This window comes from Ochotona curzoniae, unplaced genomic scaffold (assembly GCF_017591425.1).
Source record: "Ochotona curzoniae isolate NIBS_2020 unplaced genomic scaffold, NIBS_Ocur_1.0 patch266, whole genome shotgun sequence".
NCBI classification, from domain to species: domain Eukaryota; kingdom Metazoa; phylum Chordata; class Mammalia; order Lagomorpha; family Ochotonidae; genus Ochotona; species Ochotona curzoniae.
Window position 1 is genome coordinate 931,740 of NW_024466824.1, and position 504,050 is coordinate 1,435,789.

General features: G+C 43.3%; 2 protein-coding genes, 1 long non-coding RNA gene and 1 other non-coding gene across 5 annotated transcripts; 2 read left to right on the plus strand and 2 right to left on the minus strand.

Annotated features, from left to right (window-relative positions):
* Positions 1-15,261: 15,261 nt before the first annotated feature.
* LOC121166958 lies at positions 15,262-19,490 on the minus strand. The gene is made up of 2 exons (XR_005885514.1): positions 19,351-19,490; positions 15,262-15,575 (listed from the first exon to the last, which is right to left on the minus strand). It is a non-coding gene; the product is annotated as an uncharacterized LOC121166958 (long non-coding RNA).
* A 217-nt stretch (positions 19,491-19,707) lies between these two features.
* LOC121166959 (origin recognition complex subunit 5) lies at positions 19,708-58,866 on the plus strand. Its single transcript, XM_040996301.1, has 14 exons — positions 19,708-19,884; positions 22,114-22,206; positions 23,326-23,526; positions 27,334-27,408; positions 29,121-29,232; positions 30,743-30,873; positions 34,284-34,332; positions 34,415-34,505; positions 37,664-37,716; positions 38,877-38,989; positions 40,109-40,156; positions 40,651-40,761; positions 52,993-53,105; positions 58,324-58,866. The coding sequence occupies exons 1-14, from the start codon at positions 19,813-19,815 to the stop codon at positions 58,367-58,369; spliced, it is 1,308 nt and encodes a 435-aa protein (XP_040852235.1). The 5' UTR covers positions 19,708-19,812; the 3' UTR covers positions 58,370-58,866.
* A 15,073-nt stretch (positions 58,867-73,939) lies between these two features.
* LOC121166966 lies at positions 73,940-74,044 on the minus strand. The gene has a single exon (XR_005885516.1). It is a non-coding gene; the product is annotated as a U6 spliceosomal RNA (small nuclear RNA).
* A 50,844-nt stretch (positions 74,045-124,888) lies between these two features.
* LOC121166947 (reelin) lies at positions 124,889-482,222 on the plus strand. Of its 2 annotated transcripts, XM_040996283.1 has the most exons (65): positions 124,889-125,126; positions 171,103-171,213; positions 225,257-225,392; positions 259,777-259,847; positions 278,999-279,031; positions 282,195-282,273; positions 298,467-298,563; positions 302,739-302,790; positions 315,625-315,721; positions 318,137-318,377; positions 336,872-337,017; positions 349,075-349,226; positions 357,198-357,310; positions 358,542-358,750; positions 359,342-359,470; positions 360,378-360,487; positions 362,003-362,069; positions 365,633-365,866; positions 366,539-366,700; positions 372,771-373,007; positions 382,469-382,661; positions 383,252-383,364; positions 389,137-389,274; positions 390,350-390,536; positions 395,109-395,314; positions 396,545-396,716; positions 397,145-397,345; positions 401,177-401,409; positions 406,626-406,783; positions 407,945-408,152; positions 409,188-409,264; positions 412,052-412,210; positions 412,401-412,589; positions 413,134-413,407; positions 416,681-416,821; positions 416,930-417,107; positions 420,603-420,687; positions 421,497-421,679; positions 422,725-422,896; positions 422,999-423,101; positions 425,549-425,778; positions 430,619-430,839; positions 432,678-432,825; positions 435,086-435,344; positions 436,187-436,436; positions 438,979-439,147; positions 447,215-447,355; positions 448,522-448,699; positions 451,042-451,235; positions 452,269-452,525; positions 456,037-456,191; positions 457,169-457,383; positions 459,688-459,865; positions 460,901-461,076; positions 461,250-461,356; positions 462,454-462,696; positions 463,394-463,569; positions 466,591-466,664; positions 467,395-467,556; positions 468,385-468,542; positions 470,165-470,384; positions 471,447-471,644; positions 472,290-472,388; positions 476,492-476,497; positions 481,091-482,222. In XM_040996283.1, exons 1-65 carry the CDS (start codon positions 124,889-124,891, stop codon positions 481,185-481,187), a joined length of 10,395 nt encoding a protein of 3,464 aa, XP_040852217.1. In that variant the 3' UTR covers positions 481,188-482,222. The 2 variants fall into 2 exon arrangements, with proteins under 2 accessions (XP_040852217.1, XP_040852218.1); XM_040996284.1 differs by lacking the exon at positions 476,492-476,497.
* The last annotated feature ends 21,828 nt before the right edge of the window (positions 482,223-504,050 follow it).

The following is a 504,050-nucleotide window of genomic DNA, read 5'->3' on the forward strand; positions in this document are numbered from 1 at the left end:
AACTCATTATAACCTAAAAGACTTGTGAAACAAAGACGTAACTTCAATACAGCTCTAACAAGCTTTAGGGAGTCCTAAAATTGTGAAGGAAGTACCTATTATTTAATTCTGCTTCAGTTATACTAGAGGTTGAATGCAACCACATTTTCATTATCCTGGAGGCCCTTTAGGGTTCCTTTCATTGTATTTCTCTATAACTTCAAACATCAGCAACCCCCTCACCGAAATTAATTACTACACACGGTAAAACTGGAGAAAGAAAGAGAGAGAGAGAGAGAAAGAGAATTTTTATTCATCTTCCTAAACTTTCGCTCTGTGGTTTTCTTGAGCATTGGGCTGATCTTCTACCCACCCTGACCAAGTTCACCTTTATTTCAGACACCGTTAAGTGGCTCTTGGACATTTCCTTCCAGGGCCAACCTCAGGAATAATCTGATTCAGGAGCAAAGAGTAAATAGCCTCCTTCTCCCCCTCTCCCCCGTCCCCATCAAGTAAAGCTTTCCCCTACCTGCTGGCTATAGCCTGAAATTCTTTTCACAGAAATCTAAGTGTCTCATTGCACAGCGAGAAACCAAAGACCAACACTGGAAGGTTTACACTTCAGTGAACGTGGGATTTATCCACTAGCGAACACGGCTTACAGGTGTTGATTATATAGCCTTGGAAAGATGAAAGATGGTCCAGAAATAAGGAGGACAGGCTAGAGACAGAAAAACACATGTTTCAAAGGAAATGCAGCCTGATGAGTTGGTGAGAAGGTGGAAAGAACAGCAAGAGTTGATTTACTTCACAAAAAAGAGCACGAAGCGTCAAGACGAGACAAAACTGTGTATGTGTTCAGCTAAGACGTTTCTGGAAAGATGGGCACATTGAGAAGAAAGAATCTGTGACTGTCCGTTTGAAGCAGTATTGCGGAATGTGGACGAATGTTGAGGCTAAGCATGTACACGCCAATCGTGGTCTTCTGAAAGTTTCTAACGATGTGAGACCAACCTACAACACAGCTCATTAGAATTCCCTGAAATCTGATTACATTCATGTGTCTGGGGTTAGAGGAATGAATGAAAATTGCACCCTGAGCCTCACTGTCCTCCTGGGGCGGGGTTGGGGTGGGAGCCTCTGATATGCAAAGGACAATGAAAGAATAGATTTTCTATTTTGGAGGATTTGGGGGTGACACATGGTAGAGAGGGCAAATTCATGTATTCAGGTTATAGAGCGTCTCTCGTCACCGTAATGAACGACAGTGCCCAACTGTATCGGCAAGATGCTCTAGAACAAAGAGCAATTTCTAACAAAGGAATTCTTGCTCACTAAGGACAAGGCTTAACTCTTCAAGGTAAATAACGCCAGTGAGGAAGGAAAAGGCAGATCATACCTTGAATGAAGTCTAAAACAAAAGATCAAGTGGAAAGATAAAGACACATGATAATGCAGAACGTTTGCTTTGGCTACAAAAAATGGGTAAGAATAATCATATTAAAGTAAGTTTTTCTTTTTTTTTTTAATATTTCGTGGTTTGGAAGAGCATCCTAAAGAGCATAGGAATTTGATCTGTCTTGAGATTAGTAAATATTTGATGAAGATTTCATAACAGTTTCACAGGTAAGTTGTCAAAATGATGACATCACTGGTGAATCACGAAAATTCACAGAAATTCAGCCAGCACTTGGAAATGACCTTGTGTGGGTCAACCCACACCCCAGGAAAATATTAAATAAAACCCACAGACATACAGCTTCATCCATGGGGAGCGCCTTCAATATTGTGTTAGCGGCTCTTCCTCAATGTCATGCTGTTCAGCAATATCAATGACTTGGATAAAGTCCCAGAAAGCAAGATTATTCATGTTTTGGAGGCTAACATGGGGAATCACGATTTATGTAATAGAAAGAAATTACACACGAGTGGGCATTTGGCCTAATGGTTAAGACACCACTTTGAATTGCCTGTAACCTGTGTCAGGAGTTGCCTGAGTTGGAGTTTTGGCTCCGCTTCCAACTCCAGCCTGCTGTTAATGAGGATTCCAGAAGGCAGCAGGTATTGGCTCCAATAGCTGGATCCCCACCACTCATAATTGAGAACTGAACTGAGTTTCCATGTGCTGGCTCTGACCTGGCCGAGCCCTGGCTGCTGTGGACATGTGGACATGTAGAGTCATCTCCATCTCTCACAGAAGCAAAACAACTTTCTAAAAATCTTTAAATAAATTATACAAATACATTACAATTCTAGGTTCATGACTGAGACCAATGGATTAACATTTATAGGGTAACATTAAAGAGATAGTAATATTAGAGATATTTGTCATTAAGGAAATAAGTGTGTGTGTAAAACACAACCTGGAAACTGGTTATCTTTTCATTAAGAAAAAAGGAAAACTGTAATACAAGGCAGGATTAAGCAATGTGAGTATGCCCCAGTCATCTCACAGAAATAGGGTTTTGCTGGTGAGACTCATACTTGTTGGACTTTGCGGCCAAGCACTGCACACCTGCAATGTTGTATTTTATTGCCTTAGCAACACAATTTTATAATTGTTTTTACTTTTTATAATGATTACATGGTTGATCAGGGTGGGAAGGATCGAGGTTTAGGGAAAAGTGGGTGAACTCATTATTTCCAAATCTTATTTCTTCTTGTTGTTTCTGGGGGCAGGGGAGAAGTAAAGCAGGAAGCCACACCTGACCTTCCAAATGTCCCAGGGATGGGAAACCACCACCCAGTACCAACCCAGCTGGCTTAACCAGCTACATCACAATGCCAGCCCAGAAAATAGATACTGATTTAAATAATTTGTCCACTGATACAGTTTTCTCGGCAAGACAAGTGTTTTGCAGTGTGATGTTGTGCTTCTGAGGAAGCGTTACTACAGCTCATGGACAGTCAGACATGGAGATGACCTGGAAAGGGCACAGACACGAAGAAGAGAAGGCCACTAAGGTCTGAGTTGGGCAACAGAACAGGGTCAGAAACGGAGCAGCCAAGACTTGAACTAGCACTCCGAGAGTTGCAGCTGGCGGTTTCAACGTCTGTGCCACAATGCCAACCACCATCCTACGGAAACACTTGGCAGTGGGATCAAGAGCATGATTCATGCCTTTGTATTGGACAGGGAAGCACATATTAGGCTGTGCGTGTGGCAGAGTTCCCAGAGTGAGCACTCTGCAACAGTGGTTGAAATTTTTAACAGTTTGTATGTAGGCTGTGTTGAAGAACAGAGCAGCAGGCTGGAGAAGGACAGGTTCCACCAAGTGCTTTGTAAATGACAAGCTTTGCTGGTTAATACAAACCCACTAGAAGCTGTTTCCTCTGAACCTTCACCCATTTATGGGGATAATAGGGAAAATTTATTTTCACCGCAGCTACATATTGAAAAGACACAGTGACTGAAAACAAAAGCTTAAATAACCACTTCTGGACAGGGCTAGCCAGGGACATTAGGGAGTGCGTGTCTGTAACAGTCGGGGGACAGAAATAACACATTACTGGGGAGGCGCAATTATCGCAGCAGAGTCTCAAGGAGTTCAATGCAAAGCTCACAATTAGAAATATTTTTCAATGAAGAGCAATTTCACCTCTCCCGGGACTCACTAAATAGCCAACATCCATTATAAACCTGCATTCTAGCATTGAATTCCTTTAAAAAAAAATGAATGCTATTTATGCTTCCTTTAGTCTCTGCAAGTGACAATACCACAGTTTAACCCTGACTTTTCCTGCTACTATTGTTATGCCACGAATGTCCCAATCAGTATCCGGCAAGACTCAGGATCACATATAGTTTGTTCATTTAGATTCCATGGCCTTTTGGCATCTTCCCAGGAAGTAATACATAGAAGAATCAAAGCATGACTATTTTGTATAGACTTGTCTATTTATAATGCAAGCCACCTTATTTTAGTATCCAACCATCCTGATTCACCAAATGGACAAAGTTTTAGAACACCACCATCTGCTACAATAACCACAATGTGCACAGACGCTTCATGACCAATGCAAGGAGGCACACGGAGTGTCGTGCCCTGCTCAGTCAACTGCAGAAGATGATTTGAAATAATAATTAATAGAATCGTAATTGTTCTGAAGCCCTGCACCTCAAGGCATGAGGTGGCTGGGTAGGAGGAGGGGGCTTTATAGGGGTTAAGTCAGAAGAATCTGAGAGGGAGAGCAGGATGGCCAGAGGGTGAGAATGGTGAAAAAGAAGACTTAAACATAGGAAATCTCTATTTGCCATTGGATGGATGGACGTTACCCAACATGGAGAATTTGGAGGTCAGATTGGATCACTGTCTAATTTGTGTTGAGTCCAAAGCACGTTACAGAAGGCAGTTGGTGTGCCTGGTTTTGAGGTCTTTAAGAAGGCGGCCGAGTGACGACTCTAAGGGGAGCTTAAATTCTCCACCCTGGCTGGAATGAGCGGAGCCCAAAGTGGTGGGATTCATGTAACCTCAGATTTTCATGGGGGATAAAACGAGTCCAGAAATGGAGAGGAACCTGTGGAGAAGGGGAGAGGGTACACCCAACCCATCACCCACAGCGAGTAGAAGGCTCATGGGGTCAATAATGGCTGAGAGGCCGAGAAGCATTTTTTTCACAAGTAGTCTGAGTTGGGGGGTCGAAGGGGTATTGTGGCAGCTTAGATCCCCAGCGGGGACAGTAAACAGAGACCTTCAGAGGGGATGGAAAAGAGAGGGGGGGAAGGCAAGAGAGCAGACAGGGCCTGCCATGTGGGAGAAAAAGGGCAAGGTGGCAGAGGGGTAGGACGGCATGGTTTGGGAGGTAGAGTGGGTGGGGTAGAGTCCAAGACCACAGGTGGGGGAGAATGAGGAAGGAGTTTATCAGTGGGGTCTAAGTCACAAAAAGAAGCCAGAGACATTGAGGCAGCATGTGGTGCCAGAGCCCTGGAAGCGGACGCTGGAGTTTCCTTTTTAATGGTTAAAAAGATACAGAGAGGAGGGCATACGTCACCAGAGGACACAAGCGGAGAGCAAAGAGGGCTTGAAGATGGGGGACGTCCCCCGCTTTCCCAAATGCATGCAGTAGTCGATTAGATCTCAGAGTAGATCCAGATCCAGATCCAGATCCAGATCCAGATCCAAAGCCATTAAGCGGCCACTTGGGAGAGTTAGCCAAGCAATACTGAGGCCAATCGACATTCCACAGGCATATGAGAATTTTATATTCTATGTAATGATCCAATTGAAGGGTTTTTAAACTGGCTAGGTGACAGTACAAGGGGTCCCGGGGGGGCTGGCGATGAAAATCAGCTCCCATGGTTAACAGACTCAGGTCTGATTGTAACAACACTCGTGAGCTGTCCCGTGTTTTGCGTTGCCTTCTGATACCTTGCTCCTATATATCCTACATCCCAGGAAGTAGCTTACAGGTTAGTCTCTTGTTATGCAGAGCCAGTCCTAAAGGACTGACCACGGCCCTGGTACCCTGTAGCAGCAGCTCGTCTAATGCTCCCAGGTTCTACCAAGTTTCTACAATTTTGATTATATTATGGACTGCATACTTTCGCCTGCACATGTTGGAGCGAAGTCAAAGTGAAATGGAAATGACTAGATTCCAGACTAACTTTTCCGGGTGCAAATCCTCATTTTATTTAGGCCAGCGTGATTACGGTTTTACAACATGATTTCCGACTATAATGATATTACTATGCTAATCTTGAGGAAGTCAATTTGATTTTATATACTAGCTATAACAATCAGTAATATTTTATAGCTATACGATGGTTGTTATGAATATTAATTACCACTATCAACTGTTCCTGATTGCCACCATTTATTCTCTATTCTTTTGGCTTTACAATGAGGCTCGATAGTGAAATGTACTTAGAATTAGATATGCAAAGCAAATTTTTAAAGGCTTTTAAATACTCTTTTTTGGACTGCCTTAATTCTATCTTTCTATTTTTAATGAATGAAACCAGCAGAAGTAGATTATTTTGGAGCTGGAGATCTGATTTTATTCTTTTATTACTTATATAAATTTAGCCAAGTCCTTATCTGCACACATAGACTATATTTCTTTGTAGCAATTCTTAAGGAAGGGAAAAAAATGTAAAAACTTCAGTGAGTAAAAGACTTAACAAAAAGCAGGGAAGTGGAAATGTCTGGCTAAGTAGGTACATTTCAGAATAAAATAATTGTGTTTAATATCAATTGATATGGATGATCTATTTGACTAAGACCTGGTTAATAATATTTGAGGACACCTTACCATTCGGTTAGGAATTCATCAGTTCGAAGAGGGTGACCACCTGCCCAGGTATTCCCATGGCAGCACACTGTTGTTTAGAATTTGGGGTCTTGAAAAAAACTCCTGGATAGGAGAGAAATTCCAAGAAATTGAAGCATTGAGTGGGGACCTGCCCAGCTCTTCTCAGTAAGGACAACCTAGATAGGCCTTGCTTCCTGGGGACAAGGAAATGCAGTCTGTTCTGACGGACACAGGTTATGGGAAATGGGTAGGATTGGTGAGGCTGATGGAGGAAGAAGGAAGAGTAGCAAGTGCTAGAGGCTTGAAGACACCACCACTGGGAGAACTTTCCAGTCATGTCAGATTCTCAGGCAGGACATTTGTTTGAGCTTTGTAGGAGTTAGAATCCTGGAAATCTCATTTTTTAAAGTATGTTTTGCTTTTTATTCTACGCTTTTGACATCTAAGCTCGAAAATTCTTTCCTAATCCAAAATGCTGAAGTATTTTCATCATACAGATCTTTCCTCCATCTCTTCAGTTAGATTTGTTCCTGGGTATTTATTTAGATATTGAATATTTAACTACTTGAATTTTAAAGACAGAAAGTTCTACGAAGAAATGTTAGTTGCAGAGCTCTCAGACACAGGGTTAACCAGGTAGACCAGCAAGGACAATGCAACATGCCTGAGATGATACAGCTTACAGCATCATTAGTCTTAAAAATGACACTATTAGTCTTAAAAGCATTCAAGTTCAAAGTGCTGGACTTCTCACTTTCCTTTCTGTATTAAAAAAATAAAATGGGAAAATTGAACCTCCCAAGCATGGCTGAAACATTTCTGACAAGGTGTAAATAATCAAAGTTTGTAAGAACTCAAACAACTCAGTATAATGTAAAACCACAAATAATCCCATTTAAAAATGGGCAATAATTGACTCAAGTAGACATTTCTCATAGGAAGAAGACACACACACACACACACACACACACGTTCAGCCCCATTAATCATCAGAGAAACTCAATTCAAAACCACACTGAGATATCGTTTCACTATTGTTAGGTCGGCTATGACTATAATTATAGAAGATAAAAAGCCCAGGTGTGGATGTGGAGAAAAGAGAACCCTTACACACCAAGAATGACAATTATCAGTACAGCTATTGTGGAAAATAAATACATCTCCTTTAAAAATCTAAAAACGGAGCAGCTAGGATTATATTCAGTGGTCTTACTAGTAGGAATATATACAAGAGAAATGAGATCACTCTGGCCAAAAAGACATCTGAACCCCCAAGTTTCTTGTCACCTTGGTGGCAATAATCAAGAGATGAAACAGCCCAAGGGTTTATCTACCTACCAACGAGTAAAGAAAACGTGGTATACACACACACACACACACACACACACACACACACACACACACATTTCTCAGGCAGTAAGAGAGATGGAACCTGGTTATTTACGGTAATCTGGACGGAACTGGAGACCGTTATGTTGCGTGAAAGAAATCAAGTATGAACTGATGCGTATCGCATGACCTCACTCACATATGGAATCTATAAAGTTGGGCCTCATAGAACTTACGAGCATCAAGGTGGTGAGTGGAGGCTGACAGGGAGTGGTAAAGACTGAAACAATTTGATTAATGGGTGTTGAGTTAGACAGGAGTAAAATATTCTGTTGTTCTATTGCACAGAGGCCAAGGGAAAAAGGCAATGTGTTACATCTTTTTTTTTTTTTTTTAAGATTTATTTATTTTTATTGGAAGGGAGATTTCCAGAGAGAAGGAGAGACAGAAAGATTTTTCATTTCCAAACAAATGACTACATTAGCCTGAAGCTGAGCCAATCCAAACCAAGGAGCCAGGAGCATCCTCCGGGTCACCCACATGGATGCAGGATCCTAATGCTTTGAATCATCCTCCACTGGTTCCCCAGGCCACATCAGGATGATCTGTCTGGTCTGGGATTGGGGAGGAAAGTTTTTACAGTGCACAAAACTGGCATGATGGCCTCTTACGCACATCCACGTTTTAGATGATCTGCAAATCCACGGGCGCTTTCCAAACAAACATATGCCTGGGTGTTACTGAATTAACCACGAAGCTGCAAACATGGGCAAAAGACGAGCTTACATATGTTTTCAAACAACATAGTTAAAATAAAATTATTTGCCACCAGAAGAGGAAGCTCGTTTATTCACCATTCATTTAACGGAGAGTTGTCAAAAATCTCCATTGTACCAAGCCCTGCTTAGAATGGAGGCTGCCGTAGTGTGAACCAGAGCACCTTGCCTCCAACACACCCTGCGTCCTTCAAACTTGACTGAGGGGCAGACATTTTTATGATAGTGCCCTGGTGCAGTAGAACTTTAATAATAATAACAACAATAAAGCGATCTACTGAGAAGAAAGGACACGGAAATAGCCTCCCTCGTACCCATAAAATATAAATCATGTCTAGATGTTGCTGCTGATCTGGTGCACTTAAAACTTGTGTTTTGAATGAATGCCTGCTGCTCAACAAGAAATCCCTTGTTTTGCAGTCCGGAGGGCCTTTTGAATTGCAGTGGAGGAAATGCGGGCACATTCTCAAGCAGGCTGCAGCCAAGGAAGACCAGGCAGGTTAAAATCAACAAGAAAGTTCTAGGTCAGGCGTGGGGTGACCATTTCTCTTTCAGCAGATCCTGAAGTTTCATCTTAGGCCCTCAGGCCAATGTGGTCTCTATGGCCACTTCTCAGCACTGCCACCGTTGTACTAGGCAGGTCACCACAAATGAGTGGGCATGGCTGGGTTCCAGGAAGGTTTCATTGACAAAAACAGGTGACAGATTGGCTATGGCCAACAGACTATAAAGTTTGTTGACCCTTTGGGGGTAGGGAGCATCTGGCCCACTGGCTATATAAGCCCTAGGAAACAATTTGGTCTGGCCTTGCCAAGGCAACCACAGATGGGATGAGAAATTCAATAAATCTGGAGCAAGCTGTTTCAGTTGGTGGTTTTGTGCAATCTGCAAATGGTGTTCTAAATACCCATACTAAGCTTGTCAGATCAAAGGATCTTAGTGAACTATGGATATGAAGTTGAAGTGCTGAGAGGCATTAGAAGCAGGTAGGGACTGAACAGCCTTCCTGCTCTGTCCATACCAGTGTGGACTGCACTGGTGATGCAATTTCAAGACAAGCATGATGTGCACAGAGCCAAGGTGAACTGAACCCCACAAACTCCAGCCTGCACCCACACGGGAGACTCAGAAGAAGCTCCTGGCTTCACATGGGCTTAGAGCTTGCAGCCATTTGGAGAGCGAAGCAGTTGAGTGGAAGACCCCTCTCTCTGCTTCTCCTTCTTTGCTGAGTAAAATCTGCCTTCCAAACAAATATAAATAAATCTTTTTTTTTTTAAAGTTCAGCTATTTATGGCTGATGAATAAGGTTTTCTTCAACAGTCCATATTTTAGTTTCTAATTTGCACATGGTTCTCACAAGTATAGATTTAAAAATGCAAAGGAAAGGTGAGAGGAGGAAGGGAAGGGGCCCAGGAGGAGGGAGACACCACACCGCCTGGATCTAGAAGATGCTCAAACTTCCTTGGGCTGTTCTCACACCTGAAAAATGTTTTTAAGCATAATAATGACATTTTTAAAAAAATTTCCCTTTCTGCATTTTTATTTATAATATTACTATCTTCTGTTTTTATATTATAGTTGACACTATAGTTTCAGTATTTTTCTTCTTTTCTTTTAGGTGTTCCTGTCTTCAACCTCCTCTGATTGGCACAGTAAGAAGAGAACCATTTCAAAACTTAGGGGCAAAACGAAACAAGGCTGCGATCTGTTATTCTGACCACGTGTGCTTCCATTATGATTCAGGATGTTTACGCGGGTGCCCATCAGCCTGGACCAGATGCCTGAAGACAGCTGCATCCAACTCCTTCTCCTACTTAGGAAATAAATGACAATTATGTCCCTCCAATGAACACCTTCCTTCACACTGATTTGTTTGGTACATGTGTTTGTGAGTGAAGCTTCCCAGTTTTTTCCAAACTGTGGCGTAGTTAAGATGTTTGTTCCAGACTTCTTCACACACTGACTTGCCTGGATGGAAATCATCTCCCCTCAAACCACTCCATGAGATTGTGACCAGACTGCAAATGGATCCCAAATATGTTAGATGTCTAAAAGAAAATCTTCCTCCAAAGGGTTTTTATTCCATTACCTTAACAAAGCAAATCGGGTTTTTAGGAGACCAACATGGTGGCATAACGGACTAGCCCTCCATCTGAAGCAACAATATCCTATGTGGATGCCAGTTTGGTCCTGGCTGCTCCACCTCCGATCCAGCTCTCTCCTAATGGGTAGGAAAGCAGTAGAGGATGGCTCAACTCCTTGGGTTCCTGTCCCTACATAGGAGACCCAAAAGAAACTCCTGGCTCCTGGTTTCAGTTCAGATCAGCTCTGGCCATTGTGGTCATTTAGGGAGTGAACCAGATGAAAGATTTCTCTCTGTCCTTTCTTCTCTCTGTCAATCCGTCTTTCAAATAAAAATAAGTCTTATCATTTAAAAAAAGAAGAAAGCAAATGGAATTTTGAAAATCTTACTAGTAAACGCGTAGGAATTTGGATCGGTTGGCCTGTCTTCTCTCTCATAAATTTTACTGCAGAATTCAAGACCCGATACTTCTTCCAGATTGTTTGAAGGACAGTCTGTGTTTGGGGAAACACGGAGCATTCTTTCCCATCACGGACATTTGCCATCATCTTCAACTTCATCGCCATCCACCTGCTCCGCTTTTGTTAACCTTTTTCTAACTGCTGGCTGCCCCAGCAGCTCTATTTGAGGTGCCGCTAAATGAGACATATTCGATGTGTCTCTAATTACGGAACTGTCTTGACGATGACAGTCACTGCCTATAATTACTCACTCTAGTTTCCTGAGAATCTTAGGGGGAAAAATGTCAAAGCTGACAGTCTACTCTAAAACTTCAAAGATAGTTACATCCTCGGGTGCAACAATGTTTCGGGGGGTGCTTTCACCATTCTGTATCCTTGCCTTCTCCTCCCTTTCCGCAGAGATCATCACCAGCCAGCCAAGGACAGGCTCCTCTCCTTCTCCTCCAGGTGGCGCCCTCTGCCTGGGGATCTTTTGGTCATGGAAAGATGAGCAGGTGCAGCTTCAGGTCACGTGGGTTTGTGCAGCTATCCCCAGACTCACAGCGCCTTCCGCCCAAGAAGAGCAATGAGAAGAAAATCTACTAACATATCATTTTCCTACTCAAAGGATTCCAAGTCTGCTAACCCTGTTATTGTTTCATCAGAAAAAAAAAAAAACCTAGCAAACCAATTAACAAATTATGTTGGCACGTATTAAAGAGGAAAGCAGATGCAAATTTGTAGTGTAATGAAACTTCTCTCTAGTTCTTTTTTATTATTGACAGAAATATGCCCTTTCCATCTAGAATTAAGTTTTGGAGTAAGAGAGGTTACTTTTAACAGATCGCTGAGACAGATCAGCACCTTGGCATACCAGGCTAAGCCTCTGCTTGTGGCACCAGCATCCCACATGGGCACGAGTTCTAGTCCTGGCTCTTCCACTTCTAATTCAATTCCCTGTTAATATGCCTGGGAAAACACAAGAAGATGGCCCAAGAGTTTGGGCCACATGGGAGACTCAGAAGCAGTTTCTGGCTCCTGGCTTTGGTCTGGCCCAGCTCCAGCTGCTGCAGCTGTTTGGGAAGTTACCTAGTAGATGGAAGATTTTCATTCTCTCTCTGATCCAGCTCTGTAATTCTGCCTTTTGAGCAAAAGAATAAATAAGCCTTTAAATAAAGATCACCGAGGCCATTGCATTATCACTTGTCTAACATCTCTAATGTAAGTGTGCGCTGTGACTCACGGAGGAAGTGAAATGTGACACTTTCGGATACCAGAAATATTTTGTAATGACACACAAAAGCAAATTTAATCCTTCAACTTTTTTGCACGTCTTTTAAAATTTTCACACTCTTCCCAGTAGATCCCTCGCTTCTTCTGAAAGAAAAGACAGTTTGTGGTTTTCTCACCGAGCAAATGTCGTTGATGCACTCATGAGTGTTACTGCTCTATAAGACTGATTAGAATAATTATAGCACATCTTACTGGTCACTATTGCCATTTATTTGAGATCATTGGCCTTGGGCCAGCCCATCCAAATAGATCAACACAAAGTTGGCATCTGTCGCTGTGTCAGCTGCCTAAAAGTTAATCTGATGGTGGTCTCTGAGGCCTCACAGAGCACCAAGTTCTAAAAGGAGAGGCACCTTAGAGATAACTTAGTTCAGTACCTATCTCAACTGCATCAGAATCATCTAAGGAAGCTTTGAAAATTACAAATGTGCATGTGGGCCACATACTTGTTAGAGTTTTAATTCAGAGAACCTAGCATCTGAATTTCTTCAAGTTCCATCAAGGGTTCAGGGGAATGGCTGGCTACATTGTATCTAACCAGAAATGGCCAAGCAATTAGACAGATGATAGTCCTCCACCAAGGGAGAAGTTTACAGACCAAGGGTAAACAGGAGGCCATCCCAGGGAGGCAGCCAGGAAAAGAGAGAAAACAGCCAGGAGCTGAGAAGGAAGAAAAGTAGCACCATGTTGCAAGTGATGTCAGGTGAGGACCCAGCTGCTGGAGAAAGTAAGTCAAGGGCCCTTCTACAGCCTGTGCAGGAAACGGGCCACGGACCTCCGAGGTGGTACCCAGAGAGAAGCGGCCTGCCACTCCTCAGCCTGGCTGGGAAATGAAAGCCTTGCCAGCTTACACTCTGACAAGCTGAGTCGACCCTCCTGTAGGAATGATACCTCCTTCTCAGCCTGTCTTCTGAGAACGCACCGAACGGAACCACGACGAATACACACGGCTGACTAAGAGCTTTCCAGCACACCTAGATTGCCAAGCTGCAAATGCGAGAAGATATCGTAAGCCAATCAAGTCCCTCGGTAAGCTCCTGAAACTTCATAGAAATGGCATTGCATGGGAAACGTGCTGAGCTAAATGTGCTTTGCGTGCGTTGTGACCGGTGACCCGAAATTCTATTCGTTTGTTCACTTATTCATCCCCTGGCTTGTTCAGCAAAGCCTCGGGATGCAAGTTGCGGGAATGTTTCCTTATCAAGTCACATCACATCCTCACACTGTAAAAATAAGCCCAGGTGTCTTCGCCCACTGTGACGTAGCCACAAAGTAGAATGCACACGTCGGTGCATTCTCTCTCAATTTTCTTGGCCTCCAGTCTGCACATCTCCCTCTTAGAGTGTTTCTCCTTTGCATATTCTCTCTGCTCTTCTTCAATCAAGAGATGAATCGTTCCTAATGCAAGGGCATTCCTGTTTCATTTTCTTTTATATGCCTTTCTTTTTCTCAGAGACTTTTTTTTCCCCCATACAACAGAGATCTAACAGGCATATGAGCTCTTTTTCCAGTAAAAGCCCTTTTGCTAAGCTACAAGACCTGGGCTTGTCAGCCAGAATGGATTCTGGGGATCCTTTTCTGCTGATGAGCCACAGGCTGGGTCACAGGAGCTGCACACATCCTCCAGGTCACAAAACACAGCCTCACCATCTCCCATTTAGTCCCTCCTCTGCTGTATTTATTTTTTTCCTTGGCCTGCAGACTCCCACACCGCACAGACAGCCAGGGAGCACTAGCCACAGGCTACCTCTGCTTACAATTCATTGCTCCCTGTCTGGCCTCAGGAGAGAGCAGGCATCCGAATTACCAGTCCTGACTCTGTACCTCTGCCCTCATGTTCTAGTTCCCTATGGTAGGAGACAGGTGACTTGAAGCGTCTATCTGGAGCAGTCCTTTGCATGAGCCAGGAAGATCAAAACGTAGTCCCACAATCCTTTCCACCAAAACCTTTATTGTTAAGTATTTCAAAATTTAGAAAATAAAAAAAAAAATATTTTTAAGATGTACTTATTTTATTTGAAAGAGTTATACAGAGAAAGAGAAAGGGGGAGACAGAAACATCTTCTATCCACTGGTTCACCCCTAAAGAGACTGTATTGGCCAAGGCTGGGTACCAGCGGCTTCCTCCAAGTGTCCCACAAGGGCACAGGAGCCCAAGTACCTGAGCCATCTTCTGCTGCTTTCCCAGGCCTTCAATAGGGGGTTGGATTGGAAGTGGGATCGCTGGGATATGAACCGGTGCCCACATAGGATGCCAGCACTGATTAGCAAAAGGATTAGCACGATGTGCCACCATGCTGACCCCAGAAAATTCAAATTTTTGTTCGGAAGATATAGTGTATGCACCATATGATATTTAACAATCTCTGCAAGACTGAAGCGACATCCTACCAACCAAACACTTAATCTCTCACCAACAATAGACGTCTGACAGCAGGCAAATAAACATCAACAACGCGAAGTGACAACTCTCCGAGTGGGAGAGAGTATTTGCAAACCACGTACCTGATAAAGGTCTAATATCCAGATTATACAAGGAGCTCACAAAATCCAACAGCAAAACACACAATCCAGTTATGCAACAGGCAAAGGACCTGAACAGACATCTTTTTAAAAATGTACGAAGAGCCAACAAACAGAAAAAAAAAATTGCTCTGGACTACTAGCCGTCAGAGAAATGAAACAAAAACCATCCGTGAGGTGTCATCTCCTTTCTTAGCTAACTGTGTATACATTCATGGGCCTATGAATGTTAGACGACAGGGTCCGTTCTCCCACGCCCAACTCCGGAAGGGCATGCCCTTGAAACCCCTGCTTCCAGGGACTGGCGTGTCCTCCATCATCTTGGGGGACTTCTTTCTGGGCCAGAGGACAAGCTCCGGCGCCCAAGCCTCGAGCTGTTATTTCATCTCCAAGGCCGACATCTAGAGACCGAAAGGGGAACTGCTGCCAGCATCGGAAACCAGCAGCTTGAGCGGATCTGGCCAGCATTTCTGCTTCCCAGCTCTACAGCTGCCTGCAAATACCCAAGGATTAGGGCCCGGAGCCAGAAACGCATCCCTCTCCACAACAAACACTCATCAATCCCTCCCTCCATGGAGGGATTTTCCTAACTTGGCCAGCTGTCTCCAGATGGTGTGGCCTCAGGCTTAGAGAAGGCTCCGCTGCTCCCACCCATCTCGGGTCAGTCCAGAAATGCGGCTGATGGATTGCCATTCTCAGAGTCCCTAGCTATTATAGATGGTTTTCTGTGAAATAGATGTTCACTTACTTTGGTCCAGAATCCAGTAGCATTACTGGTTTGATTCTAGAAGTCCCGGATTCTGCTAACTGGTACAAACTATTAGAAGTCAGTTTGCTAAGTCTTTCAAGAACTTCCAAATCTGTGTCCATTTTTGCTTCATCGCTCCAAACCCTTTGAACCTAAAGAAACAACAGGACACTGGTCAAGGCTGATATACCAACATCATCATGGAAAATTTTATAAAGCCAAGATGGGGGATAATCTTGGAAGTCCGTTAGTGATTAGTTATATTAATTATAGCACACACACAGTATTGAATTCTATATAGCAGCTACAGTTACACACCTGGCCCTGGGCGTTGTTTCTTCTTGACATTTTATTGCTTTTCACAGCATCTCTTCTCATCTTCCTGTTACCTAGCCGTCCTCTACCTATTACTCTAGTCTTTTGCCTCCTTCTCACGTTGATGTTTTTCAGATGTCCTTTCCTGCTGGGGTCCGTGCAATGGGTGTGGATGAGGCCAAGGTGTGAAGATAACAGCTCCCCTGTTTGGCAGGGCCCAAAGGAGCTTCCAGCTGTTTGGCAGGGCCTGGCAGATGTCTCTCCAACCACCTTGATGCAGTCTCACCCTCTTTGCATGGACACTCAACCACCCCACTAAGAATTCTGTAATCCATGGAGACGATGTTGTTTGCCCTTGTGAGATGTTTTTTGCAACTAATGTGAGCTTGGGACTCAATGTTGCTGATCATGTGTGTTGGTCCTGGAATCCTGGCTGTCTGTCGCTCCATGGCTGTTACTGAAGAATGAACAATGACTTACTTGGAAGAATATGAATACAGTATTTTGTGGGATTATCTTTAGGGACACCTGCTTAGCCATGAAGTACAAACAGAATTACCAAATGTCTGTGCATGCCCCCTTCGCCATGAAGTAAAGTAGGACAATTAATTGGGGCAGTGAGTCAATCAATAGAAAGAAGATCTTTCCCTCTGTTTCTCCTCTTTGTAAATCTGCCCATCCAAGGAAAATAAATAACTCTTTAAAAAAGAAAAGTTAGGCCTGAGTTATTGGAACAATACCACGCCCATTTCCTGAGACAATAAAATTGCAAGAAATAGGAAAGTAAGAATTTAAGGTTGGCTTTAATCAAAATAACAGTCATGATAGCAATTATTGTTTTTGCTGTGTGATATATAGAACATGGATTCATTCAACAAATATTTACTGCACACCTTTTCTATACTAATCGCTATTTTAGGAACCGGGGGCATCTTAGAGAACAGTCACAAAAATCCCTGCCAGCTCTTGAGGTGGGCATATTCCAGGGCAGCACAGTCAGGCCACTGGGCAAGTTCAAAGTGAGTTCAGGTTCAGGTTCAAGTGCAGGCACCTCTTTCTGGAGATATAGGCTTGTCCAGTGGATGAGGACATTACTGGCTACATTCCTGCTTTCGGTTCTACAGGTGGGAAAGCTCCGACTTACAAAACCAGCACGTCTCGGGCATAAGGAACAAGCGTTGCAGCCTAGATTCTAACCAGGTTTTGTGCTTTTATTACATATTTTTTTGAATAAGAACGTATTCATGAATATTTACCAGCATAAGTGAATATAACATTTTTAAAGAAGTGTGAAATTAGCCTGTCTAATAAAACTTTCTTGAGAAATGCAAGATTGGAAGTTTTAAGTAGAGTAATATAAAAATAATTGATCTTGCTGCTGCAGTGGAAGAGTTAACTGAATTGCCTCTTCACCTTAATATTGATTTAATTTCACCGGAATATTGAATTTTCATATATTACACCACATAACTCAGTTTTAAGTATAGTTTTATTACATTTCCTTATTGCTTTCCTTTTCTTTTGCAGTATAACTTTGGAAATTTATATCATTAAAACAGATGAAATAAATTTGACTCAAGGCAAATTTTAAAATATTACTCAAAAAATACTGTATAAGAATTCTAATGCATGTCACTAATTTCCCAGGAATATCAAGCATTAGAAATTGTTCTACTGGGACAAAAAATCATTTACCCAACAAAATTAACACAGGTCAAAAATTTTTTCCTGGAGCTGTGTATAGCAAAGGTTTAAATTAATGCGATTGGACATATAAGAAACATTATATTTCAGGATGATGTAATTTTAAAAAGAAGATGTAGATATGAATATGGAATTAGTCACACATATGTAATTATTTGGCCATTCTATAATTGCACTAATTACTATATATCAAAGCTCGTCATTTGAAGTGCTCAGTCATCTAATTTGGACTTCATTGTCTAGCTTCTCCATTAGATGTTTCATGAGAATAGCTAAGATGACACCACACCTCCTAGAGCCTCAACAGATGCTACGAGAACGAAGGAAGGAATTAATTTTTAAATGGTGTTCATGCCCAGTCAGGTGCCTGTAAACACAGGCATAAATATCACAATGTTAAGATTTAAGTGCTTTTACAGTTGTAAATATTCTAGTTTATAAGACTTCACATAATCTTTGTTGAGAAGGTTGGGAGGGTTTATAGTATTAGGTAGATAATACGTACCACAGAGGATATTAATAATATCCCACACCACAGAGGATATTAATGTGAAATTAATGTGGCTTATTGGGAAAGTGCTTCCAGATGAATGGTTCAAACCCAGCACAGAAGGGTGAATAAAATAAGAAATGAGACAAGAAACATGAGCTTGGATTTTAGAAGAAATAACTAGCTATTTGAGTTACAGAGTGTAAAAATCTGGACTAATGGGTCCGGCATGGTAGCCTAATGGCTAAAGTCCCTGCCTTGCACACACTGGTATCCCATTTGGGCACCAGTTCTAATCCTGGCTACTCCACTTCCCATCCAGCTCCCTACTTGCAGCCTGGGAATACAGTCGAGGATGGCCCAAAGCCTTGGGATCCTCCACCCACATGGGGGACCCAGAAGAGGCTCCTGGCTCCTGGCTTCAGATCAGCTCAGCTCCGCACCAGGTCTTCTGGGGCCTTTTCTAAGAAATCTTTGAATATGTTCTCACCATTTGAACCAACAATTCCAGGTCTTCTCTACCCTGCGCAAGGTGCAGTCATGGCCTTTTCCTTACAAGCTCTTTCCTGGTCTCACAGATTCAAGTCTTTATTCTGCCTCTCCCTTCAACTTCTCTTCCTTGGCTTGGTTTTTGAACCTCTATTCCTTATTCCTAAGCCACAGCCTGGAAGTTCGCTCCTCTGGGGAACTATCCGGATGTGTCTTCCTGTATCAACACTTCTTCAGTAACTGTTTAGTATGTCTATGCTCGGCTTTGCTGTATGGTGGAAATGGGGCTGTGGAAAAGACAGCTTCCTCCCCGCACAGCACCTAGGCAGGGACATTAACATTTTCTTTAAACAATAATTGAGTGATAGTTTTTGCTGAATTCTCCCAAGATGTGCTGTTGGGAGAACGTGCAACCGTTCTCGGGAGTGTGGCAAGGACTAATTTTCCTTAGGACGGACGGGACACCCCTTTGCAACTTTCAGAATTCCCTTAGGGTATTCAGGCAGTTCCTTTTGAATTGTAACTTTAAATATACTGAGCTGAATGTTCAGTAAGTTATAGGAGGCCCCGATTCTCAAAAAAAATCCTTTTAACTATTGCAAATAAGTGTGTGGCCCATAAGCTATAGACAGGTTGACACCCACAATTTAAAGGTACGTGTTTCAGGCAGTAGCACGGCCTCTAAGCCAATACCCAATTGCTTTTATCTCTCTTTGGCAGGCAAGCAAGTTGAAGTTCAAAATGAACGGCCATCACTCTTCCAAGGTCTCACTACTTGGAAACAATTGAGTCGTTTAAACCCTCTAAATCCTAGGGGAGTTAGGGCTCCAGGCCTTCTTTTCATCAAACGTGTGTGGCTCTTGTATCTTTACTTTCAGAAACTTTTAGTATCTGGTTTCAGGTACGTGAAAGCCCGAGGTGTTACTCACTTCTTTGGTCCTGGACGCCACAAATCCACCCCCCATAACCGGCTTCGTTGAGGTTACGGTTCCTGAGCGTCTCGGCGCGGGGAAATGAAGAGAACCCACTTTGTTTCCAGCACTCAAGCGGCTGGTTCACCTTCTTTTCCCTCATAGCTGCGTTTTCCCGCGGAAAACGCGGCGACCGGAAACACCTGTGCCTCTCAGCAAACACCCAGGGACCAACGAGAAGACCTCCGGCGCCCACCCTGGCCGACTAGAGCGGCAGCGACGCTCCGCGCACGCGCACGCGCGCGCGCGCGCGCGCACGTCACGCCGACGCTCGCCTCGCCCCGCCCCACGCCGGGCAAGTCTAGTTTCCGGCGACTGGAAGAGCGGACTTTACCTGAAGGAGGGAGAGGTGGCCTCAGGTGACCGGCGGGGCGGCTGGCCAGTGCTTCACTGTCCTCGCTGCTGCTGCTGCCCGCCAGCATGCCTCCCTTGGAAAGCATGGTGCTTTGTCGCGAGTCCCAGGTGGCCACTCTGCAGTCCCTATTTGGAGAGGTAGGCTGGGCAGTCTTTTTTTTTTCTTCCTAAGAGATGCTGGGGGTTGAGTGTTTCCGTGGCGTTGAGGCCGACTCCATTAAAAAATAATAAGAAGAATTTCGTGGTGGGTGGGGTGGGAGAGGGGTTGAGAAACAGTTGAACCTGTATTTATTTGGTTGAGCGAGGAGATAACGTTATCCACCGTGCGCGGGGCCGCTGGGCCAAGTCCTTGTCCTGCACGCGCCAAGTTTGTTGAGATGCTGCGAGCCCCCAAGTCGCTTGTTGTCGCTGCCCAGCCGCCCAGGATGGTGTGCACCAAGTCTGTTTCGCGCACTTTCGTGGGTTTTTATCTCCCCCAGCAGCTCTTCTGGGCTGGTGAAGACCCAGGGGAGTCCCAGTCCACGTTTCTTCTTTCCCTTGCTGCCCCAGGGGGAGGCCGTCCTGTTGTTCCGGGGGGAACAGTAGAGCAGGCAGGACCTGGGTCTGTCGTCTTGTTAGGATTCATACAGTGCAGGTGCTCCTGGCTGTTGTGTTTTCCAGCCTTGGAGTCAGTGATTACATTTGGATCTTGTAGGAGGCTGGCTACAGGAGGCTCTGCTGCCGTTGGTTCAAATCCCAGCTGCTTCCTGTCCAGCCCCTTGCCGCTGCACCTGGGAAAACAGCAGAGGGCCGGCCGAGGGCTTGGGCTCTGCACCCGCGAGGGAGACCTGGACGAGGCTCCTGGCTCCTGGCTCCGGCTCCGGGCTCCGGGCTTGCCCGCTCCCTTTTTTGCTGCCATCTGGGGCGTGAACTAGCAGATGGAAGATCTCTGCTTCTCTCTCGCTCTGTGACTTTTTAAATACATAAGTCTTAATAAAACAAGCAGTATACACATTCCTTGATCAGCTAGGGGGTTTTTTTTTCCCCCTTAAGATTTATTTATATTTATTTGAAAGACAGAGATACAGAAAGAGACCTTTAATCCCCCCACTCACTCCCTGATGACACCGGGGGTGTCTCCCAGGTGGAGGTATTCCGGCCACCTCCCACTGCTTTCCCATTTGTTGGGAGCTGGGTGCGAAGTGGAGAAGTGTGAACTGCACATCAGATGGGACGGTGGGACCCATCTGCTTTGGTTAGATATTTTCCTCCAGTTAGAAACGAAGGGCCCAGGGCCGTGGTAGTGGCAGCGCATCAGGGCAGTAAGAGGTTGAGTGAGTGAATCGTCAGATTGTAGGGCTTGCAGTTAGTGTTAACTATCGCCACCGTTTTCCTGGTGGACCCTAAGTTCCCTCACTGGAGTTGTTGCAGCCAGCTCCCTTTTACCACAAGTCCCGCTCCTGGGAAGAAACGTTGGCACCCAGGTGTGAAGCAGGGCCGCCTGAGCGGTGGGCTCAGAAAGGGTGTTCTTCCCAGGGCGGCTCAGATGGAGCCGTGTTGACACCACTGGTCTGCAAGATGCTGGGCAGGTGGGAGACAGGAAGAACTGTAGCAGAGGGCTGCGAGGGGCCCTGTGGTGTTTGTACCATGGATGTATTCATTCAACATTTACATAGTTACTGCACGCCCGTTGCCGTTGGTTCTAGATCCTGCTCTGTTGCAGTTTGTGGTAGAGAGGTGAAATAACAGTGCAAGAACTGAACTGATCACCCCAGGTGACCGCTGGAGAGATGTTATAGGGTGGGGCATAATGCTTTAAGACAGACAAGGGTGGCAGCATTCCAGGAAAGGAAGGGTTCGGTGTAAGTTGGCAGTTGCCCCGCGCTCTTCACTTCTATTTCAGGGTGGGATATGTGCAGCGTTTTGGATAACAAAGATGTCGAATATGGTGCATTTAATACTTGGCAAAAAAATTGTTGAGCCAGTTCATTTGTGATTATTAGATGCACAGTTTTTCTTTAAAAAAAGGATTAGGGTAAAAATGGAGTATGGAAAAAAATTATCCTTAGAAAGCTCTTTAAATCTATTATGAAGTTGAAAACACACTTTCCTATAAGACTGAAAATGCAGGAATTTGCGTGCGTAGCCCTATGCGATAACAGTGTAAATACGTGTGTTAGATCTCAGATACGGTTTTTAGAGAAATCTTAATTTCATAACGGGAGGTTATTTGCCAAGCACTGCGTTTAGGTCGGAATGTAGCAGTGAACCCGCCGTGTGCTCCCTGGACACGCTATGTGGCTTGAGCGTTTCGTTTGGCATATGAAGCTTGGTCACAAGTTGGTGAATATTTTATCAATTTCATAACCTTTATCTTTTCTCCCCCAGAGACATCATTTCAGCTTTCCATCCATTTTTATTTATGGGCATACTGCCAGTGGGAAGACCTATGTGACACAAACTTTGTTGAAAACTTTAGAGGTAAGAATGACCCCAAGCTGGATGCTAATTGAGTTTTTCTCCTAGGCCGCTACAAGCGCAGAGTAACTTTTGCTTGAATCCCTTCAGTGACTTTAGATCTTGAAAGGTGTAATTAGAATGTTTGAATCTTGATGCTAGAAATTCATTTTTTAAGCTGGGCCAAATTTCCCTTTTCCTTGTTCAGGTTGCTATGGTGCTTGTGTCTAAATGACGTCGCCACTGACAGAGCTGTCCAGAATTGGTTTTTCGATTCTGTCTTCGTCCCTGTGGATACAGTAAATCAAGCCAGGAAGTGTGTGCTGTTGTTGATTGTACCCTTCAAGGCACTGACTGTGTCCGCTCCTGTTGCAGTTTTATTGCCATTGTTTCTCCCGTGTAGTGGCACACGTGTCCCAATCCTGATCTTGTCTTCACCCCGCAGCCAGCTCCTTGCAGCTCCTCACGTTCTCAGCACAGTGTCCAAGTGATTGGCCCGATACACAAGCCCCTCCGTGAACCACATCCGGGTTCTCTTTCGGCATACGATGGTCAAGAGTTTGGAAGGACAGTGTGGCGGAGCTGTACTGCTCCTTGTCGTTCAGCACCTCGAGCTTCCCCCGTGTGCACCGTAGGGATCGTGGTGACAACATGTAGGGCTGTGCGTAAGGAAGACAGAGTTCAGCCACTGCCGCATCTGAAGCCACAGCTGGGCCGAGTCTCTGCAAAGGGCCCTGTAGTAAATGTTGAGGACATGTGGCTTAGCACTGGCATGTGTAGACAGCAGGGTCCACCTCAGTGGGTGTGTATGCAGAAGTGGGTAGCCAGCACACAGCATTCCCTCTCTTGTGAGTGCCATCTCCAGCCTTCCTGTCATCCTGAGGTGGCATTTAGTGCAGCACCATTGTCCTTCAGCCGCCCGTGGCCGCTTCCCATCGTTTCCCAGACGACAGCCAGAAAACATCAGAGCCCTGGGGACAGCCGTCTGTAGTGGCCCGGCTCCTGGAGAGGACAGGTTGGAGGCCAGTGTATTGGGTGGCGGTGGGTTGTGTATAGAAGTATGCCTGGAGAATGGCCAGCAGGGCCGTGAGTACAGGTGGATGCCGGCGTTGTTGGTCCTGACTTGTCGGCTTTGGTTTTCAGCTCCCGCATGTCTTCGTGAATTGTGTTGAATGCTTCACCCTGAGGCTCCTTCTGGAGCACATCTTAAGCAGGTTGCGTGTCCTCGGCTCTCCAGAGGACGGCTCTTGCGCCGAAGTAACCTGTGACACGTTCAATGACTTCGTTCGCTTGTTTAAACAAATCACCAAAGCAGAAAGCCTCAAGGATCAGACTGTGTACATTGTAAGTAACCTGATGCTGTCACCTTTTCGGAAAACGTTCTTCACTGGGTCAGTGTCTACCATCCTGACCTCCAGGATGTACGCTCCCTGCAAGGTGCTTCTGGGAGTGCAGGGATGTGTGCGATGGATTCCTGATGCAAATGGAGCTTTGTTTAATACGAGATTGTAACACGTGGTCACGTGTGACCTTAGTATGTGATAAGTGATGGCTGAGACACCTGCTGTGCAGGCGCATCTAGTACGGCTTTATGAGGCGACAGCCTTCGAGTCAGACCCAAGCGACTGAGGGCGTTGGGGAAAGAAACTGATCATTATTCCATAGGGAAGAAACTATGTAAGCAAAGCAATGCAGGCAGGATCAGTGGGTTGTGAAACATGGAGGGAGGAAGTTGGGGCCAGATGATGGAGGAACTGGGGAAATACTGCTTTTATTGGATGCATATAGCATCCAAAGTTTGGGAATAAAATATTTGATTTCCAAAATAGTACAAATATGCATCACGAAACTCACTCTGAAATCGTGGTCGTGGGGTAGATTTGAGGGAGGGGAAAGACTGTTTTGCAAAAGCCGAGGGAAATCTGAAAGAAGTCAGTAAGGGGTGGTGACACACCGGGGCCGTGGGGAGGAGTCGTCCCCGCACAGCGAGACTTGTGGCCTTAGACACGCTGCCCAGCTGGAGCTGGAATCGGGCAAAGCAGGATTTTCAGGCTATTTTATCTATTTACACGGGTAAGGAAGTTGACCTTGTCCCAGAGTTCAGCAGCCATGCAGAGAGAAAGCAAATGGGGAAAAAAGCAAATGTCCAACTTGTCAGTTGCGAAGATGAGTTATTTGATTTAGAAGTTTAGTTTTATGGGCGAATTTAAAGATTTAGGTGGGGCTAAGAAAGCACGTTGAAAATGATTAGTACACAGTTTAAAACACCAAGTAGATGTTTGAGCTGGCACAGTAGCCTAGTGTCTAAAGTCCTCACCTTGCATGCGCCAGGATCCCATATGGGCGCTGGTTGATGTCCCGGCAGCCCCGCTTCCCATCCAGCTTCCTGCTTGTGGCCTGGAAAGGCAGTTGAGGATGGCCCAAGGCCTTGGGACCCTGCACCCATGTGGGAGGCCTGGGGGAGGCTCCTGGCTTCGGATTGGCTCAGTTCCGGCCGTTGTGGTCACTTGGGGAGTGAATCAGCTGACAGAAGATCTTCGTCTCTGTTCCTCTCTATATATCTGACTTTCCAATTAAAAAAAAATGAAAATTTTTAAAAAATTAATGCTTTCCTGTGTACATACATACTCTCAATAAAATTTCTGAATTAGGCATAGTAAGAGATTAATAATAATGAAATAGAATAATTATCACAGTATATTATAATGCATATGTATGAGTATGGTCATTCTCTTTTATAGTATGTTACTATAATTTTTTAAAAGATTTATTTATTTTTATTAGGCATATTTATGGAGAGAAGGAGAGACAGAAAGGTCTTCCATCTGATGGTTCGCTCCCCAAATGGCTACAACACTGAGAGCTGCGCATATCCAGAGCTAGGAGCCAGGGGTCCAGGTCTCCCATGCGGCTGTGGGGGGCTCAAGGACTTGGGCCATCCTTCGCTGCTTTCCCAGAGATTAAGCAGGGAGCTAGATCAGAAGTGGAGCAGCCAGGACACGAACTGATGCCCCTATGGGATGCTGGTGCTGGAGGGTGGAGAATTAGCCCGTTGAGCCATGGCACCGGTCCCACTGTATTTTTCATCTTTGTACCCAGCGGAAGTACTTTACGGCTTCTCTGGAGCTTATCACAGATGCCAGCTTTCTCAAGTGAAATTACTAAGGCAGTGTGATCCCTCTGAAGTCGGTCCGATAACCAGGATAGCAGAGTGAGGGATGGGCAGGCAGCTTCCGGCAGCGTGGGTGCCCTGGAAAGGGGCGCTGCCGGGGCGCAGCGGGACAGATCTTGTCACGCTTTTCAGAGCCACGCACAGGTCCAAGCTTGCCTGTTCCTGAAATTCGCCGCTTACTGTTCTCAGACCGTTGTTGGCCGTGTTTAATTGAAACATGGTAATTGAAACTGCAGGTCATGGATGACTGCTGTGACGTATTTTGTGTCAGTGAATCCTTCATAAAGAAATATTATTGAGCACTTTCTGTGTGCCAGAAGCACTGTTCCAGTTTCTGAAGAGAGAATAAGGACACTCTTGGTTCACCTGCAGCTTATAGTGTAATTAAAGCAGGCAGAGCATAAGCAGGGATTGGGTTGGAAAAGTGGCAGTGAAAAAATGGAACCTTCATAGGGCGACAGAATGGTTCCAGAACAAATAGCCGATCCTAGAGTTTCATGAGTGTCTTAAGGAGGAAGGACAGTCAGTATTTCTAGAAGTGGCCATGAGCAGTAAGGAGGGTTCATTTGGTTTTTTGCCCCTGTGGATCAAAATAGGTGTTCAGCACATAGATGCTCGTTGACAAAAACAGTTGAAAATTGTGTAGATTTTCAGTGTAAAACATTTTCTTAGACTAGCTCTGCAGTATATTCATCTGTTCAGTATGAATTGGTAAACCTCAATGCTTAGGAAATAATACAGAGAGGTAGCCAAGAATGTTTTCTAGTCAGTAAATTAGTTTCCAAATTGAGAAGCTATTAGAATGCCCAGCATAGATTATTAAGAAAAATGTTTGGATCTGAATTAGGATTTTGACTTTGAATACTCATTATCTGATAATCGCTTTTGAGGAAGGCACTATCATTAGAATACCGTAAAATCATTAATTATAGTGGGTTGACTTATTAAATCAGAAGAATAAAATGAATTTACTGCTTCATCTTTGAAATGTGCATTGAAATGAGCAAAAAATGGACCAGTTTATTTGAATTAATGGATAAAAATTATTTCAAGCGAGATTGATAGGATATTTTTATAATGGGAGCGCATAGTAGAGAAACTAGATTTTTTCTTAGCAGCAAATAATCTTAGCTCTATTTTGGCTAAATTAGGATTGAAATACTTACTGTATTGTATGTTTTGTGAGTATTCTGTGCCAGGGAGCCCCTCACTCAGTTACAGTAATGTCAGCAATTGGCTAAACTTGTGCCACCTGTTTTTGAACAATAAGGACGTTTTACAAAGCATAATCCTAATAGGGTTATCCTAGCAGTGAACAAAAACTCGAATCTTTCTCTTTTTCAGTATTTATTTGTTTTTCATCGGAAAGTGAGATTTAAAGCGAGAAGGAGACAGATCCTCCATCTGCTGGTTCACCCCCCACGTGGCCGCAACAGCTGGAGCTGAGCCATTCCAAAGCCAGGAGCCTTGAGCCTTGGGCCTCTTCCTGGTATCCCACGTGGCTGCAGGGTCCCAAGGCTTTGAGGCGTCCTTCACTGCCTTCCCCAGGCCACAGACAGGGAGCTGGAAGGAAGTGGAGCAGGCAGAATATGAACCGGTGCCCATATAAGGTCCTGATGCATGCAAGGACAGGACTTTAGTCAGTAGGCTACTGCACCAGGCCCAAATCTAATCTTTCTTACCATTATTAGTTATTTAAGTATTAAGAAGTTGTCATCAGGACACCTTACCCATCGTTTCAGTAGCACTTCAAATGTAGCTAGTTAAGACAGCAGAGTTAAAATGTTCTATATTAGTCTGTTTATTTGACCTATTTGAAAGGTCTTTCTACAAAATGTAAATGACATTTCTAAAAGTTGTGGGTTTTTTTTTTTGTCAGATGAGAAATTCAAGTTTTGAATTTTTCCAGTATATTATGTAAATGTTTTATAAAGGGATCTGTAAATTGACTCTTTTTTTTTTCTCTTCCTTCTTTTAAGGTTCTAGATAAAGCAGAGTATCTAAGAGATATGGAAGCAAATGTTTTGCCTGGGTTTCTCAGGTTGCAAGAACTGGTAAGTAATGTGTTGCGTTGGTTCCCCCCATAAGCTAGGCAAGAGGTTATGTTGTCAAAGTCTTTTTTTTTTTCCATTTTTACTAAGACGTTCACTGGAATAAATGCGGGGACACGCGAGTTTGAATTCTCTGCGAGGATTTTTAAATTTACTGTTGAGTAGCCTCAAAGTGCTTGGTGTGGCTCTTTGGGATTATCTGGAGTTGTTTGTTTGTTTGTTTCCTGAAGGTACTTCAGAACATCAGTGGAAAAAAAGGAAATTAAAAGTATGTTTTGATGCAAAAGTTTTTCAATCCCTGTACAGGTTTTTTTTTTTTTTCGAATTTGCATTTTCCACAAGCTTTTGAAGACCCCTCGTACTTAGCTTTGTATTTCAATTTGCAGTTGGCACCAGATGTTAAGATCAGTGTGAGTGTCGTGACCCAGTGAGGAGGGGAGGGGGCAGGCTCACTGCGCATGTGCGGCCGGGGAAGCCGAATAGTCATATGGACTTTGTAGCAGTTTGAGTAAAGACAGTTGCTAAGAGAATTCACTCTTAAGCAATTCTGATTAGCATAGGGATGCTCAAAGAAGATCCCTGGGTGTTTCCTGTTAGGGACATATTCACATAAGAAGTAGAGATTGAGCTTGCACAAAAAAAGACTGCTTTAAAAAAAAAAGCAAAATGTTTTATACTTAAATTATTTGGTTGGTCGATTCCCATTGTATTTGTAAGGTTTACTTTTTGTTTTCTGATTTTGTGTCCTGAGCATATAAACAGCCTGTGCTTGGCTAGTTCTAACCGTGTATGCATTAAAGTGCTGAGTAACAGTAGAATGCGCGGTCAGTGCTTGCGGAGAAGGGCTTGGGGCGTGCTGCTTTCCCCAGGCGCAGTACGTTACTCACGTTGGAGGAACTGCTTGTCCAGGGGCCGTCCAGGCGCTGTGCAAAATGACTCAGCGACAGTTCTGCCCCTGGAGGGTGCAGGGCACAGTTCAGGGACAGTTAAGTATGGCTATTGGTGGTCTTTGCTGGGAGTTCCTCAAATGATCCTTTTTACTTAATGTTGATGTAAGAAAGACTAATAGCTTTTTTTTTTTTGTATTTTTAATGTTTATTGAGTATGAGTTTTACTTAGTGATTGATAGATGAAGAATGTTAAGGAAAATGTGTTTCTGGCATGTACTGTTAAGGAGAGTATGTAGCATGGAATATCTGTTTTCCTTCAACTAACATTGATTTTTCTCTGGGTTGCTACAGCTTTTTATTCTTATTATTGTTATTGGAAAGTCAGATATACAGAGAGGAAGATCTTCCAGCTGTTGATTCACTCCCCAAGTGGCCGCAACGGCCAGAGCTATGCCAATCCAGAGCCAGGAGCCTCCTCCAGGTCTCCCACGCAGGTGCTGGGGCCCAAGGCGTTGGGTCGTCCTCCACTGCATTCCCAGGCCACAAGCAGGGAGCTGGATGGGAAGCGGGGCTGCTGGGATTAGAACTTAACTTACAAAGTAAGCCCTCTGTGATTGTCTTAGCATCCATGGGTAAGTGAGACGCTGACAAACCCGCAGATTTTATGGAAAGTTTAGGTAACTACCTGTGAGTGTTTGCAAGTGAATGACTAGGTTTTCTAAATTAATGCACCAGCGATGTATGTTAAGATGTTGCTGGAATTTTCGAGAAGAAAAATCCCAGTGGAGTTACGACTCTGTACTGCCATTCCTCTCTGTTTTACAGACCGATAGAAACGTTACTGTCATCCTTCTCAGTGAGATTGTTTGGGAAAAGTTTCGTCCAAACACAGGATGCTTTGAGCCGTTTGTCTTGTACTTTCCAGACTACAGCATAGGTAAATTTTGAAACACTGTGTGGGCAAGTGATATTCCGTAGAATTATCATTGTTTGAGTGATGAAGCTTCTATTAAAATTGGGATGCGCCCTAAACCGGTGGGGTTCACACACAGTCTTGTTGATGTTGAAATCCCATTTTAAAGCTTTGAGAAGTTGTTCAAGTACTGAAGTTTTTTGAATGAGAAACTTTCACATCTTTGTGCTAAGAGCCAGATTTTCATCACCTTTTTTTAGGCACTACTTTATACAGCAGTTGTGACATGCGTACAATTAAATGAAACTGCAGTGACAAAACATGTTAGAGTTCTATTGGGATATTCATTGGTAACATCATTATGTTAAAATGCCGCTTGTATCTATTGATTTTGTGAGTCTCATTTTTCATTTCTGTAACTCATGTAGTACCAGCCGTTAACCCTAATGTGTCCCTTTGACTTGAGGCTGAATTTAAACTTGAATTTCATAGATCCCAATTACCTTTAGATGATCACCTTAGCTCTTTGTGTCGCTCAGTATCTTTGTGAATGACTGCTGGGCTGTCACTATATGAATGTGATCCATCTCCTTGAAAGCCTATGACTGTGAAACTTAAAGTAATTAGCAGGTTATGAAAAAAACAGCATTCTATGACCTTGGCCTCGTTACTGCTATGTCTCTGAATTAATCAGTTATAAATATTCATCATTAAGATCAACACATTTTTGTCTGTTTTCACAAGCACTACAATCAAAAAACACTTCCTGCCATGGCTAATTAACTGACTTATTTTTTTTTTAAGTTACCCAAAATAGGAAAAGGGATACCTTATTTTCAGTAGCTCCTCATCCATTAAAAAAAAAAAAGAAACCACACAATCAAAGGGTTTAATTTTTTGTTTTTAAACTGAAGGTATCAGACCTCTCTCCCACGTTGGGTGTAGGGTCTCAAGGACTTGAGCCATCCTCTGTTGCTCTCCCAGGCCATAAGCAGGGAGCTGGATGCAAAGCAGAGCAGCCAGGACGCGAACCAGTGCCCATGTGGGATGCCAGGGCTTGCAAGGGGAGGATATAGCCATTGACCCATTGTGAGAGGCTTGTCTTAGTAGGCCCGGTGGGTTCAATCATTGGCTATTGGGAATGATTTCAATCTCCAGCCCTTCTTTCTGGTGGGTTTTGGGAGGGTGGCACCTCTGGTCTGAGAACAGTGCCTTCCTGAAGCTCCCGAGAGGCCCAGCTAGAGTCAGCTCATTATATAAACACATTATGCTGCAGAGATACTCCTTAGGAATTACAAAAGATGTTCCTCTCACCCTCTGACACTTGGGAAATTGCACAGACTTTGGAAGCTCTGTCTCAGGACCAGAGCTGAGACCAGATGTCTCTCTACATCACAGAGTAAAACTTGGCTGTGCTACTCTTGGAACGGTTTTATCTGTTTTGGTTAAAAAAAAAATCCTTTTTCTAAAATGCTAGAGAATCAGACAGTGACGCTTTGGGAATCATTCTAAGTCTGTTTTGTCTTGTGAACAGGAAACCTTCAGAAGATTCTGTCTCATGACCATCCCCCCGAGTACTCAGCCGATTTCTATGCCGCCTACATCAACATCCTCCTCGGGGTTTTCTACACTGTTTGTCGAGATCTCAATGAGCTCCGACATCTGGTGAGTGGTTTAAACACGTGCGTGTCTCTTCCTGTCTCCTCCCTCCCCAGGATGGGCACAGGGCCGCTCCGAGAATGGCCATCTCTGTGGCCGTCAGTTTTGACCCAATCTGAAAGACACACCCAATCAGGTGTGTCTTTTCAACTTTCCTTGTAAGTGTGACTTCCTTCTTTTCTCTAACTACAGGAAAAAACTGTGGAATTCCACTGGAACCACTTCCCGTGTTATTTGTTTGTTCATTTATTTATTTACTTTTTTATTAGTGGCAGACTTGTTCCGGGATTTCTAAATGTAATATGTGTAGCCTAGATTTTTTTTTATTTGTTTGAAAGATTTCCAGGGAGAAGGAGAGACAAAAAGGTCTTCCATCCACTGGTTCACTTCCCAGATGGCCACAACAGCTGGCAGAAGCCAAGAGCCAGGAGCTTCCTCTGGGTCTCCCACCTGGGTGCAGGGGCCCAAGGCTTTGGGCTGTCCCCTTTCCCAGGCTACAAGCAGGGAGCTGGATGGGAAGTGGAGCAGCCGGGACACAAACTGGCTTTCATGTGATGCCAGTGCTTAAAGGACTGGGTCCTTGCAGGCAGAGGATTAACCCATGGAACCATCGTGCCAGCCCCTGGGTCATAGAATTTAAATGGATCTGAATGTAGTTAGAAGCTTTGATTGTAGGTTTTTCTTCAGCCACTGACCTTGAGATAATAATGTTTGTATAAAAGATTAAAATTTTTTTAAAATTAGAGTGGATATTCATATTGTACAAACAGTCTGGGAAATGATCCTGTTTAATTTTTCTTTGAGTCCTTCCCTCGGATTGTGAGGATGTTGAGGGAAGGGGGAAAGAATGTGTGGCTTCCTGAAGCCTCGCTGTAATACTTTAGATCTTGTCTCTGCATGACTGAGGGTGGTAACATGGCCAAGTGGCTTTCAGAGTAACAGGTGCCGCATATCTCGGCATGTTATCCTTTGTCCTGAAAGGCATCACATAAACAGATGCTGAGCAGGACCCGGCTGTGGGGGACCACTGGCTGCGCTGCTCCTTGGCGCTTGGCTCCCGTGGGACTCGGACCTACAGTCGGAGTACAGACACAGGAAATGTTAAGGTGCAAGGGGGAAAGTCACGTAAGGAGTATATTTCCAATAAAACACACACACACACACACACAGTGAAGGGAGAAAAGTAATACGAAGGACATTTTTGAAAATGCTTTTGTTTTCACCGGGGCATGCTTCTATGTGGGGATGAGGCTTCGGCTGTTTTTTTTTGGAAGTACAGTATAACTCTTCTCCACTGTAGATAATAGTAGTAAATCTAAAAAAGGATCTCAAGCATTTGAGTTAGAGCAGTGTTCTGATATTTCTCCCTTGGTAAAATACTTTGATTTAAAATTTTATTTGTTTGAAACTTTGTGGGTGGCGCAGTTTTCCAAAGTTTGGGGGATCACCCATCGGGCGTTCTTTTCATTCATCGTGTCTGTATTGCTTTTTCTTTTTTTTCCCCTCATTTACCTAATGTCATGCCTCCGTCCTCCTTCCTACCCTCTCATTGATGTGGCTAGTTGAATAAACACTCGACTTGTAGGCAAAGGACTCATGGGAGTGGGGTGTGAGAAGTGACTGTAAAATTTGACACAATAAACATTAATCTGAAAATCATTTATGTGTGATTTGGGAGTAGTTTTTATGATTTTCTTAGCAGACTTTTATTTTTGGAGGGAGTGAGGAGGACACTTTGCAATACTGATGAGCTTGAATTGAGATTAGGATACAGGTAATGCTACCTCTCAAAAGTGAAAAAATAATTCTGTTGGCCAATTAAAGTAGGAGAAATAGACAAGATATCAGACAGCATACTTGAGTGTTATTTCAATAGGTGTAAAATTCCACTTTTGATTAAGGATTAAGCTCTGTAGGTTGATGTAAATGATTGTGCTTACACAGTCAAATGTTCTGATTGCAGTCACGTCGTTTTTTTTTTTTAAAGATTTATTTTTATTATTTTTTTATTGGAAAGGCAGATATACAGAGAGGAGAGACAGAGAGGAAGATCTTCTGTCCAATGATTCACTCCCCAAGTGAGCGCAACAGCCAATGCTATGCCGATCCGAAGCCAGGAGCCTCTTCCAGGTCTCCCATGCAGGTGCAGGTTCCCAAAGCTTTGGGCTGTCCTCAACTGCTTTCCCGGGCCACAGGCAGGGAGCTGGAAGGGAAGCGGGGCTGCCGGGATAGAACCGGCGCCCATATGGGATCCCGGGCGTGCAAGGCGAGGACCTTAACCACTGTGCCACCACGCCGGGCCCACGTCGTTTTCTTTAATAACTTGTTAGGGAGTTGCATGGAGAACATACTGATTTTCCTCTTACAGTGATTTGTAAAGGTAAAGCAAAATATTCTCTTAAAAATCATCTTAATTTCCTTTTTCACTGCTATTCATAAATAATGAAACATATACTTTTAATGTTTTGACCAAAAAAGAGAACAGTGTATTTCTCTTAAGCCAAGTTATGTCATGTTGGTGTTGTTAAACCACACTTAGATTTGGACAAGCGAAACTAGGCTAAGAAATGTGGGCCGAGTGCCAATTGCTTCTTACTCCGCTGTCTCTCCTCTTCATACTAGCATTATGAAATAGAATAGGGCAAACGGTTGGGAGGACTTGATGGTCCTCAATGATCCTGAGTTTATAATGATAAATTTTATGTGTGTCCATCTTTAAGATCTTATTATTCAATCATTTCAATGTGAAATACTTAATACCGAGTAAGTAATAATACATGGCAGCAGTATTTTTCTTTTTAAGATTTAAGTATTTTTCTTGGAAAGATTTACAGAGGGAAGGAGAGACAGAAAGATCCTGCATCCACTGCCTTTCCATGAAATTTGAGTGTTGACTCATGGAGTACTACTGCATCAAGGTTCAGAATTCACAGGAATTCCAGGGACCCTATCCCGGGAGAGTTTCTTGGGTTTCATCCTCAGAGATTCTGATCGCGTGTTCCTGGGATGGTGCCAGGGACTGGGGTTTGTAACAGCCCCGGGTGATGCTGCAGAACCAGGCTGAGCCGGATGCTGTGGAGTTAGCGAAAGTGTTCAGACCTTGAAAAGGAGAGTTGGTTCTTTGGGTTTCAGGTTTATGCCTGAATGTTTTGTGGTCCCATGTGACATAATTATGAACTCCAAATTGTGCTTTGTTATTTTATATCTAGAGGCTAATATAGGATTTAGCCAAATCAGAAAGGTTTGATATGTTCTTGTACTGTCATGTCCCTTGTGTTATTGTATGAGCCATAATCGCGTCTTACGTGAGCAGTTGGATTTAAATAAAATTGTCTGCATTTTTATAAAAATTTTACTTAGAAAATAAATTCTAATGATTAAAGATCAATGTGGTTTTTTTTCTCTCTCATTTCCAGGCAGTGCTTAATTTTCCCAAGTATTGTGAGCCTGTGGTCAAAGGAGAAGGTAACGGTATAATCTTCCCTATTAGTAATCGTACCGAGAAATGTTTTCATCCGATCCGAGTTTTGTTCTCCTGTTTGTGCAGCAAGCGAGCGCGATACGCGGAAGCTGTGGAGAAACATCGAGCCTCACTTGAAGAAGGCCATGCAGGCCGTGTACCTGAGGGAGGTGTCAAGGTGAGTCACTCATGTGCTGTTCCCACATTGTTTGTTTGGGAGACTTGTTTTACCCAAGTCTGTATTCCTTTACCGCCCTTCCATTGCTGCGGAAAGCTACGGAATTCATTCGTTTTCTTTGGTTAGGGCAAACAATTTTTAACCAACATATATATATTTTTTAATCTGGAAAGTTATAGGAAGACCCATACTAGCTTTGTTTTTCCCTATTTCTGCCTGGTATTTGAATGAGATGCTGCAGAGAAGAACCATCTTAGACCTGCATCTCTCTGTGCGAGTTCCATAGTACTGAAGGCACTTGGTGACAGAGGGTGTTGGTGGAAGAGCTGGGTTTGCATTTTCAGCTCGGCCGTTGGCTGCTCTGTGTGATGTCAGCAAGTCGGCCAGAGCCCGTGGACTGTCGCGGCTTCCTCCACCAGTCCTTAGATTTATACAGTATGTGTGACAATGATCTGTGGCCACTCAATGGCTTTCCAGTCAATTTGTGACTATTTTTCCCTCCTTACTACTCTTGCTTATTTTTTTTCCTTCAATTCAATTAGCTGATTAAACTGCATTTTGGGTAAATATTTCATCGTTTCTGAATTAGCAGAAATATTATCAAGATATTATTGTCTCCCTTCTGTTTTCAACAATAAAAATTCTCTTGATGAGAGCTTTTCTATGTCGCAGAAGGGAAACCTTGCCAAAGACAGGAAAACTTGTAGAATTTTTTAAACGATTCTTCCATAATGTTGAAACCCACAGGATGATTGTGGCCACTTAAATTCAACTTTGCACACAATTCGTAAGAGCGAATTAAGTCACTGGTGACCCCCTCCTTGGCTGCAGCGTAACTAGGAGTCAGAAATTGCTAGAAACTTCAGTTTAGATGTAAACACTTGAGAGTTAAACACCGAAGCTGGAGAGCACTCTGGAGCTCTTGCTGCGGTGACAAGTCAGAGAGGAGAGGACAGCAGGGCAGCCTGAACTGCTAGGCCGCACCCCCGTCCCCACAGGACGATGTGCTTTGTGTGTATACTGGTGAAAAGGGGCGTTTACTTCCCGTATCCCGGGGTCTGGGTTGCCGTCCTTGCTCTGCCCCCCCATCCAGCTCTTTAGCAGTGTGCTTTGAGGGGAGGCAGCAGGCGATGGTGCAAGCACAGAACCACGAGGGACTTCCAGGCTCCTGGCCCCTGCCTGGTCTGGTACGAGCTCTGGTGGGGCCGAGTGGGGAGTAAACCAGCAGCTGGAAACCTCCCTCCTCTCTCCCTCTCTCCCTCTCTCTCTGCCTTCCAAATAATGAAATTAATTAAAAAGTAATGTGCTTGGCCAGACTTCCTATGGCAGTGTTGGGAGAGGAGTGCCTCACGAGAATCTTGCTTTAGAAGTGTGTATTAGGCATTAGATGTCTGGGGGAAAGGACAAAGAAAGGAAGAGGTGGAAGTTAAGGAGTCCTCCGTCTGCTAAAAGAAAACAGAATCAGAAAGTGAGCCAGTGCATCGCCTTCAGGAGGGCAGTTGATGTTAAGAAACGTTGCTCCAGTTTGTTTTGCGGAGTAGAGCACTTTTTTTTTTTTAGATTTATTTTTTTATTATTTTTTTTTATTGGAAAGGCGGATATACAGAGAGGAGAGACAGAGAGGAAGATCTTCCGTCCGATGATTCACTCCCCAAGTGAGCGCAACGGGCCGATGCTATGCCGATCCGAAGCCAGGAGCCTCTTCCGGGTCTCCCACGCGGGTGCAGGGTCCCAAAGCTTTGGGCCATCCTCGACTGCTTTCCCAGGCCACAGGCAGGGAGCTGGAAGGGAAGCGGGGCTGCCGGGATTAGAACTGGCGCCCATATGAGCACTTTAAAATTAAGAAAGCTGCAGTCGCATCCCCGGACATCGCCCCGATCCACGCAAACACCAGAGATAAATTAAATTCCTCTCTTCCCACCCAAAACGAGGAAGATTTTGAAACTTTATCCGGAAGCCCTCTCAGAGAAGAAACTGGTAGTTTAAATTAGAATGTAAGGAGTCCGGAATCACTGGCGGAAGGATGCACAGATGGGAAACAAACTTGATCAATGCACGAATGAAATTCAAATAGAAACAGTCCTGTCACAAGTGAAGTAGTGGGCCTGGCGCAATGGCTCGATGGCTAATCCTCCACCTCCAAGCGCTGGGGTCCCATGTGGGCATTGCTTCGTGCTCTCCCTGCTCCACTTCCCATCCAGCTCTCTGCCTGTGGCCTGGGAAAGCAGCGGAGGACGGCCCAAAGCCAGCCTTGGGACCCTGAGACCATGTGGGGGACCCGGAAGAGGCTCCTAGCTTTGGATCAGCTCAGCTCTGGCCGTTGTGGCCATTTTGGGAGTGAGTCAGTGGATGAGAGATCTTTCTCCCTTTTTCTCCTTCCCTCCGTAAATGCAGTTTGCCTTTCCAATTAAATTAAACATATATATGTATATATATATATATATTTATGTATATATTTAAAAGAAGTTGTATCCAAATAAGGGTAGATTCAACCAAAAGTTACATAGGGAACATTGAGGGAAGGAATGAAAAACAAAAAACCAAAAAAAAAGAAAAAAAAAGCCAGAGAATTTTAACTAAATAAAAAGGTAAATAAAAGGGTAAGCCTGTATCCCACATTCTAGCACCTGGTTCGAGTCCTGGCTCTTCTCTTTTTGACGAGGCGTCCTGCTCACTCACCCTGGAAAGCGACAGGTGATGGCTGAGTTCCTTGGCTCTCTCTTAGCTCATGCTGCTGGCTTCGGCGTGGCCCAGCCCTGACTGCTACACACACCTGAATGATCTCTCTCTCAATCCAAATAAAATGAAAACAGATAAATCACAATTATAAAAAAAAAATAGTGTGTACACAGACAATTGACTGTATCTAAAATACTGAGTTTTGACTATGAGTAAGCAGTAATATTTCTTGGTACCTTTTTGGATGTCTTTATGATCCAACAAATTACTCAGATATTAACATGCATACTGCAAATACATAGATATATATTTTAATGCCCACTAAATGATGTTATACAGATACAGTACGTACATTTTATACAGAGAGAACGTCTTGTCTATAAACAAAAAAAAAACTTTTGATTCTTGTAGGGCTCTGTTTTGAGTACAGCTTAGTGATTCCATGTGTTTTCAGTCCTGTTTGCTTTATTTTTTTTCAGTTCCCAGTGGGAAAAGCTGCAGAATGGTGACACAGATCCGGGACAAGTGAAAGGTACCAGCGTGTGACTGTCACACACTGAGACAGCTGTGAGAGCCGCCCCTGGGGTCCAGAGTGTGTGCCGCGAGGGCGGGAGGGGCATGATGGGGAGTTTGCACCTCAAGCAGCAGTAGTAGTCATCTTTTGATTTTTTGCTCTCGCTGAAGCTTCGTTTTTAATGGAAGGAAAGAGAATCCAAATACGAGTTTTCTGTTTTCTAAATATTGGACTATGGAGATCAAGTAGCTGGTCTGCCTTCCCATGTTTTGTTGACACAGGTCAGTTATAATAGTGCGGTCTCTGTGCCTCATGATGTTTTAAGGAATAAGGTACAAATTTTTTTGTCTCTCAGTTTAGGGGATGCATTTTAGTCATTGTGCTTTAAAAGCTTTCTAGTTTTCATTTTTATCAAGGCAGATATTTGGATTTTCCCGAAATAGAATTGCTCTTGCATGATAGGGATAAAAACGTGAGCTCCGCCTCTTAGTGAGTTCGGTGGCTCGCGATTGGGGGAGGCGGCGTGAAATGGTGACGCCGTGGTTTCGCTTGTCCGTAGGATTCCTCGGTCGTACACACTGAACGCCTCCCGTGTAGAACAGGTGATTTCCAGTCCGTTGCAAGGGAAAAGGAGGGATTCTAGAGTTTAGAAAAGCCGACAGTGGCTGCCCTGCATGCCTTGCTAACCGTGTGAGCCTGAAGCCAGCTCCGTTTCTTCATCTGTAGGAACAGCAAGCACCCGGGGCGAGGCTGAAGGAAAACGCTTAGCAGAATGTCTGAGTTAAACCAGCAGGCAGCAGATTCCGCCTCTCCCCCACAGATCAGTGCTGTGTGACGAACTTGTGTTTTATTCATTCATTACTCCCCGCGCAAGGCATCGTTACGTCTGCCAGAAAATACATGTGAAATGTTTCTCCTCGGTGTCGTATAATAGCTTAGTATAAGATAAAATTTCTGTGTAATTAACTGTTTACGTCACGCACAGTGTTAACTGGTTGTATGTGACATGTGCAGGGTACGGATTCGTAGAGGAAATCACTTGTTTGTGTTTTGGGGTGGATGGGGAGTAACGGGGAAGGTTACTTCGACCAGAACACACTGCTCGGAAATCAACAGGTAAGTGAGAGGCGGCGCTGAGAGCCCGACAGATTCCTTCATACAAGTATTTTGTTGCACAGGTCTCTCAGCGTATAATCACGTGGAACTCCCATATTACTCTAAGTTTATTCTGATCGCCGCATACCTTGCTTCGTACAACCCAGCAAGAACCGACAAGAGGTTCTTCCTTAAGGTAACAGTAGCAGGAATCTTGGCGCGTTGTTTCTGATGATCCCAGGAATATTTTCAAATTTCACCACTTGAAAGTTTGTAAGGACCCCCGCATTAGAATAAGAAATAGCTAGATAGATTTAGTACCCATTCCTTGTCTGCTTGCCATTGACAATCTGAGACGTGGACAAGCATAAGTAGTTCTACAAGAGAGAAAAAATTAAGTATATCTTAAGCAATAATTCTAGATTTCAGAAATTATGTAGCTGAAGGTTGTTTCATTAAACATGTTTGGAGTGCAGAGTTAGGGATAGGAAAGGACAGAGAAGTCTTTATCCACTATGCCACAGTACAGGGCCCATCCTCTCACCCTTGCACTGCAGGAGTGCGGTGGCCCCCGGTCCCAGTCCACACAGGAGCCTCGCCCTGCCGCCTGTGCCCAGCCCCGTCCTCGCTGTGGCCTCTGCTCTCCTCGGCACATTCGGATCTACAGCCTTTAATTGTGTTCCGTCTTTCTGGAGATCTGCTTTCTTACTCCTCACCTTAAGGCCTCGGGGTAGCTGATGTCTTTCCTGCACAGTCCCCCTCGGATAACCCGTCGTAAGTGGGTTATCTTTGTCGTTTCCTAGTTAGCTAGGAAGTCGGCTTTCCTCTCTGGGTTTAATACGATTTATAATACATTTTCCTTTTATTAGTTTTTTTTTTTCTTGTTATCTGTCTGCTTAGAGTTTAGTAGTCGGCTGTGGGGTTATTTGGTCCCCAGTGCCTAGCCAGATGCTCTCAGGGTAATTTATCATTGAAATTGCCAACCTTCTTTAACAGATAGATGTAAAAAACCCTTACTTTTGGAAATTCTGTTTTTACAGCTGTAAGTACACTAAACCAATTTACTTTTTTTGGAAAGTATTATTTTGTCTTAAAACCTTTCTTTATATGTAAAATTAATCATAACATCCAATCTAAATCAAGTAAGTCTAAAGTATGTTGGACTCTAATAATAATATACATATGCATGATGACAAGAACAAAATTTAAAATCCCAAGACACATAAATTAATCTCTTCCAACTATTAAGCAGATTGTATTTCCTGCTGTGTGATACACTGGCTCTCCAGCTTACAATTTTTTTCTTTTCTTGCAGCATCATGGGAAAATCAAGAAAACCAACTTTCTAAAGAAACATGAAAAGGTATTGACATTTTAATATCTTAATGGGAGAAACGTGAATTGCGGGTTCTGTGCAGAATGGGTCGGTGGGTGACTGCGTTACTCACTTGCATTGAAGAACTTCCTTGCGTTGGCGTGTCACCAGTCTGGCGCTCTGACAGCGTCCTGCCGAGTGCAGTGACTGAAGGCACGTTGGTATGAGCCAGTGCTGGAGATGAAAGTGCACTGACAGAGCGTATCAGTGACCCCGCAGATGAGCAGATCACCCTGAGTTATTTAAACACGGTAGATGAAATACAAGCATTTTCCTCTTTCCCCCAAGAAAGGACATTGGACTAGGCAAATGGGTGACTTCCCACTGCCATTGGAACAGTTGGGTGACTGAGCAGATCAAGAAGCTGACATTCTGCTCGTTAGCGTCTTTAGCAGAACGAATCTAACTGTCGTCACTGGGAACCGAAGCTACCGAGAGTGAGTACCCCGATGTTGAGGAAGTTGGTCTTCTTTTCTCTTCAGACGAGCAATCATCTGCTTGGACCAAAGCCCTTCCCGCTGGACAGGTTGCTGGCCATCCTGTATAGCATCGTGGACAGCAGGGTTGCTCCGACAGCGAATATCTTCTCGCAGGTAGGGCATCCTTGTGCAAGTCTTCAGGTGATGTCATCGCTGGTATTCCAGATGCTCGACTTCTAGCAGGTGTATGTTACTCTTGGGATAATGTGTGGGTTTTGTGTTGGTGATTTCATTCAGCTACTGGTCAAAAATACTTTTAGGGAATAAAAAATAGCATTTGTACTAAACACATACGGAATTTTATATCTTGTCATTCCCTAAAGTGTACACAGCTACTTACATAGCATTTACATATGTTAGGCATTCTACAGATAATGTAAGTGGGTAGGAGGTTATCTGTGGCTTATGTGGAAATAGCATTTTATGTAAGGGGCTTGAACGTCTCTGTGTAGGTTTTGATGTTGCTGGGAATCTTTGAATCATTTCCTTGTCCATTGAGGGACATTTGTAACTGAGAATTCCAAATATAGAGTCTTGGGGAGTATACCACTGTATTTGTAAGTATATCCCCATGGCAAAAAACAATTTACTATTTTTAGCTTTTTCCTTTTTTTTTTTTTTTTAAAGATTTGTTTTTGTTGAGTGGCAGATTTTTCAGAGAGAGAAGGAGAGACAGAGAAGGTTTTCTGTCCGCTGGCCTACTCCCCAAATGACCACAATATCCAGAGCTGAGCTGATTCAAAGCCAGGAGATTCTTCCAGGTCTCCCATGTGGGTGCAGGGGCCCTTGAACTTGGACCGTCCTCTGCTGCTTCCCCAGGCTATAAGCAGAGAGCTGGACATGAAGTGGAGCAGCCGGGACATGAACAGACGCCCTTACAGGATGCTGGACCCTCAAGGCGGGAGGGCTCATTAGCTGTGCCTCTGCACCTACCTCTTTAATCAAAGAATTTCTAAGATGAAATTATTGTAGTTATATTAATAAACAGGTTGATTAAATTGATGGATTATAATATGGGGCATGTAATTTAATAAAATAGCATTTTAGAATGTGTTTAGAAGAAAATAATCATAGTGCCTGATATTTGTGCACCTATTTGTCACGTAAGTTCCAGTTTGTTGATACTGGATTGATGCTGAGCTTTTTAAGAAAACATGTATTTTTCGAAGTTCCGGAATGCTCACTAGGTGGCAATAGCAGCATAAATGTGAAGGGAAGGATTTATTTTTTATTTTATTTATTAAGTTTGCATTTTCAGAGAACTTAGTCTAATCACAAGTAGACATCTTCAGTGGTCCAGAAAAAAAATATCTAGTAAGAAGTTGGAAGCAAAAAACAAAATGGTGTGAATTATATTTACTGAAAACAAAGTCCTCTCAGATGTTGTGAAAAAGCATTTTATGAGTGAATTTTTACACCAACACATATGTGAAATAATAGGATTTACATATAAATTGATTCACTGTGAGTAAGTCTGGTCCCAGAATGACCTGGCATCATCACGCTTTGCATTGTGGTGAGGATTTTAAATTCTTTATTTGAAAAAGGCATTTAATGGCAAAATCCTCACCTTGTGTGAGCCGGGGTCCCATATAGACAGGTTTGTGTCCCGGCAGCTCCACTTCCCATCCAGCTCCCTGCTTGTGGCCTGGGAACGCAGTGGAGGACAGCCTTGGGACCCCACACCTGCATGGGAGACCTGGAGGATGCTCCTGGCTCCTGGCTTCAGATTGGCTCAGCTCTGGCTGCCCGTTGCAGCCACTTGGAGAGTGAGCCAGCAGCTGGAAGATCTTTCTCTCTGTCTCTCCTGTCAGTTTCCTCCTCACAGCTCAGGAAGTTCTCGCAGGTCCATCCATGTCACCAGAGAGTTCTGCCCCCAGCCCCGCCCACTTGCCAGTCATTAGGCAGTCACCTGGGACAGTTCAGGCACCAGTCCCCTGGGGCCTGGCCTCAGCCTGTCTAGGCAGACTGGAACGGGATAAATGAGTAGCAAATCTAGTCATAGAAAATGATGGAGCTCGCTCGCTGTTGAGTAACAAATCAAATGTGTTGCTTGTACAAAAACAAAATAATAAGAATGGGTGAATAAGAAGGACAAAGTGATGCCTTTGTGTTGAGAAGTTGGAACTGAGTTTAGTTGTAACAATTCACTTAGCAACTTGGTCGTACTAATGCCACATAAGATATGGAGAGTACGTGGTTATAAGCTGCAACTAGTCCTGTTTGACCTTTGCTCTCTCTTGCATTAGAAAATATCCGAAAAATATACATACTGCCTGCAGAAGCAAAATGTGACAGGAATTGCATCAAAAAGGTGCTTTCTATTTTTATTTCATACTTTTCTTCACATCAAAAATGTTTTGCCCATAAGAATGGCAATTTGTATTCATCCTGTGAATATAAGATTTTATTAGTGTAATAGAGAAATGATAGTGTCTGTTGCAAGTATTTGGTATGAACACTAGGTGGCAGTCTTGTATTTTAACTTTAAACTGGGAAATAGCTTTTCGTTTTAATATTGTGTCACCTGTGAAGTTGTCAATTTGACACATTGATTAATTTTACTAAGAGTAAAATTTGTTGAAGCACCTTAATTATTTACACGCATGCACACTTTCATGCCTGCGTAAAGAAAGTTAGTATGGATATAAATTGCCTTTTGTCGGTTACAGTATATTCCAGTGAGATGAGGGTCTATTATTTTCCCATTTATTTATCTCTGTTGGAGAGAGGGGACAGAGACAGAGCTCTCCTATGTCCTGGTTCACTTTCAGATGTTCACAGCGGCCGGGCAGCACCCGACCAAAGCCGTAAGCCTGCCACGACACGGGCTTCCCACATGAGCCTTGGTGACCCACCCGTGGGCGAGGGGCCCAGGCACCGGGCTTCGGGAGGGACACGAGCCGAGCGCCCCGGAGCCACACTGCCAAACACCTATCTGGATTCCCTTTACTTATTTTATAGAAACGAATTCTTTTTCTAGCTTTATTTGCCACTCACATAATTATGTAGATTTCTTGTCGTATGTAATGGATTGGTCCTGTGTGACCGTACATTCAAAATTCCCTCGCAGCCGAAGTTTATTTCTGCTGCATTTAATTTAAATCTTCTTAGATATGATTTATAATGATTTTTTTTTTAAGCTCAAGGAATCCTTAAAGTTTATTGGAATTCCAGTGGAGAACGATGAACAGCCATAACAGTAGATTAACTCATATTTCCTTATTGAATTTTAAATTCTCATTAACTTATGAGAACGGTAGTTACACATTTCATATTTTAAATTATATCAGTGCTCAGATGTATTGAACTAAAATACAATTAAACTTTTTTTTCTTATAAAGATTTATTTTATTTTGTAAGAACAACTGAAATGGGGACGGGGGACCAGGAGAGAGAGAAAAAGAGAGAGAGAAAAAGAGAGAGAGAGATCAGTCTTCATCTACTGGTTCATTTCCCAAATGGCCAGCATGGTCGGGCTTGGGCCAGACCACGCCTGGGAGTCAGGAGCTCCGCCTGGGTTTCCCACGTGGGTGACAGTGACAGTTTCTTGGGCCATTTTCTGCTGCTTTCTCAGGCACCGGTACCAGGAAGCTGGCTCAGAAGTGAGGCAGCCAGGGCTTGAAACCCATTACTCCTAAGTGGTATTTAGCATGGAAGATGGTGGCTTAACCCACCGCACCGCAACACCAGCCTTTTTCTTAGGGATTTAAGATCATTTCAGCGTTACCCCGTTTATACCTTTAATGTAACTGAGAAGTCATTTAACAGGTTTTCATTCAAATAAAATAAACGCACTCCTGTTATGTACAAGGAAGCATCAAAAAGCTCATGAAAAGCAATTAAAACAAAAGTTTATTTTAATGCAAAATAAATTTGAGATGCATGCATAAAGTTTTTCACGATACTGTGTTTCAAACTCTTTTGCTAGACACTTTTCAATCCAAATAAGTTGATTGATGATGATTTAGGATCGTAAGACCTCTCTACCTTAAAATTAATTTGCCTATGACATAGTATAATGGCTGTTACATTCGTGTTTCTACAGGAAGTGCTAAATGGCAGTTACGCCGTGTCTGCTAAATGGGAGTCGCAGGGCGTTCAGAGTCAGTAGCTAAAATGACTGTCAGATGCGTGGGACTAGATTTAAACTCGGACCTTGTGAGCGTCAGACATAGCATCCTGAAATCTAGCTGAAAGGTGCTCGGGTTGAAATGACTTGAGTTGTCATCTTGATAAACCTCACGTTTGGTGCTAAAAGGAGCAGCTTACCTGGAAAGCGTTGCACCGGCGGGAGCTTAGCACAAGCGCAGAGCCCATCTTGGGCAGTGTCTCTGTCCTTCCGCAGGTTTGTGCCAGCTGTCCAGTGTCTCTCTGCCTCCCCAGCAGAAATTCTTAATACTGTTAAGGTGCATTATGTAGTGGATCACAGGCCATTTCTGGGATGTTCATATTTGCTCATCATCTGATCAGGTTTTTCTTGCTGAGCGTGACTGAGCGTTGCGTGCGTGCCGCTCCAGCCAGCCAGCCAGGGCACCTTACTTCACGCCCGCTTCGCTGGCTAACAGGTCAGCAGGGGTGCAGTTGGCAAGAGGCTGGCTCTTGGCCGAGCAGCTCGGGGTACCGCTGCCCTGACGCGCAGCCTCCACTGGGGCAGTAAATGAGATTCTGAAATCTCTGCTTGCCCGCGGTGTGGATGCGTTACCGTTTGGCCGTGGGACCCACCGTGCGGGAGCTGCATAACCATTTTGCATCTTACAAATAAATAGATCAGCCCAGCACTAGGCATTTCTGCTGAACTCTAGCAACATGGAATCATTGCTGAAGGGTGACATGTAAAATCCTGCCTTGGGGACCAGAAAAACATTGCATGAACTCTGCCCCCTTCTGCCATCCAGGCTCATGCATTGGCACCTTGTCGTTGTAGGCACATTGTAACTACCTTTCTCAAGAGCTAGTATGACTTCCGGTAAATGTACCGAATGTATATCCTTTAATCACATTTTGGGGGAAAATATATTCGGCACCAGTAAATCTTATTTGACTTGGTATGTTTTTTTTTTTTTTTTTTTTTGCTGAAAACACCAGAAAAAAGATTTGCGTTGGTTGTCCTTGGAAATGAATGTTTAAGACTCTGCTGCTTCCGTGGTGGCTGCACAGGGACCGGCCCTCTGTGCTTAATGGCTGTATGAGCAAAGGCAGGCACAACTATACGACTGCAATTTTTTTAGTAAGAAAAATTTTAATAAAATGCATAGTATATGTGGAAAAGCTTCCCTGGTGGAAATGTGTGCTATATCTTAAATCATTTGTCTATAGAGATGAAAAAAAAAAACAAACAAACAAACCTGGTTGCTCAGATGGGTTCCAGGGATAAACTGAACTGGAGCACACGACCTCTCGGAGCGCAGCCCTGCCCGTTCCCAGACACCTGCCACAGGGAAGCCCTGTTCTTTCCTCCAGCTGAGGAGCAAGGATGCTTGACCCCAGCTTCCCTTGGGACTGCACTGTCCCTTCCCTTCAGGTACCCCGAGTGGTAGAAGGAGTTGAATTCGTAGAGTAGGAGGCGTCCGTTGCACAGCTGTTTCTTTCAGAGTGCGAATGGGAACTGGGTTATAACCCAGGGCTGTCACGTGCTAACTCATCTTAGCGCATGTCAGGCGGCATACGCGTGTTGGGGTGTTAAAGAATAGATGACACACAATTTCTCGTTTTTAGTTTAGCCCAGTGGAGAAGTGAGCTCTGAGCTCTTCTCTGCCCGTTTATGTAATCATCAAGGCCCGTGTGTCTGCTTTCCCACCCTTCCTGTCATTGCTTTGGGTCATTACTCCGTAGACACTTGCAGCAAGCTTCCTCTCTGGGCTCGCCTGCATCCTGACAGCTTCCCAGCTCATCTTCCGGACCGTGAACAACACCAATCCTACAGATGTTATTGACCTGGTCTCCAGAACCAAGCCTCTCCCCAGGCTGTAGGTCATAGCGTTTATTGTCGGACGTTCCACAGGCTGGCCCTCGTTTATCACAGGCTGGCCCTCGTTTATCACAGGCTGGCCCTCGTTTCTGCTGCTTTCTACCTTCACGCAGTGTGTCATTGCCCAGTGAGCTATTTCTGCACGCACAGACTGGTTTTTCTTAGGGTTTATGTTGTCCCGCGTCCTGCCCCCCAGCTCCTGAGCTCTCTCGGGCGCTTCCTGGTCCGTTTCTCAGTGGATCTACATGTAAGCTCTGTTAGTTCGGTGCCTTCTTTCAGTAAGGTGGTTCTGTTTGCACATGTAACTAGCGTGGTGCTCCTATCGTGTCATCGCCATGTTCTCTCCCTGCCTCTCGCACAGGGCTGTGGGTGGAGGAGTCGCTCGCCGCTCCTCACTCTGCAGTTTTGCTTTCCAAACAGAGAAGTCCGTAGGATTGAGACGGTGCCCTCAGATCCCGGTGTACCGACCCGCTTGCTGCTTTTGCTTCACCAGAACTCTTTACCCACTTTCCTTTTTTTTTCCCCGGCAAGGGGGAAGATTAAAAATTCATAGTGCTGATTGTAAATTGACCACCTCCTCCACGTCCTAACTTTGTGTGTGTGTGTGTGTGTGAGAGAAAATGTCAGTTGAACCAGCCTGGTAACGTGCCTTGAAGCCATCACACCCTCTGAAATCAGATCCAGTCGTGTGGTACTTACTGGGGTGTGTGGCACGCATGCGTTCCACATCTCCCGTGTCAAGTTCATTGATTTCAATGATTTAACATGTTTCAGGCCGTGAGGCCCCTCTCGGGAGAAGCAGAAGAGGGGACCGCATCAGTCAGTTGACATAGATACCAACCTGTGAAAGTATAAAAATAATGAGCATGTTAAAAATTAATTATAGTTGTAAATTGATTTCTTTTCCTTGGCAGAAGGAACACTTTATTAGCCCAGGAGCAGGTGCCCACTGTTTTTCACATGGAGCGTTTCCAGCTGAAGCTTGTTAGTGACTGCCTCTCAGATTAAGCGGAGGGGGGGAAAAATCCCTCCCCGTGGCACAGGGACACCCATTGTTAAGACACAGATAATCAGCTCGTCCCCCACGTGGGTAAGGACAAAGACGAGAGAGGGCGCAGAGCTGAGATTAGCAAGTGTTGGACAACTCCGTTTAAGATATACATCGAAAAATGTTGGACACATGCGGAAGTTTTCCACCCTGTTTTTGTTTTTTTTGTGAATTCCTCAGTCACAACATGGAGTTAGCCAAAAGGAGGAGAGGCTCTGGGGTTTAAAACCAGATAGTTGATTTTCAAATAAAATACCCGAGAGTCAGACAGCTGCTAATATACGAAACCTAACAATCTTAGTCTTGGATTTGTAGGAGTTTTGCGTGTTTACACTTAAGCCAAGGCTTAAGAAACAGAACTTTTATTTTGAGGAAAAACATCCCTAGAGATTCGCGTAATACAAACTTAGAGGGCTAAGATTATGGATGATTGAGTGCTGTTTGTAAAAAAAAAAGAAAACTTTATTCTGTGTTTTCTAATGTGCAATCGAAGTCCTGATCTTCTCCTTAGCTTGCGTCTTCAGTCATTTGAATTTTGTCATTTGGACTGGGAAGTGTGACAGGATAGCCCCACCCCACCCCGACCCCCCAAAAAAGCAGCCATGGAAAACAGGGTACGCAGTCCTAAAGTTTGAACATTTCTTGGAGCCGGGAGTGGGGTCAGCCTACCTATGTAGCCTTCTGTGGCTGGATCGCAGACCAGCCTTCTCCTGTTGAGCAAGAAGTCCTAAGACTTGTTCTGTGTTCCTCCACCTAGCCCCCTCCCGCTTCCCGCTCAGAGCCTTCCTCTGGCCGCCTTTTATGTCATTTCCAGCGTTTCCAGCTGGACTCGGCAACAAGCAGTAGGATATATGTGACTCGATGCCAGCGTGTCTGGACTAGAAGTTGTCCTCTGTTTCTGTCTCTCTCTGACCTTCCGTCTAGACTCTTCGGTAGTGTTTGTTTCTGAAATATGGCCCAGAATAATCCAAAGCTCCACAGAACGAGAAGCCTTTTGTAAATCAGCACCAAAAAGAATCACAGAATTTCCAAGTATCTTTTACAACTATTACTTAGAGCACATTTTCCCCTAACAGAGATCAGCCCTCCAAAATATCAGCTCACGGACTCATGTGTCCCTCTGTGCTGGAACTCAATCGTGTAAATCACTTCCTGCAGTTGGGAAGTTGGTAACAGGAATGACTCCTGCACCTGTCCTTTCTCCGAGTGACAGATGTGCTGACACTGTGGCCACACCCATCCCTTCTGCACGTGTGCAGACACATATAAAACTTCCCCAGAGGACTGCACTGTCAGGGCCAGCTAGATTGCCTCCTGTGTTTAAGAACTGTACCAGTTGGTATTTTCCGTTTGGTTATACAAGCCATCTGGAATTCATTGTTACGGAATGTGCTGTGTGTGTGTGTATCGGGGTTGTGTGTGTAGTGTGTCTGTAGCGGCTCCAGTGTGCAGGTGCACTCCGTAGGTAGTACGGACGGCGAGTCTGTGGTATGCTATCGTCTTACACGTAGCTAGCCTTCAACACATGAATGTGCGTGCCCCGTCTCAGTGATCCTGGGAGGAAATGTGTAAGGCACAGTTGGGGGGGATGCGTGCTGAGCTATGCAGAACGGCAGAGAGGAGACCTTATGTCTGGCTGGCGTGAACCTGCATGCCTGCCCACAGAGGCAGCTGGGGGGTTGCTTCTGTCCGAGTCACTGATGATTTTTCCATGACTGGACAGGCAGGTGCGGAGGGCCTGACCCTCCTCTGCCCTGGCCCTGGCCTCTCCCCTCAGCCTTTGTTCTCTTGTCACCCCCGAGAATCTGCTTAGCTTCACTGTCCCGCCCACACTGACCATGCCGTGTATTGGTGTGTCCGTGCTCACCTACAGAACTGAGTTCAAATTCCTGTTACCGTGGACTTGTCGAGGTTAGCATGCAAGTATTTGCATCATTTTACTCATGTTTGAGTGGGCAGGACTTAGAGCTAAGTGTCCCATGGGTATGGTATGGGAATAAAAGATAATGGAGAAACGGAGTGTGTTTATGCATGAACAAATAATTTTCCAATTTCCATGTATGCTTGTTCCAGATGTTTTTATTTAGTACAGTTTTTTAATATGTTTGAGATTTAAAATACTAACCCTGAAATTATTCTGTGTCGGGAGCGGGGTACTAAAGCCACTCCTGGGATTGGAAGGGGCCGTTGCAAGATGGCGGCTGGCCCAGGGCCAGGAGGTGGAGCTGGTCTCGCCAGCAGGTAAACAGGAAGTCACAGGGATAGGCTAATGTGCAATTACTGGCCTATCACGTAGCGCCAAGTGGACCCACGGGGAGAAGTGATTGGTGGAGAATGATATAAAAGTAGCCGGTAAAAGCTTGACGAAGGACAGACCACAACGAGGACAGATGAAGACTGGGGGGCGACGAGGAGAAAGACTGGGGAATGAAGCAGAGAGTACGGGAAGAAATGTGGGAGGAAGGGTGGTGGAAAATGGGAGGAAGGGTGGCGGAAGAAGCGGGGAGGAAAGCTAAGACCAATGGGGACAGGAGCAGCGGAGAGAAGGATTTAAACACAGCCACTTTTGGCAGTGAGGGGTCCGTGGTCGGTGTCTCCCAGACCCTCAAGAGTAAGCATTGTCATTTTAGTGTCGCTGCTGGTCAGCGACAATTCTGTATCTTTTTTTTTTTAATTCTATGTAGTAATATTTAAGTAAACTTGGAAATACTTTGAAAGTATGCATACTTCTTCCTTTTAAGATGTATCTGTTTATTTGAAAGTCCAAGAGAGAGAGCACTTCCATGTGCCGGTTCCCTCCCCAAATGACCCCGGTGGCCAGGGCTGGGACAGGCAGGAGGAGCCAGGAGCTGTGTCCAGGTCGTCCACAAGGATGACACGGGCCCAAGGATTTAGGACCTAGGTTCTTGCTTTGCCAGATACATGAGCAGGGAACTGGATCAGAAGTGTCACAGCTGGGACTCAAAGTGGCACCCACGCAGGCTGTGGGCACCAGGCTGTGGGTGTGTTTACACACCGCTGCGTGTGCCGTCCATCCCCCGGACTGTCGGGGAGACTTGTGGTTTAGACTGATTTTCATGTGATGAGATCAAGGAATAAAAGACATCCTTTTAGGTAAAAAGGCAAGTGGGCTTTTTTTTTTTTTAAACCCTGATTTCTTTTGCTTTCTTTAGTTTTAGATTTTTTTTTTTTTTTGTACATTAGCTTTTCCTAAATTAGCTGCTGTACTCCAAAAACTGAGTAGTCAGTCATATTAATATTCTGGAAGTTCTTGTTGGCTGCTGTATCTTTGCTTAACGCCCTATCCTTTACTCAATCTTAGTTGGTTAACTTCTGCATGAATTCCTGGTACAGCTGAAAGGGACTCCAAGGGGCTGGCTGTTCCTACTTTTTTTTTTTTCCCTGTGGCAAAGTAAAACAGCTGTAAGGTATCTGAAAATATTCTTGAACTACTAATTTAAAACTTTCTGTGTTTCACTGAAAAAGAAAATTCTGGAAGAGTAATTTAGCATCCAGTTGAGATTAAAGAAGTTAATGTGTGAGCGTGTTTGAATCAGAAAGTAGAAGAAGAAACCTAACTGACTGCCAGAGGCATAGCAAAGAGTAATTAATGCTTTTTTCCCCCTATATTAGAAGAAAGACTAAGGTGACCTGCTTGTAGTAATAGTGTGTGATCTTCAAATGACTGTTACTAATGCAGGTGATTACAGTTAATATGGTTTGGAACATGGGGCCATGGCTAAATCTTAAGAATTTATTAGAATTCTGGGTCTACTTTCATTTTTGCCTTTCTACTAGTTTCTAAACTGAGAATGACACGGCTCGTGTTACCTATGCAGTCAGCAAAACTTACTCCTCCCCGAAGACCTCATTATCCTGCGGCCGCCCATCGCGTGCTGTGTCTCAGGCCTGCCTGGCCAAATGCCTCGGCAGTTAATCCTGGAAGAGAAGTGAATGCCTCTAGTTTTCTTCAGTTACAAGTGAACCTTTCTTTAAATCTTTTTTTTAAAGTCCTTTGTTCCTCCCTGATGAATGTACCCCCATCATTTCTCTTTTTAGTTAGTTGGGATAGTCATTCTAGCATATTCCAAGATCCACGGATACTTAAGTCTCTCGCATAACAGGCGGTGGGATTTGCATATAATCTGTGCAACAGCCGCCCGTGCACTTGCAAGCATCTCCGGATCACAGCGTCAAATGCTGCGTAAAGAGTTGTAACGTGGCATTATTAGGGCATAGCAACAGGAAAAAAGATCTCTGCGTGGTAATTTTTTCCCCGAGTATTTTCGATTGCTTGGATTTGCAGATTGGAGTCCATGACTGCCTGAGTCCTGGCTTCACGTGTCTCCTGCTGACACCTTGTACGCTGGACTGTCCCAGGTGCTTCTGTACACATCTCTCCCTCTTCCTGTTTTTCTATTTGTTTGATAGACAGAGTTACTGGGGAGAGCAAGGGGGCAGACAGAGAGATCTTCCATCTGCTGGTTCACTCCCCAAGTGGCCTCAATGATAGGAGCTGAGCCAATCTAAAGCCAGGAGCCAGGAGCTCATCCAGGACTCCCCCGTGTGTGCAGGGGCCCAAGCACCTGGGCCGTCCTCTGCTGCTTTCCCAGGCGTGTTAGGCGAATTGGATTGGAAGTAGAGCAGCCAGAATTCAAACCAGCGCCCATGTGACATGCCACCACCCCCATCGGTGGCTGGATGTGCCTCATTGTATTGCTTCCAGACCAGGTGTGGTGGGATTTTGGTTTTCAGTCTTGTTGTCTCAGAGCATTTTGCTTACTTTAATACAGTTACCAGTATCACTTGGCTCATCCTTCCGTTGTTTTTACCATCGAACATACCTGATATTTTCTTTCTGGTGTTTCCTTGATTTCCTGAACAACAAGTTTGAAAGCACAGGACCCAGTCCTCAACTCTCATCCCGCCAGCCAGCCAACTCTGAAAAGGGCTCAGCCTCACATGTGAAGTTTGTGATCGTCTAAGGTGTTTCAGCAGGAGCTCTGAAATGCCTGTGTCTACAAGGAATTTAATGTTTCATGATAAAACCTGCAGCTTCCAAAGGCTTAGCCATCGTTTCTGAGTCTTTGGGGAAACAAAACGGGCTCCACCGGAATCCTTAGAGACTGTCATTTTAAATCAGTTGTCGAGCCAGGACTTGAAATAGAAGTACAAGTTTGTACGTACAGATTTCAGAGAGTTCATGTTGTTCGTAGATGTCTTCATGGAATGAGTTCCTTTCCTGATTCGAAGGCAGTAAAATTGTTTAAGACATCGTGTAGTCTCATTCGCTAAGTTTCTTATAAAAATTCTCTCTGGTTTTTAGATCACTTCGCTAGTTACCCTGCAGCTGTTAAGCCTGGTTGGCCACGACGACCAGCTTGACGGACCCAAATACAAATGCGCCGTGTCTCTCGACTTCATCAGAGCAATTGCAAGGTAATCACCGAATGATTGTTAATGTCTAGTGTCTTGATGTATTTAAATGCTGTACCCAACGTGAAAATGGGTGTTCTTCTTAATCTGGTGTCGTCTTAGTCTTTTAGAGAAGAAAAGATCATTTGAGTACCAGAACTAGTAAGCTTTACGGTGGAAGGCACCCTCCCATCGAATGTTATCAATGACGTAAATTTAAAAGCAATAGCAAATATGTTAGATGGTCAAAAGAAAAAAAAATGTCTAAAAGATTTTAGTAGGCTGGAATAATGGCCCACGGGAACAATGTGAAATTTTGATGGAGAGTTGGCTACAGAAAAGGTCTTTTGTACTGAAACAGGACAGGAGAGCACTTGGCTTGGGTCTTCAGTATTTTCACTGACTTCAGGGTTTGACAAATCCTGACCTAGGTAGCACCGAAGCTAGTGTCTTATTCAAAGGGCGTCATCGTTCTGCCATGCGTTGCCACAGACAAGCGGAGAAAGATCGCGCTGTTGTGATGTGCTTCAAGGTTTAGGAAGGGAACTAGGCCAGAAGGTCTCGAGCACGCCAAGTGAGTAGGTCACGCAGCCAGATCTCTGCTGGAAGGGTGACGTGGGAGAGAAAAGCCGTGGGCAGGACCTGCTCTCCATCTCGGGCCTTTCGGGGCTGACCCGTGAAACGGAGGGAGGTGAAAGGCAGTCACCCTGGGGTGTCATCGTGGCGGGAGGAATGGTGTTTGTCAGCACGGGAGCTGTCCGAAGCTGCAGCGAGGTGTCTCCGAAAGCAGCCTGCTCTCTCGGACGTGCTGCTGTTTGAGAAAGTGTTCAGGCCAGCCGCCTGAGTGATCACAACTGGGTGCCCGTCTGGCAGGATGGCAAGTAGGCAGCACTTTGCCCCCTAGTCGCCTCTGAATCCGAAGTCCCATATACCAAGGTGCCGGTTTGTGCCCTACTGGATGGCATAGGGACTCCAGACACGAAGGAGCCATGGGACGTTTCACTGGCATAAAGAAGGGCCAGGTGTTAACGCAGAGCATGGCGAGCAGGATCGTCTTTGGAATGTATATTCGTTAAGCACTGTTAAACCTTTCTCAACAACGATATGGGGGCCTCTGTACCTAACAGCCTTTATCCAAGACAGGACTTTGACGTGAAGCCGGTGATGCTGGTTCACTCCCCAAATGACCGCAGGAGCTAGAGCTGGCCATTCCAAAGTTGGCAGCACGGCTTCCTCCAGGTCCTCCCCCCTGTCCCCCCGTGGGGTCAGGGACCCGGGCGCTCAGGCCCGCCTCTGCTGCCTTCCCAGGCACAACAGCAGAGAGCTAATCAGAAGAAGTGGGATAGCCAGGACGCAAACCAGTGCCCATATGGAATGTCAGCACCTCCTACCGCCACCTCCCTTGTAGGCAGAGGCTTAACCTACTGTGCCACAGCACCTGTCCCCTGCCTCCCCCGCCCCCCATGAAGCCCATTTTCTTCAGGGGTTCTTGTCACTGCTCTGAATGTCATGTGCTCCAAAGAGATTGGGTACCGGACGTGTATGGGAAAACACATATGGGTCCCTCTCTATGCAGTGGATATCCAGTTGAACCCAACTGAAATTGGTTTTACCCAATCCGTAACATCACAGGGATGTTAAATTGCGCCGCTGACACACACTTGCATGTACCCCCTACCAAGGAAGGAGAAACTGGAGTTTTGGCCAGAGAATTCACAAACTTTGTTGGCTTTCTTTTGTCTTCTTGGCCTCCCCCCTGCTTTCCATGGGCAGCACCCCCTTCCTCCCCCGGCCCCCTCCTCCACTCTTTCAGCCCCACACTGCTTCCTTGCTGCCGACCTGCCTGCCTCCTGTCTCCTCCTGACAGTCATCTGCATTGCCTTCCCTGCAGCCAGATGTGTCCGAGACTGTCGCTTCCCCCGGAACCATGGGGCTCGTTGGCACTCCTGGCCTCTGGCTCTGTTCTCTTTGTGAGAGATTCTGTGCTCAGCCTGCCGGCCCAGCCGTGTCACCTCGTGTCCCGAAGACGAGAGCGTATGATTCCCAGCCCGCCCTCGCTCTTCTACATTCCACAAGTTCACATTCACCTGCTCAGCCTTCACTCGGTCTCCCACAACAAAGCTGAAGCTCTCAGTGAGAAGTCACCTGGATACCTGCCCGGCAGCCGTCCTGTGCCCTTTCCCTGTCTCAGCATCCCGTGTGAATCCAGCCCCTCCCGGCCCCACGCTGTGGATCACCCTCTCTTAAAGCTGAGCCCAAGCTTCCAGCATCTTCTCGCTTTCCTCCTTATTTTGGGGCTGTTTCAACGGAAGCTCATTTACCAGTTTTTCCTTTCCAGCTGACCTTTGCAGTGATGCCTTGAGGCTTGGTCCTCAGCCGTTTCCTCATGCCATACCTTTTCCTGCAGTCAGGTTTAGCCTCGCTCGTGAGTTCCACCAAACCTTCTGTAGATTAATAACTCTCCAATTTGTAAAGGCCAGCCTTTTGAAAACTAATATTCTTGGCCTTTACTGAAAGCTTTCCAGCTGTGTCAATGTGTTTCCAAAACTGCAATTGCAAATTCTAGCACCACCTTGCACAGAGAGGAGAGGAAGGTTCTGTCTGTCCCGTTCTGCACTCTGCCGGTTGCACCAGCCCGAGATGTGACCGTTATCCCTGGATTGGCTCAGTGCTGCCCTCCCAGCATCACTCACTCGTTTCTCCTGAGGGTCTCAGATTCATCCTTTTTTTCTCATTTGTGCTGTTACTGATGGACCAAGCTACCGTCATCTCCTCCTATCTCATCTTAAGCCGTCTTACCTCCACCCCCCTTGATTTTATTATTCACTGTGTACCAGAATGCTCGTAGAGAAAACTTAACATCACCTTTCTGCTCAAAGTCTTCAGTGATTTCCCATAATTCTTGGGATTAAAAACAATCTTGTTGTAAAAAATGTATTTTTATAAAGGTAACATTTTTACGTATTTCGTATCTACAGTCTCAGAATGATTCTCTCCCACGCCCTCCTCTTCCTTCCTTCCTTTTTTTTTTTTTCTAGTTTCTGCAGTGACATACTTTCCATCTTTCCATGTACTTGATAATCACAAGCTTAAACTTTTGCAAAGTAAAGAATTCGATGAAGGAAAATTTGTGCTACTTGGCTTTTGGCAAATGGCTCATTTCACGGAGCAGAGTGCTAGAAGACCAGGGTCTTTAAACGCCGGCAGTGCCCACGTTCTTTGAGCTGTACCTCTGTCCTAGATGGCTCGTGTGCCTCTCCCATCACCATTGGCATTGTCATGACCCCGGCTGTTTTCCTATTTCTAAATACGCCATCCCGCTCCCACTGCTTGCACAGGCAGCCTAGACCAGCCTCCGGTCTTTTCATCTAGCTGTCACGTTACCCTGAGATCCCAGTGCGAGAGCTCAAGTCGGGAGCCCGTGGGACCCGCGAAGACCCCCGTCGCCACCTCTCCCAACGCACGTCATTAGGAAGTTGTCATTTTGTCCTTCATATTCTCATTTTAAAGAAATAGCTGATTGGATCATTAGAGCTCACCTTGCCTTCCAGAGCAGGTGCCCAGGAAGCCCACAGCTTCCTTGTTGACACTGGCCTTGCAGTGGTCCTGCCTGATCATGCCATGTTTTAGAGAGTGTACAGGCGTCATGTTTATATCAGGCGGTGGAAGAGTGACAGCTCACGGCTCTGAAAGGGCTGTTTCACCTGCCGCCCAGACCCAGCTGTGGCAGCTGTTTGAGGAAGATTCATTCTCTCTCTTCTCTCTCTCCCTGGCCCTCCCTCTCCTCCTTTCCCTTTCTCTCCCCTTCTTTCCTTTTGTCTTTCTCCTTCCTTGTCTGTTGTTCTGCTTTTCAAATAAATGAATCTTCCCTTCAAATTCTCTGTGTTCTCGTTCTCGTTGACTGTGTTTCAGGGCCGAGCTGAAGCTGGGAACCAGGGGCTCTGCCTAGGTCTCCGGCTGCACCAGCAGGATCCTAGCTGCCTGAGCCATTGCCTTGTGCTTCCCCAGGGCCACGGTTGCAGGAAGCTGGAGCCCCAGCTAGGAATGGAACACAGACACTCCACATATATACACATATATATGTGACACACACATATATATTCTTTGCTAGAAAGGTCTTGTCGTCAAGAAGTGGGGTTATGGAGGAGGTGAAGATTTGGATGAGACACAAAAATAGAATTATGTTTCAATAACCACACTTTTTTTTGCTTCTGCGCAGAGGGCTTTCTTTCATGTTAAATAACTATTTTAAATTTTGCTGCTAGTGGTAACAAGATTGTATTTTCAGAAGCATATTCTATCGTTCTAGTCCAGATTTTAAAAATATTTGGTATGTCAGTCATTTATTTAAACTTTTTTTAGAAAGTATATTACAAAATGATAGACAAGAACATTAATTGATAATGGCTTTATAAAAAAAGCGTGCAATTAGTGAATCTGTAAAAGGCTGTTCTCACATGGATAATTATTTTTGTAGAATTGAATACTTTGGGCTTTTATTTTATACTTACTGCTAGATCATTATATCTAATTATTTTGACTATTTATTCAAATAATAAACCTCCGAGTCTGAATATATTTATACTGAAGAATGAATTTGGGGGAAAAAAAAGAATATAATTATATGTCTCTCTGTCTTTCTGTATTTTACTCTGCCTGCCATCAGAGTACAAAAATATCCACCCCCATCGTCTGTTTGTTGTGTGGTATTCTTGGACTGAGCAGATTTAGTTGCAATACACACCCAGGCCAGCCAGTGTTGGAAGACTGAAAACACAAGCCACGGATGAGGACAGACAAGCGACGGTCCCTGCAATGCGGAGACAGGTGTTTTGAAAGATAAACAATGAGCAGAAGCAAAGAAGATTTAAATACTTTTTTATCTCTAATTGCTTTGTTCTGATCATCAGACAAAAAAGAAATAGCTTTCAAGTGAAATCTAAGCTTTCTGTATAATAGTTGAAATGCAGAGCATTAAATGGTTCTTTGTGGTTATTTTTTTTTTTTTTCAGAAAAGCAAACTTTATATATGGTAGAAATGAGAAACCAACTTCTTAAGGAAACTGTGTGCTGAGTGACATTTTTACAAAGGGGTATCAGCCCTCTCTTGATGCATTTGATAGCACTGCCGATGGCTTAACTGAGTTGTGAATTATTATTCTGCATGAGCTTTCCAGAATCTTAACAAAGCTGAGCAGTCCAGGGACAAGGATGCTAACCTGTTATCTGTTTTTGTTTATAGGACAGTGAACTTTGACATAATAAAATACTTGTATGATTTCTTGTGAAAACAAGAGCCAAAGCCATATGGACACTGTGACAATGACTAAGCCAAGCCGCGTTCATCCAACTACTTGGCTGGCCGGGGAGAGGAGTTCTTTGGCTCTGTTGGATTTGTCCAAACAGGTGCTGGCCCAGCATGGAAGCTCCTGGAAGTATTCTGATTGGTCTGGCTGGACGGGAACAGGAGACTGTTTACCGGGGACCCTGGAGTATTTGGAAGCAACGTGTTAATTATAAACAGCAGGGTTTGCGCACAATCTGTTCTACTCTTAATGATGTTATCTTAACACTGAAATTGCCTGAAACCCATTTACTTAGGCCTACGTCTTGCTCCGTGAGCCATCCCCCTGCGCTTTGAACATGCCAGCAGCCCTTGTGTGTTCGCCTGGGCTTTTCACTTCCTCCCCACGGGAGCCTGTGCAGGTGCTTGCCAAAGCAGATTTTCCCGAGGCCACCGTTTTAAAACAATCATAGTTGCAAAACATAAATACAAATTCTTATTTAAAAATCCAAGCTTGTGTGTGTGTGTGTGTGTGCGTTTCGCACCCCAGTGTTCTCGAAAGACGAGAGGGTTGGATGAGCTGTGGACCAGCTCTCCATCTCTCTGGCGGTTAACCACCCAGCCTAGCTTTTCATCAGCAAGATGATGTTCCTTCCTTCCAACCGTTGGCCTCTAAGAGTTGGACAATCAAGTCTTTTCTGATTATAGCAGTGTGGACTCGAGTTCTATTTTTCCGTCAGCATTTAAATGTATGAACATTATTGTGAGCGTGAGCAGGTGTAAGGTATTCCGCAGCCTGGTTAAATCTTGGTGGGATTTATCGCTGTGTTCCATTTTTTTTGAAGAAGAAGAAGGAAAATCTCCGGAGAGGCTTCCGGATAGGGATGTGTTTCCTGTGCTACTAGTCCGACGCAGCCTGGTTTGAAGAGAACAAGTTCCTGGCTGATCGCTTTCGTCTGGAGCTGAGGAGTACAGATCGGGCAATGAAATGCCCTCTCGCCTCTCTACCCAAGAGACCAAGGACGGACTGGTGCCTGGCATCGCCAACAAGTTCGCTCTACCTCCTCCTCTGCTCTCACACGCTGTCGGGCCAAGTCAGGGCCAGGAGAGAGCCGCGTTGTACCGCGTCCTTGCGCGTTCCCTCTCCCATTACAGCCCCGGACCTTGCCACCAGCCCCCCGGTGTGGCTCCTTGCACAATGCAACCACATTGCCCTTTGCCCCCTCCCCCCACCCTCGTTCCTACCCCCCCATCCCCCGGAACTTTCCTGTTTTGTAATTTGCTTTCTAATGACTTGTTAAATGACTCACTAGCTAATTTGATTAATTTCTTTAAATGGATACTAACAGAGTTTACCATGGATATTAGCATATTAACAAGGGTCATCTGCAAATGGCATGTTCTAATTGGAAGGTACAAAGCTCCAATTACAGAGGCAATCCAATGATGAGAATTAGGCTGACTGGCAGGCCTGCTGCTTCGTTAAGAGAGAAGCTTCTGTTGGCCCGAGTCTAGAGGAAGAAGCTTTGTGCTAGCTTTTAGATTACTCCTAGGGAGGCAACCTGCCATTTTAGAAATTCAGGAATTCTCTGGTAAAAACTGGTTTCAAATCTGGGCCACTCCCTTCGTGGATGAAGCAGTTCCTTTCCAACGATCCCAGAAAAGATTCTGATTTCCCAAGCCTCACCCCGCTGAACCCCAAAAGCCCACAAAGAGATCAAGGCCTTACTACTGGGGTGAGAGTGAAGACTGCACTACCTTGACCAAATACCATCTGTGTTGCACCTGGCAGTGTGGCCACAGGCCCTCATGTTCTCAGCTGTGTAATGGAGAACAAGATTTACCACATTGAGTTTGCAGAATTAGGTGGATATAGCTAGGCAGTACTGGTTGTCAACTGGAGCTGGTTTTGTCCTCCAGATACCACGTAGTCATTTTTGGAGACATTTTTCATTATCTCACTAAGTCTCAAGATTGCGGAGGGGCCTGGGATGCTGCTAAATATATGAAAATCTCCATCCTATAGCAAACTCCTTTGATCTCAGTGTTAATGAAAGCAGAGGAGGAATGCTTCAAAAGAGAACAGAACGTGGCTTAACCTAGAAGGGAAATCGGCCTGAGCTAGAAAGAGATGTAAAGAATTTTGTTAATGCATCAGGAACAAAGCAGGTTTGGGCACCAGGGTGGCTGAAGTTGTTTGTGGAGCATCTCGGCAGAGTTCAGTGAAGGCAAGGAACTCTCCTCTTGCCGCCTGCAGCCCTGGCCCCCGTAGAGAGCTGTGCTTGTGTAGCCTGCAAGAAAGTCACACCAAAAGGGTGGTAAGAAGGTGGAGTGAGCTCTCCATATCAGGAGCTCTTCTCTTGAAGGACCTTGGACATGGCTTCTAGTGAGCGTGGAACTCACGGATCACTGTGTGTTCCTTCCATCCCCCTGCTGTTTGCAATCAGACCAGCCTAATTGCCTGTTGGGTTTGCTCATCTGCCCGATGCTCCGTCCCTGAGAAGGCAAGTCGCTGTAACACTCAGCGTGCCAAGGAGGAGAGCCCTTGCTCAGGCGAGTTCTTGGCTTATAGGAAGCGTTCGGTGAATGTTAACTGTCGTTAGTCACGAAAGACTTGCTGGTGGCCTTCTAGAAATTGGGGGACGTGACAACAGTCTACCCACCAGTGCTCACTGCCCTGAATACACAGTTGGTGCTCATTCTCCAGCGGTGACACACATCTATGAGACACAGTGTGAAAAGTAGAAATTGAGCAGAGAAAATTATCAGCAATTCATTCACTTAACTGCGTGTTGATGCACAGTAATGATGGGGATTTTAGAAGGCATTCAACTGTTTGAGTAAATAGTGATAGCTTTGCCATCATGGAAAGGCTGGGTGTGTTTGAGGCATGCTTAGATTTTAGCATAAACCAATCTCATTGATCTTTCCACGAACTGAGGGTCTGGTTGAGTGCACTTTTGGTTGTTTTGGTGCAAGGAATTTAGCAGTGGACAATGGAGACAGAAGCCTGACCAGGATATGAGGTGTTACCCCTGGTTGAATCAGTCTCTGAAACAGGCAGCCCCCAGTCATAAGCAGCCCCTCAGTGAGTTGAGGAGCCCTGGAGGGTTGAGAAGAGGGCTTACACGATCCTGCCTACGATTTGGGAAAGGATCGCTGTGGCCTGTGTGGTGGCCAGGCTGCAGTGAGCTGAGCAGATCATCCAGCAGGAGATTTCACCCCTTTGCTTCTCTGCCCTCTCTTGAGCCACGGGATACAGCAGTCTTTCCTATTGACCTTTGACCTGTCCAGCACCTTCCCAGCCATCAGGAGGACACAGAGACAGAGCACCACCCGGGAAGCAGAGTAGCCCTCACCAGACACTAAATCCATAGCAACTTGAACTTGCATTTCCCAGGCTCCAGAACTGTGAGAAAGAATTTTGTTTGTTGGTTCCCCACTCTCAAGGATTTTGCGATAGCGCTGAGCGCCTGCCTGGAAGTGGCAACATCAAGGAGGCAGTTATGTAAGTCTTGAGTTCAAAGTAAAGCCTCCAGCTAGGGATTTAAACTTGGTGGGCAGAGAGTGGAGGGGCTGTCATCAGTATTTTAGTAAAAATCGTAAGGGAGGAAGGTATACAGATGACCAGCAGGAGCACTGAGGAAAGACGCCCTCTAGCGTCACCGGAGACCTGCTCTATAGTAAGGAATTTCCCATCATTCCCTTCTATTGGAAGGTAGGATGCTTATACAGTTAAGGTTTCTTTTTCAATACTAACATTTCAAATACTGAATTATCCCACGTGAGTGCTAACATTTCAGACAGCCAGAGAGGAGAGAGTGGATCGGAGATTTGGATATGCGGTTGGATGCCATCCCTTCCCCAAACAAAATGACTTCAAGATACCTATTCCACAGATTAAATATGATCGTTAAATGCCCAAAGGTTGTGGTTGTAAACAGATTTTATTACCAAACATCTTTCCTTGTGCTTCTGAAATATTAAAAAATTTTTTTTTTAAATGTTGAAATTCTCTGGCTAATATAATGATCTCCTCTAGGCAGATTTAAGTAAGGCATATTTGTTCAACTCTTGGTTGTGTAACTCCTTTTATCCCTGGTCAGATGTTCCCATCTTTAGTTGTTGTTGCATTTTTCTTTCCCTAATCGTGATGAATCTCCCCAGTGAATGGCACACAGTAGAGCAGCACAGGCTTAAAGTTGAGGCTCCAAATACTAAACCGATTGACTTTGACTTTCTGCTTTGTCCCTTACTCGTTGTGACCAGTGGCACTCAGGGAGTAGAACAAAGTGGAAATTGGTGGTTCATTAAGTAAGCTTATACATAATTAAGTAAGAGTTAATATAACACAATACAACAAAGTAATACAATAAAAACCCAGGAGCTAGAAATCTGAGGAACAATAAATGACTTGAGCTGGAAGAAAAGTAGGACCTAAACGCTCGCTTGCCTAGGGCAGATGGTAGTTTAAAAATGGCCAGAACTGAGCTGAAGCCGGGAGTTTCTTCCAGGTCTCCCACATGGATGCAGGGACTCAAGGATATCTTCCACTGCCTTTGCAGGTCATAAACAAGAGAACTGGATTGGAAGTGGGGTAGCCGGAACTGGAACCAATGCCCACGTGGGATACTGAGCATTGCAAGTGGAGGATTAGCCTCCTGTACCACAGCTGGCCAGTTTCTGATTTGCGCCTGGCCTTCTCTTGGAACACCATCTGCGAAGCCCATGTAGGGAGCAGGCAGGCAGCACTGGCAGGTGGACGCCAGGCCCGTGTCTCCTTTCCCATCGGCAGTGGTCTTGGGTCACAGTTCAAGGCTGCAGCTGTAGCCAGTAACTCCACAGCCAGTGGTGCACCCAGTTGGGGTTCAGTTGTCATGGGAATCGGACTGCTCTAAATTCAGACGTGAGTGGAAGAAAAAGCATTGAACATAACATAAGGCTTGGAAAGATCTATGACTTGTGGCACTGAGACAATATAATGGGCTTATTAAGAACACAGTGAGGGCCTGGAAATGAGTTCCTGAATCTCATAGCCTCCCGTCTGCTGATTCAGAAAAGTAATGACCAAAACAAATCATTCGGTTTCTAGATGAAAATAAAATCACCGAAAATACCTCTTCCAAACTAGTTTTCACCGACAAATACACCCAAAGGTGATTAAAACATTAAACTCAGGACAGGGCAACTCAGTAGCAATACACTGAGAAGTGAGGGAGTGCTCTGAGGAGCTGGGCTTGCATGAGGATTCACGGGTTAACTAGGATGGCAGATGCGCTTCGTGGGACCAAGCAGACATTAGGAAACACTAGATAATTATTCTGGCTAAAACTCCGTGCCAGGTGCTAAAGCCAAATTAGAACCTTTTCTAGAAAGACTGTATAGTCGGGTGTAGGTAACATATGACACAACTCCCAAATGTCCAAGTTCAACAATAGGAAGGAACAAACAGCAACAAAAACAATGGCATCCATCCCAGAGTGATCTGACAGAGCCACTTTAGGGATCAGCCACCCATGTTCTTAATAAATGCAAGGATGTTACACCCATTGTCATCATAACCCATCATTCCATGATTTTAAAAGTTGGACCTTTAGGGGTATGCATTTAGCGCACTGGTTAGTCACCTTTTGAGACACCTGCACCCCCTGTGGAGTACTTGAGCCAAGTTTTGGCTGCTCCACTTTGTAGCTAGCTTCAAGGCAGCACGTGGCAGCTCACACAGTAAGATACCTATCACCCGCATGGAGATATGGCTGGACTTCCAGGAGCCTGGGTTCAACTTGACCCAGCCTTGGCTCCTGTGGGCATTTGAGGAGTAAGCTAGTGGGTGGAAAATTTCTGTCTCTCTTTCAAATACAATCGAAAGTAAATTTTGTTTTCTTTAGCCAGACAATAAGTCTTAACCTCAGCATGTGATCTTATTTGTAAGATATGGCCATTGCAGAAATGACTAGCTCTGATGAGAGCATAAGGGTGGGCCCTCACCCTAATACAGCAAGTATCCTAAGATCACATAGTCAAGTATCAGGGTGACCTGGCAAGGGCAGCCATCCTACATTTTCTGGTGTGTCTTAAGAAATAATTTTTTTTTTTTTTCTGGCAAGCCTTCTATTTCTTCTTGTAGTTGGGGCATTATATCCATTTTAAAAATTCTATAACAGATGTTATTATAGGAGGCAAAAGGGTCATTAGAACTAATTTGTTGTATAATGGACACCTGGTTCCACAGGACTGACGGCCCTCCCAGATACCTATAGGAAGGCCCCGTACCTGACTCACCCACTTTCCGTCTAGCCATCTTCTACCTGTTCTATTGGCCTCAACTCACTGATCTCCCACTCTTTCTCCAGCCTAGCGAACAGGCTCCTGCTTCAGCCCTTTACACTTTCCCCTCCCGGGGTGCAATTCTCCTTTCCTGATTGCTCTGTTCCCTCCATTCACTGAGATCTCAGCTTGGCTGTCATCCCCCCTGCAGTGACACTTTCACTGCACCCTTTGTTCCCAGTCCTGACGTTTGTCACCCATGCTGCCCTTCATCTGTACCTTTGGCTCATCGCAGGGCAGCTGGGATTTTCACCTGGTTCACCCAGTTCAGACATGGGAATCAATAAGTTACCTTGCAGGGAGGAAAGAATGCTGAATTCCTCAAATGAAGTTATGCACCCTGTTAAGAACGCCCATGGCAGGGCCAACATGGTGGTGGAGTAGACTAATCTTACGCCAGACACCAGCATCCCATATGGGTACCAGTCCCGATCCAGCTCCCCACGAATGGCAGTGGAAAAGCAGTGGAGGATGGCCCAAAGCCTTGGGCTCTTACACGCATGTGGAAGACCCAGAAGAAGCTTCTGCTTCACAGCTTCAGACTGGTCCAGCTTTGGTCATTGTGACCAGTTGGAGAGTGAACCAGGGGATGGAAGATTCTTTTTGTCTATCTCCCCACCCTGCCCAATCTGATTTTCTATTTAAAAGAAGAAGAATGTCCATGGATTGGTTAGATATTAGAGTTGCTTTTCTCAAGGTATGAGAATTTCTAGAAATTGGAAATGCATCTTTAAAAAAACGATGGCTTCTATGATGATCAGCGTTCTTTTTATTAGATTCAGCAACCCACTCTCTTGAGTTGCCTGTCCTCTTTGGAGTGGGTCTCCGCTCATGCTGCACAGAAAGCTTGGGGTTCTGATATGTCGGATCCCTGGAAGAGTTTGACAGTTTCCTTACTGCTTACAACCTGCGGTTCCCCCCTAGAGGCCTGCTCTCTGCACGATGATCTCTGCCAAGTGGTTGTCACAGCATTAATTAAACTGGAAGAATAAAGGCATTGCATGTCATTTTCTATAGCAAATGCCTTCATGTTATGGACGGATCTCCATGGAGAATCCCATCCAGAAACTGAAAAAAAAAAATGCCTAGGAACATGACAAAAACTCCATCAGCATATTGTTAGGAGGGAAAATTTCTGCGCACTAAAATATGAACTCTCGAATATATCACATTTGTTAAATGTCTAGAGAAATATGAGCTTACTGGGTTTTTATTTTCCAAATTATGATTGCACTTCCTCCCCCAGACATTCAGTAGTCACATCATTTTTTATGAATCCAATCCTAATGATTGCTATATCCAGGCAATAGACTCAACTACTCTGGAATAAGAGAAATATATTTCCCACTACATTCATACATATTGATAAAATTTTAGATTTATTTTTAGATGTTCCCAGGTACCATACAAACGGACTGTGGCAAGTACACATTGCATTTTCAGAAATACGGCTTTTAATAACAGAGGGCATGATAAAGTATAAAATAAGCCCCAAACAGTGGCTTTCTGGTGCCCCCCTGAGAAGAATAAGCATCTTTGCAAAGGTAAGCTCTTGTTCCTGCATCCCACGGGGCAACTCCGAGGCTTTTGTGGAACTAGAATTTGCCAGGTTTTTATAGGAAACCTCTGGAAGCTTTGTCCAGAAACAAACTGTGGACAACAGGCAATTAGCCAAGTGCCTGTGCCAACCTTGTTAAGGTGACAGCACGGTGGGGAGGAATTGGGGAGAGTCTGGTTCGGGCAGAGGCTCACGCTGCTATCCTCCATGCCTCTCCTCCCAGCTGAGCCTCTCCTCCCAACCCGTGGTGTCTGAAGAACAGAAATGGAAAGAAAGCATTGTAAATTTTCGTGGCAGCTGGATAGAGGTTTTCTAATTTTCTTGAGGCTATTGACCATTAGTGTATATTGTTATTAATCATAGTTGCATGCCCATAGCAAATTTGGATTTTGTTCATAATTGTTACTGTAGAAGGGAGGACAAGATGGCTGTATGGAGTGAGGACATGTTAAGACAGGAGAAGCAGACAAGGCACAATCGCGGTGTTAGGCATGGGAGGGCTGACAGCGGAGAAATACCTGGAGACTCGTGGACTCGGGGAAGCAGGGAGGACAGGGGAGTGGTGCTGCAATGAACAAATACCTCAGCAGCAATGAAAGCTCCACCAGTGGACAGGCAGGAATGGGGAGATCACCAAGAATTCAGGTGCATCAGCCCATTGACCTGCTGGTCCCATTGATTTTTTTTTTTTTTGACCCAATCATGAGCCAAGGCAGAGCAGCAGAACCTTTGTGAGACAGGTGTGAGAGTGAGGTGAAGCTCATGGCCCAGGTCGCCCCCGCAAATCAGCGCCACATCGGACATCATTTAGGGGACTGCAGCAAGTACCCTGGAGGGCAGTGGCAGGCTGCCCATGTGCTAAGAGGGGTGAGCCCACTGCCGACTCAGTGCATTTCATTTATCTCACCAGGAAAATAATACCAACTTGACATCCATGGGTTCCAGCCAAAATATGTGCATGCTGCCCCCAGATCTACCTGTCAGCATGTTCATCTCAATAGATTCATGAGCATCTCAATAGATTCAGAGACGGCATTCAATAAAATCCAACACCATTTCATGCTGAAAACTCTAAGCAACATAGTTATAGAAGGAATGTTCCACAACGCAAACAAATCAATCTACAAAAAAACCCAATGACACTGTCATGCTAAACAGAGAAAGACTGGAAAATGTTCCACTAAGATCTAAATTAGAATAAGATCTGGAATAAGGATGTCCACTTCCACACCACTATTCAACAGAGTATTGGAAGTCCTCACTAGAGCCATGTATGAGGCAAGAAAAACAAGTTAAAGGAATTTAACTTGGAAATGCGGAATTAAAGTTATCCCTGTACACAGATGACAAGACTCTGTACATAGGAGAAAGAAAAGATTCAATCAAGAGACTGTTGGAACTCATTAGAAAGCTTGACAGGGTAGCAGGGTGCAATAATCAATGAACATCAATCAATAGCCCCAATATGTTCGAATAACTCCATGGCTGAGAAAGAACTTGGTAAGAGCTGTCTCAATCAAAATGACAGAGACGAGCTGTAAATATGTTGGAATAAACCTAACCAAAGACGTGAAAGTCACGTATGACAAAAATTACAAAACATTAAAAAAAAAAAGGACATTCAAAGTTGGAGAAACTGTGTTCCCGAACCAATCAAATCAACATAATCAAAACAACTTTTTCCCCCCCCAAAATGATCTGTATTCAGTGGGATGCAAAACAAATTCCCAAAAACATTCTTCTCAGAGCAGGAAAAAACATGATTCAAAAATTCATCTGGAAACACAAGAGAACACGAATAGCCAATGCTAACTTGAAAAATAAAAACAAAGTTGGAGGAATCACAATTTTAGACCTCAAGACGTACTGCAGGCCAATGGTAAGCACAATCGTCTGGTACTGGCGGAGAAGTAGAGATCAACTCAACAGAATGGAAAACCCAGAAATGAGTCTACCCATGTGCAGCCAACAAGGGAACTGAATATAACTCAGGGGGAAATTGTCTTTGTGACAAATACTGTTGGGACAACTAGATAACAGCCTGCAGAGGTAAGAAACAAGGCAATGAAAAATGGCCCCAGTACATGGGCCCCTACACTCATGTGAAGGACGCATGTGGATTCCCTGGCTTTGAACTGGAACAAGCACCATCTCAAACTCCAGCATAAGCCACAACCCAGATACAGAAGAATGTGTCTAATGTTTTCCTATGCCAGTTGCCTATCTCACTTGCTATCTATTCAGTAGCCATATCAGTGTGTATCTGATATGGATTCTTATTCAGTGGCTTTGATTTCTGAATGACACCTGGATATTCGAGCTGCTGAGTTCAGATGTTGTTTTTGGCTTCACTGGGATTCCTAGTTTGAAGAAACACTCGGGGATGCTTCCTTAGGAGTACGTGGGTGATGATCTAGCCAATCATTTTTATAATGAACCCTGAGGCCTCTACATGAACTCACAGCATGCCCCTGTATGTGGAGCATGTGCACTTGGTGGCAGACCACTAATGACAGCCTTACACAAGTGTTACCTGGGACCAGTAAGGCCTTTTGATCCATCATTGCCCAGAATCTGTTCATTGGGTATGCTGCACACCAGACAGCTATAATTTTCGTCTCAGCATGCTCCTTCTGAAATGTAACCTCTGAGTTCCTATGATCAAGTGGCGCTGTGGCAACTGCCCCCTGTTTAGTATTTATCCATCAGCTAGAAAGATGCAATTGCTAGGGCAATTGTATGAAGCACCATCCCAGGCTCACGGTCCCAGGCCAGTGCTTTGAGGCCTGCGTTACCATTCCCCTCCCCACCGGTGGACAAACTGGGGACTGGGTTCATGTTGAAACAATTTACTCACAGTCACCCAAATGACTTTTTGTTTGATTGAGTCAGTCTTTAAAGGCAGATTGGGGAATCCAAAGTTCTTGGATTGTCCACCATCCCATCATTCTGCTTCTCGATAGAACTTAACACGTGCCAAGTACTGGTCATATTCTGCTCCCTGAAAAGCTACCATCGCTCTAGTGGAAAATTCCATTAAAGAGGGCAGGCAGGGGAGGAGGGAACCAGAGGTCTATCTTCCCTTTTCTATGATTTACTATCCCTGGGCATTCATCTTGTCTGGATTGAACTTCATCCAGTTCATCTTCAGCCAAGTCTCCAATTTAGGCAGCCAATGGATAAGACACAAAAACCACCCGGTCGGAATCAGATGACAAAGAAATACTGCTGGAGATTTTGGCAAACACTGAGACAGGGGTCCAGGGCCTTTGCTTCTGCTGTGAATGGTCTCCTGCAGACACCGAACAGACAGTGTCCCTCTGGCAGGGGACAAGGCAGCCTCCTCACAGCAGCCGGGCAATCACCACAGACCCCCTTTTGGTCCTTCCCAAGAGAAGCATGGATTTACTGAGGCCAAAAACAAAACAAAACAAAACCACATCCACTCCACCACAACAAGCAACGCTGAATAGTTGTTGGCCGCAGTACAAAGGACACAGTACATCCTCAGACTGCCAAACTCGATGGCATTGACAATGGGCCTCAAAAGTGGGGCACCCAACAGAACTGGCTGAAACAGATTGTGTGTATCCACTCTATATGTCACCCACCCCATGCCACCTTCCCTTTATCTCCTGTTCCCACCCGCTGAGCCCTCAGCTGCCAGGCCTGTGTCACTGGGCACACCAGCGGCAGAGAGATCCAATCAGGAGGCGAATGCGCAGAGGAGGACTGGAGCAATGGAAGCACATGCTTAGAGCTCCTAGGTATTCTTTCCCTGTGAGCAGGGACCAGGCAGGAGAGGAATAGAACAGGTGGCCAGGAGAGCCTACAAGATCCTGATGGGAAGGAGATCAAGAAAGAGAGAAGAGGAAGAAGGAGAGCTGAGAAGAAAGGAAAATCCAGGACAAGAGTAGGTGGGGAAAAAAAAAACTTAAAGTGAAGAAAAAAAAAAAAAGCAAAATGGAACCCTAGGCAAATCTTCCAAAATATTTTGATCCAACCAACCTTTTATCTTATTATACTTTCTCATGTTCTTAGAGAAACTTTTGAAGAAGATTTATTTATTTTTAATTAAAAGGCAGATGAAAGAGAGATCTTCCATTTGTTGGTTCACTTTCCAAATGGTTGCAGTGGCTGTAGCTGAGCTGATCTGAAACCAGAAAGCAGGATCTTCATCTGGATCCCCTACATGAGTGCAGGGTCCCAATGACATGTACCATCTTCTGCTACTTTCCCAGGTCATAAGCAAGGAGCTAGATCAGGAGTGGACCAGCTGGGACACGAATTGGCATCCATATAAGATAGAGACGTTGCAGGCAAAGGATTAACCCTCAAGCCATGGCACCACACCCAATGTTCTTAGAGAATTTTGACATCTATAATATACGTAAAGATAGATTTCACTCCTTAGTGAAATTATTTTGTGTCTTTGTCAGGCAGAGCAATAGAAAGAAAAAAAAAAGAGAGAGAGACAGAGAGAGGTCCCATGTGCTGGGTCACTCCCAGATGGCTGCAGCTGCCAGGGCTGAGCTAAGAGAAGGTCAGCATCCTGGTTCTCCAGCTGGATCTCCCCCGTGGATGACAGGAGGCCAAAAATTGTGGCCAACTTGTGCTGTCTTCTCCGATAGGTTAGCTGGGAACTGCTGCACTGGAAGCAGAGGAGCTGGGGCTCCAATCAGAGCTGTGATGTGGGATGCTGAGACATAAGTGGCAGCTTTCCTGCCCTAAATCCTGCCGCTCAGGAGGAATTTGAGCAAGTCTGTTTAAGTTAGAGCTGAGTCCCCAGAGCATTGAGAAATCACACTGCCTTGCTTCACAAAACCCCCTCAATGTTTGCCTGACCCGAAGTGTATCTTCACATCTCACCGTCTTGACGGAGGGAGATAAGCTGAAACAGCCCTGCATGATTCCTGCCCTTACTACGACTTATGCAATCAGCACTGTTGCATAGTAGGTTAAGCTCTGCCTGTAACTCCAGCATCCCCTAAGGGTGGCCCGTTCGAATCCTGGTTGCTCCACTTGCCATCCAGTTCTCTTCTTATGAACTACTAAGGACATTGGCTCAAGTCAGCCTGCTGCACCCACATGGAGATTCTGAGGACCAAGTCTGAGACTGCAGGTAGGGGATTAGCCTGTTGAGACACTGAACCAATCCTTCCGGGCTATGTTTGAGTACAGTGATAAAGCCAAGATGGTTCAAAGGGGACCTCTAAAGCCAATGATATTTTGCCACCTGATGTGGGTGTACCACTTTATGGATTGTGTGTGTGTGTGTGTGTGTGTGTGTGTGTGTGTGTGAGAGAGAGAGAGAAAATTGCTGAGTTACACATGCATGATCTGTGTTGTGTATTTGCTTCAATAAAAAGTTTGCTAAGAAGAAAAGCCAGGTAACGAGCTCCTTCAGACAGAGGATCGATCAAGAGAAATTGAGGCAGATGAGAGTTGCTGATTATATAAGGAGCTGCATCTCTTCCATCCGTTGCTGAGTATGAATGAAAAGAACTTGCAAATTATCCAAGAAGCCTCCCACGCCATTCCTGCAAGCAATTACTCAGTAGCATATCTCATTTCACCGTTCATCAATCATCGATCCTTAACAGGTAAAGGCATCTGCATGTATGTAGAAATTACAATCTCATTATGGAAGCCGATAGTGCCCTGTCCCGTATTATTGATTCCCAAAAGTGCCAGTGGTGAACAAAAGCACGGCAGATGCCAGAGAACGAGCCGCGCCTCTGATGAACTGACTTTCATACTGATCATGTTATTTATACAGAGCCTACACCGAGGCTTTCAGGGAGCCGTGGAGTAACCCGTCACCCGTGATTTAAGCATCGCAATGTATCTTAAAGCCTTTCTCCCAAAGCAAAACAAAGGGAATAGACGGAGAAGGCTGAGCTAGGAAGGTACAAGAGAGGGAAGAGGTGGAAGACCCAGGGCAGATGTGGTGGCAAATGCTTCGTAAGGGAGTAAGGAGGGAATTTTCTGGGATAGGCAAAGGAGTATGGTTGAACGGAGTTGCCCAGCAGCTGTGGTCGGTGGGGTGGGCAGTTCTCATCCTAGGTGGGCGGGGTGGGGAGACACATAACCCTCCCCCTCCTCACGACAGCTGATGGTCTGATGCCACCACCCAGACCGCAGTGCCAACTTTCCTGTCAGCTCCATCCTAGTTCAGAGTGGAAATTCTTGCAACGACCCAAACAGCAGAAGCCAATGAAATTCTCGTAGGTTATTCCTCATTTCCTGACATTGGCAAAACATCCAGAGACTATTTTTAAAATAGAAAAGACAGATCTTGGTGAAGCTCAGAAGATATAAACGTATTTTTAAAAAGACCATGAAGGTGCCTCCCTCCAGGAAAGTCCGGGGGGAATAACAGTGGCACCAACAAACGTGGTATAATTGTCAGAGCTCCTGTTCTGTGTAGACTCCTTCCCACACTGCACCCAGCAGCCCTGCCAGCCATGACGGCCTTGCTCCTGACCGTGCCTTTTCAGTCTGTTTAGATTAGCTCGCTTTCATTGGGGCTTGCTACCAGTGCATGAATATTATTTAAAAACACGGGAAGTAGAGAGATAAATAGGAAAGCAGAAAAAATGATCACTGTTCTACATCACCCGAAGCCAACTGCTTTTGCAATTTTTTAAAAGATTTCATTCATATGAGTGTGTGCATATGAAACACACACATGCACAGTTATAAGAAAATGTGTCTATGAGCATATAACACAGGGTTGTGGTTATTTCTGCATCATGGAACAATGATTGGCCTTCATCCTTGCAAAATCGAAAGTTATCAATCCAAAAGGTTATTATCCAACAGGTTATTATTTTATTTTCTAACGAGTGCTCACCACACCCCTATTAAATGTTTCTAGCCAATCTTTTTTTCGATCGGAACACGTGGCCTCCCAAAGATGGGAATGGTGGATGTGAATTGATAGGTTTTCCACAGGAAACTGACGATGGATGTCACTCCGCTCTAGAGTATCACTTAAATTCTTACGTAGTTTGGGCGCCTGAGTGAAAAGGAAGACTCATTGTGGGAGACATCAAAGTCATTAACAAAGTTCTCAGTTGATACGCTAGGAGACTGAAAGTGACACGACCAGCCTCTGTGGCAAGCCCAATGCATGTGCGGTTAAAGAGACCATTAAAGGGAATTTCTCTCAGGGGGAGGGAACTCCCTGTTGCTCCATTAATTTCACCAAATCCCTAAGTAAATTAAATAAATCTAACACTGAGTTGCTAGTAGGATCCTATGCTATTTGTAATGAAATAAGTAAGCTTTTTTTGTTTTAAATCCCATCTTGTTTGGGGTTATTTTCGTCAAGACCGGCTGGCTGGATGTGATGACGCGCCTTTGTTTGAGCAAAGCAGAAAGGATGTTCTGGTGGGAGAGAAAGGAGAGCCAGAGTTTCCCGAGACTCTTTGGGCACTGCGTGATTGATGAGTGGGTGAGGAGTCAAGTGAGAGCTAGTGGCCAGGATTGAATGAAAGAGCCTCCTTTCTTCAGAGAATGGAGGGCGACCACATGGAAGGCTGCCATGAGCCCAAGAGAAAAGCAGCTTTCTGGGAAAGAAGCAAGCATTAGGGCAAAGAAGGCAACCGTATTGTACCCACTGAGCAAAATATCTGACATTAGAGGGGACAGAGGGTTTAAAACACACACACACAAGCCTAGAGGAAGGTGACTGAAACACGCGGATGCTTCCGTGTCGTTCTTGCGCAGGGCCCACGCTAATCTTCTCTACCGTTCCAATTTTAGTATATGTGCTGCCGAAGCAAGCACGAAAAATGTGGATGCTATGTGTGTGTTGTGCTTTTGTGGGACAAATTCTCCTTCAATATTTGCCCTTCTCTTGATTGCTGATTATGTAATCATCAATTTTATGGAATTCAATGTTCCAGATTAGAAGCCCTTGACAGATGTTGCAGGCTCGCTGCCTTAAATCTGTGCATGTTTGGCCTCACTTACAGCAGGTGGCATCGGAGACAGTTACAACAGCGAGAGAATGGGCAAGGATACAGGGCTTTGAGGGCCCTGCAAGAGGAGGAGTGGCCGAGTCAATGTGAGGTGACAAGCTGAGAGCCTCTGCTGGGGCTTCCCCCACGTGGTAAGACGCCCTCTGAACACTGTTTGTTCAGCCACAGGTCAGGAGTCTGTTGTGAAACGAGTTGCCGAATGAAAGAGGATGGTGAGTGTCACAGCATGATAGACTAAGGGTTAGATAATGTTTCATGAAGTTTGTTGTTGTAAGCACACCCGGTGTATGACAATAAATCCTGTAAGGTGGAAGTCACTTCTTATATGGGTCTAATTAAGAAAAAAAGAAAGATTCAGAGCTACTATCAAGATTGTATTCTTGAATAATTACCAAATTGCAAACTTAAGAATAGAGAGGCCAAGGCAGGCCTTTGGCCTAGCATGAAAGCACTGACTGAGATGCCCATATCAGAGTACTTGGGTTCAGTCCCCCCACAGTGGTGGCTTCAGTGACTGGGTTCTTGGAACCCACATGCCCAGCCCTGGCTATCGTGGGCATTTGGGCAATGAATCAGCAGATGTAAACACTATCTCTCAAATGAAAAAAAAAAAATTCAAAAAGGTGAGTCGTACAACCTTGTAAGCAGAAACACTCCAAAACACATTTCTTTGAAAACATGATAGCGGAACAATGGCATCGACTAGCTGAAGGCATTGTTCTGGAACTCCCAAACCTGAGTCCATTTGTCCAGTCTGTGACATTGCAATGGAGGAAGAAAGCAGGTGTCAAAAGCACCGAGCTCTGAGGAGTTCAGAGGCTATTGCCAAACTCCCAGGCTCCCTAGGCATGAAGCGTGAAGGTTCTCACGGACCGAAGTTGAGACTGGCACATGTTCAACTTGTGTCCAAGTTACTGATTGGTCAGCGGTACTCATGGCCTTCCTTTGCTTGCTGTCGATACAGGGTTCTTTAGGATCCTAATCATGGGCAGGTATGGTTTTTCTGGTTGGAGGTGTCAGGGATGGGTTACTGCAAGTGGTAATTATCTTTTGCCCCACACTTGGAATTCCCTTCCCTGGACTTGAAATACCTCCGCCTCCCCTGCCCCCAGATCCCCCTGGACAATATCGGCCAACACAGTTTTATCTATTGGAAAAGCAAGTGACTTACTGAGTTGGTGCTTAAAACCCTATTGGGCCAGCTGTGTCACTCCTTTGATTCAGTCATTCCTTTGCATAAAGAACAGCCAAGGACACAATGGGACAAGAGAAACAGAAAGAAGGCTGGGTCCAGCCCTTACAGGGCAGGTCTGTGTCATTCACCGAGATCCTAGGCGCCAGGCTGAACATAAAGAAGGATTTTAAGGGTTTATACCAACATACTAGTATTTCTTTTTTTTTAAAGATTTATTTTTATTATTTTTTATTGGAAAGGCGGATTATAGACAGGAGAGACAGAGAGGAAGATCTTCCGTCCGATGATTCACTCCCCAAGTGAGCGCAACGGCCGATGCTATGCAGGATCCGAAGCCAGGAGCCTCTTCTGGGTCTCCCGCGCGGGTGCAGGTTCCCAAAGCTTTGGGCTGTCCTCGACTGCTTTCCCGGGCCACAGGCAGGGAGCTGGAAGGGAAGCGGGGCTGCCGGGATTAGAACCGGTGCCCATATGGGATCCCGGGCGTGCAAGGCGAGGACCTTAACCACTTGCGCCACCGCGCCGGGCCCCAACATACTAGTATTTCACTGGAAATTCATCTTTCAATCTGTTTCTCACTTTCCTGGCTGTTGGAGTCATGTAGCATGGTTTTTAATAATTAGCAATCAGATTTCTTCAAAAGGAAAAGAAATTCTCTGTGAAATTATCTTGTTTTCTAAGTTGCTGATGAAAGAGCCCTGGTTCTTGGTAAGAGCTGTAGATTACTTGGCAGGATACATGTTTATTCATGAACAGCCTTTGAAATTCAGCGGTGCATGCATTTAATGTAATTTTTATCCAAAATGAATGAAGTTATTCAAAAATGATCATAAACATCTCACATTTAGTCCTTTGGAACAATTTAACTAGTTAAAAGTGATTGTCCTCGATCGCCAGCACCTGAGAGTCATCTTTTGTAAGATAAAAAAAAAAAAATTACTAAGGACAACCCAGGTCAAAACTCTAGCTATTTTGTAGGAATTGACAAGCTAAGCTTTACAAATCTCTGTAGAGGAACCAGCACTGTGTCCCAGCAGGTCAAGCAACCGGGCTGTCATTCCCTCTCAGAGCAGAAGTTTGAATCCTGGGTGCCGTGCTGATCCAGTTTGTTGCGAATACACCTGAGGAGGGTCTAGCACCCATCTGGGAGACACGGATGAACTTCCTGGCTCCTGGCTCCAGCCAGGCGCGGCTCTGGCTGTTGTGAGCACCTGGGAAATGAATTAACAAATGGAAGTTCTCTGTCCATCTCTCTCATTTTTGCTCTCATTCTCTGAGTGTTACTATGCCTTTTGAACAAATAAATGTTAAGATACATAGGGACTGGTGGGATGGCATACAGGATAATCATCCACTTTAAAGCACCAGCATCCTCTAGGGACACCAGTTTGTGTCCTGGCTGCTTCATTTCTGATCCAGCTCCCTGCTGATGGCCTGGGCAATCAGCAAAAAATAGCCCATGTGCTGGATCTCCTGAACCCACATAGGAGACCAGAAGAAGTTCCTGGCTTCTAGCTTTGAAGTAGCTCAGCTCCGGCCATTGTAGGCACTTGGGGAGTAAACAAGCAGATGGAAAAACGTTCCCTCTGCCTCGCCTTCTCTCTGTAAATAAACTTTCCCAATGAAAATAAATAAATCATTTAAAATGTGAAAGAAAATAAATCTACATGAAACACAGACCTAGTATACCCAGAAGACCTAGTCTACCCAAAGTCTTGAAAAAGAAGAGTAAAGTTGGAGAATTCACACTTTCCCATTGCAAAATGTTACTGCAAGGCTAATCAAGACTACCATAAAAATGATCTAAGGATAAACATATAGATTAATGGAATACAATGAGCGTCCAGAAATAAACCCACGCATCTGTGGGTTTGTGATTTTGGCAGGACTATCAAGAAAATTCAATAGGGGGTGGGGGGAAAGAAATCTTTTCAATAAATGGCACTGGGATAACTGAATATTCATGTGCAGCAGAGTGAAGTTGGACCACATACCACATACAAAAATTCACTCAAAATTGATTATGGACTTCAATGTGAGAGCCAAGAACTATAAATTCTTAGAATAAAACATAGAAATAAATCTTTCAGGCTTTGGATCAAGCGATCATTTCTTAAATGGGGTGCTTAAATGGGATGCCAAAAGAATAAGGAACAAAATAAAAAAAAAGTTGAATGTTCTCAAAATAAGAAAAAAAAAAACTTACGTTTCAGATGATAGCATCAAAAAATGAAAATACAACTCAAGGAATGGGAGAAAAATATCTTTGAATCATAGGCTTGTGAGGGATTTGTACCCAGAATGCACAAAACAGTAACTTAGCGACTCGGGAAAGGCTTAAACTGGAATGCCAGAGGTCACCCTGTATGAAGCGTAGGCATTAGGCTAACCTGCCTTCCTCCCTCTCCCAGCCCGCTGTGTAACTGATACCTGATGCCAGCGCACTTCTCTACAGCTGGCACTGGCTCTTGCCTTCTTGGTGACTACTGATTATTTGTGTGAAATGAAGTGATAATTTCATTTCCTGCTCCTTGGGCAAAGATGCCCACCGCACCAACTCCATCTCACAGATTCCCACCAATAATTAGCACTCTGTAGGCGGTCAGACCCCGGGGAACTGAACAGCTCAGAGGAAGACACCTTTGTTTCTCCTCTCGCTTCCTTCTGTCTCTGGCGTTCTCTTTAGTAAAAGTTGACATGTCCTACAGAGGGAAGGGCCAAGAGGAAGGATGGGAAATACAGAACATTACAGCTTTCCAGTTGTACTTTCAACGACCGGGTGTGCATTGGGACTCAGCGGAATTCTAAGTTCTAATCATCTCAAAAAGGAGGCTTAGGCATTTGACGTGAATTTAGAGAACCTCGCAAGCCAAACCAGTCAGCGCAAGTGGTGTCGTCTTGATTTACAGCTGCAATAACAAACCCGACATGCATTTCGGATGATGTGATCATATTCTGTCAAACTCAACGGCCGCAGAGCAAACCCTGACCAGATCATTTACTGACCCTCCCCTCATTCAAACATCGGGATGGGAATATTTCTTCCCTTTCTTCCTGTCATTCTTACTTTCAAGGAAACAAATAAATAGGCAAAACGTACTGGTTTATTTATGAACTAGCAATTCCATTTCATTGAGCTGTATGATGGGAAACAAGTTACAAGATAAGTCTGTGTGAGTGCAAAATGTTTTAAACCCCGTGAACTCTTTTTATCGTCATACATGTTTTCCAAGAACTTTTTGAATGTGCCTCATACGCATGAGTTTAAAAATTTGTTCTGCAAAAACTAAACACAGATACGTTATTGAGAGGCTCGGGGAGAGAGAGAGAGAAAGTGTAACATCCATTCATTCACTCTCCAAATGCCTGCACCGGCCATACTGGTCCTAAGAACTTTATTCAGATCCTCCCAGGTAGATGACAAAAACCAGTTCTTTGAGCCATTGCTTCTCCTGGGGTCTGTGTTCGCAGGACACTGGACTTGGCAGCGGAGACTGCTTTCTACCATGTGAGAGGTGAGCATCCTAGGCAATGTCTCAGTTCCTAGGCCAAATGCCTACTCCTAAGCTTCTCGTCCCATTTTCCACAAACATTTTGAAGTGTCCTTTTGAGTCTATACTTGTGCTAGCAATATACATCTGACAATCACAGTTTTATAATCAAGTTGGAAACGAGAATCGGATATCTTCCAGTTTTGCTCCTCTTTGTAGGAACTATATTGGGAACTGGCTGAGATTTTTTCTAAGAAATGTGCTGAATATGTAAGAATCTCTACCTTACAATATTAATTATTCTTTTCCTGGGTCTGGCAGAATGGCTCAAGGGCTAAATCCTCACCATGCAAGCACCAGGATCCCATATGGGTGCTGGTTTGTGTTCCATCTGCTCCATTTCCCTGCTTGTGGCCTGGAAAAGCAGTGGCGGATGACCCAAAGCCTTGGGACCCTGCACCCGTGTGGGAGACCTGGAGGAAAAACCTGGTCTGTAGTAACAGACCGATGTCCACTCTGTGAGTATTCAGACCATTCTGTGTTGACTCACTTGAACATAACAACACCTCATCCAGAACCTTGCCGGGCTTCAGGACGTAGTTATGGAGTGAATGGATGACTGGACGCAGTGATAAATCACGTCATAGATAAGATTCCCTGAGCTCTGACAAGCTACACTGTGCGGTAGTGACAAGGAGAGATTTTGCCTTTGGGTTTCTAATGCCTACCAAGTTCATTCCAGCTCATATCATTTCACACAGCAACTCCTGCGCAGCCTGCTGAGTTTTGGTTTAATCTCTGTGAGTCAACTCTGGGCTCTGGTGACTGGCGGGATGCGTAGGCACTTAGAATTGAGAAGGGTTAAAGGGTGGGGAATGTGATGTGTCCGTATATAGAATAAAAAGCAGAACCTGGAATGCGTTCTTGAACTTGGCATCGAGGCAATATTGCTGGGGTTCTTCTGTGTCTTTGCGCACGCTGATCTCTCACTGACCCCAGTCCTAGCCAAGCAGTGCAGTCTCCATGTGTGTTGGCTGTCTGAACAGGCTTTTGAGTAAAAAAAAAACAGAAAAACAAGCCTCTCTAACAGACTTCCCCTTGTGATAAAAAAAAAAAAAGGAGAGATTTATTTACTTTTATTTGAAAACCACATTTTACATTGAGAGGACAGAGTGAGGTCTTCCATCCCACTGGTTCACTCCCCAGATGGCCAAGCAGCCGGAGCTAGGCTGACCTAAAACCAAGAGCTGAAGCTTCTGTCCGGGTCTCCCACAAGGATGCAGGGACCTGAGGATTTGGGCCACGCTCTGCTGCCTTCCCAAGCCATAAGCAGGGAGCTGAACAGAAGGGGAGCAGTTGAAACACAAACCGCGCCCATATGGTTGCAGACAGAGGATAAGTCCAATATGCTACAGTGCTGGATCCCTTTCTTTCTGAATTATATATACCGCTTATCTCTTCTCCTGTTCCTAGCATGTAGCCGCCATAATATGCTGCTCACATAACTCTAAGTTGTCTTAATAGTGTAGTCTTCTCAAATCATTGATTTGAGTACACCTCCAGTTCGCAGTTGGACCCTGAACTTACAATACATCCAGTTAACAACGTCTGCCTGGAGGGAGCGACAAACGCACACTGGGCTCTGGCGAGTGCTTCTGTTTCCTATTAACAAGTTAGGAAATGAGGGGTGTGTGCCTAGAGATTGGACATGTGCTATCAAGCCACTCTCTCACCTCCCTCCTTAACTGCCAGAGTTCACTGCCTCTCCCCAAGGGATGCCTTCCATTCAAGGGCATTGCTACTGGTCTTAGCTGTAGGCCAAGTTGAGTGGGAGCAGGATGTTCAAATGTCTGCCAGTCTATCAGTACTGTTTTGCTATCTTTTCTTTACCTCCACAGCCTTTCCAAGGCTTCCACAAGATTGTTGTGCTGGTCCCGTGTGTTGTAAGCAGAGAAGGCAGGAACCTGTCCAGGGGAGAATAAAAGAATGAGAAAATTCCTTGCCAGCCAGAGCCCGAAGAGGAGCTTCAGGGCACACCCATTGTCTACCCGCTTGCCGCACCCTGCCCGTTATCTTCCTCACAACGTTCTCTTAGCTTAATTTGTTTAAGTTGTAGAACCAACCCGGAGCATTCTAGCTTCTTTTGCATCTGGCTTGGAGAGCAGAAGGATTGAGGGCATTTCTTGGACCTGTAATTGTACGTGGTTGCCCAAACAGATGCCTAGCTTTTGTTGGCATAATGTTCTGATTTACTAGGACAACCACTGTTTGCCCAAGGAGGGCTACCCCTCCCCACAACTGCCATAGATTCATGGGTTGATAACACACAGGGTCAACTCTCAGAGGCCGTTCAATCTACCCCCTAGGGAAGTCTGAACTCAACACTATCACAAAAGGGCAGGCAGGAAGCCCCTGGTTCTACCCGCTGTGTTTAATATACAGAGTTCCAACTTGAAGGCTTTAGTGAACGTTGTGACGCGCGGACTCAGAACTCCCTTCAGGAATGAGGGATTTAGCTGTCTAAAGTGCTGCTGGTAGGCAGCGGTCAGCTACCAGCTCCCTAGGGCATCCCCTCAGCTGATGACACAAAGGAGATATTATTATTAGCATAAAGGAATGATCAAAGGGCTATTAACCAAGGTTAATATCCGAACCAGATATTCTGACTCTTACTTTAAATAAGATTGACACGCATGTCAGGGAATTCATCAGTGCAAAACCCTTTAAAAAAAAAAACTGTTAGCCAATTAATAGCTAAAATAGCTAAATTTTATTTTTTTAAAAGGTTTACTCATCTTCCTAACAACCCCATGAGGTAGATGTTATCTTTACTCCCACCTGGCCGATTGGGAAGTGAGGCTCAGGATGGGTGAGCAGCTTGTCCAGGATCACACAGCTGGGAGGTGGTTGTGTTGCACTCTGTAGTCAACAAGTGTGGGCCTGAACGCGTGTTTTCATGTTTCCCAGACAGGCACTGCTCTGCTCTGAGACCCCGAAAGAGAAGGCTTGGAGTCAACATGTGAAAGCTCTTGTGCCTGTGGGACGAGAGCGTGTTCCTCATTTCTCATCTTGCAGCAGCTCGAGTTATATTATAGGTAAACAGGCGTTCCCTAGACCTCCCGGCTGGTCTCATTCTCAGTTTGTCGTTGCGAAGGGCAGTGGAGGAGATGAGCGATCGTCAGTGTCCGCTGTGGAAACTTGGACATCATTTACATTCACACAGAGTTCATTAACCTGAATCTCTTGAATCACATTTTTATGAAACAGCCAAGTGCTTCCGGATATGAAAAAGGAAAGATGAGAAAAAAATAGGATGTTATGTTAAAAATACTCAAAATCAAAGAAGATAATAGGAAAAAATAACTCCTGCTCTTTCCTTGTGTGCAAGAATTTGAGACAGCCGCACTCAACTTGGTTTTGTGTTTTTAGTAAAGCTAATAAAAAGAGAGATGAATTTTGGAGGAGGGACGGGATGTATACTTGATACCTGAGCTGTGCTGAGCTCAGCCTTCGTGACTTTCCCGAGCAGAGAATGCGTGGTGCTGTGAGACACTCAACAGAACCCTGCCAGTTGGCAGGAAGACAAATGAGCTTTGACAGTTACAGAGAGAGTTGTGTATGGATCCCAAGAACCTCTGAAGTCACTGATTCTTTTCCATACCTTTTCTCTGCTGGTGTACCTGTCCCCGCTCACCTGCAGGTTAACCTGAGATCAAAGTTCTGACTCCCCCTGGATTAATCATTTTCTTCTTTATCTGCATCAAAGTTCTTTAATACACAAAACTTCCTTTCTCAGGTGAACTTACTGTATGCTTAGATTTCAATCGATCATAGTCAATATTGACTCGAAAGGTCACCGTTTCCATGGGGGAAAAGAACTCTCAGTGGAAGCGTCTCCCCTGTGGAAAGGTTGGCTCCGCTACATTTTCTAAGTCTTTGTGAAAAGCTGAGAATCAAAGAACCGTGCCTAAATTCCTTCCACTTGCTTTCATCAAGATATTGAAACAAGAGATTAATTCAATATGAATTCTGTGATGCAGTTGATGATAGCATCCAATTTGGACTCAGAAAACTGAGCCGATTTGTGGTTACAACACCTTTTGATTAATTAATATTAAAATGCCAACCTCCAAAAAAGATAGCAATGACCAGTCCTACACGTGGCTTGGTCTTGAGTTTCAAAAGATACAATCAGTAGAAAACATTTAGTTCAGCATCTGGCACAGAGTGCTCAATAGGTGCAATAGGTTGCATGCACTGCTCTACATACGGCAAATAGGCCAAGTGTACTATGAAGTATTCATCGTCTATTGTTCCTAATGTTTACCAGTCAAAATGTCTGTTGCATTTTTTTTCAGTTCTCATTTCTCTGCTGAGGTTCTCTATTTTTCTAATTCCTTAAGCGTACTTAAAAAAAAAAAAAAACCTCAGCGGGCCTGGCGCAGTAGCCTAGTGGTTAAAGTCTTCACCTTGCACACACATAGGGCACAAATCATATGGGCGCCGGTTCTAATCCCAGCAGCTCCACTTCCCATCGATCTCCCTGCTTGTGGCCTGGGAAATCAGCCGAGGACGGCCCAAAGTCTTGGGACTCTGTGCCCACATGGGACACCTGGAAGAAGCTCCTGGCTTCCTATTGGCTCGGCTCCGGCCGTTGCAACCACTTGGGTAGTGAATCATCAGAAGGAAGATCTTCCTCTCTGTCTCTCCTCCTCTATGTATATCTGCCTTTCCAATAAAAATAAATCATGTCTGGTGACTATCGGACAAAACAATAAACATCCATCAGGGATGACATTTGTGGTATAGTGGGAAAAGCCACTGCCTGCAGTGCTGACATCCTGTGTGGTTAGTGGTTCGTGTCCTGGCTCCTTCGGTTCCAATCCAGCCCCCTGATGATGGCCTGGAAAATGCAGTGGAGGGTGGCTCAAGTGCTTGGAACCCTCTGCTTACATGTGAGTCCCAGTTGGAGTTCTTGGCTCCTGGCTTCCATTTCGCTCAGTCTTAGCTTTTGGTGGTCATGTTGGAGGAGTGAACCAGCAGAGGAAAGATCTCTCTGTCTCTCCCTCTCTCTGCGTAATTCTGACTTTCAAACAAATAGGTCTTAAAATATTAGATATTTTATTGTATTGGCTTTCAGTTAAGTGCTGTGTTCTCAAATATCTGAATGGGTATCTGGCATTGTTTGTGAAAAAACGGAGAAGCTCAAGTTGAAGTTCTGGATAATATTATCTTCTGCCCCAGAAACCGTCTTTTAGTATTGTAAGTTGACATGGAGCCAAGGCCTCCAGACTGCCTTGGAGTCAGGAACTAAACCGACTCAAAGTTAGATGGCAATGTCTGCAAGGCTGGATTATTTCCAATTTACCCTGACTTCTGTAGATCTCTTTGGGATCTCAACTCACTTGTAGCCCTACATTTTTTTTTTTTTCCTCTTTGGTAAGTCTTCAGCTTTTATGTTTGCCCCTGACACCATCAGACCTGAACCGTCAGAGATTTTTGCTCAAAAGAATGTCACTTCTTCTTAAAGGGTAGTGATGCCGGGTGCTCATCTTTGGGCTTGCCGAAAACGTTTCAGCACACATCCAACCGCAGTGGGGTGTGGGCGTGCACCTGCGAGTCTTTCAACCGTGTCTAATTCTCCGTGGGAAATTCATTCCAAACAAGTCATTTTCCATGGCTAACAGTAAAGAAAACACACCCAGGAATGTTACGCCAACAGGACACCCCAACCGTAAGCCTGTATTTGTGAACTGAAACATGGACTGTGACTTGACGTGACTACATTTGAGAATAGCTGGCTATGGAACTGGGGAAAACTGGCGTAATTATGTCTGCCTTGGGTACTGCTCCCAATAAGAAAAACCTGAAACCTGGCTTCAGCTTTGAGACCATCTGGAAGGGGCCAGCTGGAGGGAACACAAGGAGAATGCTACTGAAAATCTCGATGGTCTGAAGAAGTGTTAGCGGGGCCTGCACTGTTCCAGGGAAGCTGTCAGGAGAGGCTGAGAACAAATGTTTCTGGAGAAGAAAAGGAGGCCCCTTCTTTCACAGTAGCAAAATGTGGAAAACAGAAGTACAACCAATGATCTGTCCGAAGAAGCTTCCATATGGCAGATTCGTGGTCCTGCTTGGCTTCAGATTTGTAGCTGCCTGCCATAAAATTCAAGAAAAGAGAAGAATCGAACAGAAACTAGTGGTTGGCAGAATTTAAACGTGGGTCCCCCTGGTGTGGCAGTCATGCTAGGGTTGCATGGCGTGGCCATAATCAAGCAACCTTCGGTTAACTGAAAGAAGATGGTTCCGGATGAGCCTGACTCACTGGGGGAGGAGGGTCTGAACGGGCAGAGGATCTGTGGAAGGGAGAGCAGAGCAGGGACCTGAGGGCTGAGAGAAGCAAGAAAGAGAGACCTCAGTTGTACAGCCAAGGACACTAATCCATGCCTTCAGCTGGAGGGCACTTGGAAGCAGACCTTTCTCTAGTTGAGCCCCGCCTGCCCTATCGCTGATGGACAACTCCCTCTCAGCCATGCGGGCTCCATCCTGCTGGGCTCCCAAGGCACAGAGATGGTAAGATCATGGATTGTATCGCTTTACGCTGCTAAGTTTGTGGTCACTTGTTGCCCCTCAAACAACTGTTTCATTTTCAAGCAAGATTTTGAGGAAACATACAGCAGCCAAAGCTTTCTAGATTTAAAAATAAGCATCTCTTTTCTCCATCTCCTTTCTCCATCTCTCAAAACTAACAAAACAATTCTGCATTAAAGAATGGCCTCTGGATGAGGAGTCAATGATGGAAGGCTCTGTAGGATTCTCTGGGAAGACGTCAGAATGATTCCAGAAGGAGTCTTTTTTTTTTTAATGCATTTATTTTAGAGTGCAGTTCCACTGGCTCTGGGTCTCTGCTTCACTCACCTCCTCGAGTCGTCTCCCCCCACTTCTTTTCCCTATAATATTTCAAAAGCCTAGTCCTTCAAACAGTAATACGTCCATCATTCTGCTGTGTAAGCATACATACTATTTCATACAGCATGGGGGCTGTTCATAGATCCTGCCCGTCTTCAGGGTTCTCAGAATTTGAAGCGATTACCATAAAGTATCTACATAAGGACTCCAAGGTAAAACAGCTTAGCCTAAACGGAAGTTGTGGCTGTTTTTCTTGCTTCTTAATATTTTGTTGTTGTTGTTAGAAAGTCAGATACACAGAGAAGAGGCAAGACAGAAAGATCTTCCATCCACAGATTCACTCCCCAAGTGGCCATATGGGCACTGGTTCTAATCCCGGCAGCTCCACTTCCCATCCAGCTCCCTGCTTGTGGCCTGGGAAAGCAGCCGATGATAGTCCAACGCCTTGGGACCCTGCACCCGTGTGGGAGACCCAGAAGAAGTTCCTGGAACCTGGCTTCGGATCAGCGCAGCACCGGCCGTTGCAGACGGTTGGGGAGTGAATCATATGCAACTGTAGTCACACACCTCATTTAACAGAAAAAAAAAAATCAAGAGCTCCTTATGTAGAGAGGGAAGTGCTCGTTCCAGAATTGCATAGGACAGTTTTACTGGTTGCGGCCTCAGCATGCAACCCATTGGCCAGTCTGTAGTTACTAGTCTAGACATGCAACACGTGAGCACTAAACTCCAAGTGTGTCCTCATTAGCATGGACCAAAAACTCTGCACAGATGCATAGAGAAAACAAGAAAAAGAAAAGAAAATGTCAATTGTTCAGGCACATTTCTCTCAAGCATGGTTCATAGGCAAAATTTGTTGGCTCCTACAGGGCCCAAATTCTCCCTCCAACCACCCTCGCCAGAAAGCGCATACTTCTTGTTAAAAAATTGAAGAGTCGAGCAAGAATGTTGTGGAAAATGTACCACATACGTTTTCCCCTTTCCTGCAGGGGAAGGGGCGGCGGGGAACGTGTGACTTTGGGTTTCACCACTCATAAATTATCAAGTTCTTTCTCACCTATGATATAAATATACGTCTGGTTGGTATATGCACCCACACATCAGCTGAGGCTGAGGAGAGCTAAATTTACAAAACAGTAAAATCAACAAGCATGTGTAAATGGGTAAGCAGCATGACATCCCCTCACTTCATCAGGCCACAGCATTGCTGCTAATCATCTGGTTTGCAACTTCCAAAGTTCTTTTTTTTTTCTCCCCCCTTGTAATTTTGCGGGTGTCGCTGGGAGCTGTTCTTCCAAGAGAACAATGTGTCTGAAAATAGAAAATGAGAAATTATCCCAGGAAGATAAAGCCATGATAATATAGCCAAGTGCTGCAAGCATTGTGGCATGCTCTATCAGTAAGGGGGGGGAAAAAAAAACCACAATTACTGCAGCTCATCTTCCTCGTGTTTCCTATTAACGAGGAACCTTGGAATAGACAGGGCTGCCAGCTGCCTGGCATGACAATACCAACCCTCCAGATGGGCTGCGGGGGAATAGGTAAGAACAGAGGAACAGAAATAGCATTTCCTTCCTGTCTTCCTCGTTTCAGGACTCCCCACAAAATGTGTCTCAAAATCTGCAAGGGCCGATGGACAATGTCCTTGCATTGGAAAATATCTCTGGAGTAGAACTTGAGCCTAGTGGCTGAGTCACCAGTGAAGACTCTCTCATCAGATAAGAGAGTGGAGCCCCGGCTCTGGCTGCTGTTCCAGCTTCGTGCCGGTATGGATGCTGGGGGGTCACAGGGATGACTCAGTGATTCAGTTTGCTGTCATCCATGTGGGAAGCCTGGATTGAGTTCCTGACTCCTAGTTTCCCCACTGTCCACCCATGGTCATTACGAGTCTTTGAACAGTGAGCCAGCAGATAACTTTCCATCTCTCTCTCTCTCTGCTTCTCAAACAAATCAATTTTTAAAAACATTTTTTTTCTATATAGAAGTAATTACTTTCACTATGTTACTTCACATTACCAAACAAATATCGAAACAAAATAGTGTATAGTATTTGCATTAGATTACTTATCTCTGTCCAGATCTTTTCTCCCTCCACATTTATTTATTTATCTGAGAGGCAGAATGACAGAGAAGAGAGAGGGCAACACAGAAAGGGAGAGATCTTCCATCTGCTGGCTCACTCCCCAAATGGCCACAGTAGTCAGGACTAGGACTAGCTGAAGCCAGGAGCCTGGAAGTCCCTCCAGATCTCCCGTCTGGGTGACAGGGGCCCATCTCCTTGGGCCATCATCCACTGTCTGCCCAGGGACCATTAGCAGGAAGCTCTATCAGAAGCAGAGTAACCACTGCTTATGAGTGCTGCAGGGAGGGCGCTGTCCTCGGGACTCAGGCACGCAGACCAGCTCCGTAACATTCGCTGTCAAGTCAGCACCTCGCTACTGACCCCTGCCGTCCCTACCGCTGCTACTGCACAACAACACGTGGCTTCCAGCTGTCCCACTCATCGGTGAGAATTAACAAGGCAAGTCCTAATGTATGCAACAGGAGGAAAGCCTTCTCTGTCGCCTAGAAAATTAAATCTAGTCTATTTTCATATGCAAATTGACGGTAGATCACAAGAATGAAACCAAAATCAATCACAACAAGGTAAGTCCAAGCATAAGAAACAGTTTCTGGAACCCAGCAAGCAGGAGATCATTTAGAAGGATGAGACGGATCATCGGAGAAAGAAAAGCAATACGAGAATTATATTTTCAGAAGTTCAAGAATGTGTTTTCAAGTCGCATCTTTTTAAAAGGCATGAAATAGTGTTAGAAGGATATGTAAGAATTCAATAATAGGGTTAGTACTCTAGGGCTCGAATCTCCACAGAGAGAGCGAGAATGAGAATGAGAGAGAGTGAGAGAGCTTCCTTGTCATGACACATTTCTTTATCTGAGACTGGTCACAGGAGTCAGAAATAAGTTACTATTTGCATGAATGAATTAAGAAGAGATGATATATAAACAGGTTAAGAATAGCACATTAAGTACAAGAGATAAAGAAGGAGCCCTTGGGAACTGAAGATATGACGGATAGAATGACAGACATTAGGGGAAACACCCAATGTGTAAGTCATCAACTGGTGTTGAGTTTCACAAGTGGAAAATGGGCAAAAGCAAAGAGATGCTATCTCACAACGGAAGACAGTTTCCCAGAGCCAAAGAGACAGGAACCTTTAAGCTGCAATAACCTTCTTTATAGCTCTTTTTTTCTCTCCTGGTTTAAATAATAAACACAAAAACAATTACACAACATTATATAACAGAAAGATGCTGTTCCATGATATTTAAAAGGACACAAAGAAAGGAAAATATAGCAGGAAAGTGTTTTTTGCTATAAATGGAAATGAAGATAACATAAACTAGATCAGTTCAGAGCAAGTGGAATGAAGGAAGAAATACAAATATACCCGTCACTGTGAAATTTCAAAAATTCCGAGGGCAGAAAAAAAAATTAAATACCTTAGCGGAAGAAAATGATCACCTTATAAAAATACAGAGAAAAATGGAGAGGAAAAAACAAGAAATTTGAAGTCATAAGTGATACAATGAAAAAAAATCATCTTTCATTTCTGGTTGGAAAAAAGGAAAGACCAGGGAAAATGATAAAAAGTTACAATTTATTACTGCTGATATCTGCACGTTCAGCTGTCCATCACACATGCCCCAGAGGATGTCAAACATTCATAGAAAACACATATTATGAAACAACATATCATGGATTTTTTAAAACATGTACTGAAATAAACTTATTCCTTAATTCCAGGGTAGAAAGAATCCAATCAGTGCCGGCCCTTTGTAATATTCATGTGGAATTCAAAGGTGAGTCTATTTTGTGGCAATAATTTTTGAAACACACCCTTTTTTTTTTTCACACATACACACCTTGCAGGAACATCTTGAAGACAACTTGTATCTCACTTTCCTGAAGCTTAAACTTCATGATCTATCTCTTTAATAACTCCCGTTTCTATACCATCAACATCTCCCTCTGATTTACTCACCTGACAACAAAAAGCAGATTAAACTCAGCTCTCCTCCTAAGTGGTGTTCATAACTGGAGAGACCCCGGCAGCCAGGACAATCGATCTCACTCTAGATATAGGACCACAAATCTCACGCATGCCCTAGGCACAGACTATCAACCCGATTATGCTGAGGTTCTAGTCCTTTACTCTCATATAATGATTTTGCTCTATCCTCTTCGTCCCTAAATCTCACGCAGCAATTGCCCATTCCTTACTCTTAGCTGATAGCCTATAACATTGATCTATGGAGAGAGTGGCTGTATTGTTCCATGGGAATCTCTCCCTCATGAACATGACTGATTGAATCAGTGTACACCTCCAGGCTACACACACACACGCACAGAGAGAGAGAGAGAGAGAGAGAGAGAGAGAGAGAACTGCATAAGACTAGAAAAGCAGAGAAAGCTTGTCTATAGGGAGAGAATGAAGGCAGTATGTAGAGATGCCAGGACGAGAGGTAGGGAGAATACAGCCGGCCCCTCATTTTCTGTTTCCAGTTGTCTGTTGAGTCTCAGTGCTCTGACCCCATTTTTTTTTCCCTTTCCATGTGTCAATACAATCCATTAATACAGATAATCTGTATTGGGATTTCCCAACCTATTTATCAGACAAATCGTCATTGATAAGATTGTGGGTTCCTGGTCTAAGTTCCCCTATTCTTATCCTACGCTAAGTTGAGAGGTGAGTGCCAAAGGATCCAGGTGAATGAAACACTGATGTCTGATTTATTGCTGATTAAGGTTGAATGGAACAGCATGACTCAGGTGTGTGATAAGAGAATTTCCTAATACCGAATCCCACTGTTTGATTTCTGCAAACTCACAGGTTACAGCAAGATTGGGATTCCACTGCAGGGGAGGTATAGGCCAACAATATGCTGTCTGCAACGAGGCAAGCCTTAAAGAGAAAAGAAAGGAGGGCTTAGGATAGAGTCACAGACCCTGTCCCCAAAGTTACTCAGATTATTTCCTGGGGACTGAAATAGGGGTGAGGGACCCAGAGGAAGGTTCTGTTAGCGGCTACCCTGCTAGAAGGACCCCAATCTACAGATGGGTTAATAGTCCCAGGTAGTCTCCCAACAGTTTGGCAAAAAATTTTAATTCCCAGTTTGTTGATTTGTCTTCCACGCACACAAAGGCAAACGTCTCCTTTCATCTGCCCTAAAGCAGATGGGGGAAAAAAGACACACAGAGATTCCCTTAAGAGAGGAAAAACATCTTGAGATATCATTTAAAATAGAGACTTCTCTCTTCAGAGTAGGTATCGGAAATTACATATATTCATGATCGAAACTCCTTAGTCACGTCTCACACAAGATGATTTCCTTTGATGGGTTATAGGCAGAATTGGGTATAACCAGAGTCCTTTACAACCCATACAATACTGCAATCAGTTCCGGGTCACCAAATGTAGCTATGGCCAGGGACTCTGCAAACCATGGCTTCATTGTGCTTCAGCTATTGTGGCTAAGATAATGTGACAGGTGCCTCCTGCAATAGCAATTAGATTTCTCATAAAAGTTGTTCCTCGTGGGCAGATCGCTTGTGCTGGAAAGTTGTTAAAAGCTTGAGTTCTTCTGTCCTCTCCTGACTACTCCCCACACACTATAGATGGTCCCAGGCAGCTAGCATGAACGGCCCACATGAAAAATGGATCCAAGTCAGTTCGATCATGTAACAATGGTGTCTCAGCCAAGAATAAACTGAATGTACCATGGTGGTTCCATGAGGTTATAGTCTCATCATGGCATAGTAGCCACTTTAGTTTGTGTGAACACACTATATGATTTTTTTTTTTCACATAGCAACAAGGTCACCTAATGATGCATTTTTCAGATCAGATCTGCCTTGTTAACCAATGACTGTCTGTATCTGACATGGAAGCTCCTGCAAGGGAGGTTGTTACCACATCCTGAAAGTCGTTAAACAGGTTGCCTAGGGTACTCAGATGAGATGTTGCCATCTTCCAGTCTACTAGAAATAACAAACTAGCAATAATTGGGCAGAAATCTTGATTTGCATATCTAGCGACTTAATGTGTGTAGGCTAATCTTTAGAAAAAAAAAAAAAAAACCCACCCAAGGAACCCGTGACTCACATCGTTTTTTAAGGACAACGCCGTAGAGTGAGCTCCAGGATTCTTTTCCCTCTTTCGATGAGAGAAAAACTTCTTTCCTGACATGCCCGATCGGGAAGTGTAAATGAGATTCATCCTCAGTGATGAGAAATCTCACGCCATCTCGGAGATGAGGCTGCTTCCCACAAGAGTCATTAATTGTGACAGACAACTCGGAAGTCTCCAGGGTTTAGCACAAGAGAAGTTTGTTTCGCACTCGCGGCGTCGCGGCTCAGTACCGCCCAGGCAGAGCTCCTTGATATCCGGAACGAATGTTCTCCAAGTTTGACTCCCCTGGGGAGGAGTGATGAAGAAGACACACCTGCTCCTACTTGTTTCAGCCTGGAAGGCAACTCGTTCAGAGATGACAGGTAGAGCTAATCCTAGGGTCCTCGCCCAAGTGACAGGTACAATGCAAGCTGAGTTTCCATTAAACAGCCCACAAGACTGAGAACGAGAGAGCTGGCTGCTCGTTCGCTCCTCGAATGCCCACGCATGAGCCCCAAACCAGGAGTCAGGAACCCCGTGCAGTTCTCCTGCGTGGGTGGCAGGAACTCCAGCCTTGAGCCAACCTTGCAGCCCCCCAGATTAGCATCCTGTTTAATGGTACTACGACAGAGGGGGCATGAGCAATTGATAAACACAGTCTCTGTCACTGTTGCTTAGCAGATTAGCACAGCTCTCACACCACATTTGAAGGCATTTTTTTTTTCATTAACAAGGCAATCCTGTGTTTAGAACCTACACTGTATATATATATATATATATACACTTCAGACTATGGGAAAATCTGGGCCAGCACTGTGATGTGGTAGCCTAAGCCTCTGCCTGCGGTGATAGCAACCTATATAGGCCTGTTCATGTTCAGGCTGCTCCACTTCCATCCTAACTCTATTGTTATAGCCTGGGGGGAAAAAAGCAGAGGATATTTCAACTACGTGGGCCCTTATTACCCACGTGGGAGACCCAGAGGGAGTTCTTGGCTCCCAGTCTTATTTCTGGCTGTTGTGACCATTTCAAGGAGTAAACCAAAGAATGGAAAATCTCTTTCACTCTTTGTAAGTCTTCCTTCCACATAAAAATGGAACATATCTTTTTAAAAGGTATAAGCAAAGCAGCTACTGGAATATCTGCTTTAATCTTCAAATATTGGGGAGTATACTTTTTGCCCTTTGCTAAACCTGTGGACAGTAGCTTATTTTCATGGGCAGCTTACTCATTTGTAACAAGTCCTTTAAATTTCTGAGATTAACTGGCTAGCACAGTCACACCGATTTTGCTTTAGTCACAGGGGCTTGAAAGGCCATTGATAAAAGAAGATCTTGCAGCACTATTTAAGACAACCTTAAAATCCCTGGTTAGAGACAGATGGTGCTGCTCAGCAGTGTGAAATAAGCATTGGGCCCCAGACAGTTGATTGTCGCGCGCGAATCGTAAATCTCCAGACAACACGCGATGGTGCCTATGAACATTTTCCCACACGCTCATCAGATGAGTTCGTTGTGGTGCCAGAGAACCAAGTGAACCTATTATGGTAATTGTGTGTCACCCCAGCCAGGGAAACACAATCTACAGAGTATCATTTGATTTAAAACAAAAGTATCCCAGCTGAGGAGTGACAAGAAGTGACCTGTCAACAGTCAGTTTTGGTCTGAGGTTGGATTCATGAACTTGCCAGTAGTACCTGGTCTGTTTTAAGTGTTCCTTTCCAACATTATTAGCCAGGTATTGCTTCTCCTTTTTTTTTTGTAAAGGACTCTGAGATTGTTAAAAGCAAAGAATGACAATAGGTGAACAACACTTTAAGACCAATCTTAATTGTTTTTAGCATAGTTACCCAATTAAAACTTTGAAGTTTTCTAATATCCTCCAAGGGACCAAAGCTACTAACTGTGAACTTTGTTTAGGTATATAATTTAGGAACACATTAATGAATTTTACTCCATTCTTTGTAGCCAACGAAATAAAAGATTTTGAATATTTTAACACAGAAAAGCAAGTGACTTTATAGTGTGGCGGTCAAAGACGGTTAGGGTGGTGTTATGGTCATACAGATCATAGGCATGCGCAGACACTGCTGATGTCTCTGAGTTTTGCCTGTTACTTTCACAGTCATCTTGGTATAGCGTAAGTTCTACCGTATGTTTTCTGTATAATTCCTTGAAAATGCTGCTATGGTTATATGTGTAAAACAGGCTGTATGAGCATTGGGAATAAGGAGCTTAAGCAAAACAGAGCTAACTTGAATTCTGTTTCCCCTAAAATGACCGGTTACTGGATTTGTAAACATAATCTAATGTCTACCGGTAGATATGAAGAAAAAAAAAAAAGACACGAATTCGTTAACCAGGGGAAGTTAACTGCATGCAAATATATGTCAGACATTAGCTCGGAATCAAGTTTCTTAAGTTCAATTCCATTTCAGATACCTACTAGCTATGTAACTCTGTGTCTGAATTTCACTTTCTTTATGTATAAAGACAGGAAAATATACTTCGGCACACCCCAGCAGGGAGAAAGTGATGGTTAAGCAGGCATTTGGGGAGTGTACTAGCAAACAGAAGATCTCTATGTCTCTATCAGTCTTTCAAATAAATATTTTTAAAAAATTAAATGAAGATAAATAATCTTAATAACAGATCAGTATCATCTACTTTACTTAACATTACTTTTACGTGTGCAAGCATGCAAGTGGGTGCTGTCCGAGGTACTGAGGTGAGCTCTGAATCCTAGATCATACAAAAAGATATAAATAATACAGATGACTTGCCAAGAGCTGTACAGTATATATAGACTTTCAAGTAGATTCTCTTCCATTCAGTCATTCTATCTAAAAGAAAAGGTCTTTATTTTGGCTATATTGATGTGGGGCACTGACAAACTGCTTCACATACTTTTTATAATGGAATTCAGTTCCATCAAAGTAACTAGCCACTTAGGTAGATACCTCCTTAGACCTGACTTGTGGCCTGCCGAACCAATTATATTAATTGGCCAGTTAATACATTTTGGGCATACCTTAGTTCTAAAGATAAAATATGTGACAATTTCTTCATTAATGAATGTGTCTTCTAGTAATACAACTTTATTGAAGGACTAAAAGACTAGCTGGTCTGGTATCTTTCTTTATCACCAGTCTGGTTCTTCCCAAGGTGCTAAGGTTCAAAAGACACGGAAATAGAATACATAAAATACATAAAAACCGTGTCTAGCATTTTTCTTCTGAATTGTAACTTCAGAGTTACAAAGCGGGGGCAGCTGAAAGTTTCCTTGGGTGGCACGGGCAAAAACCCAAAGTTTACCTTTGTGAAATCATTTATAATAGTATCTGCTTTATAATAGTATCTGCTTTACAAGTAAGAGGGATGCAAAGTTGTGGATCGAGCAGACCACACCGAAGTCAGTTAACAGAGAAGGGGATCCACATATGTCCTCAAGACAGGCAGGTAGTGTTTGAGGTTTATGAAGTCAGACTATCAGGTTTCAGAACAAAAATTGGGTGACAGAGCCACCGAGAGGAGAGAGATCGTGCAAACACGAGTCAGTAGGAAACATACGAGAGAGGTAGGCTCGCTCACGGGTGAAAAGCTTCCTTCTATGGAACACACAAATAAGCTGGCTCTGTTTGAAGAGGCAGAGGACACGGATACTGCGTATAGTCCTGCCAATTACTGCATCTCTTGGAAGCCACATTTTTGCACTTGTTTATGGCAATAATGAAGAACTGCTTATGTTTGCATCTGAAGACTACAATAGCATATAAAGCACCTTGTATGCTTGGCATAGTAGCTGCTCGACATTCAACACTGGCCTCACGTTTGAGCCACAGGGGTACTCTTAAATCTTGCCCAGGATCCATCCTGGCATAATTAAATCGGAAACCTCCAGGTGCAGTAAGGCGTCGGCTTTCTTCAGTGCAACTTTCCTTACGACAGCAGGATGAGCCTTACTCAGCAGCCGTGTTTGTGCCTGTCCTCTGTCTTCTGAACGCCCGCCTTCTTCCCAGTCCCTCACCTGTCGTTAATATGAAACTTTTATGACCGCTTTCAGACAATGGGAAGAAACCAAGTCCAGCAAAGACCACATCAGCAATTTCAGTTCAGCCATGGCATCAGCTCGGAGCCCAGAGACTGCTGAAGAGGCTGTCTTCAGGTGTCACGGACACGGGTGAGTCTGAAATACAAGCCTTAGCGTCCCTTGTGGCCCACCGTTAGGGGCCCTAACACTGCTTCAGCCGCTAACAAACAGCAGATTCTCGCATCAATCACTGTATCTCCTTCACTGCTTCCCTCTCCTGCCAAATGAGTCCACTATGTGCATTTTCAGTTATATACCACACGGTCATAACATGGTGCTCATAAAAAAATAATCAGAAAAGAAGATGGTTGGTATACAGTGTGACCTAGGAAGCCTGAAATAAGGATGGCGTACTGCAAATAGAAGAAAAAACTGGTTTTCTTTTTTTCTATTACAGTCATAACCTACATTTATGAAAGGTTACTAGGCACCAGGAATTTTTTTAAAAATGTTTTACTTAACTGTTTATTTCATCATTTTAGAAACCCCAGGAGTGGGCCTGGCGCGATAGCATAGTGGTTAAAGTCCTCGCCTTGCACGCGCCGGGATCCCATATGGGCGCCGGAACAGCTGGAGCTGAGCCGATCCGAAGCCAGGAGCCAAGAGCTCTCCCAGGCGGGTGCAGGGTCCCGAGGCTTTGGGTCGTCCTCGGCTGCTTTCCCAGGCCACAAGCAGGGAGCTGGATGGGAAGCGGAGCAGCTGGGGTTAGAACCAGCACTCATATGGGATCCTAGTGCTTCAAGGCGAGGACTTTAGACCACTATGCTGTTGCACTGGGTCCCCTCAATCTTCTCTTTTCAGTCTTTCCTGTATCTCCTTTACCCTTTAATACCCAGATTGACAAACTGGGGGCTGAAGGATGCCCAGTGGGGGTGCAGCTGCCCACCTCCCTAGGTTAGCTTCAGCTTTATTTTTTCTTTCGATAAAATATCGCATTTTTTAAAATATTCATTGCTTTCTTAACTATTTCCCACACCCAAAACTGTGCTTCAGTTTTTATGAGGGTTCTACATTTTTAAAAAACATACGTGCCACTGTAATGTTTTTGAATATCATACCCCTTCCCGTTTCCCCACGGGAGTCCTGTGTTTTCATCACATGACTTCTCAGGGAGACGTGATTTATCATACGCTAGCAGAACTGAGTGTGATATCAATAAGTGTCTCTCTCATAAAGTGAATGATTAAGTGAGCTCATGCGTACAAAGCACTTATGATAACGCTTGGCTGTAGTAAGTGATCGTTTAGCACATGGCTATTCTTGCTCTAAAATAGAGATGGAACCAGGTAATGGTTTCTAAAGACCTTAACGAGTTTGTGCCTTCTGAAATAAAGTCTCTCCTTGCACACACACAGGATGGGAGGGTGGTGGAGCCTGCTGAGTGTCATATAGCTCATTCGTGAAGGGGTGAGGACACACACACACACACACACACACACACACACACACACCCAAGGTTCTGACCTTGCCTGCCAACCAGAGAGCAGCAGACTTGCAGGCAGTAACTGAAGAAGGGTCGCAAAGTCATGAAGCACCGCTCAGCTTGCACAGGACTCATGGAAGCTTCTCGAGAGAAGACACATCAGGCTCCTACCCCTCGGGGATGTGTAGGAAGCTACAGCCAGGAGACAGGTGTCTGGCCTTTCCCGTTTCGATTCTGAGTTCCAACCAACTAGCCGTTTCTCTTTTCCATCGTGCACCATTTCCCTGGGAAAAGACAACTGATACATCACACACATCTGTAGACCTCTCAAAAAAATGAACCAAGCATCGCTGTCATAAAGGAAAACTCTGTAGACAGCCGTTAGCAATGATAAAATTTAAACTTTCAAGTGAACATTAGAATTTTACAAATCCTGTATTTGTCACTGTGAGCTATAAACCTGACTATGTATCAGTATGCAAAGTTTTTTGATGATGCTAATGAGGATGATTTTTAAAATATTATATAGAGGGCCCGGCGCGGTGGCGCAAGTGGTTAAAGGTCCTCGCCTTGCACGCCCGGGATCCCATATGGTCGCCGGTTCTAATCCCGGCAGCCCCGCTTCCCTTCCAGCTCCCTGCCTGTGGCCTGGGAAAGCAGTTGAGGACGGCCCAAAGCCTTGGGACCCTGCACCCGCGTGGGAGACCCAGAAGAGGCTCCTGGCTTCGGATCGGCATAGCATCAACCATTGCGCTCACTTGGGGAGTGAATCATCGGACGGAAGATCTTCCTTTCTGTCTCTCCTCTCTGTATACCTGCCTTTCCAATGAAAAGATAATAAAAATAAATCTTTATAAAATATTATATAGAAAATATGCAGAGACTTAAGAGCACTTTTTTTCCCCAAATGGCTAGCATGTGATATATAAAACCAGAAATAGATAAAAGATTCTACAAGACAAGGTGACAGCAGTGTTTTATAAAGTGGCTCGTTTTCTTTAGAAAAATTCACTGATATGCCTTCAAATTTCTACAGTGTCACCAACCTTTAAGAAACATTTACTTGTTGAGTTTTGCTGAACTATCCAAGAATACTCACAATTGTATTAAAAGCTTATCAAAATGATCCCTCTTTTGCCAACTAGAATACCTGTGTGAGGCAAAATTTCTCTCCTGAATTTAGCCAAAAGTGCTAGAATACAAAAGATTAACCACAGAAGTATGTTTGAAAACTCAACAGTCTTCTATGAAGCCCAACACCACTGATTATTTTCAAAACATGTATTTGTTTATTTGAAAGAGGTCAGGTCTTCCATGTGGGTGGCAAAGGCCCAAACACAGGCCATCTTGCTTTCCCAGGCCATCAGCATGGAGCTGGATTGGAAGTGGAGCAGTCAGGGCAAAAAACACTGCTAATATGGCATGCTGACAATGGAGACCACAGCTCAAACCATTATGCCCCAAACATTAGCCCCACAAATTTTTTATCTTGGAAAATATAGTTATTTTTCATAATAAAAGTGTTATTTGTATTAACATGCAATGAGTTTATTGTATAAGTTTTTTTTAAAGATTTATTTTTATTATTTTTTCATTGGAAAGGCGGATATACAGAGAGGAGAGACAGAGAGGAAGATCTTCCGTCCGATGATTCACTCCCCAAGTGAGCGCAACGGGCTGATACTATGCCGCTCTGAAGCCAGGAGCCTCTTCCAGGTCTCCCACGCGGGTGCAGGGTCCCAAAGTCTTGGGCCGTCCTCGACTGCTTTCCCGGGCCACAAGCAGGGAGCTGGAAGGGAAGCGGGGCTGCCGGGATAGAACTGGCGCCCATGTGGGATCCCGGGCGTGCAAGGCGAGGACCTTAACCACTTGTGCCACCGCGCTGGGCCCTATTGTATAAGTTTTTAAGACATAGTTTGATGCTCTAGTATAGTATGTATTGAGAGAAATGACCCCCCCCCCACACACACACACAAAAAACCTTTTAGGAATCCTAGGTACTTTTAGACATTAAAACACTTTCTAAATTCAAAATATTTGAGATTCACTGTCTTTACAAGCTGTGAACTGGACTGAAAGATCAGTTTTCAAAGTGTGACCCATGAAACATCCACCTCAGGGTAATTTACAATCACATATGAGAATATTTTCTTTTCTGCTGTTCAGCTTTCTGTGATTTCAGTCATGTGTAGTCAACTGCATTCTGAAAACGCCACATGGAAAATTCCAGAATTGATCCATTTGAAATTGTGCATTTATCTGACTCATGTGACGAAATCTGAAAAAACGCTGCTTCCTCCCACCCAGGGCGTGAATCAGCCCTTTGTCCAGTGTATCCATGCTGTATATGCTGCAGTCCTGCTTGTCACTTAGTGGCCATTTGTGTTGTTTGACTGACCATCATGGGTACCACAACGCTTGTGTGTAGGACCATCCACAGCTTCAGGTATCCGCTGAGCATCTTAGATTGCGTCCCCAGTGGCTAAGCAGGAGCCTACTGTGTGAATACATATGAAAGTGAAGATTCCTGGATCCCACATTTCCTACATGACCCGTAGCACCATGGGAAAGGTGTGTCTGTATAGCTCCCAGACACTGGGATGCACGTGTGAGTGCTGGGGCCCTGCGCTGGCTGAGGGACCTGGATTCCATGTCTGGATTTATGAAAGACCTGGGTGATTCAGTGAGCTCCTGGGAACCTGTTTTCCACATTAATAAATTGGACCCATGGGTCACCACAATAAAAGCTTGTTCAGAGTGCCTCAGATAAAAGCCTTTGAAAATACCAAACATGTTACCATTTCTTAAATCACTCACATGTGTTAAATGACTAAAGTGCACATTGCAAAGCAATGCCCTTAATGTTTAAAAATGGCTTTAAAAGTGGACTTTAGAAGATCTTTAAAGTTGTCTGTAGACCTATGAGCCATTAGTTTCCAAAATTCACAGTGAACATTTGTGTTATTAATGTAAATTAGCTGGGTTCTAAACCAAAATGCATTCTGATTTTCTTTAAGTAAATAATTGTAAAGAGAAACCAAATGGAAAACACAAAACAGATAAATGTGGACTATCAAAATGAACAAATACATAGCAGCTGTAAAACTCAATATCAGCTGAAACTTAGGTGCCAAGGGTCTCTGAGCATGAAAGCTTTTTAAAATGAGAGATGGTCCCCTTGCCTGCGGGCCGTGTAAGGAAAGAGATGTACAATCCCTTTAATGCTCTGTAAGTCCCACAGTGTTCACAAAGCTCCTTTCCCACAAGTCCCTGAAGGCAAGGACTGGCCCAGTCCTCAAGCCTGCAGAGAAGCAGCCCTTCAAAGTGCGTTAAAAGTTAAAAGCAAAGACCTTAAACTTAATCTGTTCTTACACAAACATCCATTCAAGCAAGTGCAGCTGTGGCCAGTGTCCTCCCTGCCCTTATTGGCAAGTGGTGATGCTGTAGTTTTCTGCATTCTCTTCCAAAGACAACAAGCCTAAGCCATCCAGGGACTCCTAACAGAGTCCCACCTGATCGCATTTCCTTCTGCCCCAGATGGTGGGTGTGGCCTTCTCCCTAAACTGGTAACACTTGAGGATAAGTCTAATACTTAGGAGTCTTATGTAGTGCATCGTTACATGTCTAATAACAAGCTCGGTGACACTCCCAGAAATTCGGAACCAACTATTATTACATTGACAAGGAACAGGCACCAGGAGTGATAATGTCTGACATGGCTTGGTTTCATACTCTGTGCACACGTTCAAACCCTTCTGTCCTAAATCAGTGGTATTGAAGAGGATGGAGGCTGATTGAGTTACAGTGATGAGGAGGCGGACCCAGGGGGAGGTCCTCGGCTCGGTGGGAGTATGCCCTCAGAAGGAGGTTCTCCAGGGAGAGTCCAGTTGCTGTTTCACCCTGAGATCATCACCATTGGCAGGCTCCAACCTCACCAGATGCTGGATAAAGGAGGTCAGTGGATCTTAGGACTGTCAACTTCTGAAACCGTGAACCGACATAAGCGTGTGTCCTTCCTAAGGAGCTGCTTCTCAGGTGTGATGGGGACTAACACAGGAAGGTTGAGTGGTTCCCGGAGCAGCACCCAAGCCAGGAAGCGGTTGTACTTAGACTCATTCTCTGGCTGAGCTCTTCCCCATGCCCTGTGCTATTTCCTTCCCTTGTGAACTGGGCTTGGGAGAAGAGAGAGGAAGACCCTTAAAATGCCTTTCAAGCCCATTCTAGTACTTAATACAAGCTCTGGATTTCGTTATGGGTCTCACAGGCAGTGTAAACTTGATTATTTTCATGTGTAATTTGTAGCTGGCTTCATCTGTGAATGGTGGAAATGCAACCCATTTCAGGGTCATGGCTGCACGCTTTGTGTCTATTGGTCAGGATTCAGGTCAAGGTAGAGACAGGACTTTTCTGATACGGCTTAGAGCTCTTTGGAAACAACACTGACCTTTGAGTTCATTTCATATTTATTCTTTGTTTCCCAGTCACAAGGGATATTGTCCAAAAGATATTATCTAAAAAGTCCCTCATTGCATGTGAAAGGAGTAGATTTGAAGAAGCAGTGCTGCCTGCTGGAACCATGTCTATTATTATTATTTTTTATTATTATTCATTGCCAGATCAGTTACCGGATGCTCTGAAATGATCACACTTGTGACTTTTCTATTCTCCTTCTCTCAAACTTGCAAAGACTGAGGCTGTTGCTATCGGCTCCTATCATCAACGCTTTTCGTTCTTATATGTTGATTTGAGAGGCAGAGAAACAGAAAGAGCTCTCATTCCTGCCCCCAGTCCCACCCCACCCGCAAATGGCTACAGCTGGGCTGGGCTAGGCCAAAACAGAAGTCAATACAGGTGTTTCGTGTGAACGTAGGAGCCCAATTCCTTGAGGCATCACTGCTGCCTTCCAGGCTCCGTGTTAGCAAGAAGTTAGAGTCAGGGGCTAGAGCTGGGACTGCATTGCAGCTACTCAGATATGAGATGTGCTTTAACCGCTGGTCTGTATACCTAAGCATCATTCCTTGTGGGATGTGTGTGTGTGTCTGCTGGCTCTTCCCCCAGTGGAATCCTTCACGAAATCCCATGCTCTTTACACCAATGTTCACTTATACTGTGAAACGTCTTTAAGCCACGGAGGAGTTATGAACCCATCAACTTGAGTTATATAGAGTGGATGTGCTGCAAACATCTAATGACTCTCTTTGTTCCAGGAAATAGCAATAGCTGAGAGAAAGGGTAAAAACAAACCCATACTCTAGAAAGTTTCTCAACTTCTTTTTGGGAACGTTTTTCATTGTTATTAAACTTCATTCCAGGGGGAAGGAGGAATCTCTGGAGTATCGTCAGCATGAATTTACAGGACAGTTGGATTAAAGGCGGTGTTAGGATCCTCAGAATGAACAACTGCTGTTTGCCTTACTGACATGGCTGAGGTGCCCAATAGCATTCAAGCTGACACATTTGCACAGCTCTAACTTTATTTAATGCAATAAAAAATATTTATGTATTGCTTTAGCACTCGTTGCTGTGTTTGATTTTTGCAGTTCAGTAGGCATTACCAGGATGTCAGAAGGATTTGCTTCAAGTTGTGCAGCAAAATAGCATAGGCGCCACAAACTCTTTGCTTCCCCCTCAGAATTGATATAAAATACTCAATTTTTATTTAATGAACATGCTGCCATTCAACAGTGTTCACTTTTTGTTTTTAAAGATTCATTTTTTTTTTAAATTTGAAAAGCAGCTTTACACAGAGAAAGAGACTGGGGTGGAGGAGAGTGAGAAAATGAGAGATCTTTCATTCACTGGCTCACTTCCCAAATGGCCGCAAAGCCTGGAACTGAGCTGATCCAAAGCCAGGAGCCAGGAGCCAGGAGCCAGGAGCTTGTTCTGAGCTTGTTCTGAGTCTCCTACATGCAGCCAGAGTCCCAAGGCTTTATGCCAGCCTCCACTACTTTCCCAGTCCATCAGCAGGGAAATGGGGCAGCTAGGACACAATCTGGTTCCCATATGGGATGCTGATGCTGCAGGTGGAAGATGAGCCTGTTGAGCCACTAACCCTTGACCTCTTGAGTGAAATCACTGAATAAATTTCCTTCAGAAATTTTCAGAAACATTTGACTAAGAAGTAGAAGTCGATCCAAATGGAAGCATAGACAGTCAGATCAAAATGGGACTTGACAATGTATGCCCAATATCGAAAGTTGGCCGGAACTTGCCATTTCATGGGGTGCCATGGACTGATGACTTTCCCGGTACGTAGTCATCCTCTGGTTTGTCCGTTGACTTTAAACGATACTGTTTGTTTAGAGTCTAAACTTTAAGGTAAGCTAATTTGTGATTTAAAATACATCCTTTACATCCTTCATGAATAAAAGAACATAGAGCCTTTCATTCATCGCTCTTCCAAATAGAAACAAATTTCAAGTGAGTTGGGTCCTAAACAAAGCTGAAATTCCCAAGAACATCGGAAGCAGGTTTGAAAGCTGCCCTTAGGTGAGTAGAACGTCACCCATAGGGCTACATGTGAAAACATCTTTCAAACGTCCGTTCATCACTCTCCTTGGCAGCAAGGACAGTCGAGTCCTGTTGCTCAGTCCTGTTATGTTCTGGTGAGAAGCACAGGCGTGTCACCAAGTCGCCCAGCATAGAGTTGCTTTAGAATCCTCGGCCTCACTTGTTGAGTTAACTGGAAATGACCCTACCACGTTTCATCCGTGCAGGCATCCTGAGCATCCTCCTCCCGCCTTCCCCCAGGATCCCAGCAAGGTTCCCTGTGTGTCTTCCTACCCTCTCCGCGGTCAACTCCCAGTGTGGAAGAGCTTCTCCTGCTGTTGTTCTGTTGTCCGACAGGAGACATGTCAGGCAGCTGGACGAGTTCAGGAATGGGAGTCAGCAGCCATTTGCAGTAAAGCTATTTTGTCAGTTACTGGCTTGTGATCTTCTGGGGTGTTATCCTCTTTGATTCTCAGTCTCCCCACCTGCAGAAAGAGAATGAGAGTGCTATGACTCTGCAATGCTTTCGTTAGGGCTCAATGACAGAGTGCATCCAACACAGTCTCTAGCATATTCTAGACATCCAACGGACTCATTTCTCGTCGGTTTAGACCCCAGCTTCAGCTATGCATAAACGAGTCCCATGGCTTATTCTGCAATCCTTCCACTCGCCACCATGCTCCCTGAGTGGCCACCCACAGGCTGATTTGGTCTCCAGATCGAAGTCAAACTCATTGTAAAAGTCTTCCTGATGAAATCAGCAACTAGCAAGGTTACTGGCTGATGGTTCTACGATGTTTTGTGTCTTTTCAAGATTTATTTATTGTTATAGGAAAGTCAGATTTACAGAGAGAAGAGACAGAGAGAAAGACCTTGGTCCACTCCCCAAGTGGTTGTAATAGCCAGAGATGAGTTAATCCCACGCTAGGAGTCAAGAGTGTCTTCTGGGTCTCCCACACAGGTTCAGGGTCCCAAAGTCATGGGTCATCCTCAACTGCTTTACCAGGCCACAAAAGGGAGCTGTAAGGGAAGTGAAGCAGCTGGGATATGAACCGGAACCCATATGGGATCCTGGTACATGCAAGGCCAGGACTTTAGCCACTATGCTATCACACCGGGCCTAGAAGCTTCGTGTTAACCATGCCATTTGTATGTAACAAGTTCATAGACTGGAGAATCGATGTACAGGAGGATCTTTTGTCTGTTCATTCATTCCCTCGTATCCAACAAGCAACTGGGCGGAGGGGAAACCATGTATGTGCATCAAATTCATAAAGTGAGATCAAAGGTTAAAGACCAGGGCAAAGACCAGTAGAGGGAACAAGTTATAATATCTATGAACACAGCTCCAAGCTGCTGTAGTTTAAATCAATGAGCATATCTTGAATGACTTGTTGACAGCAAAGGAAGTTTGACCCAAAGTAAATGAACATCACCCCTGGAGACTATGGGGCCAGTACTCCCCCCTGTAGCCCATCTGAGGTATATCAGGCCACACTCCCAGCAGTTAGCCTTCACATTCTTAGGGGAAAAAAACTGATGTCAAAAAATCTGTTGTGTGCACAGGAGCCTAGCAGAACTCGCCCATCAACTGAGTACAGCTTGTATGTCCCTGGGGAAGGTGATCCGGGCCTGTCTGGATCTTGTTTGCTGTCACTTGTTTGCTGCATTGCTAGTGGTTTGCAAAACTATACACTCTTAGACCACATACTTTCCCAAAAATATTTTCTCAGTACATCTGTAAGTAGATATCAATGTGTCTACTCGGGTTCGAGTGTTTGTTGAGATCTTTAGCTTTCTATACAAGCTACCTGATGAGATGTAATTGATTAGGTTGGAAATTTTCTGGCTCTCAGTTTATTGTCACCAACTTCTTTCCCCAAAACTTGGCTCCTCTTGCTTAATACATATGATCAGGGCCAATGCTGTGGCACAATATGTCAAACCACCGCTTATCTAAGCACCAGTTCAAGTCCCAGCTGCTCTCCTTCCAATACAGGTGCCCACTAAAGTGTCTGGGAAAACGGTAGATGATGGCCCAAATATCTGAGCTCCTGCCACCCATGTGGGAGACACAAACATTCCCAGCTTCATTTGGTTCAGCTCTGCGTGTTGTTGCCATTTAAAGGGTGAAAGTTTCAGGACTGTTATCTTTTTAAATAGGACTGCTGTCAAAATCACTATTATTTTAATTCTATGCTATCCTCTATCTATTGCCCTTGTCCCATGAAAAATAACTATCTGCTAGTTCACTATTTGGTGGTTTGTTGGTCTTTTTTTTTAAATGAAGAACATTGCAAGATATTTTTCTCCAGAGTGTTTCCCCAAACAGAGGATTTGAAAGTTAGCACAGTACTTAAATGCTGTGTCTTTATGGAAGTCACACTCTATAAAACAAATTAACACAGGCATACTTAGGATCATGTAATCTTATCATTAAAATTGGTTCACGGCGTTTCTGCCCGAGTTCATGTCTAGGCTTCTAATATAGTTGATGCCAAGCGATACTTGCCAAATTGAAGCCAGATAATGAGAACGCTGATGGACTTGATACATGCACAATGTCTTTTACCAAAAGGAAGGCCAAACACTATTTCAGCAGGCATACGAATGAGGTGTCCCCGTAGTCTAATTAGGGAAAAATAGAATGAGAAATTGAATCATCAGCTTGTGGCATGCCACGTTTAAACCAGCTTTCAGCTTAGGACTCAATTCCATAATATTGTTGCATGCGAGACTCGGTTTTAAATGATCCTTTTTTAAAAAAAAAATCGTAACATAAGCTTAGACATGTTTTTGTAGTTTTGTTTGTATTCAATCCAATTTATTTTATGTAAGTGAATATATTAAAAACTGAAAGAATACTCTTCACATTTTACACATGCCAGCTGTACTCCTAACTAAGTACAGGTTATCTGTTACTCAGTTCTTCAGGTTCCTAATCTATCAAAAGGGAGATGTGTTATCTACTGCATCAATCAGATTTGGTGAGCAAAAACTACTTAAACCTTGTACTGTATTCAGGAAAGCTTCCGCTGTAATAGCAAGCACTCTATGAGTTGGATCGACTCACTGCACTGTGTTTTTACTGCTAGTCAAACAATTTATGCTAATACTGCAGGCTCATCAGGCTGTTTTCCATTGACAGGAATATGTTACAGGTGACGTCTTCATTTTGCCAGGCAATGCTAGAAAACTTAGGAGTACGTCTGTGGCTTCAGTGAGGGTTACAATTAGACGTATTTTTGAAAATTGATCGTTGCCTCCATTTGTGTTCCTATTCATGTTTTCCCTTCTTTATGACTCACTTTTTTTTTTCATATATGAAATTTGTTGCACTTTATCTTGTTAAAACCATCTGGATTCTGTTTTGGAGCAAAAAGTGTGATACACAAAAATCAGTAGACATACATGTCCGCTCTTAGATGGTGTGAAATTTGGGCAGTTAACAGATAATGCTGCTCACTGGGGCGTATTACCACACACAGGAAGGATCTCAGAACTCATTTCCTGGACTGTGAGATATTTTCTCAGGAGTAGGAGTGTAATATCATTGACCACAATTATCATCTGTCCTATGAATGTTCAAGTGTTTATTCTGTTTTTTTTTTTAACCTAATGTAGTGCCTTTTTCTTTAACTCATCTAACAATGAGTTCTTTTTAGGAAGTTCCATGTTTATCTTCTATTTGTATTTCTAAGTTTTTGATGTTTTTTTTTTCATTTCCTTGAGAAGGAAATTATGGTGAGAGTGGGATGATTTAGGGCCAGAACAGAATATTATTTGTGATGACAGTTATATAATTTCCATTTCCTGATCTTTCTGCTCCATTTTCCTGAGCCACATTTCAACCTCAAATGTTTTGTACGGAGACAAATGAATACCCTGTAGGAGATTTTTCGTTGCCTATCAGAATTTGTTAAGTGAGATGAGAAATAGCATGATTCATCAGGCGGTGAAAATTTGCTACTTATAGTCTTTGGGAAAAATACCTATCAGCACATCCAGAATTATTTTGCTTTTAAAGCAATTATCACTCGGTGTTAGGAGTTGATGAGAAAGAGAGAAAGGAAGTGAGAACTTCACTTACAAGCGTCATTCATACCCATTAGGGTGATCCAATTCCAATTAAAGTCCTGCTCCACCTGACATCCCTCCCAATGTATTTATCTGATGTGTCATTTATTGAGAGGATGTATGGAGGAAGATAAGTAATAAATGAGTAGCGTCTCTTTGTCCTTCCCCATATATAAGCAGTGTAGATACGGCAGCGTTGATTGACATAAGTGAATGCTTTCTGCTGATATTCAATGATTTGTCATTTCTGCCCATTGCACTTGCTTATAGATGCGTGAGAGCAAAGCATGGATTCCTGCAACGTTGTGATCTGTTGCCTTAGATGATCAATATCTTCCTTCAGCTGGCATCATCCAGTCGGTGTGCTGCCAAAGACTTAGCATCCGCTTGTGTGAGGTCCTTGAGACGAGGACACGAGAGAGGATGCTGACGCGTAGAAGTGTGTGGTACTTTCTGATTTGTGAATCAAAACGGTATGCATCGGAAAGGAGAAGCCCTCCACAGTTCACAGCTTTTCCCTCTAATGCCAGTGTGCCCCTCCCACTGTCCTGAACGCAGACTATGGCAGTTTAAGTGCAGAAGTTCACCATGTAAGACAAGATTAGTTGAAAAGCATTGACTGTGTGGGGGTGTTTTGATCATCTGCTTCAAATGGATTGATTTCTACCCAGACACCAAGTTGAGAATCACTGGCTAAGTTTTAACAACCCTCAAAGGTGACATTAAACTTCCTTCATTGACGTGAATCTGCTGAAATTTTAAAAATTGATTCATGTTTGTTGCTTTAAAAACAGATTTGAGGAGGATGACTCAGGGGGGTTGAAAGTTTCTTTGCCCTCACCCACGTTCAGTTTCTACTCCATTCCTGTAAACATTTCAGAAATATTTCATACGCACTTATCTACCTTCAAACGGGTTGCATTTCAACTGACACGATCTCCTGCGTCTCTCCGTGTGGAGAAAGAAAAGACTCGTCTCACTTCAGAATATGAATGATGTTAATATAAACGAATCCATAACCTTTCTCAACGCTCTGATGAAAGCAAATAATATCTTTGATTTATTTTACAAGTAGGGATGTGTTACATGTTATTTGGTAGTTATCATTTTGCTAAACAATACATGGACTTCCTAAAAAAAATAATAGGTGAACAGAACAGCATAGGTTTTTTTTTCTTTTTAAAGATCTATAGGATACCCCCTGAACATGGCTATGCAATTACTACTTGTCACAGCAATGCAATGTTTATGATGATGTGAGCACATAGCTCTATGATGTCAGGTTTTGTCCTTTGCAGTTGAGCTGACAGCAGATGGCCCAAGTCCTTGCCCCCCTGCACCCACATGGGAAACCCAGAGTATTACTAGCTCCTGGATTTGGATCAAATCAGATCTGACCATTGCAGCCACTTGGGGAGCAAACCAGCACATGGAAGACCTTCTCTCTATATCTCTTCTCTCCCTCTGTAAAATCTGCCTTTCAAATAAAAAGAAATACTTTGAGAAAGAATTTATTTTCTAATAATGTTAGCTAATGTATTAGTGCTGAAAAGATACTAAATAATAATATTGATGTGTCAATTCTGCCTCGTTCCCGACTTTAATAGAAATGGCTCAAAAGGCGGAGCCAGAGAGGGACATGGAAGGGGAGAGAAAGAAGAGAGAGATTCCATTCACTAGGTCACTCCTCAAAGGAAATGGTTCTTTAATCCATTCAGCCAGTCTACATCTTTCAATCTGAGGATTTAGGTCATTTCCATTCAAGGTTATTTTTGATAAGTAATGACTTGGTATAGCCATTTTCCCAGAAATACTGCTGATGTTTGCTTTGGTTTTCCCTTGTACTTCTACTAGAAGTGATTTTCTGCCTTTACAATTTTGTTTTTCCAGCATGGTGACTGTCATTGTCTGTTTCTCTGTGTAGCCTATCCGTCAGTATTATTTGTGCGGCTGGACAAGGCTAAGGGACATCCGTGAATTCTGCTTGTTTTGGAAAGTCTTGATTTCACTTACAGTTGTAAGTGTGAGTGCCGCTGGGTACAGCATTTCGGATTGGTTATGTTGCTCCATTCTCTCTTGGCTGTTATTCTAATTGGGGGTCCTCTTTCTCTCAAGTACATCTTAGAATGTGTTCAGTGTTCTCCCTTTGAAAGTCTGACCATAACGTGTCATGGTGAAGCTCCCTCTGATCACGTGCATTAGGAGTTCTAGGTGCTTCTTGCACTTGTAAGTGCCTGTATTTCTCCAAGTTAGGGAGGTTTCTGCTCTCATTCCATTGGATCCATTCTCTCTGCAACGTCAGAAAATCCCAAGATATGTATGTCCGGTCAGTTGGTAGTATTTGATACGTCTCAAGCACTATTTTCAGTTTGTCCAATTTTCCCTTTTTAATTTTTTTTTTTTGTCAATAATTTGTCCTCTAGAGCAGAGGATCTTTCTTCTGCCTCATCAAGTCTGTCCTCAAGGCCTTTCACTGTGCTTTCTGCTTGACTTTTATTTTTTCATTTCTAATATTTCATATTAATTATCGCTTGGCAAATTTTTTAAAAATTCATGTCATGTATGGATTTATCTCGTGTAATTGTTTCTCTGTGTTTCTGAATAATTTTGCGATCCTTTTTTGAATTTCTCTTCAAACATTTTATCAGTTTCATCCTCACATTGTAATATTGAAGTGTTGCTGTGTTGTTCCTTGAGGGGAGCCAATTTGCCTTCCATGTTCTCGTTTCTTATATTTCCGCAATTACGTTAAAGAGTTTGTGGAAATACTTACTGGCTTTCTCCTCTGATGGATTTTATCTTTGAACTCTGCCTCTGTGATTTATTGTAGTGTCCGTTCCTTCCGTTGCTATCCAGAGGCATGCTATGGGTGGGACTAGGGAGCTCTGGTCAGTACTTGAGGGTGGGACAGGAGTCCAGGTTGGGCATAGTAAATCTCCTCTATTGTCAGCAGGGGGCAGGGTGCAGTCGCCTCAGCTGGCAACATCACTGCCTTACCTCCTCTCTGCCCAAGTGAGCAATGCCCAGACTCAGCCCGCAGTTGCTACCACCCCCACCTACATAAGCATGCACCGTATAAAGGATCTGTGTGTTCCTCTGTGAGCACAAGACCCTCTGCAATGACCCACACCAGGTTGTCAGGGAATTCTGAGCCTCTGATGCCAGCCACCACACCATCCCTGAGACCCAGCTACACCGCACACGCTATCATGCAGTTACAGAATTCTACACTGACCGTGCACAAAGCCCCCGCAGAGGCTCCATTCTCAGCCCCAGGAGCCTACCCTACCCGAGGAGAAAGCAGAGGCATTCCCAGAGCCGGCTGCCTGCTTGATACTTTGAGCCTGTGATAAAGAGCGGGTGTCTTGGGGCACTTCACAGTCCTAAGTGGCGCTCAGCCCTTTGTCCACCCTCCAGACCAGAATCAAAGTCAGTGAGGAATGGGGATTTACGTCCCCAATCAAATCCCCTTGTCACATGGGCATGAGCCTTTGTTCACTTCAGGATGGCACTTTCTTCTCATGGTTGCCAGGTGCCCTGGAGTGTGCACAGGGAGAAATGAAAGTGCTGTTCCTTCCCAGGTGGATGGGTATCCTGCCCCCTACGCTAATTTCACCCCCAGAGCATGGAGTCTCCTCCAGTCCCCAGCTGTGGGAGTCACACATGTTGTGCTGCTTGTGTGTCCGGTCCATGTAACTCCACAGCACCTCTCTTCATTCTGTAGAATTTCCACTGCAAACTTTTCTCTACTGCGTGCCGGGAAGGCATTTGATCTACTGATTCTGCTGTTACATTTCTGCAAAATCAGCACACATTCTTCCTATTGAGCCGTCTTCCATCTCCTTTTAGAATTTGAAAGATTAGAAAATGATGGTAAATTTAATAGATTCCATTTTATGGTATCTTATTATTATAGTTGTGGCATTTGATGTAATGAATTATCTTAAAAGGTTGTTGAACGTCGAACTACCCCCTGCAAATGTAGGATAACACAAATTTGACACTCTTCTCATTTATTTCTTTATTAGACTGGCAATATTTTATCTAGAACTTTCCATCTACCTTACTAAGTAAAAAGGATTTAAAATTTCCTTGCCTGTATTATCTGTTTTTTTTTAAAATAAAATATTGCTAGTTGCATAAAGTAGAGCTAAATGTATTTTCCGTAGAGTATATTAAGTAAGGTGACTTCTCAGGTTGTGAATTGTGGGTTTTTAATTTTCATTTGAAAGGCAGGCAGATGAGGATGGGGGATAAGAGGGGGAAAATGATAGGGAGAGAGTGAGCTCGTCTCCCATGTGCTGGGTCCCTCCCTGAGTGTGCACAGTAGTTAGGACTGGGACTTGCGAGAGCCAGCAGCTCAATGCACGTCTCCCAGCTGAGCCACAGGAACCCTCTTACATGAGTCCTCATTGCTGCCTCCAAGGGGCTCCATGACCAGGAAACTGGAGGCAGGCTTCCATCAGCATCTTTGCAGCTACACCAAATGCCTGCCCCAGATGATCGAGTTTCTATAAAACTACATGCATCTGTAAGGCTACCTGGCTCTGTAGCTTTTCTGCAAGATGTATACTTCTTTATTTTCTCTGATTATGGCTTTGTTAAGTTTTTTTTTTCTGGCTACTTTTGGTAATCTATATTTTCACTGGAAAATTAGCACTTCATTCTAGCTTATCAACTTTATGTCTAGAGTTACACATATTTTATCAACTCTAACTTCCCCTCTATTGTAACCACATCTCTCTCTCTCTCTTTAAAAATTGGTAATTTTCTTTTTTCTTAATCAGATATGTAATTGTAGATGCATTTGTATTTCCACGAATATATTTTTGTTTTGGGCTGATTGTCAAACAGGAATTCATTGATGTGAGAAAACGGGATATAGGTTGAGCCAATACAGCAATTGACTCCTATTTGGAAGATGGTAGCTGATTCATGGTTCAATATCACAGTCTTGCCTTTAACCAGTATTTCCAGGTCAAAATCATCGCTTTCTAGGTATCACATTGTTGGAGACTGCTCGGGACTGCACAGGGTTACCTAGGAAACTTTATCTGAGGTGACAACCCAAACTGGAAGCTGCCGATTCCTCTTCTCTGTATGGAAAAAGATAATGAAACTATGCTTTTTTGAGAATAGATTTAGGTATTGGGTTTGAGCTCCAAGTGTTGCCTACTGCTTGCTAGTTAGCTTTAGTATAGTTTAGGCACTTGACTGACTGAATGAATTAGTAAGGGCTTTTATTCTCATCTGCGTCTATAAAATGACTTGTACTACGAACCCCATGAGTTCAACGTGAAGGTTAAATACAGCTCGTGTTTCTGCATGTGAATGTCGACTATGTTAGAGAATGTTGTTCCGGTCAAGGGTTATGTCTGAGATTCGACTATTAAGCTCCAACTCATCCACTTACATGCAGACTTCCTACGTGTTCTCTCCCTGATCCTTGCCTAATAGTTTATCATTCGAGAATAAGAGATTTGGAAAAATAAAATTTGACCACAGTAGGCTACTCTTTGGAACTTAGGACAGCACATAGAATCTGTCTGGTGCATGGAGATATGTAAACTCAAGATTGTCTCTGAACTTCAACTTTGTGTATTTTTCTAATTTAGCAATTAAGTCAGAGAATATATCTGACCATCAAACCACATGTTGACCTCATTTAACATATTCTGCTCTATTTTGGGCTCTTAAAATTTCATCTGCTAGGGTAATAAGGAAGCTGATTCTGATGATTGAATCTTTGAAATGTGATTTTCTTCATTCCTAAATTCAGATTTCCTTGTTTGTATCTAATTTGGCCAAGAGGGGAAAAATTCCATCATTTTCAAGCTATCCAAAGAATACTAGCAGTTGGGTGGCAAAAAATGGCTGTAACAAAATAAGTAGTTCCAAGTTAAAGCAAAGCCAAGCAAACAAGCAAAATGTTGCCTTGTTATATCAATAGTAGTTGCTAGGTGATGCAATTACTAAGAGAGGGACTTCAAAGTCTTTGGGGGTGGGGAGTCGTTTTTCTAGAGAGTCTTCGATCAAGACTCACTTTAAACCTCAGTCAACCAGTTGCTTTATTCATAGGTCAGGACAACTGTTGTCCCAGTCAAGAGTAATTATATATATATATATAATTACATATAATATATATATATATATGTACTCACAATGTGGTAGATATAAGGTAGCAGATATGCTGGATGAACAAATCTGGAGGTGGAATGGACAACATGAGCACTACAGCTAAATAATTTGGTAGTATACATAGGATTTATGCCCCATAAGTAGATTTTAGCTCCATTTGCAACAGAAGCAAAGCAAAAAGTAATATGAAGTAGTGACTATATTAATTTGCTTTGCTATAGTCACCTCCTTTTCTAGATGTTTTCTATCACACCGTGCCCTGTACCTGAAGACTGTGCCACAGCAGCAGTGGCTGTGCCCCGTTGGAGATGACGGAACCCAGCCTCAGCTCAGCCTGTCTGAGCAGAAACTCCACCGTACTGAAGGTCACCGTGAGGGCAGCTTTATTTTTCCACTGCGACACTCTTCACGGGCTTGCTGTAAGCTGGCAGTGGTTGTCATCCCCTGTCCCATCCCTCCCTTTTTATTTTCTTTTCCTGTGACCAAGAAATTGCAGGGCAGGCCTCTAGTCCTGAACCTTTAATAGACTGTCCCAGACTTAAGGCCACACTCACTCTCGGATCCAGGAAATTGGAGCTCCACAATGAACAGATCCAGCGAGCAGGGTCCGTGGAGCCCAGTCCCAAGTTCCTGGAAAATCCTGCTTGCAGACAGATACAGTGTAGGGTTTTAGTGGCAGCCAGCCAAGACCTTTACTCTGTGCAGCTCAACACTTTGTAACTCCGGGGATTCCCAGGCCAGACAGCAAGGCTTCCTTAGAGAGAGAGAGAGAGCAAGAGAGAGCGAGCAAGAGAGCTGTTCCCTTCACGGGGGTATGCTGACCTCTGAGCCTTCTGCTCACAAAGTGTTTTGCAGCTGAGGTGCCATCCAACTGCTTTATTCTTGGAAAGTCCTCTTTCAGATGCTTTGCATGGGCTTGGGGAGAACCATGGCTTGGCCACTGAAGATAGAGAATGACGTGGGAGGTGTAGGATGGCTAGATGGTACTCTCACAGAAGATTAGGAAGTTAGCTATTAGATTACTAAAGAAGAGACTTCCGTAAGTTCTTGGAGGAGGCAGTTACACTAGCAGGTGAGATGCCCGTATCCCGCATAAGAGTGCATGAGTTTGCTTTCCAGCATCAGCTCCCAGCTCCAGCTGCCTGGCAATACAGGCATGGGAGGCCAGGATGATGGTTCAGACCACTGTGCTCTCTCTTCTCACTTGGGACACCTTTATTGCATTCCCAGCTCCCAGCTTTGGCCCCAGCTTAACCCCAGCTCAGGAGGGCATTTGAAGAGAGAACCAGTGCCTGGGAGTGCCCTCTTTCTGTTTCTCAAAATAAAATGAAATTTAAATGAAAATATTTCATGGAGGAATGTAGCTAAAGCTAACTTTAGACTCTTCTTTAGTTTTTATCTGAAAGGCAAACAATCAGAGTCACTGGTGACTAGCTGTGTTTGCAAAAGGACTGGGGCTTTGTTAGAGATGCTTGGCTGCCCTTCAAGTACCTGATTTTGCAGTATCAGGTACTAGTATCACTTGGTTATTTGTTCAGCCACCTGAGTTTGTGGAGCACTTTCAGTCATAGGTCCAAATTAATTTCTGTATGTTAATGCTGAAACTAGAGTATGGAGTGTGTTATAAATATTCTCTCTAGTATCTTGGCATAAAACATGGCATTATTTAGCATTGCTTGTGTGAATTATAATTTGGCTAACTTGAGGTTTTTGAAGTTATTATTATTTATTGTATTAAAACCTGTTAGCATTAGCAGTAAACCATGTCTTAATAGTGATACATTTTATTGTGGTTAAAATGTTACGTTTTGACTCTGAGTTTTATCCATGAGCATTCTCTTATTAACATCATTAATATGCAAACAAAAATGTGTTCATTAATCTATTAGAGGAAAAAGATATATTTTACCAGACTGTGTAGTGTAGAGAAGTTTGTGTCTTTAGCAGAATGGTTAGACATGGCCCAGACTTTGAGTAACATCCACGTTGTATACATTAACTGAAAAAGACCAAAAAAAAATATGCCATTGTGTCCACCATGTGAAAAATAAAATCTCGTAATATCATAGGCATGGAAATTGGTCATCATTTCACATTTAGTGCTTTGTTTAAACCTGACCCATGAGCCAGTTGAGATCAAAGTTCACAAAACTGGCAAGGAATTGTTGCATTACTGTGTGTCTCTGACGTGTGAAGGACACAAAAAAGGAATTCATAGAGACAAACTGTTTGGAACGAACAACTCCTCTCTAAGTCTTGAGGACTTTCTCAAATTTAAATGAGGATAATGAATGAGGCGAATCAGCTATTCAAGGTAGCCAGTCGGGTCCCACTCCCATCCCCAGCCTCCACCACCGACAAATGATTCAGGATTCCTCGTTCTTGAGTGTTTTATCTGAGGCAGAAAGAGCTTCTTCTAAAGAGGCCAGGGAAGAAAAAAGGGGGCTACTCAAGGTGGCATACAAAGATGGGAGGTCTGTGGTGAGGGTCAGCCTGCTTGGGAAGGCACAGTGTTTTTGGTTTCATGCACAGTTCTGCTTCATGGTAGACACTTTACAGAAGTCATCAGTTTAATCCTTGTCTGTGAAAGAACTCTTATTTTCTGAGCACGGATGTAGCTGTTGAAGATCAAGATGGATTTTTTTGGGGGTGCCAACAAGGTCATGCGTTAGAAGGTATGGATTATCATTTTTAAAGGCCAGGTATGCCTAGGCACTGATCATGTGACACTAATTTGCTGAAGAATGCTATGTTCCTGAATAATTTTTCCATTCCATCAGGACACTGCATTGAATCCAACGATATTAAACAGATCCTTCTTTATTTAACACTACCGGGAAGCCTTGCATAAGTATCTATTATTCATGCAGGACTTGATCATGGAGGTACAAAGGGGAAACAACACTCATGCTATTATGTTTTATAGACTACGGGAGTCCTGGCTTCTGTTTGACAATGACCCAAACTTTTCTTGATGAATTTGAAATTCACCTTCCCATGAAGGCCACTTCTGAAAGCAATCCCGGGTCAGAACTCATCATTAGTTGAAAGAATGCAAGTGCTTAGACACTTGCCATCCTGCAATTCCCAGGGAACTGCTGCGACAACCCGTGCTCACCCTTGTGCCGATCAAAACAACGAGGACGAGGTTTTGGGGGGAAGGAAGGAGATAAAGACCATAACAGACATCCAACTCTTAAAAAAATGTCACCCTGCTGCAGGAAGGCATTTGGGAGCTTCAAAAGGGCCCAAACGGAAGGGACTTCCTGCATGATGAAATCACCAAAGAGCTGCAGGTGTTTAATGTCAAGTGCCATAGCTGGTCATCAGGCTGATGCTAATGCCTTCCTTCTCTGTTTCATCAGGGTGAAACTTGAAGTGCACAGGTTAAGATGGGTAAGATGGGGCATGATGCGACCCTATTCCCCGCTTCTGGAGAAGAAGTAGGCATGAGGAACAAAGCAATGCATGCCTTAGGGCATGAGCAAGAGAGAAGCTGGTGGCCCAGCCAGCCCTGAACCATCAGCTTCCCAGTTTCATATTTATGTAATAAGAGGAGTTGTCTGCCTATGTAATGTTATGCTCAGCGACAACCGAATGATGACACATTGCGTGCCTGTTTTGCTCAGCATTCACTTGGCCTTCTTTTGTTGCCTTTTCCTGTGGAAATCACCTCTTCTTCCCCCGAGCAGTCTATGTAGTCTTAATGGAGCTGACTTCATACTTCATCAGCCTGGGCTACTGAGGGCATGCCACAGGTTGGCTGACTAGCATCTTCATCCAGATGACTGTGTCAGAGGTTGATTCTCAGTCCAAAGAGAGTCAGTTTTCTCATGCTGTGAATACACCGGCTTGCTAAGGGCCACCACGTTAAGAGGAAATGTTTGAGAGTTGCACCGGTGCAGGAAGGAGCAGAAGCCAGCGTCAAAGAGGGTGTTGACAGCGCTAGTTCAGCTGCACCCGTGCCTAGCACTTCCAATAAAGTCTTACAAAAAGTAATTCCTTCTAGAGTTCCGTCTATTAGTTCACTCTGCAGGTAGCCTCAATGGCCAGGGCTGACCAAGCCAAAATCGGGAAGCAGGGTCTCCTACGTAGATGGTAAAGGCCCAAGTACTTGTTCCATCTTCTGCTACTTCTTCCGGATCATTGTCAGGGAGCTGGGAGTACCTGCACTAAAACCTGCACTGGTTCCCAATGGGATACTGCCAACCCAGGTGGCAGCTCAATCCACCGCACACAACTTATCCCATTGGGTTTATTCGGAGTCTTCAATGGCTATAACCGAGCGTTCCATCAACTTCAATTTACATCTAAAAGAGATCTCCAAAACATTCATGGATAACTTATGGTACAAAAAATGTGCACAAATTTCACAAATTATTGGAGGAGTTTAGAAGGCTCATGGGAAAATGGAATGAAGAGTTATTTGGGTGCAAAAGACAGAAATCCATGCATTATTTCTTCACAATACATACCCTCCTTAAACATTTTGTATATCCTCTTATCCTAAAATTCATGATACTTAAATTGTCAGTGAAATTAAAAAACAACTTGGGAAAGTCCAGAATCTACCAGTTTGTTGAAGACATACCTAATTCCAAGTAAATGTTTAAGATCTCTCATCCCATCCCTAGACAAATGCCTCTGTCCTTCCAAGAATGGTCCTGTTTATCATCCTGTTTATTTCTGTATACTTTACAATATATGTATGAATACCTAGGCGACAAACAGTGTCACCTATCTATGTTTTGGTATCTGATAGGCTAGTTTGTGTTTTCTTCCTCCATTTGCTGAATGAAGCATTCTGCTTCTAGATTCATGTTGTAAGAGTAGTTCTCCATTCATTTCAGTATCGTGTAGATTCCACTGCAAACGCTTAAGGGATTAAAAACCTTGTGGAGAGTGCAACACATAGAAGCTTCGTTCATCTTTAACTGAAAATTTGTATTTCACTCAATTATAAGTTAAGGTCACAGATATATCCCATAGTACATTAAAGTGGCTAAGGACAGCTTAAAACACAAACCAAGCTCACTGTTCACTCCTAACATTGCTACTCTTAATATGTGATGGTTAATAAAGCACATTTTTCATTTTATATATAGATAGATAGATAGATAGATGGTATGTGGGTAGTAGCTATTTCAATAACTTGTTTTCTTTGCAGGTTTCCACATTTTACATAAAAGCACACACAAAAAAAGCTTTGGACATTGTCCTGATAAATGTGTCGTAGGTTCTGCTGCACTCCCAGAGAAGTTCTTTTCATGAACAAGCCAAGGATGTAAATTCTCAGCAATTAGGGCCCGGCACAGTAGCCTAGTGGCTAAAGTTCCCGCCTCAAAAGCGCCGGGATCCCATATGGCTTGTTTTTAAAATTTCTGGTCTTTGAATGATTTCCTTTACTGTCTGTAAGTCGAATAACAGAAGGAAATTGTGCTTTCTATTAGATCAGTTTGTTTTCCTGGAAGAAAATCTCTGAGAACATCTGACATTCCATGCTGTCAGAAGCAGATGCCTCTGCTCTTCGAGGTCTTAATTTTAGTCATCGTGTTTTGTTTCCTTTTCTTTTCTGGTGTAAGATTACCAGCTGATTTTATTTTAAACAGTTTTTATTTTTATCTGAACAGCAGAGTTATAGACGGGGGAAAGAGAGGGAGAGAGAGAGAAGGAGAGATCCTTCGTCTGATGAGTTTCTCTCTAAATGACACAACTGGCCAAGACTGAGCCAGGTCAGAGTCAAGGGTTCCATCCAGGTCTTCCATGTGGGTGACAGGGGCCCACGATCTTGGTCCAGGTTCCATTGCTTTTCCCAGATCCGTTAGTATGAAGTTGAATCAGAAGTGGAGTGGTCAGGATGTGAACTGGCATCCATTGAGGATGCTGGCTTCTTGGAGTTTTTATCCTTAATTCTTCTACAGTGCTTTTCAAAAGGTTTCTTTTTATTTATTTAAAGTCGAGAGAGAGAGAGAGAATCTTCTGCCTTTCCACCCACTGGCTTTCTCCCAAATGGCCAGGAGCATCACCTTACACATGGATGCTATGACCCATACACCTGGTCCTCTTCCACTGCTTTTCCCGATCCATTAGGACAAAAATGGATCCGAACGGGGGCAACTGACACTCAGACTGGTGCCTATGTGGAATGTTGGCATGGCAGGTGGAAGCTTTATCCATTGTGCCATTGCATTGGCCCCTTTTTATGACTTTTGAGATGCTTGGTTTTTAAAATGTAGTATTGTGTAGTTGATGCTTCTGACATCTAAACCCATGCAGGTGTGACTGTGTAGCATGAGACTCTCAAACTATTTCTGTTGACTCATGGGGTCTTGTTTCTCACAGCATTAACGATTTTTTTTTTTATTGTGAACATGGGTACCCTACGTCTTCATCTGTTGTAAGGGTTTTTCTGTTGTTTTGCTTCTTAGAGATGATTTAAATTTGGCTCTTTCAGGTGTGGGGGGACACATTCAAGACCACGTTCAGTGAATTGTTGGCTTAAGGTTGCCTAAATCAAATGAAAGTGTGATTTTGGATCACAAACCCGTGAGGGGGCAGATGGTAGCATTGTGTCTTGGTGAGAGAATTCCGTTGTCTTTCACTATGGGGTAAAGACGGAGGCAAGTGAAAGAAATTTCCCGAATTCAGCTTCCTATCGAGGGTCTAGCTATTTGGAGAAGGTTATAGATTGGTGCTTGTTTTTTGTTCATTTGGTTTTCATTTGTTTCTCATGTTCCCTTTGATTAGACTGCTTTGCAATCCAGTTACTTCTGTAGAGTACCGTACCAACAAAATGAATTAGTAGTTGTTAAAGAAAGCTGCTTGGATGTCACAGTGAAGTTATTGTAAATATTTTTAAACACTTATTCAGAATTTCTGTTCCTCTGTCCTCACAGGCTGGCAATAGATAGCTTGTGGACTAGCCTGCAAACGACACTATGAGAAGCACTGTTCTATCACGCAGCCCACTTGGGGCAGGCCCTGCACTTTATCTCCAGTGGCCATGTCCCACATGGCCATCAGAAGGGAAACTCTAGGGCCACTGAAATGGGCAGATGTCCCCAAGTGCTCGGTGGGTTGCAAACCCAGTGTTTTATCTTTGGATTCCTGCTCTCCGCCACAAGCCAATACTTCCTCCTCTCACTGAAATGCATGGGCAGGTTCACCAAAAGACATGTGTCAGAATATTTTTTTTCAACGGCACTGATCATAGGTGCTCAAAACCAAGAAACGGCCAAAATGCCGTTGTCAGTGGGTGAGTGAACACATAGGCATATGAATGACCAAATGGTGGCTACTTGCTACATGCGACAACATGAACAATTTTCATGTCATGATTTTAAGCTTAAAAAGCATACATAAAACTCCTCTATGTCATTTCATCTATGTAAAGCTGGAAAACAAGCAAAAATAACCAACCTGAAGATATATTTTTGTCCCCACTCGAGGAGAGCTCCATGCCTTGGGGAAAAGCAATCATTCCAAAAGCTCACAAGGACTTGTGGCTAATGTTTTCTGGATGCTCCTGACACGGGCGTTCCTTTTGTAGCACTAACTGCATTGTGCTCTGCTCTTGGGATTTGTTTGTTCCTGTGCGTAAATGTCAATACTCCATTGCGTCTCTCCTCCCAAATGAAAGGGAGAGTCCCGATGAAACTGTGGGATACACCTTGATGATATGATACTAGATGTTCTACCATTGTCATTGCTTACCGTGCCACGATGCACTTAGCAGAATGTGGACTTGCGACTATTGCTGAAGGACTATGCTAACTGTTGTAATTATATGGGGGGAAATGGTGGCTGGGAGGAAGGGGAAGGGTGTGTGTGGGGGGAATCCTTATACCTACAAAACCATATCATGGAAAATAAAAATATTTAAAAATATGGGAAAAGGATGAAATGCAAAAAAAAAAAAAGTTTACTTGGGGTTGGCATTCTGGTGCAGTGGGTTAAACCATGATTTCTTTCCACTGAGGATTATTTTTATAGAAAATGCTTGGCTTAAAATGTTTTTTCTCTTGTATTTTCCCTTTGCTTTTTTCTATACTAATTTTTTTTTTTTGTATACATCTTAGCTTCCTTCCTCACTTAAGCCTTCACTATCTTCCTTTTTAACTTGCCATTCTTTAGTTTCATTTAGGACATACCATTCTTTTTGAAAAAAAAAGTTATTTTGAAATAGAGACAGAGGTCTCCCATTTACTGGCCACCAAGAGCCAGGACCGGACCAAGCTGTAGCCCAAATCCAGAAACCCAAGTTTGGGTCTCCCCTAAGGGTGGCAAAAATTTCAATCCTAGATTGCAAACTCCATGAGGTAGACTTTCATCACTGCTGAGTCCATCGGAACTACCCTTACTGTGTCAAGGGGGTGAGAACTCATTCACCCTTTAAAACATTCTCCAGAGAGGCTGAGTTACGATGAGGGGCCAGGTAAAGACCTGGGGGTGAAGGGTACCAGACAGGTGAGGCGTGAGGGTGGGGAGAGGAGGGCTAAAGGGTGTGCAGTAAGGCTACGGGACCTGAGCAGCCAGACAAGCTCATGCAAACCCCAACTCAAGTCAGTGTTGAAGACTTGAGTTCTGTTTTAGAAATGGTAGTGTAATGACTTTTTATGGACTCACAATTTCTCTCATGTTAACATTGTTTTTTTATTTAAAAAAAGTTCTTTTATTGATTACATTGCATTATGTGACACAGTTTTATAGGCACTGGGATTCTCCCCTCCCCAAACCCGCCCCCTCCTCCACCTTGTTGCATTAGCACAGTTCAAATTGAGTTGATCATGTTAACATTGTAATGTAGGGTGGCATTAGTATGCTCTGGCAGGACGTGTGTCTCATAGCCAGTCCTTAGACATCCCCTCTTTACCAGGTAATTTCATTTACTGAGTGCAGCATCCCAGGGGCTTTGGGCTATCCGCGACTGCTTTACCGTGCCATAAGCAGGGAGCTGGATGGGATGTGCAGCAACCAGGACAAGAACCAGGGCCCAAATGGGACGCCAGCGATCGCAGGGGGGAGGATTAGCCAATTGAGCCCATGGCGCGGGGACCATATTTTGCGTTTCTTTTGTGGCAGGTGAACCCTTGAAGGATTTTCAGGGCTTGCAAAGGCAGGTAGAAGTGGTCACTTTGTACCTATGCAAACTCGGAAGAAAAACGTGTGTGTGTGTGTGTGTGTGTGTGTGTGTTGCAATGAAGCCACTGCAGAGGTCTCCCGGTGGTCCCGTTTTATACTTCTTACTCCAAGACAGCGTCTCTTTTCAATTTTACAATCCACTTCTTGGCGTTTTTCTGGGCCTGGTGACCCGCCACGGGTGGGAGAGCCTGACAGCGCCGCTCCCCGGGGCTCCTCCGGATGCCACGGGGCCCCCACCAGACGGCTTTCCAAACGCGCTTAGAATGACCATCCCGCCTCCCCGCAGGTGCCCTGCGCGAGCGACTCATCACCGCCCGCTTCCATCACCTCCGCCTCCCCTGCGCCCTGGTCGCTCCTCCCCAACCCCGGCCCCATCAGGGCCATGGGTCACCCCTGACATTTAGAGGAAATAAACACTGACTTAAAAAAAAAAAAATCCTGCCTGCGCCCGCTCCCGGCGCAGAGCTCCGCGGGTCGTTTCAGCCTCGGACAAATCACCATTTCCAGGCACCTCGCGAGGCTGCCAACCCCACTTTCCCTTCATCCCATGTTTAAATCCGGCTACTGATGGGGGATCGGGCGCCAGGGGGACCTGGAAGGGAGCGGAGAAGCGCGAGGGGACCCCGGGCGCGCGGTGGCGGGTGGGCGTTGGGGGGCCGCGAGCCCCGAGGGGCCGCGGGGCGCAGACAAAGGAGCCGGCGCCCTCGCGCGCGTCCCCCGTTCCTCCCCTCACGCATCCTATAACGCGGGGGGGGGGATGGCGATGGATGCTGGGAGAAGGCTACCCTGAGGGCCACAGGGGCTTGGCCTGCGCCCGTCCGTCCGTGGGCGCGCTCCGGCCAGCTGGGCGTGGGGTCCTGGGGTGTCTTTTTTTCCCAGTCCCCACCTCCACCCACCCCCTCCGCTTCAAAAATTCGCCCGCTCTCCCCTCGGGGAGCCTCAGCGTCCCTGTCGCCTCACAGCCGGGGCTCGGGTTCCCGGTTCCCTGGCCCTCCGAGGGGCTGCAGGCCGGGTTCCCGTGAGGCGTGCGCCGCCTCAGCCGCCTCAGCCGCCGCCTCACCTCTGCGCTCGGCGAGGCGCTCGCAGCCGGGAGGGCGCGCGCGGGGCCGGGCGTGCGCGCGTGCGTGCGCGCGCGGGAGGGCGGGGGAGCCGCGGGGACACGTGTGGCGGGGCGGAGTGGGGCGGGGTGCGGGGCTTTAAGAAGGTGTGCGTGCAGCGGGGCGGCCGCTTTCCCAGGCCTGGCCGAGGGGGAGAGTCGCGCCGAGGCCTTGGTGGCGGCGGCGGCGGCGGCGGCGGCGGAGGAGGAGGCGACGCACCGAGGCTGCGGAGTTCGCGCTCACGGCGCCCGCAAAAGCCCCGGCGTCCCGCGGCTCCCCAGGCCCTCACAAAGTTACTTTGGGAGCCGCGCGGTCTCCCCGCGGAAGTTGCCGGCCGAGCCCTCCCGGCTCGTCACCGCTCGGCGGCCTCGCCCTCCCTCGGTCCCGGCGTGTCCCGAACTGGATGAGCGAGCGGCGCGCGGGGTGCGCGGCGGCATGGAGCGCGGGCGCTGGGCCCCGCGGACTTTGCCCGTGGTGCTGCTGCTGCTGCTGCTCCTCGGGGCGACGCTGAGGGGTCGCGCGGCCGTGGGCTATTCCCCCCGCTTCTCGCCCTTCTTTTTCCTCTGCACCCACCACGGGGAGCTGGAAGGGGACGGGGAACAGGGCGAGGTGCTCATCTCGCTGCACATCGCGGGCAGCCCCACCTACTACGTGCCAGGACAAGAATACCATGGTAGGTACCTCGATGTCTCCGTGCTCCCACCCACCCACTCACCCACCCTCTTACCCCCCGGAGAGCGTCTTTTTTTTTTTTTAAATCTCTTGCATAGGGGGATCATTTCAAACCCAGAGTGTACCCCAGTCCTCCTTCCGCCGCCGCGCGCCACAGGCTGGGTGGGGTGGGTGGGTGGGGTGGCGAGGGAATAAAGTTAGTGGGGGAAATCGAGTCTCGAGTTGGGATGGAGCCACTCCGGACGGGGTCCCCCCCTCCAGTGGTTGAGCCGGCCGCCGCTGCGCTAAATGCCGGGCAATTCCTGGGAGAGGATAGTAGGGGACTCGGGTTGGTGGGTACCCTGCCACGCTGAGGGAGCGGGGAGCATCTTGCTGGAGTTCGGGGGCTTAGGAGAGGGTGATAGGAGGTGTGTGGGGGTGCAGCTGTCACTTGGGCTTTGCGCACCGAGTGGTGACAAGGGTCGGGGCTGCCCCGCGCCGTCCCGCCACCAAGCTCCCGCAGCTGGTCCAGGCAGGAGCTGGTCCAGGCAGGAGCGCCCTTTCTCCCATCCCTTGGACGTCAGGGAGGCGGCTCGCTGCAGGGAGCGCAGGTGGCCTTGCCAACGTCCGTCACAGAGATGTTTCTAATGGCAGTGGTACTTTTAACCCGCACGGTGTTTGCGGGTAAGCATTTTGTCGGTGATGCTTTCTAATAACTTTTTTTTTTTTTAACTCTTCCTAGCTTGAGTTTCTGGGTGAAGCCTGGAAACCCTCCTCCCCACCCCCCCGTGATTTAAAGGCACATTTTTTTTTTTTAAATCAGGGGACCCTGTTGGAGCCCCTTACAAAAATTAAGTACTCCGGAAGATGTAGGATTTTAGCAAAGAGAAATATCATTTTATTTTGAGCTGTGCATAAAAGTGGAGAAATACAAAAATGTCCGTTTTGGGTGTTTCTGTTGGGATTCTGCAGCTGTAAAGCAGTGACAGCCACTATTTAATTAGAATTTGAACGTACCAAATATTTGTAAGCAGCCAGATACAGTCGACTGTCAGCTTGGGTCTCATCACGGTTTGTTGACACGGCGAGAGAGCCAGCAGAATCCTGGCATTCAGTTAGACAAGCCCTTAAACATTATAAGAATCCCTAAGATTTCCTTTTCTTTCTTGAAAAAAAAAATACCTGTAAAACTGCTTTAAAATATTTGCCCTAGATAAATGCTTCCTCGCTGTGTTAAAGCAGTGTTTCTCGTAACTTTCTCATGCCAGAAAGTTCAACTTACTGGAATTTGCACCTTATTTTTGGAAAATTAATTTTCAGTAACTAGTCTGATCTTTAAAAAAAAAAAATTCTTCGGGCGCTGTCTTTCCAAGAATGGTTGGTGCTTGTTTTCTCAAGTCGTGATGCCCTTGAGGTGGGCAGAAGCCAATGTGGTGACAACGGGGACCTAACCCGAGCAGATTGGCTGTGCTGGGCTCTCAGTGTGATGAGCCTCAGCAAACGTGCCAGCTCTGGGGAGACTGGTGGGTGACCCAGGGGGACTTGTCAGATGGTGATGAAAAAGAGCCTGTGATGCCAGAAAGTCTGTGTTTCTGTCTTCCACGTACCATCCTGTGAGGTGGCAGCATGGGAAAGTTAAAAAAAAAACCCACAAAAACCACTACCGTCACTATTGTCTTTTGCTCGCGTGTAAGTAGCCTCGAGTGTAAGATGACACCAAGAGCAAAGTGCAGTACTTTCTATTGGACATTGGGAGGCAGAAACGCGCAGAAACTTTCAAGTTCTATCTCTTTGCTGCCACTGATGAGGTAGAAAAACCTTCTAAGCTTTGAGATAAGGCCGGCTTTTACATTCCCACTACCTGTCTCACCAGGCATTTCTGTTTGAGCTCCAGCTGTGGCTTTCCCTGCGGGAAATGCTTTCTTTAGGCTTGAAGGTTAATTTTGCAACAAATTGTTTTAGCATCTCTTATGAGTTGAACTGATAGCTCCGAACTTAACGCTATATACTTTTGTGATGGGGTTGTTTTGATATGTGACCAAAATGAAGAACACGTTCACCAAAAAAGTCTGTGCAGGCTTAGGAATCCATAGGGTGTTACCGTGTTCTGGAGCTTTACAATGTAACCAACTGTATCAGGAAAAACCAGTGTTAAGTAGATTTACATGGAACTTGCTCTAGGATGAGTGGTGATGGGCGCTAGGCTGATGTGACATTTCACTTGCGGTAATGCACTAAAGTTGAGGTGGTGTGTATGGTGGCACCTGACGGGGAGACAGGGAGTATGCGACACTCTAAATAAGATGTCTAGAATAAAAGCGGTTCAGAATTATGAGTTTCTGTGTGTGTGATGTTTAGTTAAAGGTTTCTGTCAAAAATCTTTGACCCTCAAAAATGAAAAAAATATATAGACTGCTTGAGGCAGTAACAGAACTGTCACACGTTTCCACCAGACGTTTTCATCATGTGTTTGCTGCATCAAGCACTCTGTAACGTATGGACAGGTCTAATAGACTTCTAGCTCTCAGGCCAGGGGTGTCCTTCACTCTGTTTGTACCTTACATCTTTTTAAGTCCCCTTGTCTGTGACTCCCCAGTGATGGCAGTTTGCCATAGGATGAACTCCTTCCATGAATGTAAAATCCTAGGACTTTATCAAAAAGAGAGGTGTCATCTTGAATGAGAAAGATCTCAGGGTCACAGATGTTTTTTTTTTTTCTAAGTCATTCCCTGCTCCTGAGTGGGACTACCAGGTGCCAAATGTGGGTAATTTTGTTGCTTCGCAGAAAGTTACAAATGACCGGACAATAGGAAGTGGAGAGCTAGATGGGTTAGGTAGCTGTTGGTCCCCAGCCACGCCCAGCAGCTGACTGCCCCAGTTTCTAAGAGGGTGGTTGTGACACTCTTAGGTCAAGGTGGAATCTGCAGCTTCCTCTCCCACAGTGGTCCTTCTTCCCTTTTTGCACCTCCTGGCTATCTGTCGATTTTGTTTCCTAACTCCTCTCATCAATCCATTTACAGTGAATGTGGCTTTCCAGTGTGAAAAATTTCCCCCACTTTTTTTTTCTTCACAACTGTATGTAGAAAGATGGTTTTCGCTGTTGCTTTTGCTTAAATTAGCTTTGGCATCATTAAACAGAAAGAGAATAATGTTACGGGCTAGGAAGACCTTAGAGGCCCTGAAATCCTAGCAGCGAACACTTCTCCACTTGTGAAGTTGCCTGTGGAGTCAACATCAGAGGAAAGATCAGCCTTGAGAGAAGACAAGGTGACTACAAGCCAAGTATGGATAAATGGATCTGTCCCAAACAGTTGAGCTTCAGCGAGACTGTTTAACGGAATTCCTTATTACAGTGTATCAATAAGAAATATGATCTAAATTATCTATCAAGGGGAACAAATCCTGTCTTGATGGAAGTGGTTGAGTGATATGCCCCTGACTCTGTAGACAGAGGATTCTGTTATATTTGCTACATCCAGTAGCGCTGTGGGTGGTTTCTTCCTATTAGCATTTCCATACCCTTTCTTCCAGTCATACTGTGGAGACTGCAGGAAAATCAATTTCCTACTGTTAAAAGCTGAATATTTCCTTAAAAAAAAGTGTAATCAGGATAAAATACTGGGGGCACCTCGTTCTAACAGATGCCGGTTATCTGTTGTCCTGGATACCCTGTGTTCTGAAACCAACTGGTTGCTACTTAAAAATCACCATTCCAAGAAAGCGCAGTGAATGTGGTGACCTGCCAGCTACTGGGGCCATCTCCCTGTCGGGCACAGTGCTAGGATATAGACTGCTGATTTAGTTCTTTAGAAAGATGCGATTTGACTGTTGGAATGAAAGCACTTTACTTTTGCTAAGGTAGCTGTTGTTGACTCTGTGTGTGTGTGTGTGTGTGTGTGTGTGTGTGTGTGTGTGTGTGTATCCTTTGGTCTCAGATTCTTGAATCAGCATATTGAAACTCTTAGGATCATTCATCAAACGCAATTTATAAATGAACTGCAGCTGTGTCCTGCTTAGGTAACACTGAAAATTTGGCATTTTAAACATCTTCCTCTACTTGCCATGTTGTTCTTACTTAATGTGTGTACTTAAAACGTGTTTTACTGATGTAGCTTGGATTGTTTCTTAGCCTGAATAAATCTTGCCTCATGTAATTTGTATTCCTTGTGTGAATTTCAATGTTAGTCTTAGATTAAAGAATTAGAGCATTAGAGTCATAATTCAGAACATCTCAGTTTGGCAGAAAGTCTTACTCCATTCATAGTACTTCATTGCTAGAGCTTATTTAGAATGGTTCTTTCCAATTTATAATATTCTATTTCATTGCACATGTCAAAAATAAAATAGGAAATTTGTGTCATTGTATATAGGGGAGGTTTTTTTTTTTTGCAGAACTGCCTTATTCAAATACGTTTTCATCATTGAAAAGAGGATGCTATTGTAATGAGATTTCAAAGTCAATATTATTGACTTTTCAATTTTTTTTATAAATTAATTTTATTCTAGAGAAAATATCTTGGACTCATCTTTGATTTCTTTGTACCCTTTTGGGAATTGGTCAGCTCTACAGCCTGGTCTGGGAACCTCACATTGTAAATTATTTGGGATAGGTTGTGATAATTGTTTTTAGACATTTATTATGTCTGTGTTCCTCATGAGTAGTTGCTGGTGCAGTAGCACCTTAAGTAATCTTTACAGTTGACAATCATAAATACATAGGTCATTTATTGGAATATTTGCATTTTAAAACAGTTATGCTAATCAATATCAGTCCTTTAAATAAAAATAGAGAAAACCATCAGATGAATCTAAACTCAGTCAAGTAAAAAAAGATAATGGAATGTCTGGGCTGGAATGGGCAGGTTTGCTGTGAACAGAAGTCAGGTAGGGTATTCCTGGGTAATGGCAAAACACACATAAAAAGAAATTCATTTATGTAACTATTCTAGTTTAAAAATCATTGGGGTGAATAAGACACGCTTCCCCTAACTTTAGAGCCGTTCAAAAAAAATTCAAAAGGAGAGTCATTTTTAAAAAAAAAAATCTTCACCACTCAAGAAAAAAAAATGGTGAAGCCCATTTTCAGAAAGTAGGAATGAATTATTCAGCTTAAATCTCATAAGGATCGCTTAAACATGGAGATGATGTGTTTTTTTTTTAATCTGGGCTCCAGGACATTGTACAAGAAATGATATTCCTTAGGTGTCAGTTGCGTGGCTCAGAGAGTAATTTTCACCACAGTCACCTGCCATGCTCATCTCAAAGAAGGCTGAGCTTTTGACAGGTTGAATGCTGTGCCTGTGGGCTGACCAATTATTTTTAAAATGTGCCTTCTTTAAAACTATGCACACTTCACCCCCCTTTTTCACTCTGTCCCCTGTAGGTCCCAACCACAGCCAATGAATTTGAGACTGTGTCTGTGTGTAGGAGATAAGTACAGATGTGCAAATGTTGATCTGCAGCGAAGGTAGCCCTAATCGCCCAAAACACGAAGCTAAGCTGATTAAACTGCTTTAGCACCACAAAGAGATAGTTAGAGGGTCTTTGGGTTTCACATGTCAACTTGAAATATCCTGAAATCCTTTTCTTAGAAAAATAAGTTACTGTTGAAAACAGAGGTCCCTCTAAATGTCTGGGGGGGGTGGGGTTCAAGAGTCTTCCTAACATCACTGCTTGAGCACACCCACGAACGTAGGGCCCTGAGAAGGACCAGTACGCTCTTCACATACCCACCCCGTGGACTGCCTGTCCTGCTCTGGTCCCCCTTCCTTTCTTCTAGGCCTTCTCAGTTGCTCCCCTTGTCTCTCCTCCGTAGGCCCTCTTAGATTCTGCCTTCCTTTTTCATTTCGCTCTTGATGACTCTATTCCTTTTTTCTTATGTCTTCCCTTCAAGCTTCCCTTGTCACCAATTCTACTTCGTTTCCCTCTTCTAATATGTACTATGGGAAGTAGCAGTGTGTACACACACACGCACACACACCTGCCATAGTATTTGTTGGCTGTGTGATCATAGAAGGGGCTCAAAATTGGCTTGTATATTGCCATTATAAAAAATGAGCTTTATCGGCTTATTAAAACATTTCTAGTTCCTCTTTTAAAACACTAAAGATTAGTATTTCCCAAAGAAAAGTAGTCCTACCTGCTCCACTATAAAATGTCTTAGAAGAACTGGCAAGCCAGCAGTTCGTGGGATTCTGAATTAGCTGCTTTCTTTGCTGTCAGTGGTGTGGTCAAACTGTAGAATCTGAAGTTTGTGCACAAAATCTCAGCTATACCAGATAGAAGTGTTGTAGCAATTGGAAGGCTGCACACTGAATTCACCTGAAACCAAAAGGCAACTCAGAGATATCTTGAATGCTTGAGAACTGCAGGATGGTTCTGGTATATTGAAGAAGGCCTAACTTCATCATCATGTCTGTTACCTTAAATTGTTGCCTTACTGGTCAACAGTGACTGGGTCAAGGTGACTGGCATTATTCAGTAGGCAGACCAGAGAGGGACACAGTGGAGGGAAGGGTGAAACCCACTGGATTGGCAGCAAAGAAGGGAGCTGTGGTGATCTGGGTTAAGTTCTACAGTCTTGCTTTCTTTTCATATTTAATGTATTTGTTCAACAGGCAGTGGAAAGAGTGAGGGTAAAGAGAATGAACATGAGAGAGGAAACTCCTGCATGTTAATTTATCCCTCAGTTGTTCTTATGGGCAAGGGCTGGGCAGGGCAGGGCTGGGCTGGGCTGGGCTGGGCTGGGCTGGGGTCAGAGCTGAGGAAAGGAACTCAACCCAGGTCTTGCAGTTAACTCATAGCATCACTGCTATCTCCCGGGTCTGAATTAGCAGGAAGCTGGAATCAAGATTCAGTGCTGGGAATTGAACCTGGGTCCTCCGATAGTGTCTTAAGACAGGTGTTTTAAGCCATGATTTAACTACCAAGTTATTCTTGCCTTTGCAGACCCACATGCTGTGGACTTTCTGGAACAGGAACTACTTCATTTTGCTTTGTGTGAACTCTAGTGACTCTTCCAGCTTCAAAATTTTAAGATTCTGAGGCTCAGAGCTCAGCCTTGCTACGTTGGTTAGAAAAGAAAAAGTCCAGAGAGGTACCATGGTGTACTGGAAAGAGCTGGAAATTTTGCAGCAGGGAAGTTCATGTGCATATCTTGTACCTCTAACTTCAGATTCTTCATTGAGAATATAGAAGTAATAGTTTCCACATGTGGCAACTATGTGTATATCTATATAAATATAGATTTGTGTATATAAAGCAGCTGGCACGCAGCATATGCTTAGTAGATATTACTAGTTATTAGCTATTACGGTCTCCAACTTGAAAACAGACACCCTGTCCAGATGAGAGCTGTTCACCCATGCCTGTTCCTCTAGTGCCTCGCCAACAAAGTGGCACATCTCAAGTGCAATTCCAAGTTGAGTTTGTTGAGGAGGGTCACGAAAATGGAAAATCAACTTATTACCAAATATGTGTAACTAAACACCGCTTCCATTAGAAGTGTGTTTCTTGCCTACAGTTATCGTAAAGTTAATTAGGATGGTTTTAATCAAATAAAACTTTCTTTAACTTACTTCCTCAGTCAAACACTCCTGCCCCTGAGTTGAGTAGTTCTGCTTACTTTGACCACAATAACTATCAAAAACATGTGGGTTTAGGTGGTGGTCTAAGAGACACCTCAAGTGCGTACAGGTAGATGGATTGAATGCTTGTGTGTTTTGTTAAATTCTAAATACGATTCAAGGGTTTTTATCAAAAAAGAGATGGGACATGTATGTCATGAAAAAGCTGTGCGTGGATTGCAAAAAAAATTTCTACATCAAAGTATACTTCTCTGGAATATAATTTTCTCTGGACTTTTTGAAATACCCTTGTATATTTTTGTGCAAGCCTTTGTGAAGTACTTTCAAATGCAAAAGTCTTTCTGCTGAACTGGAACTGAGAGAGAATGATTTTTGATCGAGAGTGCTGGGTCCTTGGAGACTAAGTGGAGAACCTTAAGTTCGGAAGTGGTTAGCTGGTAAACCACTTAAGAGAAAATACACACTTGTCAGTAAAAGGCCTTGGCAGACTAGCGCATGCTGTGTCTGCTCTGTCTGCTACAGGCAAGTTTATGGATTGTCCTTTTTTTTCTTTTTTAAGATTTATCTATTCTTATTACAAAGTCAGATAATCAGAGAAGAGGAGAGACAGAGAGGAATATTTTCCGCCCAATGATTCACTCCCCAAGTGGCCACTACGGCTGGTGCTGTGCCAACCCAAAGCTGGGGGACAGGAACCTCCTCCAGGTGTCCCACGTGGGTGCAGGAACCCAAGGCTTTGGGCCGTGCTCATCTGCTTTCCTAGGCCACAATCAGGGAGCTGGATGGAAAGTGGAGCTGCCAGGATTAGAACCAGCGTCCATATGGGATCCCGGTGCGTTCAAGGTGAGGTTTTAGCCGCTAGGCCACCATGCCAGGCCCAAGTTTGTGGATTGTCAAAGGAGTTAGAGGATCTCAATGGCAGACTCCAGACTTTATGAAGTTGACATTTTCTTTGGACTGTTTTTAAAAGCAGTTGCCCTGTTCCTAGACTCAATAAGTGTCTCATTCTGTGGCACACCTTGTTTTCTACAGTCCTCTCCAAGATGCCTGTCTTACTGATGTTGTGTAGGTGAGATGTATCCAGTTAAAACTACTGCCTGTTACACTTGCAGTTCCATGTAGCTCAGTAGGTGACAGTCTGCTGATGGTTGGTTGTGAAGCCCATGAAAGAGATTTGCAAAAGATTTAACAGGCGTATCTCTTATGTTTTGTCTTCAGTTTTGTTGCTTGCTTGTTTGGTTTGTTGGTTGATGTTTTTTGGTCATACTCAACCTGTGTCTTCTCACCAGGATGTGGTGTAGGCTGCTGTGACCCTGAGGAGTGTGGCCGCATACTCAGGATAGAGAAACAGAATGGTAGAGAGGGCCTGGATCCTTGCAGACAGTACCAGCCCTGGAATAATTTGAGGGTTTCTTGTATCATAAGCAAAATTACTCCTGTTCTGAATGTTGTCCTAATTGAGACATTGTTTCCTGTAAACACAGAAAGGAATCTATTCACAATCTCTGTAGTGTCCGTCACAATGCTTGTAGCAAGTTCTGAAATCCTTTATGCCTCGGGTGCTTTTGGTCACTGTGATGGAGCTAGGATGTTTATTAAGACGCCTTTGACAGTGTATTTCCATGTGTCACTGCAGGTGGTAACAACGGTGCATTTTGTGTTCACTCTTGTAGCTGAGCTCTGGGAAAGTAATCTGTGCATGACCTCCGGTTTCTGGAGTCTCTTATTTACTGACAGTTGATGCCTGTTTTCGTTTCTGTCTCTGAACTTTATTTGCTGACACTCCTGTCTCTCTGGAGTGCAGTGTCACCATGTGCGACTCCTTTGACATTTAGAACCCGTAGGTCCATGCGTGATTGGTCATGAATGTGAGCCGTGCCCTAACCTTCACCTTGTTTGTTATGTCTGGCTCAGCCTCCAGGACCAGATCCAAGCTTGTCATTTCTCTTGTCTGTGACACATCCACAGAGGAAACAGACAGAGTACAGTTGCCTGCAGGAACATGTCATCATTTGTTTCAGGCCACCTTTGCTGTGAACGTTAACCTATCTGTGTTATGATCAAAATCGCAGTTCTTTTCACACTTCCTGTTCTTGCATCGACACTTCCTGCGTGCTCATCCTGCACAAGCTGTTGATGTCCAGCGTTTGTGAAGGAGGGACGTGGGACAGTTAGTTTGTATCTAGCTGTTTGCGTTCACATTCCTGTTTGGAGCACTGCTACTGACTGAAAAATGACAGCTGATGGGCTACCTGGATAAATTAATTGCGACCATAGCAATAAGAGCAAACCCTAAGTCAATACAGCATAGATGCCGGAAACTGACCTAGGTGTTTTACATGTATTAGTCTATGTGATTCTTTTTTTTTTTTTAAAGATTTATTTTTATTATTTTTTTATTGGAAAGGCGGGTATACAGAGAGGAGAGACAGAGAGGAAGATCTTCCGTCCGATGATTCACTCCCCAAGTGAGCGCAATGGCCGATGCTATGCCGACCCGAAGCCAGGAGCCTCTTCCGGGTCTCCCACGCGGGTGCAGGTTCCCAAAGCCTTGGGCCGTCTTCGACTGCTTTCCTGGGTCACAGGCAGGGAGCTGGATGGGAAGCGGGGCTGCTGGGATAGAACCGGCTCCCATATGGGATCCCGGGCGTGCAAGGCGAGGACCTTAACCACTTGGGCCACCACGCTGGGCCCAGTTTATGTGATTCTCAAAAGCTTCCCTGAGGTAGGTGCTGTTGCCCTCCTCCTGTGGATACAGATACTGGGTCACAGACAGATAAGGACTGTGTGTAAGAGCACAAGGCAACTGTTGGAGAATTTGTCTTGCTCCATACCTTGCAAAAATTATTTATTTTTAATTGAAAAGGCAGATTTACAGAGAGAAGTTTCACTCCCCAAATGGCTGCCACAACTGCAGCTGAGCTGATCCAAAGCCAAGAGCCAGGATTTTCTTCTGAATCTCCCAAGTGAGTTCAGGGTCCCGAGGCTTTCAACCATCCTCTGCTGCCTTTCCAGGCCACAAGCAGGGAGCTGGAATGGAAGTGGAACAGCCAGGACACAAAGTGGCATCTGTATGGGATGCCAGCACTCTAAGTTTGAGGATTAGCCAATTGAGCCATCATGCCAGTTTCTTGTCCCACATTTGTAACCTGTGAGCACTTTTTTAAAAAGTGATAATTATTTCAGGAAAGTGAAAAATGGCAAGAAATAATAAAAATCATTTCAAGAAAGTTAAAATCAGAAAAAAAGGTAATTTTGTTATTTAAAATATAGATTGCAAGGCGGATGTGAAGATACCTTCTAAAAGGTCCAAGTCCTACATCTGAGAAGCTAGGTTTGATGGCTGGCTCCTTAAGGCAGGCTTCCTGCTTATGCAGACCCTGCAAGGTTTAAGTCATTGGGTTCTCATTGCCCACGAAGAAGACCTGGGCTGAGTTTCCAGCTCCCAGGCTCAGGGTCACCCAGCCTGGAAAATCATGAGCATGTAGGGAATAAACTATTGGTAGGAGTTGTCTGTATTTTGTTTTCTCTCTCTCAGTGCCTCGCAAATAAATGGATTACAACAAGGAAATAAGAAAAGTAAAGCTTTCAAGAATCAATCCGAAAGGCTGGAGTTTCATAATCTTAATTCTTGGTTGTTTGTACGCAGTGTCTTCCAGATAAAGCTCAAATCGAACATGGTATCTAGTGTGCTAGTTTTGTGAAACAAATGACACGCTTTCCAAGAACAATGACGGGACCACCAGAGGCATTTAAACATCATGTTCAAAAATCGAACAGTTTTATGATTTTTGTTGATTCTGAATCAGAAGTCTTTTTTTTTTCTGTGACTCACCCATAGAACTTAAGTCTTAAATGCCAGAGGAGAATGTAAGGAATTATGTAGCTAGAGACATTTTAAAACATTTCATTGAAGTTCGTCTGTTTGTCGTATGTTCCTTCCTTCAGGAAATGACGTCAAGCATTATCATTCCACGTCTACAGCTTGTGGAACTGAGTGATGTGGCGTACAGTGGAAGTCCTGGGAGATGACCCGCAGCTTGCTGCAGAGTCTGATCCACTCATGGCTTTGTCCATACAATGTCATCAAAACCAGTAGAATAACATTTACTTTGTACTTGACTTTATGGAGTCACTTTTCTCACATGGATCAGATATTTTCTTAAAATATATATATATATTTCTTGAAAAGTAGAAATGAGGAAAGAACTTCCATCTACTGCTTCACTTCCTAAATGCTGTTGTGGTCTTAGGCAGCTAGTTCAGGGTCACAGGCTTGGAAGCCATTTTTTCCCCAACTGCACCGTCCTTTAAGTCAGGTGACATTCAGCCATCATCACCTGGAACCTGAGAGGGGTCAGTATTGCATTGCCGTGCACCCATCCCCCTTGGAAGCCGCCATGAAGCGCCATGATAGGGAGGGACTCACTCTCTTGGTTATGTGCTTCTGTCACTCTTGCACTCTGACTTGGCCTTCCCCAGTACCTGCTTGCTCTCTGGCTCCCTGCAGACGGAGTCTGAGGACAGGGAGCCCCTGAACATGGCTCCTGTAGGTATTCCTCACCCTCTGTTCACTGCTTGGGTGAGTCAGTGAAGATGCGAATGCTAAGATGCTTTGTATTTCTAATTTGTGTACTTTCAAGAATTCCAGGAGAGGTGAGGCCTAGCAGTAATGGAATGTGGACAGAGAAGCCAGGGAAAGGTGAATGTTTGCAGCTTTGTAAGTGTGTCCAGGTTGTTTGCTGCATGTCTCTTAGGATAACTTACATAGCTGGGGAAGCTGGGACATAGGTCTTCAGTTTAACAGACCAGTTTCATGGTAATGACTATTTGTTCCTCTCAGGTTTTGATTCAGACTAGATTGTCACAGTGATTTCATTTGCTGATGTCTGTTAGGCACTGTCATCACCAAGCTTGGTTAATAGACTTCTTAGTACATCCTAGACTTTTCCGGTGTGATCTCTTTTGCATCCTACAAGAATACCTGCAACAGATAGAACTGGATCAGGCTGAAACCAGGAGCCTGGAACTCCATCCAGGTCTCCCACATGGATGGCAGTCACTCAAGTAGCAGGGTCATCATCCACTGCCTTCCCAGGCTCCTGAGCAAGAAGTTGGATCAGAAGTGGAACAGCTGAGAGACTTGGGCCAGCAATCTGATATGGGATGTGTGTGTCTCACATAGTGGGCTTAAGCTGCTGTGCCACAGCGCCTATCTCATGGATTATTGCTTTGAAGTTATTAAAACTCAGTAATTTTATGTTGAGTTTGTTTGAACGAGATTAGATGAACAATCGCCAGACCCTCGGGGGGGGGGCGGTGAAGGGCTCAGCTGCAGACTTCCCACGATGCTAGCTGGACCCAACGTAGGAGTGTGAAGCCTTGATTTTTCCAGTATTAGAATGTCCTCTAAGCCTTCATTTGTGCCTACCTGGGAAAACCAATTCAGCTTGAAAATCTGTGAATTTCATTAGCTGTTGTACAGCTGAATGGTTGAGAATGGCAGATATACTAGGATGCCCTGGTTGCCAGCAGTAGAAACCAACTCTGGCTAACTTGCTCAGATAGAATGTACTAATTGGAGTTTGGTTAGCTCACAGACTGTAAGGATAACCCAGATGTTGAACAGTGGAGAGAGTGTCCCCAGAAGCAGGTGGCCAGCTGCTCAGGGAATCTTGGTGGTCAGAAGTAGAGGTCGGGTTTTTCTGGTCCCTCACTGTTGGGATAAATCCTCTCCACTTCCTTTCCTGTCTCCTGTCATTGAATGCTCGACTCCGATTCCTGGGATCCCAGGTAGAGTGGGGAGGCAGGGGAGTGGCAAAATTGGACCTTCTTTAGTTAGGAGAAAATGCCCAATTTGCAAGTCACCCCTAGTGCTGTACAGACCCCCTTTGTCACTGAACAAAAAGTTTAAGTCCGCTGGGATCTGTCTACCGCTCCTCACTTCAAATTTCCACGAGACTTACACTGAGTACCCTGCCCCACAAACTCGATAGGAAACCGTCCGAAGCCGACCAGGACCATCCCAGCACTTGGTGCAATTGATCACTGGACATAGTTGGGTCAGCTGGCTCGAGATTTCTGCCCACCTTCCTGGCGGTCACTTCTCAGCCTCCATCGCTACTGCTTTCTCTCCTCCCTGCCTCTTGGGAACCCCTCCCCCGCCCCATCCTGCCTGTTTCTTTCGGGTTGTCATCTAGTCTCAGGAATCTCAATCTACCTTGTACCTGCCATATCTCAGCGTCTCCACCTAGATATTTATTGGTGCTTCCTGTCTCTCCTCACCTCCTGTCTGTCCCTGCTGCCTTTCTCCTACTCCCCTAACGCCGACACAGTCCCTACAATTGTTCAGCCACCCCCGGTCTTTTTTCTAATTCTCCACGTTCAGTCTATCCTTGAGTATTGTTGATTGTGAAGCCCACCCAGCATCTGCCATGCTCACCACCACATGCACGCTCCAGCAGCCTCCTAAATGCACTCCCCTGGCTCTCATCTTCATTCTGGCCTTTAAACACAGAGCCTGAAGGTTTGGGTTAAAGCCAATCTTACCATCCCCCTGCTCCAAATCTAAGGCTCCATATACCTCGCTAAATTCTCCTGGGCAAATCCTCGTCATCGTCTGTTTAACCAATGTCCTATCAAGTCTAATGTTTTTTGCCAACAGAAAAGCAAGAATTTGAATAATAGATTGTGCAGTCATTCTATCTGTACCTCTTTTTGCTACCCATCTCTCTTTGTAAACAAAACAACAGTATTGATGAAAGAAACCCCACAAGTCTAGCATGGCCTCTGAGGCCCTGTAACACCTGATTCCTTGGTTCCATTTTGAGCTCGTTTTACTGCTTCTTTCTTAGTCCTCCACTGACATCGTGGAGGTCTTTTTGTTGCTGCCGTTCTTTAGATGTGGAATGGATTCAGTTTCAAAACCCCAGGGCCTTGGCACTGCCTGGCATGTCCTTCCCTGGCTGGACTGTTTGGATTTATGACTTTCAGTCTCCCCAGGACCCATGTCCCATCTGGCTGCCCTATTTTTCTTCCTTGCTATGTACCTTCGTGTCTTTCTGGACTCTCAGTGCAGTCCCTTCAGATCCCACTGTGCTGTTTTGTTTGCTGCTTAATAGCCAGTGTCTAGAAAAGTACCAGGCATACAAGAGACACTTAATGTTTATGTAATGAAGCAATGAGCAAAAAACAACAAACAAACAAACGAACAAACAAACAAAAAAACACCCGGGAACCCTCTCTAATATCAGTTCTACTTAAAGTTGTCTAAAAGCCATCTTTCCAAAATTGTCGAGGGGATCATTTGTAATGATAGATTTGTGAGTAGTTCCTAAATGTTGACATTTTGAGCCCTTGATAACATACGTTTTCTTTCTTTTTCTCAAACTGGAAAACCATGTTTTTACTTTCCCACCCTGTAGACTTAGAAAATTCTCATGACTTCCGTGAGACCATACAACGCTAATTATAGCGCTTTATTGGATAGACTTGATTTTAACAGTAAGATACCATATCCAAAATGTTTTCATAACAAGTAGTGACTGCGCTTATTAATAGAAACTATAATAGAGTTTCTGTTTTTATTCTCAGAAGCTTCTCAATGCTGTACCATAAATAAGTTTGAAGTGATTTTGATGAATGGATAGCTAGTTTGTATTTATTTATTTTTTATCTGATTGGGAATAAAAAATGAGAAGAATGGAGATGAAAATAGCTTGGGATCCATACTTAGCAGACGTGCTGTAACCTTCTGGAAAACACACAAATGTAGACATTAAAAAGATTCCCCAGTTTCATCTCCTAGGACAAATCTGCCTGGGCACTGATCAATATGCAGCGGGAACAGTAACTGAGAATCCCAGCATTGAATTTATGTATTGCCATCCTTTTGGTAAAGGGGATCACAGGTACCTAACTCTACATATCAACACGAATGTCTTCAGGAGTTGTTGGAAAACCATCGCTTAAATCTTAGAGCCAAGACAGAAAACACAGCTCCACTTCAGTCATCGTGTATGTGGGTACTTGGATTTCTGAGTTTTTGAAAACAGATGAGACTTTACTCTTAGCAATTCATGGTTGTGGATAGCAGAGGAAACAGGCTTTGCATTTCCAAGCTAAGTGGCCTTGTGGAAGTGACCTCATTTCTCTGCCCCAATTTCCTCTTGTACCTGCCACCTGAACCCTAACTCTAACACTTTACTAACATTAACCCTAGCCCTAATAACCCCTTAGTGAGATTGCACAGAAAAACCAACACAAATATTTGGCAGAGAAAATAATGCTAAAAATGTTATTGCTGTGGCAAACTTCCTGAGTAAATTGGAACCACAAAACAGAATATTTTTCTCTTACTATTATGTGCTCATGATGCTAGCAGTTCGAAAACATAAGTTTATTGGCTGCATAATATTCTGTTGTATGCACATCACAATTTGTCAGCATTTGGCATTTTGGATGTTTTCTATATTGTAATCATTATGGCGAATATCTTCGAAAAGCTCTCAAACTTTGGAGAAATTCTCTCTACCTGTTGTGGTTTTTAAAACATTTACTTTCACTTATTTGAAGATTTTGTGTGTGTGTGTGTGTGTGTGGAGAAAGAGAGAGAGAGAGAGAGAGAGATTAGAGACTGACTGACTTCCTGTTAGCTCCCTCTCTAGTGTTTGTAACTGCTGGGACTGGGTTGGGGCAAAGCTGGGAGCCAGGAACTCAGTCACTTGAGTGATTAGAACTCAATTCTTTGAACCCTCAGCTGCTGCTTTCCAACATGTACACTAGCAAGGATATATAGTCGGAAGCCAGAGCCAGACATAGAACCAGGTACTCTGATGGAGGATGCAAGCATCTTTACTGACCTTTTAACTGCTGAGCCATCACCACCACTACCACCACCACCACCACCACCATCACCACCATCACCACCATCACCATCATCACCACTACCACCACCACTCTCACCACCATCACCACCATCATTCCCCCACCATCACCACCACCACCACTCTCACCACCATCACCACCATCACCACCATCATCCCCCTACCATCACTACCACCACCACCACCACCAACACCACCATCACCATCATCACCACCACCACCACTCTCATCACCATCACCACCATCACCACCATCATCACCATCACCACCACCACCACCACCACCACCATCACCATCATCACCACCACCACCACCACTCTCACCACCATCACCACCATCACCACCATCATCCCCCTACCATCACCACCACGACTTCCACCACCACCATCACCACCATCATCACCACCACCATCACCACCATCATCCCCCTACCATCACCACCACCACTTCCACCACCACCACCACCATCATTACTACCAACACCCTCACCGTCATCACCACTGTCGCCATCACTACCTCCACCACCACCATCACCCTCAAGGATGTATGTTTTAAAATTCTGTGTCATTGCTTTTATGCTTGGAGAATCTCTTTCTGATAGAAGCTAGGTGCATATACAAACATTTTCCCATCTTATGTTTAAATTGTGGCATGAAACAACTCATGTATGGACTGTTTTTTTTTTTTTCCAAATCTCATGGAGCAAAGCATTTCCCCAGAATCACTCATGCGCTCCCTCTGTGCCAACAGCCTTCTTCCTTTGCCCATTTGTTCTGAGCCACTGCTAAATATGCTCTTGGAAAAAAACATGCCTTGCTTGTGCTGGGCTAGGTTGTTGCTCTTGACTGCTATGGTGGAGGGCAAATGCCAGGTCCCTTGAATGTAATTAGCAGCAAATCTTCATTACAGTTCACTCTCCTGGGCAGAACTCTTGTTGAGATCCTCATATTCCCAATTGGGAAATGCCACTGGATCAGAGTAAATGCTGACACCATGAGTGCACTCTTTTGCTGGTGGTACGTTTTTCCTGGTGCCAGCCAATAAAAGCATTTCTGTTAATCGTGTAGCCCATATATATTATCTTAGGCTCACTTATATTAACAGTGTGTAAAGCATGTCTTTATGAAAGAAAAGGCTAATAAGCCAGAACGGAAATACATATGAAATGCAAGTATAGATTCCCTATTCTTTCCTTTTTTGATGAATGTTAATAATGTTACATGTTTATGGGCTACAGTGTGGTGTGTCGGCACATGTGTCTAGTACACATGGACCAGAAAAGTCAGAACCTGCGTTTCCCGTCCAGTTCCCTATGTCATCAGTGGAGTCTTTGAGCTCCTGTCTTGCAGTTCTTCATAAAGAGTGTAATGTGTCTAACAGCTCTCAGACTATTCTTACTGAACTCAGCTTCCTGGGATTCTTTCTCTAAGTCTCACTCTGACAGTAAGTTGTGTTTCTTTGACACAACTTTTGACAGTAAGTTGTGTCTCTCTGTCCTCAACAGATAATGACTCCTCTGTGCCAAGGAGGAGTCAGGTGACAGTGCCGGCAGGGGTGACATGCCATGGGCCTATGCCTCGCTTGTGTTCTCACTGCTTCTTACTGGGACAGTGCTATAGCTCTTTGCTGTGCAATGAGAAATAAGAAATCTTCTTTGATCTGGTCCTGAGGACTGAACCTGTCAGGTTGCACAGAGGAACAGTTTTCCAGTCGCATCTCTTATAAGCAGTCTGGGTTCATCTCTGAATATGTATATGCAAACACGAATGAGATTAAATTAGATCTACATCAGTCCATCTTTCCCACTCAACTGAATGTCTTCAGTGCTTTCCATGACAAAAAAAAATGCGGAGTTGCTTTATGGTGGTGGATGAATATCAGTGTACCCAACTTTCTTTTTTTTTTTAAAGATTTATTTTTTTAATTATTTTTTTATTGGAAAGGCGGATATACAGAGAGGAGAAACAGAGAGGAAGATCTTCCGTCCGATGATTCACTCCCCAAGTGAGCGCAACGGCCGATGCTGTGCCAATCCGAAGCCAGGAGCCTCTTCCGGGTCTCCCACGCGGGCGCAGGGTCCCAAGGGCTTGGGCCGTCCTCGACTGCCTTACCGGGCCACAGGCAGGGAGCTGGAAGGGAAGCGGGGCTGCCGGGATAGAACCAGCGCCCATATGGGATCCCGGGCGTGCAAGGCGAGGACCTTAACCACTTGCGCCACTGCGCCGGTCCCAAATATATATGTTTTTTAAACTGGAGGGAATCCTTTCCTGCTATCTAGTTTCTAATTGTTCATATATCTGAATGATCTGTTGGACTCTTTGCTTGTTTTTGAATGTTATGGTTCCTCCGTCTCATGTAAATTGGAAGAGCTCTGTTCATATTAGTGACCATTTGTAATATGGCAGTATTTTTTCTTTTACTTGCCCTGTAGTTTTTGAGTTTTGAGTAGTCACATTGTTGTATGTGTGTTTTGGCCTCAAGGTGCCTTATTCAATGTGTATTGATGATTGATTAATGTTTTCTTAATGGCCAATAGCTCTGTATCTCATCCCTGAATGTATTTCTTCCTTAAGAAGACACACTATAGCCTTTTATGCTTAGGAACACTGAACAAATCTACTGCCTGTGAAATAAAATAAGTTAAAAAGCAAAACCAGTAAATCAATATTATCAATCTGAAAGCTTATCTTTTTTGAATGTGAGCATCAGTTTTTTCTTAAAGCGTAATTAATTTGAAAGTCATAGTTAAAAGAGAGAGAGGGACAAAGATTGATCTTCCGTTGTCTTGTTTACTCCCCAGATGGCAGCAACTGGGCCAGACTAAAGCCAGGAGTCAGGAGCCAGGAGGTTCTTCTAGGCCTTCCATGTGGGTGGCAGGGACCCACATACTTGGGGCATCTTTTGCTGCTTTTGCTAGGTCCTTAGCAGAGAGCTGGATTGGAAATGGAACAGCTGGGATGTGAGCCAGTATCTGTATGGGATGCTGGCCCTGCAGGCTGTGAGTCACCTGGTGTGTCACAAACCCCAACCCTTTTCCCTTTTTATTTATTTATTTATTTATTTATTGATATGAGAACAGGGACATGGAGAATCCTCACCACAGGTGTAACACAGCAACAGCAGAATGAATTGAGCTGGACCTTTCTGGACCCTTTGTGGAGTTAGCTCATTATTCTTGGGAGAACTTTATAATACATGTTTCAGCATGAGTCTTATTTAACAGTTGAACTAATGAAGATATAGAGAGGCACTGAAGCCTATAAAATGTCAAGTTTGATAGGTTGTTTCTATTATTTTGAAATTTTGATTGTATTCTTTATGTTCTGGCTTTTATATTTTAATAAAACCATGACAATTCCTATCAAGTTATTTAAGGTGTTATGAGATCTTATCCATAAAGTTTGGTTGCCATTAAGCAGAATATAAAACAAATTGATGCCATCCAAAACTGTAGTGTGATCATGTAAAATGACTTCAGGGTTTCAGTTTCTGCCTTTTGTAACTCGTTTTTAATAGCCTAATACCTCTTATCTCTACTGGCAACTGAATTACAGTAATCACATAGTGAAAAGAATTCCCAGATGGTTGCAATAAATTTAAGCAAGGAAGCAGTAATATCTGTTGCTGTGTTGACTCACTGAGATTTTTAAAATATGCTTATAATTGTTAATAATAAATTTACTTTGAGGATGTTTACATATTTAAGGATGCACGCCCATGTGCATGCATGGGAGAGTTGCAGAATGGGGGAAATGGGTGAGACAACAGTTTCCAATATCCTTTCTTCTTCCTGTATCTGGGGGAAATGGGGAGAGAGGAGTGAGGGCATTCCATCCACTTACCCATCTCCTGAGCCCCATAAAATGGCCAATCCAAAGCCAGGAGCCAGGAATTCCATCTGGCTCTTCCACGTGGTGGCAAGGGCCCAAGCATTTGGGCCATCTTCCACTGCTTTCCCAGACACATTAACAAGGAACTAGCCAGGAAGTGGAGCAGCCAGGACTCCAGCCAAAGTTCATATGGAGTTATAGGTGGCAGCTTAACCCACTGCAACACAATGCTGGCTTTTGTTTCATGGTTTTAATTTCCCTTTTGGAGTTCCTCTACTTGTTACAAGCATACTATTAAAATGATTAGTGTTTCTTCGTGTCCCATCTTAATCAACACACTTGGCATTGATCACAGAAAAATGAAGATACAGCCACAACCTTGATGGTGTTGGGCTCTTGCGCAGGGAAGGGAGTGTGCATGACTCTGCTGAGACATCTGAGTCTGAGGGCAGCCATTCACTGAGCCACAGGACAGGTCCCTGTAATTCTCAGTGACTTCTTGTGAATGGGGCACCAGCAACTGCTCGTGCCCCTGGGCCTGGGTGTCAGACCAGTTTGCAAATGGGCAATTCCAGGCTCTTATTCCAGTTCACTTGTTTCTTAATTCACATTAAGGGGATTTTTAAAAAGATTTATTTTTACCGGAAAGGCAAATTTACAGAGAGAAGGAGAGACAAAAGAGAAAGGTCTTTTATCCACTGGTTCACTTCCCAAATGGTGACAATGGCTGGAGCTGAGACTATTCAAAGCCAGGAGCCAGGAGCTGCTTCCAGGTCTCCCACATGGATGAAGGGTCTCGACGGACTTGGGCCATTCTCTGCTGCTTTCTCAGGGCATAAGCAGGAAGCTGTATGAGAAGTGGAGCAGCTGGAACAGAAACATGTGTTCATACAGAATCCTGATACTTCCAAAAGGAGCATTAGCCAGTTGAGCCATTGTCAGGCCCCCAAGGATAATTTTGAAGACCTTCCTTTTGCCTCAGGATTTACAGGCAGTGTATCAAAAATTAATGTTCACCTTTTCAATTTCTTTTTCTCATTTAAGAGAAGAAGCTTGTATTTTCCTTAAAATGCATAAACCTTTGTTGAAGGCCTGTTTAGTACAGCATTGTATATTTGGTCATTGGAATGTAAATATTTGATTTTTTTTTTCCCGCGGCAAAGGAATTTATGAACTAATTTTGGAAATTAAACCAAATGGCAAGTGCAATAAAGAGAAACTAGGCACAGAGATGGAACGGAAGGCTGTCTCGTCAGTGAGCCCCAGCAGCTGGGTCACTGAAGAAAAGGGTAGAAGCTCTCTCCGATTGGAGGAGGAAGGCTGTGCAGGTTCCTGGCAAAGCTGAAGATTCAGCTACAGGGTAAAGAGATGAGTTGTCTGGGCGACATTGTGCTAACATGGGCAGCCGGTTTGCTTAGATGCTGCCATACGTGTGTTTGGCATGTGAAGGAACATGGGAAGCCTGGCATCTGATACATTCATAGCTTCTGACCCTTCTTTCTCTCCTCTGAACTGTTCAAGCAATCAATTGTGAAACAGAAGCACCATACATATTGTTTCCCAATCATATCATAATCTCATGCTGTGTGCAGAAGATTTATTTTTCTTACCAATTTCTAAAAGAATGATGTTGATGGGTTCAATACACTTAGTAGGGATGACTCAAGTTGTTAGCAGAGGAAAAGAACAAAGATCAGAAGATTGGTTCAGATTAGATGAGTTCTCAGTTTAGTTCATGAAGTAAATAATTATTTAGTCATTCTAATTTTGAGGTTTAAAAATAAAATCCCCAAATATTGCATACTGCCCACAAAAGTCTCTGAATTTCTGGATTTACATGAAACAAAAGGTTTTGGTGTGCTGGCAAAAAGTGGCGGGGGGAAAGCTGGGAATTAGATTGCTCCAACTAGATAATCAGGGCAATGTACAAATGTGTTTTCATTGCCACTAGTGTCAATATTAATTTTCCGCGCTCAGTTGCTTATTCAGAATCAAGTCCTGCGCTACAAGGCATCAGGAAACCAAGAACCACACCGCGTGATGGGGTCCTTGGAGACATATTAAAATGATGCTTTCATTATATTGTTTCCATTCAAAGACAGGATTTTATGAGTATAATCTTATAACGCTCGGTTTTATTTATTCAAATTGTCCTTTGCAAAGGCCACTCCGTAATGCATTTTCCACCAAGAGTGTGGACGACATCGCTCAGGGCAACCGTTTTCTCCTTCTGCGTTGACAGTCCTCAGATTTTCAATCCTGAGTCCTTTTTAGAATTTATTGCGGTATATTAGTAGATCGCATCTATTTGATGTGCTTTGTGTTAGCTAGCCTATGAATAAATTTGCAAGCACCATTTAAAAACGCCTCACATCGTGCTTTAAAAAGAGATGTCATAAGGCAGCAAGTTTGAAAAACCTGGGCCCCATGATCTGTGAAAGAAACGAAGATTCTTTGGCCACAAGCTTGAGAAGCGCAGTGAGTCTATGTGAAGCTGTGTTTCTAAGATCAGTTCTCTTTATAATAATACTTCTTAGTAGTGTTTTCAGTTTTCAATATTGCTTTTATAAATTATTCATTAAAATGATTCATTAAAAAGATGACAGTTGTGGTTAGTATAGGTTTCACCCTGACTGAGCCAGCCATTGGAGGGGATATAATTGCTCAGGTGACGTCATCAAGTCGTCAGGGTGATGCTTTCTTGGAGACCCAATCACGACCCTCTTCCTTATAGTTCTTGTCTATAAGGAAGAGTCTGGTCCTCAAACTGGGTGCAGTGATCTTGTCTAGTCCATTTCAGGCCGATATCTGGGGAATTAACCCTTCATCCATTTTGTATATCTTCGTGTGTGTGTGTGAATGTCGGGGTGCATGGGTTATGTGATATTCCATGAGTAACAAAGCTAACATTCTGGTCTGGACTCTGAAAAATCTTTGTATTTAGGAAAAAGATCTGCTTCCCGAAGGTCAGGAAAGGCAAGGCCAAGTAAGCATAACAGCTTTCATATGCTTTCCTTGCATGTTTGTGTAAGCCAGTGTTGCTCTTCTGAAATCTCGAACAGGATCCAAGGCAAGATATGCAAGATATGTTTCATATAGATTTCATTTGGGTGCATTCAATATATTTTTTTCCTCTTTCTTAGAAGTCATTCTAATCTTGCTTTTGGAACCAGTATCATTTAGAGAAACGTCACTATCTATGCATTGATTTATTCATTTGCTCGTTTAAAAATGCCAGACACTTTCTACCCCTCTGTTATAAACAAGGTGGATGGAGGAGTGCAAAAACAATAGGATGCATACATAAAATATGTAACAAACAGCAAGCAGCTAGAAAAGCAGGAAAGAGGGATAGGATGTGTCAGAAGCCGGGGAGGTGGGGAGACCCCTATGCCTGCCACCAACACCCAAGCTGACCTTCAGGGGAGACTTGAAAGCAAGGGCGAGAGTCCGTTCTGTTTCTACCCAAAGAGCCTCCCAGGCCTGGTGAGGACAGGCCCACAGCGGCACAGGCCCACAGTGGCACAGGCCCACAGCAGCACAGGCCCACAGCAGCACAGGCCCACAGCGGTACAGGCCCACAGCAGCACAGGCCCACAGCGGCACAGGCCCACAGCGGCACAGGCCCACAGCAGCACAGGCCCACAGCAGCACAGGCCCACAGCGGCCTGTAGAGGAGCCTGGAGAAGGGTGACGCCAGTGCAAAGTGAACAGAACCCACGAAGCAGAGTGTTGGCCCTCTGCAGATTTGAGTGATGTGCAGCCTTTTGAAGGGGGTTTAATCACGGGCCAGCATCGCCATTTAATGTCTTCCTTCCCAAAGGAGTGCTGTGGCTGCCGAATGGAGAGCGGGCTACCTGAGAAGGCCCTCGGGGAGCAGGGGGAGTGCAGTCGGCTATTCGAACAGGGCCCTTGGCAGGTGGATGATGAGTTGCTGCAGGCTGGGATCAGATTTTTTTAATTTGCTGAAGATAAGACCTGGCTAAGAGCGAACAGGGAGTCAGGCAGCCTTCAACAGTTCCGGCATGAGCAGCTGGGAGGATGAACTTGGCATTCATGGTGATGCAAACACTGACGTGAGAGGAGGTTTGGGGCAGAGAATCAGCTCAGTTTGGAACTTGTTCACTTGAGGGAACAGTGGGACAGGTATGTGAAGATTTCTAGTGTACAATTTAGATGTGAAAGTCTGTACTTCTGGGGAAAAGCCTGGCCTGGGATATAAATATGGGTGTCACCTGCACTAAATGAGACCAAGCGAAGTGAGTCCATGGGAATTCATTAATTAGTTAGAAATCCATGGGAATTCATTCATTAATACTGAAGGGAAAAGAGTAGGATGTGAAATGGGAAAAAAAAAAATTGAACCGGGTGTTTGGAGGTTTGTGTGACTTTGAACACATCTATTTTTAGACTGAATTTCCTTGTTTAAAACCTGGGTGAGCCTTTCTTGGGCTAGCTGATTTCTAGGGCTTGGTCACTTGTAGAATCATACAGTTGACATTGTTATTATTATAATCTAGTTTTCTCCTTGGTGATGAAGCAGTTCAGGCACTTGAAAATCAGAGTCGTGTGCAAGGCTAATGGCTGATGCTGTTTCTGATCCAAGTTCTGACGCTTTGCTCAAACAAGGTCTGACCCAAAGTGTACCTGCCTTTGTATGCATGCATGCACGCATACTCAAGAGTGTAGGGGACAGAGATGTTCATTGAAACCAGTGTCACGCTGAGATTCTGGCAACAGTGGAGATTCCCCTGTGTGCTTCTTAGGTGAGTGAGGTTTCGGGGCTTGGAAAGCAGTGAGGGGGAGACACCCTCAGACTTGCACAGGAGTTTGAAGATCTCTGTCCAGCGGCTGGCTCTGGATTTGTGACATCACCAGTGCCTTAGCAGCTCCATCAGTTGCCTAGTAGGGGAGGGGACGGTTCATTCAATGCCGAACCCAAGTGGATGTGGGGTGTCTCCTGTGTGTTACCCTGCATTGTTTTGTCCTTGGATGAACCCCATGGGGTGAGTTCTGTTCTGTCTTCCTGGTGGAGGACTGGGGTATACACGGCTTAGGGTCTCTATCCTGGGTCACCAGGAATGATAGAGTTCAGAGTTAGGCATCAGGCAGCGCTCAAGAGACAGAGAGCTCTTGTTGGTCCCAGGGAAGACTCTAAGTAGAAGATGAAGAAAACCAAGGTTTGGAGAGATGGTGGCAGGATCTATAGATCTGGTACAGTTCCCTTCCTGCGCTGTGTTTGAGCGTTGCCAGTGTTCAGGGGGTCACTAGGCAGTATGTTACTTGGTTGTGCGTCTCCAAGTCTTCTGCTCCAGTGTGTATGTTGCCTTTGTGAGAATTTTCTGCAAATATGTTTTCATCTGTCCTGCAAATGTTTGTTATCCAACTGCGTAGGGATGACTGAGATCTGATAATGCCGTTCTGAAAACAGTTAAATGCATGTGAACCTAATACAGAGGGCTCGGGTGGGATAAACAGGCATTATAACAAGGTCTTGCAATTGACTGTGTGTGTGTGTGTGTGTGTGTGTGTGTGTGTGTGTTGTTCAAGGCAAGTAAATGAATTACTTGGGCACAAAAAGGCAATCAAGGCATCTTTGCTTTGTCCAAATTACAAAGTGGCAATGCTGGTTGAATTGAACACATCCATTGTTTTGCAAAGTATCACACATTAAAAAAAAAAAAACCTCATCATATGACTAGTTTAACCCCCTTAGAATTAAGTAACTTTTGAAAAATATTTACTTATTTGAAAAATAAACTGACAGAGAAGGAGGGAAGGAAAAAGGTGGAGGAGGAAGAGATAAGTTTTCTCTGTGGCGGTTCACTCCTTAAATGGCCCAGAATGGCTGAGGATGGGCCAGGATCCAGAAACTCCAGGTCTCCTGAGCACTTGGGCCGTCTTCCACCACCTTCCCAAGCACACGAGCAGTGCGATGGATAAGAAGAAGCAGGACTTGAGAGAGTTCTCTAATATGGGATGCCAGTATTGCCAGGGGCAGCTTAACCCTTTGCACCGCAGAACCAGCTCTAGGTAACTGTTCGTCTCATTAAAAACCAGGAGTCGTCTTGGAGGTGACGCCAGGCATTTTAATTCAGCAAGCTGTGCCTAAAAGAAGTCGTCGTTTCTCCTCCTACAGTTACTCTGTTCTGCGTTGCTGAGACATGGTGAGGTCTCACCCCGGCTCTGTGCTCCAGGGAGCTGAGTCCCAGGGATGGAGGAAGACAGAGCCACTTCCCTCCAGTTTGTTTCTGCAGCTGAAGCCCTCACTGTCTCCCTGCGCCCCGCCCGCTCTCTCCCCTGCTTCCAGGCAGAATTTTTCTGCCTCCTGTTACCTGTACTTGGATTTCCAGCCTTACATACGAAGTTTTAATCTTCTCTTTGGTTTAGGGAATCTCATGACCCTTCCATTCGTTTCTTCTCTGCTTTTTTTTTCTTCTTTTTAATGTTCCTCTTTGTCATTTCTTTTTCTTAAAAGATTTATTTATTTCTGTTGGAAAGGCGGATATACAGAGGAGGAGAGACAGAGAGAAAGATCTTCTGTCTGATGATTCACTCCCCAAGCGGCCGCAACGGCTGGAGCTGAACCAATCCAAAGCCAGGAGCTAGGAGCTTGGGATTAAAACCAGTGCCCATATGGGATTCTGGCACATGCAAGGTGAGGACTTTAGCCACTATGCTATCGCACCAGGCCCCTCTTTGTCATTTCTAAGCACTAGTTGTTGCCAGGATAGTTCTTCTTTTTTTTTTAAACTTTCCTGTGATTGCATTCTTTATCATTATTATTATTTCTCCAGAACAGCAGTGATTTCCTTGTGTGTCTTCATCTCGTCTACCTCTTTTTTCAAGTCCACATTGAAATTTTAGCACCTCTAAGCCCTCTGAAATTCCTGCTAACAACCCCTTTTGGGAAAAGATGTGAACGTGGGTCTTTCAGTCTAACACACTTTCATGTCTTCTCCTTGTTAAGCAAAGATTATATTACATAAATATGATTCCTAATTAAAAAGTTTGAAAATTAGCCTGAAGGAGAGCTCTCATCATAAGATTCTTCTTGTTATATCCAGAAATCATGCTGTAAGTTTCCGTAAGTTTTGTGTCATGCAGATTATAATTTATGTTGATGGGATTATATACCTTAAATTCTGCTTGATTTTTATCCTGGTCTTTTTTTTTTTTTCTTTCCATTACAGCAGTGAAACCTGTTTCCCTTATAGAACACTTTGAAATTGCAAATCAGTTTTACTGGGAGCGGTTGTTCAGTCTGGCAGTTAGGGTCTGGGTGCCATTTGCATCTTCAGCTTCCGATTCCAGGTTCCTGTCAGTGTAGACCCAGGGCACAGTGATGAGCGCTCAAGTACCTGGGTCCTTACTGCTCGTCCAGGAGATCTGAATGGAGGCACGGTTTTAGGGTTAGATCTTTCTGATTCTTCTTCTATCTGTAAATTTGCCTTTCCAATAAAAATAAATAAGGCTTTAAAAAAAAGACAAGTAGAATAAAAGGGAGGTCCATTCACAGCAGATTTCTGTAAAAGGAGATTAACGTGTTGGCCTAGTATGATGGCTTAGTGGCCAAATCCTTACCTTGCATGCACTGGGATCCCATATGGGTGCCCGTTTGTGTCCTGGCTGCTCCACTTCTCTTCCAGCTCCCTGTTTGTGGCCTGGGAAAGCAGTTGAGGATGGCCCAAAGCCTTGGGACTCTGTACCCACAAGAGAGACCCAGAAGAGCTCCTGGCTCCTGCCTTTGAATCAGCTCAGCTCTGGCTGTTGTTGCCACTTGGGAGTGAACCAACAATTGGAGGATCTTTCTCTGTGCCTCTCCTCTCTGTAAATCTGCCTTTCCAATGAAATTATTTTGAAGAAGATTCTATCTCCAAGTCTTGTCATGTTCTGAGGTGTAGTCTATTAGAATTGAAATGTATGAACTTTGGGGAGTCGGGGGAGGCACCTGGGGGACACAGTTCAACCCATAACCGTCATCGTTGCTTTACCTGTGTCCTGCAAGGAACTGAAATGTTCTAGGATAGAGAGGGTTGCAGTCATTTCCCTCAGATTTCTGAATGATGGGCCCTGGAGTCTGTGGGGAGACAGGGCACTGTGGCTGCCATTAAGTTTTAGTTTTAACATGCCCAAGAGTATGTGGAATGGTTGAACTCACTCACAGAGAGATTCTTCACTTTCCACAGCTAAAGTTTAAAAGATTTGCTAGACTGGCTTGCAAACGCTAGCACTTTGTGTTGTTGTTAGCGCCTTTTACATACCACTTACGCCTGCCAGGGGCGAGTTCAGCAAAGCTGGGTTTCTAGTAGCCATGTACAAATAAGTCGCAGATTACAGGTAATCCCCTTGCACAGCTACTTCTTATGGGTAGTTGTGGTGTTTTTGTGTGATTGCTATCTTCACGTCTGGGAGAATCGTGTTGAAAGTTTAACCAAGAGTATGATTGATGGATGGCAGTTGTGTTTTCTGCTAAAGTACTTCCATAGACCACGATGAGTCCCCTACCAGAATTCCAAGATCCCATGGATCAACTTTAATATTATTCACTTGTAAGAGACATAGGCAAGTGTAATAATTTCAAGAGACTGTGGAAGCACTGGCATTAAATATTAAACATTTAAATGAGGAAGTGCTGATTAATTCATAATACTCAGAGCAGCTCATGAATGTTTGATACTCGCATTTTGCCTTGATTGGATATTATTTAACGGAGGCCACGGTCACTGTAGACTACTTAGCTGTGATTTCTTTAAGAACATTTATTTATTTATTTGAAAGGCAGAGAGAGAGAGAGAGAGGGAAAGACAGTGAGCTCCTATCTGCTAGTTGACTCACCAAATGGCCGCAACAACCGGATCTGGGCCAGGCTAAATGCAGAAGCCTGATACTCCATCCAGTTTCCCCATTTTAGTGGCAGGAGCCCAAGTATTTGTGCAGTGTTCTGCTTTTTCCCCAAGTATTAGCAAGTAGCTGGATTGGGAGTGGAGCAGCCCAGCCTTGAACTGTTAACTCACATAGGGGAATGCCAGCATCGTGGCAGTTTAACCTGTTACACCACTTTGCCGGCTCTCTTAGTAACTGTTTTTAATTGCAGGCCCAATTAAAAAAAGTTCCTCATTGGATGTTGGGAAAATCAATGTTATTTTGGAATTCTCATTTTTGTTTCCTTCATAAGCTAGAGCAGAATGAAATTGTGCAGTTTAGAAGACAACCATTGTCGTGAAGAAATCATGCTGGATATATAATTATCACTAGCAAAATCTTCACATTGACTCCAAAACACATGAATGCTTCCGTGAGTTTGGATTCTTGAAACAAAGTTGCCATTCTGTTCATTAAGAGAGTTGTAAATTTCAGCTTTAGCACTTGTTAGAATTGCTGGGCGCTGCCTGTTGCATGGGAAGGCTCTTCAGATCTTTCTGCGCCTCCCTGTGCCGCCTGGAAATCCTACTTTAGTAATGTTGAAACATCATGGTGGCTCTTTTTAGTGCCAGAGAAGTAGACACTTGATGGCTTTTCTAGCGAAGCCACTGTGATGGGCACTTCAGCCACTAGCCATCCTAGGGGCTAAAGGTCGGGTGAAACTGTGGATGGAATGCTTCTTGGTGTGGGATTCCCCTCCGGGTATCGTTACTTCTTTGAAGGTTGTTATTCTGATCAGGAGCAGATGAGGCGAATATTATTCTTCTTGCCATCCTGGAAGTCCTTTTTTCCGTCTAGAATTTAGGATGTGGATGGGCAATATCCTGGCCCTTGGGCTGTATTAAAGACCAGTGAAAGCAAACCAGCTGCAAGATTTGAATTTCACTAAAGCTACAGCAGGCCAGTTTTTTAAGTTGATAATTTGGTGTGGCTTGTGAACGATGTTTTAAATAGCCACATGGCCCTTGGGAGGACAAAGGTTCCCCAGCCGTGCTAGATGAATGGGAATCTTCTGGAAGGTGATATGTCCCTTCTGCTCTTGCCGCCAGGGAGAATAAGGAGTGCTGTCAGTCTGCATGGTTGCTCAGCAACAGGACACACACCTGTCAATGTGTGGGCACCACCTACTGCAGCTCAAGAGGCTCGATGAACGTGGTGATTACATGTGCCCTCTGAGTGCTATGGTTGAGATTCTGGGTAGCTACACTGTTCTTGGAAACAGGATTTGGAAGAGAAAGGTTGGGGAGGGGCTTGGGGAGGTGATCATCTGGCTACATAGATAAGTATTGAAAAGCAGGATTTGGGTTTCTTCCCATGGCGTACACTACAAGAATAATAGGCTTCTGGCAAAGGGTAGCTCTCATGCAGACAAGAAATAATGTGTCTGGCAGATGTGTGATTCCCATTAAATATGGGAAAGAAGGAGACAAATGTCAGAGAATCTGAAAAGCTTTTACAAATAAATTTTATAAGGAACACCAGCGTGAAGGAGCGAAAATCGCAGTAGAAAAGATACAGAGTACGAAATTTTAATGTAAGATTTTGACTTACCTCTTTGCTATCACTGAGATATCAAACTGTCTTACAAGGTGGGTCCCCTGGGGGTCATCAACAGTTCAGAAAAACCTGGGACAAATTTCACAGTGTTAGGTGCGGATGGACAAATAGACAAGATTGGGTACACTTTAAGAACAAAGACCGAGAAGCATGGATTTCTGCTGTTTTTTTTTTTCTTTCTCTGGGAGGGTGAGCAGAAACCCACGTGCTGCCGGACCCTCAATGTACTCTGTGTTTCAGTGCAAGCGACCCTTCCTTCCCTCATAGTTCTCCCATTTATACAGCAAGTGAATGAAAGGTTTCATTATTGAGACAATATGCAAGTTGCTTGGGGCAAGATAGAGACCAGATTTCTGAAAGTCAAACTGTAGAACCCCTGGAGGGCCTGACACAGTAGCCTAGAGGCCAAAGATCTCTGCTTGAACACATCGGGATCCCATATGGGTGCCAGTTCTAATCTCGGCTGCCCTGCTTCCCATCCATCTCCCTGCTTGTGGCCTGGGAAAGCAGTCGAGGACAGCCCAAAGCCTTGGAACCCCGCACCTGCACGGGAGACCCAGAAGAAGTTCCTGGCTCCTAGCTTCAGATCAGCTCAGCTCTAGCCATTGCGCTCACTTGGGGAGTGAATCATTGGACAGAAGATCTTCCTCTCTGTCTCTCCTCCTCTCTGTATATCTGACTTCCCAATAAATTGGGACACAGGGAATATTGTGGTCCTGCTTGGGGCGGAAGTCCTAGATTCTGTAGGAAAGTGAACGTGGTGCCTTTCCTGCCGCAAGGAGGCGGTCTGAGCTTGTGGACAGGTGTGTGTGTTGTGCCACTGATAGGATGGGGTGTGTGGTAGGAACACAGCATAGAAAGGGCGTGTTTTGTTTAACAAGGACAGTCTGACAGATACTCTAAGTGCCTCCCACATTTAGTGGGCTCATGAATGCCATTCATTAAATTTTCAAGAGTTATGCAAGCCAGTTGTTAAGCAGCGATGGTTAGAAATTAAATTACAGATGCACATTTTGTCTAGCGGTTAAGATGCCAGTTAAGGGACTGGCATTATGTTGCAGCAAATTAAGCCACCAGTTACTGCACCGGCATCCTATATGGGAATGTCAAGTTAAGTTCTGATTGTTCCATGTTTCTGCCCCCCTCTCCCCGCCTGAGAAGACAATGGAAGAGAAGTCAGGTATTTGGGCTGCTGTCACCCACATGGGAAATCCAGGCCAAGTTCCTGGCCTCTGGCTTCAGCCAAGTTCCTGCGGGCATTTGGGGAGTGAACACGCAGATGGAAGATCTCATTCTATCATTTTGTCTTTCAAATAAATAAGGAACTAAATCATTTTTTAACGAGATCAGTTAAGGTGTCCTCAGATTCGAGTCCAGCTTCTCGCTGTTGGTCCTGGGTGCTCGGGAGGACCCTGGGAGCCAGCAATGATGGCTCAGTTGGGTCTGTGAAGTCTGTGTGGGAGACTTGAACTGAGCTCCTCGGTTCTGCCCATCCCTAGCCATTTCTGGCACTTCAGAATTGAACTGACGTGAGAGATCTTTGCCTGTCAGTTGGTGTATTTCTGGCTGTGTGGAGAGAGAGAGAGAGAGAGAGAGAGAGAGAGAGAGAGAGAGAGGGAGAGCACACAGATGTGCCTTTAAAAATAATTTTAATGCAGTTACTGTTGGGACTGATGCAATGGCTCAGTGGTTCAGTCCTTACCTTGAAAGTGCTGCTATTGCATGTGGGTGCTGGTTCCTGTCACAGCTACTCCACTTTTCATTCAACTCCCTGTCTGTAGCCTGGGGAAGCAGTCGAGGATGGCCCAGGGCCTTGGGACCCTGCACCTGCATGGGAGACCCAGAAGAGGCTCCTGGTTCCTGGCTTTGGATCAGCTCATCTCTGGCTGTGTGGTCACTTGGGGAGTGAATCATCAGATGGAAAATCTTCCTCTGTCTCTCCTTCTCTCTGTATATCTGACTCCCCCCTCCCCCCCAAAAATTACTGTTAAATACACTGTCTTAAAAACAAAAGCAATCTGTAACGGAAACTCATTCCTTTGAAGGATAGCATCCTGAGTAGGAAGAGAATGACATGGCATTGTGCTGCTCCTCCTGGTCTGGTGTCCAGTGAGGCAGCCGCTGGAAGATGGCAGTAAACCATGGTGGGATTTTGTAATATTCATCAAACAGCCAAACTAGGGGTCCTTTGCCTTCAAAAGGCAGTTGTTGCATACTTCCAGCACATGGCTACACAGACTACTTGAGTCTTGCCCCTTGGAGTTGTACCCCGGCTCGCTTCTAACTTCTGTTGTCTGTATGTTAGTGCCAGCCAGAATTTTCTGGATGGTCACCATGTCCCTGCATGCTGCAAGCACAGTGGCTTCTCCTAGGAGCATCCAAGGATGGGCATAAATATCCCAGCTCCCTTGACCGTCACATGGGATAATTTTGAACCAGTGTTTTACTGCAGTTCCCACAGTTTTCCTATAAGATGAATTTCCAGTTATCCAATATTGCATTTCACATAATAGACTTTCTTTTAACTCTGGGATCCCTTCCCTGCATCAATCCCATTGTTAATGTGCTGCTTTCTCCTCTGTCTTTCTTTAGCGTCTGTTGGGAACTGTGTTAGAGTGAGGGGTGTTAGGAGAACTTTAGGATTAAAGGAAGAGGCAGCCAGGTAACATCCTGTGAGGCGCTATAGTAACCAGCCGGCCAGATGGCACATGTGGGTAATGATTTGCTAACAGCCACCCCCAAATCAGAAGAAAAGCAAGGCGGAGTAGTCATGAGGGACTTGCACTGTATTCGCCTGAGTCTCATTCAGACACCGGTAAAAGCAAACCAGCGCCGCGTAGAAGACACTTGCCAGTAGCTCATTAGGGGCTGTGCTCAGTGGAGTGCAGATGCAGTGTAGAGTAAGATGCTGCCTCTGGCTTGACGGGGGTCACAACCTTTCTGCTCCTATTAAAGTAAACACCAATATTCCAAGGTAGAATGCAGGAAGCTCTTGGGAGGGGGGTTGAGGGCTTGGTTAGAGAGGCCCCTGCCAGGAGGAGGTGACAGCCAGATGGCACCTGGAAGAGCTGGGAGGATGGTGAGAATAAGAGCCTGATGCTGGGAAAACAGCCCCTGTGTTTGTGTTCTTGGCCGCACGAAGGTGTGTAGCACTGTGCAGTTGGAGGAGAACCGGAAAAGGCAGGCTGGAGACGGTTTATGGAGGACTGTGTGGCATTCAGGACAACTCTTGCTAGGCCTAACAGAAACACTTAGAATGCAGAAAAACTAGATAAATCAAAAAGAGCTGATCCCCTGCCTAGAAGCACACAAGGAATTTTTACAATGTCTGAGAGGAACAGAAGTCTGTCAACAGTCAATCCTAACATGTATTGTAATTTCTTGAAATGATGAAAGCAGGGGGAGAGAGAGAGTGCTGATGAGCTGGGATTGCAGAAGGCATTTTTACAGGATAGAATACGTTTTTAAGATTCTCACTGTCTCAACTGCCCCCCGCTGCCACATGTTGGTAAGTGATGGGCATGTTCATTCGTTTGACTCTATAATGTATACATGTGTGAAAACATCAGATTTTATTATAGAAATAGATACAGTTATTTATTTGGCGATTAAAATTTTTTTTTAAAAAAAGAATGGGAAGAGAAATGCACACAGCAGAAAACATAATGAAGAGTGTTCCTAGGAAGGTCAAACCTGTAATGAGTGGAAGTGTGGACGGAACTGACATGTAACATGCATTGCTTGTTGTCAGGGGTAGGTCCTCCTCCACCCTCCCCCACACCCTTTCAAATTCTCATATAGAAGCCATAATCCTAGTATCTTTGAATGTGACTGTATTTTGAGATAAAGTCTTTGGGTGGCCCTAATCTGCTATGACTGATGTCCCTATAAAAAGGAGGAAATCTGGATGCAGACTACATGCACAGAGAGGCGGGCAGGCACAATCGAAATGCAGTGAGAAGGCAGCCAGCTGCATGCCAAGGCGAGTCCTTGGGAGAAATGAAATCCAGACACCTTGATCTTGGATTCCTTAGGCTTCACAGCTCTGAAACGATACAGCCACCCTGAGTGTCCTGCTTTGCTAAGGCCGCCCCAGCAAACTCAGACACTTGGTTTAAGAGGAGCAAAGAGTGTGTGTTGCCTGTGGCTTGGGCCAGACATTGCAGTGAGACCTCGTGTTCCTCAAGTTGTGTTTTCCAGTTCATCTGTTGGCTCGCATTTTCCTGTAACCTCAAACTCAATGCACATTTTAATGCACGAGAGAAAAACTAGAGTTGCCAGAGGTGCTTCTCCTAGCTGAGGCCAAATGCTTTCTTTGCCTTCTTGTTTCCACTGTCTTTAGGCAAACAAGTGTGCCTTTATCAGCAGTAGTGCTACATTTTTGTGGTTTTGCTGGTGATTTTGCTGTTAAAAATGAACTCCCAGTGAAATGCTGAAACACACCAAAGACTGTGAAGCGCTTGGTAGAGATTGGATTTGTTTGGGGTACACTGCTGCTTCGTCTTGTGCCCAATAGTAATAAATCAATAAAGCTCATATACATTAAGCAAGGTGTCTTTAAAAAGCAACACACGTCAAACAAAGTTATGCATTGGTGAGTTGATGAAAAGTAATCAACTGGGAAGAATCAAAGGCTTGTGGGAACCTAACCTTATATATTCTCTAGGAACACTGATTCACTCTTGACTAATTCAGTGTTGATGATGGATTTATAGAATACCACTAGCTACAACTAGTGGAAATCTATATGACATTGGAGGGGTGGGAGACATTTATGGTTTGAAATTCTCTTCCGATTTCCATCAAGGGAATGCCAAGTGAAAAATGCAGAACACAGGGAATCTTAGAGAAGAAGTGAAGCCGAAGTTAGGTAGTGAGATGACCTAAACTGTGGAAGTGAGTTCAGCTATTCAATTATAATATTGAAAATATGCCACATGGTCGCTGGGTGCCATTTCACCCTTTCATGGGGGAGTAGAGGATCTGCATTAAGGTTTCCAGGAACCACAGGCCATTGAACTTGGCATTAGTTCCTTACTAAATTCTAGAAATTCTGGCGACCAGATAGCAATCAGAGAAAAGAATATCCAGCAAGAGACCCCATAACGATGTGTGTTAGCCTTGTTCCCTCAGTTCTAACTAATTTTTAAATATAGAAATTATACTGTATGTAATACTGGCTAAATACAAAACCTGACAAATTCAGGAAATGTCTAACGCGTTTTCTCTACTACAAATTCGCAGTCAGGACACAACTGGCCTTTGGAGCCCCACTTGGACTCACCACAGCATTGACTGTGTATCCTTAGCCTGGGTTTGTTTTAGTCTCAGCGAGTCAGAGATAATTCACTGATGCTCATGAGGTCTTCTGAGAACAGGTACCACTTTACATCCTCATCTTGTTAAACATCGTTAGCACAAGGAAGAAAGGATAGTATGATGAAAGGCAACATGGCTTTTGACTGTGGTAGAATTCTTGATAGGGTCTCAGTTCCGTTCAGTTATAGATTTGAGTCTCATGAATAGCTTGTATTTCGAGTTCCTCGTATCATGTACTTGAGCTGCATGTTGCCAAATAGTCCTGAGTCGGACACCAAGAATCCCCCGGGAGTAGGATTCTGAATTTTATCAAGCTTCATAGGTGATTGGAAATTTTTAGTTGTAAACATAAAATGATATTTGGGAGAATTTAGTTGACCAGTGGTCCCATCAAATCTCTCCCTCTCTCTTTTCACTTTTCTGTTCAAATAAGTAAATAAATCTTTCTCCCAAACTCCATGATTTTAACTAAAAAGTAATGCTTTTAATGATCAGGTTGCTGATTACTCTAGAAAGAGTCCATCTGTCTTGACTAGATATTTCCACTGATATTTTAAATTCTGTTTGGAACTATAGCACAAGCATTTCTATATACAAATACTTGCAAGCAAAACATGAGTTTTTTTTTTTTAAATCAATGAATCAAAAGCACGTGTGTGCTAAGGATGGGTTAGGATTTGCTTAGAAACCTGGTACCAATAAGTAAGGGCTAGCATAGCTGTAAAGCTCACTTGGTTCTTTGCAGAAGCTTTTCATTTATACAATCTTTTGATAACTTTTTTTCTCCCAGGCCTCAAACCATTTCCTGACAATTAGGCACACGTGGAGTGGCTCTTGATACGTCCCGTCGGGCGAGGAGTCAGATAGCTATATCAAAAATACAAATTTATACTTAGATTTTTGTTGCTTTAAAAAGGATTTGGAAACTCGCTGTATTACCGAGTGCCATGTTGTAAAAAAGCAGAAGTACAGCATTTCCCATCTTACTCATAGGAGAAATAGTTTATAGGCAACGTGCCACTGCACAAATTCGGTGTGTCTGTGTCATTTACCAAATGCTGCTATCGGTGTAAATGCCGTTTAAATGACATTCATTTGTAGCAGTTCTTCTAATCTAACATTTTAGCAAAGCATTCAGTTGTGTGTGAGGAGGGCAGGAGGGCTGGCACCTGAGCATTTCTGTCACATCATTCACTTATTGTTTTGTGACTTTCAGAGTTAGCAGTAGCAATTTTGGATTTTAGGTTAGACTCTGAAACATGGAATCACAATTGTAACGAGGGACATAAAAAATTATTCAGTTGTTATTTTCGTAAAAAGACAGATAGTTCATCATTGTATTATTAGAACCAAAAGGGTCATACCTTATAAATATGTATTAAGTGTGTTAAGCTTTACACACATATTAAATGAGAGTTTGTTGTCTTTTGTAAATTAGTCATTATGGAGAGTTTTACAATTTGTTTAATCTTACATAGCCTTATGTGTGATTTACTCAATAGATAGCTAAATGAATTTTGATTTTAGGTTGTTCCTCATAATTAACTTAAATATATCGACATGAACATACAAAAGCATCAGATAGACTGGAAAAGCCACGTTACAACTTGCAATATCACTAAAATGACACTGAATTTAATTATGTCTGTTGAGATTTATAATCATTATTATTGATTTAGTAATTTTACCAATGTGGTGGATAATTGACATGTATGCGAGCTTCAATAATATCATCATTTTTCATGTTACTGAATAGGAAACAGTTTTTGGAAATGTGAAAATATTTCAGAAATTTATAATGGTCTTTTTGGACTAGAATCAAAAACATGAATTTGTATTTTGAACAACTCAGCACTATTAGGAATGTCACGCGGGTTCAAGTTTTCTTTAGTTACCTTCAGTCAAAGACCCTTTTTGGAGTTCTGAAGGAGACATTTCATGTTAGCTAGAAAAAAAAAAATTCAAGAGCGCATAATAGAACAATTACAGGCCATTTTTACTGTGTAAAAGCCTTAAACACCTAATTATATTGAGGGAAAAGTCACAATACATTAATTTGCTAGACATCTGGCACTTTATTGTAGCTTATTTATATGTATTTGCTTATAAGAATCACTAGGCTTATTTTTCTGAACCTGGAAAAGCTTAATTAACACCCACACCTCAGAAAAAAGACGTTCTTGGGAGTCGGATAAAAGGTTGGGGTAAAATGATTTCTCTTAAAGCCATTATTTGCTTAAATTTTATCAAGTTTCAGGAGTCGTTGAAGAGATAGTTCTTCATGTAAAGAACAAAAAGAGACAAACAAGTAGAAATTGCTGAGAACCTGTACACCGCATTCCTGTCCACATGACTTTAATAATTTATGGAGTGCAGGACCAACAATATGAAATTTTCATGTATGCGTATCATCGAGCCTCGCATAAAAGTAAGACATGAAAGACGAGGTCAGGGACGTATGACACATATCTGTCATTCCTGGCGACACTTCTCTAAATAATAACAATTTTAGTCTTAGAAACTAAATTTCATCACTTTTTAGCGATTTTTTAAAACAAAAACTCAGAATTAAGTTGTGAAAGCCAAGTGTGGGCGATGTCAAGATCACCCCTGCTCTCCTTGCCCTTGGGACTAGAGAAGAAAGAACGTTACATAATGATGGGTTCCTTCTTTATTGTCGAGATCACTAGCTAAGAATTTGAATGAACACTAGATTTCAGAAAGATTACTTGAGACCTCATGCCAAGCTCTTTAGGTCCAGCATATAGTTTAAGGATAGAATTTCAGCTGAATAAGATGTGAGATTTTACCCCAAGGTTAGTATTTTCAGAAGAGCTGAGAGTGTGTATGTGTGTGTGTGTGTGTGTGTGTGTGAAGGATAAGTGGGGGACAGGGAGAGAGAACTGAAGGAAAATGAAACAGGAGAAAAAAGAATGTGAAGGAACAGAGAAATAAGAAAATTTATATTCACCAGATGCTGTCATTTAAACTTCCATTGGGCTTAATTTTAAAATAATAAATTCACAAACACATTCGGCTGTCCCCGTTTTATCTCCTAAGCAGAACTTAAAGGAGGGAGGAATCTCAGAGGAGCTCCCTTTATTACTGGTGGTGCCGACAGATAAGACCTAGAGACGACCTGTAGCTCATATAATCTCTAACTCTGCAATAAATATATTGTAATAGGGTCCCACCGCAGCCAACAGAGATAATAGCTCAGACCCAAGGAAGGGTCTCCCTTATCCTTAAATTTCCCCAATGATCAGCTTTCTGCCTCTGCCACACTTCCTAGCTCCTGTGTGTTTTTTCCTTGCTCATTCAGGTGGAGACAGATAGGGTCATGGGCCCCAGCGTGCTGCCCTGCTTTCAGAGTAAGGTGGCCACGGGGTCTTTGGCCTTCTGTCGTGGTCTTGAGGTTCGTTCTCCCTTGTTTGACCTCCGCCCCCTACCCCGCCCACAAGGAGCAGAGCAGATGTCTGTAGCAAGATAAAGCAGAGTACTAACAATTACCATGGCACGTGGCTGTGAGGAGCGGTACAGCCAACTCCAGCCTGCCGCAGGCTGCAGGAGACTTTCCACCACGTGCGGAAGCTCAGCAACTCCACTGCACCACTGCCTTCCGAGGGCCAAGGGACCAAACTCCTGTCACCTCCCACCACCATGCGTCCCGGGAGATGCTCCCATCCAGGTCGGGGAGCTCAACTTCCATTTCCTAAGAGCCCCCTCTTTTACAAGTCAGTGAAGGCACATTCCCTTACCCATCCACTCCCTTTCTCATGCGTGACAGAATATAAGACTAGCACGTATGTCAAAGGAACAGTGAGAAGATGAAGCGTAGATGGCTTGTCAGAGCACTTCGCCCAGAGTGAGCTCTTAGCTTGTTTGGCCGCTTTGATTCTTAGGGAGGCACTAGGAAATCCGAGGATAAGGGGCCCCTGGTTGATCTAGGCCACCAGGCAATGAAGACGGGTAGACGATGGTGCCCAGGCAGCAGGCCTTTTTTCAGAGATGGATGGAAGGGAGGCCCAGCTCCACCAGGTGCCACCCCGTTAGTTGTTGAAACAAACCAGGCAGGCTTGATCTCTCTACGTAACACTGAAGGTGTAATGATTTAATCTCCGTATATTCAGTTCATGTCTCCCCTCCGTATCTGGACCTCTAGTTGTTTCTTTTACATAATAATGGTATAGCTTTTTTTTTTTCTTTTCTGTGGTTGGCTTGAGAATGTCTGTTAAAATGGCTGACAGTTGAGAACTGCACAAAGCCATGTCACAGTGGCAATGAGAAATACTGAGAACTCACGTTATTAGAGATTTTGAATGGGAATCCATAGCGTTTTTTTTTTAATGGCCTCTGTTTAGCACCCAGAGCTAGTAGCACTTTAAAGAAAAATCAGTGGTTGAATATGCGGTGTTGGTACAAATTTGGGACAAAGAATCTAAGTCGAGTTTATTTTCTGAAAAATATTTTCTTCCTCAATCTGTTTAATCTGTATTCCAAAGTCTAATGAGTTTCTGTTCGTAAGGCAAAAATATGGTGACTTTTAAAAATAGGTGACTTTGCCGGTGTTTTTGCATCTTCAAAATATATGAAATTAGGAGCTGAGAACCCAGCCATCAATGCAGCATCAGTAATACTTCAATACAAGCATGCTCTAATGTCTGTGATCTTAAAAAAAAAAAAAAGAAAAAGAACCATCGCTTCCAGTCTTCAGTGATGGCTTCTTTTTGGCACATTGTAAAGGTCTTTTTCATCAAGTAGTAATAGACTACGCTTGAACTGATTACAGTTTAATGGACCATAGAGCAGTTGTAGGCCGGAAGGTTTAGGATGAAATGCAAACAGCATTACATGTCTAAATTTATTTTCTTGTAGACTTTCATCTTGTACTGATTTTCTGCAAGAATGGCATTATAGGGTCTTGTTGGGAACGTTTAATGGAAGCTATGATAGATGATAACTGACTCTGTAATTAGTCATTTCAACACGCAGGCACTCTCTGAGCCACTGATAAGAATTGAATTGTGTCCTACATCATGTTTTCATTCAGCCGCCACAATGCAGAAATCCATATTCATGGTCTCCCGGTGCTAAGCTCATTGCCAATTTCACACAGATGGGAGGAGATAGATACTCCCACCCCAGCCCTTTCATCTCCCCTTGTTTTTTTTTTTTTATTTAAGGGAATGGTAAGGCCTCCTTAGAGTGCAATAACAGTATAAGGTACCTTGGTGACAAAAAAATGGTCCAAAGATTAATTTGGTATGCACAGAAATAGTATGAATATATTCACACACCCACACACTGTGCATACGCATATACACATATATGTATTCCTTTACATATATACTAGACAGTCAACATAATCTGTATATGTAGTGTATATAAAATGTACAGTAGAATGAAACACTGAAATTTTTAAAGATTTATTTTATTGCAAAGTCACACATACATACAGCAAGAGAGACAGGGAGGAAGATCTTCTGTCTGTTGATTCACTGCCCAAGCGGCCACAGTGGCCAGAACTGCTCTACGCAGACTTTTTCTGTTTAAAAAGTACACGAATGCACGTATTTATTAAAGCTATGCCTGGATCTCACCTTTTTTTTGCCCCCAAATAAACTCATCTTTCAACTTCTATTTGAAAACTTTATTTTGAAGTACCAAGCGTCTGTTTACCTGCTACCTAGAGTTAGCAATTGTTGTATTTTATAATAGCCTTCATTAAAAGAGAAAGGGAGTTTATCTCATTGACTAGAGTATTTGGCTGATAATCCTGAAAGAGCTTAAGGAGTTGGCTTGCTCACTGGGCATAGTAACTTCCAGTGAGACACGTGTAGCCAACAGTTGTGTTCGTAAGGGCAGTTCAGATACAACAATCTCATGTAATTCTTTCTTAATGCTCTCAAATTTATATTTTTTAGCTGTAATTCCTACATATGCAAGTATAGTCTATGTATCATTATTTTTTAAAGCTTTTTAAAGATTTATGTATTATTATTGAAAGGGAGATACAGAAAGAAAGAGACAGAGAAAGAAAGATCTTCAGTCTACTGGTTTACTCCCCAAGCAGCCACAATGGCCAGAGCTGAGACAATCCAAAGCCAGTGGCCAGGAGCCAGGAGCTTCTTCCAGGTCTGCCACATGGATGCTTTGGGCCGTCTTCTGCTGCTTTCCCAGGTAACAAACAGGGATCTGGATGGAAAGTGGAGCAACCGGGACATGAACTGGCACCCACATGAGATCCTGCTGCTTGAGGGCAAGGATTTAGCCACTAGGCCATTACACTGGTCCCAGAAGAAAGTATATCTTAAATGGCAGTAGTCTTTGGACATTTTAAACAATGTGGCTTGGAATGATTGTTTTTTTGAATCAGATTTTTTTTTCAGAAGTTACCAGAAGAAAAAAGTAATGGGAATTAAGACTTCGTATTTTTAAGATGGTGATTTAAAGAATTATTAATTACCTGTTTATTTGAAAGGGAGCAGGACTAAGAGTGGCATTGATTTTCTGTAGGCTGGCTGCAATGGAAGGCTCCACAGATGTGTGCAACAGTCAGGGCTGGCCAGCTGAAAGCCTAGAGCTGCACATTAGTCTGAGTCTAACCTGTGGTGGCAGGGACCCAAGGACTTGAGCTATCCCTTGCTGCTTCGTGAGGTGTGACACAGAACAAGAAGTCAGAACTAAGAGCGGAACTGGGACTCTAAGCCAGGCACTCCAGTGTGGAATGTGGGAACCCCATGTGACAACCAACATCTGTATCAAACACCTGCCCCCAGAACTGTGTACTTTACATTATGCAAATGAGTACATCAGTGTCTACACACTGTTTTGATGCATGTCCGGTTTGCTTATTCAAAGAGCAGACTGCAGTGATCTCTGTCTTCAGTGCATCAATCATGGAAGTTTTAAATTTTCTTCTAGTTGATGTATTAAAATAATTTTACGTTCACAAGTGTGGACTTCACTTTCTAAAATCCTAGTCATATTAGCACTGTGTGTATGAAAAACATCTTTCATGTGTCATAAATTACCTTGCAGTTTTAAGATGATTTCAGTTGCTTGGGTGGCAGTGGGTCGCACATTTAAAGAATGAGCTAAGATGGGAAAGGTCAGAGTAGTGTCCCATGGCAACCAGAAGAAAGAGAAGACACAGTTAAGGCAAGGTGGAGAGTCCAAAGTGAAAACTGGAACCTGTGAACTCTGGTAACAGAATTCTGCAGGTCACAGTATGTGAGGTGTGTTGGATGCCTTGGATCTGTGGGGCTTTTTTTTTTTTTACATTTTTGTTTTAAATTGTGACAGGTCCCCAAGAGGTGGTGAACAGAGCACAGAGGGAGTGAGGGGACTGACAACTTTGCAAGGGGAAGTGCCCAGGCAGGGAGTTCTCAATGTGCTGGCTCCTTGCTGTTCTCTGATCAACACATTCTGAAATGCCCTGAGCTGAGCCCTCAGGATCAGGAGAGAACCCAGGCTGTGTGCGGGTGTTTTGTGAAAGACAAACAATTGGGTCCGTTATCTGGTTCAATACAGGGGAGTGTGATGATCTTAGAGCGGCCTGTCTGAATCCCACAAGAGCCTGCGTTACGCTTTACATCTGTTTCCAAGAAGAATACAAGCAATTATCCCACAACAGCGAGACAGTCACATTTTTTTTCTAAAGGCAGTTATCCCTCTTTCTTGTCTAAAAAAATGCTCAACATTACCAAGTCTAGTAAAGAGAGAAATTGGTTATTATTTAGGAAGATTTTTCTTTCGATGATTTCTGCGAACAGCACAGCATGTAACAGCTTCTATACCTGTGTTGCCCTGATGGTCAGTGTGAACCAAACACAGGAAGTGAGTTCTAAGCCCCACTCAATGGGGGACACAGAAGCCACTGAAGCATCTTGTAAATTAAGACAAGGTTAACTCCCTCAGGCCCAACACAGTGGCTGCATAGCTAAAGCCTCACCTTGCAAACACCGGGATCCCATACAAATGCCAGTTTATGTCCCAGCTGCTCCACTTCCCATCCAGCTCCCTGCTTGTGACCTGAGAAAGCAGTAGAGGACAGCCCAAAGCCTTGGGACCCTGCACCTGCATGGGAGATCAGAAGAAGCTCCTGACTTTAGATGGTCTGAGCTCTGGCCACTGCAGCCCCTTGAGGAATAAGCTAGCAAATGGAAAATCTTTTTCTGTGTGTCTCTTCTTCTCTCTGTATTTCTGATCTGCCTTTCCAATAAAAATAAATACATTTTAAAAAGGAAAAAAAAAAAGAGATTGACTCAACGGCTCAAAGAAGAGAAATGCCAGTACACCCGTTGTGGCAATCTGGAGTAAGGGAGAATGTGGTTGGTGTATTTTTCTATGGATGGTGATATTTTGACTTAGGGAAATGAAGTGTTGGGTACAAGAACACCCAGCTGAGAGGAAACAGGTGAGGGTTCAGCACCCGAGTTTCATCCCTTCCCTGCCCTCAGGCTCTGTGCACCATGCCCTGGCACCTCTGACTCTGCTCTCTGATAACAGCAATACCAGTTCCTTCGGTATTCCCTCCCTTTGTCTTGAAACACTGAATGCTTGATCAGTAACCTGAGAGAAGTCATTAAGCAAAGGTTTGACCTTGGTTGTTTTGTCACATGGGCTTTGTGATCAACAGAAAAAAACAGAAACAAAAAAGAGAGCCGTGTGACCAGCCTTATCGTTTTTATGTGGCACCAGATGGTTTTGGGCAAAGCTCCTCATTGCTTTGTGCTGTAAACTCTAGATTTGGAGGTGGGGACGGTAGAAGACCTTCCTTTGTAGATATGCTTTGGCAATGAACTGAAATTGTATCTGGAAACTGCCTAGCCCACTGCTCCGCTGGGACCTTTACATGTAGTTTGAATGCTAGCACTCAATTACCTGTTTGATTATTACTGTTGTTATTATTAAGGATAAGAAGGTGTCCCGTTGGGATAGCAGGATCTCAGGCTGTTCTATGGATATAGGTATTTCGCTGTCTGCTTTATAACATACACGTTTCAGTCTGCTTACCTCCTAGAGCTTCATTGAAACCTTCTTGTCACACCTTGGCTCCATGCGTACCAAAATAATGTTGCTTTGCTTTTTCACAGCTACTTCTTTCAAATGGAGCCTCCCGCCCTTGATTTTATTAAAAATCTGTGCAGGAGAAAATTGGCAGGTAGAAAATTAGAGTCAATCTTTAGGATGATGGGCAAGGTAAAATTTTAAGAAGCCAAACCTGAGTAGCAGCACAGACATTTAATTTGAAACCCCTTCTTCCCAGGAACATCCTGATTTGCTGGTTATGGAATCGTCTGGCATCGGCTAGTAGACTGTGTGCTGAATCTTAGAGCTCGCAGGGGGGTCTCCCTATCTTGGTCACAAGAGGAAAGGTCTGTCTTCGTGCAAGTTAGTCTGTATTTGTTGAAAAACTTCAGGGAACTCATCTAGGAAGCTTAGATTCGCAATAATACAGCGCGTCTCTATGTGTTTCTTTCAGCCGATAGGAGATGGTTTCCCTGAAGTGTTTGATCGCAACGCCCAAACCCCAAGAGGTGCCTTTCAGTGCCTTCAAGGGCGATGGTGGAGGTGGAAAACCATCTCTTCACTGCCATCAGCGTTTCAGATTTTTGCACATAGCTGGGAAACATGTAAATGAGTTGCAGAAAGGTAGGCCTGGTAGCTATATTTAGGATCTGCAATTACAGACTTTGAAGCTCGAAGCTTCATTTTGCTCCTCTGTCATTTCTCACACACACACACACAAAAAAGGCTCACGAGAAACAGTATGAAAATAATTGACGAACAATGAGTACAGATTATTTTGACAACGTGGAACGCTTCAGAAATGTATATCATTATTCCGACTGCACTAATTGAGGCTTCTTCCCCTCCCCTCTGTATTTCAGTGACAATTTCAACAAGTACCTTCTTTGATGGCTTGCTGGTGACAGGCCTCTACACATCCACAAGCGTTCAATCTTCCCAGAGCATCGGGGGTGCCAATGCTTTTGGATTCGGTAAGCTATCTGGGCCAAAGAATCCAGCAGTTGTGCGTGTTTTATGATTATTTTTTAATTGGGGGGGGGGTGTATCTGTTTTAAAAGTATCAGACATAATTTCAGAGAAAACGAAGAGTGTGATTTTTTTTTGGTGCCTGCTGGATGTTGGGCAAATTCAATCACGTAAGTGTGCATCTGACCATGAGCTTGGTGTGTTGGTCCTTCTGACCCTCTCTCCGTATTTTGGGGTTTATATCCGTTTTCATGCTCCGTCACTTAGGTTGTGGGTACCATGCGACTGATCCTTCAGTAACCTGTTTTTATAAACAGTTCCTAAAACATCCCCGAGGTGTCAAATTCAATTTGGCAAATAAGCGGTGTGTAAAGTGGGAGATAGCAGTATCCACAAAAGCAATAGAATTTTGTGTACAATTCCAAAAGAATGCCATTTGGCACCGAAAACACACATGGAATCTTTGTTCTGAAGCCGGGGACTTGGCAGGTTACTCTTACGGACAGCTAGAAGGCCGCGCGAAGGCCACTGATCACGTGGGATTCTCAGTTTAGAAACTGCCAGGTCAACCTACATGTTGTAAAATGTCAAGCTGCAATTTAGAAGGCCCTTCACAGCATCGAAAGATGAAAATTTGGAACAGTTTACAACAGATGCGAGATCATCGATTTCACTGTAAATTTTGAAAACTCTTGTTTTCCCAGACCTCTGCTTGATACGAGAAAGATAAAACCGCGTTATCAAAGGCAGCCATTATGTTCCATGTCTTATTGTTTTCTATGATATTGATGAAATAAATAACTTTACTTACTTTTGATAAGTGAAGGGGCTCCTGTTCTGGACTGAGTCCCAGCGGTAGCCGTGCCTGGTGATAGCATTGATGCTGTGCATTTACTGTGCTTGCCCAAGGTGAAGTCCGCAGATTCTGGCTTCCAAGGAACTTGGAAGCTATTTAATCATCATGGTGAATTATTTGGTATTAAGAATTTTCCCTATTTTGAAAAGATTCCAGATAAGAATTTATAGTCTGCTGTTAACAACTTGTAAGGGTCAAACCTCAGGGGGGAAAAGGCCATCTCGATCTAAAAATAATTTTTTATAGAAGCCCTACCCTTTTGTGCTCTGCAGAGATGAAAGGTCAGTTTGCAGTCTTACAGGGGAGCTTCAAAAATTTCATGTAAAATGAAATTAAAAGGTTAGTTTATGTCAGTGCCGTAAATTCTGAGGTTCATCCATAGTTCTTTCATAATATTTATCGCGCGAGAGCTTTTGCACTGTCTTCATTTATATTACGTGTGTACAAATGTGACGTGTAATACTTGTTTTGTTCTAGTGGGACGCATTACATTGGCTTGCCAGATTTAGCAAACAAAATGCAAGAGCCCTGCTTAGATTGAGTTTTTGGTAAACAAACTCTTTTATATATGAAAATACATAATCTATATTACATATAAGTTATATGTTATAATGTTTTGTGTAAGACCTCCTAGCTGAGTTAATTCCTAACAAGGTGGGGCAAGCCTTGCGCACTGGTCATCTTTAAAGCTTCCCTGGTAATTCCAGTGTTCGCCCCGTGCTGAAAACCACAGTACTGGACTGGTCCCCGGGCTCAGAATCATCAGTGACACCCAGGGAATTATAACTGCAGATCCCCACGATTATTGCAGAAACCTGGGGAGTGGAGGGTAAGAGAGGTCTTTTTTTTCAAAATAAACACTCAAGGTGATTTTGATGCACATTTAAGTATTAGAGCCACTAGTCCAAGAGGGCATATTTATTAATTCAATGGCCATATACATATATAATATCAAACTTGACTGAGAACTCACCAAGAAATATACTGAGTGCTAGGAAGGGGTATGACAAAAACAAAACAAAACAAAAAACAAAAAAACTAGATTATGCTTTGAGATTTGAAAAAATAAGAATTATTGAGCTCAAGTTCTTTAAAAAGTGGGGCACAGAATACTTGAAATAAGCAACAGCAGATGCAAAGGCTGGAGTGTTGGAGAAAAGCTAGTTGTGTTCTTGGAATTGAAAGGAAATCTTAAAGTAGCTGTACCAGGGATCCAACACAGTAGCCTAGTGGCTAAGTCCTCTCTTTCAGTGTGCTAGGATCCCATATGGGCACCAGTTCTAATCCCAGCAGACTCGTTTCCCATGTCGCTTTCTGCTTGTGGCTTGGGAAAGCAGTTGAGAATGGCCCAAAGCCTTTGGATGCTGTACTTGCTTGGGAGACCTGGAAGAGGCTCCTGGCTTCCTGTTGGCTCAGCTCCAGCCGTTGTGGCCACTTGGGGAATGAATCATCGGATGGAAGATCTTCCTCTTTGTCTCTCCTCCTATCTGTATATCTGACTTTGCAATAAAAATAAATAAATCTTTTCAAAAAGTAACTATACCAGGCAGGAATGAAGGAACAAAACGAGAAGGCCAGTTAGGACACCAACACCAGCTCCTTCAGGATTTGGATGTTTTTTAGGTCTTTATCCTCAGTGTGCCTTGAGGGTTTTTGGCTGAACAAGTCACTTGAACATCCTGTTCCTGTTGGAGATCAACCAGGGGTCATCCAGGAGCCAGGATGAGTTTGAAAAGTCTGCTGTGTGATTGACAGGTAGATGAGGTGCCACGGCATGTCAGGGATCCCTGTGCAGGCTGAATGGACAACAAGATAGAGCTTGTGTTTGCAGGGCTTGTGGGCTTCACCCGAGTGGATTCCCTTCTCTGTGGGCTTGTGTAGGAAATGATGATGAAAGTGGGTTGTGTTGCAGGAGGTGCTGGATTCCAGCAGACACTTTATATAAAGCCCCTAGCGCAAGGATTACACTTAGGAACGTTAGCTCTTCCACAGTACGAAGGGCCTTCACAAATATCACGGAAAATGTATATTTTTTTAAAAATCCATACATTTTTGGCACCCAAATAAACTTCTGGCTCGATTGCATTTTCTACCTAACTATCAGTAAATGAAGCAGTTTCTTTAGTCTTAAGACTTGCATCCTCTTCCTGGGGCAGGGGATTAAAAGTGGTTCTGAAGCCTATTAATCGGAAATATGAATGTCAAGATGGTTCGAGGGACTTGGCTAAATTCAGTACATCCCCTGTGTCAGTTTGTGGTGTTTAAATCAGGAAGCTCATTAATGTGCGTTGTAGACATGTTGTTGAAGGAAATGACGAAATAAACATACTGTATTGCTTTAGATTGGAGAAAGTGAGGCAAACAAACAAACAAAAAAACTTAGGAATATTGTTAGAAATTATTTGAGAAATCCAGGCTTCAACACGTTTTCTGCAGTGGCTTCTGAAGTGGCAAATAGATGTTTTTACTTGAAATAGAAAGCATTTTTGTTTCGGCTGCCACCTGTAACACCGGAATCCTCCGTGAGCACTGGTTCGAGACCTGGATGCTCCACTTCCAGGGCAGCTCCCTGTGCCTGGGAAAGCGGTGGGAAGCGGCTGAAGTGTTTGGGCCTTGCCACTTGCGAGAGGCGCAGATGAAGCTCCAGGTCCCTGTCTTCAGCCTGGCCCTTTGATGGCTGTTGTAGAAGTTTGGCTAGTGAACCAGAAGATGGAGAATCTTTGTCTGTTCCTCCTCCTGCCTCTCTAACTCTACCTGTAAGTAAATACGGGCATCTTTAACAAGTATTACGTTGTATGCATAGTTCATATTTTTTAAAAATACAAAACTTTTTGATGATCGTAAATTGTGCCTAGCCCTCCATCATGGTCAATCCCATATCATAGAGCTATTGCAAATAAATATGGTAATGTAATATTTTCGCGACATTTCACAGGGTTCATGAGTGATTGTTTAGCTGTGACAAGTAAGGCAAAATAAAGCAGTTACTTGAGTCTAAATAAGTCTTTCTAGAAGGTTTTTTTCCATCTAAAATTAGTTTTAATTCTGCTAATTACACCAGTTATAGTCACTCTCCCTTGGACATAAAATATGAGCAAGACCAGCCAAAATATGGTCATAATTACTCTTAGAATACTGTTGTAGGAATGTTAATTCCAATAATATAGCTACCGCCTTTTATGCAAAACCCAGAATTCTTCACAATGGCTGCCTCACTGACCAAAAATAGGCAAATGCCTAATAGCCTGAAATACATTAAAACAATAGCTACGTAAAAGATGACAGCATGCCAGCCATGCCTGATTTGAAATACCCAATTTTGCTTGTCAATATAAGAAAATGCAATGCCCCAGGGAAGTGTGATGTTTAATTATGAATGTCTCTTTGTGTTGTCCAGAAAAAAAAAACTTCGCTGTTGTCTTTGGCTTTGAGTTCCAGCTCAGTCATGTAAATCTTCAAGGTTTATTGTGGTCCTCAATGAAGGGCTATTTGAATATTCTTTCATACAAAATTGTTCTTCTTCCAGGGCTAAAATGCTTTTTATGCAATATTTAGAATTCTGGCTCTAAACAATGGAGAGCTTACTCAATTTTTAAAATTTGGGCTCCAAATCAGATTTATAGTTCCAGTGAATAGCAGCAGCCTCACTTTGTTTATTAAACCTCATGATTCAACATTTTTTATTTTTAATTCCTCCATAGTATTATTCAGATAAGGAGACATTTTATCACTTTTTCACTTAAAATTTGTGATTTCCTATGTATATAATTTTTTTTCATCTGTGATAGTTACGCAGCCTAGATTCAGTCATGAGCTTGAAAAATCGCAAGATGTGATTAAATCAAAGGCTGGAAGGAAGACAGTGAGTGGATCTAGAATTTTTAAAATTTTAAATATTTTCACCTTAAAATTCAGTGATTATAAAAATATCATAAATTTGACATTTTCTGCATTATTTCTAAAACATTTTGATTTTTTTTTCTTCAGTGTATTCTAACACTCTTAGCTTTTGGCAAATAAGAGAAAACAAAACAGGTTGTTCTAATGTTTTAAGAAATAATCCAAATTTTAATACATATACATTTTTAAAAGATTTGTTTATTGTTTTATTGGAAAGTCAGATTTACAGAGAGGAGGAGAGACAGAGAAAGATCTGTCTTCTGGTCCACTCCACAAGTGGCTATAGTGGCCAGAGCTGAGCTGATCTGAAGCCAGGAGCCAGGAGCTTGTTCCGAGTCTCCCATGTGGGTGCAGGGTCCCAAGGCTTTGGCCATCCTCGACTGCTTTCCCAGGCCATATGCAGGGAGATGGATGGGAAGTGGAGCAGCCGGGACAGCCCAGACCACCACTCCCGTTCTGTCTCTCCTGCTCACCAGTGGGAGCTACAACCTAGCCAGAGTGTCCCCTTAGCTCCCCAACCAGGTCTGTTCCCAGCTGTAGATGTTGCACATACCAATAATTATTCTGACCCAGCTCTGCACAACGCATCCCCTGTCTTGACCTTTGTCATCGGATGCTGCAGCCTGGCGTGACTCGGCCTGCTCCCGGTGCCAACTCTTGCTGATGAGTGCTACAGCCTGGCCCTGCCCAATCTGCTCCCATCCCTGACTCATGCAAACCAGCAGGTGTGATAGCCTAGCCTGGCATGCCCTGCATTCCAGCCTGGCTCCTGCACTTGCCAGTGAGCTAAGGTTGGCCTGGTCCTGCCCAGTCTACCCTCTTCCAAAATCACCTCACACACATATGGATAGGCGGAGCTACCCTGCTCTGTCTGACCAACTTCTAGGCTGTATCATATGCTCACTGGTGGGAGCAACAGCCTATCAGGGAGTTTCCTTAGTTCTCCCACCAGACCCACTCCCCGACCCAGATCTCTCCCATGCCAATGAGTGCTAGGTCCTTATTGGTCATAGGCTACTACCTCTGACCTGTATATGTATGAGCAGTGGATGTTGTGGCCTGGCCTGCCCCACACTGTATTCTTGGGTGTGTCTGCGGGTGCTGGACCAACCCAGCCTGTACCCAACCCCAATATCCATGAGTTTCGAGGGTTGCATGTTCATGCCTAGCTCGGCCTACCACTCCAGCTTCCAAGTAAACCAGTAGAAATTGCAGATCATAGGGATGGGCCCACACATTCCCCACAAACTCTGCCCCAGACGCAGTTCTGTGCATGCTGGTTAGTGCCAGGGCCAGCCTAACATTACCTATCCCCTGTTTTGACTCTCATTGGTGAGTTCTGTGGTCTAGTTCTACCAGGTAGGCACCCAGCCCTAGCTTTAGTGTGCACCAGTGAGTGATATTCAGCATTGGTCAACACTAACTACCCCAGCTCTGCTATCCCACAAAGGCTGGTGCTTTAGTCTGAACTTTAAAGGTCGTTGCATTCCCCCTTCAAGATCCCACTGCTGGATGGCCAGTGCATCAGTGGTGCAGGGCAAAGCCCTCGGGCCACTTGGCTTAAGCCCTGTCACCTAGGCCCCCACCCTTGGTGCTAGCTGGCCCTCACTGGCTCTGAACAACTAGCAGGCCAATGGACTCAAGCCTTTGAACCGAAGCCCTGCCCCTGGGACAAACTGACCCACTTAGCTCTGAGCACATGGCAGGCTGATGGGCCTGGGCTACCCAACCTGAGCCCTGCCACCTGGGAGCCCACCCCTGGGGATAGCTGGCCCCCTCCAGCACCTAAATGTTAATGCATCTTGTATTGGTTAGTAAAATATATACATATTGGTTATAAGATATATACTTTACTTAGATTAAATGTTAGAGTTTCGTTGCCAGGATTCATGTATTTTTTTTCCAATTAGGTATTTCTTGAAGTAACATTTTTAATCTAACCTATAGTCAAAGGATTAATGCATGAGTAAAAAGTAAAAAGACCATAGCTGGCTATGAAAATAGGCGAGGAATAGAAATAGTAATCAGATTTTACTATTTATATAAATAATAATAGGCAAAGGATAGAAAAAAAGCAAACAAGGAATCTAAATAATAATTAGATTGAAAGATGTACAACATTACTCATGTAAAGTCAGTTTTGAAATAATAACAAAATCATCCAAGATATTCTCTACTTGAGTTAACTCGAGTATCTTTCACTTGAAGACTGTGTAGGTTGGCACAGTGGGTAGAGTGCCGCATGGGAGCTAGCATTCTACATGGAGTTCTGTGTTTCCAGCGGATCCCAGCTCCCTGCTGGTTGGCATCCTGGGAGGAGACAGAGGTGACAGCTGTAGTGTTTGGGTTCCCACCACCTACATGATGCACCTGGATTGAGTTCCCAGGCTTTTGGGCAAGTAAACCAGTACAGGGGTCGTGCTGGCTGTGTCTCTACTGCTCAAATGGATAAAATTAATTGAAGTAGGATTTTTTTAAAAAAATTAGTTTTGTTGCTGATCATTAGGACTGTGAGTTCCCTGAGCATTGGCCACGTTTGAATCTGAAGTATCCTGTGTGTGTGCGACAGGGAGACGTATGTGGTATGAATGTTAGAAGTGCAAACACATGCTTAGGGCTCACTCTGTAAAGAGGGGCCAGCCACTAGCAGTTTCATTCAATAAGATCCTATAGAGAATAGACATTTATTTGCTAGCCTAAATTAAGCCAACACTTTATTCATAATAACCTAGTTAAATTTATTTTGCCTGTGTCTTTCCAAAGAAATGTAATTTAGACATACTTGAGGAATTAAAAGGCATGACCTTTTCTTGGCTATGGTAAATGATCTATAATTAACAGCCAGACTCTGGGTTAATTAAACAAATTACTCTAGTCAGTGGTACAATGAACAGAGCTGATGAGATGAAACTGCCATTAATATTTCCTATTTACAGGGTCTTCATCTACATCTGGTCTTTATTCATCCTGTGTGGGTGTTGCCACATTATGTTCATTAAGAAATAATTTTATCTGGTTTGTATTTGACACATGACAAAAATGCAGGATTATTTTCTAACCCCTTAATAGTTAGGCTGAAAAGAATCCTACTTACTCGAGTAGTAAGCATGAGAGATCTAAAGCGGTAAAATTCATCAGCCACCAAATCGCTAATGCAAATGTTCAGCACATTTGAGCTAATGTGGGTGAATTATCAGAGATGATAGCCCAGGGCACTGGGGCAGCTCGGATGCTGCACCCTGCCCTGCTTCTTGCCAACTTGGGCACATGATGACCTTCTCCAAGCCTCAGTATTTGCGCTTGAAAAGTAGGGATATTAATGGTACCTAGTTTACAAAATTGTTGGGTGGATTAAGTGCCTAGGATGTCATACGCTCAAAGTGGGCATCATGTAAAGACCCAGAAAGAAGCAGAAATTCTTTCTTTGGGAAGAACTGTAGAATGGGATGAAACAAGAAGCCAAAGGTTTTAAAAAAAGAGAGAGGAGTTGAGCCTAACGTGGAGGGAAGGCACCCAGTTCCCTACCTGTGGAGTTTGAAAGTGAGATGGACTCCCTCAGAACCTGGCTCAGCCAGTGCCTGCCTCGGATACTCAGGGAAGTAAGCAGGGCTTGGAAAGAGCGAGTGCGGCTACTGCATGAAAAAGTAAAGGATGAGGAATAAAACTAGGTGTTTTGGCATCATACCCGGTTCTCAGATACTGTAAAAATGCTCCTTACGTATTAAAACATCTACAGTTTTTGAGTACACATTTCAAGGATTTCCACCATACCCAATAGTCATTCTGTTTCCTAACCCAGTCCCTCTCTGCCTGTATTGGACATTTCACATAACTGGGATGATGTGGCATGTGGCCCTTAGTGCCTGGCTTTTATTGAACCTGTTGTTTTGAAGGTTCATCCTGTTGTGGCATGAGTCAGCCCTTCATTTCTTTTTGTAGCTGAAAAATATTCCCTTGTACGGAGGCGTCACTTTTTGCTTAATGGATTTGCATTTAGTGTGTGTCTGTTCTTGTAAACCTCTGAGGACTAAAACTTGTAACCTGTGCTTGAACCTGGAGCTGGACATGATGAAACTTAGAAGTCAGGATCAGTTTCGACTCTCTTTTCCGTTCAAGTCACTCAGCAGGCTAGCTTGCCTAGAGCATGTTCTTACACTAATATCTACCCATAAGATACCCGAGTCCAGCGGAGGCAAATTTACTAGTATGGGATTTAGTTAGAGATGTGTCAGTCCAGTCCTGCTCTTCATGAGCTGGATCCTAGGAACATGTGAACATATGGGAGTTCTGGACAGCCATCCTCCACCGTGGCTTGCTGGAATCTCATGCACAAAGAAGACAAGAAGAGACAGATGCCTATGGGAGATCCCAGAGCCTTCCAGACTCTTCTAGTAGGCTTTCTTGGGATCAGGTTCAGATATTCTTGGGTTCTAAGAAATGATAATAAAAATCAGCTAACAGTACCAACCTTGCAGAGGCATTGCTATTAGCAACATCCTTTGTGGCCCTGTCTTCTTCCCTCCTTGGTTGAACCCTTATAAACCTGTCTTCTACTCCTCTCTGGTCTCCACCTCGCCTGGGTATTCCACTCTTCTCTGCCCTGTAGCAGCCACATCGGTCAACTGAATTGTCTGGTTTAAAATCCGTGTGGCCCCATGACAACAGGGAGGTATGAGTCACCTTCACTTGCGTGACACACAGCAAGTCTAACATTCAATAACATAACTGGTTATTGAGTGGCTAATCCTACAATCTTCTTAGATGCTGTAGGGTATTTTACTACCAGAGTTGCCATGAGTCAGAGCATACATAGGGGCAAGTGTATGGAGGGGGATAATAAAGAGGAGGGAGGAGGTCACTGCCCTGGTGAATTAACAAGAGCATTGCTGTGGACAGAGGAATTAAGCCCTGGTAGGATCCATACCCAGAGACCACAGCAAATGCTTTAAAGCTGCATCAGAGGTTCTGGGTTTGAAACCTGGCTTGGATGCACAGCTTCGCTTCTTGCTAATGCAAACCCTGGGTGGTGGTGGTGATTGGGTTCTGGCTACCCGATTGGGGAAACTTGAATTTAGTCCCTAGCTTCTAGCTTTGGCCCGGTCCAGGTCAGCCCTAGCCACTGTTGGCGTCTAGGGAATTGACCAGTAGATGGCAATTTTCTCTCTCTCTCTCTCATCTCACTCTTTCCCCCCCTTTCTCCCTTTTCTGTCTCTCATCTTTCCGTTTTTTAAAATAGATAAACAGTGTTTTCAAAGTGTGTCCCTAACAAAGGGCAGCTCTTGTAGTTTCTGTGTTTTACTCCCGTTCAAATGAATATCCTCATTACAACATTGTTCATGAATAAAAAGGCCACCAGAAACGACATGTTTTTACGGTACATGCTAATGGGAGCTACCACTATGCTCTGTAATGTACAGATTTTGAGAATATTTTGTTAGGAGCTAGTGTTGCGGCGTAGCGAGGTAGGCCGCTGGTTGACACCAACATCCTATGTTGGAGTGCTGGTTTCAGGCTTGGCTGCTCCACTTCTGATCCAAGTCTCCCACCAATGTGTGGATGATGGTTTAAGTGAATGGACCAGGATGGACCAATAGATTTCCTGTCTCCTATCTTTAACTTTACCCATCCCTGCTGTTGTGACCTTGTAGGAAATGAACAAGCAGATCTCTTTCCCTCTCTCCCTCTCCTCCCATCTGTCACCTCTGCCCCTCTTCCCTTCTCTCTCTCTTCATTCCTTTCTCCCTCTTTCCCTTATACTTAAACAAATCAATCCTTTTAAAGAAAGAAAATATTTGATGAGGATTTGCCCAGTTGGTGTTAATCCACTTGCAAAGAGCTGCTTCTGCCTCGACCAAAGTAACCTTGTTTCTGTAGTGAAGATGTCATTTCCTCTGGGGGATGGAGAGAGAAGCAGCAGGGAGAAGACAGCGCATCAGGCCCTCGTGGAGAGCACTTTCTTATGTGCCAGAGTTTTAAAGAATAATTCTGGAAAGAAAGTCCGTGCGTCTTAATGCAATCTTGTCCTTCACAATATGAAAACGGTAGAAGGGATATTATTTTCTCTTTCTTAAAAAAAAAAAGCAGGGGGTGGGGGTAGCACTAGGGAGCGGGGAGTTTTGGTTGATGAGAGGTGCCGGCCTCTGGGAGGTGGGGGAATGACCCCGTCCACAGTGACAGGAGCCAGGATTGAAGCTGACGCTCTGGGAATAAGCTTTGAGGCCGGGCTCTGACCTAGCAGTCATTTTACTGAACTTGTGGTTTACTTTTGAGGATTTCCAGTTCTTTTCTTGGTTTGTAGATAATGATAAATGTGTTTATGTTTCTTGTACGCAGGAATCAGTTTGTAAATAATCTTGGGGGTAGATTTGGCTTCTTCTTTTCTGGCAGTTGAATCTCGGGAAAAAAAGTGATTTTATGACTTTTAACAAATTTTTAGAACTAATCCTGAGAATTATCTTTGACATTGTTTTTGAAATTTGCAAAAGTGTGTTTGTGGTATCCCCTGGAAAATAGTTCTGGATGCAAAATATATGCTTGGAATGGAGGACTAGAATTAGGGCCCCTCCCCACATAGTCTGTTTCCACCCTGGCCTTTGGTGCTGCAGTTCTTTTTCAGTCCTCTGATGCCGAGTTTCCCATTTAGCCTCACAGACATGTGGGCTGCTCTCTGAGGCAGGCACAACAACTAAATTACTGTTTTCAGGATGCTAAGTATCTGACGACGCGTGAGTGTGGGAGTTGCCATTTTGGAAAACAGAAGAGCAAAAACTTGCTGATATTTTGGTAGAAGTTCAGATGGCACTCCCTTTTCCCATCCCGCTCCTAGTCCTCCTCATTGTCCTGTGTAAGAAAGAACCATGTTGCTGTTATTATCTGCTTAATTATGTTACTTCTGGTTCTCCTTTAGAGAAGTTGCTCTCCACATGAACTCCAATAAGTAATGAACCACAAGTCAAATAGATGTGGCTCTCAGAGGTGTGTTTTGTCTTATCCTTTAATTGCTTTAAAACAATTATTCACACAAGGAGAATCAGCTTTTTCTAAATTTGATTTTTAACCCATGGGATTGGATAGAATTTCTTGGAATGATCGCTTACATGGGGCTAAATCTGTTACCCATAAAAGAGGAACTTAGTTGGGGTTTGGCTTTCGTTCTAGAGACAGACCCGCGGTCAGAGCTAGAATAATGAGGTTGATGGTGTTCATCTGCAGCCTGCTCCCCGTTTCTTCTTTCTCCCCTTCAACCAGGAGCTGCTGTCCGTCACATCCGAGAATGGATTGGAGACTTCTGAGTAAATGGCATGTCTTCTCACCTTGTGCTCTTTGCAAACGTGAATGTCTCATGTTTTATTAATGCGTATAACATGGAAGACTTGGAATTCCTGGTCAAACAGGGCTTCTTAGAATCTCAATATGTTTGTTTCAAAGCATAATTCATCCGGTGAACAATTCCCTGGCTATGCTTATATTCAGTGTTATGCTGAAGGAAGGAATGGACGGAGGGACCGTTCTTCTAATGCTTTCAAAACGCTTGCAAAAGCTGGGCTGGACCCAGCTGAAACCAAGAGCCAGAAACTGAGTTCAGGTCTTCCGTGTAGGTGGCAGGGACTTAACCACCTGAGTCATCACTGTCACCTTCTAGAATGTTCCGTGGAACGAAGCTGGGATTGGAGGTAGAACCTGGACTTGAATTCTGATGCTCTGCTATGAGGTCCAAGCAGCGTCTTGGTTGACAGGCTGCAGGCCTGCTCCTCATGTTGGTTTGGCTTGGCACCTCAATGATGCTGAGCCTTCCTTCCTGTGCCTATTGGCCACTTGGATCAAGTTTCAAATCTTAGGACCATTGTTAAACATTCAGGTCTCTGTTTTAATTGGCTTATTATGGTTGTGCTTCATCCTACATGCCAGTTCTTTCTCAGATATATGGATATAATTTTGTGAAGATAATTTCCCATTCATGGCTTACCTATCTCTTTTTTCAATGACATGAGTAGAGTTTTAGATTTTGACAAATTCAGTTCATCACATTTTTTTAAAAATTTTTTTCAGGTGATAGACCAAGTATCCCTTTCTTAAAGGAGTAATTTTTCAATAATCTCTTTTGGGTAAATGCAAAATAGACACTAAAGTTCCTATGCAAAGCTTCTAAAAGCTATTTTGTTGTTGTTTAAGTATTGCCTGCCTACTTACAAAAATTGGGATACTTTCAACTTTGAAATCCAGAAGTTTCTCATTCCATAAGTACATAGCTCTGATTTTCACGTGCCGCTTTCTGAATGACTGAAATTGCTTCAGATCCCCACCTTACACTGTGAAAAGCAAAGTAGGCTGGGGACACCTTGTTTCACACCACAGCCACTTGCCAGAAACCAAACAGATGGTAAAATAGGCAGGGGTGACCCTCGGCATTCTCATTAGAGCAGTGGGGGAAATCTTCATGGCCCCGGTTTGCCTCCTGCTCTATCTAATACCCTTTGAACTGCCATTTCTTTGCCTGTTCCAAGTCAACAACCGCCATGTATATTTTAATAAGGATTATCAAACACAATTTGCCCAGAAGATGTACAGCCCTCTAATGCCAATTAGCTAAGTTAAAATAATCACTGAGTTCTGGAATAATTGGAAAGAAACACTGTTTTTCTTGCCAGTGCGTAATTACTAATTAACAGGAAGATAAAATATCCATGTAGCGGTTGTATCTAGAAGAATCTGTTAACAGTTAATTAACTGACGAACTGGTGCCAAGTTGATATTGGTCAAGAAAGTGTACTGATGAACTTCTATCACACAAATGCCTAAATATACAGACTATGTAAAAATGGCATTGTTGAAAAAAAAAAAACCAACCAACACAAGTCATGGGACAGGTAATCCTGTGTGGTTTTTGGCTTAACATCCCCGTGCTTAAGGCTGGGGGTCACCACGTTAAAAGTCATTTCTTTGGACTTCCGTCTTCAAAATCCCAACTGCTGATCGCTACTCTGTTGCCCATACCTACAATTTGAGGCTTGGTTAATTTGCTCTTCTCTTGATCTTGGTAATTGCGTGGGCTTTCTCTCAGCCATAAAATTTCCTCATGAAATTGAACCACAAGCCCCTCTGTGTTTTTTCCATTTATTGGGGTTAGCATTCGATTGCATGGCCTAGGGGATTAGAGATTTCAGAAGAGGAAGAAGAAAAATCTGATGGCCTGGTTTTGTTGTTGTTTGTTTTCTTTTGTATTTGTGAAGGCAGGAGTCATCGCATCGTCCAAGGGTTGGAAAACACACAATGTTAAACCATTGAAAGAATGGGACAGTTTCATTTTAAAATAGCTTCCTTTCACATTGGTCGTAAAGATATTTATTTGAAAGACACAGAGATAGCTAAAGTCCACTGATTCCCACTCCCTGTTCCCCCTGCATGCCTCACCCACTCCCTCCCCGCTGCTCCCCCTACCCCAGATGGGATCTCCACAATGGCAGCGGCTAGACCAGACCACCAGGGACTCCATCAAGGTCTCATATGCAGTGCAAGGCATCCAACTAGTTGAGCTTCCAGGGTGTGCTTTAGTGGGAACCTGAAATGAGAAGTAGAGTCAGGACGCCTCCCAAAGCACCTGGATACAGGGTGTAAGTGAACTGAACATCTGTCCATCTCCAACCCGCAACGTGCCCCCCCCCAAAAAAACCCCTGAATTTCTTCTTATTATATATTTTTAAAAATTTAGACGAATGAGAAAATGGATACTATCACACTCCTTGAAGGTTTAAATGTTTAAAGTTGTGGATTTTTTTTTAAGGGAGTATTTTTGTCAACGTTCAAAAATTTAAATGTCAATGATTTCTTTTTGAAGTTACTTTTTTCCAAAAAAATGTTACGGATTTTCAGGACAGGGACAGGTGTGTCATTTGCTGGTTTACTCTCTATATACCAGCAAAAGCTGGGACTCATGCTTTCTGAAGATGAAAGCCGGGGACTCAGGGCAGGCCTCCCGAATGTGTAGGGGGCGTGAACCAACTTAACCTGAGCTGTCATTACTGTCTCCTGGGGTCTGCAGTGGCAGGAAGTTTGGATCAGGAGCAGAGATTAGTAATCAAACGCAAGTACTCTGATGTGTGGTGTGGTTGTCACAACCAATAGCATGTTTCTGGATGTGTACTTTTTTATTCACATTTTTTCTTGCCATAATATATTGAAGATCAAAAAAAAGAAGAAATCTTGTAGAATTTACCAATTTAGATTTAATAAGAGGCTGAATTGTTGGATGGGGAGGTAGTGGAATACTTGCTAGAAGTATGTTTCGTAGATTATGAAGGAAAGTCAGCATACTTTGCTCATTTCTTTTGAGATAAATGACTTAGGCCAAGCTTTATGTCAGGAACATTTTGATCATTGTATATACGTTTACGAACACACAGAGAGTTCTGGAGGACTTGGTGATGTTAAATAATAGGATGTATCCCTTTATTATTTTGAGTTGTGACCGAAGCAGTCCGGTTCTAAAGCATGGGAGTGATTGCTGTGTGGTCGTTGTGTTTCATTGCTTTGCTCAACTTGTGATGGGGAAGCAAACTTACTTGCTGATTCTCTCCTTACACAGTCCTTGGCCTTTGGGAGCTCTGTCCTATTCTGTGGTTAATGATTCAACACGTCACCCAAAAGCAAACACTGCTTTCTGGAACTTCCTGGGGCTCCCACTCTGCCTGCATGGCTTTGGTTTGCAAGGGCTAAGCATTTTGCTGTCACTTGTGGACTGCCGGCATAGACATCTGAAAACCTTTCATCCAGTCTTAGAAGCTCTCCCCATCCTGCTGTGGTGGCTTTAGCAAGCCTGCCTTTCTGTTGAGCTATCTGAATCCCTCAGGGGTTGGTCAGCTGGGAGCTGACACTTGTGACTGGGGAGCCTTCTCACAGAGCAAGCCATCTCCCGACTTGCTGCTTGGCCAGAGTTGCAAACTGGAACGATGCACATTTCAAGAGATCGCGAATGACTTTTCTGAGTGTTTCGATTTCAGTGCAGCTTTGTATTTCTCTGAAATAAGGAACTGACAAGAACTTCCTTCATGAAAATCATCCTACAGAAAAAGGAGGTCAACAGTTAACACTGGAGTTGGGCGTGGAAGGCGCGTTCTTCCCTCCTGTAGTCCTTCTGTCTCCTGAGGGTTGAAGAAAGAGAGCTTGGGGTGTTGGATAGAAAACGTCCCGGGTTCAGGGGATAGGAACTGCATCTTGTAAGTAACAGTCCAAGGCACTTGACCAAAAATATCAGAGGGTCCAATGTGGTCCTAAAGGCAATACAATATTGTTTGAAAAAAAGTAAATAATAAGCAGTGAAGTGAGAGATGACAGGAAGAACTGGAAGACTGGGAGCGTTTTGTCAGAGCTGGGATGTGGGAAGCTAATCCAAGATGGCATATTTCCAGGTAAGGGAAAGGTCCCGGAGGTCCACCGGGTGTCCCTGAAGTAGAGTGGGTTATGTACCTGGATACTAGGAAGAAAAAACTGTGGGAGAATCCCTCCCTGTATTGAACACACTCATGATTATGCCAGTGGTCGTGGCAGTCAGAGGAATACTGAGCCCCATTCAGCATTACTGTGCACCCCGTAATCAGGGGTGCTGCAGCAGTCCTGTGGCATCCACAAGCCCAGAGAGCAGTACAAGGAACATCACCAGCCATCCGGCACATCTGTATGATAACTCTGTAATTTACAAGTCAGCTCCGTGCATCCGATCCCAGCTAAGGCAAGCCAGAAAGTGTCTAAACACAGTGCTGTTTTCCAGATAAAACAGTTTATTTCTTCTAGTTCTGGAGGAATGGCTGAGAAAGACCATTTAGAGACAGAAGAAGGGCGGCCTTGTTAGTTGTCAGTTGTTAATTTCTTCTGCGGCAAGCAAAGATTTTGATGGGATGCCGTTATCAACTGCTACTATCACCTTCTTGATTCAGAGAATGGGACTCCAGGTCCCATGGTGTTCTGTAATGCCGAATCCTCCCATCTGGGAGGCTTGATTGTTGAAATTCCAGAAGGGCCCCATGTTCCCTGTGATTTAGGGTCTCCCAATGTGACAGCCCAGAACCGCCTTCTGCCATTTGATACACATATTATGCTAGAGGTGTGATGAGAGGAGATGACAGTCCTCCTTAACTAGAAAGCAAAATCTTTGACGAAAAACTTATGCGTGCCTAAGCAGATCAAACACTTGGATAGCACTGCAGGACCCATGGGCGAAACACAGGAGAGTAAAACCAGAGACCCGGTGACCAGCAGATTGACTGTGAGTGGAGGTGCCATGGGAAGTGCTGGGTGAAGCCAGGGGCAAAAAAGGAAAAACAAAAGAAAAAGGAAATTGATGCAGTGACTGAAAGGGTACCTAACTCAAAGTTGAATTGGTGGTAACTTTTTGGCCAGTACTCAGAGAAGCTTACACTGAAATAGGTTGCTGAATCAATCTTGGGATAGTCCTGGATTTAGCTGGAATAAATTCTTTGCCGTGCTACCTGCTGGAAGGGCGCTGGGGAGAGTTTCCAGGGTTAGGGTTGAGGTGTGGTGGGAGGTCGGGGACAGACTTTGAAGCAAGATTGGAAGGCCAAGCTGACCACCTTCTGAGGGTGAGATGGCAGCAAAGCAGGAGCATTTTACTCGTGTGGCATGAAGGATGGCTTGTGTTTCATCTTCCCAAACAGTGAGGAATCTTAATGCTTAGAACAGTTTTGAAAAGATGGCATAAACTGCCCCCTCTGCTCCTGACACTATGACTCATGAGAAGTGTAAGTTTGCATAATGAACTGTTTGTGCTTCTGTATTTTCTCTCTTGTCAGAAACAGAACAGGGTGATAAGGGGTCAGAATAAGGATGTGCAGCCCATGCCGCCTCGGCATGCGGAGGTCATGGCTGAGGGGTCGGCATCCAGCGGAGCAGCCAAGGATGTCAAGGCCCTCCCGGTTCTGAGCACCGGAAAGGCGGATGATAAGTGGACATCCGTAGGAATCATGCTGAGATGTGACACAAGTGGCTGGCCGGCAGGTTGTGGGTTGTGCCCCGGAGGTTGTACTTCCATACAAAGCATCCAGCAAGTGGGGCTAAAATCTGGTTGCTGCTGTGTTGGGCCAAGACTTGCACCTTGGTGCTGGGTCAACCTGCCAGGCGAAAACACACAGAAGGTTCCAAGCTCCAAGTGTCATCCATTCCCAGGGGGTATCTTTGCACGTTCTCCAGAGGCCACAAACAGGCCAACAGTGGCTCTGCCCGGAAGTCTGCAACATACTTTGAATCCATCTGTTTAACAGGATGCTAAATAAATGATCAGTGGACAACACACAGAACAAGTAGATGGATTGGGCAATGCTAAATATTGTTCTAAATGCTGCATGTAGCATCAAAGAAGTACAAACCCTGGCACAGTTTTTGCTTCAGCTTTGGGGATTTTCTATGGTTTTCAGTGGCCGAGCTCCGGTTCCTGGTCCATGTGTGGGAAGAAGCAAACAAAATTGTCCGGGCAGGAAGAGTGCAGTGGCCGTGCCTGTGATGTGTTCCTAGCCTGCCTATGCTCTCGCTCTAAAACATCTCATTGACTCCAGGTAGTCGGGTTATAATTTCTCCACAGAGAAGCTGGGAGAGGAGAGAGCAGTTGTATGTGTCATTTTGAGAAAGCCGGAGGTTTTCGTTAGAGGGGAAACATCTGTATGAGATTTTGAGACAGAGCACCATTGCCTTGGAATCCTCATGATGTCTAAAGCTATCTGGAAGCAATAGAGAGCCTTGCAGGGCAGGGTAGGAGGCGAAAGCACTGGTTGCCTGCAGTTGGCTGCTCTTTTCTTACGAACTTCTGGCACGAGAAGAGCACAGTGGAGCCACACCACACAGAGCTTTCTCCAGGACCCCTGAGCCAGCTCGTTCCTCTTTGTTTTGCCATGTGACGTCCACGTGTACATGTGGGGAGCCTGTGCTTCCTAGAGTTCCTCTGAGAATGTCGTCAAAGGCGTTGCCAGTTGCAGCACTGCTGCCTTGAATTAAGCTGCACATCATCCTACCCACCAGTGACTCCCACGTACGCACAAAGCATTGAAACAAGAGCAAGCCCAGATCACCTCGTCTCCCTGGGACCTTCCTTGAGTGTCTTCCTTGTCTAGACCGTGTTGGCCTTCTGTCTGACCAGAGAAACCTCTTACTCATGCCACATCCAACTCCTCCTTCCCCGCCCTTTCTTCCCACCCTCTCCGCCCAAGCCAGAGCAGGCTACGGAGCATCCAGCCACACCCTCCATTCATTTTGCACAGGAGGCCCAGACCCTCATAATGCTTTGACACCACCATGTAATTTCTCGTTAGTTGCCACCACCAGAGTTAGTGTCTGTAATAGTCAGCTTTGCATTCTGACAGTTGAATTCCTCGGATGTTATAAAATGAAGTGGTTTACTTTGCTCGCGGTTTCGAAGGCTTGCGGGCATCATGCCACATCACTTGGGTGAACGCTGTGTTACATCATGGTGAACAGCAATGGCAGGAGAGTGTGTGGGATGAAAAAGTGGTAACGCCTTGACCTTGGGAGGTAGGACAAGACTTAGGCTTTTTGTTTTTAAGATTTATTTATTTTTATTGGAAAGGCAAATTCTTCCATCCACTAATTCATTCCTTACATGGCCACAACAACCTGAGTTGAGCTGATATGAAGCCTGGAGCCTGGAGCTTCTTCTGGGTCTCTCAGGTGGGTTCAGGGTTGCAATGGCTTGGGCCATCCTCTACTGCTTTCCCAGGCCATTGCAAGTAGCTGGATGGGATATGGAGCAATCGGAACATGAACCAGTACCCATATGGGATGCTGGCGCTTGCAGGTGGAGGATTAGCCTGTTGAGTCATTTCTCCAGCCCCGCCCCCCCCCCCCATTCAGGCTTTAATGGCAATCCATTGTGAGAATTCAAGGAGTTACTGATAACCACCAGGAGTTGCTTGCATGAGGCATACCTCATGTGCCTTATAACTTCAGGACCTCCCACCAGCTCTCACCTCCCAATGGTAGTTCCTCCACCATGGAAACCAAGGTGTTAATTAAGTTAATTAAGTTAAGTCTTTGAGTTTCACTCAGATCAATATCTAAATTGTAGGATCTTATGCTTCCATCAGTGTGCAAGTTCGTGCACTCCATCAGGAACACACTCCTCCTTCCACGCCCTTTGAGGTGATCTGTTTGTTTTGTGTTGTTGTAACAGAATACCTAAGACTTATATATAATACATATTATATAAGGTTTATATAGGGATATATATTATATATAAACCTTATACACATAGGATATATATATACATACATAAGGTTTATATAGAATATTTATATATAAAAGTTTATATACTATTTATATATAAGCATATAATATATTATGGGCTTATATAGGATTGTATATATGCCTTATATAAAAGTTTATATATAAATATATGATATAGCTTATGTATGTATAAGGTTTATATATAATATATAATACATAAAGTTTATAAAGGTTTGCTTTATAAATCTCCCAGTTGATTTGGGCAAGCTTTTCTGAAGATTTTTGCAAGTCAAACATAGGCAGCTTACTTCTGTTGAGTGTAGCTCTATCATAATGTATGCACGTAACTGTCGTTTGCTTCCCTAGAAGTATCAATAAGACAACACAAAGATTGGTGTGAATTGTGAATTTTCTAAAAAGATACTTATTTGAAAGATGGAACAATGAGACAATGGAGGCAAAGGGAGGAGAGCGAGAAATGGGGAGTAAGAGCGAGAGAGAGGGAGAGTGGGAGAGGTAAAGGTGATTCGTCTGCTGTTGCACTGCCAAAGTGGTCGCAGCAACCAGGCCTCGGAAAAGCCGAACTCACTAGGCAGTTAAATTCCCAGAATTGTTCCCAGTTCAATGAATAAATGGCCTTTTACAGCGATCTGGATATCTGGCATTTGCATAAAGCAGAACAAGCCACCTTGCACTGATTCTTAAATTGTCCTTTATGTTATTTGGCTTTTAATTGTGTGTTGCTGCATGTATTTTTATTGGTTTTTGCTTTCAATTTCTCCTTTTCAACTAGTTGCATGATACATATATATGTTTATATTATACATACATATATATATACACATATACACACATATATACACATAGGACACACATATATTTACATATATAAAATATGTATAATATGTCCCTATCTATAAGAGATATAGAATATATATGCATGTATTACTAATAGCTAGCACCACATTTGGGGCAGGTGGCCAAGGGTGCACACTCCAAGCACCTAGTGCAAAGGCAGAGACGTTATGTGCATAGACTTATCAATGACTTATTTGCAGTGATTGAAAAATAAGGCATTTCGTTAGAGACTGATTAGGTTTAGGTGATCTTAATCCTTATCACATCGTTAGTTCACAAAGAGCAATCCTTATCTCGTAGCTGTTTCCTCGATACAATTATCACATTATAGAATTTGCCCAATTTGAATTACTTTTTTTCTTTTATGAATGTCAAAATGGCTTTGATGTTCCTATAAAACAAATAATTCACCATAGCTGAAAATCAAGATGTGCGCTAATGTGTACATGAAAGATAATCCCTTGAATGAAAAAGGCTAATTGGGGTTAGCTTCTATTTATGAATAGCTTTGATAGATTTTAGCGTATGAGTAAACACATTCTCCAGACTTTCTATGATGAAGGATATCTTTCAGTTGGGTATGCTTTACAAATTATTGCATAAAGAAAAAAAATCTTATCAGGCATAAATTGTTTTCCAACTTCCTCTGGATGTGGGCAGTAAGTTTCCTCTCCTATTAATGAACAAAAATTGAAAATATGTCTGCTGAACAGATAGGGTTCCAACTTGAGTTTTTTCTGTTTCCTGTTATGTGGTCATTTCATTTTGATCTTAAGAGTAACTTTGTTTTAAGCTACTTTCTCACTGTGGTTATCAACACTGCGTGTGAATGCGGCTCATCACATAATAGACTCTAATATTCAGTCATTTCACAGGATTTAATTCTAAGTTCTATTTATTTCCACTCTTTTAACTAATATAAGTTTGTTTTGGAGGGGAATAGTAGCTATTGTGATAATCATGATTTTTTTTCTTTTAGAGGAAAAGAGAGACCTAAGAACCAGAAACTAAATTTTTAATTGACCAACTAAATTAATTGATAATAGGTGACTTAAAATTAACTGTGAAACGCTCAGTGCAGCATTTTATTTGTAATCCATTTCAATGCCATAAGACATTTACAAAGATATGACGGAATGCGGACACACAGCATTTGAACTTGTGATAAGGAAAGGAAGGTTTTAGAGGAAGGCATGAGGCCAAAAGAAAACAAAAAAGTCACAAAAGTATTAGAAACTAATAGGACCTAGACCCTGCGGGGATGAACCAGCAGATGGGAGATCCTTATCACTCCTTGTCTCTGTACATCTGCATTTCCAATAAAAATGAATAAACCTTTTTTAAAAATTCTATTCTTTGAAAAATTTTTAAAATTCTAAAGAAACCTGACTTGTGGGTTATACCTAAATGCTGCGGCTTTCGCACTGGTCTATATGAGAGGCCACTTCTCCTGCTTGTGATGGTTTGGGTTGGTGTTGCCTGCTTCTTACAACAGCGTTCTGTTTGAAGCCTAGAAGAACAAGCAGGTTCAGCCTTGGCTCATCGGGAAGAGTGATATGTTTATATTTTTCATGTCAGGAAAGAGGTGTATCTTATTAAAATACACGATGGTGTTAAACCCAGCTTGTGGAAAGTGCTTACCAGTGGTTTTGTGGTATTTTGATAAACGTGGCAGTGACGTGTAGGTGAAAAAAAAAATGGCTCAAGGGAAGTGACTGAGAAAGAGCCAGCTGCATGATGATATGTGCAAAAGATGAGATTGTAGAAAATGTTTTATACTTTTCCTACCAGTGTTTTCAGTTGGCAAATATTAGAAATCAGAAATATGTCCAAAAGAAAATTGGCCCATGAGAACAACAGCAGTGAGGGTTATCCAAACATTGGAAAACACTGAGTTGTCTCATCCAGTCCGGCACCTGTGAGGAACTGCAAAATGATGAGGAGGCGTGTGCTGCCAGCAGGGCCATCTGCTGCGGCTACTGCGGGGCCCGGTCAGTGTTTGGAGTGGAGACACGTGGCAGATAAATTCACATATTGGAGGAAGTATACTTGTTGGTATTTGGCAGGCCATTCTCTTCTCTTTGAATCCAAATGAGACAAATGTTTTGGCATGAAGAGGCCTGCATATGGTGCATATCTCTTCAGTAGACTACAAATACGTAGTTTGGTTCTGTTCCTCTGGTGGGCAATTTCCTTACCCTTAATAAAGGGTGTGATCTCCCACACTTAGATTTTCCTTTTTTTTTTAGAAAGAATTTCCAAGGCAAACACCACAGTTATACTGTGCAACAAGTCAAAATCCAAAATCCTAGCCTGAAGATCAGCTGGCAGTGAAGGTTGTTATGAACTGTAGTGCTTGTGCTGGAGAAACATTCAAGAAAGGCCAAGCTTCCTAGACGTAGAGGTGCTTAGATGTAGTATGACTTTAAGAGAGTAGGACACACAGAGATTTTTAGGAAGTGAGAGGCAGGAGAATCACGGAATTTGTTTAAAATTGGATGAAACTTCACATGGTTGGAGAGAGTATGGAAGCTGGGATCCTAAGAAGAAAACTGGAGCCCAACTTTGAAGGTTTTCTTTTAATGATTTATTTATTTATTTGAAAGGCGGAGTTACAGAGAGACAAAGAGAAAGAGACATACGAGACCCACAGAATGGATGAATCTTTCATCTGCTAGTTCACTGAGAGAGGAAGAGAGAGAGGAGAGGAGAGATGAGGAACTTAGTACTTCCTGGACTCCCACGTGGGTGCCAGGACCCAAGTACTCGGGTTGTGCTCCACTGCTTCCCAGGTATATTAACAGGGAGCTGGGTCATAAGTGGAGCAGCCAGGACTCCAACTGGCATCCCCATAGGATGCTGGCATCCCCAGCTGGCAGCACTACCCACCATTCCACAATGCTCTCACCTTCGAAGAACCGTAAGGACCTAACATGTCAGGGAGTTTGGACTTGAGGAGTTGAGGCTATTTGAACAAAGAAGTCATACACCAATGAACACTTTCCAGAAAGCTCATCCTGGGTGGAAGGTGTTGGGAATTGAGCATAGAGCGTAAGGGAGGGAAGAGGGAGACTCAGCAGTAATCATGAGGGAAGGAGTGAGGGCGGAGCCAAGGCAATCATGGGGGAGTGGAGACAAATGCATGCTTTGGAGATGTGTAAATAACAGCTGCAGGTTTGGAAACTGAAGTTGAAGGAGAGTGATGATGAGCCAAAAGGAACACTCAGATCTTGAAACTGAATTTTTGATCTTTATGTTACAGGGAATGCATCAAGGACAATTACCACACTAGATATGGTGAGAAAAATCACATGCAAGTATCCGATAGGCGGCAGTAAGGAACTCAGGGGTGGGAGCAGGGGTTGTGGCGTGCAGTATCTTTGAGACCAAGCTGTTTTCCAGAAATGTTCAATGATGCCATAGCAGTATATAAGATCACCCTGCCAAGGAAAGGGAGATGAGGTGTCCCTTGAAGTCGGCGGGGGGACACCAGTATTTATAGAATGGAGAGAAGAGAAATTTGCAAATAACTCTACAAAAACAAAAGTGAGAGATAAGCAGTGCTGGATGGGTCTCCTAGAGACCAAGGCTTTTGAAGGATCATCTCACTCAGAGGAAGGATCTTAGGAGGTCGAAATTAGGATGAAATCAACAGGCATGAAGCCTGAACACATCTTGTTGGTGGCTTTGTTGGAGATTTTCTTTACGCAGAAAACAATCAGTGAACGTTATTCATTTAAAAAATGTAAATCCTTATGTAGTAGTTTTCTAATTGAGCTTTTAGCTGCAATTTTAGCATGTGAGTTAATATTTCTTCATGTTTTGTCATCCTTTTTTTTTTACACATAGCATTAAGAATTACGATATATTTCTGAAACAAATTATTGCAGCTTTGAGATGGGAATTTGCAGGCTATGTATTCATAGAGTGAAAGTGAAGTCACCCAAGCATTAGGTTCAGCGTAATTACACTGTAAAGTATTGCTAATGTCAACAGAACATACAAGAGCAATGCAGTCTTAATGCTAGTGATAACTTACGCTTAATGATGTTCTGTGCTGTATTCATTTAAGCATGAACAAAAGCTTCTAATCTGATAAATACTTTGAGCGGTAGGACATAACTGTGATTAGGGGAAGTGGTCATTTACATTCTGTGATTCAGAGCTTTCAAAAATAAAGCTGATCCCTAAACTGATGTTCTGTATCTTTTCACGTGTGAGCTTGCCCTCTCATGGCCTGTAGGGACACAGAAAAGGCATGCTCTCATATTTCACCTCGATTGAATCTCTTCGTGAATTGCCTTTGTTTCTGTGTTGATATAAGTTAATCCTAATGAAGTCTCAGTAATGAGCAATTGTTAGAATGAAAGGCAAAAGCTAGAATCAGTGATCCTTGGAAGTGCCTAATCAACAAACAAGTGACTTTCCAACAAACAGGACATCATGGGCACCGTGAGAATTCCTGTTGCTCTGCTGACATTGGAATGCTTGCTCAAGAAGGCTTACTGGAAAGGGCTTTTATGCAGTGTTAGGTTGACTCCTGGGGGTTGTCTCTCAAATGTGCTTGAAATATGAATTATGCCCTGAGCCTCTCGAAACTCTTCAGAACCATCCTACTCCAAAGAAATTTCATTTAGCAGGTCCCAAGATGATTTCCATTCATCAATTATGAAAGAGACTCTGGATTTGGAGTTTTAACTGGTTGTAATCTTTGATATTTTCAGACTATGCCTGGGAAAAAAATTTGAAGTCTCGTGTATATTTTCTTTTGCTGTGGTCACCTTAGCAGAAAATCACGGGTTTATATCCACTTTGTAGATTTAACAAGGCATTTCAGGTTTTTCTTTGTTGCAGTTATTATCTAACATCCCTGTAGAATGATGTCACAAACATATACTTAATGTTTAGACAATCTTTAAAATGTAGTCTGATAAGGGATTTGTAATTTTCTATTAAAATGTGTTTTCTTGGGGAGAATTTAGATAATGTGTGACTTATCAGGATTGTATCTTGTTAGTTTAATTTCCAATAACAGTAAAAATGGGTACAGTATTTCTAATGCACACTCCAGAATTAAGCTGGATTATAATACAGACACTGTCTTCCCTCCCATGTTAGTTGAGGTGTGGTGCTTGCTGAAGCACAACACGGAACTCCCTTCCGTGCTGAAGGCGTAGTTCTGTTTCCATATTCCTTCTGGAATTTTTTTTGAAGGGGAGACCACAAAAGTAGTCATTGCTAAAGCTTTGTTTTGCTCTTCTGTATTCTTCTCAATTCCAAACTCTTCTGCTTTACACCTTATACATAACTTACAAATATGTTTTAAAACAGTTCTCTGTAACTTCTTTGTGAACTTGATGGGGCTCCCTCCATTACGGCTGTCCCTCCACCCACTTCATGCCATAGGTCCTAGTGGCTGCAGCAAAGCAGTTATGCTTACTGGGAAACCATTGGCTGACATATCTAAAACCATTCTATATTAATGTGGTAAATATAGTCTTTTGCAAAGTTGTGGGAATTGGAAGTTGTGTGCTGTGCTTGCTTTCTGTATCACTAAAAATACTTGGCGAGGGAAATAGTAAGATATAATAGTTCATTATTGCATATGCTTATAGCCCCTCACTTGGGAAAGCAATTTGAAACTACTTACACCAAGATTACAAAAAGGAGTTCACCAAGTATAGAATAGGAAGAAGCCACTCAACATAAGAAATGTGGCATTTTGACTGTTGAATTACTTACTTTAGTCATGTACCAAAATTGGTTATGAGGCATTTCTGCTTCATCCATAACGGACCGCTAGCATTTAACTAGCTAACACAGTGCCGTCCGTCTTAAAACTGAACAGAATGTCTGTCGGCATTGCTTTGACTTGTTAGACAACAGTCGTTGTAACAGAAAAGGGAGCGTGATCATTGCCAACGGTCTCCTCACTGCACAGAAAAGAGCTCAAGTCCAAGGTGGCTCGCTCTACTGAGCTGAAGAGGAAGAACTGGCAGGTGTCTGTTGCACAGAGCTCGAGGCAGAGGCAGCTGAGGACAGAGGGTTTTGTTTATACTGCCCATGAGTGCTTGTTTACGGGCTAGGCTGCAGGGATTTGCAATTAGATCACATGATGCTTTCCAGAGAATGGCCTTGACAGGGTTAAAAACAGAATATGTTTTTTATGTTGCTGATGCAATGGCTTAATTGGCTAATTCTCCACCTACAGGCACCAATATCCCATTGGGCACTGGTTCATGTCTTGGCTGCTTCACTTCCCATCCAGCTGTCTGCTTGTGGTCTGGAAAGGGGGCAGAGGATGGCTCAAGTCCTTAAGACCCTCATCCATGTGGGAGACCCAGAGGTGGCTCCTGATTCCTGGCTTTGCATCAGCTCAGCTCAGCTCTTGGGGCCACTTGGGGAGTGAACAGGAGGACAGAAAATCTTTCTGTCTTTCCTTCTCTCTGTAAATATGCCTTTCTCATAAAAATAAATGCATCTTTAAGAAATCGTAGAAGATAGAAATACTAGTAGAGGAGTAAAAGGGCTAGGTGACATTTAAGGTAGAGCTTTGGCCGAGACAAGACAGCATGTTGATACCTTGAGAACACTCTTGGGCATTGAACAAAACCAGTAAAAATGGCATCAATAAAGGCTCTGTTTGAGAAATGAGGACTTGGTGTAGAATGAGACCTCCACTGTAATCACCATTTTTTTTTTTGGCGGGGTGGGGGCGGGGGGGATGCGGATATCCTCAGGGAAAACAGAATTTGTTTGCTGACTTTTGGATGCTAGTTTTTGCTAAATTAAAGGGACTTAGGAAATTCACGGGGAATTGTATAAAATGCTAGCAAAGCTTTCACAAAGGAAAACTTGCACAAATTAAAAAATGATCATCCAGGAATCAAATTCACAACCAGAAAGCAATCAGAATTTTCGGCGGGGTGGAGGGGTTGGGAGCAGTGAATAAGAAGGATCCAAATTCTCTACAGAGTGTAATCCACAATGTGTATGTGGAAATAAACATGGAAATTGGACTCATGCCATGTGGGGGAAAGAAGGGAATAGAAACTGACCTTGAGATGGCCCAGATGTTAGATTTAACTAGATCCTTAAAACAGCCATTATAAATATGTACTGACTAAACGAAACAAGGTCAGAACATTAAATGAAAATGTGGTCCAGTGATCTGACCACATAGAGAATCTTGGAAGAGAAATAGAAATTATTTATGAAAAGATCCCAGTTAAAATTGTAAAACAGAGAAGTACCAGTAACTCAAGTGAGAATTTCACTGGGTGAAGTTGTTAGTATGGTTGTGATGGCAGGGGAAAAAGTCAGTGAACTTGAAAACAAAGCAGTAAGAGTTTTGTTTACCAAATAGAACGGAGTGTAAAGAAAAGCTTCAGAGAGCTACGGGACAGTGTGACGGGGTTTAAAACGTAAGAATCGTAAAGTCGGCAGAAGATGAGAATAAGAGTTGGTTGTAAAAATATTTGGAAAAGTAACAACTCCCACTTCTCCAAATTTAATGAAAAATATTAACTTAGAAATTCAAGAGACTGAGAAAAATGGTTAAGGGAGAACAAACACAAGAAAACTGAAAACCAGGCACACCGTGGTCAGCTAGAAATCAAAGACCTAAGGGAGATTTTTAAAGCATCCATAGAAAGGGGAGTGAGAGAGCTTCCTTCACGACACAAATAATGGAACCCTGTCCAATGAAGTGACAGCATTAACCTGAAAGAAGGAAATAAAAAGTGGCTTAAACCCGGAATTCTGTGTCCAGAATACATACCTTCAAAATAAACTTTTAGAAGACTTATATCTGTTTAAATTTGGAATGCAGAATTAACATAGAGAGAGGGAGATGGGGACGGGGAAGGAGAAGGAGAGAGATCTGCCATCCACTGATTCATTTCCCAAATGACTGTGAACATCTGGGGTGGCGCCAGACTGAGGCCAGGAGCTCGCAGCTTCTTCTGGGTCTGCCACATGGGTGCGGACGGGGCATCTTCGGCTGCTTTCCCTGGCACACTGGCAGGGAACTGGATTGGAAGTGAATCAGCTGAGTTTGGAGCAGCAACTAGCGCCTTAGCCTGTTGTGCTGCATTGCCCACCCCCCACCACCAAAATAAAAGTTAAAAAGACATTTTCAGATAAAAATGAACTAAAACAATTAATTGTTGTCAGGTATTTCTCCGAGAGGGTCTAAGAAGGAACAACAGTGTGTAGAATGCTGCATCTATGTGAAGTAAGGAAGAAACCCAGTGGTACACTTAAAATGGTGTAAAACTGGGTGAATATGTAACATGATTGGGTTTTTCTAATTTTCAAAAATAAGACATGGAGTCAGAAAGGCATATTTCTTGTAGCACTTCTCAGTTGAACTTTATACAGCCTTTTTTCTCACTTCCTACTCTAGACTTCCTATCCTACACTTCAAACAAATGTGGAATTTACTGCTTCACCCAAACATTCAGGTACAGAAGAAGTGAATAGAAAGTGACTGTTTAAATCAATCCGTGTCAATGATCACGTTAAATGTAGGTAGATTCAACACTGCAATTAAATGGCAAAGATTATCAAAATATTATCAAAATCAGGATTTATGTATATCCTGTCACAATTAATTTTTTTCTTTTATTATTTTATTTTTCCTTCTAGTTTAGTTTTAATTTTATGGCAGAGTTCCATAGGCTTTGGGATTTCCCCTAACCCACCCCCATATTTCCTCCCCCCAACTTATTTCCCCCATATTATTACAATAGTATAGTACTTCATAAGCAGTCATAAGTCCATCATTCTGTTATTTAAATGTGTTCTGACATTGCTGGTACAGACAGTGGCAGACAGTCCAGCATCCTATTGTCAAGATATACCCAACAATTTCTCTGGGAATCCATCTTTGATTCAGAAGTAGAGATGCATACTGCATTGTATCTTCACAACTGGATATGATAGTCTCTATTATGCCATTACTATACATTCCCTTAAATAAGAAGCCATGAAACAAAATCAACAACAGGAATAAAGATAAAACAAAAGATTTATAGCACCATGGAGTTAAGTAACATGCTACTGAATAACCAGTGTGTTGATGAAGAAATGAAAAAGAACATGCAAAAACTCCTTCAAGAAAATGATGCTACTGTGTGATCTGTGAGTCAGTGAAGGACTTAATAAAAGAAACTATTTTGAAGAAATGAAAATAAACACAATATCAAAACCCATGGGTTGCAGCAAAAACAGTATGGAAAGGGTTATTGATCTTACAGTTTGCATGAAGGTTGCCTTATATCAGAGAACATACGATATTTGTCCTTTTGGGATTGCCTTATTTCACTGAGCATAATGGTCTCTAGTTGGGACTGTTTGGTTGCAAATTGAATAATTTCATTCTTTTTAATGGCTGAGCAGTATTCCATGGAGTAGATGTACCACAGTTTCTTTAACCACTCCTCTATCTGTGTTGTTTCCATGTCTTTGCCATTGTAGATGGTGCTGCTGTTAATATAGGATTGCAGGCCCTTGTCTCAGAGTTTAAATGAAAAAATACAGTTTGAAAGAAAAAGGATGAAAAACAGACGATGAAAACAGTATGCGTAGTATGAGACAAAGTGCCAAGGAAAAGATTATAACAGAAGAAGATCTAACGGTTACAAAAGGCTCTATTCCTTATGTTACAGAGATGCTAAGTAGCATAGATGTGTGCTGTTTAATGGAGCTCCAGAAAGCAAACTTTGAAACTAAGAGAGAAATCAGACATCCCCAAAATTACAGTTGAATATTTGACGTTCAACTTAGAATTCCAAAGTAGGGAGAGAAGAGAAACATAACTGGTTTTGCTTAGTTCTGTGTGATCAGTGGGCAGGCTTTCTCTAGCATCAAATTCAGGGAAGGATTTAAGGCGCAGATACCTAAAGGACTATTTCATAGCTAAAGATTCTGAAATGATGCAGAAGCCATCTTCAGATGGAGTTTCTTATTTTTTTGTTTGCTATCAGATGACATTTAATAAAACACGGTTGATGAGTGAAGATAGCTTTTGAAAGTATTACCATGCCTTTTAAATTTAGTTGTCTCCGAATAGAGGTTGTGACGCTTAAGACTATTAACATCAGCCTTTGACATTTTCTCTGGGCAGCAGCTGGCTCAGTCAAGCATTTCCCCGTGCTGGGTTGAGTGTAAATTTTCACATTGGTTCCTGATAGCTTGTCCTGTTGATGAAAGAAGGCCATGTGATCGGAATCACACAGATGCAGGTGCAGTCCGTTGTGGGAGTGCAAGTGTTCTCTGTGTCCATGTGGAGCCCCATCCTACTCAGGCAAGGGGGGCGCCGCTGAGATGCCTTTGGGTAGGGCCCAAGCTTTCCTGAAAACAGAGCTTTGAATTTTTTTCAAGCCTTTGGACAGAGGGTGAGGGCGTTTGGCGCCAGGAGGGGGAAAAAAAAAGGCTTTGAAAGGGGAGATGGGGAGCAGCACACACACGGATTTGGCTGACTTCACAGTGTTGCCTGGGGTCTCCTATGGTTTGGAATATGAATTAGGTAGGTTGTGATGGGTACACATTGTGTTATCACAGAAAGAAAAATGGTAGATTCTTTCGCTCCCCTTGCTGTTTTGTGAGATGAAACCCAAAGTATATCCTCTTGTGGAATTACTAAATAATACATCCCCAAGCAGTGAAATAGACATGATATTTTAGGATGGGACAGAGGAAAGCATGTCAAATTAGGATTAGCACCCGGTTTGTAAAAATAGCTTATTCAAAGATGAGAATCCTGAGATTAAAAATTAACTTTGATATTTCAGTTAAAGAGGTATTGATTTTCCTTCTAGGAAATATTTTTGGATATTCCAAGTTAAATTTGTATCTTTTTCTTATTTCCTTAATAATAGCTGCCTAGAAAGCACCAACGAATTGAATCGAACACATTTTATTTATTCTTGTTTCTGTCTTGATGATAGCAGCTATTTATTTTTTTGAGACTCAGAGAAATTTTATTACACCATTTAAGAAGTGTTAACAGATAAAACTGTACATATTTATGGGGTACTCTGTGACAATTCATTATTTGCAGATGCAGTGTAATATCCAATTCATAGAAGCGTATTTATCCTCTTAAGCATTTTACTTTTTCAATTTAATGAAATCCGACACTCTGCTTTATAGGTTGTTTTTTTTTTTTCATAGAAAAATATACTCATTGTCAGTAGTCACCCACCCTGTTGTGCCATAGACTGCATGCTCCTCTCTGGCTATCATCCCATACCCATACTCAGCCTGTTGCAGGCCTTCCTTTGCCGCTGTCCTCCCAGTCTCTGTTAATCGCCATTACGTTTTTAATGTCCAGATCTTTTATATTCCACCTATGAGTGGGACCATGTGATATTCGTCTTTCTACGGGTCAGGCACATGCTCAATGGTTGGTAATACATATTCCAGAACAGAACGTCACGGGATCTTCTCTGACTTCTCATTCTCATGCCCAAAGGATACATAACAAACCTGTGTGTGAATGTGTTTTTCTCAGGAAGGCAATATAATGAACTAATCTTTCTCTTAAGGGTTGACATTTGGGGAGACTATTATCAAACTGGGAGAGGTAAATGCAGTTGAGTTTATGGAGTTTCTCTTTTTAAATGAAGACGCCGTCTTCCAGTTTGAATGTACGTTGTGCGGCAGTGACGGTACGCAAGTAACATCTGCTTCATAACAAGGTGCACACAGAACGATTTGGTTAACATGTGGCACAGTCAGCTAGTGAAGAATTTGGGTAACATCTCTCCCATTAGAGTTGTGAGTTTAAAGGAATGTCGTTTCAGCCTCTCCAGTTCTCATGTTTTTGTTAGTTTCTTAATTTCAAACTGTGCCAGCATTTTTTGGTTTTATTTAGAGATGGGATGTGTTGATTATTAGGACAGTAATTAGGGGGTGGCTGATGAATCATCTAATTAATGAAAACCACACCCGTGTAGTTCTGGGTCTCTAACGTGTGTGAGTGAGGAGGCGTAGCTGTGCAGGCATCCTAGAGGGCAGATTAAATGAGATACACTGGGTGATGTGAAGAAATTGTTGAAACTTCTGCTTATGTGTTGCTCACTTCCTCCTCCTTTTACAACTACATTGGATGTGTATTTCTAATGTGTGTAATATGGTGGTCACATAATGAGTGCATTTTTTATGAACCAAAAAGACACATGTTGGAGTGCGTGTTATAAAAATGTTTTGCTGTTTAGATATGCCTGATTGTAGGTCCCAATTATAACACCTTCCTTTTAGAATTAAACTGTGAAAATAAGAAAAATAAGTACCTGCTCAATTGTTTATTTTAGTTACCTGAATTATTTACTGGGGTTTAAATAATTGCAGGAATATAATTACAAATGCTTAGTGTCCTAAACATAAAATAACTTTTTGAATTACTAAATTGGGCTACCTGAATTTCATCTCCATCCCCCGGGGCAAGCCTAAATGTGCTCTAAAGCAAATTCCCTAAATCCAGTATCTGAGCTTGACTTGGGAGAACTGTTAAGACAAAGTCAGTCTGTCTTACTGTGTTCTTCTCATCTTCAGCTATGCTTTGGTTTAAACTGAGGTACTTTTATCTGTGCTTAAATAGTGCCCATTGCTAGATTCTTGTTATTGCCTGAGGAATTTATCACATCTCTAGGATCAATTGCAAGGCATAAATGAATCCATTCATTTATTTACTGATTTGAGAGGGATGTGGAGGAGGAGAGGGGGTCAAGTAAGTAGGAAAAGGGGAAAAGAGAGATGGGAAGAGAGAGATCAAATCCTGTCTTTTGGCTTACTCCCCAGATGCCCACAATGGCTGGGGCAGGGTAGGCAGAAGCCAGGAGATTGGGATGTGGCCCAGATCTTTCATTGCTGTCAAGCATCAATATTAGCAAGAAGCTGGTGGCAAGGCTGGAGACAGGGATCAGCCCAGACACAGATATGAGATAGATAGATGATAGGTAAATAAACAGAGGCCTAAGTGGAAGAGGCAAGTACAGTAGGTTGACCAATGCCACAATTACAAGTCTATTTCCAGGTACGGCTTCCATTTTTCCATTCAAAGATGATGAACAGGTATCAACGGCAACCACATTCAGACACTCAGATTCTGAGTTCAGAGTTAGGAGGAGATGTGTACAGTCAGCCAGGTGTGTGAGCCTCTCATCTCCCACAGCTGCTGTTTCACGGGGTTCTAGGGAGGCTTCTGGAACAGAGAACTTATATAGTCATCATCTATAGTTGATAGGTCGTTTTTTTCTGTTATTTCTGGTCCAGTGAACTTCACTCACTGGAGATAGTTCTTCAACAAGTTTCTCCTTATTGCACATTTCCCTGCATCTATGCACGAGTGTTCAGTACTGTCAAAGGACCCATAAGGCAGTAGGAACCCGTTGACGGTCTCACTCCATATGATAATTGACTTGCTTCACATTATAATTAAAATAAAAACGTACATGCTTTGATCCCTTAGGGACTGCAGCAAAGAAATGTCAATGTATCTGCTTCACAGAATTCATAACATAATGAATATTAAGGGTTTTGAGAGTTGACTATAAAGTTATTTTTGAGTGTTTTTTCAGTCTTATCATTCATCACCTATTGCTATTGGTAGAAACAGCTGGGGAGTATTAAAAGTTTTCATTTATACTTAAAAGGCAATGAACAGTGTATGTGTAATTCAGTTTGTCATGTCCACATCTACCGTATTTAAAGTCAGTAAAACAAGTAGTTATACCACTGCTCTAGACAATAGAACCTAAAGGTGTACTTACACATATTTGACTTTTTGCTCTCAGAGGATTGGGACATGCTGTTTCCTGGTTCACGTGTAGCATTTTGTATCAGTAGAAAAGTAGAAAAATCTTAAGTCACTGTCACTATCCTTGGGGTTTCATTTGTTGAGGTCTGTTAAATATCTGACTTTTTAAAAAAAAGGCATAGACTCTAGATTTTGTGGGGAAAAAAAGGTGGGGAATGGAATAAGTTTGGACAGCATGTGTCATGATGTTAAAGTTGAATTAGTATTTTGCTTATGTTCTCTTTCATCCAATATTCCTGAAACTAACGCTAAATACAAAAGCTAAATATAAAAGTTAAAGATATCAAATAGATGGATTATTGTCCTCATGAAACCAAAGTGACCATCCTTCAGGTTGTATTAAAGTTAGTCATATGCACACACTTACAAAACATTTTCTCATAGAAGCTAACCAGATAATTTCTTGTACTCTCTGCTTCCTTCTCCCCATTCACTCCATTTGTTTTATCTTAATCCCTCCCATTTTAAAACCAAGAAGAGCAAATATCTACTACATTTTCCAATAATTGTCCTATGGTTATGAGGAGGTCAAGCTCCAGAATTAAGGTCTTTGTACTTTCAATCTCCTGTTTTCCTATCTTCCAGGCAAGACTGAGTTCAGATCTTCATGATGTGTTATAAAATGTGCAGGACTTTCATCCCTATAGGGCGAACATCCATTCCTAAAGCCCATTAGATATAATAAGAATTAATTAGTATTTAAAAATGGCATCATGCTATCAGCATATGTTAGAATGAGAAACAATGGCCGTGGGAGCAACCTTGGTACATGTGGGAATGTCCTTGAGTCTCGTGTATAAATCAAGTTGATGGAATAATGACTCGTGACAGTGCTGGTGCCGATCGAAAGGGAAAGGCTTTGAAACCTAAGCTAAGTAGAGTCCTATCCTTGCACGATTATGTTAAGTGTGATCATGTATTATCAGTGATAATTAGGATTCGTAACTGCTTGATAGCTGCAGAAAAGCAAACCATTCCATTCTAACCCTCACCTCCATTTCAAAGCACCTGAAAAGTTTTATTCCTGAAAAGTTTGTGAAGTCAAACTTACTCAGGACACAGCTATCATGTCAAAGGCGAACGGATATCAAGTTATAATCGCTAATGTTTTCTGAGCACTTACGATGTGTCAGCTACCAGCCAAGAGCTTTGCTTATATGGACTGTTTCACTCCTCCCCACAGTTGTACAAATTATGTCTTATTATAGTCCCATTTTATAGATGACAAAAGAGAGCCCTATGAAATGTAGCTTGGCCGACATCAGATGGCTGTGAAGTTGCAGAGGCTGTCTAGTGTGCATAGTTATTATAACTGTACTGCATTCCATAGACAAAACACAGTGAGTCCTTAGGATGTGTGTCTAATTGTATGTGTGTGTGTTCATAGTCGGTGTCAGAGGCATAGAAGGGGAATTTAAGGATTTCCAAAAGACCACTGCAGAAGGTAGTTGTACAAAACACTATTGTGTTGTAAGTGGCTGAGGAATACATTGAAGGCCAGGCTAGAAGGGGTATATTAAAAATTAACCAAAAGCCTCTGCAATGCCTCAAAGATGTGGCGTGTTCCCACCGCCTGCCCTCTTCTTCCCCAGTGACTTGTTTTCCTGGAGTGGAACAACTGATTAGCATATTTTATTTGTGTTGTTAATGCCAAGCCTGTTTACTAGGACTAGCTGGCCTGATGGGTGGTGTTTAGTGCGGGGTTTAGTGCGAGTCCTCGGAGGAGCTCTTAGACATCAGCTGTAAATCATCTGCTCTGCCCTGCCTCCTGACTGTGAGCTCCATTCCTCCCACCTGGTGCCCTGGGCCCAGGCATCCACGCACACGCCATATGCAGGCAGATTCATGCTCGGGCCTCCGGGGGCCAACCCTGCAAATTAGACGGTAAAGCTGCAGCTCTGTGGGCAGGCCCTTACGTGCGCAAAGCCTGTTCCTTCTAATTGGAATTGTGTTCGCAGCTCACGGTTCGCCCTGGCGGGGCTGTAGCACACCCCTGTATCTGGGAGAGAGAAGAAGATGGTCTGTTTAACAGAGGTCAGTTTATCCTAAGAAGTCGAAAGTATGTGTGGGGTTTTTGCAATTGGTCTTTCAATGGCACTCTATTTCTTAGAAAGGTTTTCTAGCTATCATATCAATGCAAATAAAAACCACAGAATCCACCTAACCCTCGTGAAAATGACCATCATAGAGAAATCAAAAAGCTATGTTGGAAAGGAGGTAGGAATGTAAACTAGTGCAACCGTTAGGAAAGACAATATGGAAATTGCTCTGATGTCTGAAAGTAAGTCTACCATACGACCCAGCCATCCCACTCCTGGAAATACAGCCAAAAGAAATGGAACCTGCATATGCAAGAGTGACTCTAAGCTCATGTTTATAGCAGCACAATGCATAATAGCTAAGCTGTGGAATCAACCCAGATGCCCATTTACTGATGACTGGATGAAGAAAATGTGGTATATATACGCTATGGAATACTACTCAGTCATAAAAAGAATGGAATCTTAATGTTTGCAACAAAATGACCCCAGCTGGAAATCATTGTGCTTCATGAAATAAGCCAGTTCCCCAAAAGACTTGTAATAAATTCTTCCTGATCTGTGACAACCAATACAAAAAGCACAAAAATGAGAATCTCTGTGAGACGAGCTTACTGGGAGTTAACTGCTGTATACAACGAGTATCTATACTCATCAGCAATAAAGAATTTCTATTTTTATTTTAGTTTACTTTTATTATGTGTAATTCGTTTTTTTCTCCTTTTTCTTCTTGCTATGTCATGATACCCTTAATGAAGAGTTACACTTGTTACTACGAAGAGCATCAATATGATATTGTAATAACTTAGGGAAAAAAATAAGCAGGAAGATATGGAGGGTAGAGGGGAGGAGAGGAAGAATGGAGCCCCTATGCTTGTGAAAATTGTAAAATCTAGCCATTTTATATAAATTTAAAATATTATTTTCAAAAAGCGTATTACCATTAAATATGAAAAATTAAAATCTAAAATGAGTAAAATGCACATTCAATGATAACTGAAACGTTAGTCTTCTAAGATTTTTTTTTTTCTGCACCTGGGGCCCTGCCAGCCATGGTGGGGACCAGGATGGAGCTGCTGTCTCTGGGCTGCAGCCTCACCCAGCCCTGGCTACTGCCACCACTCCGAGTGTGAATCAGTGGATAGCAGTTCTCTCACAAGATGCAGGCCTGAAGGTAAGCCAGAAACTGAGAGAGAGAGAGAGACATGCAACAGATTCTGTTCGTAGCCTTAAGAAGGAAACGGCCCTGTTGCAACTTTGACTTTGGATTTCTGTTTTCCAGGAAACTGCAAAATAAGAAATCCCTTTGCTTAGTCATCTCATTTGTGGTATTTTGTTACGGCACAAACGAATGAGTTCGAATTAAAAAACAAACAAAACCAACCTAAAGAAATGCTCCTTTCTGTCTTCCCTTAGCGCTGGAATCCAAGCGTTGCTTTTGTCTCACCTCTGGTTTTGGTCTGCACCCGTTCGTGTTATGTGCTGTGATCACTTTAGTATTCTCTCAGTGTACACAGCGTTCCACTGGCTGTTCCTCCATGTTTCCTGAGCAGTAGAAATTGTTTAGCCATGCCTCCCAGGGCCTCCCAGTCTCACCTCACTTGCATTTCCTGTCTCTTTAGCCCTTCTGTCCCCTGTGTATTTACGTCATTGTATCTAGCCTCATCGTATATGTTGTTGGTTCTCTCAATGTGACCAGCGATTTTTTTTTCTATCAGATGTGCTATGTCCTTTGCAATAAACTCCTCCAGGGACTTGCGCTCCTTTGTGGAGACCCATCTCAGATGCTATTGTAATACTTTATTGATTCTCCTCCTGCTTGGTACAGTTGGTACCTACTTGGTACCTACTTGGTACTCTTTGGGTTGCAAAGTCATTTTCTACTTCTCTTGTGGTACTTAGGAATTTGCTGTGTGTTATCAGTGTCTGTTGCACCAGCCCTTCCTTTTCTGAAGTCCTCGAGGCATCCGAAGTCCTTGTCGGCAGACATGTGGAGTGCTCAGGGTAGATCTTAGTTGCACAGCACAACAACCTGCCATGCCCTGTGCCAGCTTTGGGCTCTGCTCTTCAACTCATGGTGTCCCCTTCAGTGCCTGAAGGGCATAGCACTGGATGCAAATCAAAACCTTGTCTGTTTTTATTCCCATCACTATAATATTTGATATCTCCTTACTGATCATGAGATGATAAGAACCTGACAATAATTTCCTCATATCAGAAAGTCACAGCGGAGATAAAATTTCACACCAAATCTCTTAATCTCTTACTTCATCTGATCTCTCAAAATTACTGAGTATGATTAATGAATTTTGCTTTCAAAGGAAAGAGCAGATTTTGTTTTTGTTTTTTTACTTCTGCTTCTAAAAATTTATTTCATTTATTTTTTAAAATGATGAGTAAGACTATATATTAGTACAGCTTTTAAGCATGAATGTACAATTATTGTTTTGTTTTCATTACCAAATTGTGTGTCCTCCCATACTAATACTAGTATAATGTATATTATAGAACATATTAACTTGATATTGAAAAATAAAAGCTCTGAAATTTTTCCCAACTCTAAATAGAGGTGTGTAAGTGGATTTTTAAAAAATAAATTTGAGTAATGTCTTTTTCTGTCAGGCACTGTAAAATAACTCCAAATACAAAATTTATCTAAAAAAATCCAAGTTATAAATGTTAACAAGAATAAGAATACAAAATACAGAATAAGAATATGAGAAACAATATATGAGTACAAACTCACATTGGGGATTGTACATTACACGTATATTCTAGAAGAAACAGAACTATAGAATGCCATCATTTGGGTAGATGATTGGAATGGCAGAATTTAAATGAAAAAGCAACTTTGAAAGGCTTACATAGCAAGCCGATATTTGTTTCTTACAGGTTTATTTTTATTTGAAAAGCAGAGGTAGAGAAAGAGATACAGAGGAGAGATCTTCCATCCACTGGTTCACTGCCCAAATGGCCACGATGGCTGGGGCTGAGCCAGGCCAAAGCCAGGAGCCAGGAACTTCTTCCAGGACTGCATTTGATTTAAGGAATCAAAACACCTGGGCCTTCCTCCACAGCTTTCCCAGGCACATTAGCAGGGAGCTCAGTTGGAAGTGGAGCAGCCAGGGCTTGAGCCAACGCCCACATGCTGTGCTGGTGTTGCAGATGGAAACTTAAATCACTGTGCCACAGACAGCTGCAGTATAAGTAAATTAAAGCTACCAGGTAGGGGGCGGGAGGGATAAATTTACTCTTAAGAAATAACTTGCCATTTTAAGAATCTTTGTGTGATGTTTTGAGCAAATATATATGTTATTTCTGTATCTTTCTTCTTTTTTTTCTTTGTTTTAGTCCAACAAATATCATCTGCCTGGTTTCAAGATAATGGATTATATTAATTTTTAAGAGAATTGTACTTACGCTAAGTTTTCTCTATTTTAAATGCCAATAGGAAGGTAACTTAAGAATTTCTAATACTTTTTATGATTTGTAATCATTTATACTCGAAGAATATGGAACACTCAGTTTCTGACTAAATATTCCAATTACTGTCTCATGGAGTGAAAATTTTAATAATATGTAGATGGAAGTAGTATACATTATGTGAAAAATAACTTTTCTGATGATTTATATTTTTAAATGTCTTTTGTCTCCACTATTTGGAAACAGAACTGGAATATATTTTGTCATTAGAATTCATTAAGTGTCAGTGCTTTTCCAAACAGTTCCCATGATGTTAGCTGATAAAATACTTGGAACAACTGTAATATAATGCATGTCTTAATTCAGTTTTATTACTCTATGTGACTTAATATCCTTTTATTAACTTTATGTGAAAACAGTGATGAGTTATTAAAGGATGTATTTTTCCAGAAAAAAATGAATAATTGATTTCATCATTAAGGTCTTGGTTGGAAATTTAGTGTTCTTAAAAAAAAAATTCTTAGTGAGGTGGTGCTAGGTACCATTTCTTTAATACTTTCTCCACAGTTGGCATTATGTTGAACAGTTTACATATGTTAACTGTGTCACAGTGAAGTAGGTGCTATTATTTTCTGTATTTCGAATGTTAGGATACCCAGACACTGACAGCTCACATAGAGTTCACAAGAGTTTGCATATAGTTTACCAAAGACATCACGAGTGTGTGGCAGGAGGGGAGTGTGAAACCACACTGGTGAGTTCTAGAAACTTTGCTCCTGACTACAAAGAGGACTTTATTCACTCCAGGTTTTCTCTTCTTTGGGGGCTGGGTGAATAATCTGTGGAGGAGAAAAGATTGGTCTTAGAAGTCCGTTTACTCATGTAGCCAATAACTATTGAATGCTTTATTTGAGATCAATAAGACAAAGATCAGTTTTCTTAAGAAATTTATCATCTGGTAGAGGAAGTAAGTGAGACAGCATTGGATGCATGTTGCATGAAAAGAATGTATTTATCAGGCACACCCAGTTTTGAGAGGCAGTGAATTAACTTTAACCCGCAGCTCTGCTTGCCCATCTTAGCTAAGGTGACAGCTCTTTAGGGTAGCTGTCCTCCATGCAGAGGACCTAGCCATCATGGCTTCTTCCATACTTTAGCCATGCTGTCCAGCAGGTAACCTTCCTTGTCAGCAAGCCAAGGACATAAAGGAGCAGAAAGAGCTCATATCTTCTGCCCTGAGCTTCTGATGACCTCATTTCTGTTCACATCCCACTGAAGAATGGGCCCTTTGAACTGCTGAAAAGGAGTTTGAGCATATTGACGAACATATCTGGTGAGGAGTTAAGTGCCTTGACCAAACGTAGCATGCCAAGTTGGAGGAAAATGAGGGCCTGTCAAGGGTTAGTTAGGGTCCTGTAAGAAGCTGACTGGAGAGCAGCAGAAAACTCATCATAGAGGCTGTTAAAAAAAATAATTGAGAAATGGGAAGCATGATTGTGGGCATCCTGAAAGAAGAGCTATAGAGGAGATTCGTCAGCACCTTGGAGAGCGTCCGTGTTTATTGTTTTAATTGTGGTTTTAACCTGTGATGTCAATGGTAGTAACTTTTCATCGACAGTTCATTCTAGAAACACATGTGTGTCTGTGACATATTTTGTGAACAGAAAAACACTTGTCTCTTTATGTGGTAGACCTCATTCTTTCCTATGCAGCACCCAAGTTGACCCCCCCCAACTCTACAGGTGTTTTATCTCTGTTAATGTTGTCAAGATTGCATTCTGTCGTTTACAACTATAAATATCAGTAGATGTTCTCAGGGCTTCAATGATCGAATGCTGTATTTTACATAAAACTTCATGCACTGAAAATGTTCAGCAAAGGCTAAGACGCCGTGGATTGCATGGGCAACAGGTAAGTATACAGATCTATAGTCACACTAGAGGCTGTGAGGCTAAGAAAGGGAAGGAGGGGAGAGAATATATGGTACTCCAAGGACGTTGAGCATTTTGAGATGAAAAGCCTTGGGTCATTCATTTTTACAATAAGAACAGTCTGACTTGGAGCTGTGTCTGTGTGGCAGAATGCCCAGGTTATTCCAAGGCCGTCTGGCTGGGGTGAAGTGTTTTAGGTTGGCCAGTGTGGAGGAAACCACAGATGATCAGATTCTGTCTCAAATGGAGAGGTTTTCTGGAGTCAGAGGAGGGTTGTACTGCCTGTCATTTGTCACTTGGGCCTGGGCTCCATGTCTAGCAAGCATGACTTGCAGCTTGCTTACTGACTTAAAGGTGAAGTATACGGATATGGTGAAAAAAGAGCAGACCTAACATAGATTATTAACTTTAAAAACAAAGATTTATTGTGGGGGCTGGTGTGGTAGTGTTTTAACAAGCTAATCCTCCACCTGTGGCAGTCATGTCCCAGCTGCATGACTTCTGATCCAGCTCTGTACTTATAACATGGCTTAAGATCTTGGGACCCTGCACTCATGTGGGAGACCTTGAAGAAGCTCCTGGCTCCTGGCTTCAGATCAGCTAAGCCCTAACCATTGCTGCTATTTGGCAAGTACATCAGTGGAAGGAAGATCTCTGCTTATCTCTGTCCCTTCCTCTCTCTGTAAATCTGCCTTTCAGATAAACACACACACACACACACACACACACACACACACACACACACACACACACACAGTTATCTGAAAAGCACCATTACAGAGAGAGAAGGGGAGATGAAGATATTCCATCCACTGATCTAAATGGCTGCAACTGCTGGGGCTAAGCCAATATGATACCAGGAGCCTGAAGCTTCTTCTGAATCTCCCATATGTGTACAGGGGCCTGAGAAATTCAGCCTTGCTCCACTGCGTTTGCAGGCTATAAACAGGGAGCTACAGTGGAAGTGGAGTAGCCTGTTTGGGGTGGTGGCTCCACAGGCTGAGGATTAGTCTCCTTCACACTGTGCTGCCCTCTGACATGGATTCATGCCAGTACTGAGCAAGCATTATCCTAGTCACCTTACATGCATTTCGTCTTCCCAGCATGAATTATTTCACTTAATAATCTCTACAGTTCTATTGAGTAGAGCTTATTTTCATCAGTCTTTTTAATACAAATGATCCTCAGCTTAGAGAACTGGGATTACTTGCTTTGCGTTGCATGACCAAAAGGTAATAGAGCCGGGTCTCAAGTGACCATCATTTGAGTGGCTGATGATTTGGGCAGTTTACTGAATGTTTTTAAACTTCTATAAAAGCTTAGAGTCATGGCAATACCTCTCAGAATTTTAATGACTAGAGGAACAGTGTTTGTAGAACACACAGGACTTTACCTGCTGTGGTAAGAACTCAAACAACAACAACAACAACAAAAGTTAACTCTTCGTGCTTTGTCCAGGACTGTCTCTAAGTGTTGTATAGTGATTTGATAGTGTACTTGACTCCCAGATAAGTTTTGGACTCATTGGCAGTGAGGAAAGAGTAGACACATTTGAGAAAGTTAAGGATGGCTTTAAGGTTTTAAGTTATAATCAGCCTCTATTGATATTTTTTGCTTGGTATTCCTTTAACAAAATCTTGTTTAAAAAATAAATCTTTTTACAATCAGATATCTCTGCAGCTTATTAGGTTTCTGACATGAAAACCTCCTCCTCTCTGAATTCCAGCATATAAGTCCAGTTTCCAAAGTGGAGGTTGGGCTGTGCATCTCACATAGACCGGAGTTGGTCACAGGAGCAGACAGCAGGCAGTGAGGCGGAAAATAGCTGTGGACAGGTACTCGGTGTGGTGCAGTTAGGTTGAAGAGAAGCCAGGAGTAGGCAGTGTGTGGGGATTATCGACACCAAGCAGCTGTGAAGGAGGGCGGGCCAGTCTGCAGTGTTAGAGGCAAGGCAGCCAGGAGGAGCTTCTGACCAGTGGATCGGAGAGCATTCGTTCAAAGACAGTGCGGACTTCACACAGCTCTTTGGAAGGCATTTTGTTCTTTTAAATTCTGTGGCCACAGAGACGTGAGTGCATGGTTTTGCCTCTTAGAAGGACCACTTTGGACGTACGCATGATCTATCAAGAAGACAAATGGCTCCCAAAAACTTAGCAGAAATTATTGTGAGAGTCTTGGGGGCTAAAGTTTTGAGCCCAGAGCTTGTGTCTAGAGCAAGGACTCTTATTTCCCACTGTGCTCTCAGATGGTTTGCAAGACATTATTGCATCTGGACAAGATTCCTATTAGGCTAAGGCAGATCTTTCTCCAAAAACTCGGATATCCTTAAGCCTATAGAGAGAAAAACAGCGGATAGAGTAAAATGGAAGATGAGCCTATGTTGAAATGTCGTTTGCTGACTGTATCCTTGTTGCAGTCCTTTGAATTTGCTAGGCTTTGATTCCTTTCTATGAAAACTGCAACCATTAGCAATAGCCAATAAGAAGTGCCATGAAGATACTTCCAAAAGCTCACTGAAATGGAATTTTAAAATAATTTGGGGACCAGCATTATAATATAGCAGGTCAAGCCCGCTGTGTGTGACACAGCATCTTATATGGGCACCTGTTCACGTCACGCTGCTCTGTTTCTGATCCAGCCCCCTGGTAGTGTCCTGGGAAAAACAGCAGATCGTCCAAGTATTTGTGCCCCTGTCACTCATGTCCAGAGACCAGCCGAAGCTCCTGGTTTTGGCCTCACCCAGCTCCAGGTGTTGTGACGATCTCGAGAGTGAGCCAGCAACTGGAAGACGTCTGTCTCTCCCTTTCTCTCTGTAGCTTTGACTTTTCAAATAAATAATTTTGCAAGAAAGAGACTACTTTTGTTGCCCAAAATTTTGAAATCCATGCATAGTTTTTTTTCACAATAAGCATCTCCCGCCAACCTTCTTAAGGGCACCGTCTGAGTGCCCATCGGCTGATTCAATCTCCACAGCCAAATTAATATTATCATTCACGTTTTCTTGGAAAGGGGACTGAGAAAACCGAGTGGTTGAAATGCTTCCTACATTTCCACAGCTACCTCGTAGTGGATCAAGGATCTGTCGCAGGCAGACTGTTTCCAAGATCTTAAGTTCTCAGCCTTTCCCTTCAACTACACTGGGGGGAAGGTGGTCATGTGTGAAGAACATCTGGCAAAGGGAAGGTGTTGGGTAAACAGTAGCTCTTGTGGAGGAACGGAGGGGCCTGCAGCAAGGACATCTTTGTAACTGGAACCAACAAGGGAAGATCAGGCTGACTTTACGTCAGACCCTGTTGACACAACCAACAAAGACGTTGGAATTGTGTAGATCCTCTCATGTTTCTGCCTTACGCCCATACAATCCCAGAGTGATTTTTTTTCTTAGAAGAGCTCAACATTTTTTGATTCTTAAACTTAAATCTAAAACCCAGTGCCTTCAAATCAATGCTTTAAAATATATACATATATGTGTGAGTTTGCATGCATTATTCATTATTTCATAGCACTACTTGAGAGCTATTCTTTTCAGAACCATTTTCATCAAGTTGGTTCTTCGCAGGAAAACAGCAATCAGGCTATTCTGAGGAAGTTGTGGGATGACTTTTCAGCGTAGAAAAACATGTTTGGCTTTGTTGAAATGGTTAAGGTCATTGACCTAGTAAAGGAAGCAAATAAAAGACAAAAGATTCCAAATAAATAGTAATTCAGATCTGAAGTAGCAGGTTGAAGAATGACAGTTTAAGGAATGAGAAAAAATAGCTTTATAATTCCCTTTCATTAACAATATGCCACTCATTCTCCAAACCAGATTTTCAGAAGTCTTTTAAATGTCTATATTAAATAAAGAGAAAATAATGGGGAAAAAATCATGTTAAATAATTGTGCTGTTCTTATTTTACATATTTAATGGAGACATGATTTAACCAAAATTCTTGACAAAAATATTCTACCTTACCTTCTTAAAATGTCAGTGTTAATATTTCCTGTAAGATTCCATGCTTTTTGTGTGTAACTGTTATAGCTTGCCCGTAACAGAAGGTTGCAGTTCTGATATATTTTCTTCACTGGGCGATAGTCCATTCACAGATGTTTGAATTCTTCAAATGCATGAAAAATAAAACAGGACACGAAGCTCACTTTAATACTTTAATAATAATTCAATTGAATAACCATGACCAATTACAAACCAAATGTAATGAAATAATCCATACCATTTAATCTACAAAATGTAGAATATATCCAACATAAGTGTATGAGTTTCTGATCAGAGTGGTTATTTTTGTTAATGTAAGTCTCAGTGTGTTTTGGAAGTGAATAGCCTGTATTTTGGGGATAATATGCACATTTCATTTTGATGATGAGAGATTGTAGAACTTCCAAGTTACAGTTCTAAAGACCCAAGGTATGCACATTAAAAGCATAGAAAAGTATTCCTGAGGGAAAATTGAGTTCATACAAGGTTTAATCACAAACTTAAAATAACTGAAGACTTGTCAAGGAAAATGACATCCCGGAAGGCACAGAAACGTATGTCACTGTCTTAAAAGGAATCAAGGAGGCAACTTGATAAAATAATTAAAAATTGGGGTGGGGAGCTGTATCGTGGCTCAATTGGCTAATCCTCAACCTGCAAGCGGCAGCATCCCAAATGAGCACCAGCTTCTGCCCTGGCTGCTGCACCTGCCATTCAGCTCCCTGCATGTGGCCTGGAAAGCAGTAGAATTTGACTACAGTGGTGGCTGCAAGAACCCATGTGGGAAACCAGGAGGAGGTCCTCACTCAGGTTCGGAGCGGCTCAGCTCCAGCCATTTCAGCCATTTGGGGAGTAAACCAGCTGAAGGAAGATCTTTTCTCTGTCTATCCTCTTTGTAAATCTACCGTTCAGCTACGAAAGGATGTGTTGTTAAATAATCATCATCATGATAGGTAAAGACATCATGAATCTATGATGAACTCTTAGAGCAAAAGGGTAATATGCGCAAAGGAATCTGCTTCCACAACAGCTTATTAGAATGCAAACATTTAATCATTTGTAAACGAAATTCGTTTTGAGTTTATGATATAAAACATCCATACTTTGCCAAAGGAATCATTTTTTTAAAAATAATTAATTTGACTATTGACAGGGAAATCACTGTTAGTGTGAATAGTCTGTTTATGTGTGAACACACTCTTCAAAAGGAAATGTTTTTAGAAGATTTCTTTAATACCTTGCTTAAATCAAAAGTTACTGATTTTGTAGAACTTCAGAGTTGAAGGATAAACTCTACTTGCTTTGTTCAAAGTTGGAAGAAGTGTCCTTTCTCTCATAACCCAGGAATCATGGTAAGAAAGCTCAGAAGTCCCCAGGGAAAGTATTTATTCCCCCTGGGGAACAAATTCCACAGAAGATTTTGCATATGATGTTTTGCACAGAACCAAATAAATAAAACAAGTCTTTCTTCTAACTATATTACACATACTCATGAAAATAAATACCTTCTCAAAAGCAAGTTAGAATTAATTTCTGATACATCTCTTTCTCCCCTTCCAAATACTATTGAGCGCTCCTTAAGGATGTTGTCCAGCATGCCGCTCGGTTAGCACCCTAAATTTAAATTCACTTTCACATTCACATTTCAGTAATGTCAAGAGTAGGGTTCTTCTAGGAGTCAGTTTGTATCTTCTGTGACACAAAGTCATTACGAAGGTTGCTGTGGCTTCCTTAGATACTACGAGTGGATCCTGACCCTTCCCACTGCCCTCCCTGTTTTCCGTGAATATCCCTGTTCATGTACGTCTGTTGCCCATTCATGGTATCAAAGGGACATTTAAAAGGCCCAGAGAATGTATGTTGGGTGCGTTTTAGAAGTATTGGTTCAGAAGATAGGCTGTTTTGCTTTGTCATTAGTGATCTATTTAATAAGACACTATTGGAAACCTCCAAAATGTATGTTGACATTCTGGTGATCCGCTACTAAACCTCACACATGTTCCCCTAACCTCAAATTCTAACCAGCATTCTGCCAGGGTGCATATGTAATGCAAATTCGTGTTACGCATTAGAATTTCTTGGTCAAGTTTGCCAGGTGTTCAGGTTGTGCTTCAGGTCAGTTAATCCAGAGTCTCTGGATTCCAGGATTGATTTAGTCTCTTCTGGTGCTGCTGAGAAGAAATGTGCTAGATTGCAAAAATGTCTTTCAGGAGCATACTCACCCAGGTTGTGCAAGGTAGCTGCTTTAGATGGCTGTGAAAGTGATATGTGGCCTAGTGCCGACTCACTCTACCAGAGGGGCTTTGAGGAATGGATTTGGCCATGAACCCAAGGCCCTGGCACCTTGTTTTGTTTGGGTCACTTCCCTTCCCACGATATTGTGGCTGGAACTTTCATTTTCCACTTGGCCCGACGGGCTCCTACAGACGTGGCACTTCCCACCCACTCCGGTTTTTGTGTCTGACCAGAAGCAAGCGACAGTCCTGAGTCATGGCTGTGGAGTCTGCTTTGCATTCTGTCATTGCCTAGCAGTCTCTCATCCTGCCTAACCTCGTGATGAATTTTGTCTGTGCAGTATAAAACCAGATTAAAAAAAAAACCCTGAGTGAGAAAAACAGCATCATCCATATGGATTCGTTTTTCTGTTTCTTAGACTAGTTATAACATATGCTGAAGAGTTACCTGTTGTAGAAGATTTTGCATTTTACTAGTTAACGTAACGTGAGATCTGATTCCTCTCATCGTTTATTTTGAAAGTTGTACTTAATTCAGAAAACACTTCTTGGGGCCTGGTGCAGTAGCCTAGCAGCTAAAGTCCTCACCTTACATGCATTGGGATCCCATATGAGTGTCAGTTCGTGTCCCAGCAGCCCTGCTTCCCATCCAGCTCTCTACTTGTGGCCTGGGAAAGCAGTCGAGGATGGCCCAAAGCCTTAGGACCCTGCACCTGCCTGGGAGAGCCAGAAGAGGCTCCTGGCTCCTGACTTGATTGGCTCAGCTTCGGCTGTTGTAACCACTTGGGGAGTGAATCATCGCCCGGATGGAAGATCTTCCTCTCTCTCTCTCTCTCTCCTCTTTTCTGCATACCCGATTTTCCAATTAAAAAAAAAAATTCTTGGATATCTGTATTGTGTCATATCATGGTAGGTAAAGGGATGTAAAGATTAAAGACACAGTCCTTCCTAGACTCCTTAGAGGAAGGATCAAGCAAGAGATAGAACAGCTGTAGTGGCATGTGGAAAGGGCACCAGGAAAACATGGGCAAGGGCAGTGCGTGGGGAGGAGTCTTTGAGGGTTGGCATATGTCTGATGTATCATAGTGGCGAAGAAGGATGGGGAAAAAGAGAACAAACGTTGGTAGGGTGGATGTAAATAAAGTAGGGAATCCACTTAGACATGGGATTGAGTGTGGCTTATGACCAGGACTCGTGGCTGGAACATAGGAGTGGGGAGAGAACAGGGAGAGCAATTAGGGGCCAGATTTTGCTGAATGCTCTAAGTGATGCTTAAAAAAACTTTGTATTTCTCTAGGCTCTGATGAGGAGACATGGAAGGAAATTGAACAGGGGACTGACTAGTTCATTTGCATCCTTCGGAAAAGCCAGTGGTTGAAGCAGGGGTGTAAGATAGGAGATAGAAAAAGCGCTAAGGAGGCATCATAAAATAACATTTCCAGGACAGATTGCCTGGAGCCTGAGATAAACAATAAAGCAAAATGCCGATTTTCTGATGCATTATAAAATGTAGGGGGTGTGAGCAGGTTTTCACACAGTAAACTATAGGCCCCCACATTCGAGTTCCTCGGTTCATGTCCCAGTGATGCTTCTGATCTCAGCTTTCTGCTCATGGGCTCCCCAGAAGGCGGTAGGTGTTGGCTCAAGTCCTTGGGTCTCTGCCACCCATGAAAGGCACCCAGACTGGGGCTTCTAGCTTCTGGCTTCAGCCCGACCAGTTCTGGATGTTGAGGGCATTTGGAGAATTGACCCACCCCTGAACATTACAGTGAATGTTGAGGGCATTTGGAAAGTTGACCTACCCCTGAACAGTACAGTGAATGTTGAGGGTATTTGGAGAATTGACCCACCCCTGAACATTACAGTGAATGTTGAGGGCATTTGGAAAGTTGACCTACCCCTGAACAGTACAGTATTTAGGGGCATGAATCGGTGCATGGAAGACCGAGCTCCTCCCCCACCTGTACCTTTCCAATGACATTTTTAATTTAAAAGTTAACATCATTAACAATGTAAATGTGAAAAATGAAGTAGTAGAAGGAAAAGATAGAATTAAAAAAATCTTTGTGATTGAGAAGCCATCTTCAAGCTTGATGACATCAAGAAGTAAAAGTAGGAAGAAAATAAGAAATATGCTTGGCTATGCATAGTGTGTGAGGTGCCGGAGGAATGTAGGTCAGTATGCCTGATTTGTGCTTTTAAAGAGACAGAGAAAGAAAGAAAGAACACAGGGTCTTGTAAATGCCTTGGGCTAAGTGCAGTGCTGGCATGAAGTAAAAGGTTGAGCAGCCATCCATGGGAGGAGTGGGCTGAGTTTACCTAGAGGTAGGTACAAGATCAGGTAAATCTTGGCATGGGATCTGTCAGGTGGTTGAGAGTTGAGTTTAGAGAGCATTTTAAAATGAGGGCGCAGCTCGTGCACAAGTAGGGAGGGTTTGTGTCGCAGTTTGGGTTCATAAAGAGCAAGGAGATGGATAAAGATGGAGATGAAAAATGCTGCGGATGAATTGGAGAAGACACGAAAGGCACATCCAGCAGGTCTGGACTTTATCCTATGCAGACCATTCCAGTCTAAAGCATTTTCTGTGGTGATGGGAATCTTCCATGTGCAATATGGCGGCCACTGGACCTTATGTGGCTGATGAACGCTTGAAATGAGACTAGGGCAATTGAAGAACAGAATCTTTCATTTGCCTTTAATTTAGTTTAATCAGCAATGTGGTTAGCAACTACCCTTATTGGACAGTGTAGCTATAGACAACGTGGGGGTCATACTGGGGGGGGGTTTATTTCCTAGGGAAATAGCATAGTCAGGACTATATTTTAGAATGATTGAACCGTCAGGCAGAAAAACTAGACACAATGAAAGTCCACTTGTAGATTTTGGACTAGATGTGATTATACCTGGATGTATTGAATGCTTTAATTCTCACAGCTTTAAGATCTAGAGGGCATAACATTTACATTTAGAAGACCATAAAACTGGTTCTCATGAGAGAAAGTCATTTGCCCAAAATCACAAAGCCAGTACAGGAGAGAATTTGAAAATGGAATTTCCTACTTCAGACACTCTTTTTTATTCAATTGTGGGGAAAAAAAATATCTTACTGTTAGAGGAGGTTTGGGTTTATAGTGAGACTGAGTGAAAGTTACAGAATTCCCATCTGTAAAGATCTCTGGCCCCACACAGAACAAACCTGCTATTGACATCCTGCCCCAATGCTGGTGAGTTTATTACTTAGTAAGAACCTACATGGACCCGTCTCTGTCACCCTGAGAATGCTTAAAATTTGTGAAGTGAGAGGTATCGCCCATTGTAGAATTGCAGTAACAGCTTCACTGTCTTGCAGAGTCTCTGTATTTTGGCTGCTCATCCTTTCCCTAGCAAACACTCTTGTTTTTACTACCTCCATTGCTTTTCACTTTCCAGAATGTCGTAGAGTTAAATTGGCTTCTCTCAGTTGGCAAAGTGAATATTTAAGTTCCTTTCACAGCTCACAGCTCATTTCTTTTCACTAATAATTTCATTGTCTAGATGCCCCAGACTTTCACCATTCACCTAATAAAAGACGTGTTGGTTGCTTTCAAATGTTGGTGAGTACCGATAAAGACGTTAAGAAAAGCCATTGGTAGGTTTTTGTGTGGAGACAAGTCTTGAGTTCATTTCGGGGTACTCCCAGGAGTACAGTTGTTCACTTGTGTTATAGGAGTGTTTTATAAGGAACTGCCAAACTGCCTTTTGTAGTGGCCGGCTGGTTTTTCATTCCCAGCAGCAGTGAAGGGGACTCTGGAAGGCGCACAGCTCCTTTGGCCTTTGGTGTCGTCAGTGGCTTAGATTTGGGTCTAAGATTTAGATTTAGATTCTAATAGATACACGGTGATATGTCAATGTTGTTTTTCTTTGCAATCCCGTAGGGACACACCAGTGTACTTCAAACAATTCATGAAAATGTATGTTATGATAAACTGTGTGAATTTCAGAAATGCAGAAAAATAAATTTATCTTTTAGTTCTATCTCTTCTACTCTTTTGAAGTACACTCATTTGACTCTGACCATATCTTTATATTTTTATTTGCTATCTAGCTTCTTTGGTTAGGGGCCTGTAGTGCATGACTGTGGGGGGGGGTTTCTTGTCATTTTAAGTGTGTTGTTAATACTGTTTATTTATATTTTATATCTGAGGTTAACCTAAGGCGATTTCTTTATTTTAAAAAAGTAGGAAGAAAGAAATCCCCTGATGTTTCAGCCGACATGCTCGTTCTTAGGCCATGGTGTTCCGTTTCACAGAACATCTGCACTAGACAAGGCCGCCCTCAGACTACGACGACCTGAAACCAAAACACCACCACTCTGTAATTATGCCTGAGCACGCGCAAAAGCAAGGACATGGTGCAAACCACACACACACACACACACACACACACACACACACACACACACACACAATGACCAACATCCCTTTCTGTGCTAACATGATTACAAGCGCTTTTCCTAAATCAACCACAGATTTAGCCTCACTCCATTCTTTATGCATTGTAGATAAAAATTGGAATACCTCTGTGACAGAATGGTCTCCACTTCATGATAGCCCCAAACCCAGATGCAAAACTATAGTACCCTGAACTCTCTCTCTCTCTCTCTCTCTCTCTCTCTCTCTCTCTCGGGGCTGAGAGTTGTCCTAAAATGCAGGTCTTTCAATATTAAAACTGTGAAATGCCCAGGAAAACCTGGTCACGCGTCTTTAACCCAGTGCATCTCCGTTCCAGGCTCCCTCTCAGGGCCCATGGGTTTTGTCCCTTCTCTTTCAGTGACCCAAACCTCCTTCAGCTGCAGATTGCTTCTGGTTGTCCTTCATGATTGGACAAAAACTAATTAATTGAATCAAAGCAAAGAAATACACACCACAGCATGATTTTTGCGGGTTACTCCTTACCACTAATTTAAAAAATAATTCATTTCACTCTAGCACTAAGAAGTGAAAAACAGCATAACTTATCGGGAAGATAAACCACATAAAGAATTATTAGTTTTTATATTTAAAATTTTTTTTTTTTGCTTTTTAAGTTCAGGGTAGTTTTAAATTTACAAAACAAATCCTCTTCTCAGTCGTACAACGAGTACTGCATGGCTGGGAGCCTCCTCCAGGTCTCCCACGTGGGAGCAGAGTCCCAAGGCTTTGGGCCATCCTCGACTGCTTTCCCAGGTCACAAGCAGGGAGCTGGATGGGAAGCGGGGCCACTAGGACACAAACAAGTTCCCATTCGGGTTCCCAGCACCAGCAAGGTGCGAGGACTTTGGCTGCTAGGCTGCCGCGCCGGGCCCTGCCGTCATAGTTCTTAGTAGTCAACATTGTATGTTCGGAGTGAGATTTTGTTTGTTTTAGGTCCCACATATGAGGGAGAACATGTTTGTGCATGATTGCCATGTTTTCTGTATCCAGTCATCTGACCATGAGCACCTTGGTTGATCCCTGTTCTTGACTACTGTGAAAGTGCTGTGATAAACATGGTGAACGTGTATCTCTGATAGCATGATTTCATGTCTTTGGGATATAAACCCAGCCGCGGGATTGCTGGGTTGTACGACAAGTCAATTTCTACTTATTTTTATATATATTTTTAAAGAAATCTCTCCACTGTTTTCTATAGTAGCGCATCATGAATCATAACATCTAAGGAACATGTCCAGGAGGCGTTGCTGTGTCATGCGCGGGAGGGCTTGGTTTCGTTGTCTTTTACAACGTTTTTTCTTTTCTGTCTCGCAGGGATCATGGCTGACCATCCGTTTGGCAACCAGTTCATGTGCAGTGTGGTGGCTTCTCACGTGAGCCACTTGCCCACAACCAACCTCAGCTTCGTTTGGATTGCCCCACCTGCCGGCACGGGCTGTGTGAATTTCATGTGAGTAGCTAGAGTGGGCATTTGCAAGGCAAACTGTCGCTCGGGGTGACTTCTGCCTAGCTGTCTAGAAGTATTTTCATAAATTTGGCTGGTTTCAGTGTCAAGGAAATCAAAACTTTTGTTTTAAAGATTTGTTTATTTATACTGAAGGAGTTATAAAATTTTATAAAATGTGTGTTTGAGAGGGATGAGAGAAAACGGATAGATCTTCATCTGTTGGTTCACTCCGCGAACAGCCAGCCTGGGCTGAGCCAAGCTGAAGCCAGGAGCTGGGAGCCAGGAGCTTCCCCCTGGTCTCCAACCTGGATGTGAGGACCCAAATATTTGCAACATTCTCTGGTGTTTTTCTGGACCGTTAACAGGGAACTGGGTTGAGAGTGGAGCAGTAGAAGCTGGCGCCCGTAAGAGATCCCAGCATTACAGATTCTGGCTTTACCTGCAACTCCACAATGCAGGCCCCAAATCTGTTTGGGTTTTTTTTTTTGTTGTTGTTGTTATTTTGTTTTAAGTAATACTGGCGGCTTATTTTCGCATCTTCATTTACAAACTTCTGCTGTTCAAATTGGACATCACGTGGCAAAATATGCAACATTAAAATGAATTTGCACAGGGGTGAAGGCATTGGGTAGGACAGCTCCATCCTGTAGCAGCGTGCCTGGGTTCGGTTCCCAGCTGGGGCTCTTGGTTTCAGCTTCCTGCTGATGCAGACCTGGGGAGGCCCGTGGGTCCCTGCCGCCCATGTGTGCGGCCTGGGTATGTACATGCTTGGTCAGCTAATCTTCTCAAGGCACCATCTCAATCACTCAAGATTGCTTCCGGAAGCCAGGCTCTGCATGTGAATTTGAAGGTTTCCTCTGGTACCGCTGACTGTAAGGTTAGGTGTTGCCTTCTGTAGCACGCACTTCGCGAGAGAAAACAGGCAGGACTTCCCACATCGCCCTAAAAGGTCTGTGACGTTCTCCCCTTTCTTCAGACTTCCCACTCGGCTTAGAGCATGTTTTTTGTTTGTTTGTTTTTGTTTTTTTTGTTTATCCTATCCATCTTCAAGACCTGTTTAAAATGCTAGCTCTTTAAAAATTCTCCAAGAAAAAAAACGGCAAAAGTCATGTGTATTGTCACGTTTTGCTTTGTAACACGATGCTAAGTATTAAATAAAAGTAAAAAAAAAACAACATTGCAGATGAAGGCAAATGTGCATTACTATCTCTTCTCTGATGAGCCTCAAGATTTGGAGAAAGCATTTAGTTCAGATGCACCTGGAGCTGCCCATGTCATCCCATAGCTTATACAGCCGAGTGCCTGGGCTCTACTGGGCAATGCTAGATCCATTACCACTGGCTCATCCCAAGCTCCCTTTCAGGTTCCAGCTTCCGGTTAATGCACGCTCAGGAAGAGTCAGTGGTAATGGAGCCTGTGTTGGGTCCCTGTCAGCCGTGTGAGAGATCTGGACTGAACTGCCAGCTCCCTCCAGAAGCCATAGCCTGCTAGTGGATGTCGGGGGTGTTGGAAGAATCAATCCAACGATGGGAGATCTCAGATTCCCTGCCTTCTGGAAAGTGAATAAAAAGTTAGCCTCAACCCAACTTCCTCAAAACTGAAACAGAAAGAACACAGCAATATTCTGTTTACCATCTATCTCATCGTTGACATGGAGTGGAGAAACACAGGCAGGTCCCCATTGGAACATTTCATATGTCAAAGAAGGTATTTCCTGGTGGAATCATGTCTCTTAAAACATGAAACATGAAGAGCAAAAACAAAAATCATTTTAAAAATTGAAGACATTGAGCGCCTGATGGACTTGAGATATTGCAGAGGCAGGGACTTGAAGCGTGGCCTTGAGGGTGTCTCAGAGACCTGCAGTGTTTCATAAGAGCCGTTTCTGTCTGTCTGGAGGTTTCTTCAGGAAGGGTTGCACGGTTGCCCATTCATTTCCACCCATCAGAAGAACGCTTGGTAGGTTCCTTGCACATTTAAAATAAGACCGGGCACTCCCGATGCGTGCATCTTGTGGGAGAGCCCTCCTACCTGAGGATAAAGAAGACCAATTGCTGACCCTGACAAAGGCAGCTTCACCTCCTAGATGATACACCACTTACTGCCGAAAAAGAAATTTCAGTTTGAAATGATGGTTTCCTCACTGCGAGGTAAAACCAGAGAGGCTGTGTGTGCTGAAGGGAGAATTCCGTCTGCCTTTTCCATCACCAAGTCTGTGTGATTTTTATGAGATCCCCGTTTTCTTTTTTTGAAACAGACATTTCCTGGCTCGATGGAGACAATGATCTCACTTCTGCTCAGAGATGTCTTTCTAAATAACAGGATTTGAAAACAATATTTAAGTCCTTAAAGGTAAATGACTGGGAGACTAACTGTTCTCACACATCCCCGCTCCACCACCCTGTCGGCCTGTTTTTCTTCAAAGTTAAATAGCCAATTAGGCAAGGGGGAAAAGAAAAAAAAAAGACAACAGTCTAAGTTTAGGGACTCATGCCTGCTTTGAACTGTCAGCACTTTGACAAATGAGGTCAAGGAGCTTCCTGGTGATTTAATTTTTAAATTGAGTGAACGTGGTTCAGATAAAATATGTCCATTAATCTCCACGAAAAAGTTATCTTTGCTGTATTAATTACACAGAACTGTCCCTGTGACTGTCTCCTCTCTGTGTGGCTCCTCCTTGTTCCAGGAAGACGCAGTGCGACCCACACTGGCTTTCTTAGTGCCATCAACAGAGTCTTCACAAGGATACTGCCCTCTCCTTGAAAATCATAAGACCCTCAGAGAAATAGATATGCTTCTTTTTTTCTTTAGTTCTGGGATTTTTTTTTTTTTTAAGAAAAAAAGAGTTTGAAAAGCAGGGTCATAGGGAATGAAAGACATAAACAGAGAGAAGCCAAGATGTTCCATTCACTGCTTTATTCCCAACGTGCCCTGAGCAGCCTAGGCTGGACCTGAGCAAAGACAAGAGCCAGGAACTCCCTCCTGACCTTGCATGTGGGTGGCTGAGGCCCATGCACCTGGGTCACCTCTTGCTCCCTTCCCCAAGTCCATTGCCAGGGAACTGGATCAGAACCAGAGAAGCCGGGATTCAAGCCCGCCCTTCCGTATGCGATGTTGCTGTCCTAAGCACTAACTTAGCCTGTTGTGCCACAACAGACACTCTGGGAAATTTTGTTCTAGTGGCAAGATAGATTCAACCACGGCTCAAAGGTGAATACTCTTCTAGAAGATTCTGTCTCGTGGTAAATATTTGTTAATGAACTCATTTCTTAAGAAGCAAACTTTTTTTTTTCCTTTTCGCAAAAATACCAGTTTTCCATAATATTAAATCTAAAAGCAATGATGAATAATAACCAGCAGCCTGTGGTAAAGTCAGCTCTTCCTTCTTCTTGCCCTTTTGTGCAGGGCTGTGGGAACTGTCAGAGTTCCCTCCAGTGGGCGTGGGTTTGGAATTCACGAAGCGCGTCTTAGCACAAGTCCTTGTGGTTCCACTGGAATTGCTACTGTGCTTGGCACGCCTTCCTTGAGACCACAGAGAACACTGGGGAAAGCTGAAAGGCCAAGTCAGTAAATCCAAAAACTGCCTGTTACCATCATTGGAAGTTCCCTAGATTTCCTCCTCCATGCTGTAAGGGCAGAAACTTTAGGTTATTTCTGTGGTGAGTGTTGTTAAAGCCAGCTTTAGAAACCCTGGGTGTGAGTTTTGTTTTCTAAACTGCCTACAAAGTCAAACAGCTTCTTACAGCTGAAGATTTTTTTAGGGACGTATAAATATGCCAGTTACTTAGACACATTATAGGTATATTTGAGGGCAAAATGTTGTAAATGTATTTCTGATATTTCAACCTCAAGTGTAATTACAAGATTTCTTTTTTAAAGAAGATTTATTTATTTTGTTGAAAAAACAGATTTTCAGAGAAGGAGAGACAGAAAGATCTTCCATTCACTAATTCACTCTCCAAATGGCCACAATGGTTAGAGCTGAGCCAATGTGAAAACAGGAGGAGCTTCTTCTGGGTCTCCCACATAGGTGCAGGGTGGCAAGGTGTTGGGTCATCTTCCACTGCTTTCCCAGGCCACAAGCAGGGAGCTGGATGGGAAGTGGAGCAGCCGGGACATGAACCGATGCCCATATGGAATGGCATCATTTGCAGATATAGAATTAGCCATTTGAGCTATCATGCTGTCCCTAGCAAGTGGTATTGTAAGATTTCTATTGAAACAGTGCTTTGGAAATGAGTGAAGACTATGGAAGAACAAATGCTAAGTAGATTCCTAGAAAGGGAAGCACATGTGTCATGGGTGAGAATGTGAATTAGTACAGGCCACGGAGAAAATAGCACGGAGGTTTGGAAAAAGGTGAAAAATACAACTACCTAGAGACCCAGTACTGCTGCTGCTGGGGATACATCGAAAGAAAAAGTACCGTGTCAGAGGAGTGTCTGCGTTCCCACGTTTGTTCATGGTGATGGCAGGATAGGGGATCATCGATCTGATGCAACAACGTTTCTCATGAACAGAAGGATCAGGTTTTATGATTTATGATATGCTCAAAAATGATGCATGATATATTTCAAAATAACTAGACAGTGAATTTCGAATCTCTTACTCTACAAAATCATACATAAGCCGGTAGATCAGTGAGATTATTTTAGTCATGTTATATTCTGTATGTACTTAGAACACCACTGCTTGCACCATAAATGTATGTACAATTATGACTTGCCAGTCACAAATGATATTGGTTAAAAATAAATTATTGGTTAAATGGATGAATGAATATGTGCATACATTAATTTAAAAAATGCATGAATGCCTGAATATGCCAAAAGATTATGCTAGAGAATTAGAATTTATATGCTCCTATTTATATTGCCAAGTTACACTGGTAACAGATGGCTTCATATTACAATATTTTAAGTGTTTGAGAAATATCAATTTGGTCAAAGAACAAAATTCCGTCAGTTTAAGATTTTGATTTGTCGTTAGTTTTTCTCTAGTAATTCAAGGGACATTATATAAACTCTAAAGTATTTCTTCTGAAGGCTTAAACTTGCTGGAAAAACTAATATTTCTTTTGTTTATTAATAAAAATGCATTTTTCTATGTTTGCATGCTATTTAGGCCAACATACTGATTTAAGGTCAATATTATTAAGATTTCTAAATTGAAAAGACCCAAGTCCATGGAAACTTTGATAGAAATGTTTTAAAAAGTGATTTGAGGAAATGAAAAATTCACAACATCTGTTTTCTGTAATTTGAATGCAATCCTAAAAATTAAGCTAGAGAAAGATGATTGGTCAAATAGGTAAAATTCCTGCATCCCATATCAGGATGCATGGGTTTGAGTATAAGCTCTGTTTCTAGTTCCAGCTTTCTGCTACTGGGAATGCTGGGAGGTACAAGCAGGGACCCAAATTATTGAGCACCTGTTGCCTGTATGAAAATCCCAGATTGAATTGCCCATTCCTGGCTTGGGTCTAGCCCAACCCAAGCTGTTACAAATGCTTGGGAAGTGAACCAGCAAAGAGAAGAGCTGTGTGTGTGTGCGTGAGTGTGTGTTCCTGTTCTCAAATAAATGCGCAAATCATTTAAAATACAAAAAGCACTTTGAATTCAATTCATGCATTTTGATACGTTGTCTTGTTGAGTGCTGAAAAATAAATATTAAACTGATTTATTCCCATCTCTGATTTAGCATTTTGTAATGTTGAGATCAGATTTCGGTCGCTCACATCGACAAGTCCTAAGCTGGAAGCGCCAGTGTGTCACTCAAATCCTCTCCGTGTGTTTCCTCCGTAGTATTTATAGAAGGGATTATGAAGAACATGAGCATCTGAGTTCTTGGGGCTGACATATATTTCAAAGAACCATGTCCTAAATTTTATAGGCCAGATAAACAGTGAAAAGGCTTCTAATTAAAAATGCACACTGTGATTGCCCAAGAACTAAGATAGTGGGTCCCTCAATCAAACCCTGGTTTTAACTTAAGCAAATATATTGAAAGTATGGCTGTAAAGCTAAGCCCCCGTAAGCCGTTCTTCTAAATCCGCCTGCAGGCATTAATGCCCAGATTTGAGATGGCATCCTTATTTGCTAAGTGCAAAAATGGTTACAAAAGAGCTTTTCTCACTCTGAGGATAAAAGCTAAAGTATTCTCTAATTTTGGTGACTGCCGGGCTCATCTGTGTACCATAATAGTTATTTGGCTAGCCACCAAAAAGTAGCAGTACAGTACTTACACGTCTATGGATCAAAATGAGATGAAAAATTGCTGTTTCTCATCTCCAAAGCTATTTGCTGCACATTTTATAACCCTCAAGATGCCTTTTGTAATATGTGATAACAGAGCCAAGTGCAGCATCTGCCTGGGAAGAGATTACTTTAATTATGGACTCAATGTCCTATTTTTCTGCAAGTGATCCCCAGGGACCGGCTTCCTGTCGAAGGAAAGGTGCAAGGGTGTGCGTTAAAGCCTACACATAGGCCCCGACAGGTGGATGAAGTGACACTGGGACACTCGGCAACTGCCTGCGTCTTCCCATGCTCAGCAGTGATGAGAAAGTCTATGGTGATAGGTTTTTAATTATTCTAGCATCTGTGGTAATGAACTTGTGATGGGAAAACAAGAGGAGCTTATAAAAGAGCAAAGTCTTCAACAAACCTATACCATAAACAGGTTTTATTAAAAACATTAGGTTCAAGCTCTTGATATGATTTTTTTTTTAAACAAGGAACTACACACTTTACTTTGCAATAGAAAGATTAGGTAAAATACACTTTTCTGTAAAGTTTTCCTTCCAAATTGAAAACTGTAATGTTTCATCAGTTGCTTGCCGTAATATTAGAAAGTAAAGCTAAGTGATTTCCTTGTCAGCTCTAGTTCTGGATAACACATCAAGTGCCTTGTTATTAAAGATTCATTTGCCATTCAGTATAATAGTGGTTCTGACAGCTAATTTCATTTAGAATCAATATAGATGTCTTGTGTATTTCCAGGGAAACCCTTTATAAGATAGCATGGATTTCACAGCATGGATTGACACCAAGCAAATGATTGCCTTGTTCATACTGGTTTTAGAATCAGATTTTCCTTTTAAAAAACAACACATACTCACACATTTTGTGATTTCATCTTCTCAACAGTTTTTAAAAAGGTGAAGGATATTAAAGAGTAAACATGAAATTTTGAACTTCAGAAGAATTTAATGGGCTTAGTGTGGAGTGATTTTTGTGGGGGTAGAGAGAAGCAAAATGAAAAACGATCCTACAATCATATTAGAAGAAAACATCAGATCTTTTAAATATCTTGCCAACTGTGGCATTCATTATTTTCTGGTGTTAAGATGAAATGCATTAATATTGTATATTTATAGAAAGATATTTATAAATTTATTACAAAATAAATTTATCATAAGTCCACTTATGCTAATTTATGAATTTATTTATGAATACATTTTTTATGTCTTCAGAAACTTAAAATGGTAATCTCTAATACAGTAAAAAGAAATAGCTGATATTGATCAGGCTGTCTTAATTATAAAATCCTACACTGGGGAAATGCTTCAAAAATACATTCAGCATGCATAATTGAACGGAGGTATTTGTATTGTTTAACTTGTAGATGAACAGTTGAATCTGTATTCTCCTATCACCAGAATTTTATGATCAGAGAAGGGATTTATACTGAATCATCCTGGATATTGAGAGCTAGACAATATGTAGGCATTCAAAGGAGAAAAGAAACTGCTGAAGAACTGAAAGTAACAGCCTTAAGTCATCCCCAAAAGGCAAACTAATTCTCAATTTCTTGATTTCATATTTTTCATTTGAAAACATGGATTTCCTTATTTGCACAATGTATTTCAGATTGGTTGCTCAGTCAGGTCTTCCAGGAAGCAGTCTTGCAACTGGCTTATTCGTAACATGATGAGCTAACCTCTTCAGGGATCAAAGAGAATCAGAGTTCACTCAAGAGTTATTTATTCCATAATTTCAGTTCCATATTGCACTTTGGCAATTTGTGATTGAGCTTTTCTTTTTTTAAAGTAAGTTTTTAATCCAAGGTTATTATCTGGAATGTAGACTTATTTTTCCTACTGTTTGTTTTAGACATTGAGTCTTTCTGAGGTTAGCTTTGTTGCTTTGTAAATATATCAGTGTAAAGATATCAAGATAATTCATCTTTGTCTCTTTGTATTCCACGTTTGGGTCAGAATGTAATATGCCTTCATTTAGATTTAGAATTTAAGAGTAGCACTAAATCAATAGAAGTAGGAACTGCAAGACAGGCATTGTATTTTGCATTCAAACTTGAAGATAAATAGCACTTGTATTTGCATCAATTTTAAAGTGATTTTTTTATTATCAAAGCAATGCTTGCATATTTTAAAGTATAGGTAAGAAATCATCTTTGTATGTACAGGTATACACATTCATACTGACATAAGAACACAACCATACGTTTCTACTATCCTAGAAGTTAGCCCAGTACGTGTATTTCTCTAGACCTGTGTGTTCAATTGCATCTCTTCTTTGAAGATTTATTTATTTGAAAAATAGAGTGACACAGAGACAGAGAGAGAGCGAGAATGAAAGAGAGAGAGCAAGAGAGAGACTGGGAGAGACAGAGTGATAAAGAGATCTTCCATCCACTAGTTCACTCCCCAAATGATTGGAGCGGTCCGAGCTAGTCCCAGTTGAAACCAGGAGCCCAAAACTCCATCCAGCACTCCCATGTCAGCGGACAGCTCCCAGGCGCTTGGACCACCTCCCTCTGCTTTCCTGTGATCGTTAGCTCCGTGGCCAGAGCTGCTGGCACGCAAACTGTTGCTCTGGTGTGGAATGCTGACATCGCAAGCAGAAGCTGAACTTGCTGTACCACAGTATCAGCCCCAGGAAGCAGAATTCTTGGTTTATCTGTGTGCTTTTTCTGAAACAAATCCCATAGATTTATGCTTAGATTTATGATTTAATACACCAAGGGGACTATGGCTTTTAGAAGAACCTTTAAACTAAAGTCTTTTTCACCTTCAACTCTGATCTTGCCCAGTTAAAACTTGAGGCATCTCTCCAAGTACAGAGGACCTGGCCACCTATTCAGGTTGTTGGCCTGTTGTTATGGGTACCCAGGGGTTTACGCAGTCGGTGATTTTTAAAATCACCGAGGGGCGAGGAATATTGGAGAAATATTTAGGTTCATAAGCGATAGTAGACTTTTCCAGAGAGTAAAATGCTAACTGGATAGAAATAAATTGTAGTATTATAAGTGTGAGTGAGAAGACGATTGAGAATGAGTATCCACGTGCACTTGGAGACCCATAGACATGGAGATGCACTTGGAGCTTGATGACAAAACGGTGCTGTCTTCCCTAGGAGAGCCAAGGAGCCCTTTGGGACTGTTCTGAACGTGCCGTTGTAACTCACGTGAGGCTCCAGGTTCTGGAAAGACGCACAAGGGCTCTCAGGAGAAGCGCAGAGAATGTTTCTCTCATGGCAAGTGCTGTTGTGCTGTTAGAAAACACTGCTTTTGGGGAGCGTTTCTATTGAGTTCACCCTGAAGGAAAGCCTTGCAAAGCAGAAAACGACAGCTCCGGATAGCCAACATAAATCACGCTGTGGTCTGTGTGGACGATAACTTCCTGTAGATGGTTTTGTAACTTCCTGCAAACAGAAAATTGATTTACCTTTCCTTAAGTTAAACAAAACTTGTCTTGAAAGCTGTGGTCCCTTTGTGTTAATTCCGCATTGAGAAAATGAAGACAAAACTCTGGTGTTCACAGAAGCGGATTTTTACCCCATGATAGAAGACTTGACATAGAAGCCGAACTTACAGGATATTATTATACAAGATTGAGTTTAAAAAAAATGCAACTTTTTATTTGAGAAATAGAGAGTGAGAAACAGACACGTGTAGAGAGCTCCTGTCCACTGGTCCATCCCCCAGATGCCAATAACAGCCAGAGGTGTGTCAGTCGAAACCGGAAACTTTCTTTTGTAAGATTTATTCATTTATTTTAAAGTCAGAGTTTTCAGAGAGAGAGAGGGAGTGAAGAGGGAAGGAGGAGAGAGAGAGAATAAAAGAGAGAAAAATCTTCCATCCTCTGGTTCACTCCCCAGATGGCTGCAAGCGGCTGGGCCCAGCCAAAGCCAGGAGCCAGGAGCTTCATCCAAGTCTCCCACTTGGGTGGCAGGAGCCCAAACACTTGGGCCGTCATCTTCTGATGATTTCCCAGGCACTTCAGTACCGAAGTGATTGAGAGCGGAGCTGCTAAGGCAGGAATGGGCGCCCCTTTGGGATGCCAGCATTGTAGGTGGCAGCTTAATCTAATGCACCCCTGGAGCCTTCTAATAAGAAATGTTTTGAGAAAACAATACTAGACAAAGAGTATCTATGAGAAATTTTTCTTTCTCATGGAGATTTTCAGCGTCCCATCCTCAGCGTGCAATTTTAAAGTCTCCAGGATAAACGTGGGACATGAGAGAGGATAACCCAACCTGTTATTACAGCGCTTTAGCCCACCTCTGTTGGTTCACAGGAATGACATTCTACCACCCGTAATGCTGATCGACACGTAGTTCTAAGAGCTTTGCAGTTTCTGTAAATAATCTTTTTACTTGATGCATCAGGTCAGATTTATGACTTTAATTCCAAAGAGAATTACATCTAACAAACATCCACCTAGCTGCCTGTCTTGGAAAACCCAGCACATGAATAATGATTCGTTTTGTTTACCTGGAAAGAGTAAAACCTGTATGTGTTGTTATTGGTAAGACTTTACAAGTCAAAAACCAATCGATGTTTGCTCAAACTTGTGATTCTCTCAAATGAATGCTTGAGAATGATACAAACAGACAGATTGAAAAAATACCTGACTCAACATTGACTCAAGAAAATGCTCCAAAATACCTTGTAACTGTATTTACACACTGAAAATACTCATTCATACACTGAATGAATTTGTAAAAGTGCAGACAAATCATTCAACAAAGATTCATACTTACCTATGTCTGTTTTTCCTTAAAGATTGATTTTACTTCTTTATTCGCCTTCTTTGATTCCTCATTGACTTGCAGCTGTTCAGGTATAAATGAACTTGGATAGCACCACCTTCTTAGAAACGTTGCCAAGTCCTCTGTGGACTTGGCGTCATTTCAGGTTTCACTTTCAGCTAGAAAGTCCTCAACACTCCTTTTAGAGATGGAGACCTGAGGTCTGGAGAGGTCGTGGAAGTGGTTGGTAACATCCTGCAGTGGAACGCACAGCTTCTGCTTCCTGGTTTTTCACACCGTGCAGGCTCTTGGCCCCCTTGGTCTCCTGGCTCATCGGAGGGCATTGCAGATGAACCCCACTTGTTCACGCTAACAGTGCAGCAAGGACAGCAAAGCACAACACGTCCATGTGAGGACCCTGATGTTCAGTCCAAGATTAGCATGTTCCATTTGGATTTATTTATCTACAAATAATAACCGTGTAGCCTAGGTTTTCTGGAGCAGATTCAGTTGCAGATAACAGTCTTCTTTGCAACAGTGGTGTTTATTAAATGTGCAGAAAGGAGCGAATCAGAATCAACTTACAAATCAAAACAAATCTCCTCCTGGGCGATGCATGGTTCTTGTGCTTTAAGAGCACAACTGGTTGTCTTCTCTCTGCATGCCAGCTGCCATGCTAGGTGCTTATTTCATTCTCGGTCCTCACAACATCCAAAGAGAGAAGACCGTCCCATTTCACCAATGAGGAATCAGAGGCTCCAAGTGCTTAAATGGCTTTCTCCCTACTGAGCAAATAATGTGCATGGCTGTAGCTCAGGTTTAGTCCAGGTTAGTTCGGTCCCTACTTATATTCTTGCTGTGACCATGCCAAGCCGAATATTACTCCATGGAAAGGTAGAAAAAAAAAAGGCAAGAAAATAAAAGTCTTAACGAAAAATACTACAAATGCTTAATAAACCAAGTTTTCAAAAATTATTCATTTAGTGGTTTATTTTGTTTTAAGAGAGAGAGAGAGAGAAAGAAGATCTCCCATTCGCTGGTTCATTCATTCAATGTTTACAATAGCAAGAGCAGGACCAGGCTGACCCCAGGAACTGGGAATTCAATCTGGGACATAGGTGACAGGGAGTCAAATACTTGAGCCATCACTCCCCTGGAGTCTCTGTTGTCTGGAAAGCAGATTTGACAGTAGAGCTGAAAATCAGCCCAGGCATTCTGATAGCAGATATGGGCGCCCCAAGTGTCATCTTAACCACTACTAAATGCCCTCCCCAGTAAGTATAGTTTTGAGTTTTCAAGCAGATGTATCTAGAGAGACCTCAATTTTTTTATACCCTGGTATTAGAAAAGCTAGTATTACATTGTAATAATGCTTGAAGAAGCATAACTTGACAGCAAATAGAAATTTGATAGAAGCTTGAGATACGAATAAATGTTACCTTTGAATTCACTTTCTGCATAAAGGATCTGAAATGTGCTGATGAGAGTTTATTTGGAGTTCCTTAATTACAGATTAATTCAGGAAAGAAAAGTCTAAGTAAAACAAAGATTAGTCTTTTTATAGATATGCAAATACCCTCTTGCCCAGGAAATCCAGTGCCAAGCTACAGTAAAGGCCCCTTTGTCTTGCCAACATCTGCTTTGTCCATCTGGAGCCCTGCTGGAGGTCTTTATCTCGACATCACACCTTAAGTGATACTGTGTGCTCTTTAATCTATTGAGGAGAAAGCAGGACTCTGAGCTGAATGGCGTGGGCAGGAATGTGCGATTAGGGACTTGCAGGGAGTCAAAAGGGCAAGGCTGGGGCTGGTTGTGTGGTTGGGTCCTGGGCAGTTTTAGGAACCTACTGTCTGAGAGCCTGGGAGGAAGTGTAGGCTAGTGAAGGACTGACTAGGTAACCTGGGGAGCTGGAGACCGGTGAGCCTCATTCAAAAGCAAGTGGTTTCTTTCTTTTCTTCGTCCCTCCCTTCTTCTTCTTTCCTTCCTTCCTGTCAAGGAGCTGTTTGTGTTTTTGAAAGGCACAGTTACAGAGAGAGAAAAAGAAGATAGAGAGTGAAAGAGATCTGTCAGCTAGTTTACTCCCCAGAAAAATAGTTGGGGATGGGCCAGGACAAAGCCAGAAGCCTGGAGTTCCGTCCAGGTCTTCCACATGGATGGCAAAGGCTTAAGTACATTGACCATCTTCTGCTGAAACATAAACATTTTCTGATCCACGTAAAACAAGTGACGGTAGCGAGCTGCTACCGTTCTGCAGATTCTCTACAGATACAATGGACAAGGCAGAATCATTTGGGTATCTCCATTCTCATCAGCTTATTTGCAGAAATATCTTGTCTTATTCAAGGGCTCTGTGGTGGAATCATGAAATTATATGTTAGATGCATGATTTGGGAGTTTAAAAATGTTCCATTATAATGAATATCTGAGAAGAGTTATCTCTTGGATGAAAAAAACTTCTAAGGATTCAACTATTTTAAAAATATTTGCCTATTTGAAATGCAGATTCACAAAGAGAAGGGGAGAGAGACCTTCCAGGCTACTGGGTCACTCCTCATATGATAGCAATGGCCAAAACTGACCGAAATCAAAGCCAAAAGCCAACAGCTTTTTCTAGGGCGAAGGGATCATTTAAAAAAAAAATTGTATTGGTTTCTGACTGCCAAGGGAACTCCACCGTGAATTCATTCTGCTCCGTGAATATCTGCTCTTGCAAAAATTGTTTTAATGCCAAATATAGCCTGTTTCAAATATTGTACCAGAGGCATTTATTTACAATCTGCTACATGTGTAGTTTGAGCTTCTTAGCATAACTGAGAGTGAATTAATGACGTGTTATTTATTGCTGAACCACTCGGCAGAAGTGATTTATAGGGCTGTGCTATGCCCTGGCGGTTCCTCTGCAATCTGGGCACTGGCTGTCTCATCAATATCACCAAATGAATTCGCAGTGACACAGCTCTGCTACTGTAGTTTTTGATATGAGGGATAACCGAACATAAATCAGGACTGATGTTTAATTCATAAGATGTTCCAATCTCTCCTGGAGGCGGGAGCTGGGTGAGGGATGTCACGGATGTGTTTTACAGCACCTCTTGTGATTAAACTCAGGCCCTTCGGAGGGACTTTGTGCAGCAGGTGAAAATAGTGGCTCAGTCTTCACTACATTGTGCCATCTTTCAGATAAATGCAATTTATCTAGGTGTGCTTGGTGCCTATTGTTGTCCTACAAACATGATATATTTTGGAAAGAAGTAGGGAGAGGTATAATGAGAGAGCTGCTACTTGGAGTTGATAATTTTTGTATATTCTTCAGGTAGTAACGTATGGATCGGTAATGGCCATTTATTTTTGAAGATCTCATTGTACCGGATTAAATTTAAAAAATATATAGAATAATTGAACGCCTGAATGAGTGAAGTTTTTATTTGAAATCTTAAAATTTCTTTTCAGCATGACTTTAAAAATACTTCAAGTAGTGATGGCCGTGGGGGGCCTTGTTATCTTTGTTAGTTTAGTGCCATAAAAGGGAAATACTCTCACTTGATATACTGCCAGGCAAGTTAGTTCCTTGCTTGTTTGGAAGCAAACAGACCGCAAAGAAATCAAGATATATGGATGTTTCCTGAGTCGTGGGGAGGAAAAAAAAAAATCAAGCCTGCTAGTTTCAAGGCGGGGGTTTGTGGGCATTGTTATGGTGGCTGCAGTGGCCAGTGTTTCTTCTTTGAAGTAAGCCCTGTGTGAGTGCCCTGGAATCCACTCAGAGGAGTTGAGGCTTGCTCCTGGCGGCAAGGATGATCTGCCTGCAGCAGTACTGCACCTAGGAGCACTGGGATAATAATGAAATGGTCAAGTCGTCATGCCCCGTCCCTGGCCCGCGGCACTGCCCTGTGACTGATGGGGCAGCCAGTTGTCACAAGGAAAGAATGTAACACTTGCCTGCCAAAGGAAATAACTCCAGCCTACATGGGAAACCGACAGGGGTGTCCTCTGCTCCTTTCTCTGGTCCCAGTGGTTGAGACCTCGCTTGAGGTAGTGAGGCTGCCAAGACCCTGTTTCTGGGCCTTGCACTGAGAAGATGGATGGACGAGCTATTGCTTTCAACCACGTGACAAACAGATGAGAGGAAATGACACTCCTTAGGAGCGTAATAAGGATTTGATTTCATAACGCTTGGGGGAAAGGGCAGAGTCAGGGCAAGCAGGAGACCGGAGGATGCCACCTGGGGCGTGTCGGCGGAAGGGACAGAATGAGTGCACAGAGGTTAGGGGATGGGACGCCTCGAGGGAAGGGTGATTGCAGAAGGAGGTGGCAGTGGCAGCTTCATTGCAGTAGTTCCTCTTGCTATGAGTCACCAGGTTCAGTAAAAGGGAATTTACAGAAGGTAGAGAATTTCTGCAAATAGTATTAGCCAGGAAATTGTCTTGCTGGAGCATATGTCATGTAGGAATAGATCCCATCGGACGAAAGACAAAATCTGCCTTGGAGGGACTTAGCAAGTGCGCATGTGTTTCGGTTCACCCAAAAAGTCATTCATTCTGTGTGTCCCATAAGATGTGTTTTTGAAGCTCCTTGTTGCAGAGGGGATCCTGTTGCGGCTATTATAGGGTTTTTTTTTTTTTTTTCCATAGCTCTTACTAGCTTGTTTATGTTGGTAGGTCTTGTTTTTGTTTTGCTTGGGATTCTATTTTTCTTCTACTTTAAGTGTTCTCTGGTGACTTTCCATGGGCAGACTGTGAGGTTGGCAGCGGATGATTTTGTTTGGACCTGGATGAAGAGTCATAGTGTGGATGATATAATACCATTCATCTCCGAGTCACACTCTCGCTGTACTGGAATTTCTTTTTTTTTTTTTTTCTCAGACCAAGTTTTTACTTCCCCTGGAATTACTCATGGCTTTGCTTTCTCTCTCTCTCTCTTTTTTAAAGATTTATTTATTTTTATTTGAAAGGCAAATTTTACAGGAAGATGGATAGATGGAGAAGGCCTTCCACCCACTGGTTCACTCCCTAAAAGGCCACAATGGCCTGAACTGAGGTGGAATGGACCCAGGTGTCAAGAGCTTCTTCTGGGTCTCCCTTTCTGGGTCTGCAGGATCCCAAGGATTTGGGCCATACCCACCATTTTCCCAGGCCACAGACAGGGAGTTGGATGAGAAATGTGTCAGCTGCAACACAAACTGGTGTCCTTATGGGGTGTGGTGCCACAGGGCAGAAGATTGACTTGATGTGCTGCAGCGCTGGGCCCCTGTCTATTACTTAGTCTTCAAAGCACATGACCCTCTAATAATTACATGTGAGTCCTTTCTCAACACACTCAAATTGGGTAGGTTTTCCTTCTATATGAGCTACTTGAAATCTCCTGGCAGTTTCTGGCCTGGCTCCTCCCTGATCCTACTTGTCCTAAGAGATTTCTGCCTCTCTCTTCTGCCTTGGGTTTGGTTTGCTTTGTGTGACGTCTCTCTGTTTCAGAAATTAAATTTTAGAATTGTCATTGGCTTATATAGATGCATCCTGCCCTTGGCAGCCCAGCTCATCAGCTGGTACAAGCCAAGCACAAGCCCTGAGCCAGGGAATTCCATCGAGGTCTTCCTTGTGGGTGATAAGAAGGGCCCAGACGCTTGGGCCATCTTCTGTTGCGTTCCAAGGTTCTCTAACATTGAGCTGGAGCAGAAGTAGAGAAGCCAAAACTGTAACTGGCTCATTGATACGAGATAAGGCAGTTGTAACCAGCAGCTTATCCCAGTCCATAACACCAGGTCAAGTTTTTCTTCTTTTTTTTTTTAAGAAAATAAATGACTATAAGAAGGTGTTCACAGGGAATACCATTACCCTTCAGTACTAAGGTTGTTTTAACACAGCACTGATCAAGGACAATATGGAACTCAGCATCATGGACCAAAGACAATATGACGTTGGACCCCAAGGCTAACATGAGGCTACATACCATAGCTCATGGAAAGTGGAATTAAAACATTTGAGGGGCTGACGTTGCATAGCACATACACAATGCTGTTGTGTAGCATTGTTGCCTGCAGCGATGACATCTCATTAAAGATGAGATGCCAGTTCATGTCCCATCTGTTCCAACACCAATGCAATACTGTTCCCTGCTAATGGCCTGTGGAAGATGAGCTAAGTATTAGGGCTTCTGCCACCTGTGTGCGAGACTCAGATGAAGCTCCTGGCTCCAGCCTTTTGGATTTTAGCTTTGGCATGGCCCAGCTCTGGCCATCATGGAGAGTGAACCAGCAGATGGAAGATCTCTCCCTTTCTTTTCTGTAACTCTTTCAAAGTAAATAAATACAACTGTATTTAAAACAGACCCAAAATCCATGCGTAGTTTTTTCATAGTATTTGTTTCTCATGAGCTTTTCGAATACCCTTCATATGCATGAAGTTGCAACTTTTTTGCACCGAAACAAAGTGACTTTTTCAATTCCATTTCCCATGAACTTTTTGAAGTACTCACGGTTGGAAAACTTTTCAGTTAAAATATGACTAGCTGGGAAGGTGGATGGAAGTATTCAGTTGGATTTGGAAGTAGACCCATTCCTTCCTCAGATACACACTGTATTTACACTTGATCCTAGCCAAAAGGCCAAGAAGTCGTAATATACTATTTTTAAACACCTAGGTCAGTGGGTGAATGCCTTAAAAACAGAAGAGTTCAAAGACTCCTGACGGTTTTATAAATCAGCAAACTGGCAATGCATGTGGTTGTCTTATGTAAGCTTTATGCAAGGGTGTGTGCACAGAGGTGTGTTCCTTTCCCATGCACATTTAACTAGCTAGAGATGACTTCAGAGGCCCCTTCAAAGTTAAGTCTAATTCTCTGCATTGGGGGAATCTCTGACTGTTTATGCATGCCTTGCTTTCTTGGCTGCTGTCACCAGCAAGCAACCTGTGAGAAAAGCAAGCGGCTACTATTCCCATCGTACGGTAACGAGCCTCCTGCCCCGTATTCATTCACTCAACTTTATTGGCAAAATCAAGACTTGATTTTTTTTTTTTTTTGCAAACTGAAATTACGTACATTAGATACTTGATTACAGCTAGGTGTTTATACCTGTTGAATATTAAATTCCTCTCATGAAAGACAAGTTTTTGATAGATGTCCTAGCTAGCAACAATTGTACATCATCCCAGCTGTGTTCATCTGTTCATGCCTTCGTGTGTGAAACATCTTGGCTTCGTGTATTGTTTAGCACAAAAGAATGGAAAAAATAGGCATCACAGATAACCGCCCCGCCTGAATAATACAGGCAAGCTGTTCCCTAACTAATTTTGTTGCTTATATTTTAAGATTTAGGAGTTTAGTTTGTTACGGGAAAATAACCTGTTACATTTTTTCCTGTACTATTTCTTACTGAGAGTCTGCATTAGTTCATTAGATCTGTCTCCAAGATCTTGCTTCTTATTCCTTATAAATAATTTGTGGATACCCAGACACTGCAGAATCAGGTTTGGTGTTGCTACGCATAATTTATGATCATATTTCTTTAAACGTATTCTAACTTGGAAACTGTGTGTAGATGTCTCATTTGCATAGCTAATGTATGCATTGCCGCTGCCACACGGTAAGAAACACTTACCTGACAGGCTGTGACCTGCCTAGTGTAACAGACATTATTTCTAATTTGTCAGACATTCACAGCATAAATGATGGGTTTCTTTTCACACTACTATTTAGTGCTATTTTTTTTTAAAATAGAAAAGATTTTCAGTGATTTCGGATGAAATTTGAGGTTTTTATCGTTCATATTTAAGCTTTGTTATCAATCGATGCAGTCAGAAACAATTTTGAATAATTCTTGTGCACACTTTGAAATAACCTTTCTTCTTAACCCCAATCAACTAAAATTTTTTTTTCAATTAGATAAATACAAATCACAAAGTTAAAGACAGGAACAGTTTTTAGGTTTATTTATTTTTATTTTTAGGAACAGTTTTTTTTTAAATATTCTGGCGATAAAAATGTTTTCCCCCAGTGAGATGAGGAAATGAAAGGACAGGATAAAGACCACGTCTCGCTGAGCCAAGCCACTGTAAAGGTGATGCTAGTTATGTGATGGAGATTTGCTTTCTGATTACACCTCATTTGAACATCTTAAATGGCAGACTCAAAAATCCTCCGTGGCTTTTATAGCCTTGAGATTATTTTTTTTATTATTATTATTTTTGGTGCAATTTTCACTCTTTGTAAAAATTTCCACTTTTAAAAATAGCTAGTGAACCCCAATTTCTGAAGTGTTTCCTGTCACTGCTTCTGTTGCTAGGAGAGCACCGGTAGGAAAATGACAGCTTCCTAAGATCTCCAGCCTTGCTGGTTCCTGTTGTTCTGGAAATGGAGCAGTCAGGGTTGTCATCGAGCCTCCTAATGATCTTCACCCAGTATAATTTACAGGCGGCCTTGGAAAATTCTCTTAAATCTTTGGTTATCTTTGAGCTGTGGAAGCTGAGTAACCAGCTGCCATGTCTACACACTTTGGTCCACAGGACTCAGTTGCCTGTGTGCCAGCTACCACAGCGTAAAGCCTCGTACTTGAGGACGTACGTACCAGGAAGTCTCTCGTGGACTCCACCTTTGGAGCAGTGTGAAAAGCCATGGAGTTGATGTCAGACATTTAAAATACTGTCACTCCAGTCAGACATCTTGTAACGAAGATTAATCGCTCAGTTCTTGACCTCCAAGGCTTTACTATATATGGGAAGAGCACTCAGTGTGTTAAAGAAGCGTGACATGACGGCAATGAATTAAATTAGTAAAAAAGATGTATTTAAAAGCATGAGTGATGTGAAGGTGTTTTAATCATCCTCGTTGTGAGCACCTCCATGTAACAAAAGATCAATGTCTCCACTGACATGGCAGGTGAACAGCAGCCACTGCAAATGCATTCCTCAGGGTTGAGTTTGAGGGGGAATGAAGATGAAAGATTTTAGTGTTGCCATCCTAAGTCTGGGGAGAGGTTGATAGGAAGCTTCCTCTTGGCCTACAAGAGATGTTGAACACTCTGGTTTGTAAGCATCCCATGTACATTTTAACCCAACTCGAAATGCTCCTGCCATCAGGGTCTGGGAACAGCCATACTTCTGGCAATGGAAATAAACAGATTCTCTGTAAAGGTTACCATAAAGTTGATTCAGGACACGATGTGAGTGACCTGGGTCCAGGAGACACAAGCCCGTCAGCTTTTCAGGAGTCTTGGAAAATGCTCCAAAGTGGTCAGACTCCAGGCAGAATTGATGCGTGCTGTGACAACAAATTCTCATTAGTCATTACAAAATGAACACAGCACTAACCTGATCCCATTAGGCAGGGTCTAGGGAGGCAGGGCCGTCTCTCATAGGTTAAAAATCACTTTCCTTAGGGCACGGTTGGTTACAAAAGAATCGTCTGGAAAGAAGCAACTGAAAACAAAGCTACTGGTTGATTTTAAGGAAGATGTTTCTGGAAATAGATAAGGAATAGAAGAAGAATAACAGTAAGAATAGAGAAAAGACTAAGACAAAACAGGTCCCCTAGACGCGTTGCCCACTCAAATGGGCCTGATGGATGAGATTAGTAGCTCAGCCTGGACACTCCTTAACCAGGCCTTGGCAGGTGTTGGTCTTCGACGCTCTGCACATTTTTTAGAGGCTGTTTATTCTCACCGTGTGTTGATTGGGTTCCGGCAAACAGCACCTTGTGCGATATGTTTATTACCATTGATACAGATGTTGTTGATTTGCTGCATGGTGAAAAGGTGGCCACATTCTTAAAATAGCTTGATACTCTGATTATAGTTACCTGAGCCTCTGATTTTGTTTGAATCGATAAAACAAACACTGCATGGATTCCTTTATTCCTTTCATGATATGGTTCCTTAGGCTCAGGGATTTCCCCCCTTATATACTCTCTCTTCCTCCCTGTCTCCCTCGCTCCCTCCCCAACTGTGTTGTCCTATATTCTAATGATCGCACATTCTTTCAGCAGCAGTCACAAATCCATCATTCTGCTATTTAAGTGTATCATGACATTGTAGGTATAGACAGCGGTCGAGCCCAGCATTCTATTATCAAGAATTATTGAAGAGTTTCATTGGGAGCCCATGTTGTATGTACATTTTATATGGAAGGTCCACTTGCTAAATTCCTGCTTGACGACTTTAGCCGTAGTAACATGCCTGTCCCCGAAGCCATCCGGAGCCTTGGATGGAGTCGGTACCCTGATTTCATGAGGAGACTTGCAGTTCTCCTGGTGCTTGGAAGTCTGGTTTATTTTCTCAGGGATTTCATGTACAGTGCTAATATTATCCCTTTGCTACTAAACAAACAGCTTCTCAAAATTTCACCTTTGCATATTTAGAATGTCTGTGACTTCGACAGCACTTTTATGTTTAAATGAACTTAGGGGTAAGTGTTGTGAGGTAGCAGGTTGGGCCACTGCATGGGATTGCAGCAGCCCAGGCCGTAGAATATCCAGCTCAGGTGCTCAGCTTCTGATTCAGCTTCCTGCTGGTGACTCCTGGGGTACACTAGGTCATGACTCCGTGTTTGGATTCTTGCTTTCCATTCAGGAAATGCAAATAGAGTTCCAGGCTCCAGGCTTCAGTCTGGCTCAGTCCTGGCTATTGCACATATTTGGTGAATGAACCAGCAGGTGGACTGTCTCTGTCTCCCCTCTCTCCTTTCTCTTCTTTTTTTTTTATTCTTTCCCTCTCTTGCCTTTCAAGTAGATGAAATTAAGGAGCATTTTAAAAAAATTTTTTTTAATGAATTTAAATCTGTTAAAACTTGGTCCAAGTAAATGCAATACATAAAAAGCCAAGTTTGTAGGTCAGAGTGCCTGCATTTGCCTTGACAGCTGGAATCCTTTCAACGAGCTGTCTCATCTTTTCACATCACAGGAACGTGTGCATTGCATCCTGTGAGATACCAGCTTTCCTTCTGCCTGTTTAGTCATGTCTTCATTGAACTGTGCTGCTGAATGTGATCATTTTTAGAAAATATGCATTTATTTGAAAGGCAGCATTACAGAGAAAGAGAGAGAGAGAGGAAGGGACAGAGAGGTCCCTGGGGCTGGGCCAGACTGAAATCAGAAGCCAGGAGTTTATTCTGGGTCTCCTACGTGGATGCAAGGGTTGAGACCCTTAAGCCATCCTCTGCTGCTTTCCCAGGTGCATTAGCAGGGAGCTGGATCAGAAGTGGAGGACTCGAAGCAGCACCTGTATGGGATGCCGGTAATGCGGGCAGCAGCGTAACACACTGTGCCACTGCGCAGGTCTCTGAACATGATCATTTTTAGTGGTTAGACGTACTGGATGCTTTTCTGCTTTTGAACAGTTTTTTCTTTTTTAAAGAAGTAATATGAAATATGATCAATTTGCTTCCTTTATTTCTTCCTCCTGAATCTGTGGAAGTTACTCATATCTTGTGCTGCTCTTGCCTTTTTCTTTTCCTTTTTCTACTCAATTTCACTTTTCCCCGCCTTTACCCAGAGGAACCCTGATCCGTATGTATTTGACTTCTCATTGAGTCGTTCTGAAGATACTTACCGAGCGTTCCCGTGTGCCTGGGCAATGCTGTGTCCCAGCCATATGCTTCGGTGAACAAATGGAGAGGACCCCTCCTACTTCCTGACAACGTGCCCCATGCCATTGCTTGTATAGATGTCTTTAAATCCCCACCACAGCCTTTTAAAGTAGTGTAAGTTGGTCGTTCATGGGATTACCCAAATGAAGTCAGATTCCAACTGGAACACAAACAGCCCTGGATTTACATTCTTGGCTACTTAAGACAAATAGAATCATCATTATACTTGTGACGAATGACGTGAAGGAGTTACAGTGTAGTTGATGGCTTCTATCCCGTATTGAGTTTAGTCCGGAGACTATGAAAGTCTTGTTAAGAAAGACACTTCAGAGGTGGCTTGAGAGATTACTAGGTAATGACCAGGGGAAGAGGATTTCCACCAAGGTAATGGTACAGCACATGCAGTTGTCCTGAGGACCCGTGCACACAGTCCGATGATGTGATCGGAGGAACTGAAAGCATGCCCTGGGCTGCTGATGTGTCGGATGGTGAGGAATGCTGGTGCATGGAGAAGTGGGGGTCATCGTTGTAGCATAGCAGGGATGCCACTTCATGCAGCCTGTTATCTTTCCAGAGAGCTGATTTGAGTCCTAGCTGCCCCACTTCCAATATAGCTCCCTACTAAGGGACCTGGCAAGGCAGCGGCTGCTACCCACATGAGAAGCCTGGATAGAGTTCCAAGCGTCCAGCTTCCGGCTAGCCCAGCCCCAGCTGCTGCAGCCATCCGTGGAGCGAACCAGTGGATGGGAGATGTCTTTCTCTGTCTCTACCCCTCTCTCTCGAACTCTGCTCTTCAAATGAAGAATCTTTTAAAGAGGAAGGGAAAGACTTTGTGACTTGCTGAAGGACTGTGCTGTTACAATAGGGGAAAGTGCAGGGGCAGGAGGGAACATGGAAAAGGGTAGCAGGGGAAATCTATGAGCCTGTGGAACTACGTCATGAAAAAATAAAAATTAAAACACAACTCAGAGTCACCTGTCCGAAAATGAAAGGATGGAGGGGGAGGGAAAGTGGGCAGCGCAGAAACACTGGTCTGTTCTCAGAGTCATAATCTATTGGATAATATATCATTTGCTATAGTTTTAATTATAGCATCATGCTATGCAGCTAGATCCATTCATACAAAGATACAGACTACTGGCACGTAATAAATGATTTGAAACTAGTTACATAATTCGTGTTAAAATTTAGGGAAAATGGATTTAAAAGATCAATTTATGTTGGTGCAGAAATATTTTTAAATCCATGCTTCAGTTTCTTTTTTCTTTTTAATAAGTATTTTCCCAGGACTGTGCAAAGACTCCCTGTATTATAGCCGTGTCCATGAATTTCTGTGTATTTCCTCCCCCAAAACTGAAAAGACACAGACCTATAAAATGCCTGACTCTCCAAAGCAGTTATTTAATGTAGACAATTCTGGTACCAATTCAGCGTGGAACCGGTGAAGTTGTAACTCCGCGTTCTTGTTGCTGCTCAGCCACTGGTATGGTGCTCACGGCCAAAGGAGGGGATCGGTCTGAGAGTGATGCTAGGGAGAGTGACACTGCAGCGGAGAATGGAGGGGACAGGCCAGGAGGAAGACGGACAGCACTGCCTCCACCTGCTGGGATCAGAGCCTGAGAACCTGGAGGATGACTTGCCCCTGAGACCACGGAGCAAACCTTTTTTTTGTAAAGATTTATTTTTATTATTTTTTTTATTGGAAAGGCAGATATACAGAGAGGAGAGACAGAGAGGAAGATCTTCCGTCCGATGATTCACTCCCCAAGTGAGCGCAACAGGCCGATACTATGCCGATCCGAAGCCAGGAGCCTCTTCCAGAGAGGAAGATCTTCCGTCCGATGATTCACTCCCCAAGTGAGCGCAACAGGCCGATACTATGCCGAAAGCCTCTTCCGGGCGTGCAGGGTCCCAAGACCCCGGGCTGTCCTCGACTGCTTTTTCCCGGGCTACAGGCAGGGAACTGGAAGGGAAGCGGGGCTGCCGGGATAGAACCGGCGCCCATATGGGATCCCGGGCGTGCAAGGTGAGGACCTTTAACCACTTGCGCCACCGCGCCGGGCCCGGAGCAAACCTTTTTGATGGACGAGTTGGGTGCCCAGTCCTGACAGCCTATCATTGCTCCCACTATGTAGATAAGTAAACTGAGGCTTACACACATCATTCCATTTGTTAAAGATCGAAGGGCTGCAGCTGAGATTTTTTTTTTTTTTTTACTTTTTGGAGTTGCTGGGAGATTTTAGTATTCAAAGGAATGAAAAACATCTCCGTCGTGCGTTACGGAAATGTGTGCGTATGAAGAGGCATGGGTTGCATGAGTGCAACTAAGTAACTCACCGCCAATGTCAGGTTCCGCATCGCTACCCTGGCCGCTGCTTCAAACACATCTTCCACTGCATCTTTGCCCTCCAGTGGCTGCCACTGAATGATGGTAGCTGGTAAGGGTTCCTGAAGCAGTCTGCCTAAGATGCTGAGCTGGTCCGTAAAGTATTTCACTAAGGCGGTGAGTGGTGCTGCCTGGGTTGGGCCATCAGAGATGCCTTCACCCGGAACTAACTCCCGTGGTGAACAGCTGGGGTCGGTTCTAAAGAGGCAGCCTGGTGGCTGACCAAGCACGAATCACAGAGGACACGCCGAATCCACACCCGAGGATCCTAATCTGCGACTTATTACGGTAATGAATGATTTGTTGTTTTCTCTCAAATGAAAATGAGTTTGTCAGATGTAGTAATTGAGGAAGCTAATTACACCTCGCTGCACAGGGCCTGCTCCAGGCAAAATTGAATGTCTTTTGGCTTTGATTTGCTACCTCCTTTCTTGGCTGTGTTTCCTCCCCTTCGCAGTTCCCTTGTACACCCCCACGTGTTCAGGACTTTCACACCGCCCTTATCTTGCTCTTCCAGACAAAAATTAATATAATAAATGAGTTCATAATGGGACTTGGTTGGTAATCGAATGCATTATGTGCCCTGGACTTTTTTTTTTTTCTATTTATGAAAAGGAGCTTGTGTGTGGTGTCTTGGATTGGAAATTGAGGGGGGAATAATTCCTTAGAACTGATAGATGGACCTTAAGTTAAGTAAGATGTTCATATTTGGAGAAGTTGAGTGAAAATATATGAGAATATTCTTTTTAAAAAAAGGATTTATTTATTTTCATTTGAAAGGCAGAGAGAGAATGGGAGGGGAGAGAGAGATCTTCCATCCTCTGGTTCACCCTCCAAATGGCCATAAAGGCTAGAGAAGTCAGGAGGCTGGAGCGTCCTCTGAGACTCCATGTGAGACCAGGGGCCCAAGGACTTGGACCATCCTCACTGCTTTCCCAAGCCATGAGCAGGGAGCTGGATTGGAAATAGAGTAGCCAGGACAAAGACTGATGCCCATACGGGATGCCAACGCCGCCGGCGGAAGATGAATGAGCTGTGTTACTGGGCTGACTCTGAGAGTATACTCTTGTACTATCTTCGCATCTTTCTAATGATTGAAAAACAATCCAAAAAATCCCAGAGCCGTCATTGTGGTGCAGCTAGTTAAGTCGTCTGTGACTCCAGCATCCTGTATCCCAGAGCCCGTTGGAGTCCTGATTGTGTTGCTTGCATTTCAGCTCCTTGCTAATAGGTCTGGTAGATAGGAACTTGTGTTCTTATTACCTGTGTGGGAGACCAGAATGGCCTGGTTGCAACCATTTGCTGAGTGCATTCCCTCTCTTCTGCCATTCTACCTTTCAAAAGATGCTTAAAATATTGCTTCCAATATAGCACATTTTAAAGTTTAAAATGGAGCTTTTGAGAGCTCAGTTAATATTCGAAACCATAAAGTTAAGGGATTTCAGGTATACAAATGATACTATGTAACCAGGTATAGCAAGTCCTGTGGCCGTGTGTCCGTTTACTTTCTACAAACCCTTGATTTAGTTACCAGTGAAGGATTTCTCTGTTGTATGATACTGTGAATTGTATCCAGGGTACGAAGTCTTTATCTGTCCTCCCGAAGGCAACAAATGATCTGCCAGTTGGACCCCAAGCTGTGAATTAAAGTTGTAAAGCAGAAAGCACCGCCATTGTTTCCTCTTCAGGGAAGAATGATTGATTCCAGAATTCAAAATTAGGCAAACAGTAATTGATGTGTTGGGAGATGAGTAATTTAGAAGAATCAGGGTTGCTAAATTGCTACTGTTTTGAAATAGCAGAAGAATAACAAACTCATTGGGGGTTTGCAGTCCTCAACCGAAGGCTTGTGTTTAATGGAAGCTTGGAAATCTGTATTCTTGGTGTGACCTGATTTGGAGGGTAAGCGCTGCAGTGCCTATACCGCATTCAGTGTTCCAAAAGAATTTACAGTGTAGAACTCGAGGGATATTAAAATTAGATAAAGAATTTAAAAACACAATTTCCCTCTTGGAAGGTAGACCAACGACTTGGCACTGTGTCAGATAATACAACAGGAACTTGTTCTATTATTTATACACATTGACTGGTTTGGCAGTTGCCACAGCAATGAGCCATAATGAACAACATTAAAAAACCATGAAAGGGACATTTCTTTAGTATGATCCAAGCATACAATATTTACAGGAAGTTGGAGAGTGACGTTATGAGAACCTGTGCTGTGTCAGTCTTCCATGCTGATACTGTGAAGTGTGTGTTTACAAAATCCAAACTGTGCTGATGGCCTCTCATTTCCCTTCTGCTACTCAGGGGGCTGTAATTCATAATTCCAAAAACATTTAAAATATTCTCTTTTTTTTTTCTTGCTATTCAGTCCCCCCCCCCATTTTTGGCAATAAAGCTTTCTTTTGTCTAAGAACAGAATTTACTGAAATTGGATGGTATGGTCCTGTCTTTCTAGTACATAAAAAAAAAAACCCTCATAGAGCATATAATTCAATCCTAAAACACCTAATTTTCTGATCAACAACTCACTTAGGGAATGGCTGGCTGGCTTTGTACTGTACTCTTGACTTTGAGCTTTGCCTTTTATACCTGTGTTTCTAGTCACTTCTATTTACTGCATTGAGTCCTTTCCAGCAACACTGTGTTCAGTTGGTTGCAGGAGAGGTCCTTGAAACAAAAATACTACAGGTTTCAACTTTCCCACCCCAAGGGCTGTGTTGCTCAGACAGTATACACCCTGGAAATGTGAGTCAGACAAGATGACTTTCCTAAAGCTGATGCTTAGCTTGAGTTGGAGAGACGCTGTCGCATATCATCATTTTTGTGGCACTGAATTTTACCTTGTAGGAGAATCACTAAAAAAATTATTCTTTCTTGCCCTTGTTGTGAGTTACACATAATGTGCTTCACATCTACAAAAGAAAGTAATACGGGGACACATGGAGACAGCTCCCTCCTAGGTTGAGCAACATGAATTATAATCCTTAATAAAGGTTCTTTCATTAGGGAAGAAGGAAAAAAACAGCTAACAGATGGGGATCGGTAATACAAGAATGGTAGATGTTACCAAGGGAGAGCAGTATGAAATATTTCTGACTCACAGGGAAAACATATAGCAGTTGATCTGTTCAGAGCCTAGATACTCTACAATTAGCCTTTTAAACGCCCTTAGATTATTTTTTTTCCAAACGCCTACAAAATAAGAGGTTGGTACTTGTGTCTAACAAAATGTTCCTTGTCCTATCTGTGTTGGCTGCCCCAACTCTCACCATCCCTTCCATGTCCTGTGCTCTAAGCCTTTCTGAAAATACACCTGCCTAACCATTGATGACTTTGCATTTCCTCACTGGGGACACCTTATCACTCTGTGAGCAAACAGTCCTTCCCAGGCTTGTTCCTGGAACTTGCAAGTTTTCACAACTGGCCTTCCTAGTGACAGAACTGGTGCTAGCAGGAGTCCCACCTACCCACTCTTGCCTGGCCAGGTGGAATTTGCTTGACACCCTGAGCAAACAGTCCTGTTCTGGTTCTCTGTAGATGCAGACAATGAGGGAGGCCGCATCCTAAACACTCATTTTGGTTAGTTCACTGTGGTCATTTATTTTTTAAAAAATAATAAAAGGACTGCTTTTGGATGTACTTGGAAGCTTTGTAGTTTTGCCCAAGTAGGGCCAAAGGGCTTTGCTATGAATATGCTACATAATTTAAGGGGACTTTCAATTAATCATTACATCAATAATTTAATGTGTTTTCTTTCATCTAAATGTGTCCCGAGGCAGGTAAGGGAAGCACTGCTTATTCATTGCAAAAGAAAAAAATAATTCTCCCCCTGGGTTCTAGAGTTGTGTAGTATGCATAGAAATTAAACTTTGGTTTACTTGAAGTTTGGTTGCAGCTTGAGCCTTTATAGTTTCCTTGTACCATCTGCTATATTCTTTTTAACAAAACAGTGAAGGATGGTGCCATTAAAAATAACCATTTTAGCTCACTTGCTGATGTTTCAGACAATAAACCAATTTCTTTTTTCCAATATAACTCAAGTCCCAAGAAAAGAGAGATGTTCCCCAAATATACCTGACTTTTCTGAGTGCTGATAGTATGTTACTATTATTAGTTTACTATATTCATACAACAGTCTCCTGACTGCAATAGCCAAACCTAAGCCTGGCCAAAATCAGAAGCCAGGAGCCAGAAACTCTGTGGTGCTCCCCCATGTGGATAGTAGGGACTTAAGTAACTTGAAGCATCTTCCTCTGCCTTGACAGGCATATTCACAGGATGTTGTATTGGAAACCATAGCGGAGCAGCTGGAACTCCCATAGAAGATGCCACTGTTCCAAGGATGGCTTGCTCCATTGTACCACACGCTGTTTCCCATAGCACATGCTCTCCGTGAACTGGATTCAGATGTTGACCTTTCTCTTGGTGGAGTCTCTGTGTTTGAGCACCGTGCCATAACACATAGCACAGTGCGCAGTTAACCGCTTAAGTAGTTTGGTCAGAAAGAAATAAGTTTGAGGGTTCTATTAAGATAAGCATTTCATGTGCTCTTCTAAAATAACACATGCCCTGGTCCTAGCAGGAGCCTGTTCATTTGGGAAGAAATATAGAGCTTTTCAAATGAGAGATGGTAACAGCCGCAAATGATCGTAAAACGACTTGTTAAATAAGGACTCCTGTTGGTAGGCTTGCTTGGCACATCCGTGCCTCTCAAGAATAAGAACTTGTTTGGAACTTGCTTAAGAAATCTGGTCTACTCCCCAGAAAAGTGAACAATGAGTTTATTTTCTGAATTCCTCTGAAAAATTACTGCTAATTACGGAAAATTAAGTGCAAACGGTACCATCACAGTAATTAGCGCCACAAATTTAATGGACATCTCCCCAAAAGAGAACTATAAATTGCACAAAACAGCAGTTCTGAAAGTGAATAAGGCTTGTCATCGTATATCATAGCTGTGTATTCTTGTAAGTGAAATATACTGTGAATTTAAAATGAGATGATCTGACCTTTAAGGCTTTGATTCTGACTTGTTATGCATTTAGCACTTTTTAAAAAATATACAGAATGTATATTTACATCATATATGAGAATATGTATATCCATTAAAGATTTAGGATACATGCTGTGATTCTGTAGGTAAACCTTCACACGCTGGTTTTTTTTTTTTTTTTAGCTCTAAGATGTTCAAAATTGGTGTTCCTCATTCACTCCACCCTGGGCAGTAGAGACCACACTTCTCATGGGAGAAGACTCTAGAGTCTGTGTTCCTGGTGGCTGTGTGAGCTTCTGCTGTTTGCTTTCCCCCACAAAAAGATACTAATATGAAAACCTTTAAAATTACGCTAGTTATCTTCTACAGAGTGGGGATGTTTTTGTGTTAAAAGGTTATCTGGGACGTTTAAAAGTTTGTATGGACAGTGGTGCAAGATGAATGTCCGCACACATTCCTGTATTAGATATCTCTACAGAGTTCAGACGGATAGTGGCTGAGAATGGCACCCAGTGCCGTTTGTCTGATAGAGAACAAGAGGAAACTTGGGGTCATGGAGGCCACTGGGAGAAATGGGGCAGAGTTGTGATGGGTCTGCCGTGGACTGGTTAGAACTTGCGAGATCCAATTTACTTTGGAAGAAGATCTTGAAAGAAATCTTTACAGACAAACCCCAAGAGATTGCTGGCCAGGTGGCCCAGTTTTCAATCTAAAATGAAAAAGAAGTTTGCCCCAATCTAGGTAAAATAAATTAAATTCAACTTAACAGTAATCTGAAGTGTTGAGTTACAGAGTATACTCCAGATAACACATGATCTTAAAGTCAGGTTCTGAAAAAAGATTGAAGTCAATAGGGGGGTGGGCATTGGGCCTGCTAGTTAAAACATTGATTGGGACAATCACATCCCACATCCAAGTAGCAGGGTTTGTATTCCAGATCAGCTGCTGATCCCAGCTTTCTGTCTAAGCATACGCTGGGAAGTGTCAGGTAATGACTCCAACAGTTAGTGTCCTGGCAACTCTTGTGCGAATACAGGATGCCTGGAGCTTCTGGCTCCTGGCTTTGGCTTCACACAGCCAGGTTTGGGAAATCAGTCAGCTGATTAGAAGTCTGTGTGTCTTTCAAATAAATAAAATAGGTAAATGGAAGTTGTTTGTTTTTTTGTTTGTTTGTAAAATGTTTCTTTTGTATTTTTGATTCAGGTTAATGAAAATTCAATGTAATACTTAAAAGCAAAAAATTGGTCTGTAAGACTGCTTGAGTGTGAATTCTGGCTTTACCATGAGTTGTGTGGCATTTATAAATCATGCAGTAGCACCATGTGCCAGAACAATTAAGACTAATGTTGCCCATCTCATGGGAGTGTTGTCAGAATTGAATCGATTTATGCAGTTCTAGAATCATGCCTAGCAACAGATAAATATAAATTCAGAATAGGCATTCTAATAAAAATTGTGAATACTTGCTCCATTACGATTTCTACTTCTACTCTGAGCAAGCAAGACCTTAGATGATGGCGCTGACCACAAGGTGTGGATTGCTACCAAAGCCAGTTTTTGATTGCTGAGCCCTTGCTTCAAACTGAATTCAACAATGTATAAAGCCCAGATGATCTGATCAAATGAACTGGTGCCTGGAGTGCTCCCTGCTGCCCAACCCTCTGTTGATTTACAGGAAGATCCCAGGGCAGCACTGCAGAGCACGTTGAAAATGGAGTGATACAATAAGAAGCACTTAGGGTCTCATGGCCAAGACCTGCAATCAGGTCCAATCTGCCATGAATAGGCTGTGTGATGGAGAACAGGTCTGTGTCTTCATCGGACATTGGTTCCTGATCCCTACTGTGGGGATTGAACCAGTTCAGGAGTTTTCAAACTCTGCTCTCTGAAGCCCTCCGGGTTCCAGAGCGGTGTGCCAATAAGACGTGGGGCACAGTAGCAGGGAGCATATTGGATAAAAAACACAACATAAGCTACCACTGAAAAAGCCAAGCCTTTTATGTTTTGCACATTGGAGATAGAATGCATACCACTGCTGTAGAAATTGGAATGGGTGAACTCAAATACTTCTTTGCTTTCTATAAGAAGAAATTATCCTCAAGTTCCTCATCAAATCAATGAAATTTACCCAATCAAATCAAGTAGTAGAAGCAAGAATATAAACATACGAACGAATGCAACAGCACACAACTTGAGACATGGGAAAGAGCGTGGACCAAACCCCTACCTCACTGTGCAGTAATTAAGGAATTTCAACATCTCTCAAACACAGAGAAGGTGGAATCTCAGACGAATAGCATGTCTTGGAAGGCTGAGTCGTCCTGTTGCTGAAGAACATGGAGAACAGAGACAGTTGAGTTTGTGGATCATCAAGAAATACTGTGCTGGAAAACTTACCCCCTTAGAAGCAGAAGATAGCCAAAACAAGCAGTTATTTCGGCATTGTGCACAGTAGCTAATAGCTTCAGGAATTATGCCCTTTTACAAGGCAAATGCCAAACTGAAATTCTACATTGAGGACCATGGTGTTACTATTACAAGTATATGTGAGTTCGACAACCTTTGGCTTGATTGATTTGTAAAATGCGTTTAGGCAAACAAAGTTAGCGTGTTCCCTGGTTGGTGAGGATATAGGCTGCATTTATGGATGAACCAGCCTTAGGCTTTAATTATCTATTTCATTTTTTATATCAAAGGAAAACCCATGAATATATGGAGAAAATGGGAGCATATGTTGGTGAGTTTAATAATAATATGCAACAGCAAGGGATCTCCTTATAGTTTTCATCTATGGTGTGAGCTGAAAGCTGCCTAATAATTTTTCTCTCCAGTGATTTTTCTCTCCCTGTTATAACCTCTTTCACCTTTCAGAACTCCCACCGTTGTGTCAGTGTGTGTGTCAGTGTGTGTGTGTGTGCGTGTGTGCGCGCGCGCTTGCGCTTGCACGCACCTGGGCATGTATTAGCTGTTTTTCACAGTTTCACTGCTGAAATACATTAGCTTGGAGCAACACCATGTATTACCAGTTCATCCTGTATTGCTTTCCAAGAGCTTGATTCTAGGGACTGGCTCTGGGGGCGGACTGGCTCTGGGGACTCTGGGGCGGTGGGAGGGCAGTAGTAATTCTCTGGAGGGTAGAAATTGGACACTTCTGCAGCCTCAAGTGGGAAAGTGCACCCACACAAGGGCCAGGCTGCAAATGGTGGTAGCCAGGAAGTCCTGCTGAGCCCAGCAGAGGACATTGGGCAAAGGGTGAACTCTGCAGAAGCAACACAGAGGGCTGGCTTGCCCTCTTAGGAGTTAGAACACCGCCTTGCCAAAATCCACCTTCACCAAATGACGGCTGACTCAAGTGAATTTTTGCAGTTCTCATGATGTAGGCTGAAGACAAGTCAAAATTTTATGTTAACAACTTTTAGTGACTAAAAAGAGTGAATGAGATCGATGTTTCTTGAAGAGACAGGATTTTCTGCTCCCCATTCTTTTAAATAATGGTTTGCGGCAGAAAAGTTGTTTGCAAGGGAAAACTCTCCATATAGCAAAAATAAATATGTCTTTCTTTAAAAAGGTAGTTCCTACCGCAGTCATTGAGTTTCATACCTGCTGCGGGGACGTTATTTTCTTCAACACCACATGTGCACAGCTGTGATGAGAGAAGGCCAAAGATGCACAGCTCCTTCGAGTGGTAAATTAGATCCAGGAGAAAGGTGTATTGCATTGTGACAGATTCGGTTATTATAAAAGCTCTGAATAGTCCTCATTTTCTGCAATACTTTTTAGGAAAAAAAAAAAGGGGGGGATTCTCAGCCTCCTCAACTCTTGGAGTTGGGCTGTTGATTTCAAGAGAAAACAAACAACAACAACAAAACAACACCTGAAGCGCATCGTCCTCTGCTACTACTTGACATCATTGTTACTTCCCAAAACTTTCTGACAGGGTCTGCCGAGGCAGAAATGTTGATAAACTTCCTTCACTTCCCTTTTCTTCCAGCCATGCTTTGCTCATATCAGCCCACAGACCCTACAGTGTCTTCACAGAATAAGACGAGAAGATAAATATTGACCTGGATTCCTTGTTGAAGTTTTCAATCTATTTTATGTTGGTCATAACTGTACAAAAATGCTCACTAAAAAAAAAAATCCTGATCTATATAAGAATGTGTTGGAAGCAGGCTTTTAGAAGCTTTAAAATGTATGTATTGCATCTTCTGCTTGTGGGTTGGGTACTATCTGCCTGGGAAAAGAATGGAGAATGGCTCCTGGCTCCCAGTTTCCAACCAGCCCTCCTTTGGCTGTTGCATCCATTTGAGGGTGAGCCAATAGAAAGAAAATCTCTCTCTCCCTCTTTCTCTGTAACTAAACAATGAAAAAAATAAATTATGTGTATTATCATCGAACATATTATGAGATTGAATTAACTACTTATATTTATTTCCAGGGCTACAGCCACACACAGGGGCCAGGTGATCTTCAAAGATGCCTTAGCCCAGCAGTTGTGTGAACAAGGAGGTAAGAGTCATTTTTTTAACTTGGTTAAAAATGTTGGTTGTGTCCAAATGCTTCGTGGGAGATACCCTGCTCTGTACATGGAGTAAGCATTTCATTCCTATTATTTGGTTCATTGAAGATTGAATCGTTGCTCCCTCCTATCTCTAGTAATTGTGGAATTAGTAATTGCTGATAGAAACCTGCAGACTTCTAGAAACTGTGTGAACAGCCAAAAGAAAATGTATCGTATTTGAGTTATACTTTTCCCAATGAATTATCTCTAGGTTTCCTGCAAGTACAAATCTCAGAAGCAATTTTAGAATTCTGCTATAATTTGTCTTCACTGATCACTTAATTTCTTGTCAGCATTATTGAACATTTATTATTATGACTTTAAATGCTTAATCATATGATGCATGTTGATGTGTATAATACCTAAGGACCTGCCTCAATTGTGTGCACTCTTCATTTTAGACTTATATATTCGTCTGCACTACTTTCCTAAACATTTTTGAAAACACCTTTGGAAAATGCATATTCTGAAAAACTTGCATACCCTTGTAAAATTCTTTGTGCCAAAGCAATCAGATCTTACAATACCAATTTCTCCTGGGACTTCTTGATAGACTTTGATGTCACGAGGCTTGAGAAACGGTGGCTTCTGCTTTGTGACTACCTCGCACATACCCAGTCTCTCATCTCTACCTCACTTTCACGCGCAGGCACACACAAGCACAGCACAGTGAAAACTTGAAACCAGGATTTCTGCTGCCATGCAACCTTGTTGGTCTGCATTGCAGCACTGACCACTTGCTATTCCTTTAGCACTCTCTATGAAGTGATGGGCACTGCCCAGAGGCAGCTTTTCAAGCACAGGGTCTGTGCCTCGGGGATCTTGGCTAAGGGATCTTTCTCTTAGCTGGTTCTTGCCGAAGAACATCTAGTGGATGTAGGGGTAGGTGTTTGGCCTGGAGACTGAGTCACTTATTGGGACACATCACATCCTGCAAGGCACCTCTTCAAGGAAGCAGGTGACGGCTCAAATAGCTGGGTCCCTATGGCCTGCATGAGAGATTTGTATTGAGTTCTAGGTTCCCAGCTTTGGCCTGGCCCAACCTTACCCAGGGCAGAAATTTGGAGAGATAACCAACAAATGATAATTCTCTCTGTTCTTTCGCTGTTTGCTTCTTAAATAAATAATTGAGTTTTTAAAAATGTACAGTAAAATTAGGAAATATTTTATTGGTTCCTGCAAAGCCTGAGAAAATGCAGTGTAATATTTGTTAGTTTATGTATCTGTATACACACACATACATATATAAAATCATTACTGGCAATATTATAATTGGCTCTGCATAATTCCTGAATATTGATTGGCTTGTATAATTCCAGAACCAAAACACTCTAACATAATTTTTAGAGTTTTAGTTGCACAAATACTATCAGTATTTTTAAGAAAAATCATTTTCGGTCTGTGACTTTTGAAAAAAAAATTTCAGTGTTAATAGAGTCAAGAATTCTGTTACAACCTAAATGATTTTTGAGATTATGTAAATGTTTATATTCTGAAAATACATCTGCCATATAGAATGGGCGTTAATACACACCCCAAAATGCATAGTACTGGATAAAACACATCTAATCGAATTAATATTGCCTAAAAAAATTGCACCATAGCAATTATGTCTTAAACCATGAATGTTTGTTTTTTTTTTACCATAAAAACCAAATCAGACCAGCAAAATCAATTATGAGAATTGAATAATATAGAATAAAAAGTCAGGAAAAATCTGCAGAAAAATTGTCAAACGGTTGGAAAGACATGATTTACATCATGGTAAATTTAGCTATTATTAAAAATGCTGTCAGGACCAAGACCAGAAGGAAAATGCTGATATTTTTAAATAACATCTAATAAGTTGAAATCCTTATCGATCCAGCTAAGATACGGTGAAAAAATACTAAAGAAAATAAAATAATAATGGCTTCATGCTATCAGGAAATAATAAGGAGAATGACGGATGCTCTAAGCCTTACATGTATTTGACCCTATCTGCTTTTGGTTCATACATTAATCATCTCTTCAAATAATACACTCTTTATATATAATGGATTTTATGCATTGCATGAAAAATAACAACTTTTATTTGTGGGGAAAAACAAGCATTCGCTAAATACTGTAGTACTTGCTTTTCGACTGTAACATATTCCATATGTTTGCTAATTTTAATGAAACACAACAGTTCAAACCAAGTAAATGTTGTTTTGTGGGCTTGGAGGAAAGCTATCATTACAAGGCTGTGTTTCTAGCTAAACACCCTTAGAAAAGCAAAAAAACTATGAATCATACAACGGAGCCTTATAGTCTACAAACCTGACTCTCCTTTGAAGACACTGAAAGCATGTCTTCTGTAAGCACAGTACCTGCTCTAGCTCACCATGCTGAATGTGAGCTTAAAAGTGAGAGACCAAAAAAAAAAAAAAAAGTGAGAGACCCAGGCCCGGTGCCATGGCCTAGCAGCTAAAGTCCTTGTCTTGAACATGCCAGGATCCCATATGGGCACCAGTTCTAATCCCAGCAGCTCCACTTCCCATCTAACTTCCTACTTGTGACCTAGAAAAGCAGCTAAGGATGGCCCAAAGCCTTGAGACCCTGTACCCACTTGGGAGACCCAGAAGAGCTCCTGGCTCCTGGCTCGGATTGGCACAGCACTGGCCATTGCGGTCACTTGGGGAGTGAATTATCAAATGGAATATTTTCTCTGTCTCTCCTCCTCTCTCTACATATATCTGACTTTGCAAAAAAAGAAAAAAGTAAAATAAATATATATTTTTTTTAAAAAGTGAAAGATCCAATAGCTGTTCTTTAGGAACTCACAGGTTAGAATGTAAAGTTTGCCTGAGCTGGCTTGCCTGAGAGTCTTAGGAAAAACATTTTGGGAAGCTAGACCTAAAGAAATCTGTTCCAGATTTAAGATAAGCCTGCCCACCACATCCTTTGGGAATTATTTAAAAGCTTCCTGCCTTGTTTGCCTACTCCCACTTTCTTCCTGCTTGCACTAAGCTACTACAGTGCGTTTTCTAAAATGGAAATAGAATCCTGTCATTTTTTCCTGCTTTAAACTATTCAGTAACTCAACTAGAAGTCCTAGTTTATTTTCAGAATAAAGTCCCTACTGCTTATCACACCAGGGAAGTCCTCTGCAATCTACCTGGCCTCCGTTTGACTCTTCCCCCGACCCTTGTCATCCTTTCAGTGTCTCCTTCAACACCCACATGTACCTCCACATCACGTGGATGTTACCGGCTGTGTAACATTGTTACACAGCATTGTTTTCCACCCTTTTGTTCTGGCTAACTAAGGTTTCCAGACATGTATCACTTCTTCTTGGAAAAAAAAAAAGACTAAATAAAACCCTCCAATATCCATTCCACCTTTCCTTACTGGCCTGAGCAGTGGCCATCCACGGTCACCTAATTCTCAAGACATAATCACCATACAAATGGAAACATACCCAACCCTAGCATGTACCAGACACCACTCTGCCGACACACCCGCTCATTCCATCTTTACAGCAACCCTCCGGAAAAGGACGTACTGGGGACTACACTTGAAAAGGAAGGGCTCGATGGCAGAGACTGACTGGCTTGCGTGTTCATGCAGCTGAATAAGCTAGGTGTTGTATAATGGATCCTAACCACTGGACCACCAGGAAATCACAAGGTGTTGTATAATGTACTCAGAACAATGGCGCAGTGACTTGTCTGCCATTAGATACCAGCTCTTTGAACTATGCTTTCTATCACTGAATCTCAAAAGCCTCTAAAGATGCCTTTTGTATAGCACGCACTCAATAAATGTGTATCAAATGAATGAACAGTTAAAGTACAATAGGTTGCTAGAGGTGGGAAAAGGGAAACCACCTCAACAACTGGCTGGTCTAGGCTGGAGGCTCCTGGGAGGGAAGTGGAGCAGTTTGTAGCAGACTGAGCCTTCCACGTGCAGGGCCTTCTATATGTTCTGCGTACAGTGGGACGCTGTAGATGAATGATATGAACACTTGTGCTTTAGCAGGAAGATGGGGATGAAAATGGACTGGACCATAGGGGTGAGGATTTTGGGGGCATAGACACATAATAGTGGGATGAATACTGACAGCATCCTGGTGAAACCCATGGTGGACCTGAAAAAGATGTATGGGGCTCAAAATAAAGGGACATGTGTGTGTTAGAACAACAGTAAACAGGTAGCACAAAATGAGGCCATGGAAGGAGTCCAGGCAATGCTCACTTCTCGCCTGAGTGACTGGGTGGTTGGTGACGCTAGCCAACCAAGAGAAGGCATGGGAGAAACAATAGAGATGTTTGGAAAAGAGAATAATAGATTGGACTTCAAGGCTTTGGCCTTGGGGGAGTTGTATGGTGCTCTGCGGGGATCCCTGGAAGCCTGATGGAAACAAAGAGGCTTATCTCAGGCTGGGAGGACAGGGGTGGAGATTTGAGAGTCAACAGCACGTCACTGAAAAGAGAAGATGTTCATTCTAGGAGTCCTCAGGAGAAGGAAGGGACAGGGTGTGGAAAGCTAGTGGTTGAGCAGGGACAACAGAGGAAGGAGTCTTGGAGAAGAAGCAAGCTTCAGAAGTCAAGGACTTAGGGAAGAAAGTTCAGAGTAAGAGAGGTATTCCCAGGGGCTCAATATGTCAGAGGGAACAGAAGGAAGCAGTACTGAAGGAAGTCCTAGAGTTTTGCAATTAGAAGCTCATTAGCAAATATCAGAACTCATCCAAGGGTTGTTAGATCCCCACCAAGGTTCAGGTTTTATTCCAGAACAGATCTTGGGATATTTGAATGAACAGAGCCAGAAATAGGGGGTAGGTGTTTGCCCTAATGGCTAGGATACCCACATCCCATATAGGAATGCCAGAGTTTTAGTCCCATCTCTGCTCTCAGTCCTAGCTTCCTGCTAACGCACGCCCTGGCAGAGAATGACTCAGTTCTCGCATCCCTGCCATCCGAGTGCAAGACAGTGTGAGACCTGGATTGAGTTTCCAGCTCCTGGCTTTGGCCTGGTTCAGACTTGGTGGTTGTTGGCATCCAGGGATTAAACCAGCAGGGAGGGGCAGTTGGGAAGGAGAAGGCCCCATTTGTCGGTACGCCTTTCCTTCTGTTTCTGTGTTTTCATGCCTCGCGAATAAATAAAAATAATTTGAAACAAAATTAAACTTTTAGAAGCCTCAGAAGATTACATTACTGCAGACATTCCTTAAATACTAAGCATGCATACATGTTCTTTGGAGTCCTTGAACTTGTTCCCTCTCCAGGCAGAAGCAGCCAGTGCTACGCAAATACTGGGCACAGAGCACAGCGGAAACCGGGCCAGGGAGAGGAACAGCAAGTGTGTAGGCCCATTGGCCTCTGAGCCGCTTGGCATACCCTGTCCCAACACTCACGTATCGATTATTTAACAGGGCCAGATGGCAGTCTTAGCAGCCCGACAGCCGCCATGCCCTGTAGTGCCCCCAAAGGATACGTGCCATTTATCAGTCATGTTGGAATTCTCTCTTGGAGGATTGATGGAAGCGGCTATAACCGAAGGCAAATGTTTTATGTCAGGAGGAGAGAGGTCAAGCTTACAGCTGGTGCACAAAGCGTTGGCTACTCTGTGCCAGTGCAGCAGTGTGTCCACAGTTGGTCATCCTCCCCTCAGTGACTGGCAGACGATGGCTGTGTTCTCTAAGGGCCCGTTGGCTCATGTAGATGTCGGAGGGGGTGGAGGAAGGTTACGTTATTTGTATTAAGCATTGGTGAACTTGCACTTCAACTCTAAGATGTAGGTGTGTTTGCATAAGTCAATCCAGGGAGTCAAAGGGGCGTTTCCCTAAGTAGATGATTTTCAACTCTTTCAGAGTGCAAACTGTACATCAGAGCTACCGAAATCTTCCCCTAGCTGTATGTTTGCATTACTTGTAATATAATATTACTTAGAATAGCTTATGTGGCTAGATTTGCCTCCCAGACTTTGAAAGGCAAAAGTCTTTATGAAATCAGTCTTGCTTCCCAGAGTCAGAATTGGATTTTATCAGGTTTACTTAAAGTGTTGAAGGGAAAACATGTAAGTCATTTCATTTGACTCTCTTTCTTCCCAGCATCCATCCCAAACGTGTGATCTTCAGAAACATTTGCTTCCCCTGCGGCTGTTGTTGTAGCTTCAGTTCAGCAGTTGCATCTCCTGTTCAGGACAGGATGCCAGGCATTGTTATTTACCAACAGAAAGAGCTAATAACGTCAGGGGCTCGCTCGGGAAAAGGGGACAGGAACTCTCCTGTTTTAACCGCAGAGTCTCCAAGCTACCCATCAAGGGAAGGAACACCCAACAGAAGCCCTTCCAGGGCTGTGACAGGCAAAAACAAACAGTGAGAAAGTGCCCCTAGGAGATCTTGAGGACAAAAAAAGCTGAAAGGCAATGGCTGGCAACATGGCCATAGTAAAATTCTTTGCTACTGTACCCGTGTGAGTCTGAGTCCTTTTTAATTCTTGGGGAATTGGGTCTCTGACTGGTACTGTTTATGCCAAGGTGATTCAACATAGATTTAAACAGGCTTCTTGTAAGCTCTGAGGGCTGTATAGATCCCCTCCTGACAGCTTTATCTAGTCCACGGTCAAAACACCAGTATTTATGTCTGAGGAGAACTTGACGTTGAGTTCTTATGAATGCCCATGGGAGGACACTTTCTCATGCTGTTGCGCAACCTCCTTTTCGCCCCTTCATGTTTTGAAGCACAGAGTGGAGATGTGGGCCTGTAAGATTACCTTGGGGAGGGGGACCAAGCTGTTGCAACTGCACGTAAATCACTGCTTTATTTTGGCTTTGTGAAATACTACCGCATGTGTCTCAGTTCTAAAGGAACCTCTTACAAAGGTACATTGGTTGATTTCAGCTGTTTCCTATAATAGAGACACAGACTGTTATAGCCAAGCTTTCCAAAATTGGAATTTATGAATAGAAATTAGTGTATACTGTGTTGTGTCCCCAGTGAACATACGTGGAGCTCTGCACTGGAGCCATGGGAGTTGTATGATAATATAAGATAGTTTCACCTCCTCTTGTAAAATAGCTTATAAAATGGATATACTAGCACAACTGGTGAAGAACTAAGATTCATTTGTAGGAAAACTTAAACTGAGTGAAATGGTATTTTTCTTGTCTCCTCCGAAGCCGGGCACCACAAATTTTGCCCTGTCCTTCTTCTAGCTGCAATATCTTTGTCTTAAATGTGTCAAAGCCACCACTAGTTGGAATAAGAATGTGTTCTTTGTACGTGTTCCTCCCTGGCCATGTTTCTCTTCTGTTTCTTAAAACAGCTGCATGTTCCCGGCCATCTCTCACCCCTTCTACCCCTTGCCATGAGCCGTTTGGCCTCTATTGCCAGCATGCTGTGATCACCAGGAATCTGGTAGGATGTCAACCAATGATTCTAGCCATACCCAACCTGCCCTTGCCGCTCTTTCTGTTTCCGTAAAGAGTCCACCTTCCCATGATGTGTTTTCTGGGGTTGGCTGTGGTTTCGTCCCGGGCTTCTGGATATTACAGTCAAGGGGGAAAGGGCACTCTCACTCACACCTGCTTGTTTTATTTTATTTGTTTTCATCTCTTGAGTTCTGCCCATTTGTTGGGTGCTGGTTGAAGGAGAGTAGACTGAAGTGGTTGAGATCGTGGAGCTTGAAGCTCCTGACCCCTGGGTTTGAATTTCTTCCGACCCCTTCTGAGTGTCAAGTCCGTCATCTGTAAGATAGGAAAAGTGGTAGGGTTCCCTTTTCAGGTTCCCCATCCCCCGCGCAAGTATCTGGCACCGGGTTCTGTGCCCAGGAGGAACATGGGAAAGTTGTGAGAAATAATGGCCGTAATGAAGTGTGCAGCCAAGTGATCCTCTGTCAGCATTCATTGTCATCAAACGCTTAGGTCCCTGTGCCTTCTGAGTACCTTGAACCCAGTGTGTTTCATACTGAATTTTATTTTTTGCACACATCTGCATCCTCTCACTGTAGTTTTGCTTTGGAGACTTCAGAATGCTCTTTGGATCCCTCACGTATTGATTAAGGAAATAAATAAACCATGAAAGGAAATGGACCTTTCCAAAATTATCTAGTCATAAGTATTTCTTCAGCTTCCTGCCATTTTGCATCCCCACCCCACTCCTGAGATGTTTTTATAGCTCTACAAAAATATGGTCTTTTGAATTGGTGAGCTTTATGATGAGAAATGCTGAAAAGCTCAGTTAGGTGGGAGTTATTTCAGATAATTTTCACTGCATTGTGCAGTGCCCCCCTCTAGAAGAAAACACAGAATAAACTGTGAGATCTCTATAACTGCTCCTGAGAATTCAGCACTCTTTTAATGTTGTGAACTCTTCAGCTTCTGTAAAGTTGCAGCTTTAGAATCAAGAAGTCCTAGGCCCATGCCCCTCCCAGAATCATCTCAGCACTGCTTAAGTTTTTCTTCCCACCGTCATTTGTCATCATCTCTGATCCCTCTATTTCATTGCCTTATTCAGTCATGTTTTGCTAAATTTCCTTCAGTCTATTTTAAAGTAAGGCAGATTGTACAGTTCACCCTTAGGTATATGAAAGGAAGTAGAAAGGAACGTGAAAGTGGAAGGAAGATGACACACATTTGTAAATGACCAGGATGGGAAGGAACGTGGGAGAACATTCTAATTCTTATCATGTGTATAGCAATAATGCCGTGCTAAGTATATTGCTAACCACTCAGTTAACATTTTTTGAGCTGCTTTGGTTCTGCTAAATAGTATGTGTGGCATTAAGGATGCAGAACTAAACAAAGTAGAAAAAGCGAGAAGATACTATAGAACAACAATATTTTTGCTAATATCAGCTACTTAATGGTGACCCATCCTTTCTTCTCTTTCTTTCCTTCCTCCCTTCACTCCTTCTTTCTCCTTCTCCAATTCTTATGGCCATATATTCCTTCCTACCTCAAAATGCTGTTTAAAAAAAATCATCGTGGGAACTGATTTCAAGTCAGTTTGGAGCTGTATTTTTATCATCTGCCTGAGCAATGAACTTTATCTCTTCAGGCTTCCATAGGTCTAGAATTTTTTAAATGCTCAGTGATTTTCAAAGATTAAAAAATATGCCAAGATTTCTTTCACTCTCTCTCTCTTTTTTGTTTTCTGCTGCATCACTTAAAAATTTACTTATATTCTTGGCATTTTTAAAAAATGAATGGTCATCTTCCCAAAAAAGGTGGGGACATGGACTTGGTTAGGACAACGAGTCAAAACTTTTAGTGCTTCATGTCCCATTCTTGGTAGTTCCTCCCTATAACATTAAATCTTTTCCGAAAGGATTCTCCATCCCCCAGTCATAGGGAATAAAGATAATATATTTTTTGTTCTTATTCCATTCATTTAGAGTAATGAAAGACGAAAAGTTGTTACAAGACATAAATCAACTCAAGATGGGAAATAAGAGAGGCAAGGAAGGGAAAATAATTGCTAATATCGCTAGTTCTGTGTCTAATTTAGCTGTCTTTAGATATTAAGTAATCTTTTATATTGATCATAAGTATATTCCAGAACACAGGGAGAACTATTTTCACTCTAAATTTATAACATTTTTGAAAACTTAATTATCATATTTGAAGGTCAAATGGTGTTTTATTGCAATAAAATACAAAAAAGTAATAAAGAAATTATTCCTGGGGAGATGAAAGTCTGGGTTCGTAGCTCATTAAATACTAACTTCACAGACCATGTCTCATTTGTCATATTTAGTTTTGGAAATCTCGTACATTTGAATTTCAAATTAGGTGAAGAGATACCTGAGGCAAAACTACCTAGGGCCTCGAATTCCAAAACGATTCTGGAGTCCCTGTTAGAGTTCCTGCGACATTCTACCTGTGTCTGTTAGCATCTCTTGTCACTGTGCATATACTGGATATATATATATACAAATACAAATATATATATATGAGAGGAAGAAGCAGGGAGGGGAGGAGGGGAGAGAGCAAGAGCAGCTTCTTCGTTCAAAGGCTCTTTTCTTTTATAATTAATATTATTAGCAAAAATATCTCATAAGCCATACGTCCAACTCACTTTTAAGCATGCTCTCCTTTTTTTTAAGGCCAGCACATTAAAATCTTCATTCTTTGTACTGGATAATTTGTTCAACAAGTTGGCTACGATTTGTTGGCACTACCGTATTTTACAGCCCCGTGATCACCTGAAAATTTTCTTCCAGATTCGGTCAATTCGGAAAAAGGGCAAATTTGCAAGAGAATACCCTCTGGTGGGATTAAATAGGCCTTCTTCTTGCTAATCCTAGGCTACTACTGTGATTTCCTAGTTCTGATGGGCTCAACAGTTGAAAAAGCATCAAAAAAAGACATGCTTTTCTTCGAAATGAAGTATTATTTTGAGCATAGCTACACTATGAAAATACCATTCAGTGACTCATCTTTATATTTACTTTTTAAAGATCCAGAAGTTGGTGCTATTAAAATAGGATTAAGAGGCCAGTGCTATGGCTCAATAGGCTAATCCTTCACCTGGAGGTGCCAACATCCCACATGGACACCAGTTCATGCCCCAGCTTGCTCCATTTCCCTTCCAGCTCCCTGCTTGTGGCTTGGGAAAACAGATGAGAATGGCCCAAGTCCTCATGCCCCTGCACCCACTTGGGAGACCTGAATGAATGAATTTCCTGGCTCCTGGCTTTGGATCAGCTCAGCTGTGGAACTGAGCCAATAGAGGCCATTGTGGCCATTTGAGGAGTGAGCAAACAGATGGAAGATCTCTCCGTGTCTCTCCTTCTCTCTGCAAAGCTACACTTGAATTAAAAATAAAATATTTTAAAAATGGGATTAAGTGAAGTGTTATTGAGAGCATCAAGATTCAAATCTTAGAAAACTAATATGAGATCTTAGAAGCAAATGTGGAATTGCAGGTGTCAATTGCCTCTTTCCTGTACAGGAATATTCTAAGTTCCCATTGCCATCAGCAGAGCTCAACTAAGGTGGTCGTGCTGAATGCCAGGAACAAAGGGAGAAAATTTCTTATTACAGTCTGTGAGATTCTGTAAATGACTGAGGCAGTATGCAAAATATGTGCAGTAATGTAGCTCTCAGAGTCACTATTGAATATTATGCAGTAGATATTAAAAATTAGTTGGGTTTAAAAGTATGGAAAGGAAGTAACAAGCAGTTAGTTGTTTATTTTTTAACACAGGAAACTCCAGTTAATTTACACTGAGTGACCGATTTGAAATATATTCTGCCCCCAAAATGTAAAGATTCAAGGGTATTTCAGAAGCTCATGGAAAAGTAAAATTAAAAGATAAGTTTCTCTGACTGTAAGAGCCTTTTGAAATGCGTGCGTAGTTTTCCGTAAGATGCAGTCTTTGCGAGTTTTTGGAAAACCTTCTGCGTTTCTCCAAAGAGATTCTTGACTCTTGTAATTCTGGCACCAGGGACTACATGCAGATGGGCCAAAAGGTGTTGAGACACACACTTTGTCTACTCTTCCTGAAGCAAACATATAGTCACCTTTTTTTGGAGAGGCCAAGAAACATGTATTTGAAAATCTGTGGACTGAAGGTACTTGACTCGCACATCTGGTGCACTCGGTCAACTGTTTGTTGTAGGACTTGCTTACTTTGACCCGGATTGGAGATTGCCATTGACCTTCACTGTTTCTTTCCTGGTTGTCAAATCTGCCTGAGTTTGGATGCACTCAAGGTGTGTCGTGTCCAGTATCTTCCTTCGCTTGTCCCTGGTGGTTGGTAACGCATTGCCAGAATGGCACACTTGAAGAAAAGGCTCTTCCATAAACTATTTAGGATTTTTTTTTCTTTAATTTTTTGGAATTGGTAGAGTGCCTTTAAAATTTTTTGTTACTATAACGAGAATAATTTTTGTGTTCTATTGGTGCAGTTCCAAGAAGACAGCCAGTTTCCTAACTCCTCTGCTCCTTTCCTTTGCCCCTTCTGCCCCTTCTGCCCCTCCATTAGTTTTTGCAAAGACGTCATTTTAATCCCCTCTGTATTCAGATGCTTCGTTCGCCACCAATCATAATAGTCTCAAGCGAGCAGGAGGAAGACCACCATTTTCAAAATCCTTTCTCATCCTCACTGTTTGGTCTGTGAGATCTTGGTAATCCTCAGGTATTCTAGTACCCAAGCATTTGGTTCCTGAGCCAAAGCTGTGTACTTAACAGAGCAAGTCATCTGAGGGCATCCCAGCTCCCACTGGAGAATGAGGACCAATAAGGTGGCGTGACCACAAATATGCAAAGAGCCTTAGGTGCACATTAATGAGCCATGTGGATATTCATGAGAAAATGTACATATCTTGTAGGAAAAGATTGTATTATGCTCCGTACTGTCTCCTCATTTGCTCTCAGCAGAGATTTCAGTTGTGAAATCAAGTAAATTCTCATTTTGCAACACCTTCCTGTAAAAGAAATCCCTGTCAATCTGTTGATAGTTTTAACATTCGAAAGGTGTCTCTCAACCAAACACAAGTCGGAGTATACCATGCGCTGTTTTTAATCTCTGGCTGGAACTGGGCTGTTGGGAAGCCTGGCTGCGTTAGTGGGAGCCTAACGGGATAACAACATCCTGTGCCCTTGTTCTTACTCCCCATTTTAAGCAAAGTGAAATCTTCAGTTTACCCTGATGCGCAGTATTTCCTAATGTACCTGTGAGGTTGACTAACTTGAGTAATGTTGAAGATATGTGTCCTGTTCTTGGTCAGCATGATATAGCTTAAAGTCAGCTTCGAGTTCACATTGCTGAAGCTGAAACCCGATTAAGTTTTATGTAGAGCACAGTTAATTTTTATATCTCAATGCCATTTTTTTAATAAAAATACAGTGATTTATGCTTTCTCTAAATGAGAGCTAGAGTTCATTGAAATACAAATTGACTCATCTTTTCTGCGTTCTATTAATATAGATAGCAATATTACCGTCTTGCCTAGGGTTATTAACAAATTAAGAGAGCTTCTGAATTAAGAGTTGGGTTTATTTATCCACGCCAGTGTTCGTGGCTCACCTTGGAATGTCCTGTGAAAATCAACTTCATGATCGTTGTAGTTCATTTCTAAAACACTAGTGAAACTTGCTGTCTCCTCAGTGTCCTGTTTATAAGTTCTTCGTGGAGATTTCAAGTTTTCTTTTCTTTTTTTTTTTGTTTAAGATTTATCTATTTTTATTGGAAAGACAGACTTACAGAGAGAAAAAGAAACAGAAAGATCTTCCATCTGCTAATTCATTCCCCAAGTGGCTACAACATCCAGGACTGAGCTTATACAAAACCAGGAGCCAGAAGCCTCCTCCAAGTCTCCCATATGGGTGCAGGGCCCTGAGATTTGGGGACATCCTTTACTGCTTTCCCAGACCACATGCAGGGAGCTGGATGGGAAATGGAGCAACTGGGATACTAACCAGTGCCAAGACTGGATCTTGGCATTGGTAAGGCAACCAATTTAGCAACTGAACAATTGTGCTGGGTCCACAGGCATAACATGCTAAGTCACCCGCAACACTTATGGAAAGACAAATTATTTAATAAGTAATTCATATGTAACTTAAAGTTTTCCACAGCAGTGGATTAATTAATTAATTAATTAATTGATGGCAAGGAATGTGCAATTGTTTTTGTTAATCTGGGGATAGCCAAAGCTGTTAATAGCTCTATGCTAGGGTATACCATCTTTCATAGTATGACATTCTGCTCAGCCCTTGGATATGGTCTTGAGGGTCTCAAAAGTGAAGCTAAGGGTCTGACACGGTAGCCTAGTAGCTCAAGTGTTCATTTTGCATGCGCTGGGATTCCATATGGGCATCAGTTTGTAGCCTGGCTGCTCCACTTCCCCTCCTGCTCACTGCCTATCTCCTGGGAAAGCAGTCAAGGACGGCCAAAGCCTTGGGATGCTGCACACATATAGGAGTCCAAGAAAAAGCTCCCGGCTCCTGACTTTGGATTGGCTCAGCTCAGGTCATTGCAGCCACTTGGCGATTGAACCAGCAGTTGGAAAATCTTTCTCTCCCCTCTCTGTAAATCTGCCTTTCCAATAAAAAAAAAAAAAAAAAGCAATCTTGGGCCTGCGCAATACTGTAGAGGTTAAAGTCCTCACTTTGAATGCTCCAGGATCCCGTAGGGGTGCCGGTTCTAATCCTGGCAGCTCCACTTCCCATCCAGCTCCCTGCTTGTGGCCTGGGAAAGCAATCAACGATGGCCCAAGCCATTGGGATCCTGCACCTGCTTGGGAGATCCGCAAGAGCTCCTGGCTCCTGGCTTCAGATTAGCTCAACTCCAGCCATTGCGCTCACTTGGGGAGTGAATCATCGGATGGAAGATCTTCCTCTCTGTCTCTCCTCCTCTCTATATATCTGCCTGTCCAATAAAAATAAATAAATCTTGAAAATAAAGAAACACACATCAGAGCGATCTAGAAGGACTTCACGATTCTATCCTAAAGTGAGGTCGATGCCAACACAACAGGAGAGGAAAAGCTGGAAATATGCCACTGGGGTAAGACCCGAGCCCTTGGGGCCAGCACATGACATAGCACGTTAATCCTCCACCTGTGGTGCCAGCATTCCATATGAGTGCCAGTTCAAGTCCTGGTTGCTCTTCTTCCCATCCAGCTTCCTGCTTAATGGCCTGGGAAAGCAGCAAAGGGTAGCCCAATGCTGCTTGGCCTGGAAGGATAGCTCAGTCCTGCACCCACATGAGAGATCCCGAAGACGCTCCTGGCTGCCAGCCTGGAACCGATCCAACTCTCTCTCTCTCTCTCTCTCTGTAACTCTGACTTCCAAGTAAAATAAATCTTTTTTTTTCCTAGATATTTGTTTTTGTTTTAATTTGAAGAGAGAAAATATGACATAGAAAAAAATCTTCTGTCCACTGGTTCATTCCTCAAGTGACTGGCAAAGGACAGAGCTGAGCCAAGAGCTTCTTCCAGGTCTCCCACGCAGGTGCAGGGTCCCAAGGCTTTGGTTCATCCTCCACTGCTTTCCCAGGCCACAAGGAGGGAGCCTGATGGGAAGTGGAACAGCAAGGGTACAAACCAGCATGCATAAGGGATCTCAGCCCTTGCAAGGCAAGGGCTTGGTCACTGAGCCATTGCACTGAGCCCAGAAATAAATCGGTGCTTTTTAAATTGAACTCTTAAACCTAGTGTCTTTTTGATGAGCATGCATTTGCTAATAATGCAGGGAAGAGGAGCAGCATTCAAGCCAAGGCCACATCACACAGAAATGCAGTAGGCCATCTGTGCTCACTAATATGAAGTCACGCAGGTACGAACCAAGTGACAGTGGAATAAATGTTCGTGCTTCAGCAGGCTACTCTTCCACGGTGTGCTCACCTCTGTCAGTGCAGACAACACGGTGGACTTCCTGTTTGCTTGAGTATGCTGTCTAAATGACATAAAACTGACCCCGATGGTCACTTAGTGAGGCGGGATCAGAATCGTCTCCCCAAGCCCGTGGATTAAGGGGCCACCTTTACATCAAACAGGTGTGAATAGGAATGCATAAGGAGACTTTTCTTTTTACTAAATTCAGTGTTCTCTAAAATATCTTCACTTTTTGAGGAAATAATTAGTTGTTTTAGGCAGCAGGTACATTTACCTTTTTTACTTAAAATTATTCAGTAAGGACCCAGCACAATAGTCTAGTGACTAAAGTCCAGACCTTGCAGGCTTCAGTCCCCAAGGTCATTAAAAATAAAGTAAGAAACCCAATTGATGTTTCCTTAGATATTTGATTATTCTTATCTGATCACTGGACCTGGTAGTAAGTATCCCTAATTGATAATTGTCATAACTTTTCTTACCTTTAATCTAACTGATTTCTTACCCAAGAGTTTTGCTGGAACTTCCTATTTTAGCTACTGTCCCCCACCCCTCTTTACTTTAATACAAGTGTCCCTCCCACAATTCAGCTGATATTGGACCATTATAACTTCAGAAACAAAGTATCTTTTTTGTGAAGATTTATTTATTTTTATTGCAAAGTAAGATATGCAGAGAGCTGGAGAGATAGAGAGATAGATCTTCCATCCGATGATTCACTCCCCAAGTGAGTGCAACGGCTGGTGCTGTGCCGATCTGGAGCCAGGAGCCAGGAACTTCCTCCAGGTCTCCCACACAGGTACAGGATCCCAAAGCATTGGGCTGTCCTCAACTGCTTTCCCGGGCCACAGGCAGGGAGCTGGATGGGAAGTGGAGCTGCCGGGATTAGAACCTGCGCCCATAAGGGATCCTGGAGCATTCAAGGCGAGGACTTTAGCCGCTAGGCTACTCTCTAGTGTGTTGCTTTTTGGCATCAGACACTCTCAGGAGCAATCCCCATGTCAGATACAGTCTCTCGGGCACCTCCTTGAACCATCTGTAGCTTATATACAACAGGGCATTCTCACTAGATAGCTGCGTAACAGAGTGGATTCAGCTCTCCTTAGCTTGCTTTTCTCTAGACACTGTTATGTCCACAATACCACCCACTGCTTCAGTCTCCTTTGCTGACTTCTTCCACCTGTTCCTTAAAGGTACACTCACCTCCTGATATCACTTCTCTCACCTTGGAAGCACTGGGTGCCCTCCCGCAGCTTCACCACCTGCTGCACGATAGCACTGTCCTAACCAATGCCAAGACACATCACCTTCCGAGGTCTCTGCCAGCACAGTACAATGAAAGATAATGCCAGGTGCAACTCTGAATTTCAGATATTCTGAGCAGCCACGTGTGGAAATCAAAAAGGAATCGGTGAAATGAATGCATATTTAACAGTGTAAAATATTTGTATTTCGATATAATGTCAGCACGAAATTACCAGTGACATAGTGTACATTCTTTATTTTTCATACCAAGTCTCCAAAATAGAATCGCTTGATTTGTATTAATGTTTCAGAATGTTTTCAGTTGGAAGATAAATTTGTATGTGCAATGTTTCATACATTCGTAAAGATCAACCAGTAATTGCATTGGATGTAAAAAAAAAATTTACGTTTTAACATCCATATCCACCTTGACAAAATTTATCCATTTTTTTCCCTAAAAGAGCTGATTTATTTTTGAAGTAAAAGATCAAGTTTGAAACTACATCCCTCTAAGTAAATTGTTTCTTCTCTGTCAACCAAGTGTCAATAACGTGAATTCAGAGAGAATTTGCACAGATTGAAAACACAACTCCAAAATTACTGATGGCAACAAGACGTTCTTCAAATTTTTCTTGTTATTTTTTTTCACATACGTTAGAAAATGCTGGGAATTACAATTAAAATCATCTGGGCATGGGTTCATATGAGGGACATTTGTAAAAGTATTCATGCGTATTTTAGAACTTTTAATTTCAGCATAAATTCTCTTACTTTCAGCTGGTTTTTCAAAATTAGGTTGTTTGCATACAGTGTGATATTGGTGAGAAAGCATACATCATTGTGCAATGTTTTTGTTTGTGATTTTTTGGCTAATTGACATGTAAACCTCTTGGTTTCAAAAAAATCTTGGATTAAAGCTGGCAGCTCAGTGAATGTAACACTTTTCGTGGCTTCTTCAGTAAGTACTCACATAAAACACAAGGTCGTACATTTATGATTCCGTGTCTGTCTTCAGGAGTCCCATAAAATGGCGATGTTTCAGAGCACTTGGAAATGTGTAAGGAAATATTCCACCAGCTGTATCCGTGGCAATTTGCATAGAGTCCACTCCAAAGGCCAAGAGATATATTCCCCATATGTGTGATATTTTGATCAAAATCAGGGAGATCAACATCTTTAAAATGCTAGGAAGTCTGGGTTTTTAATCCAGCGTCGCTGAAGCACTGCCTGATAGAAACTAGACTTTTTATACTTCTATCAATATTTTTTAAAACAAATACGTACATTTAAAAATATCTGTCATGATTTCTGATTTTTACGTGGTCAACTGGCGTTGCTCTGTAGGTTTGGACATTCTTTGAGGAAAAGAATAGAATAATCAAAATGTTGCTGGATAAGTGTGACTTGTCTCTTTGAAAGTTCCCATTCTTTACTTTTATTAATTTGTCTAAACATGATTTATTTATTTGAGAAGCAGAAAAAAGGAGATTCAGCTTCCATTTGCTTGCTTGCTTGCTCCCCCAGTGTATGCAGTCGGCTGAGCCGGGCTGAAGCCAGGAGCCAGGAGCCAGGAGAGGAAGTTAATCCAGATGTTACAGATGAGCGGCAGGGGCCCATCGCTGCTGCTTCCCAGGGTCCACATGAGCAGGAAGTAGGAATCCAGAGCTAGAGAGAAGAGTGAAGACAGGCGTTCCCTGGTGGGTTGTGTCCACCCCACCGGAGGACCACAGTTGCATGTGGACCCACCATTCTCTACACGTGGGTGATAAAGACATCCTCATGGTGCCCAGTGAGAGGGCATTCAGTTCCATGATCCTGAGCTCCCAGTATTTCCAGTGTCACCAACTCTGCTTCTCCCCAGTAGCCATTCTCTGTCCCTTCGCTTTGCCATTGCATTTTTCCCCAGAAAGAAGGCCCTGTGCCTTTCTTTGCCTGCACCTGCTTCCCCCCTACGAGTCTTTGAGAGCCATTGGGAAAATTGTCTCCTCTGGAACCTGGCTTCCCCTCGTCAGCCTGGATTTCCTGCTGTGTTGCACCGCCACCTGAACACGGTTCTGAACACTTGTTAACTGCACTGTAATTGTCCCCGCCAGGTGGTGAGCACTTTAGAAATATGAATGGGGCTTTCTGTTTCCATTTGCTGAATGTTCAGCGCAGTTGCCAGCTGTGCTTAAAAGGGTTTTGGCGCATCCTTTACCTGTCACGTCACCACTCACCTTCTGTGTTTCAAGGGATATGGAGCCAAATGACTATCCTGTGTGTAAGAGGTTTCTGCCCTCCGCCGTGGGAGGAATCCAGTACTTTAAAATTAGAACTGAACAGAGAGTTGGCTATCAGACTTTAGGATGTGGGTCAGTAGTTTTTCTTTCTCTGCAAAAGATACCGCAGTCCCTAAGCCCTGTGATTCGTTTAGTGTGACCTAAATTTTACAACTGCTTTTGTCATCACGTATCACTGGTATTTACTTTTGTTATTTTTTTTAATACAAATATGTATTGCTTTTATGATTAACAGGTCCTCTTTCTTCTTTTTCTCTTTCTCCCTCCAGCTCCCACAGAGGCCCCGACACATGCACATCTAGGTGAGTGTCACAGAGCCTGGCGTCATCATCCATTGTCGCCTTGATCTGGCTTTGCTCTTGACCCTGAATGGATGCGGAAATCCTCTGCCGATGCCAATTTGTTGGTCATTCAATAAGACTAGACTCCTAGAAGGGCTACTAGGTTCTTCCCAGAGCAGGTGAACATGTGGGGCTGACACAGGGACTCTCAGGCCAGCTGGAGCCATCACCCTGGGGATCCCACTGAGGATGAACTTTTGGCCACGCGTTTTCATAAGGCATTTCCACCACCGGTCTTGCCCATCATAAGGATAGAATGTAAAGGCGACGAGTCAGGAGCCCTAAACAAACTGAGGTCCTTTGAGGTGGGAGGTTTATGCTCAACTGAGCAAAATAGAGGGGAATCGTGTGGCCCTCACCCTTGAAGACGCCACTGTAATGTTTTCATCACATCGCCTGCTGTTCCTGAAGCAAGGCTGCCAAGAGGTGAAGGTCACTGATTCGGGAGCCAAAATGGCTGAGTTATTGTCAGCTTTGCAGCTTGTGAGCCATGCCCTTAACCTCCCCTCCCCCGTGCCTCAGTCTCCCTGTGTGCAAGATGGAATTAATAGCAGACTCCAAAGGGATCAACATCATATGTTCTGTCTGATTTAGAGCAACCTTCATGCAAAATGCAAAACAAATACATATTAGGCAAACAAGTAGATATAGATATAGATATAGATTTAGATTTAGATTTAGATTTAGATTTAGATTTAGATGATATAGATATAGATATACTCACAGATGAACTGTAGAATGGAGACTAGCATACTGGGAATGAAGCTACACTGCAGTCTGTGTCTCTACTCCCAAATCAAAGGAGGACTCCCAATGAAGCTGTTAACTGAATCTTGACAATGGGATAGTAGACTGTCCCACATTGCCTATAGCTGCAAGGCAATGATGCACTCAGACAGCAGAATGTTGCATTTGCGACTGTTACTGAAGTACTGTACTATCGTAATAAGGTGGGCGGAAATGATGGGGACGGCAGCATGGGAGGATGGGACAGTATTGTGAAAAATAAAATAAATAAATTAGCAAATAAAATGAATCCAATGTCGCAAAACTCGTCAGGGGTCACAAATAAAAATATAGTATCATGGGGTTTTTGTTTTTGTTTTTGTTTTTTGTCTTTGGTTTGTTTTGGTAGCAGAGCCCTCCCCTTCAGGTTGAGATGATCATCGGATGAGTCTGTTATTTCTAAGATGTCTAGTCAATGATAGAACGAAGTTTAGAGGTAATAAACACAGAAGCAGACACCCAGGAAGAAGCTCCACTTTTATGTAAAGTTACGGCTTGGGGCTGCCTTGCTTGGCAAGCCGGTGTCCCTGCGCTCCTTCTGGCAGCCTAGACGATGAGCTGGTGGTCACAGTGGGTGAGGCAGCTTGGGTATCAGAGAGCTGGACCCTGCCAGGCTTTTCAGACATTGCATCCGCTGGCTCGGAGGAATCATTAAGCCATTGCCCCGTGCAGATGCTGTCACAGCGCGCTTTCCAACGCATCTCCGCATGCTCTCAGCCCCGGCGCCTGCGGCTTTGCGTCTGGCCAGCTATGACTCCCAGGGCCTGCTGATTCACCAGTGACCGTGACTTCATTACCTTGCTTACCTGCGGACAGGGGACGAGCACTGCCACCAGTGGGGGGGCAGTTGACCAAAGAGAATTAAAAAATACCTTCCCCGATATTTCGAAGTGATTTTTATTTCCCACTGAGTTCAGGGAATTATATTTGAGTGAGCTGAAAAAAAAAAAACTTAAAAACAAACAAACAAACAAAATCTTTGAACAAAATAAAAACTTGTGCATATGTTTTTATTAATCAGAGGATAGGATCTTAAAATTTTTTTCCCAAAAGGCACCTGCTGTGTGGTTCAAACGGCAATGGCAAAGACCCAGGGAATTTATATTAGCTAAAACAGACTGGCTAAGAGGGACATGGGAGTCAGAGTGAAGGGGATTTGTCAGTGGCAGGTTAATTTTGACAATTTGTGTGGAAATAATTAGCGTTTCACGCACAAGCTTCAAAGTGAACGCACGTATTAGACCATAAATGGCCTGGGAATCTTTTTTCATTGCCTCACTCCTCATCAGTGGGAGTATGTACTTACTAGTTTCAGAAAAAAAAAATCTTTGTTTTCAGCAGACAGTTATTCTAGAGCCTAAAAATTTACATATTTAATGCAGTCTAAGGGTAGTGATGCTGTTGTAAAACCCTGGATGCAACCGGGAATTTCAATCTTTCTTGTAGGCTATTTCTCCTATACAGTTCTAAGGACAAAATGAAACAAAACAAAAACTCTCTGAAACACCTCGAATTTAGAAAATGAGGGAAGTTTTAGGAACTGAGAGCAGGGAAGCCAGGACAGAAGAAAAGAAAATGGGTCAGCAGTCATCGTCTGGCTGCTAAGCAGCAGCGAGCCTTTGCAAGCCCTCCCACGATTAAGGGAGTTGGGCCCGAGTTAGGCTGAGTTGGGCCCGAGTTAGGCTGCTTTCCCAGGTGCAGCAGATGAGTGGGTCGCCAGAGCCGAGCGACAGGTACAGAACCGCCTCTGTCTGGGTCCCACCCAGTGGCATCTGGGGTTGGCTTTTCTTGGGGTATGCTGATTTCCAGGCTTCCAGATATCTCAGCAAACACAACATTTTTGTTTTGTCCCTCGGTCATGTACAGACAAAGCATACGTCATTGGCTGCTTGTTTAAATTCGGTTTAAGGGAAAATATTGAAATTCCTCATAAATGCAGCACTGTGTAAAACTGTATCTGCTATCATGAAGATGTGGTGCAGTAGGCATCTCTACTCCCGAATAAGAGGACGCCCAGCAAAACACTGAAATATACCTTGACAATAGGATACTAGATTTTCTATCTCAGTCTATATCTACAGTTCCATGATATACTTAAATAGCAGAATATTAAACTGGCAAGTGTTAAAGAAAGGACTATACTACCATAATAATATGGAGGAAAAGGTTGGGAGGAAAAAACAGGGAAGGAAAAAAGTAAGGATGGGGGAGGGGATGGAACCTGTATCTGTAAAGAAATGCATCATGGACAATGATAAAAATAATAATAGTAAAAAACTGTGTTGACTGCAATGGTGTTTGTTTCCTAAATATTTTGGTTTTTTTTTTTTCCTTTCAGCTGAATTACATAGCGACAGCATCATCCTGCGAGATGACTTTGATTCTTACCACCAACTGGAATTGAATCCAAATATATGGTAAGCTGCAGAAATGTGCCTCTCCTGCTTGCCTTCATACAAAAAGCAGCTGTCCCTTAAGGGACAGTTAAAAACGTAGAATTGAAAAGCAAATTCTGGTTTAGTGCTAAGATATCAGGGAAAATTGTTAAATTATGGAACTGGGCTTAAAGCAGACTATATATAATGTGTATTTCTTCGCTTCTTTTTTGTAAGATTTTAAAATTTATTTGTATTGGAAAGTCAGAGAGAAAGATGCGCCATCTGATGATTCAATCCCCAAGCAGCCACAATGGTCAGAGCTGAGCTGATCCAAAGCAGGATCCAGGAGCCTCTTCCAGATCTCCCACACTGATGTAGGGTCCCAAGGCTTTGGGCCGTCCTCGACTGCTTTCCCAGGCCACAAGCAGGGAACTGGATGGGAAACGGGGCTGCCAGGATTAGAACCAGTACCCATATGGGATCCCAGTGCGTGCAAGGCGAGGAATTTTAGTTGCTAGGCTACCGTGCCAGGCCCTCACTTCTTTATAGAACTGAATCTAGGAGTTCCGCAAAGGCATGGATGTGATTAGCTTTTTCAGTTGAATAAGCTCTTTATATAGAAAACATGTGTCTGATAATTATGTTTACATTGGATGAAATAGGCGAAATCGTGTATCAGAAATAACGAATGATTTGACTCATACTGCTGGCTAACTTCCGGGTTAAGGGATCTCTCACTATTTATCCTGCAGTCTTTCCCTTTGAAGACAGTTTCAGTGAAACTCTACAGATTTTGGTGGCAAAAATTGTTGGACAAAAATTCACCCGTTGAAAAACTTATTAAATAACGTCAGTGGACTCGTGGGTTTGTTGGCAGTGTGTTGTTTTTTTTGCTGACTTCAAAAGAATAGGTCTGTTGACTCTGCGAAAAATCTATTTGCATAATCCCAAGGAATGCATGAATTTATACTTTCTGTGATACTAAATGCTTTTGCGTAGACAATAAGTTACTGATAACTTAGAAGTGCTCATATTCAAATTACACCTGAATCCAAGCAAGTTGCATGACTAGAGAACAGGCTGGAACAGTGGCTCAAAGTCTAATCCTCCAGCTTGCAGTGCCGTCATCCCATACGGCATTGATTCTGGTCCCGGCTGCCCCACTTCCGATCCAGCTCCCTGTCGGTGGCCTGGGAAAGTGGTGCAAAACGACTCAAGTCAGTGGGCGCCAGTATGCACATGGAGACCCAGAAGAAACTCCTGGCTCCTGGCTTCAGATCAGCTCAGCTCTGGCCATTGCAGCCATTTGGGGAATAAACCAGTGGATGGAAGATTTTTCTGTCTCTCCTCAAAAAATCAATCTTTAAAATAAAATATCCGCAGGTGAAATGCATTCTTGCTGTGGTTTGTTGTCACTGGCATGGTAATTGTTTTTATTTATGCTGTACAGTACATTTGAGAAGGCTACAGTTTCCTCAGAAAACTAACAATGTAAGGAGGAGATACCAGCAATACACTTTTTAAAAGGCTTTAATCCAGGACAAAAGTCCTTAAATGTGATAGAGGAATATTCAAATAGTATGTTCCAGAAAAGCAAGGAGGACTCCCAGGAGAGTTTCTTTGGGAAAGTAGCCCTTGACCTGATGATCAAGATGACAGAGTTCTATGCCTTCAGTACTTAGCAAAGGAACTTTTATGTCTTTTCTAGAAATGAACTATAGACCTAATAGTATAAATATAGAGAAATGCTGGACTAGACAGAAATACTAAGTCCTATTATTTATGTGCCATTTAAAGGAGTAATTTATCAACAACAGAATTCTGCTTCTCTATCAATATATGTTAAATAAAATTTTCTTAAAATAAATTGAAAATCCTTATTAAGAAAAGGCCAAAATAATAATTTAAAAAAAAAACAGACTCATAGCACACTTTTTACCCAGGAAAAATTCTCCACTTCTAGTGACATTTGGTTTTTTATATTATTTTAATATAGATGTTTTGAAATGATTTGTTTCTTTCAAGGAAAGCTCATTCTGTCAAACTAATTTATTTTCTTGAATGAGTTTTCTTGACAGATACAAAATGTGACTTTTATGCAGTTCAAATTCTGTTGCTTTTTGGATCAATAAAATGTGATTGATTTTGCATCAGCCATTTTCATGACTGATCTGATGTATGCTTTCTCGGTCAAAGTTATAGATTTTATGTCCCTTTTACTTAAGCTATGGTTTTTCCTACTTTTACACAACTTTTTTTTCTTACATTAAAAAAGATACTTCTGTCTCCTTTCATATGTCTTCAGAGTCATGCTATTTTACCCCTTTTTTGCCCACAGTCTCCTTTACTTAGCTTCTTTAAAAAGAAGTGAAAAGGAAAAGCAAAAAAATGAGAAATAAGGAACCTCTCAGTTTCCAGGAGATGACACATTCTGGGTTTGCCATTTTGGGTCAAATTTCCTTGACGAACTCCCCCCAAACTTCACTTCAAATATCAAGTGTCCTCCTTGTCTGAGCATGATTCTCCCAAAGAAGAAAGTGTCCTCGGCATTAATGGACATCTTAGGGACAAACCCAAGGAGAAATCGAGAAGCTTACATTGTATCTGTGCAGTGTTGGAGAGAGAGGTCAGGTTTAAGACTTAAATCTTTCACAAGTTTACATGTTTCTTTACCTAATGAAATGAACTTTTCCTTTGATTTCATGAAAGTATAATATCCCAGTTGTTATGTGTAAATGAGTACATTGAAAAGCGTGGGACATGAGGTTATAGGATGGCAGAGGGTGGATTCGTGGTATTTGGGTATGTTAGGTGAGCATCTTGACAACCTGGCTTCTCCTTCGAATGTTTAATGCACATCCCTGCACTTTAAGATGACACTTTTAAAAAGATTTGCTCCTACGTAATGATTTGTCAGGCCCGCCACTTGACAGAGCAGAGTCTGTATTAGCTTGTTTGAAATTGACATTATCTGTTATAATTTCATATTTTTTAATTCTCTCTTGGTTTCGCTGGAAAAGAAAGAAGAGGCACAGTCTTAAACATCTGGAGTGTACAAGCTGATTTGTTAGAGTAAAACTAAGTGTGTACCCAAAGGATTCTGTGCTTTTCTCAGAATGGATACCCATAGGGGTGACCTGTTGAGTTTGGCCTGTATAAGTAACATTCTTACCAAACTTTCTCACCTTAATTTTGCATTTTCTGATATGCACTTTGCCAGATAACCTCTCGATGTGTGAACTGAGAAAAGGGATTTGAGTCAACGTATTAATGTTTCCATACCAGTAACACATGGGTACAGCTCGCCTCTGGTTTCCTTAATGTTCATATCTTTTGGGTTGCAGATTGTTCAACTCAGTTCTGGCTTTGTTGTGCTGTTGACTTTTACCTCAAGTTTTTGAAGTGGGTGTTCATTTACTTGAGTTTCGTAATTTCTGTCATCACTATCAAATAGACCTTGTGTTATAAAGCTAAGTGAGATGTGAGGCCTTGGCTGTCATGTCTTCACTGGCGCTGAAGTATGGCCCAGGGGCCTAGGCGCTCAGAGGAAAACAGTCTGTTGGCAGTCAGGATGTTGGAGTGTTGGTCTAACAGGAGGCTGTCTCCATTGTGACTCCACATGGTCCGCTGGACGCTTATCTATTTAATACCATTTTACAGAGAGCAAATTTGGAAAGCTCCCTCGTAGTATGAAACAGCAAATGTTCGGTGCTGCTTTTCCAGAGGTGAGTTATCAGACACCCCGGACAAATCCAAAGCTTTTTGGTGTGTGAAAGTTTATGAATTTGAAGTGTGTAGTTGGACACTTGGCGCACAGTTCTCGTTGAGTGAATACATGACAGCATGCTGGTCAAGAATCAAGTTGCAAAAGGAACATCAAGAAAAAAGAAGCAAGCAACATATAACAACATTCATGTCTTCAGAAATGAAAGCAGCTACGCTTCCAAGCATTTGATGGTGTTGAAATAGAAATGAGAGATTTTTTTTTTTGCATCACTTCTTGAAAGTACTGTCTACCTTACTTGGTATAAACATCTGAATTGATTTAAAATGCAATAAATGTGCTTGGTAAAAAGTTTCAATTAATGCAAAATATAAACAGAAAAAAAGTGAGACTTATTCCCACACTAGTCCTGTGTTCCATTTTTATAGAGGCAACAACTAGGGGGAGAGTTCCACTAAGTACAGAATGAGAAATTCTGTCGACCAAGTGGAGTATCCAAGCCATGAGGCAAAACATTCATTCTTTTTTAAGATTTATTTTATTTTTATTGGATATGCAGAGTTACTGACAGAAGGGAAAATAGAGAAAAAAATCTTCCATCCACTGGTTTATTTTCCAAATGGTCACAACAGCCAGAACTGAGCTGACTTTGAAGCCAGCAGCTTCTTCCAGGTCTCCCATGTGAGTATAGGGGGCCAAGGGCTTGCGCTGTCCTTTGCTGCTTTCTCAGGCCATAAGGAGGGAGCTGGATGGGAAGTGAAGCAATCTGGACTGAATCAGACATTCAAATGAGATGCCTGAGCCCTATGCAGAGACTTAGCTTACTATACCATAGGGCCAGCCCCAACTTCAGTGCTTTTTGTTGTCTCCCTCCCTTCCTGTTCGTGGAAATTTTCATTTCCGCCAAGCCTGGCTTGCCTTCTCCCATGTTTTCTGTTTGCTGCTACATCTCAGGGGATCTCTTCCTGGGAAGGCACATGCTAGGTGGTGGTACACCTGTCCTACAGACAGCCCCTGCGTGGCCCATCACTTCCTCTTGTCCTTGGTGAGCAGACCACATGGAGACCCTCCATCCCCACCCTATGCAGTCCTCTGGGGTGGTTCCTCGGCTTTGAGCCCTGCTCAGGGACATGGAAACTGTTCTGCTTGTGGCGTGGGCCCTGGGCATCCTTGTGCTACTGAGTTCTCCTGTGGGAAGATGTGACCGTGACCTTCTGCCTCCCTGAGGTCTGGGGCATGGCTTCCTTTTACTCTCTGTTCCCCCAATCTCTCTGGGGCACAGATAGAAGAGTGGCCCTTTAACTTGCCTCTTCCTAGCCACTTCTCATCATCTTTGAGTGAGAAATGTAAAGTCAAGTCATACATGAAACCAACAGCAAAAACCCTGCATGTCACCTTCATGGTAGCTCAGCCTTGTCAAGAGGGAAGCTTGAACTTTGCCCTGATGCCCTGGTGTACACACCCGGGTACATCTCTGGACTGCAGCACTGACCACATCAAGTCCAGTGTGCTCTGGAGCTTGAAGGCATGATACAGTGCAGGTGGAACAACGTGTGTTAACAGAAAAAGAGCATGGAAAATGATTATGTTTTACTACAGCGTGTCTTTACCTTCCAAAGAGTTACAAACTCAGGCGTCTGTGTTTTGCTTAAGTGATCTCTTTACTGCTTGTCTCCTGAACACCACCAAAGGCATCTGCCTCTGTAATGTCACTGGGCTGATGTTCCAGTGAGAGACATAGGCCTACTAGAAACATAATGGGGCCCATGAGCAGGCCAGTACTCTCCTGTGGTGCTAGCATCCCATATGACACCACTCCCAGCTCTATTCCTATCCAGCTCCCTGCTAATGGCCTGAGAAAGCAAATGAAGAAGGCCCAAGACATTGGGTACCTGCATCTATGTGGGAGACCCAAAAGAAGCTCCTGGCTCCCAGCTTCATTTCAGCTCAGCTCTGGCTTTTGCAACCATTTGGGTAGTGAACCAGTGGATGGAAGATCTCTCTTTTTGTCTCTCTTCTTTCTGTAACGCTGCATTTCAAATAAAAATAAATACATCTTTAAAAAATGAAGATAACGTGATAAACAGCAGTTGGATGACCGCAGATGTCCCTCTTGCAGCACAGTGGTAGAGCAGCCATGCTAGTAAAGACGTCTCCTTCAGCAGGGGTCAGCGAGAAAGAGCTTCTTCTTGGGAGGCAGTCAATAGAGGAATGAATCACAGTGCTGACTGGGGACATGAGCCATCCAGAAGAAACACACAGAGGAAGTGGTCTCCGTCCATGGGCTGATGCTACAGCAAAGTTTCCAGTCTGCAGGAAAGGCAGCCAAAGCCATGGGCCATGGGGTGTAGCAATGCTGGGAACCAGAAAGCAAGTGGAGAGCACTTGCATGTGTGAGCAATCCTGTTAGAGAACCTATGGAACAGAGCCCCTAGAACCTACTGCATCTGGGAGTCCCTGCAAGATACGGACTCATTGGAGCCAAAACGTCGTTGGATTTGGCTTCTTCAAGTTTGTTTCCTGTGAGCAAGCGTTGTCTGAAAAATAGAATATGAAAAACTGGATTGAACTGGGCTAGCTGGAACTGGAAGAGAGAGAAGGAAAAGCACTATATAGTTAGTGCCTCCAGAAGCCACAGAAGCCAAGGGGCCGCCACCATTCAGCAGAGATTTGAGAACCACGGTCTGAGCGGAGTTGCCAGGAGATCCCCAAACAGAAAGACTGAGGAACAAAGTGACTGAGAAGGACACTGGAAGACAGTGGAGACCACTGTGCTCAAGTCCAGCAGGCCCAGGATCAGCAAGCCTGGGAGAAGCTGACCAGCGAGCGTGTCCATCTTGTTTCTTTCTTTTCAAGAGCAGGTGACTACAGGAGACTGTGAGTGGGTGCTTGAGTCAGGCAAAATAAATCTTTGACAGGCAGAGTTACAAAAAGAACAGAGACAGAGAAAGAGAGATCTTCCATCCATTGGTGTACTGCCCCCAGTAGCTGCATCAGCCAGAGCTGAGCTGATGCAAAACTAGGAGCCACAAGCTTCTTCTGGATCTGCGCCATGGCTGCAGGAACCCAAGGACTTTGAGCCATCCTCAAGCCATAAACAGAGAGCTGGATTGGAAGTAGAGCAGCCAGGACATAAACCAGCACCCATATGGGATGCTAGCACCACAAGGCAAAGGATTAGCATGCTACGCCACCACAGTGGCTCCAGGAAATCTTGTAACTGGAAAGGTTCATCAGGAGGTTTCACTTTAATGCCCTGAGATGTCCATCTGAGTGTTTATGATTTTCTTCTGGACTCTATGATTTAGATGACTGAGACAGCTCCCTTGCTGGGATTAAATGTCCATTGTGTTTGAAACAGGTGAGAAAACTTTTTTTTTCCAGGCACCGTGTGGTAGCATTCACCATCGCAGGAGGTCAAAAGAGTGTGTGTAGTTGTGGCATTCTGGAGGGGTTATTTTTGAACCCAACTAGCATTTGTCATCATACCTATTAGCAAAGAAGCCATCACATTTTTCTAAACCCCTGGTGCAATGAGAAGCTTTCTCTGACCTTCCTTGGTGAGAACTAATGAGAAAGAATGAGTTATAAATGGAGTTTGTTATTTTCACGTTTAGAGCAGGTGTCAGCTCCTTAGGGTGGTGATAAAGGTATGACACAGTTAAAGGTGATATTATCATTCTCAGTCTCAGGAAGCAAACTTTTCTCACTTTTTCTTTTGTAAAAATACTTCACATTTGCAAAGAGAAAAGGATTTAAAAAAAAAAAAAAAGCTAGCTTGTTAAAAACCTGGTCTTTGACTCTTTGACAATGACCATGACAATTGCTTGCAAGCAAACAGCCATGCCCTCTTGACTGTAAAATATCCTCTCTTGACCATCAAGTTTGATCCCCAGGTGAGCACGCTGGTCACTGAGCTTTTGCTGGACAGTACTAAGAGCTTTGGCGTCTCTGAAGGAGTCAGTGGATAACCCAGTGCCTGCTGGCCCCCAGGATTTCATGCTGCTGGATGCTTCAGTCTCTGCTCTGGCCTCCCTCTCTTGCAAGTTCATTTGTCAATTTTGTCAGCACACAGGATGCGTGCTGGACCTGTGGCTAGAGAAATGAAATGAAAAAACTTCTTTTTCTCTTATTTTTCCAGTTTTTAGGTATTTTTTTTAAATTGCATATGGTGGACCTGACAGGTAGCTTAGCAGCTCAAGTCCTCATCTTGCTTGCGCCTGGATCCCTTATGGGTGCCGGTTCATGTCCTGGCGACCCTGCTTCCCATCCAGCTCCCTGCCTTGTGGCCTGAGAAAGCAGTGGAGGACTGCCCAAAGCCCTGCGACCCTGCACCTGCCTGGGAGAGCCGGAAAAAGCTCCAGGCTCCTGGCTTCAGATCAGCTTAGCTCTGGCCGTTGCCGGACACTTTGGGAGTGTATCAGCAGATGGAAGGTCTTCTTCTCTGTTTCTCCTCCTCTCTGTATATCTGACTTTCCAATAAAAATAAATAAATCTCTTTTAAAAATGTATATATTGTTTTCTGCAAGACGGTTTTGTAGGTTTAGAGTCCCTCCTTCTCCTCTCCTTCTTCCCTCCCCCCACCCCCAGTTTGTCCCTGTGTTATCACCATGTTGGAGTCTCTTTGTACAAGTAATAAGTTTAACTTCCCTTTACTTAAATGTATCATGACATGGTAGGTATAGGGAAAAGTAGAAAACCTAGTATCATAGTGTAAAGGCGGGCTTGTATTTTTCACTGGGAGGCCTACTTTTATTTGAGAATAAAGATGCATGCTGTGTAGTACCTTTACTTCACAGTATGCTACGCTGCCATGTACGGCTCATATGTATGTGTGCGAATATATATGTGTGTATATAGGTTGCATATGTATTATTGCTCTTTGTGTATTGACTGGTACCTTTTACATCGTTAGAACGGGTACTGTTAAAATGGTTGTAGTCGCTCTGTTCAGAAGGGCTAGCAAATGGGTGACTGCCTGATAGAAACCTTTGATGGCGTCTGGGAGTGTGAGCCTGAGACAGCTCCACAGGCAGCAAATTACAGAGAGGGGATTTGGTCCTGGGGACGAATGGTATGTGTCTCACGTGAGGATTGGATGGTGACTGATTGTCAGTGAGTTTCCAGGTGATTAACTTGTTTCAGCGGTGCCAAGCCTAAAGGTTGAGCGATTTCACTCCCATCTAAAGAGAGCGGGTTTTGTCGTTGGCCTCCCCTTATCAGGATGATGTTACCACCATCCATTCATAAGCCCCTGACTGTGGAAAGGAACCCCATTTCCTCATTATTCCTTCTCATTCCTGCATGCTGAAATCCTCCCTGTGAGCAACTGTGATGTGTGGGTCCCTGGTGTCCAAACACACAACGCTTTTCAGTGTGTCTATTGAACTGGGATGGGAGGCGGTGGTTCATTCCTCATAATTATAAAATCGGGATCAAAAGCGTAACGATCCTTTCAGAAGTGTGCCTCTCTAGTGCTGAAATGCACATCACAGGTGCCTCTTTGTCACAAGACAAAAAACAGCCAGCTAAGTAACAAACAGCAGATAAAGTCACAAGCTGGCAAACCACCAAGGAACTTGTTAACGATAGGAAACAAAACCGTGTTTCAAAGCACTTGCTTCTCTTTTATGCTTGTGGTTTGGCCCTGGGTATGTTGGTCAGCAAGTACAAGTCTTCATATTGGATGATTGTTTCATGGGATTATCAGTTTGTTTGTTTTTTTTTTAAGAGTATATAAATAAGAAAGATCTTTTTTTAAGAGCTTCATTTATTTGGATTGAATTGGCAGATTTACAGAGAGGAGGGACAGAGAGAAAGGTCTTCTGTTCACTGATTCGCTCTCCAAGTGACTGCAACAGCCAGGGCCGAGCTAATTTCGAGCAAGGAACCAGGAGCTTCTTCTGAGTCTCCCGCGCGGGCGCAGGGTCCCAAGGTTTGGGGACATCCTCCACTGCTTTCCCAGGCCACAAGCATGGAGCTGGATGGGAAGTAGAGCTACTGGGACATGAACCAGCACCAATATGGGATCCTGGTGCATGCAAGATCAAGATTTAGCTACCAGGCTACTGCTCCGGATTTTTGTGAATGAGCTGAGGATGTATCTACATCTGATTGTTAGGTGTTTCAGTCCAGCACATTCACTCTGAATGTTTTCTGTGAAGCACATGCCATTACTCTGATTTTCGTAAACTTCTCACCAGCAAAACAAATTCCCCTTTTCCTGTAAGATGGAAATACAAATTTTAGGAAAAGTCACTATCAACTTACAGAATAAATTGTTAACAGTAAAAAAAAATGACAGTGATGCTCATGGTTCCTATAGAACTGGAGTACTTTTCTCTTGCCAGCTGTGCCTGGATGGAATGGGAGGCGTGCTGGACCAGAAGTCATCATCTGTGTAATGAGGGGGTGATGAGATGCAGGGATGCTGCAGGTCCCGTCTAACTCAATGATCTGTGAACTCGAGCCATAATTGATGAGCTTCGTTGGAGCCTAAGCCTGTGATAAATAGGTCCAGAGAGGGTTCAATAAATTGAGGCTTTGCATGGTCTTTAAGGAGCGTAGCTGCATCTCTGGTAATGTCTTTTAATCATAATGTGCAGCACAAAATCTATTTGGAGGCGAAACATTCACATATGTCACGGTGTTTGTCACATACTTATGTTCATGGAAAATAGGAAAAAAAGAGAGAGAAGAGAGGTATCTTATATGAGAGAAACATTTGGTGTTGATTTTTCTCTATGAAGCTGAGAAGTTGTGTATTTTTAATCCTAATAAGCCTGGCAGGGCACATTCCTTTCTCAGTTTTAAAACAAAGTCTGCTTCACATGAATTATTTGAAACTCCCTTCTTCCCACAGATCTTTGTAGCATATGTCACCTAACTTTGTAAAACCCCATCCTTTGCCCCTGAGATTTGTCAAAGCAGAAGAAACTCAACTGGGAGGACATGGATTTACAGAGCAGCAACAAATAGCAGTGGGGTTTTTCTTTGTTTATCTTTTGGATTGGCTGGGAATTTTTTTTTTTTTGCTTTAAATCTAAAACAAGAATGAGCCACTCACCACGCAGTAAATTGTACCCCAGTTCTTAGAAACTCAATAGAATTTTTCCTACAGGAAGAGTGAAATTTCAGGTTCCCAGGGATCTAGAGAGACTATCCTTTGTTGTTCGATACATTCACTCCTGGTACAGTGTTTGGCCTGGTGATTAGGGCCCCTCCATAGAGAGTAGCTAGGGTTGATGCCCAGTGTTGGCTCCTAACTTCCTGCCAATGCAGATTCTGATTAGAGGCAGTGATGACCCAAGCGGTTGGATCTGTGCCACTCACATGGGAGACTTGGGTTGCATTTCCAGTTTCCAACATTGATCCAACCCTTGCAGGCCATGGAGCAGTGAACTGCTATGTGAATGCTTGGATGTGTCTTCTGCATTCCACCCCCTACTCTCCTGTCTGTTTCTTGAGTAAACAAAAAGAAATTCAAGATATCAAACTCCACCGAACCAAATTCAACTATCAGAGACATACTGAGGAAATGGGGAGGAAAGAGCTGAAATAGCATGTGGGTACTTAATAATTATCTTGAATTTGGGGCTGAAGCAGCACTTATTTACTTGCCATTTTCATGTTCATTTCTATGATTAGGTTTTTTACAATTCGTCTTGTCTTTCTGACATGGATCACTGTTCTCTTCTGGGAAACCATGACCACAAATTCTTCACAGTCTCCATCAAGACTGTCTTAGTTTGTGCTACTATAATGAAACATCTGAGGCTCGGTCAGAGGCTGAGCTGTGTTGCGGGTCATGGTTCTCATTCAAGGTTAAGCAGCTGCATCTGGGGAAGGCCTTGACGCAAGCAGATTCCAAAGATAGTGTGGGACAACACATGGTGTGAGTCAGGGATACTCTTCAGAGCCCATTAACTCATCAGTCCATCAACCCATTAACCAATGAATGCATAAATCCGAATCACCTCTTAAAGGTCCCACCTCTTAATATCTCAGAATGAGGATTATCTCAGCATAAATCTTCAGACTGTCGTAGACATTGTAGTTGTTCATAATGAAACCGAGTTAGCTTTTCTTTTGTGATAATAACATTCGTAAGTATAGTTGCACAGTGCTTACCTTTCATGATAGAGAAAATAATAGGAAAGTTACTTTATGACTCAGCAAAGTTGCTTTGATTGGCAGCTCATGCTCTTTAGCAACGTGAGTCAAAATTAACTCCACTGCCCGTGTTTGTCTCAGTAGGTTGGATTGATACACATTGAAGAGACATGATGGAGGCTACCGTCTTCCAAAAACCAGATGAAACAAACCGATTGTTCTTAACCCCCTTCTCTGTTGGCTTTATATGCTCTCTTCTTTCCCATATCCCCTAAAGACATGCACTGCCTTAATTTCAACTGGATCCGGAACCGTTCTTTCTGTCCCATCTCATGGAGTTCTAGAAGTTCAGCTTGTCTTCTCCAGGTGGCAGCATGACCGGAGGGCAGTCAGTTTCCAAGTCACTGATTTCCTAGAGTTGTGCTGCCCAACAGGGTGGGCACCAGTCACCCATGACTATTGGCCACTTTGAAATGTGACTAGTCTGAATCGACATGGACTGTCAGTGTAAAACATACTCCCTGACTTGAAGCTCTTTTGAAATGGTAAAGGTCTATAAAATACACCATTAGTCATTTTTATATTCATTGCGTGAAGATAATTTAATCATACAAGTGGCGTATACCTTATTCAAATTGCTTCATACCAGAAATTTGGGGATTTTATATTGTGGAATATTTTCACGTGCAGTATGGGGTGTTCAGAGATATGACCCAGGTCTAACAGCATAATTCATTTAGCAGTCATAGATATTAATACACCTTTTATTTGTGCCAGTATGGTCCAAGCTGTGTGGACCCACTGCACTAACTGAGCTGTTTGTGTGTTGTAATTTCTGTGCTGTCTACACCCTGCTTCACATTCACCTTCCTTCCTTCTTTTTTTTTTTTTTAATTCAAGACCAGTGCTGGGGCCATGTGTCTTGGATGCATTTCCTTAATTCCCCAGTTTAATGTAAATACCCCCAACCAGCACGTGCTCTTGTTATGAGGGATGAGGGACAATGAAAAATGCAAAGGGTGTTAAGAGTCAGCAAATGCTGGTCCAAAGTTGTAATCATTCCAATTTTGAATCCGTGTGACATTGAGCCAGTGCTTAACCTCTCTGAAGCCCAATTATCTTATCAGAAAAATAAGGACAGTGATAATGATCTTAAGAGTTGAAAGTGTTAAATGGGCTTTGAGGTATTAGACATATAATGAATTGCAGTAAATAGCAGTGAATGCATTAGCACCCCGTGTTACAGCTATCTGTATACTTTGTTGCCTTTCTTTCTGGGGGGCAATGACAGTGTTTTAAGGGTCTTTGTATATCCAAAGCTTAGTGCAGTGTCTAAGTCCTCAACATAAGTTTGTTAAATACAAGAATGAATTCATAAATGTAAGTGAAATATTTTACTTGCTGGCAGCTGATAGAGATTGGATTGGACCACCTGGGGGGGTTGGCATTCAGGGTAAATTAAAATAAATTATATTGACAAGTCCAGTCAGGGTGTGAAAAATTCAAGCAAAGGACATTTTTAAAGGCCTGGCAGGAAGCTGATAGATTTACCCTATTCACCCTGGAGAGAGTCATTGTGCCTCCAAGTAGTAGCGAGCCAGTGGGCAATACCTGATCATTATGAATCCCCTTATGTTTCCCAAAGGACACCAGTGCCTTTCAAACTTTATTGTAAAGTTCGGATGTATAAAGCACAATTAGGAGCAAGTGGGGAGAAGTGCAGTATTTCTTTGCTTTTTTTTTTTACTCGTGTATTTCTTTTGCTCATTCCTGCTAAATGTCCAAATACATGAAACATTTATTATCTTCTCCTTGGTTCTTTAATTTCAGATTGTAGGCACAATTGCCCCTAAATAACATACGTATATCCACGTTCTGCCTGAGCCTTCTTTGATCAAAATTATGGGCAGAGGAGGCCTGCTATATATATATCTTTTATATAGATAGTATGCTTTAATATTATATTGTAGGCTGGAGGTCTGTCACTCATTTTGTAGAGAGCAGGATTCCTACAGAAATGTGGATGCCTCATTAGCAGTGAGCTTTCCTTTGAGAGACACAAGGCCAGTCATGCTACAAGATTGGAAGTTTCCTGTCATTTCTTTCCTTTGTCAAATTGGTGTTTATCCCAAGCCATTTCACTACAGGAGACCAAATAATCCTCATCTATCACTAAAGAAAGAAGCCCGCTGTAATTTTTTTTTATCCTTTCTCTGTACAGTTATCACATTCACGACCAGGTTACAGAATTAGAAAAATGGTAGTAGTTATGTTCATGAAATGGGTTCTTGGTAGGGGGTGTGGGACTCGAACACACCACAACTGGAGCAGACGAAGGCCTGATGATGATGGTAATGGCTAACACGTCATGCCAGGCATTATTCCAGTTCTTTAGGAATCACACCTTAGCAGAAGTTCTGTTTATGAAATTGTCTTTTATGCACTGATTTATTCAATAACAAATAATTCTAGGATGCAGCGTGCTATCAATGATGATCAAGAGACAGGATTCTTTCTCTTCCCAGGCTCTAAGGCATCTCTTCTGATATCAAAACATCTTATTAGGCAATCAAGAGATTATTTGTATCTCCTACCAAGGCTTGTGATGCTGAGATATACATTCCATATTTAAAAAATCCCTTTTTTTTTTCTAAAAAGATTAAGACATTTGATGTTACTGATCTCCTCGTATGGAAACACAATCGAGAAGGTTAAAACAATGTCGCCATTTATTCCTTGTATAAAATACAAGAATGTTTGCACTTGGAATCAGTCATTGTCTTGTTACTTGAAATGCAGGAGAGGAGCTTTATGGGAAGAACAAGGTTGCTTTAACTCCTGGTGTGGAAACTCACGGTTCAGGATCAGGTGTGCCCATTAGTCTGGTATCTGGGGAAGCTAACCATGGCAGACTGCATGTCCAGCCAGTCGTGGGGTGGGGTTGATGGCGGAGAACAAGAAACTGGGAAGAGGACCTGAAATTAGCTTAAATAGCCAACCCTCTGTTGAGAGCTACCTGCTTCGCCCATGACCTAAAGGCCTTCCCCTGGGCCTACCTCGTAGCTCTCATCATTAGGTCTAGAGCTGTCCCTAAACCATCTAATCTACTAGCATCATTCCTGTAAATGTTAGCATGAAGCGTCTGCATGAGTTTGGAGCAGCAAGCTCTGTTCAATCATAGCACATGTATTTGCTATATACATTTTATATATATGTGTGTGTGTGTATGTATTTACTTTTCTACTTCTGCCTCTTAGCTTTATGGGCCACTTTATCTCTTCACACTTCTCTGTCTTCCTGCTTGGATGGGCCTCCTTTTGCTGAGAGTAACAAACAGCCAGAAGGGCGTAGCACAAGGGTCTCTGAAACAAAGGGCGGAGTGCCCTTTCCGCCGACTTGGGTACTTGGAGTGTAAAAGTCATTGAAAACGCTCTTTCCACATGAAATACAGCTCTTGGGCGGCTGGAGGTTCAGACAGGGGAGGCATAGATCTTGCTTCCTGCGCCGTAGGTGTGTAATGATTGTAGGAGGAAATGCCACAATGCAGAGCATCGTAAATGCTACTGAAAATACACAAAGTCAAACCCAGAATAACCGCACCTGCGGATGCTGCTACATAGACATAAATAACTTTATTTTCAAAACTTTTTCTCCTAAGTTTTTATTAGTCACTTCATTATATAAGAATCAAGTAGCTAATTCTTTGTAAGGTTAACCTAAAAACTCAGTATCCAAAAATTTGCCTGGCTTTATTTATATTTTATGCTGTCATGTGCATCAAATATAATCTGATTCAATTCTTAGGTTGGTGGGATACATACAGACAAGTTTGTTTAAGGACAATTATTTTAAACACTTGTGTCTACCATAATATAAAAGAAGAAAGTTTTAAAATTTGTGAAACATTCTAGTTTCTGAGATACAGACTTTTAGTTTATTATAGAGGTAGATATCATTTTGCTTATGTTTGATTTGCCCCAACATCGTTTTACTAGATCTGTTAGGAATTCTGTAATTATTGATATATATTGCCATCTTCCATCATTAAATACTTACTTTAAAGTTTGTTGTGTACTTTTTGGTTTATACTTGACGCCCCCATTAAATCCTCAGAAGAACTGTATGAAATTAGGTTTAGGGAGACCACTAACTTGCTCATCAAGTAATCTAACAATCTGCTCTCTCCGAAAGCCAAATATGTGGAAGCATTGTCATTTATCTTCAGGTTTTTCTGATTTCAAGTCTCCTTCACCTTGTCATCATGCGGAATAGCATTGCTTTCCCAGAACCGCTCAGTGAGGCCGAACAGCCATCCTCGTTGTACCTTTTCCCACCTGAGCAGTAAACCATCGTGTGTGCTGGTTCTCAGACCGGGCTGTGTGCTGTGTTCCCGCAGGGCTGCCTGTAACAACTGTGAGATTGGAGACCAATGTGGGGCGATCATGCAGGGCAATGCTGTCACCTTCTGCGAACCGTACAGCCCACGAGAGCTGGTGAGTCTGTGCTCTTTGTGTGTGCTGTTTTGTACCCTTGGCTGAACTTTGTGGCAGCAACAGATCCGCTTACACTCTGACAGTTCAGATGAAAATTGGCGATCTTACTGATGACTTCCGTTTGAAATATCTCAAAATGATGATGCTTTTGAATTTAAAAGTAAACCATTCAGCAATAACATCCAAAGTATCAAAAGATGGCATGAACTACGATGCTTCCCTGGATGAGATGGCTTTATAAAAAATTGGCGCCTCGTGATAGATGAGGGGGCCTTCAAAAATGAGGCAGAAAAGATGAATTAGGATAAGCTTATTTTGACAGTAGAATGTTTGAAATCTGAGGATTGTTTTTACATGATGTATGTCGTCCATGAACTTCTTGAAAACTTCTCCACATATGACTTCAAAAAATTTTTTTTACACCAAAATACTTCTCTTTTGATTTCAGGTGCCTACGAACTTTTGAAAGTACCCTCTCAGGCTACTTACATCTAAACATGCATCACACCTAAAAAAAGTTAAACTTGTATAAAGTGGTTTTAATTATTATTATTGCAAAGTCAGGTATAGAAAGGAGGAGAGACAGACAGGAAAATATTCTGTCTAGGGATTCACTCCCAAGCAGCCACAACAGCCGGAGCTACACCATTCCAAAGCCAGGAGCCTCTTCCGGGTCTCCCACGCAGGTGCAGGGTCCCAAGGCTTTGGGCCGTCCTCGACTGCTTTCCCAGGCCACAGGCAGGGAGCTGGATGGGAAGCAGGGCTGCCGGGATTAGAACCGGCACCCATATGGGATCCCGGCACATGCAAGGCGAGGATTTTAGCCGCTGAGCTACCGCGCCAGGACCAACTTGTGTAAAGTTTAGCTCTTAAAAAAAAAGATTTATTTATTTTTATTGGAAAGACAGATATACAGATAGGAGGAGAGACAGAGAGGAAGATCTTCCGTCCGATGATTCACTCCCCAAGTGAGCACAATGGCTGGAGCTGAGCCAATCTGAAGCCAGGAGCCAGGAGCTCTTCCAGGTCTCCCACACAGGTGCAGGGTCCCAAAGCTTTGGGCTGTCCTTGACTGCTTTCCTAGGCCACAAGCAGGGAGCTGGATGGGAAGCAGAGCCACCAGGATTAGAACTGGTGACCATATGGGATCCCAGTGCATGCAAGGCGAGGAGTTTAACCACTATGCTGTCATATCAGGTCCTAAAATTTAGCTCTTAACATTGTCCTTTTTTTCCTCCTTATAAGTAAAAATGCTAGATGTTCATTTTGTCTAGTTATCTTTCAACTTTGTGTCCTAACCACAAAGGAACTTTGATAGATTTTAAGTGAAAAAGCATTTGTGCTTTTTTTTTTAAATATTTTTGTTGGAAAGGAAGATTTACAGACAGAAGGAGAGACAGAGAAAGAAAGATCTTCCATCTCCTGGTTCACTTCCCAAATGGCCACAAGGACTGAAGCTGAGCCAATGCCAAGAACCAGGAGCTTCTTCCAGGTCTTGCACACAGGTGAAAGTCCCAAGGACTTGGGCCATCCTTCACTGCTTTCCCAGACCATAGGCAGGGAGCTGGATGAGAAGTGGAGCAGCCAGGATAGGAACTGGTGCTCCTGTGAAATTCTGGTACCTGTAAGTCAAAGGTTAGGCAATGAGCCATTGCATCAGGGCCCAAGCACTAGTGCTTAAAACAAAACAAAACAAAAATTGGGGTTGATGCTAGGTTACAGAGGAGCAGATTGCCATCCCTGGCTTGAGATTCGGTAACCCTGGCTTGCTAAAGGTTGAGTTCTTAGAGCCCAGTGGAAGGAGGCATGAGCATTCTGGATGGAACCACTGTCCGTTTCCTGAGCTCTGCGGCAGCAGAGCCACTGGGCCTGTTGATGCGAATGGGGGGGAGAGACTGCTCCTTTCAGATTCTTGAGAAGGCTGCGAGGCACTGCTGAGGTTCCGTCCTGGCTCCATTCCTTGGCCTAAGCTCTTTCTCCTGCACATCTTACACTCTGCCTTTCCCCTTTCCCCACCTGGGCTTCAAGGGGTGTCCTTGAAGGTTGCATGTCCTCTGGTTGCATTCCTCTCTTTTGTCACATGGTATTCAGAATCACTGACTGTAAGAAGTAAAGGGAAAGCTTAGGTAGGTCATTCAAAGAAGATTTAGCTATCCAAACATGAAAGCCAATTAATTCTTGTAACATGGCTTTTATGCTGCTTGAATACCCCTTTCGTGGCAATAGATACATTTAATTTATTAAAGATACTAGCGTCAGAACATTGATGAATTGAAGAGTTTTCAATTGGAATTAAAACACAAACAGAATTAATTGGATGCAAATTAAAATAATAGGTGCTCATAATTCAAGTCTCAAAAACTTGTATAATATTCCTGCAGACAAATGTGGCTCTGGCAGCAAAGTTCTTCTTGAAAAAATTAGATTTGCCAGTACATTTTAAATAATGTACCATGACTGAATTAATTATCTATAAACCTTAAGCAAAATTCAATTTTTGCCATAGTTAATTGAGCTTAGGATAAATACCTATTTTAGAAGGTGCCCTCATTAAGCAGTATTTATGGAAATTTTCGGCAAAAATTTTTTTTGTTTTTTTTCCTACAGGCTAGTAAAAATTACAAATGTCTTGGGGCCAGCATTACAGTGTAGTGGGTTAAGCTTCTGCTCGCAACACTGGCGTCTGATGTGTGTCTGTTCAAATCCCTGCAGCTCTGCTTGTAATACAGCTTTCTGATAATGCTCCTTGGAAAGCAGCAGAAAATGGCACAAGTTCTTGTTCGCTGAGACCCTTGTAGGAGACCTGGCCTTGATCCGGCCCGGCCCTAACTATTCCAGCTGTGAACCTGTGGATGAGTGATCTCCCTCCTTGGCCCTCGTCTCTGTGACTCTTACAATAAGTAAACCTCTGTCTCTTTTTTTAAGAAGAATCAATACAAAAACATCAAAGAATATAATGCCCAACTTCAGATTTCCGGAATGTAAAAACTCAAAGTTTATTTGGAATGTTTATAGGTATCATTATTCTTGATTGTTTTAATATAGCCCAGATTACAGTGGACACTCAGTTTGAAGTGATGTGTTCCTGAATTAATGTGATATTAGCCTTTAATCAAAAAGAACAATGTTTAAAATAAGCACATTCATCTAAGGTATTTTAAAACAGTTTCAGCTTTTTAACCTCATGGGAAGTATTTCCTTAAGATAGATTTTTACTTGGATTCAGAGGAAATAGATTGAGAAATATCTCAATTCATCTTCAGATAGATTTTGAAAAGTAGGGACGATGTCCACAGTTTACTAAATGGTGTACCATATTGTCGTCAGAGAAATAGCCAGTTGCCCTTGGTGTCTGTGGGAAGCTGGGCTCTGGACTCCTGCGGGCTTCTAAGTGTGAATGCTGAAATTCTTCACATGTGATGGAAATTTTTAATTTTAACCCACATGTATCCCATGTACTTTATATCATCTCTGATTATTAAGCCTTACTCATAATGCCTAATGTAAGAATTGTTTTGTGTAATTGTTATGTGTCAGAAGATAGGAATGCCATGTCCACAGATGCCCAGTACACATGCATGTCCCCTCAACCCAAACCTCTTCTTCTTTGAGCTGGCTGATGCTGTACCTTGTGGATCTAGCTTGTAAGACATACCCAAGCTGTGCTTATCAAAGACAGATACATCAAATCAAAAGTCTGAAATTCAGTTATCAGTGGCCGTTATGTTTACCAAAACACAACAACTCAGATTGTACTTCCAAACTGAACCTAGTCCAAGCTGTGATAAGTGAGAACTAGTGAAACCCCTAAGCTTCATTTTTCTAAGCAGTATGCCTTCCTGAGTGTTCGCAAATGTAGTTCTTGGTGAAGATGGCTCTAAGTGAAGTTAATTTTTTGAAAATTCTCTTGTAACAGTATGCCCCTGGATTTTTAAGATCCAGTGTTCCCAAGTGGAAACCCAAGGAGGACTTACTATAAAAACTGAGGGAAATAAGATATTTCATTTAAAGGAAATGTTATTGTCCATTTTCCCCCGTGAGGATTCTGGTGGGAAAGTACCACCTCAGTTAATGAGTCATTTCTTTTTTTTTTTTTCACCACCCCGCTCCTCTTCACCAACCTTTCTCTTCTTTGCTTTCTAACATGTCTTACATTCGTGTCTTCTTTCCTCCAGGTGACCACGGGCCTCAATACAACAACAGCTTCTGTCCTCCAGTTCTCCATTGGTAAGTATTTCTTGCAATTATGGCAATTTATTTATTTTTCATTACAGCAATTTAGCTTGGAAATGTTGGTATTCATTGTAGCGTATCATCAGGATTCTAGTGCCAAATGCTTTGAGATTTAGAGAAGGATAAGTGTTAATTTTGCATCAATAGAGCATTTTTGAGTGAAATAATATTTTTCAAGCACCACATTTTGTTCTCACTTCTCTCCAGCATCGAGTGCTGAGTGCTATTTAAAATGCTACAGGTAATCCAAAACATGTTAAAATGATTTACGTATGTATTTTGATTGCATTGGGTTATTCCATTGCATCAGAATTACCTTTCTAGCTATGTGTTGCGCAGATTAAGATTGAAATCTATTCAATTTCCTGAGCTCCAACTAGCATAGTGAGTGAGGTAATTATTGGTGACTGAAACAAACCAATTAAAGCTTCATGTTCGACACAAGTAATGTGTGATTAATTCAGACGTAGATAATGAAAAAAAAATGGCTGCATCTGGCAATATTTCTTTGACATGCTTTTGTGGTAGAAGCAAGCATTTCTATCCAAAACATTGCATATGGACAAGGTCACTTTGGACCAAGTGTTGCACTTTACTTTGTGTTCAATTACTTCCTGTTTTAATTTTTTGAAGGCATGTATCAGTCAGTAACTTGGACACATTTCTAAAGGGAAAGAAAGGTCTTGCCTCCTGGGTAGTATCTAGCTGTTTCTGAGCTTGGTCCTACGACACAGCATCTTCCTCCTATCTCTCCGTGTGGCATCTGGCAGCTGTGTCCTGGCACGACGCTCTTAAGCCTCTGTACCCTCATTTCCTTGGAGAGATACCACTGGCAAAAGGGCTGTTTCCCTCCATAGCCCTCTGTTCACGTTGTAATGTCATTATTCTGCGTCCAGGAGCTCAGGATGGCTTATTGTGCCTATCAGCAATTTTCTTCCATTTTTATTATATATTTATCACTTTTTTGGTCAGCCTGGCTCATTTCAGCCTGCGAAGGTATAATGTGAAACTGCCTGATTACAGTTTGGGCTATTTTCTTCTCATACGGACCGTATCTTCTTCAACAACTCACATGTGTTGCGAAAGTCCATATGTGTTCATAAGAAGCGTTAGTAAAAACAGAAATCATGTTCTTTTTTTAATAAGAGCTTTCTTTGATCTCTTAAAAAGAGTATTTCACTTTGCTATAAGGAGCCTGTAATCCTTTTATTAAAAAATAAAGTTCATCTTTCTAAAGATGTGATAGAATAAAACAGTAGCATAAAATTGTTTGTAGCTTAACAGATCCTGTGAGAGTTTTAACCGGAATCATGGTCCAGATTCATTATACTATTAGTGGGCAAAAATGTTTGAGTAGCGATCATTAGTCTGTGTTTTAAGTACGTATTCTTACTCTTTGGTAGGATAATGAGCATTAATTAAAGATATTCTTTACCCAGTTATGTTTTTCATGCTGCAGAGTGCAAGCAAGATCACACCAGACAAGTCTAGGGTGTATTAAGGAGTCTTTATTAACCAAGCTTGGTGATAACAGGGCCCACTAGAAATTAGCAAATGACAAGTCCAGTGGCAATCCAGTCTGAATCGAAACCCTGAGAGGAACAAATGGTCATTACCGTGAAACCCGTCTGTTAAACTGAAGACCTATGTCCCAGCTTCCCCAGCTATTTAAGTTATCGTAAGAAACATCCAGCGAACAACCATGGACACACTTATTAAAGCTGCAGACATTCACCATTTCCTGGCTTCTTTACCCACATTCCATTACTGATAGGCCTCACCTCTCCTGGAACTCTTAAAAGTGTACCATTAACATCTTTCCTGTCCCACCCAAGCAGTAAACAGAGGGAGAAGAACGCAGACATCCAGGGGTACTGCTCAGGGGCTACCTGTCCTTGGAGTCTGTCCACAGGAAGCCAGAGAGCAAGCAGATACTGGGGAGGCCAAGAGAGAGGGAAGCACATGACCAAGAGAGCGAGCCCCTCCCTGTTCTGGACCTTTATGGGGGCTTGCGAGGGGAGTGGTTATGCCCCCCTCTCATGTTCCATGAGTGAGCATTACAGGTGGGCAGAAGGAACCATATATTGGGGAGGAGGGCGTGGCTGCCAAGCTCCTACCCCTGAACTAGCTGCCTACCCCATAGCATTTCATACTTGCAACTTTATTTAAAGGAGGAGAGAGTCTGCACCAATGATGTTATCCTCCATTAAATGGGGGAAGGTGCGTTTTTGTGAATAGTCAAGTGTGTCCTACAAAGCTTGCATAGATTTTCTATTCCCTTGCCTTTCACTGCTACCAATTACAATGGAGATGATTTAAAAAAAAAAAGAGCAAAAAGTAGAGGTAAGCAGAGGATGCAAAGTTAATATCTGAGACCCAAACCCCAAAATATCTGATCGAAATTGTTGAGACTGAACCCAAACGTGGCCTTAGCAAAAGCCACCAGATTAGCTCCCGTTATTCAAAACATAGTTTTGGACTCTCAAGCAGAAAAACGGAAGTAAGAATGAATAAAAAGAGGAAAAAAATTGTTTAAAAATTTAGAAATTTTTTAAAAATATATTTGGTTTTATTTGAAAGGCAGACTTTACAAGAGAGGAGAGATGGAGAGGAAGAAATCTTCTGTATACTGCCTCACGCATGGCTGCAATAGTCAGAACTGAGTTGATTCAAAACTGGAAGTCAAGAGCTTCTTTTAGTTCTCCCATGTTGCTCTGCCTTTTAGGAAGAGAAAGATCTGTCTGTTGGTTCATTCCCACTTGGCCATGACAGCCGAGAACTGGATAAGGCCACAGTCAGGAACCAAGCACTCCAACCTGGTTTGGTACACAGGTGTCAGGGGGCCCAAGCGTTTGGATCATCATCTACTACTTTCCAAGAAGTATTAAGAGGGAACTGTTTTGGAAGCAGAGCAGCAGACTCCAGCCAGCAATCCCTGTCTGTGGCCTGGGAAAAGCAGTCAAGGATGGCCCAAAGCCTTGGGACCCTGCACCTGCATGGGAGACCCGGAAGAGACACCGGGCTCCTGGCTTTGGATTGATGAGGTGCAGTTCTTGACTTCTGGGGCTAAGGAATATGTACAATGAAATCTATGAGCAATATTAGAACTTAACGTAAGCCAGCGGTTCTCACTTTGTTATTAAAAAAAAAAAAGATCAAGGACTCCTCCCTCAAAGACAACATCTTTAGGAAGTGTGTTTTTTTTCAATAATTACTTTAAAGATTTAATTTCTTTGAAAGGCAGAGTGACAGAGAAAGGGGAAGTGTGGAAGACAGGCAGCGAGAGAGATCTTCCACCCATTGGTTCTTTTCCAGAATAATCGTAGCAATTAGGACCGGAGCAGACTGAAGCCAGGACCCAGGAACTTCATCTGGGTCTCCCACAGGATGGCAGGGGCCCATGTAATTATGCAATTTTCTCAGGCACTTCAGTACGAAGCTGGATCAGGATAGTGTGTCCAGGTCTCTAACTGGCACTCTGTTATGGGATGTTCACTTCACAAATAGTAGCTGCTTAACTCAGTGTACCGCTACACCAGCCAAATGCCGTGCATTACATAAAACAAAGAGGTGTATTATATATCATGCAGTGTACCCCACCAAGCGAGAGAAAAGCAAAGCCCTGGCCCCCAAGACATTTATTCTCAGGGTTGTTGTACACTGTGAACATGTATCAGAATATCACAGTGCACTCATAAATGTGGACAGTTATGTGCCAACTAAAGGCAAAGTTCTTTAAAAAGAACTTTATTATCTACACATGGAACGTAAGAAAGGTGCACATTCGGGAAGGAACCAGGCAAGGCAGTCAACATCACTTAAGGGATGCAGAGCATGAACGAGACTGAGGCAGACAGCTGAGAAGTCCAAGAAAGAGCAAAGTCCAGAGACAAGAAAGAGCAGGCGAGGTCCCGCTCCAGAGTGTCACGGTCACCGTGAAGATCTGGGGCATGGCACGTTGCAAGGAGAACAAGGCAAGGCCAAGGTCAGAACCACACAAGAGCAAGGACGGTCTTGCTGAATCTCCAGATTGCTGGGAGCTTGGGAGCAGAGGATTAGTCCTCTTGGAAAATGGGCCAGGCAGGAGCACTCAGGCATGGGTTATCTGGGCCCTGGAGGAAGGAACCCTGCATGGCAGGGAAGCTGGCAAAGCCTGGCACACTTTGCATTTCTTTTGCCTGCATCTTCCCCAGCACCAGCTATGGGCGGTGCGTTCCACCATGAGGTTAGGAGGAAACTTGAAAAGGACGGTGATATAGCATTCCATAAATTGAGAGAGCCATCCTTCTCTTCATTCTAAGAGTGGCAATGGCAGTGTAAAATTATGAATATTTTAGAAGTGAGGGAATGGGAATAAGGTTAGAAGCGAAAAAAAAAAAAAAACAAAGGAAGAACAGAAGGGGAGGAAGACAGCTGTTCATTTTATCTCCTGTGGTCATTGTCCATCTGCCATAAACTGGAAAACATCCCCTAATGTGGTTTGGCAATTTCAGCCAAGGAAAGTAAGTTGATGAAGGGACAAAATATTAAAGACAATAAATCACATCGTGTCACATTGTCCCAGAAAGAAGGATTTGCGGATCCAGTAGCCTGTTTGCTAATGAAGTCGGTCTGAAAATAAAATTAGTACAAGTAGCATCGTTTTTTAACTTGTTCAAATCGAACTTGGCTCTTATGTGTCATGAAAGGCATCTCAACTTGGAAGGAAGTATGTTTTTAGTGCACAATATGTTAGAGTATTTTTATTGACTATATTCTTCTGCTTTGTTTGACCTCTCTTAATTTTTAAGATGAGTTTTTAGTAGATGCTTCAAATGGAACATTTGCTTCTGTAGAAGACGCTTCCTCAGTTAACAGTTACTAAATCCCACAGCGGGTTAATTTTTGACTGGCAAACAGACCTAGACATAAACTTTAGATTTCCACATTTAAATATTGATTTAATTGATAGTTGGAGATGACAAAAGATTTGAGATATGTTCACTTCTTTATTTTTATTTAAAAATGATTTATCTGTGTTGTTATCATATTTTACCAAAATTAAATTCATTTATTCCTGACCGATACAAGAGTTAATTCTAAGATTTTCTCTCCTGCAGAATGGTCCTGTTCTTAATTAATGTAGTATCTGTCGGCTCCTTTCGGTCACAATTCCCCTCTCTGTCATTTGGGACTAAGAAGCTTCAGGGCACTTCCCGCCTGGGCTGCCATAAGACATTATCTGACCCAGTGACCATCAGGCAAATCAAGTTTGTGTAGCATGGCTTTCAAAGCCACTCTGAGAGGGAAGACGTGTAGGCACCACCCCATATTGGGGACAGCAGCTCAGAGCGTACTCAGAGCTCAGCCAGTAATGACATTCCCTGTGCAGGCAGCCCTTGGCTAAACAGTCCAATTGGATACAGATTCTCCTATTTATCCAGGCAGATGTTTCTCCTCTTGCCTTAGACTCTGCACTCCCAAGTACTCAATGGGTAATTAGCGGTTATAGTAAAATAGGAAGAGAGAGAATTTGTGGGGGCAGCTGGTGCAACAGTTGTACTTGGAGCACCAGCATCCAGAAGTGGAGTATCTGGGTTTGTGTTGAGATCCGCTTCCCATTCCAACACTTCTTGTGTATGCTGGCGGGGAGATGTCTCAATGACTTAGACGTCCTGGACTGAGTTCCTGGCTCCTGGTTTCGGCTTAACCATCCACTGACTGTAGCACACAGGTGGGGATTAAGCCAGCAGATGGGAGATCTGTGTCCCTGTGTCTTTGTCTCTCTCTTTCTGTCTCTCTCGCTGTGCCTCGACTATAAATAAAATAAATAAGCTTTGTTGGAAAAAAAAAAGTACCAGGCAAAAAGCTACTCACTGCTAGATAACAGATGTGGTGACATTTTAATAAAATTGACAAATTAGCGAAACATTTGTATAAACATGTCTTTTTAAAAAAAACGGTGCAAAAATACATGAATTATAGATTTTTGTAGCAGGAAGGAGGGAAAACCCAGTCTAAACATTAAACATAAAACTGTTTCCAGACTTCTGGAAATTGCAAACTGATATGCTTAAAACTAAGAGGCATTTTTAAAAACTGCTCATGAGTTGGTTAATGCTCAGAGGCTTTTTCTTCTCAGTAAAGAGAAGAGAATACCTCCCACCCCCGCAAAAAAAAAAAAAAGGAAAACCCAGAGCCTAATTTCAGCATTGTTTTATATTGTTGATGCTGGGAGAATAAATACACACGGTTCTTCCAGCGAAAAATTTGAACAGAAGTACTGAGTTAGGCATGATCTCTCCCTGTGATTCTCTAGGAAATAACTGACAATGTCCTCTCTCTAATGAGTGGTACTAGGCTTTTACAACTTGCCCTTTGCTTAAAAGGCAGACAAAAGAGTCGCCGTTGACGGAATTGCTGCTTGCACCAAATCCTGATGTGGTCCACCACATTCTGCACATGGAGGCACGGTCTCTGTCTTGTTTGCCCTTGCCTGAAGTTAATAGGTAACGTCCTCTTGGGAACGACAGAGCCTCGCTTTTTAAAACCTTTCTCCCAAAAGTTACCCATTCATCTCTTTTCTGTCTCGCCTCTCACTGCAACTGCAAGTTAACGGCCCGTCATCCATTTATCTATCTTGAAAAGATGAAAGGACGTGCGGATCTTGCTAAAATTTGCTCCCTCTGAGCAGCAGGACCTGTTCCTTTGCTGTAACTTGACAATGCTTCTCTATTGCATCCAGCGTTTGGCCTGTGTCTCAGCCCCAAGCCCTGAGTAATGGCAGGAGTTGGAGTGGACTGCAAGAATCCTCAACAGGCCTCCGTCCAGGAACCTCCCTGAACCTTCAGTATTTATGGGACCTGCTCTGCTGTGGAGAGGCGTGACTGCTGGCAGGGCTTCTCCCCTATCTATAAATTCTGTGAGATCCGTTCCCTCCTCCTTCAGTGATTCTGTGCTAAGATTGAAAAGGCAGCTTGTTTGCAAGGCAGAAAGCCCTGGGGAAGAGGCTGCTCCCAGCAACCAGCACCAATCCTCAGGGGGACAATAGCTGCTTCTAGTAGGTTCTGTTCTGATTTACTTTTGAAAAGCCCTGGGATTGGTGGAAAAGGGCACAACCCAATAAAATAAACTACCCGGGCCCTGAGAGACACAATACCAATTGATGTATCCTTCTACTATCAAAGTCAAAAGAAATAGAAGTGGATATTGGGGCATAAGGCGCACAGTCTGTAGTTCCGTATTTTCTTCTTCTTCTTTTTTTTTTTTTAATTTTACTTGACATGGAGGCAAAGCTTGACACAATTTGAATTTACTTGGCAGTGAGAACTGACTTGAAATGATTAGGCTTTTTATAATGTGTATTTCCATGATTCGTGCGAGTCTTCAGGCCTTTCACTGCAGAAATATCAGCATGTTTGGTTAGAGAGTATTGCCCTGACTCTGCTGGTGACGTCACGTAACATATGGCATATACCCCATTCTATCTTTCCGAAATCAGTAAACAAATTAAAAATAAGTTACTTGAATTCCAGAATTCAGCTACTCTAAAGATACTGTGGACCCAGATAACTATGACCACAGGAAGGGAGTAACTCCTTCGTCTTCATTAGAAGTTCTTAAGATTTCAGTTTTTAAAAGTGGCTCCAACTTTATTACAGATCTAGTTACTCTCTGCCTGACTTATGTATGGTCGGTGAGATGGGAAGAAAATGAGAGGTTATTTGTGAACCATGGTGGCTGCTTGCGTCTGTGCATGAATGTCATGTTAAACGGCCTTTTGCACAGTGGACAGATGTCTCACATGCTTAATGTGGGCTTCCTTGGACTATCTCAGGCTACCACTTTGCACACGGGCTAGTGCATTCTTGAGATAGTAAACTCTAACAGCTTTGCTGGATTCTCCCTGCCTGCTTAGTGCAGTCACTTCAGTTAGCAAGTCCCAGAGCGTTCAGGTCATCTCCAGCTTTGGTTGAGTCCCTGAGGTTCATGAAAGTCAGCCCAGATTTCATTCAAGTTCATCTCCACCACAGTCCAACGATCAATGATGTGTGTTTTGCCCAAGCAAATGGTTATTTACCATTGTTTCCATGTCGTTCATTGCCTTCTAGTTAACCCATACTTGCCTTAACTAATAGTTTCAAAAATCATCTTTTAAAAATCTTTTCCACAAATATCTATTTCCTTTGACAAAAAAAAATATATAGCTTGTTCTGAAGTACCCTCCTACATACATTGCAGAATGACTATAAAACTAGCTAATATGTACATCCTTATTTTTTTTTTTTGCTGCTGTCCTGTCATTAAAATATGCTTATTGCTTGCTTGTGCCGTGCTAACCAATATTGAAAATCAACTTGGTAGCCTGTAGTTCTGTGCTCTGAGACCTAAGATAGATGTTCACACAGTGCAGGAATGCACATGGAGGGAATGGTGCCTTTAGAGGAGCTTGGGCTTTGTCGGGCCACATTGGAAGCTTGTATTACATTGGGTAAGGGCGAAAGTGTCATTAAAATTAATGAAATCTTAATAAATGATTACTCTTATTGTTACCTAAGTTTGAACACATAGTTACCTAAGTTGTGACTGTAGAGAGGAAGATACACACACACACACACACACACAGATTTTGCATCCATTGGTTCACTCCCAAAGTCACTTCCATGGCTGGAAAGGCTCCTGGCTCCATCTGGCACTTCCACATGAGGTAGTAGGAAACCCAACACTTAGGCCGTCTTCTGCTGTTTTCCATGGCGCATCCACAGGAAGCCGGACTGGAAGTAGAACAGCCAGGACGTAAACCTGAGATCACGTGGGACCCCTGTGTCGCTATCACAAACAGCACCTCAGCCTGTCGTAACACAGTACTGGAACCAACAGAATGCTTACTTAGAGTGAGAGAAGGAATCATAACAAATTACAAAACGTTTAGAAAGTTGACAGTAGCACAGACATCACAAAATCAAGAAAGACAATAATATATCTATTAACTGCTTAAAATGCCCTGTAGTACTTTTTCTTTACATTTTTTGACTGCAAGTTCTTAAATCACTTGTTCTCATGACAAGTTTGTTCATGTTTGCTCTGGAGAAAATAGAATTATCTCTAAGTTTGTGGACCAGAGCTTGTCATTTCTGCTTGCCATTTTATCTGTGCAGTTCCTTCCAGATAATGCCATTGGGACTGTTGGGGTTGTTATGAAATTGGAACATCTCTACCCTGTTTGCATTTGGCGGCACCATAGCCTTTTCTGTACAATGACTAATCTCACTCTGCATTGACATCACTCGCCCAGCAGTGTGTCATCTGAGCCTGAGTCATGATCCTGAGAACCTCAGCACGGAGGCACTGGGAGTCCCTGGAAGCACTGGCTATTCTGAAAGCAAGGGCGTCATCAACTAGGCGTGGACCACAGAACCGTTTCACCTTACATGAATAGACCTCCTGTTCAGCTTTTTGTCTGACTTCTCCATGGATCCATGGCCACCGCGGTCCCTGGTGACAAGAAGGGAGAGGGGGTGAAAGAGTCGCAGTATGGACACAGATTCTTTAAAATATGTATTTTATTTGAAATGCAGAGTTGCAGAGTGAGAGAAATAGAGACCTTCCAATCCATTTGTTCCCTGCCCGAATGGTCCTATCTGAAGCCTATATGGATGCAGGGGCCCAGGGATTTGGGCCATCTTCCAGTGCTTTTTCCAGATGTATTAGCAAGGAACTGAATCAGAAATGGATCAGCCGGGATGCACGCTGGTACCCACAGGAGATGCTGCTGTTGCCGGCAGCTGCTTCTCTGGCTATGCCGTGGCACTGGTCCCTCAAGAGGAGAAATCTTGAAGATTGAGAGGAATAGGAATCTAGACCATGTGAAAGCTTCTGATAGGCAGAAATACAAGAACGGGCCAAATAAACTGGTATAGACAGATGGAATGTGGCTCACATATGAAGGCTTTCCTACGCACATTGCATTGCTAACATATAATTATACATCAAGATGCCAACATGATAAAAATAACTGTCCTATTTAATTTGATCAGACAAAGGAAATGATTCAAATAGTACCCATTCCTAGGTACCCTGCCCTCATCAGTGAAGACTGAAGTCCATTCGTTCTAATTTCTGATCGTTGTATCGATCTCTGCACAGCGGTAGCGACGGCCTGTGTCTAACATCACGGTGCATACACGTCCTGAACCAGAGGACAAGGCAGGAGTCGCTCAGAAATGTTGTTGCTGTCACCTACCTTTACACTGTCAGGTTTGACAAGGAAGCAAAAATAGTGTAAATGATAACTGCTACCAGTGATTGTAGGCTTACCATGATCATGTATTCATTTACTTCCCAGCTGAAAATCAAGAAATGGCCATCAAAAACAACCAGAAACAAATCAGTGAGGTCCCTTTCGCCCTGAATATTCTGTCCTCCCCTAAACCCTGGGCACAGCTCTTAACTGTTAACTGCACCGCCTGGGAGCCAAATCTCTTACACTGTGTGCAGTCCTCAGAAGATCCTAGAAGCTCGCTGGTTTTTAAATTATTACTATTGGTAATACCAAACTTTCATAACTGTTAATCGCTTTACACCCCTGGTTGGGATAAAGATGAAATCATGTCGACTTTTCTTGTTTGCCTGTAGCGACTGAAGCGTGCAGTATGGAGCGGGCTAAATGCATCAACACTTGTCATGGTTTCCTGTTATCTTACGTCCTTAAACCTGGCACAGTTGCTCCTTCAGAGAGAAGGGTGATCTGGAAGTGATCTGAAAACCCATCTACAAACAAGAGGAGAGTTTGCATTTGACCTTTAGGCTTGTCTTTCCTTCCTGGCTTTCTGTTTGTCTTTGGCAACCAAATGCCTTTTATTCCAGAATACCGACCGATGTCAAAGTGACGGTGGGATTGTCGTTTGGGAGGGTCTGCATGGCTGTGGGGAGGCATCTCTGGCGGAATGTGGTGTGGGTGGGAGCGACCTGAGCGAAGGTTCTCCGTTGCGGTGGGGTGGGGGTGTGCTCCTTTCAGCCCGCACGCCCTGTCTCTAAGGTGTGTGTGGTGCCTCTCTTACGTCACCATCTCTCAACTTCCCTCTCATCAGTGCACAAATATTTTGAAAGCGACTGCATTCTGCTAGAAACCGTATCTAGTTCTCATTTGCTCTGTTGCTTCTCTTTTTGGAGATCTATCTTACACACATTTGCTTTTTTTCTTGGGGTGTGGAAGCCATAGGGGGAAGTATATCGATAGCGTTTACATTCTTTAGGCTTGTTCAAATTCTTCCTTGAAAGAACAGATTCTCCAGCAGTCCTTATTCTTGTGTTAAAGTTTATCCCACATAATCCTGCCTGACTCCATTCCTAACAGCACGGTTTTTATATTTGTTTTAAGCAGCTGTTTATTCAAGATAGAATTTAATAATGATTAAAACGGCATAATTAAAATGAGAGCGAGGATAATTAGGTGCAGTTTTTCTTTAAATTCCCCTCTTTAAAAAAAAAAAGAGTTATTCATTTATTTGAAAGGCAGAATTAGAGAGAGGGAGAGACAGATAATCCACCCACTGTTCCATCCCCAAATGGCTGTGAAGGCCGAGAGCTGCTCCAAGCCAAACCCAGGAGTTAGGAGCCAGGAACTTCTTCCCACAGGGGTGGCAGGGGCCCAAACACTTTGCCATCTTCCCTGCTTTCCCAGGCCATTAACAGAGAGCTGGATCAGAAATGGAAGAGCCAGGACACAAGCTGGCACCTATATGCGATGCCAACATCACAGGTAGCACTTTACCCACCAGGCAAGGCCAGCCCCCAGGACTCCTTGTTTTGCTTGCTTTTGTTTCACCTACATTTCAACTATGAGAATAAATCCAGGAAAACCGCCGTTTGGGCTTTTAGCACATTGCCAGCTTGTGGGATTGCAAACTGACTGGTTTGTTCTAAACACCATTGAAATAAAATAAATGAGCCTGATCGAAGCCTGCAACCCTCGTGAAGTACAAATGCGAAGCCATCAGCAGATGCCGTTTGCTGAAATCGAGGTTCCTCTGGCCGGTGGATAAAAGTACAGCATAAATGGCACTGTTTTTTTTTTTCCTTTGGTCCATTTGCTTTTCCTGTAGTATAAGAAACCCCGCTACGTCAGTTACAATAAACTTGTGGCAAGTGTCTCATGTTCAGATTTTTAAATTTATGATTGTAAATGTGCTTTACTTTGTAAGTGTGCCTTATTACATTAAATCGTTGTTATCTGCAGAACCAAAAGTTTGCCTCTTTAATAAGTGCATGTGGTGTTCACATGTCCTTTATCGAAAACAATGATGTGAAATAATCACCAACAATTCAATATGGGATGTATTATCTCTGCGTCATGTCTTTATCAGTGCAGTCGTAGAATAACATTGGTCACATTTGACACACAACTATATCACAAGCTGAATTTTCTTTAGAGTATTTTAATCCCCTGTATACCATCTCATCATTTAAATGAGAGATGCATAAACAGAGAATGGTATTTTATCCCTCAGATGAATGATTTGTTTTATGTTAACCCACAGGAACTACGGTAGCATCATCGGTCATTCTTTGATCTTTGGATACTTCTTATTAGAACTCAGTGTTTCTCTTATAATTTAATAGTTCACATGTAACTACAGAAATCTTCAATTTTTTGGTCTTCTGCTCTGAGTCCTAAAATTACTTACCAAATGATATTTGTAGAAATTGCAGTCTGGTTAGAAGAATAGTGGGGGAAAAAATCAAGTAAGTAGCTAAATGTTTAGAAAATTGTCCAAAATATTTATCAGCAAGGATAACATATAATTACACTTGTTTAACATTGAAATTCATTCTGATTATGATTTCCAGGGTCAGGTTCGTGCCGCTTTAGCTATTCAGACCCCAGCATCGTCGTTGCGTATGCCAAGAACAACACGGCGGACTGGATTCAGCTTGAGAAAATTAGGTTTGTTGACTTTTATGAGATTTTTGCAAGTTCTAACACAGGGATTCCTGTTGCCTATCGGCCTGCATTCTGCCATTTCCTTTTCCTTCCTGGTTAAAAATACTCTGCTTGTTAATTGTGCTGAATTATGATCTAATCTTACCTGAGGAAGATATTGCTAAAAGTGTCACTTTCCATTCAAAACTCCCTACTGCCACTAATACTTCCAGCCAACTATTCCGGGTAAAAGTACGTTTAGGGTTATCACCTTTATGGTGTCGCATCTCCACCTGGCACGCTGAGCCACCTGGCTGACGTCTGGGTATAAATCCAACACCCAGCTTTCAGTCTGTGATGAATTCATAGATCATAGCCACCGTTTTTGGGGTTTTTGGTTTGTTTGTTTGCATCTCACCTCCAGTTGTGTCATTTCTCTTCTGATTCCCCTAAAGCCAGTTCTAAGATCCTATTTTCGTAATCGTGACGTGACTTGTAATCCTATGTTACATTTTCTTCTATTCAGAAAATTCCAGTAAGAAATGAAGTAGGGTGCTTAAAGACGGTGAAACTCATTTACACAATGGCTAAATCAGTAACACTGAAGTCAAGGTTTCCATTTCTATATAGTTTAAAATGCAAAATAAAATTCAAAATGGCTGCTTAATTTCGTGTATTTAAAGGAAAACTACCCGAGCTTTTATACTTATTGTGATGGGGTTGGTTCTTGAATCAGCACGACTTAAGCAGAATAGTTTTCATCAGTTTTATGACAGGTTTTTTTTTTCAGCAAGTTAATTTCTTCCATATTAAAAGAAATGCGATTTATTTAGAGGAATCGAATACATATTAGGTTGTTAGTCTTTGGCAATATGCCAATGTGTCCAAAGTTTCTGGTAGTATATCATCAAAGTTGTACAATAAAAACATCACAACTCTAAAGCTCCGTAATAGCCAAGAAGTAAAAAGAGTGGTACTGACTCACAAATTTGAATAAATGACCTCCCTCTGCAGTGGAATTAAGCATCATTTATCAGTACCTGATACAAACTGGGCTCTGATGTGCTGTGTCAATTTTATAATTTTATAAGAACATTTTGCTATTCTTTCTGATTACTAGTAATTATGAAAAGACATTCTTAGGAAACCCTTGTTTATATAAATGGCCCCAGGAAAGACAGCATAAGTACCCTTTGTGGTGTGTTATGTATGGTAGTTTAGGTACATTTTCATGCATATTTTTTGCTGGACAGCAGCTGAGTGCTTTTGCTCTGAAACTCCAGATCTAGTTAAAACATATAAAGATCATATTCAGCTGAGTCTGCTGTTTTTTTTTTCACCAGAGGGAACTTTTCATGTTAAGCCCCGTACCAAAGTATCATACTCATTTGTGCAGACTTTTTCTCACCACTGGTGATCGGAGTGCAAAAATTTGTAATCACCGCCTAAAACCAACACAGATTCTCTTTGTCCGTGTCAGTTCTTTTGGAAGGCACAAGCATAGTCATCATGAAATGTTTTAAAGGGAAAGGGAATTTATTACCCCAAAGGTAAGGTACACCATCTATAACCCCTGGTGACAATTGTACAGATTTATATGTGCTTTATTGATGACTGAAAACTAATGACTTTTCTCTAGTCCTTTCAGAACGGATTTATAGCTAGCCCAGGGTGCCACTAATGTGCTTTTTAGTACCACTTTTAATCTTAGCTGAAGCCGTCATTTTTACCGCAACAGGTTCCTACTTTGGCAAAGTAAAATGTTGACTAAAAATAGTGTGTTATATGGCAAAAAGATTCAGATTCTAATAGGATGTAATGTCAACATCATGTTAAATGATATTGTGTTTTAAAAGATTGATCTCCACGAACTTGTAAAGAAGTTAACCGAAAATACTTAATTCTCATGGAAAAGACCTAACATTTCATATGCGCTAAACATTCAAAAGTATATCTGGTGACTAGAAGTAAAATAATTATTCCATAAAGACTAGATATTAAATATCGCAGACATTGGTAACAGCTCAGACTCAACATTAAGATCGTAATGTTGGAGTTTTTCTCCCCCTTTTTTTTTTCTTTTAATCAATTTACACAAGCCATTTTAAATCGAATGTCTACTGCATGCAGCAGAGCGTGCTGTATATACTTTGGTTTTGTCGTTGTTATTGTTGTAGGTACAGGCCGTAGAAGGGTGTTCCATTTTGTCCTTGATGATCCCCTGCCTGGATTACTCAAGCATATTTAATGTTCATCTGTGTTAACTCTCATATTCTTGAAGACATTCAGTATTTAAACTGTCATCCCTCAATAGGAAAATCAGAAGACACTAAAGAGTTTACCGCTTTGGAGAAAGTCAAGAGTTCAGTTTAGGAAACAAAATTCGTCTGTAAGCAGGAAACGGCAGACCTAACTGAGCTCCCCATCTCTCTGTTGCAGAGCCCCTTCCAACGTCAGCACCATCATCCACATCCTCTATCTTCCCGAAGAAGCCAAAGGGGAAAACGTTCAGTTTCAATGGAAGCAGGAAAACCTGCACGTGGGAGAAGTGTATGAAGCCTGCTGGGCCTTAGACAACATCCTCGTCATCAATTCAGCACATAGACAAGTTGTTTTAGAAGATAATCTCGACCCGGTGGACACGGGCAACTGGCTCTTCTTCCCAGGAGCTACGGTCAAGGTTAGAATCCACTTTCTTTCCTTCTTTGCTCTTCTGTACCTCCAAGCTCAATAGCCACACTGTAAAATGATAACTATTTGACACAAATTTTTGTTATGGAATTACGTAATATGCTCATGAACCTTGCCCTGCTTTTGAAGGATGGAAAATCACTGCAATATTGCAATCCTTCCGTTCATGAGGACCTGCTGTGTCATCGTGTACTGAGCTGAACCCAAAGAATCTTACTGTGAAATAGGGAAGGTTTACCTTCACAAGGGTGTCAGGTTAGTGGGGGCAGTTTACATGTAGCAACAGGCAAATATGAAACAGCTTATTGGGATTTGTTGAAGCAGTGCAGGATGTGGTATGAGTCCAGATTTGACAAGGGAAAGAAGTGGTGTAAAGAAGCCCCCCCATACCCCCTCCCCAAAAAAATATGTGATGTAAAAAGAGACTAAAGGAAGGTTTGATGTTGGCTGGGTGGATGTGGTAAATAGTTTCTAGAAGGGAAATGTGCATAAAGACTGCATTCGTAAACGCTAAATGCTTGTGCCCCCTCCCTCCTAAAATGCACCTGTTGGAATCCTAATTCCAGTATGACGGTATTGGGAAGTAAAGTCCTTGAATTGTAATTAAGTCAGAAGGCCTCATCAATGAAATTTGTACCCTTATAAAAGACACCCCAGCCCTCTTTCTGCCCCCTTCTGATGACACATCATGGAGCTGAATCACCAACTAGACATGGATTCTTCCAGATCATTGGTCCTACACATCCCAGACAAGACCTATGAAAAATATCCATAAATGTCTGTGGGTTCAGCAAGTCAGTCAGTGTGGTATTCTGAAATAGTACCTCCAACTGAGATAGGCTGTAAGAGCATAAAGTGCAAGACAAAATTCAAAGGAATTGTCTAGTACATTTGAAGTTGAGATTATGGCAAGTGGAAATACCTTGAAGATCTTGAAAGCTACTGGGGAGTTTCAATTTTATCTTGAAAGTGATAATGAGTCACTTTAAATAAGATCCAAGCAGACCGGAGTTTTTGAAATATCCCTTTGAAGACAGAGGACTGGATGGGACTGTGAAAAGAATGCATACAGAGACCAAATAGAAGACAGATAACATTAGCCTAATGGAAAAACATAATATCAAGAATTGAGGAGAGAAAATGGGAAATGATTGCCTATCCCACAGAATTTTAAGAATATTAAGAAGATTAGAGACTGAGAAGATGAAGGAATTACAGGTATGCAAGAGTAATGTTTGGGCAGCTGACTGGACCATGTCCCATTCATTGAGACAGGAAGCATAGGAGAAGGACAGATTCACAGGGAACATTTGGATGTTGTCAATCTTGGTGATCTTGGAGCCATGCAGAAATATTAGGTAGGTTAAATGTGTCGATTAGAATCTCAGAAGATCAAAATTTGGCAGTTCACAGCTTTATGAGTAAGAATCAACTTAATGGGCTTTCCTGCTAAGGGAAAATTTGTAATAAAAAATGACCAAGATCATTTGAGAAATTCCATTAGAACCTCAGTTGGAAGCTCTAAACTTTTCAACATTTAAAAATAAAATGTAGATACAACTTTTGTAATGATAAATATAAAAATTACACATTTTGTGGGTGGCATGTATTCATGCGTCTACTTGTATACATTGTGAAATATTCACGTCAGGATAAAAACATCTGTTGCTTTTAACATTTGTCATTACTTTATGTGAAACACTCAAGATCATTTATTATAGATTTTTTAAAACTACAAGCCATGATTATTATTTGCAGGCGGCCAATGGAATGGATATCTAAGAATTTCTTCTCTAGATCTATAAATCAGTGCCCATTCATCAACCTTCCCCGAACTCTTCTCCCCAAATCTTCCAAGCCTCTGGTAACCACCATTATATTTTCAGCTTCTGGAAGATCAACTCCTTCAGATTCCACACTTGAGTGGTACCCTACAATACTTCTTGCTGTGCCCGGCTTATTTCACGTAGCATAATAACCATCAGTTCCAACCACGTTGTCTCAAAGGACGGGATTTGTCCTTAATAGCCAAGTCGTATGTTTTCTTTATCCATTGTCATTGGGTGGACTCAGATTGTTTTCATTCCTTGACCTTCATGAACGTGGTTGTGGTAGAACGGATATCCCTTAAACAGATTGGTCTCATTTCCATTTTACATCCATATGAACAGCAGGCAATTACTGGATCGTTTATATGGTAGTTCTCTTTTTAATTTTTTGAGGCGCCTCCCTACTGTGTTCCATAATGGCTTCCATAATTTATATTCCTAGCATCAACGTGGAAGAGGTTACTTTTCTCTAGGTTCTCACCGGTAGTTGCTATCTTTTCTCTTTTTGATAACAGCCAGTGTAACTTGGAGTGAGGGGATGATCTTTGTGGTTTTAATTTTCGTTTCCTTAGCATCAGTGACAGCGTGCATTTTTTCAAGTACTTGTTGGCCGTTGCCAAGTGTACGTCTTTGTTTGAAAGATTTCTGTTTAGATCCTGTTTATTAATTAGATTGTTCTTTCCGTTACTTGGCTTCTTTGTACATTCTCGAAGTTAACAAGACATATAGCTTATCAGATACACAACTTGCAAATATTTCTTCCATTCTGTAGACTCTCTCTTCACTCCATCTGCCCTCCGTTTCGCTATACAGAAACCGGTTATTTTTGATGAAATAATATTTGTCCATTTTTTGCTTTTGTTTCCTGTACCTTCAGGACCTGAGTCAAAAATGTTTCCCATCCCATAAATGTCCTGAAGCATTTATCTTCTGTTTTACTTCTGGAAGTGTTATTGTTTCAAAACCCACATTTACATCTTTAATCCATGTGAATGGATTCTTGTTCTTGGCAAGAGATACTGGTCCACTTTAATTCTTCTGTGTATGTGGATATCTCTTTTTCCCAACATTGTTTGTTGAAAGACTAAATAGGTTCTCCAGTATGTATTTTTTCACTTTTGTCTAACATCATTAGCTTTGGGTGCTTGGCTAACGGATTTCGAGGCCTCGATTCTCTTCCATTGGTCTCAGTGTCTATTTTAATAAGAGTAACAAATAGCTCTAATTATACAAATAGCTCTACATTTTTTTTGTACCTAACATATTTTTAAATACCGGTAGTGGCTTATTCCTTTTTATCTCAAATTCTTTGACACTTGAGGTTTCTGTTCATCCATACCAGCTTTAGCAGTGTTTTGTTCTGGTTCTATAAAAACTCACTGGAATTTTGAAGGGATTGAATTTGTGATCAATTTGAGTAGTACAGTCCTTTTTTTAAAAAAAAAAAATACTGATTCTGGAATCCAGCAGTGTTTCACAGAATGCTGAAATGATGTTTGCCATGCTGGCGTCTCATAGCAGAGTGCTGGTTCAAGTCTTGGCTGCTTTGCTTTCCATCTGTCTACTTGCTAATATGTCTGGGGAGGCAGCAGAGGATGGTTCAAGTCCTTCGTCCCTTGCTGTGCTTATGGGAGACCAGGATGCAGTTCCAGGCTGCTGGCTTCAGCCTGTCCCAGCCCTGGCTCTCACAGTATTGGTGGCTAAACCAGTGGCTGGATGACTTTTGTCTTCCTACATTCCCCCCTTCTCTTGTTCTGTCTTTCAAATTAAGTAAGAGCCAGGAGAAACCTTTAAGAATGGGTGTTTATCGAGCACTTGCTATGGTCTGACACCATCTCAATATGTCCTGCTATTAACCCATGTAGTTCTCTTGACGAGTCTATGGAGCCCAGTAGTAGGATCACTAATTTTTTTTTTATTTTAGTCCACACAAAGGCACCTAATCTTGTACCTTTCACATGTATGGGCTTTTTAAGATTTATTTTATTTTTACTGGAAAGTCAGAAAGGCAGAGAGTAGGCCAGACAGAGAGGTAAGATCCTCCATCTGATGACTCAGTCCCCAAGTGGCTGCAATGGCCGGAGGTGAGCCGATCCAAAGCCAGGAGCCACGAGCTTCTTCCAGGTATCCCATGTGGGTGCAGGGACCCAGAGTTTTTTTGGTCATCCTCAACTGCTTTCCCAGGCCACAGCAGGGAGCTGGATGGGAAGCAGGGCCACTGGGACACAAACCAGTGCCCTTATGGGATCCAAACATGTGCAAGGCGAAGACTTTAGCCACTTACTGTTGCACTGGACACTCACGTGTACAGTTTTAAGAACACTATAATACTTCCCACTCTATCTTCCCTCAGACCTTCCCTTCTCCACTTCTTCTTTTTCTTTTTAAATAATATACCTTAATCTTCCTTATGATCATGAGCTTAACCCTGTACTAAATAAAGAATTCAACCAGGAGTAAGTAGAAAAACCAGTGTTTCTCATGAGTCTAAAGAGCATTATAAATGACAACTTCAGTTGCATCCATTTTTTTGGACTCTGATTATTCGTTTCTGCAAATCAAAGACATCTATATGTGTCTTTTCGGAACAGCATTATTTCATTAAGCATAATGGTCTTAAGGCACATCCCTTTTTTATGAAATGCATGATTTCATTCTTTATTTAAAGCTGAATAATATTCTATTGGGTGTGTATGCTATAAAATGTCTTTGTCCAGTCACCAATCAATGGACAGCTGTGTTGATTCTAGATCTTGTTTGTGAGTTGAGTTACAGTAAGTATGGGATACAGATCATTCTTTTATATTCTGATTTCATTTGAGTCACTTCTTGAGAATGGAACTATGGGGTCATATGGTAGATATAGTTCAGCTTTCCGAGTACGCTCCATATTGTCTTTCATAATGGTTGTACTAGTTGTACATGAGCAGTGGAATAAGGTACATTTTTTTCCCACATCCTTAACAGACTTTATTGGTTTTTTTCTCTTATTTTTGGATGGTGTTGATTTTAACTGGGGTGAGGTGAAACCCTGTTGTGATTTTTATCTGTATCTCCCTGATGGTATTTTTTTTCGTGTGTCTGTTGGTCATCTCTTCATTTTGTTGAGTGATTCCTTTGCTGTACAGAAGCGTCTTGGAGAAATCTCATTAGTCTCTTTTGTCTTTATGTCCTGAGATTTTATGGTTTTATTCAAGAATCTTTTGCTGAGTTTCTCTGATATTTTCCTCTGTTGATTTGATGGTTTCAGGTTTTAGATTAAGATCCTCAGTGCAGTGCAAGTTGGTCTTTGTGTATGATATTGGACACTTATTGGACACTTTCTCAAATATAGATTCAGTTTTCCCAATGCCATTTCTTGAAGGGACTATCTTTTCTCCAGGTATCAGTTTTTAGCTCATTTGACAAAGAATAATTGGTGTAGATGCATGGATTCATTTCTGGCATTTCTGTTCTGTACCGTTATATACATATCTACTTATATCTGTGTTTGTACCTGTTTCAAGCTGTTTTGATTTTAATTGCTATGCAGAACATTTTGAAAACTAATATTGTGATGCTTCTGGCTTTGGTTTGGTTCTTTAAATTTAGCTTAGCTGTGTGTTCCCGTGTAAATATTGTTTTGGTTAGCTGGGCCCATGGTGTGTCAGTTGTCTGGTTTTTTTCAGAAAAGTAGGTCTTCATTTTACTGGTATTTTGTATCGCTTTTTTAAAAAAAATTGTGTATATGTCTAATTTTGATTGTTTATTTTTCTGTGGAGATAAAATAATTGGAGCATCTTACTCCAGTTATAGCTTGGAAGGATTTTTAAAAATACCACTCAAGAAAATATTTTGCTGGATGGCCATGAAATCACAGGATCACTCACAAACACAATATGAAGATCTAGATTGCTCACTATCCTTTAATAATTTATTCCAGGATAAAAATAACAAATTATATATTGATCCTTCAGTACAGGAGCTCCCCTGACACAAATGATGTCTTCCTTAACAAATCCAATCCCAATCATTTACTACAAGTTGACGATATTGAACCGACGGACAGGTGTTGGGAATGAGTATCCACTTTTCTCAATATAAGAAAACATCCAGGAAACTTTTGAACATTGAATCTAAAACCATGGCTCTTTTAGACAGTCCATGGATTTCTTTCCTGTAGCAATAATAAAGAAAAAGTTAGTCATGCCCCACTAGGGCTTGATCAGAAGAGGAATTTCTGTTGCATTTTTCATTGGCGAGCCGATGTGCAAGCCAGGAGACCTCGCATCCTGTTCCCAGGGACATCATTTATCATTCGGTCTCAATCCCCTTTACCACCACAAAAATGTACGTTCTGTACCTCATTTTACAAGTCATTATACTAATTGAATTAGCTGTTCAGTTTCTTAATGCATGTACTTTGGCACTACCCATGATAGAAATGCATTGTGTGTTTTTGCTTCGACAGTAATTTGAACTAGATTACAACTTTGCCTGGAGTCCGCTTTTGGCTTCCGATCTTGCATTCAACTCATAAGCTTACCAGTCACACATCTGAGACTTGCCAGGTGAATTACATTTACTAAGAGAAAAACTCATTGCAGTAAAGATCTATATCACTATCTGACTTGGATGTCAGGGAGAAATATTTCTCTGATATTTCTTTTTTGAACTTTAGATACATGCTCTAATAAAACCTAGCCACTTGTCATTTTTAGCTCATCTGCATTCCCATTCTCTTGCTTTGGGGTTCAAACATTTGAGAAGGAAATCATACACGTGCCAAATGAATTAAAGCGCTAGGGATAAAGGCTGCTTAAACTGTTGACGACTTGTTGTCAAACATTGCTCCTTTGCTCTGTTGCCCCTTGAGATGGATAATGAACACATACGTCTAGAAATCACAGTTTTTAAAAAGAAGGAAAAAAGCATATATCTTAGTGTTCGTGCTGGTCCTAAAACAGGTTTTAAACATCCCTTCCTTTGGACTTTTTCTTTGAGAGTAGTGTTTGTTCAACCTACAGGTCATCTTTCTGTTTCTTAAAGTCTTCTAAGATAGCCCCACCTTAACCAGTTCAAGCAGTAAGTCTAAAACCAAGTGAGAAAGTATACTTAATGAAAAAATAGGATTATTCAAGGGAGACATTACTAGAACAAATCGGATTATCTTTGGCAGTGTAGGAGTTACTTTTTATTGAGCATTTTATTCAGTACTTACTCCCTAAGTGGCTGGAAGAATGACTGCTCAATTAAAAAGTATCTGCGTAACTCTTCAGCCAAGGACAATCTTATCTGTGCCGGGAAATTTTTATTTGGATAACTCTATAATGCATGTGTAAATGTATATAAATCTGTATTATATGATGGAGTTATCATCTTGTATAACGTGCTTCTTTGAAGTTTCTAAGGAAGGTGCTATTTAACCCCATTGTTTGGACATAGACGGTAACATCAAGAGATGTTGAATAAACTTGCCCAAAATGCATCTCTCATCAGTGAACAGTCAGGGCGGAAATCCAGGAATCAGGCTCGTGAGCTTCTGTTCCCAGCAGCTTCACAGCCTTGCTTTTACACATGGAATGTCTGTTAACTCACCTGCTGACTGCTCTGCATCTACCCAACATCCACTTGTGAACTTATCCACACATTTTCTGCCCTTTACTCAACATTTAAAGTATTCTTGTTTTTCACATTTTCTCGGCCTTGCTTCAGCTTTGTTCTATGTGTGCTGCATATTACTGCCTCCAGATGAGTGATATTTTAATACGTTATAAAACTCAAAAGTTGGGAAAAGTATCGAAATAAATAGAGGACAATGACTAAAAGGCAAAGTGTTGAGCTGTCACCTTCAACTAAGAAAAGGGAGAAAATAATAGGACAGGAAAATATGAATTGCACAAAATGCATCAGCTTTGTATGCCTTTTGGTCAATATCAAAATCAGATGTATCCATTGATTAGGTTAGACATTGCCCATAACATAACCAGTGGTAACTGAAATACAAAATAATTTCTATTAGAATAATGTTTCAGTGACACTTGTGTGAATGGAATATAGATAACATTTTCATTATCAACTAAAAGCATTATTAACTGCATCTGTTAATAAAACAAGGAAAGACCATGTAGTCAGTGTGTAAACAATGTAGCTGATGATGTTATAAAGAAGGGCTGAGTGTGGCAGGCCAACAAGACTGAAACAGACAGAATCACAGTCCTTCCTAATGTGCATTCCTCTGATATCTTTTAGATATTTCTCTTTCATTGGGAATATTTAACTCCTTTCCTATGAGCCTCTCCTTGTTTATCTCAGGTATAGCAGAATGATAAATGACCAGATAGAGTACTTAGCTTAAGGAGTTTATGGAAGCTGGGGAATTACGTTTATAGATCACTAGCTGTAAAACTGTTGTGGGTTGGCAGAGGCCATTATCACCTATTGAATCTTTAATAATTAATAAGAAATGCAAGTATGACACTCTGCACCTTCACTGTAGACATTTCTGTAAGGATGTAGCCAACTGTGTTTCTCCTCCATCATCTTCACAATTTCGTTGGCTTGCCTCACTTGCCGCCTTCCAGTGCTTTTCCAGAGAACTTGCTCCTGTGGAAGAAAACGTACAATTTATTGTGCTCTTAATTACTGTCATAATTTTTAGTTTCCACAAATCCCTAAGTAGTCCTTTGTTCACTACCAAGTTGATGGGACTTTAAATACCAGTAGAGTGCTGGTTACTCAAAAGCTCCTGGCAGTACCACCCTCATTTGCAATCTTCCCTGTGCTCAGCGTGGGAAGGAGCTATAAACCATTCAGTCTAAAATCACCTGGCTTCATTATTGAAATCAGTGACTTCGGGATCTAGAATCCATGCTTTCACTTTGGCACATGATTTCTAGGATAACCAGAGCTAAGCAACCTGATGCCAGGAGCCAGGAGCTTTCACCAGGTCTTCCATGTGGATGCAGAGTCCCAAAGCTTTGGGCCATCCTCTACTGCCTTCCTAGGCCACAGCAGGGACCTGGATGCGAAGTGGAGCAGGTGGGACACAAACCGGCACCCACATGGGATTCCGGCACTTGTAGGTGGAGAATTAGCCAAACAAAGCGGCACACCAGGCCCAGTTCTTTCTATTTCTGAAGACACTGAGTCCATTGTGTCAGTCTGTTCAATGTCTATAGTTGCTAGAATAGTTTTGGCTACCGTTGCTGCCACCCTCACAGTGCCTCTGTCAGGTGGCACTTCTGAGAGTGAGAGACACATTCTTTCTACGTGACATGAAAAAGTCATCAATCTCAAGGCAACTACTGCCAGCCACATCAGCTCTGGACGAATGGTTTTGATTTTGCCATCAAAGATTAGAGAATGTGCTCTGATTTTTTTCTTTGTCTCTCTCCATTTAAGACATACAGTATCAAGACTGAGCATTATTGGCAGGATACTTACAATAAAATAGAAACTGCTTGGATACTGGATGGGATTTAACAGGAACAATGATAGATAACATTATGATGATTAATAATAATTTAGAAAAGTTATATCTTCGTTTTCTTTCTACTATTATTTGCGTTTTCCCCATGACAATTTTCCCAGCTTTTAGGAATGTCAGGAGGCCCTTAGGAAGATAATAGCCGTTAGGTAAGTCAACAACTCAATAAGAGGAATCACTCAGTCAAAGCAAGGCAATGATAGCAGTAGCAGCATTGATAGTATTTTGTGAAAATGTGATGGGAGCAAGCACTTACAAGGAAGCCTTGTCATCGAGTTTTAAACCTGCAATAAATGAGCATCAGGTATCTGTAAAGAAACTGCTTGCTTCGTGTCCAGCCATTCCTGAAATACCGGCCAGATTCATGCCAATCATCACTTCCCAGCTCTTCCAGTTTACATCCTACTGATGTGACTATCCTGAAATCAAGTTCACGTGAAAATAGGAAGTGTTGAGTGTTCAGAGGAACAGCCCTGAGAGGCCGCTGTTCTGTAGCTCACATCCAGCAGAGGACGCCCTGCAAAGGAGAGCCCAGGAAAGACCTGGCAGCATGCATGGTTTGGGTTTAGGTTTCTGTTCCCCATAAAATAGAATGTCTAAGTGGACCATTACACTGCAGAAGTCAACAACGCTGCGTTGTGTTGTGTGGATTTCCTTTGTTTACTCCCATCTTTGGTGGTGACTCAGGTTTTTAAAGTATGAATCATCATCCATAATCCCTTGATATCTGTGTGTGCGAAAGAGAGATTTTTCTCACTCCCTACTAATAAACGTTTATCTCTGCTCAGCTGGCTTGGTTACCCTCAGCTTGCAAAGGCATAAATCATTCGCTTCTGTCAGCTCAGGAATTGACCTCCAGATTAAATGCGGATCACTGGGAGATAGGTGCGGTTCCACCTATTTTTTTTTATTTTATTTTGAAGAAATCCTCCCACTCTGATTGCTGTGCCTGCACCTGCTAATCTTTTTTTTCCATTTATTGCCCTAACTCATCGTGTGGGTAGCCGAGAATTCCAGATGACTTCTTGCACACGTGTATGTCAAATTGTGCTGAGAATTAAATCAGTGCTAAATACCCACACTTTGTTGGCAAGATTCAGCCTTTAATCACATGGACTTAAACAAAATTCCCTTTAAAAAATAATGTATTGAATTTTGAAAATTTCTACTAAGGAGCTGGGGTATCTAGGTTTCATGGTTTAGAAGAGCTATATCCTAATTTTCTTTCAACTGTTATTTTAGGTTTGCTTTCCCCTTAGCACATTTTTTTTTGTTGATAAATATCCTAGAATACTGACAATTTTCCTCATTTTTACAAATGCCCAGAAGCCTTATCGAAGAGTCATCAGATGAATCAACCGCCCAGTAATAGGAGCCATTCAATCAAAACTACAAAGTCTATTAGTTTTTGTATTGTTCTTGCACACTGTGAATTTGCCAAATTTGTGGTCTCAGTGGATACCAGGCTCATCTCCAGGAGTCTATATGATTTGAAGCTTTTGCTTGTCCCCTATCTAATACTATTGTCACAAATTGCTGAATTATCCATGGAGCCAAGAGCTAATTATGTTGAAGTTATGAAAGAAAGGTAAATTCGTGTGGCTAAAAAAATTAGAAGTCTTAACACAAGTTGAAGTTAATGCAAAATATATGTATGTATATATCAAAGAGAGAGGATAAAAGGGAGGCTTACACTCACAGGAGGATTCATTGCTAAACCTACTCTGCCAATAAAATAAATAATAGCAAAAATCTAATAATGATAATAAATCTAATAATAAAAATAAAATAATAGCAAAATCTCATTGCTAGAGATACCTAGTTAAGACCGAGCTTGTCTTCTATGTCATGTTCCATGGAGCACCTCTGAAAGCTCCCAACAGGCCACTTGATCATTTTTATTTTCCTCGATTATAAAGGACACGTAGGAGAAAAAGACATTTTGCCTTTCCAGAAATGTCATTTGCACATCCCAGCGCCTGGAAGCTAGCTGGTCTGCGGCTTGAGGGATTTGAGCGCTGCCTTGCTTGTGTAGATCAACCTGTGCTTAGACCGACGCTTCGCCCCTGTTCCCGTGTCTTGTTCCATTAACAGTCAGAACGTGAAATACGGTTTCTTGGCCAGCTTCCAGCGTAGTTAATTGCATGCTGTCTACCTACATTGCCTTCACTCAGGATGTTCTTCACGTTGGATCATGTAGCCGTTCGTGTCATGTTTCCCCCCGAGAGATGGGCCCACGATGTTGTAGCAGGAGCCAGAGTATAATTTGTTAAGCTAATAAGAATACTTTGGGGATAAAGGGTTAAATGGAAACGGTGTGCTTTTCACAACTCCCTTCCAATGAGGCCTATTTGTACAGTAATTAATGTGGAATACTGCTAGTAAAATATGCAAGAGAGCCAGACCACGGAGGCAACTTATTTTGAGAAAGTCTGGAGAAAAAAATTATTCAGACAAATAACCCCCATGGCCTTTTTGCCTCCTGAAACTTTTGTTTTTGATTTGTTTTGTTTTGTTTTGTTTTGTTTTGGTTTGGTTTAATGTGAAGCTGACACGTTTCATCCCTGAACCAGCTTAATCTTCAGTGAAATATGTCTGATTCTACATGAACAGTCAACCGCAGGTACAGTTTGTACTGTCTTTTCCCCAACACAGCACTCAAGAAGGTGAACTTGCATCATTAAAGATTGTTAAGTGAATGAATGATGATAGAAGCAAAAAGAGGGGTGGGGGAGAGACGACATTTGTAAATTTCCTAAGGTTCTCCAGTCTTTAGCATAGGCGTTTCCCTGCAGTATCCCATCTCATCGTTAGTATCATCTCCATTTCACAGATGAAAAAAGTGAGACTCAGAAACACCAGATACCTTCCCCAAGTTCAAACAACTTTGAGTTTCAAAGCCAACTCCGTTTCATTTCGATCCGGCCTTTTCACTCCGTGTTATAATGCAGCTCCCCGTGTTCGCTCTGGCCTCTGTGGTCTTAATTTGAAGAGGCAAGTCTGAAATCCTCAGATAACTGTGAAAGTCAGGTGTATCCCCAAAGACAAGGTTAACAGCTGCCCTATGGAATTTTACACTGTTATTCTTCCTCTCATTACTCCTATTCAAATCTGTCACTGTTGCCATTTTAGAGTCATCGTAACTATTGCCAAGTAATTATGCACTTGTCACAAAATATACCATAAAGTGAATCTTTCTAAACCTTGGTATCAAGTGGTTCAAATGTGAATGCTTAATGAGTCCACAAAATAATGAGGGAAACACTCTTTAAGCTCCCTAATATTCACTCACTGGGATTGAATCTGTTGTGTTGACCAGAGAAAAAGCACTCAAACCCTCTGGCAGCTGGGTTGTATTAATAGCCAAGTTTTCAGGTGTTTAACTGGCATTAAATTATCTAGACACAGAATGTGTGCAAAATGAGAGAAATTCATTTTGTGTCCTGAGGGAAACCATTCTCTTCCATTTACTTACTTTTCCCATTTTTAAATTCCTACTTTCTTTTTTTCATTTTTAGCTGCAGGAAAGGCTGTATTTTTAAAGCCTGTTGAGCCAGGATGGGTGTGAAAAATATGCATTTCTATGGGATATCTATAGAATAACAAAAGCTAAGACATAAGAAGCACAATTATATGTAAAATGCATGTCAGTCCACTGCCAAACACTCAAGCACACACCAGACATTAATCCAGAAATTCCTATACTATATTTTATCCTATCCTATATTTTATCCTATCCTATATTTTATTCCAGCCAGACAGTGGCTAATTTATGCCTCTGCCAACAATGTCATTTTAATTAATTTTATTCATCTTATTTCTCTTTCCTGTGCTCCTCATATCTCATCTGTTTGCATTGCCTAGATTTTAATTAAAAAACCTCCTCTCTCTAAGGAGCAATCCGAAGTGGCAAAAAATAATCACTTAAAATATTACAGTCATTAAAAAATTGGCTGTGGTGGAAGCCATGCATTTTCAATTTTCCTACAAATGATGTTTTAGCTTCCTTTTAAAGTGCACTTTGTATCTGAATTGTCTACCACCAGCCAGCTTGGCTATCAGAAATGGTCTTCCAGCTGGGTGGGCTGAGTGACAACTCCTTAATGGAGGAAATGGATGGCTCTGCTCATGTGGAGGCGCAGGCATACCAGGAAGATTTTATTCCATCTGCCACTGGCTCCCTCCAAGCTGGCAGTGCCCAAATGCCCCACACACTCAGTCCAACAAAAACGATAGCATCAAAACACTAACCTGTGAGACTACAGATGCTTGCAAGAATCATTGGGGCCGTGGGACTCTGGGAAGGGAGTGTGCAGGGTTGCCTCGCTGTTCGTCTTTGACGAAAACCTTGTTCACCAGTGGTGGGAGCAATTATGAGTACTTGTACAAGTCCAGAGGTGAACTTGTAACGTTTGCACCAGAGCTTGGGGAGCCACTCTAGGAAAATGCCACCCTGAATTGTAGCCAAGGACTTGTTACATTGAGGAATTTTGCACTGATGTTTCCTGTTGATGGGTTTCTCAATGGCAAATTCTTGTCACTTCGTTACACCGTGTTCTGCTTGACAAGCAAAGGAAATTCATTTAGCAGCAGAGTAGGAAAATATTTTTTATTGACAAAGAGAAACACAAAGGACTATATTTAAGAGATTTTTTTAAATGGGAAGTCTGCTAGTACTTAGAAGTTTGTATAAAATCTATTTTTGTTGATTCATGCTAACATAATTAAACCAATAAAAGTAACTATACTTAATTTTATAATCTATATATATTAAAAGGACTGGAAATAGAAGAATACGGAGCCATCAACAGAATTCACATTTTGATCATCCCCCAAATAGATAGGCAGTTATCTGATTGATGTATGTTCACCATAAATTGATTAAAGTTATGACTCAGGAAGTCACGTGTGATTTACAATGAACAGTCCAAGAACACTTGCTATGTTTTCATGGTGATCAAAATAAAATAGTTATAAATTCCAAAAAAAGTTTTGTTTTTATCGTATCAAGATCTTATGTATCTTACGACATCAGAGATTTAATCTTTGACACTATTTACATTTTTGTGATGGCATGCTTTTGAGTTAAAGCTAAACAAAACTGGGGGGCAGTATTGATTCCTGAAATGCTTTTGGTAATTTTCACGCATGTCTCATTTGGATTTCTACCATAGTAGACTGATCTTGTCAAAGGCAAATTCATCTTTCAGGAGAAGTAGCTTCCAATACATTTACATTATTAAGTTTTTCTGTGTTAGAAGAGTATTTGGTAATCTGCCAAAATTTGAAGGACTTTACAGGTACTCACTGATGGTTCTGTCTGCCGTGCTAGTAAATGAATGTTTGCAGTATGTTCACCATACCATAACCGGTGATATACTAGTAAATTTTACTGAATATTTTCCATTCATCTGAAGAACTGTAATGACCAGTCTAAGAAGCAGTTAAAAATAAGTTAAAATACTCCCCTGGTTTGTCGTATACTACTAAGTTTATAGAATAACCAGTAACGGCATTTTAACTATGCATTCAGAAATAATGATCATTTTATAGCAGCTAGAAGCTTCAAGCAGAAACTACCTCCTTGTGAGATTTTTGCTTTTCAGATCATTTCTAGGGAACAGATGATATTGACTCAAAACCGAAGCCCAGAGGAATCAGAGGACTTGTGTAAAATCGTGTTGCTTCTAAGTGGAGTGAGTGCACTTGAAAGGGACTTCTGATTCCAGTTCCCCATCTCCTTGTGAACGGACAGGAAGTGCCTTCTCATGCCCTTACTGCCTTGATGTTTTTGCCTTCCAGTATTTTGTTCTTTGCTAGCCCTTAGTTCCCTAGGTTAAGAGGACAGGCTGAATTAACTAAGTCAGAGTCAAGGGAGAAATGCAAGCAACATCTACCCAAGAGGGCTGAGGATTCCCATTCAGAGGCAGCGATGCCGATTGCAAATCCGTCCCAAGGTGTTCCAGCATTGGTTTGTAGTCTGGGAGGCATCGAGAAAGAAATACTGTTCCAAGACACTGAGCCCCTGAGCGCTGTCTATCCCAACACAGAATTCCTGAGAAAAATTCTAACTTGCCTACGATTGATGTAGGTCTTCTTTGAATGAGAACCCTAGCCCGGGTTTGCTGTTCCTCCCAAGACTCCCAAATGCAGGGTTTCGTGTAATCTCCTTCTTAGGAAGGGAAGTGGACTCAGTGGATCCCTCCTTTCAAATAGTTCAGGAATCCCCCAGTGGAGAGGCCTACTGCTGTCATTGTCGGCTCATTTATCCTTAAGGGATGGCCATTTGTTGAGGTTGTGTCACCCATCACCTTTCTTTGGCCATGTGTCACTGTACTGCCACATTGAAGAATAGATTATTCTATCATTTCCCTTACCCACAAAAGACATGGAGCTTTTTGGGGAAGGCAGAACAGCCCAAACTCTCTCTCCTTAGCCTCGGTAGACAAAAAGAGGATGCTTTCAGTACAAAGGCTGTTATAAAACACTCCCCTATTTATTTGAGTTTAGACTAGATATTAAGTATTATTCATTTACTATATATTGGTTTAAAAAAAAAACCTAGATAAAAAAAATTACACCATTCCGTGTAATTTTCCATCTAAATCTTTCAAAAACAAATCCTACTAGTTCTGGTTACAAAACATGTTCAGCATTCAATTAAAATGAAGATGTTTTCCAAGTTGCTTTCTTCATACGTGCTATGACCAATATCACTTTTGTCTGATGAGTGCATGCTGTTGTGGTTGCCATGATAGCTAGTTTTCACTGGTTGTACAATTACAAAATGTTTGCTAAAATATTGGATATATTTGCTAACAGCAAAACAACAAACAAAATGGTATTTTTAAATAAATGTTTATTTGGTTGTGGAAATTCATTTTGATTTTGCAAAACTAGCGTAACGACATTTTACCCAGTATTATAATGATATGAGCCTTTACTCAGTTTTTTTTTTTTTTAAACTCAGCGGTCAAAACTCTGCAGAAAATGTCAATGATATGAATCTTAGAAAGGCAGCACAAGTTATAACAGAATTTTAATATTCACGGAAACTTTCTGAGATAAATTGATATTTAACCAGAATGATGCTGGTTTAGTCGTTCTTTTTACTGTGGGAACACAGCAGTTAAGTTATAATACAAATTCCTCTCTTTCGCAGCATCTTGCGTGGCATTTGCTTGGACATTGTTTGCGCTGGTGCGTGAATCCTTACGTTAATGCCACGTCAAGTAAGGGCACAGGTGATCTGATGTGAAGACCATTCGTTAGAGCTCAGGGGGCTCGTGATTAGGAAGTAGCCGTTGTTCGACTTGTTGATCTTCGTTATCGTTACATCATGCACAGTGGCAGATCCTTGTACTTTTCATCTCCTGGCAGTTTCCCGCTCACGGCCGCATACACTGAAATCTCGCTTTTAATCTGTATCTCTGGGCTAATGATCAATGAGTTCCATTTGGCATCCGTGAATAATCTGATTTCATTCTGTGTGACAAAGATTCACAAACACCTGTTGCATGCCACATCCTATAGTAGTGACTGTGATGATGATAGGACCCTGTGCACCTGCTTTATGTCTCAGCTCTGACATGAAAACCTCGGGATTAGTTGCTCCTACTTTCTTAAACTTCTGAAAGCTTTATTTACACTTCCACACAAGTGGTCATCTCGTCCCTTCCCGGTTGGTTTAGTCAGCCAAAGCCAATCTAATTGTCAGACATTTATTTGCACCAATGCAATGATGCAGAAATTCTGGAGGCTTCTACTTACTGTCATGCAAATGGATGCCAGCCTGATTCTCATATCTTGTCTACTTTGCAATTATGCTGTTGATTCCTGCTTTTAATCTAACTTGCATTTCTGCCCATCCTTTCCATTCAAATGCTCATTCGTAAACTTTGTCCATCTAGACCAGTACAAGACCCAAGATTTCCATCTTGTTGGACATATTGGTCTTAATATGTGGCCTGGCATTGGACCCTCTCTTTGTGTGTTATTGCATAGATCAGCAGCTCCCTCACCAACGCCTTGGTTAATGGCCTTTGTGTAGTGAGTTCATCACCATCCATCGCTATTCATCCTCAAAGAATAATTACTTGGAAAAACAGAGCCATGTCATGTGCTCGTTTATGTACTGAACCTAATCTGCAAGTACTTCTGAAGTCCTACTGTGTGCTAGACAGGATTCTAAGACCTGAAACGCAACAAGGAACAGAACACACGTGACCCCTGCCCTACAAACTCACGGCTCCCTGGATCTAACAGCATCTTCATCCCGTTGACTTTTTTCATTCTGTTTCATTTTAAAAGACTGTAAAACTCAAAACAATATTTGACCTAACATGTGATAGCATTTATATATGACATTATCAAAAAGTGTTTAACACATGTGTATAACAATATCTAGAGGTAAATACTAAGCTTACTCAGCAATAAAGTGTGATCTTACATTGGACTGTTCACTGTAAGCTGGGGGGAAAAAAAATGTCAGGAAAAAGCAATCTCACAGGAAATCCCTGTCTCTAAGTCTTTGCAAGTGTTCTTTGAAGAGTAACAAAGTCTGTAATTTCCCGGCTCTTCCCTAAGCTCGTGGTACACATCTTTGGTCTAATCCAAAACTTTTACTCAAAAGCTAAGAATATGCGATCATTTCCAGGATTACTTTGACCTTTCCTTTAGTCCATGTTTTGATTAGCTGGCTATTCTACTCATATCCCAGTTACAGACAAATTATGAACAACTTGAATGGCAAGACAGATATATATGGAATATTGAAAAGGTCAGTGCGATTTAGCCCGTAACCACAGAATTTAAAATATGTGACAAGTCACTATCAGACTTAATTCCCACAACAAGGTCTATGGTAACGATGGGAAATCATTCCAATTAAAATATTCTCGCTTCATACTAACGGCTGAAATGGCAAAGTTCAAATGCCCTCTTGGCTCTTCTTTTGTGATAACTTAATAAGTTAGAAAGAAATTGTAATTGAATTAAACAAGGCAAAAATAAAGAGAGAGAGAGAGAAGGGGCGGGAGAGGAGTCCCAAGCCCTTTTGATTTCAGACTCCATAGTGGAGAGAATAATATGATGACTTCTCTGAAAACTCTAATTATGTGTGAGTAAGACAGTTACAGCTACAAAACCAATTCAACAGCCTCCCCATGCTCTCTTTTTTATCTACAGCATAGCTGTCAGTCAGATGGAAACTCCATTTATTTCCATGGAAATGAAGGCAGTGAGTTCAATTTTGCCACCACCCGGGATGTAGATCTTTCTACAGAGGATATTCAGGAGCAATGGTCAGAAGAATTTGAGAGCCAGCCTACAGGGTAAGTAACTGCTATCTCCCATGCTGTGTGTAGCACTTACATTTATTCCGCTGGGCGTATTTTAAATGCTTATTGTTAAGGAGCAAAAACCTACATAAACCAACACTGATGATTCTTAACAAAGACAAGCCCAAAGGGATACATTTACCCTATTTTTATGCACATTAAACATTTGTGATTAAAAATACCTTTTTAACTTCACTCAAAATACATCTCCTCTTAATTTCTTTAGCTTTCTTGAGATTTTGAGTTGTCATCCCAGGGTCTAAGATTTATAGTTGCTGCCACCTGATTTTCACTGGGATGTAGTTTGGATCTATAAAAATCATCTAAGGGATAAAATTTATCTTTCACAGATAAGGAGAAATTGGGGTTTGAGGTTTAAGGAGAGCAGAGCTGAAGCAGTGAGGGAGGCTTGACAGTAATATTTTCTTGCTGGCCCATGCTTTGTGCCGTCATCTGGGCCTCAGGTCCGTGATCTATCTCCTACAACTTAGCAGAACTTTGGAGATTAAAATTAAAAAAAAAAAAAAGGAATAGGCTCAGAGAATCAAAATCCATAAGCTAACCTGAACTGAAATTCCCGAAATTTCACCTGGCTTTTCTCTTTACAATGAAGGTCATTTTGACTACTATAATGGGAGAGAACAAAATTAACCCAAAGTGCATTTTCATCATGATTATGAAAGAGCGATAATTACTGTGAGAATTTTTCCTGGAACGTAGTGCTTAAGGTATAGTCGTCAGTGTGATCTCAGTGAAGTGAATGGAGACTGATGGAGTGGCTGCATCCCCCGGTGGCTGGAGGCAGCTCCCTTCTTGGTTATAGAACTCGACTGCCCGTGCCAGGACCTAAGGTTGAAGCACAAGACATTCATTCATTCCCACTCCTTCTTCTCTCCAGATTCTCCTCTCTCTCTCTCCTTCCCTTCCTCGCTGGTCCTGCATGCCTCTCTTTCTTTCCCGCCCCCCTCTCCCCCACTCCCTCCTCTATCCTTTCCATCTCTTCCCGGAACGCTTGATATTTTAATAGCATTTATTCTAATATCTCATAAGACAGATGTCATCGATGTCACTTATATTTAAGAAGAAATCTGAATTTTATTTTCATCCCATTTCCTACCGGTCCCACTGCATAAATACTCCCTTGCCTATGTTTTTACATTGTGCCATCAAACATGTCTGTAAAATAGACATGCTTCGCTAGAAGGACAGTCCATTGTGTGGCATCGAGGAGACCAGGTGCAAAAGCATGGCAAGGTCCTATAAGTTAATCTTATAAAGGAATCGGTCTGTAGAAAGGAATCGGAATACCAGATACACATATCAGACATTGTGTGTTCCCAAAGAGAATTTGGGTCTGTAACTGAATGACTCAGGTGGTCTCACTTACGCTATTTGGACATTTTTGAAGATTCAAGATTTATCAGGGTTTTAGTCACAGTTAAGAAACGAGGGCTTCCGTGGCCCGGCAATGATCGGCAGAATTCTGTTCCATTAACATGTAATCACGTGCTTGACAAAAGCACCTGTGGCACGCTGATCGCTTGCGCAGTGAAATCACTTCCATTCCAAACACAGTTTAATTATTCTAGACACCTCTCTCAGGTTTATGTGCAGCTGTTGACCTTGGGATATCAGGCCACACCACCACAATGATCTGATGCACACTGTCCTTTGATGGCCCATGTATTGAGTTAGTAGCGTGTGTGTGTGTGTGTGTGTGTGTGTGTGTGTGTTTGTCCAAGGAGAATGAGAAGGTCTAGGATTCTCAGTGTTTTGGTTGATGATTAAAAATGCTGGTTTAATTCATGCTGGGTTTTGAAGAAGAGGAAAGAGGAGTGACTTCTTGCCTCCCCTAGAATCCCAACTGTCGTTTTGCTGGTCTAGGAAGTCATTCTAATACGATCGTTGTTAATCATGATTTCCAGAAGAAAATCTTTGTCATAGAATCAAATGGCTGGGAAGCATTTTAATCTACATGTGAACAAACGCATGCAAAAGGACAGCCTCGCAACGTGATATTGAACGTGCTGCTGTGTTCTCTTTGCCAAGTTCACTGAATGTCTTATTCTTCTTGTCTGCCCCGCCACCCTCACAATTGGCCATTCTAAGCTCAGTTGATAAAATAGAGGCAAAATACAAGTCGTAGGTCCTATCTACTCGAGCATAACCAATGATCTGCTTGAATTCTGCAGCAAGTGTTAAAATCTAAAACTATTAATATGCATCTAACACTTCTTTCTCTCTTAACCATGTTTTCCCCAAAGCAAAAGTGAGGGAGAAAAGAATATATGATCCGTTGCAATACTATTTTCAGAATAAGAGGAATGGCAAGGCAAAAAAAAAAAGCTTTGTTTATAAGCACTGTGCCAGTTATCCAAGTTTCCCTGTCACTTGAACCAAAGCATTTATTCTCATTTTACAAGGATGCAGGAACTGCTTGCACATCCCTAGAGCTTCCCCCAGATTCAGTGTTGGTGACTATAAGAAGACTGATTTGAAGGACTTAAAGAGAGAGGGAGAGATTCCATCCCCTGGCTCACTCCCCAAATGGTCACAGTGGCCAGCACTGGGCTAGGCTAAAGCTATGGGACAGGAGCTTACTCCAGCTCACCCACAGGAGTTTTGGAGGCTAAGGACTTGGATGGTCTTCTGCTGCTTTCCCAGGCAGAAGGAGCTGTGTGGGAAATGGAGCAAAGGAACGCCAGCCTCACAGACCCACGATGCCACAACAACAGCCCCAGCAGGGATTCTTTAAAAAGCAGAATTGTAACGTTTCTCCTAAAGAAGAAATATGTGTTACTTTAGCAAGGGAGAAACTGTAATAGATGCACTGATAATTTATGTGAGTTGTAACTTTGGTTTCACCTTACTCACATCATTTAATTAGCAAGCCCGGTGTCTCACCTCACTGAGAGTATCTTTCACATGGGAGAGAGCTTTGTAGAACAACCCATAGCTATATTATGGTAGCTATATTATGGAACCCATCTACCTGTCTTACATACCAAATGCCAACATCATGTGTCTTTTACTATTCAAATAACTTTTCAAAATAATCTGTTCTATTGCTCTCACCACAATATTCCTACTAAAGAGAACCTCTATAAATACAATAAATATTTAAGTGACTGAACAAAGCGAGCTTGCTCCAGTCTTTCCCATTTGCCCCTTAGTCCTTGGAAAATGACAAAAAAAAAAAGAGTAATGGAATCTTTAAGAGCATTGTAAAACCTGAAAGCGTTTCCTGGTTGGGCCAGGCATGATCAGGAATTGCAGGGAGAGAGAAGGTGGAAGCAGCGTCTGCAGCCTTGAACACGGAGATGACCCAGTGCTACTGCCAATTCCTGGATGATAGACACGGGTGTTAAATGGAGCTCCGAGGTGGGGACAGCTCAGCAGCTGAGCCACTGGCTGCATCCAGCGCAGGCTTCTGGCACAGGAACAAACCATGCATGTCGACACTTGGACTGGAAAAGCAAGGTAGTGTGCCCTACCCTAGGCTCGTCCCAGGCCTTGGGTAACTGAGCAGTTTTATACTTCAACTAGAGAGAGAGGCACAGAGACATCTGAGCACATGAGCTGAAACTGCCACATCAAATAGCATCAAACTAAGGACCTCAGTGCTGAGTAAGTGGCAGTGGCAGAATAAGCAAGTGGATCCCGATTCATGGACATCCAGAGAGGCAGGAGTGAACACACTATAGCAGTGAAATTAGATCCGGTAAGACGTGAGAACCGAAAACATTCGACTTTGGGGCAAAATTTAATGGATATTAGATAGAATTATTTAATTATTAAATAGGCAGAACTGCTGAAGGAAGGAAGTGTAGTGAGTTGATAGTTTGAGTCTTGAGTCCTTTTTTATCACTAGACACAAGAAGGGGCAAGCAGATATTTCTCACGTGAGTAATTATGTCAGACTCAAAAGATCGGAGGGAGTATTAGGCATGATTTATTCAAATAAACAATTGGAAACGAATGTTGCTAGAATTAGGCAGAAGGGGTTCCCCTGAGTGAAGATATTTTGTAAAATGAATGGGAAAATACTGAGCCCGAGACCATCAGGAGGACAGCTGGGGTCAAGGACAGAAGAAGAAATTCTGTGAGCTTCCGGCACAATTCATTGTACTTCCCTTGGGAGCTTTAAACATAATTTTTGGAAAAGAAAGCAAATATCTTAACAGTTCAAGAAAAATAAAATCACATGGAATGTAAAATCCTTGTTCCGTCTAAATACTATCAAATGCTAGGAAAAAAATAGAGACCTTTCTAGACATCTAGTCCAGGTGTCTCAGCAAGCCTGAACCGTGTGAGGCAATCACCCTCAAATGTGTTCCGGGAAGTTGAGACATAGGGAAAAGCAGAGCACTGAGCAAATTTTGAAAAAGTATAAAATTTGTAATTCGGTCTGAATCACATTTATTATTTCTAAGATTTCAACAAAAAGTGGGAAGGAAACAACACCAGAATCCCTCACAGTGGTAGGGGCAGCAGGTGGTGAGCGACGGAAGAGCGGGGAAGTGAAATACCGCCAGAAGTCTTAGCGTGCTTCAGGTGAGCAGGTAAATTGGGTGAACTTCATGTCAACATAAGAACTTCTAATGTCCATGAGAATACGTTGAAAAAAAAAATTAGGCCAGCAGACTTCATGATTTCTTTCTTTTCTTTCTAAGATGTATCTATTTCGCTGGAAAGGCAGATTTACAGAGTGAAGGAGACAAAGAGAAAATTCTTCCATCTGCTGGTTCACTCCCCTAATGGCCGCAGAGGCTTCCAGCCGAGCCAGTTCGAAGCCAGGAGTACCCTCTGGGTCTGCAATGCAGATCCATCCTCTGCAGCTTTCCCAGGTTGTAAGCAGGAAGCTGGATCGGAAGTGGAGCAGTCGGAGCACGAGCCGGCATCCGATGGGATGCCAGCCCCTAGAAGTGAAGGATTAGCCAGTTAAGCCAAAGTACCTGGCCTCATAGGCTTCGTGACTTCTAAGTCATTAGGTGGGCATAGCACCAACAAGGTATAATCAGTCCGGCAAATGCCAGAAATGTGGGGGAAAAAAATTTTAAAGGGTTAATACGCAGAAAGCAATGTGTCAGGAAGCAATTTAAATCTCCAAAGTGGTCAGTTTGAATGGGATATTTTCATTTACAAAGTGAGATTCTCACAGTAAGTAACTTGCTTTTGTCTGAGAGATTCAGACTAAAATGACACATGAAGCTGGTGAATTTACCCTAATACACCAAGTAAAATCAATAAAAGGAAGGAAGGAGACACACCAACATGAGGTAAAGTGGAATTCCAATTCCAATATTCATAGGGCCGGGAAGAGGACATTTCTTGTGCCAGTGTGTATCAGGTGTTTTGAATAGTATATGGTATACCATAAGCCACTGGGCACGGTAAAGCCAATTATTCTACAATCATTATTACCAGCAGCAATGTAATATGGTTCAAATGATACTCAAAGGAAAATTACACTGATGAGTGAGCTATAAAAGAAACACAGAGTTAAATAAACCAAGGGAATCTAAACCATTCACCAACTAAACATAGTATGTCATTGTACAAAGGCTTAGTTAAGGGGTGGTGCAGTGGCGTTGTGGGTTAAGCCTCCACCTGTGATTCCAACACCCCCATATGGGCAGTGGTTTGAGTCCCAGCTGCTCCATTTCCAATCTGTCTCCCTGCTGATATTCTGGGAAAGGCAGAAAAGGATGGCTTAAATTCTTGGGCTTCTGTACCTATGGGGAAGGGGGAGATACTTAGCTCTTTTCAGCATTCACAAGAACCCAAGATATCAGACACAGTGAGTCACACAGGAGGACTTTATTCGGCACAGGGGGAAGCAGCCTCGTGGAAGGGCGCAGAGGCAAAGAGAGAGGGGCTAAAGGAGAGTGCCTTTATGGGGAAGGGAGAAAGAGAGAGGCCCTCAAAGGAAGGGGCCACAGGGATTCGTGGGGGCAGTGGCTCCAGGGGACTGGAGGACAGGGCAGACAGGCATAAGGCCACAAGAAGTGCAGACCAGCAAGCCTTCAAGAAGCCAGGACTCAGGGTCTCCATAATCTCCCAGTCGGAGTCACTGCTCACAGATTCCTCTCCCTCTCTTTTTCTCCCTTTCTCTGTCTTTCCTTCACTTTCTGTAACTGTGCCTTGTAAATAAAAAAACAGATAACATTTTTTTAAAAGAAAAAAAAATGTTAGTTAACGCAAGGTGTGCATATCATGCAAATGCAAAAGTAGAGCCTCATACACTGTTGTCACTCGCTGTTTTCCCCTGTTCGGATTTTCTTTTTAATCTAGGATCTAAGACTGTTAATTAGTTTTTGTATTGCTTCAAATAAAAACAGCAATTCTTCAAATGACACACACACACAAAAATAGTGTAAGTAAGGCTGAATTTTTTTATGATGGCCTTTCATAGAAATTCTGATCCTTTTGAAATTCACGCTGCATAGGTGAATGTTTTGCCTTCGGTGCCATTGTGGGGTTGGCTCCTAGACCTTTCCCACACCATCAAATGAGCATCAAGAATTCAACAGCTGCCTCTCCAGCCCTGTTCTAAGGAGATCATTCTAGAGAATCTTCTGTCTCACCAGTGGATACCTACTTCCCTTGCAGACCAACAAAAACCATCTCCAGCTTAGCCCCTTAAATGTACATTTGTTTTTATCAAGAACAGCCTTCAAACTTACTTTTAACTTCAGCACAGTTACTAAGCATCTTCTTGTAACCTTTCACAAATCATTCCCCTTGTCCTATCCAAACAAAATGTTACTTCTGACTTAGCATACTTTTTGCAAAGGGCTTCAAAAGCTACAGAGCTAAGTGAAGATACAGGTTAAGTGAACCCAATGTAGATTACAGGCTAAGTAAGTTCATGTTTTATTAAATAGGTGTTTTTATTTACAGACACACTCGTTTTTAATAAGGCACGACCCACTTCATCATTTAAATAACAAGTTAAAGCATTCCTTTGGGAGCCCTGATATACCGTGAACCAGATCTTAATGGGAAAGACCCACAGGATGAGAAAGGACACACAGTATTTCTTTCAGATATGTATCTCTTTGATTAAAGATGCTTTAAAGAATATCATTTTGCATACTGCACTGCAGCGTCATCCAACATTGTTGCTCTATCAATCCCAATATAAAAAAATGATCATTTTTATGTAGAAATTTCATTTGAATTGTCACTTTGACTTATTTAAAAAAAAAAGGTGGCAAAAAAGAAATTAGCAGTTGTTTACATTCTGTAACGGCCAAAACATTACGTTACTTTTTCGAAACCATCTCCAGTCCAGGTTATATCACTGTCTCCTTGATAAGAAAGCTGTGTGCTTTCTGAACATCCCGAAACCGTTATTCTTTATTAGTGTTATTTCCACAAGACTGAAAACAAATATGATGTGTGTCGTAAAAGCCTAAAACACAGTGTAATACCAGAAAGCCACCAAATAGAGTGCATTGTTCAGCGGCCACACCAGGAGACTGTGGAAATGCAAGAGAGTGGAGAAGCCTTCCAGCCAGGTATGCGCCTTAGCTCACTTCAGAGGGCTCAGTGTGGAGGCAAACCTCATAAATATTAATGAAGGTGGAAGGGTCTGTATCTTTGGCACACCCCTTAATAAGTAAGCAGAGAATACATCCCCAATAGAGACCTTATGAATGTGATGAACTTTTTCAACCTCAGAGAATTCCTGAGATTAAAAAAAAAAAACTTACAAATTTGGTAAATATACAATTTTACAGCCATCCTTTATTCTCATATCTACACTCAGACCTAACACCTTAACACTGCCAACTAGATGGTTTAGTGTATTTCAGAGGATATGATAAAGCAAAACAAATTTTTCATAGACAATGACTTTAGTGCCCTTATTCCAATATTATCAGGGAAAGAAATTATATTAGCCCACTATTTCGTAGGTCCATGTGCTCCATGTTTTCATTATTCTATAATGATAGCATTTAACTTTTTAATTCTACCACATATAGATGGAATATTTTTCTTTCTTCTTACTTTTTTCCTGGAAATGATTTGCTTATCACAAAGCAAATGTGTAAATTCAAAGGACCCCTCATGCTGATTCCTGTCCTTTAGGGGTTAAAGTGCTGCTCTATAGGCTGCTGTGCATCTGCTCAAAATATTTTTATGAAAATACATAGTATGCCTGAACGTGTTTTTTTAACCTACTGTAAATAACTTCTAGTCAATTAGTATAATTGCTTAAAAAAAATACTTAGTTTATATACTGAACCCCAGTTAGGCAAAATTACAATGTAATAAACATTTAGTGTACTTGGAAAATATATCTGAAAGAATAAAAAAATCATAGGATCATTAGATGTGTGTACATATCTATATTTACGTATGTGGTATTATGTTTAGTTTTAAAGTTGTGGCTGTATTGCTCTTAAAATTGTGTATGTCATTCTTAGAAGTATTATCTGATTAAAATATAGTTAACATGTAGTTCACCTTTTTTGTAAAGCATGCCATATTGCAACCAAGATACCTCTCCCTTTGTAACACACACAGAGAAAAGCCTTGTTTTTCAAATATAAATTAAATATTATGGTAACCTTGCTGTCTCTAAGGAACAAGGCTGCCTTTAGGCGTTTTATTGATTAGAAAACCTTTCTTCCTGTGCGCCAACATCGCCTCGCTCTATTTGTAATAAATAATAGATCCCGCTGTATTTATAATAAATAAGATAGGGGCTTTTCATTTGAGAATCAGTCATAAAGGAATAAATATAAATCGCAAGGTTGTAGAGAGCTCTCACCCTTAGGCACACAGAGCCTCTAGTGCCGCTGCCACAGAGCTGCGTTTCCATGGGGAAAGCGTAATTTAAACTACAGAGAAGTCGCTCTTTTTGAAGGAAACTGCCATCCGTCCAACCAAAACACCTCCAGATATGTGAAGCTCTTCAACCTCTCCTGGTCCTGGTAAATTCCACTTGACGCGATCCTTCTCTTAGGAAGACTCTAGAATGATACCGTATTTGTCCTGGAAATGATCGCAACTCTGCAGCCTTGTGGATTGGGACGCCGAGTTCCAGGGAGGCGGTGGCTTCCTGTGAAGGCTGCCAGCAGTACTCAGGGGGTACCCTGAATGATGCCGCCAGTAGCTGGTGGTACTCAGGGGGTACCCTGAATGATGTCGCCAGTGGCTGGTGGTACTCAGGGGGCTACCCTGAACGATGCTTTCCCTCCAGCCGTGCTGTGGTCAGTATTTTCCACATTCATCCAAGGCTGTGCTTGTCCTAGGATAGGCTGCTCCCAACTGAATTTTTAGTAAATACAAAGTAATTTATTCTGTTCACTTGATAAATCTGGGGATTTCTTAAAAAAAAAAAAAGACTAAATGAGAGGGAAACTGGATATGTCAAACTTGAAGATTGAAAATAAGCACATGGTCTGAATCGTATCTCACAGAACTTTTGTCTGTGGTCAAGGCCACAAAATCACGCGTATCAGTGAATGCAGAAAAGTTACAATGATTAAGAGAAACAGCAGCCCTCGTTTCCCACTAGTCGAGAGAAGGTGCTTTTAGTCCATGGCCATTGTGTCTTTTTTGGATGTCATTGTTCACTTTGTAAATCCTCTAGATAGCTAACTGGGTAGTTACTTGGGGTGTCTAGTCATCCATCATGTGCATCATTTATAACCTTCCCTTGCTCTGTGGCTAAGTAGGCTGGATGACTTAATTGGGATCAATGGAGCAAGCAAAAGACCAACGAACCAGTACGAAACCTTCATGTCTGCATCAAAAAAGGCTCTACTGAATTGACAAGTGATCCATTACTATGAAGAGCTGTTTGAAGAAGTTGGTCCCCTGAGCTAAGAAAGAGGAAATCATAATTTTAGAGGCAAAGAAGCAGTGGGCCTTAAGCAAGCCACTCATCTCCGTTGCATCTCATTTCCTTTATACCTGGGCATGGTTCGTTGTTTGAAAGACAAAAAGGCAAATAGGACATGATCAGAAGTAAATATCAAGAAATAAGAGCTGTTGAAAATACAAAGTATTTAAAATGGTTGAATATGCAATAAGTATCCAAAATACTTACGTTCTCATTAAATCATAAAAAAAGTACAAAAATAAGTTTTAGACTCCAGATGAGCTATTCATTAGAGAGGCACAAAGAGCAAGAGAGACAGAGTTTCCATCCCTCCACTGGTTCACTCCAGTTTGATTGTGACCGAAGCAGGAAGCCAGCAACACAGTCAAGGTCTGTTGCCGAGGGCTGAGGCATCACCACCCTCCCAGGGTCTCCATTGGCAGGTGACTGGAGTTAGGCACAGAACTGGCATGTAATCCCAGTGCTCTGGTTAGAAAGCAGGCACCCTAACCTATAGGAAAATGTCCATTCCTTGTAATACATTTGTAGTAATTCACATATTATCCCTTCAGTATCTGTTGCGAAATATGTGATATTGTAATCTTATACTGTTAGGTGGTCCTAACGTTTTTTTTTTTCCCTGAATAGTCTTTGCCTTGAAAATAGAATAGGTAGATAATAGTTGGTGAGCTTTGTGGTTGAAATAAATATAGCATGTGAATGATATAGTCTATATACACATATTACTTTCCAGTGAAGTTGAAATGTTTAGTAAGCTCTAAAGGAAATAGCATCCATGGTTTGAGACCTGATCCTGTGGTTTAAACACTAGTACATTGCGTTGAGACACTTCAGTACCTCTTAAGATTTGGAAGGGGAGATATATGGCTGATGATCATTATTTGTTTTTCTAGAAGGGAATTAATTCCTATATTCTAGAAGAACTGTTAGTATTTAGCACTAATAATCAATAACTTTATATTCATGAAATCACTATGTATATGATAAAGCTACCAGGGATACAAAATATGTTATCTGAATGTTTGCAAACGAGTAACCAGCCTATGTTTGAAAATTAACAGTTAAAAATGGATTCTTTGACATAGAAAAGAGAGAGAGAAAGTAATGAAAGAAGACAAGGATGTAGGGAGGGAGTGGGGAGGGAAAGGAATGGAGTAATCGTCCATCTATTGCTTTATTCCTCTAGCGCATGTGCTAGCCAGGGTGTGACCAGACCAAAGCAAGGAGCCCAATATTCTATCTCCTGTAAATTAATGTAGAGAATAACTTGGGACCAAAGAAGTCCCACAGTACGCACAAGCACAAATGTACGACCCCTTTGTTAGAGATAGTTTTACAAAGGGTGTAGAAGTCACCTTGGAGATAAAAACACTGACAGTGATTCCATAACAAGGATTATAATCACCCAAGGAATTGTGATCCACCAAGAAAGACAGCAGATGTAATGAGCAGAATAAGGCACCCCAGAATCATCTTAATTAAGTGTGGAGCTTGGTTCCAGCCATCTTAAAGATGCACAGTTCTTGGTATTGGTTGAATTTATACTTCTATAGGAAAAACACAGTTGTGAATGAGGTATTTATGTGGTTTACTTGGTACATAAAATTTGTAACATAAAACCCTCATTTCAGAGTTATGTGTTAATAAACAAATGTCTCAAAAAATATATTTTTAAAGATTTATTTATTTGAAAGGAACAGCTGCAGAGAGACAAAGTAAGTAAGGTCTTTCATCCGCTGGCTCATTCACCAAATGGGCCTCAGCGACCAGGGCTGGGCCTCATCATAACCAGGACCCTGGCACTTCCTCGGTGTCACCCATGCGTGTGGCAAAGACCCAAGCACTAGGTCATCACCATCCTCCATTGCTCTCTTAGACGCAGGGAGCCGAATCGGAAGTGTAGCAGCCAGAACTCAAACAAGTGCTCATATGGGATGCTGGTGTCACAGGTGGCAGGTTAATGTACTGCACCATACCAGCCCCTAAAGATACTGTTACATGAGGAATCTTCAGAAAGGTGATAGGAACGTAGAATTTAGAAGCAAGTTTATTTTGGTGCAAAAAGGATCTTGAAATCCACGCCCAGTTTTTGCATGATATGTCTGTCCCATGAACTTTTTAAGAGATCTCCCCGTACTTTATGAAGCTATGGCTGAATATTCTCACTTACTAATTTTCTTTCTTTTTTCAAGGTGGGACATCTTGGGAGCTGTCATTGGCACAGAGTGTGGAACAATCGAGTCGGGTTTATCATTGATCTTCCTGAAAGATGGAGAGAGGAAAGTATGCACTCCCTACATGGACACCACCGGCTACGGAAACCTAAGGTTTTACTTTGTTATGGGTAGGTACATTTTGAACCAACTTTGTGAACGCCAGGGAACATTCTAGGCCAACACTTATTCCTAAAGAAGTAAGACTATTGTGTACCTTATTAAACACAAATCCAGGAAATGGGAGCTCCTCTGGTAGAGAAAAAGCCGGTGATGGCTCACCCTTGCCCAGGCCAGCCGTACTAGCATCATGAATAGAGCCTGTTGTAACATGCCATGAGCAAACCTAAACACACAGTGCCAGAATCCTGCCCTCCCACCTTGGCCTCCATGGTCATGGCTGAAGGACACTGAGAAAGTCACCAAGAACAAAGCAGCTCCTGTGTCCACGCCTCTGCCTTGCCCCCAAACGGTCATCAAGATGAATCATTTGTTTTCTCATAGCTGCATAATTATTTTGTGGTGGGAAACTGATAAATAAACTGGTTTATAATACTTTAATACATACTCTTTATTTTCTGTAATGTAAAGAAAAAAGAGCTAAAAGATTTTTTTTTTTTAATGATGGTAGATCAAATTCATAGAGTTGGAAACATCTACCCAGGGATTAGAAGGTCAAAACTGGGGACCTCTCCATTTTATCCTGTTATGATAACAAAAGCCACAGTTACATGTTCTTCCACTGATGTCATCCCAGAAATGCGAGTAGGTGGCAAAGGCCTTCTTTGTTGACTGAATCAGAATGCAGAGGCGGCATCTGGAAGCGAAACAGGAAAGGAGCACTCAGAACCTTTGAACTTGCTGGTCAGGCTGTCGGTCCATCAGCACCCAGTGGGTCTTCCAACCCCAGGCCTCAGCACCATTACTTAGGCCTCTCACAATGCTCACTTTGCCTTACACGCACATCTCAGGGTCGCATGGTCAGCTTGCAGCATGTCCTGTGTTCAGGTTTGTGTCGTGTGCGATGTGAATCTGTCTGATAACAGAGAAGGTACGGACATCAAATAAAACAATGCAGTCTGACGTATAAGGGTACCATCACCTCAATTCTGCAATGCCGTATAAATTTAAGGCACAGGGCTAATTTCCTTTAAATAATTAGAGTTCACGGTGGCTTTCATTTTACTGCTTCATTTTACATAAGTCAAAAACAGATTTTTTTTTTTTTTTTTAGAAAACACACCAGTCTAGGGTTTTTTTTTCCCCTCTCTTACTCTTTTGGAATGAAATATTTTAATGCTTGATATTTTCCATGATAAATTAACCCAGCTCAGTGTACTTAGGTGAAATCACGTCACCTTGACCTAGAAGACTAAGTCATCTGTCATTCTCACTAACACAAAGATTATGAATTAATGAATTGAATTGACTGTAAGGAGAAAATTAGAAAGGAATCCAATGAAGTATCTTTTCCCAAATAAAGGGATCTCCATTCAGTTAAAAAAAAAATGAGTGGCATTTGGATATAGAAATCGCACATACAAAATTACAAATCTCAGAATTGTTGGTCAAACGCGCTAACACATGTAAAGCACTCAAAATGATTCCTAATAAATAGTTTGATCCAGGGAAGATCAAGGGAGTTGTTATGGCTTCGCTAAAGCACGGGTGTTCCCCACAAAGGCCCATGTGCTAGGGGCTTGGTTTTCAAAATGTTATGTTAGTGGTTAATGGGTTAAAGATAGAGGTTTGAATTGATTTGATTATGGTATCTAGAAGGTAGGCCTTCTAGAAGTTGGAGGTCTCTAGATCATTAAGGTCTTCCAGAAGCAGCTCTTTTCTATCAAGAAGAGTTGCTTCTAAGAGCTGAAGTTAAGTCCATCAGCTCTCTCTCTCTGTTTCCTGAATTGCCATGAACCTCAGCCAAAATAAACACCTTCTGCCTTCCTGAGTAGCTTCTTGAGCATTTCAGTTAAAGTAATGAAAAGCTGGGATGAATGCAGTAGCCTAATAGCTAGAGTCCTCACCTTGCCTGCGCTCGGGATCCCATGCGAGCACTGGATCATGTCCCAGCTGTTCCTGATTCCCATCCAGTTCCCTGCTTGGGCCTGGAAAAGTAGTCCAGGACGGGCCAAAGCCTTGGGACCCCGCACCCACGTAGGAGATCTAGAAGAGGTTCCTGAATCCTGGCTTCAGATTGGCTCACCTCTGGCCATTGTGGCCACTTGGGGAGTGAATCAGCGGATGGAGGATCTTTCTGTTTCTCCTTCTCTCTATGAATCTGTCTAGCCAATAAAAATCAATCAGTCTTTAAAACTAATGAAAAGCTGACTAGTACAGCGGCAATGGTGCTAATGTAAAGTGAGAACAGAGATGGGTAACTAAAGAGATGAATTCTACTCAAGTTGCCGCCCAGTGTGCTTGCTGGAGGTTAGGAGAGCAGTACTGGAGAAGATCATTGTAAATCTCAGTGGCATATGCTGCTCAGAAGAGCAAGCGTGGAGTGGAAGATTTTAATATTAGATGTGTTACCGTGGCAGTTTCTCGAGCGCCTGATGAAAATAAAAATTCCCTTCAGGATTGAGTCAGATTTGATCATCCCCCAGCACAGCTATTAACTTGAGCCACTAAAGTCACCGTATTCTCCAAGCAGAAGGTAGCACAAGACGTGAGAGCTTCTTAGAAGCTTCTTCTGGGTATATCAAGGTAGAGCAAGAACTACAGGAAAAGGAAAGAAAAAAAGGAAAAAACTCAAACTTTTTCAGCTGGTGGAGAAGAAATATAGAGAGAGATGTCAGACGAGACAGGTGTTTATAAATAATTGCCCACTAAGTAGGACATATTAGGAAAATCAGGAACAGTTATCACTCTGGACTAGATTATATTCTCCGCTTCCCGTGTGGTCTGCCTCGACTCCAGTCATTCTGGTGTGATTACCATTTCTGGAAAGTTTGCTCAGCTCAGATTCACTCAAGGACCGCTGCTTCTTCCGATACATTGATTTTTCAACATCATTGGGTGAGGACCAGTATCCAACTCTGCTCTTGCAACAAGAATGCAGTGAACACACTAAAATAGCCTAACAACTGCTTGTTTATTATCCCTCCCACCCACACATGCCTCCTGAGCATCCGCTACGTGCCCAGCTCTGTTAGCTCACACTTGTGTTTCGTTCCTCTGAAGTTTTACTTGTGGCAACACAAAGCAACGTACTGCCAATTTGCACTAGTCCCCTCTTACTCATGGGGTTTATGTTCCAACCCCCAGTGGAACCGTGCATATACTAGGCTTTGTAGACAAGGATACGGCAAGACAATTCATGGGAAACGGAATTGAAAAACAGGCATATTGGGGGGGAGGAAGAAAGAAATCCCTGCATGGTGGTTTTATAATTTACATTTCCCTGTGATCTTTGTGAAAAACCCTCATACACTTTGTTTTGCTTTGTAGACATTTGTGGGGGGGGGTTGTCTGTTTTGTTGTCGTTTTTACATTGTCATTTTTTATTTTGGTTTTCCTGATAGTTTCATAAGGCTCAGGGATTTCACCCTCCTCCCTCCACAACTGTCGCTCTCCCCGCCCCACTGTTTTCCACTTTATCACTGCACCAGCATAGCCCTTCAGCAACGGTCATGAAGCCTTCATTCCTCCTTTACACATATTATAATATTGTATGAATGGGATACTGGGCTCTCAACCACTGTCTGTACCTACACAGACATTCGTAGGATGAGTTTAATTCATAAAGTAAGCGAATCAGAGATGGATCATTATAAAGCAGAATAATTCAGAGGGATTTAGAATAAGCTATCCTTCTATGTGTTACCCATGTAAGTTAGTCTATCTTTCAATGTGGTATCTCCTCTTTGTAAGATGATAAAAATGCAAAAATGCCTACAACATTTTTATCTGTGGGAAAATTAACCCACTAAAAAAAGAAGCAGCATTGTTAGTATTGGTTTTCGCTTAATTACAAACTTTATGAGGTCAAGACATATTTCCTCCTCTGTTCCTCAAAAAAAAAAAAAAAAAAGTCCGTGGTATAAATATCTCACAAAACAGCATTTAGAAGATTTTGAATCTCACCTCCCATCTAGTTTTTGTTGAGCTCTTTCTGGACCTTAATTGCTACACAAGCCACCCTGTGAGCTACATCTTTGGACAACGCATCAAAGCTGTGACCCTGAAGAACCTACAGCTTCCTGCAAAACCAACTGTTACTGAAACATCACAGAACCGATAAACTGCCCCTGGAGGGATGTTTCAGATAAAGTTCTGTCATCATTTTCAAGTCTTGGCTCATCTGAAGCATGCTTCCTCTTCTGCCATCCTGAACTAAGACTCCCAGGTGTGGCCCCGTTCACTCGAAGAGATGGATGTGGCTCAAAGAGTAATCATTTTTACTGGAAAATCAGATATACAGTAGGGTCTCCATCCTCTGATTCAAAGTGGCCATTGATCTGGATTCTTTTTACTGGAAAATGCTGAGATATTACTGCACCCATATGGGAGGTGCATGCAAGGCGAGGAGCTGATAGGGAGGAAGCATCTGAATCCAGTCTGCTGATGTCACTCCCCAGGTGGCACTTACAACAGCCGGAGCTGATGCAGGTAATGGCTCAAGTACTGAAGACCCAGAGGGCATTCCAGGGTCTGGAGCCTCATTTTGGATCTCTCTTTCTCTTCCTTCCCCACTCACTCACTTGCTGTCACTCTGCTTTTAGAATAAAGATTACTCATTCATTAATTATTAAAAATTACAGTTTCCAAAAGGGAACTTGATTTTCCACATGGATCTTTGCCCCAGCAGGTTATCATTTAGAAGGATTTTATTAGCTGTGTTTGTAATTAACACCGAGGCATATCATGAAACTCTAAACACTATGCCACAAATGTCAAACTCATAAGACAGTCTCAACAAGTTTCTGACTTTGAGCAACAAACATCCACATTGTTTACATTGTCTACCCTACATACCTGGCTTCTGTAATTTCCAATTATGTTATTTAATTTTATAAATGTTTCTTTTATGCCTCCTGCCAGCTTACTGGGACCATGGGTACGTTAATAGCCCCGTATGGCCTGGGCCTCGCTTGTCAGGAAAGTGGACATATGGTCCTACTTAACTGCAGTGTTATAGGGTGAAACAGGGGAGCACTTACATTTATTTGATTTTATGTAACACAGGGCACATGGTAAACAGTAAACAACCAAAATCGACATATTACCACTCTTATGCTCGTCATATACCAAGAGCCTTGCCTCATAGGAACACAGCCGCGGACTGTGCTCACATCATGTGTCACGTCAACGCTGTCAACATGAAAAATCAGGAACAAGGCATTTGGCTAGTGGTTAAGATATCTGTTGGGACAACGACATGTCAGAATGGACAGGGCCTCAACCTGATTTCCAGCTCTGGCCTGTAACTCCAGCTTCCTGCTAATGTAGACTTTAAGACACAGTGATCAATGGCTCAAGTATTTGGGTTTCTGCCACCTATATGGAAGAATTTACTGGAGTGCCTGGATCCCAGCTTTGTTCCCTAGGCATTGCCCCATTGCGCCATTGCAGGTATTTGGGTATTTGGGAAATGAACCAGTTGATGGGAGCTGTGACTATCTGTCTGTCTTCTGTTTATCATCTGTGTGTGTGTCTGCCTCACAAATAAATGCGTAAATATTTTCTTTTAAAAGCTACCAAAAAAAACCCTACAGCTATCCTTGGGCATAAATCTATCAGGCATATAGTCTTTTCTAGAATAAGTCAATTATAAAAAATGAATGGGGTGTGAGCTAAATATTTTAGATACTCCCCAAAACTTTCAGACCAGAGGTAGCAGCTGATTGCTCTTGGCTGTACCCAAGGATTACATGTAGCCCATAACCTCTCTTAGCTGCTCTGGAAACCTGTGGAGTAAGAATGTATACTGACTTCAGTTCTTCCCTCCTTGCCTAGCTGCTGTAGTAAACAGGCTTACTCCCAGAAACCCCAGGTTCTGTCCAGTTTGTGTGAAAGTAGTTCAGTGTTCAACCTCACACTGAAACCTCTGGCAGTGAGCCAGATTCTTGGGTTGCTTCCACTGGTATATGCTCAGCTGTGTCAAATAGTTTTAGAATTAACGTAGAGAAAATAAGAATATTTGCACAGTGTAATTCCAGTAATGTATTTCCAAAGACAAATGGAAATGATCTGTTGTTTGTAATAACTTAGTTCATTGAATTTTCGTATTCAGGAAGATTAAGTCATCATATAAATGAGACAGCTGGCCAATAACAATGGGCCTACTAGATTGTCTTCATGAAATCACTGCAGTCAGCCCATGCAAACCTCAAGTAGTTTTGGTTCAGAAAATGAGTTTTCTTAACGAACTCTTAGGTGGGTGAAATTGGGGGGGACTTACTCATGCTTTAAGCTTGAAGGAAGCTTATGGACAAATCAGAATTCTTATTTACTTACAGGGTTTGCAAGTTTTAACTGGTAAGCAATAGAGAATAATCATTGTGTATGGAATCAGAACAGATGCAAAGAATCTTCCAAACGTGCATGGGAAATGTATATTATGAAAAACCTGCAAAGATTTCAGGGAAAAAAAAAACTACACCAAAGTAGCCTTGTATTTTATTTCAATTTTCTCATGAATGTCTTCACATAGTCTCACATCTGTCATCCAGTCATTTTAAGAGCAAGGATTCCAGCGCTACCAGAGCCTAATGGTTCCTTGTTTACTGAACGACTTGCCTTGCCATACAATACAGTCTTTAAGAAACCTCCCATTCCTGCCAGTATTTGGGGTATCCTGTCAAAATCATATGGTCTGACATCCTCGTCCTTTGCCGAATAGCCCTCCTTTGAACATGAGCTTTGCTACACCGATTGGTTCCAGCTTTCTTGTTTGACATCGCTTTACCACTCATTTCCCCACGAGACCACACCAGATTGCCCAAGCTGTGCTTCAGCCAGACATTCACAACCACTGATCCATTGATCATTCCTTGAGTTTTATGCAGAGTGAATCTGAAGCAGTTTGTTGATTTTTACTAGCCTCACCCACAGAGGGCAGCCTTACTCTGGAGTGTTGAGGTTGTCTTGCCTCAGCTACACAGTATGAGCAACTTAAATTGCCTGGAGATGAAGTGGTTGCTTTAAAAGCCATGAATGGGAGAGCTTTCTAATCGCACCTGTGTTCGATCATTCAATACCCACGTTTGCTAATAGTAGTCTGTAAGTGTGCTTACTTTGGGGGGACTGACGATGTCTTTAAAACCACAGAGCTTAGCATTCATGCTCTGTAGATGCACTCACATGGCGGCCTTGCTCATACTGCTGTTTTTAAAATGCGGCTTAAACAGATGGTTGATGGCGTCCAACAACAGCAAGAATTAATGACAAAATTCAGTGGTGAAAATGCTAGCTAAAGGTTAAGGGACACAGCGTCTGCTCCTGACTCTTCCATCTGGTGATTGAGTGATCTCCAGGTTCAGACACCCTGACTGCTACATTCATCATCTCGAAGAGTTTAGCTACCTATCCCTTCTGATAATACTTTTTTTCACATAAAGCAGTGGCATATGGCATCAACTTCTCTGTTTTCCTTTCAACAATCAAATAAAATATCAAACTTCAAAAGAACCTTAAAAACGTACATGCAAAAATATTCAAGATACTATGTACAATGCTTTGAATGACTGAACATCAGAAGACTCAGTTTAAGGCCATAACCAGCACATGCTTCATTTTGGCCATACCATTGTCAAACGTATTATTTTAAATACCAAGAACATCTTTTTATGGTGAAGGGCTTGTTTAAATACCAAGAACATTTTTTTATGGTGAAAATCTAAGTGTGCGGTCACTGATTGACAAGCTGTTATTTGGGTACTCTTGAAGCAGAGACTTTGTTTTTCGTGGAGATGTCTGTGGCCTTCAGTATTGTCTAAATTATCTTCTTAAATTATTTCCTGTGGTCTGAGTGCCACTGTCCCTGATTATTCCTAAGTCCTAGCTGACCCTGTGATTATCTTTTTTAAAGTTTAGTAATGCATTTGAGATGGTTTTGGATTCGATTGCTACTAGAAACCCAAATTTCGTGCTTGATGCAGGAGGGATCTGTGACCCTGGAGACTCTCACGAAGACGATGTCATCCTGTACGCCAAGACTGAAGGACGGAAAGAGCATGTTGCGTTGGATACTCTCTCCTATTCCTCCTATAAGGTATGCCTGCCCACCTTTGAGCCCAGTGGCCCACTGCAGACCTCTCCAGACAATCCAGAGAGAAGACTGCCTACACCATGTCCGATGCAGAGAATGGATCTTACGGGAATCCAGGAAGTTGTTGGATATCTTAGAAAAAAAAAATGACACAGACATTATCGTATTCACTTTTTTTCTGATGCAGCTGAAACAATCAGGTTGTTACAGAAAGATTGAATTACGTAGCCCATAAGGCTGACTTTTACACTTGTCCTCAGGAAAACTCGGAGTAACTCCAGTTACGCAGTCTCAGAGATGTGTCATGAGTGAAGGAGCAGTTACCCAGAATCGTGAAATCCTTTGGACAAAAGATGCTGCAAACATATAGGTTATTATGAAGTTGCTAATTTGCCGATTAGAGCCAAAGCTGTTGATCATTTCGCTTTGCACTTTGGATACAGCACAGGTGTTATCTGTGGTTATTTGTAAGCATCTTCCAAATTATGCGAGGCATTTGTCATGAGGTAGAAAATTATCTTGTGTTGTAGTAGATTTATCTGTGCAAAGAGCATCCTAAGGCATGTAACATCTCATGTTCTAAGTTAGGAGGACAGCAGAGAAGCATCAAGGTTAGAAGCATCAACCTTGGGCTGGAGAAAACAACCCAAGAAAGTACGCGCCAGTACACTCCACATGCAAGGGTAACTCAGTTGATAATACTAGTTTAGATTTCATGATGGGCAGTTTTCAGCAGTGGCTAGGGAGCAGTAGACCTGCTCTGGTTATCTGTGTGTATCTAACCCAGTCAGTGATACCGGTGATCGTGCATGGAGTCATTGCTTCTGTGTCGAGCCCTATACTGAACCAGCTTAGCAAACCTTTAATGCCCTGCAAATCCACTTTACAAAGTACGGATAATAAAGTGCAAACGCCAACCTGCTTTTGTTACGTGCTAACATAGAAAAATGAATACACGTACAGGAATGCCTTTTAAAAAGCCTTAACACCAATATAGCCTTCAAGTAGAAAAGCCCTTTATCACTTACAGACGGCTCCCTTCCCTTGGGGATTCTGAGCCGGTGAAACAAATCCTGCTTGAACACAACTTCATGTACGTGAAATAACAAATGAAAAACAAAGAACGTTGTCTGGTATTTCATCAATGAAGAAAATCTAAAATTCATATTAACTGATCAAGTGGAAGGGAGGGAGCAGTGTGCCGTGAATGACTTTGGCTTCATTTTCGTGATAGGTTCCATCTTTGGTTTCTGTGGTCATCTCTCCCGAGCTTCAGACACCTGCTACCAAATTTTGTCTCCGACAAAAAAATCATCAGGGCCATAACAGGAATGTCTGGGCCGTGGACTTTTTCCACGTCTTGCCTGTACTCCCGACCACCATGTCTCACATGATTCAGTTTTCCATTAATCTGGGATGTGGAACTCATCAACCTGGGAACAGGTAAGAAGTTTGATTTTTTTTTTTTGAATGTGCTGAAACAAACACTCAGACTTAAATATTCTCTCTCCAGAAGGAAAGTTCATCTACTCATATGCAGGGTAAGATGGAGTAGACTTGAAGTGGGGCTTCACTTCAGCAGTGAGAGATACTCACATGCGCAGTGGCAGCCATCCGTGACAGCTGAGACAAACAGGAACTCAGACCGCACGTGACCCCCAGTAAGAGGCACAGAAATCAATTAGCACTTGGAGCTATCACTTTCCCAAGTGTTGCTTGCCTCCTTTCTAAGAAGTGTGTCTGGATCTCGGTTCACAGGATGCAGTGACTGTGTGAGACATGGTAATTGCCTTGCTACCTATCAAATTCAAGAACACAACCACCTCCGGTGACCCCTTGGATGTCTGTGAAATAGTTTATTTTTACAGCATTTAACTGCTTGCCCTCTGCAGGCTGGTCAGACCCCAGTGAAAGGAACGAATGATCGGTTTAGGAAACAACATCTTTAAAACACTTGACATGTAAATTTTACCTTGTGTGTTTTTTCCCTTTGCCCCCTTTTTTTTGTTGTTGTGCTGGGTCTACTGTGAACAGTGTCAGCCTGGAGTTTTCCACCAACCATGGGCGTTCCTGGTCTCTCCTCCACACCGAGTGCTTACCTGAGATCTGTGCTGGACCACACCTTCCCCATAGCACCGTCTACCCCTCTGAGAACTACAGTGGGTACGTAAACTCTCTCTGGCATGTGGGATGACACCAATCCAAGGGAGGGGATGGACTAGCATTTTTAGCACTGTGTCTAAGGAACATGGCTTCTGTTTCAGAGTGTTAGAAAACACATACACAATACCATTGGTCAATCTGATGCAAGATCAGTGTATGTGAGGCCGTTCGTGCTTTCTGCACTTGATTTGTGTTTGGGATTGCACTCAGTTCAATTCTATACAGTGACCCCGTGGTTATTGTAAATATACTGACGTGATAAGATGTAAGATAGAGAAGTGGAAGAAGGTTAAGTTTGGAAATTGCTCCCAAGTTCAAATCCTAATTCTACCACCTGCTCTCTGTATAATGATACTTACTCTAACTTTCCACCTCTTCCATGTAAGATGAGAGCAATGGTCAATCCTTTGGGAACTACTATGTGAATGTTAAATACTTGCCACTTTACAGAATAAACCCAACATAAATAGTACAGAAATTCCCAAACATTGCAGAACTTAACTTATGGAATTATTTCCTTTCTTGGTATCTCTTTAAATATGCACTGGGCCATCGGATAACAAGAACAGTAGGAAGTTAATAGCCAACACGTTCTCTCACCCCAATGCTTACTGTGGGATAATTGCCACAGTCTGATAATTGATGTAAAACATTGTAAAATTGTATCTAAAAACAAGCTTGAGATGGTGTGCTACTAAGAACAAATCCACTAAGTTAGCATGATGTGGTATTTCCACCAGTCATATGTCTACTCTCTGGCCACACACAAGCAAACTCCACAGGTAAATGTAAAGAACTTACTGACAAACTTTGGTGTTATTGCAAGCACCCAGAAACCTGCACGTTGAAAGCATGCGAAAGATGGGAGTTCAGTGATGACATTGGTTTTGTGTTAAATTTCTTGCAGGTGGAACCGGATAACCATTCCGCTTCCTAACGCTGCACTAACTCGGGACACAAGGATTCGCTGGAGACAAACAGGACCGATCCTTGGAAACATGTGGGCAATTGATAATGGTTAGTGTTTCTGCCTGTCATAATCATATGCCATTGATGTAGAATCTTCCTGTGCTTTTGTTCATCAGCACAGACTTAATCACATCTCCAAGTCATGGTCTCGCAACTCATTAAACACCCTTTCTCTCTTTTCTTCTTTGCATTCGGCTAGAAGCCCAGGGATGTGCAATCATACACACAAAAAGGCAGTGGCATCAGCAATATTAGATGCTAGACTGTTTCAGCATACGGAATTTTAAACTGCATGAAGCTCGTAAACTCAAATTCACAGTTGATGACAAGGGATGTCCTAACATTTTCTTCGAATATTCTATATAAAATTAACATAAATACTTACCATCTTGCATATATTAAAATATGACAGCCCAACATCTGGGAGGCTTGTGTTTTAGATGCAGACATCATTCAGAAGGAAACATTATCTCCAAAATGCTAGTGAAACCTCTACCTTCTTTTCAGAAGATGGTACAAAAGGGAGACTTGAAAAAAATATAAAATAGTCTTAGCTTTCATTTTTTAGTTGTTGATAATTTTTTGCATTGTCCTTGGAACAAGTATCACTTACCAAAATTGTACAATGGGAAAAGATATTTTAAACTATTCGTTCATATAGCTGTAAATACATTTGTTATGAATAGCCAATTCTGTCTGGCTTATTTTTGCTATCATTACAGACAAATTTATGCATTTTCTGTTGTAAGAGAGTATGAAAATTTGACTGGCAGATTATACTACAGGGAAGTATAAAGGGAAAAAGAAAGAGAAGGACCAAAAATTCAACACAATGCACATTTAATATAAGCACTGATTTGTGGCCAATCTAGTCACACAAGGCAAGCCAACATCTTTGTTTATTTTTCAGTAACTGAGACACTAATCAATGCATTCTTGAAATTTAGGAATAACCTCAAACAGTATTCTTCACAATGAACTAACACAAGCTCTTTAGATGTTGTATATTTAAAGGAGAGCAACCAAATGGTAAGACTTTGAAGACCACATGTGTGAGGCGTGCAAACACAAGCATAGCACGTTTATAAAAACATGTAAAGATGAGTTTGTTGGAATGGACTGTCTGCATGGGCAGAACATCTGGTATACCATTTTAATTCCCGTACCTAGCGCTAAGGAATAAGGATATGCCTCTGAAGAGTGGAGGAGAAGTGAGGTTTTCCTGCTGCCATCCAATAAAGAGCCTTTGTTGTAGTAAAAATCATAGAAGTAGTTTAAATGGCCATGTGGAATAAAACGTTTGAGGAAATTAGAAGTGCAGTGAAGCATATATAAACTTGCTGAAACAGTATCTCCATTTCCTTAAGGAAGGCTGCCACACCACGAACGGAGGTCAGAGGATGTGGATTGTGGGTCCTCTGGGTCCTAGCCATAGCCACGATTCTTGCGTGGGCTGCACAGTACTAAGACATACGGAATACTGCTAGCGAGCATGCCAGGCCAGTGCTCTTGGCTTTTCCAATCATACTACCATCTTTTACATGCTGTCTTTTTTCCTTGCAGTCTATATTGGCCCATCATGTCTCAAGTTCTGTTCTGGCCGAGGACAGTGCACTCGACATGGTTGCAAGTAAGCATTAAGCACTATTTACTCCTGTCACTTCTGGCATGCACTGCGTAGATTGGAGCCATGGTTGTTTTAACTGTCTATAGGGTTTTGGAAAACCTTATTAAGATCAAAAATAGAATACTCCCAGTGGAATTTAAGTATCATTTGAAAGTAATTTGTATGTAGATGTCAATATATTAGATTTCATTGTAAATAAATGCAGTATTTCTCATGTGAAGTTAACAGCATTGAGTTCCTCATAACTTGATAGTTACCTACCTGCTCTTCAGCTACATTCCTTTCCAGAAATTTGTTGGAATGCTCATGAATTGTGTTTTAAACCTAACATGCTCCGTAAGTGACCAAAAATTCAGGTTTTTCCCCACAGAAACACGGTCTGGAAAAAAAAAGAAAAAAACTGGACTGGGGCAGATTTTGCAAACGTAATCGGAAAATTCATCGTCTTTAAATAAATTTTCAGTATTATATGTTTTTAGAAATCGTTTACGTCTTCAAAATGATTACAGAGTGTTTTCCAAGACAGTGATACTGAGTATGAAGTCTGCATCTACGTATTAATAAAGTAAACCTAATCACATTTGCTGAATTAGATCATGTCTCCACCAAGAAGAGTTATTCACTTTTATGTCACTCTCATATTAACATTTAATCGGGTATTCCTGAAAACACAGGCAAGTTTTCAGCAGCGAATCGTCTGTTTGATTTCTCCTTATCCGCCAAATAAAAGGAGTAATTAATCAGCTGGCTAATTAATTAAAGAACAAAGAACTCATAACATGGCTTTAAGCCTACTCATTTAGAAATTGCAAGTGTGTGGGAAACACTTGTTACTGCTTCGATTACAGTGGCAGGTGAACATTTCAACTGTATTTCAATGAATTTAATTAACAAAGAGATCATTCTGCACAATGTGTCATAAATTATATGAGCTGAAAGTTTGCACTTCTATCTCAGGATTGAATATGCATCCTTTTGCTTTTTAATAAAACTCCCAGCTCCCACTCAAAGACATTAACTTCCCAGGTCTATGAAACATTGGCTGGTATTTTCCTCAAGTTCTTATCTTCTCCCGTTATGCATAACCAAACCATTTTGTGCATTCTGATGTCTGTGCAATTGTAGTTTCTGAAGTTGGCCTGAAGTTTCGAAAGCATGCTGTGTTAAAGGACAACTACTTTAATTAAGGACGTGGGCGGTGCTATTTGTAAAAACACAACTATCATTAGAGTGGGCATATCTCTCCCTTCTATTTTTGTGGGCAGTAGTTCCCATGTCATTAAATGCTTTCTATTTAAAGCAACATATTTGGTGCCCATGAGAGATGTGGACATACGAAGGACAGTCTCTTTATGATCCCGTGTTGTCTTGAGTTATCATAGGCTTTTCCTCCTGGCTTCATCAACTCCTGGATGCAGTTGTTTCCCTCCTTCTGGCTGTGTGTTGTATAACACTCATTGACTTTGTTCATTTATACCGGGGCTGAAATTTCAACCACTTATCTTCTTTTTCACTAATGCACTCCTCGTTGAGCATATGCCATAGCATTTATTTTCTTTAAGAAGATCCTTGAACTTGGGGCCTCTACAGTCTTCTTTTGCTCTCTTCCTTGCTACCCTCGTGGTCACCATTCTTTGCTACCAAAGCCTTCGTTCTATGGCTGCCTAGTATTTTCTGAACTCTATCCAGCCCTAGGCCTGGTTGAAAATATTAGTGCAATCATTGTTGGCGTTCTATCCCAATTGTATAGATTGTTATTAAAAGGAGACCAAGTAGGAATCATCTCTTAATGATCATCAATTATTCCCCATCGGTGGTCCTAAGACTCACTTAGGAGGAACATTCATTTTTCTCAAAAGGCTTTTCAGCAACAGGTTGTCTTTGCTTGGGAGTACCAGTTCCAGTTTTGTCCATGGTGACCCACGCTCCGTTTCCTGGCTTTGCAGTGTGTCTAGTTTTAGCTGGAAGTGCTTGACTCTTCAGAGTCTGAGCCCGCAAGATAACATGTGAAAGAAGCTAATTGTTTGAGGCTCGTTTCCATATCCAGGAAATACTGCTTTCCTTTCCTTCTTCTTCCCTAATGCCATTTAAGATGCCAAAACAGCACTCAAGCTTCACGCTGCCAGGGGCCTTCATTGATAATGGGGCACTGTGGACCTTCTCCCCCAGAATAGCCAGTGCGCATGAAATTTGGCATTTAAGCAAGTCCAGGTCTTGGAATTGCCCCCTCTGGGCAGCCAGCATTGACCCAGTTTGAATACTAATACCGAGGAAGCACCTCGCGAGTCACACCGTAGCACCGTTTCGTCGTTGTACTTGCTTTACGTAAAAGACTTGCTTCCAACTTCATGACATTTGTAACACTTGCATGGGAAGGCCTCATCCCCAGAGACAACAGTCTTGTCCTTTAAAGATTTTTTTTTTTGAAGACTCATTCATTTATTGGAAAGACAGAGTTACAGCAAGAGAAGGAGATACAGAGAGAAAAGTGAGATCCTCTATAGGCCGGGCTACTGCCCAAATAGCCATTAGGAACCTAGGATTCCTTCTGGGTCTCCCACATAGAAGGCAGGGACCAGGCAATCATGCCATCACTCGTGCTCTTTAGCAGGGAACTAGACTGAAAGTACAACAGCCAGAACTTGTAGCTGTATCCCACATGGAATACCATTTTGAAACAAATGCCAGCTTAATGTACCGCCCCACAGTGCTGGCCCTAACTGATCTTCTTTTACGTAAGCAACATTGTAGATGTGGTGGGGAAGACAAACTAAGAGTGTAGTAAAGATAAATCATCGGAAGCGGATTCCTAAGAGATGAAACCCTTCAAACAGAAGAAGTTTCTGACATGCAGTTGATTGATCTGTCGTGAGGCCTTCCCATCGGTGGACGCCTAAGAGAGAAATCTATGCAGCTTCTAATAACGCAAAACAAACATAGCCCAGTTGCATGGAGAGGCGGAGCAGGTTGTTGTGTGGGCAGGGTTGCAGCAGTTTCTTGAAGTGTTCATTCCGGAGCCCTCTGGGAGCCAGCACACTTCCACGAAGGACTTCAATCTAGGTCAAGGGCATACACATCCCTTTAGTGTGCCATTATAAGTTTGAATACAGATTGATTTTCACATAGTTTTGAAATATTTAAAAGAACATATAAAATTTACACGTGTCCTTAAAGGAAATTTATTCCAGATATATTACTGAATTTTTGTTGTTTTCTTTTAGTAAGAACCTATATGAATCAATTATATATAAATGTAGCATCGTTTTTAACCAACTACGAACTTGAACTTGGAACTACGCACATAGGTGCATTTCATATACTGACGTTGATTGAAGATAAGTCCTGAATTACTGTTTAAATCTTTAGTTTTTTACAGCAGAGCTCTGCAGACTCCATCCTTCTGGAACATTCCCAGTTGACTGGCCATGATCAAGTGTTCCGACTCGGTACTCCCCAATGGCTAATGAGCCGTGCTTGCCATTCCGTCCAATCTTTGTCTCTGTACTTTCTCCTCTCCTAAGAGGATTCCATCTGAACGGACTTCATCCTTCCCATGTTTCCTTCAGGTGTGATCCCGGATTTTCAGGCCCAGCGTGTGAGATGGCATCGCAGACGTTCCCCATGTTTATTTCGGAAAGCTTTGGAAATTCCAGGCTGTCTTCTTACCATAATTTTTACTCTATCCGTGGTGCTGAAGTCAGCTTTGGCTGTGGGGTCTTGGCCAGTGGCAAGGCGCTGGTTTTCAACAAAGATGGGAGACGCCAGCTCATTACATCTTTCCTTGACAGCTCACAGTCCAGGTGAGTCAAATAGGAGTAGAAAAAAAACATTTAGAAAGCAGACATGCATGTTGAATTCAGACGTGTTTTTACTTATTATATTTTTTGCTTTTATAGAGCTTCCATTTTTTTTAACAAGGATGGAAAGAGCTTACAGATTATTTAATTTCTTCTGCTTTTTAATAAATTAGAAGAGACTCGCCAATGACTCTGAGATACTCATGACTGACTAGATTTTTTTTTTTTAAATATAAGATGTTAGCATCGGAACTGTGTTCTCAAGCCACGGGCTGGTTAATTATTTATGTCGTTTTATTTATTTGACAGCTTGCAGAAGCTGATTAGGTTTACCCTACATCTCCCTTCCCCCAGTGCCTCATAAATAATTCAGGAAAAGAGTGATTGGCAGTATAAGTGGATTTACACAAAAATGGAGTAGGCAATAAGGTATAAGCACAGTTATATGCTTGTGGATGTAGTTGTACATAGAATATGCACATCCACCCCTCTGCCATGTAGGTCCCTGCACCTCACAGTGAAATGGCTTCTATTTTACAATAGAGGGATGATTGGAAACCCGCTGCTTGGGGGAGACGTTTGTATAAATGTTTCCTGAGTGTGTTTGAACAGCAAAATGAACGTCATCATGAGCAGCATCCAGGCACACGATGCCGACAGACTGTCTGTGCGTAGGTTTCTCCAGTTCACGCTGAGGCTGGGCAGCAAGTCCGTGCTGAGCACCTGCAAAGCCCCTGACCAGCCTGGAGAAGGAGTTCTGTTACATTATTCCTACGACAACGGCATCACTTGGAAACTCCTGGAGCATTACTCATATCTCAACTATCATGAGCCCAGGTATGTGGGTAAGCATTTGGAGGGGGAAAAAAAACAGTGGCTAGAGTGAAACCTCCTCCCTGGGGGCATCATCATTCAAGAGGATGCATGACCCCGGTCATTCTTTCCATTGAGAGATGAGAGGACAAAGATGGATGCGTCATGCAATGAAATGCTAACACACCATCTTCTGGTAATCCGTGTGTCCCACTGATTTCTGATCACGTTGAAGACATTCCTTTTCATATTTTGAAATGCACATCTAAGGGAAGTGTTTTGATAACTGAAAGAAAAAAGATAGCATTTTCCTTTTTCAGTTACAATAGAAACAGCTAGATAGGATTTAAGTGTGGCACTGAATCATAGCTACTGCCAACGAAAGAAATGGTTAGTAATATATTACAATAGGATATATTGTATAATGAATAAAATTTGATAAGCGATATTTTTTTTCGATTTCCACGTGATATAATAGTATAAAGAAGATAAAGACATTTTTCTAGCAGGTACAGAGTTCCTGGTCAATATGGAGAGTGAGAACATATTTCAAGTTCTTTCTCTAGACCACTTTCGGTTTCCTTTAGTTTGCATGTTTCTTGTCCTACACTCAACAACCATCGGAGTTCAAGTTCTGTTTGAAGCAGGGACCTCCCTCCATCTTGACAGAATGCAATTCATTTCACACCAGTGGTGTGATTTCAGAAGCATCCAAACAAGCTCTCCCGCCCAGAGCCTGTGGCATTCCTTCAGAGAGCGTGAGGGAAGAGGCGGGTGGGAAGCATCAAAACAACAGCTTGAAGTTAAAACCCCCGGAAGGTGTGGGTAACGCTACGGTCATGTAGAAAGGAGAGAGTGTCACTGGCAGTGCCTGCATTTATTGACTTGTTGATTTGAAAAGCAGAGTGACACAGAGAGGGATTACTGTTCCATCCGCTAGTTCACTGCTTAGTATCTGCGATGGCCAGGGCTGTGCCAAGTGGAACCCAGGCTCTCCCGCTTGGGCAGCAGGGGCCATCCTCCACTACCAGTACTCCACATGTATTAGCAGAGCAGCCAGGACTCAAACCAGCATTCTAATATGCAACGCCAGCATTGAAAGTACCTGGTTAGCCCCCTGGGCCACAACGCTGGTCCTGGCCTATTTTGTAGTTTTTATCTGTCACTACCTCTATACTTAATTGCTTGTAAATAAATAAATAAGAACTTTAATTTTTGGTTAAAGTGTAATAGCATGTAACAGAGATGACGAAGAATAACTGCTAGGCCATGTACATACAATACAATATACACAGCACACATATGAACCCTGTATAGGTAAAAAAATTTTTAGGATGCTGGTTAAGACACCTGTATCACATTTCACAGTTCCTTGATTTGGTGTCTGTCTCCTGACTCTTTATTCCAGTATCCTGCTGGTACAAACTCAGGGAGGTAGTGACCATGGCCAGGTCCAGACCAGACCATTGTGTTAATCTGAGAAGTGAGCCCACCATTATGTTCCATCTCTCTCTCTCTCTCGTTTCTCTTCTCCCTCTAAAATTTTAGGGATGTCAAATGAAGGGCTAACCTCAACTTGCTCATTCAGTGGAGACACAAGAGTCCCAAAGAGCCATCTCATGGATTCTGCATTAAAAGAAAATTAATCAAAACTCAAGATGATAATGATGAAGGCTTGAAGAAAATATCAGCATCCTAAGCTAACTTGGCCTAAAGCTCATTTTTTTTCTTTTGTTCTGACAAGGATGGACAGCTGAAAAATTCAGTCATCCATCTGTATCATGAAATTTAATTAATCTTTGTTGATATGAAAAATAATTACACATTTAATGTGCTATTGCAAAGGTGTGTTTAATCTTGCCTGGCATTTGACAGCAGTATTTTTCTTCTGAGCAGAACTGAGGTGGCTTCGCAGCGTTAAGTACGTTGAGAGCTTGAAAGATTAGGATCACAGTGGAGGCGTTGGACAGAGGAGATGTGGCAGCGGTGATGACAACATTTCCATTTCCTAGAGAGGCTCCTCCCCTCTGCCCCTCACTCTTATAAATAATAGTAACGGGTGACATGGCAGAAGCAGAGTTTGATATATTCCGGACACTAAATTGCATCTTATAATGATAAATAATACAACAGATGCAGATTCCTCACAGGAGAATTAAATATATCTTCATGTCTTTAGCCATTTGCTGTAGTTCCGTTGATATAAATTGCTATCTGTGGTGGCTCTGAATTCCATATTGTCCCTTTATGCCACAATTTTTTCAAAATGATCATGTGATCCATAAATTAGGTATGTCACTTGGTTACTCACTGTGACTCCTAAGCAATTTCAAATCATTAGCTTGTCCATGATTCAGTCAGTAAATTAAAAGCTATCATCTTATTATTTATAAAATTTAAAGTATGGTAATATATAGAAATTGGCTGTATAATTCAAACTGACTAGAATGTCCTGTAAACTAATTGAAACTTTTATTAATACAAATTTTTTTTATCAGTGGTGAGACTAAAATTAGTCTAGTGTTGTCTTAATAATATATCTTTTTATCTTCAAATTAATTATGAACTCTAATCCTAGTTGATATATTTTTAATTTATGGATTTTTATTTTTTTCTGTGTAAAACAAGGAGAGAGACAGAAAGGCAGAAATATTTTTCCATATACTAATTCCATCCCCAGACACCTACAACAGCTGTGGCTGAAGCAGCCTTAACCGAGAGCTGAGAGCCCAACCTGAGACTCCCATGTGAGTGCTAGGAACTCAGTAACTTGGGGTATTAATTGCTGCCTCCTAGGGAACACATCAGCAGGAATCTAGAGTTAGAATCAGAACTGGAACTGGAACGCAGGTGTTTTCATAGGGGATGCAGGTGTCCCAGTGGTGCCCTCACTGCGACATGAAATACCTGCCCCTATTTTTATGTCTTGATTGTTATACTTGATCCCTTTGTGTCTATTAAGTCTCCCAGTTCACTTGTACATATCATTGTAAAGCATTTTTAAGTACCTACCCCCCAAAAGATGACTGAGGCAGAAAGGCAATCCAAGCTGCTGAGTTCTTATCAAGGAATAGGAGGATCCCATGCAAATTCTTCCACACCTTTTAAACTAGCCACTATAGGATGCAAGAAAGCTCCCGCCTAACACAAGATGTTATTTCCAAGTTGGGAGCAAGGTTCTAGAACTTGCTAGGTTGTAATCCTGGCATTGCCACTTCGAATTTGCTTAACTTAAAGAGGATATTTGACCTTCTTGTGCTTGTATATCTTCCCACCTTTAAAAATATATACTACAATTTTTACTTGAAGAGTTGCAGAAGAAAGGAGAGAGAGAGATGTCCCATCTGCTGGTTCGCTCCCCGAATGGCCACAGAGCTGGGCCAGTCCAAAACTAGGAGCCAGGAGCGTCTTCCAGCTGCCCCATGTTGGTGCAAGCCCAAGGACTAAGGCCTTCCTGGGAAATAAGTGGAGTAGCCGGGACACGAAGCAGCAGCCACGTGGCATGTTGGTGTCACATGCCACCACACCAACCCCTTGATTTTCATCTTCATCGAAGGTGTACTCTCAGTAAGAGTGGACTTCAAAAGTGTGCTAGAAATGAAATTGTAAAATAATGATTAAAAACCATAAATCGCCTTTCTCAACATCGAGTCGAACATGTCCATCCCTAAAGAACTGAGGAATCTGGGAGCCGATCGTGTCCGTTCGGACTTTCGTAATTCCATGAACTGAGGAATAAGGTGTGCCCTTTCATGATTTTTCAAGACTGGGGAACCAAAAGAAGGAAAGAGAAGTCACGTCATGAGTCTAAATTGGTCTCTCCCCGATTTCGCAACAAAATTCTCACAAAACTGCCCTTGTTTAAGGAGGAGAATGAGAGAACATGTTGGGCCCTGGCAGAGAAGGACTCTCTCTCGTGAACGTTTCCTGGGCACTTGTGTCTGCCAAAACCTTGGCTCAATTTTCTGCAAAAACTCTCACGGTAGGCAGACATTGTCTTGCTCTCCAGAAAGTCAGCAAGCAAAAATCACTTGAGCCTTCCAGCGGAAAGCATGTAGTCACGGCTTGCTCACACCTGTCCCTGCTACCACATACATAACACACCGTGTTTTCTTAAAAAGTTACTTGGGAAATTCTACTTCCCAGTTATTGTTTTTAATTTTAATCATTTTCACAGAATATTAACTGCTTTTGAAATGATCGATGTAAATGGAAGTTATACTGTTTCCAGGAACAGTAGTAATCAAATTATTAAATAAATTCCTAATATTTTTGTTGTCGAACCAACTTGAATATAGTTTATTTATTGCCTTTTTGTTAATTAAGTAAGCATATTTAAATAATAAATATTTAGAAAAATTAAGGGGAGAATCACTCAAATACTTTGCTCTAATAGATTCATATTTAAAAAAAAAATTCATCAGATTGTTGGAAGTATTTAAGAAGCAAAAATGGGGCCCAGCGTGGTAGCCTAGCAGCTAAAGTCCTTGCCTTGCACACACCAGGATCCCATATGGGCGCCAGTTAGCATCCCCCCCGGCTGCTCTACTTCCCATCCAGCTCCCTGCTTGTGGCCCGGGAAGGCAGTTGAGAACGGCCCAAAGCCTTGGGACCCTGCACCCATGTGGGAGACCCAGAAGAAGCTCCTGGCTCCTGGCTTCTGGCTCCTGGCTTCAGGTCGGTTCAGCTCCGGCCGTTGAGGCCACTTGGGGAGTGAATCAATGGATAGAGGATCTTCCTCTCTGTCTCTCCTCCTCTCTGTATATCTGGCTTTCCAATAAAAATAAATAAATCTTCAAAAAAAAAAGAAGCATAAGTGAGGGTAGAGTTTTTGGTGCAGGAGGATCAGTCGCCGATTGTGAAGTGCGCATCTGTGTCTGATCCTGGTCTGAAGTCCTGGCTTCTCCTCCAGCCAGCTCCCCACGAACGTGCCTGGCTGGCAGTAGATGATGGCTCGAGGACCTGGACTCCTGCCACTCCCGGAGAACAGCCAGAACAAGTTCCTGGCTCCTGGCTTCAGCTGTCGCAGGCATTCGGGGAGGGAACCAGCAAATGAGACCTGTCCCCATCTTGTTCCCTCTCTCTGTCACTCTGCCTTTCAAATGAATAAATCCTTGTCAATATGTAAATCAATATATAAACCATATTTAAGAAAAATAGATGATCTCATCCGTGAGAATCCTAAGAGTACTGTTTGAATAATCAAGGATGCCAGTCACATCATTCCACTCAAATGTCCATGTAAAGATTATTTAAGAGGAAAACAGGTAGCGTTTCAATACCTTTTGCTACATTAGGAACTGCATTTTTATGTTGTAGTTTTACATAATCTTTCACTCAAGGGTAGCATGAACCTCGATCTCGTTTCTTATTAAATACAGCCTTGGACGTTGACGTTTTAAAATTAATGTGTACGTTATGCAGCTAGTCCCTTGGCTTAGAAAGATTTCTCTCTGCTAAAGAGAAAAAAACTCAGTCCCTTCAGCGTGCGTCTCATGCAAGCGCCTCTCCCCGTGTTTAATTGTACGTTGATGGAGACAAATGCTCCATTTACCATTTGTTTCCCATCTCACCTTAAATGTGGATGTGAGCAGCATGGCAGCGTGATTTATGGAGCTTTGGAGCACGTGTCGTTGCAGTGGCAATTAATGCAGGGTGCCTGCCGCTGTGTACAATAATTGCTCCTGGAAATTAGATATTATTCTTAATTTTCTCCCCCATTTGTCAGGTACAGGTTAGTTGTCATAGCTGCCATGACACAGCAAGTGACCTGTTCGCACTATACTAAACTCATGGGAATGAGGCCGTGCCGTAGCTCCTACCAGCACAGAGCTGTAATATGTGTCACAGACTACCCAGCATCCCTCAGCAGAGTGGGATGAATCCTGCCATTTTGACAACTGAGTTTATCAGTCATAGAAAGTCCCTTTATGCCATCTCTTTAGAAGACTTAGTAGGAGTCAGGAAATTAAACACCTCGAGAGAATGTTTTTCACAGTTGAGCTATTTTCGACACATAAGACTTTACTGGAAAAAAAAAAAAAAACCCGTACCTGACATCCTCTGAACTCTGAGTTTTTTTTTCCCCTTTTAGGATCATCTCTGTGGAGTTACCGGATGACGCAAGACAGTTTGGAATTCAGTTCCGATGGTGGCAACCTTACCACTCTTCCCAGGGGGAAGACGTGTGGGCCATTGATGAGATCACCATGACCTCTGTGCTTTTCAACAGCATCAGTCTGGACTTCACCAACCTGGTGGAGGTCACTCAGTCTCTGGGATTCTACCTTGGAAATGTTCAGCCCTACTGCGGCCATGACTGGACCCTGTGGTAAAGAATTCATTGCAACTTTTCCTTGCTTATACACTTTGCACTAACATGAGGACTGTATTCCAGTCCATTCAGCAATCAGCCAGTGGTTGACACATATTGGCTGAATGTGAACCCTCTGAAAAGATGATATTATGTTGACACATAAGATGCCTTGGGAAGGTGCGTTAAAAAAATAAAATATTTGTAGATTTAAATAAATGTAAAACCCTTTTTTTCAAAATGAGTTAGGAGCTTAAATATTGGCCATAGTTCATGAAGGCTGCAATGAACATAAAATGTGAAATCATTCCAGTAATTTTATAAAACAAAACTTCTTATAAAGTCTTCTATTTTCAACCCACCTTAATATAAAGCTCAAGCATTTTTATTAAACGATTTTGTCAGAGTTGTAGAGCGATGGTAGCAGAGTTAGAGACAGAGAGATCTTGTATCTGCTGGCTTATCTCCCAGCTAGCTGCAATGCCCAGAGCTGAGCTAGGCTTAAGCCAGGAGCAGAAATTTCATCTGACGCTCCTATATGGATGGCAGGCGCACGAGCACTTAGGTCGTCTTCCACTGCATTCCTCAGGCACATCATTAGCAAGCAGGTGAATGGAAAGCAGAGCAGTCGGAACAGGAACCGGCCCCTATGTGGGGGGTTGACATTGCAGGAGGCTTATCTGCAATTCCATGATCCCGATCACAAGAAAGTTTTTTCATTCCTAATTTGTTAACTAACATCTCTTTTTAAACCCATTTTTCCAATCACTGATCTTGTTCGTGCCAGTGGGGAGAGGGGGAAATTAAGTTATTCTTTAATTTTTAGGATTTTTGTTTGGGTTGGTTTTTTTTCCCTATGGCTATATGCAAATTTACTTATACGAAAAAATATAAGACTAAGAAAATAATTCCAACTGTGGTTAGTACTCTAGAAACACCGGGATGATGCCCAAGTGAGCAGCTGGGTGTAATAGAAACTCCCAAGGGCCTCTAGGGGGCGCTATCTTTGGGGGGGGATTCAGACAGTGAGGATGATACAGTCACTGGTTGAAAGAAGGTGCGTGAACAGGAAAGACACAGACGCTTGGAAACCTGCAAGAAAGAAGAGAATTTTAGCATCAGGAAACTCTTTGGAACAAAGACCCCAAAGCAGGAATGATGGTAGAATTTCAAGGAGCAGGAAGCAGGTCAGTGTGACTGGAGCCCAGATAGTAAGAGAACACGTGTCCAGCATGGACCAAGGATGTTCAGAGACCCTGTCATGTAGGATCTTCTCGGCCTAGAGATCCTGGATTGAAACTCACCTCTGCATCATTTCAGAATCCATAGCACTCACCACCATGCGTGTCACCTCTCCGAGGGTTCCACTAGGACTATAAACATGATGGAAGAGTAATTTCCTAAGACGTTTTTACTTCCTATTGAGTCATGATCAGGAAATTTAATTCCTCCAGACGAATCTCGCTAAAAGCCATTCAACTGTCATTGTCTCCCGAGAGCATATCATAAATGACCCATCAGTGACCTTATTATAATTAGAGATAAATTTGACATACCATTGCACGGAAAATTACATTCAGTAGGCATTGTTCATGTACAGTCACATCTTACACACAGCAGGCTAAAATGGCATGTAATGGGATGGAAGAACAGCTGGACACATTAGCTGCAAGCTTGTCGAAGTGCATGGAATGAGGCTTCTGTCTGGCAAAATAGGAAGGGTTATATTCTGTGGTTTCTACCTGATAGCCTCAGACGCTTGATTCTTTAGGTTTTGATTTTGAGTATTCTTGCTTAGTCTTGGAACTTTGAAAATAATAATAGAGGGGTGAAACAAACCAGAACATTTAAGTATGAGGACCAAATGGCGTTTCTTAGAATTTTGTGCTTCCAAACGTTTAAATTGACTAAAATGAACAATAATTCTAATTGAGCATGCACCACAAACCAACTGTATGTTCCTCAACTTTGTGCAGGCAATTTCTTCCCCCGGCATCTTTAATACAACAAAGAATCATATCACAAATGCAAGTCCTGTATCATGTTTATTTTCATAAATAGTTAACATCTGCTCATACGAACTCCAAAGTTGCTGAGCATTTTAATCTGACACTTTGGTTGAATGCATGAGAGCAGCAGTTTCATTTTGGCTCTTTGATCAAAATGCTAAGAACAATACCCCTCCACACAAGTGCGATGAATATTCTTAACCCACCACTGCTTTCATCGGCAGCAATAGCTTGACTTTGTGGAAGTACAAGCGCAGTAATTATAGAAGACCATAAGGATATATAAATAATTGCGCAATCCCCGTGGGTACCTTGAGCGGCATGGCTGGGGTTTTATGGGCATCCGCATATGAGCCGTGTGATCTGGGTTTCTGATCTTCTCTGCAATGAAAAGGAGCCATCCTGGTTACAAAACAACAGAGAGGGTAGTCGGGCAAGGAAATGAGGTTAGAGAAACACATCACCTGCTTTAATAAGAACATGAAAAATGCTCCCTGCGTTTTAAAATGAAGCAACGTGGAAGATCTCAAACTGGTCCCATTTTCTTAGCCACCGAGTCAGAATAAAACCCCTTTGAATAGCACTCTTTGCTCTCTGCAACTGTTTTTAAGAGTAAACATTGTCTAACATTCAGTTTGAATTCACTTTGAGGATGTTTTCAGAAACTCTTGTTACACAGCGTAAACACCAGGTGTTGATATTGACTTCTTTGTGCCCTCCTAGTAGCTAACTAAGATGGAGCATTTTTAAGGTAAAATGTTTAGAGCCCATTATCTTATTAAACAAAAATTCGTCAAATATATTTAACAGTGTGACCACCGCCCATCCGTGACCTCTCGGGGAAATGCTGAAATGTGGATGTGGTCTGTACAAATGATTGCTGGTCAGTTCATTACTGTTGGCTTTTCCCGGCTGTGAGTTCATTTGGGTCTCATTTTCCAACTCGTGGCTTTCCCTGAACGTGGATGGCTGTTTCTGAGAGTGTCCCCTGGGGAAACCGTGGACAATTGCTTTTTCATTAGAACTACAGTCAATATGCCATAAATCACTCGACAGTATGTCGTCTGAGAGCACTTTTTCCAGCGGAGGAACAAGTTGCTTTTAATTCTGTGAAGTACTTTCTTTTTCTTTTTTCTTTTTTTTTTTTTTACATGTGCATAGTATCTAAATTCTCGTTCTTAGAACATCACTAAGGGAGTCATTCCAACTCAGGGTGGCTTCTGTGAGGTGCAGGTGAAATGCTGCTTGTCCACAGGGCCTGAACAGGATCCCTCGGGCCTGGCAAGGTAGCCTACTAGCTAAATCCTCAACTTGCATGCACCAGGATCACATATGGGCACTGGTTCATGCCCTGGCTGCTCCACTTCCCATCCAGTTCCCTGCTTGTGGTCTGGGCAAGCAGTGGGGAAATGTCCCCAGAGCCTTGAGACCCTGCACCTCTCATTCTCTCTGTAGCTCTATCTTTCCAAGAAAGATAATTAAATCTCTTAGAAAGAGAGATAGAAACAGGATCCCTCACTGTGGAAAGAATGAATCTTTGGCAATGCATGAGAGATAAAAGCCAAAGAGCCAGAGTAGGAACTAGGTCTGAACTGTGACACGCAGGCGTTTCATGGTGCTATCCAGTGACCAGTGTCCTCATGTCCGTTGAAATGAAGAGAGGTAATGTCACCTGACTTCCTCATTTGAGCTTATCATTCGTGCAAGAGCCTATAGTAGTCGTAGCAGTAGTAGTAGTACTTGTTGTTGTAGAGACAGAGACAAACTTCCCTTCAGCTGATTCCCTCCCCAGATGCACACAGTGGCCGGAGCGGGGGGCTGTGGCCAAAGCTGGGAACTCAGTCCAGGCAGGTGGCAAGGATGCAAGTGCTTGAACCATGCCTTGCTGACTCCCAAGTGCACATTAGCAGGAAGCTGGAAGGAGGGACAGAGCCCAGACACAAACGCAGGAACTCTAACATGGAACGGTGTCACTGTAAACCTTGAGCCCAATGCCCACTGCTGTGCTTATTATACTTTGGAGGAAATCTTGTACGTTAACACGAATCAAATGAAGCTGCCTAATTCTTAATGCATCCTGCCTCCAGAAGTTCTCACCAAAACGCTGACGCGGGCTGTTCTTCTCTGTTCCTATGATTATAGCAGAGAAGTAGTTCAGCTTCATTTTTGCCTTTATAAATTTGTCATGACTTAAGCAAGCAGTGAAAAGGAGCACTTTTGTAAATGAGGATTCTCAGCTTAGGAAGTTCTCTGCCCGTAAAACTCCAGCGAAGTCTAAACCTCCGGTGGGTGGAAAAGCAACCCTACTATCCCTTATTTTCAGCCAGTCTTTGATCAATCAGACGCAACTGAGTGAGCTGATGCTATGAATGGTGTAGTGGTGCTGACGCCTGTGCTGTTTTTTGTGTATTTTGCTTCAGATTAGGGCAACAGGCCAGATAACACACAGTATCATGAAGCCTAGCACGTGAATCAGTTAGAAATGTGTTCAGCTCAAGAAAGGCTGACCATGGCTTAAGCCCAAATGAAGAGACGTCCTTGTTGCTTTTCACAAGCCATCCTGGAATAGGCAGGCCAGGGCTGGTGACCACCGTAACAAGGCTTTCACATTGTGCTCCGCCATCTCAGTGGTCAGGCTCCCATGCACCTGCCACCTGCAGGACTCATGATGCTCCCGAGGCAGCTACCATAACTCTGGAGAAGAAAGGAGACACCGAGGGTAATAGGCAGAAGGCATGGCAGGAAAGCCGTCAATCTCCTCCTCAAAGCTTGTCAGTAACAGCAAGATCAGTGACTCCTAGCACCTTTCCCCTGCCTTTTATTGATGAAAACTGATCAGTGGACACACGGGATCAATCTGTGCCCGTAAGTATGTGCTCGCAATAGGACACACCAAATGCATCCTGGGCTCCAGGTCTATCTGTTGATAGGTAGCAAGTGCCAAACAAGAATTCTGTTTAACTCTCCTCATTTTGCATATCTAACCTGTTATTCTCTATAACTTTTTATCATTTTTTTTCTTGGTACCTTAGCATCTTTAAAATCTGTGATCATGGGGTGAGAAGTTAGAACGGTCCACAAGCAAGAATGCCAGTGAAAATGTGCATAACCCACATCAGAGTTCACTTTCTGGGCCCTGGGTTAATTTCTGGCTTGGAAAGGCAGCAGAAATGGCACGAGTAGTGAGGTCTCTGACGGTCACCTAGGAGACCTGGGTTGTGTACCTGGCTCCCAGCTTCCACCAGACCTTGACCATGTCATCAGAGGCACTTGAGGAGTACACCAATACCTGAGATCAGTAGACCGATACAGATATATCTTTCTTCTGTCTGTCTCTCTGTGTGTTTCTCCCTAATAAATATGTGGCTCCCAGGGCATATTCCTGAAGTTGAGATATTTCTCCTCTCAATCATTGTGCAACAAGAGGTGGAGGCAACATCTGTAAGACAGCATTTCCCTCTGTTTCTGCACAGAATTCTGGGAACACCTGACTTCTTCAGAAAGGAGGAATTTACATGAAGCTGATTGTGAATATAGTTTGAAGTTATGTCAGAGATGCCAGGAGTGGGGAAGTCTTATGCAAGGCATGGTGGGAAGGTTCTAGTTGCTCTGTCACTTGAAGAGCCGAGAGCTTATGTGCTTCCAATACGCTGTGGGGTTTTTTTCTCCGCATGATATATTGGGTTGTTTACATTTTATTTTGTTTTGATTGGCATATACTAGTTGTCCGGAGTTAAGGTGTACAACGTAATGTTTTGATACATATGCATGAATGCCACTAAAGTTACTCATGGGACACGGTTTATCTTCAGAGCAAAACCGTTTCAACGAAGCCTCGCCTGCTGCCTCTAATTGCTTTTCTCATAAAAGATGTTTTAGAGAGCATTTAACCTTTAAAGTTGAAAGCAGAGTTAATTTCTTGTGGGAAAAAGCATTTGGAAGGGAGTTTGTGCCTGTATGACTTTATAGTATTTTTGATCTGTGTTGATTTCTATTTTATCAGTACTGCCAAAAATTTCATTCTGTAGTGATACAGATATACATAGATTGCATCCTGTACACCCCAGTGCTGGTAATATGCGTGGTTTATATGTATCTTTTTTTAAAAAAAAATTATATAAGGTGAAAACATTTCATGTATTTCACAATACAGACGTGGGAGCATAATGACACGTCCATTTATGCCCTCCGTCCTGCCTTCATTTTCACCCACCCTCTGCCTTCTTTGTCTTTCTTTTTATTTTTACAATGACACACTTTGAGTTCACAATTCTGTGCTCAGCGCCCACTTACCTAATGAAGTTGGCAAATATTAAAAAAAAAATTGTTCCTCAAGAGTATAGATGAATGCTGTGTACAATAATCAGATGACAAAAAAAATGTCAAACTCTCTCATAAATTTTACATTTTTTGATGTTATGTATATTAGTTACCAAAGATCGAGGGGAAAGCATGATATTTGTCTTTGGGGACTGGCTTAGTTCATGAAGCATAATGGACTCCGCTTGGGGTCCATTCTGTTGCGAAAGATGGGATTTCATTCTTTTTTATAGTTGAGTACTATTGCACAGTGTATATGTACTGCATTTTCTGTATCCAGTCATCAGTTGATGATTATCTGAATTAATTGCATATATCTCTTTAATATCAGATTATGGTTACAATAGTAGTGGGAAATTAATGACTTGTGAATTAATTACAACTTTTTTCCAAATTGTTGTCTCCCAGTCTTACGGTAATAAAAAGACAAAGGGAAGGCATCTTGTTGAAAGTCTTCTGGGTCAAACAAACCTGGTTTCTTAATGAGTCTGTACCATTTATCAGCTTCAGCTTATATTTTATTGTGAAAAAAAATTATTATTCCTATTTCACAGTTACTGTAGTTATGGGATTAAGGGAGAATACAAGAGTGTTTTGCTCAGCACAATCTTGGGTCACAGCCTAGACTCAACAAGTAATGTATGCGTTAGGAATGACAAATCAGTATCCCTCGTTGTCTCTGAGCTAGATTTGCAAGACCAGGAGTGTTGAACATCCCGTTTTTATCAAACATTCTTTCGTTAAGGACTGATTTATTTTTATTGGAAAAGCAGTTTACAGGCCCTACCTATCAATACAGAGAAATAAAGATCGCTGGTTCAAGCCCCCACACGGCTACAACAGCTAGGGTTGAGCTGATCTGAAGCTAGGAACCAGGGGTTTCTTCTGGGTATCTGGTGCAGTGCAGAATCCCAAAGACTTGAGCTGTTCTGCACTGCTTCCTCGGGCCACAAGCAGGGACCTGAATCAGAAGTGGAGCAGGCAGGACATGAAGCAGTGCTTGCAGGCAGAGGATTAGCCAGTTAACCTGAGCATTCTTATACAGCACAGAGAGGAATGCCTCCATTTCATTCCTTCACTCGGTGTTCCAAGGTCAAAGTCTTAGTCGAAAAAAAGGAGGGGAAGTTGACCTTGTGCTTAGGGTGCCCTTATCCCTTGTTGGAGCCCTTCAGTTTGCAGTTCCAACTCCCTGCCGATGCACACCCCGAGAGGCAGCCATGAAGGCTCAAGAAGATGAGCTGCAAATGGGAGATTCTGCTCCTCTTCCCCCGGGGAGTGAGCCAACAGAAGGGAGTCCTGCCTTCTGCTTCTCCACTTCGTCAATGGGTGAAAATTATTCATGCGACATGTTGAGAAAAGCTTATTATGTCTTCTAATCTCGAGCCCAAGTGCATTGTCATCTTCCACTGGTATGTGGATTGTATTCCAGTTTTAAATAACACCTCAGGGCCAACACCAAAGTCTAGAAAGTTTAACTCCACCTGCGGTGTTGACAACCCACATGGATGCCACTTCACTTTCCAGCTGCTTCACTTCCTGTCCAGCTCCCTGCTTATGGCCTGGGAAAGAGGATGGCTCAAGTTCATGGGCCCCTTGCAGCCACGTAGGAGACCCAGAAGAGGCTCCTGGTTCCCTGCTTTTAGATCAGCTTAGCTCTGGTCATTGCAGTCATTTGGGGAGTGAATCTGTAGATAGAAAATATCTCTTTCTCCCTCTCCCGTTTCCTCTTTCCCTCTCTCTCTGTAACTCTCCCTTTAAAATAAAAACAAAATAAATCTTAAAAGACAAGCAGCAAAAATAAAAAAAAAGAAAGAAAATTAACACAATGCTTTCATCCTGACAGAAGTAAGTCAGAATATTGACTCCTCATTTTTCAGACTCACTAAAAAGTAATGAAGAAAAGAAATTAGAAGGCTCAAGCATTTCATGGAGTATTGCATTAGCTCCTTTTTTGACATCACCTGTGCCCTGTGATGTCAGGGCTTTCCTGCTGGACAGTGAGTAGTACTGGACCAACTTCAGAACAGCAGACTTATAAAAGCAGTGGTAAGCCTGGGATTCATGTAGGTTGATCCACACAGCTACCGAGAAAAGGAGCTCATGCTTAAATATTAAAACCACTTCTGCTGTTTTCCATATTCAATACATAAGTATTTAGAAAAACACAAGAAAAAGAAAAATTGTAAATTTCCAGATTTCTTTCCACCAGGGGCAGCCATCACCAAGCATTCTGGTGAATTTCTTCTATGCATATTTTTGAAATTTACCACGTTTTGGTATGAATATGTCATTTTCATAGATATTTGAAATAAGACTCATGGTCTGTGAAATGACTAGCTCGCTTGACTTAAACATGGCTAAACTCTTTTCTAGACTAAGATATAATTGTTTAAGTTGTGGATCCAGGGGACTTCCTTCTGGAACTTTTTAGGGTTGATAAGCTGAAAAATATTGCCGTTTAACTATCCCAGTTTACTTAAACCTTCCATTTTCTATTTAGCTTGATACCAAGATCGTCACCAGTTATTTGCCACAAGTAATGCTATAATGTATTTCAACTTTATAAAATTATCTCTGAATTTCAAATTATTTTCTTGCCAGATTTCAAGAAGTGGGCTTAATAAGTCCAGAAGTGTATGCTAATAAGCAATGTATGAGTACCTGATTTCAGACATTCAGCTTTTCCCAAAATTATTAATTATTTGTAAATTTTTAATAAATTACCTTAAAATATATTTATTACATTGATTGAAATCTGTTCTAGAATGTGGAAAGACTTAAGCGAAATGAGGGGCAGGCATTGGGATGTAGCTGTGCAGTAGCCACTTGAAGCCCTCACATCCATGTTGAAGTGCCTGCTTTGAGACCTGTATTCCCTGCTTCTGATCCATCCAGCTCATTGCCAGTGTGTAACCTAGGAGCTAGCAGATGATGGCTCATTTCCTTGGTTCCATGGAGTTCCTGGCTGCCAGCTTCTGTCTGGCCCAGCCCTACCTAGTTTGGGAAAGGAATCAATGGATGAAAGATCTTATTCCCTTTCTCTTTTTCTGTCGCTCTGCCCTTAAAGACGCAATCCAGACTGTCTTGGTGTGTGTATATGAAGCAACGTTTTAGCTTACCTATCTTCGTAAGCCTTCCCGTCTCTTTCAGCTTCACAGGCGATTCTAAGCTTGCTTCAAGTATGCGTTATGTGGAAACACAGTCAATGCAGATAGGAGCGTCCTACGTGATTCAGTTCAGTTTGGTGATGGGATGTGGCCAGAAATACACCCCACACATGGACAACCAAGTGAAGCTGGAATACTCAACCAACCACGGCCTTACCTGGCACCTGGTTCAAGAAGTAAGTGTGTTCAAGAGAAAGTCAGCAGCGGATTACAAGGACACCCATTCTTTTCTGTGAGATATTAAAGAGTATTTAGAAATAACTGGAAAGTGACGGTAACTTCAGGACTGAATATTCTTTGAAAGTTATTTCCTGTTTAAGTGTGTCTTGTTAGCTTCCTGTCTGTCTGTTTACCTGGGAGGCAGACCATATTAAGAACGTAGCACTGCTACCTTTTGAAGCAAAAAGCAACATACAGATGCAGTTTCTTAAAATAAAACAGACATTGATAATGTGGCATTGTGGTATATCATAGTGAACATAGTAATTTTGCCAAACATTAATATTGTAATTGCCAAACGGTGAATCCTAATCCATTTCATTGTGTGCACGTGTGACTTGGGAGACATTTTATTTGCAGTTGTTTCCCAAATGTTTTGGCTTTATAAGAAAAGAAAAGATTACAGATTGCATTCCTATCCCAAAGAGTTAAGATCAGTGCATCACATTTCTGGAAGGTCTTTTTAACTAGGGTGGGTGATTACACAGAAGGCCTCAGTACGAAATAGGTTTCATCCTTTCTGTTTCCGTTTTTCTGCCGATTTCAGGAATGCCTTCCAAGTATGCCAAGTTGTCAGGAATTCACCTCAGCAAGTATTTACCATGCCAGCGAGTTCACGCAGTGGAGGAGAACAATAGCACTGCTTCCCCAGAAGACCTGGTAAGAGGTGATCTTTTTCGTGTGTGGCTGCCATGTTGACCTCATCATGCCTCTCTGCACATAACACAAGGATGGAGGCCAGATAAGCACAGTGCAAAGACGTAGATGCTTTCATTAGCCAAATACCCAGGTATTTTCTATATATATATATATATATACTGAGGATATTTGAAAAAACATGGCTCATAAAAAAAAACAAAAATTTCATTTCCAGATTGTCCTAGAATCTCCTGGCTACAGGTTTTGCTTTTCTGGAGACAGCTCAGCCAGCTGATTCCCTTACATTGTATATACCAAAGGGAATGGTAGAGAAATCTAGAAATTCAAGTAGCTTGGATTACAGAGTGGCTCCCTTGTTGTAAAGCGCCATTTTTATGTTAAAAGCTTAGCCTACGTTCTTTTCCTCCATTCCCGTTCTTTCTGTCGCAGTGAAAATCATCTCCTAGGGAGCAGAGGTCTCAGCCCTCTGGGAACAAACTTCAACAGTGCAAAGTGTGAAAGAGGCAGGCACAGATTTTTCCTGAATATTGCATTGTTTCAGGTTAGGTAGGTCACGTGAAACAATGTAATATTTCAAAAAATAAAAAACAATAAAAATCCTGAATGGAGTGAGTTAGATGAGTTCAACCAAAAAAGAAAGGCTTGCACATGAATTAGAAAGCCTGAGTTTTATTCATTTTATTTTTAACGATAATTTCCGCATGCAGTGGAGAGGCAGACCAAGACACAGGTAGCTCCTGTCTGCCAGCTCTCCGTCCAGATGCCAGCAGAGGCCAGAGCTGGACCCAGGCAGTCCAGGTGTCCCGGATGAATGAGCTTTGCCCTGCTGCCTGCTGGAAGTCTGCACTGGCGAGAAGCTCTGTCAGGACCTGGGGCTGAAAATCAAGCCCAGGCACCCCCATAGGGTAGGTCTGGGGTCTCATTCAGCATCGTAAGTAGGCCAAAATGCTCGCCTCACTCCTCAAACTGCATACACAAAGAAAGTACAGCTCTGCCAGTGGTTAATTCATTACTTGATTTCTTTAAGGTAAGAGCTTTATGAATATCATTAAAAGGATTAATTAGGTTGTCTTCAATGTTACACATTATCTGGGAATACTGACATTCTGTGATGTAAGCAACAGCAAGCACCAACGCACAGGTGCTAGGTCTTTCTGCGGTGTCTCAGTGGGACTTTCGTAAAACGAAAACAGCTAAAAAGCTAAGCCTTTCGACAATGATTTTATGTAAAAGTTAGACTCTATCAAAAACAACTGGGTAGATAAAAATCTGGAGTCGTTTTTACACCTTTAGTTGAAGGACTGCAGTATGGAAGAAAGACGCCCTCATTATTTTTTGAGGCTACATGATTATTTCAGTTGGATTAAAATGCTTGAAATTTGTTTCCATGGATTTTTTTTTCTGTATCCAACTGTGAGCAATTTCCTAGATACTGCTATGCGTAACAAGTGGCAACTCTCTCTGACATTGTCTTCTGTCCCTACTGCTGGGAAGATAATCAAGACGTTTATTTCATTTCAGTGCCATTCCAAACATACGCGTCAAGGTATGCAAAATGACAATCAACTGATTGAAATAGCAGTCATAATAGGTGCCAACCGACCGAGGCTTTTGTTTACATCGTCCATGATTCTGTTTCTCTCATTTTTATAAAAATCATCGATTTTTCACTCAATTACAAATGAGGTTCAGTTTCAAAGTTGCTAGTGTGCTTTAAAACCCTTCCGTTCCTACAGACATTATGACTTTTTATTCTTAGTGTAGTATAGGAAATATTAAAAAAATATTGTCCCTGCTAGGAAAACCCTCACAGATTACTTTGAGCTCAAATTGTAGGTTGCATTATTATTTCTTAGCTCAAATGATAATACCACCAAGTTGAAAGTTTTAGTGTAGACAGAAAATATTAATTCTTATCTTTTTTAATTGAATTCTTGAGGAAATATGTTGACCCTTAAACTCATTAATTCCAAGCAGTACCTGCCACATAGTAGGAATTCTCACAGCGTGTTGGGAAGTTAATTATTTAAGTCAGTATGCATCCATGAACTAAAAAGATATTTTGTTCTGATCTATGTCTTATAAGAAACAAAAAAAAATCTACTAGATTATTCTATTGATCAATTGCCTTAAACTGCATGTAATTAATTATTTAATTCTGCTTTCCCTGGTTTTTAAAGCCATGGAATAAGAAAATAGAAAAACATATATATTTTCAAAGAGGTTTTTTTTTTAATTGGAAAGTCAGATTTATAGAGAGAAGTAGAGACAGAAAGTTCTTCCATCTGCTGGTTCACTCCACAAATGGCCACAGTGGTAGGAGCTGAGCCCAAGTTAGGAGCCAGGAGTCTTCTGGGTCTCCCATGCGGGTGCAGGGTCCCAAGGCTTTGGACTGTCCTCAGCTGCTTTCCCAGGCCACAAGCAGGGAGCTGGATGGGAAAGTGGAGCATCCAGGGGGATGTGAACTGGCGACCATATGCAAGGCAATGACTTTAGCCGCTAAGCTACTGCATTGGATTCAAGAAAAAATATATATATAGTATATATTTTAAGACAAACAACCCAATAGTAGCATATTTATTTTAGCATTCATTTTGACTAATACTTACACTAACTGTTATTGCTGCATTTAAAAAGAGTGTTCAATTGTTATCATTGTTTTTTTGATTCATAAAGCCTTCAACTTATACTGTAAGGCTAACCTGTATCTACCCCTTTTGCATTCTTGATAACTTTACTCATTACATCCATTTGAGACTTTTGCAGATAGCAGATTTTTCTCAAATATTAGGTAGACTGTGGACTAATTTGCAGCAGTATTTCTTTTAGACCATGTGTTTGTTCTACTTTTTTGATTCAAACATACGCAATTATAATGAATAAGAACAATATAGTCCCTTAACTATCAAAGATCTATTAACTTTGACAGATGTATTTGACAACGTAACTTAGAGAGGAGCCCTTGACTATATAATACCTGCTCAAAGAAATTATATTGTACATGAACTGAACATTTGTTACCCAGTGAAAATCAATTCGTTTTTATGAGAGGGATTTACATAAGAACAAGGCCTAATGAGACCAAAACAGCTGCCAGTCTCATAAACAAATCGACACCTAAGGACTCAATGAGTTTCAGAATAATGGAGCAAATATCGTTAAGAGAAACTCTGAAGATACAGTCTCCTCAGCCCTCCTTTGCTCAGGCTGCTCAACCCCCAGGAGATGATCAGTACCATTTTATTTCAGTCCTGAAGTTTATATGGTGGAGGGGGAAAAAAAATCAAATAAAGACTCCATTTATGATCCCTTGATGAAAACGTACTTTGAATTTTAAATGCAAGTCAACTTCATTTCATGACCTGCACAGCAGCAGTTGCCCTTTCCATCCAGCGTGCCCAAGATTTTCTTACTAAAATGATTTTGTTAAAGAGAGGGAGCGACTTTCAGATGGAATGCGTGCATCAAAGGGAATGTTCAGCAAAGATGTGGTTGCACATCACAACCTGTGGAACAGCTGGAGATGGTTGCCACTACGCATTTTTTTTTGTTTTCACTAAAATATGAAATCAATATTCAACCTCCTTTTCCTACCTTTTCTCTTTAATGAGCTTTAGCACTTTTGGCGCTGGATTGTACATAAATGAAAACTTCCACTTTGAACTTTTTAAAAAAGGCATCTTTCTCAAGGGCTTAGGAGACTCAGGCGAAGATTAATTCACTGAGAGAAGAATTTAGAACTGGTCTGCCTGCAACTGTTAAAAGCATAAATAAAATGTGAAATCTGGGGCAGGTTTCTGAAACTCTCCACACTCCCATTTCATGAAGCAAGCAACAAAGCCTCAAAGTAATGGGTGCCGTGGGTTTTCTGCAGCCACGCAACTATAAAGAAATGCTGTCACCTTGGTCAACACAACACCAGGGGAGTCATTGTACTTGAGAGCTGGAAGGGATCTTAGAACACAGCTTGCCCAAAGCTTGCTTTTGAGAAGCGAGGAACTGGATGCCCCAGCAGGCTTACATTGCTTGCTTAAAGGTCGTGCAGCTGATTCATTGCAGAGCCCGAGTCCTCCGACTCTTGTCCCCACGGTCCTGCCACATTCTTCATCACAGACAGAAGGGAGAAACAGGTGGCCTTTTCCTGACCTGTATATGCATCGCTAGACTCATTTTTCAGCAGACTTTTTTTTTTGAGCGCCTATTTTATTCAGTTCCTGCAGTGACTTTTGAGACAATAGATAGCTCTATGGACCGGCATTGTGGTGTTGCATGTTAAACCATTGCCTGCAAGGCTAACATCCCATTTGCATACTGGCCAGATCCCATCTGCTCTACTTCCAATCAGGCTCGATGTTAATGTGCCTGGCAAAGCAACAGAAGATGGTCCAAGTACCTAGGATCAGAAGTGGAGCATCAGGATGAACTGGCACCCATATGGGATGGTGCCACTTGGGGTTGGTTTGTTGAGCCACAAAACCAGCCTCTATAACCAGTCTTAATAGAGTCGACTCTCCTTTTTATGATGACAAGTGGTACACAATATCTTTCCCTAAGGAGAGCTCTGTGTAGCAAGACAAAGTATCTACTTTGACTATAAGGTTTTATTGAATAAGGCAATGGAAAGTGTTATGGTCATTACGAATACAAACCTCTTAACTCCGAGAGGATGGTGCATCTGTGTTGTTCTGTATCCTCTGACAAGCTGTGATGCGCAGCCAACCTGTATCTACAGGATAAACCTCCGTGCATCTCAGAATTACCCTGCTACGAATGCAGCTCATTAGCTACAGATCATTGGCAAAATCAACAATACACTCAGACTGTTATGTACTCAGGGAGTGCTTAATATGTAGATGATTGATGCAGTCCAATTTAAAGAATCATTCAGAGCCCATAAGAGAAAGTGTATCCGTAGATAGTATACTCGGGGAAGACACAGCCTAGACAGTAATTCCACAGATCCTTTGTGTTGTTGTTGTTGTTGTTGTTGTTGTTGTTCTCTTTTGCACTTTGATCAAAACGACCTAGTCACAGACTCCTGAAAGTTCCTACAGGTGACAAATGTGCGGTAATTTTGAAACACCCTTTGAAATAGTCAGGGTCTGGAAGCCTGCCTGATGTGTCTGTTGAAGCATTTCTTCCTAAGGTCTTCTCTCTGGTTGCTGTGTATCAGTGTGTTCCTCCCTGTGTCATGTACTGTTTGACTCTTTGAGTGAAAGATCAACTTGTCTATGAAGCTCAAGAAAGTTAGAATCTCCTAAATAAGCAGAATTTAGCAACCAGATGTTCTTATTTACAGAACTTTAAAGCATAGCCTCTCAGCCCCCCAAGCAAGATCTTTGCTTTACATTAAGAGCGAACTGAAAGTCTTCCAGCAACTGCTGATATGTTTACTGTAAGAAATTCTATTACTTTGAGTTAAACATCTTAAGTTTCCATCTGCTTAATAGCCTCTTAAAAATAATAATAATCTTTCTCCGTGATTTTTCTTTCTCTAGCATCAAATGTGTACAACCAAAAAAAACTGATGTTTTATTTTTCTTTAAAATGTCTCCAATGAATAAAGATGGAAACATATCTGTATCCAATAAAGGAGGATTTCTTTTTAAGTTTCTTTCATGATAAAGTTGTAACATTCCACAGCAGTTAGGTAGCAGATAAAGAAAGTGTGATGTGCCATTACATACCAGTTCTAGAAGGATTTTGAACTCTGACATGATTTATCTGTATCACCACGTGTCCATTACAATAGCATTGATTCCCTTTTTCCAGGTCCAGTGCTACCCGCTTCCGTTGGAGTCAGAGCTACTACACAGCCCAAGATGAATGGGCTTTAGACGACATTTACATCGGCCAGCAGTGCCCCAACATGTGCAGCGGCCACGGCTCCTGCGACCATGGCGTGTGCAGGTGCGTACTCCTCGGCGTGGGCTTGACCCCTCCTGTTCAGGACGAATGTCTATAGGGACGCCACAGCGATCGTCACAGGAGCCGTAGGGATGGACGAGCCAACTGGAATAGTCAAAGAATGCGATGCTCTCCTGCTTCATGCTCTTTTACATGCAAAGGATGGAATATTACAGCCTTGTATTCTGTACCACAAGATCTAACCCCAAGATGAGCTCTCCTTGGCTTTAATTTCAGAATTTATGAGCGAAGCCTGCTCATGTTTCCCTTTGCTTTCCTGCTGGCCCTTAAACAGGAATCAGACTATGCTGCATGTGTCCCACATCATGTCACCAGAAATTCAAGGTTGCATATATAAGGCATGGTGAAAGCACCAATGAGAATGACAGAGGAATTCACTTGATACTCAAAGACTTTAAGGCAATAATTCAACCAAGGGGAAAAAGAGAGGAGCTACATAACATGGCCGGAGTTATATGTTAAGATGAACAGACAATGCTTAGAAATGATATTTTAGGGCCCAGCACAGTAGAGTAATGACTAAAGTCCTTTAACTTGCCAGGATCCCATATGGGTACTGGCTCGTGTCCCAGCTGCTCCACTTCCCATCCAGCTCCCTGCCTATGGCCCGGGAAAGCAGTCGAGGACGGCTCAAAGCCTTGGGACCCTGCACCCACAATGGGAGACCTGGAGGAAGTCCCAGACTTTGGCTTTGGATCAGCTTCGCTTCAGCAGTTGTGGCCACTTGGGGAGTGAATGAATCAGCAATGGAAGATCTTCCTCTCTGTCTCTCCTTCTCTCTGTATATTTGATTTTAAAAAGAAAGAAGTGGCGTTTTAAGGATACAATAGAATCCCACTGTCACTCACACGCTCTCGCTGTTCGCCTATTTCATATCCAGCTCTACTGTTACAACAGTATTTCTGCTTTTGTCCACTTGGGGCAAGGGTGCAACTCTGAAGAGGGTTACTGTCACACAGGTTGATGGCAGGTGGGATGCGGGAGGTGTTCCAGGTCAGGAGACCATGGCATTGCAGATGAAGCAACAACTTGTTCACCCGCCCCTGCTCTTCCACAGGTGTGACCAGGGCTACCACGGCACTGAATGCCACCCGGAAGCCGCCCTTCCTTCCACGGTCATGTCAGATTTTGAGAACCAGAATGGCTGGGAGGCCGACTGGCAGGAAGTGATTGGGGGAGAAATTGTCAAACCTGAGCAAGGATGTGGAGTCATCTCTTCTGGATCATCTTTGTACTTCAGCAAGGTGTGACCAAGAACTGGGATGGGGGCGAGGGCAGGAGCTCATTCCATGAATCATGGAGGCATGGGAATTCCCAAGGGGGAAAAAAAATATATAGGGAGCGATTCAGTGGTTCTGCACATTCCCAGTTTGGGATTGGACTTTTTTAAACTCCCTATTCCTTGAATGATGTCATAGGACACTGTGAGCAGTTTCTGATTGCTTTGGGGTGTTATGACTCCAGGGTGGGCAACTTCAAGATTCCTGTTCCTTGTTGGCCTTATTGAAATCCCAGTGCTCTCGTTTCCTGCGATGTCACCAGCCTTATCTTGAGGGACTGAGTTGGGAAGGCCGTGGGTGTCCCTCCACCCTGGCCTGTGGAGGCTGTACGTGTATAAGCTTTGATGAAGGATGTGTAACGGTGGGAGTGATGGGAAATACATTTCCTGCTACAGTCTGTTAAACCCTTCCTGTGTGGCTTCCGGCACGTCGCTCAACCTCCTAGGGTCCGCATTTTCTCAACTGAACGTGGGCAGAATGAGAGTGCCCCCCACATTCCAGTGTTTATAAAGAGCTAATTAATGAGTATTTACAGATCATGTCCAACAGTCTGCAGCATTCAGGAAGCTCTTCTACTGGTGTTTCTTAAAGCTGTCCACTCATTCATCTCAGCAGTGTTAGAGGCAGGACGGCTAATGGTGGGCTGGGCGTAGGCAGAGCTGTCCCCCGTAGGAACACTTCTTGGGTCTTGTGCTGGCTCTATTTGGTAGCAGCTAGTGGCATCTGTAGATATGAGACTCCGTATCCAAGTTTCTCTTTCATCAGATAAGGGATGCAAATTGGTGAAGATCCATTAGACAGTGAGGTACCAGCCAGACTGGCTAAGATTGATTCTCCTGAGACACTCCCAACCTATGTTATTTGGGGAGAAGGGAGGTAGGGAGACACACCCCCTTCTTCCCTCACTGCAATCTAAGCAGGACTTTTTCTTTCCTCTTCCACTCATCTCTCGTAGTCTTCAACGAGACTACAGGGGGAATTGGTCTGGTCCAAGTTGAACAATGTAACCAATCTTAATTATGGACAGATCTCTGTAGAATGCGGAGTGCTTACTACCCTGTCTTCCCAGCAGGGACTGCAGCCATTCATCCTGGGACAATCGGAATATTCCACTTTACATCACCTAACAAGCTGTCAGGTGTAGGCGATGTCATAGAGGGCTGGTATGTTGTGGAAACTGGGCAGAGATCCAACAAACGCTAATCAATGCAAATACAAACATAGCTGCATAGTTTTGTTTCAGTGCAGGTGCAGAAAATCGGCAAGTATACAAGACAGAATAACAAAAGTCAGGAGTGGATTTTCCATCTACTGTTATGGCAGATCCCCAACCATTGATATCAGAGAAGAGGGCCCACAAATGATCGGTGCACATTGCACAGATCTGGATATATACCATAGAATTCTGAGGTTCACTGTGCTGCCTGAAGTGTATGCACTTCTTTCATATGTGTTATTATACTATAAGAGGGAGATGAATTCGGAAAATCGGAAAATACAACAAATTCCAAATACATGATCATTTTCAAATAGAATTTTTTTTTTACAAAGATTGTTTATTTTTATGTGAAAGGTAGAGTTACAGAGGCAGAGAGCGGATCTTCCATCTGCTGGTTCACTCCCCAGATGGCGGCAACAGGTGGAGCTGAGCTGATCCAAAGCTAGGAGCCGTGAACGTCTTACAAGTCTCCCGTGTGGGTTCAGGCTCTGCTTTCCCAGATCATAAGCAGCAAATTGGATCTGAGGTGGAGCACCCAGGACCTAAACCTGAGCCTAAATGGAATCTAGTGCTGCAGGTGGAGCAGTTAGCTTGCCACACTGCAGTGCCAGCTCCCAAGTGGCACTTTGATGAAAGGGATAATAAAGGGAGCCATGACATGAAGTTTTATATTTCAGGGGTGTTGTTACAAAAGATCTATATCCTACAATATACCTCTTAAAATTTGTGTTAGTTTAATTCGTAAAGCAGTGAAACATTTTAACCTAGAATTAGTGGGTGAGTAGTCTTGGGTCAGGGTTTTCACCGCTTCAGGAATGAGACTAGCTGCCCAAGCTCTTACACACACTGAATGCATGCATATATGTCTACACACAGACATACACACCAAACCCATTCATCAAAGTATCATGAAAAAGCTCAGGGCATCAGCCATTTCAAATTCAAATTCCAACCAAGGCTTTGCTATGAGCCACCTCCTTTTGTCTTGTTTTCTTCCTCTAAAATAATGGCTAGCATCTCAGGTCACGGAATGAGAAAAACAAAACAAAACAATGTGCCCTGTGCTCCAGGGAGAAAAAAAAAAAAAACACACTGAATGCCCAGCTAAGAACTAATATTTGTGTGATATTTTCCACCACTTACAAAAATCTCACAAACTATTCTTTTCAAAATCTCCAGAGACTGACACCATGATCCTTTGGGGGGCGGGCAGGGTAAGTATTACTGTGTAAATCTCACACTAGGACAATCGCTGCAACCAGTCCATTGTAGCCATTGGATTTTTATAATTCTCCTCACCTCAGATCTCGCCTTTGAGCTCATTCCCACGGGCACTCTGCTGGACTGCAGTTCTCTTGCCCAGTTCTGTCATTTTTTTTTTTCTTCTAAAACTCAGTCCTCCCGTTGTGATCCTGAGGCAGCAAAATCCTAAGCTCTCCGAGGTGTTTCTCACAGTGTTTCAAATGGGCAACAAGAGAAATCACGCATTTCACAAGCTCAAAGTACGTATTGCTTACAAGCTTTCCTCAAAGAAGTATCTACAATGAAGAGTTCCACACAATTATTTTTCAGTTCTCATTTTGCTAGCATCCTTGTGCGTATTGTTTTTAATGTGTTAACTGGCTTTGGATCAGTGAGGAGCTGACCACTCCTGTCTAGCCCCACCTCTAACTTCTGGCAGCTGAACCTTTTCTTTTTTAAGATTTACGTATGGATGTATTAGTTTGAAAGGCAGAGAGACAGAGTGAGAAAGAGACGCAAAGAGAACCACCTGCTAGCTTATTCCCCCATATGCCTACAGGAGTTGGGCCTGGTCTAAGCGAAGGTCAGGGACCAACACCTCTTATCCAGGCCTCCTAAATTGCCGGTAAGGAACCAAGTGCTTGACCCATCACCTGTTGCTCTCAGAATTCCCACATTAGTGGGGGGCTGGATAGAAAGTGCAGAGTAGCCTGGACTCCAATGAGACATCTCCATTAAGGGATCCAGGAGTCCCACGCAATAATGGCTTAACTCAATTCACCACACCCACTCTTGAAGCCCTTTCTTAAATAGCTTAGTGGAGTAGAATAGCACTCAACTTCATTGGCTTAAATAATGTTTGTCAGTCATCTCCATTTCCAGGGTTTTTTGGTTTTTGTTTGTTTTCAAGCAACAGATAAACAGCTCCCATCTGCTGGCTCACTCCTTACATGCCTGCCATGGCCAGAATTGGGCCAGGGTCAAGAACCAGAAGCTCAGTATATGTCGCCCCACCAGGGTAGCAGGAACTGGATTACTTGAGCCATCCCTGGTGTCTCAGTGGTCTGCACTGGCAGGAAGCTGAGATTGGAAATTGGGTGACACAGACATCCTAACTGCTAGGTTCAAAGCTCACATCCCTTCTCAGCTTCTGATCGAAGTTCTCAGGACTAAGACCAGTTGAGAAAAATCCATAGATTGACTTTGGCAGGCTCTCAAGAGCAGACCTTCTTTTAACTCCATCAGCAGGTGCACGCAACAGGGGTGTTTCCACCCAGCCTCACAGCCCAACTGTGACATGCAGAGGACGCTCAGGACGAGGGAGGGAGTTCCTGCACTTCAGGAGAAAGTTTTACGCTTTTATGACCAATTGGTGGTTGCAAAAATGGGTTTAAATGGTTCTTCCTAACCCTTCCATTAGAAAGAGAGGGAGATCCCAGGAACCTTCAAGACTGGCATAGCCTTTCGCTGGAGCTGCCTTGCCTGTATCCCTTTCATTCTCGCAGGAGGGCTCAGTGACCTCTCTTTCAGATGGGCCCCACAGTGGAGCACTGCTGTCTTACAAGCAATTTTGTCTCATTGTCACAACACCGTAAGAAGAGGTTGTTATTATCCACATTGTCGCTTGGAGATAATACAACCTCGTGGCGGTCACACAGCTGGGGAGCAGTATGACTAATGGGCTGGGATTCAAACCCAGCTCTCACCGACTTCAAAATGCTCTTCTCCAATACTCTGCCTGAAGTAGTATTACAACATTAGGATTGAAAGGGTGTCAATTAAAATTAATCTTGCCTTGTTTTTTCTTAAAAAAAAAATATATACTTCCAAGTACTCTTTTGTGTAATTAGCAATCCCCCCACGGGTCTTGTAACGGAGCCTGGGAATCACTGAGGAGCAGATGAAGCAAATGCAGTGTCCTGGCTTGCTGTTCTCGGTGAATGATCCGTGGGGGCCAAACCTTGGTCCAGCCTATGAAGGTGCTCGTGTGAATTTGAAATGGAAACAGAATGCCAACCAGCTCCTGTATGATTGCATCTGGTTTTGTTTTGTTGTTTTGTTTGTCCTTTGGACAGGCTGGGAAAAGGCAGTTGGTGAGCTGGGACTTGGATACTTCCTGGGTGGATTTCGTCCAGTTCTACATGCAGATAGGTGGAGAGAGCACAGCGTGCAACAAGCCGGACAGCCGGGAGGAGGGCATCCTCCTCCAGTACAGCAACAACGGTGGCATCCAGTGGCACCTGCTGGCCGAGATGTACTTCTCAGACTTCAGCAAACCCAGGTACCCACCCACCAGGATGCTCGCCAGAGGCTCTCAGCAGTGCTAAAGATTGTTGTTGAGGTGCTTCAAATGGGTTAACTGTTCAAGTTCTCATCAACATTGAACGTGAATGGTAACCCAACATACAAAGATTTCATTGAAGTGACTAGACAGCATATGTGTTCATGTTTAAATTTTAAGCAATCTAGGGAAAAATATGTGACTACAGGAAAAGTAAAGTGGGCTATTTTTACTCAAAAACAAACAAAAGAACAAAAAAAAAAAACCCTGCTGTGACATAGGCATGTTTCAGGCCCACTTTTCCATTTGAGAGACTTTTTTATGCCCAGCTGTTAGAATGAAAGACAAGATGGATTTTTGAATAAAATTTTTCATGTGGATTTTTTCATGTGTTAATTAAAATTTTTCTTGTGGATTGCACCCAAGACTGGTCCTGAAAGTGTCTGATGCGTGTGTGGATTTTTACTGGTCCATGTCTATCTTTCCATTAATGGGTATGGAATAAATGTTGTAAATCGTGTTAGATAGTGCCTAGAAGAGTTTTGAAGAGTTATTTCTATATTAAGCAACATATCCACCACTCATACATTCGTATGTATTTTAATCGGGTTATTTTCTGATAAGATAATATTTTGTTCATACTTTATATTCATATTTTATGTCATAAATACCATTGAAATCTGTAAGGCATTTAAAGTATTGCTTTTTTCTTTAAAATTTCCACTTTCATTCAGAAATGGATTTTTATTTGGTGACTGCCAGTAATTATTAAGTTTTAGGATAGTAATGTACACATCCACAACTCAAGCATAATGGAAATCTTTTCCAAATGGTACAATTCAAAATGAAACAAGCATAGCCCAGCTAAACTTGCTTACAATGTTAGGCTTGTATCTGATCTCTACCCATTTAAAGACTTTTTAAAAAACAAATCAAGAGAACAGCTTTCTCCTATGAACTATTCTTTTAAGAAGCAGTGACAAAGGTAGATAAAGTTGCTGCCCGCATGTTCACTTCCCAAATGCCAGCAATAGCCAGGAACCAAGGAATTCAGTCCAGGTCTCAATCCAGCTGGAGCGCAAATTCATACACTCTTTTGGGAATGTGGACCTTTCAAACCACTAGATAAATGCTGCCCCCAACCCACTGCCACCTGTTAACATTTGTAACAGTCGCTAAGGAAAGCGTAGCTTGACCCTTCCCAACTCTGAAGGACTTGCTTCTGTGCAGATTTGTGTATCTGGAGCTTCCGACTGCTGCAAAGACGCCTTGCACCAGATTCCGCTGGTGGCAGCCCGTGTTCTCAGGGGAGGACTATGACCAGTGGGCCATCGATGACATCATCATTCTGTCCGAGAAACAGAAGCAAGTCATCCCAGCTGTCAACCCAACGTTCCCCCAGGTATTTCCCATGTGTCTGAGCTTTAGAAGAGCGCGCCAAGGGGGGAAGAGGTGAGCAGTTGTTTGCATCCTTAAGTATTTAGCACTTGACACTTTGTACTGTTAAAGACATGCAATTTCTGTGACTTTTCTAGTAGTTCAGGGATAATTTAGATAGACAATGAGGGATAGTCGAGTCACCCAGCAAAGTTGTGCCTGTGTTTATATGAAATGAGCAGATACACATGGAAATATATTTGCCCTTGTTGAAAAGATCAAGAGACACATTTAAGGGCAGTTTTTTTTTTAAAATGTTCATTTATAGATTCTGCTATGTTTTCCTGGAAATGTAACTGGCACATGACACAGCAGGTTCTGAACTGAAAATTCCTTTCTTGTTTTTAAAGCCATCAAACTGCCTTCCTTTGTTACTTGTTTTGCTTCTATTAGAACTTCTATGAGAAGCCAGCCTTTGATTATCCTATGAATCAGATGAGTGTGTGGCTGATATTGGCTAATGAAGGGATGGCCACGAACGAGACCTTCTGTGCTGCCACGCCCTCAGCCATGGTGTTTGGAAAATCAGATGGAGACCGCTTTGCAGTCACTCGAGACTTGACACTGAAACCTGGATATGTGCTACAATTCAAGGTATTTCTGCACCAACTTCCTCCCAGAGCAGGGCAAGGCGGCAGGCCCTTCCAGATTTACAAGTCAGGTTTACCAAGCTTTCATGTTCTATTAAGGAAGGAATTCATTCGCATGCACATTTGGTCATTTTAAAATGGCCAAGTGTTTCAGGTGTGGTCTTCAGGAGCACACTTGTCGGTTTTTAAGATAAGCAAAGTTGAGCCAAGTGAGCCGTGTTGGAGCCACAGTTTCTCAGCTCTCCCCATGGGGAATGCAGTTGGTCCATTTTTAAGGAGTCTCAGAAGTTGTGGCTGCCCACCTGCCCATCATTGTATGTCAGGACTCATGAGTCTCTAACAGAAGACAAAAGAGAAGTTGAATTTTAGGATGTCAATTTGATTGTGATTTTGTGGGTCCCATGTTTCTGATTCAAAAGGGATAAATTCTCCTTTTTTAGACTCTTAGTGGTGTTTTAGACTTGTGACTTTGTTGCTTTCACTGTAGGATTTTCAATTTCTCTGTGTTAATTCAGTCAATGTTTACTGCCAGTTACCATCCTTCTCTTAGAAAGCTTGTTGCTTTTAGCACCATGGTAACATCTCAACACATCATGAGTATTTACTTTGACAAGTGCTTGTTCCAGAGCCCTAATCAAAATTTCATTGTGTTTATAATAACATCCCATTGGTGGATTCTGGGGTCGAAAGTAATGCAATTTTAATGAGCCAGCACAACTACATGATCCTTACATAACGGCAGGATACAGATGGTAAGTAATTTACAAATGGAATTATTAAAGAGATGGGACATTTATAAGCAACTCTTCAAAAATGATTTCCACAAGACTGTAAACAAGAAAGTTAGTCATAAATAACATGATTATTATTATCCTTCCTGTTTAGATTTTGATGTCAAATTACAATGAAAATCATAACCATACATAAGTCTATATTCATGTGTTAATATCACCTAAAATGCTAGCAAAACATTAATAGCAAACACATTTCCCAAATACTATGCTGATTCTCATCTAACACATTTTCTTAATTATTCACAAAATATTGCTTTTGTAAAAAGCTAGCAAAGTAGTAGTATGAAACCTAAAAAAAAAAATCTAAGCAGCATATTGTTAAATATTCCAAGTACTTGAGCAACTGACAAGAATGTGTAATGCTTAGCAAAAACCTTAATTCTCACAGCACACCACCAGAAAGCTATTAATCTTTGGCTATTAGTTAATGATAGGTATAGAAATGGGTCATTCCTGGATTCGTAATCAATATATATGCAAAACCTGTATAAAACCTTTTTTGATGCTAGTTGTACAAAAAAATGTAGTGCTGTTACATTTTCTGTGATTGCCTGCTCCATGATAAGTGCTAGGTCCTAGGAATGTAGAAATGGAAAATATACCCCTTACCCCTCCGAGAACCCGGAAACTCATGGCCGAGCCAGGAAAATGAACAGCTGCAGAACAGTCGCAGGAATGTTGTGGAAGAAGTGGCCTTTAGGCGCTGTTGGGAGTACCTCATGTAGAGCCGGTGGTGGAGATGGCTGGATGAGAAGATAGATGGAAAAGTTGAAACTGAAAGCTTATGGAATTACAGAGCTGGGGGAATGGAGGGAGAGAAATTCCAGCTATAGAAAGCAGAAAGAGGAAATATATAAAAATGCATGAGAGTGCAAATGAGATTGGCAAATCAGAAACAGTTTTATAGTTTTTTTTTTGACAGAAAGACGGATAGACAAAATAGAGGTTCTGCCTCACTCCCCCAACCAGTAGCCATGATGGCCCCCTCTGGGCCAGGCCAAAACAGGCGACTTGGAGCTCCATCCAGGCTCCTACTGTGCGAGTCATCACCTGCTGCTTTCCAGGGGGAACATTAGCAAGGAAGCCAGAAGCAGAAACAAAGCCAAGACCAAGCTCACAGTGAGAGATATCCACAACAACATCTCATCCTGACACCCAAACTGCCCTAGCATTTGGAGACTTTGAGGAGTATGAAAGAGGTGCAGGGAATGTGAAGTTTAGGTTTAACCATGTTGACATAATATTCTACACTAAGTCTTTTGGAACGTCCCCACAATATCAGTGAGTCATGGAATATTTATGAAACGTTGAGTGCCGCAATCAGACCTGTGTTTTGCAAGGATCGTCCTCGCAGGAGTCATGGATGGGAGTGTTGACCTAACAGGGAGAGAAATCAGAGTCAGCAAGTTCATTCAGAAGATGTTTTCAAAAACTGTATGTTCTAAGTTATGAAAAATACCAAAGAGGAGCAAAAAAAAAAAAAATCAATAATACTGAGTATGAAGCAGGATGGTAGAGGACGGATACCAGTTTATAAAGGGTGATCATGTTAGCCTTACTGATGAAAAGACGTTTAAGCTGCAGCGTGCTGAGACTGAAGGAGCGAATCTTGCAGCTCTTTGGAGAAGATCGTTTCAGGCGCAGGGAATACCAAGAACCAAAGCTTTGAGATTAGATTGTTCTAGAAGGGCCCAAGAAGAGCAGAGAAAGTGCTCAAGGAGCATAGGTGGTAAAAGGATCAGAGTTCAACTTCTGAATAAAGCCACGAGCAGCAGGATGCTATGCCCTCTCTCTGGCTTTTAAAGAATTTCTCTAGTCCATCGGGCGGGGGCATGGGGGGAGAGCAAGCACAAGGAGACAAGCTGGGCGGCCGTTGTAACAATCAAAGCAACAGTTGATTTGAGTTTGGATAATGAAGGAGACCAGACCTGTGCTGGGATTTCTAAATGTATTTTCAGTAAGAGACGCTAGAGCAGTAATGCAAGTGAGAAGGCCAGATTAAGACGTGTCTAGGGTTACCAAGGTATGTAGATAGGCTGAAGAGATGTTTGGCTCAGTTCCAGAAAGGTTCCCACAAATCTGGCTCTAAAATACAGAGAGGTGGATTGTTCTAGGGTGGAGAATTGAGAACTGGCTGGAGTATGTGGAGGTGGAGACATCTGAACTGCTGGAGTGGAAATAAACAAGAATGTACATTAGATGCATTTGTGTATAGAACAGGGGAGAGATCGCACATGGGACCCGGAGGACATCAGAAGGAACTTGAGTAGTGGCCAGTGAGATTCGGGAGCCTGCATGGAGTAAGAAGATAACTAACAGCTGAATCCTCCAAAACACCAGCACTTAAAGGGCAGCATAGGTGATTAATAAAAGGATTGAGATACAGTGTTGTCATTCAGTGGATTAAACCACCACTTGTGATACTGGCACCCCATATCGGAGTTCTAGTTCAAGTTCTAGGTGCTCCACTTCCAATCCAACTCCCCGCTGATGCACCTGGAAAGGCAGTGGACAATGGCCTATGATTGCAAATCCATCCCACCCCTGTGGAAGCCCAAAATGGTGTTCTGAGTTCCTTGTTCCTGACTTTGGGCTGGCCTATCTCCAGTTATTGTAGCATTATGCAGATTAGTAGAGCATCTCTCTCCCTCTCCCTCTCCCTCTCCCTCTCTCTCTCTCTCTCCCTCCCTCCCTCCCTCTTTCCTTCTCTGCTTCTCTCCTCACCATCCCTCCCTCTCTCCCTCTCTTCCTCTCTCCCTCTCTCCTTCTCTCCTTCTCTCCCTCCCTCTTTCCTTCTCTGCTTCTCTCCTCACCATCCCTCCCTCTCTTCCCACAAAAACAATGGCTGAGCCAAGTTTCTATAACATGCCTGGTCAAGGAATTCCACAATCTATAGAGGGGCCTTGTCTGGGACTAAGCTAGACAGTTCTGATCATTTCATGCAGACTCAGTGGAAGGGGCCTTGGTAGCTGTGGTACCTAATACGCAGAACAATGTCTCGGAACCAAAACCTTGTATAATGCTGTTCTCCCTTCTCACAGCTCAACGTAGCGTGTGCCAGTCAGTTCAGCAGTACAGCCCCGGTCCTTCTGCAGTACTCTCATGATGCCGGGATGTCCTGGTCCCTGGTGAAAGAAGGCTGCTACCCAGCTTCAGCAGGCAAAGGCTGTGAGGGCAGTTCCCGAGAACTGAGCGAGCCCACGGTGTATCACACGGGGGACTTTGAGGAATGGACTCGAATCACCATTGTTATGCCAAGGTCTCTTGCATCCAGGTAAAGTTACCGTTCTTATGTGCCATAGTAGCCATGTCTTGGGAAGCATTTATTTATCTCAACACTTCTATCTTGAGAATCTCGGCAGCCTTCAAGTATTATTCAAGTAATGAGTCTTTGGGAAACCAGCCCTGAGACAAAGCTCCCAAAATAGGTAGAATGCACACAGTTTGTGAGTGAGGCAGCTTCATCAGTCATTCATTCAACAAACACAGGTTCTTGCTACTAAGAATGCAGCAATAAGTGAAAGGTATTAAAGGCTGGGAGAGTTACAAGTTATTCTGATGGCAGACTTGTACATTATGTAGATTTTGTGATTTTTTTTTTGGATGTTCATATGGACAAGTTAAAGAGATCTGACCATCGAGATGACTACTGAAAATACAAGCGACGGTTGGAATAAACATAGAAGTGACCATTAAAAACCAATAATAAAACAATACAGAGTCAAATTTAAAATTAAGAAGAGCTCAATAGAACTTGAAATGAATTGGTTTCATCGAGTGACAAATTGAGCTTTTCAGCTTCCTGGAACATAAGACAAGGAAAGAAGATAAAGTTCTCGTTCTTGAGTATTGAAGAAAGCAAGCAGACACGTTCTGCTTAGAAAGGAAGTTATACTTTCTCCAGGTTCAGCACCCTGCAACAAATGTTTTACAAGAAGTAAGCAAAGATTCTGCAAGTGGGTACTTCTTCACTGGATCCTGGAACATGATTGGGTGACATAGTCTTTGTCTGTCTGTTCATAGCTGAGATGAGAAGACAAACTGTTTGCACCACTTCCTGAAGATGTCATAAAGGGTTGGGGTGCTCATGAATGATGCGCAGCAACATTTTCAACTTCTTCATTCTGCAACAAGAATAGAAGCACACTTTCCCACACACCTAATGCAGGTGCTCTGAGCTACATCAGGTCCGAGTGTGAAGGCACCTCCTTAGATGTGGCTCCTCCGGATCCATCAAGCTGTGAAATGATCTCCTCCACTCATAGCCAACATAAAATGATGGTACAGTGACAGGATGAACACAACCAACAGCCCAGCTTGAAGGAAGGGTGGACGGACGGAGGGATGGACGAATCTTACCCAGCGGCCTGTAGGCATTCTGAAAGCCAGTAAGAGACTCGCTATAGGGCTTCTCTCCTTGGGCCCAGTGTGGTGGCGCAAGTGGTTAAGGTCCTCACCTTGCACACCCGGGATCCCATATGGGCGCCGGTTCTATCCCGGCAGCCCTGCTTCCCTTCCAGCTCCCTGCCTGTGGCCCGGGAAAGCAGTCAAGGACGGCCCAGAGCTTTGGGACCCTGCACCTGCGTGGGAGACCCGAGGAGGCTCCTGGCTTCGGATCGGCATAGCATCGGCCGTTGCGCTCACTTGGGGAGTGAATCATCGGACGGAAGATCTTCCTCTCTGTCTCTCCTCTCTGTATATCCGCCTTTCCAATAAAAAAATAATAAAAATAAATCTTTTAAAAAAAAAAAAGGGCTTCTCTCCTCTAAGATCATTGTTGTTTTCTTGGACACAAAAGTTTTGCTCTCTGAAAGTGGTTTCCTGATTCCATCTTTCTCCTTGACTCTTGGTTCTACAATCTAGTCCTCATCCTTGGAGAAATCTTTGCTTTCCTGTAAGTACACCTATGTGGTTACAGCTAAATAACCACCTGTCCTGCTTCGGTCCCATCTCGGTCTGTGCACCCTTGGACGCTCATCTCTGCTACTGCCTTCTTCTTCTTGTGCTTTTCTGAAATGTGGCCCAACCAGAGCTCTTCCCAGTAGAATGGTCAGGCATCCCACGGAGTTGGAAAGCATCAAGTGATGTGTCTGTTCCGCCCTACTGTAAAAGTAGATGCTACTATCAGAAGCCTAATCCAATACACTCTCCCCAGAGCCTGTTAATAAACCGCTGAATCTGAGACTGCACTGTATGTCTTGTTGGGTAAAATAGGCCAACTGGTGACGCCACAGATGATAAAAGAATATTTTTAGCATTATGAAATGAGCCAGTATGTTGAGGCATCAGTATTTTCTTGGGCCTCAGCTTTGGGAAGAAGAAATCTATCCCATTGGAATCTAGCTTCCGGGTTAATTTGAATACCATCCAGTTTTCCAGTTTTGGCATTTGGGATGAAGAGCCCTCTGCTAAATAATAGTAAATATGTTTCTATTTTACCCCCAAGTAGGAAAGCTGTTGTTGTCCCTTGAGCAATATGGTAAGCCCAACTATCTCCACATGCACTGTTGGAAAACTGAGAATCCTAAGTGTTAAGATTGTTAAAATTTGAAACTATTGTGCCACGAAGTGGCATGCTTATTTATCATAGTTCTGAGCACACCATGCTTGGAGAATAATTCTAAACTGTTTTTCTCAAAGGAGCAGTTTGTACTCCTAGTCATTCATCTGGGTCTTCCCTACTGAGGAAGAGATCTTGTGGCAGTTAACATATGTCTGCTTGTCTCCCAGAGCTGTCCCCATCCTGACAGCCTGCCACGCAGCATGCCTGTCATATTCTCTCGATGCAGCTCTCTCTTCTCTTTGCAATTCAAATAAAAATACATCTTTAAACACACACACACACAAGGGGGCCCAGCATGGTAGCCTAGCAGCTAAAATCCTCACCTTGCACACACCGGGATCCCATATGAGCACTGGTTCTAATCCCGGCAGCCCTGATTCCCATCCAGCTCCCTGATTGTGGCCTGGAAAAGCAGTCAAGGACAGCCCAAAGCTTTGGGACCCTGCACCTGCGTGGGAGACCCGGAAGAGGCTCCTGGCTTTGGATTGGCATAGCATCGGCCGTTGCGGTCACTTGGGGAGTGAACCATCGGACGAAAGATTTTCCTCTCTATCTCTCCTCCTCTCCATATATCTGACTTTCCAACAAAACCAAATAAAAAATCTTTGAGAACAGGCGAAACCTATCTTCACAGGCTGAGTAATGTTATCATTCCGGCAGAAAGCATCTTCTTAAGGTCTATAACACTAGGACAGCTTTTTTTTTTTTTTTTTTTTGCTTTCTTGTGAGGCAGGGGGAGCAGAGGAAAGGAGTGAGATGGAGAGATCGAGCAAGAGTGAGAGAGCGCTCATCCCCCGGCTCGCTCCCACCTGGGTGGCAGAGGGCCAACCACTTGAGCCATCGCCTGCTGCCTCTCCAGATGTGCGTTGCCAGGAAGCCAGGAACCACATCACTGGGATGGAAGATACAGATGTTTTAACCACCGCTGTGTGTATTTTTTAAACTTGGTCTTTCGAATTAATTTTCTCTTGGCTTAAAATATAAGACCCCGTCTCTTAAGTGAACCCCAAAGGAAATAATCTCGTATGTTCATCTTTCTCTTGTACATCAACGAGAGTTTGTGTAAATAATCAATGTCTGAAATCTTCCAAGCCTAGTAAACAACATTCCTGGTTACCTTTTTGCACATTTTCCAAATATAAGTAACTTACTGGAAAAAAAAAAAGTTCACCAGTGCCTGATTTCCAAAGCCATTTGAAAAGTAAAGCCTTCTGATGCTGCCACGTATTCTCACCGTAATGTAGAACAAGGAGCTGCCGGTCTGCTTTCATCTTTGAGATTCTTTACACTTTTTTTCCCAGATTATTAACTCACTTCAAAGTCTTTGCAGGAGCAGGTGTTTGGCCTAATGCTTAAGACCCTGCTTGGGTCACATCCCGTATGGCAGTGCCTGAATTTGATTCCCACGCTGCTGCCTCCACTTCTTGTCCAGCTTCTTGGTAAACATCTTGCCATGCAGCAGATAATGGCCCACATGCTTGAATTCCTGCTACCACATGGCAGAGCCAGACCAGCTCCCCAGCTCCTGGTTTAACCCTACTGCCCAGCCTTCTTGACTAGACATTTGGGGAATGAACCAGCTTATGAAATATTTTTGTTTCTCTCTCTCTTTCTCTATCTCTCTATCTCTTTCTCTCTCTTCCCTGCCTGCCTTGCAAATGCATAAAAACAAATAAGCACTTTTCATTACATAGTCTATACATACTGCCAGAAAAAAATCCATTGAAATCCAGCCATCTTCCTTTGCTTTCAGTGGAACATCTTCCTCCTTTGCTGTTAGTAGCACTAAGAAGCATTTTTCTGGTACGCAATGATAGGGAAGTGTGTGTGTGTGTGTGTGTGTGTGTGTGTGTGTGTGTCCCACTGCAAAGAGACACATGGAAATAATTCAAAAGGTTGGAAAGCACTGGGATGAGTGAGCTTGGCAACCTCTAAAAGGTTGTTCTTGGAAGAAAAAGAACAGGGCAGCAGCCCAGCCTACTCGTGTTCCAGGCCTCTGAAGCCCTGGGACCAGCTTCTCGTTAGTTCACGGGGTAGCCCAGCTGGCTGCTCAAGTTCATAGGTAATTTGGAGATAAGACATGGAGAAGGAGGAGAAGGCACAGGTGGAACTAGGGTTGTCAGGGCAGGAGTTACTTATCCACTTGAATCCTACCAGTGCTGGATTACTGGGGTCCCCACCCCACAGCCTAACAAAGAATAGTCCACCGATGGCGTCAGAAACTCCCCCAAGAGCCTTTTCTGAAACTATTCATAAACTTAATGGAATTAGGTGGTGGAGTGTTCATGAAGTAGAAGAAACGAATATCCTTCTGGGATTGATTTATAATGCTTGGGTGAGAAAATGCGCAGGTCCAACCTATGCTATGTTCCTGGCCAACAGGGTCTTCCACATCTGACAATTCCCCCGTGTGGAGTTATTTATGCTGAAGAGGAAATCAAGAAGATCTGAGACATCTCATGAAAGTTAAAGATTTAATCAGGATATTCAAAACAACTATCAAATCTCTTGCAGGTTTTTTCTGGACCTTTCTATACTCCTGTGGTTTCATATGAGACATTCAAACAAGACACAGATCAGAGTGAGGTATATGGGCAGAGCAGGTTAGATAGTGCTTGAGGCACCTAGCTCCCACCCTAGGGTGCAGTTTGGAGTCCCTGCTGCTCTGCTTCTGACCCGGCTCCTTGGGAACGTGTCTGGGAAGACAAGATGATGACACAAGTGCTTGGGCCCCTGCCATCCACATAGGAGACACTGATGGAGATTCAAGCTCCTGGCTTTGGCCTGGCCCAGGCCTCACTGTTTGGGACCATGTAGGGAGTGAAAGAACGGATAGAAGATCTCACCCTCTCTTTCTTCCTCCCTCCCTCCCTCCCTTTCAAATAATTTTGTAGAAAGAAACAAGTGTTTTTTGTTCTTCCCAACAGCAAAACCAGATTCCGGTGGATCCAGGAAAGCAGCTCTCAGAAAAACGTGCCCCCTTTTGGCTTGGACGGCGTGTACATCTCTGAGCCCTGTCCCAGTTACTGCAGCGGCCATGGGGACTGCATCTCGGGCGTGTGTTTCTGTGACCTGGGCTACACCGGTAAGACTGGACGAACGTGTAGCATACTCAGCCCTAGGGACTCCGTTTCTTGTTACTCCTCCAAAGAGATTCTGAGATTATTGTTCTTCTTTAAGTCCAGAACTTGTAGAAAGCTGACATCTAGGCATATGCGGTACTAAGAGGTTTTGTAGTCCCTAAAAGCTGCCTAGAGGAAGAAAGCAAGGTAATGCAAATTCTGCTCCTTAAGGAGGATTTGCTTATTAGCAATCTTGGATGCTAACAATAGTTAACGTGGCTTGAGGCTCTACAGTATGCCAGGAATTAAAGCAAGTGCTTTTTCATCTCATCTGATTGAACTGTAAGAATCGCTTCATGGTACAACACGTTGAGCCTGTTTACATTTGAAGAAACATATGGAAAGAGATTCAGTAAGTCCCACGTAACATAGCTAGGAATCGGCTTTGAACCTTGGTGGTGGTTATCTAAAGCCCAAACCCAAGCTATTAACAACTTGACTACAAGATCCCCTTGACCTCTTTATTTTTTGGAAGAAATACAGTTTTTTAAAAAAAACATTCAAAGTAAAAAAAAAAAAATTTAACTTACAAAGTGATCAATTCAAAGAGAACTTTTCAAAAGAAGTATTTTCTGATGACAGTTAACTTTGGATGCTACTACAAGCAGGAAAGAAAAGGGAGCTGAGATGAAGGTGAAAAAATGGAAAAATACTCTAAGCTTTAAACTCCCTTTTGGCGTATTTCCTTAGCGGCAACTTCCTCCCATCCGCTGCGTGGCCAACCTGCGTCTCAGCACCCGAAGGCAAACATTTATTGTCGCAGAAATTGGATGGAGGGTACTGTCACTTCCGGTTTCAAGGGGGTTTTAGGTTCTGTTTTAATCTGGGGCTAACTCCCCCTTCCTGGTCTTTTACTGGAATTGAATATATGTACAAGAAGTTGATGTACTGTGAGAATGTGTGGGTATTATTCAAAGAGAGCAGAGGCAGAGTGCAGACTGCAATGGTGGTTACAGCAGCTGTCCTCCAGGAGACCACGGTCTGGTTCAAGCTTTCTTGCAGCTTCTTCGCCCTGGTGTCCGTGCAGCGTCTTCCGCCTTCCTCATGTTGACCTTGCCTTCTAGTGTTCCGTGAGTCCGACAAAGCACCTTTCCGGTCTGTTTTTTTTTTTTTTTTCTCCAAAGCTGCCCAGGGAACCTGCGTGTCGAACATCCCAAACTACAGCGAGATGTTCGATCGTTTTGAGGGCAAGCTCAGCCCACTGTGGTACAAGATAACGGGCGGCCAGGTGGGGACGGGCTGCGGAACGCTCAATGACGGCAAGTCTCTCTACTTCAGCGGCCCTGGGAAGAGGGAAGCCAGGACCGTGCCTCTGGACACCAGGACTATCAGGTTAGTGAGCAGCTCTGATGATTCTTCCCCACACCCAGTCTGGTATTTCCTTCAAGAGACTCTTCCATGTAAATATTAAGCAACACATTAGAATATGCCACACACAAAAAAAACTATGCCACAATTCATGACTCAGTTTACTGTCAACACCAAAACCTGTCTAATGTGTATCAGCTTATGTAAAAAAAAAGTTATCAAAATTATTTGATATTATTCTTGCTGTAGACTGTGAGACACAAAGATTTTTTTTTCTACTTTAAATTTTGTGTCCAAAAATAATGGCTCCTTATTTATGCATTTTCTTTGTGTTTGCTTATTGAAAACTGTCCCCAAGAAATGTAAAATCCCTACACTGACACCTGCTGGTAACACCAAGAATTATTTGGGTTTTCTTTGGGTTGGCTTTTTGTAGGTGGAAGACCGTGACTTTCTTTTTCCAATCAATTAAATTATCTGACAGTTGGGAGGAAGGGAATGGAGCAGGAGGAGAGGAGAGGTTTGCAATCTTTTGGTCCTCACTTAACTCCGAGATCCTGGCTCCTTTGCCTTTCGCATTCATCTGCCAGAGGCCTGCCAAGCAGAGGCCCCCCCGTGGAGGACCAGGACGGGACACCACACACCCTGAGTGTCAGTTACGAGGACGTCGGTCCGCTGAACCCAAAGGCACACCAGCCGGGTCATCAGCTGGCCTTGCACACCGTGTTCAATTTCTCGGCACTGGCTGTCTTGCTGCCTTGAGATTCCAGAGATGGCATTACGTACAGTTAGGAAGGCCCCCACTGCGGCTGCCGGGTGGAGTGGGGTGAAGCTGTTTCCTTTTGTATAGATGGCTATCACAGAATCAAGTGAGGGTCGCCTCCATCAACCTTTCTGGCCCTAACTGTTGGAGTGTTGGCTTCTCCTGTGCCCTTTGGATGCCAAAGCCCTGTCAAGGGGAGGAATTTTTGGTTTTCCTACCATGTCAGATTACAAAGGGATTGACACTCAGTGTAACTCACCTAATTGTAAGTCAACTGGATTTTTTTTTTCTCCCAGACTCGTTCAATTTTATGTACAAATTGGAAGCAAAACTTCAGGTATTACCTGCAGCAAACCGAGAGCTAGAAACGAAGGTAAGGCACTCTGTCTCCATCACCGTTACTGTTGTGCTTGTAAAATGGGATCCTGTTTTCTCCCAAAATGTGGTCAGGAGTTTGGAAACCAAGACTGTGCCCTGAGTCATTCCCACTGCCCTCTTCTTCTCCTTCACAGCTTGGTCCTTCTGCAGGCAGCCTTGTCGTCTGATAATGTCTCATCCAGATCCGTAACCTTGAAAAAAATCATGATGCTCTCTAGCTGTAAGGCAGGATCCAAAATCCTTTGTGTGGAGGCAGGGAAGGAGCCTCTGTTTTGAATCCTTGCTCGGCGGGGAGCTTACGTTCTAGGGAGAAGTGTCAGACAGTCAGCAGAAGTAAGCCAGGTTGCAGAGTGCCGAAGCTAGACTGTAACGAGCATGTGCGGAGGGAAGCCCTGAGTTAGCGGGAGATAGCTCTGGCAGAAGGCTCCCTGTACAAGTGGCAGGTGGTACATTAAATTCAAAGGAAGCTGATGTGCTCAGCTCTTCTGGATACTGCACATTCATACCCTTAAAGACCCTGAACGTGGCCTAGCGGATAGTGTGTGCTGGCCGTAGGCCCTGCCCACTGCTTCACTTCTGATTCCAAGGACTGCCCTCTGCCCTGCAGGGCCAGCTCCCGTCCAGCTCCAGCAACAAGCATCCTGTCCTCAACTCATCTTGAGCCACTTTCTTCAACTCAGTGCTGGCTGTGGAATTCGCATCCTACTGTCACGTCTCGGTCTTTTATTGAAACCCGATTGTTAAAATGTAAATCTGCCCAAATCCCAAAATCATCTCTTCTGAGGGATGAAAGTGAAGATTCTTTACTGATGCAAGCTGTGGCAATCAGTTTTTTTTTTTCCACATTTGGAAGTAAAATTAGACTATTCTCAATAGGGTTGGACAAAACCCAGATGAAATAGAGTTTTAAAAGAGGTGTGTTTTACAGGCCTGGAAACGCTGGGTGGAGGGAGTGGAAATGGTTAGCTCGATTCAGACATACACTGCATTTGACGACACAGCCAGAGGAGGCCCAGCAACTAGCATATTAATGTAATTAATATAATAACTGGGTATTACTGTTTCCTGGGTTGCATTCCTCTGCTTCTTCATAGCCATCCAAAAAGGATTTCCCCCCTGTCTGTTGGAACAGGGACCCCCATTTCTGCAGCCCTGGTCACCTGTAGATGTTTGTGACCCTCCTGAAAAAGTTGATAAGATGAAAGGCATCCAAGAGAAGCATCCAGCATGTGCACTGAGCCATGCTTCCCAATGTGCCCTCCCGTTGGGGCAGAAGCCAGGAGCCAGCGACTCCGTCTGGGTCTCCCACATGAGGGCAGGAAGCCAGTTGTTCGAGCCGTCCTGACTGCCTCCCAAAGTCAACATTGACAGGAAGCTGGAGTCGTCATCCAGGGCAGGGGATAGAACACAGGTGGTTCCAGTGTGACATGTGGGCAACATCATCAGCATATTAACCAGAAGACCAGATGCCCACCACAACCTTATTTTTAAAGCCCATTTTTGGGGCCCAGCATGGTAACCTAGTGGCTAAAATCCTTGGCATACTTCCGCTGGGATCCCATATGGGCACTAGATCATGTCCCACCTGCCCTACTTCCCTTCCAGCTCCTTGCCTGAGGCCTGGAAAAGCAACCAAGGACAGCCCAAAGCCTTAGGTCCCTGCACCCACGTGGGAGACCCAGAAGAAGTTTCTTGTTCCTGGCTTCGGATCGGCTTTGCTCTGGCCATTGGGCCACTTGGGGAGTGAACCAGAGGGCAAAAGATCTGTCTCTCCTTCTCTCTGTAATTCTGACTTTCCAATAAAAAAACAAATAAAATATTTTTAAAATCCCACTGTTTCCATGAAGATTTTGAAAATGGCCTTGTAGATTACAATCATACACACACATATATATGTTATGTATGTGTATTTATATGTGTGTGTGTGTGGCATACATACACAGGTAATAACATATTGATTGGTAATGTATTGATTACCATAGTTTCAAACTTAACAATTTGCTCCATTGCATTCAACAACATCTTTTCCTTTGCCTGTGTCCTCTTTCAGAATTACAGTGTGTCTGGGAGACATAGCAGGGTAACCCATGAGGTCCTAGGCTCCAGTCATCCAGAGATGGGTGAAGGAGCATGGGTGGATAGGATAGGTTGAGGAAAGGGGTTGTTGGGAGAATAACACAGAGAAAGAGAAACCAACGTCACATTGGCTGGGAGTGAGTTTTTCTGCTTTGCTTTTTAATAACTTGCCTTCATATAAGCTTCATATTGGCTGGCCAAAGTCTGACCAAATATAAAGTAGCCAGTTAAAGGAACTTTCTGCTTACTAGAATTGCAGACTGAGGAGTGTTTACTGCCTATTGCTTGAGCAGCAAAGAGTGCTACTTGATTTGTATGGGGAAGATTGAGATATTCCTTCTGAATATATAATAATGGTATGAGACTCGATAATGTTCAGGACAGAATCTGAAATTCAAATACATGATCAGAAGTAGATTTTTATGTTCTTCTCACCAACCTCCCCATCACTCATAGAAAGGTGAATGGGTTTTAAAAGAGCTTAGGTATTTTTTTCTTCCATTTCCTAGCAGTTTCTGTATTAGAAACTGTCAAGAAATGGATGAGCCTTCAGGTTACCAATGGATTCCTGGGAAGTTAAATGAATGCATCTTCATTCTAGGAGACACAGGTTGAACTTGCTGCTATGTCACCATTTTAAAAAAATACTGTTCCAAACCTCCAAGGAAAGCCATCCGCATGACCAGATTTATATCTTTTATCTCAGGGCTTGTTGTTCAGTATTCCAATGACAATGGCATAGTCTGGCATTTGCTCCGCGAGTTGGATTTTTCATCCTTTCTAGAACCAAGGATCATCTCCATTGACCTGCCACGGGAGGCCAAGACTTCTGCGACAGCTTTTCGATGGTGGCAACCGCAGCACGGTAAGCTGCTGCCCACACCTGCTTTCCCTGGGAGCTTTTACATCTTCCAACATGCGTGCACACTTTGTATTCCGTGTTTCTTGATGTGCTGTCGATTTCTAGACAATTTGATTTAACATCGGAGTCACAAAGATGCGCATATTGCTGTGTAATGAGCCTTCTCTAACTGCCTTGCTTCATCTGATTGTAGGGAAGCATTCAGCCCAGTGGGCTTTGGATGATGTCCTTATAGGCATGAACGACAGCTCTCAAACTGGATTTCAAGACAAATTTGATGGCTCCCTAGATTTGCAAGCCAACTGGTATCGGATCCAAGGAGGTCAAGTGGATATTGACTGTCTCTCCATGGACACCGCTCTGATATTCACTGAAAACATAGGTATATATTTTCACCAGCTTCGAGGAGCACATTTGATTAAAAAGAGGACTCAGTTAACTAGACCTCAAAGGCAAAGTCTGTAATGCAAAATTGTGTGCATAACTGCCTGTGATGAGGAAACCTCTAGGGATACAAGGAGTTGTATTTGTCCTCTGAAAGAAGTTGGTGAGCTCAGTCAACCAGGTTTTGTTGGAACCATCATCATGATAACATGGAAACATGGGTGGGAGGAGTAATATTTCTTAAAAACATAGCAAAGCCTATCAGTGGGCAGATATTCTGCAGGGTGATCTGCTTCGGCTCTGTGCTCTGTCAGGCTGTGAAAGCCATTCATGTTAACCACCTTCCAAATTTCCAAGTCCATGCTAACCAGCTAAAACCAATAAAAACAGGGAGAACAAAAGCAGAAGCACTGACAAGGAGCTGAGGATAAGCCACGATTTCCTGTTTGCCGTTGAAATGGTTGATTACAAGCGTCGTGTGCATGCCGGATGAGGGCAGCGTGCACACGTACACTCCTCTTCAATTCTCTCTTTTTCCGTAGGAAAGCCTCGTTATGCTGAGACCTGGGATTTCCACGTGTCAGCCTCTACCTTCTTGCAGTTTGAAATGAGCATGGGCTGCAGCAAGCCCTTCAGCGACTCCCACGGCATACAGCTGCAGTATTCTCTCAACAGTGGCAGGGACTGGCATCTCGTCACCGAGGAGTGTGTTCCTCCGACCATCGGCTGTCTGCACTACACCCAGAGTTCAATTTACACCTCAGAGAGATTCCAGAATTGGAAGCGGATCACCGTCCATCTCCCGCTCTCCACCATGTGAGAATTGTCGTTGGCTACCTGTCAGAATTTTGGTTTCTGTCACCTGATTTGGAAATCATTCCACCTGGGGATTCTATTCCTCATTCGTAACTATCCATGGAGTGTGCCAGGAAGGGAGAAAAAGTGCCTTGAGTTCCTAGGGAGTTCCAGACATCTTACAAGGCTGAACTCTTCTGCTGTGTGGCAACATAAACACTGTTTATTGGAATCCGTTTTTAAGCTTTTTTTGGGGGGGGGGGGGAGGAATGTAATTGATATTTACATTCAGCAGTGTGAAATTGTAACATGGAGAAGAGTGCCCTTAGTTGTTTTTTTTTAACTTCTTCCTCTATTTTTTTTTTTAATTTGAAAAGCAGAGTTATGACAAAATAGAAAGAGAGAGAGAGAGAGGAGTGGGGGAGAGGAGTCAGTCTTTTCCATCCATTAAACTGCTCCTCAAGTGCTTAGGCCTGGGAACCAGGAGTTGCTTCTGGGTCTTCCATGTGAGTTCAGGGACCCAAGCACTTGGGCCATCCTCTGATGCTTTTCTGGGTACATAAGCAGAGGGCCATACCACAAGTGGAGCAACCGGGACTTGAACCAGTGCCTATGTGGGATGCCAGCCCTGCAGGCGGCAGCGTAACACACCACGCCACAGTGTCAACCCCTGTTGTATTTTTAGCTCATCACTACAATAGGAATAAACGTTTTCCTGGTACCTTGGGAATACTCTTGCCATTTTGCATCCCCCGCATTTATGAACACATTCAAAAACTTTTATCAGCTTAAAGCAGGCTCCCATTTTTACCGTGTAGGCATTTGGGGAAGTTGAAGATGTTGCTACAAACTGCTGTGGTGACTGGTTAGAGATTGTGCCGTCCTAGGACTGCCCCCATCCTTGTCCTCAATTCCTTGCCTCCCGTTTCTTGCTTTGTTTTGATTTGCAGGGAAGCCTGACTGCAGGCTGCATCTCCCAGCCCTGTGTGTCTGTGGATTCCAGAATGGACTGTAGAGACAGAGATGGGTGGGTCATCCCGCCTTTTCTACCTCAAGTGTGCCTTGACCAGCTTCTTTGACCCCAGCTCCCTTGAAGCTACTTCGTGTAACCTTGCTCCCTGGCTATCAGCAGCAAAGTGTCTCTCCCTGTGTCCTGTAACCACTGGCCTGCTTAGTGGCTTCTTTTTTAAAAACTGTTTATTCAAAAGAATAACAGAAAGCATGGGGGAAGTCACACAGTGAGCTAATTGCTATGCACTGACTCACTTCTCAAAATGGCCACAACAGCCAGAGCTGGGCCAGGCTGATGTCAGAAGCCTAGAATTTCATCTTGGTTTCGCACATGGGTGGCATGGAAACAAGCACTTGAGCCGTCGTCTTCGGCTTTTCCAAGCTGATCAGCAGGGAGGTGGAATGGAAGCGGAGCAGCCAGGACTGGAATTCAGGTGGTCCGAAATGGAATGCCACCTCTACCACCTTCTGCGTTGATCCACCAACAATTCATCTAGGTTCTTGTATTCAATGGTTCCTCTTTCCTGGTTCAATTCTGATTCAGAAATATACAGCCACATGCCAAGGAGGCAGAAGTGCAGGAGACCAAAGCATTTTAATGTTAAGCCTAGAGTAGTTTACCCATAGACCTACAGAGCCCAAAATAGGGTTTGCTAATAGCTCATTAACTCATTTTTCTGGCCAACGTATTTTGAATGTCCGTTGTTCTGTTGCCTCTGACGCTAAGTGAACAGATGCCAAGATCTAATTATGTAATTTAGGATCACAGACCCTCCACGCAGCTGCATTTGCTGTATGTTGATAACAGAAGTAACACCCAGGGGTATCATGGAAACATGAAAGTTATGATCTAAACAATTTGGGGGAAAGCTGGAGGGAGCTTCCTGGAAGAGATGTTGTGTGTGCCGAGTTTGAGTGGACAGGGAGTATGAGAGACCATTTGTGGCACTGAAAGTCCAAGCAGAAAGCATGAGTGGAGATGGGAAAGATTTCCAGGTTTCCAGATCTCAGCGTGAGTCTAGAAGCCAAGAAACAGAGGCTATAGCTGGGGAAGAGAGCAGATGATGGAGGAGCCATCCTGACGTATCATGGAGTTTGGTCCTGATGGCAGTTCCATCCAGGTATTTAGCAGAGTGGCCATGGGATTAGAATTCTACTTTAAAGCCACGATGCTCTCACACTGAGAAAGGCCTAGTGTGGGGCAGACAGCAGTAGTTGTAATGGTACCACTGAAATTCTGCTTGAGAAGACATGTTCCACGTCCCCAGACATGCACCTGACAAACTTCAGCCATGTGATCCATTCCTAAGCAGGGACTATCTCTGTTCCCCCATAAGGCTATATCTAGTACTGGAGAAAGTGGCTTTATGACCGGTACAGTATGGATTGTGGATGCCCAGTGCAATAGAAAAACATGAGAATGAATCTAAGAATCCTCTGGTTTTAGGGATCCAAAGCCTGGAGAACCCAAGCAGAGGGCGGGGGTAGGGTAGTTTCCACTGACTGTCCGAAAGCATTCAGAGGCTGTAGACTAGGGACCACACTGCCAGAGCTTGGCAAGTGCTGACTTTTCCTCTTGCATATCATCTCCTTGTCTCTTTCCTGGTACTGAGTAGCAGCAAAGGCCTAAATACAAAAGCCAACCTGCTACCCTTATTTCAAAAATGAGAGTAAAATTGGAGAACAGTATTGTGACACAGTGGGTTAAACTACCTCTTGGGACACCAGCATCCCATATCAGAGCATCCATTCAGGTCTCAACTGCCTCACTTCTCATCTTGCTTTCTGCTAATGCACCTAGGAAGGTAACAGAGCATGGCTCGAGTCCTTGGGCTTCTGTTACCCATATGGGAGACCCTGATGAAGTTCTTGGCTCCCAGCTTTAGCCTAGCACACACTGGCTGCTGTGGCCATTTGGGGAGCAGATGAAAACAGTCGATGAAAGGTCTCTCTTCTCTCTCTTTCTCTCTCAAAAAAAAAAATGAATAAATCATTCAGCCAAAGTAGTTCTTCCATGTCATGCATGTGTTTATAGAATCTTACATGAGAGATGTTCATAAATATTAAATATTCCTAGTGAAATATTTAAATAGTCTATGCTCTACGCTCCTGGCTGTGAGTCAAGAGGAAACAACATCCACTACTTAGTGTGAAGATAAAGTGTCTCTGAGAAGGGGGGGTCTGGACCCTGGAGGAGCACACTCTAAAAGAAAAAAGAAATGAACATCTATTACAGCTGCTCAAGCTTGCTTGTCCAACCAGTGCTGCGTTTTCTTTGGTTAGTTCTCCCAGGACCCGGTTCCGGTGGATTCAGACCAACTACACAGTGGGAGCTGATTCCTGGGCCATTGACAATGTCGTGCTGGCCTCGGGCTGTCCTTGGATGTGCTCAGGACGAGGGGTTTGTGATGCTGGACGCTGTGTGTAAGTTAATGAAAACCAGTGGTTTTCTTTTCTTTGTGAAGCAAAGCTGAAGATGGCTTGTTGCACGTGTACCGCGTAATACCCAATCTCTGCTCCTGTGTTCCCAAGGTGCGACCGGGGCTTTGGTGGACCTTACTGCGTTCCTGTTGTCCCTCTGCCCTCCGTCCTCAAAGATGACTTCAACGGAAACTTGCATCCTGACCTGTGGCCCGAAGTGTATGGAGCAGAGAGGGGGGATCTGAATGGTGAACCCATCAAATCCGGAACGTCGCTCGTTTTTAAAGGGGTCAGAGAGGCTTCCACACTTCTTTACACTGCTAACTAACAGTCCTTCCCTCCCCCCAGCGCCCCATCCAGAGGTGTTTCTGGGTCTGTTCCCCGGGTCTGTTATTTTAGAGGCTGGTCTTTTAGCCAAAATACATTTCCTCTCCTGTTGAGTTTATTGGCATAAGCTCCTATTTCATTTCAACGATCATATATTCCTTACTTTCTGCTGCAGGTATACATAAAAATGTATACACAATTTTCAGAATCTACATTTCTAGAATACAGCACGTATCTTAATCAATACATAATTCGTGATACTTTTGAATAAGTAAGAATGGTTTCTCCTTTTTCCTTTCAAAATTCTTTGTCTTCTTTCTGAAAATAGCATCATTTGATGACTTTAAAAAAAAAAAAACGCTTAGGTCAAACAGCATTCTCAAACACTGTTAGTTTGTTTTTGTGTTTCAGACTAGAGTTGTTAAGCAAGAGATGTTAGCACTAAGCTTGCAGCTTTTCATCTGTGGATACTTTCCACATTCCGTCTCTCCCAGCATAGAGAAATTGACTCATCTAGGCATACCGGTGACATCTTTGCAATTCTGCATGGGTTTCTCCACAATTTGAATGACCAGCACTTAACACTTAGAAAATTAAGCACCCTGAAACTTTTTCAGTTATAGTTCATAGATGCTGCTTATCCTTCCTGTTGGAATTCTTCCCAAGTTCTGGATGAGAAAGGGGGGAAAATGCCCAAAACGTCTGAGAGATTTATAAGTCCTTAAGAGTGTGGAAGAGTGACAAACATTGAGGGGTTAAGACTCTTGAGTTCTTGGGCTTGGTCTAGGACAATGTTAGTCTTATTACCACCACTTTTTTTTTAATCCATTTGAATCAGCTAAGAATGCCCAGAAACTGAAACCCTGTAACCTCTCATGATTGGAAGATGTTTACTCGCTACGTTTTTGAGCAATAGAATTAACCCAATGCTTAAACCCCCATAACAAGAAAGACATACAGTCTTCCGTACTCCACCTTTACCCATCCAGATGCAAGAGCAGCCAGTCATTTTGTGTGAAGCCAGTCATTTTGTGTGTCAGCCCTGCAAGCTGTAGCGAGGGCTCAGTGTGCGCCATTCCGTAGGCTGTAGCCTGACCTACAAAAGCAAACTTTCGTGAAAGGGGAACAGATAGTCTCATGTTCATGTTGATAAATGCAGGCGTATCATGGCCCACTAAAATAATGTGTGGGTTGCAAAGGCATCCCTCACGTTGGGCACTTCCGGATCACTGAGCCTGACCACAGGACAAGCATGGCAACACACCAGTATGAATGTCCATCTCCAGTCCTAACCATAAATGAGCACATCAGCAATGGAGGACAGTCACCTTGCAAATCATGCCCATCGTCCAAAACACAGTGTGAAATGAGGCCTCTTACAGGATACTCGTCTCGGCCCAGGAGAACAACTCTACTCTTTCATTCCTTCTTCATGGGAAAAGAGGAAGAATAATGCTTTGGATGTTAGCCAAGAATATTTATTAGCTGAATCTTTTGACTCTCCACCTCAAAGCTCTCTCACGGCAGGCTGAGGAAGCCACTCTCCCCTCCCCATCAACTTCCATAAGGCACTAACCTGTAAAAACATCCAAGGCTTTATGCTTATGTGTGTGTGTAAGAGGGAGCCACGAAGGGCAGACAGTGATTGGGCTTCATGGCCTGAGCAAGGCGGTGCATTACAAGGCATAAAAGCAAAATAAAGAGGGGATGTGTGAGGCTTGGTTCACTCCCCAAATGGCCACAACAGCCAGAGCTAAGTTCTAAGCTGAGAGCCAGGAGCTTCTTTCAGGTCTCCCATGTGGGTGCAGAGGCCCATGGATTTGGGGCATCCTCTGCTGTATTCTCAGGTCATTAGTAGGGAGCTGGATTGGAAGTGGAGCAGCTGGGAGTCTAGCCAGCGCCCATGTGGGCTGCCAGGGCTGCAAGCAGAGGATTAAGCTGAATCCATGATGCCAGCCCCAACCCTAGAATCTTACGAAGCACAGAGTTTAGGTTCAGAATCTGACACAGCTGAGTCCAGACCCTCCTTTCTCCACTCGTAAACTGTGTAGCCTTGAGGAACTCACTGCAACTCTGCCAGTCTCCATTGCCTCATTGACAACGGGAGAGGGGAGGGCCCTTTCTTGAGGAGTACAAGGTGATATGAATGAGCTATGTGTCTGTTTTAGACCCTAGCCCTTAGAGAGGGCTCCATCTAATTAGCTATATTTGAAATGTGTCCAGCTAACAAAGAATATGTTCTTTCATGACTGTTGAGGTGCAGAGAAAAGAGCCCAGCAGAATGGCCAAATGGATAAAATCTGACTTTGCAAGTGCCGGGATCCAGTGCACGTCCCAGATTGCTCCACTTCCCATCCAGCTCCCTGCCTATGACCCGGGAAAGCAGTAGAGGATGCCCAGATATCTTGGGACCATGCACCTGCACAGGAGACCTGGAAGAAGCTCCTGGCTCCTGGCTTTAGATCAGTCAGCTCCAGCTGGTGCAGCCATTTGGGGAGTAAATCAGAGGATGGAAGATCTTTCTTTGTCTCTCTCCTTCTCTCCATAATTCTCCCTTTGCAATAAAAAAAATGAATATCTTGTTTAAATGTGGAGGAAAAATATGCTCTCTCTGGCTGAAAGCACTGTCAGTATCTATGAGTTAATACTTGGGAGCCCAGCTGACCATGTGACCACTCAGTGTCACAGCCACACAGCGCTGACGAGTCATTTTGCTCAGATATCACAGCTGAGAAACTAAAAAGCCTGCTGGACCCCGGGGACTTTTGCAAAGTACAGTTCTGTGTCATTGTCACTGCCACCCCATACACATCTGAAGAAAACAACCTTCTGAGCTGTCAATCCCAGGTAACCAGAAATAGCTGATTAGCAGAAAAAAAATTACTGCGGCAAATGAGGTTGCTTCCTCGTTCCTTGGTTTCTCTGCATGAGTGGGTAGAGCCTCGGCACATGCCTTTTTCTTATGCTCTTTTACATGCCTTATTTCACTTGTTCAACCAAAAGGTGATGTTGTGTCAGCCTGAGTGAGAGACCCCAGGGCTGGCAGAGAAGGCAAGGCAGTGATGAGTTCCTAGGATTCCTCGGATCCCCCCAGAAAAGTTACCCACTAGTTCCCGGCTTCCAACGGGAGCATTTGGCACATTTTGCACCTGCTTGCTGCTTAGGACACGCTGTGATCAGAAGAGGCTGTTTTTGAAAAAGGCCTGTCATTATCGAATGCTATCACTCTTGCGTTGCTTTTTGTGAGACACAGCAAAATGTGATTTAGCGAGGAGGCAGTGGAATTGTCTTCCTCAGGCACCAGAAATGAAGGCGATGGGGAGAGAACAAGGACTGCTATAGGGTTGTGTGGTTGTTCTGTCTCTTACTTAGCCAACACATGTTGGGTGTGGAAAATCGGAGGAAAGCAGCGTTGCCAATGCAGTGGGTTGTGTGACACACATGTTCTTGTTTTCAGGAAGGACTCAGGATGCTTATTTCAAGAGATCTGGATTGTACCAATACCATGTATGTCCAGTTTTCCCTTAGATTTATCGCCAAAGGTAAGAATCTGCATGGGTATGAATTCTGTTCTTTCCCTTCAGAAATTTTCTCCCATGCGTGAAGATATAATGCTATTAATCCTCACGAACTTTATTATATGGAAAGATTGGCATAAATGTTCTCTTTTTTAAATTAAGTTCATCTTACTGTTGGGGCAAGATAACTGATGATTTTTTAAAAATTTCATAAAGCTGTAATCACCGCAGTTCCATGGTAGTTAAATTTCTCGTTATTGCCCTAAGACCACCACTACTAGCTCACTGTAAGAATTTTAAGTATAAAAAAGAAGCACACACCAAAAAAAAGCACAACATTTTTGGCTTTTCTCTTAAAGATGTGAAATCCTCCCCTGCCCCTCAAAAAAAAAAAAAAAGTCTGTTCTTTGTCATTATTTTCTAGCCACTAAATTGTCTTTTAAAATGTCATTGCATCCATAGTAAATTTTCAGGTATTTTTTTTTTCATGTATCCTCAGATTTCAACACTTGACCTTTTGAAAAATTGTGACATATATAGAAACCAAAAAACAAAAGCATGATGTAACATTTCCTGACTATAGAAGATGTGTGACTATCTGAGAGAGGCAGTACTTTGTGCAGGTCCAAAAGTGAACGTGTGTTTGAGATGTGTTTCTGCAGGAAGCCCACGCCATCATAGCTTTTAAGCTGCATCTGAGGCATTTGGGCCAGCAAGCCTGTGTGTAAGGAGAAGTTGGTCTGTGCACTGATTCCAAAACAATAGGCTAAGCACCTGCCTTCTTACCGTGGTTGTCACAAATACACGCCGTGCCTGTGCTGTCTCCTTCCTAGGTACGCCAGAAAGATCTCACTCCATTCTCCTGCAGTTCTCCGTCACCGGAGGAATCACTTGGCACCTGATGGACGAATTTTACTTCCCTCAAACAACCAATATACTTTTCATCAATGTTGCCCTGCCCTACACCGCCCAAACCAATGCCACAAGATTCAGACTCTGGCAGCCTTACAATAATGGTAAAAACGCACGTGTTGTCCTGTGATCAAAACTGGCAGTGGCATGTGAACCTGTTTGTTTTTAGGGGTTGGGTGTGTGTGTGTGTGTGGAGTGCATGAATGGCTTAGCAGTCCATACCACAAGCCTTGCCCCTGCGTCCTTTTTGACAAAGCTTATTCTTTCTATATCTCTTTTTTCATCTTTTCCTACCTGACTCGTATGTTCTTGATGATCCAAGTGTAACTGGGTCCTATCATAAAACATGAGGGCTTTTTTTTATGTTTGTTTTTAAAGATTTATTCCTATGAAAGGCCACGTTACAGAGAGAAACAGAAAACACTTGGCATGCATTGCTTCACTCCCCAGATGGCCACAACAGCCAGGCTACTTGGCACAGTTGCATTCCCTCGCAGCCTGAGGGTTGACCTTCCTCACTCTGAGACAACTTCCCTAAACACCCAGCCTGAGCCACCGAGTCAACTCCCGCTACCGTGAGAAAAGCGCGGTATTGTGTATCACAGAGTAGACATGAAAGCAGTTCAAGCGTTTGAATTGGGGTGTGATGTCATGGCCACGATCATCCTTCAGCCTGACTGACAAGTGGGACTAAGAAGTCATGGGTTACCCTAAAAAGCAGCTGTGAATTACTGCTATAGTAGATTAGTTAGCATACTGGTCCTGAGTCCGTGGCTGACTGCCCAGCCCATCCTCACGGTCATCCTACACTTTGCAGCCCATTCCGGCTGGTGAAGGTCCATCGTGCTGCTGTGACAGAACGGACAATACAATTTCCCTCCCTGTCTGTCACAGCCTTCTGGACTTAGCAAGGCAGCCCTATGCTATGTCAGTCCTCGAGGCTGCAAGGTGCATTTCTTCCACTTAGGAGTACGCGTCACATAGTCCGAGTCCTTTGTCTGTCTTGAAGACATCTGTTCAGATACTGGTACTCAGTTCCTTCTCTTTTCTTCCAATATGCAAAAAAAATAATAATAATAATAATAATAATTGCCTATCAGATTGCCATCATTGCGAAGCCTGACTTTATCCAAAATAAAAATGTCTTAGGTAAAAAAGAAGAAATCTGGATTGTTGATGACTTCGTTATTGATGGAAATAACTTGAACAACCCTGTGATGCTTCTGGACACGTTTGACTTTGGACCCAGAGAAGACAACTGGTTTTTCTACCCTGGTGGTAACATTGGTCTTTATTGTCCATATTCTTCAAAGGGAGCCCCGTAAGTATTTCATGGAGAAGCTACTAAAAAGCAAACCACAACTTGACACATTATGATGAATTCTTGTCTAAGTGAATTCGTCGGTGTTGTCTTGTGTAACAGGGAGGAAGATTCAGCCATGGTGTTTGTCTCCAATGAGGTTGGGGAACACTCCATCACAACCCGTGACCTCAGTGTGAACGAGAACACCATCATACAGTTTGAGGTACTTGATTCTGTTCCAGTAGAAATGCCTTCAATTGTTGAACAAAATCTAGGGGAAAGGAGGAAGCTCTCAGATAATTTCATGCGTTGTAACTTCTCGTTTTTGTGCAAAGCCGTAAGAAATTTATAGCATCATAATTCACTTTTATTAGCAGAACCAATTGTCTTACTAAGGTTTATGTCTGAATTTTTGTCCTTTATTTATAACATAGCTTTCCTTGCCTACTACAATGGAGAATTGTTGAAATAAATGATTTTAAATATAAAAATAGAAAGGATCACACCGTTCTGGGGCTGTTATCACCGTAGTTCCCTGTAGTTAAAGCTATGCCTGTGCATTTATATAATCTTTTTCATGGCGTCATGAATTTTACCAGATAGAACAATCTTGTGCTTTGTTTTCATAATTTCAGATGTTTGCTCTATATATTTTATGAATATTCGTGTGCTCGTTGTATTAGTCAAGAGAGCACATGTAATAATTAACATGTTTTAAAAGCTTAAATAAGTAGACCCACAGGAGGTTATCCCAGTGTTCAGAAATAGTAATGTTAGAACAATACTGGCTTTAGAGGATAGGGCTGGAGTAGTGCACTTACTGAAAACAGTGCCGATAAGGAGATGTTTAGGTCGGTCCTGATAGAACCTCAGAAAATGTCTGTGTGCATCAAAGCGTTCCATGGTGCTCCATGCATATGCCCAATTTTATGTGTCCCTTTATGCGTCCTAAAATTTGAAATGTACAGATTAATCAACAGTGCCTAATTGCATCCGTATGCTTTTGAATATCTGCTTTGCGTACTTTCCACATCCTCTAAATTAGGTTTGTTTCTTGTAACGTCACGAGCCAGAGACCAAATTATTCCTGAGTGATGAAATCATTATTCTCTATTTTCAGCTCTGAGTTATATTTTCGAACTTTACTTTATGCTTTAAATGATAATAAAAGGAGGCAGCTTCTGCCCTTTTAGGAAATCTGTTATCAAAAAAATTCAAGTAGAAGCAAGCGCCTATTAAAGTTTATCACGTGTCAATATTTTACTCGTCAGATAATAAAGGAGCAAACACATTAATATATATATTCATATATAGGAATAATATATATAGCCATATAAATAAGCGCATACAGTCCTCTGTATTCATGGATTCCACATCTATGGATGCAGCCAACTATAGATGGAAAATATTCATGATATCACTGTATCCATGCTGAACAGCTATAGAATTTTCCTTCTTATTCCCTAAGCAATGCAGTGTAGCAATTGTTTTCATATTTACATTGCGTTACATACTGCACGTATGCCAGAAAGGATTGATAGCATATGGGACAATATGTATAGATTCTATGCAAATACGACACCATTTTACAATGAGACTTGAGCATCTCTGGATTTATGGTATTCTAGAACAAGTCCCGCACTGCAGACACCAGGGAATAACTTTATATGTGTGTGTGTGTATAGTTACATAGCTGTGTGTGTGTGTGTGTGTGTGTGTACAACTGGCTGATATTGTAATATGATAGCAAGAAAATATTCGTCCCAGTTGTAAGGGGGCTTTTTTTGTTTCGTAGAGAGAATCACATACAATTCTTTAATCAGGTGTTACAGGTATGTCCTAGAAAAGAGAAAAGAGAATGGAGTGGTTATTTCCCTAATGATGACAAAGATTGTTATATGGAGAGCAAAACGGTGGGTGGCTGCGGTGGGCATGGGCGGACTGTAGGGAAGTAGATCAGAGGTTAGAAATGTGGCCGTGCAGGCCGGATGAGACCCCCTGTGCCACGCGGGCACTGGAGATCACAGCATAATGTCGCGTGTGGAAAATCTGCGAGAAGGCGAACTGCATCCCCATGACACTCACAAACTAACTCTCAAGGCGACAGCTTGATTTACTCAGCTGGCATGACATTTCACCACGGAGCTTATATCTAAATGGTATATTGCATATATATGCTGCTGCTGTTGTTTGCTTCTTAAAAACAAAAAAGTCTTCCCCTGAACCAGGTCAATAGTGTCCATACTCCATTTTGTTTTGGTACTGAATATGTGCTGAAGAGTTCCCATATGCAAAGATTTGGGGGATTATTTGATAGGCAAGAATTAAAAGAAAAAAGTTATTCGGTAGACTGGTAAGGATTAAGGTAGCAGTGTTCTCATAATGATTTGCTTGACCTGACTGTGCCAGTGGGTCAAAAGTGACATTTGAAATTCTCCCAGCTTCTGATTTACCTACATTCTGCATGGTGCCCGTTGAGGTTATTTATGAAAAATTATGATTTAGTGGGAATGTGTGATGTTGCTCAGTTAGGCGAAACCAAATCTTTTGATGTGAAATATTTCAGCAAGACAGTTCCCAGGAAAATGCACTCTCTAGAAAATAATGAATCATTTCAGGGCTTGTTGCTCTGGGGTGATTTACATCCTTTTTTTCTTCTTCTTTTCCAAGATCAATGTCGGATGCTCGACGGATAGCTCATCCGCTGATCCGGTCAGACTGGAATTCTCGAGGGACTTTGGGGCCACTTGGCACCTGCTGCTGCCTCTCTGTTCCCACAGCAGCAGCCATGTCAGCTCCTTGTGCTCCACCGAGCACCACCCAAGCAGCACCTACTATGCGGGCACCACCCAGGGCTGGAGGAGAGAGGTCGTGCACTTCGGGAAGCTGCACCTGTGTGGGTGAGGGCCTGCTGCGTGGTGTTGCCTGTGTTTCTTTCTTTTTTTTTTTGTTTTTTTTTTTTTTGCAACGCAACCCTGAAGTCATTGTCTATTTGTCAATTAGTTGATCACGGGGACAGTTTCCCTTCCACGTCTAACGCTATCTCATTTGAAGCCAGGCAATGACTAGTGAAGGCATCAAGCCGTGAGCTAACCTAAGTACTAACAGCTTGCAGGTAAAGGTTGCAGGCTACACCCTGTGTAGTACGGTTCACTTTTTCCCATGAGTATGTTTTGCATCCATTCGGAGACAGCAGAAATGTGCCTTCACCTTCATGCTGTTGCCCTCCTCCTGCCAGCCCCACCTCCAGAAATAAATGCCCAAGTGCTAGCACTTTTCCCCCAGGCACTTCTGCATTTTCAACCTCTCTCAGCATTCTAGTTACATACATTTGACTCTTCTGTTGTAAAGCTACTCAGAGATGAAGGACTTTAGCCCTAATAGAAATGAAATGAAAAGTGGAGTTCAAAAACCAAAACTAATAATATCCACGAACAAAGAGGGAAAGTCAGAGAGGAAGCCTGCCTCAGAATTTTCTGTCTTTACTCTCAGAAAAAAAGCATTTCTTCTTTTAGAGTATGTCAAAAACAAAAGAAGAAAGTACTGATACTCTACTTTCAAGATGGAAGTAGATTTATATTCCTGAAGTAAAGCTCAGCATAATTAGAAATTGTGGGTTCTTCAAGCAAAATTAGGGATCCCTAGTTTGTTTCCAAAAAAAAATAAAGGAGTGAAAGTGACTTTTCAAAAGTCCAAATTCTCTTTGAACATAGATCCATTGATGCTTAGCATAATTATGCTTAGCATAATTTCCATAATCGCATTGCTAAGAACCTTCAGGTTTCGTGTTGTCAATTGTGTCATTGACTAACCGTGCTATCACATCATGACATCATTCTCGTAGAATATCTGACCTTTTTTATTAAAAGAGTATTATGTTAGTTTATTTCAGATGTAACAACAATGTTAAAAATAAGCATTACTAAGCCACGTGACTTGAAGGTTCTTTGCAAATAATGGGACTCTTGCAAGGAGTTTGTGCAGTTTATTGGAATGGACAAATCAGAAAGCTACTATAAGTTGGGCAGAGCTTGTCTCAAAAGGAGTCCGACAGTGGAGGGGGAGCGGACAGTTCCAAAAACAATCCTTCTCCAAAATTCATTGTATTAAGATGATGAGAGAGGCTTATTTACAAAGTGGAAAAACTTACTGGGAAAGACAGCAGGGAATCGCACGCACCTCACTCAGAAAACATGAGGAGACCCCAGCAGCAAGAGTCGTGGAGCCTTTTTTCCCCAAGCTGACACACTGAGCCAGCCACGGCTCCAGCCTTTCGCGACACTGAACGCCAGAGTCCCGAAAAAGAAAACCCTATTCTGAGCCTGTCAGCCCTGACCAGGGAGCCCAGGGGTACAATAGAAGAGTAGCTGCCCAGAAGTCATGCCCACAGGCTGGCTGAGCAGGGAGATGGCATGGAAGGACAATCACTTGGGCAAAGCTGTCAGCTGGAAGTTTGTATCCTTCCCAGCCCCAGAATTCACAGCTAGTATCTTAAACTCCAAAGTGATGGCATCAGTAGGTGGAACTTCTGGGAAAGTAATTAGATCTGAAGGCTGGAGCCCTCCCAGATGGGACAAAGGCATGAAAAGGGTGCCAGAGAATGGTGCCGTCCTTCTATCACATGTGGCCGTAGCCAGGAGGCTCATCTGTGGACCAGAGAGAATTCCCTCACCCCACACTAAAATGCTGCTACTCCTTGATCTCGGATTTTTCCAGCCTCTATGAGTGTAGGGAATCAATTTATGTTGCCTTATTGGCTCCCCAGTGTATGTCACTGGTTATTATAACAGCCTAAACCAACTGGGACAGGCACTCATGGCAAAAGGATCCCACCAGCTCCATCCTGGGACTGCTGAGAAGTGCCAGGTTTTCACTTTCATGCCGAAATAAACCTAATTTCTGCTTGGTTGCCCAATGAAAAACTAGATTCAGTGCGAAAATATCACCCTCAAGACAGCCGGTGGGCCGTGGTGTCAGTTTTTCCAGCCAAAACTTTCTTTATCACATTCCATGTGGACAAGATCTCAAGGAACTCGGAGACTAAATCACCATTATCTGCCAATCAGAGAAATTGGGGAAGATGCCCAGGTCACAAGAGTGCCCCATTGTCATGACGACCACCTCACCCAGCACTGGTGACAGACCCCGTGCTGGACCATCCCACGAGGCATGTCATTTCACATAGAAATCTGAACAAAGGAAATGTAGGTGTGTGTGTGTGTTCATCCACTTGTAAAACACATCCTATCATCATGTGCAGAGCCTGGACTGTTGTTTCCTTCTATGTATTCCACACCACTTTGATTGCCATGAAAAGAATTAAGGAGGCAACTCCGCTCTCAGAATGGTATAAACCCACCTTTTAAGCTGCCCTCCATCATTTCTGTCAAGAGGAGCGTTTGCCTTAATGGTGTTCTCCTGTCCTTGTTTATGGAAAAGAATTAGCACTCTCCTTAAAGCCCACACAGGCATGAATTGCCGGGAGGCAAAAGTTAACATTTTCTCCAACTCATTGAACCGTTCCTTAGTTCGTATTCAACGTGGTATGTGATCACGGCTTAAGAGCTAGAGGTTCTTGTGTGTGTGTGTGTGTGTGTGTGTGTGTAATGCATGTTCAAACAACCCTCTTCTTTGCACATACTCCATGCTAGTTAGCAAGAGTGTAGCGAATGTAGTCAGGTGTCCACATGGCCCCTTTAGCATTCAGGTATAGCCCGTTCTACATTCCAAACCTCAGTATTGAATTTCCATCTGATTTGATTCATATCCCACCTTTGCGTCCTTTCTTAGAGTCTTTTTTTTTTTTGTCTTTAAACATCCTAATTGTTTTTGTCTCGTGCAGTTCCATTATGACTCCATCAAGACCCCTACTTATTGAATGCAGTGTTGTGTGCGTGAAATGTTAAGCTTATGTTTTCAAAACAGAGCCTTTTGAGTCCTACTGGCCAGGAAGAAGAGAGGCTGACAGTCACCAAGGAGGGTGGGCAGTGAGGAATGTTCAAAATAAAGTTTTAGCAGAAGGGAGCCACAGTAAAATCGGACGCTTCAGTCCATTTATCATAGTGCTTGCAGTTTCTGTGTTAAGGCAGGTGAACAATAATAAATATCCAACCAAGGTGGCTCATCTGTATTCAGAACATTTGAATAAAAAGAAAAGTTCAAAAAAATCCATGTAGGCTTTGGTTCAAAGGAAAACTCCAGCCATTTCCCTCAGCTCAGCAGTCTCAAAGTTCAAAAGGTAAGAAGTGCTTCTTGCCAAAACTAAATTCTGACAAGTCCTGGAAAATAAAATTTAATTATGAACTAGCATTTTCAGGGCATGCTTAATGTAGATGGAATCTTGGTATCAACAATGAAATTAGGATTAAAATAGTATGTGGGAACTTGCTCTGTTTTATGAGCTATCAAACTCTAGAAACAAAACATTTGGATAAGACCTTTCACAATAAATCATAGCAAACATGTTCTGGTCTTTCATTGTGTGTGAAACACTTCATTGGGTGCCATGAAAAGATATAAAAATGGAGACATAGAGTTGGCTTCCATGTGCCCATGACCAGTAGAGAAAATAGGCCCTCTTTAAACATAACACCAGCTATAGTAACTATGATAATGGGAATTCCATCCACATCATGGGAGAAAGAAATTAAAAGGTTGATTATTTAGTGTAAGACCCAACAGTGTCTCCACCAGCCTACCAAAAAGCATTGAAGATGTTAGACATTAGTGTTCTGTGGAGCCCTACTCACGTTGGCCAAAAGGAAGGAGCAACTGCTGAGTGGGTAAATAAAGTCGGAGTTTTTAGGCAATGGGATATGACCCAGTACAAAAGGGAAAGAATGGAATTCTGATACGTGAGCACACCTCAGGGACATAATTCTAAATGACTGAAACCCAGACACAAAAGGTCACATGTATTATGAAGTTTCATTTATAGGAAGTAGCCAGATTAGGAAGGTCGGAAGATACAAAAAGCAGATTGGGGCAGAGAAAATGTTTTAGATTTAGAGAAGAATGTTTGCTCAGCACCTCTGAATGGTACCCTTACAGTGTGGTCAATGGTTAATTTTTGTTATATGAATTTTACCTCAGTTAGTAAAAAAGATGAGGCTATTTATGCAGAGAATAGATAGTAGGGACAGAAAAATCTTCACCCAAGAAGTCACTACTGAAAATGTGGGAAGACAGGGTAGAAATTTTTTTTTAAGATTTATTTATTTTTTTATTGGAAAGTCAGCTGCACAGAGAGGAGGAGAAACAGAGAGAAGATCTTCCATCTGTTCATTCACTCCCAAAGTGACCACAATGGCCAGAGCCAAGCTAATCCGAAGCTGGTACAAGGTCCCAAGGCTTTGGGCCATCCTCAACTGCTTTCCCAGGCCACAAGCAGGGAGCTGGATGAGAAGCGGGGTTGCTGGGATAAGAACTGGTGCCCATATGGGATCCCAGCATGCCCAAGGCGAGGACTTCAGCCACTAGGCTACCACACCAGGCATCAGGTAGAATTTTGACATAGTAACAGGATTATGACATTCTTGAAGGCAGCAGGAAATACACTGGCAAAACTTAGAGCCACTGAGAAGTACAATCTAGTTCCAGAAATGCAAAATCCTGTGTTCTGCTTCTTGAGTGTGATGTGCAGGTTGGACCTGCCCAGTGTTCATTGATCCCCCGTGCGCCTACCCTTAAAGCTCTACTGCTCTGTGAATAGCCTTTGAAAGACTCACGACTCTTTTCCAGATCTGTACGTTTCAGATGGTACCAGGGATTTTATCCTGCTGGTTCTCAGCCAGTGACGTGGGCCGTTGATAATGTCTACATTGGCCCCCAGTGTGAGGAGATGTGTAACGGCCATGGAAGCTGTATCAACGGAACCAAGTGCATCTGTGATCCTGGCTACTCAGGGCCCACCTGCAAGATCAGCACCAAGAATCCTGATTTTCTCAAGGATGATTTTGAAGGTACATTTTCCCATAAATTCTCTGCAGTTTATCATTGTAAGTATGAACAGAAAGGTCTCCCATCCCCAGGTTCACTCTCCAATTGACCACAACAGAGGCTTTGCTAGGCCGAAGCCAGAAGCTTCATCTAGGCCTCCCACGTGGGTAGCAAGGGCCTAGGCAATTGGGCCGTCTTCTCCAGCATTTTGTAGGCGCATTATCAGGGAGCTGGATGGGGAGTTGAACATCTAGAATACTCCAACGGGGTGCTGGAGTCACAGGTGGTGGCTTAACCCGTGGTACCACCATGCTGACAACAAGATCTTGAGAAAACCTGAGACCATTTCCAGCCCTTTTTCTACCACGTGTAATTTCTGATTGATGATATTTTTAGAAAGAATCTTTAGAGAGGTAATATTCTTGGAAAGAAAAAAAGAGTTCCCAGTACTGCGTGTTCCTGTTAATAATTTTATACCAACTCATTAAGAATCCTATTGTCTTTCTGCACTTTAACCCTAACCTAGAACCCAGAATCTTTATGTGTAAAGATAATGTTAACAGCATACAAAAAAAATTATGAAACCATTGGAAAGAGCATTAAAATAATTATGCCCTCTGATCAAGCTATGGAAAAACATTCTCATAAGAAAAAAGTCCCCACTGTAATAACTATATTGAGAGAGGGGGGTGAGAAGAATTTTTCCTTCTTTTTCAAATGTTTTCTGTAAAATTATTAGAATATATTCATGATTTCACAGCAGATTTTAAAAACTGGATCTAGGTACACCCATACAGTAGAACAGTATTCAGCTGTGAAAAGGAATGGCATACGGATACATACAAGATGAACTTGACATAGCGCTCAGTGAAAGTAGACATCAGGCCACAAATATCCAAAATAAGCGTCTAGGGTGGGAGATAAGGGGAATGGCTGTTTAGTGAGTATGATTGGAGACGGTCAAAAAGAATTCTGTGGCCTACTGCCTTTGTCATAGTGCACTTAAAAATATGTAGTTATTTTAATACAAATTTTATTTTTTGGTGTTTACATAATTGTTTAAGTTGGGAAGAGTCGAGGATTAAGGGAAAGTGGGTGAGACCATTGTTTCCATATTTTCTTTCTTTTTTTTTTTTTCTTCCTGTGTCTGGGGGAAATGGGCAGTTGGGGAGGGAAGCCACACCCAGCCTCCCAACCACCTCAGTACCTGGGGATGGAGAACGGCCACCTGCTGCCATCCTAGGATTCCCGACGTGGAAGGTTCTACTCAAGTGGTTTCAGTGATTCTGAAATGTTGTCTGTCTCACCGCTCCAAGGATGAAGAAATCCTTCCAAGGTCCACTGGCTGACATAGTTCACCTTAGAGTCTCCATTTGCCCAGATATTTGCTTGTCAACGCTTAGTTAATCAATCTGTTCTGCCCTTCTTCCTCTGCATTGGTATCAGATGTTCTCTGCAGGCTCCAATGGACTGGCATATCCTCCATGTGCATCTGGGCATGCCATCCACTGCTCTGTCTAAGCCACTGAGGAGGCCCAGTTCTGACACATGCACTCCATGGTCAGACCACAGATCCTGCAATTCTCCCCGTGGTTGGAGTTCTAAATCCAGAGGTTCAGTTGGGGAGATCCCCAAAGAAACCTCGTCAGAAGTGATTCCACATCTGACTCACGTGTGCTTGTCAGTATAGGGTCCGACTCAGTCTGTCACCCCCATCAGCCTATGCAAACACTTGTAGTTGCGATTGCTGGGTCAGTTCTATCTCCAGCCCCATCTCTAAGGTAAATCAGTACGTGCTATGGACCAGCTCAACCCTGCCCACCACACACTGAGCCCTCACACCATTTTCCCCTTTCTTCAGGTCAGCTCGAGTCTGACAGATTCCTGTTAATGAGTGGTGGAAAGCCGTCTCGGAAGTGTGGGATCCTCTCCAGTGGAAACAACCTCTTTTTCAATGAAGACGGCCTGCGCATGTTGATGACTCGAGACCTGGATTTATCACATGCTAGGTAATCGGCCTTCAGTAATGTTGAAAGGCCACGCTGTCGCAAGCCGTGAATCAGAGAGGCAGAGCTCGCAAGAGCAAGGCTGGCATTAGAAATGCGGAATTTCCTCCTGATCAAAGTCTAACTGTAGCTTTTTACCACTAGTCACAACTATCATTTTATAGATATTCTGCTTTGCCTTGTAAAAAAAAAAAAAGAACAAGAAGAAAGAAAAAGAATTTGTCATTTCCACTCAAAAATGGAAAAATGCGTTCAGTAACCACATCAGCCATGAAACAGCTGAACAGATGGAATTAATATGTGGCATTTAATGAGCTAGCCTCTGAAATAGCAACGTTCAACTTAATTCCAAGAAAATAATGTCACATCTTCTCTTTCAGATCACATTTTTCATTAGGATTTGGACCGTGTGTGAATATTGTATCTATTACGCTGCGTTTAGTAGAATGCTTAGTTTAAATACAGGACATTCTCAAATTATTCATAATTAGTCTTATCCAGATTAGCAATTTTAGTGAAGAACATTTCCAGTAAAGTTTCAAACTTTATAAGCAAGGGTCTCATGGTTCACTCCTGCATTCTCCAAAGTCGTTGTCTAAATTGAACACAATCATTGCAATACATTTTAAACTGACTCAAGGCATTATGTCCTGTCAAAATGTACATCACTTGACCATTTGATGAGCCAAAAATTTAACAGGAAAAATGAGAAGCACCGTTGTCATGTGTAAAACAGAACCCCGACCTATTTTTGCAAATAAACAAAGAGGTCATGTTCTTGCTTTTGAAATATCTCACGGTGGGTTAACATACAATTCAGCGTATTTCCCCCTTCCCTCCTTTAAAATCCTTCACTGATTAATTATGAATCTGGTCATGATTCATAGATGGCAGTGAAGGTCTGTGAGATAATTATACCACACTTTCGGATAACATGATTTTACTGAGAATATTCTGATACGTTATAATTTTATATTCTTTATTTTGTATTTCGGTTACCTGTGTTGTTAGGTTTTTCCCAAATAAGACATTCCGACATGGCTTATTTAGCCCTAAATTTAATACAGACATTTTCCCAGTGCAAGTGGACAACGCACTAAAAGATTTTCACTAGAAACAATTGTTTCTATTCATGTCTGTATCACTAGACACTAGCCATGTATGTTTTTGTTAATCCAATGCTAAAAGCTCCATTATTTAGCTCATCTCAGTAGCCTGCTGTGTAGGATTTGCATATATTGACCTGAAAATGCGTCATGTAAAAATCTCAATTTTTTCAGGGTCATGAGATAAATGAATGGTGTGAGTTATGGTGAGGAGGCGGAGAGATGAGCTCACGAGGAGAGAATGGGTTTATATATAGTGCGCTGGCAGCACTCAATTAAAAACTCCAGTGTGTTTCCTTTGTTTGGCATGCATGCATTGTTGGATACGTGTGTTGGGTGACTCATGAAATTTATTCTGCCTTACCAGCTAGCATAGGGCCCAGTCCAGGCACCAGCAGCTTGCCTGCCCAAGCTAACGTGTGAGCTGGTTTTCGTTGGCACACCAGCTGCTTGCTACCACTCTGTCCACCTCCCTGCCAGCTGGGAAAGCTGCCCCTGGCTGATGGCCACAGCTCGCAGTGGCCAGGCTCCTCCATCCACAGGTCCAACCACAGTTGGAGGCTGGCACAGTCCTGCACCACCACCCTCCCACACTCCTGCTTCCCAGCACCTGGTACAAAAGAGAAAAGAGGCCCAGGCTGTCTGTCCCTCTTGCAAAAGATGCCTGGCCTTTCACAAAGAGGTGCTATACCTGGTGAATGTGTCTCCCAAAAAACCAGTGTATGAGATCTGAAAGCTACTAGTCAACCCTAAGAATGGATCACTTTGCCAGTAATGGGCATATATTAACTTAATGAGGTTCTTCTGGTTTCAAATACTCTTAAGAGTCAGATCCAATTATACCCCCACATGGATGACAGGACACACCCCCAGTGTGTCAAATCAGCCTTGGGCTCCCTCCCATCTGCTCACAGAACAGCCCAGGGGTGCAGGGGTAGCTTACTTCTCTCATACTCTCATATTCTCCAAAGAGCAATGCCAGATACAAATATGGACAGAATTGTCTCTTGCCAGATTTCTCGTGTCGTCAGCTCTGTTCCAGCGAGCAAGCGCCTTGGTCATTCACTTTCATTAAAACCCTGCGTGCTTGTCTTTCGCTAACCGTGAGGTTTTTCTCCCCGGAGCAAATGGCTACAGTCCATTTTCCCCATTGTCAGGTTCGTGCAGTTCTTCATGAGGCTGGGCTGTGGCAAAGGCGTGCCGGACCCCCGGAGCCAGCCCGTGCTTCTGCAGTACTCTCGCAACGGAGGCCTCTCCTGGAGTCTCCTGCAGGAGTTCCTCTTCAGCAACGCCAGCAATGTGGGCAGGTACATCGCCCTGGAAATACCACTGAAAGCCCGCTCCGGGTCCACGCGCCTGCGCTGGTGGCAGCCGTCGGAAAATGGCCACTTCTACGGCCCCTGGGTTATCGATCAGGTCAGTCACCTGTTTTACTGTTTGTCCATGGGGCGGAATGTGGCCTTGGGAAAGCGTGTGGTACACCTTCGCCCCTTACTCAAATAGAAGAAGATGGTTCGAGAAGTGGCTTGCCCAAAGGCTCACACCTAGGGCGTGCTTCTTCCTTTCGGTCTTGGGTCCTCCCGTTACCAAAATCTAGAAAAACAAACGACATGGCGGGAGGCCCAGATCCAGCTCACAGAAGATCCTGCCATGAGAATTTATAAGATACTTTATAAAGCATGGCGCAAGATTGTAAATCCCTGAAAAGGAAAACCGTGTAAATGAGCCATGGTGCTACATGCAGCAGTTTCCAAATTCTCTCTCCTAACCTTACAGCAACACTCCCGAACAACCTCGCCAGCACCCTAACGGAGTGTTCAGATGGTCTCCATACATAATAAAATGTGTATCTGATAGAATTTTTTTTAATCAGATAATAAAAGCACAGTGTGTGCAAATCATTAGAAGTGAAATGCCTTAGGGAACTACTGTCCTTAAGCAGACATTTTACATGGAAAGTCATGACACAGGAGCCAAAAGTGGTGCTTTCCCAGGCTAGGTAGGTGGTGTCTCCCATGTGGCTCATGTCAACTGCGAATGGTTTTGCCAGCTCTTAGGGTTTCTGTAGCTTCTTACCAGGTGGGCTCAGGGACCACCTCCACGCAAACCCCTTCTGTAAACCATCGTGCAGTCCTAGTGCTGGCAGGCGGAGAGAGTCAAATACAAGGCAATAAAAACACCTGACTTTTCTCATGTCTCTAAACCAGATTGAAAAATGTGGGTTTTTTTCTTTTTTCTTTTCTAACTGCGTATTACAGATTCTGATTGGCGGGAATATCTCTGGCAATACAGTCTTGGAAGATGATTTCACGAGTCTGGATAGCAGGAAGTGGCTACTTCACCCTGGGGGCACCAAGATGCCCGTGTGCGGCTCCTCTGGTGACGCCCTTGTCTTCATCGAGAAGGCCAGCACCCGTTACGTGGTCACCACAGACATCGCGGTAAACGAGGACTCATTCCTGCAGATGGATTTCGCTGCCTCCTGCTCGGTTACAGACTCCTGCTATGGTAAGAAACTAGACAGAGGCACACATCTGTGGCTGCCTGCCACAGGAACACCCCACTACACCAATGATCAGTGCAGAACTAAGGTTCAAGTTCCCTGTATCCAACCCGTGCTGCATGTTGGAACATATTGAGTCAGATGAGCTTTTGAGTTGATTTTCAGAAGTGTCAGAATATGGACTCTTTTTTTTGTTAAAGCCTATAGACATAAAGATGTCTTTTGTAAGATAAATAATGAATAGTAACAGCTGTACATCCAGATTTTGTGTTTTGGTATCAGAATAAAGGGGACACTTGGGGTACACTTCCACCCAAAGCCTTTCATCGTGTAGAGAATATCAAAAATAAGCCATGCCATTTCCATGTTCACTTGTGTGTTCTTGGGCTGCAACGATTATCTCCACTTTATAGCCCTACAACTCTTGAAAATGTGTGTTCTGCTATTGCCTTCTACTTGGCTGCGTCTTGGATCCTAGGACATCTGGGCCACTCTATGACAAATGTGCTGGAATAAGCCAATGGGATGAAGATTCTTTCTCTCATTCATTGTCTCTCCATCTCATCTCCACTCCTTAATTCTGTCTTTCAAATAAATAAGTCTCTTCAAAAGTATTGCCGTTAGAAATGGCATTAGTTAACAAGAGATGGCGTGGTGAGCTTTTCTTGGCTAGTCATATGGCATAGCAGTTTAGACACCACTCAGGAGCCCTACATCAGAGTGACTTGCTTGGAGCCCCAGCCTTGTTCTAACGGACATCCTGGGAGGCAGCAGGTGAATGGCTCAATGAATTGGGCCCTCCTACCCACAGGGGAGACCCAGCATGAGTTTTTGCCTCTTAGTTTCAGCCTGACCCAACCCTGGGTATTGTGGGCATTCAGGGAGTGAACTGGCACACAGAAACTTTCTATCCCTCTCCCACCCCTGCCTCTTTATCTTTTAAATAAATTGAAAACTAAATTGGAAAATATTTTTCAGTTGAACACAATAGTAATAATGGAAGCGCTGCACAGAAGCCAGCTGGAAATGGGGCCTGGAAGAATGCCCATGGCTGGAGCAGTTAATATTGGAGACAGAGTAAATTTAAGACAAAAAGATTTAGAATCATCTTCCCTGAAATCAAACAGGGTTTGGTAGGCCAGGAAATAATCGATGAGCTCCCAGGGCTGTAGGGAGGAAGGCTGATGACTAATCCTGGTTGTTGTGTTGAGTTGGAAAGCCACGTGGTCTCAGCACAGGACTGGGGAGAGAGTTACAGCTCCTGACACCTTGGCTCTGCCCCAGAACGCTTCCATCAAGGCCTCTGGGGACACCCAGGCAGTGGAAGTCTCCAAAGGCGGCCAGGTGACTTCATTGTGCAGCCAAGAGCAAAAGGCAGAGAGCCCTTCGAGAAAACAACTTACAACAGGAGGTGGGGTTGTGCCAATCTATAAGGCGTCGAGATGGGAATAAGGAGAGAGAAATATTAAGACACAGGGTGTAGGTTGACGGTTGCAGAAAAAGCAAAGGCACAAATGTCCTCCCACACACCCCAGCCCGGGTGGCTGGAGCTGGCACAAGGCCTTAACCTCCAGCTGCTTCTTGCTTGGGTTTCCTGGTTCTTGGAGATTTCATTACACGGCAGGGCAAGCTACACGAGTTAGAGAGAGTTGGTCATTTCTACAAAGTTTCACCCACATCAGGAGCAAAATTGGCATCAGTTGATCAGAATATCTATGAAATGGGTGGACTTCATGAAGGCTGCTGTTTTTAGAAACTTAAACATTTACAAAATAGTTGTTAAAATACATAATAAATGTGTTCTTTCCCTGTTAATCATTAAGCAAAGGAGCTCAAAATATTGCTTAATGAATATTCTACTGTGCTAAATTATGTAACATGGAAATAGTTATATAATGTATTCTGTCAGCCTTGATATATACATGTATAGCATGAAGCAATCATTTTTCAAATGACTGTTCAGAAAGCTCTTTTTAGAAAGATTTGTTTATTTGAAAGGTAGAACTACAGAGAGAGACGGGGACCCGTTCTCTTGTTCACTCCCAAATGTCCATATCAGATGGAGCTGACTTAGGCTGGAGCCAGGAGCCTGGGTCTCCCACACAGGTGGCAGGCGTCCGAGTACTTGAGCAGTCTGCTGCTTTCCTAGGAGCATTAGCAGGGAGCTAGAACAGAAGTGGAGCAGCTGGGACTCGAGCTGGCATCCTTAGGGGCTGCCGGCATCATAGGGAGCAGTTTCACACGCTAAGCCACCACACCGGTCCCTGAAAGTTTCTCTTTATAAGAAGTAATTCTGGAAAATTTACTATGTTTCATTTAATCGAACTCACTTAGGAGAAAAGGCTATTTTAATAGAGAAAATAGTCTCTAGTATTGTGCAGAAAGGAAAGGAAAGCTGAAAGACATTTCCAAGGAGGAAGCAAAAAGATAGTGGGAAAAAAAAAATAGTTAGCCTTTGAAGTCAAAAGCTCGAGAAGCATGACGGGTGACTGCGGTCTTGAGTCTGCACGCAGTGATTCTCACGCAGCCTGCTGCTTCCCGTTGCAGCTATTGAGTTGGAGTACTCCGTGGACCTCGGCTTGTCGTGGCACCCACTGCTACAGGACTGCCTGCCCACCAGTGTTGAGTGCAGTCACTACCACCTGCAGCGGATCCTGGTGTCAGATACTTTCAACAAGTGGACCAGGATCACCCTGCCCCTCCCTCCGTACACCAGGTATGGACGCTTCTCCAGGTAGGGGACCCCGACATACACAGAGTGGCATGGCCGGTGTTCAACGAGCTGTGTGAGAGCTGAAGTGCTTGTGGTACTGCTGCTGGCTGTAAAATAGCCAGGGGTTCTCCATCAGGCCGTGGAAGCCAGCTTTTGCGGTGACTTGACTCCGTGCGTGCCCCAAAAGCAAGGACATCTTCTGACATTTGGCTCTCATTTTTTTTAAAGAATGCCCTACCCGAGGTGGCACTCACTGGATTGCTCCCTCTCTCCAACGTAATTCAGAGATGCTGAGAACAAACCACTTGTAAAAAGCCTGTGGTTCACACTAGATGTGAATATTCTCTGCCGGTCAGACTGCTCTACATATAGTAGGGAGTGAAATTATTTCAATGGGGGTGGCAGGGAAAAAAAAAAATGTGTATCAAAATCAGTGTTTGCTTCTGAAATTCTACCTTGAACAATCAATACCTTGAGGCTGAGCACTTGGCGTGTTCTTTTATGTGGGAAACAACTGCAGTGGCTTCCATCGCTGTCCGTGTCCGCGGGAAAGGCTCTCGCTTAATACAATCCCCTGCTGACCTTCTTTCTAAAGAAGTTAAATCTAAACGATCTACGCATTTGTCCAAGCAGAGAATTAACTCCGCCAAGCAGAGAGCTTTCGGGTCTTGGTCGACATCCTGTCCTTCTAAGAAAGTTGATCAGCTGTTACTGCTGCAGCTGCAGCTAAGAGACAAGGGAAGCCACCCACGCAGCCTGGGAAAAGCACTGCGAGCTTGGGCTCATCATTCTGTCACCCACTTGCCCACCAAGGAAGGATGAGCAATCTTCCTAGCAGAGGACCACGAAACTTCACCATTCATGGAAGGCAGAACTTTGTCTGAAGATTATCATAAAGGGGGGTGGTTTCGATTGCTAACAGCCTGGAGCTGCTTTACAATTGCTGGCTCGGAGCGACGGGACTATATTAACTGTCAGCAGAGTTGCCAAGTTTAAATGAGATATGTGAGATTTTGTTGCTCGTTAAAGGTATTGCCACACATGAATTATTAACGTGATCTTAATAAGTAAAATAGAGGGAAAAAAAGCCTACATTAAGGCGGCAGCCTTTTAAGTCTTTATGAATTCTGTGAATTATTATCCAGCTACTGGATAGCACTTTGCAAATAAGCAGGCAGCCATTAGCGCCTTGAGTCTTATACTGGAGAATAGCAATTACTCGTCATCTTTTAGTCTGTCTTTTACTTGTCTCTTGACCCTTGCAAATGATCTTTTTCAAAAATCTGTACAACAACCATGTCCTTCTATTATCATTTTTAAAATCTGGGTTGTGTGTGTTCTGTCACCTCAAGGCTCCTTTTGTACAGGAGGGTCTTAAAGGTGACGTTGCCTTATAATGAGGCCCGGTGGGTAATTACAAAGATATGTGCGTAGATGGAACCCAAGCAAGGCCACTTGTTACCACGCTCTGCTGTGTCCCAGAGGTTGTTAGAAAAATCCACCAGCCTCAGAGTGCTTCGTCTCAAACATGCGTTAATGCCTCCATACTCTTTCAGCTCTTCTATCCCATTACAAATTAAATACAATCTTCCGTTGTTTTATGTTAAATCTACGTAAGAGTCCGGAAACACACTAAACAGCGCCATGTACGTGGGCTGTCGGGCCTTAGATGAGGATTCGGTCCATAGCTCTTGACTATAAGCAAACACGATGTTGATAACTGGAAGATGTTATAAGCAGGGCTTAGAAATGACTGTGATTCTGAAATAATTGCAGTGTTATCTACTCATCTGTCATATGATTTTAAGGCGAGGACCCTAGTAATGGAGGCACGTGGTGGTGAGGGTCAATTGAAAATTATTGTCTATAGATTGGTATCAAACCATTCACCCAACCCAAATAACCACTAGTCATCGCTGGCAATAAGCCGTCCCTTTAGTCATTCGTTGAACAAGCATTTTTTTTTAACCTGTTTAATTATGCACTAGACTCATTAGAGGAGAGGAACTGAACCTTATCTCAGGGGGCATTTAGTTCAGTGGAAGAAAGGCCTAGGAACCAGGCATGAGCCTTCATCACAAAAGGAAATACGTAGTTCAACTGTGATAAATCCTAGAAAACTAAGATAATACACTGTTGGGAGGGCTGACTTGGTTAAAAGGACCAAGGAATGTTTCCCTGAAGAAAGGAAAATGCAAATAAGAATGCTGGGTAGGAGTCCACTTTGCACCTGATTATGTGCAAGGGTGGCAGTGTTCTCAGCAGAGCTGGCCTCCAGAAAGAGGAAGCAGGTGCGTTTCAGCCCTCTGCATATACGCGTGAGGCACAGAAGGAGAGGAATGACGCGGCAGGTGGCGTCAGACCAGGAGGGGCACTGGATGGAGCATTGATTACAGGAGCGCGGAGAAGCCTGCCAACCCGGGGAAGAGCCAGTTCGAACACTGACTTGTGAGCAAACTGGAGAGGACAGGCCCTGATGGTGCAACGGACACGGGCGGTGGAGGGGACGGGTTGTACTGAGGATGACAGGCTCAAGTTCACAATGGGTTCTGGTTGCTTCTTACAGGGAAGGGAGCATTGAGCCTAAATGGAAGGCTCAGCCCCCTACACACACACACACACACACACACACACACCCTTGGTGAGGTTGACAGTGGACTGTCTTAATCATCTGGAGTATCCCCAGACACAGGACTTTCCTGGGTGATAAGCTTCCACTAGCCTTGAGGGCAACTGTCCACACCCAGTTTCATCAGACCTGGGGGTTCAGGCCCAAGTGCTCCCACAAAAATCTCTGCTTTATGAGCCATGTTGAGTTTTGAAACAAGTCATTTTATGTCTTTAAACATCCCCTTTCTCCACTGAACAAAAAAAAAGACCCTTCTTACCACATAGAAATCAAAAGTATTGTGTGTGGACGTGTTTAGAACATTGCAAAGACATGTACAAATACAGAGAGGTTTGACTTTTATGAGTTAACCACACGATCCCACTGTTTACCAGACCTCAGCTACAGAGCGAAAAAATTGAAACCTTCCTAAGTCACAGACTATTTTAATGGGAGTGAGAGTGTGCGTGATCACTGTAGGACATTCTCTTAAGGTCTTGCCCTAGAGGAGAGAAGTGAGTTGTCAAAGAAAAAAACTGAAAAATAATGTATTCTGTACGTAATTGGAGTTTCACTGAGAAGTGGACCAGACTTGCTGTTACAGTTGAAAAACAGGAAATGGTGTTGAATACCAGATGAGAAGATTTTAGGAGAGAATCAGGCCATGGCTTCAAAGGATGTGTAGGCAGTACCCCCCACCAGCATGAGCTGGAACTGGGGGCTGCCAGGCCGGCTCAGGCTACAGCACCCACTGGCAAATGCTGAGGTGAGGCGAGCCATGCCAGACTGGGCCACAGCACACAACCAGCACATGTGAGATTAAGTGTGGGGGCGGGGGGAGAGCAAAGCCAGTAGGGGAGCTGCGAGGGGCTTCCGTGCTCAACCACCACTCCCATTGGAGAACATGAGAGCTGGGATTGGAGGCAGACCATGCTCAGCAGGACTACCACGCCTGTTGGCCTCATATGAGCTGGACTGGGGAAATGCCGGGCTGGGTTGGCTGTCCCTACTGGTGTATGCATAAGTCAGAGTGAGTGTGGCTTGGTTGAACTTTGCCACAGCATCAGCTGGCAGATGTTGACACGGAGGGGGTAGGGGCAGGCAAATTCTGTCAAGTGAAACTGCAGAACCACCTGGAGAGTGCAAGATCCTGGAGTAGGAGTATTCCTGTTAGGGAAGCAATGGGCACTAGTGAACATGAGAACCAGGACTGGGGCAGGCACTGCTAGACAGAGTGACACTCACCGGCACATGGTTAGGCTGGATAGGGGGGTTGGTTGAGTTGAACTAGGTCCATTGACATGTATGAGAGCTGAATGGGATGTGGGACAGACTGGACCAATCTGCTGTACATACTGGCAAGCATGGGAACCAGGGCAGGGGGCAGGCCTGGTAGGGGTTATTGTGGGACACTCCAACTAGATGGCCACTCCCACTGGCATATGTGAAGGCCAAGTGTGTGGTAGGCAGGATCAGGCTGGGATGCAATACCTATTGGTTTATGTAGAAGACAGTGCTGGAGGCAGAACTGACCCAACAATTGCAACCACCAGTGTATGCATAAGCTGATTGGGGCGATGGACTGTACTGGACCCTGTATTGGCAGGCACACAAGAATCAGGTCTGGGATCACCTCAGATGAAGCTTCTTTGTGAATTCCCCCCCGCCCAACTGAACTGCTGGACTCAAAACCCCAACCATGGATAGAATTGTAGGTTCCATTGTCTGCCCATGGAATGTATGTGTAAGAGCTGGGCTTCATCAGTGGTTTAGACCAAGCAGTGGGCCGCATACCCAGGTGCACATGGAGGACATGACAGTACATTGGAGTCTGCAGAGAACACCTAGTACCACAACAGAATATGAAAGGTGAAACAAATTGATCAATTACCCCAGCCAAGTGCTGGCAGTGAATATCTGGGCAAACGGAGACTCTTAAGGTAGAGTATGTCAACCAGTAGATTCTAAAGAGATTTCATCATGCTTGGAGTGGCAAGATCAGCAGTAATTCAGAACTGTTGAATTATCAAAACCTCTTGAGCAGGACCCTCAGAACATGCCCCACATTGGGGACCCTGGGGTGATGTCTGGTGGCTGTCCTCCATCCCAGGGTGCAGAGGCGTTTAGGAGGCCAGATGTGGCTTCTCTCCTTGTCTCCTCTCTTCCCCCAGATACAGGAAGGAAAAAAAAACGAGAATGTGGAAATAGTGATCTCACCCATCTTCCTACTGCCCTTGACCCTTATCACCCTAACCAAATTTGTAAAAATAATAATAAAAAAAAATAATTAATGGAAAAAAAAACTATAAGAAAGGATAGATCGAAACTGGGTGAGGGGGAGAACTTCTAAACCAAGGAAACAAATGAACAGGTGAGGGACACACGGACCTGGACCTGGGAGGAGCACAGGAATGTACTGACTAAAGCGAAGGGCTCACATCTGGCAGTGATAGAAAGACCTGTTTGGAACGTCTGGGCTGACTGACAGCAAGTACTGCCACAAAGCAGAGGAGTTCAGAAATGAAGCTATGGTGGATCTTGAACTGGAAATATTCTTCCAAGAGGAAAACAAAGAAGTCTCAAAGAAGAGAAAATGACAAAATAAGAAGACCTAGAGCGTAGTTACAAAGACATGGGCTCCAGCTACAATGGGAGCAGTGAGGCAGATATTACAGGAACATGTCACAGAAAAAGCAGATCAAATGCAGCCACCAGCTTCTCCATCGTACCCAGCGGGAGATGACTCTAAAGTTTAAAAACTAGGAAAGTCATGACCAGTGGAGAGAGCTCTACAGTTGATCCCAGAGGAAGACAATACACAGCAGGTGTTGTGACACTGAATTAAATATCATGACCAGAAGCACAGAGGACCTTCCATCAGTCTGAAGAGTCAGAAAGGCCCGAGGTCAAGGAGCCTGATGCGAAGCGTTGGCCGGCAGTGACATTAGCTACCAAGTCATGAAGGAAAGAGTTTCACAACACATTTACTGGGTTTTTTCAAATAGGAGCTTATCAGCCACCTTCAAGGGAAAGTGTCAGCATGTTTGGCATGGGGATTAACACACTCTATCATACTGTACCTTTCTTGCTTGTTTAAGAGGTACAAATCCTAGAAGAAATGGGAAAGGAGAATTCCAGAAGTTCTTGGGGGGGGAATAAAGAAAAGGAAGACGGGAAGGTGCCGAAACTGATTTCACTGCCCATAACCTGAATCTGTATCATCTCTACTAACACCACGTCTAAAAATAACAGGTGTCTCAAGTAGCATGAGATCTTGAAGAGTTACCTGAGAACTAGGGTGAGTCATTGGAAGGGCAGGTAACCAAAATCCACCAAGAAAAAAAAAAAGGAGGAGAGCGGCCACTGGGAAGCTCAGGTATAACCTGGCTATTTTAAGTCACAAGTTGAAGATGATCCATGCCCTTCTGATAGCCCTAATGACCCGGCTGAGAACACCTTCTTTAAAGATTAACTGCAACCCTTGGGAAACCAGGTGGTTTAAGCCATAGCCTGCAAGCTACTTGATGTTCGCAGGAAGTTCTAAGGAAAGGTGGGGTGCACCTGGCTCCTAGCTTTGGATTGGCTCAGCTCCAGTCATTGCAGCCATTTAGGGAGTGAACCAAGCATCTATACATGCAGAGCATATATATAATATAGATATATTAATATTGATATATTGTATTATATTTATATAGAGATATATTAAAGTACAACAAATAAATCTTTAAAAGAAAAAGATACTAACCACAGGCATGGACCTTGTTCGTGCCAGAGCACACATTCAAACTCTGGCTTTAGAACATTCTTCTGTGACCTGCCTCTAGTTTTCTGCCTTGTAGAATGCCCGAGTCTCCCAGACAGAAAGCCCCCAAAGTCAACATAATGTGTCCGACTCTTACACTCTCCCCGCTGTCTCTCTAGTGAGGGGTTGGCCAGGCTGGGACTAAACACAGGCTTTGATGAGAAGGCTACTCCTGCTGCTTCAGAACTCTCTAGTGCAGGCAAGAGGCAGACATACCTCAAACTTGTATGCATAGCTATCATTGTGAGGGCAAGAGAATCATGTGCTATGAAGCAGAATAACATGGAAGAAATATGGTTATCTGTCATCCGCTGGTTCACTCCCCCAAAGGCAGCATCCGCCAGGGCTGGACCAGGCTGAAGACAACCACCTGGAACTCCGTCTGAGTCTTCTGCGTGGGTATAGAACAGGAATCCTAGTGCTTGGGCCATCCTCCATTGCTTTCTCAGTACCATTAGCAGGAAGTGGCATTGGAAGTGGAAAGCTTGAATGGCATTTGTATGGGTAGTGGCTTAAGGCAGTGCATCACAACACCAGTTTTTATACCCCCTACCCCTTGCTTTATTTTCCCAAACTGAGGACTTGAGCTTCACATTGAATGCAGGCGTGAGGGTGTTGGGACAGAGATGACTCTACTGATGGGCCACATGAGGAGCCAGGAGTGAAGAGATTGTGGCTTGTCCATTGACGGTCTGTAGATGTATTTCAGACTACTTTAACTCCAGTCTGTTTCTTTTCTGTTTTCTAAAGCTTACAAAAATACTTTCCATGTGGAAATGTAAAGCCCTTGCTGTTCTTTGGTCTGGTATCCCACCTAGAATCACTATTCCTCATGGCATTACTAGTGTCCCAATGGCCAAACATCTATAGATCCAGAAACATCGAAGTGAGCTTCCACATCCAGCTCCCTTGAGCCTTAGGCACTGTTTGGGCTTTACTGCCATCTAGTGCCCTGGACATGTATGTTCACGTGTGTTTCTGAAGACATTGCCCCAAAACTGTACGAATGAGCCAACAGACTTCTCTTGGCACGGGAGAAAAATCAGTATTTTGATTTTTGCATCACTGTTCTCATTCATAAACCTCCTCTCCTGTTGATCCAGTTGCCTCAAGATTCTTCAACTGTCTTGCATGAATGCATATTGTCTCTAACAAGCCTTTCGTTGGACAAGTTCTCAAGAGTGTCATGTGAGGTAGACCAGTGTGCCCATCGCACGGAAGTCTGTCCTTGAGGACCAAAGAGGAGGCTGACAGGCAGCCTGTAGTGCGTCTCCAAGTTGCATGCAGAGAGGTTGTGACTGCCCAAGGCCGTGCATCATACCCTACTTTGGACCTGCCGGAAAGCAGCCTGGGTATCTGTCTGTGATGGGTGCAACACAGAATTGGGGGGTCATTGTTTCCCCCCATCCTGAGACTTCTGGTTTAAGGATTAGTGTTTGTTTCCTGTGGAGTCTGTTTTCACAGGCCAAAATACCAGATCAAGCTATTATAGTCCAGTTGGCTTGATTTTGTCAGCCAATATTCTGCATGGCGTATTGTGACGACTGAGTATTGTTGTCGGAACAGGAAGAATTACATGCTTTTGTATTGTCCTCCTCCACGCTGATCCAAACATCCCAGAACGTGTTTCACTTCATTATAATTCTCTTCTTTTCCCAAGGTCCCAAGCCACTCGTTTCCGTTGGCATCAACCGGCTCCCTTCGACAAGCAGCAGACGTGGGCGGTAGATAATGTCTATATCGGAGATGGCTGCGTGGACATGTGCAGTGGCCACGGGAGATGTGTCCAGGGGAATTGCGTGTGAGTAGCGTTTTTTTTTCCCCCTTTCTCTGTCAAAGCTCCTGATTCACATTCCACCTAGGAAATCTTTCAGCAACTGGCTTTCTAATCACTCCCAAGCTACTGCAGGGTGCGCGATTTTCCTGAAATATGATATCAAGAGACTGTGCAGTTGATAAATATCTGATCTTCGTTGTTGCGTTGAGATTAAGAACTAAAACAATGGGCTGTCTTATCTGGTTGATGTTGAATGATAATTGACTGGATTTTATTTCCCTTTGTGTTTCTGTGAGCCTTTGGATTTTGAAAAAAAAAATTAAACGAGGTTTGGGAGTTCAGTATGTCTGCACCAAAAATAATATACAATCTAAGCATTTTTTTTTCCCACTGAGGCTGAATATATGTAGCGATAGGCACTTGTTGTAATTTAACTGACATTCCTGTGTTATTTGTGCAGAAGCATATGTAAATATCTGGTCAGTTTATCTGGTGTATGTGATAGAGAAACCTGGTTTATTACTCTTAGCCTCATTATCTCGAAGAATCTAAATAAAATGTGTGTATGTGTGTGTGCACGCGCGCATGTGTGTCTATGATCAAAGATTATACTGTTTGATGAGTGAAGCTGGCAATGGATAATTCGTAGTCCCTCTCTGCTAATCCCCACATGCCTGAGAAGCCTTCTTTGGGAGGGTGATTCTTACCAACCCACCTATATTCGATTCCTTTTGTTATCCCCTGAAGAGGGAAGTCAGCCCATTGCTTGGAGGTGACAGTTCCTATGCGAAGTGTCTTTCCCTGTTAAAACCCAGACCCTTGGGTTCCTCACTGTCCCCTCAGCCTTTTAAGAAATCCTGTTTGTTAGGCAGCTCTAATGCTGTATAAGCCATCCGGAGCTGCGTGGTGCAGTAAAGAGATCATACTTTGGTTAACTCCTTCAAGTTGCATCTTCTCCACCTGGAGCCCCAAGTCACCCCTTTCTGAAAGACTGGAGTTATTCATTCACAGCTTCTGTCTAACCTGAAGCCCTGTCCAGGAGAACAGGTGAATTCTGATGGGCTCTGGATGAAGCAGTCACTTCCTCCTCCTGGGCCAGGAAGCAGAGCCAGCTTCAATCGTTTGAGGTCACGCTTGCTGGAGCTCTGTTTGATGTCCACTCTCCTTTACTCTTTCCCCCACCCCACCAGCTGCGATGAGCAGTGGGGTGGCCTGTACTGCGATGAGCCGGAGGCCCCGCTTCCAACCCAACTCAAAGACAACTTCAATCGAGCTCCATCCAACCAGAACTGGCTGATTGTGAACGGGGGGAAGCTGAGCACCGTGTGCGGAGCCGTGGCTTCGGGAATGGCTCTCCATTTCAGCGGGGTGAGTGTCTCTGTACCCTCTAAGCTCCCTGCAAGGAGCTGAGGCCCTTTGGAAGTATAACTAGCAAAGGATGATGCAGGATGAATTACCACCGACGCACAACCCCAATCGGAACTTGGTGCTGCATCCAAACCGTACAGTTATTTCTGGTGTTTGCCTGCCACAAATCATTTGCAATAGTGGACTTAGGGCAGTGCCTTCACGGGGCATACTTCAATACACGCTTGGAAAGGTCTTCCCTGGAATATGCCACCTAGTCAAGAATGCATGTGCTGTGCACGGGACCCTTCAGCTCCACAGAGCTCTGACTTGAAATTCCCCAGCTCGCGACAGAATTGGAATTTCAGGAGCCAGAAACCTGGAAAAGGAACTTGAGTCGATCCTGAATTTGTCGCAAACCACTCATTCTTCCTTAGAAGTTATAAGCACTTGGCAGGAATTGCTGGACGTTTGCGTGGCTAGCGTAGTATCCTGTGAATAACAGCAGCAGTGTTGGGGATTTGTTGGAGAGGCTTCCATCACTCCTCTTTGCTGATAAAGAAGCCTTTATTGAAGGCTAAAATTTCTCCAATGGCGTGAAAGGAAGATTTTAAAAATTACCAACTTCGCTATCAACTTTCTGTCTTTCTACCCTACCCTCCCTTAGAATCTACGCTGTGCACATGAAGTATATTACTTCTTATTTGTGATTTGGTTTATAAGCACAGAGAAAGCCAGAGGTGAAGGAGAACTTCCACCTGCTGGTTGACTTAGCAAATGTCCACAGCAGCCGGGAACCAGAAAGTCCACTTGCTTCTCTCCAATGGGGGACAAGGACCTAACTACCGACACGTTTTCATGGAGTTGAATTTAAGAACACAGAACTTAAACCCAGTCATTCTTATCCGAAGCACCTGCTCTACACACTTGTCCTTAAAGTGTACCATATATATTCAGTGATTAGCACATGGATAGCAAGAAGACATTCGCCATTTAGGAATTTAAAAGATGTATTCATTGATTTTTAAAAAAAGCAGAGTTAGAGAGTAAGGAGAGACAGAGATAAAGAGAAAGGTTTTCCATCCGCTGGTTCACTCCCCATATTATCACACAATGTCTAGGGGTAGACCATGCCGAAGTAGGAGTCAGGAATTTCATTTAAGTCTCCCACACGGGTCCAGGGTCCCGGGCACTTGAACCTGCTTTTGTTGCTCTCCGAAGCTCATTAGCCGCAAGCTGTATCAGACGTGAAACAGCTGGATTTGAACTGGTGCCTGCATGGGATGCCAGCATCGCAGGTGGCAGCTCACCTAGCTGTGCCATAATGCAAGCCCCACAGTTTAGAGTTTCTGTAATCACACTTAGGATGCAATGTTCAAATTGCCTTCTTCGGGTGAGCGTTTTTAAGGAGATTAAACTACTGTTTGGAAGGTCCACAGCTCACATCCAAGTGCCTGGGATCCCAGGCTTGCCTTTGCTTCTTTGTAATGTGCCTGGGAAGGCAGTGGATGGCAAGCCAGGTGGTTGGGTCCCTGGCACTCACCTGAGAGACTCTGATGGAATTCCTGGCTCCTGGCTTCAGCCTGATCAGCCTCTCTCTCTGTATGTCTCTGCCTTACAAATAAATCAATAAATAAAACTTTTAAAATTTAAAATAAAAATTTACTTCCCCTAGCTTAGTTGGAATTTCTAAGAGACCTGGTTTTCCCATTTATACTCAGTAGATCCTAATTTATGTTTAGCAAATACTAATAATTTTCTAATAATTAACAATAATTTACTAATAATTACTAAGTACTAATAACAATCAAAAACTATCAATTTCCATTACTGAATGAATATAGATGGCATTAAAATCTATAACAGTTTGATTTTTTAAGATCACAACTATTATCTCTAATTATAATGAAATATTCAGATGTAGTCATTTTGTACTGTTGCGTTATAGTCTTCTGAATAGGTTATTAATAGCTGACAGCTCTTGAAAATGTAATAAATGTCAGTGAATATGAGCAAATGGTCTGATTTATAAAGGTATTCTGATTCTTGTTTTGCTTATTAAAAAAAGAAGAAGAAAATCTCCCTAGATTATATTGTCCTTGGAAGTCTTGAGCACTGAAGTTATGCAGTTATTTCTGGATCCCGGGTATGTACCAGGGACCATGTTAGGAACTGGCACACTAGTGGAGGTGATAAGAAAATTGATTCTAGAATTCCATATAACCTGGATTACACAAGAAATAGAAAAAAGGATGGAAACCAAACATGATCTGTGGTTAGGATTTATATAAATATCAATAGATATGGATATGCAAGTATGCATATGTGCATCTGTGTGTTTGTATTCTACTTCTTCCCCTTAGGGCTGCAGTCGGCTGTTAGTCACTGTGGATCTTAACCTCACTAACGCCGAGTTCATCCAGTTTTACTTCATGTACGGATGCCTGATTACACCCAACAACCGTAACCAAGGCGTTCTTTTGGAATATTCTGTCAACGGAGGTATCACCTGGAACCTGCTCATGGAAATCTTCTATGACCAGTACACCAAACCCGGGTGTGTACTCTGCTTGGTTGGGAATAACGAACGTGTGGAGCAAAGGTGCTAGGGGCCATCACAGGGGCCAGGGGCCTTGCTGCTGTGCTCATCGGTACAGGATGTCCTGGGACCAGTTCGGGAAGGGTTTCTGAGCTGTGCGTGGATAGCTTGTATGGGTCTTTTTTCCTGAATGATTCATTTACACATCCCACAATGAGATAAACTCAGCTATCACATTGTCAGGGATGAAAAAAAGCTAGAGCAAATTCCCATAGAAAAGAATGCCTGTATGATAATTAATTTGAATTTCATTGTGGAAAAAATAGACGCAGAAGGCAAATATGTATTTGTTCATATAGTGTTTGCTCAGTTGTAGAAAATGGGGAGCTAGGAAACTGATGCATGCAATAAAATAGTAATATCTTTAAGAAGCCTCGAGTCAGTCTTTAAAACCTCTTACGTGAAAAACCTTGAGTAAACATAAAGCATGGTTTTTAAAAACCATCCTATTTCATTTTATAGAAGGAGAACTCCCATATACTGGCTTACTCCCCAAATGACCAAGACTGGGAGAGACCAAAGCAAAGAAGCAGGAACTCAACTATATACATAATAACAAATAATATTACATAATATATAGTAATGTATTTCCCTAGTCTAGTGACTACCAAAATTTTATAAAATCAATCCAGTTAATGAAAGTTTCTTGTAGTTGGAGTGTTTTATTTTTTGGCTCACACACAATAATCATTTATGGGGTAATATAATATTCTGAGGCACGGGCACCTGGTGTCATGATCCTATCAGGTTCATAAGCATATGTTTCACCTTGAACAGGAATCATTTCTTGTAAGAGTATTCAATATCTTCTAACTATTTTGAAGTATATATATTGTTAGTCTACTGTAGCCATGGCCTGTAAGGATTATTTTTGCTGGTGTCCCTTGCTACCTCCCATGCAAAATGCAGTCCTTTATTGGCGGTCGTACTTCCTCACCTGGATGATCTGATTCGGGATATTGTTCCCCCAATCTCCTCCCGTCCCTAACAGGTTCGTGAATATCCTTCTCCCGCCTGACGCTAAAGAGATGGCTACTCGCTTCCGCTGGTGGCAACCCAAACACGATGGCTTGGATCAGAACGACTGGGCCATCGACAATGTCCTCATCTCGGGCTCCGCTGACCAGCGGACGGTTATGCTGGACACCTTCAGCACGGCGCCAGTGCCCCAGCACGAGCGATCCCCAGCCGACGCGGGGCCCGTGGGGAGGATCGCCTTTGACATGTTTATGGAGGACAAAACTGAAGGTAAATGCTGTTTAGGGCTAAGCCAGGATCCAGAGGAAGGGCAGCCAAGTGGCTCTGGGTCTCTTCAGCGGGAAGGGGGTAAGACATTCTAAGGCCATAGAAACGCCGAAATAGCTGTCATGGTTGATGTGGTAGCAAAGCCGGCCAGGGTGTCTTGATCAAATAGTATTCCGGAGTTTTAATAATTAACTCATCTTCTCAGAGAACTTCCACTGCTGTGTTTCCCCTTTTCCTTCTGTGAGCGGCAAGTGGGCCTGGTCATTTGTTGTCAGAATCAAATGAGAAACGTTCCGCTTTGCTCGTCCCATGACAAGCGCGTGGGATGGTGCTCTCTGTTCCAGATGGTGTCCCAGCTCTTGTCCTCTTTCATTCTCCATGGAGACTCAGGGTCTCCTACGTGTCGTTGTTTTTAATGCTGTGTTTTCGTTTCTCCCACCCCATCTGATGACCCTTTATCGGAAGAGGTGTCCGAAAATGCAACCCCTTCAGCTAATGCAGGGGGAATGGGTGGTGTCTGTCACACCCCCAACATCAGTGTAGCCAAACTGACGACGGGCACCTTGAGTGCCACACGCTACTCAGCCCTGGCACCTTGGGCCGATTTTGATATTGCTAATTTTTGTTACACAACTGATAACCTCCCAGGGGAATGGCAAATGCGGGGAAACATTGAAATTTCAGAAATGTCAATGATTTAAAACACTAAATTATTAATGTTTGATGGTGAAAAAAAAAAGGTGACCAATTGTTCAAAGTGTCACATTAGGGAAATATAAAAATCATGAGGACAAAAATTAAAATTGCCCACCAGAGAACCATTCTCACTATTTTAGCATGTTTTTGAGAATCTTTTCGTCTGTATACTGTTATATGTACTTCCAAACACACTGTAATGTTCACTTGTAGATCTGTGGCCTTTTTTAAGGCAGAATTTAAATTTTGATCATTTCTCCGTGTATTTGCATACCTTTGAAAGTAAAATTTTAATTGCTACCTAATGTTCATCAGCATTTACATTACTTTGATACTGCGAAGCAATTGGGTTCAATAACTTCACTAATTCATTTATTCATAAATTATGTGCCATCATGGTTTATCTAGCTGTATTTACTAAAAAGCATCCTTGTAATTAGAAAAAGCTTAACATTTCCCCCACTGCTAAGCAGTCTTATTGGCTTATTGGCTGCCATATATCTGGTTCAGAACTGTGCTAAATTATTCACTTCTTCTTCCCTGTGTAATGGCTTACATCAGTGGGTTTACAACTGTCGACCAGTTGAACCTCCAAGGCGATAAAAGCAAACACAGCAGGTTTTCCAAGAACCTTCAGTACTGGTTTTTTTACTTTAGGCTTCATTGATGCCATACAAATGAAGGAATGAATATTCTGACTCCTGACTGCCATGAAAAAAATAGTGTCCCCGGAAAGCCAGACATCTGCTGACAAAAGCAACTTCTGACATTGCAGACAAGACTGATAAGTTCGTTGACTTAATCCTCCTCAGAAGGAGCAGGCTCAGGGTAACCTTACTGGAGTTCAGTGTTGGTGTCCTTTGCCCCCTGGAGTCCTGGATCTGTTGTGTAGGATTATGCATAACTCCAAATCCCTGGGAGCAAAGACGCAGATGAGGGAGTTGGCAGTAGCCACGTGAATCCCGGAGATAAGCCATTTGTTCTGCAGACACTGTATGCCCTGACTGCACGAAAGGGGGCAAAGGCTGGATTGCGATTCAAGTCTTTGATCTCGTCTCTGGATGCTGGAAATGCTGGGGCCAACGTTGAAACGTCGTGAAAAGCAACATATATTCAGCATTAGAAGCAATTTACTAATAATCAGATTGTAACTATGGATCCAGAATAGGTAAAGAATCAGACGTGAATAGCCAAATGTTAAGGATATTGTGGAGGGCGCTTAGAGCACTGTTATTTCTTTTTTTTTTAAAGATGTATTTATTTATTGGAAATCAGATATACAGAGAGGAGGAGAGACAGAGAGGAAGATCTTCCGTCCGATGACTCACTCCCCAAGTGGCCTCAACGGCCAATGCTATGCCGATCCGAAGCCAGGATCCAGGAACCTCCTCCAGGTCTCCCACATGGGTGCAGAGTCCCAAAGCTTTGAGCCGTCCTCAACTGCCCTCCCAGGCCACAAGCAGGGAGCTGGATGGGAAGTGGAGCTGCCGGGATTAGAACTGGCGCCCATATGGGATCCTGGGGCGTTCAAGGTGAGGACTTTAGCCGCTAGGCCACGCCGCCAGGCCCGAGCACTGTTATTTCAAGGGAAATCTGTATTTCTTTTTTTATAAACTAGACAATATTCATACTTACAGTTGTATACTGGAGCATCCATAGTTCAGGTAATAAATCTTTCGATCACAATCAATTCGTGAAAACCTTTCATCCCAACATCCTAAAATAAAGTAAGGAAAATTCATTTTCCAAAAATAAAATCACTTCCAAATACACTTCACAGGAACCGGTTTCTCGTTTTCGTTGGTGTTCCCCTGAAGACATCACTGACATCTGTCCCATGGTTTGTATCCCAGCTCCGCCACGGGCTCCTTTGGAATGGTTTAAGATTGGCTGTAGATAAGGTGCTCACTTCTATGTGGGCTCAACCTTCCTTCCCTATTTGGATATGGTTTTGGCTTTGGCACCTTACTAAGAACAGTTGACACCATTTTTCTCTCATCAGAATCATTGCACTACTCACAGACTTCTAAAACAGCAGCTGATTATTTCCAGAACCTTCTCCACTGTTCACCACACAGGCCAGTATGTGAGCCACACAGAGCTATCACAGAAACAGGGTACAGTAGGCAGATGTCTGCTCTGCAGGTAGGATTCCCTGTCCTGCAGGCAACGGGGAGGCAGCATGTCTTCTTGGTCCACCTCCTGTCCACAGCAACCAAGGTCTAAAGGGATGACATACTGTTCGGTAGCAACCCATTCGTTCTGAAAGGCAGCATTCACATCCCCTACAGAAATCCCTACAGAAGGGTATATGAAAATCTGGGGCTGCGTGTGTGTGCACTTTAGATTGATTGATTATTGATTGATTTACCTTTTTATTAAATTTTCTTATTGATTTGAAAGGCCAAGTTACAGTGAGTCGAGAAAAAGAGCTCTTATAACCTGCTGGTTCTCTCCCCACATGGCCACAGTGGCCAGAACTGGGTCAATCCCAAGCTAGGAGCCAGGAACTTCTCCCAGGCTTTCCACCTGGGGACTGGGGCCTCAGCACACGAGCAGTCCTCTACTTCTTTCTCAGGTGCATCAACAGGAACCGCACTGGAAGTGGTTTTTAATACAGAAGGAGTAGCAGCAGAAATCAATACTGTGGGTGAGATTCTTCCAGAACTTCTCCATGGATGGAGGAATGTTTCATACACAGTCTAAAAGAGGTTTCCACCTAGAATATTTTGGAGATCTCGCTTAATGTGAACACTTGCTCCAGGTGCTTTTATACCAAGTCCCTCATTTGTGTCTCTCTCTCTCTTTTTTTTTTAAGTGAATGAGCACTGGTTATTCCATGATGACTGTGTGGTTGAACGATTCTGTCACTCGCCTGATGGAGTGATGATCTGTGGGAGCCATGATGGCCGAGAGGTGTATGCCGTGACCCATGACCTGACACCCACTGAAGGATGGATCATGCAATTCAAGGTGAAAATGTTATACTCACAATAAGTCCACATTAGCAGCCTAACAAACTGTTACAGAAGCAAAGATTATTCAGCATCTCATGGATGATGCATACTTTGAAAAACAAAATTTAAGGTAATGCAACTTAAATATGTGTTGCTTATTGATTGAAAGTGTTTTATTTCTGAACTCTTTCAAAGTGAGACATTCATAACAGCCAATGGGTTTCTGCTCGGGATCAGATACTCACAGAACAAAATATTGATAACAAAAATGTAGGATGATGATTCTAACTCCTTAAACTGACACATGACTTGGGCAGATTAGCGTCTGTATGAGAAGCTTAAAGCTGTAGTGGCTATTACTACTTTTGTCTTACAGTAGAATTTCAGTGTTTCTGGAGAAAGAAAATTATAGAACACAGAGGCACAAGTTAGCATTAATGCCAACATGGGCTTTGACCAAGATTTTACGTCAGGTGATTCCTAATGTCACTGTGTTAGAGGCAAATGTCACATTGTGGTTATCGCCATCTGCAAAGAGAGCTGTGCATTGTGCAAAGAACCCCCCGTTGTCACTTCATGGTATCTTGTTCGTCACTGAAAGTGATTTATTGAGAGTCATATATTGTGTGACAAAATAATAAAATTGGTAAAGCTTTAGCAATCCTTCTTGGTCAAATATTCTGCCAAAGAGATGCGCCAGACCATTAGCAGAACAAACAATGTGTAAGAGTGAATCCAGGCTTTCCAGGGCAACCAACCAGCCTGGCAGGAAGCTCAGGCTTCCTCTCCCCTCCACGACAGCCTTGGCACCTCCTCTGATCTGTCACCTTGGGCAGCCACAGGGACTTCCCTTGTCCATCAGCAGAACCAAGAAAAAAAAAATCTGAAAATATAGATGAGTGCAGTGCAGGATACATCCAAGCTTTCTCACTCGAGCAGAAATCTGTGGGTTGATTTTAATATCTGGGTAACCTTGCTTTTTCTCTTTGTCAGATTTCTGTTGGATGTAAAGTGCCTGAAAAAATTGCACAGAACCAAATCCATGTGCAGTATTCTACTGACTTTGGTGTGAGCTGGAATTACCTGGTGCCTCAGTGCCTGCCTGCAGACCCAAAGTGTTCTGGAAGTGTTTCTCAGCCGTCTGTATTCTTTCCTACCAAAGGCTGGAAAAGGATCACCTACCCACTTCCTGAGAGCTTAGTGGGAAAGTAAGTAGAACGTTCAAATAAAGCCTGGCGGCCCAAACTTTCAGAAGTCACCTGGAACACTCTTGTGAAACCTACAATTCTCTCTCTTCCTCTAGAACCCTAAGGGTTCTCCTAGTTGATGATCTCTGCGATCAGATGACTTTAGGAGGCCTCCGTGGGTGGAATCCTCTGACTTGGCAAAGTGGACCTCGTCAAGCCCTTCTGTTGCCCACGCCTTAGTGTCTTCACTAAGTGCAGACAGATGATAGTAATGGCCTTGGAGCCAGTGAATAAGGGCATGTTCCCTCATCACCCTGTAGACTGTGGTATGCTGGGCAACATGTGCTTTCCGTTGCTACATAAGACCAGGAGCCGTTCCTAACCTTTGTGTGCTGTGTGTACAAGTGTGTGTCTTGAAGGTTCCATTTTCTTCTTAGCAAACTTTATGTTCTGCACCTGCAGTGGAAAGTAACTAGCCTGGCGCGGTGATGAGCTAGGGTCATTAAACCATGCTCCGGAAAGCATGTCGTTGTGTTCATTTAAGGCAATTCCAAAATATCTCCCTTGGACTATAAAGTTAGGAAAAGAGATACATTAAACAAAATGACAGTTATTCCTCTGCTGAATTAATCATATAGTTTAGCTAAATGAAAAACCTTGTGAAACTGATTATAATATATGACCAGGACATGCATAATCTTTGAATAAGGTGCTACAACGGCGCTCGTTTCAGTGCCCCATAGAGATCACTTACTACTTGACCGCTCAGAGTTTTCTGGGTTTATTCAATTAATATGTTAGAAAATTAAATCAGGGTGCTTTCCAACTGCTGGGGACAGAAAATCCAATTCAACCTGGCTCAATTAAAAGGGAAATGTATTATGTTTGCGATGAAAAAAATCCAAAGTTCAGTGGACTGTAGGATTGGTTGATTCACAAGGTCAATTATGTCCTCAAGCACCCTGTTCCTCTTTATTCTCTTATTCTTTGCCACTCTCATCCCTGGTGATATATTCATCTCACCAGCTTGTGCTGCTGTTGAATCTAAGAGTAGCCAGAAAAAAAAACAGGGAAGAATTGCTCTTCTTTCCTGGAGAGTCTGAACAGCCACCTCCTTGCACGCTGCTGATGCAAACTAGCCCCTTGATTCACTCTTTAAAGGAGAGACAGGCATTTGACACAGCTATTATGATGCCCCATCCCACATTGGAGCGCCTGGGTTCCACAACCAGCTGCAGCTTCATGGAAGACAGTGGGTAATGGGAAAGATGATGTGGTCCATATGACTCATGTGGGACAGCCCAGAACGCTGCTCCCGACTTCTGCCCGCCTCATCCTGGGCATCCACCTGCCTCAATTTAGAAAGCAAACCAATAGATGCAAAGTATGTGTGTATGTTCCCCACCCCACCCCTCGCCGCCCTTCTGTGTGTCACTCTCCCTTTCAAGTAAATACATTTAAAAAGTGTTTAAATAGTTATAGTAATTTTCTCATAAGTATCATGTGGGGTGGGATGGGTGCTAGGATTTGTTTACTACTTATTTGAAAGGCAGCATTTTGGAGGGAGACAGAGAGAAGGAGAGACAAAGAGATTTTCCATTCAGTGGTTCACTTCCCAGATGGCCACAACAGCTGGAGCTGGGCTGTCCAAAATCAAGGAGGCTCCTCTGGGTTTCCCACGCGGATACCAGGGCTCAAGCACCCAGGCTATCCTTTGCTAGTGTAGAATATTTTAATGTAAGGTTAATTATGAGTCTTCATTTTTAACCCCAGATGACAGAGAAGAACAATAACATTCAAATCTCAAGAAAAGTGACCCATAATGTGGCCCTTTTCAGCTCTGTTTTCCGATAAGCTTAGTCATCATGACATCACTGCTGATGTTCGGGGAATTTAGAAGCTGCCATTCCCTGCCTGCCAGAAGGCCAAATGTAGCCTGACACCTGTCATTCTCCTGCTATACAAGTTCCAAAATGCTTTCATGGACCCAAATAGCACCCGAGTCACTGAACTCCAGTTCATAACAAACCTGATGAGAACCACAGGTTTGTGTTTAAAAATATTCCTATTGCTTCAACCAGAAATTCCATTGATTTTCACTTGGTTTTGCCAGTTCTTTCTGATATTGTAAAATTTAAGCGAAACCAGTTTTAAAGTTGTATAGCAAGATGATAGCGTTCAGAATACGTTTTTTTTTTTTTAAAGTCACCTACTAGGAATTTTAAGTGTTTTTCTCTTGGGGACTCAATTACACATGTGAGAAAACGGACCTGAATGGCATGAACCTTCGTTTTTTTTACCCCCTTGCTTTTGTGTCACCAACAGTCCTGTGAGATTCAGGTTCTATCAGAAGCATTCAGACATACAGTGGGCAATCGATAACTTCTACCTGGGCCCTGGATGCTTGGACAACTGCAGAGGCCATGGGGATTGCTTAAAGGGACAGTGCATCTGTGATCCGGGATACTCTGGGCCCAACTGCTACTTGACGCATACCCTGAAGGTAAGCTCAAAGACTCTGGCATTGCAGACCAACCTAGGATCCCACATCTGCATGAAGCTCATCACTCGTAGCCATGTCCTGAGGGTCCCCTAGGAAGGAGGACATCCTTTAGATAGAAACTTTATGGATACATGTATTTTTTGCTTAAGATACGAGAATATTAAGATCAAGTTTTAGTACAACTAAAACAATTCGTAATGTAAGCTAGCCTGAATGGGTTCAACATTCTGGATTTCTGTTTTCTTTGAAACAGACTCTTAATGTGAAATCAGTGTTTGGCCCTGTTTACTCTGCTTTTTCTATCGACATGTATTTGAAGGAGACTACTGTTGTTGTTGTTGCTGTGAAGTAAACACTGTTGACATATTATCACAAAGGACCAGAGTTTTAAAACAGGTTAAGTAATATCTGAACTTTTGCCGGGCGAAGTTGTGTGTTCTGATGTTTTGACTGTGGCTGCGCGTAAAGAGCGGACAATTCATTTCTAGACATTCTCGCAGTGACGTCACTATCTAATGAGCCCAACGTGGATGCCACACACCCACACACGTAGTAGATTGCTGTGGATATATACAGTACAGTCATCATTATAGTAACAGAGAAGGGACCAACCTGTGCATGCACAAGAGCTTGGAAATCCAACATACAAGTAGCCAACTAAATACGCAAAGCCTGACCTGTCGTTTTTTTGTCTTTTCGCCAACGTTTCAGCAACTTTAGACGTTTTTTTTAAAAAGTTTTAAACAGAAAAGGAGCAAGGCTCTCTGGTGTCTGAAGATACTCGTGGTTGACAAATGAGGTTATCACATGAAAAGCGTAGCTTGTTTCACAGGCAATTAGCAAACTTCTTTTAAAATCTGGTTTGTTTCATGAACATTAAAGTTTCATTAATAGCAGAGGCGGCTTGTTGGTTTTCCTAAATATCTTGGGGGAAGCATTGAAGCACAATTTTGGGGTCAAGTTCAGAACCCTAACTCCGTATGCAGTATTCCACAGTTATTACCTGGCCGCCTCCCATATGCGCTGTTTTCCCAGACTTTCCTGAAGGAACGCTTCGACAGTGAAGAAATCAAGCCGGACCTGTGGATGTCCCTGGAAGGTGGAAACACGTGTACCGATTGTGGTGTTCTCGCCGAGGACACCGCACTCTACTTTGGGGGATCCACGGTGAGACAAGCAATTACGCAAGATCTGGATCTCAGAGGGGCCAAGTAAGTCCATGTCTGGTTAGTTTGATGGCAGCATTACACATTTCCCCCAAGTAATAGAGGTTAAGAAATTGTGTGTGTGTGTGTGTGTGTGTGTGTGTGTGTGTGTTTGTCTCTAGGACTTGAGCATTTGTTCTGATTAATTGTCCTGACAGATAATATGTGCTTGTCTTCAGATTCCTACAATACTGGGGCCGCATCGGCAGTGAGAACAACATGACCTTTTGCCATCGGCCGGTCTGCCGGAAGGAAGGCGTGCTGCTGGACTACTCGACTGATGGAGGTACGTGTCAGGCTTGGAGGCCACGCCTTGGAGTGGGCGGTCAGGTGCTCTTCGATGCCTCATGAGAATCGTCTCTGCACAATCTTGCCGACTTCCCAGTATGCATGGTAGAAGTCGCAAAGGAAGAACTGTTTGTGGACCATCCTCCACATGCATTACTGCTGGGTTGGGCAAAATCTACCTTCAATAATGGAAACGGAAGAGAAATCCCATTAAAATAAATACCAGTAAAGGATAGGAATAGAGACAACACCCTCTTTCCTGAACAGGAGGCTTTATGATGAATGAGACGCCATGGAAGTAAAGTTTGTATCCATTTCCAAAGTGAAAACTCTTGTAAAAAAAAAATATTTTGAAGGATTCCTACAGCTTGCGTGTAAACAAATATTAATAAATACAGTGGCAAAACTACAAGGAAACATGATTAGCGACGAACGAAAATATCCTGAATTCCTGAGTGCGTTGTAGAACATTTTATTGAAATTCTCATTTTATCATTTTGGAATAGCTGAAGCTAGACCAGTCATGCCAAAAAGCCTTTAGAATGTCTGCTCTCGCAGATGCCTTTGTTAGTAACCAGCTGATAGATGGATGACCTGAAGGTATTTGGAAGCAGTTGAAAGATATTTACTAAAGCAATCTAAACATCATTTAACAAATCATAAGAGAAGAACTTCATACCAGACCAACTAACCCAAAATCACATACATTTATGGCCATTATGTATGCATATTTGTACATAGACTATATATGAAATATTTTATATATCATTTTAATGTGACAAGTTATTATCTAGAAATAAGGATTTATCATTATTTCTGAGATATGATTCATATTAAAATCTAAAGCAAAGTCATAATTTGTTTGGCTTTGATATTTTTATCTGGGCCAGCGTGTCAAACATCCTTCCCTTGAATCATCCACCACATGGAGACGCAGTGTTGATCAACAAATACCAACATCCAAGTCAGCCAAAGCACTGCTCCTTCGGCAGTCCCAGATGTGTTTGGACAGCCTGGAGTACTGGCTGCCCACTGACGGGTCCAGGGTTTTCTGCCAGAGGTGCCTGTATTGGTGGTGTCTTTGTTTTGTGACAGGAATCACATGGACTTTGTTGCACGAGATGGATTTCCAAAAATACATCTCCGTTAGACACGACTACATCCTTCTGCCCGAGGACGCCCTCAGCAACACAACTCGCCTACGCTGGTGGCAGCCTTTTGTCATCAGCAATGGAATTGTGGTCTCCGGGGTGGAGCGTGCCCAGTGGGCACTTGACAATATCTTGATTGGAGGGGCGGAAATCAATCCCAGTCAGTTGGTGGACACCTTTGATGATGGTAAGAGACGGGCCATGCCGAGAGCTCTCCTTTCCAGTGAGTCTTCTGCGTCTCCTGTCTTCTTGGGTCTTTGGATGAATCACGGCAGCAAATGCCTTGGAAAAGAATGCAGCAGAACCATCACACTCAATGGATATAAGATGTTGTTGTGATATAAGATGTTGCCAGCTGAAGATTTAGTAGATCCTGTTGAAGACGCAATTGCTAGTTTTAAGTGTCATTTGGAATTTCAGTATTCCGAAATAATTTTAGTCTCTTTAGTAACTTCTGTGGTCATAGAAATACATGTGGCACTGACTTAAAAAGTGTAGTGAGCTTTGGATGAGCCTAGCTCGGGATGTTGCTGACAGATGGAAAAAAAAATCTCTGTCTCTTGCTATCTCTTTTCTCTTTAACTCTTACAAATGAATAACTAAAAAGAAAAAAAAGTAGGAGCATACCAAGAAGAACTTTGTCATGGGTACAGGTTACCCAGATTAACTGTGACATTCTGAAGTTGGGGTAATCATCATATTAGTGTTGAATAATCTTGTCTCGATTCAGTTCCTCACCTTCGGCTTCTGTACTAGGGAAGCAATATAAAAAAAGTGTTCCTAGGCGTAAGCAAAACCCTGGCCATACACATAGAAGTCACTCAGTAGTCAGCCCATTCGCTCAAGCAAATAACACACCTGATTGTTTCCATTTCCCTTGACAGAGGGGACCTCTCATGAAGAAAACTGGAGTTTTTACCCTAACGCAGTGAGAACGGCAGGGTTCTGCGGCAATCCGTCCTTCCACCTCTACTGGCCCAGTGAGAAGAAGGACAAGACCCACAATGCCCTCTCCTCCCGGGAACTCATCATACAGCCAGGATACATGATGCAGTTTAAGGTGAGGGACAGCCACTCCCCAAGCCAGAACACGGCCTAGCATCTGGGGGCTGGGAGGATGGATTTCAACCACTGCAAGGGAATGATTGATTGTATCCATTAGAAGAGACTGGACCTTGCGAATGAAAGAGGCCAACTTTTGCGAAGGCCTGCGTCCGAGAGTGAGTGACGTCGCTGAGCATGTTTAGACGTAGTCCAAAGGTCTTGTGTAGGCAGTCTTGATTTGTTTCCTGAACCTTGGGAACAAAAGCTTCCCTAGGTGCTTCTACCTACTTCTGACTCTCCCTTGCCAGGGCCGCGTGGTGCGCTCTGCTCTGCTCCTTTCCTTCTGCACCATCTCACACGGTGCTCCTCGTCCTCCCCAACTGGAAAAAAATCTCTCTCGCCTTGGGTTTTGAATCCTCCTCCCTTCTCTTTGCTGCCTGCCTCTACTTCCTTCTTGGCCCCTCTCCCTCCTTCCCTCATCCCTTTAAACGTCAGTATTTCTCAGTACATCTTGGCTTACTTCTCTCCCCATAGACCTTTTTCTTATTGGGAATTCTATCCAGGCCTGTGGCTTCAACTATCACAACTTCAAGGGCAAGTGTCAAACCTGCAGATCCAACCTTAACTGGGAGCCGACGAGCCATCACTTTCAATAATCCCTATTTCTTTACCTTCGTTTCCTGCCACCTCAACTCAGTATGTCTAGCTGTGAACTTACCACCGTTCTCCCCGTAAGAGCTGCCCTTCTTGGTATTCTGGTTTCTGTTGATGGCAGCACCTTTTGCCTGGAAAGCAGCTTGAACTGTTTAAGGTAGTTCTTGGTTTCCTTGATTACCCTTTTTAATTCTCTTTTGCCATGTTGCTAGTACCTGCTGGTCCTCCTCTGCACTGTTTAACCTGTCTTCTGGTCCTTATTATCAGATCATTTGTCCATTAGATGCTTTTTATTCTCAGCGTTTTCCCATTCTTTGCTATCTTTAACATCAGATCAGATTGGGTCTAGTGCTGTGTGGCATAGTGAGCTAAGCCTTCCATCTGGGTGCCAATTCATGTCCTGGCTATTCCGCTTCCAAACCATCTTCCTGCATATGAACTGGGAAAGCAGCAGAAGATGACCCAAGTCCTTGGGACCCTGCACACACGTGGGAGAACCAGAAGTTCCTGGCTTCAGATTAGTTCAGCTCAGCTCCAGACACTGCAGCTATTTGGGGAGTGAACCACTGGATGGAAGATCTCTCCCACTCTGTCTCGCCTTCTCTCTGTAACTCTACCTTTTAAATAAAAACAAAGCAAAAGTTTAATTTTTAAAAAAAAAAGAATTTATGATTCCAACTCCAAAAAGAGCCATCCAAAAAAAAAATCAAGTCAGATCAATCTTTACAAAGCACAGTTCTGATCATTTCATCAGCTGCTTATAAACCTCTCACGGTTTTTCAGCATTTCTGTATTTAAGGCCAAACACCTTCAATCTTGAAATCCCAAATCTGACCGGCCTTGCGGTCATGGCCTCCAGTATGGCGTTTCCCAGCCTCTCTTTTCTCGCTTCCTTCCACTCATCTTTGACCCTGTCTTCCCCCCCCCCATCAGACTCTTTGTCATCCTTCAGAGACATCTCACATGCAGCCTGCTTGGTGAATTTTGTTCTAGTCCTTTTAATCCGGTATCAGCTCTCAGAGGCAGGTGCCGGACCTTGTGGTTAAGATGTTCAGTGCCATGCTTGAGCAGCTGGATTCTCCTGACTCCAGCTCCTCCTGCTAACGGAGACCCTGGGGAGCAGTGGTAATGGCTTGGTTGTTGAACTGCATTCACAGCTCCTAAGGTTGACCTCGACGTGGAGTTGTCACATTCATTTGGAGGGTGAATCAGTGGATGAGAACTCTCTCTAGCCTTCTGATTCTCTAATGAATGAATCAATTAGCTAACTAAAAAGTGTAACACCGCAACACTTTTTGTTTTAACGACTTACTTATTTATTTTTATTGGAAAGTCAGATTTACAGAGAGAAGGAGAGACAGAGAGAAAGATCTTCTATCCTCTGGTTCACTCCCCAAGTGGCTGCAATGGCCAAAGCTGAGCCAATCCAAAGCTAGGTGTCAGGAGACAGGAGCTTCTTCCGAGTCTCCCATGTGGGTACAAGGTTCCAAGGCTTTGGGTCATCTTCGACTGCTTTCCCAGGCCACAAACAGGGAGCTGGATGGGAAGTGGAGCAGCTGAGGTACAAGCCTGCACCCATATGGGATCCCAGCATGTGCATGGCGAGAATTTAGCCCCTGGACTGTCATGCTGGGCTCCACAATACTCTATTTGTATATTCTGTAATTCTCAATGTATTGGAATATGTCTCTCTCCTCTCCTCTCCTCTCCTCTCCTCTGCTCTCCTCCTGCTCTGCATCCCTCTGCCTCTCTCTACCTCTCTCTCTCTCTCTCGAAATTCCAAGTTGTTTTATTCATGAGTATATGGCCTGAAATTTTTAATACCAACTTTCTCTAATATCAGCACTGAAATAAGGCTTGTTTGCTAAGCCAATAATTAGGATTTCAATTTCAAACACCAGAATTTTTGTAGCACTCTTGCGTCATTTAATTGTATATCCTAGGAAAGTCCTATATACATATGCAAATTAGGAAAATACTAAGAATTAATATGAAAGAATTTTAAAGCTGCTCTTCTAATTCCAAATAAATACAGTGGTATAGTAGTATCAAGAAAGAATGTCAATAAAGACACTTTGATATTTTTAGTTCATTTCCATAAATTATATTTGTGTTACTTCCAATTTGCATATGTCTCTCACCCAGACTTCCAATTGATATGTTGCAGTAATGGTATGTTACAGTATGTTACAGAAATGGTAGCTTTTAAAATCTTAATTCTCAACTCCACACAAAATTGCATGTCTCTAAGAGACACGTGCATGGACGCACTGTAAAACTCCTTGAGTCCCCCTTGCTTACCTGTCAGACTCATCCTGAGGACAGAGTCCGAGTTAGTGTGAAGAGGCGTCCTCTGATCTGGCCTGTGCACTGTCTGTTTCAGATTGTGGTGGGATGCGAAGCCACTTCCTGCGGTGACCTTCATTCCGTAATGCTGGAATACACTAAGGATGCAAGGTTTGCACGATAGCGTTTCCTACGTTCTCGTTATTCAAATGACTGTCTCCTTTGAAAGCCACTGCTGATAGAGAAACAACCCATATTGTAAGTAGAAGATCAGATGTCTTGCCACTCAGATTTCACCTCTATACTGATCACACAGACATCATCGAAGTTTTCCCTTTAAAGGAAGGCAACTGCGTTTTCTGATCAGGCGGCATTTGAGCAGCTTTCTCTATTATTTAGTAAAAAATGCTGCGTTTGTCTTCAGAGTCTGTGTCTGCTATTTCTGCTCCTCTGTCTCAGCCAACCATGACAAGATTTTTAATCCGTGAATAAGTCATCTCCTCTAATGTACAGTAGCAATGGTGACTAAAGTCTCATGGTGTGAATACCGTACCAGGGCAGAGAGCCACGCCTTCCATCGCCACTTATGAAATCAATTCTATCGAGTTAAGTTTGAGTGGACACACAGTTGTCCCCCAAGTTGATTTTTAAGTCACGATATCAGGGGAGGCTATCCGCTAGAGTTCTGTACTATTATTTTGTTCTGTTTTTACCATGAGCGGCACTAAGAAGCCAGAGTATGATCTTACACGAAGTTATTTTCCTGATCTGTAATTACGAAGATGCATCAGAAACAGGAGATGCCCTTGAAATGTCCTAAGAGGACCCCCAAGTGTGACCTTGACCTACAGATGACCTGGTTCTTTAAGGCTTGTCTGAACAGAACCGTTGGCTTCTGCAGGTCCGATTCCTGGCAGCTCGTCCAGACCCACTGCCTCCCCTCCTCCTCCAACAGCATCGGCTGCTCCCCCTTTCAGTTCCACGAAGCCACCATCTACAACGCGGTCAACACCTCCAGTTGGAAGAGAATCACCATCCAGCTGCCTGACCACGTCTCTTCCAGGTAAGTGCCCTAGGAAGGTCCCCCTCTGAAGAGTGCATAGCCGTGAGCCAAAAGCAAACTATACGATTCATTGTTGGCACCTCCCCAGTGCCTTCTCCCACCTTCTGTGTCTCCTCTCAGCTCTTCCTGCCCCCAAAGTAGCAACTTGTATGTCCCAAGAAGAAAGGATAAATAAGAGCATGTTTGTCCCTGATTTGTAATTCATCTACCTAAGACCATGATCTATGACAAGGTTGGTCACAGGCCCTGAAGGACAGACCCCATGCAAAAACTGGAATTGCTGCCGGTTCTGCCTTGGTGTTCCCAAAGTCTGCCTTTTTTTGGAAAGATCTGTTTATTTTATTTGAATGGTATAGTTTTAAAGAAACAGATGGAGAAACAGAAAGATAGCTGGGTCTTCAATCCACCTCACATTGACTCCAAGGCTGAACTTCCATCTCCAGATACAACACCACCTGGGCTGTCAGGGTTTGTGTTAAGTTGAACTGCATGATGGGGTGCAAAATCTTTCTACTGCAGCATTCATTTTATGTGAGGATTTTGAAAATGATGTACCTCGCTTCCCACAGGAAAAAATAAACACAGGTTAATTATGAATAGATTGGAAAAACTGACCGATTTTCCAGGGAGAATATAAATTCCCAGGGTGATATTTTGAGATACGCCCCCCAAGAATCTGAGGGATACCACTTCACTCAGCCCTGCCAGCCAGGTGCTATAGGGAGAAGCTTGGCAAGCACTTTCCTGGGTACGTGCAGCCCCCCACTTCCCAGCCCTGGGTAATGCCAGCCCGCTAATTGCCTTCTACTGTGTCTGTGGGTCTTTCAGTGCCACCCAGTTCCGTTGGATTCAGAAGGGAGAAGAAGCTGAGAAGCAGAGCTGGGCAATTGACCACGTGTACATTGGAGAGGCCTGCCCCAAGCTGTGCAGCGGGCACGGCTACTGCACCACTGGAGCTGTCTGCATCTGTGATGCAAGTTTCCAAGGTCTGAATCCTGGGCAGAGGGTCCTGAGGTTCTCCTCCATGCAGCGTCTCTACACTCCATTATGGGCCAGAGATTTGTCTCTGGAACCTAGTTTTTTTTGCAATGTGTCTGAGAGCATTTCTTTTTTTATATATATTTGAGAGAGGGAGGCCTTTAGTGTTTATAGCAACCCCATGACGAAAATGGTTTATATAATCATTCCCTTTGTGTAAGGGGAAGCAACTGGGGCTCCTGGAGAGTGGCTGGATTCACTCAGCAAGCAAATGTCAGAATGAAAGACCAGTACTCAGGCTGTTCCTTGCTGTCAGCCCTCCAGCTGTTTTACCCAAAGGGGAACAGAATCATGCAGCCTGTCCCCCAGACTTCCAAGGAAGAAATCACCCCCTTGAATTCTGGAGTTGGCTCTGTTCAGGTTTCCTGATGGGTGCTGTTTTCCTTGCCTCCCGATGAGTGGATATGATTCCAGTCACTGGAAATTTCTTAGCCATCTCCTTTCTCCCCTGTTATCATTGCCCCCACCCCCTTGCCCAGCTGGATCTGTCTGTGTGTCTCAGCTGCAGAATTTTAACTTGAGGCAGAATGAATGTGTCAGATGCTTCACCAGGAGCCCTAGAATTCCAGAATTTTCTCCCTGCCCTGATCCAATACAACTACAACTTTTTGACTTTGAAGTATGATGGACATTGAAAAAAGATAAATTGTTCACGTGGAGGAAAATGGAAACACTTATAATGGGGTGAATCACTTGAATTTAGTATTTTGGCCATGGTCCTGGAGACTCTTCCAGTCTCTTCCCCATTCTATGGATATCCTAGCTGCATTATTGCTTGTCTTAGAAGGGCTCAAGTAACACACTTAGAACACTCTTCCCAACATCAGGGTCTCTAAGGCATCACCAAATGACCGTCCCCCATCCCCAGGGGCTGATGTGGTTTAACAGCAAGGAGTAGCTCGCTCCCGCACCTCCCCTGCAGACACAGGAGAAAAAAAAAATTGAAACGGTTGTCCCATCCACCTTTTGTCCATACCCGACCCTCCCCACCCTAATCAGAGACCCACATGGGTATGCATCCCTCTCAATTATATAAACAGTATTAAAAAGAAAGTTAGAAATTGAAAAAAAGAAGTGCTACATATATCTGCTTGGCTCTGAGGTCCAACAGTAAGGACCTCTCTACAGACTACAGAATCCGCAAGTCCTGAGATAGGAAAAGAACAGAGATGACTTGTGTCTGCTACAGAATCGTGCTCAGGAAAAAGAAATTCAGTTGCCCTCTCCTGCCACAGGGACAGCTCCCCATCAGAACCCCTCACTGGTAAACCAAAAGATTTGGCCAAATGCTGTGAAATTGAAATAATGAATTTATACTAGCATTGGGTAGGTTAGTACATACATATTTCAGTAAACATTGAATCAAAGATAATGAATCTTGTCAACAATGTCAACCAATAATTGCTAAAACAAAAAAGAAATAGTAATTTCTGAGGGCATAGACCTACTTGGTGTTTTGCCATTCTTCGAGTAAGGACATTGGTTCAGATCTGAGGTTGAACACCTGCTCTTCCTCCTTGGTCATTCTGCTTGTCCCAGGTCATTTCCACGATTCTTCCTTTCCCTGCAGGTGACGACTGCTCTGTGTTCACTCACGACCTTCCCAGCTCCATTAAAGATAACTTCGAGTCAGCAAGAGTCACAGAGGCCAACTGGGAAACCATCCAGGGCGGCTCCATAGGAAGTGGCTGCGGACAGCTGGCACCCTACGCCCATGGGGACTCGCTGTATTTTAATGGCTGTCAAGTTAGGCAAGCTGCGACCAAACCTCTAGATCTCACCCGTGCCAGGTAAACAAACCCCAGTGCTATGTCCAAATGTGGACCTGTTCACAAGCCCAATGGAAGGGGTTCTATGGTGTCTGCCTATAGAACCATATCATGAAAAAGAAAATATTCCCTTACTATGGAGAAGTGTTCAGAAGCTGGGAGGGTACCTGAGAAGGAGACGTCTGGTTAATGAGAAGATAATATTTACTTGAAGCGTGTCAGTTTAAAAAAAAAAATAGTAATGTATCAACAGAGGCAGAAATTTGGGACTCTTAATATGAAAAGCGATAAAAATGCAGTAAAGCTAATCCCTGTATGAAAACCAAGGAGATACTAAAAGTTGTATCTACCCGTACAAATGATATGCTCAATCCAGAGGCAGCCTGGCACCACGGACAGCTGCTGTTAGGACCTAAGTTAGCAGTTGCCTACCATGTTGTACCAGCGACTTCATTTTAAATTAGTTTCTGTATATTTCAGTTTTAAGTCTGACTCTTTCACCACCCGCTCTCAAATGGGGCCACACTTGATCCCAGGAAAGCTCCTAGAAGGACACATTTCCTACAAGCTGTGTCCCCTGAGATCAAGGATGCCGTGACACGCCAGAAGGCCCCATGGACAGATGAGCCTATAGGCTCCAAGTCAGTCCAAGTCACTTTTCCTCCACTCTCATTGGCAAGCTACTTCTTCTCGAGTAGATGGGACAAATTCTCCTGCCGCGATTGCTATTCTGCTTGGAGATCTTTGAAAAAAAAAATAGCACAAATTCTGTAGTTGTCCTTTCTGTGTCTTCAGCAACCCACTTGGCCGCCAGGCTGCCTGTCGAAGACTAGATGGTGTTTGGAGGCAAGATTTCCAACGTGGTGGAAAGAGGGCATACCCTTGCAAAGCAGAATTGTTTCCCGAGTCTAGAGAGCCAGGCATTAGATGTTGTTCTTTGCATGTGTAGTGGGAAAGACAAATGGTGTTACTCATTTCACTCTATGATGAACTTGGAGATGATAAACTCAAGGAACAAGAAGGCAGAACCCCTCACATACGTCCTGGCTTGTGTCTGAAGATGATTCCCTCCGTGTCTTCCAGTAAGATCATGTTCGTGTTACAAATTGGGAGCACGTCGCAGACGGACAGCTGCAACAGTGACCTGAGCAGCCCCCACGCTGTGGACAAGGCTGTGCTGCTGCAGTACAGCGTCAACAATGGCATCACCTGGCACGTCATCGCCCAGCACCAGCCAAAGGACTTCACGCAAGCCCAGCGAGTGTCTTACAACGTGCCCCTGTGAGTACCTGCCAACGCAAAGGCTGAGGCTCAGGCCCTAGCAATCACACAGCAGGAGGAGGATGCAAGGTGGACTTGATGGTGGCGAAACCCAGCCTGGCCCCCAGGCTCCAGATCTGATTTCTGTCAGGAAAAGAGGCAGCAATGGAAGCCAGGAGCCCTTAAGGACAAGAGGCAATGGGGAACAATAGAATGCCAAGGCACTTTCTGCACATTGCCTTCCCTTTAACCAGTATCTCTGGTCCTTTGGAAAGAAGCAAAGTGTTTTTTAGGTCTCTGCTGACTGTTAGTTGGATATTGAACTAAGGGGTGAGAGCTGGGTCCGTTTGGATCTGCACTGAGTAGCCACTCTCTAGTACTGTACCGTCACTCAGAAAGTCCTTCGTGCTTGCTGACCAAAGGTATGGCTCTTCCAGGAACTCCTGGAGGAAGGGAAGGGATGGAAAAGTATTGCAAGTCCATGAGTGGCCCATAAAAGTCAGTGCTGCTTAGGAGGTGCGAGGACCTACATGAATCTGAATGCCATGGCCAGAGTCTCAGTAACTTGGATTAACCTAGGATGATATTTGATGTCTACAAGTCACATGCCAGAAAAATTCAACTTCCCACTCTTTAACCTCTTTTTCCTTGTGTCCTGTAACCCAGGGAGGCACGAGTGAAAGGAGTTTTGTTGCGCTGGTGGCAACCACGCCACAATGGAACAGGTCATGACCAGTGGGCTTTGGACCACGTGGAGGTCGTCCTGTGAGTATCTGATACACGCCATCCCGTGTCCATTCGGAAGGGGTTGGGTGGGGGATGGGGGTCTCTGATCTGGCAGGCTCCTTAATGCAGAGCGAGCTGTTCCTGAGGAGAAGTCCTGGCAGGACCACTCTGGCTTACCCTCTTCTGCCACTTCTAGCTGTAGCCCAACCAATGGGGACCGAAAACCAATGAGACCAATGTCATGGACCTTAGGAAATAGAACATTTGTGTAAGGATGAACACCAACTGGCTAGAGCAGAGGTATCCAGGTAAATGAGAGACCAAGTGTTGTGCCAGATCTGGAGTGCCTTGTAACAATGGAATGATGTCCTCAAGGAGAAAGAATGTGTACTGACTCAGGTACTGGGCCACTGGGCCCCACTACAAACACCCATCTTAGCCGCAGGTGCCAGTGGCATCCTGCCTTAATGGTATGGTTGCAACTGGGCGGGGAGGGAAGAGTCTGTGGTCTCAGAGTCCCCTTACCCAGCTTCCCAGCACTTAACAAAGGAGAGGTGCTCCCCTGCCCTCCCATGTGATGCCATAAGGCAGTCACCACTCTCAGCTGGCCGGGTTAACTGTTCCCTCACAGAGAGATGACTTGCTTTTTCTCTAACAATCTAGTTCCTGTAGAACTGGAATGCTTATGTCTCGACGGGTTCGGACTGATGGCTCCAAGTGGTTGGCAAGGAGAGGCGAATCTTCTCGGTAGCTAGGTTCTACTGTTCATTTTGTTTACCAAAACCCAAGCGAAATCAGTCTTGTGGCTGATTTCAGTCATTTTTGAAAGCAAATTGAAGTGATGAATTGGTAGGAAAACTACCAGCTTTGTTTTGGGTTTTTTTGTTTTGTTTTGTTTTGTTCTGTTTTGTTTTTTTGTTTTTTTTTTTTCCAATCATGGCCATGAGCTGATTCTTCCCGTCTTGAGCTAGCCCTCGTCTTAGTTCTCACTGAGGCACCTGCTTGCATGGCATCCATATCAATCCCCAAGTTCAAGAGCAACCTGGTCCCACACAAGCCCCCACTGTGCGCTCTGCTGCTTTTGGACGACTTGCTGGGCTCTGCCTCCCCAAGCCAAAGTTGAAAGTGAAAGGAACAGTCCAGACTCGCTTGATTGAAATATGAGGCTGATGGTTCTGTCGAAAATACCAATTTCCTCAGATTGCATTCTCTCCAGGAGCATAGAACAACTTGGGCTATAACAGGCAAATCCATGTAGGAAGGTGGTAGAAGACGTTGCAGAAGCCAAACACCAACCCTATAGCCACATCCCTTTCAGAGCTGTGCTTCTCAATGTCTGGCTGAGCATCAGAATGACTTGGGGAACTTCTGAAAGTGCTGGTGGATGGCTCCGGATCCCAGGATCCAGCCCAGTGGGTCATTTCAATGGACCTGCATCAGAAACTAAACACCACTTTGAGTCTCCTGACAAGATAGTTTGTATGAATGGGGCTTCCTGTTCCCATGACAAAGCATGACCAAGTCCCATGAAACTTTCAAACAGTCACTCCTCAAAAGATGGCTAATATTGAGTAGACAGAAGGATTTTATTTTTGTTCAGTGGCCAGAACTTTGATCCTTGGAGGAATGTATTACTTCCCAGGCGCCTTCTGCCTTCCACCTCTATACTTACCTTGAATTCTCAGGACACTGAACGTTTTTCATCATTACACCTGCCTAGGGTTGTATGACTGAAATCGTATCCCGAGTCTTCTTTCAGTGAACGATTTAGAAATTATATCTTTACACATCAATCACCGTATACAAGGGACTTCAAAATGTTCGTGAAAAATCTGCATATCACTTAGCTCCATTTTTCTGCAAGCTCCTTGAAACCCCTTATGTATTTTTATGCACATTTACATGTAATTTTAAAAAGCAAATGCTGTGTCTTAAATGGCATTTCACTTATTTGTGGAAGGTGTAGGAGTTCATTGATTTCCCTTCCTAATTGAAAGGAAAAAAATACTTCACAAAACCGAGCTCAGTGGATGAGTTCTTTAAAAATAGCAAGGAATTCGTTTTTCGCACAATGTTTTTGATGTTTTACTCTGTTTCTGTGGCACGTTTCTGTGCCACGTTTGAGTAAAGCCCCCTCTTTCCCATAAGAATCACAAAAGATTTTAAGGCATTCATTAGTCGATGTGCATTTTGATGGCTCTAAAATAATTAACTCATTCATTTGATAAGCTTAGGCTAAAGAAAAATTTCCCAGAAAGTCAGAAAAACAAGATATAATTTGTAGCGCCTTCCCTCTATAGGGGGCACAAAGAAGCCCGGCGGCATTATGGCGTGATTGACAAAATATTACGAATTATAACTTTGCCCTACAGGGTAGTTCATAGGTTTAGAGATAGGGTATTCCCATAGAGTCCTATTCATGGGACTAATTTTCAGCTACATTTTTATATCAGAACATCCAATCAAATGAAGTAGCTATGGTGGTCCCTCAAGTGCAAGAGCAGACGGAGACACTCGAGGGAGACAGTCTGGACTTGAGCAATGCCAAGAGTCACATGAATATGTTTTTGCAACTGATGGTTGGGACATGCGTATCATGTATGAATTGTTTTCCTTCCTCCGTGAGGACCGGCCTCGATCTAGCTCTGTTACTGTAGTTTTACTTTTGTGCATGTGTAGCAAGAACACATGCTAAAAACCCCTAGGAAAAAAGAAAGAAAACTGGTTACGCATGGTACCTTACACCGGGTTTAACCTCTGTACTGCCCGTAAGAGCTTGACAAATAGGAATCTAGCACTTTCGAAAACGTTTCCATGTTTGAGGAGTGCATCCCAACTGAAGAAGACACGTAACGTGTTTTTAATCTAATAGTTCCGATCTAAGCTACCACATGCGGAAGGATTTCAGCTTCATAAATATGGATGTATAGAAAGGCCGCACGCCGGAAAGCTTAAAAACCACCCTTGGAGCATGTCACGGGGCTAGTCCTGTCCCTCCCCTGGGTGAGAGTATAATCTCCCCTTGCTCTCGTATTTTTCCCAGCCAAACCTGCCCAAGAAAAGCACTCGCTGGCGGTTAGCACCCCCTCGGCTAATCTACTTTGTAACGGATGAGCCGAACTGACAGCCAATTCTCCCAGCCTCACTAGCTTACGGAAAACCCTCATTCTAGCTCAGAGTAGCTATTTTCCCGTCCACGTTTGTGAATACATTTGGGCAGATCCCTCACAAGATCCATGCTGGTGGGCCTTTCTTAGGATGCAAAGAGAATCCGGGGCCTTCAGCTTTTCTCTGCTGGGCACCCGCGCTTCTCTGCTAAGAACCGGCCTCACCCGACTCCGCGTCTCATTCACGCATCGCATCTCCCGCGTACGTGTCTCAGTCACACCCTGTCGCGTGTATACAAAATGGGCTGATTTTTGCATGTGTCCCTTGAAAGCGAATCTCTCAGTAAAAAGTTAGTGTTTGCGAATGGATTCTTTAAAAAGTGAATTATGAGCACACTGACCGAGGACTGAGAAGCGGTTTGTTGCTAACTATGGTCGTAAGTGCATTTATCAGATTTTAATGAGTTCCATCGCGACCATCCCCTCATGCTCTTCATTATCAAAATACTGTCACTTTTTTGGCACAAATGATTTATGGAGATGAGCCGATTACATTTGTTGCAAAGCATATCTAATCTTTACTAAATTTGACTCTGTTAGCTCATGGAGAAGACTTCTGTATTTTATAAAGCCTGTGCTTTCTTATAATGGAGAATTAATATTTCCTAAAGCATAAATAATTGAAATATCAAATAATAAAATCAGTAGTAGTTATCAACTACTAGCTAGTAATTTTATACTTTCTGTGCAACATTTATGCCAAATGTAGAATTATGGCTACATGTACCTTGACATATGGTTATGAGCAAATATTGCATGTTGCATTACATAAGAAAAGTTAAACATATGTATCTAATGGGTGCGGAAAAATAAGAAGTAACTTCTTTAATTTTTATTTTCAAAAGAGATGAAAAATCCTATATTGCGTCTAAACCTGATCAGACTTTTATGACTAATCAGAGTGCTGCATGCATTGAAAGGCATTTTTTAACTTGTGTTATATTTCATTATTTGCTGACATTGGTTTTCCACTAGAGTGAGGTAAGTCGTCCTTCCATCCCGGGAACTGTTTGCTAATAGTTTCATCCGTGTCACCCCAGCTCACTGAGAAGTTTTGTACAAGAGCTTTTTGCAACTGAAAAATGTATCGATGGGAACCCAATAGTACCGGGATATATGGGGAATCATTAACACCGGTACTCGTGGAGATTCAAGGTTAGCCAAGTTGAGGTAGATCTCCTGTACCCCGCACTGGGCGTGGCAGCAGAAGCCAGGGTGCTCATCGGCGTTCCCCTAATGGGGGACAGGTACCACTCAGGTCTTCCTCTGTCCTTCGAATCTCAGAGTGATCCCAGGGTTATGAGTTAGGAAAGCAAAACTAGACATGTGCGCAAAAGATCAAGGAACTCTGATGAAAGGCTGTGCTTTGCGAGAGACCTGTTGTGCCGGAGAGGCACAAAGCTGTTGAATTTACTAATTCTAAACTAATGTCAAAGACATTGGGAGAGGAGAGTTAATGTCAGTGTCAACCCGTAGCACTCAAGGCCTTTCCAAGAGGAGGAGAAGGTAAACTTTGTGAAGACATCTCCCTGGGGTGCTAGAGTTTTACATTTAGTCTCTCCCACCCCTGGGGGACACATCATCAGACAGGGTCCCCACCTCCATGTGGCAGAGAAAGGAGATGTGCGATCTTTAGTGGGTGGGAGGTATCTGTGCCTGCCTTTCTTTCCAGGAAACCTAGCTGAAAATGTAAGGGCTGCAGAGTCAGAGGTCAGCTGCTTTTATGTCGCCAAGCGTCAGGGATTTGTTTGTACGGCAGCGTCCCCCATCTTCCACCTGCCGTGTTTTCTCTGAAAGAGAAGGCTCACAGGTCTCTATATTCTGATTTCTTCATCCACAGAAATCATAATGTCTGGTGCCCTAAGGCTTGACGGCACAAATGGATAGCTGGTCAGTTAAAGTGCGTGAGTTTCTATGAGTTCAAATGACTTCTCTCCGTTTGCCATCTCTCCGCTTTCCTTTAGGATCTGCTACAAATCACATGAATTTTGATCTCAATCATAAATAAGCTAGGACTGTGGCTGCAGTGAAAAATAGCGGTTCAAAAGACCTTGCTGTATCCATATTTCCTATGCAGAAACAGGGAAGAACTTATAATTCCCTGGGTTATCTAAGTCCCTAAGCTCTCCTCGTTGGTAATAAAAATTCAAATCACCATTTTTAAGAAGCCATGGATGTTTATTCTCCTGGCTTGCTCAAATGGCAGATTTTTAATAGATTTAGTTCTATCTGTAGGCAAAGCAAATTGATGCACCAGGGAGCACAAACAATGAATGTCGGGGATGGATAAAAGACTATCTGCTCTCATTGAACTTGCAATCTTAAAAAAAAAAAAAAAAAAAAGCACTTTCCCCTGTAGTTTGGAGTGGAGAAATAAGTCTTAAAAGCTCCCTGTATCTCTTATAACGTGTATAATGTTTGTAGACATCAGAAAGGGTTGTGCGTCTTCATGCACCATAAACAGGCCTGCAGAAAAGCTGCACCAACCAGAAAAAAGCAAATGTGTAATGTTTTTTTTAATGTGTAATATTTAAATTTGTTTAGAATTCTCCCAAAGTCTACAATGGTAAGACATTTTTGAAGTACAATGGCCTTTCAGTAACCATGTCAGTTTAGTAAACTGAGAGAAAGGCAACCACTTAGAGTATTAACTTTGAACAGTTTCTGAACTAGAGAAGTTCGCTCCACTGGATTTTAACCTACCCCACTTCAGAGAAATTTATATTTCACGTTAGTCGCAAGGATGCTTTGAAAGTATGTTTAATGTGCAATATTGAATATGACTAAACTCTAGGCAATAGAATGAAATGCATTACCATGTTCTTTTCAACATTCTTGGGGTTCAAAGCTGTGATCCTGAAACATAAATTTGCTCCAAAGTAAGCAGTATTTAGTGAATGAAACTGTGCTCCAGTTTAGTGATAAGCTTCCACTGTGGAAGAGTTTACACGATGATAAGATCTGCAAAGCTGCTGCACCTGCTCTTCTCCCACCTCGAGATGGGAGTTTCCGAACCGGTGCAAGAATAAGTACATATTGAAGTTGCTTTAAAATCGCTAAAACTTGCAAATGAACTTTGGTTCCATTGAGACATTCTTTAGTTCCCATTTGTTGGGGTAACTTCCTTGTTAACCTAGTTTGTATTGAGATAACTAAATATACCGAGTGTTGTCTTTTTATAATGCAGAAGATTTATTTTCAATCCTCTTTGAGTGCCTTATATCTTTCAACGTGTTTTCAGGAGAATCAATTTTGTGGCTTTAACTTTGCAGTTATTCCTTATAGTTAAAGAGCCATGATTTACACCAGGAATCCGATCAGTAAGTCACCAAACAAGCCTTGGCCGCCAGCGGGTCAAGCAGGAGGCCCAGTGTTGTGGTGTGTGGTGGGGGGGGAAGGTCACGCAAGGCCCTGCTGCCAACTGGAAGCTTAGTCATGGGGCTGTAAGCTAGGAACACAGATAAACACCATCCAGAGCAGGAAAGGAACAAAACAGAGAGAGAGGAAGATAAAAGAGAGAGAGGAAGGGAGAGAGAGAGGCTTCCAGAGGAGCTAAACGTTCTCAAAAGTATAATAGCTGCACAACAAGCAGAAATGTAGGAAGTGGTGACGTCAAGAATTAACTGGTGAGGCCGGGAGCAAAGACTGGAAGCCAGTCTCGTTAGAGCTGCAAGCACCGCACTGAAGTGGAAGGAAGGGCCTGGGGAGCAGGGTAGGGTCAGACATGGACAAGACTCGAAACAACCTACTCAGGCGGGCTTAGAAGTTCTCCGTAGACAAGTGCATAATAATGGGATTTTTGGGCAAAATGCAGCCAGCATTTGAGGAAAGCTACTGAAAAGGAGGTGCAGAGTCAATTGCCTAGGAAGACACCACACACACACACACACACACACACACACGCACACACACGCACATACGGATGCCTTCAGTTACGCTTTCTTGGTGTTTCATTGCTTCTTTTTCAATCGAATTTTTTTTCGTAAAGAGAGAGAACTGAGACAAGGAAGCCCGTGTGAACATTCGGGGAGGGGCTGCAAGGAGACCCGACTTACTGGCTGGAAGATAGGAAGGGTCAGCCCCCAAATCTTGCGGATGAAAAAGTCACTGGGCCATTTCTCCCAGCACTTGATTGCTTAGATACATTAGAGCATCGTTCCGTTTGGTAACTCAGCTTATCATAGGCAACTGTTAGAGCCTAAAGCAGCTCATAAACACCAGGTCGATCGGTTCCATCCTTCAAACTATGACGTCCAAACTGATCCACTGAAGTCATACTGTCACGAGAGGAAACTGAGTAGAAAGAATAGTAAAACTATCTAAACACACCTGGCATTTTGGTGGGTTTTTTTTTCCTTTCTCCTCTATGTCTTCAGGGGGCTATGATTAAAATAAGCTTTCATTACTCATGCGCAAACACCTAGCAAGTGCTCATGTTTCAGTTTTCCATTATTCACAAGTGTTAGTATTTGCTGCCTCCGTTTGATACCTAGAATAACAAACTTCAAAAAGCAGCAAAAATCCACACCTTGCCTCTCCGTACGGATGACTGGTAACCCAGAAGATGGGGCTGTCCAGGGCAAAAGAATCCTCTCTCTCCCGTCCCCTGAGTCAAGTTCCTATCATCTGTCCCTTGATGGCGTGATCACGTGACATGACATTACCTCGCATTTCCGTATATTCTGTGTTTCCATGAAACCAGGGAGGGCGGGCGTTCAGGCCAGGCATGCCAGAAACACGGATGTCGCACAGTTAGGGCGTGAGGGGGATGACTCTTCTCAGGGACTTGCTGGATCGTGCCCCTTATCCAGTTGTATTTGCCATTCCAAAATGCTACCGGTCTCAGGCAGTCTCCCGTGAGTTCCCGAAATCTATTCGCAGTATTTTTTCTTATCTACTTCACATGTGACATGCGTGTACATGCATGAGGGAATACATACACACACACCGTTAGCCATTTATTAGCATTTTAGGGAGTCTTCTATAGAATGTCCCTTTCATGAGGCCTCGTTTGAAGAGCCTAATCCCGGCCGCTTAGTGTTTGTCAAGGCAGTGGAACTCAGCAATCAGAAGATCTCACATTCTCACGCTCTCAACCCAAGACTCTCTACATCAGGAAGGTCAAGCTGATTCATACACAGGAAGGTTTTTTTTTTTTTTGAGCTTTGGATGGGAATATTTGCTTTTTGAAAAAAAAAAGGGGGGGTGGGTCTTTCTTGCTTCTTAAAGATTCGTAGGTAGAGCAAATACTTGCTCCAATGAAATCCATCCAACTAAATGTCTTCAGAACAAGCCCAAGAATTAAATTAAAAATAAGGAAGGGTTTTAGGCAAGAGATTCTGGCTATCTTTTGTGGCCGAGAGCTCACTCCCAAGACAGGAAGTGAATCCAGGAGTGGGCCCTTGGGGGTCTGATGCTGGAACCCGTGTCACTCTGACCCTCTGACCACGTGAATTAGCACCTGCGTGTCAGGGTCCCTCGGGACTTAGGAAGGGTCATTCACTGATGGGACTTACATCGCTGTCCTCTCTTCCTCCCCCCCCCCCCCGCCTGTCTCCCTCTTGATTTTAACAGCACTCGCAAACAAAATTACATGATGAATTTTTCACGCCAACACGGGCTCAGGCACTTCTACAACAGAAGACGAAGGTCACTTAGACGATACCCGTGAAGAATCAAAAAAGTCTATTTTTTTTTCCCTTCCAACATGTGACGTGTTGCTTTCCATCCTCCGAAACCCCTCACTGCATCTGATATCAGGAAACGTCTGTGACAAACTCACCGACACCCCTTCTCTGGAACAAGTGTCCACCACTTTCCCGCACTGTGAACTAACAACAAGTGACTTATTTGCTCATCAGTACATGTCTTCATGTTGATTGTGTCCGTGGAAAATCGTGATCTGTTGTAATATCACTTACAGTGGCAGTTTTGAGAATAAGAAATAGTTTAACAGGAAAAAAAAAAGTTTAAGCACAAAAAAAAATTTTTTAAGAGAATTTTTTGTTTGTTTGTTTTGAAAGTGGCATTTAGCACAGTATTTAACATTCTTGGTCACAAAGCTATTTAAGTGGACTGTATTTCTGCTCTGTATCATGTTTCATATGATTAAATTATCATTGTTTGTCCTTTATGTATGCTATCCTACGGTGTAACCTGCGACTTGCTATGTTGCGATATCTTGCTGCTGGATTTTGATCTGCTTAGATTCTGCACAAAGCCCAAGGGGAGGTCTCTTCAGGAAGATGGCCATCAGGACACTGTATCGCCTTTAATATACTCCTTAACATGGATGTTGGCTTAGCGTTGTTTTGTGGATAAGAAAAATGCTTGCTCTTGACATAGTTCCTCCTCCGTGACGGTGGATGGAGACCCCCTTTCCTCCCACAAAGAAGAGCCCGTGTCCTCCACTCAAGATCGTAAAGTATTCCGTGGCTGATCTACTGACAGTAACTGCCGTTTCGTGTCCGTGGTAACAGAGTGACTTGTAAAGCAGTGGATGTTTGCTCATCGTGTTTTCATGGATTGTTCCCCTGTGGGTCATGTTCATACCTTCTGAGGACGTTGTACCAACACCAGCAACATGACAATGGCCCCGTAGCCCTGAATTCTGTGTTAGCGTAACAGAAAGGTTACACCCTAGGGTGAACCAAGCAAAAAAAAAAAAAAAAAAAAACCCATGCTTAAATAAAATTCATGTCCAAAAGCCATTTGAGATTCACTCGTCTTCATTTTTAATTGGGTTTTATGTCACAAGCCTGGTCAGCTGGGGAAAAGAAAATGTCAGACACAGATACCTCATTTGTGTTTAATCGTCAGTAATAGCAATTATGATACTACGCTGTCAGTTTTACCTTCAAGATGACAAAGAGATCTTCTATCCACTGGTTCAGTCCCACAAATGACCACACAACAGCCAGAGCTACACCACGCAGAAGCCAGGAACTCCATCTGGGTGTCCCATGTGGGTGGCCGGGAGCCAGGACTTGACCCAGCCCTTCTGACAGGGAATGCTGGTTGGTGTTGCAAAGGGAAACTGGGCTGCACTACCTGCCCCAATAGAGCTATTTTCTACTGATAGCATTCAGAAATGTGCATGCAGAAAGATGAGTTAAGAGATAATATTTCCTGTATTTAAAAAATGCTCAGGCTCTCCAGCTGTCAGGGAAATACAAATAAAAACCACATTGAGGTTCTATCTAACTCTAGTGAGATCGGCCTACATTCAGAGCTCTACCTACTGGCATGGATATGGGGAGAAAGGTACCTTCCTTCACTGGTGGTGGGAGTGCAGGCTTGTACCACCACTATGGAAGTCAGTATGGAGAGAGCTAAGAGAACTGAAAATTAATCTACCATATGACCCAGCTATCCCACATGTGGGAACATAAGCAAAGGAAATGAAATCTGCATATGAGAAAGTGACCTATAATCCTATATTTACAGCAGCACAATCTACAATAACAAAACCGTAGAAACAACCCAGATGCCCATCAAAAGAGGATTAGAAACTATGATATAGCTACTCTATGGAATACTACTTAGCCATTAAAAAGAACGACATTCTACCACTTGAAACAAAATTGTCCCAACTGGAGACGCTCAGTGAAAGAAATCAATCCCAAAAGGAAAAGTATCGTGTTCTCTCTGACATAAGGAAACCTTCATGCAAAATGCAAGATGAACAGATAATACAGATAAGCATGGATGAGCAATACGCATCTAGAGGAACCGTGTAATAGAGACTGTCATATCGCGAGGTAAGGATACAAGGCAGTATGCGTCACTACTCCCAAATCAAAGATGGACTTCCAGTGAAACTGTTAGCTCTTTCGACACGAGGGTGCTGGACTCTGCCACTGTCCGTACCCACAGTGTCAGGATACATGTAAGTAGCAGAAGGATGGACTTGTACAGTTGTTTTTGAAGGACTATATTAATTGTAATAATAGAGGGGAAATCCGTGTGCGGTTGGGATTTGGGGAACGGAGAGGGAAAATCCCGGGGCCTGTGTCATTAAATAAATAACCAAATAATAAATAAAAGGAAAGAGATACCGTGTCCTAAGACTGGGGAGACACTAGGAATACAAAGGTGAACAACAAAAGAAAATATAGTGTCTTCCCTAAGGAAATCCATAACTTAACGGAACAGGAAGATATTAACCCATAATCACACCGATGAGCAATTTACAACTCCAATTATTAGCGCATCACTACACAAAATAGGTATATTGATAAACATCCTTTAAATGGCTGTTTCCACACTAGGATACATTATTTGGGAAACTTTAAAGAATGAAACGGTGGGCCCAGTGCGGTGCCCTAGTGGCTAAAGTCCTCGCCTTGAATGCGCCAGGATCCCGTATGGGCACTGGTTCTAATCCCGGCAACTCCACTTCCCATCCAGCTCCCTGCCTGTGGCCTGGGAAAGCAGTCAAGGACGGCCCAAAGCCTTGGGACCCTGCACCCACGTGGGAGACCTGGAGGAAGTTCCTGGCTCCTGGTTTCAGATTGTCTCAGCTCCAGCCATTGTGGCCACTTGCAGAGTGAATCAACAAACGGAACATTCTCTTTCTCTCCTTGTTTTCTCTGCAAATCCTCATTTCCAGTAAAAAATAAATTTTTAAAAAATGCATGCAGCTACAGCAGGACATGGGTGACAAAATAATCTCATAAAATGAGAAAATCAAAGGGGATATGAAGGAAACCAGAAGGAGCCAGCTCCTCCTCTGTACTCATTTGTTAGGATTTGGTCAGAAGCGTAAAGAAAAGCACATTTTCTGAGCTGCTCCACTCTCTGGAGCGCCAAGTGCTCTGATGCCCGGCTCCCTGCTTGTGGCCTGGGAAAGCAGTAGAGGATAACCTTGGGACCCTGCGCCCATATGGGGGACCCAGAAGGGGCTCCGGGCTCCTGGCTTGGGATCGGCTCAGCTCTGGACATTGTGGCTGCTTGGGGAGTGAATCCTCGAGACGGAGGATTTTTCTCTCTGTGCCTCTGCCTTTCCAATTTAAAAAAAAAAATCATTTTCCACTTGAACGGTCGGTTGTGTTGGGGAGAGGGGCGGCGGAGTCTGAGCTGCACGAAGACCAACTCGAGGAATTCCTGGGCGACCGGGACGCCCGAGCCTCGCTCATGCCAAGCACCTAGACAGCTCAGGTGTGTGCTCGACCCCAGGTAAGGGAGCAGCCCGCAGGTGGAGGGGCGGGGCCGGGACGGTGGGGGCGGGGCTAGGGCAGGTGGGAGGGGCGGGGTTAGAGAGGACACGTGGGAGGGACGGGGTCATGAAGGACAGGTGGGAGGGGCGGGACTAGCATAGGAAAGATAGGGTGAGGTGAGACGAGAAGGGGCGTGGCCAAGCCCGGTGCAGCGAGAAAGGGCGGAGCGAAGCCAGGCGCTGAGGGGCGTGGCCGTGCTCGGGGGCGTGGCCCGGCGCTCGGGTTCCTTGGCGATGGGGCGTGGCCAGGCGCTGGAGGGCCAGGAGGGGCGTGGCCGGGTCTGGGCGTGGCCATGCGCCGAGGGGCGTGGCCTGCTCGGGGGCGTGGCCCGTCCGGCGGCCCGGCGCTCGGGTTGCTTGGCGAGGGGCGTGGCGACGGGGCCGGGAGGGGCGTGGCCTGGAGGGGCGTGGCCTGCTCGGGGGCGTGGCCGTGCCCTTGGCCAGGTGCGGGCTCCTCCGACCGAGAGCGGCGCGGACCGAGCGCACGGCGTCCAGGCGCGGCGGCTCCGCCCGGGCAGCGCGGGCCGGTGAGTGCGCACGGGCGGCCGCGGGGTCGGGGCGCTGGGGAGGGCAGCGCGGGCCGGCCTGCTGGCTGCCCGGGATTTCGTGTCTCGTGTCTGGGCGTCCGTCCCGTGGACCACGAGGGGAGCGCCAGGCGGGCACCGTGCGTGCGCCCTCTGCGCCGGGTTGTGGTTGTGGGCACGGTGGCCTCCGCCTGCCCGGGCAGCGCCGTCTTCCCCGGTTCCCTCCTCGTGCGCCCTGCCCCTTGGCTTTGGCCTCCCCTTGGCGGGGTGATTGCTGCTGGGCCGGCTGCTCCCCCGCCGCCTCGCTGCACCTGCTCCACGCTCCTCGGGCCGGGACCCCCAGTCCGCTGTGCGAGAGAGGAAAAAAGCCCACCCAGGTAGGAAAAACTGCCAGGGTCCGCCGGCCTCTGGAGCCTTCGCAGTCAGGTGCGCCCTGACGCACCTGTGGCCTCATAGCGCTCGGGGATCCGGGAGTTATTTTTAAAGTTTATGGAGAAGCTCGTGAACAAAAATGGCAACTAGCGGGAGGCGGTGGGGACTGACCCCCAAGTGTGGATGGTGGGGAATTTGTCTTCAAGGATAGATAGGGATGGAAGCCCTATTGAGAATGGGTAGGGCAGATTGCGAATCCCGCTTGGCAGCAGAGAGAGAAGTCAGCTGGCGTGTGTTAGCAGTATTCTTTGGGGGGCGAGAATTCCTGGGTGCAGTTCTGGCTGATAACCTTGCCGAGAGCTGCTGGAAAGGTTTGTGACCTATTGGGTAACACCCGAAGCCCCAGTTCTGGTTCGTAGCATTTCTGCGTCTCGCCCTCTCTCTCTCCCTAACTACTCTGAAACTATACAGAATTACAGGCTCCTCATTAATTTATCAGTGATACCCAAAAGAATTGACTCAGGGCACCTGGTATTGGGGCAGCTCTTCTGTAGGTACTTTGCCAGCAGCTGAAGAGGATGGACGCTGGAGGGACTTTGTAATTACAGCCACGGTAGTGTGATTTATGAAGTTCAGGTGTGTGCTGCCTTTTCCATGAAAAAGCAAAAAGAAAGCGTTCCGTCCACTGGTTTACTCTCCAGATGGCCACAGTGACCAAAAGTGGGAGCCAGGAGCTTCTTCCAAGTCTCCCATGCAGGTGCAAGGGCACAAGGCCTTGGGCCGTCCTACACTCTCTCCTGGGCCATCCCTACGAGCTGGATTGGAAGTGGAGCAGCTGGGACTCAAGCAGGTGTCCATGCGAGATTCCAGCAGCACAGGAGGAGGCTTAGCTTGCCCAAGGCTCAGCTTGAAAAAGACCAGCCCAGGTCTTTTTTCAAAATCTGGTGAATATTACAGACTTTGTCTCTTGATTCCACTCTCCCCACCACCACCACCCCCCGACCCACTCAAAAAAAAATGTACACATATTCAAAATGCTTTGTACCTTTAAAAGGAGCTTTAATGTATTCTGGAGACCCTGGCTTTAGAATGAACAGAAAGCGGGTGGATGGACAGTAGAAAAAAAAAAATGCATCAAGGATGCAGGAAGTGCAGCAACCAGGTGGGCATAGTTCAGTTTATTTCTAACCTAGCCTCTTGCTTACCTGTTTTGTGAACAGGCAAATGATGAGTGTAGTGTTCAAAAAAGACTACAGACAAATTGAATTGAGCAAGATTAATTTCTACTCTATCGTGAGTCTGTCTGGCTTTTGTGTATTTCTCTTACAACTCTTCCCAGTCCTGTTGTGGAGGGGGTTTGCTCCCAGGTGGAACGTGCTCCCACATCCACACTTTGTTCCCAGGAAGTGTGAAGAATGGGGATGGACAGGTCCAGCAGTGGGTCTCGGTCTGTCCATGGCGTGCGCATGCAGTCCGTATGTCCACAGTGACGCGTGGCGATGCAGGGCTGCCCGTGTGACGAAGCTGTGAGAACAGCCGAGTCTTTAGAAGGGACCGGGTCAGTGTTAGGAACAGACTCACGGGTAAGGAAACGCTTTGGGTGTGGAGTCTCTCCTAACTTCACTTTCCCTCCTTCCCCATAGCAGGGGCCGAGCAGCCAGCTCTCACCTCCCCTGCCCTCAACACCCTTGACCGTGGCTTCACTGAGCAGGGGAGCTTCCTCTGGGCATCCTGGGACCTGCCCGCCCTTCGGCGACCACTCCTTGGGTCTGGGTGAGTAGAAGCTCTTCTGGGAGCTAATAAAACAGAGAGAAGGTCAAAGATACTCAGGGACTTTTTTTTTTTTAATTTAACCTGCTCTGGCGGTGCTTCTGGAACTTTCTCAAGGGCCTGAATCCCACAACACTATTTGGAAGGAAACCGAGAGGAAGAGAGAATACGTTGGAAGCATCAGACTCTGCCCAGTTAGTGGGCACTGAGTTCCCCTTCACTGGTTCAGTGGGCACATTAGCGAAGATCATGCTTTTCATCCAGGCTCTGCCGCCAGCTAGCCAAGACCTTGGAATTCCAAGACAATGCAATTCTTCGAACTTCTTTTAGTGTCACATAAAGATAGCGTGGAGGGCCGGAATTTCTCGGTTCCGAATGCGTAGTCCTTTGTGTTTGCCTCGCCTGAGAGTTGGGTTTGTTTCTTTGCTTCTGAATTCACGGGACTAATCTCAGTTCTATCTCAAGTTTCCCATGAAATACTAGTGTTTAGCTAAAAGGAAGAGTCACTGGGTTCGGAGACAACATTGTGGCACAGTGGGCTCCACTCCTGCTTGTTCCGGTCCCAGCTGCTTGATATGCCTGGGAGAACAGGAAAGCCCAGGCACTGGGCTCCTGGCTCCTGGCTCCCCTCTGGCCTCGGTCTGGCCGTTGCAGCTGTTTTGGGGAGTAAATCAGATGAAAATAGCTCACTCTGCATACAGTATTGCCCCCTACCTTTCAAAGAAATAAATCTTTAAAAAGCAGTAAACAAAAAAAAGGTTTTAAAAGAATTACTCAGGGCCCAGCGCAAAGGCTGTTTCCAAATCTTTGCCTTGCATGCACCAGGATCCCATATGGGCACTGGTCCAGCAGCCCCACTTCCCATCCAGCTCCCTGCTTGTGGCCTGGCAAAGCAGTCGAGGACGGCCCAAAGCCTTGGAACCCTGTACCCACATGGGAGACCTGGAGGAGACTCCTGGCTTCTGGCTTCAAATCAGCTCAGCTGTGGCTGTTGCAGCCACTTGGGGAGTGAACCAGTGGGTGGAAGATCTTTCTGCCCTCCTTCTCTCTCTGTAAATCTGCCTTTCCAACAAATACGAATAAATCTTTTTTTAAAAAATGCTGAGTTAAATAATCCCTCAGAACTGATTCTGCGCTTGCGTCTTTCAGAATAGAAAGAAAGCCAGACCCGCAGAAATTCCCCAAGCACACAGTGACAGCCAGGCCTCCGTGCACCCCAGAAACGGTGCAAAGAAGTCATTTCCCTTCACCAGGGGAAGCGGTGGTGCCCAGCCACCTCTGGGCTCCCACAGTGCTTTGCCCGAGCTCCTGGCACCAGGTGCATTTTGGTAGCCTGAATTCCGCGTAACTGCCCCCTGTCCCAGCTGCTCCTGGAGGTTCCCAGAGTGGGCCCCGTGGGGGCTTCAGCTCACCACACCCTTCTTGAAGAGCCTCTCACAGCAGTGTTCTGTGTCTCGCGGAGGCAGGCAGAAAGGTGTCAGCAAGGGACAAGGATACGGCAGGCGGGGGCTGAAATGCGAGCTCCTGGTCCCGGGCTGGGATAGTCAGAGAAGCTCACACCTTCTCAGGTATTGAGGACGATTGAGTTACAGCACCTGGCAGGGCTGGGTGCGGGAGGAGAGCACCCCCACTTCCTCTCCTAAAGCCGCCTCTTGTTGTTAATGCTGTAAAGTCTGGGTGTTTTCCCTTGGAAAGTAATTCTTGCATCTGAAGACATGCCAAGTTAGAATTTGTGAGACCTATCGTTTGTTGATCCTGGTCCTTTCTCTCTCTCTCTTCTCTCTTTTCTCTCTCTCTCTCTCTCCTCTCTCTTCTCTTTTCTCTCTCTCTCTCTCTCTCTCTCTCTCTCTCTCTCTCTCTCTCTCTCTCTCTCTCTCTCTCCCTTTCCTATCCCATCCTGCCTTTTCCTCCCAGATACCTGCAAGGTGAAAGCCAATGTGTTTGTTCTGACTGTCGCACCAGAACTGATACAGAGCGGAAGGCAGAGTCAGGGAGGCCCTCGATCACCTGTTGCAAGGTGGTGACGCTCAGGCTTTCTGCCACGTGGACACTTGTGTCACACCCATGTGTGTGTTGGACAGTGTGGGCTTGTGGCCCGTGAGTTCTCCATACAGTGTGTGAATCAGTGTCTGTGGGCAAAGTGGCAGGCTGCATTCGCATCCAGCCCTGACCAGTCCTGGGGACTGGCTGGATCCAACACGCCATCTTAGGTTGGAGAATGCTGTGTTATGGATTGGAAAGCCACTGGCAGCTCCTTCCGTGTCTGTCTCGGAGGATGGCATATGGGAGCGTGCACCCTGGCGACAGCGAGAGAAACCAGCACTTTTGCTAGCAGCATCCCATTGTGGAACCCCAGCTAGCTGCCCCAAGCGGGGTGCCTCATGCCTGACTGCAGGCTGGCCTCTCCTGACCGTGGCAGCTACCTGGTGAGGGAGCCAGTACGTGGCAGATCTCTGTCACTCTGTCCAAGACAATAAGTCTCAAAAAAAAAAAAAATCATCATCACCATCATCAGTTGCACCAGGGTCCAGCCCCAGCCCAGCCCCAACACCTGCAGCCTTCTGCAACTGTGTGTGAGACTGGTCGTGGTCCTCAAAGGCTTCCCACCAGGTGGCGCTGTTCTCGATTTGTTCCTTGGCCACTCAAAATGAGTACAGGTGGATGCTGGGAAGAGGCATTTGTGGTCACAATCAACTCTGATGAAAAATTTATTAAACAACTCACATGCCCACTCGTGTGTTTCTGTATAAACACCCATTCTCCCATGCCTCATGTCTTTAAGCTCATGCGATCAGTCAGGGTTGGGGGTTGTGTTATGCTTGGGAATTAGCCTAAATTTTGCTCATTAAATATTTCCTGCACCTTTCCCCACCCGGTTGCACCCTCCCCCCCAAAAAAAATCTATGCAGTATTGCAAAATAATTAGAAACGATAGAAGATCTTCATTAGCCCCCGCTTTCCTGAACACTTAAGTTTCCCAAGGTAGCGGTTTCAGGAGACGAACTCAAGGAGGCGACACGCAACACCAGCTCGATGGTGACGAGCGCTGTGGGGAAATGGAGGCAGAAGTAAGGCGGTGGAACTGGTCGCTCAGCTCTTACAAATGAAGGCGGCCCGCCAAAGCCGCAGCCGCTCCTGACAAAGGGGGGCCAGCCACAGAGCTGGGGGGTGCTCAAGGTCAGGGGGGAAGCTGGCTCTGTGGGACCAGAGCGTTCTGGCCCTGTGGCTAAGAAGACCCTGAGATGTGTTAGCCGTGCCCTTGCTATGCTTGCACAGTGGCCTGGAGGGGTGAGAGGGTGGTGTCTCTCTCTCTCTCTCTCTCTCTCTCTCTCACTCACTCTCTCACTCTCTCACTCTCAGAGGGCGCTGAGATCACAGAAGGCCTCGTGGGGAACAGGTACCCAGTGGTACCTGTTACAGGGCCAGAGGAGGCTCCTTCTCTTGCTTCTGCACTGCGCCCTCCACAGGTCCTCCCTGGCCTGGCTCTCCTCACCCAAGCAGCTTCTCCCCAGGGCTTCTCCCAAGGGTCCTTTTTCCCCCAGGCTGGCTAACAGAGTGGGCCGTGCCATGGGCCCTTCCTCCTGGCTGGGCTGCTGCGCTTTAAGGACTGTGCCACCTGCTGCTCCAGAGGGAAGCTGTCCACTGATGGTGGCCACGTCCTCGTGGAGCAGCCTCCATCCTTGTGTACTAATGTATTATTACAAATGCGTATTGGTTTTGGTTTTCGCAAATGGAGTTTTTGCAAAAGTGCAACCCCAAGTTCTTTAAAAAAAAAAAAGAAAAAAAATTGGAAGTTCTGGGGCAGGTGTTTGGCATCGTGGTTAGAATACAGATTTGAGATGCCCAGATGCCATGTCGGAGTGCCTCGTCTGAGTCCCAGCTCTGCTTCCTGCTGATATACTGCCCGGGAGGCAGCAGGTGACGGCTCGAGAAGTTGGGTCCCGGGCCCAGCGCGGTAGCCTAGTGGATAAAGTCCTTGCCTTGAACGCACTAGGATCCCATATGAGCGCCGGTTTGTATCCCGGCGGCCCCTTGACTGCTTTTCCAGGCCACAAGCAGGGAGCTGGATGGGAAGCAGGGCTTCCAGGATTAGAATCGGCGCCCATGTGGGATCCCAGCACATGCAAAGCAAGGGCTTTAGCCACTAGGCTACTGCTCTGGGCCCAATTTTAAGCTTTTCAATTGTGATGTTTTAAGAACTGAATGTTCTACATGTTGCTCTGGACTAGGCAAAATGAACTTCCAGTGCTAGCAGGTGGAACCCTGACTGGCACTGTCGTTGCTGGCACTCACTGAGTAGGGGCCTAAGGGGAAGTTTCCGAACGGCCCAAGGTTCCGTTTGTCATGTTGTGAAGCAAGCTTCGTTACAGTGTGTGCCAGGATGTGCATATTAGCATCTGGGAATTGAGCCTCAGTGGGAAACACACACACACACACACACACCCAGTGTGTCTTCCCTGTTGCTCACTGTCCTGTTACCGAGTGACTGTCTTGAGCCAAAGCCAGGAGCCAGGAACTCCATCCGGGTCTCCCGCTCAGGTCAGGAACGCTGTGCATTGAGCTGTCCGCTGCATCCCGGGATCTGTAGGAGCAAGAAGCCAGCGTGAGACCACAGTGCTCCCAGGCGGAGCACGGGCCTGTCAGCTGCCAGGCGGGATGCCTGCTCCCGGAAAACGTTTTTTTTTTTTTAAAGATTTATTTTTATTATTTTTTGATTGGAAAGGCGGATATACAGAGAGGAGAGACAGAGAGGAAGATCTTCCGTCCGATGATTCACTCCCCAAGTGAGCGCAACGGGCCGATACTATGCCGATCCGAAGCCAGGAGCCTCTTCCGGGTCTCCCACGTGGGTGCAGGTTCCCAAAGCTTTGGGCCCTCCTCGACTGCTTTCCCAGGCCACAGGCAGGGAGCTGGAAGGGAAGCGGGGCTGCCGGGATTAGAACCGGCGCCCATATGGGATCCCGGGCGTGCTAGGCGAGGACCTTAACCACTTGCGCCACCGCGCCGGGCCCCAGAAAACGGTTTTTAACTTTTGACATCAGTGTAGTGGATGGACATAGTTGCGTGTGTCGGTGGAGTGCGGCGTGATGTTGCAACGTGGGCACGCTACGTGGCGTGATGAGACAGGTTGGTTGGCTGGCCATCTCCACACCTACGCTGCTCTGTGGCGAGACATTTGGAATTCAGTTGGTGGCTTGGAGGCGTACGGTTCGTTGTCCCGGGCTGTAGTCGCCGTGTGGCTTGGTAGGTCTCAACGTTTTGGCTGTTAGCCCCTTATCAGATGCATGGTGTACAAGTTTTCGCATTTTAGTAGCCGACTTCCCACCCGTAGCCTTTGCTGGGCAACAGCTTTAAAGTTCGAAGCAATTCCATTTGCCAACTTTGGCTTTTGTTGTCTATGCCCTTGGGGTCACATCCCCCAAAAAATTACTGCCCAGGTCAAGGTCATGGGGCTTCACGCACAGGAGTTTTATAGTTTCAGATCTTATGTTTAAGCTTTTATTTGGAGTTGATTTTTGTACATTGTGACGGAAAGGGTCCGGTTGTATTCCCTCTCCTGGATAGCCAGTCTTCCCAACCCCATTTATTGAGGTAGTCTACACAAGAATCTTCCCGTGGAACTTTCCCCAACACTCAAGAGCCGTGAGAGCAGGCTGGGTTGGGCTTGGCACGAGCTTTCTGGGGTAGCAAGAGGCCCCTGGCTCGCTTTGGTCACGCTGATGCACCGCCTGGCCTTTCGCAGGTGGCGTTGCCTTACGATGCCTTCATGAGATGTTCGGCGAGTTTTGGCTTTCAGTCCTCAGGAAGGAGAATCGGAACAACCCGAGTGACTGTTTTAAGAACAGGTGTTTCCGGCCCGGCGCGGTGGCGCAAGTGGTTAAAGGTCCTCGCCTTGCACGCCCGGGATCCCATATGGGCGCCGGTTCTAATCCCGCAGCCCCGCTTCCCTTCCAGCTCCCTGCCTGTGGCCTGGGAAAGCAGTCGAGGACGGCCCAAAGCTTTGGGAACCTGCACCGCGTGGGAGACCCGGAAGAGGCTCCTGGCTTCGGATCGGCATAGTATCGGCCCGTTGCGCTCACTTGGGAGTGAATCATCGGACGGAAGATCTTCCTCTCTGTCTCTCCTCTCTGTATATCCGCCTTTCCAATGAAAAAATAATAAAAATAAATCTTTAAAAAAAAAAAGAACAGGTGTTTCCATAAAGTAAACAGAACACGCTTAAGGAACAATCGGAAAACACAATTCTCTTCAGAATTGAAAAAAACTGATTATTGAAATTAAAACATTTTCTTAAAATCCTAACCCATTAAGTTATAAAAATCCTCCAGAGGACCTGGTGGTAGCCTAGTGGATAAAATTTTCAATTTGAACGTGCCAGGATCCCATATGGGTGCCAGTTCATATCCCAGCAGCCCCACTTCCCATCCAGCTCCCTGCCTGTGGCCTGGGAAAGCAGTGGAGGACGGCCCAAAGCCTAGGGACCCTGCACCTGTGTGGGAGACTTGGAAGAGGCTCCAGGTTCCTGGCTTCAGGTCAGCGCAGCTCTGGCTGTTGCGGCCACTTGGGGAGTGAATCATTAGATGGAAGATCTTCCTGTCTACCTCTCCTCCTCTGTATATCTGTCTTTCCAATAAAGATATAATAAATCTTTAAAAAAATATATCCTTCAGATTTCGTAAGCAAAATTCAAAGGGGGGAGGATATGCTAGAGATGAGAACTGGAAAGCCACGCCTGTACTTCTGTTGGAGCACTACAAAGAGAAAGAAAATAAGCAAACAACAAAACAGAAAGAAAAGAGGAAGCTAGGAAAAACTTGGTTATGAAATGGTCCACCAAGTGAGTGGACATCTAGAAATTTAAAAGTTGGACTATTTCAAAGTCAGCAATCCAGAGATAGTGCTAAGATGTTCTGGAAGGAAAATGCAAGTCACTCCCTTAAAACTGCTGCGAGACCTCCCGCGAGTGAGACTTCTAACGGGGCAGCGCCTCGGGATGCGTAAGGGAAACTGGCTTTGAAGTTGGCGTTCTGCCGTCAGAAGCATCAGTTGTAGTAAAGGTTAGAGGAATAACTTCAGACACCCAGAGACTCGGCCCGTTTGCTTTCAGCTGTGTTTTCCCAAGGGTGTGCTTCAGCAAAGCAGAGTAGAAGGCAAGAAGGAAGACGTGGAAAGAGTGGAACTAATTGCCAAGTACATTGGGGGAAAAAAATAAAATAAAATCCTGCCTGCACAGATACTTCCCAGGTTTTGATAACATGAATGCAAAATAGGACAGTCGGTGACTGTGAGACAGATGCTGTCAAGAAGAGTTAAATAGGAATTGGTGCTCGATCAAGCCATTGGGACACTGTGTTCCACCTTCTGCTGCCTCGATTTGGTACCTGGCTTTGGCTTTTTATTTATTTGAAAGTCAGGGTTACAGAGAGAGAGATTGAGAATGGTGTTCTACCCACTGGTTCCCTCCCCAGATGGCTGCAACAACCACGGTGGAGCCAGGAGCCGGGAGCATCCCTGTTGCAGCCCCCGATGCTACATGGGGGAAATGTGGTTGAGTTCCCTGTCGCATGGACGCTGAGGCTCCAGCTGCGGCTCCAGTGGCGTTAGCTTTCCTGTTTCTACCTGCCGCTGTGCCTCAGGCTGAATACCAACCTCACATCCGTGCCTGCATCCGTGGGATGTCAGCTGATCTTATCCTTGGTCCCTGAGTTACCCAGTACTTTGCATCAGCATTAACATTGCTGATTTTTTTCACTTATGTCTTTATTTAAAATTAGAGGAAGACAGCTTGAGAAAGAGGGAAAGAGAGCTTCCATTCGCTTGTTTAAACTCTCCAAATGGCTCCAACAGCCGACGCTACGAGCAGAAAACTCCGTGAAGATCTCCCAGATGGGTGGCAAGGACCCGAAGTACTTTGAGCCGTCTTAGCTTGCTTTCCCAGGCATGCCAGCAGGCTACTGACTTGAAAGTGGAGCAGCCAGGGCTCGAACCAGCACTCCGAAATGGGATGCCAGCTTTGCAAGCATCCCAATATAAATTATTTACTTTATCATCATGATATACATAAACTCAGACCGAAAAAAAAAATCCCACTTTAAATAGTAAGAAATTGCAACTAGCATAAGCCGTGTATCAGAAAATATGCAGTTATTTAAGATGATGCTTATGAAGCTATTTATATAAAGGCACGGCAAAATGCTTATGATGTGATATTAAGTAAAATAAAATGTCTAATCAGCCCAATTGTGCACATATATCACATATGCTGTATGTATCACATGTATATATGTCTATTCATAAATGCATTTGTGAGGTACATGTAATATGAATCACTTCTACATGGGAAAAATTATTTCACAAAAACTGTAGTGACGTTACTTTTCCCTCTGTTATTATAAAATTGACACGTTTATCAGAAGCCCTCCTGTCTCCTTTCCTGTGAGCATTTCCTTGCCAGCCGTCTCTGGAGCTCACCCCCAGGATTTCCCGTGTCGCTCCGTGTTCCCCTGTTTCACAGAGCCCCGTCCACCTGTGAGGAGTCCTTCAGCAGGTGCAGACAGCTGTGGACATCAGGGGACAAGGTTCTCAGAGCTGTGGCTCCTGAGCCGTTTGGTGCAGCCAACTTGGCCGCTGCAGTCTGACCTGTAAGAAGAGTTCAGTAGGTTTGCACTGGGTAGATGAAGGAAGGGACGAAGCTGCAAGGCCTGGAGGAGCAGGTGAAAAGAAATAAGTGTGAAGTTGACTAAAAAGTAGTCTCTGTTGAGATAGCACTGGGTATCTGTCGAAGGATAAAAATGCTTTTCGTAAGTGCCTTGTAATTCTGATAAGCACATTTGATATTCATATAGGGAAATGCTGTGTGATTATTCTAAAACCCAAATGAAGGGAGGGTGGCCAAAGAGGTGCCAGTTCCTGTCCCAGCTGCTCCACATCCCATCCAGCTCCCTGCCTGTGGCCTGAGAAACCAGTCGAGGATGGCCCAAAGCCTTGGGACCCTGCACCTGCATGGGAGACCCAGAATAGCTCCTGGCTCCTGGCTCCAGATCAGCTCAGCTCCAGCCATCTGGAGAGTGAGCCATTGGACAGAAAATCTGTCTCTCCTTCTCTCTGTAAATCTGCGTTTTCAGTGAAAACAAATCAATTGAAGAAGTGCATTCTAGTGAGTTTAAGCACAAACTTTAACGGCACTTGAAACAGATTTGCCAAAGGCTCATCTCAGAATGTCTTTAGGAACTTTTTTTAGCGAGCCAAGAATTTCTTGTTTATATTTCCTTCTACATTTTATTTATTTTAAAGGCAGAGAGAAAGACTCTCCCTTCCTCTGATTCATTCTTCAAATGCCCACAGCTGGGACTTGGCCTGGCTGTCCTCACGCCCTGGGAATTCAGTCCGGGTCTCCATGTGGGTGGCAGGGACCCAAGCACACGAGCTAATCCGTGCTGCAGAAGGAACCCAGGTGCTCCAGTAGGAGGCGCAAGTGTGCCAAGCAGCATCTTAACCGCTGGCCCAAAGTCCTGCCCAGAAACAGCATGTGAAGATGAGAAAGCATTGATGCTGGGAGAGCAGAATGCAGGAGCTGGGAGGGTGGGGGGGAGAGTATTAGGGGGAGCAAAATGAGTAAGTCTGAGAAATCTGGGACCCTCGTGCCTGTGGTCAGCAGGACTGCATTGTACACTTCGGAGGCAAGAACTTAGAGTCTTTATTGGGCCAGCAAAATGGCTCAGTTGGCTATTCCTTCACATTGTAAGGGCCGACAGCCCACACAGGCACCGGATCGTGTCTCAGCTGCTCCATCCAGCTCCCTGCTTGTGGCCTGGGAAAGCGACAGAGGCTGTCCCAAAGCCTTGGGACGCTGCACCCACATGGGAAACCTGGAAGAAGCTCCTGGCTCCTGGTCTCAGATCAGCTCAGCTCTGGCTGCTGCATCCTTTTGGGAATTAAAATAATGTATGGAAGAGTTTTCTCTCTGTCTCTCCCTCTCTGTAAATCTGCCTTTCTAATAAAAGTAAGTAAATCTTTTTTTTTTTTAAAGATTTATTTATTTATTGGAAAGTCAGATATACAGAGAGGAGGAGAGACAGGAAGATCTTCCGTCCAATGATTCACTCCCCAAGTGAGTGCAACGGCCGATGCTATGCCGATCCGAAGCCAGGATCCAGGAACTTCCTCCGGGTATCCCACATGGGTACAGGGTCCCAAGGCTTTGGGCCGTCCTCCACTGCTTTCCCAGGCCACAGGCAGGGAGCTGGATGGGAAGCAGGAGCCGCCAGGACTAGAACTGGCCACCATAGGGGATCCCGGCGCGTGCAAGGGAGGACTTCAGCTGCTAGGCCACGTTGCCAGGCCCAAATCTTTTTTGAAAAAAGTTTTTATCACAAAATAATAAGGAAAGCAGGAGGAAACTTGGAGGTGTTTGATATGATACATGAAGCCTTGGAGATCTGTAGCTGTTCATTGCCACTGTGACTTTCAAATTTCAGTAGACTTGCAGTATTTGGCAGCCCTGCCCAGAGGGCAGACCCTAATGCTACCTCCATCTAACATCTCGAGATCTAGATGTCTTTGAGACTTGCTCCTCATTTAAACCCTCAGTGACAAGGCTGTGGGTATTGGGCCTCATTTGCGCATGTGCAGTGGGTGTCACTCTGTCCACTTGAGACACACCTCCCTTTTGTTGCAACGCTGTACGCTTACAAAGAGGGCTTGGGCTCTCTCTCTCTCTCTCTCCTTACTCAATAATCATGGGACTGTAATACACCGTGCACAATTTACGCCCACCCTGTGCAGTTCCATCCTCTTTCCTTGTTGAGGTGTGTGGGTGTGGTCATTCGTTTTCGTCATATCCTAAAGCAGTGGCTTTGGACTTTGGCTACGTCAGAGAATCCCTAGGAACTTCTTAAATTCTCCATCACTGCCTGCCCAGGCCCATTACGTGAGAATCCCTGGCAGTATCAGACCTCAGTCATATTTGGAACTGCCCAAGGGACCCGACTATGCAGCCAGGGCTGAGGACCAAGCCCAGCTCCCAAGTGAAACTGGCAAATCCAGAGTTGCGTGTGTATTGCTAACTCAGGTTCCTGTAGTTGAAGTTCCTCTTGAGGGGGGCGGGGGGAAGAGGAGAATTCCTGCCTTTGGCCAAAAGACAGGAGCAAATTTAGATCATGCAGCTCCTGGACTAGCCCAGGTCTTCCAGTGTGGGATGTGGGTGTCGTGTCTTCTAAGCCAAAAACCTACGCTCTCCGATGCTGTTTATAAGTACAGCAGTCAGAATGTCTTGGGGGGGGGGGGTATTGAACACACACACACACAGTTCCTCTGCTTAGTAAAATAGAAGAAATTGTGAAGTTTTGGGAGGAGAATAAGAAGCGGCAAGTGGTCTTTAGCTCAGTAGGTATAAATGAGAAACTCCAGAGAGCATTTGTTAAGGTTTATTAGTTAGAGGACAAGCTGTTATCTGCTGGTTCACCCCCAAGTGGCCATAGTGGTTGGGCCAGGCAAAGCCAGCAACCAGTAGCTCCATCCAAGTCTTCCGAGTGGGGCCACGGGGCCCAAAGTATTTGAGCAATCTTTACCTGCTATCTTAGGCGCAGTAGCAGGGAGCTGAATCAGAAGCCGAGCAACCAGGGCTTAAAACTGTGCTCACGTGTGAATGCCAGCGTCGCAGTTGGCAGCTTAACCTTGACCACAGTGCTGGCCCCTAGCCAGAGAACTTGGAAATAAAGTCTGTCTCTTCCCTGTAAATCTGCCTTTCCAATAAAAAATAAATCTTGAAGACAAATAGCTATGTCTGACGACATAGCCGGGCACAGGGATCCTTGCTGTGCGTATCCAGTAAATGTGGAATTGCAGATCCATGAGGAATCCATTCAGAGTAAGTCCCTGAAACCAGCAGCTAACCCCTGGCGCAGCACATGGCGGGAACTGGCAAGGTTTGGTCACCTCTGCCTTGGAGTTGAACATCGTCGCTACAGAGGAATCATCCTGACTCATCCCCCTGACAGCTGGGCAGGTTCATGGTGGGTCACAGGAAAAGCCGTCGACCAAAGGGAGTTTTGCCAACAGGAGAAAAATCAGCATCTGATATTAGACCTTCCTTCTCTTTGAGAAGAGGAACCGTTACTCTCATGGCAGAGCATGGAAGATCAGAGAGGAGAATTTTGGGTGTCCCATATGCGTGTCAGAGGTCCGAGATCTTGGGCCATCATCCACCTGCCTTGCCAGGTGCGTCAACAGAGAGCTGAATCAGAACAGGCAGGATTCGAAGTGCTGCTAATGTGAGATGCCAGTGCCACGGGCGGCTGCTCTGCTCACTGCATCACCGCGTCAGCCCCTGAGTCTCACTTTAATATTTAGTTGACTTGAACTCTGAGATCTAGAGAGGCACGGATCTCCTATCTGCTGGTTCATTGCCCAAAAAACCACAGCAGCCAGTATCAGACACAACAGCCAGTGTCGGACAACAGCCAGGGTCAGAGACAACAGCCAGTGTCGGACAACAGCCAGGGTCAGAGGTAGCAGCCAGGCTCTGTGTGGGTACAGGCTCTTGTCCTCACCTGCTCTCGGTCAGAGTCTGCACTGGCAGGAAGCTGGATTCCGGAGTATCAGGCAGGCCTCCATCCAAGCCACTCTGCTATGGGGAGTGCGCGTCTTAGCCATTAAGCCAATCATTCATTCCCTGTATTTTTGTTTAAAATCATGTTTTGGGGCCCAACACATTGGCTCAGTGGCTAAATCCTCACCTTACACACACCAGGATCCCATATGGGTGCCGGTTCTTGCCCCGGCTGCTCCACTTTCAATTCAGGATTCTGCTTATGGCCTGGGAAAGCAGTGGAGGATGGCTCGAGTCCTTGGGCTCCTGCTCCCACTTGGGAGACCCAGAAGCTGCTCCTGGCTCTCAGCTTTGGATCAGCCCACCTCTGACCACCGTGGCCATGTGGGGAGTGAGCCAGCACATGCAAGACCTCTCTCTCTCTCTCTCTCTCGCTGTAAAATCTGCTCTTCAAATAAGAAATATTTTTAAATTTAAAAAAAAAAATGTAAACGCATCCTTCATGCATTGCCCTGGGAGCGTTTTATTCTTTTTGGCAATTCTGGTTTCATTGCATATTTCAGTGCTTACTCCTTAGAGAAGAATGTGTAAGGTACCCTGGCGTGTCCCAAGAAGGGCTCCAAACCAGCGAAAAGACTTGGCATTTCCAGTGGCGTTTGCTCTCCCCCCTCAGGGACGCCTGGGAAATGTTTGCCTCCTGCCGCTGATGACCCATCCTCGGGACCATGGATCATGCTGAGGAGCAGGCGCCTCCTGCGGCCCCCGAGAGGTACTGCGTGGAGAGGCCCATCTTCAGCCATCCGGTCCTCCAGGAGCGGCTGCACACCAAGGACAAGGTGGCCGACTCCATCGGCGATAAGCTGAAGCAGGCCTTCACGTACGGTGCCCTCCGAACTTCCTCCTCTGCAGGCAGTGGTCCGGTTCTGCAGGAAGTGGGGTGGGAGCGGTAGACACGTTTGATGCGTGGAGGAGAGGCCAATGACCCAACCAACCTCATTGGAGCATCTGGGGTGTGGTATCTGTTGAATGCAGGCAGGTGTTTCCCTGTGTGTGTGTGTGTGGTTTCTCCCAGGCGTCATGTCTCTTCAAAGCAAAGGGACCATTTGGATACTGACAACATGATCCAGAATTAACCTAAGAATGAGCCTGCTCTGGGTTTTACTGAACCTTGAATCCAGCCCACAGTGGCTTTGGCAGGGCCAGAACTAAGGGGATCTCAGAGTCCGCGCGCTGGGTGTTCCCCACCCCTAACAGAGGGTTACATAAAGCAGCTCCCAGTTGCACCTTCGAGTGGCCACCCCTGTCCTCGGGCTCCCGGGGAGATGCCGGCCAGCTCCGTCTTTGGTTCCCACTCCCGAGGTCTCCTGCCCCGCTTAGCAGCATCCTCTGAATCACCTGTTGTGAATGTGCCCTCATCGCTTGTCTTGGTCCAGTTCCTGTTGCTGCGAACACAAGACCATGGCAAGCATTCAGAAGAGAGGAGACTCTTTGTTTGGCTCCTCCCTGTGGCAGGCCCAGGCCTGAGGCTCCCTCCTTAGGGTATCACAAGGCTAGAGGCAGGGAACACCCCTGGGTGTCCTCCGGGTCCACCTCCCAGAAGCTGCACAGACACATGAGGCTTCCACCCTCCTATTGCCTCGCAATGGGCATTAAGCACCAGCATGAGTTTCCAAGTGGGTCAAACCAGTTCTAGGCCTAAGCATCCTGCCACCTGAGCCTGCGAAAGCGAGAAAGGGAAGACGCCTGGAGGGGACTGTGGGGGACCCCCGCGGAGGCGTTCTTCACTCACAGCTTTCTCTCTGTCCCCCCCACCCCCAGATGCACTCCCAAGAAAATCAGGAACATCATTTACATGTTCCTGCCCATAACGAAATGGTTACCAGCATATAAATTCAAGGAGTATGTGCTGGGGGACTTGGTCTCCGGCATAAGCACAGGGGTGCTGCAGCTGCCTCAAGGTGAGTACAATACAAGTCTGTCTTTCTGGCTTTCCTCTCCTGCCATCTCTTTACACAACTGCTCGAATCTTGTATTTTTTTTCCCCATCATTTACTCTGAGATTTTTTTTTTTTTTAAAGAAACTGGTGGTCCTACTTCTTTTATACCTGGTGCGATTTTTTTATTAAAAGGAAAGAGACAGAGATCTTTGCACCTGCTAGTTCACTCCCCACGCGCCCACAGCGACAGCCAGAGCTGGGCCAAATGGAAGCTGGGAACCAGGAGCTTCTTCTGGATCTCCCACATGGGCGGCAGGTCTACAGGTCCCGGAGCCTGCACCTGCTTTAGCCTGTGCTGTGTCTGTACACGGAGCTGGTGTGGAAGGAGAGCCGAGACTCAGACCCAGGGACCTCGACGGGGGATGTGGGCACGCCAGGCAGCGACGTCACTGCCCTTTTATTCTAGTAACCATGACCTGTGTAAAGGAATTCTTTAAAAATATTTAGTTGGGCCTGGGACACCTACATCCCTGGTTCGAGTCCCAGCTCCTCTACTCCTGATGTGAGCTTCCTGCTAACGCAGACCCCAGCGGGCAGCAGGGCATGGCCCGAGGCCTTTGGTTCCTGCCACCCACATGGGACACGCAGGTAGAGTTTCTTTCTCTGGCTTCAACGCGGTCCAGTTTCAGCCGTTTCGGGTATTTGAGAAGTGAGCCGGTGATGGAAACTCTTGTCCCCCAGGGACCACGACAAACCAAATTCCTTTGCAGCTCTCTGGTTTTCTTGGTAATGGAATAAGAAAATCTCCATTAGTGTATTCACATAAATAAATAGATGTTTATGAAGCACCTCCCTGGCCTCCTGCCACTCGCCGCTAATAGCTCTCAGAAAATCAGTTCACATGAGGGTCTTCAATAGTAAGGGATGGTGGGCCTGGCGTGATAGCATAATGGTTAAAGTCCTCGCCTTGCACGCATCGGGATCCCATATGGGCGCCAGTTCTAATCCCGGCAGCCCCGCTTCCCATCCAGCTCCCTGCCTGTGGCCTGGGAAAGCAGTCGAGGATGGCCCAAAGCTTTGGGACCCTGCACCCGCGTGGGAGACCTGAAGAGGCTCCTGGCTTCGGATTGGCTCAGCTCCAGCCATTGTGGTCACTTGGGGAGTGAGCCATCGGACGGAAGATCTTCCTCTCTGTCTCTCCTCCTCTCTGTATATCTGCCTTTCCAATAAAAATAAATAAATCAGAAACAAAATAGTAAGTGATGGTGACAGCAAAAGGAAAAGGTGCAATGAGGTAATACCAGGAGAGCGAATGTACGAGGAAAGTCAAAAAGCCTCTTTGAGGAAGCAGGATTGCAAGATTGGAGAACTGAGGCGGGAGGACGGGAAGTGTGTTGTGAGTGGGCAAAATAGCACTGAGCGTGAGGGCCATTGATCCAGACTAAAAATAATTTTTTTTTAAGATTTATTTTTTTTATTGGAAAGGCAGACAAACAGAGAAGAGGAGGAGAGGGAGAGACAGAGAGGAAGATCTTACGTCCAATGATTCACTCCCCATGTTCCTGCAATGGCCAAAATTTCTCTGATCTCAAACCAGGAGCCAGGAGCCTCTTCCGGGTCTCCCACATAGGTGCAGGGTCCCAAGGCTTTGGGCCGTCCTCGACTGCTTTCCTGGGGCACAGGCAGGGAGCTGGATCGGAAGCAGGGCTGCTGGGGTTAGAACCGGCGCCCATATGGGATGCCAGCACATATACAAGCTGAGGACTTTATCCACTAGGCTACCGTGCCGGGCCCAGATCTTTTTTTTTAAAAAAACACACCTGTCAAGGATGAGATGAGCTGCATGTGACAGCATAACGAAGATGGAGTCCTCCTCAGAGTGGGACTTGTACTTCCTAAATGTCCTAGGGGGAAAAAAAAATCAAGCTTTCCCATTTAGACAGATGTCCCCTGCACGCACGCGCACACCCCTTGCAAGGTGATCAAGCTCGGTTAACTTCAAACCAGGAGCCTGCCCAGTCCCGGCTGCAGGGTGAGCATAAGGCAGTGGGAAGAATCAACAAAGAGCGCCTGGCTGATTAGAGGAGGAATCGGCACAATAGATGAAGGGGCGGCTCGGTGGCCCCGGAACTGCCGTGGTAGGAAGACCCCTGCGAGCCCGGAG

What these genes read in the sequence shown, in the direction of transcription:
- LOC121166959 (XM_040996301.1), top strand. Translation starts at nt 19,813, where the DNA reads ATGCCTCCCTTGGAAAGCATGGTGCTTTGTCGCGAGTCCCAGGTGGCC. An exon ending in CTTTGTTGAAAACTTTAGAG is followed by an intron (nt 22,207 to 23,325) that starts GTAAGAATGACC and finishes TTTGGTTTTCAG; the next exon opens with CTCCCGCATGTCTTCGTGAA. An exon ending in TACCTGAGGGAGGTGTCAAG is followed by an intron (nt 34,506 to 37,663) that starts GTGAGTCACTCA and finishes ATTTTTTTTCAG; the next exon opens with TTCCCAGTGGGAAAAGCTGC.
- LOC121166947 (XM_040996283.1), top strand. Translation starts at nt 124,889, where the DNA reads ATGGAGCGCGGGCGCTGGGCCCCGCGGACTTTGCCCGTGGTGCTGCTG. An exon ending in CCTGGCACCTGGTTCAAGAA is followed by an intron (nt 382,662 to 383,251) that starts GTAAGTGTGTTC and finishes TGCCGATTTCAG; the next exon opens with GAATGCCTTCCAAGTATGCC. An exon ending in TATGGAGGACAAAACTGAAG is followed by an intron (nt 452,526 to 456,036) that starts GTAAATGCTGTT and finishes TTTTTTTTTAAG; the next exon opens with TGAATGAGCACTGGTTATTC.